The sequence below is a fragment of the Manacus candei genome, unplaced genomic scaffold (assembly GCF_025592945.1).
Source record: "Manacus candei isolate 608988 ecotype Guabito, Panama unplaced genomic scaffold, ASM2559294v1 h1tg000014l, whole genome shotgun sequence".
Classification (NCBI taxonomy): domain Eukaryota; kingdom Metazoa; phylum Chordata; class Aves; order Passeriformes; family Pipridae; genus Manacus; species Manacus candei.
In genome coordinates this window covers 2,828,841-3,405,556 of record NW_026138062.1, presented here as the reverse complement: position 1 = coordinate 3,405,556, position 576,716 = coordinate 2,828,841, and the positions used below count along the sequence as shown (strand labels likewise).

General features: G+C 38.8%; 5 protein-coding genes across 31 annotated transcripts; 2 read left to right on the top strand and 3 right to left on the bottom strand.

Annotated features, from left to right (window-relative positions):
* The first annotated feature begins 74,246 nt into the window (after positions 1 to 74,246).
* On the top strand, positions 74,247 to 116,935 carry IPO5 (importin 5). Its single transcript, XM_051780591.1, has 26 exons — positions 74,247 to 74,442; positions 79,492 to 79,572; positions 85,409 to 85,601; positions 86,106 to 86,208; positions 86,451 to 86,547; positions 87,597 to 87,701; positions 90,809 to 90,931; positions 91,019 to 91,139; positions 94,833 to 94,920; positions 98,020 to 98,126; positions 100,445 to 100,569; positions 100,659 to 100,748; positions 100,833 to 101,006; positions 101,226 to 101,444; positions 102,657 to 102,740; positions 103,527 to 103,659; positions 103,753 to 103,874; positions 104,388 to 104,484; positions 104,953 to 105,125; positions 105,558 to 105,669; positions 106,261 to 106,316; positions 108,117 to 108,239; positions 108,852 to 109,071; positions 112,409 to 112,637; positions 113,575 to 113,716; positions 116,220 to 116,935. Exons 1-26 carry the CDS (start codon positions 74,344 to 74,346, stop codon positions 116,304 to 116,306), a joined length of 3,303 nt encoding a protein of 1,100 aa, XP_051636551.1. The 5' UTR covers positions 74,247 to 74,343; the 3' UTR covers positions 116,307 to 116,935.
* Positions 116,936 to 131,061: 14,126 nt separating this feature from the next.
* On the top strand, positions 131,062 to 337,057 carry FARP1 (FERM, ARH/RhoGEF and pleckstrin domain protein 1). 10 transcript variants are annotated; one of them, XM_051780599.1, is made up of 27 exons: positions 131,063 to 131,377; positions 172,826 to 173,021; positions 268,649 to 268,753; positions 273,498 to 273,540; positions 274,694 to 274,772; positions 277,197 to 277,294; positions 282,561 to 282,675; positions 283,805 to 283,952; positions 286,677 to 286,772; positions 287,335 to 287,498; positions 288,017 to 288,085; positions 288,832 to 288,907; positions 291,070 to 291,307; positions 305,423 to 305,613; positions 307,065 to 307,154; positions 309,279 to 309,412; positions 319,072 to 319,153; positions 321,758 to 321,995; positions 323,387 to 323,517; positions 326,533 to 326,601; positions 328,526 to 328,615; positions 329,736 to 329,818; positions 330,138 to 330,250; positions 332,320 to 332,453; positions 333,358 to 333,465; positions 334,164 to 334,315; positions 335,472 to 337,057. In XM_051780599.1, the coding sequence occupies exons 2-27, from the start codon at positions 172,851 to 172,853 to the stop codon at positions 335,551 to 335,553; spliced, it is 3,099 nt and encodes a 1,032-aa protein (XP_051636559.1). In that variant the 5' UTR covers positions 131,063 to 131,377; positions 172,826 to 172,850; the 3' UTR covers positions 335,554 to 337,057. The 10 variants fall into 10 exon arrangements, 8 of the variants coding, with proteins under 8 accessions (XP_051636559.1, XP_051636557.1, XP_051636556.1 ...); XM_051780597.1 differs by lacking the exon at positions 332,320 to 332,453 and adding an exon at positions 330,757 to 330,920 and having other exon boundaries at positions 131,064 to 131,377; positions 288,832 to 288,895; positions 305,426 to 305,613; XM_051780596.1 differs by lacking the exon at positions 332,320 to 332,453 and adding an exon at positions 330,757 to 330,920 and having other exon boundaries at positions 131,064 to 131,377; positions 288,832 to 288,895.
* Positions 337,058 to 338,124: 1,067 nt separating this feature from the next.
* STK24 (serine/threonine kinase 24) lies at positions 338,125 to 394,412 on the bottom strand. Of its 5 annotated transcripts, none has more exons than XM_051780622.1 (11): positions 394,041 to 394,412; positions 380,578 to 380,808; positions 356,441 to 356,497; positions 353,458 to 353,566; positions 353,185 to 353,342; positions 349,543 to 349,728; positions 349,143 to 349,288; positions 347,299 to 347,422; positions 346,545 to 346,613; positions 345,849 to 345,985; positions 338,125 to 343,522 (listed from the first exon to the last, which is right to left on the bottom strand). In XM_051780622.1, the coding sequence occupies exons 1-11, from the start codon at positions 394,080 to 394,082 to the stop codon at positions 343,486 to 343,488; spliced, it is 1,296 nt and encodes a 431-aa protein (XP_051636582.1). In that variant the 5' UTR covers positions 394,083 to 394,412; the 3' UTR covers positions 338,125 to 343,485. The 5 variants fall into 5 exon arrangements, with proteins under 5 accessions (XP_051636582.1, XP_051636585.1, XP_051636584.1 ...); XM_051780625.1 differs by lacking the exon at positions 394,041 to 394,412 and adding an exon at positions 367,770 to 367,903 and having other exon boundaries at positions 380,760 to 380,808; XM_051780624.1 differs by lacking the exon at positions 394,041 to 394,412 and adding an exon at positions 367,770 to 367,903 and having other exon boundaries at positions 380,578 to 380,725.
* A 16,626-nt stretch (positions 394,413 to 411,038) lies between these two features.
* Positions 411,039 to 435,941, bottom strand: SLC15A1 (solute carrier family 15 member 1). The gene is made up of 23 exons (XM_051780612.1): positions 435,807 to 435,941; positions 432,378 to 432,400; positions 429,586 to 429,670; positions 429,357 to 429,498; positions 426,969 to 427,088; positions 426,711 to 426,810; positions 426,370 to 426,460; positions 425,064 to 425,147; positions 423,877 to 423,959; positions 422,621 to 422,707; positions 421,501 to 421,590; positions 419,483 to 419,527; positions 419,350 to 419,379; positions 419,135 to 419,223; positions 417,909 to 417,990; positions 417,309 to 417,434; positions 415,973 to 416,122; positions 415,510 to 415,559; positions 414,875 to 414,985; positions 414,652 to 414,736; positions 414,065 to 414,211; positions 413,111 to 413,218; positions 411,039 to 411,911 (listed from the first exon to the last, which is right to left on the bottom strand). The coding sequence occupies exons 1-23, from the start codon at positions 435,808 to 435,810 to the stop codon at positions 411,726 to 411,728; spliced, it is 2,118 nt and encodes a 705-aa protein (XP_051636572.1). The 5' UTR covers positions 435,811 to 435,941; the 3' UTR covers positions 411,039 to 411,725.
* A 23,558-nt stretch (positions 435,942 to 459,499) lies between these two features.
* Positions 459,500 to 571,812, bottom strand: DOCK9 (dedicator of cytokinesis 9). 14 transcript variants are annotated; one of them, XM_051780568.1, is made up of 55 exons: positions 571,531 to 571,812; positions 534,220 to 534,336; positions 529,113 to 529,202; positions 527,395 to 527,477; positions 526,224 to 526,293; positions 522,342 to 522,437; positions 521,818 to 521,952; positions 518,135 to 518,309; positions 517,362 to 517,429; positions 513,377 to 513,451; positions 513,143 to 513,283; positions 512,608 to 512,808; positions 512,342 to 512,464; positions 509,871 to 509,953; positions 509,307 to 509,429; positions 507,497 to 507,576; positions 507,225 to 507,412; positions 507,035 to 507,100; positions 506,350 to 506,442; positions 505,974 to 506,097; positions 505,465 to 505,586; positions 504,026 to 504,112; positions 503,284 to 503,373; positions 502,832 to 502,947; positions 502,642 to 502,711; positions 502,377 to 502,502; positions 502,176 to 502,247; positions 500,064 to 500,210; positions 499,338 to 499,421; positions 498,601 to 498,712; positions 495,789 to 495,967; positions 494,916 to 495,032; positions 494,099 to 494,219; positions 493,168 to 493,301; positions 489,904 to 490,018; positions 488,335 to 488,401; positions 485,894 to 485,941; positions 484,005 to 484,072; positions 481,069 to 481,184; positions 478,054 to 478,191; positions 477,567 to 477,749; positions 476,805 to 476,918; positions 476,450 to 476,665; positions 474,625 to 474,682; positions 472,678 to 472,784; positions 469,008 to 469,130; positions 468,540 to 468,653; positions 468,279 to 468,284; positions 467,843 to 467,878; positions 466,908 to 467,054; positions 465,883 to 466,093; positions 464,951 to 465,141; positions 463,621 to 463,721; positions 463,275 to 463,413; positions 459,500 to 460,729 (listed from the first exon to the last, which is right to left on the bottom strand). In XM_051780568.1, the coding sequence occupies exons 1-55, from the start codon at positions 571,642 to 571,644 to the stop codon at positions 460,607 to 460,609; spliced, it is 6,243 nt and encodes a 2,080-aa protein (XP_051636528.1). In that variant the 5' UTR covers positions 571,645 to 571,812; the 3' UTR covers positions 459,500 to 460,606. The 14 variants fall into 14 exon arrangements, with proteins under 14 accessions (XP_051636528.1, XP_051636524.1, XP_051636525.1 ...); XM_051780564.1 differs by lacking the exon at positions 571,531 to 571,812 and adding an exon at positions 541,504 to 542,085 and having other exon boundaries at positions 484,005 to 484,141; XM_051780565.1 differs by lacking the exons at positions 468,279 to 468,284; positions 484,005 to 484,072; positions 571,531 to 571,812 and adding exons at positions 483,452 to 483,495; positions 553,043 to 553,647.
* Between the last annotated feature and the right edge of the window lie 4,904 nt (positions 571,813 to 576,716).

The window sequence follows — 576,716 nt, the reverse complement described above, 5'->3', positions numbered from 1 at the left end:
ACTGGCCTCATTCTGTACTTTTAGGATTGCTGGGGAAAGTCCTGCTGACTTCACAAAACCCAGAGCTTGTCTGGTGCTGAGTGCAGCTGAACACTCACACTCTGATTGCTCATCCCATTCTGATACGCTGCAGCTTCTCAGCATATGATATTGCATTTCCCCAGGTTTACTGGGCAGCTTTTGCTGTGCCAATCTGGCAAGCAAGCAAAATACTGAATCTCTGAACATAAACTATGAAAATCAATCTACTGGGGAAAAGTCAAGCCAAGTGAGAGAAAAGGGCAGGAAAAAGCATCTGGAGTGTATTTTAAACTCTGAACACTTTAATGTATATAATTATGGCATGTGATACACATGGGACAAATCTCACAGTGATCTTTCAGGGGAAGTTCCCACTTACATCATATTCCCTGTGACTGTAAGGTCATGGAGGCTGTTGCCTTCCCAGAGTTTCCAAGTTTTATATGTCTATACTATATATACATATATATTTAGGATGATACTTCCCAGGGGGAGCATCTAGAGGTGGTGGGAAAGTTTATGTATTTCAGTGACCCTGAGAATTATGTTAGTAGGGGATGTTGACTCTCGACAGGGCTACTCAAGCCTCACATAGGAAGCTAAATTACAGAAATACAGAAAAGCAGGCACTCCTCAAAACCAGCTGGGAAGTAGGGATGGCAGAGGCCTCACTCACACAGTAAGACTGAGGCTATTGTATTTAATAATGTACAGGAAAGAAGCTCTGCTAGAATTAGAAAGATGAAAAAAGAGATAATATGTCCCTTTTCTTGATAATGAACATCCAGCATCATCACCAAACTTGGATCAAATCCTATTTTTTTCTCCACTCATATTGCACAGTGAAAACTCTGGAACAACACGTGTCTTTCTTTTTCTTCCTCCCCTAGCAATGACCAGTTTTTTCTTTGTACATCAAGTTTAAAACTTCCTCACGAACATCCAGGTACATTGGTTTTAAGTTTGTGTAAATTCTGAAGTTGTTAATTACAACTGGAGGCTATTATATGATACACCATTGTATAGCTCTGGGTTTGCAACTTTTCTGTTTTCAACCTCAGTGCATTCTGAGCACGTACAAAAATATGGAAGATGGATGTATGTGGGAAGTCATTAGAAAAGCTTGACTGATGTCTCTTGAGGATTTTCATATTCAAAAGTGAACAGCTGAGTGCATCTTGCCTCATGCAATAGTCGTTCAGGATGAATTTGCACCCTAAATTTAACTGCAAAGCATTAAGACAAGAAAGCAGTTTTGGGGTACAAATTTTTCTCACTATGTTTTAGAACCATTTCATGAGTTCTGTATACCCTGACTGTATAAATATACAAACCCCTTCCCCAAAGAATATATATATATAAATGTATATATGCAATATGAGGCTATGAACAGCCCAGTGGCAGACCTGGGGTTACCAGGATATTCTGTTAAACCTTACAGTCTCTCAGTCAGACACCTGAGGCCATGGCTGTGCAGTTGCACAAGTGACTGCCCAGCATGCAGCTTTGAGACCAGTGGGTAAGAAGCCAGTTAAATAATTTGTTTGGGAGTTTTCTGTAGTCTTGCTGGGAAGCTCCAGGGAGAAACTCTGACAAAAAGAGCAAGATTGGAAGTCAGCTGGTGGGGTGAAAAGCTTCTCACTGTTTCACATATTTCTGTGGAAGGGTAAGTGTGTTGAAACCCAGGAAAACTGGAACAAAATGTGAGCTGGCTGTCAGGCTGAGCCTTCAAAAGGACTGACCACCAGCTGTGCTGCAGAGCACCGGTCACCAGAGACACTTTCAGCCAAAGGCTGGGTCTGCCATGCCCCACATGGGACATCCCACAGGAAAGGCCCCAGGAGCAGGAGGTGCCTTCCCCATGAGGTTATCCTGTCAGCCCAGGGAAACTGGCACTCAGGATAGTTCCTGCACCCAGTCACAGCTTTCGGATCACAATCCAGTCCCCTGTTCTCTTCTACCCACAGATCCAATATGATACAAATGTGTGTAAAAGAAGCATTGAAGAATTGTTTCAGGGATGTGCCAATGTGCTACAGAGTCAGATGCTAGGACTATCATTATCTCTCTCGTAGATGTCCTGTGATGGGATATGGCCAGTGGGGTTGTGGGCCAGATTGTCTCAGAAGGGTTTACAGGATGTGGCTCCTTATCATCACACCTATAGCAGTATAAATTACTGTCACATCCTCAGGATGACCTGACTGAGTCATTCTGAGGCTCTCCTAGGATTCCAGCTTCATTTTCAGTCTTGAATATACAATCTAGATTGTAACAACATTGTTTAAAAAAATATATGTTAGAAGTCTGCATGTTTGTTTAGTTAATGACCACGAGAATTCAATCTTTGGGGTGCATAACTTCTAATATCATTGTGTTCCTACATTTAGTGAGGTGGCTGTCACACTAAAGACAGTTAAGCTGAAATGTCTGTTCAGTTAAGACTGGTAGTCAGCCAGCTGGGCAGATAATCTCCTGATGCTCCACACTTTCAGGGGAAATCCTGCAGTGCAAAGGGTCTACCTGCAAAGTCCAGCACTGTTTCAAAATACTTGTGCAACCTCAGTTACTTCAATCAGTCTGGTTGCATTAAAGCATATTTCTTTTGTCCAGGTTAATTTACCTCACTGTGCACTTCACAATTATCTCCCATTCCAAGGACTTAATCAAAGTTGGGAAATCAGGCCTTGCATCAAAGCTAAAAAAAATTTGAATCTGAATTTTACAGATGGGAAAATAAAGGTCATCTGTGTCAAAAGTGAAGATTGCTGCAGAGTCTCGTTATCAGATCACAGGCTATACTTTTTCTCTGCTTTTAAAAATGCAAATGAAATCCTACAGGCACATAAAAAAAAGGAGGAGGGACAATTTAGACTGAACAGGCATGAACAGATGTATTTCAGAAGTCAGACTTATAGGTAAATAGTATGAGATTCCTACTGCCACAATAGCAAGAGAAAAGAGATGGAAAAACCAGCTTACCAAGGTCTGAGAAGAGGAATCAAAGCAAATTTTTTACCAAAAAGATACAATAGTACTCTGGTCTAAGACATGCAATGCTTAGGCTTGGGCATGTGACCATGTGTTGATGTGTTTGTATATTACTCTTCATTCATAAAACATGAGCCATCTGCTATACGTCTTGAAAGATAAGAACAGATTCTCCTTCCCCAGTGTTGTATAGCTGATGGAATTGGCTTGGGACATCTTTTGAATAACAAATGTTGTTGATTATTTGCTAGTTTTAGTGTGTGTTTAACACAGCAAAGACAAACTCCGTGAATTCCTGTATGGTTTTACTTGCTTAGCTTCTGCACTCCCTCCATTGTGTATGATTGTACTGTAGTATAAAGCAACACCCTGTGGCATATAATAAGTATATAAAGATGACATTTACTAACAGTACCCACTCAGACAATGAGATAAAGGAAGAACTGAACCCTGTTTGCAAAAAGAAAGGCACTATTAATAGAAACAGGGTGTGTATCAGGACTTGTTTCTTTAATTGTTGATAATCTGTGGGGCTCTGGAGTGTGGCAAGCTCCTGCTGGGGCCAAGCATGCACCACTCCCAAACCTATGCACAGTGGTGTGGTACCTCCAAAAACAAGTCACGGATAAAAGTCAGTTCTCCATTCCTACAAAACCTTCCTCTTCCGGGTGAGTCTGGGGCTTCACTGTGCTCTTCATACACGGTATCCTACTTCCTTTTGCTAGTCCTGTGGTACACATCCGTCCATGATGTTCCTTGGCCGTGAGCATACAGCCAGTAAAACACTCATACATTTGTCCTGTTATGAGCCCTCTTTTTTTTTTGCCGTTCCTTCCTGTTTAAGGTCTCCAGCTGCCAGGTGTTCCTGGTTTTTGGCTGCTCAACTGCTTTCCAGGATTGCTGCCCATAGTGTTGTTCCTCACAGCACTGTGGCATCATATCCTGGACGAATACTGGTGCAAGACTGTTTCCCATTTGAGTAATGCTTTTGTTCGACCAGGAAGGATGATTCCTACAGGTTCTCCTCCAGTGACAAACCTGAAGTTTTACAGTATTTGTTACAGTGATGGATTTTCAAGCAGACACCATCAAGTAATGTAAATCAATATGGCTTTACTGGCTTCAGAAAAGCCATACTGATTTACTTCAACCAATGATGCATCCTTGTCTGTCTGCCATAACAGAACACTTCTCTCAGAAGCCAATTAAATATAGTAGGATTTCAGATGGTTGGGTGACTCCTTGAATTCCATCTTTTATTTCTCTTCCTATTATTTTTGCCATTATCCTTGCATTCCTTATAAGGTTTTCTGCTTAATTTAATACATTTATGATTCAGAGTTGGTAAAAACTGTTTTAACTTTGACACATAACACATACCATATCTGTAACTTCTACGCTCCTATTAGTCAGGCAAAAAAATTAGCTTTGGAGCCAGTGGTTTCCCACTGCCTATCCCTGAGGAGTCTGGAGATAAGACTTCCTCTCCAGTTCCACCCACTGGGAAGTCATTAGCACAGCTTCCTTACAGACATGAAGTCCCTATAACATGCTGTTCCCAGGCACTGTCTCTGTTCCTGGCTTGTCTTGGCATCATGGAAATATAATTTATTTTTTTCCCGTTGGTACTTCGTTCTCAAACAAGCTCACAGTTTGCTGTGGTATGCTAGAATAACACATCCTAGCCTTGAGCATAATTGGATCTATATTAAGATTGATTCTTTAAGGCTTTCTCAAAATTTTACACCACACAGTGCCACTATTTCTCCCGTTTGGTGACAAAGCTCTGAGAAATATCAAAGAGTTGAGAAACCTATTTATCCTTAAGCTGCTATCTGTTTCCTTTTTGAACACTGGCAAAAAAAAAGTCCAGTCAAGTGCCAGAGCTGGTCCATTGTTAATTTTCAATTCAATTAAGGACATAAGAAAAAGTATTTGTACTCGGCAGTTGCTGCCTGAAGGTCCTGGTTAAAATAATCACCCACAGGAGTCATTCAGGTAAGTGAAGGGCAGAAATGTTGGCTGTCAAAAACCTTGTTTTCCCTCCTCCTGCCTGTCTGCTCTTTATCTCTCCAGTTGTCCTCTGGCTTATTCTGCTAAACGTATTCCCAACCTTCCCATCCCTGAGTGGGGGTTTCAGCAGCACCTCTGCAAGAAAGTCATCTTCACTCTCCAATCTTCTCCATTCAAGGGCCAGATCAGCCTGAATACTTCATCTTAGGTTTAGTATTCAAAAAGAGGCTGGACACAAAACCTCCACAAGCCTTCATAGGAGCCTGAGCTGTGTTTGCAGCCAGGGTGCAGGCGGTGACCCTCTCCCTGACCCTGAGGGAGCAATGAGGGTGAAGATATCAGGGGGTGCCAGGCAGGATTAAGTGCAGACCAGCTTAAAATCAGAGCCCATCCAAATTTTTTTGTGCTTAAATATGTTATTCACACATACCTAGAGCTCTAAACAGATTAATAATTAACTAGCATTAGACAGGCAGTGATGATCCACAGAAAGCTTCACAGAGATATTTATTCTAAAAAAATAACGAACCATTTTCCTCATCCCATAAAGGTTCTCCAGCCTGTAGATGCAGTAGAGCAGAGGCTGTCTTTAAGAATATGTAAGGTTAAGAAAGACCATAAGGCAGCTATACATCTCCTGCAACATATGACATATATAACTGTCAGATCAAACCCATATCTACAATTTAAGGGTTCCTGCTACATAGCTCATGCTTGCTGCAGTGCATTATCCCAGTCTCATCTCTGCAGAAGGGCAGGAATCCTGTGTCCTCTGGACAAACCCCACTTCTGTGGGAGTCCTGCAGGAGTCTTGCATCAACATATGGGAATCCAAGAGGAAAATTTTATTCTGGAAACGCTAAACAAACAAACAAAAAATGACCACCAGTAACAATGAAAACAAAGAGATCAAGAACTGGGAGGACAAAAGGACTTTTACAGGAAATAAAATATTAGGATACCTTTTGCTTTGGACAAAGGGACCCTTACATGCTTACATTCCTTACATGGAATAAACTATTCGGAGACCTCTTGTCTCTTCCCTCTGCTACCAGATACAAGGCTTTTACTTTTGTTTTGAACAAGACTTCCCTATCTAGCATGCAGCTGTGGAAGTACAGACAATGAATTTACATGAGGAGAGCTCTTAGCAGCAGCTTCCATGCTTCTCTGGCAGATTTCTACAAACTGGATATGACATTACCAGCAGCCAGCCACATCTTGCTCCAATAAACACTGCTATTTATTATTGAACTAGAGGGGACCAGCTCAGCAAGGACTACGGGACTGAACACTGCTGGCTAGAGTGTGAAGTCAAATGTGCTGGTTTTACCCAGATCTGGGTTGTGACAGTGATAAGTTTAAGGCAGAAGAATACCCAATGTACAGTTCTACCTTCACTGCAGAAAGCTGACATTTGGGAAATCCTTCCCAAAAGCACAATTACTTTCACCATCCACCTTACACTTGAACTAACTCTACAGTTAGCTTATGCTCTACGGGCTTTTCCGTGTTGTTCCCTATTTCCTTGCTGAGAAACTGAGTGGCCAGCTAGGTTAACCCTATTTCCCAGTGGCACCCTTCAACTTTGTTCCTAACTTCTGCTTCATGTTCATAACTGGATTAGATAAGAAACGGTCCAAATCTCAGTGTCAGCCAGGAGATAAAGGACTCATATGAAGAAGAGGAGATGTAGCCCACTTGGGTCAGCCCAAAACACTTTCTATGATCCCAAATGGCTTTACTGGTTCCCTTTCCTTGGGCTCCACTTTCCAATGTCTCCATTAAAGTTCCCTGCTCCCCAGGGACCTCTGCAGAGTGGCTGTATGGTTTCTGTGCAGAAATCTGGGACATTTATAGTTCTTCAGGGGATGATGGGGACAAGACTGGCTATGCTCAGATTCAGGCTTGAGGAACTGAAAAATTTGGAAGGACATCCCAAGGCACTACATTCCAAAGGATGAACCATGAGGTTTCTATATATATATATGATTCAAAAGGTGTTTTCTTCAGGAAGTGTGAAATAGGGCTGAGTTGCAAGGCCTTAGGGCTTTAAGGTAAGGCTCAGCAAAGAGGATTCCTGAAGAACAGGATGTCCTTGGAATTTGACTCCAGGTTTACTGTTAGACACACACAGCCCCATGGACAGAGTCATCATGTGTCACTGTATGTCATCTCTGTGTCTTATCAAAGCCTGTAGTCTCATGCCAGCTTTGCTGAAAAGGAAGCAAGGGCACATGGAATTTAGGGCCCTTGTCCAGAAAGCAAGGGGACATCATGTACATGTACCTTCATTGTTGGTGACTGGAAGAGGGCCACTGGGAAACATCAAGTGAGGGGAATCGCCATTCTGCTTCCCAGTGAGAAATCTGTCTACAACTGAACTGAGTGCTGGTCTGGGTTTGGGAAAAGCCACTGAGCATACTGGTACTCAGGGATAGCAAGGAGTCAGCAAGGCAGACCTGGACTGAAGCACTGGGTTGCTGAGGGAGTGGTAGGAGTATGATGTCATGGGATACAAAGGAGCTGAGGGCAATCCAAGGGTCTGCCTTGGGGTTAGAAAGCAGAAGCTGAGGAGAGTGGCTTATATAGCCTTGGAAAACTGACCCCAGGGGGAGCCTAGTCACATTAATAGAAGTTTTCCCATGGAGAAAATGAGGCTAAGTGTTCTCTTCATAATCCACACTTATGCCTGAGATGGGGGTTCAGACATTGGAGATGACTGGGAGAGAGGTTTCTCTCATCAGGAAATGGCTTCAAGTTGTGCCAAAGGAGGTTTAGACTAGACATTAGGAAAAACGTTTTTCATGGAAAGGGTTGTAAAGCACCGGACAGGTTGTCCAGGGAAGTGGTGGAGCCACCATCCCCGGAAGTGTTCAAAAATGTGTGGATATAGGACTTCAAAGAATGGTTTAATGGTGAACATGGTGGTGGTGCTGGTTTGATGGTTGGACATGATGATCTTAAAGGTCTTTTCTAACCTTAATGGTTCTATGATTCTATGATTATTTGGAAGCTGCTAAGGCAGGACAGCCCCCATGCCCTTGCCAGTTGGTGCCAGATTTGGATATCCTGGAACTGCCTTCATCGAGCTGTATGTTTTTCAAAAGGGTCTTCTTTTTGTAAGGGCAGGTTTTGACAATATGCTATAGTACTATCATTTCCAGTCCTCACCTTCCCATAGAAATATCATAATCCCTTCCACACTCTCACCCTTGGCTCAAATAGGCCATGTGACAAAATATTTTTAGCTATGTCTCTATGAAATCTCAAGACTTTTGTTCAAAAATTTAGCTCCCATCTGCTTTTCTGTGCAGTGGATATTGATGTGCCTGACAGACATGGTTTCATTACACAAGTAAGCTCTCTATAAATATTATTTTTAACAGTGGTAAGAGAGAGAGAATTCAGAGCAAACTGGGAAGCTATGCCACGTGGCTCTAAATCTTGTTCTGAATTTCAGTTTTCCATGAATATTTGGAGAACAGGCTTCAATTCTGCGGCAGGAAAGCAAGTTAAAAAAGTAAACTGCAAAGAAGGATCGAGTGACTCACATGAACCACAGGGCTCCTCAGATCCTGTTTTCAGCTGGGACTCCACTCTCATTTCACATTCATACCCCACAGAACCACATTCCAACAAAGGCATTCTTATCTGATAGAAGCCTTCCTTTCTGACATACTTCTTCTTTGCCTATCAGCAACATTGCCTAATTATCTCCTTCTCTTTTTCCAAGAACTAGTCCCAGTAACTTAGCATATATATGCAGGGACATATATATATTCAGCCTGAAATGTTTATTTGGACAGGGAAAGAAAGCCAGCAATGAGGAGTAGGTTCTGAGGTGGTGCCATGTTTTTGTAGAGGAGATAATTCAGCTGGTCATACTTGCCCATTGCTACAGCAAACTATTTGTATCGATTCTTGAAGAAATGTATTTTTGTACATTTCTTCACCACAATTTTTCAGAACTGAGTTTTCTAGCTTCCATATGAGGGTGTCAAGTGCAATAATTCCACAAAAGTCAAGAGATGACAGGTACTGATTCTCTCCTACCAGCCAGCCCTGTCAGAAGACATTAGATTGTTTTCACATGAATTGTTCTTGACAATTTTGCCTTAATTGTAACTTCCAGCTGCTCAATAACAGCTTTAGTAATTCTTCCAGTCGTTTTTAGGAACTGAGGTTAAGCTGACTAGTTCCATCTTTTTCTTTTGAAAATTAAGTACAAAATTTTCCCACTACTGATTTTCCAAAGCCTCAATATTTTTCCAGAAGCTCTCAGCTATACCACCAGCAGCTCCTGAACTGCTGGTGGTCTCTAAATACACTGTGGTGAACTTCATCAGATACCAGGAAGTTGGAACCATCTATCTTACGTACACATTCTCTGTCCCTTTGTTGTTATCCCTCCTATTTTCAAAAAGGGCAAAAAACCCATGAAACTACAGGCCAATGGGCCTTATCTCAGTCCCTTGTAAGATGATGGAACAAGCAATGCTGGAAGTCATTTTTAGGCACATGAAGAGCAAGAAGGAAATTAGGAGTAGTTAGTATGAAATCACAAAGGCAAGTCACACTTGACAACTGGACAACCATCTTTGATGAAATTACCATCTTGGTAGATGAGGGGAGATCAGTGAATATTTTCTTCCTTGACTTCAGTAAGGCTTCTGACACTGTCTGTAATAACCTCCTCACAGACAAGCTGTTGAAGTATGGGCTGGGTGAAAGGTGAAGTGGATTGAAAACTGGAGTAACAGGCCTAGAGCACTGTGGTCAGTGGTACTAAGTCTAGTCAGAGGCCTTTAGCAGCGTACCCCAGGGATCAATACTGGGTTAAATTTTGTTCAACATTTTCATTACTGTAGAGTAATGATGGTGTAGACTACTGATGGTGTAGAGTGCACCCTCAGCAAGTTTGTCCAGAATACAAAACTAGGAGGGGCGGTTAATATACTGATCTAGCCAGAAGGATCTCAACAGGCTGGAGAAACGGGCCTGCAGGAGCCTCATCAACAAGAGGTAGTGTGAAGTCCTGCAGCTGGGAAAGAACAATTCCAGGCTCCAGCTCATGCTGGAAGTCAAGCTGGAAAGCAGCTTTGCAGAAAAGAACACAAAGGTCCTTGTGAACATTAAGTTGAACAAGATCCAGCAACATGCCCTTGTGGTAAAGAAGGCAAATGGTATCCTGGGCCGCAGTAGGAGTGTTGCTGACAGAACGAGGAGGATGATCCCTTTTTTCTATTCAGCACTGGTGAGGCCACATCTGAAGTACTGTGTCCAGTTCTGAGATCCCCAAAATAAGAGAGATACAGTCATACTGGAGAGAAGACCATTAGAGGACTCAAGAATGTCTCCTATGAAGAGAGGCTGAAAGAGCTCAGGATGTTTAAAATGGAAAAGAGAAGGTTCAGAGGAATCTCATCAATGTACATAAATACCTAAAAGAAGGTTGCAAAGAGGACAGACCCAGGCTCTTCTCAGTGGTGACTAGTGACAGGGCCAGCAGCAATGGGCAGAAACTGAAACACAGGAAGTGTCAACTGAACATCGGGAAACACTTTTTCACAGTGAAGGTTGCCAAGCACTGGCACAGATTTCCCAGGGAGCCTGTGGAGTCTCCATCACTGGAGATACTCAAAAGCCATTTGTGCATGGTCCTTGGACAATCAACTCTAGGTGGCTTGAGCAGTGGGGTTGGACCTGATGACCTTAGCCATTTTGTGATTTTTTTATTAATTCATAGCAAAGAACTCAAGATTTAGCTTAGGCTTGCACTCCTGATGAACAGCATACTTCACAGGACATCAAGCTGAATCATAAGATCTTCAAAGGGAGTACAGCCAACCATTATAACCATTCATATTCTCCTGAGAGTTTTCATAGTGTTTGCAAGGGAACAGAATGCATTGCATTGAATGTAGTGGAGCCCATTGGGCAGGTGGCACTTGTGGAGTAGATGTTTCTCCTTCACTGCTGATGGTGCTGTAACCCTTAATAATTGTTCTTTCTTTTTGTCCTTCGGCATCTCTACTGGCAAAATCTGATGACCCTGAAACTTTCTCGGCCTAAATTACAGCTGGAGAGATGCATCCAGTGCCTTTACTTGCTCACAAAAAAATCTGGTCTTGTATTTTTTCCACAAATTCCATGAGCTCAGGAAGGGAAACTAGCAGTAATTATGTGCCCTTAGCTTTACAGACCTGTTTGCTGCCCTTCCTGTAGTTTCTCCACAAACTATTTCCTGCAAAGAGTCTGATAAACCATTTGTTATTAATCTCTCAGGAGATTCTCTTACAAGACTCCAACATTGTTAAACCAAGTGTCAGATTCTGTTATAACACTTGCCTCATTACCTGAAAACATTTGCATTTTTTAGGAAAGAAACCAAAATTATCAACAAACAAAACCTATATAGCATATTTTAAAAGTTCTTTTAATTGTATAGGTGTCATGAATTCCATTGTACCTTCTAAGACCGGGGTGTTTTCTGGAAACTTTTTTTGCATGCATCAGGACAAGAGCGCTGTATAAATCTGAGGCCAGGCATAGAAATAACCATAACCTAATTCAACTCTGAAAGCCCTAGAAATTTGAAATTTAAGCACAGAAAAGCAGGAAGACAGTAATGATCCAGTCCCATCCAGTTTGAAACCACTGGGATGGTTTGTGTCTTTCAGCTTTAGGGACACCCAGCAGATAGAAATGTTGTGTACAGCTCCAGGCAGTTGAGATGCACAGACTCATGCTCTCAATTACACTCAATTGCAGCTGCACACAGTAGCAATATGGTAATGTCCAGCTGTATGTGAAAATGGACCATTACATAAATACGCACAGAAGAGTTTAAAACAGATATCCCGTTTAAAATGGTGCCTGCTTGGCAATATGGTCATCTTGGAACGAAAGCAAGGAGAGGATTCACTGACTGGAAGCACTGCTCAAATCCCCAGCACCAGCTTGTCTCCTTAATTTGTTTTGTTTCTATAGCCGAGAGTACAGCCAGGAGCTTCAAGAGGCAGAAGCTCACCAGTCTTTGTTGAGACATCTCTTTAAAGGTGATTCTCCAAAATATGAGGGTGAAAAACACTAAGTGGTGCAGGAGATTATTGTTAAATTGTAGTCAGCTTCTACCACTCTAGAAACATTCAACACTTGCAAGTGCTTTGCTCAGACTTATACTGCAAGAGCTTTTCTTTCTTACTTCTCCTTCCTACCTAAATATCCTCAGGCTCTTGAGTGACTGAAACCCACTAAAAAAGACAGATGGTCTTTTGATAATATCTAATGGAATATGTAATCTCAAATTCCCTCCCATGCTGAACCCTGTGACCCAGAATGAATATGTGCAAATTTCAGAATTCTAGTTGAATAATTAAATGGAAACCTAATAAAGTAATTGAGCTGTTCTATTACAAATTTACACAGAAAGCTACTAGGATTGGAGTAAAATTGAAGATTTTACATGGTCAATTTTACTTTGGTACAGAATCATGCATAGAATATATAAAAAATATATTCTAGTTTTTAAGACAAAATTATATGTGAGGTAGCCTCCTTCCCAAAATAGTTAACTAATTGCATAGATTAGCAGGGTCATTGCGATACTCAAATGCATTATGGTCTATTCTTTCAAGTGCAATTACGAACATTCAATTTAAGAACCAGTCTAAATGGGCACATTTAACTCCATTATTTCAATCTAGCTAAGAGTAAATCAGTGAATAAATCAACATTTCACTATTATCTCATTGTTATGGGATTAACAGGAAGCTTATATTATCAAGCAGTTCTTTATAGACTGGTACTCTACTGTAATAAGCCATGTTCTGGTTAAGCTCCTAGTGTGCTTTTACACTATTTTATATTTCTGCATATTGTATATGGCCCAGATAAAGTCTGTAATGCTCTCACTGTTCCACACAGCATAGTTGTTGGCTTCTTCAAGCTCCTCTTTACAGCATTTCTCCTCTGTGTGACAAATTGGGCCTACTGGTTGTGTTTGCAAACCTTACAAGCCTTTCAGACCTCAAAATATGACTAGGAGGTATTAACAACAATAAAAGCTTAAAGTCCCAAACACTGACTTCCTGAGCTAGAAAAATGAATGCTCTGTCTGCTAAGAATAAAAATGCTTTTCCCTTTAGGTAGATCAGCTCATGGAAGGAGACACAAAACAATTACCCAGCGTGTTCCACGTGTGTAAGCATCTGACAGCATGCTGCAGGCAGGCTCCAACCTGTCACATACAATACTGTAAGGATTCAAGTACAGTCACTGGAACTTTTATGGATGTCTTAATATCTACTTAATAATGTCAAAGTGTTTGTCACCTCAGCAAAGAGGCCTCTTGCACAGAATCCAAGTAAGCTAACAAGAGTTAGAGGAGCAGAGAGCATTATTTGGGGTTTTGTTCTGTTTTGCCCCAACTTCCTCATAAAAATTACTGCCTCCACATAAGGCAGTTTCCATCAAAATGAGATCAAGATATATAAAAGGCAAAGGGAAATCTCTAGTGAAACCACAAGATGAGCTGCCTAATTATTTCAATCCACAGCTGATGGACCACTAGACGTAATGAATAGATTACTAACTGTTAACAGCTGTCTCAAGTTTCAGGCAGAGATGGCCATATTTATCCCATAAACAGACCAGGAGGCAGCTGGAACTTTGTAAAAAGATTATTCTGTGTCTGCAATATTAGCGAGGCAAAGGACAAATAGACTTACTTTTTCTGGATGGAACAATATCAGGCCAGTGCAGTAAATATAAACTCCTCCAACACGATGTCGGAAACACCAGTGAATAAAGGTCCATATGTGCATCTCAGAACATAAACCTATGTCATCTAATGTCCTTGGAAACTATGTCAGTGAAAACAAACAACCTCTGCAACCCAGGTTAAATTCACATACACAGAAACAGGACTATCTAGTTGCCAGTATCAGTGTTTCACAAAATAGTCATCCCATCTTCAATCATTCTGTCTTTACCCTAAAGGAGTATCTTCAGAGCCCTATCAGAACACAGCCCCAGAAACAACTATTTGTGATTCAGCTAAATATTAAGAGTTGTAGATTCAAGTATAATGCTTGTTTACAACAGTTCAAACTCTGGATAGTCCTTCCACAGAAGTTTATCGACAAATTTCTGTATTTTACACTGAACAGTTGTTGGATGCAGATGGGCATCACACTTCAACTGCTGATCTGAACCAAGAGAGCAACCACTTGAACTGCATTTTCTACAGGCCTAGATTCTGGGGGGAGTGACTGGGCTGGGACCAGGACATCTGTGGACCTCTTTCAGGCTCAAGGGTAAGATAGGTATCAAGCAGCTTAGCTCTTTCTAGTAGTGAGCAGACATAAACACAACCAGAGGCACATCTTAAGAGGCCTTGGGAACTTCAGAAGAAAAAAACCCAAAGTGCTCGTGGGGTTTAAGCACCTTCAAGGCTTACTGAAGTCCAGCTCCAACAGTGGAACCAAATCACACTCACATCCAAGACTTGGAGGCAGTTACTGGATTGTGTGCAAAACTGCCCAGTCTTGCAGCTATACTATGTGGAAGCTGATCACAACAGTATCACAAAAGTACTTCTGACAAATAATGTAGACAGATTCTAGAAGAAGATCTTATCCATGTAGGGGTGGTCCCAGCTTCAGACAATGTCTGAAAATCCTACATATCTGTCTTCTTGTACAAGGTGACTATTTCATGTATTTCTTTGCCTCCTCTATTACACTGTATTATTCTGTCACTTTAGGAGGAAAGGACACTGAATTGTCAGCTCTTTATCTAAATTTCTATGTTATACCATGGAGAGAAAACCGAGAGTGTTCTTTCAGCAACATAATGAAGTGTTATGAAAGTGGATACTTTCAGAACAGAAACTATTTTGAGGAAAGATTTGTGTATTCCAGTTTGGAAAGCACTTAGCATATTTGTGTTGACAGTGGAGAGATCAATAAATAAATAGAAATGAAATATAAAAAGAATATAAAATAGAAATAATAGATATAAGAAATAAGAAATAGAAATAAGAATATGCTGATAGCTAAGTATTGCTTTTACAGATGGAGTAGAGAACTAGTTCTCCCAGATAACGAGCTAATTCTTGCCTTTCTGAAACAATATAAAGAAACAGATTGTAACAGTTTAGAAACAGCTACTGCGTTTAAAGATTACTAGAGGAAGGAGAATACTAATTCAGAAGTCAAACCTTTGGAGTTTGTATTATCAAAAATTAGTGAAAATAAATGATGCCATGGCTGAAATATACCGGAGAGATTTGTTGGAGCCAAACTGACCAAGTACACTGCCTTGCCTGCTCTGTTCTGCATAATTAACTATCTTATTAACTAGACAATCGATTCACTGCTTTATTGATTAATTGTTGCATTCATTCTCTCTTTCTTCTTTTTGTTTTGCTGCCAACTTTATCAGTTTAATTGCACAACTTTCTCCCTAAGTGATTCATTCCCTAATCAACTCTCTTGTTCACTGCTGAGCCTGTTTCTCACCCAGTTCACTGCTCAGCTGAATCCCAAGCCTTCACCTGCCTGATCTTCTTGGCATTTGTGACAAGTTGAGGGGCCCCTCAGGGTTCTGACAACAGATTCTGTTTGATACTTGGGACGTTAGGAGATTTGGTATTTATTTTACATGTGCTGGAAGAAAAAACACATTTTACATAAGCAGTGATTGGCTTTTGGTGTTCTGATAGTGAACTGGAGCTATGAAAAGTCATGGTAAAGGCTCTGTAAAAAGTCAATGTTTCTCTCTTTCTATGGATGCCTCTTTTAGACAACACATTTGTCTACATGACAACTGACTGCTACCATACTGCCCGAGGTAAAACTGCTTTTCAAACCTTAATTACAGAAGACAAGCAAATCTGGTTATTGCAAATCTCAGGGAGGATTTCTCAGCAATTTTGACTGCCTGATCAGCCTGGCTAGCTGACCAGATGAAAAGGGCAGCAAAAGCGGCTTAAAAATTAAATCAGGTTGCTTAGGATCTTGTCCCCTTCAAGTGTTGAATACCTCCACAGAGGAAGGATCCACCACTTCTCTGAGCAGCCTGTTTCCATACTTGACTATCCTTTTTTGGAAGATATTTTCCTCTATCTCCAGCCAGCATTTCCTTTGGTGCAGCTCGTTGTTTCTTGTTCACCTTTTGCTATGAACTTCTCAGAGAAAGCGGCCTGCTCCATCTTCTCCACAGTTCCCATTCTAGTAGCAGGGGATGGCAGTTAGATCCTGCTCACCCTTCTCCTGTACGACAGAGGTTCCAGCAATATGACAATATGACAGCAAAATGAGAAACTGCCAGATGCTGAGAACAAGGGAAGGGAAAAGTGGCTGGACAATCCCAACCTGGAGCTAAACTAATAAACCAACCCAAGAAACTGATAGATAACATATACAGGGAAAGTGATGTCTTGGGAACCCTTCTTGGATAAAAAACATCAGAGGACAGTGAGAATAAAAAAGATTCCCAGATTTACAAGTGTCACTCAGAAAGGCTGGAATTCCTAAATAACTGTCTAAAATCACCAAAACCAGTGTCAGTGAGGAAAAAGTAAACATAGGTGGGTTGTTTATTTCAAAGAGACAAACAAAAAAGGCAAACCAAATGGTATAATTGGGAAGCTCATGGATGTCCATCAAAGCAGCTTTTCCTGGAGGGTGACAACAACCTGTTTTCCTGTTCATATCACATCACCAACTTGCATCCGTGTTTAGGGAGACCTGGAAGATTTCTCTGACTGTCAACAAGAGGAAGCCCCAGAAGGGATGGAGGATCGACAAAAACTCTCTCCAACATACTCCTCTTGAGGTGCAGGACTTCCTTCTTTCCCCTTTACTATTTGTTGTCACCAATTTTCTATTCTTTCAGCTTCTCCTACTCCACTCCACCATATCTTCAGTCCTTCAATTTTGCTTGATTTTCTACCTATCCTCTCGTATTTCTCCTCTTCTTTCTAGGTAAATCAAATGACAGTGCAAGCTATAACATGTAACCCTTTTCCATACTCTAGTCTGCTATAGTTAATACTTCCTGCTTTCAAAAGGATAGCTTAAACCACTAGATCTTTGTTAGCTTCCTTTCTTTAAAAAGTGAGTGTTAGGCAGTCACGTTACATGTCTACCAGTTTCCCCTAACATTTCTTGAACTAATTTGGCTTTTCAACTGAATGTGAAGGAGCTGAGGATGATTGAGTTCCTGTAGGTTCTGAGAATGCTCAGGACCAGGCAAAAAAAGGACACCAGTTAGTGCTGCTCCCTGCAGAAAGAACAGACTACATTCACACATTATGCATTGTCTGGCAGCAGCTGGCAGCCTAAGCCACAGGCACTCTGCTCCTGGCTGGTGTCAGTGTTTGCTTGTTCTTGCCAAGCAGAAGCACCATAGGAGACATGAGAGAGAGCTGGAGCACTGCAGAGGGATAACATACAAAACAGGACACAAATCTGTAGGAAATTCTGCTCAGGGAAACATACCTTTTAAACACATGAAAAGCTGCCCAAAATAAAAGTCGCATGAAATATTTCCACTCAGGATTTGACAAATGACAGGTTGGAACTATTTACCTAAAATCAGATTTGTGATTAAAATCAAACTTATGCTGTTTCAAATTCATAATAGAGCTTTTTTAAATTTAATTACAAATTAAATCTAAAATACCTTTAAACAGCACTATTGCTGATCAGGTACTTTGTCTTAATATGAGAAAATAGCTACAGACAAAAGCTGCATTTGGAATTAAACATGTAAGTTTATTTATAAAATAAAGACTGTTTTATTTTTTAAAGCAACTTTAAGTGGAAAAAACTTTACAAGAATACAGTTTCATTGTAAAGTGCCAGGAAACAAAACCTGCTTAGACTGATTTCAAGGTAATAAATCAATGCAGATCATTTTATTTCAAAAAGGCAGCCAAGATCTAGACCAAGCTGGCTTCCTACATTCATATCTAAACATCCTATGGAAGGAGTCTCGAAGGTGTCTCACTGACTTTGCCTCAGGCACATGATGTGACTTTTGGGGATGGTCCTGTGCAGGGCTAAGGGTTGGACTCGATGATCCTTGTGGGTGCCTTCCAACTCAGCATATTCTGTGATTCTGTGATTCTGTGACTTCAGTGTTCAAGCCCCACGGGCACAGGACGCAGCCACAGATACTAGAGTAGGCCCAGTAGTTAATTTCTCAGCTTTCCTAGGTGAAGGAGATGCAGCACACTTAGAGCTCACCCTCTTTGCAAGCACTCACCTTCAAGCATTTTGCATAAATGCATGGCTTTGTCATTGTAAGGATGCTGGTGAAACCCTGTCATGGACCCATGCTCTCTCTTTCCACAGCACATGTAAAACTTTTAAACTGGAGACCTCTGAAAGAAGGGTAATTTCTCTGAGAAATGTGAAATTTTAGAGGGTGTTAGGAAACAAACTGATAAGGCAGCCACAGGTCTGACACATCTGAAATTTAAGATAGTACAGTGTGAACATTTATAAACATTTCAACTTACAAATGGTTTCATCAGTAAATCAAATTTAACTTTTTTACATATGTTTTTTCATCTACTTTCACTCTATTCACACCTTAACCTTCCAGGCTCTTTTGAGTTCTCTGCCACCACCACCCTGCCCAACGTCAGCAAAACTCCCCACACCATCTCCCCCAGCCTCTCTCTCAGCATGCTGCTTCATCTTTAGCTCTTGCTACCAACTTCAATTTTGGAAATTCAGTAAATTAAGATTTTTAGAAATAAAATAGATGAGAGCATGTCTGCAACAGCATCTATGTAGTGTCTGTGACACTTGACATTCATCACCACCTCTGTTCTCCAGGTACACACAGGTTTGCGTGCAAATATGTCTTGTGTCCAAAAACATTAACATAAGTACGATTTTCACCAGTTGCAAGAGTCAGGAAGTTCAGCATAGAAATCAATCAGCAAACACCATGAAACACATGATCAAAGCCTGAGAAACAACACAACTGAACTTGTCTTCTGCACAGTAATGACTATGCCTTGGTCTTCCTTTCAGTAGTCTTCACTGTTTCATGAGGAACATTTTCAAATCCTAGAAAAGGAACTAAGATCCAGCCACCTCCGCATGCTTTCCTCCCAGTGGGGATTTGTCAAAACTCCCCCCCATGCAGGAGAAGCACATCCACCCACAAACCTGGCACAAGAGGACCTTCCCAGCCCAGCAGGTCCCAGCACTCCTGCAACCATGGCTCTCATCCAGGGGGGTATATGGAAAATAAAAGTGGTTCCAAGGTTTTCTTTGTTAGTAATAAAAGAAATGAGTAGTAAGTAATTTTAGAGACCTTTCTCTTTTGCTTATCTATGCCTTTTGTGAAAACAGATCAGTCACTGGACAAGATGTTTATGAGCAAGTCATAACACATCACAGTCTGTGCAACTTCTGTGGGAAAACTGAGTAAATACGTATGTAACTAATCTTTTGTCTTCCGTGGGATTGGTTGATTACTGGAACAAGTGGGAAAAAAAACCCCACCATAATTTCTGGGCCAAGCAATTTTATTTGGTATATATTCTTTTCCAAACAGAAAAAGTATTGTTTCTCTAAAATTAAGGACAGATTGAATGTTGTGTGAGGTCTAAACTGGGCTGCATGTTCAATCATTTGCTTGATTAGGGAAAAACAGCAATGGGCCTTTTCTGACTAAGGTGCACCTGGCTTTTTTTTTTTTTTTTTTAGTCTCCAGCTCTTCACAAAGCATACTTGTGTTCAAAAAGAGATATTTTCATAAGCAAGCTTTTTTGTACAGCAGCACTTCAGCTGTATTTCAGAAATTAAGAATCATCCATCTGAGATCCACTTTAATGACTAATTTCCCTACCATAGAGTTTAAAGTACAAGGAACAGCCACCGACTGGCAGAGCCAAGCTTTCAGTTGCCATGCAACACCACTGTCGCAGGTTTCCCTTCATCTTTTAGTGCTTTTACTCTGGCTCTGTTCTTCGTGGATGAAAGTTACGCAATGCTTTCTAGATACTTAACAGCAGATGTATTAAATTTCTAATCTGATATAAAATAGACTGCAATTTTCTACTGAAAAAGTCACATCAATGAATTTAATAACATTTTAAATTATAGTCTTTGATAACAGAGTATCTAGTTTTCAAATTTACATTATGCTGATTTTCCTATCAGCGACAACTCCCTTTTGTCTATGTCTTCTTTTAAGTGCCTGTGGGATTTTGTGGGGAGAAAGATCTCATCCAGAACTTTGCAAAGCCAGCTGTCCACACGCTAGTTAGAGGCAAACACAAAGCATTTGCTTATCAGGAGGTGGAGATGGGCACCATGACTCCTGTGATGGTTGCTAGCTGCTAATCACCTCATCCCCTTTGTGCTGACCAAACTGCAGAAAAAAAAAGCTGAAACCTCTCCATATGAGCTGCCATTATAGTCAAGAGTTTTTGTTATCAACTTGAATCAGATTTGAAGCAAAGAAGTAGACATAAATGATTTTACATTTTCCAATGAGACTCTGAGTTGTCTATGCTGTTGCCTTTTTCAGAGAATATCTTGTATTTTGCAGAAGAGTAATTTAGTATTATCAGTGGACTGTAACCAAAACTTAGAGCAATCTAGACATACTAATGGAGCTACTCATACAGGCAGGGCTCCAGAGTAGTTCTGAATTGGCATAGACAGCCATTTCTAAGCACAACAGGCACCAGTCATCCAGAAAACAGTGCTGTCACATACATAAAGATGATTTTGCTTTCTTTTTCCTACACGGTTGAATACACCAGTTCTCTTGTTTCTGAAATCTGTTTTGGAAATGTAAGAGTGTAATTATATAAATTAGTAGAATAGCTTAGATTTCACATAGGCTACAACTGATTGCAAATTTTGTCTCTTTGCCATGATGATGAATATTCATAAGTTTTGTTCTGCTGTTTGAGTATTAGAATTACATAATAGTGTTTTTTACAATAAAGTAGTGTTTTGAAAATAGATTACTTACGGTATCTAAATTATGTTCAAAAATAGTCTAGAAATATGCTGCCTGTATACTTATTTTTGTCAGCTCTTGACCTGAAATTTATAACAAGTATTACCATGTGATGCATTTGTATGGATTCACTGAATCTCTTTCAACACAAATGTTAGGCTTTGTAAGGCGTAAAGCTTAATAGGTGAAAGCCTTTTCTAAAGGCAGTATCGCTTTAATATAGTTGTCATTTTATAAAGTGGATTTTGCTTTTTCTCACTGAAAACTTCATCCTGCTGCAGAGGAAAGTGCAGATGAGTCAAGAAAACAGGATAATTTTCATTACATTCAGAGTCTTTGAGTGAAAGCTAATGTGTTCCCTGGTTCAGAGAAACCTCATGTAAATCTTCTTCTGTGCAGACTTTCATACGAGTAGTTCTGTTTTTTAACAAGCAGCTTCTCCTCCTTCTCCCTTGCTTTTTACTGGTCCAGGCTGCATCAGTCCCAGAAGTATTGATAGGAGCTCCTTGTGCCCATCAGTCTCACACATTTCTCATTCTTGTCCTCAGGTTCCTGTGCAGAAGAAATGCGTGGGGATCAGAAAGGAGCCCTGCTCATCCCATGGCATCCCTGTACTTCTAACTCTGACTTCAGACCTGTTTTTTTTTGATTAAAAACCAAGTAAACTACTTTCAAAGCAATTCAAATCAAGATGATCTTCTTAGCATTTTGTGTCCTTTATTTTTTCCTCACCACTGTTACTGGTTTTTTGGCATTCTTTTGGTCATAGCAAGGCTTCTTAAAAGATAGAGACCTTTATTCAGCATGTAGGAAAGTTTTTCCCTTTGTTAATGTGCCACTGATGTTTTGCTGATCAATCACCAACTCCATGAATTACATAACCTTTATGTAAGTTTGGGAAATCATAGAATCACAGAATGGCTTGGGTTGGAAGGGACCTTAAAGACCATCTACTTCCATCTACTGCTGTGGGCAGGGACACCTTCCACTAGACCAGGTTGCTCAAAGCCCCATCCAACCTGGTCTTGAACACTTCCAGGAGTGGGGCATTTACACCTTCTCTGGGCAACCTGTTTCAGTGTCTCACCACCCTCCCAGGAAAGAATTTATTCTTAATATCTAATCTAAATCTACTCTCTTTCAGTTTAAAGCCATTCCCTCCTGTTCTATCACTACATGCCCTGGTAAAAAGCCCCTCTCCATCTCTCATCGACCCCCTTTAGGTACTGGAAGGCAGCTAGAAGGTCCCCCCAGAGCCTTCTCCAGCTGAACAACCCCAACTCTCAGCCTGTCTTCATAGGAGAGGTGCTCCAGCCGTCTGATCATCTTTGTGAGTCTCCTTTGGACTCACTGCAACAGGTCCACATCCTTCTTGTGCTGGGGACCTCAGAGCTGGATGCAGTACTCCAGGTGGGTTCTCCATCATCTGCCAACAGTCCTGGCTCACTGGGGAGGTCCCAGATGATTGGAAATTGGTGAATGTCACGCCCATCCATAAAAAGGGCTGCAAGGAGGACCCAGGAAACTACAGGCCCATCAGCGTGACCTCAGTGTCTGGCAAGGTTATGGAGCAGATCATCCCAAGTGCAATCACACAGCACCTACAGGATGGACAAGGGATCAGATCCAGCCAGCACAGGTTTAGGAAGGGCAGGTCCTGTCTGACCAACCTGATCTCCTTTTATGATCAGGTGACTCACCTGGTGGATGAGGGGAAGGCTGTGGATGTGTCTATCTGCACTTCAACAAAGCCTTTGACACCGTCTCCCATAGCATACTCCTGAAAATGCTGGCAGCCCATGGCTTGGACAGGGACACTCTCTGCTGGTTTAAGAACTGGCTGGAGGGCCGGGCCCAGAGAGTGGTGGTGAACGGTGCTGCATCCATTAGGTGGCCGGTCACTAGTGGTGTCCCCCAGGGAGCAGTGTTGGGCCTAGTCCTGTTTAATATCTTTATATATGATCTGGATGAGGGGATCGAGTGTACCATTAGCAAATTTGCAGATGACACCAAGTTGGAGGGGAGGGTTGATCTGCTGGAAGGCAGGAGGGCTCTTCAGAGGGACCTGGACAGGCTGGAGAGTTGGGCTGATTCCAACGAGGTGAAGTTCAACAAGGCCAAGTGCCAGGTCCTGCACTTTGGCCACAACAACAGCCCACAGCACTACAGGCTGGGGACAGAGTATCTGGAGAGCAGCCAGGCAGAAAGGGACCTGGGAGTTTGGATTGACAGGAAGCTGAACATGAGCCAGCAGTGTGCCCAGGTGGCCAAGAAGGCCAATGAAATCCTGGCCTGGATCAGGAACAGTGTGGCCAGCAGGTCCAGGGCAGTGATTCTTCCCCTGTACTCAGTGCTGGTGAGGCCACACCTGAAGTACTGTGTCCAGTTCTGGGCCCCTCAGTTCAGGAAGGATATTGAGGTGCTGGAGTAGGTCCAGAGAAGAGCAACGAGGCTGGTGAAGGGACTCGAGTACAAGTCCTGTGAGGAGAAGCTGAGGGAGCTGGGGTTGTTCAGCCTGGAGAAGAGGAGGCTCAGGGGAGACCTCCTCACTCTCTACAACTACCTGAAAGGAGGTTGTAGCTGGGTGGGCGTCAGTCTCTTCTCCCAGGTAACCAGCAGTAGGGTCTTAAGCTCTGCCAGGGGAGGTTTAGGTTGGATATTAGGAAGATATTTTTTACAGGGAAAGTAATCAGACATTGGAGTGGACTGCCCAGGGAGGTGGTGGATTCACCATCCCTGAAGGTTTTTAAGATGAGACTTCATGTGGTACTTAGTGCCATGGTCTAGTAACCATGGCTGTGTTGGATCAAGGGTTGGACTTGATGATCTCGGAGGTCTTTTCCAACCTGGTTGATTCTATGATTCAATGATTCTTGAGAGAGGAGTAGAAGGGTTGAATCATCTCCCTTAACCTGCTGGCCATGCTGTTTTGATGCAGCCCAGGATACATTCGGCTTTCTGGTCTGCGAGTGTACAGTGTCAAAATATGTTGAGCTTCTCATCAACCAACAGCCCCAACTCCTTCTTCTGATGGCTGCTCTTGGTCTGTCAATCTCCCAGTAGTATTTGTGCTTGCAATTGCCCCAACCCACATGAAGGACCTTGCACGTGGCCTTATTAAACTTTATGAAGTTCACACAGGCCTATCTCTCAAGCCTGTCAAGGTCCCTCTGGATGGCATTCCTTCCCTCCAGTGTGTCAACTGCACACACAGCTTGGTGTTGTCAACAACTTGCACTTGTACAATAAGTGTTCAGCTGATAAAGTCAGTAAGTCTGAATACAAAATTTTCAAAAATCCTGACTCCAGTTTGGGCTGATAAAATGTAACAGTTAAGTGCATTTGATAAGACAGGCTGAGTATATTAAACGGGAGAGAGTGTAATACATAGGCTTTTCTTAAGGACCATTTAATTTGACAAGGACCATCTATCTGCAGCTATTTTTTCTTGCTCTGAATAAAATCTTCATCTATACTCTTTGTTTTATGCAGTTTCCCAAGCTTAGAATTCACTTTTACAACAGAGACTCTACTAGGTGTCTCTTATGCCTCTCCATCTCCTTGAGAGTTATGCGGGAGATGTTAATTCAGCCTCTCACACAACAGAGCTTTTCACTGCTGCAATTTCCTCCATTTGCTCAGCTCTGCTTACACCACTGCACTAACCAGGTCTGCATCCCTCCTGCCCTAAAAGAACTGGAGCAGATATTTCGACCACAGTGTTTACCCCTATCATGGACCTGGTGGAGGTTCCCCTTCAAGAACAGGGAGGTGACGCACACGTTACTCTGTCAGAGACTGAAATAGTTGATGTTTTATGCATTCTCGGGCTTTTGACACACCTGCTGGGGAGTCCTCCTAAAAAACAACAACGGACCTCGGGCTTTGACACACCTGCTGGGGAGTCCTCCTAAAAAACAACAACGGACCTCGGGCTTTTGACACACCTGCTGGGCGATTAGTTACCTCTGATAGCCCATGAGGAGTCAACCTTGCAGGCTCTTGCCTATTGACACCTCTGCTGGGCAAACAACAACTGAAAAGACAATGTGCCTCTGGAGGACTAAGTCCAAAAAAGGGAGGCAACCCCTCATGCCAGGGAGGCGCCAGAGCATATAAACTTACTGGTGACTTTGGGAATTCGGGAGTTCTTCTCCCCCACCGCCTGCGAATCAAGACCATCAAGCATCGCTGGACCCCGTGGGCGGTGACTATGGACATCTATCTACTTTCAGCTTTTCTTTCCCTTACTCTCCCTGGCTCTTATCCTGCCTTTCTCTCCCCTATGCATTTTTCTCCTCCCCAGAAAGCTTATGACAGCACCCAAAGGTGTTAGTTTACCTATTGATTATGACAGCACCCAAAAATGTTAACCTATCTGTTGATACAAAACTGTTAAAATAAATCTTATTAACTTACCTGTTGATACAAAACTGTTGAAATAAATCTTATATATTTTCATACACCGATTATTTAGTGTCGCTTCGCTTTAATCCACCCCAAAGGAATTTTTGATAAAACCTGAGTTACCCCCCCCCCCTCTCTTTTCCTGGGGCGGGTCGTAACATACTCTCATCTCCTTTTGCATGTGGGCCCTAGTCTGCCTTGTTCAGTGGTGTGAGCAGAGCCTGAGAGCACGCTGACAGTTTTGCACATTGCTACTGGATTCAGGACTATGCAGCTGCTAATGTTTGCTGTTTCCAGGATGCTAATCTTGACTCGAGACCTGGCTGCATTTCAGCTATGCGCAACATCTTTCCTTTCTTTATAACAATGAGATGAACTCTTCAGCTTTACTGTGTGAAAGGTGCTACCGTACAGAAGCATGTCCGTGTGCATTGTCCCTCCCCCCACCCCCGCCAGGTCTCCCTCAAAAATAGCAGCAAAATAAAGCAAATCACAGAATGTCAATATGATAACCTGGCAGTCATACCGTGCTTCCTATTTGTTTGGTATGCAGAAGCCGTATTGCAGCACACTGCATAAGGGAGATTTGGGCATCAGCATGTATGTGCACTGAAACATCCACCTGTGTACATACTAATGGACCAAGGATTTTTGGCAGGTGCTGTTGCAAATAGTCCTGCAACTCCTTCCTCTGTCATACAAATAATGCAGCATTTTAAAATCCTTTATTTTACCCTTCTTTATGCCCCTTCTTTCTAGGGGAACCTTAGCAAGAAATAAAACTTCTTGCTCTCTGCCTAATCTCCAACTAAAACTGGGAAACAAGAGCTTTTACCTTGCTAAAGTCAGTCCCTGAAGGTCCTGCTTGCCAGAGACACCTATAGCAGGAGTTTGCCTCTCAAGTTGATCTTATTTCTGTGGGTCTGAGTAAGAATCCAATGTACCATGGTGGATAGACATTCTCTGTTTATGAATATTATTTTCAAGTAGGGAGCTACAAAAGCTATTTATTATGATTGATTTATTATTCAAAATGTATCAAGAGCAAAGCCCTGGTTATCCTATAGTTTAGACAGAAAAAGTCTTTTCCAAAAATAGGATTAGATCCTTTACTGCATTTGATCACAGTGACAGCCATAGATTCTTGTGTCATAGATACTGTGCTGGTTTTTTTGACTTGTCTAGTGTCAGAACCAAAAATATAAACTGCTGCCTGGGGTGGTCAAAATGGAGAAGCAGCAAGTGTCTCCACAGGACTAAGAAGATCCATTCCAGATTTGCACAGTGAACTTAATGTGAGAACAGTTGCTTCAGCAAAATATGCATAGAATCATAGAATTTTTTAGTTTGGAAAAGATCTTTAAGATCATTGAGTCCAAGCGTTAACCCAGCACTGCCAAATTCACCACAAAACTATGTCCCTAAGTGACACATCTGCATGTCATTTAAATACCTTTAGGGATAGGGCCTCAACCACTTCCCTGGGCAGCCTGTTCTAGTATTTAGCCACCCTTTCCATTAAGAAATTTTTCCCAGTATCCAATCTAAACCTTCCCTGGCACAACTTGAAGCCATTTCCTCTCATCACATGTTACCTGGGAGAAGAAGTTGACCACCACCTCACCACAACATCCTGTCAGATAGTTGTGTGAAGGTCTCAAGCCCTAGAGGAGTGGTAGCAATGCCTACTTGTGATGCTCACTGTTTTCTCATAAAAGCATGAAATCCCTGTTGTATGCACACTAGCAGGGACAATCTGGGATGCACTGGGCAGGTTTTGTAGTACTCAAGGTACAGGAGCTGGGTACAGCCCTTCTGTGCAATAGGGCTGTCTAGTAAAAAGTGCTGCTTTAGCAGATTTTTATATAGCAACTGATAGTGTTTATCAGCACAATGTGGGTTTGACTGCTTCTGCCACAGGAGTAGCCGAGGACTCTAATTTCCTGGATATCAAGGCCAGTTTCAGACAAAGACAATTTGAACCCAACCATTTATCCTGGGACAGTAATGTATTCTCCATAGGGGTTGTATTCATGCTGATACTGTTCCAGAAACCTGCAAGAAACCAGTGTCTCTTCAATAAGTAGCACAGCAGGCAGAAACCGCATCAGAAACCGCATTAACTGTGGTTAATGCAGTGTGGTGTAAATGCCAGTAAATTTCAGGATTGTTTTATAGGTGTCAATCAAAGAATAACTATAAGAGCTTTTAATCTGCTCAATTTTTTGTAACACCACTCACACAAAAAGAAACCCAAACTGGGTCTCCTGAGGAGGTCAGCTGGCCTAGCGCTCTGCACAAAGATTTCTCAGAGACTTTGGCACACTCCATCACATTTTCTCTACCTTGCCATCCCCCTGGCCCTTGGTGCATTTGGATCTTTTGGGATTTCTGAGCATTACATTTGTTCTCGTTTAAATAGCATTTCATGAGGGTGGGGTGGACATTGGCTGCATAAGAACTGCTGGTTGGATAATTCTGTGTGCTTATGTTCCCCCTACACCAGGGTTTATTGCTCCCTGAAGAGAGGAGGTGAGAAATTGGAGAAGGGAGATGGAGCTGCTGGAGTTGTGAGGCCACCTGGACTAACCAAGTACAGGCTTTGAAGTGAGAGTGGTGTTACTGTGCTTGGTAAACAGTCTATCTGCTAGGATCATTGCAAGGCACCCATGAATGGAATATATTTCAAGCCCTCTCTGTCCTCCAAGGCCTAGCATACTTAATAACTCAGATCCCAACCTTCCATCTCACTTGCTAAGGGGCTCACAATGGAAAAAACTTCGAGAACTCCCATCTGAGACCTGGGGCCAAGAATACCCCTCTCTGCCACATTGTTTTTGCAGAGGTATTTTCCTGTCTGACTGAAAGTAAATTTTTTTCACCCTACTTATAGCCTAAAAATAGTAGATTGAGACATTTAAAAGAAGATGCTCTGATTAGCACTCAGTGGTGTGGTCTGATGACAAGCAGCCTCAAGATTTTTTTTCAGTGCAATCCAGACTTATCTTTGCTCCCCAAATATGTGCGAAGAATGATAAATTTCTGACAGCTACAGGTCTTGTTCTCCATGGTCTTACCAATACGTAAGGAGGCAACCAACTCAGGGCTGCAGCTGCTTCATAGCCTCCAAGGTCAGTCACCCTGAGCAGCTCCTGCATGGCTTTTGCTGACTTTGAGCTGATGTGATAGAAGGGGAGTCACAAGCTTTTTGGGCTGTAGCTGTGCTCCAAACACTGCCCAACGGTGACTTTTATCTAGTCCTCTGGAAGTTTTTGCTGATGACAAATGGGACAAAACACCCTTATCTACTAAGCACATCACTTCAGAAAAACATATGGGGGCAAAGGGAAGAGACGAACAAAGAAAGAGATGAGTGCACACCCTTCCAGAACCCTGGTCCTCCTTGTCTGCACTGCATCTCTGCTAGTCCAGGTGATTTCAAGAATATGTCTGTTGGGTTTCCCAGATGTTTGAGCATGTCTGCCTAGACAAGTTGTTTGATAACAGTGCAAAAATTGTCCTTGTTGCCCTTTAGGAACAGTTACCCTTGAGTTCTCAGCTTTTGTCACCAGCTGATCACACTCGGAAAGATTTAGGCATTTGCTCACAGAATATCTGCAACAGCTCATGAGGGCCGTGGACTGAGGTGTCAATGTGATTTATTAGCATAAATAGCTGGGGTGGGGTCTCACAGACATTGAAATCAGGCCACTGAAGCTGTTGTCAACCCATTCTTGGACTTTGCTCCCCTAAGAGAGGAGGCATCTAATCTGCTTAAGTACAGCTACTGAGCTGCCATAGTTTTAGTCCACAGATGGGTTTAGACGCTTTTTTTTTCTGATCATCTCTCCCAGAGTAGTGATACTCCCCATTGGGAATTTTTCTTCTTCCTCATACTTCATAATCTCTAGTTTCTAAGTAAAACCCTTGACATAATTAAGCAATATTTGGGAGAATCAACCAAGACTGTTGGTTCTCTGTCCTCCCGTATGTAATCTGTTACCAGTTCTTTGAGTTACCTAAGTGTTACTTAGCTTTGGTACCTCTGCACTCTATGACTATACCAGCCATGTACCCTGACCAAACAGAAGTACCAGATCTGAGTAAGAAGCTCAAGTCTGAACTGATTTTTGGGAATGATGGCTCTCAGAATACGCTTATTTTCTTCCCTGCAGGATGAAGTCAAGCAGTATTTTGCCCCGAATGGCTGATCAGCCCTCTCAGATTAGGTGCTGCAGTTCATATGTTGAGTACTTTGCTTGTTCCTATTTTGTCTTATTTATAACAAATTTAAGAGGCTGCATCACATTATTTCTAAATTCCCCCCAAAATCTGCGGTACTAATTAGAGGATAGTTATCTCAGCTGGTAACCTTTTATCTTTGCTGGATACTTCCATTTACCAGCAAGGCAAAAAAGTAGATTACTGCCGTCACTACCATTACAGCAATCAAATGTTGTGGGCTGCCAAACACAATTTTCCTTCCCGATAAAACTCTGTTCTTTTAATGGGAATAAATCTTTCCAAAGCACATTTTCTTTCTGATGTGAATAAGTGGTTTGAAAAAGAAGCACACACACGCCTATGTGACGTCTTTTTTAACATCAGATTTCTGGGCTCCAAGGAAACCAAGCATGCACACAATATGTAGAATGACAGAGGACAAGGTGGGGTGTTTTTATTGCGCCACAGCAACACTCTTTTATCTATTCTGGGCTGTTGGATACCATTTTGAGATGCCTACTTGTGACAGTATCTTCACACTGGCCTAATGTTAGGAAAAACATTAAACTGCTTTCTGAGGTGCCTCAAAAGACACATTTCCTCCCATTTGCCACAGGCCATCATAGGTGGAGGTTCAGAGTGGAAAAACAATGTGGACCTGTTTAGGAAGAATGGTGAGCACTGCAGCAGTCAGTATCTCCATATTCAACAGAGAGTTTCTGTGATTCACAGAAAAATGTGCTGCTGCTTAAACCCTCAGAAAAAAAATAAAATTATAAATCCTGCTTTCAAAATGCTTCCTTCCTGGGCACGTCTGCTGCCATGTTGCAGTCCCATGACCACCTGGCAGAGGGGATCCCAGAGCCCAGGGCTCACAATGCAGATGGTCAGGAGGTCCCCTCCTCCCCAGGACCCAGTGGAAGACCCCTGTCTCCAGAGTCACAACATTTGCATTCAGAAAGTGCACTATGAGTGCATTTTGTTTGAGCAAGAACAATATGCTGGCTGTGTCTGGGCACGGAGCGGTACAGTATTCACATATGAGAAAACTTTTCTGTTGTTGTTTTGCTGTATTTTCTGAGTGGGGTGAAAAACAATTCCGAACTCTTAGACGATGCTTTTGGGGCCAAAGTTGTTTTCCCTATGGTCCCGCCCACATGAAAATGGAGCGGTTTTTTAACCAAGTGATGAGCACAGGCAGGTCAGCTGCTCAAAACTCCTCCTGCCAGGAGGCAGCTGCCCAGGCTCAAACAAAAGCCTCCTTGCAACTAACGCTCTGAGTGGTAGAGAAGAACAGAATGAGAATGTAAAATAGGGGTTTTAAAATGAGGAGCCACACTCAAGCTTGGCCCTACAGTATCCCTGCTAAAGGACAGAAATTCATTAATGTGCAGTGTGGATATGTACCCAGAGGTTACCTTCAACCACAAGCTTAAAGGAAGAAGGTGTAGTGGAAATAGAAGGAGGGAAAAAGCAACACATCTAGAATGCTCTGCAGCAGTTATAAGTATGCAAGGGTAGGGAGAGCCAAAAAAGGCCCAGTTAGGTCTGTCCAAAAGAGTGAAGAGAAATAAAAAAGGGCATCTACAAATATCAGGTGAAAACAGATTTTTAGTAAAACAAAAGGGATAGACTGCATGAGGATTCTGAAGTGCAAAATAATAATTTCTACATTGGGTTTGCTTTCACCAAAAGAATAAGATAGACATAATACCTTGGTTTAAATGATTTATGATGAGTAAATGAATATACAACTCATGTACAATCATTCATTCATTTAAAACAATGAATAAGAAGAACAGTGAAGAGAAGAACAGTCTGATCACAGTTAAGTGGTCTGATTTCCTATATAACATAGTCTGTTTATCTCTATGGGAAATAGAGCAGGCTGAGTTTGTGGACTGAGGTATCCAACTCCTAGATATCTCCCAATGCACATCTGGAAAAAGCCCTAGGTCCCCTTTCTTTGGACTTTGTAGCTGGAAACACAATAGCAAACTTTTTCTACATTTTCCCAAGAAACCTGGTCCAGAGAGTGTTTTCTTTGTCAGTCACATTGTTTTCTGAATCCAAATAACTGTTTGCAGAAACCCTGTAACTCAGTGCTGGTTGGTGTCTTCAAAAGCAGGATGGGATCTTCTTATCCTAAAAACCTTTCAGGAGCTCCCTGGGACTCTTCCCTATGTTCAGAGGAAGGTGGCAGGAGCTGGTCCAGAGAACATCTCCCTCTACCAGACACTCTTCTGGGAATTATATCTTTCCCCATCAGAAACACAGGTAAGAGTGAACATGGCTCAGGTATTCCTGTTGGGTTTTACTAAACCTAGCTTACATTACTGAATGTTGAGTACACTCTGCTTTTTCTTTTCTTTTCTTTTTTTTGTCTTTTTCTTTTTCTTTTTCTTTTTCTTTTTCTTTTTCTTTTTCTTTTTCTTTTTCTTTTTCTTTTTCTTTTTCTTTTTCTTTTTCTTTTTCTTTTTCTTTTTCTTTTTCTTTTTCTTTTTCTTTTTCTTTTTCTTTTTCTTTTTCTTTTTCTTTTTCTTTATGATTTATATGCAATTTAAAGAGTTGGAGGTAGAGGAATTTTGTTTGACAGGGACAAATTTATCAGATACTATCTGGTATTTGATCAGTTAGCTCGTGTCGCACAGTTGCAGCTGAGGCCTCTTCTTCCAACCCTTCCACAGCAAGTCCCATTTTAATAAGAGCAGAAAAGTCCCATTTTTTCCCCAAAGACTTTTGATCTAATCTCCTCTTGAGGGCAATATGTTCCTCCAGACAAACTCCAATGTGGTGGAAAAGTCATGTCTTCTATTTAGAGGTAAGAAATTTGGAGATAGCTACTGCTTCCTCAGTGGCAGAGGCAGCAGAAAAGGAAGGGCTGTCCCAGCTAGACTCCATGCTGGACCCCAGGAACCACTTCATACCCTGCTAAATGGCAGACCCACCCCTAAACTTATTTGAACTGCAGTGGAGCCAAAATCACATAGTAATTCTGTAAATATCAATGAGGGAGAAAAGCCTATATTTCAGAAATAAACAAACTTGTGTAATCCCAAACAACAACAAATCTCACCAAGGTTCCAGTCCTTTGACACCAGTCAATACCAGAATGAACTGGTACTGAGAAACTGCTGTGCATTTTGCTGCGTTTGGCACTCACATTTCTAATTATCTTTCTCTTTGATGTTAGGTACTCTCACACTAGTAGAGTTTTAAAAGACTACCACTCTGAAAAGAGATGTCTGAAGATTTATTTTCATAACACAGTGAGGTACAGAGGAGGAACAGTAGTTTATCTAACAGTAATGCCTGTCTGATGCTTACTTTTGTAAACTGCTTGTTGTAGGCAAAATGTTAATTAATTGGGTATTTCAAGGGAATAGGCAGGCCTCCAGGAAGCCCTCAGATTTATCTGACATTAGAAGCCAACATTTGTCATCAGCAACAATCACAAATACTATTTTATAGTGGAGTTTCTTATGTGTATTAAGTGGATTGTGTTTAATCCCTTGATGATATGCAAAATGACATTAGTCACTATCACTTATATAATTAATCACAAACATATCACTATAGAGTCAGCCTCCACGAACACAGACTCCAGCAGTAAAGAACAACGTACCAGCCGAAATAAAGGAACACTTAACTGCTATGATGGAGAAGATGGAAGAGTTTTGCCCTCTGTCTTACTGTCCAGCCTGTAGAAGAGTTTTATCAGGGCAACTAGTCCTCCCCAAGAGCTTCTGTCCCTAAAACCTGCCACAAAAGGTTTTGTTTAAAAGCAGATTGTGCCTGTAGCCTGTTACATGTGTCCCTTCAACCTCACAAATGCTCTACTGGTGACAGATAGTACATAGGAACAAGAGGTGTAAAGTACTGCCTCAGAAATAACTGGCATCAAATCATAGAATGGCCTGGGTTGGAAGAAACCTTAAAGATCATCTAGCTTCAGGGCCCTGCCATGAGTGGGGACACTACACCAAGTTGCTCATAGCCCTATCCAACCTGGCCTTGAATGCTTCCAGGTATAGGGCATCCACAACTTCTCTTGGCAACCTCTTCCTGTGTCTCACCAAAACCAGTATAAGCAAGCTCTGTTGTCATTGGCATGGCATATAAGATGCTGGTTTGGAGGAGCTCGAGAGAACTTTTTCATACCTCTTATTGGCCCATCTGTGTCTGCAATCCTTCATTTCACACATACCAGTCTGTCTGGAGACCTGTGGGGGTACAGCTATAACTGACTTCCTCATATCTCTTCAAAAGTTTGGGGTTTAAGAGCTTCACATTTTCTTCTTAAAGAGTTCCTGCCTCAGTGTCCCCCACTAACTTTATCCCTGTCTATGAGAAAATTACACACCCCTCAAAAAAGGTAAACTTCAAAGAAATTATCACATCCACTGCCTGACACAGAAAATCTCACAGATACATACGAACATAGACAACACCCACACCCTTACCCAGTGCTCATTACCTTCCTGACTCATCAGAACAGCTCAGAAATAATTCAGGGATTCAATAAATTCATTAACTACTTCCATTTATAATTTATGATGTTATAATCTGGTCTTGATGATTTGCCTAAATTAAATCTTTCTGATTCGTATCCTACCTGTTTCTTTCAACCTGGATCTTAACTTAGGAGATTTATATTATTTCCTAATTGTATATACTCACATTTTCTTATTCAAGACAGATTTTTGTTAAAGTATTAAAATAATTTTAAAGATATGATTAATGGTTTGCCTTTTCTCATTATTTAGTCAATCTCTCATTCTTTTCTATTTCTAAGACATATTTAAAGCAGAATAAAAAGTGCTTTCATTGCCTTTAGTTAAAGCTGTTGCTGCTGTTGCACTTGCACTGTTGTGCAGCTTTAGTAGCTCTGTGCAAGGCACCTTCAAGCAAACAGGATCTCTACTCTGAAAAGTTCAACCTAAGGGCAGGCAAAGAAATAAACTGAAGTGTAAATGAGGGACACAAAAATACAGTCAACACACAAAGCAGTTTGTTTCTCTGTAGCTGGAGGCTGTTTCTGAAAAGGTGTCAGTTTCAAAATTTCTTTGTATTCTACAAAACTCTCAAGCATAGGATGTAGTGTAGAGTGGGACTTTTATTGAATAAGAATGAACTTGGACTCCTGAGTGTCCTATTTGCTGAGTTGAGGTTGCTACCATTCAGCTTGAAGTCAGTGGGAGAACTTAAATGAAATGTGCAGGATACAGCACCCAGGAACTTTAAGTAGAGAATATTCAAGACATGAAACTGGAGATCTGAGGTGCTTGTGAGACAGGTGAACCCTGATTACCTTTTAAAAAAATGGACCAATGAACCATCTTGTGATGATGGATAAAAGCTAGAAAAATTGGTATCTAAGTTAAGTTAAATGGGAGCATGTCTGCACTGGGTTTACGTGCCCTGAGCTGATAGTACAAGTACAGACATTGCCTGTAACACCTATAAATCAAAAAGTAAGCGACCTAAATTTATTCTTTCAAAATTCTTGGGATTTTTAAGTTGTTGTCAAGGTTTGCAAGGCTTCGTTCAAGAAGAAGCTTATCTATGATGGGTTGTGCAGGAGGATGAAGTGGGCATAGGCATGACAGAGGCACCTTGGAAGACCAGGCTCTTCTGTCAGTTCTGGGGACAGCCATTGCCCGGTCACAGCATGATGGGCCCTCTGATGTCACTTTCTCAGTCACATTCCAGGTTATAAATGCTGAGAGGTCTATATGACAGAAAACAAAGAAAATCCCTCAGGAAAAGCAGGCTGTAGGCCACAGGTGCTTTTTCCTTGCCTCTTTCAGCTCTAGGGAGAGGATGTGCTCCAAACCTGCCCTGAGTCATGGACCCCTTCTTCTTTGTGCTATATCCTTGGAGATAGCTCAGCAGTCCATCACCTGTACCCACAAGCTTTCCAGCTCTGGGCTGAATGAGACCATGTTTTCTGAAGTCTTGGCCATGCCCTTTCCTTCATCTGCACTACCTACACTGGGTTCTTGTGAGACCACGATCCTTCTAGATATGCAGTCCCCAGAGATCCCATATATCCCATAAGCTGGGCATTTCTGAGGCCTTTCCAGTCTTGAGGAGAGGATTATTTCACATATCTTGCTCCCGTTTAGATATTTGTGTAGGATATTGACCCTTTAGCAGTAGTACATTGTCACCTAAAATCCAACTTGTTACCTCCAGCATTCCCAAAGCTTTTCCTGTAGGGCTGTTAACCTCTATTACCTGCTCAATTGAAACTACACTGCTGAAATCCTGATGGTAGGTAATACATGGAGCACACTGTCCTACTTCATTTTATTTCATCATTCTATTAAAATATAAGTTTGTATAATATTCAAGGCTTCAAGAAAAAAATTCATGTTTTGTTGCAAGGTCTTTCTTTTCATTTTCTTCTCCATCCTTCTGAATTCGAATTCAGAAGTATAAATTTGGTCTATAAAAAGCCATTACTGTCATAAAGAGCAAACATAGTCCCCATAAAGGAAACTGAAAACAGGTACTGGGTTTATTATTTACTTTTCAGTTCAAATTCTTTTTCACATGCCAAAGAAACAGCAAATTAGCATAAGGGCTTTCTGGTACAATGAACCCGGAGAGCAAAACCGTGTTTTGCTACCAGAACTACATAGTGTGTTTTGTCTTGTCTCACCATTTTTCATGCTGAATTTCTCCGCTTGCAATCAGGATGGAACCAAGTTATTAAATGGAGCTTTACTTACATAAGAAGCACATGACAGAGCATTTTAGCAGTTCCTACAAGGTCGTTAAAAGGGGTGAGTCTCTGTATGAGTAAAGCAATCTGAGTGGAAGACGAAATAGAAAGACAAAGATGAGATTTCAGATGCCTCCTCCTGTGTGTGCTGATAATGTGTTTATTTTTTGAAATGGGGGTTACCAGCAGTGTCAGCCACACACAAAGACTGAGGGCAGATCAGTTCCAGTGGAAGAGATTAGCATAGTTTTTCTGAGGTTGGTGTGTTCAATCAAAAATAAAATGGAAAAGAAACATGAATTTGAAGTGTGTCATGAATACATCTTTTGTATTCTCTAGCCCTTAAGCAACTAATTGAAAAGCGACTCTAGTTATGAGTCATGATATTTCTTTAACAATGATAATTTATTCTTGATATCTGCAACAACATTATTTAGTTAGATATTGTGCACTCTTTTTCTACATCTTATTTTGTAAAGTTATAGAAATGCACCAAAGGGCATTTAAATTCCTTTGAGATCCATCCATAAGCTCACATAAGGTACACTACATTAGATATTCTAATAAAATGAATTTCCAGGTGCAGTATCTAGTCATCAGTGCAGTGTTGGTTTCTATCCAGATTTTTAGCTAAGCTGAGCGAAGCTTGTTAAAGCTGGGTGGTTTGCTCTTGATTACATGCACCTTCAATCCATGGCTGGTTTTAATTTTTTTCTAGCACCAGTCGCAATATTGTGAAGCTGCTTAGAGGCATAACATGGAAACTTTTGAAGGCTCTGCACAATATAACTGAAGAAGGATGAAACAATACCTATACATCTGACCCTTCGACAACTCTTGCAGATCTGCGTGAACTGATTCACAGTAAAAGAATAGTGAGGACTCCAAATGCATCTTCATTTTACAGGAGTAGATGGGGGAAGAGCTGGAATGTGTTTGAAAAAAATATGGAAAAGTTTTGTGGTGATGAAGGACACTTTTTGTGACATCTCTCAGGTTGATCCATGGTGGATGCCTCTTGTCTACACTGCCCAGGATTTGGTAGTCAGATAACTAGCCAAGCAGTTCACATCATTTATCATAGAAAATTATCCAAATAATTCTCGTGTCTCCCATGCGCCTCCCCAGCCCTTTTAGCTAGCCTAACACCTCAGCATATGCTTCACTCATCACTGTATTTCCTCCAGTGGTGGTGAAGCCTGGACAGCAGTAGCAGAGTCTTCTCCCTTCTGCCTTATCAGGGTGCCTCAAAACTGTCCAAGATGCAAGAGTGCACTTGTGTTTAGTTCTATCATTTGTTTTCCCCCTGGAAACACCTTTGACAGAAAGAAGCCTATGCTGGGCTAAAACTAGACTAGACTAGACTAGAATATTTCAGTTGGAAGGGATCTATGATAATCATCTAGTCCAACTGCCTGATCAGGTAAGAGTAAGTTAAAGCATGATGTTAAGGGCATTGTCCAGATGTTTGTTATGGCTGTGCCATAATAAACCCAAATCAACTGTTTGTTTATCACAGTACCTGTGAATCCCCAAGTAACATGGTCTTCAAAACACCAGGACTTGTTAGGAGAGATATCTGTGGAGAGTGAGTTCACATGTCATTAGAGCTTTTAGTATCTTATGACTTTGCGGCTTGCAAAAGTATGGCTCCATGTACCCTACCCAGTAATCTCCTCGGAAATACCTTCAGGATTACATTTTCCTAGAGCTTTACTCATTTTTCTGTGACTGGGAAATAAAAAAAAATTGCATGGTAAAGTTTTTGGTCAAGCTAGGTTATAGCAGACAAGAACTGTAGGCACAAAGGCCTGAAGATCTTGCACAGCCATGTGGTAGTTAATGCTCAGAAAGTCCTTGTGTGCTCTGCCAGGGCAGGATAAGTTTTCTCTTCTTGGCTTGTAGGTACAGAAAGTTCACCTGTAGGGATGGTGACTGGCTGCAAGACAGGCTGGCTCTGAGCAGAAGTTTGCAGTTGCTTAAGACAGAAGAGTACCATGTGTGTAAAAACAGATAGACCCAACTGCCTACACAGTGTAAGACAACTTCTTTAGTGTCCTGGAAAGCCAGTCTTTCCTGCAACCTCTTGCAAGGAGACTGGGATGGGAGGAGGATGCCCTTATCCAAACTTACAGCATCCATTACCTCCATCTCTCCCATGCCATTTCCAGGAGTGACCATGGCAACTCAGGCTGTCTGTTACAGCTCACCTCATTCCTTTGTTTTCCAGAAAAAATAAGACTACAGACTGATGTCAGCCCCTTAATTTAGGGGAAATAAGATTCATAAATTGCTATTCAGCCAATAAGCTCTGAGTTGACAGTGCTGCAGGTTTAGAATCAGGGAGTTACTCACACCAGGGTGATGATTTTCTTTTGATGTAAAGCACCATGCACATTAATGTATGGTCTTTAAAGAAGATATCTTGATATCTCTCATAACTTCTGCAGATGGTAGGTCCTTTATTTGAACAGACAGCAAACTGACTGTAAAAGGCCCTATTCACATGTGGTTTGGTCCACTTTTATTTTAGCTTTTATCACCCAGGAAAATGTGCTGACCCATGTCTATTTTGTGATCCTCAAATACTCCTGTCAACTGCTCTTATCACTTAACTGTAGTGTAATCAGTTGTCACATAGTTATGTGTTTATGGCATATACATTTTACCCCCTTGAAGATAAGAAATGATTACTGACATACACACCTTAATTAACTCACTGGCAGAGGAATAATAGCAAATACAACTGTCAAGGTAAAATGACAGAGTATATCAGCATTAGGACAATCAAACAATGCAGGTAAATACTGTCTATAAACATAAACCTGTTACAACAGCAGTACTTTATGACTTTTGGCAGCCACAAAGTCATCAATAAGATCCTAAAAGCTCCAGTGACATGTGAACTCACTCTCAATAGATACATTGTCAGAGCAATTTAATTTGCTTTGTGGTGGTGTCACTCTTTGTTGGAGAAGGACCTTTCTCACCCTCAGAGTTCATTAATGGCAGTGTCAAAAACAGTCTGATTGCCATGACAACATTGAAGAAAGTTGTATGGAGACTACTGGATAGCAGAAAGCAGATATTTCACATGGCTGTACTTGGCAGGTGCTGTTCATACCAAGCAAAATGCTACTGCTTCCAAAACGTGTGAAGGTGAGATTAGTGTGCACAAGCAGCTTCTGAATCTTTTGAATGTGTCTTTCTTTTCATTTTTAACAGACACTAATTTCTAAATAATTTTTGTATCAGAAAATTGTGGAAAACTATTTAATGAATTATGTCTAAAAACCCACTCAATTTTATCACTTAGAGATGAAAGTACCTTCTGAACCATTTTCATCCATCTCATGTTTTCTTTCACAGCAACGATGACCTTGTTTATATTGCTGGGCAGTGTTTACGGCTGCTCTTTTACTCTGCAGTTTAGTCACACAATCAACATTTGATAGAGTATTAATGGTAAACACAACTCTGGGTTAATGATTTTTACGGTCTAATTATTCTTTCTGTGAGATTCCATTCTATCACTTTGTAATTTTCTCTCTCTGAGACTCAATGACTGAAAAAGTGGCTAAGCCCAGATGTTTGGCATCCCGGGCTGGAGCAGTAAAAGCCAGATACATACCGAAATATCCAAATTAGAAGTGAACTAATTTCAATTAACTGCATTTGCCATTGTATGAACCACTGATTTTCCCTTATTCCTCCCAAACTCAGTTCTTCATATCATCTGCCATCTGCTGTATTATACGTTTCTATTGTACTCTCATCTCTCCTTCTTTCAAAAGCAGAGTACCTCAATCTCTTAAAACATGGTTTCTGAACATCTTACCACACTCCCAATAATTCCCTTCATCCTGTGCTGAAGCTAACATAGGTCTGCATTGTCTCTTGAAACTGTAGCACCCAGTCCTGCATTTGGTTTTCCCCACAGATTCACACTGCAGACCACATTAAAGCACTGCCTTCTTTTTCCATACCTGTACTGCCTATGAACTTGTTTCATTCTTTGGACTGTGGCTATACACAGCTGTGCACCACCATATCCAGATCCCCTTCCTAACCTGACACAGGAAGAATGGTGTTGGGTTAATGATTAAGTCATGTTTCCCTCTCCAATTGATAATATTTTGCATTTTTGGACACTTAGCTCCATCTGTCATTTTGTTCACTCTTTTTCACTTCTCCAGAGCTCCAAACAACCTTCCCCATTCATGACAGGCTCCAAGAATAATATTCAAGAGATCAGTACTAGAGTACTCTACTCTTAATCTTTTGCTTTGTTGGAAATGGATTCATCTGATTCTTTGTTTCCTATTTCTTGGCTTTTGTTCCCAGACAATACATCACTTCTCCAAACAGAAACAAGAGTTGTTTTATACCTTATTCTAAGGAATCTTTTCACTCACCTTTTGAAAATCAAAATTCATTATTTTTTTATTTCTTTTACACTGCTTTACAGTTTTACATTGCATTACTTACAGATTCAAAAAATTCTAATAGATTAGTGAGACATAACTTACCATTCCAGAAACTGGTGGATTGCCTTTTTTCCCTAATACTTCACTTTTAATATTTTTTCTTAATGTTTCCTTTTCTAGAGGTGTGATGATTACAAAAGCTATTATTATAATTTTCAACAGGAGAAGCCTGATAGTATTAGGAAATGAAGAAGCAATTAAAGGCCAGCCTTTGATATCTCACCGAGATACTGTGCCGGTGCTCTTTGCTGGGTTCATCTACTGACTGCATATTGACTAATCAAACTCTTAATCAAATTCTTGAAATATTAAACTGCAATTCTGCAACCCAATTCTGCTAATTTGTCATCTACTCAAAACACAGATTTTAATTCCTCACACAGGTACAATATATTCTCAACATAAAATACAACATGAGAATCAAGGAGAGAAATAAGGAACTGAAGGGAAGCATCTCCACTGAAAGCAGGGTCATGAGAAAGCTTCCAGAACCCAAAGGCTAGACTGAGCATTGCAGACACATTCATATCTACCGTCTTTCTCCTCAGGTGTAAATTCTCTAGTCATTTTTCATCATCCTTATTTCAACATTCTGTTTACCAAAGAAAAGGAAAGCAGGTGTACAAGATACAGCAGCTTGTTTTGTTGGAGATAGACACCCCATTCATCCCACCTTTGCCGTGCAAATGTCCTGCAACACATCTTGGGTCCTGGTCTCAGACTGGAGATCCATTGAGATGTGCCACAGGAGTCTGAACCATGACAACTCACTAAAGAGAGGATGCCAAGAGAGCTGCGTGTCAAGCACTTTGGTTCAAATGGCTGAGAAATCAAGGGCTTGCTCAGTGTGTATGCAGAGCAGAGCAGGTGAGGGGACTGTGGCCAAGGAATGTTTCTGCCTGATACAAAAACCTTATCATGGGCTGCATCATAAGCAGCGTGGCCAGCAGGTTGAGGGAGGTGATTCTTCCATCTACTTCACTCTCATAAGACCCCACCTGAAGTGCTGCATCCAGCTCTGGGGCCACGAGCATAAGAAGGATCTGGATCTGTTGGAATGAGTCCAGAGGGTCACAAAGATGACCAAAGGGCTGGAGCACCTCTCCTGTGAAGTCAGGCTGAGAGAGTTGGGGTTGTTCAGCTGGAGAAGAGAAGGCTTTGAGGAGACCTTATAGCACCTTCCAGTACCTAAAGGGGGCCTGCAAGAGAGCTGGAAATGGACTTTTAACAAGGACTGATAGGACAAGGGATAGTGGCTTCAAACTGAAAGACGGAAGGTTTAGATTAGATATTAGGAAGAAGTTATTTACTGTGAGGGTGGTGAGGCACTGGAACAAGCTGCCTAGAGAAGCTGGAGATGCCCCTAGAAGTGTTCAAGGCCAGCTTGGATGGGGCTGTGCAACCTCTATTTTATAACTTTTTTTTCCCCTGAAAAATTACCAGCTTTTTTGATAGAGATAATGTAGTAGATTTATTTTATTTATATTTAATGCATGTCAGACAGAGATTGTAGAAGTGAATATAAGAATTGTAAGGGCTCTAAAAGGAGAATGAAGGGTGCTTTTTTGACAGAGCAAATTTGCATGATTTTTACAGTTTTTAATTTGATCCTGGTTTCTTGCAATGGATAGGAAGATGATTTTTTTCTCTTGCTAATGTGTAACTTGATTCCCTAGTATTTCTGCTCCTTCCTTTAAAGCAGGAGATATGGTCTTGCTTCAGAAATAGGATGACCAACAGAGTACTGACAGTGTTGAAAATTTCTGGCAAGCTGGTTTTTGTGTCTTGTTGACTGGCTCAGGTTTGAATAGATCACCAGATCCAGGGGTAAGGAAAGAATTTCCTCCCAAGAGAGCACCATTTGGGGAGAAAGTTATTGCTTTTCTCTGTAACATTGACATAGTTCAATGTCCAGCAACTTCTGAGCCTTTACTCCTTACAAATCAGCTCCTGCTGTAACAGGCCAAGTCATTGGTTCTAGCACCTGGATCTTCCCTTGCTCATTTCTGTGACCTTTCATTGAATTTCCAGTACTTCAACTTTTGTGCTGAAGGTAGGGTTCACTTGCAATGGGCAAAGGAGATGTTTTATGGGTTGTGGTGTCTGCTTTGTGTGGAACGGGGATTCTGCAGATCTTTATGGATTAAACAATGATCAGATGAGGACTTTTGATGTCAGGACACTGGACAGGCAGTCCTAGTGGTCTGTGCCTGAGAAGTCTTGCAGAACAGCACAGTTTGTGCTGTTTGTGGATAACGAGAATGAGGGGTTGCACCATGACAAACACAGAGCAGAAATTGCACAGTTAGTTCAAGGCAGATTCTTCCAAAATTATTTAATAGAATTCTCTCTAAAAGGTACATGCCAGGAGAAACTTGTTAGGAAGAACAGAGATTTTTCAGCACTGAATTAAGAAAAAATAGCTTTGTCATGGACTAAATTTTCTTCCTATAAGGATGCCATTGCAGTGTTTACATTTATGTTCATTCATGTCACTGGTAAACAGCACTGGTGAATGCTGGCTGGTTCTTCATGATCCCTTTCTGGGATCATGAGGCTATACATCCAGTACTCTCTGTTTATCATGTGGGGTCACCAATTTACACATGCTTAAGATCAGCAGGACACAAACACATCGTGCACTTGCTCATTAAGTGTGGGGTTCACCTCCTTGTTGTCATCCAAATTCAGGTGTCTATGTAGGGGCTGGGTGCTCGGTCAACAGCAATCCAGTCAGTACATTCCATGGAGGGTGAAGAGAGCTTGGGCTGGCAGGTGTCTGTGCTCATGTAAGGTGAGCAGCTTCCCTGCCTTGACTCACCAAGTCTCCACCACTCGTGATGGGAGCTCGGTGCAGTCACCCACCCAGTGCAGCGACAACCCAGACACAGACCCAGAGGCTGAGCAGATATAACCCATGCCTTCTAGAAGCAGCAGCTGGACTTCCTGTGAGATCCTTTATCGCACTCTGAATGACACCAGATGTCCATGGTGAAGCAGTTAAAAAGTGCTATAGACTCACATGTCTGTACACTACTTTCACACTGTGATAGGTTATACCCTATTGGCCTAAATCCCATCCTAGCTGCCTGTATCACGTCCAGCTTTCCTGAAAACCATCTCCTTAAAATGCATCATGAAAATAACCATTCCCAGCCTGCTCTTTAACTAAAAGGGGTGTTTCAATCCCCACCAGTTACAGTGCAGAGAAGATATAAAAAGAAGACACAAGGTAGTTAATAGGTGCTCTGTCCTCCCCTTTTTTCTGGATATGGAGCACCACGATATTTCTGTCTCCTTCATCAGCAAGGATCCATATGGATGCACCAGTTGCTTCAAAAATAATTGTCAGATTTCACCAGCATTCAGATGGGTCCCATTTCTGGCCCTGTGCACATAGCAAACAAAAGGTGCCATCTAGTGTCTCTGAGCAGCATCCAAAACCGAAAGGAGGAATTGCTCAAATGTACATTTAATGTGTACTTTCTCACTGACTGACACAAAACTGGTCTTCAAAATGCACAAACATTTCATTTGAGGGAGTTTTAAGCAAGACAGCACTTGTGTCTTTTCTTTCCTCTTGTGTCTCCACACTGTTTTCAACCAAGGTCTGACCCTGAACTTAGTTCAAGACTGGGGTGTTCGGGAGTTGGATGCATTGGTTCCATTGTATTAAACAATTTAAAGTCATTCTAAGAAATAGAGATTAATTTTACAGCAAGCTGGGGCTTGAAATATAGTTTTGCATATTACTAATAATCTTTTGTCCCACGGGGCTTAGTCTCATTAAAGTGGAAAGCAATTTAGTCATTTGCTATCCCACAATCTGAAAGGAGACAGTCTCAAAACTAGTAAAATGGACAGCAGAGCTGGGTCTATGAAAGGACTTAGATCCAGCCCAACTTCTTCTGTGGGCACCTTTGACAAAAAAACAGAGCTCTGAAAATCCACTCTGCACCTGACTGCACCTTGCAGGCATATTTGCAGGGGTTATGTCTATGAACTCCTTAAAGGCCAAGTGGCATAAAGGGGCTGTGTCAATCCTGCTCAGACCTCACCCCTCAAAAAGCTACAGGCTATATCCATGCAGTGCCACTCCTGGCTCCAGGACTCCTCAAAGGGGCAGAGTGATGCCCTACACTGCTACAAGTACGAATGGTCTGGGACCGCATTGCTTTTGTCTCAAAGTACCTCAGACAACAGGATGACAGGATGACACCCTCCAGACTGGCATTTCCGTAGCATGAAATTGAGAAGGAGTGCTGCAAACCCGGGGGTAGGGCAGAGGTGGACATGGGAGAGCTGGGCAGTGGCAGCCAAAGCTTGGGGATGGTGCTGGAGGATGGCAGTATGGAGGTCAGCCTGAACCAATCCCTCTCAGGTCTTATTTTGGAGAGGACTGGTTTCTTGGCAGTGAGCTAAGAAGCTAGTATTTGAGAGAGTAAAAACTTCTATCTGCATCAAGTGCCCCTGCTATATCCAGCTATAAAGGACCAACTTGAGACACTTGGAAATTTACTCACATAATACAAAGAAAAATCTGGCCACTGTTACCAGCTTTGGTTCTGGTTACACAGTAAGGGACTCTTGAACTTTTTTTTTCAGCAAAACCAGTAAAAACCATTTTATCTCATCAGTGAAACCCTTTGAAAGAACAGCCATACGTATTACCTGACCCTAATTGGCAGGTATCTTGCTACTTCCTATCCTGAGAAGATGGGCATCCCATCTGAACATGCAGGAACTCATATTGCTTCTCACTTTTGCAGAGCTTAAGTAAAGCAGCAACTGCATTAAACCAAACGAAAATGAAAATCTACCACAAATTTATTTCTGCCTTTTCTCCCTGCAGGATTAACTCTCTTATAAAACTTGTCTGCTCTATACAGTTTGTTGTTTAGGCTGTATTCTTAAAATAATCAAGGATTATTCTGTGAGAACAAATGTGATAGATTATACTACTTTTTTTTCCAGAATTAATCTTTTTACTTAAAAGAAAATCTGAAGTACTGGACGAGCTTACATGATAGTTACAAGTCTATTTCCAAAAGCAAATTCTATATAGAGTATTTTACAACACATTTAACTCTTCAAATCTTTTCCTTGTTTACTGGGATATCTGTGTATATAGATAGATGCTGCTTGTTTTGCACACCTGATTCATTCTGCAACGCCACCATCCAATGTTCATGATGGTCCACTGTCATTGTAAGGATTATAAACCCTTGGATATTGAATTGGAATGTCAGAAAAGGTTAAAAGCTGATAAAATAAAGCTTTGGAACAGAATGAACTGAGAAGCATCTTAAAAGGAGAGGTGAGTTTGACACTACTTTGAGTCAGATTCATTTGCCTTATTCACAAGCTGTAGCAGGACTCCTGTGGGCCTAAAGCATTCAGTTGCACTCTTTTGGGAAGCAAAGATCTGCCCAAAAGAAGATCTTTGTAAGATTGAATATAATATTCAATAATTTAAAATTACCAGAAGGGTCTTTCTGTATCTTTTGAGCCAAGTCCCTTGGAATCAGAAGAAAACATACAGCACACCTTCCTAAACTGATAATATTCCTGCTCGGAGCCAGATAGATTTGCATTTCATATGAAAAACTGTACCTAGATGGTTAGAAGATTTCTTCTAATTTCCAGAATAATTGATGTATAACCAGAATTCACAGGCTTTTTTATCAATACTGTTTCTTAATGTAAATAACTCTGCCTCATTCCTCTGCATTCACAGAGATCAAACATAGAGTCTTAGCATAATTAAGCTGGAAAAATTACCATGAAAGAAATCATGCAAGCCATCTCCACACCCCATGGTGGGATCATCACTATACATCTATATTCATCCCTGAACTTGCCTCACCAAAAACTTAAGGTCTCCAGTACAGGTGAATAAAAAGCATATTTAGGCAATCTACTCCAGACACTATTAGAAGTATTTTTAGTTAATGTCTAACCTCATTAAAAGTTAGGTCTGTTTCTTCTTGTCCCATCCACTTCTGATGGAAACCTGCATAGAAAACTTCCTTTTACACCCAGCCTTTGAAGACTGTTAGCATGGTTCCCTACTTTTTTATAAAGTAAATCATACAAATTACTTCAATTTCTTCTCTAAATCACATTTTTGAGACATCTAGCCATTATGGACTGTTTCCAGCTGGCCCACATAAATATGAGCTGTGGTGGCCAAGAACAGACACAATACCACAACCAAGACCTTACCATGATGAGAAGCTTTGAAATATTCTAATCTTTTTCATATATGTACTCATACTATGTTTAAATTTTTAAAGTATGATTATATTAGTTCCTATATCATTTTCTAAAGAGCTGTTATATTCCTTATTTCACTTTGAGAGTTACTGCAAATTGAACTGCATCCTGTTTTCCATGTGATTCCTGAGAAAACAAAACATATGCATTTAGGCAGCTGCTTTATCTGTTTACTTGATATTTTTTCTTATTTCCTTCAATTTTCTTAGAAATCATTTATCACTGTATCTGATTGAGTTGAAAAGCTGTGAAGGATTTAAGTTATTTCAAGTTATGTGAAAATCAATGACCCGACAGAGGGAAAAGGTAGAAATTACAGTCCCTGCAGAGGTCCAGGCTGCAGTGTGTGAGCTCACTGGGCATTTATTTTGCCTGGGCTGCCAGCTGGCCCCTGTCTGGGCTAGTTCAGGGCTAGCATCCCAGCTCAGACAGGGAATATAGGGAAGAATCAGCCCCAGTGTGAAGTGGAGATGGGAAATAATATGTGGTGACAGGAAATGACACCTTAGAGATAGGGCAGAGGGGATGAGGGGAAAGTTATGTTCACATAATGTGCAGGGAAGACACAGGTATGGCAAATAAACCCACAGTTCCATGGATTACCTGGTTTTCAAATTGTTTCTCCAGTCACCAGCATGGCAATTGCTCTCAGGTTTAAGTAATTGACAAATTTAGTAAGTATATCCCATCTCAGTGTCCGAGTCTTTAGTCAAAGGATAGAGTCAAAGCTCGCTGAGGACAGATGGTGCTGAAACCTCAGCACTGCCCCTTCCCTGCAGGTGGTGTAACAAGGATAATACTTTTCAAACACAATTTTGTAAATCAGTTTTGCTCCTATTCTCTCTCAGGTTGTTTAAGCAGACTAAGCAAGCAAAGCTTTCTCAGTTTCTTATTATGAAACATGAGACAGTGGTCCCAATAGTGGTTTCCTCTCATCTTTATAGAGTTTGGGCCATTCAAAACTATCTTGAACACAGATAACCAGAACTTCACACAGGAGTGCAGAGGTGCCACAGGAGGATCACCAGTGGCACATGCTATTTCATCACTACGTGAAATATTCTGCTTGACAGGCTCCAAGATCACGTTTTCATTCTTAATGTCTCCCCATTTTCCCCATCATCCTCATACACAACCTGCAATCAAATAGTACAGAAAGTTTTTGTATGGTTCTGCCATCTCCAGCTGATGCATTCAGAGCTTAAATGGACCTGTGATACGAAATATTTTGTAAATGTCCTTACTGTTCCATACCTCATTTTCCCTCATTTACCCCAATTAGCATCCAAAGTGAACCACTGCAGTTTTTGGGTTCTATTTGTAAGGAGTTGAATAGGACCTAACTCTATTCCCCATCTTAATTTGCCTCTGGGAAGTCTAGCTTACTTTGTCAATGTTCATTAAAAACAAACAATCAAAAATTTTGTTTTATTTCTGAATCCTAGATTCAAATGTTTTATGGAAAAGCAGGTTCATTTAACCACTCTAAAATCCTTCTGATTTCAGAGAGCACAACTCCCAGGGCTGTGACAGTGATTCTGTGCCATTACCTTTCACATGAAAACATCGCAAGAATGTGATTTTTTCAAGACAAGAATTATTATTTTAACAATCTCTAACAACTTATACCACACGGTCAACGGGCAAAATAAACCATTTCATTTAATTATCAAGAACTGAAGACCTTTTTTTCTTCTAAGAAATGCTGAGAGACCTCCCAAGCTGTTTCCAAGTCAAAATGTATCTCCAGTGCATTCACAGAACATATTTTTTAACATTTAATATTCTTTCTGTTCCACACGACTAAGACTGCTTAACAGAATTCACCTAATGTATTCACTTACACTCTTTTTTAAAAGCAGATACATGAAACTGGGAAGGGCATGTTGCTGGCTGCTGCTGGCTTACACTTTAGGATAAACTTTGGTACCTCTTCACTTGCAGATAAATTCTTGCCCTTTTGCTAAAACAAAAGTTTTAGATAAAAGAAAAGTAGCATTCAGCTCCTCTTCCCAGGACTCCAGGAGAAGGTTAGGCAGTTTCCAGATGACCTTATGGTCAAAGTCAAGGTGTTCTGTTCTCACAGTGCAGAGGGCCAATGGTGTTCAGCAGAGCTCAGATTCAAGATAAAAAGAACAGCTGAAGATGACCTCCCAAGATCCACTAGTAAACCTGATGAAAGCAGATCTCAATTATGGAAAATACATTATGGCTCTGAAGTATGATAACGCATGGCACAGAAGATTTTTCACATAAAACCTCCATGATAAGTCAGATACTCAAGCTTAGGAAAGGACGTAGAGAAAGGGTTTGTCCTCAGGGTTCAGCTTCATGAAGTGAATTTCTAAAGAAGTACTGGTAGCTTCTGGCATCTCACTTTTCTGTAGTGTACTGGCTACTCTTTTCATCTTACTGATAATTTCACTCAATGCATGAGAAGATACAGTCCTACTGACACAACATAGTAAATCTTTTGAAGAAAGCTTTTTTTTCCTTTTTGTCTTGTTTCTTATTTCCCAATTTCTTTGTGTAGTTAGAGAAAATTGGATATTTGGATTCAAAAATTTACCTGCTTTTACTTTCTCTCTCAGTGAAATAGACTGTAATTTGTTATCCTTTATATCATTATTCACAGTAGATAAACAGGATGTCAAGAAGAATAAAACTTCATAGGAGGAACACTCTCTGGGAAGCAAAGGCATTTTAAGAATCAAATATCTGGCTTTCATATTTTCAACAATCTAAAAAGCAAGAACATTATGACTCATCTGTATGATGAGAACTATTTGTAAACACCAAAGATTTTTTTGAGGAATTAGAGAGCTCCCTTCTGTTTACTGAACAGCTTACCTATTAATATACTAGAAAGCCAATGTCTTCAAGCCAAAACTTAGATGTTCTCAACTGCACTGGTGCTATATCTATCTGCATACCCAAATGAGGATTTAGAAATTCTTTGCATTAGCTTTTTTGAAGGGCCTACATCTGAATTGAACTTAATCTTCAAAAAACAGAATAATACAAAAAAAAAATGAGAAAATATTTTGATTTCAGAAAAGCTAAGAACAACTATCCATCCATCTAAAAGTATGTTTTCCTCTCACCTCATTAACCAAGCACTTCAAAGTAAATCTTCAGCATAAGGTTTTGGAAAAGGAATGGAATATCATTTTAGAAAGTGGTTATCTTGTCTTCAAGGAAATTGATCCTTTAAATGCTTCTATCTGTATTTTAATTCCTTGATGAAGTATACACTGGGAACATAAGCTGGTTAAAATAAATTACAATTAGTGCCTGTGTACTTTGTGGCAAAATCACTGTGAGCTGTACATCAAAGTACCCGGACTCTTGGAATTAGAATAGAGTAGATCTGAGATTCTTCTGAGTTCAATGAAGAGAAGAACAGAGGCTTTTACTGAATGCAATACATCAATCAACAACACCACTACAGCCCTCTTAATTTAATTTAATTTATCCTTGATATTATTTTCAATTAATCAGAAGTCATCTTTAAAACTTTAATCACTGTGCTGCAGAATCCTGGATATAAAGCTAAACTGTAGCATGTGGGAATTGGTTACGTTGCACTGTCGATGCTTTGAAAATGTGTAGAGGAAGCACAGGCCTCATAAACACACCAACTTTCCATACCTTTAGTCAAAACCACAAACTTAGACCAGTTCGGACTTACTAGCATGAAACAGTCACACCACTATAAAAAGTCTCCCATGAGGGAAGGAAAATAAATTCCACCAGCTAAAGTAACATTTATATCACTGCAAATATTCCCTACTACGGCTTATGCAAATATTATACATTATTAGATTTATGGAAATAAATTATTTGTTAATATAAGTAATGTAGTTTGTTCTGGAAAGAAGAGAGAAAGCATTGCTGTGTGCATCAGTGGGGCTTATAGATCCAAAATGCTGAGGGAGAAAAACTTTTTAAATAAACTTTGGCGAAAACAGATGGGAGGAAGAATGTGTTTGCTGGTGTGGGGAATTAGGTGATTCTTGTTCACCAAAGTAGGTGAGACCGATGCAAGCCAGAATTGCTTGCAACTATTCAAGAGTCAGCACTAGTGAAGGTATTTAATTAAGCCCAAATTGTTGGAAAAACACAGCTACGCATAGCTCTTGAGATGTTTTATTTTTAAGAGCGTAGAAGAAGCAGATAGAGAAGACTTTTTTAGATTTTATCCCTACTAGAAGCAGAACGTGATTCAGAATGTGACACTACTCATGTGAAGGTAACACTCACATTCCCTAAGAAGAGAAGAGGTTGAAAAGGGTCCTTAAACAGGGATTTCAGGAAGACAGACTTCAACAAGCAGACAGAATTCACAGGTAAAATCTCAAAGGTCTCAAATATAAAAAGGGGGCTTGTAAACTTCATCTGAGTACAGAAGCTATTCTGCAAGTGACAGTTTTCCCAACACAGAGGGATGACAGAAGCTGAATGAGAAATCAGGTTAGCTATCTTATGGTCTTTCCAACAATATCAAGTGCAAGAAATATGTGCACACCCAAAGAAACTAGATCAGATTGACTGGAGTGTATACAAAATAATAGCATAAGCAATTAGGGAGAAAATCAGAAAGTCCCAGGGAAAATAAAAAATTAAGAGGAGATGTAGGAAGATAAGTGATTTCAAAGATAACAAGAAATCCATCAGTAGGGATATCAAGTAGCAAGGAGATGACCAAGAAAAATGTTGATCTTTTGCTTGATTGGAAATACAAACTATTGGCAGATGACACCAGGCAAGACTAAATGTCTTTCTGTGTTTGTCTTCATACAAACCCACAAATCAATTACCTAATGAACCAAAGAGAGTGACAAGTCACTTTTTAGAATAGAGAAAAGACGGGTTAGAAAGCATTTAAGTATGAAAAGTGTTTTTTCAAATCAGCCAGGTCTCATGAATACTCTCCTAGTGGATTAAACAATTTGATGTTAGCTATCTTTCAGTACACTTGAGTTACTGTAAAGGAAAAATGAGTTACTGTAAAACTTGAAAGGGAGACTGCAGCACTTAACTTTAAAAGGAGAAAAAATCAAGAGTAAATACAGATATCAAAAACTAGACTATTACTACCTGTCAAGGAACATTGTTGATAGAGGAGGTGCTGCATTTTGGCACAGAAATAGACTACATGGCTTGTTGGAGCCTTGCCCAACCACATAATTTTATGATTCTGTGCTTCCAAGATTATACAGCTAACCAAACATGTCTTTACACATGTCAGTTGTAGTCTCAGAGTTGCCTCAGCCTATCTAGGAAAACACCTCCAGTGGATTTCCTTTGCAGCTATGGTGTTAGGAATGGTCTTTAATGAAAGCTGACTCTGCAGAACTAGTTTATGTCAACTCCACAGGCAAACGACAAGATCATAGACTCCTATGTTGAGGCATCAACCTGGAGCTAAATCCCATCCATCATGTCTTCAGGGCAGTGCAAGTCCAAGTGGCTGACTTTGGTCCCATGGTATTTGGTAACCCCTGTCCCTGGACCTACTGTCTGAGCTGGACTTGACTACCCAGTAAGGATCCAGGCAGCTGCTGGCTTGTCTCAGCCAGCTTGGGGTCCTGCGTGGGGACACACTCTATCTGGGCTATTTGAAAACCAGAAAAATGCTACATATTTTTATTTTTTTTCTAATGTACACGACCTGACAACTTACAATTTCATCCTATTATTGACTGCACGCATTAAACATGAAAAATAAAGCTAAAACCAAGGCCTAAATTTGTCTTGATTTTCTTCGGTTCAAAAACTGCCTAGGTACAGAAGCATCTTTTTGTTTTAGGTTTTTACTTACTCAAGGTTTATTTGAGTTACATAAGTTTACTTTAATTTGGAAGTTGTTTGTTTGTGTAATTTTTAAGCAATTCAGAGCTTATTTGTAGGAAGGGCAACACAAATTCCTTTAACCATACAAAAAAAAAATTATACTGAGCATGTTTTATTTGCCACTAGGTGGGAGTGGAACATAATCTTCTAGTTAATCTTTATGCAGCACCAATAGAGAAACTGAAAGACAAAGTATATTTTTTCATCTGGTCACTAAAGAAAGATTATTCTGTCAATAGAGAATTACTTCAACAATTCATGAGTGTATACAGCTACAAGCTATGGGAACAACATCGAATTTTTATTTAAGCCTTCAATAAAGGCTTTGATTCCTACTCAGAAGGCAACTTTTCAATTTTTTTTTCAGATTAAGAATTGGAAGATTTACTTCTTTTTCTTAAACTTACATACTTATCTGATGCATTTTCAAGGAGGTGCCTTGAATAACATACTATTGCTCAGCCCTTTTACCGACTGCTAATGCTGCATCTTTTGTTAGTACTGAGAACAAACACTGCATATGTATACAAATATTCTTCAGACACAATTCACAACTATTTGTATACACCTAGAAATCATCACTCTTCTTTATCACACAAAGCTCTCTTGTCTTTTTTCATGACATTTGCAATTATTTTTGAAAGTCTCTGTTTCATAAGCAAAAAGGGTGACTTTTTTCAATAAAATATCCTGCCCAATAATCCTTCTGCATGTGTCTGTACCCGATTTGAAACAGGTATCCTTTTTTTTATGCACAATATCTTAGTCTCTCACTAGCAGTTATCAGTAATTACCATATTAAACTACAACCAGATCATTGAAGAAAGAATGAATGATAATCGTAAGCTGCAGTCTTTTCTTTCTTCTTTAGAAAGTTAACATTAAAAAAAAAAACAATTGAAAGGTATTTTCACTATTTCCGGGAAAAATACAAAGTTAAAGCATCATGAATAGTGGTGAATATGGAAAGATTTTGCATCTCCCCTCTTGGTGTGAGAGTTTCCAGTGAAGTTAGTAAGGAGTTGATTCGAACAAACAAGAGTAAGCAACTTTTCATACAACATGCAGTGAAGTCATAGAACACAATACTAGTAATTGCAATGAAGTAAAAATAAAATTAATTAATAAATAGATAACTACTCAAATTCTGGAAGGAAAAATCGGTCAGGTTTTTGAGTCTTTTTTTGTTTGTTTAAATATTCATTAGTATTAAAAGCAATGGCTAAGGTGGGAAAAGCCCTGTAGCTTCTACATATGAACTAATACAAGATGAATGAGTGCATTTTCCCCTTGGCTTTAAGAGCATCTCAGTTCTTGCTTCAGCCTTGAAAGTCCAGCTCTGCTTTGGTAACAGTTCTCCAATGGCATTAAGGAGGCACGGTGCCACTTTGGAAACTGTCATCAGTGCTTCCCTTCCAGGCTGAATGAGTCTAGTGGCTGCTGGGCAGGACAGGCTGGTGTCTCACTGTACCTTAGCCTTTAGAGAGAGCTTCAGGCAGGCAAAAGCATATCTGATGTCATGAGTATCTGTGGACTCCCTTTGTCATTCTTCAGGGTGCAGTTGGCCTTCTCTGGATCACCATTCTCAGCTCTTGCCATGTGCCCAGAGGCTCTGCCTGAAAGGTACATACAGTTTAACTGGGTTTCCACCAAGCAGCCGTTTCTTGGTGAATACACACAAGAGATAGCTGGGGTTTAATGAGTTACCAGGCATTAATATGCTTCCCGCCCTGATAAGATCCCTAAGGGAGCCTTTGCTGGCCCAGTAGGCATCAGGCAGACAGGCAAGGGTCAGCCCTGCTGCTCCGTGCTGCTGACCTACCATGTCCTTGCTACAGTTCTCCATTAGGATTTTATACCTTTCCATGTTGCACTTTTTTGCCTCCTGAATTGCTCTCAACAGCCCTATCTCCACCTGCAGTTCTGCCTTCCTTATGTTGGATCATTTTACTCACAGCTTGGCTATTTTGGTGGGTGCCCGAGCCTGGTCTGCGTGGCTGAGATGTACTTAGGCTGCATCCAAGAAGGGATGGGGAGGGGGCTCAGTGCAAGGTAAAACAATGCAATGGTTGCACCGCATGCCATCTCCAGGCAGTTCTAACATAAATTTAGCCACCCTGGGACATTAGCGGGTACTTCTGCGGTCAAAAATAGTAGGGATGACGCACAGCCCACTGCTCCTCACCTCCCTGACTGCACACCCGTGACAGCCAACCTGTGACAAGGGAATATAAAGCTGCTCTGATGGCTCCAAGTAAAAAATGGAGTCTCTTTATAAGGCAAAAATTTCTGTTCATGATAACAGAAATTTCCCTTTATGATAAGGAAATTCTTCTGTGACCTTTTCCTCATGTTTCCTTCCATCCAGCTCTACTGTTGCACAAAATTTGGTTCCACAGAATTGACCATAGCACAAATCAGTTTCTGTTTTGACTGGGAGTCATTAGCACGATGTCATTGAAACAGTTTGAACTCTTAAAATGAAGATTTTATTAACACTAGAAAATTGTTCACACTGAGCCTGAAGTAAAGCTGCTAAAATACCTTCTCTGAGCTCTGAGGACATCCAGTCCCCTACATAACATTTTGACTACTAATAATTTGGGAAAAAAATGCATCTAATTTCAACGAAATCAGAAGAAAAGTTTCAAAGCATGCTCTCAAGACAGATATTGGTTACACTTGTGAACCTGTGCCTCAACAGTCAGTCCACGTGACCTTGGACCCTTGACCCATAGGCACACTGCGTATGGCTCCAAGCCATGCAGGTGACCTGGGACCCTCCACACCATTTCCCCCATCTCCTCAAGCAATGCAGGATTCCTTGCTCTCTTTTCTTTCACTGCCCCACATCCTTTTTCCAAGGAAGGATCCAGCATCTGCTCCCCTGCTTTGACATTTTGGCCTAATTTTTGTGCTTTCTGCTTGCAGCAGGGAGCTAATGGGGAAAGGGACACTTCCATAATTAGCAGTTTTTAAGAGCATGAGTGGATGCTTCTGGGACATTGTGACTTCTGTGCAGCAGAGTTCAAAATTATAATCAGGGTTACTGGCAGAGACACAGTGCGCTTGGGGACTCTTGAGGACAGTTAGTAGGACAAAGAATGTAGTGTATGCTGGCACCATCCCAGAGGAAGCTTCTTAACTGAGGATGTATTTCATTAGGATGGTATCAAAAAGACTAGGGCTTGTCAGCATGGAACAGGCATACAGATATTCATGAAGAAAAGGTAATTTTTACCAGGAAAACTTTAAATACTCGTGTTAAATTATATTTTTTTTCCCAGTCCAGACTTGTTTCAACCCAGCTAAGTCTAATTCTCCATGACCATATTTATACATCTTTACCCACATATCAGTCACCTGGTCTAACTTGGAAATCGATCTTGGTTTGAGAAGGTTGTTGGACTAGATGGTCTCCAGAGACTTCTTCCCAGAGGAATTATTTTGTGATTTGATATTTTAAATAGCTAGAAAGCACTATTTTAGCCAAACAGTTTGCTTTTACACTCATTTTTCACTTGCAGTGCCTCTGTATAAATGACAAATGTAACATCAAGTAGGCACAAGCACACCTCAGGCATTTCACCACAGGCTTTGACAGCCCAGATCACTCCCTAACAGTTATCCCGGCTGGGTCTGTCTGGTAGGGGCAGAGGGCAGGATCAGGGTCTGTCATCTCTATAGGGATGATGGCTGCCTCTCATTTGACCTATCTTCCTTTTATAACAGCTGAGAGTAATCTGAACTGCATTTCATCTCAGAGATACTTACTCTCAGCTGCTTCAAATGAACAGCAGGCAAAGAAGAAAAGAATCTCAATGATCAGCTAAAACACTCTATTTACCAAATGATTTTTGTGCAGTGAGACAAATAATTTTTAATACTAGTTACATTTTTTTAAACTTTACTCAGTTTGGTTAGTAGTTCCATTTTTACACTCAAGAGGAAATGTCTCTTGGTAATTCAACTACTCTTAAAGGAAGAATTCAAAGGATTTTCAATATTATAATGGCAGCCAACAAAGCACTGATATACATTAGTTTGGAAATTATGGGTTGAGGTGCACAATAATTCTCATGAAGAACAAGCAGAAATTCCAATTAAAAGGAAAATTTCAAAATATATCCAATCAAATTATGCAAATGATAGGGAAATAGAACCATATATTTTACCTGAGATAGTGACTGCTACAGCTGAAATGACAGAATAACTTCACATTTTGAAATAGCTCTGGAGAGAAAAGCTTCACAGTCTTATTTAAAAAGTATTCAGAGCAGAGGTGCTTCTGGTGACTAGCTGCTTAGAGAATTTCAATTATGACAATAAGCAGAGATACAGTATAAAGAGCACTTTAAATCATAATTTTACCCATGAAATAAGTGTACACAAGAACCAAACTAGAACAAGCAGAACAATGGATTTGCATATACTTCGTGGACATACATATTTCATTTTTGTGTTACTGAAGAGGTTTTTACAAAACTGCAAAAGAAAACATTCTTTGCAATCAAGTAGAATAATGTAAAACTCAGGGGAAATGGTTCATCTGGAAGCCTGTTAGATGGACCTGCTAATTTCAACACAAGTTCATATTATTTTTTAAGCACTGTTGAGGGTGATTCAACAGTATTCAATTTCAGAGTGGAAAAATAGCACAACTAATCCTGCAAAGGACTTCACCTTTCCTGTGAGCTCAATGGGACTCCTGGCCAACAGGGTTAAAACCACAGCAAGGAGCATGACACGCTGAGTATAAGTTTAACTTCAGGAAAAACACAAAACATTGTGGTTAGTTGACCTTGTCTAGACACCAGGTGCCCAGGTACCACTCTATCACTCTTCTCAGTGGGACAGGTGAGAGAGAATATAACGAAAGGCTCGTGGGTCAAGATAAGGACAGGGAGAGATCACTCACCAGTTACTGTCATAGATAAAACAGACTTGGGAAGATTCATTTAATTTATTAGCAGTCAAATCAGAATGGAGTAACAAGAAATAAAACCAAATCTTAAGGGCACTTTCCCCCCACCCCTCCCTTCTTCGTGGTCTCAACTTCACTCCCAATTTCCTCTGCCTCCTACATCAGCAGCACAGGGGAACAGAGAATGGGGGTTGCAGTCAGTTCATCACACCTTGTCTCTGCTGCTCATTCCTCCTCAGGGAGAGGACTCCTCCTCCCCTGTTCCAGCATGGGATCCCTCCCACAGAAGACAGTCCTCCATGAACTTCTCCAATGTGAGTCATTCCCATGGGTTGCAGTTCTGCACCAGTCGCTCTGAGATGGGTCCCTTCCATGGGGTGCAGTCCTTCAGGAATAGGCCGCTCCAACCTCTGTGGGGTCACAAGTCCTGCCAGCAAACCTTCTCCAGCGTGGGCTCATCTCTTCATGGGGCCACAGGTCCTGCCAGGAGCCTGCTCCAGTGTGAGCTTCCCATGTGGTGGTCACTGCCTCCTTCAGGCACCCACCTGCTCCAGCATGGGATCTTTCACAAGCTGCAGGTGGATCTCTGCTCCACTGTGGACTTCATGCGCTGTAAGGGGACATCCTGCCTCACCATGGTCTCTTCACCATGAGCTGCAGGGGGATCTCAGCTCTGGTGACTGGAGCACCTCCTGGCCCCATTCACTCTTCTGTGGGATCTGCCTGCACAGAATAAATTGCAAAGGTAAGGACACCCCATCATGAATAAGCCTTACCTGCTGCCAGAGAGATCTTTGTTTTGGTGAGCTGTTGCTGATACAGGAGCAGATTGGCACTTCATACAACATCATCTCAGTTGCTTCTTCCTTCTCACAGGATTGATGTGCCTTTGGAGATTTTTTTTTTCCACCACTGAAAGAGTCCTGTGATCCCTCAAAACCGAAAAAGCACCTTTTCCCGCTTTTCATTGATGAAGATAAGTATCTTTGTGACTCAAAGCCTTTCATTTCATGCAAATATATAGAAAGGGTAAGGACATAGTTGATTTATTGATGATCTCTCTTCCTCTCGTCCTTTGCCCAGCCATGCACGAGACACCAAATTCATTTGCTTCCATGACATGCTTCTTCTAGGAGACTAACTTCATTGGAAGAAGAAGGAGGAGGAGACTTTTGCAAAAGGTTCTTAGTGTGCAACCACAATTACTGCATTTGAGTCCACAGAGAATAGAGAAGAGCCTGGTCAGCAGGACAACTTTCTCCCTTTCTAAGAAGTGACACCAAAATCTATTGTCATGCAGGGCTTCAGCATTTAATCTGGTTATTTCAATAGACCTAACTTTACCAGACTACTTCACAAACTGATGTCCAAACAGGCTTCTCTGCAGCATTTCATACAGAGAGAAGCACCAGCAATGGTCTCTGTATGCTCTATGTGGAGTCTATGCATTGATACCTGCAGCATTCCAGCAATCCTTTTGTGGGATTTCTGAAATTTCTAGCAGAGAGACAAGTGTATGTGACATTATTCAGCAACTCCTCTAAGTGCCCAACCAGAGTAAAGACTGCCAAATCGCTCACACTTAGGGTTTCCCAGTCCAGCAACTCTTCAAGACCATTGTAACAGCAGCAAGCAGGGAGGAAAGCAGCCCTCCTTCTCCCAGCTCCAATGTAACGTGCCAGACGATCTAGACCCATCCCACCTAACTGGCATACTTACACTGGAAATCCCATCATCCCAGGCTTCAACAACCAAAAGAGAGGAACACCCTGGGATAATCCCAGAGCCAAGTGAACTGAACTGTCCCTGGGTGGCAGCTACTGCTCTTTAAATAGATAGGGGCCTGCAGTAACTAAACACCAAAGAGATGCCTTATAGGGACATCTGCCCTGGTAAATACAGAAAGGGATTAAAAAGGAAGGTGAAAGGGTTGGAAGCCATGTCCCGTGAGCACTTTGGACTTGTCTAGTTTGGAGAAAAGGAGGCTGAGGGGGTGACCTCATTGCTCTCTACAGCTTCCTTTGGAGGGAAAGGGGAGAAGAAGGGGCTGATCTCTCCTCCCAGGGATCCAGCAATATGATGTGTGGGAAGGATTCCTGACACACAAAGCTGCGTCAGGAAGGGTTTAGACTGGATATTAAGAAGCACTTCTTTACAGAGAGAGTGGTCAAACACTGGAATAGGCTACCTAGAGAGGTGGCTTATGTCCCAGGTCTGTCAGTGTTTAAGAGGCATTTGCAGATAACCTTAATAACATGCTTTAACTTCTGGTCAGCCCTGAAGAGTCAGGTAGTTGGATTAGATGATCCATACGGGTCCTTTCCAACTGAAACAGTTCTATTCTGTTTTATTTCTAACATTACAGCTGCCTGAATTGGTTTTTACTTTGATCTTTCAGATAGCATTATGATAGTTAAGACAGCTAATTTTCTTTTTGTAAAGAACTGACTATCTCCAGTTCATTGATATTAAATTTGTATTAGGGTAAATGTGTGTGTCTAATTACACTATTTATTTAACGACCGGTTGTTGTCCACTTACTTGTGAAGAAATAAGAAAAGGTAGCCATACTCTAAGGTTTTCTTCAAGCATAATAGAGCAGCAAGCAACCCACATAAGCTAGTAAACCCATGCCAAATAAACGGATCACAGAATCATGGAATCATCAAGATTGGAAGAGACCTTCAAGATCATCTAGTCCAACCATCAACTCAGCACCACTATAAAGGAAAGCTGCTGAACAGAGGGATTTAAACATTATATTTGGTAAATAAAACTTATACTTCATTTGGCAAATAAATCAACCATCAGACAATGTAATTAAGTGAATCTGGTAGGGGATATTTGTGCCGAGTAAGAGTTCTCACCCCAGGAATTCTAAACACTTGTCACACCAGTCATCCACCACCACCCCAGAAGAGTCCCACACACATACTTCATGCTTTTTGGTTAATCTCAAAGCAGCACATACACTGGTAATTGCTCAGTGCAATTTTCACATGTGGCATGGATATGTGCACAGATTATAATCTTTTACTGGAAGACTTTTTACTTGTGCAAAATCATTGTTTGGGGTTCATTCCATAGGGAAAAAACAACAAACAAACAACCAAAAAAACCCCAAAGAAACCTTTGGCATCAGTGAAGTTTCCTTGGAAAATGTGGCTAAATCCAAAAGCAGTCCTTCCTGCAAAGAATCTTTTCATCAGGGAATCATTAAGAGAGAAAATTATTTACCCATGTTTGTACATAATTTAGAAGCTAAATCAAACAACCCCATAATCTATCTCACTTTTGTAAGACTCTTACTGATTCTTCCCCAAACCTATTTCTGCTGTTTCTCTCTTCTGGGAGGCTCAGTTAGGTGAAGAAGGGGACCTTGCCTAAGCATCCAGAGTATCCACTGAGTTCAATGCTCCTGGGAAATCTCCATTAGCTCCATTAATAATGCCTCCATTCTGCTGCCTTTCCATAATATGCAAGTGGTCTGATCCATTTGTCTGGTACAAGGCCTTCTCACTGAAGACCCCTTTCACCAGAGCCTTGATGTTGCACATCTCCTAGCAGAAAAGTTGTTCCTCCCCATCATGAAGTCCCTCGAGCAATAGCAACCTGTGCCTGGAGCTCTACCTATGCAACGTATCGCATCCCCCACAGATAACATGATAACACAGACCCTCTCCAGGCATAGGTACTACCAGGACGATGCAGGATTTCTCTGTGTGAGCTTCCAAAGCCTGCTGCCAACTCTGAAGGAGGTCAATTGTTATCAGACCAGCCATGCACTACAAATAAGTGGGTAGACTGCTGACAGTCACTGGCACTGTGAGGAAACTGGTGACATTGCTAGAGGGAAGAGCAAGCTGGCTGTACAGACTCTGAGTGGCTTAGGCATGGAAATAAATCTTAAACAGCATAAGATCTCTAAAAGCAGAGGTGAACCAAGACACAGAGTGAAGCTGCTCCTGCTGCATATGCTTCACGTGTGTGAGAGGCAACGCGGACAGCCCTCAGAGGCTGATAATCTGAATCCAGGCGGGTGGTGGTCCCAGGGACTGTGCATGTTCCTTAGAAAGGGCTGACACTCAACATAAATCACAGTCAAGAATTTCCTTGCCTAAAACATCAAGACATGCTCTTACTCAAAGCAACCACACCTTGCCTGTCATGTCTGCAAAGCTACTTGTTGCTATTACACAAATTAGACTGTGTTCTATCTGGGAAATTGAACTATTATCTGCCAAAAGAATCTTGTAATCCTTGATGTAGCAGGAAAATAATTATCTCCTCGCTGGATCCTCACACTTTTCTAGGTCTGACAATTGAAAAGTTCTTGAAACATGCACTTCCCATGCAGATGCTCTCCTCAGACAACTTATTTGCACTGCATCGGGTAAATCATTTCTGAGATATGTGGGAACACCACTCAGTATAATCAAAGCAGAGCTGCTGGTTGCCTGAAGAATGTTACATAATGTGCAGGTTGCTGTTACGTGAGCATGCTGGTTTCTTGCCTAACATTGAGAACAAGGGACGTCTATTTCAGTTCATAATCTGTTCTGCGAAAAGAGTGTTTCCTTCTGGGAAATAACTTCAGGATACCCTCCAGTTGCTACTTTCTGTAACTGATAAACAACCATCTCATTAGATTAACAGTTTCCCTATTAAAAACAAAATTTGCTGTATTGGGTCCAGCTTAAAATCCTTTTAGCCTGGCACCCTCTCTGCAATGCAAAGAGATTTCCCAGACATCTCATGGGAAATCAGAAGGTTGAAAGGAACTCCTAAACTTTTCTTTGTAATGGCTGGAGAAAAGGCATCTCTCCTAATGCTTCCAGTTTAATATCTCAGATGCTTTGCATCATCATCCATTTATAGATATTCCAGATGGGAATGTGGCAGATGCTTAGTATTAGAGGATGATGCGCCTAGAGTAAGGAGACATGCCTCCACATAGGAGAAAAGCATGTGGGGAAGAAGGCAGGAGTGTGTACCTTCATATTCATGGGAGGAACCCCAATACAAGTTTTCACCTGCTACCTCCACCACTGAATTTTCCCAGGGTAACTTCATTACTAATTTTTTTCTTCTGGATATTTGTTGATATTTTCCAAAACAAAATTATTTCCTCCCATTTATGACTATGGCACCAAAGGAGGCCAAATATAGCAGGAGTCGTGAAGACTGTTCTCTTCCTGTCCCTTTTTCCAAACAACCTACTTTCCAAGCTAGGCATGGGTTGCCTAGAAAGACTTCTACAATTTTAACACATCCAGGACCTGGAATTTGGACTGTAGCAGATGAAAACAGTAACTGAAACATGCCCAGCATCCAAATAACAAGAATAGAAAACACAGAGGTAAAACATCACACATCCACTTTTTCCATAGTTTTTCTCTTTGTATTGCACTATATGCCTAAGGGGAAAAATCTAGGGCAGAGTTTTTTCGTCGTCCAATGTGCCATTGATTTCCTTCGAGAATTTCCGAGAAAACAGAATGTGTCTGTCTGTCCCTACATTTTTGAAGTATTTGTATCAGCAAGTTGAAAAAAAAAAAAAAAGAAAGGATCTGCAGAAAACAAGGAAAAACCCTGTGGGAGATTTTTCTGTAAGTTTATTATGCTTCCCTGCAGATAATTTTTATTCTATTTTCCCACATTAATCTTAAAAAACCCAACACATTGTTCATCACTATTTTTCCAACCATTTTATTTGATGATTGCCATGGCTAGACTTTAGAGGAATAGAAATGCTTTGAGGAAAAAAAAAATCAATTGGACCTTATTTACCAAAACTATCAGAATTTAAATACCCTATTACACAAAAAAACCCTTTAATTGGATAAATGTGATCTTCCCTGAAAGATATTCATTTATCCATAATGAGATTCTGTCAATATCAAGGAAATATTGCTCAGTTAAGGCTAATCGGATGTGTGGTGATTTCTAAACTTTTTGTTGTTACTGTTTGCTAGTATTTATTGCCTGCAATACAGCTTACTTGAAAGAGATAAACCATCCATCAGTAGGACATGCCCCTTTGGCAGTTGTTTTATCAACTGTTCAAGCACCATTCTTTTTAATTACTTTTTCATTAAACATCTGTCTGTCTTTCATCTTCTTTTTACAAAAAAACTGCTACGGCAAACAACCATTCACATATCACCCCTTGCAGTGGATGATATTGTGTGAGTTTTTTACAGTTTGCATTATTGTTTTAAATCTCCCCCACAGAAAGAAGGCAAGAAAAAGGTAGTACATTTTACTGAACCATGTGAAAAAAGTCCAGCATGTATTTTCAGGCATCCAGCCCTTCAACATGCTGGTTAAAAAATAATGAAGTCCTTTTACTATTTACACTTACTTACATATTATATTAAAATATGTAAATGTTAGAACCATATAACAAGAGAATACTCCTGTTGCTGTAGAATCTGAGCTTGATTTTTTTCTGCTACAGCAGTAAAAGGCAATTGACATGCAAAACAACATCTTGGCACCTTGACATTTTAGGATAATTAGGGGTAAGGCAAAACAAAGAGATTTCAAATGCTTTTGTTTAAAAAAAAATCCAATAGAATAGTTTTTCAGGTAGAGCTGGAGGGCGAGAAGTTTTTAAAAAGGAGAGAAACAACATTAGAACCACAGAATCATAGAATCATTAAGGTTGGAAAAGACCTCCAAGATCATTGAGTTCAACTCTTGATCAAACACCACCTTGTCAAGTAAGTTAAAAGTCATAGCACAAAGTGCCACATCCAGTTGTTTCTTGAATGCTTCCAGGAATGGTGACTTTACCACCTTCCTGGGCAGCCCATTCCAAAGCTTGACAACCCCGTTTGTGAAGAAATTCTTGCTGATGTCCAACCTGAACCTCCCCTGAGGTAGCTTGAGGCTATTTCCTCTTGTCCTGTCACTAGTTGCCTAGGAAAAGAGGCCGATCCACACTTTGCTACAACTTCCTTTCAGGTAGTTGTAGAGAGTGGTAGGGTCTCCCCTGAGCCTCCTTTTCTCCACACTAAACAACGTCAGCTCCCTCAGCTGCTCCTCATAGAACTTTCTGGACTCTTCCTCAGCTCCATTGCCCTTCTCTGGATATGTTCCAGCACCTCAATGTCTTTCTTGCAGTGAGGGGCCCAGAACCGAACACGGTATTTGAAGTAGTACTTGAAGCACTCTCACCAGCGCAGAGTACAGAGGAACAGTCACTTTCCTAATCCTGCTGGCCACGCTATTTCTGATACAGGCCAGGATGCCATTTGCCTTCCTGGCCACATGGGCACACTGCTGGCTCATGTTCAGTTGACTATTGACCAGCACCTCCAGGTCATTTTCCACTGGGCAGTGTTCCAGCCACTTTGCCCCCAGTCTGCAGCACTGTGTGGGTTTGTTGTAACCAAAGCACAGGACCTGGCACTTGGCCTTATTGAACCTCGTACAAGAGCAGAGCAGCAGGAGAGAATCATCTCCTTTGACCTGCTGGCCACGCTCCTTCTGTTGCAGACCAGGATTTCATTGGCTTTCTGGTCTGTGAGTGCACACTGCCAGCTCATGTTGGGTTTTTCATCAACCATCACCCCCAAGTGATGTGCAGGGGTGCTCTCAATCACCTCTTCACCTTATCTTTGGCATAAGAAGAATCACAGGCTCCAAATAAATAAATTTAATGGGAGTACAAGGAATGCAGATATCTGAATTACAAATATCTTATGTGAGATTTAATTGATGAAAGACAGCTAGAGAAATGTAATGTTAGAAAGCTAAAAGAGACAAAAAGAAAAACAAAGGACTTTCTAGACTTCTAAGGTAAGTTTGGTATTCAGAGCAGTTAAAACCAAATTACTCAAACTAGATTAAACTGAAACTGTTTGGAGTTCAGTATGTCTTGCAGGCTGTTCTTAGCCTCCATCCCTATTTCAAAAAATCAAGTCTTCTGTTAATTAAACAATTTGACCTTCATTCTTCTTAGGCAACAACTTTCAGTTTCTATGGGATAATGAAAAACAAGTGAGTGGAACCAATGGCACCTCATACTCTATGTATAACAGAACCCAGGAGCTACAGGCAAGAATGGAATTTAAAAGCTGGAAGATGTCAGAATTATCTGAGATGACACAACTACATAACTTATAAATGAGAAGCATGATATAAACTCAACTGGTACCTCCCTAGTTTTTAAATTTTATTGAACTCTATAACCTGGACTAAAATTTGCCATGTTTGTATTAACCACTTTTATTCTGATTTCAAGCAGAGCAGTTAGACATTTCCAAGAATAGGACTAAAGGACAGTATTTTTTTTTCCCCACATCAACAAATTCCTACAAGCTTTTCTTTGAGACATGCCAGCTTGAAAGGTCTTGAAATTTGCACTAGGGAATTTTTTAATGACATAAACTGTCCCTGGAAAAAGTAATTTTAACTTAGCATACTTTTAAAATATTATTCAACCTTCAAAAAAAAGTCACAGTTCATACATGCTGAATAGAGAATTGTTATAACTTTTTCAAGAAAATTTCACCAAAATGTTGATTAGAGTGAGAATCCTATGGGCCACTGTTGAGCTGGATTTTTATTCTGCAGGAGCACATCTGAGCTGATTTTGTCCAGCTTAACAGCTGGAACCAATCTGTAGTACCTGAAGAGTACAGAAAGACAGGTTCAAATACTCACTTACTGAAAAGCCAGGTCAGAGGGAAGACCATACATTTGCAATGTTTGGTCTTAATCTTACATGATAGATTTTTTTATTACATTTTTTAAAATAGTAGTTTTGAAACGTGTATGTTTAAGTTTACAAAGCTAAGCACTCAGAATTTGGAAATGAATTTGGAAAATAAAATTGGAAAATAAAATTAAAGTTTCCTGTGCAAACACATTTCAGACCTTTTTCCATTACTGCAATTACTTACATATGTGACCTCATATGATCAGGGAAGTTCAAGGAAAACTTTCAAAAAATATAGCCACAGAATTTTTTTCCTGTAATTTAGCCCATGTGTAAAGATATGTAATACTTCATGTAACTCTCAACAGTGTACTTTGCGTTTGTAGTATCTATCATGGTAAGTGCTGATTATCACTTCTAGCTTTTCCTTTTAAATGCCTCCTTCCAGTCTCCTAATTCTAGGTTAGAGCATTTCCTGTGATAAGCACATCCAGTTTTCATCAAAGGGAATGGAAATACCACATGCACAACTTGTAATCTGCACTTGTGCTTGCTACTTTCCTGGGATCATACAAGGTGACACTTGCATAGCAATGAGCATCTCTCCAGGCTAGGAAGCCATGCTTCTGTTGAGCAACCCAAGAGTACATTGGTGGTATTGCCACACTATTCCTTTACCAAATCAAACCTGATTTTCTATCTGTCTTGTGTCCATATGTGCTTCCATGTTCTTACCAAAGATTAAGACTGACTGATTGAATTTATCCTTTTTTATATGGATTATTTAACAATTTCTTTATAATGAGTCACGTTTTCATGTTTTTCTTAATCTCCTATTAACACTGGTCTTTTTAAATTTGCAATTGACATTTTCTTTAATCTGAAGATCTCAAAATGTTCTTTCAGAGGTGGGTTGAAACAGGTTAACAGTAGGTAAGCTTTTATAAATGTGTCACAAATGCAATATATTATATACAAAAAATTAGCAAGTTATTTATGACACAGAATTAATGAAAACTGACATTCAACTCATGTTTTGGACACATCAATCTTCATAATTTGGAAACACACTCTCTTATAATTATGCACTTACAGACTATCCTTTCCAATAAGTTTCCCTATTATAAGCCAACTTGTATGCCAAATCAATTAATGCTCTGTCTAATGCAAAAACAATCATCAATTTGATTTCTGCTGAAAGGTCTATTTTTCTACCAATATAGAAAAATGGGTTGAATTGTGAGTATTTAGCAATATCTTTTCTCCCACACATATGGAAGCTGGAAGGAGAAATGAAGTTGTGCAACATTAAGGCAGAGTCAGCGCTGAAGGGATGAGGAACTTCAGCTGAATCCTGAATTCTGGTAAGACGACCTAGATACAGCAGTAGTGCATTTCCACAGTGGTTTTCATGATTTTACATTATTTCTGAATAACACCTGACAAAATGTCAAACCAGACAAGAGCAAGGAGGCTGTTAAGTTACTGTCTTGATGCAGCAGGCAGCTTTCAGTTTTTTCAGTAGGAAAAGCAAATTTTTTTGTGGGAGCTTAGCAGGCATACAACAGTATCTTTTTCATTGCTTCAGAAAAAATATGACTTTACTTTCATTCTGTGTGCTTGTAAAATATGCTATAGAATAAAAAGGTTATTGAGTAACTAATAGAAACTTCTGAAAAGGGTTGTGAATCTGCCTATTCCCTCACAGCCTGGTAAGATGCTTGGAGCAGAGGGGCTTGCCAAAAAAATAAATATGTAATCAGACCTGCCAACATTCACTCACTCAAAACTACATTCTTTCATACTGAATTCCTTGTAATGTTGTCAAGTTTTTCCCTCTCGGGAGAAGGACATTTACCATGAATATTATGAGACTGACAAAAATCTCACTGCTATTTATTCCCTGGGGACACTGAATCTGTGATTGAGGAAATAATGTTTCACCCAATAGCCCACACAGGGACAATGTACTCATTCTGGAGTAATTCTCTTCATATCTAACTTTTAAAAGCCATACTCCCTTTCCATGTCAAGAAAGGCATCCTCCACAGACCTGCATCTGAAGCACCAGCAGGGCCATTCAAGTATTTTCCTGTAGTCTAGGTAAGATTGACGGAGAGATAGACAACAGGCTAGCAAAGTCACATAGAGCTTTCGGAAAACTCCATAAAGGAGTTTGGCGAAATAAACACCTGAAGAAAAGTACCAAGATCAGTGTTTACAGAGCCATTGTGCTGTCTACTCTCTTATATGGATCTGAATCATGGGTCATCTACCGCCACCACCTGCTTCCATCAACGCTGCCTCCGTACAATCCTAAACATCCACTGGTCAGATTATGTGACCAATACATCTGTTCTAGAACAAGCAGCAGTCACAAGTATTGAGGCCATGTTGCTGAGAACACAGCTGCACTGGGCAGGGTACGTCTCAAGGATGAAGGACCACCGCCTCCCTAAGATCCTGCTTTATGGTGAACTTGCCACTGGCTGCCGCATGAGAGGAGCCCTGAAGAGAAGATACAAGGACTCCCTGAAACAACATCTCAGCCTTGGCCATATTGATCAACATCACTGGTCTATTCTGGCCTCCAGTCAGGAGGTCTGGAGACACACTATCTATAACGCTGCTGATGCTTTTGAGAATGCACACAGGGTCACTCTTGAGGAGAAAAGACAATGCAGAAAGAATCGTGTCTTGCCGATACCACCTAAGGAGTCTTTCTGCTGTGCCTTTTGCAACCGGACTTGTCTATCTCGCATTGGCCTTTTTAGCCACCAGCACTTGTAGCAAATGTGAGTAGAGCCCTTCCCACATCTTCATTCGCAAAGCCTAGCCATGAGGTTAACACAAGGAGGGTAAAAAAGTTTATCTTGTTCAAAGCCTCTGCTCAGATCAACTTGTCAGATAGATGTTTTTGATAAACTGCCCTAATAAAAGCAAAAATACCACTGAAGCAATCTACAAATCTTCAATAATAATTGAATTCTATAATATTGAATCTATTGCATTCTAAGAAAGAAACTCTATGAATAACCAATTTTTATTTGGTTTTTTATTTGGGTTTTTTTTGGTACAAGCTAATCAACTGTATCTTTATCTTAGTCTCTAGGAGAGCAGCTACATCTCTCCCTACCTCTTGCTGTTATTGACTAGAACTTATTTTTTCAGACTTTATCCATTTTTTTAATACAAACCTCATATTTTTTACATTCTTCTCAGCCTCTGTCTTGTCAATACATCAAATCATGCAGTCCTATGACTACTAGGTTTATAAGAGTCAGAAAGGTGCCTCCTAAATTTACAAAATCACATTGTTTTGTCTTGAACTCAAAGGCCTACATTCATGATGCATACAAACTACTATTTTTCCAATGGGGTTTGCATATGCAGCTTAGTGAAGTTGTAGAACTTGGTGTTGCTCAGACTGTTCAGTAAATTATCCACTTTGTCTTCTGATACAGCAGGCACAGCCTCAGTGTAGAATTACCTGTAATACACATAAAAACCTTGTCTCCTACTTCTTCCACTTTATCATTCTTCCGTAAAATGGCCAGAGGGAAAAGCCCTGTTCTAGAAGTCACTTATCTCCCCAGGTTATCCCAGTCCAGTACACTTCATTCTGCACTGTCTGGTGGTCCCTAATAAGGTTAGAGTGAACTCTCTTATCAGGTATACCTGGTCAGAAAATTCTTCCAGACATATATTTAAGTCCCAATGAGTTCTGCTTTCTGGGTGGACAAAAATTCCCTCAGTTCAATTGTCCCTACGAGTTCTGCTTTCTGGGAGTAGCAAAATTCTCTCAGTTCAATGTCCTGTAAGGAATATCTGACTTCAAAGAGTAAATCTGGCAGGAGGGAAGTCTGGGAATGCCTCTTCACAGCTCTACATGATGTTCAAAGTTTCTTCACAGATACAATAGCTTTTCAAGTCTGCAGTGTGTAGGATCTATTGTATAACCTGTGTGAAGCTTTCCTGTCTTGTCATTAAGCTTAGTAACCATTTCAACAGCTTCAGAAAGTTCCCATGGAAGAATCTGGGATCTTGTTAGTGGGTTGATGGCTATTCTCCAGACTCCCAGCAGCCTAGTACACCCCTCAGCTTGTGGCTAGATGTGGTTGTATCACCTCCACCAAGCTCAGCTCTGCCTTCCCAACAGAGAAAGACAGTAGGAAGCTACAGGTCATGGCTTCTTGGAGCAGAACTGAAAGAGCAGCATTTCTATCAGCACCTTTTTTAGTTACAGGCATCCCACCCCCACGCTTTGGGCACAGGAACTGACCACTGTGTCCTTTCTGAACTCTGAGTACAAGAAACAGATTTGTGAAAACTGTTGTCCACTACCGATGCTCATTACTAACAGGACTGTAATTCTTTGTCTTACCCCATATTTTGGTCAGAACAATTTTCAGACTCTGAGTCCTCTTTGCAGATAGCTCGCTCTGCCAAGATATCTTCTGACAGCTCCTGCTAGAAGACAGCTTCCCACTGACATCAACTTTCTCCATTCAGTTGACTTCTGCTGGAAATCTGCCTTCACACATTTTTAACTCTTCTCTGGCCTCTCAGGCTATCATGATGGCAATTTTTTGTGATATGTAGAATATATAGAATCCATATGGACCATCAATGGGCACTTTAAACTTATGGTAGATCTCCTCATATGGCAGACCTGACATCTTAAGAAATGTGGACAAAGTTGGTCTGTAACTATGCTTAGTAAGTAGGTTTGAATTTATTTTGCTCTATCTTCTTTTCTTTATCTTTCTTTACCTTCATCTCATTCTTTGCTTCTGAACATTGTAATACATACACGCCAAACCCTCGCCTCTAAGTCAGCATCAGACAGTATTTTACAAGAATCTGAGACACCTTTCCTCATTTTGTTTGTCATCCCACATCTCCTATTACTCTGGGAGAAACATTATAGCATTCCTCAGGTATAATAAAATAGTTTTCCAGCTCTCTCTCTCTTTATAATCCATCTGTTTGAAGAGTTGTGAAGTTTAATAGATATTCAATAAAGCTTCTGCTTTCTGAGGACTTGAATTTTCAATTTCACAATCTGTCCAAGTTTTAAATCATCAGTAAATTTTCTTTGGATAAACTACAGTTCAACACACTTCTTGGGTCTAAACTGTTTAGAAGAGATCAAGGTAGTCTTTCTGATTTCTGCTATTTAATGAACATCTTCCTTTGTTTCAAAATGTGTGGAACAGTTTTTAGTACCTTGTCTTGTCTTTTTTTTTTTTTTTTTAACCAGACTGCAGCAGTCAGGCAATATCCAGCAATACCAACATTACTGCTGGCTGCTTTGTGGCTCTATCGATTTGAGCTCTCCTAAGGTACTTGTTCAAACCATCTTTGGTGCAAATATCTGCTTCTTCAACATAGTTTCTGGCTGCTTCCCACACCTCAGCTTTAAACTGAGTGGGAACAACCACCTGACATGGTAGACTCTCTGATCACATTGCATTACCGATAACTTTAATCACTTGGGACTCTTTCCAATATCCGAACTGCTTTTTACCTAAGTGAAATTTCTATTATGCTTTCACCAAACTGTCAGGATTTGAAGTAGAACAGCATTGACTTTACCAGCAGGTTCTTCTAAACTCAGTGCAGATGCTCCCTTCTATGCTTTGAATACCAGGGTGAAATGTATTCAAATATATTCCTAGAGCATTACACTTCTGAGTTCACTGATCATCACACACACAGGAACAGAAACACACACATGCACACATGTAGAGAGACACTCTCTTTTGGCCTGCTCTAATGAATTGTATCAGGTTGCTCCTGCCTTCCCCTTCCAAAGGAGCTCTAACTGAATCTGACTTTCATCCCTGGTACTCCAAAGATGATTTGGCAACTATTTTCAGGTCTTAAGCAAATGACCAATTTTATATGCCCAGCTGTTTCTCAAAGACAATGAGAGAGTTTTTATATAACAACCCATTCCCTGTACCTACAGATGCAAAAACCAGTACAAGCAAGAAAACTATTTTCCATATCCTGTGGTTTACATTCTCTCCCCAACACCAATCAGATATTGTATTCTTTGGCTAACAATCCTACTCTAGATTTATAGTGAAATCACTGTTAAGACACGTTAAGATGAAAGAAAATACATTTATTTGTTAATGCATGGAAAGCAGACTTTACTGAAGTTCAAACAAAGCACTGGTGATAAAAAGGCAGGAAAATTGTGCCTATTTCAAGATGACATCCAAAAAGCCCTCCAGAACCTGGGCACAGCCAAGCAGCAGTACAGGTAGTACCCAATCTGGCCAGCAGTGCCCCACAGCTGCATCCCAAACAGCTGCCTGGTGCACCCTGAGACAGAGTCCTCCACCAAGGAGCAGGGCAATGCTTAAAACCTCTCGCCATGCACGGTAGGAATCTGTGACATTCCCTGTGATCACAGGAATTACATTTTATTCAGTCAAGTAAAACCTTGACAGGTTGGAGAGATGGGCAGAGAAGAACCTTCTGAAATTCAACAAGGGCACATGCAGGGTCCTGCACCTGAGATAGTATAACCCCATGTATCAGTATGGGCTGGGTGCTGACCTGCTGGAAAGTAGGTCTGTGGAGAAGGACCTGGAGGTCCTGGTGGAAAACAAGCTGTCCATGAGCCAGCAGTGTGTTCTTGTGCCCAAGAAGGCCAATGCTATCCTGGGGTGCATTAGGATGAGAATTGCCAGAAGGTCGAGGGAGGTGATTCTGCCCCTCCACTCAGCCCTGATGAGGCCACATTTGGAGGGCTCTGTTCAGACGTGGGCTGCCCAGTACAAGAGAGACATGGAGCTCCTGGAGCAGGTCCAGCAGAGACCAACAAAGACGATTAGGTGACTGGAGCATCTCTCTTATGAGGACAGGCTGAGAGACCTGGGTCTGTTCAGCCTTGAGAAGAGACAATTGAGAGGGTACCTTGTCAACGTCTAGAAGTATCTGAAGGGAGGGTGCCAAGAGGATGGATCCAGGCTCTTCTCAGTGGTAGGACAAGAGGTAATGGGCAGAAACTAATGCACAGAAGTTCCACCTAAAATGAGGAAGAACTTCTTTACTGTGCGGGAGACCGAACACTGGAACAGATTGACCAGAGAGGTTGTGGAGTCTCCCTCACTGGAAATATTCAAGAAGCATCTGGATGCAATCCTGTGCCATGTGCTCTGGGATGACCCTGCTTGGGCAGGGAGGTTGGACCAGGTGACCCGCTGTGGTCCCCTCCAACTTCTGTGATTCTGTGATCCCGTGATTGCGTGGGGCGGGACAGCAGGACAACGTCACGGAGCGGCGGGAGGCGACGCCCGGCGATCTCCCGCGCTTTCTCTCCCCTCCCCCGCCCTGCCCCGGCCCCGCGTCCCGGCGCGACCCCTCCCTGCCCGCACCGCCCGACCGCGGCGCTGACCAATCCCGCTGAGCCTGCCGGGGCCGTACACCAATCAGAGCGCTCCGCCGTCTCTGCCTCCCGCCCCCGGCGCGGCGGCGCACCAATGAGACGCGAGGAGACAACCCCCCTTGGGGGCGGTTGATCCGTCGCTCCGCGCTGTTCGCCTCGCCCCGAGCTGCCGGGACGTCAGGGGTAGGCAGGGCCAATCGGGGGCGAGGCCCCGTGTGTCGCAGCCAATGGGAGCGCGGCTGGCGTTGCGGCCCCGCCCCTCGTTCCCCCGCCGGCGGCACGGCCGGTGCTCCCCCTTCCTCCCTCCCTCCCTCCCTCTCCTTCCCTCTCGCAGCAATGGCGGCGGTGGCGGTGGCCGTGGCGGAGCAGGAGCAGTTCTACGCTCTCCTCGGAAACCTGCTCAGCCCAGACAATGCGGTCCGCAAGCAGGCCGAGGTAACGGGGCCGCCGCACCCGTGGCCGCCGAGCCGGCCTGTCAGATTCGCCGGGCCGCGCCGGAGGGAGGGCGTGCGGGGGGCAGGGAGGTGGCGGGGCCGGCCGAGCCCCACGTGTGAACAGCGGCACCAGCTGCTGCCGGGGCAGCCCGGGCGTTGCGCCGGTCGGGGCGGCGGGGCCGGGCGATGGCGGCGGTTCTGCCCGGCGGGCGCGGGGGCCGCGCCGGCCCTTGGCCCCGAGAGGGCGCGAGGGGTCCCGTAACCCCCCCGCGCCCGCCCCGGCGCGGCCGGCGCCGCTCTCGCCCCTCGCCCGCCATGTGTCCGCCCCGGGGCCCGTGTAGGAGCCCCCCCGGGGTGCTGCGTGTCCCCATTGCCCACGGCTGGCTCCGCCCGAGCCACCAGGCATGACGGAGCACGGCCCCGGCCCCGCCGCGCAGGGGGGGCCACGAGCCGGTGGCGGGTTGGGGGGGCCGGCGCTCGGTGGCTCGGGAGCCGGAGGGGGATTTCCCAAAGGAGGTCAGAGCGGCTGCCTGGCGTGATGGAAGCGCTTCTGTGTGTGCTCCCGAGGCGCCCCTCTCAGGGGGTCCGAGCCCCCCCCCCCGCGCTCCCCGGCAGGAGCGGGGCCGAGGTGCTCTGCTGCACAGTAGTTGGGTTTTTTAACTTTTCGGAACGGTCCTATGTGTATTCTAGTGTTTCGTCAGCTAAGAAGTATTTCACCCAAAAGAAGCGTTTTCAATACGCTGAGTTTCTCTTGTTATCAGCAAAAAGTTTTCAGACGTGTTGTATCAGCTGAAATTCTTTGTGGCGGCTAAGCCACGTTAATTCTTTCTCTCTCTGTCGTGCTTAAGGCTCCATTGTCAAGCCTGGTGGGGAATCTCTCCCGTTGAATTAAATACTAGCGTCTAGCTTTAGCATGAATTCCCGCTGCATGGCTGCATCGGGTCTTTTATCGCTCTCATCACTCCAGCGGTCAGCAGAGTTCAGCGCATTGTTTGGTGAAGAATAAAAAGCATTATTCCTGATGCTGCAGTGAAAATTCTTCTAATATAAATCGAGAGTGAGAAGGAGGGGGATATATGTTTTTAGAAAGCTAGTAAAGTTCAGTATTGATTATCACAAACACTTTCTAGAGAGGCAGCAAGAACTGTTCCCACATTCCTGAACACAGAGCTTCGATGTAAGCCATTCCCTGGGAGCTGAATTTTGTTCTTTTCTTGACTGCCTGCATGTAACATAAGAATATTTCTAGCAACTTTATGAACTTTATTGGAATTGTAACAAAGCAAATTTATTGGGCAGCTGTGTCATAATGCCTGTAAAATAAAATATTATTGGAAAAGAACTCTAAAACTTAGATTCTTACAACTGGCATACTTTCTCAGAAGCTTGCTTGGAACTGAGTTGGAGTACTTTTTAATCTTCATAGGTACGTAGGCACTATGGTCAATCAGAATAAGAAACCTTAATTGACGTGATATCTTTTCAGGTTGCTGGTTTCGTATACAAATACAAACAAGTAGTATAACCTTTTACTTATTCAACTGCACTGAACCTAGCATTGGTTTCTGCATATTGTCGAGGTGTGTTGCAAGTATTTTTATGATTTAGGGTTATTGAGAGTGGAAGGGTCCTCAGGATGCAATCACCTGCTCAAAGCAGTGTCAGCTATCAGGTCAGACCAGGTCATGCGGGGCTTTATCCTGCTGGCTGTTGAAAACCTCTGAGAATGGAGACTACACAAGCTCTTTGAGCTACCCACTCCTGCTTGACTGTTCTCATTAGAACAGAGATCTGAACCTCTTCCAGTCTGAACCTGCTTTTTGCAATTCACATCAGTTGTCTCTTGTTCTTACACCATGCACAGCTGTGAAGAACCCCACTCAGTTTTCATAGTGGGTTAATGAACTTTTACCTAGAAACACAAATTTATCTCTCTACAGTGTAGGTAGATTGACTTTTTAAAGTTATCTGTTTCTTGAAGTAAGGTTTCTTTGGATAAAGGTATTGCATAGCCTTTAAAATATCTGCTTCCTAGAATCATGCAGTACTCATATTTGGTTTTAAGCATTTGTCTAGTCCAGTCAGTTTTTTAAAGTGTGCATACTGTAGGAAGGCAATACTGAGTACTTAAAGGATTCAAATAACTGCAGCTAAATTGAATAGCAGGTTCTCATTTGTATCCAATGAAGACTGGTGAGAATGACAAATATATAGACAGAGGACAGAAGGAGAGAGACTCGGGTTATTTCTGATAAGTCTGATCATTGAAATGAGGATGAGGGGTGTTCTGTTAAAAACTAGACTTGATGAAGATGTAGAGTCATATGCTGTCTGGGAGGACTCTAGTAAAAGCTGTAAAAAGAGAAGGATGGGGAGGAAGGTCTGATCACCGAAAACTTCATTTATGTGTATGGATCTAGATGATTCTCCCCATCAAGTCTGCTCTTGTGAGACCCCACCTGAGTACTGAGTCCAGCTCTGGGGCCACCAACATAAGAAGGACAGGGACCCGATGGAGTGAGTCCAGCGGAGGGCCAGGAAGATGACCAGAGGGCTGGAGCACTTCTGCTATGAAGTCAAGCTGAGAGAGCTGGGGTTGTTCAGCTGGAGAAGAGAAGGCTCTGGGGAGACCTTATATTGTAGCACATTCCAGTACCTAAAGGGACCCTGCAGGAGAGCTGGAGAGGGACATTTTACAGGGACATGTAGTGATAGGACAAGGGGTGATGGCTTCAAACTGAAAGAGGACAGGTTTAGATTAGATATTAAGAATAAATTCTTACTCTGAGAGTGATGGGACACTGGAAGAGGTTGCCCAGAGAAGCTGTAGATGCCTCATGCTTGGAAGTGTTCAAGGCCAGGCTGAATGGGGTTTTGAGCAACGTGGTCTAGTGGAAGGTGTCCCTGCCCATTACAGTGGAATTAGAACTAGATGATCTTTAAGATCCCTTCCAACCCAAATCATTCTGTGATTCTGTGCATGTGCTAGCGTGCTCATAACTTAACCTGACTGGTTTGCTGAAACCTGATTTGTTCATTTTGCCATCTGTCCTATAATGTTGTCTGTTGACTATAAAAGCATGTCTGTTTCTTGTTTGTGTTTCTGTCTTCTGATAGAGCAACTTCTATTTACTTTGTTTTGGTAATTTTGTACTCGTTCTTAAAGTGTATTTCTCAGGCTGGGGGCAACATGAGTATTGAAAGTAGATAATACATATTTGCTTTCATATGTTCTGAAAGTTTGTCATGCTGTGTGAGAAATTTGTACCTCTCTATAAGGTAGCTGAGGAACTAATTGTGAACTAGAAGAATGAAGATGTAGCAGGATCCAGGAACATAGTTAGGGTCTAGGCAAGGCTGATAGTTACATGGGTAGTAAAGCCAGCAAAGAAGTCTTCCACCAGCCCAGAGGGAATGTTCTGTGTTTGGCTGTGAGTTCCTCTTGCCCCTTTGCTCTAACATCCTCTGAATCCAGTTTACTGAATTGACAGTTATGCCCGTGAACAACTGCATAGGTTGGTGCCATTTTTACTGAGTTTAAACAACTCAAAATAGAAGTTCATGATTGTCAGAATTGACATGAGGGAATCGAGCTTTTACAGTGCTTCAGGTGTCCATAAAAGCATAACTTCAGGTCTGTGCTGGGCGAGTATTTAGAGAACCTTCATGTTTCTGTATTAGTTTATATTTGTAGATAATAGTGCAATATGAATATATACATTCATGGAAGCAGTTAACCTGAGGACTTTCTATTCTGACCCTAAACCTCATTTAATTTTACAGTCTCCATGAAAGGATTAGATTAAATGCAGGGATTCACTGGGGATTCAGTCTCATTGACTGTGAGTGTATATTGGCAACTAGAGAGAATGTGAAATGAGGATGGACTCTGTGAACAAGGCCTACTAGGAAGCAGGTACAGAAAGGGGAGGAAGATGATGTCTAATATTAAATGTGTGATAGCTAAACTACTTTACTGAAAATAGCAGATATGCTCTCAAGGTATGTAAGTTTGCTAGAGTATTGAAAGGAGCTGCTGCAGTGTCAGGAATGGGAAGTAGACAGACAGAAAACTGATTGAAATGAACCTGAGCTTTGCATAGTAAGCTCCTTGAGTTCAGGATGGGATAATGAATATGTGGAAAGGGTGGAATAATTTATCTTCAAGATTATGTCCACAAAAAGTAACTCAGAGTTATTAAGTATAGAACTATTTCTGAATGAGTGGTTGCTATTCAGCTTGTAATTCTCCTGCTCTTACCTATGTTGGTTTAGTGTATTAGAAACAAGCATTTGGAGTTTCAAAATGCTCACATATACCATGTTTTGGATAGCAAAAGTTTTTTTCTGTGTTTTCCCTCTAGCTTCTAAGTAACAATCTAATTAAAAAAGCTGAGGTGAATGAAATGCATGCCAGAAGCGTGTAAAACAATATAACTGAACTTCTAATTAAACTTTCCATTTTATTAAGAGGGTCTTCCAAGGGAGGAGACTAAATAGTCTCTCTTTCTGAAGTTCAGGCAGGAGTTTAAAAATAAAAAATTCTTAATCAAAATGTGTAGTTGAGACATGTGGCTGCCCTATAACATGATAAAAGCTGTAAACAGGTTGAAAACCAGAACTGAACAAATTTTTAAGCTATACATTTGTTGGTCACAGCTCAGTCTCAAGCTTCCAAAGTTCTTAATTCTTTGATATGATAGAAGCTATGATGGATTCCCAGTAGGATATGTTCTGTGTATGTTGTATTTCTAAGAGTTTATGTTCTGGTTTTGTTGTATTTTGTAACTCACCGCATAAGTGGCATATGTAGTCGTGCATATGTAGATCATTCCAATATGGCAGGTCTTACTGGGTAACTAAGATTTTACTCATAATCTTAAAATAGGTCATAAATTTTTATTTTGATAGGTTTAAATTTTTTCTGCTATTTTTTTTTGTAAGTTGGATGAATACTTAAGTTGTTTTAAAAGGAAAGTCAGTTCATATTAATGCTTAACACATGCTTTCTAGTACATATTTGTAATAAGCTGCATCCATTTTTATGCAGGAGACCTATGAGAATATTCCGGGCCCATCAAAGATCACTTACCTCCTGCAAGCAATCAGAAACAATGCTACTCCTGAGGAGGTATGTCTCAATAACCTTTTATTTCTGCAGATTTTCAAAGGAACTGGGAGAAGGAGGGAAGAAATCAGCATTGGTAATTTTCAAATAAATGAGCAAGTTTGGCATTAACTGAAGCATCTTAATTTACTGCACATTTGTAAAGGGATCACTTATCTTGTTTGTTGCATGTCTAGTCCACTAGTTGAGACTTTTTGATGTAGGATATTTAGTTTCAAAAACAGTTTTTCATAAGCAACTGCTTAGATCTCCATTGTTTTTTGTTGTGTGTTTGCTTAATGAATGGGTTCTTTCCTTAAAATGTGTAACTAATATGTGACTGTTACTGTGATGTTTCTTCAAGCTACAGTTGAGAAGTGCTTTCTGTTTTGGGATACTGTGCCTAAACGTGTTAAACTTACGTGTCATCTGAAACTTCTAATGCTTCTTAAATTGGAATGAGAGGAGATAAGGTTACAGATGTATTGCATGTTTTATTCGGATGGCTTTTGCATTTTGTCCTGTGTGGGGAGAATATACTCATTAAGTCATCTAGCAGTATTATACAATGAGTGGAGAGCAGTCGAAGCACTATATAAATTTTATTCCTGGGTATACAGTAAAGGTACCTTTTACTTATTCCTTTATTTTGTAGAGGCTCTCAATTTTAGCAATCAGTTAAAGTCTTGCTGGTAAAACTGTTATTCACTTGGATATGCAGAGTGAAGAACTCCTAAGCTTTCAAGATGCTACAAATTTCAGAGCCACTTTAAAGTAAAAACATTTGACTTTTTTTTATTTCAGATCTAAAGTTTTACTGAACATTGTAAGGATGTAGCATGTAGAATTTCTGAACAATATTATAAGAGCATAAGTGTGCTGTTTCTCTATGGATAATGATCTCTTCTGGTAGATTGTATTCCGTTTAGAGATAGATGCCATTTGTGCTTTTTAATGCTAAGAAAGTATCATCTTACCCATACTGATGTTTATCTACCTAGTGTTCTTCCAACAGAATCCTTCAATATTATACTAGCAACCAGTTGCATAAGAAGTATCTGGTTTTCCCTCCTGCTCTCTGAGATGTTTCATATGATCAAAAACTGTAGAGCAGTGTCTCCTGGATTTAAATTTGCCGTGGAAAAGATAGCTGCTGCTCCTTTTGCCTCAGAGTAATAATCAGATAATGCTATGCCATAGAAGTCATAGCTGCATTGCACATGCTGCTGTTTCGAACGCATTTGTCAAGTCTGAGTAGACTACTACAAAGTCGTGCTTGTGTAAATAAATACTTGCTCCATATATTTGCTGATTTTATTCCCTTTACATCAGCTAAGGAAATAGCCCAGTGTAAAACTTGTTAAGAATCCTGCCGATGACTTGGATTCCAGCTTACAAAGTGCAAAGAAACTTCACCTACGGAAGTTACTCTTACTAAAGACATCAGAGGCGAACATTGTAAAATAACTTGACATTTAGCTCCACCAATACATAAACCAAAGAAAGGTTTAAATGTTAGCTCTTAACTAAACGTTACGTGCTGGACTCAAAATGTCCTGATTAATAAAACCTACAAACAACCTCTCTGCCCTATAAATCGAAGTACTTAGTAGCCTTAGAACCTAAGTGAAGTAATCCCCTATGCTTGATGTAAACATTGCATATAAACATGCTGGGAAACATTCTGTGCTGGTATCAACAGGTAGGCATTTTGTTTCTTCATATGTTTTATATAGATCCAGATGTTCAGTAGAATATTGCATGTCACCAGTGAATAGAGCTTTGGGTCTGGTATGTGTCCTCTGTGCACACTGAATGTATCAGCACCACTGAACACAGGGTGCTGGAAGGAGCTTTAGAATTTTAAAAATTCCTTGTCCAGGCTATGTGAAAGCTGAGTTCAGATCCCTCTTTATTTTGAAGCCTCTGTGTTGCTTTATGTCCTCTCAGGAAAACTAGGCTGAAGAAAATACTTCATCCTGTTTGCATGAGTTGGGCGCCTGTGTTGTAGAGAATACAAAGTTCATAAGACAGCAGTTGGGAGAATCCTGGCTCTGCAAACTGTTAGCTTTGGCATTTAAATGGAGAAATGGATGCAGATCATACTCCCAGGACCCCTTGCATTTGACCATTAAGCTAGATTAGGAATAACTCTTCTAACTAACTGTGTAACAGGTTTTCTCCTAATCAGAGGCTAAACTATGGGAACATGTTTTTCCTCTGTTCTTATTTCATATTTTCCTGGTAGCGGAGAAGTACTGTTCACAGAAGTGGAGGGAAGCATCTGACTTAGCAGTTGGAACGCTTCTGTGCCAGGTGATATGCAAGTTTGTACACCTGAGGCTGAGGAGGGGGTTGAACACAGGTCTCCAGCTTCCTGAACGTGTAGTCTCACTGTTATGAAGTTAGGACTCTACTTCTTCCTATGCAGCTGCATTTTAAAGGGTTGAACAGCAAGGTGGTTTAAATTCACAGCTTATTTGATGCATTTTATTCTCAGGATGTGTCTCAGGTGTTAGAGGCTTTGCAGTTTTGATTTACCACATAAATCTTAGAGAGGAGCAGAAGTTCTACATTTTCTCCTACATTTGTGTTCTTGGTTAAGTCTAGGTTGGCAGGTTTTGTGTCCTAATTTACAGATGACTGACACAATAACAAATGCTCTGTTAAACTGTTTCTGCTGTACTCCTTCTAGAGGGCTTTGACCTCTCCCCACTCCCCATATTGTCACATGAAGGGATGTGTTTCTCAGTCTGAAAACTGCTGCTGTGGTCGGAGTCCTGTCAGGGTTTGCAGGGGAGGATGGCAGTCCAAGGATGCACCATGGTTCTGCCTTTGAGTTGTCTGTGGACCTGAGGCATGCTGCGCTTTGAATTCCACACAGCGCTAGATCTCTGAATGAGATTGTGCAAGTCCATCTTTGGACTGTGTCCTAAATATTGTTTACTTCCATTTGTGCATGTTTTCTTCCTTGAGGACTTAAAAGGAATAGTGAAACAAAAGTAAAAATCACTGTGACGATGCTACGCAAGGTGGTCAGTCTTTTTCTTACAAAAATATATAGGATTACCTGGACACTTTGAATACTAGAGGAGAGCATGGTATCCCAGATAGCTGTTAATAATTCTTCTGCTGCCCTACTCAGCAAGTTGATTTTCTTCTTGTGCCTTGGTTCCATCATTCATAAAATCCTAAAACATTTTTAAAGCCTTGTAAATTCTACAATAGGAAGCGGTATGTTGAAGTTTGAGTATTATGACTACTTTCTATGTTAATAATTTTGGCATTCCATTTGTATGTGATCATGTCAGTAATTTAGACATGCAGAAGAATCTAATACTAGGAAAAAATATCTGCTCTTTTTATGTTTCTTTGGTCGCTGTGAGTTCTTTTTTGAGGATGTGCACTTTATGTCAGTCCTGTTTTCATTAAAAGCTATAGCCACTAAACAGCAGAATTTTAAAATGCTTGTTTGGCTACATGTCTTGTAATACTTAAACCTGAAAGAACCTTTGGGGTGTGTGAAAAATACATACTTTCGTAAAGCAGAAGAAACAACCTCAGAGCTTCCATTAATCCAGCCATCTTTGTCATAATTAAATTGACAATGATAGTTTTCATATATAAGTGAATATCTACTGGGGAAAATATGCCATTTATTTATTATTAGAAGTCAATTGCTCATTTGTCACTCTATCAAACATTTGAATTTACTTTAGGGATTTGGGTTTTTTTTTTCCTCAGCTAGTGATGCCTCACTAGTAACTCTAACCAGGAAGTAATTCATGTAGTCCTGATCTTGTGTCTTCTGTATGCCTTGTCACTTGTGTTTTTACTTTGTAATCTGTGTTTATCAATCCTTTAATATTTTAAGTTCTTTAGAGTTGGAAATTCTTCTCTTTGTTTCCATAAAGCATATAGTCTCAAGCTCTGGCCACATATTACTACTTCAGGGAAGAAATTGATACAATGTGATTTCAGTCATTATCAGATGTCAGGGAATACACACTGAAACAGGATGCCTTGATTAAGGGGAGAACATTACACCAGAGTTTTTGCCTTGTTTAGTCCTAGTAAACTTGCCCAGTCCAGGCTTTTCCTATGTACGTTTACCATACTAATGAGGACAAATTTTAATCTTTGTCAATATTGGTGCTCCTTGGGGTAGGAGAAGGAAAGATACTATTATATTGTGGTACCATTGAAGTTTTTGGACGCATTGTTAGTGAGATTCCCAGAGGCAGTGTAGAAAGAATCTCCTTCCTCATGTTCCCCATGTGACAGCCTATTGCTCCAGAGTCTTGGCTTATGATGGGAGCTACAGCACAGGTGGGCACTGTGACTTTGTTCACCTGCTGCCTTCCATGGATCTACTAGGGAAGCTCTAATCCTACATATGTCCACATATTTGTCCACACTGGAGCTGTAAAGAAGGAGATAAGGAATGATCTACAGTTGGGTTCAATTCTAGTCCTTCCCTCCTGCTTTGTATGCACTACTCTTTAGCTATACAGAAGAGAGCTGAGTAGGTTGGAAAAAGACACAGTAAGTCTGGAAACTGTAGATCATAAGAATAGTATCTTCGGTGATGTTCTAGCAATACCTGATTTTTACAGGGTATGTTAGAAGTTGAGACTTTGCAGAGGTTTGTGTTTCTTTTCTGTAGGTTATACTGTAGCAATGTAGTTGAGAGATCTTCTGGAAATTGGACTTGATTACTTCTGCTGCTCACTGAACACTTTTGAATTCCAAAGACTGTTATAAGTGAAATTGTTTTTCATTCAAGTACACATTAAGTAAGAATGTCTGGGGAAAAAATTGAGTGTGTGTTGCATTGGATTATTTTTTGGGAGGATTTAACACATATATATATATAAGGTTTTGTTACGTGTGTTAAACTTTAGAAGTTTGGGAGGTGATTTTTAATTAGTTTGTCCTTGTTGAAACACTAGTTGGTGAACCTTTTATTTATTAAGTTACTCAAAGAGCTTCATGTGTCTTTTTTGCCTTTACTGCGAGTGTTGCTGTATTAATTTTGAATTACTGAGCCATGTTTTTTGCTTCATGTGGTTCTTGTAAATTGTAAATAAATACAGATATGTAAATGATAGTGTTGTAGAATTGGTGTATGCATGCAGGAAACATAGAAGATTTTAATATGTGGTATTGAGGTTCCTATGCTTACGTTCAAGTTTAAAGAAAAAAGTTTCATCGTAGGCCTGCAAAATGCTAAAAGCTTTGTTTTGCGTTTGGGTTTTTTTCGGAAAATCACAGAATATGCTGGATTGGAAGAGACCCACAAGGAGTCACACCACGTGCCCAAGAGTTGTTGTTTAGAGCAGAGTTTTATTTGCCGAATTCTAACTGTAGGTTCCTGAATCTTCAGCATGGAGTTAGGTTGTTTGAGAAAGTGAAGGAGGGTTTACAGGTTAATTATCTGACAGTTGTCCCAGTAAGTCACTTGTTAATTCAAAAAAACGTGTCTGGATTATAACGATCTCAGTAGGCCATTTAAAATAGAAAGAATACATGCTTTAAAGATCTTTCAATAATACAGCTAAGTCCTTACCTTGCCACAAAATATGCCTCAGGTTCAGCTATACAAAACAGCTGAATACCTCAGTACTATGATTACTTATTTGAAGAGCTGTAATTGTCAGAAACATGGTTGTAAGCTGATGTTTCTTTACTATGTTTTTTCTTACTGTCATATTTGTGTCTGTTGCTTGAGAGGTACTCCATTTACCAAATAAATCTACATAGTGAAAACATAATTTGGAAGCATGATGTCAGTTATCTTTCCTTGTAAGAGCATGATTATCATATCAAAACACTTTAACATACACTTCTCATTCAATAGGCTCGGCAGATGGCAGCTGTCCTTCTGCGCCGCCTGTTGTCATCTGCATTTGAAGAAGTTTATCCAGCTCTGTCACCTGAGGATCAGACATCAGTCAAAAGTGAATTGCTGCTCTTTATCCAGATAGAAGTGCAGTCCACTATGAGAAAAAAAATATGTGACATAGTCGCTGAATTGGCCAGGAATTTAATAGGTACTTTATTTATTTCAGTGATAAAATGTTTATGTATTGATAGTAGTTGTATTTGTATCTCTTGTTCTCTAGTCTTATGTAGGCATTTGCACATGATATGCTAACTGATTTCATGGTTTGTAATAAAACCTAGTGTTTGTTCACACTATCCTTAATCAAATAAAAATACAGTTCTTCAACTCTGCTTTTTAAATTGCTTGAGTTTAGATGAGATTGTATTAAGGTTTATAAATCCAACTTTGTGTAAATTGTCTTAAATATTATGTTGAACATCTGCATCAATTTCTTTTTTAAGTGCTGTTGTATAACAGTAAATGGAGATAATCTGTTCTGGAATGCTTTTAGATTAAACATTTCAGCCATATTTTACCCTGTGACTTGGGCACATCTTCAGATCAGGTTTTTTTAAATGAATTTCAGTAGCTATGGCCAGCTTTCCTGCACAATTGTGATCGCAACACTCTTAAGTTTGCTTGTCCTAAAACTTTGTTGTGTTTAACGTAGATGAAGATGGCAACAACCAGTGGCCAGAAGTTCTGAAATTCCTGTTTGATTCTGTCAGCTCTCAGAATGTGGGTCTGCGTGAGGCTGCTCTACATATTTTCTGGTAAGCTTTCTGATGTTGCTGCATTTTTGCAGGGTAGCCAAATCATGTCTGAAAATGTAAGAAAACTGTCACAACTTAATTAACAAGCAATCATATTTGTTTCATTTATACTGTCCTATTGTGGTTTACTTAACTCTTACATGTACAGTTACAATCTGTAGTTTAAGTAATGGATAAGTTTAAAATAGTAGTTAAGGTTAAACTTATGTGATATTTTAGTAATGTTTTGGTCTTATCCTCAGGAATTTTCCTGGGATTTTTGGGAATCAACAGCAGCACTATTTGGAGGTCATTAAGAGAATGCTGGTTCAGTGTATGCAAGATCAGGAGCATCCATCAGTAAGACCTTTACGTTCTTTTGGGTTTTTAATATGTTCTGAGCGTAGAAACTCAGGCAAGTAGTCTCAAATGTAAAGGTTAAACCATAGATTTCAACCAGAGAATTACATTACCTGAAACTGGTGTACTTTTGGAGTTTTGACTATGCTTACTGCAAAACAAAAGGCTCAAACCTTTGCTGACTAAAGCTGACTGGCTGGCTCATGTCTGCATTGCTTAGGCCCAGACTCTTGCTGTTGTGCTTGGAGAAACCCAGTAGTGGCCCAAAGCAGAGCTGGGGTTTTAGCCAGCCACACTGAGGTGTCAGAAGTTCCTTGTTAAATTTTCTTTCTGGCGCTCATGTTTAACAGTGTAAGTCTGTAGTGTCTCCACATGTAGCATCTGTATACGGTATGTCTCAAAACTCTGAATACACAACAGCTCCTTGAACTGTTTTTGCATGTTGTGCTGTAAGGGCATGTTAGCAAGCCTTGCTTTTCTGGAAGGCTTCAGATTTATTGATTTGTGCAGAGAATTGTACTCTGAAAATGTTTCTCTTGTTGTGGAAAATGCTGGGCAGGGATAGGAAACCCTGCTGTGGTATATGGGTTCGGTTTGCTGCTCCCTCATGAATTACTTTGAAAGTCAGCTGAGTAACATTTTCTGAAATACCACAAGTACTTTAGAAAAGCATGTCTTAAAGAAGACATGCTTTAAAGAGGCATGTCTTAAACCCTTAGATCACACTTCTTGAAAAATGAGACTGTGACACTTGCATGCACATTTGAAGTTGGGGTGAAAGTTGAAAACAATAGGGTTTTTTTCTCTTTTCTTTCATTAAACAAAAGCCACCAAAACAAAACTAGGGAATACTTGCCACCTCATGATAAACTTTTTGTATCATAGATGCTTTACCTTAATTTGAAGTAAGATGTAAAATCCCATGTTAAAAACTAATTGCTATATCTATTAGGACAATGTAGTCTCATAGTAGGCCTAATGTTAAGAGAAAACAAAGACAGGTTTCATTACCAGTTTTTCACATTTCTTTCTCCAATCCTGTCTTCTAGATCAAGACTCTGTCTGCTAGAGCTGCAGCTGCATTTGTTCTTGCTAATGAGCACAATGCTCCCCTTCTTAAACATTTTGCAGACTTACTCCCTGGAATCTTGCAGGTAAGAAACCAAAGTAACAATGTACCATTACTGTCTGTACATTGACAGTATCCAAATGGAAATTATTGGTTGGCAAATTTGCATAGCATGTGAATTTTTGCTGAGACCTGGATTAACTGTGTCTCTGTTAACCAGACATCAGTCACCAGCAAGATACAGTGGAGACTAATACCGAATTTTGTAAACACAAGATAATTGTTAGGGTTTTAAGGAAAATAGTTCAATGCTGATTAACTTATGCAGTGTTACCTGGATAAATGAGTTAAAATTATTTGTAAGGTATTTTAAGTCAAAATGATACAGCTTTTAAGTTAACCATGATACTGAAATATAGTTTAAATATGGGCTACCCTAAGACTTCAAATAATCAGTAATTGGGGAATTCATGGACCCATGATAGCCTGTATCTCTTCACATTAGAGGAAAGCTTAGAATTATTCTGAGCATAGATTCTCAGACTGAGAACAACAGTCTTTACAAATGGTCTTTATTGTTTTTGATAAATTAGGAAATTGCAAACAAAATGCCTTTTTAAACTTCATATAATTTCTGAGGCTGGATTGGATGTCTTGGATGGATGAATCTGAGCAAAAGTTGAAATTCTAATGTAAGGTTGTTTACTTTTGGGGGGAAGCCTATTGTAAACCAAACCAGAAACAGAAATGGTTTGAGCTCTGAAGGATGACAATTTCGCAGTTCCATTTCTATATCATGAAAAAGTAGTAACTAACTAGATGCCTTTAATAACAGTGGTAGTGTTCACTTTAAGTGTTCTTTAAAATCACTTCTGCTGATTTTAAATTAGGCTAAAATTAGGTTAAAGACTGACTCTTTGCTACAGTCAGAACAGCAGGTTGACAGTGTGAGCTATAAACTTTGTATGCGCTTTGTGGCAAGCTGAACAAAAATTGTGCCAAAGCTACTGGCATCTACAACTGATGTAATTCTGCTTGATCTTAAATGGAAACTGAGAGTAATTTATTTAAATCAACTGAACTTGAAAATGGGCTATAGTGTGTATAAGATAAATGTTTTTATATTGAAGTCACTATTAGGTATTTAGTCCCTGTCTGTGACTTCATCAATAACAATTGTATTGTTTAAAAGTTGTAACTGGCTGAGAGGACCTTGGCTACATAGTACTGTATGAATGAGAGTGAGGCAGGATTTGGGCTGGGCATGCCATTTATCTTGACGTTTAGCAATTATAAATGGTATGCTGTTTTTAGACTTCAAACTAATAGTCCACTTTGTGTGATATACCTTTCAATGCTACTATTTTAGACTGTAAGAACACATGCACTTGGCTTCCATTTTCAAACTTTGTTTTACAAATACACAGAGCTATGCTATGAAATCTATCTTTTTAAAGCACTTACTGCAAGAAGGACTAGATTTTCTGGCTGTGGTAACATAAGATGGATATGAAGATCTGAGTCTATAAATAGGGGATGGGATGTGTTAGAATAGTGGTGAGTGACCTTTGGAGACAGTTGGATGCTTTTTTTGTTGCTGTTGAAGTTCATTTTGTTGAAACACTGACGTGGTAAAAAACCTAAAAATAAAATTCTGACTTAGCAAATCAGTCCTTTCAGTGCAAGAGCTATAATGGTTATGCTGGAAGTTGAACTTGAAAAACTAAGTTGAAACTTTTATCCAAGGGCTTAATTTTGCGGTGGAGGTGAAAGCAGATAGAACTTAACTGACACTGTGATTGTTGTTGTTTGTTTGTTGTTGTTGTTGTTGTTGTCAGAGAAGTGCATCTGCCTTTTTGGGCTCACTGTACACTTCAAACTTCTTTCTTCAGAAACTTTGGCTTGCTTTAAAAAACTGTCAGAGTTGCAATGGGTATAAAGTACAGTTTTACAGAAACTTACAGTAAATATTATATTATCCTTTGCCAGAATCAGGATGAGTGGTAACTATTAACCCAAAAAGCCTTAACCATGAAGTAAGTTTTTTCTTTCAGAACATTTCTGATACTAGAAGATGCTGCTTCTGTGTTGAAAGTGTGGGCTGGTTAAGTGGAATTATAAAAAATGTTGGATTCTAGACTTAAGTATTAAAAAACACCTAACTACTCACTTCAAAAAGTGCTTCTACGTTAGGAAGACATGAAATACTTTCCTAAATTACTTTTCAGAATGTGTCTATAAGCTAGGAAAGACAGTTGCAAAAAGCTTGATTTCTTTTTCTCTTTGCTGTGTCCTGTGACCGAAGGCTGAAAGGTCTTTAATGGCTCTCCAGAGATGTCTGGAAAAAAAATATTTAATCTTGAGATTCCTGCTGTTTATAAGTGTAGATAGGCTATTAAAAGCTCTTCTCATGTAACAGGGAAAAGGGGAGTTAGACTCATTTTCCTTCTTTTGGGCAGAGTTACCTTATTTTAAGTGGACTTTGAAGTTCTCGTCAAAACAGTGGGTTTGCATGTTGGCACCTCTGATGTGTGGCATTGATTCTTTCTGAGTGTCTGCAGTGTTAGATTTGAACATTGTGAACCATAACTTACTTTTAGAAAACTTGTAGTTTTGGATCCTGCATAGTATTTCATTGTTACAGATTCATGCACACAGGCCACCGTAGCAGCGCCTGACTCTAGGAGCCTGCTGAAAATACATAGTCTGAGTGAAGGCTTCCAATTAATTAGTCTTTTATTAGTTCTCAGGTTACAGCTCAAGCTGTGTGCCTCCATATAGGGACCCCCATCCCAATTCACACCTCTCAGTTATACCCGTACTACACATCACCCAATCCCCAACCACTTCTGGTTGGTGGTCTCTTGATTTCTTACTGGTTTTCACTGTTGCTGGGCTGACCTTCTTCTGAAGTTACTTCATTCTCTTACAATTGTCTCCTTGGTCCTTATCTTCTTCATTCTTCTTGTATCTGCTGGAATCAGCTAGTTCTTTGTTAGCAGCATTAGTTGCATGAAAAAGTTTGCTCTCATCAGTTCTTGCTCTCTAAGGCTTCAGCTACTTAGCTGCTGGTGCTAAACGACTGTTCAGAGAGACAAGAGTACAATTAATCAAATTCCTTCTATAACACTGGTCTGATTCATAGTATTGTTTGGTTTTATTTAATCTTATCTTCATCTTATCTTTTTATAGGCTCTAAATGATTCCTGCTACCAAAACGATGATTCTGTTTTGAAATCCCTTGTAGAAATTGCAGATTCTGTTCCTAAGTATTTACGACCACATTTAGAAGCTACGTTGCAACTAACTCTGAAGGTAAAGCTAAGAATGTTTTTTAAAAATCACTTTTTTCCATCCCAAAACTTCTGTTATAACTGTTTGCTCTAATCTTCTGGGTTGTAGTTGTGTGCAGATACCAGTCTCAGTAACATGCAGCGTCAGTTGGCTCTTGAAGTAATTGTGGCCTTGTCAGAAACTGCTGCTGCTATGCTGAGGAGGCATACAAATATTATTGCACAAGCCAGTAAGTATTTTACTCATTTTCTTTGAAATAGTTGTCTTTTACAGTATTAAATCGACTTTACACGTGGTCAGTGGCAGAATCATGTCTGAGAGTTTGCCAGTGCTGATAACTCAATTCAGTGTCACCCAATGGAGAAAACCCCTTCCTGTTATGACTCTTCATAAATTTATCTTATGGTTGCTTATGCAGCACCAAAAATATGAATAAAAATGCAGTAGACTCTTATTAGATGTTTCCAAGGAAAATACTGCTTTCATGCTTTTATGCTGGCTTTGGAAAGTTTTACTGGGAAAAAAAAAAAAAGTTGATGCATTTAGTGCTGAAGTTCTACGTTTGAAGTTTGGTATGTAGGCCAGATACTCTGTGATGCTGGCAGCTGAAGACTGAAGGAATTCAGCATGCATGTTGAGTGTCAGTGTTGAGTTAAAGCTGTGAATTAAAAATCAGATGCTTGTATAACTACATAGAAATAATCTAATTAGTCTGTTTAACATGTAGATTGTAAATTGTTTGAAGAGGCACTTTTTAAATCATGCATTGTTGTTTGAAATATTAAAAATAAATGTCTTCTGGACAGCCCCAACAGCAATACTATATGCAGTGGTGCTTCTCTGCCTTTTAAACTCTTTGTGACTAGCTAGATCCAGGCACCGACACAGCAGTGTAGCCTGCTTTTCCCTACCTGTCACACTTGTATTTGTCTAGATTCTTATTTTCTGAAACTTGCATAAAAGGCAACTTTTTTTATCTGTGTGCTCAGGCTGGGGAAAGCTGTGTATGTAGATGTCACTAAGATAATCATAAAACTTCTAGAAAACATTGTAAACTGGACCTGCTTGGCTTAAGTGTTTAAACTATTGTTGAGAAGTTTTGTTTACTAGTAGAATAGGCTTTTAAAGAACAGATTCTTTTAGAATATACTTTGAAATTTGAAAATTTTGAGAACACTGTATTTTCACTCTGTTGTGTAGCTTGTTGGAAATATTAACACTTGACACTTGCTGACCCCACATTATTACAAGTTTCTTATCTGGTTGGGCAACATAGTGGAGAAGTACCTCATACCTCTTCAGAATGTTTTGCTTTTCTGTTGGGTTACTGTTTAGGAATGAAATACTTGTATTAAGATAAAGCACTGTAAGGGAATGAAATGCTTTTGGTTTGCAGTTCATTGTAAAATTGTTATTAATATATAGCTAAGGAGAAACACATTTATTTTGCAGAGCTAGTAAAGCAGTTGTGTTCAGAGAAGGATAAAATGGTAGCCAAAAAGGAATGCTTTTGTCTTGGTTTTGTGTCTTAGTTTTCTGTTTTCATTCAACTAAAAAGTGATAGATCACTTGATACAACTGGAGCTGGGACTTAGGCAAAATTGTCATCTTATTTAGGAGTAAGTGTGTGTCCTGTGTGCCAGTTAGCTGCTCAGGAGTTCCATTTGGATTCACACTTCCCTCCTTGAGCTCAATATTTGGGATAACAGAGTGTTTTATTGCTCTTTCCCTACAAATCAGACACGCATTTCCCTACAGTTTCTAAAAAATGAAAAGTCATGGCATGCTCTGATAAGAAGCAGGCTTAGTGGTCTGATGCTTAACTTGTTTGTAAGCAGTCTATATATTGGCAGTAATTAAATTGTAGAGGCTTATTCGCAGAGTGTTGAACTTCAGTGCACAACTCTACATTTTTTTTTTAAAAAACCCTCTGTGAAACTACATTTACTGGCAACCACATTCATATTAAATATCAAGATATACTGATGGCCAGAAGCCTTTGAATTTCTGTTCTCAGCCTTGCTTGCTAGCAGCAATGGACACTGGCATCAGTTTTTGGAACTGCATAGCATTTGTGGCAGATGATGGTTGTCTTCCACATTTCATAGGTGTTGTGATGATACATCATTCTCACACGTGTGCTTATGCACATCTATGTCTGAACAGCTGGACTGTAATACTTGAGGGGTGTTGGGGGCCTAGTAAGTGCATATTAAATTCTGACATGTGGGCATGATGCTAGAGAGTTCATATTGTCTATTAAGTTATCTTGATACGTATATAAAAGCCCTCTGAAGGCTTTTGCAGACATGGTATAGTGTCTATCTGAAAATACATAGCCACATCAAGCAAATCAATCCATAGTTAGATCTTTTCTTGATACTTGCCCCACAATGCTGTCAGTGAGCAGTATTTTCTTCTGTCATCAGTTGACTAGAAGTTTCTCATCTGTCCAAATGTATGGTGGAGAGTTTGCTTAGGGTGATGCCTCCTTAGTGGTTTACAGTAGTGTAAGTATATTATGAAATACACCAGTTGCAGTGTCCTTGATCAGTTCCAGTAAATCACATTAACAGCATGGACAGTTACTGTATGCCTACCAGTTTTTCAGGTAGGTTACTGTAAAGGACAGTTAGCTATGATGACTGTTTTCAAGATGTAAGGTTAGACTGTCCTAAAAAGATTATTAAAGATTGGAGGTTGAGTATTTGACTAAAAACTTTTGTTTCCAGATTAAAGTGAAAATTTTTACATAAATGATGTTGGCTCTGCTGGGGAAGTTTAGGTTGGATATTAGGAAGAAATTTTTTACACAGAGAGTAATCAGACATTGGAATGGGCTGCCCAGGGAGGTGGTGGTGGTGGATTCACTGTCCTTGGAGGTTTTTAAGATGAAACTGGATGTGGCACTTAGTGCCATGGTCTAGTAACCATGGCAGTGTTGGATCAAGGGTTGGACTTGATGATCTTGGAGGTCTTTTCCAACTCAGCTAATTCTGTGATTCTATGAATTCAAACAACTACTCTGAGTGGTTAGTGTGTACTACAAAGTAAAGAGCACCTTACTTTGCTCTGAAAGTGCAAGGTAGACTTTTCACCCCTTGTGCTTCTGAAGGCACAGGAACCAGCAGACTTAGACAAATCGCTGCACTCCTTCCTACTGTGAGAACTCAGAAAAATAGGTAATGCTTATTGCATAGTAGTTTAGCATCATGATAGAGATTGTGTAATAGTCTCTATAAAGACTTAGACTGAGAAGAGCAGATAGGATCAATCTACAGAAATAGATTGTAGAAATAGAAAATGGTGAATTATTATTATGTGCAAATATGTTCATGATACAAAACAAAAATTTCATTAAGTGGGGAAAAAGAAACATAAACTTCTAAACCATTACCTTATTGTAAAACTAAAGCTTTATGCTAAGTGACCACTGTACATATAGCAAGCAAATTTATGTTATGAACTAAGGGTTCAGTATTACTCTTTCATAATTAATAGTCTCTTTCATCAGTAAATGTTCTAAGGATGATGTCAGAGCTTCAGCAGTACTAATAAAGTGTATCTGAGCTCTTAAAGTGTATAATACCATTTTTACCTTTCAAGAACTTTATTGAGGAATTTGCTTTTTATAATTTTCATGACTAACAAAAAATCTTGCATTGTACTATGAGTCCTGGTAAGAAATACACTCAAGTATTTTTTACTCTGGATTTGAATGTTCTGGAAATACTTTTCTGCCAATCTGTTCTGAATTATTGGCTGATGCAGTTTGACAGACTTGGCCGTCTGCTACTGAAGGAAGAGTTATTTTTCTTCAAAAATTTTTTGAAAGGAGAAAACTTAAAATTCATGCTTGTTATTCGAGAATCTATTTTAAGAAAGCAGCCTGAGTTTAAAACTGTGGTGTTTTTTATTTCAGTTCCTCAAATGTTAGCAATGATGGTTGACTTGGAAGAAGATGAAGATTGGGCAAATGCAGATGAGCTTGCAGATGATGATTTTGACAGGTAATTATGAAACTAGTTGTTTCAATATATTGTCAAGACTGTGGCCAAGGGCAGATTTTAAGTGCAGCATGCAAATGACTGCCCTGTATTACTTTTTCTTTACTCAGATGAACTGTAGTTTTGTTCCATCAGTCGCGAGCAGTTTGTATGGGGGTTACTTAGGTACTGTTCAGCAAGGAAGTAAACTATTTCAGTTTTCATATATTGCTGTAATTTGACAGGTTGCATGTTCTCTTGTCTGCTGTTTTGTACTGTTTCAGCTTTTCAAACCGGTTTCTTCTGTCATTTATGTTACTCGGTTCAGAAGTCAGTGCCTCCTAATCCTTTAAACTGAGGGCTACTCCTGAAGTTAGCTGGAACCAAAGCTAAAGCATACTGACCTTTTTAATCATCTACAGCCAATCTCTTTGTATTTTTCTGTATCTATGCCCTTGAAAAGGTGTTATTATAGAAAAAAGCTGCCTGTCATTGGAAGGATGTCATCATGCACCGTGGAACCTTGCTGGATTCCATCTAGCTCAGAAATAGTACATTTTGTTATTATTTTAAATCCCTTTGTATGTCCAGCAGTAGCGTGGTATTATTGTGTGATAGGTGAGAAAGAGCTAAAGATGTCCAGTGATTCTGATTTGCTTATTCCTACGTGCTTTGTAGCTTGCTCCAACTTTTTACTAGAATAATAGTGGTTTGTCTACTGTCCTGTTACATTTGCTCTTGTCCAGCTATAGTTAGAATGAAGTAGAAGCAAGCAGAAATAGGTTTAGGAGATGACTATCTCCATACTTCTCTGAAGACACAGATGCTCGTTTACCAGTCTAGACACTTCTTTGACGTATCTGGCATCTCCTTCCAGACTCAGATGTAATTAGTGTTTTGAGTTTATTACAGAACACTTAGAGATCTTCATAGGAAAATAGCCAATAGAGGAGATGTCAGTTTATCCTGAACTGTATAGCAACTTCAACTAGATATCAGGCATATGAAGACACCTGCGGAACTGATGGAAGTAGGAGTAGGAATCTGTGGAAGAACCTGTTTAATCTTTGCCTTACTTGGAATACTTTTTTAGTTTCCTTTGATTATGAAATTGAAAGTAAGCTGTCTTTTCTTCCCTCCCTCACATAGTAGACCATACCCTTTTAAAACTTACTTGTTTCCTCAGTGTTGAAATTTTGCCATACAGGTAGAACATCAGACGCCACCACTGCGTTCAGGTTTGTTAAGTATTTGTATCTTTTCAGTCAGCTGAATTTCAAAGAGAAATAGAATATTAGAGTTTAAGTCCTTATCAAGCCTTTCAGGGTGTGGAAATTTATTCAGATGGCTTGCTTTAGGCAGCTTAGTAAGTACACTGAATCATCCACTTGAGGTATGCCGTTTTCTATTTATTGTCAGCAGAGTAACTTTGTTCTTCTAAACACAGCTTAACTGCCTTTTCTCAATTAGAAGTCACATTTAGCGTGAGCAAAGATGAGAAAACAAGTTATGCTCAGTAACCTTACCCTGAAGGAGAAACGTAGCTCCTTTGGGCCTCAGGAGAGCTTGAGGCTTAGACACAAAACACAGGACATCAATTGGTCACTGGTGGTTGTGTGTGTGGTGTTAGTTTTTTCTTTTAGCAATGGCACTCATAGTGCTACTGTGTGTTTTGCACCGTTGAAGTTCACCTTTGCAGAGAGCTCAGTGGATGATGTGCGTGCTAATGTCTTCTGGTTCTTGAGTCTTTGTAGCTTCAGAAGAAGACTGGAATTTTTGTGCAGTCACAGAAATAGGCTAATGATCATCAGGCTGCACCCTAGTTAGGGTGTGTTCAGATCTGTTTAAGGGGGATGTGAGTCAGCCTACACAAAAGCAGCAGGAAATATTTTAGTGTTTCCAGTTTTCTGTTGCTCTGATTTCATAGAGCAGTGAAATTCTAAAGGAGGAAAAGGTTAATCCGACTTCCTCTTTCCTTGACAAAGGCCTTGCAAATGCTGCAGAGAGGTGTGTGGTCATTTTTTCCTAGATGAACTATTTTTATTTCCTCAAACTGAATGTGTGAATTAATGGTGGGAAGAAAGAGCTCAAAAAATGTAATTTCTGATGAAAGCTGCTATTGACTCTAGTGTTTGCTCCAGTCTAAACCTGTGTGCCCATGCACCATTGTCCTGCTGGTCATGTGTCTATCTGAACATGATTAATCTGAAGAACAAATACAATACTGTCAATATCTTTTTGCAAATACCTTTGTTCACAGCGTGTGAGTTTCTAGACTATTTATGGTTTGTAAGGAGACTTGGAGATTCAAGTGTAGTAATTTGAAGACCTCTGTTTCTGACCCAACTGACTGATACTTTAAAGAACAAGGAGATTCATCCCTTTCTGAACCATTACTCAGCTTTTTCATCATCCTAGGTGTCTAGGATGGACTGTAATAACCTTGAGCTATTACAGTGCTAGCCATACCCAGACTGTGACAGTAGTTACCTGTGTCCTGGAAACTTTCTTGCTTTTCTGTAGGGAATAATTCTGTTGAGTAGAACAAGTCACTTTACATAGATAATGTTTGGCTATTCATCTGTCTGAGACTCACAAATTCCTCACCTGGACTGGATGTTTTCTGCCTCAGTCCTTAACAAGAGAACATGCTAGTAGAGTGAGGGTACTGTAGCCATGCAAGAAAGGACTCTTATATCCCAAAGTTTGAATTCTTCTGGTTCACCTGCTTCATAGCAAGTCTGAACTAGTTTGCGTTCTAGTGACAAAAAGGTGATGGCCAGTATCATTGTTTCATTTATTGCAAATTTAGGTTCATCTTTCTAGGTAAGTGTAACTGCTGCGAAATTCAGTCTATACCTTCACTGCTAGTGCTAGTAGACTGGTAGTAGACTTAATCAGTGGGCTGCAGATAATAAATGTTTTAGTGAAGAGTAAATAACTGTGACTGGCAGGTGTGGTTTTAGGTTTGGGTATGGTTTATTTACTTAAGGATGGATACTCGTATTCAGATAGCAAAAGTTTGAAGACTAGAACTTCAGGGAAGGGCACTTCTGTGCCCTATTTGACTGCTTGTTTTATTGTAGATACTAAACCACTGATATTTCTGTAACTCATATTTAGCAATGCAGTGGCTGGTGAGAGCGCACTGGACAGGATGGCATGTGGCCTTGGAGGAAAACTTGTTTTGCCTATGATTAAAGAACATATTATGCAAATGCTTCAGAATCGTAAGTAACTACATTTTATTTTCCTTTTTTTTTTTTTTTAACAGTTCTGTTCTTTCCAGGAACTTTGATACTTCTTAAATCTTCATGTTTAGCTGCTTGATGTTTTTATGTTTCCACTTTTGATGTCAGCAGCAAAAACTGTAAAGACTGTGAACCTGGGAAGTTAATACCTTCTCTTAGACTGTGATTTATTAAGCTTATATACAGTGCGGTTTTTTCTGTGCCATGGACAGCTGAATAAAACTTTTTTAAAACAAACAGCCTGTGAATTAACATATAAATAAGGGAAGATTTGAGGTTTTTTACTTATAAATATTCTCTCTGAATCCCCATACAGTCACTTACAATACCTTAAGTTTGTCTGAAGTGCCACCTGTTATTCTGTAGCTTGATGTTTTTCCTTCTTCAAAACGGCCCCTTTTAAATTAAATTTTAGTATGTTACAGTTCATATAGGCAAACTAGTTGGGTTTTTTTGCCTGTAACTTGATGCACCAAAATACAGAGGTCTTTGGTAGGCTGGCTGTCTTTTGGTATGCTGATTTTTAATATTTGTTTCATGAGATGTTTCTGTATATTCTTATCAGTTGCTTTGTATGCTTCTTTTCCTCTTAAAATACCTGTAATGCTTGCTGAGGCAATTACTCAGAAAAGTAATGTGCATTGCTTTCAGGTGCTTTCACTTGACCTTTGCTTTGCTTTGAGCCTTTGAAGTAGAAGATAACGCAGAAGTTCTGGGTATGATTTCTACCTTCATGGTTTAAAACCCAGCCCAGAAAAGACTGCTACCATATTGAATATGGAACAGAGGGCTACTCAAGGTAGCACCCAGCAGTGTGTGAACACTTGTAACGCCTGTTTGGAATGAAGGCTAGCAGCTGCCTAGTTTTGTAGTACATGCAGAGAGGTGTGGAGTCAAATTGCTGTAAAGACCTGACTCCTTTGAAGAGGAGTCATGCAATTGATGCCTGATGTTTGCTTTGTGCTGAGTCAGGGCTTCCCATAACCCTTGGTACTCTTTGGAGAAGGGAAATGCAAAAGATACTGTTTGCTTCAGGGGCTCTCACTGGTAGGGAGCTGGGGAGAAAGATGAAGACCTTTAGATTAAAACATAATTAATACACTCAGTAATCAAACTTTTCCTATCCCCACCACTTTTCTTACAAATGTTTATTGAGATAATAATTTAAAACTTCTGGGTTTGGATTGGGTAACCAGATGGTCCACAGTTGATTTTGTTTCATTTTGTAGATTCATTAATTTCAAGTTTGGGATGCATGCTAACAGTAATACAATGAGAGTAATGAGGTGTAGGCTTAACTAGGAACATCCAATGAACTGAAATAGCACCAAATAAACTGCTGCTTTCCTGTTGTACCTTCTGTCAAGATGATACTTCATCTCATCCTGGTCAGACAGAAGTTTGAGTGTCAGGATTCTACTGCACTGAACTGTTATGTTGTTCATTCCAGGAAATAATACATTACCAGCAATAATGAAATATTGCATTATTTGGGGAAATAAGTTTTGTTACATACCTTTCCCACAGGTTGTTTGATGAACATATTCATTCTTCTGGTGTTCTCTTCTGTAATCTCCATGGTTTCTACCACAGAGAAAGATTTTTGTAAAAAATAAATAAAAGAAATTAAAGTTTCTCACGTTTCCCTTGCCTAAAGAAAAAGGAGAGGGGCATGAAAGGTTCATTTCAGCAATACTCACTACACTGAGAACAGGCTAAAAAGACTTGGAGGAGGCAAGGCAAGTCTTATACCCATAAGTGGGATGTTACTGTTCTTACATAGTCTTGAGGGACAGTCCTGAAAAGTTCAGTACTGATGATTTATTTGTTTTAAATTTGGATATTGTTTGAGTCACTAGACCTTTTACTCTTCCTAATATAAAAAGGAGGTATAAACAGGTACAGGCTGTTCTGATGCCATTAAAACAGAAAAGAGATGGGAGAGCAAGAAATAGAAATAATATCTTGACGTTTCCCTGGTTAGTTCATTTAATTAAAATGCAGTTTCCAGGTGTTAGTACTATGTGCATACTCATAATCAGCAGTTAAGAATTCATTTTTCTAGGTCTGGATTTGGCCTGGATTAGATACTCAATTTTTTGTGCATCTCTGGAAGTATGTATGAAGAAAAGTGAAAAGTATTTAACAAATCATGTAGATGCATCAACTCCCCTTCCATCTCTTGTTCTTCAGTCTGCCTCCTCGTGTGTCCTCACCTCTTCAAAGAAAAGGTGATTTGTCTTTGTGGTGCTTTATAGTTTCCAAAGTAGTAACATTTCATTTTTACTCTTTTGTAGCTGACTGGAAGTACAGGCATGCTGGCTTGATGGCACTCTCAGCCATTGGAGAAGGTTGCCACCAACAGATGGAGGGAATTTTAAATGAGATAGTTAATTTCGTTTTGCTGTTTCTTCAGGATCCTGTGAGTATAGTTCTGTTAATGATTTCAAAATGTTCTCATTTCTGCTCTCATGACTACTTGTTAAATAATTGAGGAAAATACTTTTTCAGCATCCAAGAGTAAGATACGCTGCTTGTAACGCTATTGGACAAATGGCAACTGACTTCGCACCTGCTTTTCAAAAGAAATTTCATGAGAAGGCAAGTAGTAGAATAGTAGGGGAAAAAAGGTGATAAAATTATATCCCCTTCAGAAACTTGTTTTCTGAAATGTTTCTTTTTCAGGTGATAGGAGCTCTTCTGCAAACCATGGAGGATCAAGGTAGCCAGCGTGTTCAAGCCCATGCAGCTGCAGCACTCATAAACTTCACTGAAGATTGTCCAAAGTCACTGCTTATTCCATATTTGGATAATCTAGTGAAGCATCTTCATTCCATCATGGTGATAAAATTACAAGAGGTATAATATGCTGAACAAGTTGTGTCATAGAGGGTAACCTTGTCACATATGCAGAATAGCTGAACTAGGACCTCTAAAATGAACCAGTATACTTATCTGTTGTTCATCTAAACTGACAAGAATTAGAATCCATATAAAAGCAGATTTTTACATTTGGCATGCTTTTAAGTAAAATTTGTGCTTTAAAAAATATAACACTTTCTTCTTCCTCTTTCCAAGTTGATACAGAAAGGCACTAAGCTAGTTTTGGAGCAAGTTGTGACTTCAATTGCATCAGTTGCAGATACAGTAGAGGAGAAGTTTGTTCCCTACTATGATTTATTTATGCCCTCCTTAAAACACATTGTTGAGAATGCTGTTCAGAAGGAATTAAGACTTTTACGAGGAAAGACTATTGAATGCATCAGCCTAATTGGTCTTGCTGTTGGTAAAGAAAAGGTAAGTTTAGATTTTAAATAGTGATCTAAATATATTTTAAAATGCCTTTGTTTTTTGAGATGCTAACATTGAATTAATGTAATCACTTGTTAAACGTATAGCTGATAACGAATTATTGCTGATTTCTATGCTTGTTTTTGCGTTTTCATTTTTGAAGTGACTATCTTGCTGTTTAGATTCACAGTCTCACAATAGAATCTTATTACAGCTTAAGTCATTCTTGTCACACTGAGCAGTGTTGAAAGCAAGCATTTTTAATTCCTTTGGGGTTTTTTTACCTTAAAAGAAATACTGGAGCATCTCATTTAGGCAGTACCAAGGGCAAAAAGTATCTAGTTCAAAGGAAACTTAGTATTGTTTTTGTATGCATATGCCTGAAAAAGTTTAAATGTGCTCATAATAGAACTTGAAGTACTTGTTTGTCATGAGGCTTGATGTATTTGGCAAGGGGTTTTTTTGATAAGTTTGTTAAAACATGTCTCTCAAAAGATTGGAGAAACAATTGTGAAGAACTACAGAAGAGTCTAAGTGATCTTCTGATTGCAAGTTTGCATTATGGTTTATGGATTTTCATTTTATTGAGTGAAGAAAGCAAAGTCACACTTCAAAGTAAAATAATGCAATGTATGCAGTATAAAACTACTAATACCCTCTTCCCCAAATTATCAGCTCTTTCATTTGACTTAGAAGGACTACCAGTAAAATTACCATGCATGCAAGTAAATTTCAGACAAATTTTAAACATAACATTTAGTAAATTATTCTTGGAGAACTAGTGGGAACTTGGGGAGTGAAAAGAGGGTAACATAATTGGGGCATCTCATGTGACCGAAAATGTTACTACCTTATGAGTAAGTAGCTCGTGCTGTCAGCTTTTATCCCAGTTCCATAATGGAGTCAAAATAGTAGGGGGATATCTGGATAAGTTAGAATTGTCAGATTTTTTTATATTTTTTATTGGTGAGTGGTAGTCATTTATGTAGTGTTTTATTTAAGTAGTCCTCTACTTTCAAGTGTAAGAACACAAGAGCAGCTCGATGATGCTTCCAGAAAAAGAACTTGTTTTCACTTTTATCCACATTTCAGTCTGTTCCCAGCTTTAGCTTATGTCTTGATAGTGTGTTGGACTTAATGTAAGTGAGCCTTTAAGTCTCTTTGAAAAGTACCATCTTAATTTGCCTTTAAGAACATATAGTTGTTTCCTGTATCTAGTTTATGCAGGATGCATCAGATGTAATGCAGCTATTACTGAAAACACAGACAGACTTCAGTGATCTAGAAGACGATGATCCACAGGTATGTTTAAATCGTGTCTTTATAGCTCATTGGTTAGTATTAAAAACATTACTTGTGTATGTGATATTTCTGCCCCTCACTTAGCCCCTCAGGCTAATTGTCCAGCCTGACAAAAATTGACATTGATATGGCCCCAGAATCTTATCACGGAAGCATGGTTAGGAAGTGAGACTTTGAGGACCTATATTTGCTGAAGAAATTTGAGCATGTGTGTAACCATTCCTTGCCTGTTAGTAACTACTTTGTTTGGCATTGTGTGATCTATTTCCTTGCTGTCACCTTCTTATAAATAGTTCAATGAAACTTGTTAAGCAGCTGTTCTAATGAGCAGAGAGCTATTTTGACTTGTGCATCTAAAAATGAATACTCCTCTGAAAACACAGTACTGCACTCTTTTTTTGCTCTTATTTTGCCAGTTTCAGGAATGTGGCTCAGTGGTATTGTTTAAATTTGGGAAATAATTCATTTCAGAAAGGAACTTCCCAAGATAGTCACGATTGCATAAGTTTATCTTACACTGTCACATTTTTACATGTATAGCAGCTTTGATCAGAGGTACTGTCAGAGTGTTGTTAGAAAGAAAGACTTGGGACAGGTCTTTTGGAGATGCATTTTTATATGGATTGCATTTTGGATGAGTTCTCTTTGAAGTAAGTTTTATGCACTGCCGTCAAAGTCTTTTAAAAAAGTCTTATGGTATAATGTTCTTCCTTCATGCTTTCCTATTAAGTATGCATTAAAATAAAATGTGGGACATGAAAATTCTGACTTTCTTATCTTTTGTAGATTTCTTACATGATCTCAGCATGGGCCAGAATGTGTAAAATTCTTGGAAAGGAATTTCAGCAGTATCTTCCTGTTGTCATGGGACCTTTAATGAAGACTGCATCCATTAAACCTGAAGTAGCTCTTTTAGACAGTAAGTTTAAGATGATGATTTTCTTGAAAAAAATACGGAAAGAAATGATTTTGTAACACTTATAGATTATTTTTCCTTCCTTCTGTATAACAGCACAAGATATGGAGAATATGAGTGATGATGATGGTTGGGAATTTGTAAGCATAGGCGATCAGCAAAGTTTTGGAATTAAAACTGCAGGTCTTGAAGAAAAAGCAACTGCGTGCCAGATGCTGGTAAGTAATAGAACAGTTTTGGTGACCTATGTGTTGCTGGTCAGTTGAACTTGAAGCCAAAATTGGTAACAAAAATATTCTTTGTAGTATCATGAAATAGTTCTGGGGTTTTTTGGGTGATACTGCTAAATTTATATTTCAGACACTTTGTTTCATGTGGCTTACTTGATTAAAGATACTTTTATTTGGTTTGGAGCTTAGAATTTTTAAAATGAACAGATAGTTCTACTTTGTTATCAAAGCTTTTAAGGAACATGATGTGTTTAAAAAAGTAGTTTGTTTTTGCAAATATTGCTGTTTCTGAATTCAGTTTAAGAAATATGGACATGCTCTAAGAGTGAGAATTCATGCTGTCAGAGTTTCTTAAAATACCACAGTGGAGGGGGAAGGTAAATGTGTTTTAAAGTAAACTAAAAAAACCCTTGCACTTTTAACAATGTTTCTCACCATTATATAGTTGAAAAATATTAGTATTTTCCTTTAAAGGAGGCATTTCTATGCTCTGTTTTTCAGGTTTGTTATGCAAAAGAGCTAAAAGAAGGATTTGTGGAGTACACAGAACAAGTTGTAAAGCTGATGGTTCCATTGTTGAAGTTCTATTTCCATGATGATATCCTATTAACAAATACTACCGTGAAAACAGAAACTTAGTTTGGAAGAATCAAAGTCCTGCTTACTTTTTCCTAAATGAATTGGAAGTGTTAGTGTTAAAATATTCTGTGGCTTTATAGCAGAAATTGTTTCAGAGAATGTTGGTTTACACACTGTTTTAGGCAAAATATCCTACTTTTCCCCATAGTTTCTTTTCAAATAAGCCATCAGTAGAGAAAGTGATGTTTGTGCCAAAAAAAGCAAAGGAATACTTGAACAGCTTTTCTGTCATGGCCTGAAACAGGCTTGAAGCCACTTTGAAATAGCAAACAGTTTAATTTTCCTATGATTTAATCTGTATCTACTTAAGAAATCAAATGCAGGAGACTAATAAAAAAAAACCTAAGAGCTTAATCATAGTGGTGGATGCTTAAATTCAAAGCACTTTATGTTGGATTCGATTACTTTGTTTCCTTAATAATGAAACGTGTTCGAGTGGCAGCAGCAGAGTCGATGCCCCTCCTTCTTGAATGTGCTCGTGTCCGTGGGCCAGAGTACCTCACACAGATGTGGCACTTCATGTGTGATGCACTCATCAAAGCCATTGGGACAGAACCAGAGTCAGATGTTCTCTCAGAAATAATGCATTCTTTTGCAAAGGTAATGTTGTCCTTTACAAATTTTGTGGTGTTACTGTCCATAGCTTTTTGCCATAAGAAAGGACTGTGTTTGATGTTCATTTACACGGCTGGAATAAATGCAAGGCTTCCTCTACGTGAAATTTGATTTGACTTTAAATGTTACAGCTGACGGAAAACATTCTATTTTTTTTCAAAAATATCAAAGTATTAACCTAAACCAGTTATCAGATTTGTTAATTTTAACTGCAAACAACTGAAGTTATGGGCATGAAATGTATAGTGGTGTTATGCCTTACTTGTATAATTTGAGCATTGATTACAGTATGAATGTTTTATTAATATTATTTCTGCCTTAAAGCAGAGCATGTATTAATTTTCTTTGGGTGCCTAGATTTCATTAAGACTGCTCATGTAACTTAAATCTGAAAAACTGATGATTTTATTTCACAAGTGTATTGAGGTAATGGGAGATGGATGCCTTAACAATGAACACTTTGAAGAACTTGGGGGAATACTGAAAGGAAAACTAGAAGAGCACTTTAAAAATCAAGAATTAAGACAGGGTAAGTTAACGTTAAGTCCTGTTAACATGTGATATGACTGTTCTTTAAAGCAGAACTCCTAATTATTTCTGAACACAGAAAAAAAGCTTAGTTTAGATTTCTTAATTTGTGTATTTATGTAAGGTAATTGGGCTTTGAAAAACAGAAGCCATGAGTTACATTTGTAAGCTCTGGGAGTATGAAGATGGCATCATTTGGAGCAATACTGTAGTTTAATCAAAAGTTGATGGACAGATTTACTTGAAAGACAGTGCACGTATCTTGTGTTGTCTTTTCTGTGGGTTTTTTTCATCTGAAGTCTTAACAGTTTTCTTAAAACAATGGTAGTTTCTTATTTCTAAGCACTTTTCATGTCTTCATGGACAAGCTGGTGTGTTTATTTAATGTGCTTTTACACATTCTTAAAATGAGCTGGCTCATACTTGGTTTTCTGTGAAAGCTCTTTGAAGCTTCTTAAAGACAGAAAGTTCCTGTTGCATCTTCAGCTACTGTTTCCTGTTTTCTAAATTTGTTTCTGCATAATTTTTTCCCTTTCACAGGCTTCTTATGCACTTGTAGAAAGATAATGGTTTAATTTTTTTTTGAATTTAGTGAAAAGACAAGATGAAGACTATGATGAACAAGTTGAAGAGTCATTACAAGATGAAGTAAGTTGATTTGGGGAGCTTTTTCACTCATAAGCACCAGGATATAAATGCATTACACAAATATACTGTGCTACCTGGTTAAAGCATAGTAGTGCATCCTCAGAATTATTCCTTCCTAGAAGAATGTTCTGTTACTATAGTCCTTCAAAACTTCAGTAAGAAATGAGCCACATGACATGTGTGAATTAGAAAATATGAAAGGTTTCATTTTCCAGTATACTGAAATAAGAAGGTTGGGATATAGCTTTTTATTTTCTTCATCCTCTCAACAATTCTTAGATGACTTTATCAGTGATACAGATTCAACAGCAGAATATTTATTCTAAGGCCTAGCCCTGCTGACTTGCTTTTTCTTTCAGCCTTATGAGCTTGATGGCTCTTTACCTTGAGCATACCTCTGATTCCTAGACATCTGGTATGTCATGTCAGGAGCCTGTCTTAAAAAGAATAGCCCAAAAATACTATCAAAGAAGGATGGCGGGATAAAGAGCTGGCATAATGTGTTTTCTTAGGAGAGAATACCAAAGTGACTTTTTAGTTTGGGGCTGATTGTAGAAGAGATATGATAGTTTTATTAGATCATTATTGGTATGGAGAGGGTAATAGAGAATAATAAATCACTTCTGCTTCTAACATAAGACAAAAGATGCTCAGTAAATTTAAGAACTAAGAAACTTTTTTTGCCACACAATGCAGGTGTGAAGCTTGATTACAGGAGTTTAACCTGTATGCAGACTCCAGAATGTATCCTAAGAAATCATGCACCCATATGTAAATACTGTCTTTAATAACAATGCAGTTCTTGAACCCCTTTCCTTTGGGAACATTAGGCCAGCATTCAAGAGGATAGATATCTGTTGCCTTCATACTGCTTGGGATCAAAAAATAACAAATGTCAAGTTCTGAACCAAGACCCTTTCCTGATTTTTCTTCCTTTCTTCTTTGAAATGTTTGCTGTTCATTCTTGTAGAAGGTGACTTAAATGGTTCGGTAATCTTTTTTTTTCTTATGTTTCACTCTATACTGATAATGAAAGAAACTGCAAACAGCAATTTCAGACAAACTGAATCTATACTCTGCAACAGAGTTGCAAGGCATTTTTTAAAAAGTTTTAATGTTTGCTGTATTTTTTCTGTAAAATCTGAAGGAAGACTTGTCTACATTACCCTGTGATAGAAGGAGTGGCACCAGAATGTCACTTGCCATATTGACAGAATTAGCATATGATAATCAGTAACATTTGGTTATACACCTTTGATCCCAGAGTATGTTTATGTAGCCCTTACCTCAAGGCCTTTGTCAGGGTTTCACACTACATCCTTGTCACTAAATGGAGAGATATGGATTTGATGGATGAACTATTCAGATAAGGAATTGACTGGATGGCTATGTCCAAAGAATTCCATTCAGTGCCTCAGTGTCCGAAATGAAATCAGTAACAAGTGATGTGCCTCGAGACGGTGGAACATGTTACCTAGAGAAGTGCCCCATCCCTGCAAGTGTTCAAGGACAGGTTCGATGGAGCTCTGAGCAACATGGTCTAGTGGAAGGTGTCCCTGTGTGTGCAGTGGGGTTGGAACTAGACTAACTTCAAGGTCCATCTCAACCCAAACCATTCTGTGCTTCTGTCATTCTGTATTTAGACTAACAGTTGAAATGGTGAACTTGAAAACCTTTGTTTTACAAAAAAAGTCACAAACCAACTTTATTCCATTAGTTTAGACACCTTGGCATTTCATGTGAGTTCCACAATTTTAAAGATAATTAGTCTGAACATGAATTGTATCCTTTTCCTTTCAGGATGACAGTGATGTTTATATTTTGACAAAAGTATCAGACATTTTGCACTCAATATTCAGCAGTTACAAGGAGAAGGTACTGCCATGGTTTGAAAGGTTACTTCCACTAATTGTCAACCTAATTGTAAGTACCTTGCTTTCCTTTGATTTGAATTTAAATTTTTTTTTCTGGTGTGTTAATAGGTCTTCCATGCTGGACTCTTAGAGAACTTGGTAGATAGAATGTAGCAATTGCCATTTTACAAAATAGATGTGTGTGGTTGAAGAATCATTCTGGATGAAGACTGAAGTGATTATTTATGCTTTTTGAGCAGCTGCGCTGCTGTGCTACTTAAAATTTCTAATTTCAAGACCCAGGATCTTTGACACATACAACTCTTTTGAGAAATTTAATTTTCCTGAGAGTATCCAATGTTCTTTACAATGGATTTCAAGAGGAGGGACGAAAAAGTGTTGCAGACTCTTGGGGAAAAATTGCGTGTGAAATAGAGGTGTAAATGATTTGGCTGAAAATCATTATTCTTTCAGTAAGTTCAGATAGTCATCTCTATTTTGTTTTGTTTATGATATTACTGCAAGTGTAACTGCAGAAAATTACATGCTTGTAGGATTCAATTTAATCCAGGAAGATTTTAACAAAAGTACTAGACCACTGTTCCTTGATTGTTCTGTTGATATAATCATTGGCTGCATAAAAATTTTAAGGTGTGTAAAATGTTACTTGTTTTTGATGCAGTGTCCACACAGGCCGTGGCCAGACCGGCAGTGGGGGCTGTGCATTTTTGATGACATTGTAGAGCACTGCAGCCCAGCCTCATTCAAGTATGCAGAATACTTCCTGAGGCCAATGCTGGAGTCCGTGTGTGACAACAGCCCAGAGGTCAGGCAAGCAGCTGCCTACGGCGTTGGAGTCATGGCACAATTTGGGGGGGATGGCTACCGTCCTTTTTGCCCAGGTACATACATACCTGCATCTGATAAAACTGTTTGAATGTGTGATTTGGGTGAGAGGAAATAAAAATTGCTTGACTTTTGGTTGATGGGGTCTCTTCCCCTTGGCAGTGAAATAGATTGCCAGTATAACCTGTGTGGTAGACTAATGATGGCTTAATAAAGTACCTGAATTCCTTGGGCTTTTATTGTTGTTCTGCTTAGCATTTCTGTTGCAGCACTTACTGCTTAGCAAACTTGATATAACATATTCTTTTTTAAGATATGATCTGACATGCAAATGTTAATTTCATAAAGAACAACTTTCTGATACACACCTGTCTCGTAGATGCTTTTTATTAATACTAAGGGGGTTGCATATTAATGCAAAACCCCTTGGATGTCTGGAAGAATTATACAAATGACCTGTATTAAGGAATAGTGTAGAATACAACTAATGTGGCTCTCTGCTTTCCTGTTACATATGAAGAAAGAGCCTGATTTCTGTTAAGTAAGAAATGAAATGAGTGTGGTACTACTTATCTGAAATACTCGGTCTACTTTCTTTCTGAATGTTTCGTGTTTCTCTAAAACTTCAAATTCATCTTAAATTGAAAGAAATTATTGTCTGCTTGCACTCTTCTTGCCATTCACCAGAGTTAATTTTGCACACTAAGTAGCATCCTGTATCAGAATTTTTTCCTTTTTTTTAAGAAAATATTTAGCTAAATTTGTATTTCAAATATGTATTCCACATGAATCTTTAACAAAAGCTGAATTAAACGATGTAAGAAAATACGAATCATCCGATAGGGATAAATCAGGATTTTAACACAAATCTTACCTACATCAATCAGGGTTGTAATTTTCATTGTTAATGTACGTTATTGTTACTTGGTTACAATCAAGGTGTCTTTTAAAAAAATAAAAGAAAAAAGCAGCAGTGGCACATTAAGAGCATTAACATTTAGAATTGTTTAGACAGTTCTGATTTTGAAACTTTTGGGGCTTTTTAGCATCTGTTGAAGTCTCAATTTTATTTTTCATTGATTAGATTTTGCCTTGCTCCACTTAAACTTCGTAACATCTTTGATCCTTTTCTTAGTATTTGGACAAATAATCCCTGATTAAACCCAGACACTTGACTTCTCCTTTTATTGAATTTTAGATAAAATAACCTTTTTCCTTTAAGCATACATTTTGTTAGCAGGCACCTCAAAAGTATTCTAAATCCTTTTGCACATACATGAAAGAATTTTGTAATTTATTTTAATAGATGAAGATGTGCTGTGATTAGAAACAAAGCAAATCCATGGCATGAGAAGTTTTCTACCCCATGGGTTTTGCTGTCTTCTCTGAAAAACATCACGTTTGTGAGCTTTTATTTATAACTTAATTTCTTTACTGATTGATATATAGTGCTGACCTATTGTTCTATTGCAAGTTTGTATCAGTCTGTTCAGAAAAAGCAGATGTATTAATTTATTAACGTGAAGCATTTTTGACAGTCAGTTGAAAAAATCCAGGAATATAGAGAGAACTTGTAAGTGGCACATGAGCTACATTATGATGAAACAAAAAGCACTAAAAACAGAATTAGTAAAGAGCAAAGAAATAAAATGGAAGAAAAACAATGTAGCTTGCTAAATAGGGTTACAAGGTTACAATTGATGCAACCATCAATGTTGCTTCTATTTCTTATGTTGGTGGAAGAATATAATCATCTGTTCTCTGTGAAAATTGTTTAATCAACTGCATGGGCTTCTTTCTAAATCACATCAATGCCCTCAAAATTTGGTGGAGCAATAATTGGAAAAAACCTATTATTATGATAGAAGATGGTCTTTCATAGTCAAAAGGTTTTTTTAAGGATTTTCTAAACCAACACCCATGTGCAATGGGTCTGTTGTATGAACAGGAAGAAAACTATCTGTCTGCTAATCTGTAGGGAGGAAATTATACAGATTCATTTTGGTGCCCTCTTTAATTTTACAGCTACAAGGACATGCATACCTACAAAGTCATCCATTAGTGTTAAGGAGTGAAGAAACACAGATGAGTTTTAGCTTCAGCAGTCATGAAAACTTGAGATGCAAAATGCAGACCCAGCTTGCCCTGGAGATTGTAGACTTCTTTGAAACAAATTCTGCTTTGCATAATAATCCAGGATTATTACCCTGCATTTGATACACAAGCTAGTGAATCTGATGACCAATGTTTCTGCAGTTCTGTAATGTATATCAGCCCCATGAAAGTATCCTTGTCTAGTTTAGGGTTAATGATATTTTTCCATGGCTGTTGAATTTTTCAAAAATATAATTCAGTGGAATTAATATAGCAAGGGTCATTGTGTATTCTTTAACTGCAAAGCTGCTACTTACTCATCAAAATGCAGAAGTGCAAGATCTTGCTCTTCCTCAGTAATTGGAGTTATTTTGAAGTGTACTTTCTGCACAATTCCACAACCTGTTTCTGTGCTGATTTAGAATTTCACCTCTTTAGCATTTTATTTTTAGCAGAAGAACACAATAACAATTGTTCTGCATGCATGTAGAGTGCTCTGAAGTGTGCGTGGACACTAGTAACTAAACACATGACATTAATGTTATTTAGAAGTGTGCGTGTGGTTACCCATGTGACTGATAAAAAATATAATTGCTATTAACCCAGCAAGAAAACTGGCATTTTTCCTTCATTGAAAGGCATTTCCTTTCCTTGACTTTGCTGCAATCTAAACCATGCTAGCTTGATTCACCAGATGAGATTACTCCTATGAGCTTTTCCTAGGGCACCTTTTAGTGGTGAGAGGTGTGTGTGTGTACATATATACATACATATATATATTTATGTGTATATATTTTTTTATATATATATGTGCACACAAGCAATAGATGTACAGTAGGCATGCACTACAGTTCACATTATTGTAAATGTCTCCTTAGCAGTGCTTTTCCTCATCCTTTGTTTATAGAACCTATTAGATTAAAAAGGTAATGCTTGTTATCTATGTTTTTACTTAGAAATTACAGTGTCTTTTATATTTTAGATTGCATAACTCCAGTTGAGAGACATAGGAAGATTTTTTTTTCTTTTGAACTTCTAAAGAAAATTCAGACTTTTGCACCATCTGTTCTCTTGTGTTTCCTTGCAGAGCTTTATTTATCTGTTTGATTTTCATATGATAATTATTGAGCAGAGAAGAACCTAGAAGTAGTTGAACATTAAAATTACTGTATTTTGGTACTTGAGACACAAAAAATACTGGTTTTAATACGTGCAATTGTCTCATGTAGAGTTTGTGATGTTAATAGAGCATACCTTCATCATGCATTAAACTTTATTCTTGTATTGTTTAACAATTAGAGGCGCTTCCACTGCTGGTGAGAGTCATTCAGTCACCAGATGCCAAAACCAAAGAGAATGTCAATGCAACAGAAAACTGCATTTCAGCTGTAGGAAAGATAATGAAGTTCAAGCCTGACTGTATAAATGTTGAAGAAGTCCTCCCACACTGGTTATCATGGCTTCCACTTCATGAAGACAAAGAAGAAGCTGTTCATACTTTCAACTATCTGTGTGACTTACTGGAGAGGTAAGGCAAAGTCTTCACACTAATGCAGAAAGTAAGCCTGTTTGCAGGTTATTTCATTACATTCTTTTTCCAAAACTGAGAAACTGCCAAGTTAATCCGCATATGTTTTAGAAAAGATAATTTGAAAGGAAGTAACTTAGATTTCCTGCAGTCTCTTCTACTTTGTGAATATCTTGTATCTCTTGGTGCAAAGTCTCAAAATGAGTGGTGGCAACTGAGGTCCCTAGACTGATAATAGAACAGTTGTGTAGAGACACCATAATAATGCTGACAGTTGTGCATGCACACAGGTATATAGAAATGGAGAACTGCAGTACTAGCTCTGTGCAGGTGACTCAGTCTGGCCATCTACTTCCCTGAAGATCTGCCAGTCCTACATTCACAGCCTCTGTGTTCCAGCAGTGGTAGGTGGCAGGGCTGGAAGGTAGCTAATGTTTTCCACACAGATTCCTGGTTGCTAATACTCCTCTACTCCAACGTTTGGCTTGGAAAGAGGGAGCAGAACTGCTCACTTGCTGTGTCACTGGGAGTGCTGGCAGAGTGCTGAAGTTACTAGTGCTCCTGACACAAGTCATGCAACTTCCTCCCCCTTGCAGCACTGACAGAGGAGAGAGAGGAATAAGGCCTTTTAGGCAGGGTATTTCTGTCACACTATTTACAATTCCATCTGCATGGAATTCAGCTGTTCTGTAAAGTTCAGAACTTCATCCTGATAAAGTTTAGGCTGATTAGAGAATCAACTGGTTAAATATTAACAGTAGGGGGAACATTCTGTCAGCAGGTATAAAAGCTGTGTGTAGTTACTCAGCTGTGTGAAACTTAAATGTAAATAAGCAGCTCTAGAGTAAGATACAGAATCAGTCCACTTACATATAAAATGCTTACCTTAATTAGTTAAGCATTAGTTTGTAATCTATATATATTTTGATTGTAACAGCAATAACCCAATTGTCCTCGGTCCCAACAACTCCAACCTTCCCAGAATACTTGGTATAATTGCGGATGGTGAAATTCATGAAGCTATCAAACATGAAGATCCATGTACCAAGCGGCTGGCTAATGTTGTTCGCCAAGTGCAGGTAAATAAATGCTTGCTTTAGTATAGAGGGACCATTTAGAATCTGTTTTCAGAAGTAACCAAACTGTTAAACCAGTTTTGAGAGCACTGACTCCTTGGAGAATAACACTTCAACCAATGCTCTTGGAGATCCTTGAACATTCCTTGAATGATTAATGATAAAACCTGGTGAAATTTGTACTTGAATAAAGCTTATTAATGAAAAAAATGTAGTTATGTGCAGCTAGGCAGTTAACATGCAAGTTAGTGTTAGTTTCTTGTGGATTTTTTTCTGAATCAGAAATTAAAATCTGGAGAGAAATCTCTGTCCTTTTATCAATGAACTGTGTACTGCAGGGTTTGATTCAAGACATGGTTTTTGTAAGGGTCCCCAGCACCCTGTGGTGATTTACTAATATAACAGAGGCTTGGATCCTGTGCTAGAAAATGAGTACAAACCACAAGTAATTTACTACTGCCTTTTTAAACCCAATGCAAATACAGGTGTCTTCTCAGTGCTTTCCCTGCCTTTGGGGAACTGCCTTAAGGTTTACTTCCTTTATGCTATGAGTAACTTAATGGTGATGAGGATGTCCAAGTATTTAAGCAGCATTTCCCTACAGCATTGTGATAGCGCAATAGGGCAGATCTCATATAGGGCCAAATGTTGTCGGGTGGATATAGCACCTAATGCTGGAAAGAAGTGTGCTTGGCAAGCATGTAGCTCATAAAAACACAGGGAGCTCTTCTATTACTGTCCAAGAATTTTAGGAATACTTGATGTTGGAAAGGTTTCACTTGGATGAGTGTATCAGTATCAGCCTGCAAGATCCATTATGTCTGGTAGAAAATTACTTGTTACAATTCTGAAGACATAAAGAGAATGCAATTGAGCAAAGTTTCAAAGTGAAGGTGGTGTTAAGTGCTGCTCTAGATTCTGGCTGACAGATACAGGTCCTTGCTGTTAGTACTTAAAGTCTGGGAATGGAACTTTGTATTAGGGTATGCTAATGCATTTGCTCTCTTTACCTCAAATCGTCAAGGTTAGATAATAATTAATTCTTAACAATACAATGGCCCATAGATGTGTAGATTAGTTATGTACAGCAAAGTCTTGTTTTGGCTAGGAATGACAGGAACATTAATATGAAACAAGACTTCATCATTGGCTAAATGATTTACCTTCATACTGTGGAGGAAAAAAAAGTCATCTCTTTTAAAAAATACAATTTTAGCACGCTGTTACCAATTCTCTTTCTTCACACATAATATTTTGTCTTTAGTAAACCGCTGTAAATGTTTTATCCTATGATAGGAGTTTTAAAGGCTATGTAGTTGCTAGCAAGTCTGCCTGCTGCTGCTTCCTAGATTCTGTGTGAAAGACTTGACTGTTTCACTGCCAGTGTCTGACATGAGCAACATCATGGTCATAACTGGAATTGAACATAAACTTTTTCCTCATGCTTAGGTAATCTCAGGCCAAAAATATTTCAGTGTGAAGTATCAATTGAAATGTTTTTCACAAATGCTGGAAGAGCACATTTAATTTTGCAATATTTCATCATAAATTGAGAGTCTAAAATGCCTAGAAACCACAAACTTAAACTTGAGAGCCTTTGTTTTTGAATTTTGTGAATCCATTTTTTTTAATTGTTTGAGAAAAGGGCATTATAATATAACTGGAAGTAAAATATAACAAATATAAATTAAACTTTTTTTTTATTTACTTCAAGTATACTGTTATCGCAAAAGTCAATCTAAAGACCTATAGTCAGTCACCTGCAATTCTTTTTCCTGTCATCATCCTCAAGAAAGCAGGGTGCCAGTTGCTTCTAGCCTCTATTGATAAATGAACAAATACTTTTTTTCCAACCTTGTTTATTATCAGCATGTACTGATACCATTAGAACCAGCCTACTGATGTGGCTTTAAAAGCTGATGTCTCAGCTAAGGGCTGTGGTAACACAGATGATGGATTTACCCAGATAAATGCTCTGTTACGTCTCTCTGGGATGTAATTTACCTTTCTTTTCACTACAGTGTAATGCTGTGTGTTGGCAGCAGAATTTTGCACATCTACACATAGCATCCATAGCACATCATGCTGTAATCACAGTACTCACTTTGAAGCTCTGTGTTACTGCTGCACCAGTGCCCAAAACACTCGTGTGGAGGCAGGGTTCAGTTTGTCTTGATCATTGATCTGTTAATTTCAGTGCAGCACAGAGCAAGTGATTTAGGCTGTGGTTAACATAAAAGTATCAGTTATCAATTGGCCCACTTAGTTTTAGGGAGTTCCCAGGAGTTTCAAATCCATTACTTTGCTGCTGTTCAGCCTTCTGGAGCATCTCGAGTTGAACCTCTGTAGCACCACATATAACTGAACATGTCAGTCTCTTCTCTTTGGCATATGTATTACAGGAATAAGCTGAGTGAATTTTGAGCTTTGTAAACACAGGAAAGTTTAGGATGTGCCTTGGATGCTTGTCAGCCTGCATAAAGACCACTTCTCATTTGTTTTCTAGACATCCGGAGGACTGTGGACAGAATGCATATCACAGCTCAATGCAGATCAACAGGCAGCCATACAGGAGCTCCTAAACTCTGCTTGAAGGGCCTTAATTATCATCTGCAAGAAAACTAACTCCAAATAAACGTTTACCCTATTGTTTAGGTTTCTTTTGTTTCTTTTTTGAGTAAAACCAGAACTGTAGTGCGTGTAGGCCATTCTTCTGCAACCTACAGGCAGTGGCAGCAGGGAGAAGCATTCTTTCAGAATGGTGTTTAAATCGGTTTCTATCCCACACATGGAAGAAGTTTCCTGTAAACCCTACAATAGCACTGAAGAGTATTTTTCTAACGGTATAAGCCATCCATACGATGGTGAAAGGGAAACAAGATGAATTTTCTCATTAGACATAAGATCTTCAGCAGTAGATGTACGTTATAACAGATAAACGTTTCTCTACATCTAGTGTTAATTGTATTAATTGGAGTGTGAGTCTTTGTAGGGTAGAAAGTGTCCTTCTGCCCAACAACTTAGTAGATCAAAATATGAAAAACTGAAGACAAACATCGAGCATGAAGACCTCATTGATTGCACTTTCGATTCCCAAAAACAACTTGTACAGTGACTCAATGAGGAAAGCTGTTCAGCTTCCAGCCCTTGAATGTGAAGTCTCTTTGGCATGTCTGACAGTATCTCATTCACTCCTCAATAAATGACATTGAAACACGAGAAGCTTGTGTAGAAGTTCAGTGATGTGTGGTTCTTTTAATTTACTCTTGTGAAAAAATGCAAATAACAAACTATACAAGTCTCGATTTTATATTTGAAACTTTGTATATTGTTGCCTATTACAGATTTTATGCTTTTTGTTTCTTGACTTTTTAACAAATTTTTCACCCAAATGTGTAGAAGGGAGACTTAATGGCATTCCTTGTATGACAGTAAATTTGCATATCTTGACTTTAAAATGTTTTTCATGTTCAGATGAAATTGCATTTCTTAACTTTATAAATTGTAGTGTTGTTCCAGCTGAAAATGTGCAACATGACCTGGCAGGCAGCAATCCTGTTACAGTAACCTGTGTTTTGTTTAAAACAATCATGCAATTGACAGTCTGACCTGAAAGAATCAAAAAAACCTTCTCAGGTCTTTCTGGTACTGCGAAAGCAATACATCATTTGCCAGCAAACATAAGCATAGAGTGTCTGATTTCTAACAAAGGTGAGTGATGTTTTTACAGTCTGTTACTTCAAAGCTGTTAGTTTATATATCGATCTTTGAAAACCTCAGTTTTTTCTGAAGTGTTCTTCAAGTCAGCCTCAATTGTCACTTGAAACAGAAAATATTTTCAAAGAGGGTACAAGTTTTCTTCCTTTATGACACGAAAGGGTAGATCTTTACCTGTAATAAATGCCTCTCTTACTAAAGAATAAACTTAGTTTTGTCTTTGGAAATGTTTCAGAAAAGAAAACATTACAGAATGAGGTGTACCAAAACCAGCCCAGGACCATTATATCCAGATATTTCTGAGACACACTGCCTTAACCCTATGAGTTGATGGTGTAGTTTGTTTAGAGGCAACTGAAACAGTGCCACAAAGTTTGTGGCAGTTTTCTGGTCCAGTTTTCATCTTGTTCAGTATTGTTAATCTTGTATTGACAGAAATTTAAGCATTTATACATCTCAAAGATACATGTTAAAGATTAGATACCAATACTATGAGAGAACCAGTAAGTCAGGTCAGTTATCTCAAGCACTGGTCCTGACTACAATTGGGCTATATTATGTCCATCATCTTTCTTGTTTGTGGGGTTTGATTTTTTTAAGTATTTGTTTTTTCAGTTTCCCCTCAGTCTAAAACATGTAATTTTTTCCCTATGGCATACTTGTACTTTTTCTCAAAGCTTCAGGCTTAGGGGTTTTTTTCCTTCTTTGAACTAACACTGTATGGAGAATATTGTAGTGCGTTTGAATTGCTCTCCTAGTGGATCAGCTAATCTTCTTTTCTTCCATTCAGTCCAAGTAAAAAGAACAAATAGAACCAGGAGATTGCATTGCTCTGTATGCCAGAGCCAGCACAGAGCAACTTTGTGCATTTTGTCAAAGCAAAGGGCACTGAGTCACTGTGTCAGCCTGCCAGGTAGGTTGGTTCCAGGGCATACCTAGAGATCTCTTGCCTGCCCCCTCTGAACTTGTCAGTGTTAATCCAAAATCTCCTGTAGCATTTTTCTCAAGTCTCACAACCTTTAAAAACTCTACACTCCCTTTCCACCTATTTAAAAGCTGTCTGGTTCAATAATCTTGGCTTTTCTTGTTCCTTAATGTAGAATTTTTAAGCAGCCAACAATTCTTGTTCTTCCACTGTGCTGAAGTACTGTTGCCCAAAGAAAGTATAACAGAGCAGTAGCTTTATCTGCAGCTATGAAAAAATAGTGTCATCCTTAGGAAGGAGCTGAAGTAATCTTGACTGTGGTACTGATACAGGAAGGGCTGTAGTTTTAATTCAACCATTTTTCCTGGGTATAACTCCAATCTTGCTTTAACAAACTGCTCAGCTATTGCTTGGTTTAAGAGATGTACCTAATGTAGCATAAAGAGCACTGCAGACAATAGCAGTGCTCTGCTTTGGTCAAACAAAGAGGTACTGAATCCACCCTGAACATCCACACAAGTGTTCAAAGTTGTATTTAGCAGTAAAACACAACTAGAAAACTCCTCACCTGTTGGACGCTGTTCCAGCACTGGAGTTCCATTAGCTTATTTAATAAGCATATTATAGTAACTACTGTTCATGAGCACTGCTTTGAAAAGTAGCTCATCTCCTGAAGCGTGGGTGAGTTCCCATCTAGACTCCCATCTGTTCTTATTGTTCTGAAGGTGAAACTGCTTGCTTTTTGTTTGCAGCTCTAGGTTGTTCATGGCAGATATTCGGATAAATGCCTAGTCTCGTTTGCCTGGCTTTGCCTACAAGATCCCCCTGAGAATCCTGTGCAAAATCTATGTAAGAAAGTGACTTGTAGACTTCATGCTTTCAACATGGGGTTTGTGTGCTGCTGTGGCATTCTGTCATTGCTTTTTCTCTGCAGAGACTTCAAAGTAATGCTGAGTGCAAGGGCTGGTATTCCCCAGCATAGAACAGTTGTTGTTATGCCAAATGTTGTCTGTTGTTCTCTACACACCTAGAACTATCAATCTCATGTATGGAGTACATGCATGAGAGTAAAATGTGTTGCACAGTTGGAATTTTTGATGAAATAAAGAATTAAGGAAGGTGAAATTCCTATTGACTCTCTGTATGCCTGTATGTATTGGCTTTGTAGCTGCCTTAGGCTCTTGAACTGAAGCTTTATTTTTGCCTTACTGGTATCTATAAGGGTGCACACATACTGAGTCTTCCAAATACAATGAGCGTGCTATTAAAAATAACACAAAAGTAAAGCCACTCCACATTTTTTCAACTTAGAAGAATTTTGTTTTGCATCTTTGGGAAGCAGCCTTAGCCTTTACTATTTAATAATTTGGTTTGCTCTTACTTTGCTAACTTAGCTAATGGTACTTACTTGTGTGGGGCTCGACAGTATCTTAAATTTCAAGAAATGCACTACTTGTTTTCCAAGAAGCAGTAAACAGGATATAAGCATCTGTTTAGTACAGATCCTTTCCCTTTTTGATTATAATGAAAGTGTTTGTGTTGCTTCAAGGAGGAAAATCTCTCGGCACAGCTTAACATCTTTTGAGACTTCAGAGGTATGGGCTCAATATTGGATAAAAGTCATGGGATTCATTCAGGAAAAGGTTTCTACAGCATCTTCTATAATGCAAAGGAGATGAGGAATGGAGGCCAACTCAGGACATGAAAGTTGTGTGTTTCATATATTTGAATACAAAAATACTAATCTCAATCACAATATGCTTATTCCAGTAGAAATCTGGATTTCTCTCTTGAGTTTTAGATCACTTTTGTGTATCAGAGTATTTGCTTTTTAAAGGCACTGTCTTGTTCCTCACAGACCATGAGGCCCAAATATTTGGTCTTTACATTTGTTACGAGTTCACAGATTTTGCTCACAGAATTGATTCTGATCTTTTCAATTACCTGATAGAGAAGAAGCCACGTCACCTCTCAGCTCTCACCAGCCTGAGAGAGGCACCTTGGGATGGTATCTCCTCCTGATGAGCTCCTGCAAGGCTGGGGTTTGTGTGAAATTAATTTCTTTGGTTTGGAGGCAAGGAATTATAGTTTCCAGTCTGAGGAGACTTAATACAATCTCTGCAACAGATCTTTCCCTATCACTCTGGTTCAGACCAGTGATATATTTTCTATATGTTTTCAGGAAGGTAAGGTAGTGCCTAGGAGATACAAGTCAGTTATGGCTTTTATGATTTTTCTTTATTACTCCATAAGCTGCCCATGACCTCAATTCAGGTGCAGGGAATTTTTTTGCCTGGTAAACCATGAAATCAGAATGTCTTTTGAGTTTAGTATTATTACCACTCTTGGTTTAAGAATAACTTAAGCTGATGTAACACTGATGTACATGCACACAAGTACATGTAGTGGAATTTAACTTCCTTAGCAATAGATAGTGAAAATTTAACAGGAACCAGTGAATGCTTTCGAGGGTTTTTGGTGGGAGGTTTTTTTGGAGGATGTGGTGGTGTGTGTTCTTGCTAGCAGAGGAGGTTCAGAAGTCCCCTGTGGCACCACATGAGCCATACTGGTTGCTGGAATGTAATTTTGGAATTTTTTTCCAGAAGAGTGGGAAGGATACATGTTAACAGACACTCCCCAGGGGACCATTACCCAGGGTAGATAGTGAAGTGTTCCCGACTTAACAGTGACTGGCAGGAATTAGAAATTTAACTTCAGTCAGTTTTGATTTGGAAAGTCATCACTTGTCTCTGCCAACACCATTACCACTGCTTGCTACCTATGGCAGTTGGCCAGTGTCTTTTGATGGTGGGTAAGGAGAAAAAAAGACAAGGGATATTACTTCAACTTAGTATTTCTGCATTAAATATGTGGCTGATTTTTTCCTAAGTAGCAAGAAAAAGGTTTGTTTTAAGTATATCTGAAGTAGGGTTTTTCATGTAATGTGTGCTGTTAAAAAAACCTCTGTTCCTTAATACCTGCACACTCCTATCTTGCAGTGATAGGATTTGATGTAAATTAATTGAAAGGTTTAATATTCAATTCATATACTGTCTTAAAAACTAATGCTAATCTTTCAACTAGAAAAAAAAAGCTCGGAATATCATTCGCATTTTGGATTCCAATTGGTGAAAAATAATGTAACACAGGATCTTGAATCAGGGAAGATAACCTTGCCTGAATTGCTTGAAATAAATTGTGCAACATCATCATTTTTAAATATCTGAGAATAAAATACCAAGAGACATTTTTACTGTGAAGTTTTGTCTGTTTAGGAGTTGGTATTCCTGGAAAACAAACAATAAAACCCACAAAACCCCCCAAAATTGCTATTTTTTTTCGATAGTTAGGGCAAAGAAGTGTATGGATGCAGTGGTTGTAGTTCAGCAGTTCTGTGCTCCAGCTAGTTTCTTCTGGCCAGTAGATGGAGATGATGTAATTGACTATTAGAAGGCAATGTTTGCTGCTTTACAGTCCCTGGTTTTTTGTGATGCTGTTTCTTAATAGGATCATTGTATAGGCAGTGTTTAACATCTGTTTACTGGAAAACTGTTCACAGAGCAAATAGCTTGTCTTGAGAGCTGTCTATTACAACCCCAGAGAAAGAAAACAAAAAGAAAGAAGAGCCAAACTCTGTCTTTGGAACCTGCCACCTCTCTTCCTCCTCGGGGTAAGGAGGAAATGAGTTTCATTTGGGATTGCCTGTCAGTCTCTGGGAGCAGGTGAAAAGAACTGCATCGCTGTAGATGAGCTCCTCTGCTCTGTATTAACATGAACAACTGTGGATTCCTGTCCTTAAAATGAGTAAAAGCTTAAAGATGTAGCTGGAGATGGCAGTGTGGTAAGAAAACATTTCAAGTGGAAAGCTAAAATGGGTTAACTGATAAAAAAGTTATTTTAAATTTTAAAAGAGAGTCTTCATCTGCCCTTGTTGCAATTCAAATACAATCCCATAATATTTATTATCCTTGGAAAAAAACAGACAAGCAAATGATCACCACAACCCAAACAAATTACATAAAAATGGCCTAGCCCAAATCTCCAAGTTGCCAGAATTGGACTCTTCTCATCATTCTTATACCTGAGCACAAGAAACCCATAAAAGCAAGCAAGATTCTATCAGATCATCTAAAAAAGAATTGTAATGAATTTTCCCCCAAATCCTAAATTTCTCTGGTACTACTGTAATTCGAAGAAAATGATTGCTTTATTTGGAAAACGGGTGCTGGGGAATGACTTTAGGCTGTTTTTTCTTGTAAGAATTCCTCTTCCTTCCTAAGGAGGGAGTTGAGCAGCAGTTGCCCGAGCAGATGCTGCAGTTGCCCGAGCTGCTCTGTATAGCCATCTGTGCACCTCTGCCTTGACTTCACATGCAGTCCTGATGCAGTGCCAGAAATGGGTAATACAGCAGAACTGGAAAGGTTGAGAAAGAAGTGAGAAGTTTAAGTAGGCAATGCAACCATCTGAGTGGAACTGAAAAGGTTAGGGTCTTCAGAACAGGAAAAGCTGATGACTACAAGGGAAGCAGGACAGATGTCTATGCAGTTGTAAATATAAGGGAGTAGGTGAATCAGGAATGATTTGCTGTTTTTCACAACACAAGATCAAATACTACTCAAAATATTAAATAGGATGTTTAAAACCAACAAGGAATATTTTATCATACACTGTAATTTCTGATGGATGTGTCTGGAAGTCAAAAAAGGAGTTGGACCAATTACTCAGGGGTGTGTGAACAGTTAATAAGCAAGGTGCTCCTGAGGAGACTACTTGCTCAAGAAGTCCATAAATCATCAGCTGTCAGAAGCTGGGAGAGTACGCTAGGAAAGGGATCTCTATACCTTTGTCCGATTTGTTGAATTCTTTCCCTCAAGCTCCCTTATTCCATCTCCCATTAGACACCCAATTCTCTGATCAGGCTTCACGTGGCCATTTGTACACATCCTTCATTACAGCACTCCTCACTTCTCCCTCACTGGTTTTGTTTATACAGATCAAAATCTCACTCTGTTTGCATGGGGCTCTGGGAGAGAGAAATAATTCTTCACCCGGGTTGTACAGAATCAACTAAAACAGGAATCACTTCATGTATAACATATCTCAGAGCTAATATGCATGTAGACACTTGCTCTGGGGCCTGAGAAGGATAAAAAAAGTTTTCTTACCTTGACACTGTTACATGTTACAGTGGATTCTAAATAAAAGACAAAAGAGAAATCTATAATCAAATCAAAACATAATAAAATGTCTATCCTTTATTTTCTGCACCATTTTGAAGGAGATAATGGATTTTTTCATATTCTTGGATTTTTTCATCATTCAAGTGTCACAGATCTGAAATGCAGAATTTTTATAGCTTGCACAAAGGATCAAAGTGCAGTAAAAAGTAAGGCATGTGGTGAGACTCTCTGGCTTTCCTTAGTAGAAGATTAAACCATTTTAATATTTGGACAGTTTTATGAGAACTGCAGCTCCTTTGTTACTGATCTGCCTCTTTAGGAGGAGAGATGACAGCAGGAAATAGGGATTAAGATTTCCTCCCCTGTGCTAGAGGGAGATATGGCTCAGTACAGATGTGTGATACAAGTGTTATTATCAACTGCAGAGAAACTGTGTAAGGAACAAACTAAACAGTCAGTGGTGAAGCAATTGGAAATCTCAAAGAAAATAATGCATTTCAGAATTTAAAAACATGAGATAATGGGCATCAGTTTTATAAAGGACCAGTTAAATTTAGTACAGGCTGTTATTAAAATGCCTGGTGCTTTAAAACATTTCCTGGGAACTAGTCTGGTTAAGCCTGTCCTATTTCAGCAGGATGAATTCAATCCAGTTTAATATTAAGGTCATGTTCATTTTTAAATCTAGTATTTAAAAAATAAGGCTTTTTTTTTCTTTTGATTCAGTTGCATATAGCAAATGGTCACTGGAGAAAACAAGATATTTTTAAAGGACAAATGCGTCCTAAAGATTACAGATAAACCAGAAACAATTGCTTTCTGTGTTTCATTGTCAGAGCAAACAGTGAATCTCACATTTAAATTATTTATAAAGTGGAAAACTGTACAATAAACTGAAACCATATGGAACACCATAATGCTGACATGCAGACCACTAACTGAGAAAACAGAAAAACGTACTATTAACAGACAGGGGAAATTTTTTTTTCTCTTAAGTAGAATGGGAAAATTATCTAATTGGAAGTAGTGGTAATGAATTCTGAATGATTATATTAAGTGGAAAAAAACAAGCATAGGAAAACCCTTTCACCTGTGCTGTACAGCTCAGAAAATAAAGATACTGTAAACAAAAACTGTTCCCTCTCTGTCTTCAGGATCAGAATCGTGGCAACAAGACAGCATTCATCACTCATACTTGAAAGCTACAGGCAGAGCCCAAGTTGCTACAGAACAGGTTAAATAGTATCTTTGACAGTGACAGACCACCTCATGCATTTACACGGGAGGGGGGAATGTGACCAACAATTCTGTGTGTCTTTGTCAGCAAGTTGATTGGAGCTGATGGCAGGAAAGGGTGCACGCTTAATCTACCTGACCTTTAAGGAAAAATGGTCTTCCTGATTTGAAAGTAGACTGTAGTAGAAAGTAGACTATGTCATTGTAGATTATTTTTCTCATGGGTGAAGTGGAAATTATTCTTCATATTTTTTAATCTAAATTCTACTACCTAGAGCAGTTGTTTCATTTTCATTCATTGAATTTTATTTCTGAGAAAAATAACTGCAGTGGATAAAAGATAATAAGCAGGAAAATAAATGCTTTTCAAGCCTCTAATCATTTAATTATTTGATTTTATTAAACATAAATTATGCAAATCTTGCTAAGCATTCTAAAATAAAATGTTATTTCTGTAAATTATTTAATGCTTTTCACTTTCAGAACAGAAAGTTTCAGAGATTCCTTTTGAAGAAGGAATTGTGTTAATTATATGAAACGCAGATAGAAAATTGATGGTCTTGTTTCTCTTCGTTCTGCTATATTTTTCACATGGGAAGCATATAAATTGCCACTCTTAGAAGACCCGGCTTCTAGTCTGATATTTAGGAACGGGCTGATTTCAGAGGCTGCATTCTGAAATAGCAAAGTCATATGCTGAATTGATGTTTGCTTTGACAGGTTTTATAGTTGCTCTCCCCAGCGAGATTCAGAGGTTCTAAACATTAAAACAGCAGAATATGACAATGGACAAGACAGTAATTAAGGCACCTATTGTAATTAACCATTGTATAAATAAAATGGCTATCACCCAGCATGAAGTTAGAAAGGGCGTATGAGAGATCCTGAATGCAACAGAGCACTAGATAAGGTTCCCTCACCACCACTTTAAAGTGTGGATTATCCCAGAAGGATTATCCCAGACATCTTGATACATTCCATAAGTATTACCTTGCAGGAGGTCACAGCAAAAATATTGGCAGGGGGATGCTGAGGAGAGCAAGAGATTATTGTTTTCACGGGACTCTTTAAGTCTGATAATACTAAAAGCCATGTTTAATGTTCTATATTCTTTTCATTTGCATGTTTGCAAGGGGACTCTTTTCAGCTGTGTTTACTCATGGTATAAATACTAAAGGGCTGCAAAAATGAAGATCCTTTTTTTTGTTTAGAATCATGTATAATTATATCAGTCCAGGTACTTAAAAGGTTCTTTTTCATCACAGTGTTAAATGGTCTCAAAATCATGTAATGAATTTAGTTGCACTGCCCTTCTGGAAAGTATCACTTTTTTTCTTTCCTTCTCCTTTTTTTTTTATTTCTTTCTTTAAACAGATAAACACTTTGTTCTGTCCAAAATTACAAAAAACACTGGAAGATAATGAACTATGGTGCTGGGAGTTTTAGACTGAATTCTAAGGAGCCATTTCTGTTTCAAACAACACATTTAGTTTTCTTCTCCAAAGTAGTACTGAAAGATTAATGTGGTTGGTTGGTTGTTCATATAAAATCTTTTTGGCTCTGCAAATATTTTCTCTTTCTCTCTCTTCACCATGACAGAGGAGGTATGTAGTTTCAGGTGGAAACACTAGCATAGAATATATATTTTGTTCTGATATTTAGTGTTCTTTTTCCCTTCTTTTGGGAGAAAAGTTAAAAGTGAATTGTAGGAGAGGAAGCCTGAATATGAACAGCAAAATGATATTTTTTTTAATTTACCAAACCTCTGTATTTTTCCTTGGCTTCTGTTTTTTTGAATGTTATGACAGTTGTAATTTTATAAATGACTATTTTATCAATAATTATATTAAATTATTTTTTTTTCACTTACATTGCAGTAGTTGACAATTTTTGTCCATTAATGAACACTTTGGAAACCTCAGTGTCATTTTAAAAATTAACTTTTTTTCTCTACTTGGATTAGTGGATGGGGAAAAGCAAGCACAAAACAAGCATAAGCCAGCACAACCTAAGTAGTTTTGAGGAGTATAAATCACTCATGAATTTCAAACAAACAGTTTAGATCTGGAGTTTCAGGCATGATTCCTCTATTAACTGTTGCACTGGTGATTATCTGAGCACAGATATGCAGTGAACATAAGAAACACTTTAATCCTGAAACAGGAAAATACACTGGACAACACAAGGTAAATATGATGATGTAACAGAGGTGGTGTTGTATGATGATGTGCTGGGTTTGGAGAGCGGGCCTTGTTCCAACAGCTTGATACACAAAAGTTCTCTTTAGATAAATTCTTAAGGACTTGGGAAACTCTTGCATACACCATTAAAAGGCTCTCTTTAAATTCACGACTTTATAGGCTTTGAGCAAGCAGTAAACAAAATCTGTTAACTAGCTGGCTTTAAGTGCTTAAATGGCTTCTTTTCAGTGATTATTTCTTTCACATGGAAATACTGAAGTTTGATAATGGAAATTCACTCCTTTGTTAACTGGCCAAATATGTGGGTTTTTTCTTTGGTTTGTTTGTTGGTTTTTTTTTTGTTGTTTGTTTGTTTGTTTTGTTTTTGTTTCCCCTCAAAAGTTAAGACATGATCTACTGGTAGTATTATACACTATTATGAAAACTGTAAATGACCACTGCTTCTAGCTGTAAGTTGGACGTTGCATTCCAACGTGGAAGCAAGAAAGACACATTGGTTCAACATCAGAAACCTTACCAGAAGAGCTGGGGGAAATCTTAACAACTGATGACTGTAATAATATTTTGAGAAGATATGGACAAAAATATATTGCAAAAAAAAGCCTCTGAAAGGTGGGAATCCTGAATGTTATGAAATGTGCAATAAAAATAATGGTGGAAGAATTGGATGAATAGTTATGTCATGCTCTTGCACTGAAATTAGCAAAAACAGAGGAGTTAACACAAAGTTAACATATGAGAGCCTAAAACTGACCAATCAAACACCGTAGGTTTGCAAGACTGAGCCCCAAACCGCATTTATACATGAACACACTGATAAATCTAGCACGGAAGTATTTGCTGAAAGGGTCTTTGAAACAAAATTTCAGGCTCCAGGGAAAACATCTGTGGAATGTTTTATGAAAAAAGAATTACTAGACTTCTGAAATGCATAGATTTCAGTTTGGGCAGCATCTTAGCATCTCGCCTTAACGAAACACAGGAAAACATTTGAACTCAACACATATTTTAAAGTGGTTTACAAAAGAGGCATAGATTGTAAGGCCAGAAGGACCACTGAAGAATCCAGTCTAATCTTCGTGCAAACCAGACCAAAGAATTTAGTCTGCATACTCGGGGTTTATCCAATAATTTAGTCTGACAAAGCACACAGATAGGCAAATAAGTTGCCACATGGCAGGTGAAAATGTCAGTTTGCAGTACTGTGCCCAAACTGCCTGCATACATGCATACCTTCTAGAACATCACAATGAATGTCAACGAAAAAACAACTGCAAATCTTCTCAGCACATGAGAGTTGCGGAAAAGTGAAGGCTTTCCAGAGATCTGTATTTGCATTGCATTGTAGCCATTGCTATTTCTTTCCTAGAGGGGGAAAAGGCAGAAGGCGCAGAGAGGCAGTCCCTCAAGATGATAAAATCCTTTTAGCATTTTTCTCCCCTTCCCTTTGTTTTCCTTGGGTTCTCTTTTATCAGGTAAAGCAGAAATGAATGAATCATGCCAGTTTAGTCTTGCTTAATCTGAAATACAGTCCCAACTCTTCTCATCTTTGTCAGTGGATGCAGACAAAGCTTACCTGTTTTGTTTTTTCAGAAACATGAACTAACTAGAACCATTTTTCTAATTTCAGTGACTTTCCAAAAACAAATGCAGGCTGTTTCTCTCAAGTTCTCCTGTTTATTTGATGTAACAACAAATTCCACATCTCAAACAACAGGGAAGAAATGCAACCCTGCATACTACTGGAAACTAATAGGAGCCATAAGCGCTGTTCTCAGTTATCGCATCAGAAGAGTGCAAGTTGCTGCCATTTGCAATTTACAAGATAGAAATCCGTTTTAAAGAAAATCTGATGTCTTTTTAGATGGCAGTCCCTAATTGTCACTGATACCTTCAGAAAAAATCGATGAGTTAACTAAGTAAACACATGCAAACTTGTCTATGGCAATCGGAGAAATGATCAACATGTTACCATCTTAGAGGCTTTGGTAAGTATACCACTGATTTCACTGTATTTCACTGCTTCTTTTTTGGGCTTGGTAATAAATGACCAGTAGCTGCAGGGCAACCTGTTACTTTTGCTCAGAACTGAGAAATGAAACAAGGTCACACAAACTTGGAGGGCATTGAAGATGACCTCACTCATTTGGTGTAGATTACAACAACTCTTTTGTTAGGTGTGAATGAGGCATTAGTGATCCGAAGTGTAGATAAAAAGCACCAGGAAATTTTAAATGTTAAGTGCTGTGCTTACCGTAACTGCACAATCAGTAATAGTAAAAGCTGCTGACAAAATAAGTATTTGGAAAAAGGCTATCTTTTTTTATGTCAGTGTTTTTAACCAGTTCATATGGTGAGGCAGTTGGACTAGTTGGTCATTGTAGGTCCCTTCCAACTGAAATCTTCTCTTACTCTATTTCTATTCTATTTCCATTCTACATTGTAAGATTGAGAATGTAATCTTTCTTCTTGATCTTCTAAAGACGGTGCATTTTGCAGAAGTAGAAGTCTGGGGAAAATAGCAATAATTACTATCTATCAAATATTGACAGCTAAAGAGAGTTTCCAGCTTTTCAGTCAGTAATGTATGTATTTTAGTTAAGGTTTCAGGGTTGATAAACAAGTTGATCTCCTGAGGTTAGATGGCACATGCATTGAGGTATTTTGTAGCAAGGTTCTTGTGTGTAGAGAGGCATTGCTCTTGATGGCAGAAGAATGTCTTTTGCAGATTAAGCAAGGTCAAGGCTTGGACAAAAAAAATTTAGTTCGCATATAATTTCTGTTTCCTCCAGTGATTAAAAACTAGATATAGTAGTAGGGCTCCTCAAATAATCTTTAAATGCTAGGTGCTGAGAAGGGTTACTTTACACACCTAGTTTACTGCTCCCTCTTGGGTCACTGAAAGAACTTCAAAGACCTGAAGGGTCTCCTCTGCATCACTCATTTGCGTGCACCACCCAGTCTTCTTCATGAAAAAACACTGGGTAAAAGACTGGAGAAGGCTCAGAGAGATGCACGCCTTAACACTTCAGTTATGCTAATATATAGCGGTGATTTAAGAACTGCCGTATGCAGACAACTCTGCTGGCCCTAGATGTGACAGCCTTTTTGCTGTAGCTCCAAATCTTCCCTGAGGAAATATACAGGGTCTCTAAAAAAGGCATCCACCCATCCCTGGCCTCTGCCTGGTGGGCTCCTTTCTACTCATGTACTGGAGTGGAGACTGTTGTGAGACAGATCCTGGAGCCCAGATTGCTACTACTGGTTAAACTTCACTGTGCTACGATATGTGGTTGTCTAACGAGGAAGAATATAGAGTTTACGACGATCTAGTAACCGAAAGTGTGAATAGAGTATGCGCACACACCTAGTCCTTTGGTTTCTCTGGCACCTGAGGCACGCACTTGGAGTATGATGAATATGGAGGAACGCCTCCCGGCACATGAAACACCACTCTGTTCTCTGCTGTCTCCTGAAACCTCGCTCCTAAAGCAGAAGAGCTGGGGTATCCATTAATGCACACACCCCCTGAGGCAGTGTCCTGGTTCCTCCCGAAGGACCCGCTTAGTTTAACAGTCCCGCAGCTGTCGGCGAACCTATTCCCTCTTCAAGGACCGGTAACAGGGGACATCCCTCCTAGAGGGTGCCCCGGTGAGCGCCTACCACGGATGGTCCCATAAATCCGCAGGAAGGGGCAGGGACGCCGCGGGGCTTCTTGTTCCCCCTACCCGGAGGCTGCAGCCAGGTTTAACCCTTCCCTTACACTGCGGTTACCTGGGCGCTGCTCGCCCCTTCTGGTTCCCCGGGAGGAGCAGGAGGTGGGGGGAGAAGGGATCTGGAGCCCCCTCGGCACAGCAGCAGCGCAGGGCGGTGGTCGCTGCGCCCTCCGCCCCTCTCCCTTTCGGACTGCCCAGGTACCACCGCCGGGGCGGGCGTCCCGCTCGTTCCACCGCCGGCAGCGCGGATCCGACCGGCCGCCGCTGCCCGTGAACGCTGGAGGGGGCTCTCGGCCGCCTCCTCCCGCCGGCGGCTCCCCCTCCGGGAGGGGGCAGGGTTAAGGGAGGGAGGTGCAGGCGCGGCAGAGCGGCGAGGAGCAGCGTCCAGTTCCCGCTCCCCCGGTCCGCGGGCGGCAGCAGGAGCAGCCCCTCCGCCGCCTGCCTCCCTTCTCCTCCGCGCCGGCCCGGCGGGCTCCCCGCGCTGCCAAGCCGGACATGGCGACCCTGCTCCTGCGAGCCCCTCGCTGTCCTCCTTCCCCCGCCGCCGCCGCTCCTGCCGCCGCCTTCTCCTCCTCCTCCCCGCGGAGCTTTTAATGGCTCGGACCTCCGGCGGCCAAGCGCGACTGTCCCTGTACCAGCCGCAGCGAGGAGAGCCAGCGGGAGCCCGCGCAGCCCCAGCCCCGCGCACGGTAAGGGCGGCACGGCGAACAATGGGGCCGGGCGGGAGCGGCGGCGGGTGGCGGCACCGCGGCCGGGGCTGCGGGGCGGGCGGCGGGACCCGCCCGCGGGGCGGCCGGGGCGGGAGGCAGCGGGCGGCCCGGAGCGCCGCCTCCGGCACCGCCGCCCTCTCCCCGGGCGGTGACAGCCCGGCAGACACCCCGCTCGGCCCCGCGTAATCCCATTACCGCGGGTAATCCGCGGGTAGGCTCCGCGCTGAGCGCCGCCCGGACCGCCCGTCCTTCCCCGCGTCCCCGGGCCACCGCGGCCGGGCGCAGTCCGGGCGGCGGCGAGGGCGGATGAGCAGCTCCTTGCCTTTTGTTTCACTCTGAGCAGGGACCCGGCCCCCGACCACGGCGGCGGGGCGGGAGCCCTGGAGGGACGCGCGGTGCCGGGCGGAGTTGGAGGGACGGCCCGAGGAAGGTTTTAGCCCAGGCCGGCAGCCGGCGGGGAGGTGCCTCTCCAGGGGGGCGTGCGAGGGCAGAGCACCTCCCTCCCGCCTCGGTCCAGGGCGGCCCGGCGGGGACGGGACTGGCTGTTGCTCGTCCCCGGCCAGTGCCACCACCCCGGGTTCCCCGAATGGCTGTAGCGGCTTCGGCCGCCTGGTGCTCCCTCCCTCTGCCTTCACGCCCAGGGGTGCGCAGAGATGGATCCAGCCTTGTTCCCTCGACGCCTCTGCCACCACCTCGCCCGTGCCCGAGCTGGAGAATTCGCCGCTTTCAAACCGAGTGTTGCCTGCTGTTCATTATGATCAGCTTTTGCCAGCCGGGAACTGCTGGGGAAAGTTTAGAGTAAACTGCAGTTTATTTTCAGAACAGGAGCTCACGTACAATAGGCCTTAGCTTTTGTGATACGGCTGCTTTCTCTCTTTTTAAAGCAGGCGTAAACTCTGTAGAGTTTATTTAAAGTTGCCGGAAATACTTGGTTACTAGCATGACATTGCTACGTAGTTTATATTTTTCGGTCACAGCCTTCAAAGCGATTTGTCCCTGGAGAGCGGAAAGGTGATTGCTCTAAAGGAACGGTATCTCTCAGCTGTTCTATTATTTGCATCCCTCAAATATTTTGACTCCTGCTCCATGTATTGCTTCCAATTCACAGCAAGCAGCTGACGTTGGAATCGATCCAACAAAATAAAATTCTGAAGGGGACCTGTTAAGAAAAGCCCCAAAAGTTCTTTGGAATTAAGGTATCTCCTTACCCTACTTATGGATGCTTATGCAAGAAGTGAGATATCTAGCTAATTAGTGGATCCGAGCCTTTTAAAAATGGTCCCTCAACCAAGAAGGTACAGAATCCTCTTAGCTATGCCTCACATGTCCGACCTGCCAGGGTCTCGAAACTTGGGGCTGGCTGACAGGACAGGACCAGGGCGGGAGCTGTGTATGCTGTGCTTGCTGTGTTGCACCCTGGGGCTAATAGTTACCCTGATGAGCACATGAAGTGGGGACCGGGCTGTTAGTGAGGTCAGGTGAGAACTGGTCTTCCCCCTTTGCCCTGGCCTTCCCTAATATCAGAATTGTCCCGTGCTAAGCACGGGTAACAACTGTGTGGGGCAGGGATCCCACCTAATGTTTTTGCTTCCTAATTTAGAGCTTCATTCTTGTCTGTTTGGTTTTGCTCAAGAACTCAGTAGAGTCTCTTTCTTTCTTTTACAAGGAACAAAGACGAGATGTTATATGTAATATACTGCATTATGATGGCTATTTTTAAAGGCTTATATCTGGCTTTATCAGTCCAAACACAGTGTAAATTCTTTTGTCCTTACAGAATTAAGTTCAAATCTAGAACTGTGGATACCTGTGGGAGGGATAGTTGGCAGTAGGGCCAACTTGTCCTCATCATGGGAAGGGGTTAGAAAGCTGTATTTCTCAGCTTGTTTTTTGTACAATCTTGTGTATAGTCAATGAAATTATTGTCTTTTTCTTCTGCATTCTTATTTTTTTAACAAACTAGGGAAGTGGGCAGAATGTTTAGCAAACAGTAACATGGAACTTCAAAATGTCAAAAGTTGGTATGAGATTGAATATGTAATATCCAAGCCTGACTTTTATTTAACGGTTGGACTTTAAATTGGATTTTTTCCTTTTTTTTCCCCCTAGGTTGACACAGTTCATTAGTCATTTTGTAATCAATATTTTAAAGCATGCTACTTGTAACCAAACTTTTTGAAAGAAAATTGTGAAAGATAAATCACCTAAGTGAAAACATCACTTAAATGTGACGGTTTCAAAAAGAAAAGAGGAAGACTTGCTCTGAGAGATGTATTTCTGCATTAAAGTTCACACAGAGAATTCTAAATTTATAGAGCTATTGAGTAAATTTTCCCTGCTGATTTTTAGATTAATTTGACTTAAGGAAAAATCCAATCTTCTTCCTAAAAAATTCATATATGATGATAACTAGCAGCTCTTTTAAAAAAATATAAAAAATTTTGACACTGATGAATATGAGGCTGCCAGTTCTGGCACCTTTTTAGATTATGTATGCTTCATGATGGAGCTGTGCAAAAGAAATGGTTCTCTGGTTTGAAATATCCTTGCATTGTCTTTGACTTGCTCTTGGGCACGTATTTCTTAAATATGCTGCACTGACTCCCAAACTGGGATCTGTTAGGGTGTGAAGCTGGGGAAGGTGATCAACAGGACCGTATTGTTTTCATAGTGTTTGCATGACAAGTTGGTTGTTGGGCAGAGACACTTAAGAGACTGGACTAAAGAATCACGTGCGTGCCCATCGCCAGCTGAGTGCATCCCCTCAGCTTCTGCAAGGTGGAAAACTGTGCAGGGAACAATATTGCCTGTTCCCTGGTTGTTAATGGTTGTCCATCCCCCTTTCCTGAGACTGGAATTTGAAGTGCAGGTCAGTGCTCTGACCTTGCCCTCCCCTCTGCTTCGTTTAGGGAAATGCAGATCTGTGTCTCGCTGACTGCAGTGGGGATCGGAATCTAGAACTTTAATGGAATTGACTTAACACATCTTCTTAAGCTTACATTCATATTTAGGAAGTATTTTTTGCAACTGTAGGATTGTGTTGCAAGACCTGATTATATACATAAATGAAACTCTAGTGGATGTTTTCAGCAGCTTAACCTCTGTATTATTAGTCTTAGTTAAATTCTAGTGCCAAATCAATATATTAGCATTGTACATTTCACGCTGTACTGTTAACTATAGGGACTAAACTTACTGAGTTTGGTTTCTGGTTTGATTTTTCTCCCCACTGTTTTTTCATAGTGCTTGTCTATGCCAGTGTCCTTATTTTATATTGTCTTTTTTAGAAAAGCATGATAAAAATGCTGTTTATTGAATTTGGGTCCACCAACTTGTTCTGCTTTTTCTGTTTCTTCTTTTAGAGATTGGCATGTTTATCTTAAAAGGCCCTCTCCAGGCTCTATTCCATGACTTTGAAAGGTTGCAGTTTGTGTATTTTCTTTCTTTTTTTTGGTGTACTTTTCTGAGTGGCTGAGTAGATGGTGAAGTTTCTAGTTTACAGATGGACTGCTGAATTAGGGAGCGTGGAGGGGCATCTTGTTTTTCTGATTGGAAAGGCAAAGAAGACTAATTACAGAGGTATAAAAGGTCATCAGGCTCAAGTCAACTTTGAATTTGTGCAAAATGTCAGTAAATTTGGCCTGCAGAAATGTAGGCATATCAGACAATTAGGTCAGTCTTTATCGGTTGTGGGCACTGTCTTGTTTGTCATCAGTTGCAGGATGATGAACTTTCTGGTCTTGTCTGTAATGAAGTAGACTTGATTAAATGTTTTGAGAAATGAAAATATGATATGCCTTTTGGGGGATTTGAGAAGCAGGGTATGCAACTACATTTTTTTTTTTTTATTCTGGAAATATAGATGAGGGAAATTGTTTCTAATGTTTGGTTGTTGAAAAGGACTGAAAGAAAAAAAGAATGGTGGGTCTGTTAGCTGGTACTCAAATAAAATGAAGCTTTGTTGGTGAAGTTCAGGAAGGTGCTAAAGTTCTGTTTTCTGTTGATCTCGGGGGAACTGGTTTTTGTAATGTGCCTTTTAGTGTTACACAGTTAAGTCTGTATAGTAAAATCTGGTTTTGTGTCACTGTATAAAATGGAGGAAAGAACTTTCTCAAGTCAGGAGATCTGGATACTGAGGTTTACAGGAGAAGATTTCTGTACAATACACGTTTGTTACTAGGCATGAGGAATACTGGGGGGTTGGGTGGTATTTTAGTATAAAGTAGGGATAGTGTTTCCAGACAATGTTTTCTTTACAAGGTTATAAATTGAGTGTAGTGGTAAAAGCCCACTGAAAGGTGGGAGGTGGGAGGCTGTGTCTCCGAGAGACATTGTTGCTGCTTCCCTTACCAGGAATGCCTTGCCTAAGCACTGCTCTGCTTATCATTAAAATCAATTTTGTGGCTACCTTGGCATCAGTGCTGGAGATTGCTGACCTAAGGCACAAGATTTATTAAATGATAATAATGTTAACAATGTTAACATTGTTAGCAATGTTAACAATGATTTCCATCCACGTTTCCTTCCAAATATGGTGACTTGGGGTGGGGGTAAAGTAATGGTGTGGACCTTGCAGGGTGATTGAATTTGCCATAATGGAAGTCTGTTAAGAAACTATTACACTCGCATTTGACATGTGATTCTGCTGTCTTATAAGGCTCTCTAAAGTGCTGTTTCCAGCTCTCTCCCTTATTGGGTATGTTAACACACAAGTGAAAAGGCTAAGCTGGGCAACCAAAGGGGACCTTCCCGTCCTCCTTTACATATAGGTGTCCCCAAAGCATATATTTCTATAATACACAAGGTATTTGGGTATATAATACACAAAGTATTATAGAAATTCTGCAGCAGGAGATGTCACATGGGCTATTTTATCTGAGGAAAAGCTGTGATTTTCTGAACAGAGATGCTAATATCAAGCCATCCCTGCTTGAAACAACTGGGCTTGAGTGCAGGGACTATGTTCTGTATAGATAGGGAATATGGGATTGCTGCCTCAGGGACAAGCTACTCGGATACCTGGATTGTCTTGCACAAAATATTGCCAGGGAAGAATACACATTTTTATAGGTCAAAAGAAGACTTACTTGTATACTGGAAACCCTAGCAGTTAAGAGAGTTGACATCATTGGATGCTTCCTTTTCTGATCTGGGGCTGCTTGTTCTGCTGGCCACTATTGGCCTTTCTGTGTCTTTCACACCTGATTATTTGCAGGACCACTAGTTTGATCTCTCGTCACTAACAATTCTGACAACTGCATCTCCTTAACCAACGACCCTTATTTTCAGTTATCTGCAGCACAGGCACAGGTCAAGAAGGCATTTGTCAATGTATTCAAATAGCAAGTGTGGCACAAAGAGTCTAGCTGCTCAGTAACCTATGTGCATTTAATTGGCTCTTTCTGCTCTGCATTGGGCATTTTTCTGTTGGCTACATTCTTTCAAATAATTTATTTCTGTGCCTGAATTAAGAACTTGAGCTGCAGATGTTTCAGTCTTTGAGTGTTATTTATGGACATGTCCCAGCCTCCATCTCCCCACTGAACAATACCAAAGGTGTTCCAAGGGGACCTTTGTCAGCCCAGCAGTGGATAACTGGCAGGCTGCTCATCAGTCTTTTATGGCTCTCCTTATCAGTTTTACTGTGAAACTCCCTATCGCTTTGGTTGCACATGTTAGAATAATTATGCTTCCTGTTCAGCAGGTTTGTGTGGCATTGATTTTGGCCTGAAGGTTCAGGGGAGGGGAAGGATACTATTAAATTATATGAATTGACAAGTATGTCTTCCATAGTTGCCTTTTTCCATTATGAGGTGAGTTTAAGGCATAGTCTTGCACAAAGAGAGGCAGGAATGCTGAGCAGACTTTCATGCTACTTATAAAGGAGGTGTTTTCCCTTGCGTTAATAAATAACTGGAAATAAATTTCCAAGAGAAAAAGAGGATGTGGTGATATCACTATTCAGTTGGAAGAGGGCTTCACATCATTCAGAGGCTTTGGGAACACAGCAGGTATCAGAAAGTCTTGGAGCATTTCCCTGGCCACCCTGGTCTTCCTATTATTATGAAAAGGGAGGATGCGATGTCATTTGAGGGTTTAAGGATTTTTTTTTTTTTCTGTCCATCTCTCTCATTTCTACAGTTATTCTGGAGTTTGCTGCTGCTTATAGCTTACCATCAAAGTGAATGTAATTTGATTTGGTTTTATTTTGTTAATTCTCTGCAGTCTTATGATTGCAATAACAGTGATTACAACTGAGAAGCCTCTGGCCAGCTCTTACTGTGGTGTATAATAGCAGTGTCTTTTTCAGCTGAAGTAGAAGTATGATTTGTTTAGTTTGTCCTGCCTGAAGTTATTTTCTCAAATAGTCAGGCTAAAAAGGGAGGTAAAGCTCTCTGTAAGGCTGTCTCTAAGAATCTGCAGAACTTGTTTTTTTTTTCTCAGGAGTTTCCTATTTTCCAGGGAGTAGTAAGTATTCAGGCTCTTAACAATATGAAAAACATTAAAGGGAGAATGGGTAGAGGGGTATTCAGTTGCTGTACCTTTTAGAAAATTAAGAGTGTATATAATTTTATGTACCAAATAGTCTCAGTGCATTATAGAAGTTAAACTTAAATTGTAAGGTTAGTCTCCTTGGCTAATTTGCAGTCTTTTATTTGAAGACCTCAGCTCCTATCTTATCCTTGTGGAAATTCCTCCTGAAAAAAAATCTTTGGTTTGCATTGTGTTTGTAAGACCTGAAACCCTTATGTTTGCCTTTAACATATTAAACATTCAATAGTGATTTTTAAACAGAGGCATCAGTATGTGCATGTGGGAATATCAGTTATGGTTATGCCATTGTAACCTGTGTAAGTCTAAATGTTTTGGTGAAGAGTGCCATTTTTTCCCTTTTGTACCCTTTGAAATGTTGAGCATAATTTTCAGTACTATGATGAAAGAATACTAGAAACCATGAAAGGAAACATAAATTAAGAAAAAAAGGAAAGGATACCTAAAATGTGTAATCAATAAATATTGAAACTGAAGCTAGCAGTAAATAACCCTCAAAGTGCCTCAATAGCAAGTAAATAAATAATAAAAACCAAGGACAAAGCAGATGGTGTGATAGTATTGCAGTGGAGAGAAGGGCAAGTGACTCTACCATTTGAATGTAAAAAAGGTTTTAAAAGGCATTCTAATTAAGTGCTGCTCACAGCGCTGTTTTTACTTAGTAATATTTGAATTTTGAGATAAGTCACAAATGTCACAATTCCAAGAGTATAGGATCCCTTTGCCTAAAACATGAGTTGGAAGTGAACCTCTTAAGAGAAGAATTTCTAAATAGGTCTGTGGGAGAGGAGAAGCTGTTGATGGTAACTTTATGGGGCAGGTTTTTCTATCAATATTTTTTTCAGTAAGGCCTGAATGATAGTGCTGCGTCTTTGTTTCTGACTATGCTTGCTCTGTACCTCTGTAAACTGTGGGGCAGCTTCAGCCATGGTAGACAAACAATGAAACTTAATTAAAGAATAGGTGGTGGATAGAGGAGAGACTCAAATCACTGCAGCTGCTGCTGGAGGTCATCTGCGTTGCCTACCAGCTGCCACATTAGCACCTGTGTTGGCTGGGTAGTCACACAGGTACTGCTCAAAGCAAATGCAACCTCGTGCCATCTAATTAGCTGTGAGTAAATAGGAGTGTCAGGAGAGGGGTTGGGAAGGCTGGCAGGACAGGAAGTGTGTGGTGGAGCGAGCCGTGTGGCAGCCGGCTTTTTGTTGAGCAGGGGCTGAGAAAAGACTATCAGTTGGGTGGAAAATGATTTTTTTATTAGCTCTGTTGGTCATCAAAGGTGAGTACTTTTACATAGTTGCTCACAAAGGGCAGAAAATAGAAGTAGTACTAATGAAACCTCTCCAGAAAGTGAAGTTTTCATCGAAAACCTTGCCCATATTGACACCAAGTGCAATTTCCCAAAGTTATCTGGAAGTGCTTCCTATAGCCATGAAGTAGTGTGCCTTTATCCAATGAAGTACCAAAGTGATGATGCAAGAGCAGGGTATCTGCATGATTTTTAACTCCAGTTGTCCTGACTTTTAAATGCAAATCAAGGTCTAGTTCAAATTCTGTACCAAGAAATTATCTGTTAGAAAATACCCTGAACATGAACATTTCTCCCTTAATTTTGTGTACAGTGGCTGCACACTGAGGCACTAGAGAAATTGCTGGAGCAGTTTCTAGTTGTAATAATGCTTCAAGAGTCATTTGAAGCAATGGTCAAGAAAATGACACTTGATGGTAGCTCTCTGCTTGAGAAAACTCAGCACAGTGAAGCCATTCCTGTCTTCCTGAATGAAGAGAAAGTACATGATGGAGGCAAGCCAGGGACTAATACCAGCATGCTACATGTCTATGACTGAAAAATTAGATCACCGTTATGATGGAGTAGAGTGTATGTTTTTCTACATATGATGAGAAGAGGGAGTTCAGAAGCATTTTCTTTTTCTGGAACCAAGATACAGACTTTTCATTTTCTCTGCTTTAAAAAAAAATAACAAATGCAAGAGTCCACATATTCAAGAAAATTCAGACATGTATGTGAAAGCATTAAAGCTGAAGGCAGTATTGTTATTAATCCAGTATTTACTAGGGTCGGTTTGACTCCCTTAAATCTGTTGGTGAAATTTCTTTGGGCAGTACATAAATCTATCAAATTTTCTTTCAAAATTCTTTTCCTTAAAAGTGAGAGTAGTGTTTGAAAATATGTGTGTTATGTTATTATTTAAAATATTTAAAGCAGAAAATATAATGAGAACAGCTAATACACAGACAAAGAATAATCTATTTAAAGCTGAAGTAGTTAGCTCTAGAGATGATGAGCTGTTTGAGTGTTTACCACAATAGGTGGATGTAAGTAACAGAACTGCATTTTTCCCTTCCTGTGTCATGTAAAGAAAATAAAAGAGCGCTAGGTATGTCCCTTCATCTTTGTATTCAAATTTTCTGCAAGATCAGTGTGATATGAGGATATTTTTAGCTGCAGGGTTAGATGGTGTCTGTCCTTCAAAAAACCTCAAAAAATTTTAATTCTGGTGTAAACATAATTCAGTAGAAAAAATCCCAAAGAGTCTGTATTGTACTTTTCTGCCTGCTTTCATCAAAACAAATTGCCTCCTCCAACCTGAACAAACTTCTTTCCATTAAAAGCACCCCAGGATTGGAACTGAGGTTTGGATATATGCCATGAAGGGAAAATGATAGCTATACATCTAAAAAATGTCTATAGAAAAATGTAAAATGTGTCTAAAAGTTTTTAGAGCCTGTGACAGTTTTGGGCTAATCTCAGAGAAGAAAGAATTTCAGAAAAAGGTGATCTGAGAAGTGCTTCAGCTTGGGAAGGAAAATAGGATTTGGAGATATGGAACAGAAAAATCAGAATAATAGGCCTGGCTCTTACAAGGAGATTTAGTCTAAAGAAATTAATTTCTGAAAATTAATTATAAAACCAACCTAATGATATATATACCAGGACCTAAGAGGATGTTTTGAAATCTGGATCTCCAGGATTTTTCTGCAGAGGAGTTCTCAGGAGTGGAATAAGAATATCTGCTTTTGTTTCCTCATAGAATATTTGAATTGCAGTTAGCAAACCCATTTCACTCATATGCATTTTTTGTTGCAATCAAGTGACAATTTTCCTCAACTTGAAAAAGGTTGACATGCCCAAGAGCTGGATTGTACTGTATCAGCCAGGTAAAAGTTTCCTAAAGTCTTTTGGCAGTATCTGACTTTTGTGAAATAAAATATGCTGCAACAGTTTTTCATTTGGATGCATACATGTTAACCAATGAGTGAATTTATTCTAAGCATTAGCTTGCTTGTTTATGGTAAATCCTGGAATAGCCTATTTTTTTCATTAGATTTGGAGGTTAATTTTAAGTGGAATTTTGTCATGAGAACAAGCTAGTCTAGTTACTCTTGAATGTGCTTAAGGAAAGTTTCATACCTCCTTCTTTGGTAAGGCCTCCAGTAAGGCCTGATCCTTTTTTATCTATGAAGTTTAAAGCTTGAGGGAACAATAAAGGCTCAAATCAATTGGAAGTAATTGCAACTAGATCATCAAGATAGTTTTGTTTAATTTACAGTGTTTATTTAGTGCTCTCCTGTTGAGGAATTTTAATCAAATTGTTCATGCTGTGGAGGACTACAGGGAGGAATAGCAACAGTCCAGGTGCTTGCCTGAGGACTCTACCATATATATATGTATGTGTGTGTGTATATATATATATATATATATGCAGTTTGAGAAACAAAGATTTTTAATATATGGTGCAGTGGCTGGAGTGGTTCCTCTGTAACTGAGCAAGTGGACACAGGGGTCCCACTTGGCTAGGTGCTTTTGGTGGGGCCACTCTTATCCTCCATCAATGCTATTGAAGCATCAAGAGAGGGGAGCTCTGCTTTTAAATTAAAGTCACACAACAGCGTAGGTGAAATGAGTACTTGGAATACAATGAATGCAGTTGAGCATGTGAATAGCGCGTCCCTGCTTTTTGTAATAGATAGAATAGCCTTTAGAAGTTCATCTCAGTGCTTATTGTTTGTACCTCTTGCTTTAGTATGCAGTGTTGGCAGTGCTCATCTGCCCTCATTGAGGGCTGTGATGGTGCCTGGTGCAATATTAAGCTGAGCTGGAATCCTTAACCCTCAAGTTTGAGAGTGTATGTGCTATGGGACAGCTTCAGAGTGTTTTCTTCAGGGAATAACATTTGATGGGGACAGCTGAAAAGCAAAAGTCTTGACCTTTGAACACATGGAATGTTGTGGGGGATTATCCTTACCCAATATGTAATTAGCTCGTGTTAGAGGGAAAAGCAGTAACCTGTTTCTTCATGCCAGTTTCTTTTGTCCACTCTTTTTTTCCCCTTCTTCCCCCTCCATGAAATTCCCATATGCACAGATTCTTAGTGTTTTGCAGTATGTGTGGGTTTTATTCTGATTCATTAATAAGGCTGAATTTCTTTCAGGGTAAAAGAAAAACATGATGTAAATCCAGTCTCTGTGATTCTGTTTCTGCAGGTCGTGTGTGCTGCAGTTGGTGGTCCTGGGAAGAACCATTCCTCTTGTGTTAGTTTTAACAACAGTTTATAAAAAAATCCCCAGCCTAAACCAACAATATTGTCACTGTTGCAAGGATCATTAGGGAAATGTATTTGATTACTAGAAATAAATGAATCTATGGCTTTTCTTCTAGAAATAAAGGGCTAAGAGTCTGCAATCTGAATCATTCCTTTAATGAAGTGGGATGTTACTGATGCTACTTTTACCAGGTTTTCAGGTAGTAAGGATTATTTGATGTTCTCCAAACCTGGTATATTGATTTTTTGTTCAATATTTACTTGTTTTTCCTTCTTGAATTCTATGCATGCTTTTATTTCTCAACTTTTTTTTTTAATGCAGTTACTATCTTTGACAGCATTCTACTGTATTTATTCATAATCATCACTTCCATTGATTGGGTAAATGTGATGGAAGGACACACTTTTTTCTTTTTTAAGTTTTAGTGAGCTTATAGCCAAACTGTTTCTGGCATAGAGTCCTGGAACTTGTTAGCCATTTGTTTATATCTTCCACAAAAGTGTAAGTATGTAAGTTTTGAGTAATAGTCTTTTTCCATGAGTCCTACAGCTTTCTTAGCAGTAAGGAAGGAATGCACATCTTTGGAGGCTCATCTGGCATTTTGATGGCCCAATAAACTTTGCCATGAAGCCTTTAAATGCTGCAGCAGATTCTGTATATGGCTTGTATGATTTAGACTGCAAATGGCAAGCCTGGTTTTGGACAGTTATCTTAATGGATTTTTTTGAAAGGCTTTTTTTCTCCCTATGGTTGAACAGTCAATTAAAAATTTTTTTTTGTGATCATCGCAAGATTCAAATTTAAATTTATTTAAAATTCTGTCCTTTGTCATGTAAGTTCCACATACATTTTGTTCTGTACATATGATAAAAAGAAAGAAACATGCACTGTTTTTTGAGACAATTATCAATTATTAAGAGAATCTGACTATTAATGCCCCTGATTTATTTAGTTATTTATTTTATTCAACCATTTTTTCCACTAAGAGAAATAATCTCATTTATTTTCCCATGTATTTTAAAAGTCAATATATTTTTCTGTCATTTAACATTTAGACACTTTGATCAGTAAACACCTTTTACTTTGTATAGGACAGGTCCTTACATTCTGACTGATAATTACCCTTGATGTTACTTGCTTAATTTTTGTTCAGTGGTTTGTAGGATGAGCTTCCTGTTGTTTTCATTGCCTGCAGAGCTGTATTTTCAGTGACTGACTAAAGGAGAAGTGTGAGGTAACTACAGGCTTGAGCCAGTGTTAGTAAGAATCTTGGCAATGGTCTTTTCTGTATTCATAGTCTGATTCAAGGGTACTCCCAATAAGGACTAAAGTTTTTGTTCAGACTTATTTCAGATGTCTTAAATACCACTGCTTCCATTAAAAGGAAAAGAAAAATCCACTTCCTACTTTATGATCTTACTGTTGGGGATTTTTCCTGCTGGCAAACTGGCCTGTGTAAAACTACTCTCATTCTTCCTAAATCTTCAAACTTCCCACTCAGTTTGCAGACCCCATCCCTTACATGTTCCTACACTTCATAATTCTGCAGACAGTTTATTCCCTTGCTGCTCAGCTGTGGCAGTCTCCTCAGTTCCCTGGGAAACTTTTGTTCTGCTCTGCATTGTCCAGTTCTAGTACAGAGAGTTGTTACCTGTGGGACAGAGCACTTCTGGAGGACTCCCTGTGTAGGGGTTTGCCTTCATGGCAGCTGGCTTTCCAGCAAGATCACTTGTAACCTAGTTACTGGACCACCGACGGTAGATCTGTCAGTCCCCTATTCTTCTGAACTTTAATGATTTTTCTCTGCTATCTTCCATGATATTTAAAATATTAAATGTATTTGTTTTCTTGGAGTGTAATTACTCGTTATTTTTATACTGATCTAAAGCAGTTTGTGATTAATGACCCTTTTGTTACCATATGCTTAGTCATTTTATCTGTGTTAGTAAGGCATGATGACCTATTTTGGTTAATGTGTCTGTTTTTTGAGCTGAAGGATGATAGCAGAAGCATATCTTAGAATTTCTTGGGTATGCTAGAGACAAGAAAGGGGAGTAAAATACCAAAACTGTTAGTTGAGCATGAATTCTGTTCTGTAAGATGTTAGAAGCATGTTAGAATATGAAAGCTTTAAAGTGTCACTCTTGTTTTTAAAAACTGTCTTTAATAAGGTGTTCATTTTAAGTACTTCAAATCATTCTAAAACCCTTCAAGCAAACCTGACTTTACTACAGGAGTTCAGTAAGGTGCCACCATGCCTTATATCCATTAACAGAGGTTCTCTGCTTACTGGCAGTACTGAGTTACTGAGACAGCCACTAATTTTTTTTTTTATTAGATGAATACAACTTTGAAGGCCCCTTGCTGAATGAATCCGTTAAGAACACTGCCTAAAGGGTATCTTATTTTTGCAGAACATGCAAAAAGTCAGGGTCACTTTGCTAGCTGAGGGCTGTGGTAACATACTATTTATTTCCCTTAAAGCAATACTGCATTTGGCTGCTCTTCTGATTCTTTATGCTTAGACTTTACTGATTGGGGGAAAAAGACTTTAAAAGGATTGAATAATCATACCCATATATTTCTTTTTTTCATTATGTTGTCTTCCATATTAAAAAATCCCATTTTCTTTTCTTAACTTAAAAGATCGAATGACTTCGTAAGTAATTGTTTGTCCATTTCCCTTTCTGAAGCACTTCAGACAGATGAGAACCGAGCCCTAAGCCTCCTAAACTGTACACATAGTATTCCCTGACTACTAACTAGTCCTAGTAATTTCAAGACTCATGCTTTGTTGCAAGAGAGGTGAAAATGTCAGGTTTAGGACTGTGTGCGTGCTTTGTTTAGTAAAAACCTCAATGGTTTCTCTAGAAGTTCCACTGAAAATTGACTCAGTGAAAAAAGAGGTGTCATTGACTTAGAGGCTGAACTTTCTGAGACAATGAAATAGGAAAAACTGTATGGGCATGAAACCCAGGATCAGTCAGAGCAAACCCAGGAGATAATGTGAGTGGTGAAACTGCAGGGTTTGGCCTTGAGCACAGCTGATAACTGAAGGGTAGGAACAGTTAATCTGTTGTCCATGGGATGCTCCTGTTGACCTTGCTGCATTGCATGGGCTGAGAATAGTGTGGCTTTCCTAAGCATGCCAGAGGTGATCTGGGGATATCTTTCTGGGAGGAGGGGAGAATTAGAGCTTTTGAGGCACTGGCATATAGTGTTCATGTGGCATTTTTCTTTACATTTTTATTTTTTGCCCCTACTGTCCCTTACTGCAAAGATTAAGTGTGTTGGTAGTTTTACAGTACTGTGGTAGAGTTACTGAGCAAAATGAGTTCTATTTCAGTAATCTCTTAGCAGCCAGTAGAGTTTATCAAAATTATTGCAAGGCTAGTAAGTAGTCTAGTCTGTATTTAGAGTCTATTTTAACATAGTTAGGACTTCAGGTCCTTTCTGGTGTGAACCATTTATTCTACATATGAGTTGCTGTGTGCAACTGGACTGCTTGCACAACTGCCAGGGATTGCTCATATTTCCCCTGAAATGTTAACCTGAACTGGTCAATTCAAACTTGCAGTTGGTACCATAGTCATGATTTGGTGACATTCCGTAAGTACTTGAAAAGTTGGTGTAGGTTGCCTCTGTACAACCTTCTCTTGATTTCTGCAGAAACATCACTTTTTTCAGGCAGAAATATTCCAAGTGGTATTTCTTGGAGAGGCAGGAGGGAGGAAGAGCTTCCATACCTCTCGTTAGGTAAATGGGTTCTCTTCCAACACCTGCTACTTCTGCACTTTATTTCTGGATAATCATCTCCGCAAAACAGCATTCTTACAGGCTGTTTTAAGAGTTGGGAGAAAATAAGGGCTATGTGCATTAGTTTGAAGCATATAAAGAATTTCAGCTCTCTAACTGAAGACATCATACAAATTACATATCTCACAAGCTTAGTGATTTTGGATAATTAAGGAATTTCTTCGCATTTCAGTAAATTTGATTATTAACACTATATTTAATTGCAAATTAATCTTTGAGATTTATCAACTGATAGAAATGGATTTCTACAGCAAAATTACAATAGCAGTTTTAATGTAGGGTTTTATCCTAAACACTACACTAGTGTAAGTGTTTAGGACGAATGTGTTTAGTATTCAGTAGTGATTTAAATCATCTATTTATCTTTCATTTGAACCATAAAATTTATCTAAAAATATTTAAAAGGATAGTCTTATGCTGTCTTTTTGTTTTTTACTTGACCAAGTTTCCTATACTACTAGTAGAGCATGTCTTAAGTCATGGAGAGGAGTGGAAAGGAACACTGCCAAGGTGCAGACTACGAAAGCAAGTTCTCTTTCTTAAATGAGGAAGGACACATACATAAAAAGTGTGTTTTGCTTGGGAGTTTTTGTTTAGTGGGTTTTGGATTTCTGTTTGTTTGGTTTTGTTTTGTTTTTTCTTTGGGTGGTTTTTTTTGTTATTACAAGTACTTTATTGTAGGAAAATAACGTGTTCTTTCCAAGACAGGTTCATCATACTAATGCTGCTAGTCCTAGTTTAGGAAGTTGAACATCTTAGGTGATGTAGGAGCCTCAGATACACTTTCAGTGTGCTTGTCTCAGAGATATTTTTACTTGATTTTTCCCCTGCAGACTGCTTTGTGCGTGTCTGGTTGTGTATTCAGATGAGATTTGGCCCCTACATATGTGAGCTTGAATTTTCTGCCATTTCACATATTGGGGGGAGAATGAAATAACCTGTAAGCAGATCCTCTAAAGTACAATTCCCGGAAACTGCATGCTGTTGTGGGCATGTTTATTTTCTGCTCGTATTCTTGCTGTGATAATCTTGGCTTTTCAAGGAAGGGACCAGACAATTTATTTAAAAACCTATTGTAGCAAAATGTCATTTACATAAGTAACAGTATATGCCTCCATGCCTCACAACTCTATTTTACTTTGCAAGTGACTAGGAAGACTTTTTTCTGAGTCTGATCAAAGATCAGATCTGTAATGTTAGAGGTACTTCTTCAAAAAGGCAAGACTGAAAACTCAGACATTCTCGTATATGCTTAGAGAGGGGCTGTGTCTGAGCTTTCCTTTTCAGAGTGACCAGCAGCTCAGTCCAGTGCTCAGGCTCCCCTTTTGCTTGTAGTCCAAGGCTTTCTTGCCTTCAGATCCTAGTGAAGCTGGAGAATAAAAAAAATGTTCTTGATTTTGTGCTGAGGCTTTGCAGTGGTTTTACATGCCCTTCTCCTCCCTTCACCCAGCTGCTTCCCTTGTGATTGCATCCAAGCCTTATCTTTACCTTATTGAGACCTTTTCAGTTTTTGCTTGGATGCCACCTGGCTACTACCTGATACTTGTTTCCATTCCTTCGTAGGAATTTCCAGTGCTTCTTTGTTTGAAAAATACCAGGATCATAAGCTGCTGAAATTGGAAACATGAAAGGAATTTCAGGTGATGAAAAAAAATAAGATGGATGAATATATCTTAACATTAACTTTGGAGGACTTGTAATACAGAAGAAGTTGTTAAGGCTGATTTCTGACTATATGTTCTGTACAAAAGGGGAAGAGTTAATGCTGAAAGCATAAGAGCATGGAGCAAGGTAATAGTGGACTGAGAAGGAAAAACTGGCATCTTCCTTTTGTAAGATAGTTTTCAAATATCTTCTAGTCAGACTAAACAGTTGACCATAGTAATGAAGTCTGGTTTTTCTAAAGGTGTTATGGTTGCCATGAAAGTGCCAGGTGGTGGCATGACAGAAGCAACATGCTTTTGGGTGTGTATAGGAAAGTACAGATGATGTATTCTAATGGCCTATCTCTGTCCAATTGGACTGGTTGACTAAAAGTGGCTCCAGAATAAAAAATTACCTGCAACTAAATAATCTGGAGTTATATATTCTGATCTGCATCTAGCACTGTTAAATTACAGAGTAGTACCAGTGAAATATTCATGAAGACATGCCTTGTTTTCTCTGTTTGAAAGCAGAGGAGCAGTGCTTTTATTTAAGAAATGATCTCAGAATTAATGGGAGCTCAGAGTTATGCAAAGAGAAATGAGGTACAAAGAACTAAACTAGAACTGTACCCCAGATGCTTCTATGGTTTTGCAGAAGCTGTAGATAAGGCAGTGCTGTGGGAACATAGTGTTACCAGAAGAGGTAGGGAGGCAGTTATGTGATGTTGATGTTCTGGATGGAATTGCAGTTTCCTGACGTAAGTGGCACTGTTTTGAAATCACAGTGGAGAAGTAGGAACAAGTCACTGAAACAGTCATCTTAGTGCCAATATTGAAATTTGTGGAATAATCACTGAGCAGAGACAAGTAAGCCCAAGAACATGATAAAATAAGCACTAACAGACTTACTGCCATCTGACAAGTAGTAATGATATCTCAAGGAAGAGTTGACCTCTTCACACAGCAACATAAGGCACATTGGTGACTGAGCTTTGTTGTTTAACAAGAAATTCAGATGTATTTCATATCATGCCTAAGTTGTTAGTGTTATCTTTGGTGAAGGAAGGAAAATGTGGGCAGCTGTTCCATTGTAGGCCTATCATGGAAGCTAATAGGAACCAACTGTGATTTTATGTGGAGGTTTGTGTAATCAGCACTGTATAGCTGAGAGTTTCGACAGTGGATGAAGGTGATCTCCAACTCTGTGGCTTCCAGTGATTTGTGCAGAACAGGAAAGCCACCATACATCGTAGAATTTATGGGGCAGCTGAAATGGCAGCTGAGCCCAATACACTTTTGGAACAGATTGGTTTATTGGTTGGGGTTTGATTTTTTTTTTTTTTTTTTTTTTTTTTGGTGATATTCTGTTTGCCTGCGTACAGAACATAATAGAAAAATGTAAGAGATATGTAGAAGCAGAGAGAGAATACATGAGACAAGAGAGGTCTTGTTGATCAGTCTGCTATCTAGAAAGATATTTCAAGTTGGGAAATTCTGCATTACTGATTCCTCCTTCCCAGGGGAAGGATTTTCTCTGGGTTTCAGCTCAATCAGTTTTTCCCAAGAGAAATAATATACATAAGCTCTAAATATTTTCTGGGTACTTGAGCTAAAAATGCATGATATTGAAAAATGCAAAGTCACTTCTTGCTGGAAGCTCACTTAGTATTTCTGGAAGGGAACCAAAGTTTATATACCTTTTTAAAGACACTTTTAAGTATGTTTTTATCAAGAGATGAGAAATGGGGTAGCTGCTATGCACAAAATGTAATTGCATTTATAATGTGGTGGTAAGGCTATGCAAGTGGGCATGTATCTCATGAGTAGCTGCATAAATCTGTTACTGCCTCATAAATCTCATCAAGAGGTCATTTTCTTGACATCTTTCAGGTCTGTAGTTTGCCTGACAGCCATGTTATGGAGGAAAGCCACAAGGGTGGCAAGGAATATGAAGGTAGAATAAGCTTTAGTGCTGCTTGTAGTGCCTTCCCTTGCTGATCAGCTTCTGAATCCCTGCAGAAGTAGAGTGGCTTCTTTCTTCTTCCTTCTTTATCTTCCTCATCCCCTTCTGCTGCTGACTTTTGGGAACTGTGCAACTTCTCAAATGACTTTCAAATTCATTAGCATAGCACCGTAATTAGCTCAGCCACCTAAAATAGGGGACAGGAGCTCCTCTTGTATAACTTGGCTCTTATGAGGTTTTTATTACCAGGCCACAAAACAGAAGTAGGTAAGCCTATTTGGTCAGTGTAGGCAAAATTACAGACTGGCTTCACCTAACCCAGTCTCGAAACATGTAGCACAGCTGTGTTCATGTAAGATCAACAGGAAGCAAATCTTTGTATGACTTGTGGCTTTAGCAGGTGCTGTGTATGGATGTTCCTTCTTGAAAGATGGGGTTTCCCAGCACTACACATCTTGCTGAAGATTCCTGGGCATGTAACATGGGATTTAGCCCAGATATTTCCAGCCAGAGGTCTGGTTTAGCCCACTATTCCACCTCTAATAATGGCCAGTAGTAATGCTTTTGGGGAAAAAGCATTAGCAAAACAGTGATCCCTCCCAGCTTTTGGCAGACTGCAGTTCAAGGACTTTGAGCAAGAAAGTTGTGTCTGCACCTTTATTTAGCAATCCTTGACAGGCCTTGTTTTGTAAATACATCTAACTATGTATTAATCTATTTTAAATTTTTGTCTTCACAACATCCTGTGACAATGGGTTCTGCCATTAATTGTAGTGTGGAAAAAGTATCTCCTTTTCCTGTTGTTTTTAAGCAAGCTGCCTGATAAACTTCATATAACTGCCTAATTTATTCTGAGATGTGCTTTCCTATTCGCTTTCTCTGTAATACCATTCATGGTTTTATGTCCGTCATCTTATCCATCTTTCCTTCTAATCTAAAAGTAGTTGCTTGTTTAGTTGTCCTTAGGTTAAAGCTGCTGCAGATCTCCCATAGTTGTCACTCTTTGAATCTTTTCTTGCTCTGCTGTATCCTTCTTTGAAAATTGGTTGGTGCAGCAGCTGTAGACTGCACTAAGGATCTGCAGAGGTACAGTGGTGTTCCCTGTTGCGTTGGGTATCCCTGACCTGCTCACTCCTGATGTTCCATTTGATCTCCCAACCAGCACTGAACTTGGTCGTCTGTGAGTGTGTGGTTCCTGAATTTAATTTAATTGTAGTGGCTCCAGGGTTCCCATTCACTGTATTGACTGTTACTTTGTGGTGTGTGTCAATATATACCTGACAAATCTATCTGCAGATCAACACAGTTCTCCTGATTTTTTTTAATCCCCGACAAACTTTATCATGTTGCTGCTTGCTCCATTTTTCACATAAATATGAATATATTGAGTAGCACAAATGCAAAACCAGACCTGTTGTGAAAACTGGCTATTTATTCCAGTACTGTTTCTTTTAATCTTGTTAATTCACGGAAGGACCCTTCATTCTATCCCATGTCAGCTCAATTTCTTTAAAAAACTGTGGTGAGAGACATTGTCAAAGGATTGTTAGAGATCCAATGCATGTTATAGGTATCATATACACCACACTTACCTATATATGTCATGGCAAGTTTGTAAAAGAAGTCATGCCATGATGACACTCCTCTGTAATTTTTATTTGCATACCTGCTAATCTGTTCTACAATTTCTATCAATTTTCTCAGTGTAGCAGTGAGCCTGTAGCTACCAGCCTGTTGTTCCCTGGAGCCCTTTTATTGAAATTGGCAGCACATCCTCAGCTTTTTATATCTCGTTTTTTAAGTTTGTCTGAGAGGGAAGCTGGGCAGTATGGTTAATAGTTCTCTGGTGGTATGTTGGGGTGCCTTTAAAATTTCTGGGTGAGTAACATCTAAATCTGTTAGCCTGCTATTGGTTCTAAAGTCTGATCTAATGATGCTGTGGTTTTGACAGTTACCTTGTACAGGTACTGTCTTCTTGCTCCCATACACACCTTGCATTTTCCCGAGTTTCAGAGGAGTGGTGACCTGTTTGTCTCCATTGTCCCTTGGCCCTCCTAAGTAGGTGAGCAGACATTCCTTCTCCTGTTTTGCTGCCTTGAGTGCTTCCAGTGTGTGAAATGGGAGCTGGAAAGGAGAAGGTTGCTGGAAGACAGGAATATGCAGCCATGGGGGAGCACCTCTTTCTGCCTCAGTCCTAGTTTATGTTGGCTTAAGCAGGTCCAAAAGCCATGGCAATAATAGTACATATATAGATATAAATTGGCTTTTATTGCATGAATTATTTGAATGGACAGTGTAGTCAAATGTAATTGTTTCCAGTTCTTATCACTCAGTACAAATCTCAGTTTCAATTAAAAAACTTACACAGATGAGCTTTTTCAATTTGTTTAATAGATAATGGATTTATTTTGTATACAAATGTGAACTGTTCTGCTTTGGATTATATTCATAACAGGATTTTAATGCAAATCTTCAAATGTATAAGACATTAATAGAATTTAGGATCAGAATGAAGGGGAAGATGTTCAGAAGTCTTAATGTGTGTTTTGATTTTGAAGCAGTTCACAATTCAGTGTTTCATATTAATTCCTGCCATTTGATCTTCAATATTTGTAACAAAGATCCTCAATTGTGTAAGCTCTATTTTTGACGTGGATCAAGCTTACATTGCCACGTCTCTAATGGTTTTCTGTCCGTTTTACTGGTTTTTGCTCCCTGGATAGAAAGATCTAATTCCTTGTTCTAGTCTTAGAATATGTGAGGTGAGATAGCAGTGCTCTTTTCTTCCTCTTTTTCCTGCTTCATTTTCCCCTTCCTTCTGTCTTCATGTATGTTGTTATTTTTTATTTTTTCTTCAGTTTGTATGTGTGTCCCTATGGTTTTCCTTAATTGCTTTTTGCTCTGACTGCAAGATCCTGGCTTGTGTGTGTGAGGTTTTTGCAACCATTTTTATCTAGATTCTGCCTTTTTCAGTGGTTTCCAAATCAACTTCCATCCCTTGAATCAATTGAGGTAATGTGGTGTGGTGTTGCTTAGCAATGCTGGGAAGCTGATACTGCCTGGGTGATGTGTGTGCTGTAACAGCACTGAGCAAAAGAGACTACCTGTCCTCTATGGTCTGTGTGGAGAAGAAATCTTGCATTTTTTAGTGTTTTCAGCATTCTTACCTTTTTGTGTTTGAGTGTTTTTTTTTCCTTTAATGTTGCTGAGTAACAATTTTGCAGACTTAGAGATGTTCCTCCCCTCTTCTTGATACATGCAAGTGTAAAAAACTTGCTAGTATGTAGAATCAAAATGTAATTAGGATGTGGATCTTTAAAGAACAGGGTATCTAATTAACTGTCTTGAGATAGGTATGTTTTCTGTCTACCTCCCCCACATACCAAGCAAAGCTGTTGTGAAGGCAGAGCTTTGTAGGATGTTTCAGCACAGATTAGCAGCTGATCTAATGTGCATGGCAGTGGATTAAAAACCAGGATAAATTTGATACTGCCAACAATGTAAGAATATAGACTGAGTTATTTCAGCAGCAGATGTAAAGATGTTAATAGAAGCTATTAGCTCTGGAATACTTCTTTAAAATTGTTGATTCTTACATTGAAATCTAAATTTTCAGTTGTCGGTAGATTTTTTTAGTCTCATTTAAATTGCAGAAGAGCAAAGTATTGTTTCTTCCTGCTTTCTTCTTTTGTTGTTTTTTCCAAAGCCAAGGGAATATACATAAAAAAAAACCCCAAACAAACTGTTTTCTTGTTTCCTTTTTTCCCTTCATTTTAATAAGAAGCATTAGAAAAATGTGGGCACTGAGGGTGCAGCCATTGATATCAATACACCCAGAAGTCAACAGTGGTGGAGGTGGAGGGATGTAATCTGGAGGCTGATCCCACCTCAGTGCTGTTTATTAGGGCTGTAAAGGATTGCTTTTTAGCCATGAGATTGTTGAACATGTTGGTCTCTCTGATCAGCTACTCCTGCCTCTATTAACCAGTAGTTTTCATAACTTACGAATACATTTTCAGTAGCCTGATTGTTGATTAGTTTCTGGTTTAGACCATTTAATCCATAGTACATACTCATTTATCCTTGTCTATAAGGAAACAAAACATCAAGCTGGCAAGGGGATTTATAGCAGGTTCATTGCCATGGTTTCAGACAGCCTTACATAGCCTAAAAATAGATTCAGGAAAGAATATTCTCTTCCCTTCCCTCCCTCTCCCAGCTCTAACTAATTGGAATTTCCTTTTGTTTGTGTGATTTTGTTGTGGATTTATTGACTGACAGGTCAGGCAAATTTGTTTGATGTTTTGTTTTAAAGAGGAAAGTTCATCCAAGTATCTAATACATTGAGGAGTGACTTTCCCTGGTAGTGTGCCAAGGCTATTACCTCCTGCTCCTGTCTCTTACACTTCAGTAGTGCTGCTCTGGTAGACTGTAGCTTATTACAAACCACTGCAATAATCTGAGTCTGTAAGGGACCATCCTGGGGATACCTTTGAAAATTATAACCTTGACATTGGCTCGTGCTCATCAGGGGAAATTTACAGAGTACATGATGATGTGCCATTAGCAACCTGTACTGCTGCATGAACAGGCTTTTCTTCCAGAGTCCAACTGGCAGCTTTGCTGTGTCTCCTGCAACCCCACAATGAGGATATTGCAGACATGATAAGGATCGTGTTGTAACAAGCATGACGAGTTTTAAAATACTGGTTTGTCTACAGCAGTGCCTGATCTGTGGCAGCAAGGAGCTAGGTGAGGCAAACTGGGTGACCGCTGCTTCCCCTTCTCGATGTCCTTGCTGAGACAGCATCATCGCTACAGAGCCTTGGCTGGCATGCTTAGAGCTTGCTTGGCATGGCTTCACTACCTCTGTATTGCAGTGCTGTTTGTCTTTGAATGTCAGAAAAATGGAGGTGGAACACAGCTGGGCAGTTAATAATGGCCTCTTCTGATGCGTGCCGGCTAAACTATGTTTAGTTTAGCTTTGCGTTGTGTAGCTGAATTTTCCTCCCCCTTGCCTTCAACAGAGGTGTTGACTGTTTCTGTTAGCAGGAGTCCCAGATGGTTTTAGATCTCTCTTCCCAGACAGGAAGGGCATGGATTGGAATCATACCGATGCCTTGGATTTCCTGCATTGCTTCCTGTTGAATTGATGCACCAAAAGCTGAGGGGTGAGATACTGTGTTACTATATTTGGTGTGTAACTCCTGTGACTGGTGTTGCGCCTATTTATGTTGGCAAGCAAGTAAATAGCCCCACAGTGGCCTTATCAACTCGTATCATTTAGTGACAGGTTTTGGAGCAAAGGGAAAGTGTTCTGGGTTGAATTGCAAAGGGGAAAAAAATCCTGTGTGGTGTGTTAGTAGATTGTTTGGCAAACAAGGTGTTGGTTCTGCCTATCCTCTTTTCATCGCTAAGGCTTTGGCTGCCCAAGAGAAGCTGTGGTAAGTTTATTTGTTTGTATGTGTTGCTACTGATACCAAGCCTTTTCTTTCTTCCTGCTGCTGCTTTTGTGGTCAGGGTGCCCTAACCTTTCTCTGTAGGGACCGAATGGAGAAGGACTGATGTGATGTCAGGGCGCAAATGTGTTAGTGAGTGGCTGCAGTGTATTGCTGTTTCCTTCACTTCTTGCTTTATTTACTGGTTGTACATGCTTTCAAACTTTCTCATGTTTCTGAACTGATCAGAGTTATGGCTTCTTTTTCCATATACCATATTGGACAAAATTTGTATATTAAGGAATGAGGTGGTACAGGATAGCTAGGACTGTGGATAGGACCACTTAAGGTAGAACTGCTATTCAGAAGAGATTAAACCTTTTAAAGTCTTTTCTCTTGCTTGCATGCTGTGCTGCATTGCATTTGGTAGCTGCAACCTGTGCCTATGCTTTCCTGCTCCTCTGTGTGATACTCTGCAGTATTTATGTGCCCGACTGGCAACTGGAGAGCAGGAAAAGAGCAGCCCCCAAGTACAGATGAGGGAAATGTGCCTTCTCAGCCTCCCACAGAGGCAGGGACCTGCCTCGACCTGTTCATTGCCAGTACAGGGTACAGTATTTGGGGCTGGGGCACGGGCAGGTTGGGCTGGCTGTTAGGTTCTTATTCTGAAGAACCTTTCTTGTTCTTCTTGGAGCGGAGGTGAGTATGCCATCCTTTTCAGAGGATGCACACTGGGATTTTCATAAAATACAGAGTTCCTTGCTTTAAGGAAGTTTTTTCACATGCAGTTCAAGGCAGTTTTTTCACATTTAGTGATTTTTTTCCAGTTTCCCAAACCAAACTGAAGCTGAATGAGTTTCTAGAAGCCTCCAACGATGAGAGAGTGACTACCATCTGTGTTTGGTTGTGTGCTCCCTGGAGAGAAGTGCAGACTGCTTCATGCAGGCCAGCCCAAATTACAGGGCCAGGCCATATAAGTGACCTTATGAAAATATAATCCTCTCTGATGCTAGAGAGGAACATTTTCCATATCTGGCATATGTTTAGATATTCTTTAAATGGACCTTCTTTCTCCTGTAGTGGTTTAAACCCCTGGAAATATTATATGCATGAATTTACATAAAATAAATCAACCTGCATAATATTACATCAATGCACAGTAGATGATCATCTCTTTCTCCTCCCATCTATCTAACAGTTGTGTCATTTTACATCCATTTTTGTTCCCTCCAACGCTTCCAGCTACTTCCTTGCTCTGCTCACTGTGCACCAGTACGCTCCACATGGGAAAGCTTATGCGTGTGCCCTCTCCTGAAATGTGCTGAGCTTTGCACAAGTGCTCACCTCCTTCATTTAAAGATGAAGAGAATGTTGTGTGTTTCTGTATGTCTATTTGGGGGTGGCAGATGGCTAGAATCAGAGATAGGAGGTGTGTGTGTATATATACATACATACATACATATATATATATATTTATATATGGAAGAACTCTTAGGTTGCTGGTGGATCTACAGGATTAGAGGAGTTGGAGGGGAATGCAATGCCAAAAGCATCAAATCATACACTGTTTGTTTTGTCTGGATAACGAGGTGTTATTTGAAGGCAGATGCTTCACTTGTAGACCTTGTAGGAATTAAAATATTCATATTCAGGAGTTATTAAAATTAAGGATACTGTTTTCTGGACTCTCAAGGTAGTGCCAGTGTTACTTGCTTTCTTTAAAGTTAACATGAGAAGTCAACACATCTTAACATTTGAAATATTATTATAGGTTAGATACTGTTTAAAGAAAGTGATTAATATTGCAAACAGAAGTCCATAGTGAAAAGTTGCAATTCTCCGTTTTGTGACTTATGAGACAATCTTAAATTATTTGGTTGTGTTTTTCCCGTGTAACAATCTTTATCTCGTTTGTTGGGTATGGTAGTTCTTCTCCTGTAGGACACTGTTGTCTATTATGCTGTCTGTGAGAAAGCTCTCATTCCTTGCCTTTTGCAGATGTTGAAAGAGAAGGGTGGCTCAAGAGGGCTGATGGCCTCTTGCTTTTAAGGAACTGGATTCAGTTCTTGATGGAGTTCTCTGCATTACTAGAAGGGATTTAAAAGCCAGAGAATGGTTGATAAACTTGAGATCTAAGACCCTGAGATTAGCTCAGTTGGTTAGAGCATGGTGCTAATAACACCAAGGTTGTGGGTTTGACCCCTGTATGGACCATTCATTTAAGAGTTACACCTGATAATCTTTGTGGTCCCTTCCAAGTCAGAACAAGTCTGTGATTCTGTGAGCTAATTTTCAGAAAGCCTCATGCTTCTGGAGGTAGCCTGTAATCATGTGTGAGGCATGTTGTGGGATATGAAATACTTGAAGGATGGTTAGGCCCAAAGAGTCTCACTTTGGGAGTACAGAACCAGTGGGTTTGCACTCTGCTTGACCTAGATTAACAAACAGATTTAGACTCCAAACTCCTAGGAGAGGCAATATCTACGTGTTTTGAGGACCTGGGTTTTCTGTCTGCAAATTCTCATATAGGAAGTAAGGATATTGTGATGCCTCCTCCTCTGACAATTGTGAAGTTGGAGTAAGTACTTTTTGACAGAGTAAATCAGACTGCTATACAGAAAGAGCAGAAAGGTAGTTGTTTATTCTGTTTTAACAGTAGAGTTCAAGTGGTTAATAAGCCTTAAGAATAGAACAGGGTGGAAAAAAGAAATCCTGAGTGCCTTCTTGTAACTGGCTGTGCTTCCTTGTGCGGTGAAAGAGGTAGAACAGTCTTGGACGGGTCCAAGGAGGGAAATTGGTAAAGCTTATGGTGTACAAGAACAGGAAAGGATAAGTTGTAGTTTGATGGCATGCTTAAACACAAACAGTTCCTGATTCTCAACTCTTCCTCTAAGTTGTGTGCTTTTCCCTTATTTAAAGAAAAAAATTAAAATGTGTTCTGTTTGAAAATAAAAGTTACCATAGCACTTATACATTTTATACCCTTTAGTGGGGATTTCTGGCCGTGGGGTGAGAGACGAGAGCTGCAGTGACAGCAGACTGTCATGTTCCTCTGCACAGCTCTCCAGCCTAAGAGAGGGAGAGATTTCTGAGTTGTTGTGTACATGCAGAACAGGGCTGTTGACTTCAGGAAGGAAATCACCGAATCATAGAATATCCTGAATTGGAAGGGACCCACAAATATCATTGAGCCCAGCTCCTGATGCTGAACAGGACAGCCCCAAGAATCACACCATGTGTCTGAAAGTGTTGTCCAAATGTTTCTTGACCTCTGACAGGCTTGGAATAAATCCTGAGGAATCCATCAGGAATAAAACCTGATGTCATTGTTCATGCTCAAGGAAATAAGCTATTTTCTATCAGATATGACATACTTCCCCCCCCCCCCGCCCCTCCCCCGTCTTCCACTTCTTTTGCCCTTCCTGACAATCCTTTTGCATTTTAGGGACCTGTCTCCAGTTCTTGACTTTTTATTTACTTATCTTTCACCTACAGTTTCTCCTCCCTTCCAGATTCATTGTCAGAGACCAGATACTTTGCCTGTCATGGCCCCCCTTCCCCATCCTTGTCCAGTTTTTCTTTCACATGCAATCGTCTTTTGTCCATTTTCTTGCCTTGTTTTGTTCACTGCCTTGGGATCCCTGGCTCCCTTCCCTGCCCGCCGTGCTTGCTCTCCCTCTTGTTTTGGGCCCTTGTCCCAGTCTGTTCCTTCATCTCCCTCGGGTCTGGCATTTGTCCGTGCTGCACTCCAGATGCACGCCTTCCGCTTCCTTGCTGCTCGGGTGCTGGCAGCCCCACCATGGCCAGCACAGGAAAGATGGGCTTCCTCCACTCCAGGGCCTGGACCTGCTCCAGAGCCTGGACCTGCTCCAGTTGGGAAGCTATTGAAATGAAAGGAGTCTTGGACTCCTGTTCCCAGGCTGGCATGTGCTCTCCCTCTCTGTGGCTAGATATTAGGTTACCATTGGGAAAGTGTGCAAAGTTTGAGCATGGTCAGCAAGGAAAAACTCCTGGGAGATACTAGTTATGTGCTCTTTAAAGGTCTTTGCCTGCCATGAATATGCTGTGAGTTACCACTGGATATGGTATAAAGGCTGATTTCTGTGTTCAGCATAATCTAAAGTTACCTGAGACTCAGGAGCCAAGAAAGGAATATGAGGAGTATAGGATGTTCTCCAAGGGAAGAAGAGCAATCTAATACCCAGCCTGCCTGTTTGCCTGGTGCAGAAATGCACTCTGCCGTGCTGCTTTACTGGGAGCCTTGTATTTACTGAGAGGACCCCTTACAATCTTTCAGGCAGCATTCACTTGGGATTATTTAAAATGTATTATTTATGTCCCTCTTTCTGCTTGATCTTTCACTGGCAACTTCTGCCTCTTAATATCTGAATTTTAAAAAAGGATCTGAGTCCTATGCCTCTCTATCTTCCTTAGGTTGTAAAGGCTGTTTTGGAATGTTACTTCCAATGACATTTTGAGGAGATCAGTGCAGACTGGTGTGCCACTTTGGCAGTATTTCTGCTTTCTCTCTCGTGAGCACTGCAAGGAAGAGGACAGAACAAGAGAATTGGTGCTTTCCACTGTCTCCTTTAGTAGTAAAAAGTACAGATTCCACAGGTAATTTTCACACTTCCAAGCAGGTGAATAGTCAGTTTGGAGTTGTAACAAAAACCACAGGGATGTAATCTGCACTGAAACAGGTTTGTTGATAGAGACAAATGGGGTGGTTGAACAGGCAAGCCCTTCTGTAGGTGCAGGTTCTAAAGCTTGCTGTAATAGTGCTGTGCTTTTGAGTGATTTATGTTAGTTTTGATTGTGAAGTTAGTTACAGTGGGGTAGGGTATTTATTCTGCGGACACAGCAGCACCTAATAGAACTATATTAGTCTAAATATGTCTTATGTGAAAACCAACCTTAGTCTGTCTCCATACAATGTATATAATACTTATATTTTAGCCAGACATAAATGAGGATGTACCTGTGCAACCTGGCAGCAGTATATCCATGCATCTGTCTTCTCTGCACCGAATAAATGCAGTGTTATCAAATATCTAAAGACAGAAAAGCACTTTAGCTTGAAAGATCAGGAGAGGGTGTCCAGACTGTACTGTTCGGAGCAGGTATGGTCTTTCACTTGTTCAAGTATTTGCACAAAGAGAGATGAGATAGAAACCTAAGCAAGTTTGAAAATTTTGCTATAATTTTTAAAATATTTTTTGAAGGAAGAGTAGAGATATAATTTTAAAACGCTACAGGGTATTTGAATCTGGATATTATACAATCATGCATCATGACCCATTTTATCTTCACCAGTATGCAAATGAATCTATGAAGTAGTTTTCTAAGCAACAGTACGTAAAGCAATTTTTCTCTTGATGGTATGAGTATTTCTTGCTGGGTACTGTGTCATTACCAAGCATGGTATTTCCTTGGTCAAGAATGATAAAGGCTTCTGTTTAAAGACTTCATTTAAAAGAACCAAACAACCAAACAAAACAATCATTTTAAATTCAATTATATCAAACAGTTTTACAAACTTATAAGAAGTCTGTTTTGGGAACAGACATTTAAATATTTAAGGACTTCAGGAGTTTTTTCTGGTTTTGTAGTGGGTCATATACTGAGCATATAACTGTGACCACAAATACGTTTTTCCTAGTGGAAAACCTATGTAATAATTTTGTGGGACTTTGATCACAGGCTTTGGACATAGAGTAATCTAGTCAAGGCCATTATGGCTTCAATTTAACATGTTTGGATAGGCGTCTTCCCTGGCTGCATAATTTTGAAGAGTGATGTCATTGTCCTCTGTGGTTTTGAGCCACTGTGCCACAAGGGTACCTACCCTTTTTGTGCAGCACAATGTGTGTGGTGGCAAGCTGGTGAGCTTTTGCTCCCTATTTGTGCAACGCACCATCAGTGCAACAAGTTATAACTGATGGCTCTCAGCAGGAGAGGGAGGAGAGTGAGTGAGTGAGGGAGAATGTGATCTTGGCATGCAGACAGCTGCATTTTGATCTTCTGCTAGGGACCTGCATGCTCAAGGCATGGAGAAGCTCCTCTGAAGGGTCACTGAATACCTGAATTAGTCTCTGATGCTTAACCGCTTTCTGGAGGAACTGGCTTGCATTTAGGCAGTGTGAATACCTCTACTATATGCTCATACTTGGTTCAGAGAAATAGCATTTCCCCTGAGCTGTTTCATTTCTCAAAAACAGGATTCTGTCAGATTTTCCCCCAACTGTTGAACAGTAGTGCTAATGTAGTGTGTTATTTATTCTTTTGACATGTTTTTATTTCATGGAAAATGTCTACGTTATGCTTGAAGGTCGGTATGAGTTGCTGGATCCCTTTCAGAATTCTGTTAAATCTGGAAGTAAATCAGATTACTTTCTTCTACTATAAGCACATTCGGCTTGGCTTTCACATGAGGTGTTGTATGGGTGAATGAGCCCAGAGCACTCCAGCTGGTGCAACAGCTTTATTTATGTGGAGTGATGGCATGAAAGGGTTTTATAAAATGCTTTTAATGGCTTCAGGAGTGATTCGTACTACTATTGAACCACCAAACTGCTTTAAGATTTTACTCACTTTGCTTGTGTTTTCTAGTGACAAACTGTGGGCTCAGGTGATGACCCAATTAATCAGGAAACTGTGCTGGCTAGAAACACAAGAAATAGGGGTTTTCTTAGGCTCTCTTTATATGTTCCTAGCATTTACCATGTGGCAATAAAACTTCCACAGTCTTTCTGTTCATAATGTGAAATAACTTTTTGCCCACATGATGATGTTTTTATATCTCAACTTTAAAATGCTTTAGGTCTTCATAAAATGATAACATGTACACTCTCACTTCTACAACACATTTTATCATCAGTAAAGGATTAACTGAGTTACTTCAGCATGTGTCTTATGCACTCTTTACTCTTAATATTTTTTCCCTCATAGATTTTTTTTTATATTGGATTTTGTTACTTGTGCAAGCATGTTGAGTTTTACTTTTTCATAGGCTTTAGTGACAGAATTGGCAGGTTATGTGAAATGGAAGGGGTGTCAATAAAATCAAATATGTAAGTATGTGATAGAACTAGCTCACACCTTCTTCCTAAGCATAGTTTCTCATGCAAGCAGTTTCGTCAATAGGTTGAAAAACATCTCAGAAAACAGGTTGGGAGTTTCACAGAAAAGAAGAAATACCTTGTCCCTGGCCTGAGATAAAGCAGAAATTTTGTAGAAAAGGTGTGGCCTGTTCAACCAGGAAAGTAAAGTTTCAGGAAAGTACTTTCAATGGGGAACATTGTGTTGAACTTCATGCAAAGCAAGTGGGCAATATTTAATTCAAATTTTAACTTGTCTAATAACAAATGAAGCATTTGTGTGGAAATATCTCCCTCTGGTCTATTAAGGGATTCATGGCTCCATGAGCTCCCTGTTTTGCTCAGACTGTGCCTTTGGATTTGAAGTGAAAATATAGTTGTTGGGTGAGAGTCACTAATTGAGCAATCATCCCCTTGGCTTAGCAGATGAGACACTAATTTTCTTTCCAGGAATAGCCAGAATTACTTGTTTGTACAGTGTCTTCGAGCTGGCTGATTTAAAACCTGAATTAAAAACTTTAAAATTGGCCGTGTTGGTTTGAATATGACATTGGCATTCCCAATTCAAGTAAGTAATGCTGATCGTGGTATAAGGGTGCCATGAAGGGGTAGTGAAGAGCAAACAGTGAAGACAACTCTCCAGAGGTTAGGAAATGATCACAACCAGTCCCAAGAGTAACTTGTATGAAGAGGTTTCTGAGGGGTTCCTTTGAGAGAGTGAGCATGTGAAGTTTTACTTACTTAATTGATCACTGACATATGTACAATAGTTTTGCTTGCTTGCGTGAGATACAAGGAAGAAAGTAAATGTTCCTTGCCTGCGGTAAGTCTCTAATGCAAGGTTGTCCAGAAAACATTACACACAGTAAATCAATATGTTTACTTTTTTAATACCGTTGACAGTCATCAAAACTAATTTTAATGTTGTGGGTTAAAAAAAAATATTCGTAGACTAGACTGGCTTGATTCACAGAACAATCTGTATTTGTCGATAGGGGATGATTTTTTCGCAGAGGCAATTGCAAAAGCATACAGAAACCTATTTCTGCACTTGTTGATAGACCTACTGACAGGTGTGTGGTTGAGGAAAAATGATAGCATACATCAGATGTGTGCAGGATGGGACTCCTCTTTGCTGACATCTGGCAGAAGAATTGGAATCTGGGACAGCTACTGGTGCCACAGAATTGCAGACAGTTTTAGGACCTGAATGCAATGAAGATAAATGAGCTCCAGTTGGAAGCTCAGTGACCCTAAAGGTAGAAGCAGAAATTAATTAAGGCACTCTGAATGCTGTACAGATAGGTTTGCAAGAGGTGTTTTATGTCCTGTACATTCATAAATGTTCATTATTCTGGATTTCAGGCTACATTATTGGTATACTGAATAGTTAGTTTTTTTAATGCTTTGTGTTACTGCCTAGGTCCCTAAATTAGACATTGATTTCATGTTCTAGCTAGTTTGATGTTAACAACTAAACATATTGTATTGCTCTACAAACCTGAGTACTTAGTCTGTCCATTTGCATAACCATCCCATAGAAACTGGGTTAAGGGATAAAACAATGTTATTTAGAGGTTTTCAGAGTCTGACCAAGATATGCAACTTTGTGGACTCTCTTTATTTTCAATACAGGGGATGAATTTTATTCTTTTATGGGTAATCTCGCATAGCTGAGGACATTTCTTATTGCTGCAAATTTTAGGAAGTTTGCAGAATGCTAAAGAATCTGATTCTGAGACTTGCTTTTGCAAGTCTGTCTACTTTTTAGTTGACAACCATGGTGTTTTCTTGAGCAGGCAGGTTTTTCAAAGTTGATTTTCTGTGTCTTTAGGGACAGGAAAAAAAAATCTGTATTTAGAAATTAAGCCCAGTTAAGGAGCTTCCTGTCCATCCTCTTTCCCACTAATTGTACTGGGGACTAGACATGATCTATCTTCTTGCTGATCTTCTTGACCATACCTCACCTCGAGCCTCTTTACTTCTGACTTCCTGAAGCAGCCATCGCTTACAATGTTGACTTTTTTTTTTTTTTGAGCTAGAAGACAGCCCAGTGGTGTGGAAGAACTGGCTTTTTATTGGCTTCCTTCTCTATATGAATATTGTGAATGAATTGGCCTTTTATAATAATTCTTTCTTTTTCTGAATATTGTGGATGTGAGCAGTAAGGACAGACAGGAGTCGGAACACAAATCCCTGAACTACCTTCAGTTGCTAGGCTTCCTTTAGAATCTGAGCAGCCAAGTCTGCAGGGTGCAAGCAGAGAAACAGACATCTGTATCTGCACTACTGCTCTTCAAGCTTGTTCTGTTTTTCTATTTAAAACTTTTCACATTTCTTTGCTTCCACAAAAATGCTGGTCCATTAGCCTAATGAAAAAATTCTGGATTTATGTCAGATTTCTAATTTGTGTTTTTCTTTGTAAGGACCTTTTTATAATATCAAGGGTATGTGAGGTTCTGTGTGGAATAATGTGAAGCATGAATGTTGTGTCAGAGAGGCAGCTGTTTGTGCGTTTTGGTAGTTCCTTAAGAAAGTCACACTTTAAAGAGAAGCTTTTCTGAGAAATCCTCTTTATTCTCCCATGAGAAACTGCCAAAGACTCCTAAGATTATGGTAACTTCAGAGCTTTCAAAAAACACCCCCCTTCTCTGCTGCGGAGTTCTCCTTTTTACAAGAGAGTATTTGTTTTGTATTTGTGAAAAGGGTAAATCGCCTCTAGGTATTCCCTAGAGCTGTCTCCTGTAGTACACAGTGAATCCCATTCAAAAAAGGAATTCTGGTGGTTCTTTGCCTGGAATGAGGTGGAGCCACTCATTCCATGTAGCATGACTTGAAAAATTGCCACTTATTGCTGCAATATTATGCTGTATGCATGAGTCTGCTGCCTTTTAGATCAACTTCCACTGCTGCTGCTCCTGATGTGCATGAGCTCTCAGCTGAGCAAGTGCTGGGGATGGTTTCTGAGGGCTGGAACACCTCCCATGAAGACAGGCTGAGAGAGTTGGGGTTGTTCAGGCTGGAGAAGAGAGGGCTTCAGGAAGACCTTCTAGCAGCCTTCCAGTACCTAAAGAGAGGGTTAGAAGAGAGCTGGAGAGGGACTTTTTACAAGGATGTCGAGGGATAGAGCAAGGGGTGATGGCTTTAAAGAGAGTGGGTTTAGATTAGGTATTTGGAAGAAGTTCTTTACTGTGAGAGTGGTGAGGTACTGGTGAGGTGTCTGATTGCCCAGGGAAGTTGTGAATGCCCTATCCCTGGAAGTGTTCAAGGCCAGGTTGGATGGGGCTTTGAGCAACCCGGTCTAATGGAAAGTGTCCCTGGCCATGGCAGGGGGGTTGGAACAAGATGATCTTTACGGTTTCTTCCAACCCAAACCATTCTGTAATTCTATGCAATTTCAAAATTGTGGGTTTTTATGAAAGAAATTTTAAGTTGGACTTTGATCCTTGCAGGTCTCTTCCAGGTCAGGATATTTATATGAATAACTTAATTTTTTTTTATAGTCGTATTTGCTTTGTAGAAGTCTACCAGGGACTTGTGGTAATTACCAGAATAATGTTTCTCAGTATAAAAACCTGAGCTGTATTGGCCCTGCTACCCATAATTTCAAATTGAATTTGGTTTCAGTCTTCCTGGTCCTTTTCCTTGTTATATTATGAATTTTTATTTTTTTTTAAATATTGGTTCAAATAACTTGCTCTCTTATTTAATTTTTATGGTAATTCTGGTATATGAATGAAAATGCAGTGTCATTGACAATTTATGCTGCATGTACAGAATTTTCTGTTACTGAAAGTGTACAGGTCTGCTATGTGCTTTTGTGGAGCTCTATGATTATACCTGCTTTGCTGTTGTCCATGGGGAGGAAAAAAGAAATCAGAAGGATAATGTAAAGGATAAGCACATCGTATGAGAAGTGGACTTGGTTGATAAATTAGCCTTTGCAGTGTGATGGCTGAGTTGCAGGGATGCCCTGCTCTCTCTGCTTTGGATCATTAGTGTCTTGTGCAGTGGTAGACTGAACCTCAGAGAGAGGGGTGGCATCTTCACTTTCATCGTGAGATTTTCCACAGTTGCTGTCTCTGAGCCCTCCACCTGTGACCTGTGCATATTATTATGTCATTCCTTATACCTTATTTATTACAATTTCTTAAACTTACTCCAGTGTGTCAAGTGTTGTGGTTTTCTGCAAGTATGAAAGTGCTTACAATTGAACATGAGTACTTGACACGAGTGTTAGAAGCAGTATTTGTTGTAGTTCTCTCCACAGCTGAGGCTTTCCAAAAGTTTTACAAGAAGCTGAAAGTTAAAAGCATGTGTGAACACTTTGTGTGAATTGCATCTTTTTCTCCTTGCTGCTTCATGTTCGTTATCCTTTGGAAGATCTGAATTGAATTTGTTCCTTTATAGCCCTCTGGTGCCTTCCTTGTTCTTACTGATGGCTTATAAGCCGTTGAGTCAGTTTGAGTCATCTCATCTGGTGTTATGGGTTATATTGATTATTTTAATCTCTTTCAAGTATTCCATTGTCATAGGAGCTTGGAGACAATGTTTTGCCAGCATCCGAGAGGCCTTGGCTGCAACTTTAGCCCTACATCTCATCTCCTCAGTGACTTTACAGGCCACTCACATCATCCCACTGTGCCTCAGGCTTCACCATCTTTAAGAGGAGTGTAGTGAGCAGTGTGCTTCCTTCTGCTTCACGCTGTGAAAATGTGTTTTAAGTAAAGCAAAAGAAGTGGAAAAGGCCTAGATACCTGGTACCATTCTCACCCTATAATATGCTTCTTCAGGCTTCAAGAACCTCCTGCATCAAATGTCCAGTCCTCTTTGCCTGATCTAGAAGAGCAGAGTAGTAAACAGATGAGAGTGGCATCTATTTCAATATGAGCTTTGTTTTCATTTCAAACAGTGGTTTATTGCTTCTGTTTCACTCAGTATACTGTAATTTTGTAACCCTTTATTTCTGCCCCCCTGCTCTTCCTTCCACCCCTACCTCTCCCCCACCCCCAAGTGCTGTTTATACTCCTAGCTCCCTTTAGTCTAAGTAAGTTTGATACTTTTTTCATCCTGCCGAAGAAAAACATGTGGAAAATTTGATTGGCCTGAACCTTTCCGATGCTATGAAATGTGGCTGTTTTGGACACGGAGAACTAAGGTGGCTTTATGCTGAACCACATTGTGGCCTTTGTCAAGCTACTGCATAAGTATATACAGACCTTAAAATTTTAATTTAAGCATTTAGTATCTGTATAAAAGGATCGTTAATGTGTGATTAGGACAAAACAACATCTACTAGTCTATCTAATGGCAGTTGAAGCTTTTTTTTGTGCCTTCCAGCTGCTTCAGGTAGAGTTAGGTGAGAAAGCTTGAGTCAGGCCAGTGGTTTGCCAAGCAGCTGGCTGGTCTTAGCTCTTCCTGGCCTTGGGTTTGCCAACCCGCTGAGAGCTGATTTGATTTGCTAATCCAGCCAAAACCAAAACACTGAATTGTTTTACAGAATCACAGAATATGCCAAGTTGGAAGGGACACACATCAAGTTCAACCCTTAGCCCTGCACGGGACTGTCCCCAAGTGCCTGACAGTATCACCCAAATGCTTCTTAAACTCTATCAGGCTTGATGCTGTGACCACTTCTCTGGGGAGCCTGTTTCAGCACCCAACCACTCTCTTGGTGAAGAAACTTTTTCTAATATTGAAACTAAACCTCCTATGACACAGCTTCAGGCCATTCCCTCAGGTCCTGTCACTGGTCACCACAGAAGAGATCAATGTCTGCCTCTCCTCTTCCCCTCATGAGGAAGTTGTAGACTGCAATGAGATCTCACTTTCTTCTTCTCCAGGCTGAACAGACGAAGTGTCCTCAGCCACTCCTCATGTGCCTTCCCCTCAAGGCCCTCTACCATCTTCATTGCCCTCCTTTGGATGCTCTCTAAGAGCTTGATAACTTTCTTATACCTCAGTGCCCAAAACTGCACACAATATTCAAGGTGAGGCTGCCCCAGCACAGAGCAGAGCGGGACAATCCCCTCCCTTGACTGGCTGGCGATGCTTTGCCTGATGCCCCCCAGGACATGGTTGACCCTCCTGGCTGCCAGGGCACTGCTGACTCATATTCAGCTTGCCATCGACCAGGACCCCCAGGTCCCTTTCCATGGCACTGCTTTCCAACACCTCATTCCTCAGTCTGTACGAACATCCAGAGTTGCCCCATCCCAGGTGCAGAATCCTGCACTTCCCCTTGTTGAAATTCATATGGTTGGTGACTGTCCAGTCCTCTAAATTGTCCAGGTCTCCCTGCAGGGCCTTCCTGCCTTCAAGGGAGTGAACAGCTCCTCTCAGTTTCGTGTCATCTGCAAACTTGCGTAGTATCCCTTCCACTCCAGTCATTTATGAAGATGTTGAGGAGCACAGGGCCTAAGATGGAACTCTGTGGAACCCCACTAGTGACAGGTCACCAGTCTGATGTTACCCCATTCACTATAACACTCTGTGCTCCACCCATGACCAATTGCTCACCCACCGCATGATGTGTTTATCCAGCTGTGTGCTGGACACTTTGTCCAGAAGGATCCTGTGAGACAGTATCGAAAGCTTTACTGAAATCCAAAAAGATTACATCAGCTGGCTTCCCTTGATCAACCAGGTGGGTTACCTTGTTATAAAAGGAAATCAGGTTTGATAAGCAGGAGTTTCCTCTCATGAAGTCATGCTGCCTGTAACCGATGGCTGCATTGTCTTTCAATATTTCCCAAAATAATCTTCTTCATAACTTTATCAGGCACCGAATTGAGACTGATGGGCCTGTAGTTTCCAGGGTCCTCTTTCTTGCCCATCTTGAAAATCAGGACATTTTGGACTAGAGAGGTGCATTGGCTCAGCCTAAGGAGGTTGAGAGTTGGTGCACAGCATCAGGCAGGACTGCATGGGTGGGAGCTGGGAAGGAGCAGAAGGGGCCACGTCTCCCCCATGGGCAGCTTTGGTGTCTCAGATAACTTCTTCCTTTACACAGGTTAGGATGCAGGTAAGCTTTCTGCAGTGGTTTCTCTCCATCTTTGCAGGTGCTACACCACTTCTGAGAAGGGCACTGACATCCAATAGAAACAACAGTTGTGATTTTGGCCCTGGGTTTCACCAGCTGTCAAAAAGAGCAGGAAGAAACTCTTAATTTTCAGGGTTCAGATGAGTCTTTTTGTTTGCCACTCTCTTTGCTCCTGTACTAGTTGTCTACCTGCACATATGTTTTGGTTAGAGCCTTGGAATCTGCTGGCTGCTGCCATTTCTTCTTCATTAATACCCTCCCCAATTCCTTGTCATCTTTCTACTAGAGTGTCTTTTAATTTCTCTATCCTTTGTCCAAACCTGATCCATCTCTTCATCATGACAGACGTTAGGTATCCTAATCCTGCCAGGTTTGTTCAATGTTTACTTAATATTCTTCTGTTGCGTTCTGTAACCTTACTTCACTGTCTTCTAGATCAAAGAGATTTAGAGAAAGGTATGTAGCTTGACTAATGTGCTGCATTATTTTAGAGAGGGTAATTTTTAAGGCCTCTTACATAAAGGCATAAGAAAAATATTATGCTGGTGTTATGACAGCAGCTTAGTGAGACTAGTGTCATGCAGAAGAAAACCTTAAATAATGTCCAGTGCAGCATGCGGATGTTTAGACATGCTGATTAAAAAAATGAAAGGTTGCTTTTAATTTTCTAAGTAGCAGTTGCTTGTGATCAGGGTGGCCAATAGTTCTTAGATCTTTTCTTCCAAAGGGAAGTGTGTGTGTATAACTGAATGGTTATATATATATATATATATATATAAAGAGTTTCTATATTACTAACTGTTAATAATAATAAAAAACCTCTTAGCTATATAAAGGAGTAATTTTGCTTATACCTTTCCTCCATTTTTTGGCTCCCAAATTTGAGTACTTTTTCCATGTTTCACTAAGGTTATCGGCCTGTCTGAATCTGTGTGTGAGCCACTAGATCATCTAGTCAGAAAAGCATTTATAGGAAGATTAAATGTTTGTAATATTTCCTTGCATTGATTTTTGTTTAATGGTATCACTTGAACTGACTGGATTGATTCCTATGTTTACAATTTAATGGAAAGAACAGGTTTCTTCTTCATCCATTTCATCCACTGACACTTTGGCTGTCAGTACACAGCCAAACACTTTTGTAGTAACACAGCAGTTGTAGAGGTTCTTTTTGCCCTGTCGGTGTGGTCTGTGCTCTTCTTACTTCAGAAGAGCTCTTAAAACAGCTTTTGAATTAATATGAACACAGACCAGAAGCTTTGTATGTAGTGGCACTTCCTGACTGGATGCCTGTGTTACCTTTTTAAATGTTCCTGTGTACTCTACACACAGGAAAATCAGATTTATTTGTAAGGGGGCCTGGAGTCTTTCTATGTAGAGCTTGGAATTTTGGAATTTTGGAATTCTGTAATTCCTGCCTCCAACTGCACCTTTCTTGTTGGCACTGTTTGTCTTATATAAAGACTTAATTAATTTTAAATAATAAGATTAATTTAATTGATTCTTTTTATATTTTTAGATTACAATGCCAATTGAGGAAAAATTTGCCTCTCCAGTAGTGTTTGGCATGGACTTGGGTAGGTTTCACTGGTATCTCTCCAACCTTGGTGGGTAGGCTAGTGCTGAATCATTGCAAAAGCTTGCCTGTGTTTTTCATTTCGCCTTCGTTTTGGCTTATTAAGCTAATATTTAGAAGTGTGGGATCCCTAATTTTTAATTCTCTTCCTTTCCAGCTAAGATTTCTTCTAATGGGAGTACTGTTTTAAAATCTTTTACTCTTTGGTATTTGCTGTGTAAAAAATCTGTGGGAACAGATTAGTTGGGACATGGAAGAGTAATGTATAGTAAATGGTTTATCTTGTCAAAGACAGGGCTGGTTTTAGTCTATCCTTATGGAGGGATCTGGTATCTTACTACCTGTCACTGTTCTTTATACTATACTGTAGAACTGGTGATGCATTCACAAATACATAGGTTGGTTTGTGCTTCCTGTTTTTCCCATATACGCTTCTCAATAATTGTAACCTCAGAGTTAAAGCCAGGCAGTGTTTAGTGGTACTCTTCTTGTGTCTCTGTTCAGCTGGAAAGTTGTATTTCCATTCTTTCTGTGTGCTGCATGTTTTGGTCATTGATCACCATGTAAGAGTCATGCAGAATGAAAATTCATTTACCAAGACAGACAAATGAACAGTAGCAGCGGATTTCATCAGAAACCCAGCTAGAGTGTCATAAAGAGGGTAGGAACATTCAACAAGTAAAATTGTGGTGCTTGAATTAAAAAAGGTTTAAAGTTGTGCTAGGTAATGAAAAATCACACTCAATCTCTGTGGTAGCTTTGTCCCTTTTAAGGATAGAATTAATTATTTAGCAGAAATGCACTGTATAATGTGTTGTGAAAGCAGCATGGAAACAAAAGTAGCAAGCCAGTTGCTCAGATTACTTTCCATGGATATAGAGCAGACATCCACATTCAATGAGCAGCGCAGGCGAGCTGGTGCAGGTGTAGCCATTCCCTAGAATGGCAAGGAAGGTGTATTGCTTGGTGTTCCCTTCTCACTTACAGAACTCTGTAGATTATCAGATTTCCTATGCTTTTCCCAACCAGTGTTATTCCTTTTGTTTTTTGCTGGCCTTCCCAGTTATGCATCCTCACAGTCCTTGGCTCATCAGTGGGATCGGGCCAGGCTCTGGGCCTAGAGAGCTCTGGTCCCCAAAGAAAACAAAATATTTGGGCCGTGTAATTGTTGTGATCTTGTACCCCTTTGACTTTCCTGCTTCGGAGGCCCTTAAACAAGGTGGCAGCTGCAAAGGGCCAGAGAAGGCTGGAAGGAAAAAATGCTGATGTAGCCAAGAGAGAATGATGGTCAGCCAGTGGGGAGTTGTCCCACCTGCTCTACTCACCTTCCTACCTTCTCTGGCAGCCCTGGCTGTGGCCGATAAGAGCCTGATTCATAAATACATAAAAATTTACATAAGTAACTGAATTCTGGTTTCTGTCATGCTCTATTTCCAATGTGGTTGTGTTTACTTTTCCAGGAGAATAGGAATAATTTTCCATTGTGCATTACTGTAGCTTGTCTATCAGCCCTAACCCCAGCAGGTGATTAGCCTGTGTATTTTGAAAAGTAAAAAGTTTACCTGATTTTCTAGTCTTCATATGAGACATTAAGAAAAAATCATGATGGCTCTTACTTTGTGTTAATGGTCATATGGTTTGCCAGCTGTAAGGATATATACCATGATGCTTATGTGCAAAACATCTTATTTATGAGTGATATAGTCTTCTTTGTACTTATTCTTTTATCAGGTATAAGAAACGTGTTTCCCTAAACATGGGTGAAACAGAGCAGAGACCAACAGCAGGATCCCGCTTAGGAGCTCAGGAAAATGCTGGGATCAGTACTTTGGAGCATGGACAGAAACCACCTATGACACCTCCAGGAAAACTTGTCTCCATTAAAATTCAGATGCTGGATGACACACAAGAAACTTTTGACATTCCGGTAAGGATGTGGAGGTTGGGGTGGCTAAAGATTATTCAGGCATTTCTAAAAATGCATGTTCTCAACCTAATTCTCTTTTTATTTCAACTGTGATTCTTTGGCTAATGAATTCATGTTGTGGAGAAAATGGCTACTATATCAGCATTAAATAGATGATGGTGCAATAGAATAACATTAAACAGGGAAGTCAACTGTAAATTACAGTTATTATCCTGTTTCTGTTTGAACAGCTTCAAAAGAGGTGAAAGTCCTTGGTAGTTTTTTTTTCTTCAAATATTACATTAGTGGTTTCCTCTACTTTCTAAACAGTTGTAATTCCTTGCTGCTGTTTTGCTCTTGATCCAGTAAACCATAGATCTATACAGATATTTTTTGTCTTTTCCTCTGGCAAGTCCTTAAGATAGTAACTTGAAATCATCAAAGTTTTTAGTAATTTATATCACTGTTATAGGCACTGAATGCTCTCCTTGCACTGAGTGCAAGGAAAGAAGAAAAGCAGTCTCATTTAAAGTTTCTCTGTACCCCACTGAAATTAATCCAGGTTTGTTCTTGCCAAGGACACAGAGTTACTACTGCTTTTGTGTGTGTTTGTGATCAGAAAAATCAGTTTGAATTAGTTTTGATACCAAGACCGATTCTGTTTCACAAAATCTGTTAATAACCACTAATGATTTTAACATGCCATGCTTACACAATTAACATGTAAGATGGTTGAACACTGTTGCTGTTATGAAAGTGTGGACTGGAATGTATGTTTTTCAAAGTCTTCAGGGTTCAGTGAATAGGAAAATGGAAACCTGAGTTGAAATTTCATCCTTTGTTACTTGCATTTTCTGTAGCTATGGTAATATCCATGCCTTCATTGGCTCAGTTTTCCCTCCTGTAAAATGGGGGATCCCCAGCGAGATAGAGAGATCTCACACATATAAGAGCTGGAAAAGTGCTATCCCTATATTAAAGATGAAGTAATTCTGATTAGGAAAACTACCATTAGAAAATGGTTTTACCTGTTTATAAGGTTTCGTTGGTCTGTTTTGTATGTGTATATGCACATGATTTTTGGTCTGCTCTCTGTTGCTGTTTGTGATCCAACTACAACTGTGTGTTCAGTCTCGGATTTTATTTTGGTTGAAAGTAAGCTCTCTGGACAGGCAGGTTATGTGTAAACCTAAGTGCCATCCAATGAAATGCTCGTGTATGTAGAAACTTGTTATGCTTTTGTGCCTTTCAGAATGTCTATCAAATATTCATAGCGAAGAGTAAAATTAGCAGTCTTTAGGTAATCATTAGTGTTTAAAAGTGTACTAGTTAAAATTATTAAATGCTAATAAAAGTTTCGGTGCTTTTTTATGTGGAACAAATATTCTTATTGTGACAGAGACAACTGTTATTTCCGGTTTCCCCCTGCCCCCCCATCCTACAGATGCTACTTCACCATACTTTGAAAATTGAAAATGATGTGCAAACACTTAGCAGGAGCCATGTTGGTATCAGGTTGCTTTCAATAAATTGCTTAGAAGAAAATATAAAGTAATGTGTGGATGCAGTGCACTTATGTAACACCAGCTTTGCTTCTGGGAGTTTAAGAAAACAGTATTTTTTTTGATCTTTAATATTAGAAGACATTGACATTTCATTTGTTTTTAAACTTCAGCAACACCTGAAAGACCTGGGGATTTAAACAACTCTGTGTTTGGATCACTTCAATATGATTATTTTCAGAGGCTTTTATTTCATCACTATCACTACTCAAGGAAAGCCCCATTGGTTTGAAACTCAAATCTTGTGGTGAAATTTGCAGGATGCCCAGATTATAAAATCTGTTACAACAGATTCCTAAACCCTTTTGTCTTTAAGCTACGCAAATGGAGGAACACACATAGTTTTCAGTTAATTTTTAGTCCCATCTCACAAAGCTGAATAAGTTTTAATACATCTGTTTATTCATGTTGGAAAACCTATTTTTAAGCTTAATGTTTTTAGCCAGATTGGTGTAGTATACACAGGAAAGGAAAGTGATACCATTTCAACAAAATATTTCAGGAGCAGCAAGTGTGGCTGTGGGCAGAGGATGTTAAACATACGTGCCTAAGCACATCTGTGGGCTTGCTTTTCAGCGGTGAATTAGGGACTTTGCGTGGTTGAAGGTCTGAACTACACTTTCCAAAACTTGAGCTGCTACGATTATGAAGATAACTTTCCAAATATGATAAAAGTATAAACTGAGAAGGATTTGTGTTTCCTACAGTTTCAGAAATTTTGCTGCACAAACCTTTCTCTGCTAGCAAATGAGCCAAACTTTGGGTGCTTTTATCGCTGCTTGTAATGTGTCTTGTAGGATGGTATGAAGTTTAATTGATGCCAGTTTATGATTTGCTCACAAAGTCTGCATAAAAATAGAAACAGATACTGGTGCTACTTCTTCTTGAGTTTAAGGGAAGTAGTGAAACACTTGAGACTGTCCATCTGTCTAGTCCTACTTCTGTGCTACTTGATGCTACTCTTGTTATACCTTTACCACCACCACCCCATTAACTATAAGACCTTATATGTGTGGTATTTTATTGGGTTTTTTATTGTTTTGTTTGAATGTTGTCATGGTTTGGGGTTTTTACTGTGTGGTAGTTTATTTTTTCTTGTTTCTTGCATTTTGTTTTGTTTGATTTGTTGTTTTTTTTTTTAAATTGCCTTTCAGGAGACAAGATTCAATATCCTTGCACTTGAGCAATCTCTTTTCTCACATAGTATGCAGATGACTTGCTATTATTAGTGCAAAATCCTTCAGATTCCTGTGTGTGTTCTCTATATAACAAAACAGGAGGAAAACATAACCTACTCCCACTACCTGCTAATTCTGCTGCCCTTTGTGCTGTTTAAAAGTGAAGTAACTCTAGTGTCATCTGAGTTTCTAAAGGAAACTTAATTCTTCTGGGCTTAGCGCTTTGATGCCATATAATCATACCATGTTGGACTTACTGTATTAGATCCTCACAAGCAAAAAAGCCCAAAGAAACAAAAAAGAGAGAAGAGAGATCCACATGCCTTCATTTGGGCCCATAAATGATATTTTTTTGCTAGGAAAAACCCCACAAAGTATATGGAGAGAGTTTGTATGGGAGGCTTCAAAAACTGAAGCCACAATGGAAGGCCTTCTTATCAATCTTTGCAAATGCAGTATTGTAAAAGGAAGAGTGCATAAGAAAAATCTTTTATGCTGCATGTTGTTAACAAAAAAACATTTCATTGCAGAATTTACCAACATTCCTATATTCCAAAAAGCTAATGAAAACTTGAATAGATAATCCTGGATCTTTTACATACATCCAGTTAGCTGGTTGCGTACAGATGTTTGGAGGAGGAAAGGGAAAGCTAGGCAATGCTATTTTGAAAACAAAAAATAAGATTACATTACTTCCACTTTGTATTTCCTGCCTTTAACATAAAAGGAAAATATAAAATTCTTCAGTTATCTCTTTGAGCACATTTTTACCTCTTCAGTTATGAGAAAATAAATTACGTAGAATATCCTTTCCCCCTTGAAGTTATTCAGCATTTTATGACTGATTTTCTGTACCTTTGTTTTGAGTCTGTCATGAACTCTCAGACAAGAGCTGGCTTCAGCTGCAGTTGTAGGTGATTAGTGCCTGAAAATCAGGCCATGAGTTGAGAGTTCATGATCATTCAGCACTCGCAGCTGTTGGTCACGATGCTAGCTTTGTGGAAGGGGTTGCATGCAAGTGTGGAATAGATTTCTGCCTCTTGCGTTTTGTTTCCAATTTCCACTTTGGCTGTATTTAGTAAAAAATTAGTTAGATATGCTAACTGAAGACTGCAGAGGTCCAAAATACAGCATTCAGTTTCAGCTAGTGTTTGGCTAAGTTATGACTACTTGATAGAATGAGCAAATGCATTTCTTTTCTGCTGCGTAAGAAGACAACAGCTTTAACTAAAATGACTAATGCGAAGGAGGAAGAATATTTTTCACCCTGTGTACACATAATGATTCCATAAAGCTGTAGTAAAACTTAGGGATTTTCATATGTTTGCTTTAATACAATCTTCTCTGTAGATTCAAAGGAGTTGAAGTAAAAATGAAATACAGTTTTTAAAGAGCAGTAAAAATAGCAGATGATTGCATCTACTAGAGGTCCTTCTGGGAAAGAACACCCAATCATGTTTAGTGTCTATGCCATTTATATCTTATTTACTTTTATAGTTGTTTCAGGGCCAGAAGTAATCTGTTTTAAAACTACTCCTAAACATTAAGAGTGTTGTTCCTTTCTAGGTAGTGCTGAAGACATGACTGATTTTCTTGTTAGACTGCTGGGACGATCTGGTGACTCAGACCAGGTTTAACCCTGACTAATATAATGCTTGTCACTGATCATATCCTACTCTCTGAGTGAGTGAAGCTGATGTGACTGGAATGATACTACTGATGCTAAATAAAGGGTCGGAGCTGTTCTTTTCCTCTTACCATCAAAGGTGAGATCAAAGTATGTCACAGGAGGTGAGGATTCTTCTTCTGGTTAGGATCTGATTTCTTTAATTAAAACCAAACCGAAGTCCTCTTTATTGTGTCTGGAAGAAAATAGTTGCTTCCTTCTTGTGGCTGTCTTTTGGAAAGACCAAAACATACTTGCCTGTCAGATTACTCAAGTTTATTAAACATCTGTTTTTTGTATTGTCAACTTCCTTTCCCTATGAATGTATTCAAGCCTTTTGAAACATGCAGGGTTGGAAAATGTCATTTGCTTTGGGGGATTAACACCAGGTTTCTTAAGCAATAGGAATCTCTTAATAGAAAACAGGGTGAAGGTGTAATCTTTAGTAAATGTCATTTGTAAACATTTCATTTCAATCTGTTTTTCTCTCAGAAGAGAAAGGCTTCATCTTCTTTAGGTTACTCAAGAATAAAGAGAATAAAGACCAAATGGTCTTGACCTACAACTATATATCTGCCACTGGAGTTTGGATGTAGTACCTCGGCAGGGAATTTCTGTCCCTCAAGTTCCAAATTTTTCAGAGAGAAGGACTTCGTAATCCTGCCAGAGCTCTGTTTCTTAAGACTAATGTTCTGGATGGGGTTTTTTGTTGTTTGTTTGGGAGGGTTTTTAGTTTGTTTGTTTGGCTGGTTTTGTTTGTTCATGTAGCCATATAATGGTGGCTCATATTCCCTTCGCTGGGAAAATGCCTGCAAAGTGTACTCCCCACCAACTCCAGGCCAGTTTAAGTGTGCCAGGAAAAGCTTAATATTAGAAAGTCACAATACTTAATAACAAAGATTACATGTGCTTTGTTATAAATTTCCACAAGTGCTGTGTTACTTTATTAAGTTCAAAATTTCAGCCACAGTTTTATAAATGTTTAAATTATTTTCTATAACGTTTATGGGCCATGATAATTGCTTTGTCCTAGGTATTTACCCCACTCCTCCATAAGCAATTACAACTAGTGAATAAAACAATTTAATAAAAAGAGCATGAGACAGTAAGGCAATGCAGAAACTTGAAACAGTGTTTTGTGCTTTCTCAGCCAGCTTCAGCTTCAGTTCAATATGAATTGCATTTTTTTTCCAGCTTAGGAAGTGAACAGCAGGTCAAATGTCAGTTATTCATCAGTCTGAGACTTTCTTTTCTTCCCGTGCCTGAAATTATTTGGCCATTGCTGTCAGACTATTTCCGGTGAATATAAAGCATTTAAATATCCACTAATTGTCACGCCAACTCTACTCGATCTTCTGAAATTACAGGAAAAGCATTTTTTTCTGTAACTCTGAAACACATCACTTGCATTTTTCTCAGCAGAAGATTATAGCTGAAGTAGATACCTGGTAAACTGTGATTTTTGTTGACAAATGATTAGAATGTCTTTGTTGAAAGAGTATTTTAGTATTTTGTGTTAATAATTTGTGTGCTTTTCAAAACAAGAGAGAGAATAATTCACAAGCAAACTTATGTAACCTGAGGTAGTGGACTGTTAAAACTGTTGATTTCTTTGTTAACATTCTTTAGAATGAATAGAATAAGAAGGAATATAATTTTAAGTGCCAACACATCTAGTCCATTTTCTCACTAGATTGATGTGTTTGAAGATAACTGGGAAATGAATGTAATTTTCTTGAATGGATTAGTGTAAGTTGTAGTTAGGGAAGGTTTCTCAAATAATGCCTTTTCACCTCTCTTGGTTCAGCTGACTCACCAAGTCATGCACCAATGTGTGAGCTGGCACAGGAAGGGCAGGTTTGGATGAAGAGGCCACGTGTGAGCATTTCTGAACTCTACTGCACTGACTGAAGGGGTCATTGAAATCAGGCTGTTAATTTTGGTAATTGTTTCTATGCCTGCAGGTTGGTTTGCACAGCACTGGTGAATCTGTGAGGGAGTGTGGGCTCCCTCTCAGCTATGGGGTGTTTCCCTTGGCCACATGTTTGGAGGTGACAGATGTCCAAGGAACAGTGGGAGGTGTTTGCCACCTCTCCTCTTCGAAGTGTACATATATGGGTGGCTAGTGGCAGAAGTGGAGGCTGATTCCTCTAGCTCTACGTTTTCCTGTTCCAGGGGTGATGGGAGGGATGTTCTGCCTCTGGTCTGAGGCGGGAGGAGAGCCGAACTGCCTGTTGTGTGCATCCTTCCTTCCCCTTGAAACTGAGGTTCATCTCTTCTATTTTTGAAGATTTTCAAAACTGGAGGTCAAAGCTTCAGCTAATAATTTTCATCCATAGCTGGGTGAAAGCATAGTACATTGAACATGCTATTCATCATGCCTGTCTCAAAGGTGTATTTTAGGATGAGATGAATTGCTCTCTGGAGGTGCTTCTATATTCCTATAAGTTGCTATTCTCTGTCCCAGGTCTAACATAGAATCATGTAGGTTGGAAAAGGCCTTTTAAGATCATTGAGTCCAACCATATTTATGTAACATTTAACTATATAGCAGTATCATGCAATTAAAAAAACATCAAAGGACAAATGCTGTGATACCTCAGTTGTACATCCAGTATAGAAGTGGATGAGCCATACCTGAAACAGACCAGCTAGGTATAAAGATAAGGAATGTCCTTACTGTCTCCATCCATTCAAATGGTTATCATAATCTATAAAACGAAGATTCAGCAGCTGGACAGGGTTAGGTGCATGGCTGATAATGGGAGAGGAAATGTCTCTTCTTATTTCTGACAGTTCCTGATACGGGAATGCTCCTTTCCCCGAGCGCCTCCCCATATTACTTACCTTTGGGAGGAGTATAAAAGTTGCAAAATAAAGTGTGCTGTGAAGGAAGAGTGCATCGGTGCTGTGCAACAGTGGTACACATGCATGGCATGATTTACTTAAGCACATTCTTTGTTAGCACAAGATGGTCAAGCTCAAGTTACTTTCCTTAAGCCCTTTATGCAAAACAGTTGTCTGTGCTTCTGGATATATGTTCTGGAGGGGCATAATAAATGAACTCGGTAAACTTCTGTGAGAAAATAGCTGCCTTGCTCCACCTCCTGAATTAAAAAAGTGTGTGTTGTCCAGAGTTAAAGACATGCAGCATAAGTGTGATGCTTTGCCAAGAACACAGTCTCTGCAGGCATTTCAAAGCACACCTGGTTTATAATTCTGCACTGAGCAAAAGATCAGAAAACTTGGGTTCATATGTAACTTGGGCTGGTATGTGATTATGTCACACAGCCATTCAGAGCACTGGATTTCAGTAATTTAAATGTAAAGTAGAAGCATATCTGCCTGTAACTTGTTCTCTCATCTGTTTGAGGGATGAAGGAGTCTTTGTTGTGGGATCTCTGTGCTTTCCACCATTATTTTGAACAGAATTGAAAACTATCTGTGCAAACGAAGGCTTATGCAGCACAGGATAAAAGAATAACAAAATGTTATAAATTGTCCACTTGTTTCTCTTTCAATTCATTCTCAGTTGATCATGATCATTTATTAACAATTTTTGCTTGGTGATAACACAAGCTGTTGAAATGCTTCTCTCCAGGTTCATTTACCTACTATGGATTCTTGCTCTGCATCCAACCTTGCTTTACCTTTTAGCTTGGGATGTTAATATTTTTGCACTGTGATTCATCTCTGTATGTTTGTCGGGGTGCTTTTTCTTTCCTCAGACCTGAAGTCTGCCACAGACCCTCTTTTCCTCCCTACTTCTGCAGGATGCCTGGGTTGTTCAGCTGGTAGAGGCACAGCTTTAGCAGCTACTGGGGGTAGCAATCCTACCACTCTGCTGCACTGACAAGGATGCTTGTCTGCCATGGTAAGGCAGCCACTGGGGCAATCCTGCCTAAAAAACTTTGCTTTTCACCAATTTAGCTACAGCTATGGGCTTCCTATAGATGCTGATAGGGATACAACAGACGGGAGGACCATGTTAGTAGTAGTTCAGATTTGGGTAAAGCTGCTGTGGAAGTACACAGCTGCAGAGATGGGAAAGAGATTGAATGTTAGGAACTCCTCCAACCCTTAAAATGCTTAAGAATGTGACTATATCAGTTGATATTTTAGGACTTCTTTGGTGTTCTCATTTGATACCTCTTGTTCCTTCCTTGCTTGGCACTAGAACATGCCACTTTATATTGCCTATCCTCCTTGTCCTCTCTGCCTCTCCAAAGCTCCTTTGCCAACTGCTGGTTCAATTCCTTGCCATTGGTATTCTCCAAACAAACAGGAGATAGCAGTGTGGAAATACATGGGAGTCCTGGGTGTACCTCCTAGGTGTTCAGCCAGCTTCATTCCAGTGATGATGTTGTGCTGCATAGGGGAGAAAGCGCTCATCACTTCAAAGGCTGAATCTGCACTGCAGAACTAGGGATGCTTTCTGTAATAGCAAAGTCAAATTCTCATTCGTTAAAGTGAAATTTGTCTAGCTTAAAATAAACTAAAACCCCTATAACTAGAATGCAGTGATTAAAGCAGTGTGTCTTATCTTGTTACAGTCTAAAGGGGCTCCACCAGTTGCCAGATTTAAAAGCCTTCAGAAAGACTTATTTATAGGCTGCTTACCTGTAAACTTGTCTCCACTGCTCCAACAAGCTACCTTGATAAAGCTGTGATTACAATATGCACGCACAATTAAATGTTGTCTTTTGCATGCCAATATGTAAATCACATAAAATGCATGGCTGAAAATGTCTACCAAAGCTTTTGTGCATATTTGAATAAGACTACTGTGTTAAAATCATTCTTGGATAAATATGTCAATTATGAATAAAAAGTGATGCATGAGGCACACATCAAGCACCAGATAACTTAGTGAATACAAACAGCAATTGCAGAAGTAGATTACAATATTTCCCTTTCTTATCCCCATCCCCAAAATGGAGGCTTTGACTGATAGAAATTGTACAAACATAACGCTACCAGAATATAAATAGCAAATGGTGAGTTATGACTTAGTGCCAATTTGCTTTTTGATGGCCTGTTGGCAGGTGAAAATATTCATGCAGAGCACAGCAGCAGGGGGTTTTTCTCATCATTTTTTTACCTGTTATCTTCCTACCTGGTTTTCTGATTGAACGTGGATTCATTCCTTCTTTTTTTCTTCAGTTTGCCTTGCTTTTATAATTCTGGTCTTATTCTCATGCCATAATGTCTTCATATGGTTCTTATTGAATTTAAAACAATCTCCATTTGATAGATAGTAGACAGTACTTGTGTGTAGCTGTTGCTTAGTATTCAGGGGCTAGTTCTTTGTGCTTAAAAGGAGACCTTTTACTCTTAAATGACTCTTCAGATTTCATTGCTTCATTCCCTGGTGCAGATGCTCAGTTTTATTCCCTTCTGTCATATCACCCCCATCTAACATCTCAGTTTTGTCCTTTCTTAGAAGACATTCATCTTTGTATCCTCTGTATGGATGGCTCCTTGTAGAGCTCTCTTTGCAAGGGGCACATTTGGCCAGAGCAGCAGGTACTGGATCTAGAGTGACCATAAGTCAAGGGAGCACCTTGCCTTTCTGATTACTGGCAGCGGTAAGCAGGATCCTCAGCCACTTTACATTGTCTTTGGTTACTGGAGTTGCTAGAAATAATCTGGGTTACATCATACAATGATGTGATCCAGGAGTCTCCTCCAAGAGCGGTGAATATAGAAACAAATCTCAGATACCACAGTTTTGGTGAACAGACTTGAAATAAAAGGGATTTTGCAGAATTAATTAAGGTAATACATGTGAAATAATGTAAAAGAGAATGCTCCGTCAATGCTCTGCTTTTTATATCTTATATAAAAATATATCTTAGAGCAATTATAAAAGGATCTTACCAAGTAGTTTTTAGTGTTGGATTCACACAGACTAGCACTGCAACCAAAAGTATATGTAGCCCAGTATATTCTGCTCTTAGATGTTCCAGAGTAATTCAGGAACACCTCTGCAGTCAGAGACAAGCACTGGCAGCTGGCAAAAGAAAACACTTTTCATGAAAGCACTTGTATACTCATTCATAGTGTGATATAGAGTGGAAGGGACTCTGGAAGTAGTCTGGTCCAGCTCTTGGCTCAAGGCAAGGCCAGCAGTGAGCAGATTGCCCACAGGCCTAGGAAACACTTAACTGTAAGGATTCAGGAGTAATGTGTTCTAGAATTTTTTGTCTAGTTGAAGCTCAGAGTCACCAGTGGAAAGTCTGTCACTTTAAGCTGGCAACTGGCAGCTCTGAGATAGAAACCATCAGATTTCTATGTGGCAAATGAGGATTTGCAGCCATATCTGTGGGTTTGTAAGAGAAACAAGGCAGTAGTCATTTTATAAACTGGAGACAAGTCATAAGCTTACTTATGTTCTAGAGTTCGTCAGACCCTTCAGGTTTTCTTTGTAGTTTTTTACTTCATGTCAAGGTATGGGTAGGTGTGCTTTGAAAGACTATAGATGATTCTAAAAATAAAATTAAAGTGGAAAGCAAATGCTTCACGTGGCTGATTGTGTCACAACATGCTCAGCTCCATGACTTCGACAATCTCAGGAGGAGCAAGGTAGAAATAGCAAGCTGCAGGAAAGCAGGCTTTGTGAACAGAAGAGACTTTCATAACTGCATCTGCTTTAAAAAAGTCAGCAAGTCCCTCTGAAAATCTCATGAAAACCTGGATCCACACCAACTGTAGAAGAGCTAAATTTTCAGACTTTTTTTTCTACGAAACCTTTGATTGCTGCTGTTAGAGAAATAGACTAAGGAGCAGATAATCTTTTTGTTTCACTTACATGTGCTGACTCTAGCCAGTGCTATTGCTTTTTGTATCTGTTCCATGAAACAAGCAACCTTAAACAGATACCTATGCCTTTCACTGGAAAGGTCAATTCTGTGCAGAGCCTTTCAGGTCTGTGTTGCTTACGTTTCATTACAGGGAAGGTCACATACACACAACTTAGCCAGGTTGCTGAGGAAACAGTTCAGCATTTTCTTGGGCTGAGGGAACAAGTCTTTGTGGGTTCAATTAACACTCTTGCTGCTTGTTACGCTGAAATGAACTGATTTCCAGTACAGGTATATCTGTGAAGTAAATTCCTTATGTGTTTTGGATTTAGTGTGTGGTTTTTTTTTTGCTTTGAGGTTCTTCTGTTTAGGATGCCATGGGGGAAGAAAAAAACCCAGAACTCAAGTTCTCAACCTCTGTCATAATATTTTACTGAGAGTTCAACTGAAAGTTAACTCCTTCAGCACTCTCAGAATTAATTAATTCCTGTTAAATAATTACTTGAAGATGAAACGTGTCCACCTGACAACAAAGTAGCATGAAAGGATTAAATAACTAAAATAATAAACACAAACTAATATTTTTGAATCTGTTGATAGCTGAGGTGTTAACATTTAAATTTTCTATTTCAAATTAGCAAGATGTTTTAACAGGAGATGCCTATTTAACAGGAGAAGCCTGGATAATATGACTATGAAGTATGATTATTCCTGACAATAAATAACTTGTCCTCCTCTCATACAGACATCTCAGTACCACTCACATTTGTCCTTTGTAGCTGTCAGACCCTCACATTGATATTTCCCAGGTGGCCAGAGGTTACCAATCACCACTGTTTTCATTTGGGGACATTTGAAGGTCCCAAAAGGCTGTCTAGTGCTGGTGCAAAGTCCTTTGAAAAGGTCATGGAAGCATGTGGAAGGCAATACCATGTCAATGAACTTGCTGCTTGTAGAAATGGTCCATGGATTCCTGGGTCCTTGGGCTGAAAACCACTGCACTGGGATGTGAAGTGCTTGGGTATGTATATACCCTGTACCTCAGCATCATAAGTTATTTTTAACTCTTCATCTGTCACAGTTGTACACAGTTCTGGCCCTGAAAAGCACTGAAGCAACAAGTGGAGCCCTCTCTGTTAAGGGAATGCCTTTGCCTTCACTTTCAGGCTTCAGTCCCCCAGTGGTTTTCTTTTACATTCCTATACTGGTGTCTCAGAAGACTTGAGAGTGAGCTGGAACCCTAGCCTATGATTTTCCCCACTCCTTAGTTGTTAGTTGGGTTTCTGGCTGTGTTTTGGGCCATTCCAAGGAGAGCTGTCTGAGATAATGCTAGCTTTGAGTGAGGACTCGTCCTGACCTGTGAGTCAGTACATGCATTTCTGGTCTTTGGGGTTGCAGTTGCTCCCTCGTTCTCTTTTATTTACAACTCTGAGGAAACAACTATAACTATATGGATACAATTATGAGGATAGCCTTGGGGTACAGCTCAAGCAGTGGCAACGTCTTCTAGCATGCCAGATAGTAAGCTTGTTGTCTTTGTTTTGTTCTTCTGTTATTTCTGTTTCCCTTACCCTCTCTGATAAAATCATTTCATGGAAACATAAATGCCCCCCTGAGTTAAGACTGGCTTTACATTTTGTCTCCCAACCTGGCACATGAGCTCTCTCCTCTTCCTTTCTCTTGTTATTCCCTAGTACCCAAAGCCCCTTTTGAATCTGCTGACACCTCCTACCTCCACAATCTTCCATGGCAGAAAGTTCTAGCTGTTTGCTGCTTCTTTTACTTCCTCTAAGTTGATTAGTAATACTAATCTCTGCTCTGTAGAGTTTGAGCTATTCTATTTAAACTACATCACAGAAATGGGCTAATTATTATTATTTGTGATGATTTTGTTTTAGTGAAAAGTAATCTCTGTGGATAGACTGACTCGCAGAGGGTTAGGTAAAGGGCAAATCTGCTTTAGTGGCAGATCAAGTGCAGTCAAGAGAGTAATGGAGAAAGGGTAGGGTAGGTGGGGAAAAGGGGCCTCTAAAGATGCAGATGTATAAGAAAGCTCACTAAGAGAAGGAGAAAATCGTTATTCTGGACTTATGTACTCTGTAACTTACCTGAAATATTTTTTTTTTGTCTGTACTTAAAACACTGGTGTTCTGTTGCTTTCACGTCTCAAATATCACAGCGTGACACAGTCACATAAAGGAAGAGCACTAGAAATTGACGGTGACTGCACAGTGCAGTCTGTCAAATTGGAAGCAGAAGCACTCACTCCTCTGTTTAATTGCCTCCTATCAGATGCTTACACATAGCAGAAAGTTAATGATGTAGCTCTTAAAAAATTACTGCACATTGCAAGTCTGTTACATTAATATGATTAATTTGAACTAAAAGCTGTACCTAAGATACTGCATATAGAGACATAAAGTTGTATGTGCAGCTGTGATGTAACAGCCTCTTCCTTTCTATCCGTGTTCTGTAGTGGCAGAAAAGGACCAATCTGTTAATTCTGTTTTTGGTATTATCAATGTTGATGTCGGGAGAATTGTCTTTAAAATAGTGTATTGAATCTAAATTACAATGGTCTAAAATATATTTGAGTGAAGCAAATACTTTCAATAAAAATACCCAAAATAACTCAATCAGTAGAGATACCCCAAACCAATGAACACTTGACTTCCAAAGCGAAACCCAAGTGGTAAACTTAATAGTAAGACGGTGTAAATCAACTTGTGCCAGTTCCATATTTTGAATGTTGCAAAAAAACTGCAGGAGTTTAAAAAGAAAGTCAGGCTTCTGAAAATTCAAGTCATAAAGAAAAGAGTAGTTTGTTTTGACTTTGGAACCTGTTTTTCTGAGATACACTTTGAAGTTCTCAGAATGTAGAAGGATTGGGGGATTTCAATTCCCTCCAGGAACTTCCTGCCCCAGCTGCTTGAATGAGTTAATCTACTTGGCTTCACATCTGTTCATTGCCTCTCTCTGCTGTACCCATCTTCACACTGGAGTAGGAACCCTGTGGCTCTCTTGGCTCAACTTCTCATTTCCTAGGCTCCTGCCCCTATTTCAGCCTGTTGCTAGCTACTCTGGAAGAATTGCCACAGGATGCTGAGTGTTGCTTGCTGCATGAGTGCTGACCCTTGAGGAGAAGAGAGAGGAGGTTGCAGTCTGGTGCCTGTAGGACAGGCTATCTTTAGAAGGGCAGGGAAATGAGGCAAGACTAGTTGAAGCAAGTTTTCCAGCATCTGTCTGAAATGACCAATAAGGCAAATTTGAATTACTGGAAAGGTAAGCTTCCTGCTGCCATGGCAACAAAAATTCCAGAGTGGACTGAATTTGTGATTCATGTAGAAAATAAGGTAAGAATTGGCAAGGCTAGTCCTACTTATTCTTCTGCTCTTTCATTTTCACTTCCTCTGTGATGCAGTGTTTAAGATAGAGACATTGAAGGGGAATATTCACGTTTAAAACAAAATTAGAAATGTTTGGTTTTCTTGCATTCTTTTTAAGAGAGTGGAAATGTTTTCACCCTTGATACAAGAAAACTTTTATTGAGCCAAACTTGAGTTAAGTATGATAAAAAGACAATAAAACTTGCAAGTAGCTTGAAGGTTTTTCAAGTTCATGTGAACTTTTGTCTGGTGAGCCTTCTCCTGGAGAAAAAATGTTTGGCTTGAGGGTTAAAATGAATTAGGTGACTTTTGATTATCCAAAGAATGAAGGCTGTGTTCGTAACCTCATTCCTGTTTCTTTGCATATGGTTCTTTCATCCATTCAGTCTGTGCTAGTCAAGGAGGAGGACTGTTTGAAGAAGGCACTATAGAGCACTCTGTCTCTCATCCAGCAACAGCTGAATACTTTATGGAAGTATATTAAGTCCTTGACAGGAGAAGGTAGCCAGCTGGCTGCTGCAGCAGGATTTTCTTGTTCCCCCTCACAACTGAAAAGAAGGAGTTGGCAGAGCGCCTGCGGAGCTTGCTGAGGAAGAGGAAAGGCACAGACTCTTGCAGTATTTTAACTAGGTGGGCTGTTAACTGAAAAATAAGAGAAGAAAGCACACATTTCAAGTCTGCCTGGGTCACCAACTGGAAAGTGGTAAAGGGCTGACTTTAATATGAGTAATTACCACACAAGAGCCTCTAGTTTGGGATAGCTTAAGAATCTGCTTGCTTAGAAGTTGCAAACAATTAAAGTAACAGTATTTGTTCTTCTTGAAACAGCATGCAGAGTGGTGGTGGCTCACTGGTTAGAATAGTGCTGGGACAGTTCTACAGAATCTGGAGTCTGGAGATAATTTGACTGTCCTTTCTTGTCCTAATAAGTACAGTTCAAGTCAAGATGTCTGCATGGGTTACCAAAAAAGCTAATTGAAAATGAAGGAATTCACATTGTATTTGGCAAGTTCAGAAAAGAGAGAGCACAAGAACAGGTTCACCATTTCATTATGCCAAGTTTTGTAACAATATAAGATACTATCCAGTCATTCATCCATTTCCAAAAAGCAAGCAGGTGAAAACAACCTTAAGGCATAACCAATTAGCACAAAAATAGATATGTATTTTGGATGTGGATGACCAAATATGCTGAGGTACTAGTATTTGAAACAAAACAAGCCTCAGGTCATTAATTTATAACCTGTTCTTCCTTATATTCTTCCTTTAATGAACTCTCCCAGGAAATACTGTATGGATACTCCATTGACTGGTAAGTGGAGCTTCTCCTTTAAGCACTGAAACTAGTGGTCCAGGAGCTGTTTTTAGTAATGTAATGAAGGAATCCTGATCTCTTATAGAGACTCAAAGGACAAATCAGGTCTGGGTTCTGTGTTTGTAGGTGCTCTTCAGTGACCTCCACTGTATTTTGGAACAGACCTTCTCTCAGCTTTTCCATGATTACTGAAGATAAAGATAGTAACAATAATTATTGAGGCCTGTATGGATTTTTGGTGATGCAGTTTTGTGTACTCAATAGATATTTGAAACAAACAGGTCATAGAGGTTCAACCATTACAAACAGGTATTGAGACAATATGGTTCTTTGAATCCATAGTTTTATTAATCTTTCAAGTCTAAGATTTGGGTCACCATTTGTGAAGATAACTAAATATTCACATGTCCTGGACTGACCTTTCAAAAGGGAGGAAGTATTGCTCTGAATTGCTTTCCCCTAATTTACTTTTGATTGATCTCATGGGTAAAGTTGAGAAAAACACTTGAATGCTGGTATCAGTTTACTCTCCCTTCCCAAACTGGCAAAATTCAAGTAAGCTCTGATTCCTTTGTTCACAGTGAATCACATGTGTTATTTAAAAACCCCACACACTCTTTTGACCCCTAAATGTACTGGTTACAGCTCCAGTTTAAGATTACAGGTTATTACAGTAGGTGCTAGCTTTAGTGCCATCTTATTGTCCACCTCACCAAATTAAAGGTTATCTGACACCGTTTGATGCAAATAACCAATCTGCCTCAGACATAGCAGAACCATACAGAAGTGGACAAACTGTGTTGTACATTCATCTGAAGTCTGTTTTTCCTTAGCTTTCATTAGCAGTAATCATAGTTACGCTGGAAATAATTTAAAATATGGAAAAACTTTATATATAAATGTGGATGTACGATGTAACTACATGTTGAATGTAACTTTGACTCGTTCTCAAGCATACTGTTTAGTCTTTGCCTGCAGCTTTGTTTTGCAGCTTGCAGACTTGCTTCAGCTACTAGTACAGCGCTGTGGACAAATGCTGAGAGGAGGGTTGGGAATTTACTGTGCTTTTTCAGTTGTTCGCAGAAGAGGGAATGGATACAGCTCAGGTTTCTCTTAGCTGAGTTGAAGGAATTTCAGTCGTTGTTTTTAGACTCTCAACTCCTTGAGGCTTCAAAGCCGTATATGTGTGAAAGAGGAAAAGAGGGAAGGAGGAATACATAACAGTGCTAATCTTATGTTACCATAAACACAAGAGTTGAAATCCCAGCTGTAAGAAAACATCTGCAGTAGAAGAGGGGCTAAAACACGCATTCACTGCTCTCAGAAACAGGTAATGCATCATAAAGAACTCGGTGTCCTGTTCAGCAGAATACTGATTGTTTATTCAATTTTTAAAAAATGTGTAGCTATTTTTCAATTTTCCTTTCAAGAATACTAGGATACTTTTAGTTATAAAATTTGATCAGCAAATCCACAATAAAGAGAACATTTTAAAGAATTTGTTAGACATTGAAAAATTGTATTTAAGAAGAGAAGTGAACTTTTAAAAAAATTACCTCCAGTTTCATTTAGGAGAAGAAAATATGAAGCTTTAGTTGCTTATTTTTACTTCTGGTCCAATTGTTGAGACCACTTAAACGTCTCTCTTTCCTGTCTTTTCACTCTGTGTGTTGTCGGACTTCTAATGTCCCTGGCTGAAAAAGGAAATTAACCAGGAATCCCAGTTGCGTCTCTTCTTTTGTACAGAGGCTCTTTCTCACAACAGGACAACTACTTGAAGTAGAGCAGGAATATCCTGCCAGTTTTTCTCAAACTCTTGCTAACCACATGGGAAAAGCTCAAGAGCAGAGAGAAAAATCTTCGCCTTAGTCTATTTTGTCCCCTCTGCATGGGGGCAGAGGAATTCACAGAGCTAAGGAAGCAGTCATTACTGGAGTTAAAGCTGTTTACTGTTTTTCAGAGGGAAGTAGCTTTGCTATAGACTTCTGCAACACATCCAGCTCTGTGTGTTGCATTAGAAGTATACAGTTAATAGGCAAAATAAACAGGACAATTATTAAAATGTCTCATTTCTCTCCTACAGTTAGGTAATGTGTTTCAAATTCTTAATCACTGAGCACAGAATGGTTTGAGTTGGAAGGGACCTTAAAGATAGTTCCAACCCCCCTGCCATGGGCAGAGTCACCTTCCACTAGACCAGGTTGCTCAAAGTCTCATCCAGCCTGGCCTCAAACACTTCTAGGGATGGGACATCCACAGCTTCTCTGGGCAACCTGTTCCAGTGTCTCACCAACCCCACAATAAAGAATTTCTTTCTAATATCTGATCTAAACCTGCCCTCTTTCAGTTTTAAGCCACTCCTCCTTGTTCTATCACTACATGCCCTTGTGAGAAGTCCTACTCCAGCCTTCTTGCAGGCCCCCTTTAGGTAGTGTAAGGCTGCTCTTCTCCAGGCTGAGCAACCCCAACTCTCTCAGCCTGTCTTCAATAGGGGAGGTACTCCAGCCCTCTGATCATCTTCATGGCCCTCCTCTGGACTTGGTCCAATAGATCCCTGTTCTTCCTGTGCTGAGGACCCCAGAGCTGGATTCCAATGTAGGGTCTCATGAGAGTGGAGAAGAGGGGGAGAATCACCTGCTCAGTTTGCTGGTCATGCTTCTTTTGAGCAGAAGTGGTTAGATTTTATCAGTTGAACAGTACTGTTTTATTAATATACTATTTAAAGAGAAAGTGAGAGAGTAGGTGTGCATTGGTATATGACATTACAGAATCACAGACTGGATGAGGCTGAAAGGGACCTCAAACCTTCCTTCTCAAGTAGGACCACCCAGAACAGGTTGCCCAGAACCATGTCCAGCTGTTTTTGAAAACTTCCACAAACGGAGCCTTCTCTGCCTCTTTGGGCAACCTGTACCAGTGGACAGTCAGCCTCACAATTTCTAGGTTGTTGGTGGCTGCACCAGCAGTCACTCTGCTGGGCTCTACATATATACTTGTCACTTTGGGGAATGAAGGCTGCAGTGTTGGTAAAGAAACCTCACTTTAATGCATGAGGTTACTTTTAGTAATTAGCTGGTGAACAATCCACTCCTATGGGCCAGGAGTTAAGGGATGAAACTCCATTCAAACTCCTACCACACATGGAACATAAAGATATAGGAAGGCTTCAAAGGCACCTATAATCAACTGTATAGAAACCTTTGACTCATGAGAGTTCCTACGTGAAAGTAGGTGGACTGGATGCCATGCATGTGTTTTGAAAGAAAACAGAATTACCACTGAAAGTCCTTACAGATTTACATGTCTTAGAGGTAGCTTTTGTTTTTTTTATTTTCAAGTGGTGATCTTGTTATGGGACTTGGTGTAAGTCATTAGAGAAATTACTTAAATTTTTGCTTTTTGAAGCTGTTTTAAAGAAAAGTTGATGATTCAACAAACACTGCTTTCAGTGTTCCCCCTATTATAAAAGAGAAGTTGCACAAAATGTATTTTAACATATATACATTAGTATTGGAAATTACCATTTGCATTTTGGAGTTAATCAATAATCCGTATCATACAGCCCCTGGAATACACTGACTTAGGGTGTTAGACATAGTAGCTAGCAATGGGGATAGAAAGTTCCTGCTTAATCTTCAGATCTGTAATCTATACAGCAAAGAGAGAATTGTTCTCTCTCTACTTCCATTCATCCTTTGCAAAAGAAGAGAAATTAACGGACGTGATTTAATGGGTGACACAAGAGTCGAAACTGTGAAAGTGTGTTTTTTTGGGATGAAGCAGAGTACAGTAATCACAAAATAACTGATTTCTATAATATGATAAATTGTGATTATTTTAGCAGAGCTCCTTGCCAAAGATTAAGCATTTACATTCATTTCTAACAGTTAAAAGATATCTGGAAGCACTAGTATAATCCCCTGGGATGAGGCTTCATAAACTGCAAAACCATCTGATAAATAGATACTTAGGCTTGGTTAGGACTTTGTCCCCTAGAGCCATACTAAGCTTGGGTTTATCTCATGTGCCATTTGTTTGTGATGCTTTTATTCAATAAACTGTCTCTGATTAATCATAACATTTACTCAGACCCACTCTGCTTAATATGCCTTTATCTTTTTTTTTTCCCCAGCTAGCAAGGACATAGCACTATGTAGCAATGTAAATACCCCTTCACTGCAGAAATCCTTTTCCAAGAATCCAAAGTAGCTCAGGTCCAAAATTTTTGTTGCAAACATTCCGAATAAGGGTTTTAGTAAGTCAGAAATGTTGGATTACTAACTTCATTGATTATTTTTGTCACATTAACCTTGACCTACTAAATCAGGCAGTAGTTGCTGTTTTGAATGCAAGCAGAACCATAACTGGCATCAGTAGCTCTTGTGCTGTTCTGCATTCTCTGTCTGTAGCCAGATTCTTCTGTTTCACTTTGGTACCTGCTGGCATTTACATACCTAAAGTGTTGATTGGCATGTGCACTGTGGCAGCAAAAAAAAAAACAACTTATGAAATGGAGATCATACTTAAATGCCTTACAAGGGAAGGAAATCCGAAATGCAAAACCAAGACAAATTATCTGTATAACTTGATACTGTTAGCAGCTGTTGGCAACTTCAGTCAAGAAAGTTATTCAAAGCTAAGTGTTTATAAGGCATCTAGTATCCCTCTACCTGAATAGTTTACTGTAAAAAATATTAAGAAAGTGTAAGTGTAATTCTTTTGAGATATCTGTAGAACAGGTAATATAAAATACTCCAGATGGCTTCTTTTGTTTTTAAAAATGCCCAAAAATTTTTATGTTCTGAACACTGAGGTATATACTTCTTCTTTAGATTAAAGGGACAGTCAAGTCTTTTACCTTATATTTTGTCCACTGCCCATTTTTTTGCAACTGGGCAAAAATCTGGATCTTCTGTTTTTAAAACATCTCTCTCTTGAAATATCCCACTGATCAAGCTCCATATGAGACAATGTTTGTTTCATTTTTAAGTGAGAGGAATATGCAGGAAGAATCAGGAATCTTCAGCTTTATCATTCTTGTTCCAGTGACTGCCAAACCCTTGGTTTCCCACCACAGCTCTGGTTTTTTAATATCCATCAGTTACAATTTCATGAATTCTCACTGCTGGCAGTGACACACATGTTTTCATTTACTGCATTATGGGTATTCTCTAGACAACCAGTCTGTTGAAAAGAAATTAATTCCAGCAGTGAACTAAGATACTGAATTCTCAGCAGTTTATGAATTCATGTTTTTACATTGAGGCTATTTATATCTGAATTGAATTAATTTGAATATGTAACCAGGTGGCTGTGGTTATGTCTTTTATTATCCATTGGATTTGAAAAGCCAGCAGAATGCAACTGCAGGATGGGAAAACTCACTAATTGCAGTTGGTAAATATAGCATTGTATGGTTGAAAACTTGGCTTGTATTTTTCTCATTTCTGTCCATGATTTCAGGCATGATTAACATGTAGGAATACAATATATGGTAACTAGAACATCCTAAGTAAGGCATAATATATACAATTTTTAGATCTGATTAATTTTAAAACTTTACCAAAGATGAAAATCTAATAACTTGTTTCTATTTTTTCCTCTGGTCTCCATTTCAACAACAGTGAAAAGTGGCAAAATATCCAGGCAACATCTTAGACGACCTCTTTTGGAGGAGAATGAAGACTTTATAGATAACTTGCAAAGCCTGTTACTGAGCTGCAAATTCATACTCAGCAGGGTTGTGCTTTTTATGTCTGTCTTCTCCAATGAATATTCAAAATTGTTGGCTCAGGGAAGAAATGAGCTTAGTCTTGAACTCTGTTTTACATGGAACAAAGAAAGTGAAAACTTTACCTTGTTAGATATTAAGCACTTTACCGCATCAATTTTTTTCAACTTGGTTGTTCCTTTTAAGAGGAAACTTGCATGAAATGTAACTTCTGTCTGTAATTATCGCCTCTATTTCAGTAAGACTGAAGATGAGAGGGAAGTGAAAAATTGAAAGGATTTTTATCTCAGTACTTATTTGGTTTTGTGCAGTTTGAGAGAATTTTGTAGCAAAAACTAGAGAAAGTGACAAACTTGGGAGATTGTAAAGGCAAGTAAAAATTTCACTGGAAAGTCGTTCAGAATTACATAAAGCCCAATTAGGCATGTCCCCATGATGTTAGTCTTGACTGTAATACTTAGTCATTCTTGCTGTAACTAAGCAGCACGGAGTAGATAGTAGGGACTGCTGAAATCTTTGCCTCTCTTTGTCACAGGAAATACCTGTTCTGGAGACTGCCTTTGGTAGGACACATGGGTGATACGCTTCCGAAGACTGAGCAGTTTTTGATCTTTGCACAAGAAGGGATTTAGGATGAGAGATACTTTGGGCTTTTTTTTTCCCAGAGGTTGTGTTGAAACCAGCTTCCCTCTCAAAGACTTGTACTGTAAATTCACTGTTTATGATGTATTGCTTTTAGTAGCTGTCTCTAAACACAGCCTGCCTTTTTCAAGATGGCAACATGTCTGGAATCAAAAGTTTCTGAAGTGTTAGTAAATAATTCCAAAGTTTGTTTGCAAAGAACTATTCAAATTTGAATACATGCAGATAGCTCAGCGTTTTTAATAATAAGAGTATGAAGAGCTAGAGGAATGGACAATATCTATTTTAGAAAGTGTTCTGTTGGTTTCTTTTTTCACTATATTGATTTTACAAATTCTTTTTATCTAGTGACTAATATATGCATGAGGAATATTTTTGTAATCCCTTGTGTCTGAGGGGCAACATCTCTATTGAAATGTGTTTCCCAGATCAATCTCAATCAGAATATTCTCTTCTATCTTGAGTCAATATACCAAGAAGAGGAAAGCTCATGCAGTTTTATTTTGTAAGTGGTAAAGAGAATAGAAGCTATATGGTTGTTTTGATGCAGAAACACTATGATGACCTTTTTCTTTTTATTTGCTTTCTTATGCCTCAGCAAAGTACAGAAAGTACTTCGGAAGAAACTTTTTTATTAAGAATAACCAGTATTTCTTTAGTAAATACCTCTCTGTATACATTGTGGCAATAGAGAGAAAGATATCTGACAGAGAAATAATTTGGTTTGAGGTTTAATTTATTTTTGCTTCAGGGAGCAACCAAACTCCAGCAACTCACACTTGTTCTGTAGGTGGGCCTCCCAGAGTTTTCTCTCCATGAAGAGCAGCTCCCTACCCTGACTGAGGTTTAGTTCCCCTTGGTGGGGAGCACAGGTACAGAAAGTAGCTGCCAGGATACGGCCACTCCTTCCATGGAAAATGTGAAGTCAGGAGTCACAAGTCTTGGTTGGCATCCCTCAGGCCTCCATGATGTAATGCAGACACTGAACAGCAGCCATGAAAACTCTGAGATGCAGAAGAGCATAGAGCAAATTCTTTGTATTTGCCTGGCATTGCTAGGAGAGAGGGCCATAATCAGAGAAGTCATATTAGTTACAGTACATTTAGTGAGACCACAGCTGAGGGATGGAGAAAGGTCAGAAAGCTGATTTGGGAATGGAAGTTGGGCTATTGCAGAACATTGTCTGTCCACAAGCTTCAGTCCCATTCCCCAGGAGCTCAGCAGTATTGAATGGCATGTGCGCTTCTGGCGTGCCCCAATGATTCAGAGGCATGGTTACAAGTAAGGAACTCCTTACTTGTATCTGGTCCTTCCTTCCCCCTGCCCACAACAAAGCTGAAGCTTCATTCCTGACTAAAAGATGAACAGCAAGTTCTGTAAAGTTATACACTGCCTTAAGTGGTTCTGCAACCATCACCTTCTTCTGCTATCGTGTTTAATGCAGTGCCTTCTCAGAGAGTATATGTAAAATTTCTCCGTGGTTCCAGAGGTTCTCTTTGGTTCTTCTGGTCTCTGCAGGAATGCCACTAGACTCTTATCTTCCCATTTTATGCATGAGAAAGTGTATGCAGGGCATACTAAAGCACTGCTTGAAAGTGTAGTACAATATAGAACATATATAGGGAAAATTGGGGTTATTTAAAGCAGTCAGTTTTGGTTTTCTCCCAATTTACAGAATATATACTGAGAGTGAGGCAGGGAAAGGCTCCAACAGTAGGTTGTTAGACTTCAAATGTAGATAGAATTCTGTAAGTATAAAAAGAGAATACAAGTACTCTCTACTAGATATCTGTAAAATTGGTATCTGTGAAAGCTTCCGTATTCTAATAGTTTTCTAACTAATCTATATACTTGGGGAAGGGAAAACAGGCTGGGATAAAATGTGTGTTCGTGAAAATGAGAAATGACCCTAGGCAGCTCTATGTAAAAGGCATCTATTGTTTGCACACCAAGGCTAAGTGGACTATTCTTATTAACTGAGTCCAGTTTTGTTCCTAATCAGGAAACTAAATATCAAGGCACAAAGGCTTTTTCTGATTTTTTTTTTAGGTGGCTATTACACCACATTTCATTTCTATGTACCTATCTGGGAAACAACACATGAATGGAGCAGTTCTGAATCCTTGCATTATTGTTGGAGTCAGTCTTTTTTACTGCTACTACTGTTATGTAGAAGAGCTTCTAAATTCTGAAAAATGTTTAGCAGATGTACCATCTAAAAAAAAAAAATTCAACATAACATTAAAAACCACTCTGCCCTTTCCAGTACACCACTGTGTTGTGTTTCTCTCCCAAAGTTAAAATCTCACTCTGCTAATGCTCTCAGCAATGCCACGATTTTTTTCTTTCAAATCAATCAAAACAAGCATCCTTTAAGAAGAAAAATCAATTTAGCCTATTAATTAGCTGAACTCAGTACAGTGCCTGAAGGCCAGAATGTCATTTCCCATAAGATTTGCTTTCAAAATACAAACAAAATTGGAGCACTTGCAGCTTGTCATCACAGAGGGCTCTTAATATTTCAAAATACAGCACTAATCTTTATTCTACCTGATGCAAACCTATCTAGATATTCTGATTAGATGTTGTTGTATTTGTTCTGGTTTTCCTTCTGCCACGTGTTAGATATAGGAAGTTCAATCAGTCGATATAGTCACTGTCTGGGCAAAAACATTGCTACAGCAAGCTAACAGAAGGTTGTACCTGATAACAGGTTATTTTCCCATGGTATAAGACTCTTTATTTTCTCATGCCTCTAAAAAGGAGATTATGAAATTTAGGTTACCAACTCATAAATAATGGAAAACAAAATGAAAAAAGTTATTAAAGTGGTTATGTTGCAATTGTTTCTGTATATTTATAGTTAACCAGGGTTCCTGTCTATCAAAGCTGCATGGAGAAAACAATACTTCTTAGTGAAAATCTGCCTTACCATTGTATCTTTTTGTTGACTGTAGTAAAGTGTATTGCAATGAACATTCAGAGCAATTTGCCTTTTGAACCCAGTAGCTGGTACATGTAGTGTGGTGTGAATGGCTACGAGGAATAGAGATAGTAAATTCATCTCAGAGTCAAAGCTCTCTACAGAAAATCCCTGCCAACACTGTCCATGAAGCAGAAGGAATTCAGTTACTATTCAGAAAGACAATATAGAGGTTTGTTTTTCCCTGGTTTCACCATGAGCAGAACTCAAAGCTTACAAGGTTCTTATACAGAGGCTTGCCAACCTTTCAGCAAGCTGTTGGTACTAAACACTATATCAGTAATGGCAGCAACTCAATAACGTTGCATTTCTTGTTTGCTGAACCTGCCAACTAAATGCTGTAGGAAAGGAAACTTTTACATACTTAACTCCAAGTAAACTGTAACTGCAAGCATACAGTCCCTGCTTTTTGTGTGTTCTTAAAACCGCTCACCAACTAGCAACTTCTAAAACTTTTATAAGAACTGAACTATACTAACACAAGCCACGTAATGGGTTTGGCAAAGTAGAAGGGTCCTATTCAAACAGCAAAAAACCAGAGAAAGGCCCAACAAAAAATCCACTTAATGATAAAAATGTTAACCCATCAAGTCACTTTACTTTTCTTCTTACTTTGTTATGAAGTTTAAGCCATGTTTAGGACTTCGGCTCTAACGATTAACTTAGAATAATTATGAACAGTCAAACTTGGTTAAGGACTGTATGACTAAAGCAATAAACTCTTACTGAGGATACATCATTTCCCTTGTCTTACTGTTTGGAGGATTTAGTTCTGTCACTTGTCCTGATTTGTATCTGTATTGTACAGTATGTTTTTCCAGAGGTTTACCTGGCTTGAACTGCTTAAAATGAGAAAGAAACAAAAAGAAAGAAAACCTCAAGAACTATTTATCTGTTAATTGTGTCTTAACTGCTTGAGGAACTTCCCTCTAAGGAAATGCATCTGAATATCATTTAAACAAAGATCATGTTCTGCACCTGATCTGGCCAGGCATTTGCTAGAGGGATTCTCCATAGCCACTCACAGGGCAACTGGTGGGATTGGGACTGAAGAACCATTATAACCGTTCAAATATTAAAATCTCGTGAAGGAAGAAACAAGAAAGAAAAATGGAAATCACAGTAGTTACAGAAAATGAAGCTTGTTGTTGCTTCTTCAACTTCTAAGTTTAAAAAAAGGCATTTGCAGAAATATTCCTAAGTTTGCCAAAACTCAGGTTTAAGGATCCAGTTGGAAAGACTTTAAGAATCATGTTAGTAGTTCTTATGTTCATAAAAGTCTTTCTTCTTCAAGCTTTTAAACTTTCTCTGAACTTCCTGGAAATGGATATATGACAGAAATTCAACTTGCAATACATATAGAATGTTCACATGAAGATTCTCCACCTTTTCAGGTGCCTTCCCCATCTTGTTAAGGATCCTAAAAGTGATGGCATCCTTTTGCTTCTTGCCAGTGAAAGGAGTTGTTACTGGGCTTTTCCTCCCACATGATGGGTAAGAAGTAGTTCAGGTTACTGCTACCAAGTTCTGAATCATACCTGCTTTGGAAGTGATTGGCATGGGAAAGCTATCCTTGTTACACAGGAACAGTGTACACTGGTACCTGTTAGACAAGTAGATCACAGTCCTGTTACATTCTGACAGGGTTGGTTTTTTTTTCTTCAGTCACTTGCTGTGTGATGCAAGCTAGACCAAAGAAGATAAACTTTTACATAAGAAAAGAATGCCTCTATAGATTGATCTATGGTGGTGTAAATGAGAAATTTGTTCCACCAACTTACTGAAGTTTCATTCTGTTTTCACACAATGAGACCATTTTAATTCTCTTGTTACTGTACTGGGCTTTTAAGTATGCACAGTGTTTCTTGTTAAGGGTGTTTGCCTGACCCTGAATTTTTCTCTGAACTTTTTCAATAAAAATAGTTAATGAAGTTGCAGAAATTCAGTTAAGTTATGAGGTGCCGTGCATCATCATAATCATGTCCTTGTTCATCTTCTTAGTTCTTAACAAATATAACGTAAATACAGAGGCTCCACTGAATTTTAAACTAACACATTTTAATGTATTTATTCTGGGTGGGAGGTTCAGTTGCTCTGAGATATCGGTTCTGGGTTGTGAGCTAGAGAGAAAAGCTTTGTTGTGCCTGTTAATGTTTTTGAGGTTGTGTTTTTCGGTGGGTTTTTGTTTGGTTGGTTGGTTTTTGTTTGTTTTTGTGTTTCAACACTTGAAATTTTTGAATAGAGGGATCAAAGTTTGGATAAAGAATTAACTGCTGTTTCAGCAGCACTATCTGATGTATTCTTATGTATCCTGGGTGGTGTGAGGGATTGTTGTTCTTCTTTTTTTTGTAGATGGAAAACTGTGTTAGAGCACATGCCCACAAACATGAGGTCTCAATTTTGCTTTTGATTCAGCTGGGCAGGCTTTACTAGCATCTCAGTTTTCTCTGGATGGCTACTCTCAGCCCCAAGGTGAGCTCGGGATGAGAAGGAGCACTCCAGGAAGATACTCAAGGTCTGTGTGTAATTAAAGAAAACACCAAAAACCCCCACAAAATACGAACACATCCCCATAACCAAATGAAGTAACTGAGGGAAAGGTATCTGCAGATCTTGACTCCTTCTGCCAGAACAGATTTTGCCTTCAACAATTGTTGGAAAATGTCCTTAATTTGATTAGATATTTCCAATAATTCAGCAGTACAGTAGAAAGCAAACATTGTAGGTTTAATGTCATTGAATTAGTAGGACCTTTGTTAGATTTCCCACACATTGGTATTGACTACTCTTGTGCTTGAAGGAAGACATCCTGGTTGGGTTTTTTTTGGGAAAAAATCAGAATCTCCTGATTGTAGTCCAAAAATGCAAGGATGGGGTTATGAAAGACAATGCCTATCTGTAATCAAATCTGTCAGGATATGTGGAGGGCAACAAGAAGTGTTTCCCCAGGTATATCAGCAGCAAAAGGAAGACTAGGGAAAATACAGGCCTGATGCTGAATGAGAATGGGGACTTGGTCACAATAGGCATAGAGAAGACTGAAGTACTCAATGACTTCTTCATTTCAGTCTTCAGTGGTGTAAGACTTACAACTGGGGAATCCATGAGGCCCCATAAGACCTGTGAAAAAAATCTATGGTAAGGAAGATTTACCGTCACTGGACAAGGACCAAGTTAGAGAACATCTAAACAAGCTAGACATACAGATATCCATGGGACCTGATGGGATACATGCATAGGTGTTGAAAGAGCTGGCCAGTATTTTTGCAAGGCCACTCTTGAAAGGCTGTGATGATCAGAGGAGGCTCCTGAGAACTGGAAGAAAGCAGATGTCTCTCCTGTCTTTGAGGAGGGTAAGAAGAAAGATGTAGAGTGTACTACTGGCTGATCAGCTTCATCTTCCCTGTGAAGATGATGGAGAAAATAATTGTAGAAACCATTCTTAACAAGTGAAGAGCAAGAAGGTAATTTGGAGTAGTCAGCATGGATTTGGATTTCTAAAGGAGAAATTAGGCTTAACCAACCTGTTAGCCTTCTGCAGTTACGTGACTGATATGGTAGATGAGGGGAAAGTATTGAATGTTGTCTGTCTCGACTTTAGCAAGCTTTTGGTACTGTCTCCCATAACATTCTCATAGACATTGGTGAATTGGGAGTCAGGTAAGCAGATGGTAGGGTGGACTGAAAGGGCTGAAACCTGTCTGAACTGCTGGTGCTCAAAAGTACTCAAAGATCAGCAGCACTATGTTCAGCTAGATGTAGGTCACTGTTTGAGACCAATCCTGTTGAACGTTCTTTTTAAGGACTTCAATGATGGGGCATGATGCACCCTTAGCAAGTTTACAGCCAGTTTAAAATTAGGAGTGATGGATAATGCACCAGCTGCTTGTGCTACCATTTATATGGACCTTGAAAGGCTGAAGAAATGGGCCAATGAGAACCTCAGCAAAGTCCTGCTGTTGGGAGAAATAACCCTGCATACCAGTACAAGCTGGGGACAGACTGACTGGAAAACAGTTTTGCAGAGAGGCCTTGGGGCTCCTAATGAATGACAAGTTGAACATGAGCCAGCAATACATCACTGTGACAAAGAAAAAGCTTTTCCCCCGTGAAGCAGTCAAACATTAGAACAGGTTATCCAGAGAGGCTGTGCTGTCTCCATCTTGGGAGGAGATATTCAAAGCTTCAATTGAACAGGGCCCTAAGGAACCCAACCAAACCTTAAAATTGGATCTAACTTTGAAGTTGACCTTGCTTTGAAGAGATGGGAAGGAGGCTGAGCCAGATGAGCTTCCATCCAACCTATAGTATTTTGTAATTGTCTGATTGTAGCACAAATGTTATAAGCAGTACTTCTTTACCCCAGAGTAGCCCTGGGGGGAAAATACAGGCCTTTCATGTTTGTTTGCTGTAACACAAACTAAATCAAACCAGATGTTTCTGTGGCTGAGAGTTTAATAAAGACTTTCCCACGTGTTGAATGTATTTTTACTAAAAATGTACAATTTACTCCAGTGTCATCTTCAATGTTGTATAGTTTCTTTACTGTTTTCTGTTGCTTAGGCTGTGCCAAATGCTGTTCCAAGTCACTTTTTCCTTTCACACACTTTTGTTTCCCCTGTAAATTGTTCTCTTTCGAAGAATTCAACGTTGTGGTTCTCCAGGCCACAATCACTGGAGTTAAAATTGCAATTCCCATTCAGCAGGTACAAAGGCATTGCAGTGCTTCCTTTGCTGAAGGTATTGCACACCAAGCTGTCCTTGATTTTTGTTGTGATTTAACTGCAGTGGGGGAGAATAGCAGAATTATAAAATTTCTTCTTCACCACTTTTTTCCCCCATCCCTCAATGAAGTTGCATTGATCCTGCTTTCTCCATCTAACATGTGAAAATTAATTATGGACAATAAGTTGACATTCAGTTTGCTTGAGTCTGAAAAAGATGAGAAAAATCATATTTACTTTCAGGGAAGCCAGTTTTTAATCTTAAATAGAATTCTTTTCAGTTCCTCCTAGCATTATTGTTCTCTGAATCCATGAAGTCTTAGGCAGCAGTACTAGATTTTCGCTTCTCTGCAGTTCTCGCTCTTGGTTATCTAGATATTTGAGTAGAAGGGAAGTTTTGCAAAGAAAAATTTTGGGAAACACTGCATTTGTTGAGTCAGAACCAAACCTGAACTGTTTGTTTTAATCCATAATGCTCTAGGTCTAACAAACTTGTAGCCCATCCAGATCAGGATACCTACTGATACCTTGAATTTATGTTGGTCAATCTGTAGTCTGAATGTAAATTATTAACACAGAAAGAAGTATCTAAGGTCCTGATTTCCTACTGATCTTGGTAGAAAGTTAGGGTTTTTTGTTTCAATAGACTTAGACCAATATGCTTATTAATTGAAGTCTGGGTATTTTCTGTACCCTCTCTGACAAACTAATGATCTGTGGAATGAACAGGAGACATACTAAACATCCCTGCTCAGTCATGTCATGTATTGCATCCTGCATTCATCTGCACTGATGTTACCCCAGATTGTAACCTGTTCTCATTGTGGACCCTGTAAGTAAATTAATATTCTTCTGTTGCTACATATAAATATTTAATTTTGACCCTTTGAGACACCATTTTTTAAGAGATAATATTTAAGAGCCAACACATTTTAACATTCCAGTTGGTATTTATGTTAATTTGAGTTCAGTTTGTTCCCTCAGTTTTTGAGATCAGCTATTTTTAGCCTGGTTTCCTGAGGAACTGAAGTTTATAGGATGGCTGTATGTATCCATCTGCCTTCCACTGAGCTTTTTGAAGCCAGTGATCAACTATCCTGATTTGGTGGAGAGAGTGAGGTCTCAATGGTGTTAATCTCTGGCAGGTTTCATTAAGAGCCTTGATTTGTTAGTGGAGGGGCACACAAATGACTACCTCATCTAAGGGAAATGGTGTAAGATAAGCTCACCAGTGGTGTTGTGTGTGAGTTGGTGAGAAAACAGATGAGCTACAACTCAGTGCTGCTTCTCATTCACGGGGTAGTGAGAGAACATGAGTGAGAGCTGATGTTGCTGTGGCTACGGGAGAACTGGAAGTATTTAGGTTGTGAAACATGGACTGTGGATTGTCACAGCTGGGGGGATGCACTGAGTTTATGGACAAGGACCCCATGTTCCTGTGATGATGAGAATGTATGAATATGTAGCAAGAAGTCTGTAGGGCAGCAGTTTTATTGCTCTGAAAACCACTTGCCTTTAACAAGGGAAGCTATTATATGAACACTATTCATATTTCTGGAAACCTGTAAAATATTGCTTATTCTTCATGTTTGGAGAGGGTTCTTGCACACGGTAAGAACAGGCTTTTATGTGGAGAATTTACACCTACGAAAGAAATGATCTCAAAGTCCTTTAGAAACAAGTTGGACTTTGTTTTTCCTTAGCCCCCATAAAGACGAAGTTAGGATTTATTTCTCTTTGGGAAGAAGACACCATACCTAGTGATGATTTTTTAAAAAAAGTTTTCTAGCAAATGTTGTGCCAGTAGAGTTTGCTGCCAGAAGACAGTTCTCTGGTTTCAGTGACTCAGTTTAAAATACTTATGTACTACAATAAAGCAGAGATTTTATTTTTTTCAGGTGTTTACCTTCTTTTCTTGAGAAGCTCAGCATCCAGATAATCAATAGTCATACTACTTATTAAAGGAAGAACATTCTCTCTATATGGAAAGACAAGTTCCATGTGTTCCTACAAAGGGAGTGTTAGCTCCAGGAATCGTCATGTGGCCTCTGCAATTGTGCTCATCATAAAACACAGGACCTGAGTTTTTTTTGAAATGCCTATCAGCTGTCATACTCTGTTTCATAAACTGTGTTACCAGCAAAATCTCTTCAGCTTTAAATCTCAAAAAAACTTCCTTGGGCTTTGCACTATCTTTTTACTTGTATAAATACTTATGAACAAAAACCAGACACAGGAGTAGAATGTTACACTGCATTTGTCTGTCTCTTTCTCCATAAAGCATGTATGCATTTATCTATCTGGTTACAGATAAACTCACAGAAAAGCTTCCACAACAGGTAGACACTCTTGTGTTTCAATCTGGTTTAGTAAGTTTTGGTTTACTTTACAGAAATCATTTCTCAAGGAACAGAAAGCATAGGTTTTGGTTATAACAAACTAGCAAAGCAAGACAAATCTGTGTTTGTGTTTCTCTTCTTTAAAGCTGATTACCCCTTCAATTTCCAGGATCCAAATCAAAAGCCCTGCTTATAAGCCTCAAGTCGGCTGGTGTACCCATTCAACAAGAAGAAGTGCTGGATAATTTGTACCAGAAACGTAGAGATCATACAGTAATCAGCTGGAATGCAGAAAATGAGGTCATGTTTTTGACCTACAGTTGATTCTGCATTGTCCTGTTGTATCACTGAAATACATTAGTAAAACTCAATACATCTATAGTTTCAAGCATTTGGAGTTTTTAGAATTCCTTTTTTTTCCTTCTTTTTACTGTTTATTTCTGCAGTTACATTTGGGATATTTATCTAATTGACATTTTTGTGTACCTCGTGTACAAACATAGATTCTATAAAATATTGACAGATCAATCTGTACCGTAAAGATCTGTCATGAGCCTGTGTTATGGAAAAGCTTCTCATTTTTGATAATGACAGTATATTAGGAGCTATGGTTTTGATGTGCCAGTTCCTAGAATTGCTATCTATTCTGTTGTGCCAGCAAAGCTGTTTCATCAGTGAAGATTAGGATTTTATCCAGCCCAATAATAATATCCCTTCCCTTTTTCTTCTCCTTCCTTCTCTTCCTTCCTTGTCATTCTACTTTTACCTTTTCCCTTGTCAGGCTGTTGTTTTAGCTGAATCAACTCCCTGAACGCTTTGCCACCCAGAGAATTTCGCTTATGTATGTGAAGTTGATGAGGCTAATCTGCAAAGCTGAAACTTGAAGATCAGTGAGAAGTAGGCTCCAAGAGCCTGGGATGTGTGGGTTTGACTGCCTGTCCTCTTGGTGCTGAGCTTGTTCTGCCATTCTGCCATTGCAGAGTCCAACTTGTTGAGTGACCTGTTGCTGGAAGACAGCTCTTCTTGAAAAGTCTCTCCTCTTTGTTTCCTTCCTGCCTTCTCCAGGAGAACATCTAGCTGTCCATCAGCTGGGCCTAGAGGTTTTTATTGACCTTCCTGGGAGAGCAGCAAGAACTGAAAGAAGAGAGGTGTTAAGCCAGAAGAGCTTTGGGAGGCACTGCCCTGACCCAGAAGAGCATCTGCAGCTGCCTACCCTGGAATTGTCTGAGGAAAGGAAGGGAGGCACAGGTGCTGAACAGCATAGTTTGGAGTGGGATTATGCATGGGGTGTTAGGGGTGTTACAAGGTCAAGCAGTTGTTGGACAGAGCAGCGCTTCTGCATCCATGTGATATGGTTCCCCTGTTCTGCTATAATCAGTAGGCTGGCAGGACCCAGTGGGATGAAGGGTCGGTGGTTGCATGGTTAGGGAAGAGGCAGAGATCCTCGTTGCCTGTGTGAATGAAAAGTTCAGCTGTGGAACAGAGTGAGGAGAAGTAGACAATGTTTATTAATTTACTTTTTGCTATTTTTGTTCCTTCTTTCTACTGTCTTAAAAACACAGTATGTTGTGCTTTTGGTTCAATCCTGTTCATGGTTTTAAATCTAGAGAAACCAATGCCTGGCTGGGAAATTCGTTCCTGACAGGTATTTTCTGGTACAGCCACACTGCAATTCTTGAAAATATTGAATGTAGCAAAAGGAATATGGCCATCAGTCAGGAAATGAGGATTATTGTGAAGGAAAGGGAAGGCAAAGGAAGACCAAAGTATTCTATTAGAATGTCCCATGTGAAAACTGTTTGGAGCATGCACACCTGTGTACTTCTGCTCCACAAAAATGAGTTTTTCAGTAGAGAAGACAGCTTAACCTGAAGGAGTGAGGGCAAGTTCTTTGCTTTTGCCTTGTGCCACTTTCAAAACACTTTCCTTACCAAGAGATATTAAAAAATTCCATATTGTATTAATAACAGAATTTCTCCCGTCATTTATTTGTGAAAACTCAGTTAACTGAAACTTATATTTAAATGCCTATTTGAGAGTTCATTGGTCAGTGTACCAACTTGAATTTTTTTACAGGAAATTGAATATGCTGAACATATTATTGTCTCCTGGGCTGACTGATTGCATACAGAACTCAGAAAATATTTTTCACTTTTTTGTCAGATAAATATTAGTACAAGAGGATAAACACAGTTGTATGCAAATACATTGGAATTTCAGCATAATAATAACTGTGTCTACTGGCTTGTAGGGGCAGAAAATAATATTTAAAGACATACTGAGATCCAAGTGCTAAGGATGTACTGATAATAGTAGTGCATTTGCCACAAAGTTTGATGTCATGTTAGCAATGTATATAGGCTGTAAACATTAGCACTTTATGCAAAAGTAGGCAGAAACAAGAGTGACGAGTAGGAAAGTGTAAGGGTCTTAGCTTGACATTTCCTCCCTAATTGTGTCTAAGCATACCATTGTTGCTTTGCTTCACAAAGGAGCCTTGTGCATTTTCAATATTTGATATGCATCAAATCCATTACAGTGAATTTCTGTCAATGCATTTACCTAAACCATAATTTTTACCAGAATTCATATTTGAAGGCCACAGCTACTCTCAAAGCTGCAAAATTAGAAGTGAATTGCATCTCTTTATCAAATACATCTTATATATCGCACACTTTTACATTTCTCTTGTTCTGGTTTATGTTGCCCTGAAACTGGAGAGGCAGTTAGCAAAGGAGTGCAATATAAGCGTGAAGTTTTGAAGCTATCACTAGCCACTACTTACATTTAATGTCATTATTCAAATCTCTACCCTCCCTTCTAGGCTTTAAAAATCCTTTAGATAATCAAGAGCTTAGCTGACAAAATAAATTGTATTTTTTTTTTCCACTACAATACTTGCTGCTACAGGAAGATAAGGAATCAAATGTTTCTGCTACTTTTCTAAGCACTAGGTGATTTTTTTACCATATCAAGAGCTAAACATACTAAGAGGTATTTGTAATAAAAATTAAAATTTAATCAAAATAAACCCATAGTTGTGTTAAGGAATCTGAGAAGAAATATGTCTTCTCTTGGACCCCAAACTTGGTAGGTCATAACTAGCTGGGAGGAAGACTTTGCTCTGCTCTGCAGGGTCACATGAGAGGAAGGGCGTTGAAATGGATCGACTGTTGATAGGATTTGCCATAGTGGATCATGCTTTCAACTGTGTGCTTCTCTTCTAGCCTATTACAAGCAGGCAGACTGGACACAAAGGCTGCATTGAAATATAGGTTAGCTTATATATAGCACAACTGTTAAAAATAGCCTCTGTTTCATGAGAAGTATAGTCTGAAACTATAATTTTTGTCTGCAAAAAGGATCTATTCAAATCAGAGTCTGTATTGGGATGTCTCACAAGTATTTTCCAAGTATTTCTGAAAATTAAGAATAGAATCAACATAAACATAAAGGTTGTAGAGATAACATTTTAAGTTTGTGTATTTGAAGCTTATTCTTTCACATTGGAAAGTAGATGAAGTGCATGGAAGGGAGAAAATAATAGCCTAAAGTTTGCTGTTCCTTATTTCTTCCTTCTGGGGAGAATATAAATTGCTGGTTAGAGCTCTAAAAAGTGACAGAATGTGTTCAGAGATTTTCCAACTATTTTTTTATTTTCTTTAAAAAGAAAAACCCAGGACGTGGCATTTTTTTAGAGATGATAGACTGTTTTTTCCAGCTGCTTTACATTGTTGGTCAGCTTCATCTAGTTCTTAGTTCAAAGACTATCGGCATGGCAAAGCAAGCTGAAGTTAGCAGAGCAATGGGAGAGCGGGTTGGTCTGGTAATGACCCTGAGTTTTTGAACTGGAATGTTATATTCATGCCTGTGTTGTCACCATTTCAAGAACAGAGATGCCTGGGATGATTATAAGAAGTTCTTTTAGAAATGACAACTCTTCCGCATGGAACGCTTTACTGTTTTCTGTCCATGCATGCAGGGGCACCACAACTGTGCACTGGATGCAGTTTTCCTGGACCTTATAATACCTCTGTCTTCTTATATATGTTCAGTCACCAAATTCAGATGTGCTCTTCAAAATAGTCTGTGATCTGAAGTAATTTGATGGCGATCCAGACGTGTTCTGCCTCTTGAGGCTCAGAGCAAGAATCTAAGCTAAAGACAAAGGAGCAAGTGACTCCCAGTAGGAAGACGTGTCTTGTCAGCTCCAACAGTGGAAACTGGGGATTTCATCCTGGTGTCATCAGAGGCCATGTCACCTGGGAGAGCTGCTGAGATACCGGGCTGTGTCCTGGCCATGATCTGGTGAAGCACTCTAATCCTACAGCTCTTTCTAAACTGGGAGATACTGCTAGCTGAAAACAGCATGAGTGATGACAGTGACAAAGAAAAGGCTTTTCTGACAGCTCATTTAAACATCCAGCACATTTAGAGAATGTACAACAATGTTTTGTGTGCTAGATAAGAATAGTGGTCTGAAAGCCTAAAACATTTGTGATTTGCTTATATGACCACCACGGTCCTTGCAGGATCTAACAAGATAATTAGATAATAGGCTTCCAGCAGCTGCTTTTGTTATACCTAGTCACGAAAAGAGGAAGAGGTAGCCTATAGCATACCTGGAAGTGATGTAGAAATAAACAGAATATGCAGAAAAAAATCAAAAGGCATAGGTTATCATAGAAAGGATTGCACACAACAATTCTAAACACTTTGATTACTCAGCATTATGTTCTTGGTTCCGTGTGACTTATTTTACCAGAGGACAGGGTGACAAAACTGAGCAAATTGCTCTCTGTCAGGGAGTGTCTAAAGCCCAGATTTCTTAGGGCCTTAGAACTCATTCCTTAGAAAGAAAAAGACATCTCTTGTCCTAAATGCTTGTGTTGGAGTGAATGGTTTTTTGTTTGTTTTTAGAAGAACCAAATGCTAGCAGTGTAGATGAAAGAATCCAAGTAATCAGTAACTCCTTTATGCATCTGCTGCCATTGTTGGTATATCTGCTTCAGTCCCGCATCTGCTGCCTTTTCTTACACAACATTTAATTTTCAGAGCTTAGACAGAAAATAAAAATACACTAAGCAGGTTCTGTTACCTGTTTACCATCCTTTTTTCCCCCAAACCTCCTTGCAGGCTTTCTTTAGTCTGATTCTCACAGTTTTGCTTATTAGTATCCATGTATTAGCTTTTCTTTCATTCCATTCAAAACTTGTATGCATAATGCAGTCTCTCTGCAGGGCCCTTATTCTGTGTATATTTAAATCTCTCTTGACTCAGTTCATTGAAAGTGAATCTTCAAATGATATATATATATAGCCATTTTGTTCAATTTCCCTTAAATTCTTTGTAAAGTCCTTGTCTAGCTTTAGGTTTTGACTTCTTTTAAGACAGTAGGACCTATCTTGAAAAGCTAGAAAGGCCTTCCCTTGTTTGCCTTCATAAACTAACAGCTGAATACTGAAGCGCTGTTGAGTTGAATGGGAGCACGACTGAGTTGTTTGCCACCGAAGAAAAAAGAATAGCAATGGTGCTCCAAGACAAAGCTGTTTGAGTTATCATGATAATTTTTCTAGCAAGCAGAGTTGGTTGAATAGAATTACCAGCTGCAGACACGGTAAATGAGGTACAGATTTCAGGCAGGAGGATAAAATTTGCAGTGACATTTCTGCATGTATTAGAGCAAAGCTCTGGTCTGTAGTGAAGGTATCTGCTTGCGGGTTCTGTCCTGTGGTGAAAGCATATAGAAACATGAGAAAACTAAAATTGTCATAGTCTGTGGATTATCCCAAATCTATGACTCTGCACATGCCTTTGCTTCAAATAATTAAAGAAGCAGAAAAAGACACACACCTTTTTTTCACAGAAATAATTTGTTATTTGAGGTGACTGGTGTCAGTGGGTAACTACAAAGCGTGCTTTGTCCCTGGCATCTCTAAGAACTTTGTTTTCAGATCCAGAATGATATTTTGAAGTTTATGTCTGTGTTAGCTCCTGCCTCATTTCTGTTAGCTCCCTATAGCTGCTGTCGAATCTTGTCCTTCTTGTCCTTCTTGCCTTCTTGTCCTTCAGGCAAACCTCTCTTGTTGATGGGCCATGTCTTGTTCAACTTGATCATACAGTCTCAAGAAATCATTCATCCATGTCTGTTTGCCCTGGAAGTGTTCACATTGTGTTGCTGGGCTGAGCACAGGGGTCAACTTCCATCCCCTGTAGCCTGTAGTCCTTCGAAAAATGCTAATTCAGAGCAGTCTGGCACTGCTCACCTGTTATCTTCTGCTCAGATCACAGTTCTTGATTATTTGGATTCACTTAAAGGCTGCCTACCTGAGCTGTGGTTTCGTCTTCGTGCTTGAGGACTCCTCTGGGAGCTTTGCTCAATGCAAGTAGCATACACTGCAAGCTGTCTTATTGTCTGTATATTGTGTTATATCTCCTCAGAGATTCAAATGCAATAGTTAAGCACTACATCAGTGACTTACAGCCTCCTGATGTTATGTATAGATCACTTAATTGCATTTGAATGTCTGATGTTTACAGACTTTCTCTTGCAAAACCACAAAAACAGGTATTTTCAAATTATAGCCCCAATTAGATTTTTTAAAGTATATGCCTACTGTTGGACAAGTATAATTTCTTCAAATGTTACTGCACATACTGTATCCTTTCTCAAGAGCCGAATATTTTGTTCTGATCTGAAGTTGGATCACTTGGAATAACATTTTTTGCATGAAATGAAGAATTGTTCTCATCATCAAGGGAAGCAAATTAAAAGGAGACCTTTTTTTCAGTCTCTCTTAATCCATTACACAAGAAGGAGCATTTATTTCAGTCCAAAAGTATAAGATCTAGACAGTAGATTATATGAGTGTTGTTGTTTATCCACAAAAAAGACTGTAGGGGGAAAATGTAATAGTGAATGCTTGTCAGTGGGATCCTTTTCTCTTGGAGAACTGAGACGGAGCCTAAGGTAAAAATGGCATTTTCTTGTACTTGTGAATTTTAAAAAAAAAGAAGTCTTTTTAAACATGAAAGAATTTGAATTAAAACTTGTAACAGCAGGTTGAAGTAGACAGAAATGTGACTTCTGGTTTAAGGGTGATGGTGTGTTTAAAAAACTGGAGAATTGTTTTCTCTCGAGCATAATGAAATTAAATTTGCTAGTAATGTGAACAAAAATCTCCCAAGTCCAGCAAAACCTGTCATTGACCTTAGTATAAATATACAGCAGTGTGTAAAAGTATTCCAGGCAGGATGAATTCCCACTTAGAAGCAAATTTAAGGTTTGGGAGGGGATGGGGGGGTTGGAAGGAGACACATATAAATAATTGCCTCCCAATCTGGAATTTCCGCTTGGTTTGTGGCCAGCTGGAGGAGTGGACGTTTTGAGGCAGGACAGCAGTTGTTAGTTTTTCTCATCATTAACTTCAAGAAAGTTTGTCCTTAGACTTGCTGTTAACTGAGAAAAGATTTTGAAAAATGGTAAAAAATTGAGCTGTCCTCGAGTATGTTCTGTTTATGCAGAAAGCCACGTCTTTAAAATGCATTATCTTAATTTAGTCATTAAAAATAGTTAGCTTTGACGGGAAGGAGGCGTATTTCATCTACAGTGTTTTCTTACATATGGAAGACTTATTTTACTACATATTTAAATAATTATGTAGTATACTATTGATATAATAGACTTAAATGCTGGTGCACTGTGTGCGCTACTGTGTGTGCGTACGCATGGCCTCCACTAGTCACCTCCCCTACATCCTTTAACTGAAAACTCATTCACTGGCTTTCCATCCCTAGCAAAACAAAGAGAAGTTTAAGGACTTAATTAATGAAATGTGCTGCAGCAAATACAGAGACCACCAATAGCAGAATTAAACCTTGGAGACTAAAAAACTTGCAATTTGTGTGTGGAAAAATTAATGCTGTGTCGGTCTCAAATAAAACCAATTAAAATAAATCAGTGACTTCTATAAGCACTACTGTCTGCTGCTAATCAAAGCTGTTATTTTAGTAAAAATTCTGATTGTGCTCATTAAACAAGTTACTTCCTACATGGCAAGACACTTGTATCTGCAATAATCTACTTATTCATATTCCTTATTCAGTTTTATGTTGATAAAACTCCATGAATTCTGTGTAAGAAATAATGTAACGTGTGCTGTATATATATCTGTGTGTATACAGTACTGTATATTTAAATATTGTGGTATGATCTAACCCAAAAGAACTAATGAACAAGAGGGTATGATGAGCAACCACATCATTACAAACCTTTCTGTCTTCCCCATTGTTCAGTCTTTGGGAATAGGAATAATAACCATTTTGGCCGCAAATAATGCACTTAACCCATTAAATTGCCGTGAGAGAAGTCCCTCTGTATTTTGCTCTTTGCTTATGCCTCCCTGCAGGGCATAATGCATGCATAAGATCCTACATAAGGAACACACACTTTGTTGTGCATAAGATTTATGTAGTAAATTTTATCTAGGCCTGGAATCCTTCTGTTATTAATGATTATAATTATTAGAGTGTGTGAACCATAGCTGCCATTCCCACAGGCAGCAGTTCCTCACCCCCATCTTCACACACTTGCAGTAATATCATCCCTTTAGCAGCAAATTCAGATTTCCAAGTTCATTACTTTTGTTCCTTCCATCTCTTTTTTGCTTTCCCCTCCAGTCACCAACCCTAACTCTGCCCTGTCCGCTGCCCACTGCTGACTGTCAGCCCAGACATGGGTGGTATAATGCAATTTGTCGATAATGCATTGCAAACTGTATTTGAAATGGTTTTCCTTGGTGTATTTTCTGCCGCTTTCAGAGCCCACCTGTGGATTCATGGGATAAGCAGCAATTCTTTTTCAGGTTATTCTTGGGGAGTCATAAGTTTTTTCTAAGTTGTTTTCAGACCACGTTAGATTTCTTTCAGAGATATTATATGCTTTTAAAGTGTAATTTAAAAACAGAAGGTTCTAAACAACTTCCGGTGTTCTTCCTTCAAAGGCAAACTCACAAAACGAAAGTTGTTTAAGCTTTTGGTTTTCTCTTGAAATTGTTGTCCTGTGTGTTACAACTTACCTTGGGTACTCCAGACTCCTGTTGATGGGTGTATGTCAAATTATTCTGACATGAAAACATCAGGGAAGATACATGCCCTTCAAAACATTTGTATGAGAGACAAGTACTAAAGAAACAGTTTTCTGGAGGCTACCATAAAAGTCATGAATGGTGCTGCAGGAAAAGAAAAACAGTGTAGAAGTGATTGACCTGCAGGAAGTGCTAACCAGATTCTCCTGTCTTTCAGGTTTCTGCTTGAGTAGAAAAATAAATAGTACTGTGAAAATCAGAGGGATAGTAGGTGACATTTTCACTGGTGCTCGTTTACCTGTTGCGATAAGGGCTTGCAGGCACTTCAAGATTTCAAGGCCAGACTTGGCACAGATAAACAAAACGTTGTCTTTTTTGAACATCAGAGGGTGTCAACAACCTGTGCTCCGTGAGCATAGTGGAATCCAGAAGTATTCACCATTTCTTTCTTTCTCCTGAATGTTTGCTGAATGTTTGCTGCACCTTTGGAGTGCAAATCTTGAGAATGAGTCACCCTGGCTCCATAAACCTGAGTGGTGAGTGGTCCAGTCTCCACTTCTCCCAGACCTTTGTCTCCTGACCCCTACAGTGGATGTCTGTGTAGGTAGTGTGTCTTTGCAGTGGGACACAGTGTCCTTTGGTGGAGTGTATTGTGAGACCTAAGAAGTAATTTTAGCTCCAACAATGGCCTCATATGGTGCCAATCTGATAACAACCATCCTGGTTTACGGAGATCACAATCTATTTTATGCTTAGTGTGCTGTCAGTCTTTTGCATGTTAAAAATCAAATACTATTTATATAAAGTAACAAAGTGGAAAAAATAGTTTTGTTCTGTTGAGAACTTGTCAATTTATGTTACTAAATGTCATGTTTTTCCTGCCTGCAATCATTTTTTGCTCCATGAACTTGCGGGGGAAGCACTGCGCAGCATCTTGTGGAGAGGAAGCTGCTCATTTGCTGCTTGGACCTTGGAGCGTCTCCTGGCAGCCTGTCCTAGGCCCACTTCCTATGGCTTTTCCCACTGCAGAGCCTTTCCTCTGGGGACCAATTACACTGGGCTGATGCAGCTTTTGCCTCAGGATGCACAGTCTGCTCGGTCTCTGCGCAACCCAGGAGGTTTTCAGAAGCTGTTTGCCAAGCAACATCAGTGTAGCAGCTTTTCTCCTTTGATGCAGAGAGCTGAGGATGAGTTCCCAGTGACAGAGATGGAGCCTTTGGTGGTCTTGCCACCCACCTCTAGCTGGGTATTTGGTATTACAAGCAGTTGTTGTGAGCCATCCATCCACCCCTTCCACATTGTCTCCAGCCCAGGGTGTAGAAACACTGGTAGCACATGACTTAGTATGCATCCCATACCCTTACTACATGTTGATGCACTGACAGCTTTAGATCTTTATATGATACATGAGCATGTTTTGCCAGTGTGAAGGAATGACATCAGTGTTACAGGTCTGATGATCTGGCATCTCAAATTGCATTCCTGTCAGTAAGAGTATAACATTCCTTCACGCCCTTAAGGAAGAGGAAATTAAATCTAAAAGTCTTTACATTTCAAATATTGAAAGATAGTAAAAGGGCTGCAGTGAAGTGCCTCAGGAAAAAAAAAAAAAAGACATCCAGTCCTTTCTCATATAGCTGAGCATAATTATTTAGATATCTAAACCCGTTTCTTGTTGGACAAAGACTGCAGGATCAAACTTTACAGTCCCTTATTGAAAGTTTGCTACAGTATGAGGGTGTGATGTGATAAATTCAAGACAAAGAGCAGCTAACACTGCCTTTTTCTTTTCTTTTTGGGGGGAATGTTTGGTACAGTCTATTCCTCACCCGTCCACACCAAGAATAAATTGTCCGAGATTTCTCAACCTACTGAACGTGATTGATCTCACAACAGTATGCGGTGTTTCATTATTTTCTTCAGTACTCTTAAGAAGGTCTGTAGGAGAGGTGGATTTGCTGCAATAGTGGCTAAGTAGTTTAACTTAATCCTGAATAAACAAACAGATGCTCTCACCAAGGACCTGACATCTGGGACTGTCAACATTTATTACTGCAAGGCTCAGAAGAGATAAAATTATCATTAGCCTTCACAGAAAGACCATGGATATATTTTGAAAGGCATGTACTTCAAAGCATAAGCTAGCCCCTCAGAGAAACTAGTTCAGATATTTAGATGCCTGTATTAGGAAGGGCACAAGCAAAATGCTTCTTTCTTCACTTGATTTCTTCAAAGATTGCATTTTAAATGTTTGTTGTCTTTCCTTAGAGGCCAAGGCTGAAATAGGTGTGTGTTTACAAGTGCACATATGTGCATTTACAGTTATGGTCTGTGCATCATGCTATGAGTTTGTACTCAGTTTCATCTACGGCTTCTGCTGAAAGATCTCCAGGAAGGAAATTGAATGTCATTTAGTAATTAACTGAGGTTTGGTAGGGAAGGACCATCTGGCAGCGTGCTTCTGTCAATAAGAAGGCTGGGATGCAGTGCCTGTGGACTACCAGATCCAAGGGACTGTATTGAGTGTCTTTATTACATATGCTTGTGTGAAATACCAGGGTCTAGGATTATTCAAGCTTTGCGGCCACCAGTTATGAACCTGTATCCTTCAAAAACCCTAAATCCACAAGTACATCCTTTGTTTGTTGCAATAAGGTGGTGGATTTGTTTTCCCTGTGATCATTGTTCTTGTTAGTGGTTTAAATAGTGAACTTCAAACCCAGATTTCATTCCAAGAAAGGACTTGTAGCAAAATTTGCATAAGTATTTGAGAGTGAATTTGTAATAAAAATGATAGATTTAAAATTGACTCTAAGTATTTCTTTGAGGGGGCACCCCAACCCCCAACAATACTTGGGTTTCATTGAGTGGACTAATATTAGTCCACTATAGTCCATTAGTGGACTATAGTCTGGGCTTAAGGGTCATTATTGCTGTTCCTGTGAGAGAGCAAATGTTTTCAGAAGGAATTTCTTTCCCTCCAATGCATATGAGCTCTGTCTTTATAGTAAATCTAATAGTTTTGGGACTCTGCTAGGAACGCTAATGCAGAAGAATTGTTGACCATTGCTGCTTGTACCGACACGAAATCCAAATACTCAGTGGTATTTTATGCCATCCCAAGGTCTCATCTTCTATTCAGAGCTGTCCTTCCCTATAAGAAGCATATATATATGTATATAAATATATGAAGCATATATATATATATACACACATCTCGTAGCAATTCTGTCCTTCTGAAATACTAGAGAGATATGTGATACATTCTTAACAGCAAAGTTTCCCAGTAATGTATTAGGTGAATGGGTGTTGGAAGAGTTGACTTATCCACTTTCTGGTCAAGCATGTAATGAACAATTATGCTTGATAGAGTGGAAAGTATTTTTACTAAGAATTCTTCCAAGATTAGGTTCTTTTTTAAGAAAGTGTCTGTAGCAGGAGTCTGAGTACTGAAAAATTGTTTGAACTCAAAAATGTCTAGCTGTATCAGTGGACTTTAGTTCGGGCCTTCCTATTAAATTGAAATTAAAATTTGTTTCTGAATTACTTCTTTCAAAGAATGACCATAGAACACAGCTATGGAATTGAGCATATTAGAACAATTTGGATAAAACATTTGGAAACTGAAATTTCCTCCCAACATCTGAGAGCTCTCCAGTCTGCACTGCTTCTGTTTTCTTCATCCTCACAATTGGCAGTACCTTATGCCAGAAGTAGTTGAATTAAAGTCAATAGGCTAGATTATGTCCTGAGGACTTGACCCATAGTAATTGTGGTGTGTTGCTGAGCAACCTTGCAGGATTCCTAGGGAATGAACTGTTCTTAGGGAGCCACAATTTACTTCCCTCCCCCCCCAAGAGTTTTAGCAATTTGTTGCCAGTAAACATCTTCTACTTAGCTTTTTTTTCCAGTTCTTGCACAGTTCTAGACCTTAGCTGTTCTCCACCTACTTGTCCTAGGAGAAGTAAATGGGGGCTTTTGTCGTGGTCCCCCCCATCCATGTTCCAGCAAGGAGGAGAAAGGGGCTACTTAAAGCTCTTATTTAGAAGCCCACCACATCAAAATGAATCTTGACAGCATTGAGTTGCTCATTAGTTGTAAAAAGACACATTACAGTCTGTATTAATGTTTTGATAAAAAACAGACTTTTTCTTTTGTGTGTGTGTGTGTGTCTCTACTAAGGCAAGCAACTTTTCAGTTTTTCTTTGAGGAAGATATTTGCATGAAGTTCATATTCTGTGGTTCTTTGTGTTATGAGTTGAAAAGAGTCAGTCCTTTGAAGTCCAAATTTACTGCTGAGCTTTGTGAGGGAAAGAATTATTTTCAGAATGAAATGGCTTTTATTTCAGATCAGCATGTCTGCAGGGGGAACAGAGATATTCCAGTTTGGTTTATTTTTCAATACGTCTTCCCATTATCTTCTCCAAATAAAGTGGACATTCCGTTCTAGCACTCTTCAGGAGCTATGCCACCACCGTTTAGACTGGATACTCGTCTTGTCGGGAGAAGTTTGTAGAGCAAACCAGCACCATGATTAGGCATAGACAGTTATGGTATGTTATGTTACAGACATCTGTCCACAGGCACAAATCAATACTGTAAAGAGTTTACAGGGAAATCTTTTTATTTCCACAAATAATAAGCAAAGATGTTTTAGACTTTCTTATAGAATCATAGAGTATACTGAGTTGGAAGGGATCCAGAAAGATCATTGAGTCCAACTCCTGGCTCTTTACAGAAAAACACTTTGACAGAACTGCTAGGCAGCCAAACAGTTTGGCAGTAGGACCTTAAAGATTTTAAAATAATGGAACATGCTATTAGTATTCAGGGGGGGAAACCAAGCCTCTGCAATATTAATGTTCTTACTTTTTATGTGAATTATATCTGTTAGTACCTATAAGTGGTGACTGCTGTGAAACTGCTTTTTCATTCTGTTAAAGCAGAGGATATCATGTCTTGTCTCTATGTAAGCTGCACAGAGGTATGTAGCTTGTAAGAATAAGTTTTCAAAATAACTGCTTTGATGATGAGTATGAAATTTGCACCTGCAAAAGGTAAAAATCTCTACTCTGATGTTATCCCTATGAGAAGCAGTACCACTGAACTGCTCCAGATGGGACTTAGTGTAGGGGACCTTCTGTATATGAATTTTACTTGATAGCACACTTTCTGTAGGTATCAGGTAAGTCACCTGTTGGGAAGGTGCAGAAGCAATCACAGGAAGAGGCTTTCCCAAAGAAAGGTTTGGAATGTATAAACAGGAATCCAGGGGGCTTTTTGTTTAGTGGTGCTAGCATCTGAAATTAGTCTTAGTCTGCTTACTTTTTCTTTGCAAAACCCTTTTGTGTTTCTTGACTTTGCTAAACGGAAAATGAATGGAAAACAGAATGAAATTATGAAAAAGATAGAAAAGAGTATTTTAGGCCCTGATGCTGGCAACTTCATCTCCTCGACATGGTAGAGGCAAGGACTACAAAAGCACAGATAGTAGAAATGGACTGTAGGTAGCCAGCTCCATTGAGGGAGGATTTGGTGGTTTCTGCCCCTGCACTAATTGCCTGAAGCTGAGCATGTGGTAGCTGTTGTTCACTTCTCTGCTCTGCCACTGAGGCACCACCATTTTTGCTCCTTACAAACTATGGACTGCTGCGATTCTGTTCAGCAGCTGGCTGTTAATCATTATGAACTCTTATCAGGTTTGGGTTTGGGAATTTGTAAATAATCAAACCAGGTTTATCTTTTGCTTTGTCTATCAGTTGGTCAGTCATCCCTGCTGTCCCACAGAAAATGCAAGTGCTTGGCCCAACATTTCATAGCAACCTTCTGCCTCATTCCACAGATGTCTGCTATGTAGTGCTTAAACAGGGAGGTTGGCAGTTGTCTTTAAATTGGTGCAGTATGAAAGAATATGTGTACCTGTGTAGTGGAAGGACGGAAAGAGATGACAGTTAATTACTCAACTTGAGAATCTGTTTACTTAGTCAATCCTACTACTAGTACACTTCAGAGAAGTACTTGGAAAAAAACCCTTGTTTGCAGGCTCCCTGCAAGCTTTTTGTGGTTGTGTTGCTTCTGTACTGAGTTCCCATCACTATTACAGTCTGTAGAAAACAAAAAGGCAACATGACACAGTGCAGGGTCACTGTTGATAGTCAGGTAAGCAAAAGCTGCAAGCGTGGTTCTTCCATCATGACATCTAATATACTCCATGCATCCATCACCAGGAAAATACGAGACAGATCTTGCAAGGCTGTACCACCTCTGCATTTGGCGTTAAGAGCAATAAAACTGGGGTGTTGTGGCTGGTTTTGGTTCATGGCATTGGACAAGATTGCTGATTACTTTGCAGATGTCTCAGAAAAGAGCTGCAAGAGTGAATAAGGGAAGAGATTAAAAGAAGGCTCACTGTGGAAAACCAGAGATCTTTTCAGAGACAAAGCTTGAAGTGATGTTTGAGTTGTGGTAATAGAGGAAACAACACAGTGTGAAGCATTCTACTGCAGTGAAGGAGAGAAAGTGCTGGCATGCAGCTGAAGTACAACAGCAGGTGGACCTATCCTAAATGTTACACAAGGATTACTCAACAGCAAGATCAGAACTAGACCTTTTCCAACCATTGTCAGTTTATCAGAAGTTCACAATTGCATCCATAAATTCTATTCCATCTTTGCTTGGCAGAACTCCTCTGGGTTGCCTGGCTTCTGCAAGCTTAAAATAATTAATCAGTTTCTTGCTTCCAAGACTTCAGTCAAGCTGAGATTCACTGATTTGTGATGCCATCAGATACTGAAGTGTGAATCCATCTGCTCACCATGCAGAGCAGAAATTAAGGAAAGTACTATGTTAAAGCTTGGCAGATGAAGACTATTTGGCAGCTGAAGCCTCCTTGCTGGTATTTCTTCTCATGTCCATTCTTCCATGCATATAGGTCCTTTCTACTTGCACATATGCAGTCCTTTCCCCTTTGTGTCAGACTTTGAACATTTCAGAGAAGATAAACTGGAAGAGCAAAATAAGTACAAAGTAAAAGTAGCTGAATTACACAGTTTGCAAATTGATATAAGTTATTGTTGGCCATATTGGCTGGAAGCAGATGGTGATTGTCCCTCTGAAATCTGCGTCTGGCTGTTAGTTTTGGAGACCTTTCTTGATGGCTGAGGTTCGGGGGGTTTTGTTCATTAGAAGATGACTTGGTAAGCTGCTCTCTCCTACTCACAATACTGCATGTGTATCAACACACTGTTAAATCATGCCTTACTACAAATTTGTTGGTATCGTGGCAGTCTCTCTTAAGAGACTCCCCATACAGTTTGTTAACAAAAGAAAAAAATTGCATAAAGTAATAAGAACACTTAAATCTAAGGGTGAGGGGAATCAAATGTTTTGGTGCAGCCATTACAAATTTCTTTCTGATTCAGGCAGTTTCTAAATTGCGTGACACTAAATAGCTGAAATATTTTTGATTTGCTTAACTTTTTCAGGATTTCCAGGGAGGTAGGGAAAGGGTTGTATTTTATTGGTGTCGCCCTTGTGATTTTGTCACAGAAGCATTTTATAAGTTACACATATTTTTCTTTCACTGTCTGAGATGTACATGCGTTAGGCTATGTGTGCAAAGGTCTAAGTTAAAACATATCTGAAGCAGAATGGGATACTTCTGCTCTGGTACACTGTTTTTAAACCTGTGGTCAGGGAGGATTTCAAGGACATGATCACCTTCATCATTCATAAACCTCTCCATCTGGAGAAGATAACTTCAGAGGAAGATTTTACTCTAATAAATAACAGAGATCTCTCTGTCTTGTGTTGCTTTTTTATGGTTCCTGTTACTCTGGTGACATTTTAGGAATTCTACTTTTTTGACTTATTCATGGCTACTGCATTTCAAACTCAGGCCAACCTTAATGCAAACTAACTTTACATGCATAGGTTCTTCTAAGCTATGAATGACACAATATGTTCCTCTACTTATATTACTCAATATGAAAATAAACATAGTAATTTAGTTATCTCTGTGATAAGCTGGTCAATGTTGTGACTTTTTAAGAATGACTAAAGTACAACCAACTTAATTGTGACCTGTTATTGCAGTAATAATCATGTACAGCAGTTGTGGTTTCTCTATAATTCTTATATACAAAAAAACAAATTGAAGGTTTTGTCATTTGTTGTTGCTAGAATTTGCAGTACAATAGCATGTACGTTAATGGAATAAGAAGCAGAAAGGCAGGTTTTAATTAAAAATTTCCATGGTGAACCAGGATAACTTAAACTTGCTAACAGCCCAGTGTGTGGCCCAGAAGAGATTTCATATGAAAATAAATACAGCAAAAATCAAAGCTGCCTCATGTAGGAATGCTCCAAAAGACACAGTTCACCAAAAACCAGATTGAGTAGAAGTTAGATACAATTGTACAAGCTTGGTACAGTGTAATTGACATTGATGAACATTTGTGTTCCAGTGTAACTGGATGTGAGATTAAAAATATTATTTGTGTGTGTGTGCACCCAGTGACTGGGAAGAGGCAATCTTCTAGCCAATTCTTTATATACTGGAAAAGTGCAATCTCATAACCACTGAAAGGACTTAATCAAGCAGCTGTAGAAGTGAACTAAGCTGGAAGGATGTGACTTTCATGATAACATGTGTTTCAAGCTGAGCAAACTTGCAGAGCTCATTTAAAAACAAATTCCTGAACACTGCTCTAAGCCCCAAAAATTTAGCATAAGACCCAACCTTTCTCTCCAGTAAAACCTTTCCACCTTGACCAGAATACCTGTAAAACTGACTTTTCTACTCTTTCACTTTTTTGTTTTCATTAAAAATCAGACAAGCTAAGGTACAACAGAGGGAGGTACTTGAGTGACTCTATAGATATCATTAGGCATATTATGGGAATCCGACTTTTGATTTGGAAGGTAATCAGAGTTTGGGTAAAAGTCCTGTTAATTAGGAGGATAATGAGTTTTTAGATTAATAATGGCCCACAATTAACATACACTGAATGTAAGATCTAGCCATAATTTTGACATTATTGTTGACTGATGTGAAAAGTAGCAAAGGAAGAAGAAAGTGTGGTATTTTAAACCATACAACTTTATCCTGGAATTCCCCTTTTATCTGTTGTACATTTTAGAAGCATTGCCTTTACTTATGAACTTGTATATTTAACCCTCTGACCTCAGTGTTACAGATTAGCCACTGCTTGAGATACTGGAAAAACACAGAGGTAAAAAAACCCAGAAGAATCTGCTCTTTTCTCTTTCCAGCATGTGAGTTCTGATGCATGTAGGATGTCTGTCACTGTTTAATACTTTTTGCATTACTGTAAACATAATCATCTTGATAGGAACAAGAGCATGTCTGTGCTGCATCTGACAGCATAATGTAACATAGTGAGATGTGGAAACAGCACTCTGACTATGGCAGCAGTTCCCATTCTGTATAAACAGAGTTATCCTCCTCGGTAGAGAACATCAGCCCACACCTCTGTGTTCCCAGTGGTACATTTCTTATGGTGCCCTAGTTAGCTGGGGTATCATGTAGGTGCCACATAGACATATCTTTATCTTGAATTGGCAATGACTAAATTCAGTCTCCCAATCATACATGAAAATAAAATGGCAGTTAACTCCAATGGTAAGTTTGCTCGTTGACTCCTACAGAGTCCCTAATCCTGAGAGTCAGTGTAGCTCCCACCTATTTAGTTGTAAGAAGCTGCATTAACTTCTTTTATATATCATGTGAACAGGCTGCTATTAGTCTCAAATGCTCTGTGTAGTACTGGCAGTTCAGGCTGAGAAGCTCTTTTGGTAATAACTTAATTTTGATATTAATGAATTAAGTTGTGGTGACTAGTCCCCTCAAGGATTTTGACTACGTGAACTATTCATCTTGGGAATATGTTTCACCAAAAAGCTAGATTTCTATGGAGTCTGTATTGATCTTGACCTTTTCCATACGCTGCTTTGTACAGAGCATGAACAACACCTTTACTCTTGCTAGGCTAGGGGAGGGAAGCAAAAATAACATGTTGAGGTGAGCTGATACTAAGAAAAATAAGCCAGTTTGTTTTTCAAAAGATGGTTGCCTAGATTTATGGACCTAAATAGTAAAATTAAAATGACTGCATGTCCTGGTTGTTCTTTCGCCGATTTAGTTAAGTATCTGTAGCTCTCATTCTCTTCACTATTGATTCTGATATTGCTTCAATTTTATGTGAATTTTGAATTCCAAACTAACATACCTTCTTCCGAAATCTCATTGAGTTGCTTTGATTTTACTTCATCCTCCCTGTTCTGCTTACACCTTCTTCATAGGAGGTATTTCTGCAAAACAGATGAACTTTCTGTGATGAAAACTGAAGATTTTTTTGCCCCCAGTGCACTGTTGAGATTTCCTTTTGCTCCGTGTTTTGTCCCTGCAACAATTGCCATGGAAGATAGAGGCACTACACTTTCCATTTTTACAGTCTTGCAATAATGCCATTGCTCTGGGGCATGTTGTGAAAAGCTTAACACATCCTTGTTCAGTGCCTGGAATTCTGCATTCCCACAGCAGAGAGACATTCACTCCAAGTGTAAGCTTTGGTCTGGAGTTTAAATATAGCACAAATATTCAGAAGGATTTTTTCCTTCTCATGCCCTCCTACCCTTGAGCAAATCTCTTGTATGGTGTTGCTTTCCAGATGTTCTTCTGAGAAGCAGAGGGGAATTACTGAGGTTTGCACGATGGGAGACAAGTTGTTAAGATAAGTTTTTTCCATTAGCTCTGCCAGGCAACCTGAAGCACCTGGCAATCTGAACAAGTTAGATTGGCTTCAAAACTGGGATGAAGGAGAGAAGACAAATATTCCATCAATAATAAAATTTCTTGATGTTGCTTGCTTGTTCTGTAAGCTTTTTTTATTATTGCTGTTCTCCATGCAAACAATAACCACTGGTGGAAAGGTGAAACCTGTAACGAATGAAAGATCTGTAGGTTCTGCATAGGTCGTTTCACATTCCAGGTTTGCAGTTGAATTTCAATGTATAGCTAAATATAAATGTGAAGATTTAGTTATGCCAGTCCTAAAACTCTTAGGCATGAATCCAGACCTAGCAGTTCAGTGGCAGGCTGCAAGCATCACAAGTTGTTCTGCCATCTCTGAGGTGTTTGCAAGGAGGAGTGGAATACTAGTGATGGAAGGAGGACAAATCCTTTCAGAGTCAGTGTTACTGAGTTCCCTTTATGGCAATTTCACTCTTTGAAAAACTGGACCCTTTCCTTTTGGATGTACCTTGATTGTCAGAAAAAGTCTTGTAAAATGAAACTCCTGCTGTCTGGTTTGTTTCTCCCTGCAGTTCAGAGATATGTAATAGAGAACCTGCTGACCTGCACCATCCTGGCTCCTTCCTTTTGCTGTCTCACACATTTGTACAGAGACTGAATTTTGCGTTGTTAGTCTTGAGTTTTTCTCTGGCTGTATCTATTTGCTAAGGTCAATGAAGAAGTATTCAGGGTGGTATTCCACAACATTAGGATCTGAGTAGATATACAACATTTTTTCTTGACTTTTTTAGAGGAGAAAGGTGTGCCAAGCACCTTCCAAAAGAGATAAGGCCATGTAAGACTTTGCAGTCTAATTTAAACATAGTTACAATTGGTCAGATATAAAATATTTACTCAGAACAGAGAGGAAGGGCCCTGACTTGACAATATAAATTTTTAGCTGATTAAGAAATTTAAAATCTATGCATTCAACTCTCTTTTTTTGTCTGGATACTGTGTTAAAAACATTCATTCTGGAGACTTAAGCAAGGTCTCCGTGAAGAGAAGTGAAAAGGTCAAAGCGGAAGCTGAGACAAAAGAGCATATGGGATGTTGCAGATGGACTCTTGTCAGTAATAAGGTACATAATTTATGTTTGCCCCATAAAAGCTTCAGCAGAGAATCATCATAGTTTCTAAAGAGTTTTCAAAATTTCCCTTGATTTCCTCAAGAACTTGCAGTTTGCAGCATGTTGGAAATATGGAGTAGCTGGTTTGTGGCACTTCACTATAAGTTCCCAGAAATAAGGATTTCTGCAAGGAATTCAGTATTGACTTTCCTTCTGACACTTACAAAGTTTAAATGTTTTCCAAGTGAAGTAGTAACTTAAGTCACATGAATGCTTCTTCTTTTGGATCTGACACTATGAGGTGTTACATGCCATTCATTTCCACTGACTCCAAATGGGAGAGTGCATAGGATCTTACCTATTCTGTCCTTTAAATTGCAAATGAGTGTAGTGCTTTTGATGTTAAACACTCAGGATATCTTCTCTTTATACAGGTGCTAATTCGTTAAAACAGTACTCTATTGCTGTGAATGCAAGTTATATCTTTCTTTCAAATCTGTTGCTGAACTTCCTGAAAGTACAATACCTGATGTCAACACCTACTTACTTTACACCCAACTCATGTGGGTAATGATCTGATGATTTCAAAAAGGCTTCCCACCCTCTATAAATTGTGTTTGAAAAAACAACTTTAACTCCACAGTGTTACCACTTAACATACTTCAGAATTTAAATTTCTGAAGTTTCATAAAGTGGTATATACTGAAATAGATGAAATAGTGGTAGATACTAAAACCTTTGGAAGATGATGGTGAAACACCAACTTCATTCTCTGCATACAGGTTTCTGATAAATTTGAATCTCTACTTCCCTCTAGCTGCTGTTCCCTTATCGCTGGGGGGGGGGGAGGGGGGCAGCAGGAATTCCAGTTTTTTTCTACTTGAGTGCTAGGTTCCTCTCCCTTACGCCAAAGTCTTGCCACCTACTGTGCCTGCTCTTGCCTTAGTCACAGAGCTATTGGTGTTTAGTGGACATAACTCCCAGCTAGTTTGGTTTTACTAAGTGGTCTGTCAGCATAGCAGCAGCTATGCCATTTGGAGTTTTGATGATTCCATACTGTAACTCCTTAACTATGCCTCAGAGCATCCAATTTACCCTAGACTCTGAAATAGGGCATTGCACTGATATATGCTTGGCTGAATATCTGCAAAGGTATTTTCCCAGCCATGAGAAACTGAGAGCAATCCTAGGTTCCATAGAATTAGTGTATTAGGTCCATGCACATGGCATGTAAAGCCTCTGAGATGTTCCCAGTGAGTTGAATTCCCATGTACTTTGAGGGCTTTTGTCAGAGCATTGCCAAGGTGATCTGCAACAGTAAGAACTGATCATGCAAACAGTTTGGCAGAAAATAACTGTGGTAGTACAGGTAATCTCACATAGCTGGCATTTAGATAATTTCTGCTCTGCTGCACGTTTACAAGTGATTTTTGCCGTCTCTTATGTTGTTTTAAGTGGAAGGCAGAACTTTCATGTGCTCAGCCACTGGATCAGTTGATATAGTTGGTATGATTTATTTTCTGCTAGCTTAGCTACTTAGTTTCATTTCAGTCACAAATAAAATGTGCTTAGAATAAACCTAAAGATTACTTTATCAAAGAGTAATACGTGGCTGCAAATTTTCAACAGTAAAGTGGGCTATACCTTAATAATACTATGAAAGTTGCAGAACAGTAAGCAAGCACATCAAAGTGAATCAAGATTTATGATGTAGTTTCTAGTTTCCTCTGCTGCTAAAAATTGTTCAAAGGCCTGATGAAGGCTCCACAGATTAATGATAATGTGCGAGTCTATTTGTCACATGGTCATTAGGTGGAATATGATTCATATTGCTACCATCCCCCAGTGCAATAGTTGCCTGCTAAGTTTAAAAAATAATGAAAATTACTCTTCACTTGCACTCTTGGTGGAAGATTTGAGATGTGATATGTAAGTGTATGTATTGTAAGCACCATCTAAATTTTCTCTCTCCCAACTCATGTTTGGTCCCTTTGGATTAATGGCAATGCATCATGAGAAAATCTGCACTGTCTCTCTCCCCCTTGTTGGCCTATCTCTGGTGTTTATAAAGGTTGCCCATGCTCTGTAGTTGCTTAAAACCTTCCAAAATGGCTTTTCTCTTGCACAGATTCACAGCCACATAGTTACAACTTTGTCCCAGTGGTCAAAGTGATTAAGTACAGCTGATAATCCTTTCAAATTTGAAAGCATCTTCCTCTTTGCCAATAGGCTGGATGTTCACTTTTGTGAGAACAATTTTTTTGCCTAGTAGAGAGGTGTGCTTGAAAGAAAACAGGCACCTGGTGTAGCTTGTGCACCCAGTTCTCTGCCCCGGAGAGGAGGTAAAGGAGTCTAGTTGCCTCTTCTGCTGCAAGCCATGTGGGGATTAGAGTGAACAGGTGAAAATATTTGCTCTTCTAGGGACTGGAAAAGCAGTCCCGGGGGAATTCGTGGTTTCAGGCATGCCTGCTTTGGCATGCTGGCTCTGACCTTAACAGCAGAGAGGAAAGGTTGCTGGAATATGCCAGGATCCTGCTGCCCAGGAGATCGAGAGTATAAATGAGCCCAGCTCTTTGCATGGCTGGTGGGTGAGTCATGCCTTAGAATAGCTGGCATTTTTAACACTGTTGCAGCCCTGAGTTTCCTAAAGCTGATGAGCATATAGGCTCAGCCATAGTTTTGCTGGGCTTCAGGGTCTCTCAAAAGAGAGTAACCCTGGTACATCGTCCTGCTGCATGTAGCCTGTACTGTTAAAACTTTAAATATGGGGCTACAATGTTAAAGTGAAAACAACGTGTTCATGGTGGTCTGCAAAAAGACCACGGTAAGAACAGGGTTTTTTTTTTTGTTTGAGAGCTGAGGCGGTGACTTGAGACAACATTTGCTTTGCTATGCTCATGAAAACTGGATGAGGCTGCAGGTCCACTGGTGTTTCCACTCTTCTCTGTCCTGCCTGCATAACTGCCCACTACTGATGCTCAACCCTGCTGTCACAGCAACCCCACAGAGGGGGGAAGCATGGCTTGCTCTCCCCTCATCCTCCCCAATTGTATCCCTTTGTCTAATTAAAAAACCAAACAAACTACAATTGGTCTAATTGAAAGAAATAGCAAAACACTTCCTCTTCCTCCTACAGATCACGCTCCTGGATGAAAGTGTGCCATATAAATTCAAGCAACCGATAGTTTCTTGCAACCAATAATGCAGCCTGTTTGAGCTACTCTTGTCCCTTTCTGCTGTTTTGGATTTTTTTTTTTTCTCCTCTCTCCCCTTCATTTACACAGACCGATTACCGATTACCAGTGCACTCAATTCTGTAAATTGGTTGCTGTTCCTATTGATCAGAGAATTGATCAGCCTATAACCTAATTTCTCTATGCTTTTCCTGCCCCTGAGGTCCCATTTGGTTAGGCTGGTGCCTTGCCCCAGTGCACTGAATGGCTCCGTAGGTGCAGATGCCAGCGGCAGGGGCAGCTGGGATGAGCCTACGCTTTTCCACAGAACATCAGAGTGGACTTCAGTCCGCTCTGTTTGTGAGATTCAGCCTGGGGAGGATGGTGATGGGCCATGAAGCATGTGAGGGGAGAGATTGATTTTTGTCATCAGTGAAAGCACGTGGGTAACTACATCCAGAGTGGGTCAGATCACATAGGTTTATGTCCTTAATGAATGATTTTGTGTATTGACCTCTACTGCTAATTAACATGGAAAAGTAAATGGAGGTGGACCAACTATTCTAGCATTTTACTGGTAACAGATGATGATGCTGCTCAGAGCAAAAAGCAAATGAACCCTTTATCAGTTTTATTTTATGTTTGCCTGGTGCACGTAAGTGTTTGCTGAACTGCCCAGAACTTGTAAGAACAGAAATGGGATGTGGAACACATTCTCCTCATAGCATAACTGCTTCAAATGATTGTGGTAGAAAAAAAGAGCTGCACTGCCCTTTGCAAAGGGCTCGGCTTTTGTCAGCTGGGGCTTTTTCACCTCAGCCCTATGTACCTTGATTTAATATTCATCCCCCCCCACCCCTTCAGTGGCTTTTGTTTCTTTCAAAGGGAAGCAAGGAATCTTACCACCTCTTCCAGTACTGTTTTGAAGTTATTCCCCCTTCCCCCACTCACCTTCCAGCTCATGGTTTGTAAAGGAATTTATGTATTTAGTTACTATGGAACACTTTTTTTTGATGAGAGGTTCTTGTTCTGTGCATTCTGGGTATTCAAGAAGTAATACTTCAATATATGTTGGTGACATTGTCTGCAAATTATGTTTTACACCAAGAGATTTCCTTTTGATCTCTTAAATACATCAACTCTTAGACAAGAACCAAAATTCTGTGTTCTTTTTCAGAGATGTTTTACTTGACCTTTTCTAGACTCCACATTAGGAAAAGAAGTTGAGTATTTGCGATAGGATGCTATTTGATGCCTGGAGTTTCATCTTCCTTTGGAATTATGAAACTTTGCATGTTTAAAACCCAACTGCAGTGTTGAAAAGGCTGTCCCATGGCAGTTTTAGCAAGCATTACTAAAAATGGCAAGTTCATGTTCTCTTAAGCTGCTTCTTAATTTTCTTAGTGCACTGTGGTAAGTGAACTTTGTTCTTCAAAGATCTAAGCATTTGCAGAGTCTATATAAATCCCAATTGTCAAAAAAATGTTATTATTGAATACACTGGGTGGAGAAAAAAATTTAAAAGACTTTACTCTTTTTTCCAGATCAGTAGCCAAAACACCTTCTTAGTTTCTACTCAGGGGAGGCAGGATGTAAAAGATGTCAAGGAAGTGATGTATGTGGATTCTCATACCACCTCTCCTAGGAATGTTTTTTTGTTTATTACTTAATTGTAAGCAAACAGTTGTTTCAGACAAGATGGTGGCAAGAATGCCACTTATTTACAATCATCGCTTCATCTGCCTCTGAAACTTTCTTCTCCATCTGGCTGTGCTTTTGCAAGTATTACTGACCTTTCTACTTTAATGACTCTTTCACAGCCTCTCCTAGAAAAGTTCTGACTTAGGTGAAATCACAAACTCTTAGCTGATAGCATAAGGGGAAATTTAAGTGATGCACTGTTCTCCTTCCTTTGCCCTTGATGTTAGAGAAATTTTCATGTGGTGAGCTGTTAAAATAATGTGTTCTGCCTTTACAAAGTTTGTTTGCATTTGTTGTCATTATTAGACAACAAACCCTTCTATATTATTAATAGTATTTATTTGGTTTTGGCATAATACACAGTTTAAATTGCTTCTTCAGCTCAAGATAATGAAGTTTTCAGTTTCCTGTTTTGACTTTTCCCTTCTTTTTGTCTAAATTGGCAGGGAATCAAATCAATGCACCTGAATTTTGGGTTTTATACAGATTATCCTCAAGCAGACACCTACTTGTCTAGTCTAGAGAAATCTATCTGACTCAGTGTTTGCTTGATGGGCCATGTAAATTTTTTTTCATGCTGAGAGAAAAGACTTTTTGAAATATGATGATTTTATTCTCTGTTGATAAATTTGCAGTATTATCTTAATCACCTTAAAAATATACTTGGTCAACTTATAGTTCGCATGTTTATAGCACTTCTGTTCCAAACTATTTTCATTTATTTTCATTTCCTTCATGTCAGCCTTGTAACTTTTATTATGCAACTTTTTCTGTGCAGGTGGACTACATGTCTTGTGAATCTTTGGGTAATCACTACCTCTGGAAATTTTTGCTGGGTTGTAGCCTTTGGGTTTTTTTGATGCTGATGAGCTAATTACTAGCTCCCTGTGGTTTTTTTCACAGGCTTCTGGGCTGGCTAAATAAGAGATACCAGCTTTTGGCAGGGGGCTGCTGTTTGCCATCAATACAGTTCTTCTAAACCCAAGAGAACAGGGAAATTTTGCTTCCTACTCTGCTGATCTTTTCAGGCAACTGATTCTCTGGTGAACCAGTGAGGTACAGGAGTCCCTGTGATAAGCGTCTCTCTGATGTTTATCAAGTAGCTGATCTTGCCAGAATGAATAGACCAAGAAATGGAGCCTGAGTTCAGACTGAATCACTTGAGACACCTCTGGTGGTACAAGTACTTTGTGTTCAGAAGTGAAGGTCATCTTGATCTGGTTACCGTTTAAAGCTGTAGGGTACTGTGCATATGTTTGTGTGTATGCAGGCATGTATCCAAAGAAATGACAGCCACAAGTTTTTGACCACTCTTGTTTTCTACTTTCTGGATTCTTGGAAAATCCCTGATTCTCTCCTTAATGCCTGAAAAATAAGGACACATCCCTTTTTCTTTTTCCATCCCCCAGCTTTTATGGATGGATGATTGTAATTACACATTGACTTACTGATAGTGAAATTTGCTACAGATGAGTACAGTTGAAGAGAAGTCACTCAGCCTTTCTCTCAGAGGAGGCGTTAAGCAGCACTTTGAAGTTGGAGTTTGGAATGGGAGTTGGTATTTATTAACAGGAGTGCAGGTTGTGCTCCCCACCCCATGAAGCCCTAGGCACAGTGAGGGCTGTAAGATGCCAGATGAGCTGTGGTAGGACACTGCTAATCACATATTGCCCTGGGTATGAGTGTTTAGATTGCTGTTGTAAATCGCTCTCAGAAATCCTTTTAGCTGGATGATGGGCCTTAATTTTGTTTTATGACAGTCGTTCTGGCAGGTCAGTAACAGTTTATGGATTTGATGACATTTCTGCTGTTGCAGGTATCCTAACAGAAGTGAGGCTGTTTGCTCAGTTGTCCTGAGAAGCCACGGGTGTTTGGCAGAAGGCCCAACCTGTTAGGATTTTTTTTTAACTGAATTGCTTCCCTTTGTGCAAGTTGCTCTTTCTAAAATATACAAGGAGCATCCCAATGGAGAATAACCAGCATAGGCATAAGTCAGGAGCAACTTAATGTTTTCAATATTGTGACAAATTCAATCACAATAGTGACTGAATAGTGTATTTCTTTGCCTTTACATTCAAATAAGATGTCAAGATTTTTGAAAAACATCAGTTCAGAATATTTCCAATGAACCATGCTTTCTGGAGCTTTTTTTTTTGGTTGGTTGGTTGGTTGTGGTTTTGGTGTTTTGGTTTGTTTTGGGTTCTTTTTGTATCATTTAAACTTTCTGTGAATGGTAGTCAAAACTTACAGTCCTTATGGAGCATTTCCTGGAGACATTATCATGCCACAATCTCCACATACATTACAAGATGTGGAAGTAAATGTCTAGAGTAACTTACTTGACATAGATCTTCCATTCCCTTGAGGGTTTTAGATTTGTGGGGAAGGATTTTGATTATGATTTTGTCCTGCCAGCAAGTTTTTCCACTTTAACATGTAAGTCACGGACCCTTACGTTAACAATTCTTTTATATGTACAGCAGTGCAAAAATCTTCTGAGTGTACATTTCTCTTATCAGTTCTCTCTATACCATGGTACAGAAACAGTCCTGCAAGTCTTTTATGGTATTAAAATGATGTGCTAGTCTGGGGAAAGAACTTGCATGAGTTGATTTAGAGAAAGCTGCATTTCCAATATGAAGAGGTGCTTCAACCCCAGTGTTCTGAGACATGAAGAGCGTAGCGAACAGGATGGTTGTATGCAACTGCTACTACTGATATAAAACACTTTGTTGCATTGTTTTGTTTTCCCACCATCCGAAAACCATGTGTTTGATTGTAATAATCATGTGGTGAACTTTTATATATGTTACATGGCATGCCATTACTAAACCAATGATCCCAAATGCCTTTATGGCAAGAGATCAGCGGGCCAGCAGCTTGCTTTGCCCTCTTCTCACAACTGTTCAGACTTGTTCAGGGATGGAATTGTGACACTACAGACTCCTGTGGTTTTCTCCCTGGGCTTTTTCCACCAGAAGTCCTGGGATGGGACTGTGTTTGCCAAGGTGCTCAGCAGGGGTGCTTGCAGGAGTTTAATGATGTGTGAGAGGGATGTCCACATGCAGGTCAAGCAACAAGCACCTCTCTAGTAATGCCATAAAACTGGGCAGAAGCCACAGCAGCTTGCATGGCTCACTGCAAGAAATGCTTTCAGCTCTTTACCATGACTGTTGTCCCTGCTGTCTTTATTTTCCTGGTTGAGAGAAACTGGTTTTCACAGAAGAACATTTGGTATTTTTAACATCTGTTTCTGAGATGAGCCTAGAGCTCAAGAACCATGTTTAAACCCCTGAATGGATCAATGCTGATCTTGGGGCATCTGATAAATCCTTTTTTAGGTCAGCCCTCCTTGGGGCAACCTGTGGAGAGGAGTATTTTAGATCTTGTGGCAGCTAAATAAACCAACCCTCTCTAACTGGTCTACTTTAAGAATTTTTTTAATAGACCTGACAGCTGACAGATTATTTTTATTTTTTATTTAGCAGGTAGACAGCTCTCATGCCAAATCTGTGCTTTCCTCTTATGTAGCAAGATAGCAAGTACCTGTTGCACAGTTATTCTTTTGCTGGCTTGCAGGCACGGTAAGGACATTGGAAGAACAAGGAGTGCTTTGAAATGCAGCCTTATCTCTAAATGTGGTTCTGCCTCTTTTCCAACCTGGGTACTGCAGAAATTGAGCAGGATTGGGGTAGGCAAATTTGCTTGAAAGCATCTAATCACAGCCTCAGTCACTGGAGCACCTACTTGCTGCCCACTGTCCTGCTTTGTAGACTATGAATTCTCAAGAGTTTGAGCCAGATTTCATAGACCCAAGCATCAGAAATACATTTGCTGTAAAAGACGAGTGCACCCTCTTCCTGCCTGGAACAGCCTGAGCTGGTTGAGAGCATAGAGCTGCTATTGTTCTGGCCCAGGAGATTGTGCTAAAAGCTTTGAAGCAGTGTTTGCATGCAGGTGTCAGTTTTCCAAGCAGGTTTTTTTTTTCCTTTTTGTTTTCCCCTTTCTTTTTCTTTTCTCTTTCTTTGTTTAAAAAAAAAAAAAAAAGAAAGGAAGAAAGAAAATGTAAGAAAGAACCCTGACACCCTCACCTCCCAACCTTTTCTTGGCATGGCATGTTTGACTTGGCAATTGCTGATTTTACAAGGTGTTGTTTAAGCTTCCTAGTTTTTCTTTGACCTGGCTATTTAACTTCTTTTCCTGGTTAGATCAAAATCAGTGTACACTCAGTGAGCTAGTGCAGGAGCTTTGCCATTACAGATAATGGAGACTCATAACATTATATTATGCAGTTCATTTTGTGGAGTATTATAGGTGATAAGTGATAAGCTACTGTGTATGCCTAGCACATTTTAAAATTCCTTCGTGAAATCAAAAGGCTGCACTGTAAAATGGGTAAGAGTTTAAGGACTGTAATGCACAGTACTGCTGTTGTGTCTCAGCTCTGCTGCATGGCTCCTGGGCCGCTTGAGCCTAGCTTCTGAGAGTAGAGTTCATCAAAGTTTCAGTCTAGCAAGCTGTCACTCTGAAAGGTGCTCTGCCCTCTGCATAAATCTCAGTCAGGTGCTAGAGGACACAATGAAAGTGGGTTTAATCTAGAGTTTCAGGACTAGTGCAGTTAGTGTAGGATAACCAATAATCCTCCTTCCTATGTGACTTCTCCCGGTCTGCTGACCTGCACCTGACTTCTGTTGTATGGGGAACAGCAAACAGGGGAGGTTCTAAACAATGAAGTTCAACCAGTGTTTGAGAAGGGCTAGGGAAGTAATTGTCTTCTGCTTCACTATGCGATAGTTTCTTGTTCCCTCTTAGCAGGGTGTAAGATCTTACCCGAAGTGGAAGTGAGGCATCTGTTTACAGATGAAGAACATAAAAATCAGTCGGAGGGGGAAGGGTAGTGTAGGAAAGAGCCTGGTATGTCATGCTTTATTACTTTTCTCCCTTTCAGAAGACAAATCTAGAGTGAATTAGGGCAAATGTGAAAAGAGTGACCTTTCTTTCTTGAGAGAGCCTGTGGGGAACATGGGGTGATTGAGCATTGGTGGAGAGAAACTTCTTAGCAGGTACGTGCAAGTCATAGGCTGTACAAGACAGAGTCCCCGTGGTCTGTTCAAGGACATGATATTGCTATATCCAAACATCAGAAAATAAACTTTAAATGTGTAAAAAGTGGGAAAACTAATTCCCCTTTTATCTGTGTTTTTGGAGAATTTTAGATTGTATTTGTACTGGGCTTTTAATGTTTCACATGAAACTGTGGAAACAAGACTGGGTTTTTTTTCCAGATGAATTATCAGGACAACATGATTCAAGATACTGAAGTTTAAGGAAAATGTGTTTAATAGGATAAGACACATTTCTAAAAGGATAAGAGTTGGCAGAGTGGAATGGGGCTCACTAGAGGGGATCCCTGTAGTGATCCCTTTAAGTGAGCAGGAAAGACTTGACTTCTTTCCTCTGTTACTCCCTTCGATGATAGATAAATATGAATTTATTCCTGTGTTTCAAACAGTGCAACTACAACATGAGGAAGACTGTGCATGTTCCCATTTGCCTGCATATGAGTGTACTGGGAGAAGCAAGGAGGAGAAAAGTCAAGGAGATCACTGCTAGGAAAGGTCTAGTGTTCTTGCAGAGATTATGCTGGCTTTCCTTAGAGCCCTTCTGACATAGGCTGCCATCAGGCACTCCTTCAGACAGCTGGAGGGGCGTCCAGAGGGCTAGGGCAATGCTGGATGAATTGTTGGTGGTAGAGCAGGTGGAAGCATTATGAGCCTGGAAGGATTCACATAGAAGGTTCCTCAAGGGCCACAGCCGAGTGTCTCAGGTGGTCAAGGATTTGCAGTATCTCATGGCTTGCCTTTATTGCATCTTTCTGTTGCCATATTATGACCTTGCTCAGAAGCTGTGGTCTGTTGATTGGCCTGGTACTGCCTCATCTGAGGTGGGGGTTGGTCTTTTCTCCCAAGTAACAAGCAACAAGATGAGAGAATATGGCTTCATGTTGCACCAGGGAGGTTTAGAGTGGATATTAGGAAAAATTTCTTCCCTGAGGGGGTTTTCAAGCATTGGAACAGGCTGCCCAGGAAGTGGTTGGAGTCACTGTCCCTGGAGGTATTTAAAAGACATGTAGATGTGGCACTGAGGGACATGGTTTAACAATGGACTTGGCAGTGCTGGGTTAACAGTTCAACTTGATTATCTTAGGGAACTTTTCCAAACTAAATGATTCAATGATTCTATCCTTTGGCCAAGATTTTTCCAAAATGCTTGTCAATGTTGCACTTTGCTACCTTCCCCCTGCCTCCTCCAGAAGCCCACATCACCTGGGAATGTGCATGGAGCTGCATTTGAGAGAGATAAACATCCTGCCTGGCAGCTGCCTGCTTTGTAGGAATAGCCATTAGGTTGCCTGCAGTATGTGTCTTTTGCTTCTTGGCCAGTGTGAATAGGTCAGGGTTGCACCTGCTGAGTTGCAGGGAAAAGAGGAGAGGCAAGGAGATCTTGTCTGGTGAAATGGCATGGGGAACCCTCTTACAGGGAACATGTAGAAAGGGGCAGAAGCCACGGTGTAGGTAGGAATGCACAGCCCTTGAAAAAACAGGCATCAGCGCAAAATACAAAGCCATTTGGAAATATGGTAAAGAAACTAGAAGAAAAATTAGTAACAATAATAATAAAAGAAAAAGTAAAGTAAAACCAGTGATGAGAAAAATACAACAAAATTAAGATACACTTTTTTTAAAAAAAAATCAGGTTATAAGGAGTTTAATGAGTTGTAAAAGCTTTTTGGGTGGGAAAAGAAATTATAATACTTCTACATACCTTTAATCCCCACATAATAGGGATAATAGTCAGATGAGAAAGTAAAAGCTGTGAAGCCTGGTTTTATGGTTAATAAATACATTTCTCTGGGATGCTGATTAAGGGTGTTCAATTAACAGCATTGGAAATGAGGCCATTTGCCACTTTCAAATTAAACCTTTTTTTTTTTTGTTCTCAAATAAATAATTCAGTAACTTCTTATGAGCTTTAGTGAGCAAGCACTAACGTGGCAAAGTTAAGTTCTTTATCATCTCTTTTGATCTCTGCTAACTTGCTGTTGAAAGAGGTGTAACTTGTCCTTTAGTTGAAGCTGCTGTGTGCTGGTTGCAGCACGTGTTTATTTAACACTTTATTTATTTAAACACGTGTTTATTTACACTGTCTTTGCTTCAGCCAATTGAGAGGAAAAGGGGAATTCTTAGGTTACACCTTACTAAAGGAGGTGCAAAGGTTTCAGCGGGGACAGAAGATCTGGTGCTTTTTCTCTGCTATTTCAGGAGACCTGAAGGTGTTGAGGACCTGAGGAAAATCTGTTTCAAAAGAATAGTGCCAAACCCAGCAGAAAAAAAGACAGTGGGTACAAAGCCAGCGTGTGTGTATGTTGTTTTGCCTGTTCAGAGAGCAGATGTGCCCAGAGAAAACTTATTTGTAGAATGGCAGTGCCTTGGCTGAAGAGGTGGAACTGGGCTTGGCAGCTGTCTCCCAGTGGCTTATAGGGAAAAAAGCAGTTGCTGGGTGTCAAGGGAGGCCAGTGGACTGATCAAAGCACAGAGAAGGAACGTATTTTTAGCATTCACTTTCCTTTTTGTCCATGGAGCTTACTTGAGAAAGATTTGTCTGCTTTAAATTATGAAAAGTATACATCTGCATTTTTTAAATTACACCTTCATTAATCTGATTTTTATAGTGTAGGTTTCAAAACAACCCCTTGAGCAATCTTAAGCGTGCTTAAGCCACAATAAAGGAGGATTTCCTTGTGTTTGTGTTTGTCTTTCCAACCTGCACCAGGGCACGTGAAGGAAGGTTCTCTAATGAGCTGTGGTAAGACTAGGTGACAAGACAGAAAGGGGAGAACCACAGGGTGCCAGTAGCAGGGATGTTTGGCAATACAGTCCTAAAAAGAAGAAACAGTGCGTTTTGATGTGGTTTTTTTCAAGTAGCATGGAGAAAAATAAGCAGTTAATCTGGGTGTGTATGAACTCTGAATTTTGTATTTGATGTAGCAGAATTATTTTATCTTTAAGGGGTAGACTGCAAGGAAATAAACTCAGGTGACTTTCTAGAACATGTTGCTTCTTTCTGTTTTTGATAGAAAAAAGGGCAGTGAGATTTCAGTGTTCTTGATGTGTCATTCACAAAATTTATGTTTATGCATGTTTCAGTTTGCATTCAGAGTACTGAGTACTTTTAGGAGGAAGAGAACTCTAGCATAATACAGGCTCAGAAACGTTCCCAGTCAATCTTCTTCATTTCTGTTTGCGTGATGTGGCACATAGCTTCTTTGCATCTTACCTGAGTGATCTTCATACGTCTTTGTGAGGTATTTGACAGTAACCATAATTTTTTTCTCTTGACAGCTGAGTGAAGAATAAAATGTTCATCTCATTTATTATGTTAAATTTATCATTAGAAAAACTAATGTGATGTTGATGAAGATGGATATGAGATGTTTCTTCTTGTGCCTGTTTCTGTCCTAGGCATGGTGGGTGGGACTCTATAAATCCTTGCAAGGGAAAGGAAAGTAAACCCATAGCTGCTTCCTTAGTGGTAGTTCTGAATACCATGAAGCTTGCTAGTGCACACTTAAGGGCACAGTGCCCAAAGAATCAGAAAAGGTGACACTAGGCCATTTTCCCTCCTTCTGTAATTGTAGAATAGGAATGAAAAAGCTGTTCCAACACAGGAATTTTGTTTCTCATGTGTGGTAGCTTTCTTGATGAATTAATAGAAGTCTAAGGAAGTAGAATGCAGCTTGTGGTTGCTGTACAATAGGAAAACAAGATGCAGTCCTCAGATTATTTAGTAGTTTACAGAGTCTATGAGCAGAATATGTATTGATGAACATTTCACAGACTTTTTTTTTTTTATTTGAAATGGTAGGAAAGGGATGAACAATGATGTGTGAACCCATTTAAGAGTAAGGTCTTTACAAGAAAATATGTATGTACTTTTGTGAGGTAGCATCTAATGTTGCAGAAATGCTATTAAGTTTCAGTATTGAATATGTGGTTGGTTCTGCATGATAAAAATCATGATGATGTAGTTTGGAAGCAATGCTTCAAGCACAGCTGAAATATAAGTGAATGCTTGTAATTATTTTTCTGGGCTCCAGAGGAGTGTCTTTTCAGAATGATGAACTTTCCTAAAATTCAGCTTGAGAGAAACCAGGTCAGAGGCACGTGTAGTAAGTCAGGGAGGTTGCTTCGCAGAAGAGAAGCTAGTCATGGCAATAGAGAGTATGCTGCTCAGAAAGCATCTCTTCCAGTGAAGGCCTTGCCAAGGAGCCACAGCACAAATGACAGCCCTGTGGAGCAGAAGGGAAATGATAAATTTGCCAGTGCGTAAAAAGCAGGGCTTGGAGAGCTGTGGGAGGCCAACTGCAAGAGTCACGTTATGAGTGTGAGACTTAACAGGCCTGTACATTGCTTATGCTTAAAAGTTTCGATGTAAGAGAAATATGGATCTATGTTTCTGACAAATGGAAGATACTACAGATTTCTGGAGATTGTTTTTTTCTCCAGAATATGGGGGAAGTTTTATACATAAAAGTTGTATAACTCTGCATGTTATACAACTAGATGTCAACTAGATATCTTTAACTCCAAGTACCCGCCTAAGAAGGAAAAGAAAAAAACTCTTGTTGTCTTCATGTAAGAGTGACTGGATGGGGGTTTACCTACCAGCTGGGGTCACCCGACCACAAGGCAGAAGGTTAAGCAGAAAGAAATAGATATAACATGTTTATAAGAGCCAACTCCTTTCAAGAAAATTTGCTTGTTACAAGAGGCACCCACGTCCAGCAAACCCACTTGGGTGCACCGGCGATGGGCACTGTGCATGGAGGCAGCCTGGAGCAGAAACTTGGGGATGATAGTGACCACAAATGCAACTGTTCTTCAGAGGTCCTGCCACCAACAAGGGTGTAAGGACACAGCAAACCTTGAGATCCACTTCAGAAACTCTTCCTTTTCTGCCTGGGTTTTGTTCTGCCAAGTTGTATGTGCCCCAGCCAGTGCTGGGGATTGTGGTTTCCGACTCTTGTTTTCATGGTTTCTGGCTCTTGTTTTCATGGTTTCTGGCTCTTGTTTTTATTGCAAAGTTGTGATATCATGTGCTCTCAAAGAAGAGCTAGCAATGAACTGCATGCATTAATGTCCTCTGTTTGCTTTGATAGAGTACACTTGTCAAGTGCCAATGTTTGAGATCTATTTCAGCACAGGAAAAGACTTCATCTTCAGATTTGAATGTCATCCGGCTGAAGGGAAGTGTTTGACACATTGTTTCTTCTTGATTAAGCAGCAGTCAGACACTATCTTGTTCAGTTTACCTCTGACTAGACCATTTAATCCTACCCAAAAATCATTAACATTTCTACAAGTTTGTTGAAGGCAGTAAAATAACATTTTAATTAATGCTCTTTCTGTCCTTCTGAGGAGCAGAAGATCTGGAAAGATCTGAATGAAGGTGAACAACCGAGAAGGTCCTTCTTATGGGATGTGCTGTCCCTGGGGTAGGAAAACCTCCAGGACTTTGGGCTAACCTATTGCTCCTATGCAGGCCTTGTGCCTTCAGAGCTGTGAGATACAGACAAAAGGAAAACCTCCTGACTCTGATCTGCAGTACAGCTAAAGTTAATTTTGATCTCCTATTCACATATTGCTAAGGAAATTATTGTCACTGTACATTGCTTATGCTTAAAAGTTTCAATGTAAGAGAAAAACTCTTGTTGTCTTCATGTAAGAGTGACTGGATGGGGGTTTACCTACCAGCTGGGGTCATCCGACCACAAGGCAGAAATCTGTGTTCAGATTGTGTAAAGCAGTTTTCAACTTTGGCCCTTTTCTGGGTTTAGGGGCAATTTCAGAATGACTGTCACAGACAAAGATCTTCAGTTGACATAAGTGTGAGGATGTTGAGGTGTTGGGCATCCTAGCACGTCTCTCCTGGGCAGTTGAGAGATGATACAACAACAGTCTGCAGTCCTTGCTGGGAATTACTAATGCATCATTGAGAAGCCTTTTAATGGGATACAGCAGTGTAGTCGCGGGGAGAGAGAGAGAGAGATTGAAATGTGTGAATCTCCTAAGGGATTTTGAACAATATCTCAGTTTGGGTTTGCATGCTTGTCTGGATATATGCAAATGACAGCTTCAAAATAATTGCAGTGTATGTTCCTCTCTATTGCCAAAACATCTGATGCTGCAGTAGATTCCACAGTCATAAAGCTAAATCCTACATTAATTTTAGACTATAAGAAGCTGAAATCATTAACTCCTTCCAGAGGACAATGTTGGAGGCAAAGGGAAAGCAATTATATGGTAATAATTTTCACTCTGTTCACTGTCTCCAGCTCTCCCTCAATCTTTTGGATGTTTTCTGGTGGGAGGAGGTGGATGTGTCAATTCTTTTACTGTGAAACATTTTAGTTCATTGGGATGGAGCTTTCACATAAGTGATTTTTTAAGTAAATATATCTGAAATTGTTAAAAATGTCTAAAAGAATGTTTCTGTTTTTAGCTTGAGCCTTCAAACATACACATATTCTGAAACAGGTGTATTAGGCCATAAATTAGACTTTCTCAAAACATTATACTTTTTCCTGGAATGGTTCTGACCTTATGTTTTTCTTTGTCCAGATTTTAAGTACTTTCTCAGAAGCCTGATACCAACTGAACCTTTGCAAAGAAATACTTGAAAGACATCAGATGTTTCCCTCTTCTCATTTTTAGTAGTGTGCCTAAACTACTGTGGTTAAAACTGCTCTAACAAAATCTGCTTAGGGAAAAACACAACTTAACAAAATTTTAAAAGTAGCTGAAAACAGTGTTTAAAAATGGAAAGTGCCTGACAACCCAACTGTAGATGGCACTACCTACTTCTATGGCACGTAGCATGTTTTTTATGGACCATCTACTTAAAAGAAGTCATCTATATAAACATAGGATCCTTTGGAGGCTTTATGGATTGCATACCTGCAGTTGTGCCTTTGCTTGCAAGCATCAATACATCCAAACTGAATCCAAACTGAAATGATAACACTACACCCTTTTCATCTGCCTCCAGTCTCCTTCACTGGTAGTAGCTGCCTAGAGTTACCATCTTCAAATTTTTGTTGATGCAGTACTGAAGACTAAAAAATCTTCCTTCTGCTGGCCATATCCAGTTGATTTTTCCAGTACTGATAATCCAACAACAGATGCTACAGTCATATTGATACCTGTTCTTCTGTTGGAATACAGTTCTTTCCTTTTGTGTTTCTTACCCCAGTGAGGAAGCAGTATTTCACTGGGATTAGGGTATCCCTCTCCTTAAAAGACATGAAGTGTATGCCCTCTATTAACTGATGGCAAAAGAGTTCTGTGCTTAGTGAAGGATATTCTTGTAAGGACTTGTAAGGAGTTCTGCAAACATTGGGATTAAACTTGAGTGCCTTCATTAGAAGTAAGCAGATTCCAACAGTCAAAAAGATTATTTTACTGAAGAACCTTTGGATTGCAGAGATTTTACACGTACAGTATAATTCCAAGCACACAGAGTTCAGGAGAAAGATGATGAAGTGGAGAAAGAGTGATGATTTCATTACCAAAGCAACAGTTTTGTGAGCTGTAGGGACTAGCTGCAAACACAGTGGCCAATGGTGAGTTGAATATTTTTTGAACTGCGCTTAACTGGTGCTTTTTAAATTTGGCTACATCTTTTTTAAGTGAGTGGGCATGACCCAGAAAGTCATTGTATGTGTTTAAAAATTCACAGCACATCAGTATGTTGCTGGATATTAGGTTTGATGGAGAAAAATTAATTCACAGCAATGCCTGTGGTGGGGTGAGGAACACTAATATGCAAACTATTATGATCATACATTAGGAGGCGAAGAGGAAATGGCCTCAGGTTGCACCAGGGGAGGCTTAGAGTGGATATCAAGAAAAATTTCTTCATGGAAAGGGTTAACAAACATTGGAGCAGGCTGCCCAGGGAAGTGGTGGAGTCACCATCACTGGAATTTAAAAGACTCACATGTGTGGCACTGAGGGACAGTGGACTTGGAAGTGCTGGATTAATGGTTAGACTCGATGAGCTTAGGGGACTTTTCCAAACTAAATCGTTCTGTGATTATGAAAGTAAAATTAAAAAATTAGAGATTTTAACAAGTGTTGCATAACGATTTTTTTCTTAATTTCAAAGAAAAGAAATTAGTTCCTACCTTTTGAAAACCAATGCTATTTATATTGTTACCTGTTAAAAGTGATTCTATTTCATTAATTTTTAAACTGTCTCCATACCCAGCATAATTCAGAACTACTGTACCTTTAAAATATGAATGTGAGATGCAAGAATTACAGACTTTAGAGGGTGTTGACATTAATTATAGATTATGGACTTGTTGAAGATCTTAGCAGATTTTTCTTCTACTATCTGTATTGTAGTTTGCAAGGAGGAGGGCTGACAAGGTTATGCTTGTGTAATTTTCCTCCAGTTGTGCATTCAGAAACAATGTTTAAAAAATATGGAAAGAGATTTGAATTCTCATTTTCTGAATTGCAGACACTGCAGGCTAATGCAGCTGTAGAGATGTGGTCAAGAGAGTTTATGTTATGAAAAAGTTATTTCTGAGTAATTATAAACAAACTCATGGCCCTCGGGATAATATAAAACTATTACTCATAGAAGAGTTGTTTTGTTACCACTAAAATATTTAACTTTTTCATGCAAATTCAAGGTCAGCAACTGCTTCCCAAGTCCAGAGCAGCAATTTTGCCATAGCAGCCACTGTACTTGAGAGAAACAGATGGCTCAGACTATGTCCTAATGACCTTCTTTCCCTAATGTACAAGCAGCAAATACCAACTAACATGAATTTTAAAAGTTAACTTATTTTCTGTTTTTATAATTACCTTCTAAAATACAGAGGGAACCTAGAAGGTGAAAATAAATCTATAAATCTTTCTATTCACGAATGTGACACTGTTCATTACCGGTTCTTCGTGGTAAGTGTGTTACAGATTTATTGTGAAGCTTTGGCTTTGCTCTGCTGGGCATTAGACACCTGGAGAGGGACAGTCAGCCAGATGAAATGTTGAACAGCAAGAGTAGAGTGCTTTAGTTAAGTGTCATTCCTTGCATTGAGTGGGGACCCTGAACCCAGCCATCAGAGAGCCAAGAGAGTGTTAGATGCTCCTCTGTGCTTTTGTGGCCCCTAAGAGAGCAGGCTGAGGGGGCTTGGCTTTGGACCTTGCTTATGAAAGTGCTTCAGTTTGCAGTCATGAGGTCGTCTTCCTGCTCCAGAGGTCATGGATGTATTTTACTCAGTAAACTTGATTTTGATATGAAGTGTACTTGATGTTGAGATGAAGAAGACCAAAGCCCAGGTCTGTGCCTGGATGGAATGTATTTGTGAAGGGGTTTAGAGTTTGATATTCATTAACTCCTGACTCATACTGCCCATTAACATAAGGTAGGTGTGCTGATTTAAAAGTAAACCGGCAGGAGACATGAACCCAACTCAAGGGAGATTACAAGTCAGGGTTACAATTTACTAAAAAGATTAAAATAAATACAGTGATACAGAGAAAACTGGTTTTAACCCACAAAGACAGATGTATAACCCAGCCCCCTGGGACAAGAACAGAACAGTGTTCATTGGCCCCTGTGCTGAGCACCATGTGGTCCCTCTGGGTGCAAAGTAAAAGGAAAGGAAAACTTGTTGGTCTGGATGCTGGTCACAGTTGTGTCGAAGTGATGATCACAGGCCTGTTGAGAGTGGCAGTTGCAGTCCTGTTGGAGTTCTGATCCTCCTCTGGATCGAACAAGTGGTACCAGAAGTCGCAAAACCCCAAGATTTTATATGCTCAGCTTCAAGTGGGAATGCCCAGGACCTCCCCCAGGGCAGGGAGTTTCTCAATGGGTGATTTAACTCTGTGAGTCATGGGATATTTTTGGAATCTTCAATGGTGTATATTGTTGCAGCCTATTATGCCAGTCTAGTATGGCCCATAGCAGAGATGACCCCTCAGGCTGGTTGTGAAGGTGCTAATACCTCCTGAGAGGGGAGTTGTTATGTTTGAGTCATTGGTGTGAAGACAAAGAAACACTCTCCTGCCTCACAGGGTTCTTTAACACCCAGCTTGTAGCCTGAGGTGTCTGGGCAGCTGCTGAAAAATGATCCATTTATTGACAGTCCATCAGAAATGGCATAGAGGGTGTAGGATACACAGTTTTGGTTATACCTACATAGTGATAAACTAGTCCCAGCACCTGTAATTAGGACAGTAGGATAAAGGTGGAAGAAGCTGAAGAGTTTGGGTACTACTTGACAACTGTAAAAAACAAAACAAGTGTAAAACAAGGACTTATTCTTTTACTACTGACACATTGAAGTGTTATCTTTTATGTAGCCCATTTTTAAAAGAATTTTCTAATGCTCTTAGTTTGTCAAAGCTGCCTGAAATGTCTTTCTCAAATTTTCCTTTTGGATTACATAACAACTTGTTCCCATGCTCGGTGTCAGTAGCTGACCTTCTCTTTTTATTTAGACAAATATTCTCTTTGGGAAGTAATGGGATACTTGCTTACCCACTGTAATATAAGTCCAAAGTACCTTCAAACTCATCATATATAATTTGAGTGCAAAGCCTACAGAGTGGCAGCTGCATTGCATGAAATTCAAAACAAATTGAATTGTTTGTCACAGGAGAGATTGAGCGGTTTGGCGCTCAAGGATCTAATCAAATGTTGAAGCACTTTTTGCTCTGTAAGGAATGCAGGGCTTGCTGCTGCTAGTGGAGCAGAGAACACAGCTTGTTTTTATTGGGTTTTTTTTCCCCCCTTGTAGCTGCAACTTTGTTCAAGGTGTCAAGTTGGTGGTAAGGTCTTACTGTGTCCTTATGTTGTAACCTAGGAAGATTCCTGCTTCTCTGTTGTGTCATGTCAAAAGTAGCAGATGGTATAAAGAGACAGAGCACTGAAAGCTGGAAAAATATCAGCTAAGTGTGAAGGGATGAGACTAGAGAGCCACAGCAGCTGTGGAAGTACTGTGAAAGGAGTCCTTCACTGACTCACCATTTGTGCTTGAAACTTGTGCCTGCCCACATCTTCAAAAACATATGAGAATTCTCAGTCATCCTCATTATCTCTACCAAATAATTGTGTTTGATCCCACCTTGAAGGTTAAACAAATTACTCTCAGGAGTCTACTGGAAATAATATAAATTAATTTTATAATTATAACAAACAATTATTTTTAATACTACTGCAGTACATTGGTCTCATTTGAGTGCAGATACATTAGAGGTGAGTTGTCTTTTAAAAACAGAGGTGAAGAAGCAAGCCTGAACCTTGAGAAGTGCTGAAGCTTTTAAAATTAACAGTTTTACTAGTCTATTAGTAACAGGATAAAGTCCATGATTTTTCTCATATATTGGCATAATTTTAAAGAGTTTTTCTTAATCGGTCCATTGACATTTGCTTAGAAATGACCAGCCTCTAGAGGAGGAAGAACTGTGGCTGGCAATGAATCAGGACAAAAAGGAGGAAGAAGACCTCAAAGCAGCTGAAAAACAAAAAACATTGTGGCCAAGACAACAGGCTGAGTGAGAGCTCGTGAGCAGCTAGAGGGCTGTGGTCAAAACTCGTAGCTGCTTCCTGCTCAAAAGCAGCAACAGCAACAGTAGATTTCAAGAAGTCTCACTTGAAAGTTGGATGTTTAAATTAGCCATCTTCACTCTTCCATTTTTAGGCATCCTAGTGCTTTTGTGTGATAAGTTTTGGACTCCTTCACACTTTACTTCTTTGAATTGTCAACCTAAGCATTTAGAAATCATGAATCAACCTTCCTCTGCCCCCAGTGGCTTAGAAACCATGAGATTTTAAGAAGTAACAGATGTTTTTTTCTTTTTATTTGCCTTCTGGTCTTTGAGCTTGCAGAATTCATATTTTAAAAGTGTTTTGCCTTGAACCTCAGGCTAACGCTTTATTTATTCACTCTTCAAATGTAAAACAGATTCTCCCATCAGCCTCAGTAATGGGGGCTTAAAGGAGAAAAATTCCATGTTCTGGACAGAATCATGAGTCATTGCTTGATTCCTTTAAGTTGTCTTAGGGAATATAGGATGGGACTTGATTTTCTGGGTTACTGAGAATGATCCTATCCTATTGCATATTATTATATTATTATATATTATATTATATAATCCCATCTGAAATTTGTTTTGGCTACATTTATTTAAAGTACATTTAATTTAAGTATGTTTAGTACTTACATTTGCTACTCTGCATATTCCTTATGGAAAACTATTCCAGAAGCTCATTAATCAAACAGTTAAAAATTTCTTGAAATTTCTATTCCAAAAATACTGATGGCCAGGTTAATACCCCTTTGTTCTTGTGTTAACATCATGCTTCAACTGATGAGGGTGTACAATGTTGAGTTTTATTTCTACTTTTGCTTGCTTTCCTGACGTCTAGCTTTTGTTCAGGTGTGGTCAACACCATCTTCATCATTGCAAACTATGAGAAAAATTGCACTAAATCAGTATAAGCTCCAATTACTTCAATCTTATAAACCATCCTCAGTACACAGTGGCCTGTCATAGTGTTCAAATGTTTACTCAGTTACAGTAGAAGTAGCATAGTCTAGAACAAGATAAGGTTCTGGTGTCCTTAGGAAACAGTGTAATCAAAAGTATGCATATGCTTGTGATCAACAGTTCATTCTAGAGATTAAGCAGAAGTTAATATGTGAAGTGATTTAAGGATAGTATGAGAATAAAGTGGGGAAGGTATGCTTCCAGGTGCTGTAGTCTGCCTTAGTGTCATGTAACTAGTGTAGCTGGTGATGTATGGAAAGTTGTAGTGGAAATGACGTAAAGATTCAGACAGAATGGGCATTCTCTGGAGATTGTTCCAGCTAATCATTGCAGATTATGTTACCTCACATTTCAGTCTTACTTTGAGAACACACTTTTCAAACTTGAATACTAAGAATAAGAAAATTAGGCTGACATTTCAGGGCTTTTAGTGGCAATTTAAATGCTGATTGAACTGAAGACATGGACCTCAATTGCCTGAAAGATTTAGTTTTAAATTTGTCGGTGTCCAGGGCTTGTTTGAGGTACTTAAAGTGATGTCTGTGAACATATGGGACACTGTGTCAGATCCTTTGCAATTAGAGTTCTGATGGATTAGCTCTATGGAAGCTTCTATCTTTATCTCAGACTTTCCCCTTTGTGTCTCCAATTCTGGGTCAAGGAAGGTGAAAAGTGAGATGCCTGAAAGCGAGATACCTTTCCCATGGCTATTTGTTCTCTTTTAATAAACAATATTTTTATAATCTATTTCCTAAAGGATCGTGGTTGCTAGTCCTTGCACAAGTAAAATATATATAGGGACACATCAGAAATGAAGTAAGTAACTTCTGGGCAGAGTTTTGAGGTAAAACCCTTAAGGTGGTTGATGTATGGGGGAAAACTTTGCCCAGCTTGAGTGGTAAGCACAAATGTGTGCAGCCTTCAGGGCACCCATGTTTTGGAAGGGCAGTAGCTGGGGCAGCTGAGGAGGCCACTGTAGATTGGACAAAGTGAGCCTTGCCTTTGTGACCAGAAACAGTGTGTTTAAAAACCAGCCATGTAGTAACCAGCAAAATCATTAAAAAGTTTTTTAAAATAAGGGAGAAAAAGAGAAAGAGAGAAAAGCATGCTGCTGAGAGTGAGAAACTCCCTATTTGGTGAAAACTGTACTCACTTTCAGATATTTTGGTTCTCTTAGCTGGGAGACATTCCTAAGACATTTAGAATTTTTTGTTCAAGGTGTGTGGTTGTAAGGGACCAAAGTCTGTAGTTCTAGGGTTTTCTAGTGTGAAAAGTGAAACTCCTCAGAAATGTAAAGCAGAATAGTAAGAACTGAAGTAAGTACTGAGCACAAAATTTTGGGTGAAATTTTCCATTGATCTTTATATAGGTGACTGATGGTTTGAATATGTAATACTTGGTGTTGTAGCAGTGGCTTGTGATTCTCTATGAATAGTCCCAATTATTTTCACATGAAAACCATCACAAGTAGTAGTGTATCCTGTATGCAGAGTATTACATTGATTGCTCTAACTGCAGGATCCAAGTCTTCAGTTTATGACACCTATTGAAAACTTAGTGACTGATATTTTTATTTTCAAAGCATTGTTCCTGGTATCCTAGCATGCAACTGTGTTATTACATATTAGAGTGTTATTTATATGACTATTTAGAGGTTAGAGGTGTGATTTTGCTGAAGACATACTCCTGTAGGTTATGTCAAGGCTGGGTTTTTTGTCAGCTTTGAGTAGCTTCAGATATTCTCAAGAAAGCAAAACCTTGTTTTGGTTTGCTTTTTATTTATCTTTTTATGGTATATAGACTTCTGTGGTGCTTGGAGCTGTGATTTAGGTGTAGTATTTCAAGCCTATTGTGAATACTTTAGAGGTCACTCCTGGCCCTGCATAGGATACTTTCCTAATAGTGATTACACAAAACATCTTAAATATAATCACAAAACCAGATTTCACAAACCACTTAGCAGCAACATAAAAGATTACTGTATGTTTTATGCTGGATTTCGGTTAGCTTTCTTTTTCTTTTTTTTTTTTTTTTCATGAGACTGGCTATTAAGTACAGTATACTACTACTAGAAATAACAGTAACAGTAAGCAGATTTTTGCCTTTGGTAAATGCAGTTATTAAAACAGGGCTATAAAATACTCCTTGTATAACTGCCTGCATGGTATGTACCATGGGGTATTTTCAGCCTATTACACTAAGTGGTGAAGGAAAAAAAACATGCATACAAGTATTTTCAATATAACTGTACAAATATATAGCTATATAATGGTTTTTAGAAGTTGTATTTTTCCAAATCACTTACTGATCTCTCAGTGTGACGGTACTAGAACCAGAAACTGAGTATATTGGTTACTGAACTGTTACTTTCAATTCATAAAACCAGTTTTTCACAACTAGAAAACTATGGCTACTAGACAGACATTTCGTTCCCATTATATGGCATCTATTTTAAGACCTTGAGCAGCAGCCTACACATAAAGTGCCTTATTTATGTTTTTCCTATTTGAGTTTCTTTGTTGCTTTTGAAGACCTTTGCTGAGTAATTTTCTTCTAGCAGAATTTTCAACCGTGATAAATACTGTGAGAAATTCCAACTGGTTGGCCTTGCAATCTGCTCAGTTCCTGAGAAGCATATCCATGTGTCTCCAGAGCCAGGGAGTCACTCAGCACAGGTTCTCAGCACCTTATAGGGTGGTTCTACTAAGCTAAAATTTGATCCTTATTCAGTAGGCTGCTGTAGGACTCTGAATCTCCTTAAAGCCATCAATTGAAGTCTCAAAGAAGATGGAAGTCCATCTTTTCATAGAATGATAGAATCATTTAGGCTGGAAAAGTCAACCATTAACTGAGTATTACCAAGTCCACCACTAAACCATGTCCCTAAGCATCTACATGTCTTTTAAATACCTCCAGGGATGGTTACTCAACCACTTTCCTGAGCAGCCAGTTCCAGTGCTTGACAATCCTTTCAAGTGAAGAAATTTTTCCTCATATCCAGCAGCTTGGACTGTTGTGACTCAAGTGCAGGACTCATCACTTGGCCTTGTTGAACCTTATGCCATTGGCCTTGGCCCATCAATCCAGCTTGTCCAGATCCCTCTGCAGAGCCTTCCTACCTTCCAGCAGATCAACACTCCCACCCAACTTCATGTCATCTGCAAACTGACTGAGGGTGTGCTCGATCCCCTTGTCCAGGTCATCAGGAAAGATATCAAACAGGACTGACCCAAATACTGAGCCCTGAGGAGCACCACGTGTAACTGCCTCCAACTGCATGTAACTCCGTTCACCACCACTCTCTGGGCTTGGCCATCCAGGCAGATTTTACCCAGCAAAGAGTTCACCCATCCAAGCCATGAGCAGCCAGTTTCTCCAGGAGAATGCTGTGGGTAGTCATGTTTGATCACAACAGTGCTACTGAATATTGTGTTGAGTCTTGAGTTTCCCTTTATCAATGCTCGGTGCTCAGTGTTTATGTTTAGGTAACAATCTACTGGAACTCTTTTAACCTACTGGAACTCTTTTTCACTATAGGCCTCAACATTATATTGAATGGAGTTGATTATTTTTGCTGTGAGAAAACATGGGACTTACAATGAGAACTAGAAGCAGAAGTTAGTGTTGGGCAATGCATTTAAAAAAAGGAGGAGTTTTCTACTACTCATAACCTGTGCTGTAACTCAGCTTTGGGGACCTGTCCTTCTTGTTATATGTTCTCAATGCTACTCTTTATTTCTGCTTTGTCTGCTGTTGTCTTCTTCAGGCCTTTCAAGACCATTATCTTGCTTAAAACAAGTTCACAGCTTTATAAGAATGTTTCTTTCTTCTATTTGCTCCTCTGCCCCCAAAAGAAAATACCGCATGTATCGTGTCTCAGGCACATGTGGGAAAGTTGCAAGCAAAAAGTGAGCCACACCATACAATCTCCAGCTGTAGAGGAAGATTATCTCATCTCTTTTTAGTTGTTTGAACATCAGATTCACTGGGATTAGGAAAGGCTCTCCCAGTTGTTGGTGGAATGAGAGTTGTCCCAGTGGACAATTCACCCCTAATGTATGATGCATTTGTCTCCAGATGGGATGAATTTACTCTCATGATACTCCTCTCTTGTCCAACTGTAGGACAAGCCAGACAATGAGTTTAGACTAAACACATAACTTCTAGACAGCCAAAGTGGTGTGAGTTGAATTTTACTGTGGCCACTGATGCAGCTGTGAGAATGCTCTACATGAGCCCACCGCTCATGCTCCAGCTCAGCAAAATCCATTGCTTTTAATGCATTTGTTGCCTTAGTTAAAAGCATATTTAGGGACATTTGGGGACACTGCTGCCAGCATTTATGAGGAGCGAAATGGATTTTAATAGAGTCATCTCCTGATCATAATTATTGGGAGTGGACAAGCACTGGTCATACTTTTGCTGAAGTCCAGTTGATGGAGGAAGTTCAAGGCTCCACTGCTTTGAGGATGAATGGCTTTTTGTACATCAGCAAATACGTGATCTGTGAAATATTTATGTTCAGTATTGAATTCATATATGATGTCTGAGAAATGACCTCAACAGATCTTTTGGTTTTTCAAGCTTTTAAAATCTCCAGCAAGGGCACATATGCAGATATATTCCACATCACTCAAAAATAAATGTAAGCCCTTCCTTAAATATTTGATTTAATGTCAGGATATCCTGAAATAGCTGGTGGTGAGAGCTGTTAATGGATATGAATTACATTTTTTTTATTGGGAAATTTTATTTTTTTAGTAGTTTGGTAATTTGAATTCCGTTTCGGGAGACTGTTTAAAATATGCTGATTATGTCAGCTAATATGTGTTAATATCTTTTATGTAAGCACTTATTTGTTTCCTAGCAGCACAATAGGCAAAATACTTCATGGATGTTAATGATAACAAGAAATAAGCATACCATCGTGTTAAAGATCGTGTAATCCAGAGGGAGAAGCAAAGTAGCAATGACATGAAGACCAGTTTCATCTGTTCAGTTTTGCCTGGCCTGAGTGTTTCTCTAAAAGTATCCTTTCTTTTCACTTGCCATAATGGAATTCCAGGGCAATTGGATGGTTAATTGCTGTTAAAAATAGATGAATCTCAACCCAAGCAAGGCTCTGAGGGTCATGGAGGAAAATATCTATCCTAGTAAAGAACATGAAATTCTATCTCCTGGTTATCATGTAACTGGAGGTGAAGAACATACTGTTTCAGTGCTGGGAAATCATGTTACTTTATACACAAGAAGGAAGTGTGTGCCCTCAGAATGGATGGTTTCTGACAGTGATGAGCATAACTCACCTTTTCCTGGCCTTAATTGCTCACAGTGTGCTTACAGTTGTGATACATTGGATGGAAGGAATTACCTGGGAGGGGATTGAATTCTTGTTTTGGATCACATCCTTGTTTTCAACCCTTTTCCCTTTCCCTATAGGCTACAGAGAGAAAGCAGGGGCAGCTTATGGCTGTAGGCACATGCCAGTATGTGGGAGCAACAGGAGATACTGTCTGCTGGCATTTGCGCTTTCTTAGCAGTAAGTACTAGTCCTTTCCAAAGCAAAGACTCTGTCCGAGTATGATGGTCCCACAGTGAGAGGCACACACTAAACCTGCTATTGGTCTAACCTCTATATCATACTGTCACTTGAGTAAATTGCACTTTGTTCTTGGAGCAAATTGTGCTGTAACTACTTGTAGGACATACTAATTACTTTGTAAGATTTTTCGTACCAGCAGAGGTGATGAGGTGTAAATTCCAGTTAAAACAGACCACTGTATTTGCTAGTCTTTGCACTTCTCAGCATGGTTCTAGACCTGGTATTTTACTTCAAACATAAAGACTTTTTTCTTTCTTTGTGTTCTCTGGATGGCTAAAAGCAGAACTGCAGCACCTTGTGTGGTCAACAGATCTTATGCTTACCTGGGGCATAATGGCCAACCTCCTCAGCTCCCCCCATTGTGTGCTCTGCAGGAGTCTCCCACTGGGAATCTACTCAGAAGGTGCTGCCTTTGCTTAGTTTGCATGAACCTCTTGAGGAGTGTTGATGATCCGGTAAGAATTAAAAAGCCAGAAAGACACCAGTGACATGAAGCTCCATGTATCTTTCTCACCCTGTGAAACCTTTACCGTTCTCCTGGCCAAGAGTTTGTTCAGTGTTTAAGAGTAGACAGGATGCCTCAAGCTGTTTGGTAGCAACAATTTAAGAAATATTTACAGTCTAAAAGAGGAAAAGCTGATAATACTGGCTCGTTAGTGCCATATCAGGGTTATGGCTCTCCCTGTTTTAGTCACATGGTGTTCTTTGTCAAGCATTAGGAGATATTGTGATTAAAAATCAGTAAAAGACCAGTACAAGAAGTATGTAAGCAGTAATAATGGTTCAATGCCATTGTGGTCTTCTCTATCCAGAAGTTCTTTCCCTAAGGAGATTTGTTCTGAGTCTGACAGGGTAGTCTGACTTACTTAAGTAAATTATGATGAAGAAAGATAATTTCTGAAGCTGATAGCAAGACAGTGTTTTGGTGGAGATTGCTAAAGTATGTGTATATGTTCAAATTTCACTTCAGGATTGGTGACAACATGAACCTAAACATTATATAAATAGGCAAAAATGAAGTATAATTTGTAAGTTTCATACTAGACATCTCAGTAATAATCACTTGTAGCACAGTCGAGGGAGGTGATTGTCTCACTCTGCCCTGGTGCAGCCACACATTAAGTCTTATGTGCAGTTTTGGGCCACAATATAAGAAAGATATAAAGCTATTAGAGAGTGTCCAGAGGACACTGGAGTGTCTCCTCCAGTGGAGGAGAAGCTGTGAGAGGAGCAGCTGAAGTCACTTGGCTTGTTTAGCCTAGAGAAGAGGACACTGAGGGGAGACCTCGTAGTGATCGACGCCTTCCTCATGAGGGGAAGCAGAGGGGCAGACACTGATCTCTCTGGTGACCAGTAGCAGGACCTGATGGGGCAGCATGAAGTTCTGTTAGGGAAGGTTTAGGTTGGATATTAGGAAGAGGTTCTTCACTGAGAGGGCGGTTGGGCACTGGAACAGGCTTCCCAGGGAAGTGCTCACAGCACCAAGACTGTCTGAGTTCAAGAAGTGTTTGGACAACGCTCTCAGGCACATGGTGTGACTCTTGGGGATGGTTCTGTGCAGGACCGAGAGTTGAACTTCAGTGATCCTTGAGGGTCCCTTCCAACTTAGGATATTCTATTATTCTATTATTCATTTATGTTTTTATATTGTAAATAAAATGTATTGCTCTCACATAGCCCAGGAATCTGTAAATTACCTGGATATTAACATTAAACAAAGCATATATGCAAATATAAATTTAAAATTAGATGCATGCTATTTTTAAGTTCATAAGAACTTGGTTTTCAGCATTAGAGAAAAAAACACAAATTAGATAAAATCAATTCCTTTTGCAGTTATACAAATTATCATCAAGGTTAAATGGATTAAAACTCTCTTTCTGGAGGAATTCAACCCAAGACTGAAAATGTGGTCAAAAAAGTCGCATTGTGTCAGCCTGATGTTTGACTTTTGATAGCACATCCCCAAAGACTTCTCTTTGACATACCCTGAACAGAGAACACTTGTTTCCCACGGAGCCTGTTGTTGCTGATAAAGCTCATTTATATCAAAGTGCTATCTAATACGACACTGCTGTATTCTGGCTTTAAGAAAAAAACAGTTAAGTAGCTCATTTGCCTTTGTAAACCTGCTGTGCCTAAAGATGTATTTTAGCTATTCTGTCCAAAGCCCAGATCACACTAAGTCTGTCCAACACATGTTTTTAAACAGAGCATGAAAGAAAACATTATTGCATGTTAAAACAGAATAGAAGCCATAAAAGTTGTGTTTCAGAGACTATGTTAATGTACTCGTGATAGTACCATGGTGATGCTTTCCTTTGATATTTGAGAGCTCTATCTGAGTGACAGAAAGCAGATCTCTTAGGAATCTCCTTAGCTTGAACATTTTGTATGGTTAAGTGAGCAATGAAGCAGAAGGGTGTAAGTTATTGTCTCTGAAGTATTTCACATTAACTGCAGGCACAGGCAATTCTGTAAGGTACACACACATATATATGCAAACACACATGCAGAAGTGGTGGGAAATTGAATGAAAGTTGAATATCCCATGTTCAACATAGGTAAGAGTAAAACCTTGCTCACAGTCATGAGGAAGCACTCTGGAGATTAAAGAAAGGCTTTTTGCCCAGCTCAGACCACATGCTGTTAACAGACAATGTCATGTCCAGCTAAGAAATCCCGCTGGCCTTTCTTCCCTCTTCACCTTCTCTTGCCCCACAGATATAAGTACAAATCCCTTCTTTCCCTGCTTTGCCACAAATGTATAAGCAGATCTCTGTTCTGTCTGTGCTGCTTTGCCAGTTTGATGCTAGGTTCAACATACAGGTCAGTCCCAACAGCTTTGGATTTTGACGTGACTGGAGGCAAAGCCACTGTTTCTGCAATACACAACAGCACCACTCCATTTGTGCTCCCCTATGATGGCTATAGTTATTTGTTGTTTGCTAACGTAACCATTCATTAGATTGCTACAATCCAGAGACTGTTTCCTCTTTCAGAGACCTGAGATGACTCATGGATGGATTTTTTAAAGTGTCTGCTGTGTGAGGACACAGGAGCAGAAAAGCTCTTTCTGAAAACTGTAGGATTGTATTAAAAAGGGGGGTAGTTATTTTTTAACTTTCTTTGATAATGTGACTTGACTACATCATTACAAGGTGCCTCTGAAATCTGCTGCGAGAAGCAGCCATTATTGTAACACTTATTATACCAATTCCCCTAACTCTTCCTTCCACTCTAGTTTGTGTCCCACAAAAGGTAGCACTTTTCAGTGATGCACAAAACACAGAGCTTGTACCTTCCCTTTGCAAATTCCCTGAGATTATAGACAGTTTCATTGTTTCTCCTGTGTTTAAAAGACATGTTTAAAAGACAGATAAGACTCCCAGTATATTCAATTTTAAAGTCTTTTGAGGCAGTTGAATACATTTCCTATACATCCATTTGTCAGGTTGGTGACAGATCGTGCATAACTAGACAGGAAACTCTCGTGTATCGGAATCTTGAGTGGTAAAGAAACTACTGAAATCTTCTGCCTTTCAGGTAATTAAAGAAGAGATAGTTTTTAAAACTTATGTTTTACACTTGGAAGTTTTGCTTCCATGGACATATTTTGTTGGTATGAATTTTGCTTGTTAGGAATGAACTCAAGACCATCTCTTTTTTGGTTTCACACATAAATACAGAATTACTCCATGTCCAGTCTGGAGAAATTGTAAGATGCTGCAGCCAAGCTTTTCTTTAGACAGTCCACATCAGTTTTGCAAGACAGACTGATAGAAACTGGATCCTACAGAAACTTTTAATTTACATTGCGTGCAAGGCTGCCTTCCTTACCCTGCCTTGTGTTTTGGCTGTCAGAGCATTAGATTCAAACAGAACAGTGGCCTGGCTGAAAACAAGAGTTAGGGTGTAACAGCCTGAAGGCTTCATCTAGGGGTGTCCTTCCTGAAAAGTTCTGTTTCGTATTGTTAAACTGTACTTTCCTTCCCCCGATAAAGTAATAAGTAAAGTATGTACAATCCTGGATGGCATGAGCTCTTGCTGAGATTGATAGTAATGTCGAGAGTGATGCAGAAGCTTTTTCCTGTTGCATTTGCTTTTACTTTAGATTTAGAATTTAATATTTTGCCTGAATATTTCTCATTTTTTGTTGGGGTTTGCTGTGGAGTTTTTCCAGGTCTTGAATTCTTGCATTTAAAAGAACTATTTTCTTTGAGGGATTTTAGTAGAATCATAGCTGAACTAAAATGTATCCAAATAAAAATAGTGAATAGCCACTTTGCATATCTCAATCTGTCTCAATCTGGTTTTATAGTTAATAACTCCCATATACTCATAACACTCCATATTCTCATGTTTCCAGACTGTATATAAGGGTTCTGTTTTCACATTTGATGACTTAAGAATTGCCTAGTCCTTCATTCTAGTAAAGTGTTAGCTTACGGTAAAGCAAATGATGAAAAATGAGCAGGCAAAGAAAACAAAACAGAGAAGAAAGTAATCTGAATAACAGAATGATTTTATTTTCTTCTCAAGCACTACTTAATGTTAAAAAAAGAAAACCTGAGAAGGTGGTTAAATGATTTTTACCGTGAAGCAGAGAGAGGTGTGGTAAAGCGGGAGGCAAGGGGTGAGGGGTGTCACAGAGATTGGGGTTTCTATCCCCAGTTATGTGCTGGCTGCTATGCTGCTGAATTACACTGAAAGCACTGAATGGTGCCATTATATTCCTTTTCAAAAGTTGTGGGCTATGAAATTCAATCTGAGGTATTTTTAATGAGTGTTCTGAGCCTCAGTTGCAGCTCTTCCAAAGAAACAAGGAGCGCAGTGTGCCACTAAATAGTGCCGAGGCCGGGGGTTAAACTCATTCAGTTTTTTTCCTCCCAGGGAGAGAAAGTAATATCAACATTTATTTGACAGGTATATGCTTGGTTCCATAGTTGAGCTTTAGTAAAACACCTTTCCATAAAGAAAACATTCTGAAAAATGAGGTTCTATCAGCTTCACATCAAACTCCCATCTGGTTTCTGAAAACAAATCTTGTGGTGTGTTTTCCAAAGCCAGTGCCCACAGTGCACGTGCTGAGCTTGTGCTGGGGGCATCCTTGCACTGCAGGACGCTCTGACTGTAGCCATCAGGCACATCCTTGTGGGCAGAGCCATGTGGTGGAGGTGCAGCTCATGCCAGATGGAGACATCTGCCCAGTTACACCCCTTGGCTGTCAATTAAACGTAGATAATTCAGAGGTAATCTTTGTCAGAGGCGCCTGCTGCCATCCCTAGCTCTCCACTAAGGGTTTTGCTGTCATAGCTGGAATGGCTTTGATGTGACTCCTGCCTTTCTTGCCCCTTTGAACAAGCCAAAGCTTTTCAGGGAAGCATTTTTAGTGTGCACCTGGTTTTACAAAAGCCATGTAAAACAAGCACAAAAGTATTATTGCCTTCCATTTTTCTTACATGCTGAATTGTGAAGTACCTTGTTTCAGATAGTGAGGAAAGCACTGTTAATTGCATCTGCCCTGCAACTCACTCCAAGATCTAAATTTCGTGTCAGGCTGGCTCTGGTTTTTGCAAGTCATCACCATTCAGTGTCAAGGCTCTGAAGCTGGAATACATTGTGTGGATGATACTCTTCAGAAATGAAAATAGTCACTTCCAGCAGTAGATGTTTGCCTTGCTAAGGGAATAAAAAACTGCCACAGGTCACTTTTTAGTTTTGCTAGCAAAATTAGGCAGAGATGACTCAGGATTTACAGGAGATAATTTAGGGAGTTAGATGACATATTTTTACTAAGTTTTCTCATTGTTCTTTTAATGCCTCATTTTTCTTGTCCACTGTGCATTTTAAGGATGTTCAAGGAAAATAATTTTGGTTTAGTAACAGTGATGCTGCCAAGAGTCTCCTACTGGAAGTCTCCAAGAACTGAATTGTTGGTGTGTGAAATTTTGCAGACTTAAACAGTCACTTAAAAGACTCCGTCTGCCACTACTGATTTCCCACAAATGTTTTATACCTATCTGAAGGAAGTTAGCAGTAATGGTTGTACTACAAGAAACAAGGTTTGTTTGTTTTCTTTTTTTTTTCAGGAGGACTAATTGTGCAGAGACCTCTTTTTGCAGTTTGATATTTTTGGGGGTTAGGGCTTTTTGGCATTAACGAGATCAGCATTCACATTTCATGTGAAGACATGCGTTGTCCCCATTTGAATGATTTCTTAGAGGATTGTTGGGCAGACAATGAAGTTTTCAGCTGAGTTCCTAAGGAGAGGAGATCAGAGCACTACCTTTTAAGTTGGTAAAGTGAATTTTAGGTGCATATGTGGGAAAGGTAGGGGTTTTTAAATCAGTGCAGAAAAGTTAACACAAGGTCAGTTGTACTTTTTAACTGAAAGTCAGCTGGTTAAAATACTGTAAATTACAGCTACAGTAGCCAGTGAACCGGGAAACTAATCACGAAGTGCTTTTTTAATGCTTTTCACCATGAATAACATTTTGTAATAAACAGATGTGTACTTAGACTAAACTGACCAAAGGCTGAATGTTTTTGGTCTACATAGTTTGTGGTGTTTAGCTGGTGAGAAGTTTCAGTTTTCCTTTGGCATTAGTAAGAGCGGTATGGATGTATGACATAAATTCTGTGGGATTTTGTACCTACAGTTGCCTGAGGAGAAAATTCTCCAAGTTCCAAGAATCTACCTCTTTCTTCCCCTTTCTTCCTCTTTACAAAGGCCTCCACTAGTTTTATGGTGTTTGCTGCTGGTTATGTAGTAACAAACTCCTTGTCAACTAGAAATTAGAGTCATTGAAAGGTGGGAAATAGAATCCATATTAATATCATTTGCATTTGTAAGAACTGCAAAGAAATCAAAAGATTTGATTGTTATGCCTTAAGATGGCAAGTTGGTCTGTGGTGTGAAAGACTCAGTTCTGAAGGTGCCCACCTCTTCTCCATTTTTGTTTCATCACATGCTCATTAAAATGGCACATATAATGCAGTGTGGGTGGTATTGCCCATTAAGGTATAAACTGGGATTTTATGAGCCAGGCGAAAAGAGACCAAGCAGAGCTTCCAATTCCAGTAGCTTTGCAGTACTGTAATTAGGGAGATGTACAGCTACCTGAGGATTTACTGTAACTGAATTTTGTGTTAGTCTGACCCTGCTGTAAGAAAAAACTTAACCAAGCAATGCTAAAAACAACCTCATCATAAAACTTTACATTAGCTTTCCTAGTAATATTTTTCTTTTTCCTTCAACATTATTTAACTATTAAAGAGAATTATTTAGTATTTAATGTTCACCTGAATTTTGCTGTTGGCTATTTCTACTAAATAGTAGATTTTTGGGCATTGGAAGAGACTTTAAAGTTTAGTAAGAGCAATCCTTCTGCTGCTGCCTATTTTAGAAAATATTTTGACATAAGCCACTTCGTCATGATCAGAAATTCAAGAGCATGGTTACAATAACAAATCTGTGTATATTCAAATGTGAAAAACTGCAAATTTATTTTGGAGACCAAAATAAATTCATTTGCTAGAAACGCAAATGAATGAGGTGGTTATTAAAATCCTTCTCTTTATATTTTTGCCTCAATAATTTTTTGGTGTGTTGATTTTTGGTTAGCAATCGAATTCCTAAAATAGTCATTGTTGAAGTCATCTTGTTTGTCATAGCTGATAGGTAGGGGGGGGGAAGTGTAACTTTGCTGCTGCATTTTTTTTTTTTAAGGGTAGGTATTTGGAGTAAAACGCACCTGAAGTAAAAAGCACCGTATCTTACAATTACAATTACACTCTTTAAGAAAAAGTGCCACCACCAACAAAATTGATGGAAGGGTAAAAGTGTACATCAGAGACTGTGGAAGGCAAACACTGGCATTAAGAGAATACAGCTTATGTGGTGAGTGTAAAGTAGTAAAGCAGCCCAGCAAAATCTTGAAAGAAAAGAACATTAAATAGTCTTATTGTTCACACACAGCAGATGATCAATTGCCTGTTTTTAAGGCAGTATAAGAGACTTATTCTGTTACTGCATTTGGCCTCAATCCGCCCTTTGATGGTATGTGCACAGTCTGTGCAAAAGCATGTGGGATATGTGCCAGGAGTGGAGCCTTCAACTACATTCAAATGGAAAATATATCTTAAAAGGAATGAGGTTATCATAGGTTATCATAAAAATCTGCCTCTTTTCCTCAAATGGGATGCTACCTGGTGTCTGCAGGTACAGAGTGGGGATCTGCCTATTTAAAAGTAGTGGTGGGAGTATGTGACTGCTGTGTTTAAAGGTGTCACTTCTCCGCTGTTCTTTGGCCTGATATGTAGGAGTGATGAATCACACTTCTTCCAACACTTTTCAGCTACCCAATCTGAGATGAACAGCAAGGTAAAAACTAGTAAGACCAGGTATAAGAGCTATCATTAAGGTCTAATGCTATTTTTATAGTTATCTAATCCTTCCTATGGGATTAACACCTGCACTTTGAAAGGGAGGAGAGGAGAAGGGCAGAGAATGTGCCTTGGCAGTATTAGGTCCAGAGCAACAATACTCAGACCAGTGCTTCTTGCCTTTAATCCCACCTTTCAGGAAATAGACTTTTGCTAAATATGGATTATGCATTTCGTTTTACACCAGAAAGGAGAACTGTTTAAAATACAAAATTTGTCTTCAGATGCTGACAGCATTGTTCTCTTGTGAGTAGTTTTCAAGCCTTCTTTGTAGTATAAATTTCTGACAGGGTTATTTGTTTAGGAATTCAGTTGCTCAATCTTATCTTTCAGGTTATTTTTATACTATTTGCTTATCATGAACACTTGTTGACCGGTTTTCTTTCCTTTCAAAACTGTAGATACATATATAATTTTTAACAGCTTTGAATAACTGAGAAAAGTTAAGCTGTTAAGAACATTGTTATTTTTAGTATTGATTACAACTGTGTATGACTTCAGAAATAGTAATGAAAGTACTGGATGGAGTTTTCACGATCATTTCTATGCAGTTGTTAAATTGGAATATAAAAATAATTTGGCAGTCAGGCTGATCTGATACAAGGCTGATCAGTACAAGGGATTTTTTCGGCGATTAACCATGAAAGAACAAATAAAATTTTAAACATTGTACAATATAATATTGAAGTATTTGTAAAATATTTAGCATGACCAAACTATCACATTTCATTTTAGAGCATTTGAGCACCCAAAATGTTATAGGAACAGGACATTAATGGAAGAAATGCCTGCCTTTATATGGTGGCAGGTAGGAATGTCCATTTTTCTTTAAGATGAACATAAAAGAATTATTTTCTCTACTTATCAGTTGTTACTAATACACAAGCAAGTGTAATTAAAAAAAAACCCAAACAAAAAAACCCAAACTTTTTTTCTGACCTGTTTGCAGTTTTGAAGAAGGAAAATAAAGTAGTCTGTGTTTCCACGTGAAATTAATTTCTTTATTTCCCAAAAATGGGACTTAACATTTTTCAGATGTTCAAAAGAAAGTGTTTATTTTATTTTGTTTTTTTTTAACCTGATATTACTGCTCACTAATGTTAAAAACAAACAAACAAACATCTTTCAACCAATGATCTTGTTCAAGCTGGGAACTGAGATTGGCTGTACAGATAGAAGAATAGTAAAATAACTATTTGACCATAAACTTTTTTTTTTTTTGGTAGAATATTAGTGACATAATTGATAAATAAACTGGGGACAGGGGGTTTAATGTGTCCAAACGCACTTCTTTCAAAGACCTGGATATCTTCCAGATATTGCTATATACTTTCTTTTTTTTACAAAAAAAATCTATATTGTACTCGTGCCAAAGAATGGTCTAAACAGGTATGTAGAGGGAGGTTTTTTTAAATTATTGGCAATTGCTACAACATGAAAGAATTGTTGAACCTATTAAAATATACACCATCGAAAGATCATAAGCAACATACAGTTTGGGATTTTGGTGGGAGTAGAGGGAGGTGAATTGAGTGTAGGACTGAGATGTTGAATGCATAACATGTAAAGCACTCTAGTTTGACTGGGTACCTTCATAACTTGCAGCTAAAAGTGGTGATGCACATTATTCATAATTTAGAACTGGATGTTCCCTGAAAATGTAAAGTGACTTTTAAAATGTGATTTCACAGAGCTAAATGAAAGGCCAGTTCAGTATGCATTAAGCAATAAGGATGTGCAGCCGGAAACCAGTGAGCTTCTTTTCTCTACAATAAATTCATAATATTATTTTGGTGTGAGGTTTATTATTCTCATGTCAAAAGAATAATAGTAGTTCCCTGGTATATCAGTATGACTGTGGCTCACCTCTTCTAACATGAACCCTGTAACACAGGTGTCTGGCTCCTTTTTGTCAGGAGTATTGCTCACACATCTACCAGTGTGCTCAGATGGCTGGTTTGGGATAGGAAGAATTGTCCTCTGGAGCTGCAATATTTTTCCATTGATTATACAGGAGTCTGGCTGTCAACAGAAACAGGAGCAGTGGACCTCCACCCACTGCAGCTGCTTCCCAGCTCCTGTATGTTGCATGTGACCTTCCCCCAGGTGTGTTCCACCAGCATACCATGCCCTCCTGTTTCCTTTCCCTCACTACCTTACAGTGTGGTATCTGTGGTGACAAGTGGTCTGGAGGAATAGTTTTGCCACCAACCTTCATTGTTTCCATACTTCCATGTCAATGTCCCACTTGCATACTTCATACTTCTTTGATCTTCACCTTTGTGTGAGTTCTTTCCCTCCCTGTTGTGAGCTCTCATTCGATGATGCACATAAAGAGCAGGAAATAGGTCTCCTGGCTCTCCTTTCCCATGTCCTCCATATTTGGCAACATTGGTGACCTTCCCTCATTCAAGTGTGTGAAACTTTTGTGATGGCTCTGTAATGGTCTTGGGCTTTCTCACTGTAGCAGGGAAAGACCTTTCTGTAGCATAGGCTGTAGTAAAGCCTTTCCCCACCCTGCAACCTGACATGCATGCGAGGCTGTTTTGGGGGACTCATAGGCCCCCATGGATCAGCCTGGTGCTGGCATGGAGCAGGGAAAGCAGCCAAGCTCTGGCTTATGCAGCCATGAAGTCACAGGGCTCTGGGAGAGAAGCCAGTGAAGCTTGCCTAGTACTTGCTGTCTGAGGCATGGCAACAGGGCCACACTTGATGGTTGGAAAATGCCTTCCAAATCCTGGAAATTTGTATTTTCTCATGGGGCTTGTAACCACGTTCAAGTCAGGCACAACTCTGTACTATAGATGATGTCATTGGTACGGCACACTCATTCCTGAATGCTTCTTCTGTCAGCTTGTGTTTGTGGTGCTCTGAATGACTCCTGGTTTGCTTCCATACCCAGTGGACTGAACTTTTAATTTATTGTGTTTAAGTTTTTTAGTAGAGATGTCATGGAACTGCACCATCTCTTTGAAACCTTGTGAGTTCCTGCTTTTGTGGATGTTGTACTTCTCTTTCTGGTCCTGCAAGACTGGAGTTTCATCAGCCTCTAAATCTCAGCAGATATTATATGCACAGCATTTCCTTTAAGAGAACTGTCAGATTTTATTTTGAGGTAGATTGATCAAAGCTAAGATGAGTTTAGAATAGTAATATTTACAAATATTAGAGTAAGAAGCATTTCATGTTATTGAGCCATACTCCAGAGAAAATGCTAAGTGACATAAACACTACAAGACTGTTGTTCCATCGTCTAAATGCTTCTAAGAAAAAAAAAACTTTAAGAAAACACTCAGGAGATTTTAATCAGATGCTTTAACTCAGAGATCAGACAGGTGTGCTCTCCTCAGCTAACCTTAGGCGGTGTGGTAACGCAGGTGGCCTCTGCATTTTTCCATTGGTCAAAAATCCCCATGCACCCAGAGACACTTTATTTTCCCTGGGAGGAATGATGAATGAGAGGAGCCCACCAGATATTTTAGCAAGACATACATACATATGCAGAGGCATATTTCCATTTTTCTGGTTGTGCCCAAGTAAGAAAGCTGCTTGCTTGAGGGTGACTGACAAATATGTCCTTCCTCTTTCTAGCAGCCCCAACCAAACTCTGAAGGCCTGAGACTAGTCTAGAAGCAGGAGTAGTTGCTTCTAAATCACTTCTGGGTGTGTTTTCAGAGCAGTAAAATAACATTGTTATTACACTCAGTCTAGTGTCTCTAATATTATTCTGTTGCCTCCAAAGAAATGCACTTATCAGGAAGCTCTTTCATTAAGAGACAATGTATGTTTATTTTTGCTTATGTACAGTGATAGATGGAGTGGAAAATATGGGAAGCTTTCTGTTAGACCTGACATACAAGGTGCAATGGTCTGTGCAGGCTGGGTGGTGGACATTGAGGCTGCTTCTGGTTTAATGAAGCTGGAAAATGTGAAGCGAGTGTATTCAAATATACTTGTACTTGATATGATTTTGGATATATTGTATCAGATCAAAAGTGCTCTGCCTTTGCCTTCTTTGTATCCCCTTGGCATTTTGGTATGAATTACTTTGGTTACTGCAAGGTTATGGTGAATGCTTAAAAAAAAAGTGTTTTTATCAGCAATTGCTCTTGATGTGTTTTCTGGCAGTATTCATGAAGATAACATTTGCTACAGCAAACATTAACAGTTAATAAAATAATCAGAGTGAACATTGCTTCCTGATGGCATAGGTCTGTTAGAGGCACTGGGAGTATGTTGGGCAAAAACCTGCTCACCGAGTTCTTGGAGAAGTGAGCTTGGCTCTTCTCTTCAGACTTTTGAAACCAGCCAGCATTGAAGGGTTTGGTCATTGTGTCCTGCATCACCAGTGTGACAGCGCTGCTGTGGTGGCACATATATCCTTTCTGTAAAAAAAGTCATTGTTTTAGTTTCTCTGGTGTAAGCCTTACTATGAGGTATTTGCTTTTCACTATTCATATTAGAAAATGTTAGATAAATTACCTTTGGAACGACGCTTTGTATTTCAGGTTGTGGTTAAAAAGCAGGTAGTATCCTAGGTGGGAAAAATAAAGTCCATTTATTTTTTGGTATCCCAGTAAAACAGAGACCAAACTGCATAGTGATACATCTGGGATGGGGTGGGAGCAGCTTCCCATTTGCAAGTGGGCTGTTGGTATGGCCATTGCCTGGAGATGCCCACACTTGAGCTCGGAGTCAGGTTTGAGGCAGGTCAGCTAGTCTGCTGACCTCGAATGGTTTTCTTTTCTTAGCTTAGTTACTGCTGTTTAATTTTGCTCTAGTAATTATTTACTGGGCTGAAAGGGAAGGGGCCAATCTGTAGGTTTGAGTGCAAGGGCGCTTGTCCAGGGTGTGATTGGCCTCTTATAACAGTGAGGTTTGTGCAATTTAATGGGTTATTATTTGTTCTGAAGTGAGTGTAGGTCAGTGTTTCAGGGCCTCTTGGGTTAAAATAGGTGCATTTGTCCAAGGAACAAAAATATTTTATTTCAGTGATTGGCCTTTTTATACAGAGTCTGTTTTTTGCAGAAGACTTGCTAGTGAGCTGTAATTTACAGTATTTTCTGCAGGTGTGGATCTAACAGATGGGCTGATGAAAAGAATCCTTACAATCAGCAGAGCAGCGGCTCTGGAAGCTAATATTGGGCTAGAACATCTGGTCTTTATAGAGAAAGGCTTTTGGGGGGAAACACTTGCTCTTGACTCCTCCAAATTACTCACCAGTCCCATTGGGGTAACAGGCCTGAACCAGCCTCAGTGCCTCACAGCAGGAGGCTTGGGGTAAGCCCATACGAAGTCAGAACCCATGACTTGAGCCTGTTGCAGATCAAGAGACATCCAACAACCCCTCAGTCCCTGGTGTTTGGTATGATAGGCCTGTCAGTGGACGTTCTGGTTTCATTATGCTGTACACAGATGTACACAGCACATGGTTTGAAGGGACATGGGATGAAATAACTATCCTACAAAATTCACAGTAGAAATTAGCCTTGGCAGACATATGAAAACTATATCTCAAGTCCCTCTTCTTTGCTTCTTCTATTCATGGTATTTTTCCCTCAAAAATAAAAATGCACTAAAGATGGATTCAGAACTGCCATCCAGGGATGGATGGATATATTCTGTAGCTTTAAAACTAGTGTAATTATTGTCAACTGCCCTGTGGCTATGGTTGTAATATCCACTGATTTTGTAAACAGTTTTGGCTGTGTTGTTTGCTGAATAATTTCTTAGCATAATAATTTTTCTTCCACTAATTAAAAGCATCTTTGTAACTCTAGGCTTTGTTTTCTTCTTATAGCAAAGAGCTCCAGGGAAGGTCTTGCATGATGCTGTTTGCAACCACCTGAACCTTGTCGAAGGCGACTACTTTGGCCTTGAATTTCCAGATAATAAAAAGATGATGGTATGTAAATGGATTAATTTTCATCTGGTTTTCATTTGCATACACACTGTATTCTCTCCTTTTGCTCCTTACTTGAAAGATATGTTTAATCCTCAATCTCCAAAAGGAAAAGGACTTTAAAAAAAAAAAATTCTTGCCTACTGGAGTTGAAGAAATGTTTTTAAAACCTAATTGCTCCTGTCAGACTTCATCTGTGTTGAAAATAACAGCCAATTCAGACACAAGTTTGGAAAGCATTTTGTTTTTATAAGTTGCTGTAGAGAAGCCAAAGGCTGGACTGTTGCAAACCTCAACTCTTGATTTTACAGTCCTGCTTGATTTGGAGTGCAGAAATGATCTTTCTCCACTGACAGAGAAGTTGCAATGACTGTGACAGAGTTCATGAAAAACATTTTGGGGCAAGAAACGGGATAGATAAAGTATGACAAGGTTAATAAAAAGGAAAGAAAAGCCAGAAACCCCAAACAAATTGATGGAAGTTTTATCTTGGGGGCTGTGTGGCACAGTCAGGTGTCCTGGTCCTGACACTCTGGAGATCAGCTGCTGGCAACACTCAGGCATTGCACTACCAGTATCATCTAGCAGAGAAAGCCAGAGGCTAATGATTCTTAGCCTTTAATGACTTTCTTTTTGAAGTTTGTTTTACTTTAGATTTACTTGTGACCTACTGGTGTCTGTGCTAGTTATCTGAATTGCTTTACCAGTACACTCTGATGTACATTGGATTTCATGCCTGTTGGGTGGATTTTGCACATGTAGCCTGGCTGACCTAAAGGAGGTGAGTTTGGGCAATTAGAAAAAAAAAATCTGTTCTCTGTCCATTTAGTTAAAATATGCATAAGGAGCAATATTTCTTAATGAAATAAACTGTAGCAATCTCTTGTCTGTCATGGTCTAGTACAGGCATATCATATCATGGCCAGGCTTCGCGAACAAAGACTTGAGAAAGGCTCTGCCCACATTTGCTACAGGTGCACTGGTGGCTAAAGAGGCCAATGTGAGATAGACAAGATCGGTTGCAAAAGGCACAGCAGAAAGACTCCTTGGATGGTATCGGCAGGATGCGATTCTTTCTGTGTTGTCTTTTCGGTGGGATCCTGCGTGCGTTCTCAAAAGAAGCAGCAGCTTTATGGATTGTGTGTCTCCAGACCTCCCGATTGGAGGCCAGAGTAGACCAGCAATGAAGACCAATGTGGCCAAGGCTGAGATGTTGAGTACAGGCATAGACACTAGTCAACAAACTGAACACTAGTGGTCATATTGATTTAGGTTAACTGTAATTAAATAGAAAATTTTTAAAAATGGATGTTAATCTTTAGAAGTCATCTGCTTCACAGTTTGCTCTTGGAATTACATGAAATAGTTTACTAGAAAGTTTAGTATTCTGCCAGATATCTTTGGCTAATGCTTTAGGTAACTTGAGAGCTTAACATAACTCTTCAAAACAGTGCAACTGTACAGTACTATTACGGCAGAGGGTTTGCTTAGTCATGTTAATAATGACATACTGACACTGCTGATGTATGTATGTAAAAACGAAACTAATTCTAACATTTATTGTATATACAGTTGCTTTTTAGTTTTTTAGAAAGTAGAGAAGGTCATTTGATCAACCTTCTCTGCTTCACAGGTCGTTAAGTTTCAAATGGATGACCCTCTGTGTTTTGCTCAGAGACCTCAAGTAAACAGTTTTCAGTCTTGTGAAAACAGAACCCTTTATTTGCTTGAGGCAGAACACAGGAGAGATCGAGGTGCTGCCACTGCCACTTGCAGTGGCAGGAACTGACTGGCTGGAAATATGTCTGGACAGTCACAGTGGGGAAGACATGGTTCTGATGAAGAGGAAGGTGGAAAAAAACCCCTAAAGCTATTGCCAGTTTGACCTGAAGGAAAATAGCTCCATGCACTGAACATGGTAACTCACCTGGCCCCTACTCTTGGGAAAGGAAATACTAGCCAAATATCTGAGAGCACTGGTCTACATTCTTGCTGGTTGTTCCAGTCTTTACTTCTGAAAATGGGGAGATACCACAAACCTTGCCCACATCCAGTCAGCTATGCCCCAAGAATGGTGAGATTCAGTGGAACGAATGCCTTCAACTACCTGAAAGCAACTCACGGAAACTCTGAACCAGAAGATTTGATTATGAATTGTTGTTTCAATGTGGAACAGCCCTCTGAGAGTATTATTTACACTTAAATTGTTGTAACCTGTTTATATGATGCAGTTGAGGTGAATGTTCCTGTGGGATTTAACATTTTCTGAGCTTCATAATGGCCATAACGTAGAACTCAAACACTGTGCAAATAAAAAAAATTGCAGTTAATAGTGTGTCTGAGAAATAAAACACACATGCTTATTTTGCATTCATATCATCTGAACAGAATGAGTTGCTTTTCCAATGTAGAGTGCAATGTAAAAGGAAAAATAAATATTTAGAGTGTATTTATTTGGATGTGATCATATGTACATGAAGTCATATATTCACAGTTCAGCTGTGCTTATTTCAACATGCAAGGATCTACACCTCATATCTGACATATTGACAGTTGTATGTCAAGATACCTGGCAGATGTATACATTCAAGCATGCCATGCTTGTAGCAGACAAGATCTGCTGAAGATGGGAGACGAATGTGGAGGGTCTGAGGGCTGCACTTCCTGCTGGGACAAGGAGAAATGAGGCACTGTTGCCAAGCTTGGGGTTTCACAGAGTTTCGTCACACTTGATGTCTGCCCCAATTCTCCAGCTGCTGAAATCTGGTCATCATTGTGGAATGCCAGCCTTCATTTAACAAATAAGTAATCTAGCCTCTGTAGTTCTGGAGAAAATTGAAAACATAAATCTTAATTGAGTCCTCACATTAATTTTCATTTCCAGTTTATAAACCAGTCTCAGATTTACAGTGTTAAGATATAGTGTGGGAGTTGCATGATGCCTAAGTTTTGATTCCTTGGGTTTGGTGACAGTGGTAACATCTTTGTTTTGGCTCACATTTCTCTCTACACGCATTCAATACATGCGTTTGTAGTATCCAGCAGTCTATCCAAGGATGTTATAACTTGCTTGTAGGATGACTGGGAAAGTAAAGAAAGGAGTGATGCACTTGTGTGCTCATGCTGTATCATAAACTCCCTCTGGGGAGAAGGGAGATTTATCTTTTTTTAGTGTCAAGTAAACTATATGACTCCCATAATCTTGCAAATTGAGTATTTCATATTTGATATGTCACTTTTCTAACTAAACTTGGCAAAGTCCCTGACCTTGGTTGCAGATTGTGTGTGTGCAAACTTTCTGAAACAAAACAGTTTTAAGTTATTGAAGTGTCAGAGTGATTTAGAACCAGCTTAACATGTGATAAACGCTGTGTTTCTGTTCTTGGATAACCAAGTTTCTTTAGCCTTTGAAAAAAAAGAAAAACACTTTCCTAGACTGAGAAATGTAAGAAGAATTCAAGCACTCATATTAGTAATGATAAAAATATCACACAGCATTGGAGCAGTTATAGCAGCAATACAGGCCTGTTCCTGTCTGGCTTCTCAGGTGATTTTAGAAAATTGATATTTTGAGTATGTTTCAGTCTCTGCATAATGTAAAATTATTAAAGGTCAAAGAAGTAATAATTTTAATACATAGTGTTTTTCTAGAGGAAGACTCAGTTAATTTGTTTTTTAATGGCTTTGACCTTTGTGATGGTTCTTCCACAAATTCCAGACATCTGCAAGGGAGGCCCTGTGCAATTTAGTGAGATAACAAAATGCAAATCTTGGGCATAGGTAGTTAGTTACCAGCTGAGAACTGTGAGCTGTCACACTTCTCCAGGTCCTGTGAATCATCTGGCTTTTACCTTCTGCTTTCTGTAATGTTTTGTCTAGGACGTTCTGATTTGAGACTGCAGGATGTGGATTTAAGCTCTTAAAACTATAATTCCACCTGCTACTTCCCTTTTGAAAGCTGAAGGAAAGACCCATACACTGTCCTGGAAAATGGGTTGTTAAAAAACATATGAAACTGAACTATATGCAGAAGTTACACTGTCCCCAGTTAAGAAAGTCTGGGCCTGAGCTTCCTGGCTTTATAAAAAAGGTAAAATTTTTCCACAAATTGAAAGTAAGCTTTCTCCCACCCTTGTGCTGTTGTCTACCTCACACCTGAGAGGACATTCCTCCCACAGGCGGGGAGAGGGAGGCTCCTTTATCTACGTGGAGCCAAGCAAGGGAGCTCCAGATTTATGCCCAGACCTCACAGTAGGACTCCTGTTGGGTCCCCAAAACCAGGAGGCTGCTGCTTTCTTGTTTCTCTATTTGCCCAAAGTTCTTGGCTCAAAGGAAGCACCATCCGCTTTCACTTACCTTTCTCAAAATTAATTAGGATGAGGACCACAATGACGGTATAGGACTGTCTTTTTCTAAACTCCTATTTTTAGTTGTTCTTTCCACAAAATTAATGGTTCCTGACCAAATGTGCTGATGTGTTGATGCCTGAGACAAGTGAGGGGTAGACTTCCTCACTGTTTCCCATCTCTCTGAATCTGTACTGCTTCAAAAGCTGTGCCAATTAACAATGCCAGTTCCTGAGCATCTTCCAGAGTTTTAGGGAGAAAATCCACTGTGTATAATTAAGGAAAGCATAATGACCACACTGGAAAAAAATACATATGCAGCTGATAATCTAAGTAATGCAATTAAAAATACTCCTCTAGTAGTTTGTTCAGAGGTGATAACCACCTTCTTTTGTTTTCAGGTGTGGCTTGATCTTTTGAAGCCTGTTATGAAACAGATTAGAAGTAAGTATTTCCTTGTTGACATTTTTTTCCTTAGTCTGAGAGTATTTGAATAAATTAGGACTCTGTCAGTTGCAATCTTTAGCTTCTAAACTTTCTTCACTGAATTTTTTTGGGATTCTTTTTTATTTCTAATCTGTCCTTAAGAGATGTACTCTGCATGATGTGAAGATATGTCACATGAACATATGAAGGGGCTGACCCTGTAGGAGGCTAAAGTTTAGTCAGTCACTAGAAGAGGCACTGGTGGCAGTGAAAGTAACAATTTTGTAGAGAAAAATTTAGTACAGTAAAAGAAGGTTTAAAGGAAGCATACGTTGCTGACAGGTAGCAGTAATTGAGATAGAAGAAAAAGAACACAAAGATGTTACTACTGGGAAGGAGCTAGCAGATGTATTACAACATCTGTATTGCTGCGGAACCTGAAACTAGTAGAGATGAAGAGGAGGGAACAGTTGGGATAGGGCCTTCAGGAGAAGTTATGGTGGGTGGTGGGAAAGGATAGGAAATTGTAGATAGCCACCAACTCTGGAAAGAGTAGAAGTGAACAGGAAAGGTTTTGGTTATTTTGTTTCTCTATCAAATAACAGACAAGTTTTTAGTTTATTGAGCTTTACTGTTGAGACTTAAGTTTTCCTAGGTGTATCTCTGGTGGTGTTAGTCCGAGTGTATGGTCTGGCACCTGTCCCTCTCACACAATGAAGATGCATTGCTTCTTTTGTCACTGGTCGTACTTGCAAAAGTTGGAACAAATGTGCTGCTGTTAAAGTGGAAATAATAATTTGTTAATGACCTTAAAAAATAAAGTGTATTTGAAAAATACACTTGAAAAATAGAGTGTATAATTATCTCTCTCCTGTTCCAGAGCAAGGAAAATAGACACACATAATATATTTTATTGGATTGACTCATGTAATTACTAAAAACGGAGTTGGTTTTAGGAGAGTAGCCCTTGACGAAGCTACTGTTCTCTTTTATTGTGTGTAAATTTTATTGGGCAGTCTCTAAATATCCTGCATACTAACAAAGGACAGGAGTTTAGCGTGTCTGTACGCACTGCAGATTACATGAATCATCCCTTGTACATCATTGTGGATAATAAAATTTGGCCAGCATGTTACTGATGTTTACTAACTTCCTTTGACATTTCCCCTAGGACCGAAGCATGTTGTTGTAAAATTTGTGGTAAAGTTCTTCCCACCTGACCACGCTCAGCTGCAGGAGGAACTGACAAGGTTAGTAGCTGCATGACTATTCTTTCTTGCTAAATCTCTGATGGACAGAGGGGAAAACATGGAATTGGAGATGAATGGGTGAGGATCGATGACTGCCTCTTTGTATTAGCTTGATACAATTTGTCCCAGCCTTGAATGCACCTGAAAAAAGAGGCCCTAAGATTCAGTTGCAGTTCACACTGAGGGGTTCTGCAAAGTGTGTGAGTCCTTTACCTCCTTGGATTTGAAGTCCGAGGAAAGCTTTACTGCACCCCAAGAGAGGTTAGTTTGGCAACAGAGTTCTCTAAGCCCCTTTGGCAGTGGTGTTGGAAAGGACCTGACTTAGTCATGAATTGGCAGCCTGGATCACCCTTCTGCTGAGGGACACATGTGACTGCACTCGTGTTTGGGATAGAGCAGTTTTACATGAATTGCTAATTTACAGCAGCATTGAACCCTATTTGTAGAGCCAACACACACGTCAAAGGTTTGCACAGATGAAAGTGTGACTTTGGAGATGGAGAAATAGAAAGGAAAAGGAATAGAATGAAAAATAAGAGGAAGGTAGAGATAGATACGCACACATGTAGACAGAGTACCTTAAAGGTGTGTTTCTTTTCACTGCATTTCAAAAACTTCATTGAACCTCTGAATTTCACACTGCTTTGGCACAAAGAGTTGTATTCCTCTGTGAGTAAATATGTATATGAGGGACCTGTTAAGGTTCTTTATCACTAAGAGGTCCTTCCTTTATGGTCAGAAACATTGTTTTGTTGCAGTATTTCTTCACTGCAACTTTTCATTTATTTTTCTGGTTAACAGTATTATAAATTACACGTTTCCATTTTCATTCAGTACTTTCACTATTAGTTTTTATTTTCAATCTTCTCACAAGACAAAGTCCTCTTTTACAAAGAGCTCTGGTGTCCTTATGACTTGCATTATAGAGAACAAGTCCACTTTTGTGATGTTCACTTTTTATCTTTGTCATGTTTCATTTTGAAATAGAGCATTGGAATAGAAAAAAGTAAATTATTGATATCACTTTAAGGCCTGAAAAGAGAAAAGTAGAAATGTGGGGTAGGGAGAAGGAATATTTACTTGAAAGATTGAATAAAAAGAATAAAGGGATGAATGGAAACTCACAATGTGATGTTATTAATGAAACATTTCTGTTTCCCAGTAGATGTCCTGCATATCAGTTGCTTAGTATGTGAACTATAAATTGATTTTCGGTGATCTCTTTCTGCATCTGAAGATGTGCCTCTGAATCCTAATGACTTTTGTTTACGTATTTATGCTTAGGGACTTGAGTATATGTACACAGCAGTGTGCAGGATGTGAAAGCGTTATCCACAGGGAACTGCTTCATGACTTGAAGAAGGGAATATAGCATTTTTGAGCCATATTCTTCTCCCAGGGTGAATTTTTTGGGTAGGCAGATGTCTGCAGGTTTCAAAAGGACGTTATGTAGATCTGCTGTATTATTTCAGTGCGTACATACGCAGTACATTTCCATACTCCTCAAATCAACTTGCCCCTTTTATTTCATGTACCTACATCTCATCATTCAGAAATTCACTGTTCAGATGAGAGCTTTTCACTGAACTTATTAAAATCTAGTCTTATTAAAACTATTGAGATGCTATTGTGAGTTCTCCAGAGGAGCTACCGTCTTTGGAAGGCTTGTATCTGACCAGTTCAGGTTTCATATCAGCTGTAGGAGAAATGCCTGTTGCTGGATCTTTTTTTTTTTTAAGGAAGAATTGGATACTGAGTGGAACTAAGACATTCAATTTTTGTTGAAGCAAGAAGAATTTAAATGTTGAAATCATGTCATGAACATAGGTTGTCTTTGTACTTAACTATCAATGTAGAATTGCCCTACGTGACCAGTGGTTTGGAGGCAATGTTTAAAAGGGCTGGTACATGACTGTGCAGGTAATAGAGCCACAGAGGTATCAGAACAAGCTAGATTTGATTCATCAAGGTTTTGTGCATCATTTCCTGATGAGTGTCAAGGTGGAAGTTTGCAGTTCTCTTTTTATTCTACAAGAATCAACTGATACCTCTAAATCACTGATGTATCTGTCATTTCTTCATAGTGAAAACCAGCTGCATTATCTAGGATTACCTGCTGTGTTGCTGAGTACCTAAGAGCTGTCACGTTTGCTTCCACTGTCATATCTCATTGCTCTAGTTCCAAGGGAGGGAAGAAGAGAGATATATCTTGGTTCTGCAAAGCAGACACTGTGTATTACTCTAATAGCAGTAATACACTATCTGTTGTGTTTTATTTAGCCTCTAAACTTAGGTAATTCTGATTACTTCTGTAGATTCCAAAAAGTGTAAGGAACACACAGTCAAAGCCAGAGGTGGTGTTGAAATAATTTATCCTCTTTCCTTCCTGCTTTGTGTAGCTCTTTGTTCATGTTTGTTTTGCAGGTACCTATTTGCATTGCAAGTGAAGCAGGACCTGGCACAGGGAAGGCTAACATGTAATGATACCAGCACTGCCCTCCTAATCTCACACATAGTACAGTGTAAGTTCCCATTTTTCTTCTTTCCAGAAGGATAAACAGGATGACTGGTTGAACATGCTTTGCAGGGTTACCTGCTACTAGCTGCTGTAGGGACAGGCTTAAGCCATATGGACAATTTATTGTACTTGGGTATGATATTCAAATACAGATAATTTACTCTTTCAAATAAAGAAGAGCTTCTGGACATTGGATTTGCATTTTTAAAGCACTGCATTCAATAGACTGGAAAAGATAATTTAAAAAGTACACTTTGCAGGCCACAACAAACAGGTTGAATTCTTCTGAATTCCTGTTTTATTATATTTTGCGTCATGTCAGCAGAGCATTCGAATTCCTGGAGATCTGTATGCTGTCTAGAGAATGTAGTAAATAAACATGCTTAGAATGCCAGACTAAATCACAGTCCTGATGGGGAAGAAAAGAAAATAACAACACATTTTAAGCCTTTTTTTTTTTAATAGCAAAATACGTGCAATAGGACAGTTCAGTAGAATCATACATTAACTTTATTCACCACATCAAAGCTTCTTTTAGCTTCCACATCACTTTAAAGACAGTGTATGTTTTCCATTTCAAGACTTTATGGATACTCATCTTGAGAATAACATTTGGAAAAAACCACCTAGTAGCAAGTATAATGATTGTAATCGACATTGTTTTGAATGGTCGTTGTACAATTCAGTATTGCATATTTCCACTGTAATGCTGCTGTATGGAAATTGCATTCAACAAAGACGTTAGGAAGCTCTTTAAAGATGAACAGATAAATCTCGTGATCCTTTGTCATAGTCTGTTAGAGCACTAGACCATTTTCTCATCAACTGTTGTTGGAAAAGAAGGCTCTCTATTTGCCATGATCATAATTGCACAGTGTGACTGAGTAGCAGTAAGAAGCTGTGAAATTCTGTATTTCTCATTGTGTTTTAAATCTGAGTATTTCTGCAGGACAAACTTTAAAAAAAAATCTTTGACTAGCGAGTTTTTTGTCTTTTGGTTTTTCCTGTTATGGCGTCCAGCACCAGAAAGAACTGTTGTTCTTTCCTTGGTTAAGCTAGTTCTAACTTACTTTCTTTTCGAGAGAAAAAAATGTCTTGACCATTTGGGGAAATTGAGTCTCATTTGCTGTACTACATTCTAGGATGTTGAGTTTTCCTACTAAAAGTCTGTGTACCAAAGAAAGACATTGAGGAGAGGACCCTAATGCATGTGTCTCTCTTAATTTGAGGTATTGGTTCATGGTCATCTTCTCTTGAGCTCTTATACTTTAGATGTATTGTTTTTCTTATGACCTCTACTTAGATCCTATTTCATGTCTTACTCATACCTTATTAATTAATCAAGTTCTTCAATGAACCATTTACAGCTCTGAACTGCTCAAGAGGAACAGCTAGCTTGTTTTCCTAAAGCAAGAGCATAAGAGGATAAAACAGGATATTCTTTCACCTTTACAAGCTGCCCATTTCTCTTCTCTCCACAGTTAAACTCAAATTTAATTCCATGTTTTTTCACAATTCCTCCATTCCCCTGACGCACCAATGCAGACTGGTGAGAAGCACTCATTTCTAGGTGTGTAAAAATGGCAAGTCATCACCATTGCTCTTGTGCTACTCCAATGCATTATGCTGTTGGATTAAATAATTTTCCATGGTTGCTGGAAGTGATCATGATGCATTTGAAACTCTCTGTACTTCTTTGTCCCTTTTACTCATGAGCTTGAGGTGCAGAATGATTCTGAATTGGGATTTTAGAATCAAGTAGTACTCTCCTTAGAGGGAAAGCATGGTAAGTAACTTCTGCATTCAAAAATGGTGGTTTTTCATCATTTCAGAAGAGAGGCAACAGTTTCATCATGCAGAAGTGAGATAGTTTACACAGAATCTGAACTTCCACTTTGGGCAGAGGGATGTTGTGCCTCATGTTGCACCTTCAGTGCTTCTCCTTGCCGTTTCCTGACTGCAAGCAGGATATTTTTTTATTTTTTTTTTATTTTTTTTTCTGTTTAAGATTTTTCCCCCTCCCTTTTTTTTTGCGTAGTAGAGGTTTTCTAGAAACCTCTGCTAGAAGTTTGTGACTGTCTTTTTTATTTATCCATCTTGTGTCTCATGAACATTTTTCTGTGAGAATTTTATCTGGTAAGAGTCTATAGCTGTATCCTACCCACATGGCTGTCTTTATTTATTTTCTCTCTAGCTTATTATTCAGTAGCAAAAGAAATATTACGTATTTGTCTGCAACAAAAATAAAACTAAAGAGATGATAAGAGTAATGATATCAAAGTGGAAGGATTGAGAATGCAGGTTAGTTATTGTGTCTTAATGATGTTGTGCCAATGAGTGGTTTCCATGGAAAATATCTGATTCCAGGAGGGCCTTACATTATGTATACAAGCTCATGTCGATGTTATAGACTGTTATTTATCATAAACTCATAATATGACAGCAAATAGATTTCTGCTAAATTAACATGTATATTACAGGTTGAAATTTATATTTGAAACATTCTATTTTAAAATACCTTAAAAGCATTGTAGAAAATGTTAGAAGTGAGAGGACACTTTGATACTGCAAATGATGCAGTACAGCAAGCGTGTGAATTAAGAAGATGGACTGACCATAAGCCAAAGGTGTGCCCAGGTGGCCAAGAAGGCCAGTGGTGAACTGGCTTGTAGTAGTGTGGCCAGCAGGACCAGGGCAGTGATCATCCCCCTGTATTTGACACTGGTAAGGCTACACTTTGAATCCTGTGTTCAGTTTTGGGCCTGTCACTACCAGAAAAATATTGAGGTGCTGGAACACGTACAAAGAAGGACAATGGAACTGGTGAAGGGTCTGGAGCACAAGTCTTATGAGGAGTGGTTGAGGGACCTGGGAGTGTTTAGGCTGGAGAAAAGGAGGCTCAGTGTTACTTTATTGCTCTCTACAACTACCTGAAAGGAGATTGTAGTGAGGTGGGGGTCAACTTCTTCTCCCAGGTAACAATTGATAAGACAGGATTAGATTAGATACTAGGAAAAATTTCTTCACAAAAAGGATTGTCAAACATTGGAACAGACTTGGGAAGTTGTTGAGTCACCATCACTGGAGATATTTAAAAGATGTGTAGATGTGGCACTTAGGGACATAGTTTAGTGGTGGACTTGGCAGTGCTGGGTTAACAGTTGGACTTGATGATCTCAGAGGTGTTTTCTAACCTAAGCAATTCTGTGGTTCTGTGATAAGAGAAAAAGAGCTGAAATACAAAGCATTAGACATACCAGAAGTGCTAATGGAGACAGAATACAGCATGGTGTAATGCACTTGCAAGATACGAGAAAAAGGATCAGCAATGCAAATTAATCTCTGGCTAAATCACATGAAAAGATTTTAAAGAATAGTTACATGTGAGGCTGACATTGTTTACAATATAACTTTGTCTCATTCTAGATGGAGTGCTACTAGAAAGGCATTTAAGTTGGAAAAGGAGGATAAGGAGGAAAGTACGAGGTCAGGGAGAACAAATTCAGAAGTAACTTGAAAGCCAGGAAGACAATTTTGATAATGGATTAGCAGTTGACAAATGCTGAGAACATTATAGAAATCATGTAGAGGTGAAATAAGTCTTCTTCACTCTTGACTTCAAAAAAAGCCCTACAGAAGATGTGTTAAGCTCATTTGTGTACATGGCCATATGGGTTATGAACTGCATTTTAAAGAATCCAGGCCCATGTTATTTGACGTGTTGCAAACTGAGGTGGGTTTATGGCTTCATTAAGAACAGAAACTTGCCTTTGAGTTAGAATTAAAAACAACCCAAAAGATTTGTGATTCTGGGATGAGTAAAATTGGATGGAGGGAGCTGTTTCTGATGGGCACAAATGGGACAACTTTTAAAAGCCGAATTCTCAAATATTCTGTAGTACTTCTGCTGTCTCGAGGAATGATTGAGAGCAGATGGGGTGAATGAGGGGGTGGAAATCAAACAGTCTCAGTTATCAACTCTTTTGCATCTATGACCTTCAAAATATAAAATGTCATCATGTGCCTGCAGGCAGTTTGGGTTGAAAACCTGCTGCTCTGTCATCACAGATGCTTTCGTTCTTAATCTTCAATGCCTACAGGAGGCTATTGCTTCCCCTCTGCATTTGCAGGTACCTCTGATTCCAGGCAAATGTTTGTCAGAAATCACCCACAGTGTTTTAAACATAATCTGAAACCTTCCCTTTTTCTAAATCAACCTGTTTTGGACAGAACTGGATTAAGGGTTCATTTATGTAGGCAGAATGAGTGAGGATGAAGCAGGTGTATCTGAGCTTGGCTCTATGATATCCCAGGTCAACTGTGCAACAATGTGTCTGACTGCAACCTGCATTTAATTTGAAGGCACTGTATTTTAATTTCAGTGACGTTACCAAGGTAGCAGCCTTTGTTGCAGCGATGTTGCTATTACTCCATCAGGTTTGCAGGCAGAAGCTGCTATGCCTGTTTGGTGAAAAAACCAATAGCAGGATTTTCAGAGGCATTCCAAGAATAGCAAGCAATAAGATAGTAATCTGGCACCCACACATAGATTGCCTATCCCTCACCCCCCCACACCTGCCAAAAAGAGGAAATCTCATTGAATGGGCTGAAAAATGGAAGGTGGGTGTGACATACTGTTGCACACACAGTGTTGAATAACTGCAGCAGATGGGAGAAGCTTTGAGGAGGAGGGAGACAGAATGTGTCTCAAACTGCTGCAGAATTAGAGGAAGACAAATGTTTCATAACCCCATAAGGTGGAATACAAGCCTACATTCAAACAAGCAAACAGAAACATCTTTCAGATTTTCCCTCAAAGATTACAGTGTGGGACCTGGGCCTGGGGAGGAAGCTTGTGCTTGGCTCCTCCATGGAAAGACACCTGAGCATCATGAGTGTGACAGAGATGGATGAGTTCTGCTGAACTAGTGCTGGCCTTCCTGTTACCCCTGCTCTTATCCTGCACACAAGTCAAGGTGGCACTGATGGCTTCATTTGTTCCGTTGACATCCAACCACTATTTATTTGGTTATGGGAGATGGAGGGAATCCTTGGACTTCTTCTCATGTATCAAAAACTAACACAGGGGAGAAGGGAAGTCATGTGTGGTTGATAATGCAGGGGGAATATGAATTTTAAAACTGTGACACGGCATGCAAGAAACTGTTTGCTTCCCTGCCCTCTTCCAACCTGTCTGGATCTTTTGCATGGACCAGATTATTCAGATTTCATATAGCGTTTTAATAGACTGTTCTTAAAATTCTCCATAGCTGAGATTGGGGATTTTGATGAAACCATAGATCGTGAACACTTAGCGAAGAACAAGTATATACCTCATCAAGAAGCATTAGAAGACAAAATCATGGAATTTCACCGTAATCACATGTAAGTTTTTTTGTTCTTTTTGTTGGCCTTCTTTTCCTGTAGAGTAGTTCTAACTGTAAGTGTATGCTAGATCATAAGTACAAAAGAGATTTGGATTTCAGAGTTTCTCAAAGATTGCTTCTCAAAAACTGTTAAAGCCCATGAACTTTTGGAAGGTTACTCCTTCCTTTCTCCCATCATCATAACAAGATGTTTAAAGTGCTATTGATTTGATATTCATTCAAGCATGCTGTTATTTTACAGTCTATTTCATACAAAATGCTTCACTGCTGATTTTGTGCAGGTATGATTGCAAGTCACGACTGATCAGTCAGGCACTTCTGACAGTAGTCCTTTGGTTTCAAGGACACTGAATGTTGCCTTTTCACCTTTATGTGCTGTATCTTGAGATGAGTGAAGAAGGAGTTTAATGATAGTTTTATGAAAAGCACATAGTACTTGCAGAATTAGGGATTTGGGGGAATAGAATTCAAGATGATGATGCAAATTGGTATCCAGCGGGAATAAGGTGGTTAACAGAATTACAAATAAGGCATAGAAAGGTACTTTTTTGCTGTCCAGAACCCTTCAAGACTTGAACAGTTTCATTTTTGAGCTAGATTGAATTATAGATGAGTGGTAGTAATTTCTATAGCAGTAATAATCAAGTTTTGCATACTTTCATCACAAAATTAATGCTTCCCAGCATTTATGGTAAGATTTTCATGTCTTCTGTTTGCCTTCATTTTGGTATTACATTCACTTTTACAATGAACAGCATCCTTACACACTTCCATTCACCGATTTTTTTTTTTTTGGAATACAGCATATTTTCCAATGGAAAATACAAAGGGAGGCAGTAAATTCTGTTAAAGTTAGCGGTTCAAAATCTAACTGTATCCGTTGTCTCAGAGTTGGAGCAATCAAAATTTATAATAGACTGTAAAATCAGTATGTTCTTGGTATTGGTTTAGACTAAGTTGTTGTTCTAGCTGATGTAAGGCTGGGGGCGTAATAAAACCATACAGATATTATACCTCTGACAGTTTTCAGTCTCTTTGATCAAATCTCTCTTTTTTCTCTGAGTGGCCTTTTGATCTCTATTAAAAGGTGTGACAAATTTGTGTTTCTTCTCGTTTTCTTTCTCAAGGGGACAGACACCAGCAGAGTCTGACTTCCAGCTTTTGGAGATTGCCTGTCGGCTGGAAATGTATGGAATACGCTTGCATCCAGCCAAGGACAGGGAAGGGACAAAAATCAACCTGGCCGTGGCCAACACAGGCATTCTGGTGTTTCAGGTTAGAGCTGCTCAGGACATGATTTTGTACTGCATAAAGCAGAGAGGTTTCTGACAGCAGTAAGAATTTAGGACCTCAGCCATGTGTCTGGTTGGAAAAATTCAGGAACTTCCAAATTTTTTCTGACAATGACCTTAAATGTGTTATAGCTACATTAGGTCCTTTACTTCCAGGGACTCTTACCTTATTTGCATGCACAGTGCAGAACTCCGTCTGCATCCACAACATGCTGTTCAAGATGCAAACTGATCCATAGCTCACCCGTTCAAGTTGGTCATGCTCCTACACCTTCCCCATATAGGAGAAGGTAGGTCTTGCAGTCATGGAGCAGACTAAATGGGTGTGAAGCAGAGACAAGTAAAACAACAGACAGTTGGAATACATGGAAAAGGATGAAGGTAATTCATTGTGAGCTCTCTGTAGTGTTACTTTGTCAGAGCTTTTACAATTTTCTTCACCAGCCTTGACCATTGTACCTTTGCTGAATCTATGAATCTTACTTCTTTCCCTTAAAGATCCAAAGTATTTCCCTTCTATTTCTTTCCTCTCCTTTCCTACTCCAGCCAGTCTAGTAAATGTTCATGAAACATCATTAGTAAATTTATGAAATTCTTGTTCTGCAGTTGTCCCTTAGATAAATAACAAATTGGGCTTTTACAGTTGTGAAGGTACAGGTAGTCAGCTGGTGTAAACTACTTCCACTTCAGATGCATACTACTTAACCTCAATCTGTGTTAAAAACAGTAAACTGTTCTTTAAAATGTCCCTTATGCAATTTTCAATAAAGACAATTCATTTTATTTGACTATAATTAAAACAGTAGTGTTTCCAACCTTATAAAGTACTTTGAGACCTTTCATAGAGAAAAGTAACAGCAACAAACAAACCCAGAAATGTCTGACGCAAATACTCTGAGTTCAAAATTTAAAAAAAAGCCAACCAAACAAAAAAAGGCAGCAAAATAAATAAAAAAACCCAAACTGATAACTAAATGTGTTGCTAGTAAAACCCCAAAACTGAAGCATAGATTGAAACATGGGAATGATGCCTAAAAATCTTTAGGCATCAAGAACACTAAGATGTTGTTAAAAATTCCCATAACTCAAGTAATTATATGTTCAGGCCTGTCCCGTGCTCTCCCACTGTATTTTCATGAGGTGAGCTCATGAATTGTCAAGCCTTATAAATTAAGACTGTTTCACAAGGTGAAAGTATGTGTCCACACAAAACAGCATGGACTTCACTGAGTCCCAGCAGACAACTGGGATCCTTCTGTAAAGGTGTAGCTGTGGGTTGAAGGCCAAAGGCTTGATTTGTCGCTCTAAAAGTCAGTCATCTCTTCTTGACCTAACGTGTTTGTGACTTTCAAAACAATTTTGATTTGTTTTGTTTTGTTTTTAAAGTTTCTGAAGATCTTGGAAATTTTACTGCATCAAGATCCTTGACTGAATGCTGAAAAGGAAGTCAGGCTCTGACCTGCTGGAGTCTGCCCAGCAATTGGCTTCTGTCAGTAGGCTTAGGGCTTCCTTCAGTCACTTCATAGGTCAAGAGCCCTAAGTTCATCTTTTTATTTTGGATATAACTGATAGAAATTGAAATATGAGGATCGCATTAGAATGACCTCAATGAAAATAATGGTTCACTCACAAATGACATAAGCTGTAGTCAGACTTATTTTAAAGCCTGCCATTTATTTAGAAATCAGTATCAGTGCTGCTGATTATTCTGAGGAGATTAATTATGTGATCCTTAGACAGCTGGTTGACTTAGCAGAGATCATTACGCTGTCATTACTCCTACAGCCGTCTGGTAATGGCGCCTATATCAGCGTGGGTTTCTGCATTTAGCAATCCTGTAGTAGTTCTCTGAAAGTTCGGTGCTGTGCTGTGGGTATGTTTGTATTGAAGTTTTTACTGAACAAATGGCTGTAATGAATATTTAGAAATGATACCTCCAGTACCTGCTAACACAGATTAAGAATGAAACTTCGGGAGGGTAGGGGTTAATGGTGCAGTGGGTGGGAGTTGGAGTATTATGAAGATAATTTCTCTCTTGCTGTTTGCTTATGATAGTGGTTGCTTTTTCCAGAAAAGCATTTTGTGACTCTTCAGAGACAAGTAGTTTGTTTAGATTGCTTTTGCTTCTGGTGCTCCCTATGAAAGGTCAAAATACTTGCAGTATTTTGTACTTCCAATGCAAAACGTGCAGTTGCTTGTTTCCACAGTTAAGTAATATTTAAAGGGATATTTATTTTGCCCTGTAGACACACAAAGAGGGAGGAAATTACCTCATCAAAATGAAGTGACATGTACCTGGATTCCCTAGATTATCTGTAGCTAGTGGAAAGAGAGTGAGGCACCTTGGTAAGGTGATTTAGTGCACTGAAAATCTGAGTCTGCGTAGTGGCACAATATTGCATCATCCGGGCAAACACGAGTCCACCCTGTCTTGTGCAGTGATGCTAGGTTGGATATTTTCACAATAACTTAGTACAAATAACTTAGTACACCTAGTCCTATATGCAAGAGTTTAACCATAAGTGCCTGCCTTCAGATGTGGCACCAGATGCTTATGTTTTGCATTATCAGAGGATGAATGATAAGAAATATCATTATTTCAAGTAAAGTGAAGAGATGATTAATTCATGACAAGCTTTCTTTAGTGTCTTAGATTTCTTCATTCAGATCTGGAATGATTGAACTCTGCTGGCTTTGTTCCCTGTAGGGTCATACCAAGATCAATGCCTTCAACTGGGCTAAGGTTAGAAAGTTGAGCTTCAAGAGGAAACGTTTTCTTATCAAACTACGGCCTGATGTGAACGTAAGTCCTTGTCAGGAATTGATGAAGCTGACAAAGAGTTATTTGTTAAATTTCTGCTCACAGATCACACATGGTTTTTATCATGTTCACGAATATATTTTTAAAATTGTTTTTTAATTAATTGCTTATGTTCACTGTTGGTACTGTGCACATCAACCTGGCATCTCAGCTGAGCAGTCCTAGCAAAGGAAATGTAAACTGAATCGGTCATAGTAGAATGTCCCAGAGTCATCTTCTGGGTGCGACTCTGGTACTGTATCATCAATTCTTAAGTTATAGCACGTAAACAACTTCTTCTATTTAAAATTCAAACCATTGATTTATCTCTGTCATATTTGTCAATGAAAGGAAATTTGAGCAATAGCTTTGATACTGATAGGCAAATCAGTGATGTCCCAAAGTGGGAAGGATAAGGCCTGTTAAGTTTGAAAGCCAATAAACTGAGAAAAAGCTTAAGCTTTTTTTTTTTTTTTTTTGGTAGCATAGCACCTGATTTGTCAGTGCATTTCTCTAATGTATGTTGCTTGCCTGCTTACATTGCAAATGCTATCCCTATTTTCAGAGTTCGTTCCAGGACACTCTGGAATTCCTTATGGCCAGTCGAGATTTTTGCAAGTCTTTCTGGAAGATCTGTGTGGAGCATCATGCCTTTTTCAGGCTTTTTGAGGAACCTAAACCAAAGCCTAAACCTGTTCTTTTTTCTAGAGGTTCTTCATTTAGGTTCAGGTAAGACCTGCATTCTTCTTTCTACGTTTGCTACCTCTCCCTAAATCTCTGCACAAAAGGTGTGTTTTATACTAGCAACTGAGTAAAGAAATGCATTTCAGGGGTTTTCATCTTGGTTCCAGGGCTTACTGATACCAGATATGGCTGGTATTTGACTGAAAAGGATTCATGAATATTTTTTCTTCATGAGAGAAAAACTTAACCCCTGCTTCCCTTTCCAGTGTGGTGACTTCCCAGTAATGTAGTACCCTATAGAGGGCACACAACTAAATTTAAGCAGTTCTGAAATGACATCAAAAAGTAGCTCCATAGCAAAAAAAAGAGGCAAGTAACATGCAAAATGGTAAAAATTTGTGTCTATCTGACCAGGTTCCTTTTCTTATGATCTTGACATGAGTTTCTGCTGATAGTGACAAATATTTTTCTGGTTTCTGTGACTTCATATGAGGGATGTATACATGTTTGTGATGACCAGCTTGTATATTGTATTAAATATTTTAACAATGGTTTTCTTCCAGTGGTCGGACTCAGAAGCAAGTTCTTGACTATGTTAAGGAAGGAGGGCACAAAAAAGTGCAGTTTGAAAGGTGAGAGGAAATAAATTTACTATCCCAATACGTTTTAATCAAAGAAAAGTTGTGATTTCCAGAGAGTTATATTTTGAGATCTTGGCACCAGTCCAACTAAAAAATTTCTTCTGTACTGGTTTGATAGTTTATCACATGTATAATATCCTTGTGGTCCTGAATGTTTTGGCAGAAGTTTCATAACTTATAGTTCAGTTAAAATCAATAGTCTTCAATCTGTTTTTCAGCAATGAGTGTCCTATTGTTGCAGATAACTTTCTCCCAATTTGATTTGCACCCTCTTTGGTGGGATGTGGTTAATTTATGTGAACAGCCATATTCAGCTCAGAGTAAAACTGAAAGTAGCAGGAAAAGTATAGGCAACCTCAAGGGAGAGGTCTCCAGGGAAACTGAAGCTCTTCCAACTTGCTAGAGCCAGTTCTGTCTGAACTCATCTTGCTCATGGTAAGCTGAAAGCAATGGCCAAAATGCCACAAAGACCATGACAATAGTTCATTGCTTATGATTCATGTTTACGTGAAAGACCATTTTTGCTCCAGTGCCTCTCCCTTTTCTTACAATAGTATGTTTGCAAGACATACCTCATTTAAGTTTAGCAGAAAGGAGTAAAGTTAATCTGATTTGGAGCAAACTTTTATGAAAGCTGTTATTCAAAGGTTTTGTTTTAACAGAGGCATATCTCTTGATTCCTCTTTGTAGAAAAAACCCTGAAACAGCTCCTTATGTGATTTTCCTTTTATCTCCAGGAAACACAGCAAGATTCATTCCATCAGGAGTCTGACTGCACAGCCTTCAGAACAGCATACAGAGGTGCCAAAAGAAGTTAGTGATGTTGATGAAACACTGGGTCATTCCTTTTAAACATTTCTTGTTAGATTACCCTCCACTGATTACTGTTTTGAAACTCCAAGAGCATAGTTTTCTGCTCACTTGCTATTTAACTGGGAGCTGAGGAACCCTGGGTGTCATAAGCTTTGGGTTCTGCAGAGCGAAACAGCATCGCTTGTAGACAACTAGACAAATATAAGTAGTAAACTTGTCTGAGCTGTAATAATGACCACAATCCACAGTGTTACTGCCAGAGTCCTAGGCTGTAGCTGGCTATTGCATCTGGGGAAAGTGTAATTATTTCCCTTCACTGGAAGGTCTTTGTTGCCCGTTTCAAGGTGTTAGGTTGTATTAACGAGGGAGGAGAACAATTGTTTCCTCAGAAAAAAATTACAGCTCTGAATTTCTAAGCCATTATCTCTGATAAATACCTTATGTATTTATCCTGTATTAATAGCTGTTATGTGTTAGGAGTTTGCAAATCCAATAGCCCAGTAGTGGTGAAGCTGCAGCAACTGCATGTTCCCAGGTCCAGCTAGGAGTAAGGCTGAACATATAACTACTATAGGCACCTACATGAATGTACATATACGTTATATGTACAGATACCCACACAGTCAGCCACATATGTAAACAGAAACAGAAAACAGCTCTCCCACAAGCACAAACAGTGCCAGTGGCCTCACCCTGTTGTACTCTTTGGCTTATCTGGATGAAAGTTTGTTAGGGGAAAATATGTATACATATATGCAATATGGTTCCCTCCTGGCACTGGTCTTAGACAGTCTATTCAGAAGCAGGCCCCTGGACCTCCAGGTCTCCTAGTGGCTGGTACCTGCACACACGAGCAACAAAGGCTTACAGCCCCACTCCAGTTCCTGGTACTCAGATCTACAGGCACACACATAATGCACACGTATGCTGGTAATTCATCTTAGTCTGCCCAGTAAGTTGGATCCTCTGGCTCCTGGTAATAACCTCATGCAGAGAGACACACACGTACAAAGATATCTCTCCACTATCTGGTACAGATTTGGAGCATTGCCAGTAGCTGGCTCTCAGGCCTTACAGTCTTTTCAGTGCCTGGCCTGACTTACGGCTGTTCCAGTACTTGGCTCCCAACTCTCTTATCCTACTCATCAACTAGTCTAGTGCAATGTTTGCTGGCAATTACACATTGACCTCCCCACCCAGCCAATACGTACATGCTCCAGTCTCTCCAGTTGCTGGCGTGCCAAACACACCAAACCCATGGGCTGGTGGCTCTGCTGGGACAGCCTTCAGAGGAACCAGGTCAGGAAGCTCCATTTTCTGGCTAGGTTATTGCTTTTCCTCTACCTACCAGTGCTTCTCTGTGCTCATCTGTGTTTGGAGAGGTGAACCTTTGATCACAAAGGTTAGATTGAGCTTAAATGGCAGGAGCAAGCTACTAGGTTCGTGTATTTAAGAATGCTACGCGTACCTTCACCTTCCATTCATTGCTTCCTTTCAATATTCATGGGCTCTCTCCTTTCTTCAAATCTAGGAACTTCTGAGAATTCTGATATAAATGGAGCCCATTTCAAATATTTTATAGCATTTTCATATTGCTAAGAAAAGCTCAGGGAGATGGACCACGGCTGCTGGGCAGGTGTAATATACTTTTGTGTGCAGAAAAGCCAGCCTAGGAACTCATGGCAGGTATTCTCCAGGGAGTCAATGTGGGGTGCTCAAAAGCACCTTTCTAGTGTATCTAAGTAGTCTGTGCAGAATTTTTCTTATGTTTTTGTCTTTTCCTCCAGCTTCTCAGAGTAGTGTGAACAGGTTGATGTTCTTAGTGTGTTGATGGTTGTCTTAGGGCATCAAAACACCTCAAATACCCCTTTTTATATTATCACTACCTTCTGTCTGCCTTCTCTTCCCTTGCTTAGTTTATGTATTTTTTCTATTCTTCAAGATCAGAAAACTCTTTTTTAAAATTCTAATTAATTTTGAATCTTGGGTTACCTCTTCTGTTTTTAAAGAGAATCCTATGTTGCTGCAGATGCAGTGCAAAATTCTGTTGTGTAATTACATGTAGCCTTTTCCTTCTGGCTCCCATCCCTCCCAAACCTCTCCCCTCCCTTTCCTCCCTCTCCCTTCGTCTCCCCCTTTCCTTCCCTCTATTATCTTTCCAGAGTGCTAGAGCCTATGGAGACGACAATGATGCTGTAGCAGTGCAGAGCAGTCGGCAAGCAAAGGAGTTGAAAGCCTCAACAGAAGACACTGGACAGCACAAGAGCCCTTCCTTGAAGAAGAGTCCAAAGGAAGGCAGAAAGGTGGATGGAGCAGTGGTGTCAACAGTGGAGGAAGAAGAGGAACCTTCTAAGGACAGGATGCAGCAGAACAGACCTCAATCACAGCAACCAAGCACAGGTCCAGCTTCCAGGGCTGCTCATGGCAGCAGCACCTCCATTCCTTTCATTGACTGCAGTGATGTAGATAGCGAGTATGATCTCCTCAGAGGACAAATAACCCGGTCATATTCCCAAACAAATGACAATTATGAGGGTGATTTGACCAGTGGTGCCTATATTCACTACAGAGATGAAAATCGCAATAGAACTAGATATAGGGATTCCTCAGCTTCTCTAAAGTCTTCCCAGTATCTCTCTGAAGAGTACCTTGATGATAACACAGCTGATCTCTCCTTCTACACTGGGGGAAGCCCCAGGATGCCAAGGCATAGCTCTCTGGTTGATGAAATGTTTAGAGGACCAGGGAGCCGTAGTCCGCTGGCCACTCCATTGCCTCCCAGTAGTAAAGGGTCAAGCCCTAACATGAGCCTGAGTAGAACTGGCTCTCAGGGTTATGTTTCAGAAAATGGGCATGACTGCAGGATAAGGACTGGTGAGGAAGATAACCATACCAGCAACTGCCATGGGTACTGCAGATATTCTCCAGGCTCTCAACGGTCTCGTGCACAGAAAACCCAAAATCTCTGCAATAAATCAGTTACAGATCCATTTATCCTAAGTCAGATATCCTCAACCCCTGGGCCAGACTACAGATCAGAGAGGTATTGTAAAGGAGGTGGGGTGGCTAAGATGTCTTCTCCAGAAGGCAAAATGATGGCCAATGGTATGCCAGCTGGGGTACAGTCAAAGCAGAGCCCAGTCATGCAGTCACTACGTGCCAGTGGTGTGGTGGATCACATGGCTGCAATCCAGATGATGGAGGGCTCCACCAGCAGTGGGACAGAATCTAGTGATTCTGACTCGGAAATCATTAACCCCTTCACTCATCCCCTGGTGTTTGGAAATCCCATTGTGCTGAGTTCCTCTCCTATGCCTAGAAATAAGTACTCCTTTGGAAGCCTTCAGCTTGATGAGGAGGTAGAGGAGGATGTGTCTGTTGGCCTCGGTGATGAAGATGGTGTGCAGGTCTTTAGCTGCTAGGGACCTGGGGATACTGTGATTGCTCATTAAAGTGGTTGCATCTTCTAGGGCTTGTGATGAGTGGCTGGTAATAATTTCAGCACATAGGGTGTTTCAAACATTATCATTGTACAGACCAGCCAGAGGAAAAGGATTCTAGAACACATTAATAAGTCTCAGTGACACTTAACAGTAAACATCTCCTCTGAAAGGCAGGAGGAGAGGAAAATTTTTACTGATTTAGGTACCTTTGTAAAACTTTATACACTCACCTATTCTTTGTATGAAGTCATACTTTAGGTGTATATTGTAGCTTCTTTGACACTTGACTAGTTATTTTGACAAAACAAACAAAAATTAAGTAGGTACAGTTTGCTCTTTTGTATGTCTCTCACAATCTTTTTTCTCTCCTATATAAGGAGAGCAACTTATGAGTGCCTCAACAGAGTTAGGAGAAAAAAAATAAACTTGTGGCCAAATGTAGGCAGCTTGATGTTCAAGAAAACTTGTTGAAATCTTGAAATATGCTGGAAAATCTTTTCATAGCAAGAATGTGTTTGGTCTACTCATCTTCATAATTTATTTTATAATCTCGACTGAGGATACAAATTAGGCATGTATACAGAAAAAATGACAGTATTGGCTTTTTCTTCAGTAGGTTCGACAGGCTGATTTGGTGTTGAGATTTTGAAACTCCAAACTATTCCTTGGGCAAGAAAGAGAACAAGATGAAAGATATAATTCTAGTGAAAAAAGCTTGGATTGAAACAGCTCTAATAAAGAGTGGTATGAGTATTACTTCCAAGGCAATCCTTTCTATCCTTTATCAGTGTGGTGTAAAGATTAATTGCAGGAGATTTTTCTTCCCTTATTCTTTCAGTGGAATTATTATAGAGACATCAAAGTTCTGTTGTGGGTTATTTTTGGTGGGTGGTTTGGAGATGGTGGCTGTTTAATTTTATTTTTTGCTTTGATCATGAAAAATCTTTATCTGTGCAGGATCCAATTAGTATGTTGTAGGCTATCCTTTTAGTAGTGCCACCTCATAAATTTTTCATCCTCTGACATAGAGAATGATGGGACTAACTGTGGTCCAGGCTGATTATCTTCTGTGCTATACATAGAGTAGCAAGATTTTTCACATGTCCAGAAGGGCAAAGAGACTAATTCTGTGTGTACTGCCTTTTCACAGGCTAAAACTATTGAGAATTAAGGCCATATCCTAATAAAATCTGATTTTAGTTTCTTCAAGTTAATTGAGAAAATCCAGATGAAAGGTCTCCTGTATGGAAAGTGTCTTACAGTTACTAGATCTGGGAGACAAGATGTGCTCTGTATGACTGGCCTTAATTTTAACTTTTATACATTTTTCTCGTGGAAGAATGGAATTAAATCTGAGAATTTTTAGGTGATAAACACCAGCATTGGCTGAACTGCAGATCACTTCCAGTGACCTGTATCATGCAGTACATACATAAAGCAATGATGAATCCATTTACATAAGTACTGATGAACAAGTTACAGGACTCTGGAAATCTAGACAATATAAAATTTTCAAGATTGTTTTTACAAAATAAGAAAATAAGAATTCTTTTTAATTTTTCTAATGCCTTGGTCTATGCACACTTTAACAGAGTTTAATCTGCATGAAGGATGTTTAAAAATATTAGGCATGTGTTATATACTTTATTTTTTTGCAAGTAAAATATATCTTTGTGTAAATATAAGTTTTAACTCTTTCATCTCCTTTAGTGTGTTGGTTTTTTTAGACATTAGATACCTCATTTTTGAATAGGAATGATTCAAAGCATCTCTTTAGACATTGATATTTTGATGACAGGGAATGTTCTTGTTTATTCCTGTAGTTTAAAGCATGAGTCTAGAAACAGCAAGATTTATAATTAGGGAAAAGCTTGCTTGTATATGATTCTAAAAGAGGGTTATTTGTGTTTTGGGTTTAGAATAGATGTAAAATAATTGCCTTGAACTTCTCAACACATAAGATGAAATATAGTAGTTGAAGCCCACATCAGCAGATAGCGTGAGCATGGGGAAGTAGGTGCATGAGTCTCCTTTTGATTTATTTTTTGCTACCTGTGCAGCAAAAGTACCAATATTATTTTATATTATAAAGTAAAGTAATAACAATCCAGACAGATGAATTAATTGCTTTGTTAGCCAGTAAAATTAGAGTTCAAATAATGGATTTTCAATACAAGGATTTGCAGTCACTTCTGCTACTTAAGAAAAGTGAATACATTTTATGATCTTTGGATTTAAGTGAATATAAAATTTTGTAAGTGGTGTTTACTATTTTGCATCCTTTCAGATGCTGTTTCCAGGTCTGATTTCTTCTGTCATATACCTACAAAGATACTGCATTTATAACTTAATAAGAACAAACCTGCTGGTAGCTGGACTTAGGCTACTTGCTAATAAGGTCTCTCAACAATTTTTCCAATTTGAATATTATCCTCAAAAATGCTATATGAGGATTTTTCTCTGACAGTTTTCTGTCATCTGGCATTTTTTCATCTTTAAATGTTTTAGTAGTTGTTGTTTTAACGCATGTGGAATTCTTCCAGTTAGAAGAAATAATGTTTGTAAACTACATAGGAAATAATTTCATTTAGGATTAATCACTTCTGCAGTGTTCTAATGCCACTGAAGCTCCGATTAATATCAGTAGACAAGCATTTAATTAAAAACAGTCTGTGGGCCAAATGCCTCCACCAGACACGTGGTTCATGTCTGAGCCCTTGCCAAGAATGGTTAAGTGAGAAAGCAGTTTTAAATTGACATTTTCACATAGAATCGGGTTCCTTAAAATTCACCTGGGAATTTTTTTTTCTGTGGGACAAGTCAGAAGGACCTTGCAGAGAAGAACAGAAACCTTTGGGGCAAGTCTGCAAATGAGATGAGATGGAGGAATTCTTATTCTGGCTCACAAAGTGCACATGGTAAAAGGAGCCTGTCAGTTCTTGTTAGTCGTTGCAAGCATTGATTAATCTGCATACACTGGTCAACAGCAGTGATCTAAGCTTACCTATCTAACAGAGGTAGTGACAGGCAAAGTAGAAGACTTGATTCTCCCATCAATTTCAATAGATTTTGCAATGTGGTTGATGGTACTTTTCCTCTCAATAATTAATTTTCAATCCCATACTGATCAAGTGCCCAGATATCCTTAGGCAGTTGCTACAAATGAGGCAGCTGAATCCCAGCAAGATTGAGCAGCTTTATCTACTCTGAATTGAGTAGTCCTGACTCACCCATCTCCTGTCTTCCCAGAGGATGTGAAGGAAGCTTCTTGTTGGGTTGTCCAGGCATCTTATCATACAGTTGTAAATAATTCTGTCCACGTAGTTGGATGAATACAGAGACTAGTTGCAAAAATGGTTAGAGGTTTGTCCATAATAATATGCAGATCTAGGTAATCTCTGGATAAAAGGAACTCTTTCATTCTTTGCTATTGCAACTACTTGTCCACATTCAGTCATCCTCGATGATGACAATAGAAAGGTCATGTCAGATAATTTTAAGTTTTCTCCTACTCAGCAGCTGCTCAAACTTATTATGTCCTCTTGGGATCTTCTCCTGGAAGGTTTTTTTGATGTCAGCCTTTCTAGAGTCTAGTTTTCCTCAGTGACCAGGGATATAAAATTTTAGAATAAATAGATGAAGGAAACATGGAAAGTGGCAAGTTGATGTAGGAGCCAAGACCTACATAGGATATTGCAGGTATGGAGTTTTGAATAATTGATATCTGAATGGCCTAGACTGCACTGTTTTTGGTTTAAGTCCATATCCACATGTTCTTGTGCTTGGCAGCAGGGGGATGTTTTCTGAAGATGATTTTTGCCTAGTGCTGCCGTTGTCTCAAGTCACCCATAGGTCATAGGCCTTCCTAACAGGCACCATCCCATTGACCATTGTAATGCACGCTAAATACAAATTATATCAAAGAAAAACTGGAAGAGAAATATCTGTAGCTGCAAAAATGTCAGCATGTAACTGAAAGTTTTTAGGTTTGCTGTATTTGCGTTTACACTGTGTGGGCTATACAGAGCTAAGATCAGTTAGAGACAGATGAGCATAATAAAAGATTTGCATGTTAACAGTTTGAAAAATCATATCAGTCTATTAGTTTGCTTCATGATTAAAGGACATGCAAAACTAGACAAAATTTTCTCCAGAGAGTAGCACTGGCAATGCTGAACGTAATCATTAGAACCCAGCAAAGGGTGAAAAAACAATGGTTTGTGAATCAGTTCACTAAATGGGGCTAGTATTATTAGACCAGATGCTTCAGGACCTGTATTTTCACCCCTGAATATTTGTAGGACTGGTTTGCATTTGGACCAGCATTTGTGGTGCAGCTTCTGATAATTGAAGCAGCTCTTCATTCTGAAGCAGTAGCATTCATGCCAGAAGTTTCTTTCTGATCTCTCTATCTGTACATGCAAGTACTTGGTGGTGACCAGAGCAAGTTAAATGGAAAATGGGCGAGACAGATGTGAAAGCTGTTTATAGGACCTCTTTTTCTTTAGTAAGAAGAAGAAATGATTTCAATTTTATCTTCTTCTGTCCCACAACAAACACATAAATGTAAAGAGTCTCCATAATCACCAGAAGTTTCTTCTGGGGGGCTCCAGGGTCAGGAAGACAAGCAAGAGAGAATAGCACCCAAAAACTTATGGACTTATTCATTTACAATGCCCTTTGACATAGTGTGCTTTCCACTTTTTTTCTGAGAGTTTAAAGACCCAATAATTTTATAGAGTACTCAGAGAGCAAGAATTATGTTGATCAGTTGAACTGATAATGCAGACCTGATTTTGAATATTGAAAATCAGTTATTCAGATCTCATCAGTATGATTTATATGCAATTAGCATGAACTGTGGCTATTTCTAGAACAGTTCTTTAATAGAAAAAAAAAAGGTATCTGAACCTATAAATTCTGTCAAATACTCCATTTGTTTAACGAATCTCATTTGTTATAATGAACCATTAGATTGCTATCAGAATTGACATTAGAATGAAATTTTAATTGCTGCAATTTAACTTCTAATGATTAAAAACAAATTAACAATTCAAGTTTTTCCTGACTTCCATACTTGTTTGAGGGAGTTGGGTGTCACTTAGCCTTGTGCACAAGAACGTGAACCACTGGAGAATCCCCTTCATTAAGCAGCATTGTTGTTACTAGTTGGAAAGGGCAGTTGAGTGGGAAGGAAAGAGGTTCTCTGTTCAAGCATGTAATAAAGTGAAGGAAGCCAAAGTCCCTTTTAGTCTTCCAATAATGCTTCTCTCCCTCTCAACAGCTTCAGTTGAGAAGGCAGTTTCTATGTATTTTGGCACATCTCTTTCTCTTCATTTAGGGGATCTATCCTCTTGTCCATATGAAATAAGAGAAACCCTATATATATGAATCTTCTGAAACGAATTTTAATATACAGGTCTTTCTTTTGTTAGCTGCTGTCAGACTCAAGCGGTAGGAAAACAGTCCTCTTGTCAGAAACCCAGCTGCTCGTTCATGTCTCCTACTTGTTGATGATGGGTTTGGGTTTTCTGATGGTAAGTGGCAGATGCACAGTGTTAACATCACGAGGACCCAAAGCTTAGAGTGATGTGTAACTTTTCTCAAATGTGTGTAGCAGCAGACTGGTTTTAGTCAAGCTACATTAGGAAAAATTTTGCTTGTACTGTCAAATTCTAGGAAAGAAGGAAATTTAAATCCTAGGAAACTGACATTAGCAAAATATTTTTCCTCTTCTGTTTCAGTAGTTTCTATAGTTGCTGAAATATGCCTAGACAAGGGCACATATCTTATTTACTTATTTATGATGAAAATAATTGTGCAACATGTGGATCCTGAGCAAAAGTATCTTCTGTGGTTTTCCCTGTGGTTAGGCTATGTGATGCCATTGGTATTTTAAAATACAGAATTTCTATTTAAAAATCAAAGGCATCATATGAATAAAAAGCCTACTTCGGGTGACAAATAGCAGTTTTTCAGAGCATTTTGTCTTCTAATTCTGTGTTCTATAAAGAGCATGTAGAATAAGCTTGGTTTATGTTGTCTGTTATTAAAAGCAGTGAGCACTTTTAAATGTTATGAGATCTGGAAAGCCTGTATGCATGGCTGAGCTGTGTATTCACGGGCATCCTTTTCACAAGTAGGAGTGTAAATAATGGTGGTGTTACTACAGTAAAGAAGATAAAGACTTAGGTTCATAAGTTTGTGTGACATGGTAAATATTTTGCTCTAGAATGGTTAGAGTTTTAAGGTGTAATTTTTGTTGAAGATTTTTTTTGGTAAAGTTTTGGCCCTTGAGAACCATAAAAATTGATGGTTCCTACTGATAAAATCAACTCTAAAGGCAGTAATGATACAGCTGTCACTGGAGGTTGAAGGAAAATGAGTGCTTTATGATTCAAGAGCTTTCAAACTTGTTAAAATTAGATTAAAATGCTGCAAATCTTGTTTTGAGAAGAGAACAGGTTTTTGCCTTTGATGGTTTTCAGAAAGATCAGAGGTAGTTCTCTCTGTTTACGTCAGAGAATGCTAGAGCTCGTGCCTGTTGCTTTTCCATGAGGCACTTAAAAATATTTGATTAGCTGAATCCTTATTTTTTCCCTTTTCTGCTAAGAAGCTCACCTGGACTCACTAACAAACATTCGTAAGCTTGGCAGTGTTTCACTTATCCAGCCCTCTCCTGATTTCTGTGTGTGCACATGCATAGATTTTTTTAAATAAATCTCAATAGTCAAAATTAATTTTTAAAATTGGCAATACTGGGGACTTCATTCTCATTTTTGTCATTTGTTTAATACCGTTTAAAGAGAAACATTTTTTGTTTCATTGTATGCACTGTTTTGTCAGCATGTACCTCTCTGGGAGAAAAAGCCTTTTCAATGTTCTGTCTATCCTCAAAGCATGGTGTATCTTCTGTTCCTTGCATTGTTTGGAGCACTGTCTCAATGTCCTTTTACTGCAGAAATGCCTATTTTGTATTGGGAGTACCTAATACCTCCTATTACAGTGATCCTGTCTCACAGAGCACTCCTCACGTCAGAATTAATGAAAACCACCACCAGGTTGTGAGTCTCAAGCTGAGAAATCATACCATGTTGAGGAGCAGAGGAGTGGAGGGAAGCGGGGGAAGAAAGCCTCTTTTCCAGTGCATTTGGGCTCCATTGAGCACACCAGATTGCCCTTCATTTCCTAATGAAGGCTGCACCCAGCAATCAAGTGCGTCTGCCGTAGCTCATAAGCAGGATCACTGCAGTCTTAGGGAGATGTCTTGTTGAAATGGACAGTATCTGTGGCAGAAACTTACATGGGGGATGAAGGCTTCCAATTATATTGTAGCACTATGTCATGTTGGTTTAGAGACAAACAAAAGCAAACCAACCCTAACCCTGGGTACAGCAGGGAATCCTTCTATAGGTTGCTCTATTTCTGTCTGGAAAGATCAAGGCTAGACAAAGGACTGATGCCCAGTGACCTTGCATTCTTCCCAGACTGTAATGTTCGCTCTTTGTTCTTAAGATGTGAGTATACCCTGATGTAGGCCAACAGCAGTTACTGTCTGATTTCACACTCACCACTGTCTAATACTGCAGTATACCAATAAAGCATGGACCTTTACCAACTGGAGAGGTTGCTGGCTACTAAACCAACACCAAGCTTGATGAGACTAGGAGCATGTCAAGCCATTTAACTGTGTATGCATGGAATTAATTTTTTATTATTATTTTTAGTTTCACCTGTACCGAAGGCTTTTACTCATTCTAACTGGTATTTTGCTGTAAAACTGTCACTGATTTAATTGTTTTGTCCAATTGCTAGCTGATGCTTTGTCCTAAATATGAGGAAATTGGTTCATTGAGAAGGTGCACCATTTTCCCAAATTCCACTCACTGCCATGGGCACACATTTTGAAGCTGTGAATTAAAAGTGAACATTTCTCCCTATGAAGTTCCTCTTCAAGCCAAGCAGAGTTAGATTGGGTCTCTTCCTGAGTTGCTTTTAATTCCTATTTCTCCTCAAATTCTTTGGTACTGCGTTCAGGGATGTTTGTACATGAATTTATGGCTGTGTATAACTACTTTTCTAACTAACTGTATCCAGTTTGGTTCATGTAATAGAGAAGAGGAGCGCAGCTTGATGAACTGGTTCTTTTGAAGCTTTTGTGGAAGTCAGTGGGATTTTGTTCTTGCATTGAGGGAGAACAGAGCAGAATCTCCATCCCATAACTCTTCAGCAAAATGACTGTGCCTGGTTCACAGCTGGAGAGAGGGGATGGACACCCTTATTAAACTCTTCTCCAATCTAAGGTACTTCAGTGATTGGTATATGAAAACTCTTTTTACTTTATCTGGTGCTATCTGTCCACCATGTCATTTTGTACTATGCATCTTTCTCTGACCAAAATGTTTAGACACAAGTTAGAGCTATGCAACCAGTGTGAAAATGGAAAATTAAGCTGGACTGTGTGGCCACAGCAGCGGCAGCTTTGTTAGATACTTTCTTATTATGCTTTCTTCATATGCTCAGTAATGCCAAGGACAAAGGGGCAAAAAGTTGGGTTCCATCTGCCAGACTGGAGTTTAGAAAACACTGATCCCATGTTAAAGCAGAGTAACTGGGATATTGATGTCACCAGCCTCCCCTGACTGCAGAGCAGGCTGTGGAGCAGGCATAAGAGCAAGTAGGCCCTGCAACATTCCAGGTATTGAGAAAGGTGCTTTTCTGGTTCTTAACATGTTTTAATTTATAATAATAATAACAACCTTGAAAATAATATAACTTTTAACATTGGTGAGCTCTTAAGCTGTATGTGAAGTTTTCCAGCAGAATTTCAGTTACCTTCAATAATGATTGATGTATTCTCTCAGTTTCCATAATTGAGTCATTTTTGCTTTTTGGTACTCCCATGAGCATCTTAACACTGCTGTACTATTCCTCACTGTTAAAAAAGAGTGTGGATGGATGGGAACTGTTTCTTTTGAAGCAGATGCAGAACACTAAATGGCCTCAGTTTGTTATTTAGCAGCTACAAGAGAAAAGGAAAAGAGGAGGAGTATCTTCAGGATACATTGAGTCCCATTTTTCTCCCTCACAAAGAGGGCAGCTCCCCCATGTTAACTTAAAGTCTCTGACCAAAGATTTCTGATGATCTTATGCTGTCTATGTAGTCAACAAAGAAGGAGGCAGCAGGCAGTTCAGGTCACCTGTGATGTGAATTGACCTCTGGGACAGACTTTCTTCATCAACTGAAAAATACTGATTTCAACTGTTTTTTCCTTGATATGAGCCATGTTTTAAAGCAGTATCACTCAGCCAGCCCAATGCTCCATAGACACCAACCTCAGCACCAGTCCCTATGGGTTAACATTTGTGTGTGATGGAAGGCTGGAGTAAAGCAGATGTGGCTGGTGGGATGGACCACAACTTATTCCTGTCCAGCAGGGCACACATAGTTTGCCAGCACTCCTATGCCTTCCTACCACCCAATTGCAGCAAGCAACTAATGTGTATTTTGACAAAGGTATAGCTATTATTTGATTTTAGCCCCTGGCTTGATTTTGTGTAGCACATTGAACATGTGTGTTGGTGGGGAGCAATCTGGGACATGTGTAAAGCTAGGAAGATAACCCATAATTTCATATCCTATGGCCATGTAAAATACCATTGTCATTTCATGGATTTTTTTTCAAATTAGATTTCAGTCAAGTTTTACTCCTCTGTCACCTTCCCTACTGCAACACTTTAGTCCAATGCCTGGAGAATAAACTAGCTCAGTGGAACTAAGAACCACTCCAGGTATTTTGGCATTGATGAGCCAATCTGGCATACTGTGGTAAAGTACATTCTCATTATTTGTCACTGTCGTCAACCAGTGTTTGTTTCTCATCTTAAACCCAAGCTTAGAAAATAATTGAAGCACATGCTTATTAATTCCTACCCACTCCACCAAGGATAAAATTTTTGTATGCACTTAAGCAATCCTTAGATAAACATTCTTTTGTACTTCTCTTGGTTTGTGTGTATACAGCTGACTCCATTATATTTGAAAGATGGCCCAAGTCTGAATCTAAATAAAGATTACTTGGAGTACTAGCAAAGAAAATTCCATGTTACCAGCTGCAAACCTTTTAGGCCTCCAATGCATGGTACCATTTGATATCTGGCAACTGACATACTAATAATTGCCTGTCAGTCAATGAATCCTTTAGGGTAAAATGTGAGGAATTGCAGTACCTTGTAAATAAGATTGGTCTTCTCCCTTCTGTTTCTGTTTATATTCTGCAGCATGTAGTTGATGAGTAGAGCCTGCAGGAATATACTCTTCTGTGGCTGGAGGTCAGATGAAACTCGGTTAATACAGGTTATTTATTCCTCACCTCCGTAAAAAAGAGAAAGTCACTGTAGCATTGTCACGACCCATCAGCGTGACACATGTCCTGGTTGATTGGCAATGGGGGAGGGAAGACCTTCCATTTTCATTTTTTCATGGCTTACTGACTTACAGCAAAACAAATTTGTTTCCCACCTTTACCAGAGCAACACCCAATGTGTTGATCTTTATGGCAGTGTTGGTTGTAATCAGGCCCCAGAATGTACTAATGTAAGAGAATTTTGAGGCCCTTTTGTAATGTAGCTGCTTTCTTATACCTAGCTTTAATTTTCACTTGTTCAGCACACTGGCAGATGGGGCCTAACTGAGCTCTTGCTTGTAGGTGGTGGTGGTTGGTCACTGCTCATGCCCACATTGATACCAAAAGGGAGGATGCAGCATTTCAGCCTGCTGCAAAATGACTTTGAGAATGTCAGTGATGCATTGATATGCAAGTCTTTAATCATGGGTGTATACGCAATGCTGTGAGCCACCAGGCACATTTTTTTGTGATACTTTCCATAATACTTTTCCCAAGTTATGTCTTCCAACTCTAGAATAGGAAGTCTTTCTAATTCATTGTCTATTCAATATTTTGTAGTTTGAAATACTTGAGTAGTACTGATAAAAGTTCCAGTACCTCAGAAGTTAGATCTAGGATTATAGATAGGTAGGTAGATAAGTCAATATATCTATGTCTATCTATCACAGATAGGTGCTATTTAACTCCTAGACTACAATGCCTGTGAACTTCTCACAGAGGTGCAAATCATTTATTTGCTGTCGTATGACAGGCATAGTGCCAGAATTTCTTTGTTTCCACGTTTGAGGTGATATCACTTTTCTTATATCTTTTGTAATGTAGTTAAATAATTTTAACCTTACAACCTTGCTATTAATCTGTTTCACTATTTCTTAATGATGAATTCGATTTCTTTTGAAAATACTGTATATAGTTGTGTGCTAGTGTCAATAAAATTGACATTTGTGTAACAAGCTGTGACATTTTCTCAAATTTCACTGAACATTGATTTAGTGTGAAACTGTTGGTAAATCCTTTCTTGCTAGCTGTAATAATATAGACTTTTATTTCAGACAAATACTGCTTTGACTCTGATTTATAATCGGCTACGTAACTGTCATGATTACATAAACTGATAACTGTACTGGCTTTTTCCTTCTCTTTTCAAAGGAATGATTTATAAACATGAACTGGTTTGGAATTGGAAAACATTCATGTTCTAGCAATAAATCTTGAGTTCTTCCAGAAAATAAATAGGTTTTACTGCTGGCCTAATTATATTTATTTTTTATTATATTATATTTACCAAAGCATCTCAGCTGTGTTTTTTAGCAACAGGAACATTTACCTGTCATAATTTAGGGAGGACACAAACACATGATAGTAAATTGTATTTGACCTTAATTATATACAGCGTTGTATGTGTTTTACATTTAATCTTAGACAGCCATAAGAAGTCATAATCAAGAGCTTGTCACATTTTTTTGATTCAGTTTTAGTGTATGATACCAAATCGGTACAGATGTAAATGTTCTTCCATATGACAGATCCTTCTTCTAAAACACATTTAGATTTTCAGAGGTTTGGAGGAGGAGATAACTGGGAGGACACTGCGCATTTTTGGCAAATTTTCTTTTTGTGCAGTCAGTAATCTGGCTGCCTTCCAGAAGACAAAATGCTAATTTCAGTAATATTTAATGTAGTGTATATGAATCCATGAAAGTGTAATTAATTGTCTAATTCTTTATTATTTTTATCCAAAATTAAATGGGACTTTATATCTGTGAAAATCTGAAATTGTCATGCTTTGTGCATTAAAAGTATTGCTTTTCTTATGTAAATGTAATGCTAGCATTTCCATCCCAAACAATCAGAGGAGCATGGAAAGACCTACAAGGTATAATAAACATACTTGTGTTGTGTGTAGAAATTGGGAAACTAGTAGTTTTTTCCCTTCATGTTAGATCTGACTGGTCTTAGCAGCAACACTGCTGTAGAAAGTTATCGTTTTTCTCTAGACTTCAGCCATATAGATTTGTAATAATTTCTGTCCTATAGTTCCCTGTGAAGTACTGATTTGAGTCTTTGTAGTTCTACTTTGCTAGAAAAAATGGCATTCCTAGGATGATTCTCATATTGTTGTATTTATTCTGTTCCATAGAGTGGATTACAGTGGTGAAAATTTTTATATTAAGTTGATGGTTAGGCTCACAGAATTATAGGATGGCCTGGGTTGGAAGAGACCTTAAAGATCATCTAGTTCCAACCCCCCTGCCATTGGCAGGGACACCTTTCACTAGACCAGGTTTCTCAGAGCTCCATCAAACCTGGTCTTGAACACCTCCAGGGATGGGGAATCCCCAATTTCTCTGGGCAATCTGTACTAGTGCCTCACCACCCTCACAGTAAAGACTTGCAGCTCAGTCATGTGTGCCTTGACCCCTTCCCTACAGATTCAGTAATTTCAGCCCATTCCATCAGCTAAAAGACCCTTAAGCAGTCCCTTGGTTAATGCAAGTGGATGCAGTTCCTCTGGCTTCAAGGCCATTTGGGCTAGTTTGAGGACCCTGATGGCTGTGTCTTGTAGCATAATTTCATATGCTGCAATTTAAAATTGTAGCTCCTTTTGGTACTTTCTTGAGAGAGCTTGTCCTAACTAACTTCTCTTTTATCATTTTTCCTAGCAGGGTCTCTGACTGGCAGCCCTCACCTTTCAGAGCTTTCCATCAATTCCCAAGGAGGACCATCAGTGGCAAATATGACTCTTTCTCCAAACCTGAGCCCTGATGCCAAGCAGTCATCTCCTTTGGTCAGCCCTTTGCTGAATGACCCATCATGCATCAGGACTGATGACGAGGAAGAGGTGAAAAGAAAAGTAAGGCATATGAAGATGGCCTTGGCTCTCTTTTCTGTGATGTGTTATAATAAATCTGTGCCATTCCTGTTGGTTGAAATCTTAAGAGCTTGTTTGGACAGGATCTCCTATAAGTCTAACTTGTTTTTAAGCAGTGGAGTTTGGTAGTTTGTTGTAACAAAAGAGTCAACTCCATTGTCTTACTAGATAGAAAATTTCCAGGTGATAGAAAAGAAACAGTGTCCAACCCAGGCTCTCCAGTCTGTCTCTGCTGGGAGCACCACTGGGGGCATCTGGTTGTGGGAGTAGAAAACGCTCTTATGGAGCAACAGCCTGCAGAGTTCAGCTGGCAGTGTTTGGCTCAGACTCACTATGGCAGCAAAAACCGTAAGGGAGCATCACATCCAAAATCACTTTCTGAAAATAAAATGTCTGTCTGAGCCAGGGTGTTCTGGGTGCCTGCTGGCTCATCCCTCCTGTGCTGCAGGGCTAGAGGGGGTTGCTTTTGCCCTTCTGTGGTCTGTTTTTTCTCCTGAGCTTGGAGCAGGAGGAATAAAGTTGAAACTCAGGTGTCTTTGCAGGAAAATGGGAGTTTGTTTAAGGAAGATCTCTTTTCCCACTGTGCGTAGTTAGCAAGATATGTGAGAAAAATCTGAGAACAAGAAAACCCAAGAATCAGTTAATAGACTTAGGATTCTGTTTCAGTCCAGGTTAGAGCAGCCAGTGGCAGCTGTATATACCAGCTGATCATGGTTCCTTTGGTGGTATTTACTGACCAGGAAATGCCCACACAGTCTCCACTTAATGTCTTTCCTAGCGTATCCCCTGCATCATTTGTCTTCAGGGAGGAAACAGAGAGGAAAAGGATCCATGGATGTTTTTTTCTTAAGTTTTGCTTCCTGAGCAACACAGAGGAAGATCAGCTGCGTTCCTTCAGCTCTTCAGAATTAAGACATTTTAAATCTGTAGCTTACTCTAAAATCCTTCCCCTCTCCCACTGTTAGGTTGTCCAGCCACACTGGGAAAATCCTATGAGTTTGAATTTTTCTGAGAGTATTTCTACTGTGGATTTTCATCCTGATGATGAAACTTATAATAATCAGACAATTTTTTGTCATATAGTCAAATTTTACATTTGATTCAAATGGTCATCTAGCCTTCAAGGGATTTCTTTGTGAACTTCAGAATGTGTCCCGCTCCAGTAATAAACTTAAAAGAACGTCAGCCCCCCAAAGCAGTAGAAATCACCATGGCTGAAAAAGAAGTCTCCCAAAAACCCATAGAAAGTGCTTGTTCTCTTGTGTTTGCAAGGAAGGATTGTTTTCAGGGCTTCAGGGTTTAGGAACATTCAAGCATGAGTCACGGTAACCACAAGCAAGGGTCACTGGTTTGTAACAGTCTTTGTGATTCATTATCGACTTTTTTTTTCTTCATAAAAGCAGAGGAAAACCTAATGTGTTTGCAATTTACAGAGATTCCCAACTGAGAAAGCTTACTTCATTGCTAAAGAAGCAGCCACTACAGAACGAACATACCTGAAGGACCTTGAAGTCATCACATCGGTATGTTTACTGGAGCATTACTCATGAAACATGTGAAGCTCTAGTCAGCAGTAGTATTTCATCTGCTCCATTTAACATCTTAACTGTTCCGTGCTACTTTTATATTCTGTACTGTAGGTATTCTTTGCAGTGCACAGGAGTGCTCCTCCAGGGAGGAAATAACACAAAAACCAGAAAGTAGAGGTTTGCACTGTGGTTAGTAACATGCACTATGAAACTATATCAGGCTGAGGAACTTGGGACACAGTTCAGTTATATTTTCTTGCTCTCATGCTTTGTGGTTGTAATTACTAAAATGCCTGTGAGTTTTCAATGACTTCTCTTAAAACTGAAGTAGCTCCTTAGGGGCACATATAAATGTTTTCTACTGGATTAAATGCCCTCCATTTAACATGAAATATTGTGGAGTACCTCTTTGAATAATTCTGATTTTTCAGTAAGTGAAACTGTGTGTTAAAGGAATCATTATTCTGCAGTATCTGATCAGAGTGCGATTGTTAAAATCGTCAAGGCAAATGTGTGCCATCTTTGCACACACACCAATAGTCTTGTTTCACTTCCAAGAATATTGGTGGAAGATTTGACCTGAAATAACAATTGTCTGTGAAAGAGCACTGGATCCAAAACCCCTTGTGCTATTTCAGTCAGCTCCAGGACTCTCAGCTCTTTAATTGCCCACTGAGGTGCATTGCCCACTCCTGTGTTGTGTTGTGGTAAGGAGGACGTGCTGCAGGGGAGGGTGTTGGGACCAGCTGGGAACCAGGGCCACACTTTCTCCTCAGCTTCTTGTGTGTTCCAGGACCCCACATGACAGATGAAGCTAATCTGACATCAGCTCAGACATAGCCAATATAGCATGGTTTTTATAGTAAAAAGTAACTGTGGCCCCACTGCTACTTACCCCGGCTTTGTGAGAAGCCAGGCCAATGAGGGAAGAGGCCAGGTTCTGTGGGACAGTGGTCATTGCTGCAGTCTCAACAGCAGATATGCAGATATGTTGTATTTCACCCAGTGGCTGCAGAAACAAAGTTTTAGCTCTTCAGAGCTAAACCCCATTTTCTTCTTGGGGTAGGCAAATTTGAATTTGCTGGTTCGCCAAGAGGGATAGGCCTGGTCATTAGCATAGTTGTATCAGCTGTGCTCCACAAAGACTGGCCCGGGAGGCCACTGAGAGTGAATAAGTATCTAGCATCATTGGAAAAGGAACAAATGGTGTGCATGAATTTTGAGGCTTGGTAGATGTGCTTCACCTTAACTCTGCTCAGTGTGGAGATAAAGCAGGAGAGGGAGGCTTGGGAGAGATCTCTCTTTATCCCAAGCCTGGCTCAGCTCCAGCTGATGCAGTGTCAAGCAAGACTGCTGTAACAGCCTTCTGTGATCCAAACAGGCTTCTAGGCATTGCTGGAAGTCAACCAAGCTGGAACCCCTTAGGGCAGTGAGGAGGGAGTAGTGTTACCATATTGAAGGCAATAGTCATTGCTACCTTGGCAAGCCATCTAGTCCTATGGCTTTCTTTATTTCTCCCATAGGTCTGTTAAGGTGAAATTAGAAGAGTATGGAGGAAAACTGAGGAGGAGCCTATTTCAGTCTTTACAATGTTTGGCACTGCCCATCCTGTTTTCTCATAGTAGTGTCTTCCACTTGTTCATTTTGCAAAGTGTGTGATGTTCTCTACCTGCACACAGCAACATGGGCTTGTGTGCTTAGTGTGCTTAGTGTACCAACTGCTGTTGAAGGGATTTCAGGCAGAACTCAGCAAAAGAAAATGCAGAGCATATTTTTTGTTTTTACTGGGTTGTTTGGAAGTGTTGCAAGTATTGCAATGCTCTTTCTCTTGCACCTACAGCATTTGCCAATTCAGTTTGTATTGATCAGTGATGGCAAAGGGGAAAGGAATTCCTTTTTCAATTGTGCAGGGCCTGACCACTGATAAGAGCCCCAGTTCACCAGTTCACTCATAGGAGTATCAGGGGTAGCCTGGGTTGTATTCCTGGTGCCAGCTAAATCGTTGCTGGATTAGGCACTAGGCACTAGGTGTATTTGGGTTAAGTGCATGAAGACAGCAAATGATCATACCTGCTGCATTCCACCCACCAATAATTTCACTTCTTTTTTTCTTTGTAGTGGTTTCAGAATGCAGTGAGTAAAGAAGATTGCATGCCTGAAACACTGAAAAATCTCATTTTCTCCAACTTCGAACCTTTGCACAAATTTCATACTGGTTTTCTCAAGGAAATTGAGCAGAGACTTGCTCTGTGGTAAGATTCTTGATTGCTACTTATCTGTGTTATTTCATGCAGTTTAGCATTTTCGCATTCCCTTCTTACTAACTCTTTGTGATCTACTGTAGTGATTAATTTGTGAAAGTCGCAGGTGTTGGTTATTAACAGACTAGGTTTATTGAATTGTGCTTTATTCGTGTTTACTCTGTTGTTCAGATGTCTCAGATACAGACATATGCAAATGAGACCATAACTCTGGATGAAGCTTTCTCCTGCCAAATATGTGTGTTTCTACATGGCAACTCTTCTGAAGAACATGTCACAAGCAAGGCTTGTCAGTAATAAAGAGGGAGCAGCAAAGGACCAGGTCCCATTTCTGTCAAAATAGGTGTAGGCTGGGAAGATTTCACAGACCAGCTTCCCATTCTGCAGCATCACAGCTGTGACACCCTCAGGGTCTAGCTTCATTCTACAAATTGAAAGAGTGTTGGAAGAGTACATTAGGCTTAAAAATTATCTGTCCTTAACATAATAATGACAGTGAAACATGACAATTTTGCAAAATAGCTATGAAGTGAGTACTTCTTCCCTGGCAGGACTCTCAGTTAATTCATTTGACCACTGAAACCTGAGCAGAGGCAGCAGCACACAGAAGCCCTCTGCTTGCTCTGATTAGATCTGTCTGGACTAGATTGATTTGCTTGGTGTAGGCATTTTTTGGTAATTTATCTTTGGTGCTGAAAGCTGAGCTTTTCTTTCTCCGTTAGAAAAGTGACAATGGAAAATTATTTGAAAGGCAGAGCAGGCAGACCATCAGGTGCTAATCGGTTTAATACCTCTTTAACTAAATAATCAAAAGAAAAGCAAAAGAGTCTCAGAGTGGGTGAGTTAACTCTTGTGATGTGATGAGTTAGATCATTGAATGAGGGCACAGCACTTTGCAGACTAGTGCTAACCAAACCCACCCAGCACAGTTCCAGAGTTAGCAGATATTTTCTGAGAAGAGGGGAATGTGATACTGCCTCTGAGAGCTGACATCCTGATCCAGGACTCTGGTTGATGCCTGACATATAGTTGCTCCTAGGACTTGTGCTGCACAGCCACCCTCTCTGTATCTCTTTTTTCATTGGGCTGCTACTGGTGTTAATTGCATTCCACCAAGGAGCATTTATTGCAGGTACTCCAAGAAGGCTCTTTCAAATGTTATAAAATACTGATTGTTTCTTCAACTGTGGTGTAAGGTTAACAGTAGTTGGAGTTAATCCCCAGCTAGTTGGGGTTAAGAGTGTGTTGTGAGAAAAGATAAATATATACAATTTGTAAGGGGTAAGTTCTGCTCTCTATCAGATCAGTCTAATCTAGTGAGCTTGCTGGGTCCTGACTCCTGGAGCACATGTTGAAATAGATAACCCCTATGTCATTCTGGTTGCTGGTGGCTTTACAGGTGGATGCCAACCTCCTGTTTAGGTGTGATGTTTTTCAAAAATTGGATGATGGTGCAATAACAGCCCGCTGTGGAAAGGTGACATTATGGTATGTAGAGGGAAGGGCCACTTTTGTTAACAGAAAGAAACAATATTTAGTCTTTTAGATTTTCCATGTTTTTACTTTGTTTTTCCTTTTCAGTTAGCTCCTTTTCAAGCTGAGTAAGCCTTTGTTTTTCCAGCTTTTCCTTGGGTCCTAAATCTATGGTTTCACAGAGCAGTAAACCTCAGCTTAAAGCCATAATATCATTTTTAAACTGCAGTTACCTTTTGATTTAAAGTGCTGATCTGCTATTAAGTTACTTTGCAATCCAAATTTGTTCAAAAATATTCTGCTGAGTTAACTTTGTCCCAGCTGGGCACCTCATTTTGACTTTGTCAGCTCAGCTATTGCATGTCCTTCCACAGTTAGTGTGTAAAGCCACTGGGAATTCTCTGTTGGCTGCTCTGATTCACTTAACAGAAAACAGTCATGCTCCTGCCCCTGGTCTGCATTCAGTTTGCAACCAACAGCATGGATGCACCTAATGTAATACTCCTGTTGTAGACAGTGATTGTTTTTAAAGTTCTGAAATATTTGAATACGTGCCTTAGGAAGGAAGGCAGACTTGCTGACAGGTATTATTTTGGAGGTGTTGATATTTTTATATAATGCCACAGATGCTGAGATAAGCTGCAAGCAATGAACTCTGTCCTGTAGAGATTACTATTTAATTAAACAGTGAGTGACAAAATTAAACAGCCCCTCAGCATGTAGAAGAAGCTGATGGCAACGTGGTAGGGAATTTCTTCAGCAGCGTAGTCAAAGTCACTTAGCTCAATGTCCATACTGCCATGATGGTACCTCTGTCTTTGTCCCCAGGTGGTTTTAAGCCAGTGGGCTTCAGCTGGGGCCAAGTGCAGGGCACTGACCAGCCTCTGCCTCAGCTGCCTAGCTCCTCATGGGCGTGGCTGAGCCAGTGGTACAGCTGCAGGCAGGTGTGGGCAGGATTCAAGCCAACTCATTTGTAGCCAACTCTTCTATGTCAACTCTTGAATTTCCGGGCAGGTGGATGGGAGAAGGTGGGTGGAACACTTGTCCTGAGACACGAGTGTGCTCTGCGTTCCTCAGAGGGTGACGTCCTATATAAAAAAAGGCTTTGAATGAAAGCATTGTGGACTTCAAGCTGCTGGAAGCCCCTTGCTACCCACGTGTGTTGTGGGAGCTTGTCTGAGAGAAAACCTTCTGAAACCAGTCATCTATTTCCCTAGTGAGTAGGATGCTGGGTTTTATCAACTTAAACTCCAGTTCAACCTGCTTGCTCTGCCTAAACATCAGTGTGTTTTCTAAGGTTTGTTTCAAACCATGCTTCATGCTGGAAGCTCTTACAGGAAATCATTCTCTGCTCTCTTAGGCCTTGAATCACGCTGAACCTGATACTCTGCTAAAGATCTGTGAGGAGAGCAAGGCTGGGGGAATTGTGCATAACAATTGTTAGACAGCTCTGTGCTCTTAATTTGTTCAAACATCTATAGACATTTAGAATTTGCCTCAAAGAAGTTCAGGTTGTGCACATTGTTAAAAGCATTTCTGGCTTGCTTGAAGGCTTCTAAACTGTTTGAATCTGCAGTCAGAGGAAGGCTGTCTCCTACAGAACATCTTAAGGGCCAGTATCTTTTTGACCCAGTTATAGATTCTGGCAGGTCTGATCTGTTTCTTTACAGAGTTCACTCATTTTTCTCTTTAGTACTGCATTTCCTAAGAGCAGCACTTCTCAGTGTCCAGTGCATAGTGATAATGTTTTTAATAAGACATGGATTGATACTGACACCAATAGCCAACTGCAGAATACAAGCAGTTACTGCGTTTTTCCAAGCCAGAGTTTCTTTCTGGCCATGAAATGGAGCAGATTCCTGGTGGTTTTATTGCACAGCATCCTAAGATCAGTGGTTCCATGCTCTGGGCTGTATTTTCTGCCCTGCCCTTGCTCTTGCAGGGCCAGTGAAGCAGCCCATGAATCCCCTCAGTTGCTACAGCTATGCTGAGCCCTGGAGGCTGGCCATGTTCCTGGGAGCAAGTGAAATACCCCACTAGACTAGTGGTTTGAGGAAAAGAAGGATTACCTTTGGTGGATGCAGGCAGGCGAGGTCCTTTGCCCTCTCCTACGGGAAGGGAAGAGGAATAATGCAGAAAGTTGCCTCAGGTGGGAGATGGAAAAGCACATATCAGGCTATCTTGTTAGCAAGTGCCAGAAGTGCTGCATCCAGCACCAGGTCCTAGTCCTGGCTACCAGGTCTCACACAGGTTGTTCCTCAGCAAAGCTTTGGGTGCAACACCAGGAATTCCCAATCCTTTTTGCTGGGAGAAAATAAGGGAGGCGTATCTCAGTGACTTAAAGCTGGCTCCTTTTTCCCAGAGCCTGAGAGATTTTATTGCAAGGAGGAAGAGGTATGGGCAGCGCAGGCAGAGCATGACATGCTCCATTAACATCTGGCAAGTTGAATCTGAGAAGTTAGTTCGGTTCTACTCCTTCTCTTATCTAAGCTGTTTATTAAGCTGTTAATTTGGGCCACAAGCACCATTTTCCATCCAAAAAAAAATCGAGCTCATCTTTCCATACCTCTTTAAATCTTTGTATTACAAGTTTCCACACTGGTTTCTTTAAATGCTGACAGAAAGTAGCAAATGGAGAACCAGAAGTTTACCCCTTTGGTTGACCACTGAGCACTGTAGAAAGTAATGCTGGAGCAAGGCAGGATAGCTATTTCTGCCCTAGGAAGCTCTCATCAGACAGTAAAAATCTGTGTTTTACACCTTATCCACGTGTTAGGAAGAAAAAACACTACGTACTTCTCAGAAATACAGGCAGACTTACCCTCTTCCAGGGAAGCTGATCACAGGCACATCTGAGGAAAGCTGCTACTCGGTATTACCAGATGTGACTGTGTGGCTGGTAATTTGCAAAAAAAAGGCTCTTAGATTTTAGCATATGAAAGGAGAAGGCTCAATCAGGATTGATGGAAGCAAGTTTGAAAACCTGTAATAAGAAAGCACTCAGGGAGGTGTAGGAAGATGAGCTAAATGTTCATTTATTAACCATTTTCTGTTTGAAAAACAGCACTTGTTCTCAAGAAGAGCAGCATGATAACACAGTTTATATAAACAGGGCAACAGTCCTTATCTGCCATCTTAAATGCAGAGTGCCAGCTAGTCAGTTGGTTCTGCATATCTGGTGAGGAGGGATGAAGAGTACAGTTTCAAAAGTGTCTTCATCCTATGTGCAGAGATGAGGTATGTGTTGTAATACAAACCTCTGAGTTATGCATTATGAATTCCTGACACAAAGACATCGAGAGGGGCTTGGTGCCAGTGCATCGAGCTCAAGGATAGTTTGCATTGCTGAAGTCACTTTTGGGTACTTCTGGGGTTTAGAGCTGTGCTACACCCAAATTAACTGGAAATTGTTAGGGAGAGAAATCACTTGTCCAGGATCTATTAGTCACATCTAGGGCCATATTACGTTCATCTCAGCGGCTCTCTGGGAGGGATGCACGCAGGATCAGCTCTGAGCTCCGCAGCAAGATATGAAATGCTCTTGCATTTACAATATTTTTTCATGCAATGGTGCTACTTGCTCTGATCTTTTTGTTTAAAAGCATTCCTAATGCATATTTCCTTTACATTGGATTCCTCTCACAACAGGGATAGCCAGCCAAAGTCTTTAAATGTGTGTACGCTCCCCAGAGGGTTGGTGTGACTTTGGTGAAGCTCTGATGGCTTCATCAGTACATTTCTTATGCTCTGAGGAGTGTTTCATGCACCACTTACTGCTGAAAGGACAGCTGCAGTGCCGACCGGAATGGGCAGGGGAGTGAGAAGCACTGTGTAATAGGAGGGCGTGAGCTAAGAAGGGGCTGTTTTGCTTTTATTGACTCTTCTTTTTGAATTACAAAACATTACTCTTATTTGAAAGGTAGTTGTAATGGCAAATATTTAAGGTATTTTTTAGTATTAGAACTTTAGCTAATGATAAAGTCATAAAAAGTCAGAAGTGTCTAAGTACTCAAAGATCAACTATAATATCAAGGAGGGAGATGTTGATCCTCAGCATGTAACAGAAGATCACACATTGTAAATATAATTTTTTGCAATTGATTTATTATTATTTCGGCTGCAATTGGAGGCTGCAATCAAAGATTTTTATGTTCACCTCGGAATCTTTGTTGAGAAATCTTTATCTTCTTCTTTGCCTTGCCACCATCTGCATCAAATTTCTGTTTCTTCTGCTACCATTCATGGATGATTGAGGAAATGGGCTGACTTGAAATTTCTTTCCATTAATTTTTCAATTATATACACTAAGAATTTCATGTAATTTGAAAATCTGACATAGCTACTTGTGTCATCCCTGTAAGTCAAGGTGGTGGCCATTTGTAGTAATATAAATAAGGTGGTGTCTGAGTTTCTTATCAGGTATAAAAGTCAGTCTCTTCATCCTTTCTTGCAATTGTACACTTTTATCGATGTAAAATGGAAGGGACTATTTGGAGAAATATGAGAAATAACCTGATTATACAATAATATCCCCATTATTCAGCATAATTTTCAGTGATTTTACTCATACGATGTGAGTGGAGTGAGGGCACATAATGTGTGGGGAAAGCAGCCCCTACATCTTCTATGGAGCTGGGGATCATAAATCAACTCCTGATGAAAAGTTGTGAGATCCTAGTTCCTGAGCTTTGTCCCTTGTCACTGGCAGATAGATACCATGTTCAAACAGTGACCCATGAAAACAAGGAGTAAAAAGAACAATTTAGCCACTGATGCACAACAAATGAGCAGCTTCTTTCCTCTCAGCAAGCTGAGTGTTGTTATTCAAAACATACACCGCAGGGAGAGCTCTTTTTTGTGCTCCTGTGCTTTGGGCTGTTGCAGCAGTGAGACATCATCTGATAGATCGTGTGTTTGGTTTTTATTTTTATGTGCTGTGTATTTGGATGCTCTTTTCCTGGGATTTCTTCTTGTTTTTTGGGGGATTTGCATGTTGAGGAGCTGAGAAACAGGGCATTGTAGCATAAGGTTTACTCTGGAGTCCGCCATGGAGCTGAAGTGGAGTGAAGTTGGGGGTTAGGAGGCAGATGTGAAGCTGCCATGTTCCCCCATGCCTGGCTTCAGCTTTCCTTGCCTCTCTGTTCCTCATCACAGCCTACATGCCTATGCACCATTTCCAGTGGGAAAATCATCTCTGTTGCAAAGGGCAGCATTTGCATGAAAATTAATAATGAAAGCAAGAAGAATTGCTGAAACAAGGAGCAATACCCAGCCATCACATTTCTGTATTTTCTCCTAAGGAAACCTGGCTTTGTTTCTTCAGGCAGCATGCACCTGCGTGCAGCACAGGTCATCTCTGTTGGCCTGGGCAGAGGGCTCTGGTACAATTCAGCTTTTCACTGTTCAGCCAGCAGCTGGACACAGGCTGTTGCTTTTGGGGAACCCCCTTCTCTCTGTCGGTGTCACTCTGCAAACATGGAAAGTAAGATCTGAAAGCCCTGAGAGTCATTGGCCAAAGCCAGTGAAGGGGAACTGTTCTTGATGCTTTGCGTGTGACCAGTGTGGTGAAATGCTGTGCAAGCAGTCAGTGCTGGCTGTGCTGAAGAGTGCCCAGGGGGTCAACTTTTAGGAAATAAGGACCTGACTGCTCAGTAAAGAGCTGCACTAAATATTAGCTGTTGGAAGCACTCACTGTGACTTCAGCAGGCTTGAGATCAGCCTTCAAGTAGCTAGCTATTAGATAAGAAATTTGCAATATGTATTCTAGCCGACCCATATTGTAGCCCTCAGATCAGAAAAGCAATGTCTACTTAGAAATAATATTCTGTAGTGCTGTACTTAGTATTTATCTTGGCAGTAAATAGATAACTATATATATTTCGTGCTCAGAAAGGCACAAAATTGTTTAAGTCTATTAGATTAAATCAAATTTAGAGACATAAAAAAGGATCCAGGCAGTGCCAGAGAGGTAGAGAATAACACATAAAGCAAGAATTCTTATAATTACCAGATACGGTGCCGTTATTGGCAGCAGTACAAATTCATCTGGCTTTGACATTTCTGGGATGGTGTGTACTGGCACAGCATAAACTGTTTGGGATGGGATGCTGCATGCTGGCTCCACAGGTGGAGAGTGGCTTTCCCTTGCTTCCTGCCAGTGTAGTGCTACTGCCTTAGACTTCAAATGGTTGTGACTTTCAGCTGGGGGCACTTTCATGTGCACTACTTTGAGCAGACCTTCACTGGATGGAAAGTTTTATTTACAATCTACCATAGGAAATCTCAGTGGGGAGAGCAGCTGGATGAGTAGGACATGGTTGAAGGGAAAGTCAAGGAACAGCATGGAGGGGAGATTATTTGACAGAGACTTCCTGGAGACAGAAATTGTACTTTTATCCTCAGGTAATGTGAAGACTGTAGTCTTGTGATGTCCATACATACCTCTGCTCTTCCTTGAAGTTTAGAGCATTTCTTAGGCATGATTTGACTACGACAGTGCTCATCTAACATAGTACTTTTGCAAAACTGGTGATGGTAATTAAAGTTATCACTGACACAACCCAACTTCCTATCCCGGTGTAACCTTTGGGTTTGGAAAAAAACATTAAAAAATCATGTTGAGAACTGTTTTTCCTTGCTTAAATAGGCATGTGAGTGCCTGGGAGTCTTAACACAATAGGAAATAATTAAAGGCAGTCTATGAAACTGGCTATTGTTCAAATGAACATGGAACAATCCCTTGTTTGTCAAGTGAGTCTCTGTCTATTGAAGGATAAAATAGATGTTACTGTGTAGTATTTATAAGCTGTGCCCTCCACATTTCCCGGTTAGAAAAGCATGCAGAGAAATTATCCAACAGAAACATAATCATGTTAACTTTACAAAACAAAATATATGTCTGAATATGTATCTATTAATATGATAATATGTCTTGCCAGTGAAAGTATATTCCTAAGAACAGCTGCATCCTCTGTGATTTGGTGACTGTGAGACCTCTTTGGTTAAGTTGCCCATAGTAAGGAATGCAGAGTTTTATAACCTTGCTATCTACTTATGCTTTCACTGTGCACAGAATTGTCTTAAAAGTGTGAATTACTAGAAATGAGTGAAAAACAATATATCCATTTAGCATAAAACAGAGGCTACATTATCTTTGGATTTATTTAGGACTTGATTATGTTTATGTCCTCTTCCAAGGTAGTGCATTTCTTTGGCTGAATTGCAGTTGCTCACACCAGGACTGGATCTGTCTCCCAATACTCAGATTAGAGAGCTGAACTGAATTGTAAAAATTGAGGACAGCATGTAAAAAGCCATGCTGCAGGAAACTTGGATGCACTGTTAGAAGTTGGAAAGGGGAAGGGAACAGTGCTTCTTCCCACACAGCCCTAGTGATTTTCTTTTGAAAGCATAACTTGCTTGTAACAGATCTGTAAGTTAGGTTCTTACGGTCATGGTTTTTCCTCCTGTGTTTTCTAAAATGTGTTTGGATTCAGTCAGAGCGTGGTATCCTTGCCTGTCTCGCACATGGGTTTAGAAGCAGGAATATCTTTTTCATCAGGAGTTGGGTTTCTCCCAAATGGAGCACTCATCCAAGTGCAGCTGGCTGGGTGGGAGGGAGCAGTTTGCATTTGTAATATCATAAGTGACACACTGAAAGAAAATTCCTACCAGTATGTAACACTTATGAGTCAAATGCAGATACTGGATAGATTTTTTTTTTTTGGTCCCACTGTCCTTTACATAAGCAGAAAGCTTTTCCGGGGAAGAGCACCCCCCAGGTCCTGTTCTGGGTTTCAGACATTGTTTCTGAACAGAATTAACCTTCTGCTCTAAGCCCGCATATTGTCATGGGATTTGGATATCTTCTTTTTCCCAAACCATTTTCAGCCTTCTCTGGTGTGTTTAAAAATGCTAAAAATTTTCTTTAGGAGTCTAATCCTTCTGTTGAGTGCCTGCCCTCTCTGTTGTTAGGAGTGAAAGCCAGGCTGGGTGAAAGGTGTACTGTACTTGGGAATTATACATCTGGCAGGAATATTCCTCACACGCTTCTGAGCAATGGAGCATGTGGGTCAGGTTTTTAAAAGAAATGAGCTGTTGAGGTTCTTTCTGTGCTTATGAGTGATTATGCAGTTTTATTGCATGACTGAAGTGTGTGGTATTTCTGTTGCTGACAGGGAAGGCCGCTCTAATGCTCACATTAAAGGAGATTACCAAAGAATCGGAGATGTTATGCTAAAGAACATTCAGAATATGAAGGTAGGAGTGATCCTATAACTATTAAGCTTTGACATGGATTAACATTAGCATGCTTTCAGTTTTTGCATGATGTTGCCTCTTGTGCTGTTGTCTGCCAATTGTAATCAAGGATTATGCTATGAAAGTTTCCTTTGATGAAGTAGCAAGCATTTGGTGAGACATAAGATTTCAGAATTGCAAGCTGACTTTAAATTGTCCAGCCCCTTTCCTCCATTCTCCAAATATAGAAGCAACAAACACAAAAGTTCAGGAACACCTAGTTTCCAGCTCTTTTTTAATTCAAATAAGAAGGCAAAGCATTGGAATTTTTGTGGATGATGAGACTGTTCAAAAGCCTACTTTTTCATGCAAATATACATGTTAACATATCCACAACCTGGATATTAATTAGTCTTGGGAAAGTTATATTTCTGCACTACAGTGACAAGTTAGATGTTTTTGAATCAATGAGAACAATTGCCTTCAATCCCTTTAAAACTAGAATTAAAAATACATGTATGAACCGTAAATCTAGGTGTAATATTCAGCAGATTTTGCAACTGTTTTTAATCTGGCCAGAGCAGTATTGTTGATGCTCTGTTGATGCTCTGCTGAGAAAACAGCACGGAATGCAGGCATGGGAGCCTGTGAAAACCCTATGAACTTTTACAGTAGGGATATAAGCTCACCTTACTATGATGTAGCTATGCATCCAAGTCGATGTGGGGCAAAACACGACACTTCACCTTTGGTATGTGGATCTGAAAGTGCTTTTGAAACTGTCCAATAAATCCTTCCTTGGTGATTGCCACTTGGGCATTCTGCAGTTAGTAAATGCAGCAGCCTTGAGTCCTTGGCTGGAGGAAAGGGCAGTTTAGTCATTACAGCTCTCCCAAGATGTTAGTTAGTACTAGATTTATCTTTCAGAAAGACAGAGAGACGCTGAGAAGTTAAGTGATGCTCAAGTGAAGGGAGCTTAGAAATCTCCATTTACAGTCCCCAGCATAGACAGCCTCGTCACCTTACTCTCTCTGCAGTGTATTTAGCCGGGAACTGCTTTTTTCCCTCAAGGTATGATTCAGATGCATTGGAATAAATGTAAATTGGACTTTTCTACCTCTGTCCCTCCATGCACACCTTCACTTACAGTTTTTAGAATACCAAAGAGCTTCTGACAGATTCTTCTCTTGGTACCTTGCAACATTAAATTGTCTGTCGTTTGCTGTCTGCAGGTCCTTCTGGGGCACTAGTGTAAAGGCTGTGAATAGTCCTCACTGTAACTTAGTCCTGTCAGTGTGCTTTCAGCCTTCCAATTTTTCCTTTCCCATTAGAGGGTTTTACTTCATTTGCTTTGAGATTCACCACCGCTGATTAGCTGATTCGTGGAGGAAAGAGGCAAAAGCTAGTTTAACTCGAAAGAACTGCACAGAAAACAGTAAAATTAGTTAAAACTCTACTTATTTATCATGAGAACTGTTAAAAGACCTGAAGACTGACATTTCTTGTTTAATTAACATAGGAGAGAAGTTAAGAGCAAGTAATTAATGGGTAGTCTCTGTAGCAATCTAGAAGGTCTGCTGTGTCTTGCCTGAGTTCCAGACTTGTAAAACGAATATGTAGTCTATGGAGGAAGCAGCTTAGCTATAGGGAAGGTATGTTTCTGGTAAACTTGTCACAAATCACAGGAGAGAGAGTTGACTAGAAATGTGTCAGAAAGCACAAACTTAAGCAAAAGTGTCTTCTCAAGTACATTCATTTTATGCATTCAGTGTCTTTTTGTTGCTGCCTAATGTTTTACCAGATACTGGAAAACTTTATTTGGCTGCTCAGAGAAGCTCTGTGCATCCTGAAGAACCAGTTCACCTCTAGCAAAACACAAATTAATTCCATGTCTTAATTGTTAAAAAAAATCTGCTGAATTGTTTTAAAAGGGACTTGTAAATATCTGCAATACTGAGACCTAAATGAAGTTACATGTTTCATGCAAACCTCACTCACTTGCTGGTGCACAGGTTGGTTCCCCACGACCAGTGGGGTGATCTTAGAGACTGCACTAAGGAGAAGAGGCTGTAGTCCAAGAATGAAGAACTCTAACATATCCATTTCTGTTGGACAACACCTCTATTTTTGTGTTTGTTCAGATTCCCGGGAGGTGCAACTTCTCATGAATAAGAAGGCAGCAGAAGCTAAAAGTCCATTTACCTGCATCTCAGCTCCCCAAAAGCACCTAAGGGAACTGGGGCAACTAAATCCGTTCATCCTTTTAGAAAATTTCGTTTTCTTTCCTAACTCTGCATTCACATTGTCTGGCTGTGTCCCTGTTGCACCCAGTTGCATGAGCTATGTTCATGTCATCTCCTTGCCTTTGGATTTCTCACTGATAAGAGACTTAGTTTCGTTGACTCATGTACTTTTGTTTTACAGGGAATGCAGAACGGGTGGGGGTGTCTACTTCAGATGAGTAATGACATTTCAGAGCTATTGTGTTTTAGAATGATTTTGTTTGCAAAATTTCCACTGCTGTGCTAGTTGGATGTTTTGCTGGAATAGGTTTGGGCTGAGTCATCTCTCATAGTGATTGCTAAGAGCTCTACTACAACCTTTTTTTTTTTTTGTGCATATAAGCAACTGACAATTCACCTGCGGAAGCACAATGAGATTTTAATGGAGTTGGAGAATGGGATCAAGAACTCTCGTAAGCTGGAGACCTTTTGCAGAGATTTTGAACTACAGAAAGTTTGCTACTTGCCTCTCAACACCTTCCTTCTCAGACCTTTACACAGGCTTATGCACTACAAGCAGATAATGGAGAGGCTTTGCAAGCACTATCCTCCAAGCCACACAGACTTCAGGGATTCAAGAGGTAAGTAAGAGAAAAGACACCAGTTCTTGGGGTTGTGGAACAGCATCCTACTCCATTAGAGGTGTATGGCTGGCCAAAAAAAAGATTTATTTTTTTTTAAACCTACATTGAAAGAGGATTGAGTTGCAAAATCCAGCACTCTGAACACCAGAAACAGTAGGATTCAGGTTGTATACACATTATGCCACAGTCTGGGCAGGTATTTGGAAGAGAATTCTGCTGGAGGTTATTAAACACACAGAAATGACAGACAGTTCAGGGAGTCTCTTAAACTGAAAACAGTTGGGAGGTTGGGAGAGAGCACAAGGAACATACCATATGTGCTCCTCTCTTTCCCTAGAGATCTGCTAAGAACACAAAATATTGGCCCAGGTGAACCCTTGCTCTGACCCAGCAGGGCTGCTGTTATTATGTCTTTAAGTGCTATTTGCTTTTTTTTTCAAGGCATATAGTGTACTCTATTACCATTTCCATGATTTGTTTCAGGAACTTGAAACAGCTGGCTTGGATTTTTTTTTCAAACATGAAAACATTTCCCCCTATAGTCTGGACTCATTGCCTGCCATTTCTTTCTGATGATTTGTTTTCCTTCTTCTTTACCTCCGTCCCCCACCCCTGTTGTAAGCTATGTATGTTTAAGGATAACTGTGTTATCTGTACAGTTAACATCAGTGCAGATCCACAGAAGAACATGGGCAGGGAGTAAAGCTCAGCATAATTGCTGGCAGCTATAAGGTACAGCTGAGTTAGTTGGCTGAGTTCCCTCAGATTCCATACAATGAGACCCACAGCGTGCAATGCACAAAATGTGGAGGTAACCTGACCTGTGGCAATAAGAAATGCCACAGAGGTCTATGGCACTGAAGTGCTGTGTGGCACAGATGTTTGCCCAAATGTAGCTACTGCCTGAATGATCTCAGGGAATGCAGTGAGGTAGTGTCTTCATTTCCCTCAGCCAAGGCTAGATGTTGAGGATGATGTGTCCATTTCCAGTGTGCCACAGGCAGGGAGAAAAAATGAATGTTTTTTCAAGCATAAAGAACATCCCTAGACTGATTGGAGATGTAGGAAATTAAGTCCTTTAGGAGAATCCATTCACTAGTGCTCTGAATTGACTCCAATGTTCTTACAAAGTTCCTGTGGCTAAAATAGAGCAAACTTTGGATTCAGGAAATGGGCTGACTCTTCATTACAGCACTCCACCCTTTCCACTCCATAAGATGATGTCCAGAGTTTGTGTGGGTAGTGAGTTTGTGTGTGCCTGAGTAACTTTACACCATGAAGAAGAGCAGCACAAGAAGGTTTTTGAAATAGGTGCTGCAGATAAAAGCCATTCTTTTTGAACATTCTTGTAAATTTTTAATAAGCACTTTATGAATTTGTCCATCTAGCTGCTTTGGCTGAGATTTCTGAAATGGTGGCTCAGCTCCATGGCAATATGATAAAGATGGAGAACTTTCAGAAGCTGCATGAACTGAAGAAAGATTTGATGGGCATGGACAATCTGGTGATCCCAGGAAGAGTAAGTAACAGAGTCGTGATCAAGATTTGATGCAATTTTAAAGTATTAGGTGTGTTTTAGAAACCTGTTAATTAGGGGCCACTGTGACATTCCCTTTCCTCATACAAATCTTTTTCTCCCACCAAAAACTGTCAAATGTAAACATAATAATACCATATGTCATGGTTTAACCCCCTGGCAGAAGCCAAGCTCCGGCAGACACTAGCTCACTCTTCCACCAGTGGGATCTGGGAGAGTTCTGGAAGGGTAAAAGCCAGAAAACTCATGGATTGAGATAAAGACAGTTTAATAGGTAAACCAAAAGTTGCACATGCAAGCCAAGCAAAATAAGGAATTAATTCACTGCTTCCCATGGAGAGGCAGATGTTCAGCCATCTCCAGTAAAGCAGGACCCGATTACCCGTAACAGTTGCTTGGGAAGACAAATGCCATCGCTCTAAACATCCCTACATCCTCCTTCCCCCTGCTTTACATGCTGAGCATCATGTTGTATGGTCTGGAATATCCCTTTGGTCAGTTTGGGTCACCTGTCCTGGCTGTATCTTCTCCCAGCTCCATGCACCCCCAACTTCCTTGCCGGCATGGCGGTATGAAAAGCAAAGAAGGCCTTGGCTCTGTGTAAGTCCTGCTCAGCAATAACAAAAACATCTCTATATTGTCAATCCTGTGTTCAGCACAAGTCCAAAACACAGCCCCATACTAGCCATGGTGAAAAAATTAATTGTACCCCAGCCAAAACCAGCACACCATAGAAAACAGCAACCTTTAAAGCAGGAAGAGGCAATCCTCGTTTACTGATTTTGTATAGATTTGGGCAGTCGTAGGCAATTCCAAACATCTATTACAACAGATGCGCTAAAAATGTAATATTTATCACAGTGTTCAGAGCTTGAACATTTCCTCATTTCGTGCTGCCCTTATTTTTCTTCCCAACCCTCGATACTAGAGCATGACAGATTAAAGGAAAATAAGACATTTGTGCTGGAGGACCTTCAGCCCTTTCACAATGCCTTGCTTTGAAACTCATGGCCCTGGGGACAAGCAGTCTTTTTAGTCTACATGTAACATTAGGCAATAATTTTTGAGACAAGGTTGCCTTAAGTAAACACTTTTAATTGCGCTACAAAAATACCAACATCTCTTTTTTATTTGTGATGCTTTTTTAAGAACAAAGGCTTATTTCAGAATAAATGACCCACAGTGTAATATTTGTAGCCTTTTTTATTTTCCTAGGCACATGTATCTGTGCAAGCAAACTTGAGAGTTGTCTGTTGCTGAAGTAGTTACCTCCCCGCTCCTTTGACTTTTGTGTGTCATATACAAAAATAATACTTGCAGCAAGTGAAATGCTGGGGTATGAAGTTGATGTGCCATTGGGAAGGCAGTGCTGAGCACAGGTATTTCTGGATTTGTGGCTGTTCCCCACTCCCTCACTTTGCTTTTTCTCTGTCTCCAAGCAGCTGCCACAGCTCATGTTTCTAGTGATCCACAGACTGTTCACATCCTTGGCAAGTCCCTCAGGACATTTCACAGCCCGTGCATCTCTCTATCACATGAAATTAAATGCTGTCATCGGGTGTTTCTGCTACCCTATTCTATTTAAAGACTGAGCAGTCTTCCCGTCCTAGGAAGTTCAAGGAAAAGGCAGATGGGGAGGCAGAGGTTGTTTGCCTGCCAAGGCAAGAAACATTGGCCACCATGCTCTGGCACATGCCCAAGATGTTGCTGCTTCCAGCCCTTTGGCTGCTCTTCTGGCTCTGACTGAAGTCCCTACCCTGGGGCAGGCCTGGCTGGGAGGCAAGTGCCACTGCCATCCTTTTCATGTTGTCCCAGAGTGGGATCTCTGCTGCCACCAAGCTGGTACCTATATTGGACATGAAAACATCCTGTGGTTGGTTGTGCTTGCAGATTGCAGTGACCTGCAGCTCTTGATCCAGGTGTTAACACAGCACTTGCTGTGGTGATGCTAAGCCTGCTGGTGACTATCAGATGGTACCATATAAATACTAATTATGATTAATATTAATACTCTTTGGTGGCCAACAACATCTTCCAGTGGCCTCTCTGGTAACATGAGCTTACTGTGGTATAGGGATAACCACCTCTAGCCACTTTTCCCACCCCTTAGCCCTTAAGTAATGCAGGTGGGGGGACTGGACACATCACAGTAACCCTAAGGTATCCAGATTGTCTCTCTGAACAGATTTATTTTAGACAGCCAGTATACCGAGGTGGAGGTGATTCTGATGCTTTAGATAGGTTTTTAATGCACAGTTATGAGTAGAATGACCTTAGAAAGACTGTAATAAATAAATGTAAACCTCTTTGCAGAAGCTGGAGCGAGTAACTGAAAAACTATATTTTCATGACTTTCAGATAAGTGAAAGTGTGAGTTACTGCATAGTTCACAGTAACCCCAAGAAATACAGCATTTTGAAAGTTTCAGATGTGCTACTTTCCCTCTTATTCCATACCTAAACATTCTTAAGCAGTTTGATCTAAATTAATGTGCTATACTATATGAGATGGATGGTACTGGGATAACTTACACTTCCAGAAAAATATGCTTCTTTTTGCTGCTGATGGTGATGTTGTGTAGCTGATTTTGCATTGCAGTTAAGAGATAGGTATGCTATATGCACCACAGAAGCTTACCACTGGAGAACCAATAACATATAGGGCAACTTACCATTAGTTTTTACATCATTTGTACCATGACAAAATATTCAAAACTGATGAAAGAGGGAGCTGCCTGAAGTTAAGCTTTCTTAATTTTAGGTAAAAAAAATTTGCTTAGCTGAATTTTCCTAAAATGAGTGAAAGAAGTTTATCCTAAAGACAGTTAAAAATGGAAAGGAATTATCCTATAAATTAAATTTTTAACATATTTAATAAAATTAAAAGTCTTGGTGACTGGTAGTCAAATCATTCCTATGACCAAGTAGTCATATTTATGTTTGCATAATAAAAAAATTGTCATTTTTGCAGGAGATACTTTTTTTTTGTTTCCCACAGGAGTTTATTAGACTGGGCAGTCTTAGTAAGTTGTCTGGAAAAGGTTTACAGCAACGGATGTTCTTTCTGGTAAGTAAAAAGATAGTTTTTCTTTACATAATGAAATGTAACTCTAGGCAACTATTAGACATACTGTTAGACTTGAATTGTGAATTACAGTAAATATTTTTAAACAACCTTTTTTCAATTGGCATAATACATCACCTGTGTAGCTGGTTGTTAAGAATTTACATCTCTGTCCAAATCCAATGTAACTGCTTCTTGCAAAGATAAAACTATTTTTTATATGATCAGGTGAATATAATGGTAAAATATTACTTCCTAGCACTTTGTCTTCTTAGATAAAAGCAGAGTTATTGCAAAATGAAAAGTGGCACCATGGATAGTGATTATATGCAGAAAAGAAGATAAAGAGTGACTTCTGGTGATATGAACAATAATCCACATAATGCTCTCAGGACACGTAACAGAACCAAATTTTTCCACAAACCATCCAGTTTCAGCCCACGGATGCCCAATGTATCGGTGAACGTGTCTTTACCTGGAGATATATTTTGCAGCTCTTGCTCTAGAAAAGGTTATCTCCTCCCAACATCATTCACAGCATTTTTAGGTTATGGTGATCCCATTCAATCTCTGATCCACAAGAGCTGATCAGATGGTTCCTTCTCTCTTCCTGGCCAGCTGATTTGCTCCCAAGCTCCCCATCTTGCTGATGCTGAGCCCTTGGTGCTGGCACACTGGAATACCCATTAGAGTGCATAGAGTTTCTAATCCAGTGTTACAGGGTAAAACATTGAATAGCTACTGCTGCGTGGCACGAGAATACTTCCTTGTATGCAAAAGGTGAAGACAATATGTGTGTAGAAAAGCTTGTGAGTATGCTAGGTTTTACAAGGTGTTTGATATTAATCTTTCAAATAAGTCGAAGATATAACCTGATAAATCTACCTGGGTAGATTATCCTCTGCCTTTAAAGACACTGAAGAGGAAGCCTAATGAATATGGTGCATATTTTCTTGCATACCAATAGTTCTTGTCACCAGATGATGCCTTGATATTATACCTGTATAAAACATTAAAAATCTAAGACTAGAGTCTCAAGTCAGGTGCTCGCTCTGTCAAAGAAGTCTTTGATCTGTCTTAAGCACCAGACTCTATTTGGAGGTAAAATCCCAGGTCAGTATTGTGGGATTCCGAATACATGTGCAGTCATCGGCAAAATTAAATCCCCCTCTAGTGGCTGATCCACAAAGCTTCATGAACTACTGCTACTGAATTGCAGAGGTCTGTGGTGAGAGCTCAGAGTATGATTTTCTCAATGCAACTATCTGGTTTGAGAAAAAAACACTTTGACCCAGGTGGCACAGTGAAAACATGCCATTTATTTTATGGCAACAAAACACAGACAGTCATTTAACATGCTTTGGACAACTGCTGTTTCCTGCATGAAGCTCTACAAATTGAGATACTCAGTCTCTGCACCTTGGTATTTCAAACCTAAATCCATCTACCTTAAAACAGGTCTCCTGACTTCCTTCTGAATATGGGGAGTAATAGACAGCCACTCTGTTCATAAGGGTTGAGTGGGACACATCTCTCGCATATACTTATCTTTCCACTCAAAGCAGAAGAAAATATTGATGAAAGACACATCTTCCGTAGCTTCAAAGTATGGCAGAGTGTGAAATGTACTACTCGGTTTCACTGCTGTTGTGTGGCTTGTTAGTTCTGACACAGAGATCACAAAGGGAATATTAGAAGGCATTGGAAAATATCCAGTGGAAAATTGTGGGAACATACCTAAAACTAGCTCAGAAGGAAGATAGGGGCTAACACGAGGTAGTGGAGTAGTGTGGAAGCCAATATTTTGGATTCATGCATTAGGATTGTCATATAGTCAGTTTTTCTGTATTTACCATTCTGATATTGTTTTCCACGTACATCCATGCCAATCAACATCATTCTAATAATGCTTATTCTTGTTTTTTAGTTTAATGATATTTTGTTGTACACAAGTAGAGGCCTGACAGCATCCAATCAGTTTAAAGTCCATGGGCATCTTCCACTGTATGGCATGACAGTAAGTATTATCAGAACTTAAGGCATTTGTGCTTAAATGGCCATTTGTGATCCCATCTTAAGTGCTTGATGATTTCTGCTGGACTGAAAGCAGCAGCCAAAGGGGGGTCTCTGATTCAGAGAAGCTGGAGTTACATTTTACAGTGCCTGATTGGGGCTGCGTTGGGTTCAGCATGTGTTCATGCGGCCTTCTGCACAAAGGTGATTAAATAAGCAAAAATGACAGGGAAAAAAGGCATTTTTGGGGGCTGCTTCCTCATAAAGCAAACTTCTCATGAGATGGCTTATTTTTTTTTTCAACTATAATTTAACCATTATTCTTACAAGTAATTCATCACCAGTTCAATAAAGACACACTGTGCAAGGCAAGTAAACAGTAGCGACCATCTAATTTTTATAAAAAACCCATTTCCTAATGTTTCCAGATCTGTATCTTAAAGCCTAAGTAGTGGGAAACTGGCAGCAATATATCATTTGGAGCTCTTGCTGCAATTCTTCTGGCACACAGCCAGTTCAAGCCAATAGGACCTAGTTACCTCTTCCTATATGGTTTCAAAAATATTTTTGCTAATTTCAAAACACTTTCATTCCCTCCATTATTTTCGTTGAACTTCTCATGGGTTTGTATATCTTCTGTACTGTTTTCCTGAGAATTAAATTAGGTAATCAGTACCACAGTGACTGATTTTCTCTAAACACCTGCAAGGCTTCGAGTTTTATCTAGCGTTTCAAGGACTCTACTCAGTTATTGATGGCCATTTGGCCTGAACTTGTTCACAACAGAACTGTGTTATGCTGCAGTGTCCAGAGCGCTCACAGCCTTTTTAATATACCCCTTTGTATGATAAATCATCTTCTGATAAAAATATCACTATTTTCTTTGACACAAAGCAGACAAAGCCACACTTTTGGTTTGAGAGGTTTTGCAGGACTAACTTACCGTTCTTCCAACTCGCAAACCACCATTTTTTTTTCTCAATACCTAGCTCAAAGTTGTTGTTTGTGAACATTTCTCTTAGTTTTCTTTTCCCCAATGGTAAGAGCTTGTTCAGTTCACTGTTTCACCTTAAGAAATACACACTTTCTGAAATCTGACTGCATTTGGGTTTTTAATCTCTCAGATAGAAGAAAGTGAGGAGGAATGGGGAGTTCCTCATTGTCTGACTCTACGAGGTCAACACCAGTCCATCGTTGTTGCTGCAAGGTAATCCAGTGAAGAAAACACACATGTAAACTGTATTTCTCTGCAGCTGTCACAGTGGGACAGAGAGGCATCATTTTGTTTGTATTTGCTCCTAAAACGATTTCAAAGGTGTATTTTTTTGTGAAAGCCACTTGCTAAAAAAAAAAGTGAACAGGACAAAACAGAGTGGCAAGTCAGAACCAAATCTAAGTTATCAGGGGAAACAAAAAAGTAGCATCTTGTGACTAAATTTATTTAATTAAAAGTAAGCTTAGCTTGTTTCTTAGGGTTTGCTTTCAGCCTGTAAAAAAGTGAATAAAACTTTAATTTTCATTGTTAGTACCCGTGCTGAAATGGACAAATGGACTGAGGACATCCAGATGGCAATAGACCTTGCAGAAAAAAGCAGTGGCCCTGCCCCAGAGCTACTGGCAAGCAGCCCACCTGACAATAGTAAGTAAATGCTAGAGAGTAGGTTTAACTCACTTTTGTCAGTATGATTGCTAATTGCTGCTAAGCAAAATGGTGAAAAATGCTGGCCAGAGTCAAACCAATGCATTTGAAGTTGATTTATATATATATGTATAGATATATTTAGAGATGTGTCATTTTAATGTTCTTGTTGATGTTAGCAGAAATTTTCATTGAATAGAGAAGTGATTTAAGCATAATGATTTCAGGAACTATATAACCAGATTTGGGCAGTGCCTGTCCTTGGAAGGTATTAAAACACCAACAAAGCATGGTAACTACCATGCTTTAATTCTAACACTTGCAGAAACACATTAAGTGAATATATAAAATATAATAATCTACTTAAAATCTGCACAAAATTACTTCTAAAATTGTGTTTTAAAATTAGTTCACAATATTGTGGACAGAATTGATTTGTTTAATTTTTCCAATTATATATGTTGTTGCATAGAGGAAGAAAGATGCTTTTTCCCTGCATTTCATAGAGTCTCCTGATGAAACTACTGTAGACCAGGAATCTGAGGACGACCTCAGTGCATCCCGCACCTCACTCGAACGTCAGTCACCACACCGTGGCAACACTACGGTGCACGTCTGCTGGCACAGAAATACCAGTGTTTCAATGATCGACTTTAGTATTGCTGTGGAGGTATCTGCCTCAGAACGATCTGAACTGCAGCTCCAGGCTCGCTTTTGAATTGACAATTTCCTTTTTGCTCCTCATTAATAAGTGCACTGTTCCATTGTCTCCTTCTGGGGAAGTGTCAGGCACACCTACTGAACTGCCTCCCATATCCTCGAACGATGGCATAAACCATCACTCAAGAAGCACATATCCACTCCCATAGTGCACCTCTGTAAAATCAGTTAGAGCAGTAATTTTCATAGAAGTAACTGTCCAAAAAAATGTTGATGCCCTTTAAAATTTAAAGTAGTTCAAACTGTCTTAATGCTTTCAGTTATAGAGGCATTAAGTCATTGCTCGAGCGGAAAGGATATTGTCTTTAGCTGCTGCAGCCAGAGTTTTAATTATGTGTATTACTAACTTACTTTCTTTACCTAGCCATCTTTTCTGGAACCTTTTGTCATTGCTCAGTCTCATTTGCTTTTTCTTTATTTGCGTTTTCCAACTCAAAATAAAAACACTTTTTTTCCCCCTGATCACAGCTAAGCCAATTTGATACACATTTGTTAATTCTGTACTCAACAGCTGAGGTGCAGACACTGACTTTTGAAAGACTGAAATAAAAGACTCCTAGTTCAGCGTAGGTTTTAGGATGAAGTGGTAAGCCTGCTAAGGTGTTCTTCCTTCACCAAGACAGTCTCCAGGGAGCTCGGAGTACTTTATCACAGCCCTCATCAAATGGAAATTAATGCTCAATGAAAATGGAACAAGGAATCGTAAAGCTGAGTGCACTTGCACTCAAGCAGCAGCCCTCAGACATCAGGCCGTCATTGCTCTAGAGAAGATGTATTGATGCAGAACATATACATGCAAGGACAGACCTATTCCTAGTTTGTGTAACCACCTCTGTTTTTAAACTGAAGCTGAGTTTGTTGCTGAAATATGACAAGGAAAATTATTCTGTACTAGAAAATGCTGACTGTAGAGCCTCATTTCGATCCCACGCAGGTGAATTTTCCACTCTTTATGCCCTTATATCCTGAAAGGGAGGAATAGTTCAGCACAGGACAAGGTCTCATATTTTTCTCTAAAGCAGAGGGCTTATTATAAATAGATATAAAACCAGTGACTCATTTTAACAATTAAAACATTTAGTTAGGCTAATCTAACTAGCTCTGAGATCAGTGCTCATTGTTCCTCATTTTTGTTCCTTCCCCATGCCTCAAATGAACACAAAGCAGTGAAGACCAAACACGCCCTGGAGACATGTGTTGTTCTGTGAAAACATCTTCAGCTCCACTGCTGTTCCATGCGTGGCAGGTTACGCTCATGCTCACGTCATTCTGTCGGTGCCTCTCACTTCAGCATTATTGTTTATTTTCTTTGTGTCTCTCCCTCCTTTCTGTCTCTCTTGTGGTAGAAGATCCTCTCTCTGTCAGTGACTGTTCCTCCCTACCTGCTGGACTGATCAGTGATCAGCGGCCTGTTTCCATTTCATATGTCTGCTGGTACCGAATGCAAAGCCTGTCCTTTTATGATATCCTCCAGAGTAATGAGGTAACAGAAAATGAAGGAGTACACGTGTAACTTAGGACAAGGAGGCAGCAGTCCAGATATCAGAGAATGAGATGATAAAGGCTTTAACATATAACCAAGGCTGGTGACAACAGAACTTTTTAAGAATACTTCATTTGTAGTAGGTACACCAGGACCTCCAGATTTTGACTATTAAGCTTTACACATTAAGTTATTATATAAACAGAATGATGTAAACAGCTGTTTTGATCTAGGTGAGAGCCCTTGGAGTCTACAAGGAATGGGAAGTCATTAATAATTCACTGAGAACTCCCTTTCAATTGCAGGGAGCAATGATACTGCGCTTTACATATTCAGTATGTGAAGAGCAGTTTCTTCAACCAGCCATTGAATACATGTACTTTGTTATGGCTTCCTCCTCCTTTTTTGTTAAACTACCCAAAATCCAGCTAAGAATAACGTTAACAGTCCTTGTTTTTGAAATCTTCGAAAAGTTACTGTGTGAACTCCCTGGGTACTGAGAGCTCAATCTCTATCTGCAACTCTCAAGTATGTCACAATTTTCCTTTACATCACAAATTCATGTCAGACTTTCTGTTTCCATTCTTTTTAAATATCATTCTAAAAGAACAGAGTAGGATAATGAGACTTATGTTTAGTAATAAATTACTTGAAGCCATCTCAATTGAGAAAATAATTAGTGTAGCAACTTTGAGACTTTGGAAGTACCCAGCTGCAAACAAAAAAAAAAGTTACATAAAGTACTACTTAGCAGCAATAAAATTCAGAAAAGTATGTCCATTCAACCAAAACATTTTCATGTACCACAAGGTCACGTACAACCAGATAAAGTCAAATAATTTTTCTTACAATAATTAAGCTGCAAATACTACTGTTTTATTTGGTTAATTTTGATATGTTTCAGAACCAGCTGTCTGGAAACCTCCTAAGAAAATTCAAAAACAGCAACGGGTGGCAGAAGCTTTGGGTGGTGTTCACCAACTTCTGCATGTTCTTCTATAAATCGCACCAGGTAACTGACTGGATGAGTGTGTGTGCCTGGAGAAGATGTTCGGGGGTTTTTTTCCAAAGAGGGAGCAGAAAGAAAAGTGGACATCAGTCAGAGATGCTGCGGGCGAGAGAAGCAGGTGCACTTGTCACAGCTACACACACAGCCTTCACTGCCACTGGAACACAGAGCAGGGCCTGTTCTCAATCTGCTCTCTTGTCAGTTCTTTCCTGAAGCTTTCAACAGTCACAGTACAGATCATCCTTAAAAGTACAGCAGACCTCACTACTCCTCAGAAGTTGTGGTGCAAGCTTAAATAAGACTTTTCTCTTGTACAAATTCTGAGATTATGAATTCTGAGATTCAAAATTATGAATTGGAGTATATTCTACATGTAAGAGGCATAAAGAAATAATTTGTTCAAACAGGCCATGCTATGCCATGCAGTGAAAGGACTGAAACAATGAATGGTGCTGGGTGGCCAGCAGACTTCTAAAGGAGTAACAATGCCAACAATGAACATGCACCATCCTGATGATGGTCTGTAACAATGGCAGATAATTAATTAAGTTTATTGCAAGTATAAAAGCCTGGTGTTTTTCCACACACACGTGGAAACACAGTGATCTTTAAATGAGAGCGTATCTCCCCTCCATTTACTTATGCGCTCTCTTTAATTAAGAGCATTTGATCTCACAGCACTTTCCATCATATCTTTTCAGGACAATCATCCTTTAGCCAGCCTTCCTTTATTGGGATATTCACTTACTATTCCTTCTGAATCTGAAAACATTCACAAAGATTATGTGTTCAAGCTACATTTCAAATCCCACGTGTACTACTTCAGGGCTGAAAGTGAATATACGTTTGAAAGGTAAGTTTGTCTTCTGTGAGAGGAAATTTTTGTTCAGTTCCAGGAGTGTTTTTCAGAACAACGTTAATAGATGTAAAGTTTAATAAATTGGTTCAGTAATGCAGGCAAGTAGTTCAGCACAACAGGAGAAAGAACCTGCCAAAATTATAAGAGACATTTTAAACCTGATACCACTAAAATCAAGTGATTGGTTTTGATGATGTGGAAGCTGTAACAGTAATCACTGCAAAACCTTAAACTATCCAGTCAAAATTGATCAAGCTGGCTGTATGGGGAGCATTAGGTCTCACACTTCATAAAGTCAGAATGGTTTTGGTTGGAAGGGACCTTAAAGATCATCTAGTTCCAAACCCCCTGCCAGGGGCAGGGATACCTTTCACTAGACCAGGTTGCTCAAAGCCCCATCTAACCTGGGGCTTTCACAAAGTATGTGAACAGATTACAGTACTTCTCAGGAGCTCTTCAGAATAGCTTTGCTCCCTCTAGCACAACAGCATGAAAAATCAACACCTTAAATAAAATTCCAATTTTTTCACAGAAGCAGCTGTTCCTACTCCATATTTATGCCACTTCACCATGTAATTTTTACACTTCCCACTGAACTTCAGATACATGGAGAGCCACTACTCCTCCTAATTTGTGGTTTGCGGTTGTTCATACTAGGAACTAATTTAAGTCTTTTATATGAAGCACTAAAACGTCAAAAATCCCAAAATTCTCATCAAAGAAATTTATTTTTAACTTTTAGCCATGTCAGTCTAAAGCTATAAATAAAACATTGTGGGAAAGAGGTGATAAATGAAAACACAAAATCCCTTTCTCAGTTCTAGGAAAAAGAATTAGATATTGCAGCTAAAGTACGTTTTTTGACTCTCGAGTTAAGAAAAAAGGTTTGGTGTCTGCAGAGCAAGTAAAATCACTACTAAGCTTGTGAGTTTTGGATCCCACACCTGCTGCTTATTCTCTTTAAACCTCCTTTCTGTAGTGGCAGTCATTTGGATCCTCTTGATTTCAGATAGAAGTAGCAAGTAAGATGCTCCTGTAGACACAGAAAATAAAACTGTACAACTATTAGCGCAGACTATATCTTTCAAGAAATCTTCCCTTGGGAATTGACCATTCTTTTGTTTGTGTCCCTCCTCGTGCCTCCTCACAGATGGATGGAAGTGATCCGAAGTGCCACCAGCTCTGCCTCACGCACCCGAGCTCTGAGTCATAAAGAGCCTCATGCCTATTGATGGCTTAACAAGCCGCCGTGTTGATTGTCCAGCAGCTGCTGATTTTCTAGAGGACATTTGAAACTTTTCTCCCTCCATGTTTAGGAAAACTTGCGATTTGGTAAAAGAGGAGAATAAATATGGTTTTGCAGAAACTTTCACAATTCATCAGCAAAACTGTTTAAGTTCTCTGTATATTCAAACTAGCTTACCATCATCCCAGTGGCTGCAGTTCGTTTCATGTCTTGTATTTTGTCATTCTGTGCTGTTTTTAGCTTGTGCCAGTATTAAAATATTGTCCTTATTAGAGTGCCAAATGCCAAAAGACATTTTGTTGCCTCAAAGATTGCACCTAAAAAAACCCCAGATGACTGAAATCTGAAAACTTTCTCCTCTGAGGCAAACACTTATTTCTTCTCTTTTCTTAAAAATATATTATTTTTTTTTACCATGTTAATCTCTAGACTGCTGGATTTCTAAATGTAGATGGACTTTCACAGTATAGAATATAATTACGTATACAGCAAGCAGTCTAACAGGAATGAGATAACTTTCAGATTTCATGGTTTTTTTCCCAGTCTTTCTACATTTAATCAGCAAGGATTTACTAATTTTCTATCTTTAACAAAGAAACAGTTTACAGCTCATTCTCATTTCCCTTTGGGGTTACAAATCCATGTGGTATAAATAAAGTATAGGATTCTTATCTAACCATTTTCTTGGTGCGAGTTGACCAAGTTATCTGTTGGCTTTGAAAAGTGAATACTACTTGCAAGATGAAAAATTTTTAAAATAATCCAGTGCAATATTATTTGGGCTGTTAATGTACTGTGAATGGTATGTACAAGAAGAAATTAAAGGCTGTGGTGACATTCTGCTGTTTGTTTTAAGAACTTGAAAGAAAACCTGTATGCTACGAGAACCACAGCTATTTGTGATTCATTTGTAGAGCGTTTCGGTAACTAAATTGCTCTAAGCTGAAGGTACTACTGAAGCCTCAAGTTTTCATCCTGCTTGCTACACATCCCAACCTGACTTTCAGTTTCTTGTTGGAATTTCAGTCTCTCCCTCTCTCTCCTGGGGCTCAGTAGGCAGAGAGCAACTGCTACAGCCTGCAGCAGAACTACCCATTTCACATATCTGGCTGACAGCAGCTAGCACAGCATTTTGGATAAGCTGGTGGCCCATTCAGAAGGTTGGCAGCACTACGTCTACTAGTCTTAGATGCTTTTCCTTTGTCTTAAGAAACACTTTGTCATGAGGGTGATGTAAAACTTCCGTTATTGGAAGTTTGATGTGCTGGTAACACATCTATCACCATTATGGGCCTTTGAGGAAACATGGTGCTAGGCAGAGGGGGCCTGAATGTTGATCTGGGAAACGAAGCAGGGGCAATTCTACCCCTACTTTTTCTTCATCTAGCTATTTGCTTTGTTAATGGCTTACCTGTGTGCAATGTATAAAACAACTTGTTACAGCTTTGCTCACAACAAAAGGGAATAAAATACCTCACAATACTATCGTATATATTCCTGTTTCGAGATAGTAAAGCTTTCTTTGTATTACCCGACTCCAAACAAAGCTACACACATACCTCCATCCAAGAAGAGGATGGACTCCTAACCCCTTAGGACAAGCAGCAGTCCCCATGGCCAAATCCAAGTGCATCCTAACAAAGGAAAAAACTAGTTCACTGTACTTCCTTCAGCTGCAGGTAACGCCCTGGGCAGGTTATTTGTTGCAGTTGCTTTTTTCCTTAGCTATTGCCCCTGATTCTCAGTACCAATGCAATAATCATACCTACCCTACAGCATCACCTCTGGCTATGATACGCTGAAGGACAAACTTAAAAAGTAGGCAGAAAAATCTGAAACCCTTTTTCCCAGTTGCAGGCCCCACTGCCTTGTCCATTCCAAACCTGTGCCCCTGCTCTGTAGTGCCAAAGTCAGTTCAATCACCTCAGTAATGTACAGGAACTACGGTGCTTCAGGACTGACCAGGAATGTGAACAACAATCTCTGTAATGAGGAAAAGAGGAAATAACATGTCACAGATAAACAATAACCCAAGCTGCAGCCTTATGGATCTGGAAAAACAAAGCTGAAGAAGCAAGAGCATGTGATGTTGCTATGAAGCAAAAGACTGCAGATGTGATCCCTCCAAAATTATTACTGAGCTGTAAAATAGTATCTGCAACACCTTGCAAGCCAGTCAGGGCCCTACATCTGCTCTTTAGAATTGGTATCTATAACAGTGAGAAGATTATTTTTTTAATGGAAACTATATTGAGAGCCATGCCCTTAATTCAGCCAAAATTGAATTTTAGTTTAGATCCCTGGGGCTTGTTGGATAATCCTCATTACTGCTATCTGCTGCAGAAGTTTATTCTGAGCTTTCAAAAGATATAAGGTAAATACCTTTTCTCACTATGTTTCATTTTCACACAAAAGTAAATTTGGAAAATAAGGTAAAGTTCAAGATACAGTGCTATTTATCATAACAGCAGAGACCAAGCTAGGCTGTTGATTCAACTCCAGAGTATCCACCTGATTCCTCGTTTTCACCTTTTTGTATTTTTTCCCTATAGAAAAAAAGGTTAAAGTAAGATTTTTTTCCTTCCCTACCAGTGTGATTTTTTTACATCCTTTTTTTAAATGGAACCATGTGAACTGCTGTCAACTTTGTTAGCATTGTTTCAGTTCTTTATTCCCAAGGTTAACCCAAAACGGAAATCATGGTAAGAGAGTAAAATCAACTGTGACAGCTGTATCTTGCTATCAGACAAAGTCCATGTGTGTGAATAAAACTCAGTGTATAGAAAGCTGTAATATACAACCACTTATTTTTAACCCTGATTCACATCATATTGCTGCCTGTTTAGCCAAGCAGGGCCTGCAGACAGGCAGGGTCAGTGAGTGCTGGGTCAACAGCCGACTAAATGTGCCACTCTCAGCAGCAGGAAAACCTCAGACACATTACTCCATGAGATTTACTCTTGGTGTTGTTATTATTCACCATGAATAGGTGCCAGTTTCAAATAACAAACAAAAACAAAACAGAAACTTTACTGCCATTGGAGGTTGCACCACACACAATGGGATCAGGAAAGCCTGGACTCCTGTGGACTTTTTTTTCCACAAGACTACGCATCTCCACCATTTATCTGCTGTCTAATTTAACCTTCATTAAGATGTATTTATTAATATACCTCAAGCCTACCTATTTTCAGAAAATTTTAATTAAAAAATGTTGACACCTCAATGCCTTTGTAAATTCAGCTGAAAGCAGCCAAAAACGACAGACTGAAAGACAAGCTGGCAGGTAGAGGAAAACACGCTGTGATTGCAGAAATCTTGGTAAGTCTCTGACTAAAGAAAAGAGTAGGAAAATTTGTTTTAGAGAAAAAAATCAGGAGTAATAGCCTACCATTCCATCAGCCAAGAACAAAACAAAGAATCATGGCCTGAAAACCCCAACTTTGACCATTCTGTCTTTTTAGACAGGACCAATTACATCATCTTCTCCCTCAAAAGCAAGCTCAATTATGTACATCCAGGCAACTCCAGTTGTTTAGAGCACATGGACATCCTCTCTGCCCTAGGGGCACAGAAAAGTTGGTGGGAGGAAAAGGAATAATTTGCCATGTGCCACACATCCAGTTTTTAGGAGTTGAAAATAGTAATGAAGTATAATTACAGGTGTGCAGCTCTTTGTCATCAGTTACCGGTTAAACCCTGGGGGGTTGCAATTTGATGTGAGCACTTCATTGGTTTCACTTGGCTGGCAGGATGGGGACTACAAAGGGGGTTTTAAAGCGTTGCCATCTGTAAATGGTACAAATTCTGAGATGATTACCACTGAAAACTGAACACCAACTTATAAATTTTCTGCTTACCATTACTGACACAAGGGCAATAACTGCACTAGAAAACCTCAAGAGCACCCCCTCTTGGGAAGGGATCCCGAATCTCATTTTACTGACCACTCAGGTGTCAACATTTCATTAAACTTTTCCTTCTTTATTTCTAGGTCATGTAGTTTATGAGGAGGTTTATTATGTTGGTGTAGAGTGACAGAAGTAAAATTTAAATACACTTCTATAAACAGGCAGCAGCATTACAGAAAACAAGATATACACTTTCATTGCCCTCTGTAATCATGTTTTAATGGTGGCAGGAAACCATTACATGTAATTTGTCTATGGCATGTGCTCAGTGCAGTTCCTAGCACATATGCAAAACACAGTTAAAAACAACAAGCAGGTTTGTGCTAATACCATAAGCTCCTCCCCAGCAGCTTACAAAAACGATTAGTGATTGCCCTGATCCTTGATTTACACCTGTGCTTATCAGCACTCCAAATAATATTCCAACGGTGACATTTTCTGAGGGCAAAAATGCATGTCCTTCAAAGTAAGGTTAATGTAAAACTACTACAAACCACGTTGTTTAAAAACTAATACGGAACGTCACATAAAGTACTGAGAGCTGAACGAGAAATTGCACAAGTACATTAAAAGCACATTAAAAGGCAGAAGAAGGGGTGACGGTGGCTACAGTAGGATGTGAACTCGCACCGTGCCAGCTGCTTTTCAGTGAAGTGCCAATGCCCCCAGCCCTACCTTTCCCCTCCACCTGCCCCTCCTGCACAGCAGGGGCAAAAACACCCCACTTAGTCTGTTCCGTAATAATTGGTTCATCTGTCTGTACCCACACAGGCACACACAGAATGTTTGGAGCTGCAGAGGGACCGTGGCACCTGGAGAAGGAACTGCTTCATTATTACACCAAAAGCATTCTGTGCACTAGTGATCATACCGTCATCCCTCAGTAAACTGGCCATCAACTACAAAGTGCAACTGCAAGGAAAATAAGGTTAAAAAAATAGATGACACATCTGATACTTACAAAAAAGCAAGCCTTCAGTTCAAATAACTGATTTTATTGTTTTTAAACAGTGAGTTTATTTACTGCCTAATCATTAAATCCCTGACAAATAAGCAGTTCTACTAATTTAAATGTTTGCATAAATAGAGATAGCTTGTCATTTAGTATAGTCAAGACTGCGTGAAATACTACCTGCACAGAAAAATCATCAGTGCAACATTGTAACACAGACATGTTTTTAGGATGAAACAACCTCTCAAAAATATCAATATACTTCTTTTTCTCTGAGAAACCGAGGCGGTGCTTCTTTCAAATGAAGCTTCTTTTCTGTTACTAATATAGACCTGATTTTTAAAGCACCAATACTTTTCAACAGCAATTGATTGTACTTCTACATTCAAGATACAGCACATTTGTTTTTTCAGTGAATCTCAGTTTAAGATAGTCTATATTTAAATAATCTATATATTACATATAAAAATACACATCTCTACCATAAATGAGGTCTTGTCTTCTTCTAAATGCCCAAGTCTTTTGGCCAGCTGCCCTCACTGCAGGTCTTACTCATCTTAAGCTCCAACACATTCATCAAGCAAATTCTGCCACCATCTACTCAGAGAAGTATTTCCTCAACATACAGTCCTGGAACACAACTAAAATATAACTCAAAACATCTATGTATAACTTTTCAAATGAGTGTTCAAAAAGTGTACCTTAGAATTTGCTGATTGAGAAATTCTTAACCCTTAACAATCAAGCCAGAACCATAAATTTAACTTCCTCACTACGTCTCAGAGTTCTGTCCATCTCCAAGTAAGCTTGCTTAATTTAATTTCCAGTCCTTACATTAACAGATGACTAGGGAATAGCTTATGTTGATCAATTTGTATTTCCAGTGCAAACACACCTGTTGATTTCCATGTGCTGTGACGGCACACAGATCTACTGAAGGGCTGAATGTTCTAATATTGAGACATCAACAGGTGAATTTCCCACTGTGCCATATTCAGATGCACATTTCACAATAGCAGTGCTAAATTTGTTTCCTCAAAGGTGAGCCTATCCTTAACACTTAAGAGCACACAAACCAACATAATTAAAGATATTAAACAAAGAGGAGTTATAAAACATAGCTCAAATTTATGCACTGTTCAATTTACCTTAAATTCCCTTAGTCATAAAGGAAAGCCATTAGCTCATTAGCTGGCAAACGTGCTGTGTCCAAGAGCGTGGCCAAAAGATGAACACACATTCACCCATTTCTTTCAACTTGTTTCAACCTGGGCAGAAGCTTCCTAGCTCTGTTTGCAAGACAGTGTCCTCTTACTGTTAAATTCTTAAATTAATAAATTAAGGCTATTAATATGCATAGACTAAGGGCTACCATGGAGATATGAAGTCCTGCAAAGAGACCTCACCAGCTTCCAGAATGTTTAGCAAACCTGAGCCTTTTTGTATCAAGGCAGATAGATATGCCAATACTTTTAAATGTTAATCCTTCTGTTCCAAAGCTCCTATCTATATTAAGAAAAAAAAAAAGGAAGGAAAAAGAAAATGAATTAAAGATGTAAGTTGCCTCACTGTCCTCACTGTCATGCAAAGCATAAAATTGTCAAATTCTTCATTAAAAAGAAGGCAAAAATGCTCTCTTAGCTACTGGAATAAGAAGCACCTGAATATAGTCTTGCTGAAAGAAACCAAGGTAAACCTCACAGTAATACTGTGGGGGAAAAAAAATAAAAATAGCAGCTACCTAATCAACTGTTCATGTAACTAATGAACTAATGTTACTGTCTCCAAGATCTACAAAGCCTGATGTCAGCTATCTAAAAGCCTTTACAGGAATAGTGGAAATTTCAAAATTCAGAATTTTCGAGAAGTAACTTTTCTCTGGGTAGGCAAGCTAGCACAAGGACTAGCATATAACACTTGGGCTCAGTTTTGCAGCCTTTGTGTCCAATGTCTGTCAGTTTTGGTAAAGAGATGCACAGATCGAGGCAGCGAGACTGAATATTGCATCTGTGGATAATTTTTCTTCTATGCTGCAAAACATTAATTTTAATGATAAAAATGGACATGATGAAGAAATACTTGCCACTGCCTCAGAGCCAACACCTTAATGAGATATTTCAGAACAGATGACGGGAATAAAGATTTATTTGTGCGAGCATTCAAACATGTTCAGGTGAAAAAAAGATTGTATCTGAATTTCACAAGCTTCACAAATATCTGCTACTAAAATTGAACAATAGATAGGGTTCAGAATTTGCATTGGCACAATTTAAAACCGAAAATATGAAAGAGCTCATTCGTTAGGAAAACAAATAATTTAAATTTAAAGCTTCAAGAGGCAAGGTGTATGAAATTTAAAACAACCATTATTAGAAAGCCAAGCTCAGAATATAGATAAAACGGATGAAATACTGGAGAAACAGAATAAAATTATGTCTGTACTGAGGTACGAATAGAAGATTCCATAGTACAGGATTAACTCTTTCAATGGCAAATACTTCACATACAAAAATCAAACCAAGATTCACTTATCACATAATTCAAACTTTACATGTAATAAAGGCAAGGCAATACTCAGTTATAGCCTGTCAAATATTTACCCCACTAACATTATCTACAAAAGCACTTTACCATTTTGTACACAGTGATTCCTTATGCACGTTGAAAGGCTTTCCGTTAAAAAAGACATTATATACATATCTGTACACAATTCCAACAACCATGCTCCATCTCCCAATGGAATTCTTAAAGCAAGATACCTGAGGTTTCTCAATATCTTCAATTTCTCTATCACAAACCTAGATATACATTTCAGATTTTACAAAAGGACACCTCCCTGGAATATGTGCATTATCATTTAAAAAAATTATAGCTTTAAGGAGCTGAAAAAGACTGCCTCCATCAAAAATACTTGATTTTCACTCTTGCACATTTAGGAATGTCCTTCCACCAAAGGACTTTCCAGAGACTGAAAGGCAGAACAACATTAGAGTGCGTGCCTTCAATGCAGACACTGTGGGATCTCTGTTGTCTTAGAAAAGTCAGGAAGAGTACGTCAGTAGGATGAAGAACTTCCTCCAGCTAGTGAATATCTGAAAAGGAAAATAAATAGTTATTGTTGTGACCTTCAGAAAGGCATTCTACAACAAGCAGCAATGACAAGTTATTCCATTTTAGGCTGCTGAAGTTCCAGCCTTTTTCCTTGCATAAGGACACTGACCACTGCTACCACACTTTAAAAAAAGAGCCATAGAGGTGAACAACATGTGAAATACATCCTGTTAGAGTATCACTGCTTTCCTAACAAACAGCAGCAACCTGTGTTTAAGTGTGTTATTGAGCAGTATATAATGATGTAAGAACTCTGTACAGTGGGGCAACATTCAGTGATTCAGACTTTCCTACTTCGCAAGTTTACATCATAATCTTTTCAAACTATTACTTGGACAGGAAACCTGAATTTCTTGATCTAAGCAGATTCTTAAGTCATTCAAGGAAAGAAGCACACATTTTAATCACATTAAAATTTCAGTAAACTTTTTCAAACATCCAAGAACAAAACTGGAGGGAGAAGGTAACTGGATTCACACAAATTACTGGGCAGCCTGAGGGTCCCGATTAATTCATTCAGACAAATTTGCAAAATCCAGATCTAACTAATCATAAGGGGAATGAAAATGTTATTAAGAAATGTTGTTGAAAACCTATTTTCAGGAATTAGCCAGCAAACTGAGAGGCTATTAAAGTGGATAAAATGAACGACTTGATGTAACACAGTGTAATCCTGTAGCATTCAAACAAGAAGGAACTATCTTTTCAGAATTTGACTAGTTCCAAAAATAGCTTTATCCACAAGGGAAACCTACTAAGCTATGGAATCGTTCAAACTCATTTTTAGTAGGGTATCATGCCACTCATTTCTTTCGCTCCCTTGCTGGAAGGGGTGCTAGTCACGATCCCAATACTAGCTGAATATCACCCCTGAAAAGAAGAGACAGTTCACCCAGATGTGACCCATCAACAACTATTCTCTATGAATAATTCTTTATCTCCTTCAAAAAGAATGAAGTGCCTGCCTCCACTGTTCTAAGACATTACAAACAAGAAAAACAGTAACAGTCCAAGGAAGCATAACAGAAGGAAAACAAAATGCTAAATAGGTATATAAAGGGTTCTGACATCCTTCTCTTAGGACAAAGATAATGACTGTTGCTGTCAGGACAGGAACAAGTAAGATCATCCCCAGCATCCCCAAAAGTGCCCATGTCTGGGCACTGTCTCCAAATGGTCATTTTCAGCTTCAATTGCAGCATCAAGTCTTTGAGGTTCCTGGTTCCAGGAAGGTCCTGTACCAGACTGATAGAAATATGACACTGAAATATTGAGCTGATGAAAGACTGAATTCAATTTTGAAAGCCCTGATGGAAACAAACTGAGATGGAAGCTCAACTCTTTTAAGTCTGCCAGGATCAACTGAGACAGGACAGGACATCTGCCATTAGGGGTAACTTCAGCACTAGAGATGCTGATTGGGCTTCAAGCAACAAACACGATTCCTTTGCAGATTTCTTGGCATTTTTTTTACTGAATGAAAAAATGTCAGCCTGGTAACCCTCTGCTTTAACTTCAGAGGTGGTATCAAGGTCTGGTTATAGACAGTGTAAAGGAGACAGCTGCTCAGGATGATCTTTTTCAACACAGTAGTCCATGATTAATCATTGCAATGAGTTTTTTCTAGTACCAAGCAATCCAACCTGGATGGTGTAAGATTCACGACAGTTATGGGCTCCTGGATTCAAGGCTGCATTTAAAGCCTCTTCAGGGAGCAATTCTGAAATTTATACCCATCATATACCCGTATTTAAAAGAACAGAAAATTGAGTGTTTGGTAAGAATATATTCCTAACTGAGGCAGATAGAAAATCTCATATGAAATTTGGCCTTCTGAAGTAAGACCAAATGTTGGTTTTGGAGGTGTCACCAAAAGCCCATACATACTGTCTCTAATGAATGAACAAGAAACCACTGACTCTGTGACTGAAAGAAAAACAGACCAACTGAACAGTCAATTTATTCAAGTGCGTAAAAGAAACTAAGAGTGACACAGAGCACTCTCTGCAACATACACCCAAACACTAAGAAAGCCTGTGTGTCCCTTATGTGAACTGCAAAGGGAAAAGGCTGTCCAGTCTCATTTGACATACAATATGCCCACCAACAATGTGCATATGTATTATCACCTGAAGCTAGAAATTAGAACTACTGATATGATTCGATTTTTTTCTAGTAATCAAAGGTAATTGCATAAACTGCAAGCACAAGTGGTTTCCTTCTCTATTAGAAATAGAATTAATTCTTCCAGTCTCACAGAAGTCAAATATTTGTGGAATCAAACCCACAGTGAAATAGTTTCATTACCTCTGAAGCCTCTGCACAAGGTGTGACACCATGTTATCTGCAATGCCTGGACAAGCCTCTTCAGCTAAATAAATAGCCTTTCTCAGTTCTTCTATGGAATCTGTGTTACCACCACACACTTCACTCTTTTCTTTCAACTGGAAGAAAACCAGGAAGAAATATATTAATAAGATATTCAAACACTGCAGGAATTTTATCAACTTTTTAACATAATCACATCTTCATATATTTGTCTTTCCCTTCATACATTCTTTTTTAGATTTGTTTTTAAGTATTTGGGAAAAATATAAAATATAAAATTCAGAGAGGGAACAAAATACAGTTTTCAACACTGAAATTCAAAAGAAGTTCTTGCTGATCTGGTCCACAGCCATATCTTGGAACTTAAATTTTGTAATAGATGAATATATAAAGCAGTGTCAAAAATAAAATTCTGTAATCCAAACACTTACACACCTTTTTCATGTTCACTGCTTTAAGTTAGTATGGTTGATGTTACTACCATCCATATGAATTACTGTTAGAAGTAAACACAGATCTCAAAAGCAGACACACATGAAAGCAAAGGACAGAGCTAAAACTTAACACATCAAGTTCAAAATGGGTTGTAGTAACCTTACGTGTCATTCATTATATTTTTCATTTTTTTAAGAGACATAAATCTTGCAATTGTTAAGGTTTAAAGCAATAACTTACCTCTGCAAATAAAGGGGATATAACCGTAGACAGACACTGGGATAGGGGCCTCTTTGGGATATCCTTTTCCTTTAAAGAAAACAAAATTCTGACCAACTTATTTTTCTGGAAAAAAGCATCCTCATTGTATTCTAATTAAAGACAAACATGCTACCCTTTATGAAAAATCTGTTTCAATATATGTATATATATATACAAAAGGCTGAATTCAAATTTGAGGCTGTACCTCCTCAAAGACATGCAAGCTCAAAATCAGAAGGGGAAGAAAACCCACAGTCCTACTTAGCATGTACTAACTCACAGACATGCTGATATTTACTAGGTTCCTCCCATATGATACAATATTATTATTCTATTTGTCCAGGCACATTCTATTCTTTGCTACATCGTAGTCTTTCTCCCTGAAAGACCAAAATGTCTTCCCCAAAACTAGTTTTCATTTACCATACAGAAGGAAGATTTTAAAAATACAATATTGCCTGGTCTTCCTCCAGTGGTAATATTTCACAAGCTAGAGAAATATTAAGGTACGTATTTTGTCAACTACAGAGAAAGGGCACATTTACAGAATACCCAAACTTCAAGACTTACTCAAAATGTTTTGTGAAAGGCAAGTGTAGCACATACATTTTTAGCAAAAGTTTTGAAAGTTTCAAGATTTAAATGCTTTTAAAGGCATAAAATAAAAATCACCTCACTAAATTATTAAAGTAAGAATTATCTCCTTGTTTTATGAAGTCAATACTTTGAGCACCTTGTTTCTTTGCAACTCCAAAGGCTGGGCTGCTCCATTCTCTAGATTCTTGGGGTCTTTTTCTCTTATTGTAAATATCCACTCCTCTGAATCACTCCCACCTGAAGCCTGACCATCTGCTTCACTTCAAGGGAAGGGGAAAAAAAGAAATATATAGATTTTATTACCTACACCTTACCTATTGATGTTCATTCAATATACACGCTCAACATAAAAACTACAGTCAAGACCAAGATCAGATTCTATTGTGCAGGTCACTAAGTATAAAGACAAGTATGAAAAGTAATGTAGTTTATCTTTTAGGTAAATTAAAAAAAAATTAAACAAAGATACTCATTAAATGTAAGGAAGCGAGGCTGTAAATTTCCCAAGTTTCATTAACAAATAACATGAAGTGTTCCATTGCTATCTGAAAACTGGCTTTAGCAGAGTACCTCAAATCATTAGGAAAGAGGGGGGAGAGGAGTGCAGGGATTAGAATTAGAAAACTAATTCACTTTTTTTGCTTAGAAAAATAGCTAAGACACTAACTTGGAACACCTTTGTGGAAGACCATTCATCCCCAGTCCATTAGCAAGGCAAATTTTCCATTTAAAAGAAATTGGCTTAAAAATACAGATACAGAGTGGCTTTAATAAACTACATTATCATCAATCAATCTTTTGCCTCACTGTTTGTAGATGGCACAGGAATTTTTTCTATAACTCCTGCTAAGTTAAAAGAACAAAAATATTTTTGCTAACACTAATCAATCACTATGACACATTTCTCATCTCACTATTATAAATATCCTAATTTCATTTCTTTCTGATTTGTGAATTAAGCATGATCTGCAAGAAAACCACTGACTGAAAGGGCATTTGGTGGTCATTGTATAAGAAGTATTTAGTGCAGCCTACCAAGTCAAAAACCACGCGACCAGTGTAAGAAAATTCTCCAAGATTTCTGCTTGAAGTCATATAGAATGTCTGTCTGTCACTGAAAGAGGTGGGTCTACCTTCCTTATATACATGAGCTCTAGCAACTTGATCCAACAGAAGAAATATTTATTGATTTGAAAAATTAGTATTCCAGCATGCCAAATCAACTCACCCTTTTATCACATCTAATGCAAGGAGTGCTGTGAAAGCAGAGGAGGGCTTAGACAGAATGATAAATTGTCTCACAAGCCCTCAATAACAATTCTAGATCCACTACTCTCCTATACTGGGCTATCAAAGTTGGTCTGATATTCCACAGGAACAATGAACTGTAATCTCAAAGTTCTGTTAATAACTGATCTAAAAACAGTTTTAGGACTAGTAACTAAGCTTCCAAATTAGCCTTGGTTTGGGGCTCAAACTGTGGTCACTGGAAGGCATGAAGCCATTATTAATGTAAACAAATATAAAGCTGTAATGTCACCCAAGAAAAGAACAGCCTGATGCTTGCCATTAGCATGTAGCCTGGAATTTCAGAGAATAGTCATGTTTTCTTTATTATGAGCAATTTAATGCATTTGTGAATAAATTGTGGCAGCCTCTTCACTTGATTTTCATTTGCACAGTGCTACTTGGCTTTGCAGTGTGAAATCTTCTGCTTGCACAACAGCTGGCCTTATGTCTAGGAATAACCCTAGACCTCATATAAAAGAGAAGGTAGTACAGATTATGGGCCAGAAGAATTGTTCTCAGTGACTGTTACTTGCATGAAATCCCTTGCAATACTGAAATTAAGATTTTGTTAGTTTACCAATGCTGCTAGCTGAAAAGCTAAAAATAACAGAACACAGGAATGTATGTGCTAAAAATAACTACTTGGCTCCTGTATTTACAAAGGATATTTTACAGACTCCTCAAACTTACGTATCTGAGTCATCAGAACTGGAGTCATCGTGGCTTTGTTCAGACTTCCATCTCTTGTGCCTATCAATGAGGTCAGTCAGATAAGAAGTTTTCTTTGAGTTTCGTAAAATGAATTTGTGTTTTAAGAGCTCTTTTGCAGTAGGTCTCTTAAAAAAAAAAAAGAGAAGGTTTTTTTTAATGCATTTGAGAGTGTTAAGTGACTCATTATAAAAACGCAAAGAAATCTAGACTTCAGTCTTGATACAAATGAGCTTTTAAATACATACAGTATCTAAAAAAAAAATACATGTCACATATGTCACACCGTATTAGAAAAGATGAAAAGCACTTACTCATGTAATTCATATAAACCAGTCAAGTTCAGTTCTCTACTATACACTGACAAACAGATGAAACTCACAAAGCTTGGGTCCTTGTTTAAGCAGGCTTCAACAAATTCTTTGAGGGATTTACTGAAGTTTCCTTCCAGCGTTGGTGGATTGTTCTTAGGAATGAGGAACAAAACCTTCATTGGATGTAATTCTGAATGAGGTGGCTCTCCTTTTGCAAGTTCTATGGCTGTTATGCCTAATGACCAAATATCTGCCTGTAAGAAACAATGCTTTTAACATTAGGTTGGAGAAAGGGAAGAAACACTGTTGGCTTGCTATCCTAGTTTAACCCAGGCCACACAACTGCTTGCTCACACTATCCCCCAACTGGATGGGGGCAAGGGAGGTAGAGAATTTGAAGGGTGAAGGTGAGAAAACTTCTGGGTTATAAACAGTTTAACAACTGAAATAAAAGGACAATATCAACACTATGTTGAGCACAAATGCAAAACACAGCCCCATACCACTACTGTAAAGAAAATTAATTCTACCCCAGTCAAAACCAACACACTTGTAAAGGTAGATTTTTAAGCTTTACTGTAAATAATTTCATAAGTAAATTGGTTCTATGTGGCTAACCACATAAAATAAACAGCATAAAACAGTTCTAATAAGCAGAGTTTTATCTATCATAGTCAAGCACACTATGTAAGTATGGGTCAAGTTTCAAATATTTACATACAGGAAAACATTATAACATGCACAAGATTTTTTTCTTAATATGCATTAGCTAGTATAACCATCAGGAATTTAATACATTAGGATGTAACTTTCCTGGGGTTTAACAGTATCTTATTATGACTCTTATTCACAGACTAGAGAAATGCAGTCTTGAACAGTATTATTCAACTTTTTCAGCCCAAGTTTTGGTCCAACTAGCCTCTGAAAGTTTTCATCATCAAAATGTGTTACTCTTTTCAGTGAATGCTGTCTCCCTCAACACAAATCCTATTGCAATCTGCCTGAAGTAATGTGAAGTAACTCATTATAATTCTCTGTGTTCAGCTGAAATCACATACCCAAAAGTCAAGAGAATGGATGAATAAATCCATCAAAAAGGTGAAAGAATACCAATTAAAAATTTTTACGTTTTGGTTTTTTTCTGTTTCTTTTTAAGTGAAAACAGAACAAAGACTTATTCTCAGGAAAAGAAGAAAGATCTGATGTGAACTGGTTTTACTCCCAAACAGACCATTTGGAACTTTGCTATGTTGTAAACAGTAGAGATTTCATTTAACACTGCTGTCCTTACTAAGTATCCCCCAAATCCACCTGTGTCTGCCCCATTGATATGCATAGTTATCTTTGACTAACTCGTACAGGACCACGAGCTGATAGCTGCAATGTACACATCCATTCCACCATCACAGCTACAAGGCCTGACTCAAAACAATCTCCTCCTTCCTTGTTCAGACAGTATTCTACTGTTAAGAGCTTAGTTACTTAATTTTACAAGTAAGTATGAAAAAAAAAATTAGACTCAATTAGCATACCACTGAATTTATGAAATGACATTTTGTTAGCACGTTACAGAACAGTTACTGAGCACAAAGGATTACATAAGCATATGAGCCCTGAGTTTCATTTATCTTTATAAGTGCATTGTCAGCTAAGTTCTCCTCAAGTCTAACTGCGAGTAACTTCCCTCTAGCAGGAAAGCTTTCCTTGGTTATGAAAGAGAAACGTTACCTGGGAAGATGAGTCTTAATGTTAACTACTGAGCATTATTATTTCCAACTTATTTGGAATTTCAGTTTCTTAAGAGTAAAGTGTTAAAGCCATATAAATGGATAAATTTTCTTCTGCCAGACTTTCACTCACAGGTGGAGCATGTGTATATAACATAAGTATAAACATCAAATTTACATGTCTATGAGTGCACAGATATCCACTCATATACATACATAGGTATATAAATACTTCCTTTTTTCCTCTTATAACTCTCTATTGCTAGTGACCTTCCTCCACAAAAACTAATGAAAAAGTTCACAAACTATGGCTGTACACTGAGTTCTTTGAAGTCCAAGATGGGTTTTGGAAGCCCATTCCTGTTGAAAACTCCTCCAAATTCCTCTGGAACCATATCCTCTCCTTTCACAGATAAAAAAGGATCTCAAAACAGTAAGTAGCAATCACATGTGTCTCCAAGTTTCTAGGATGCGCTTGACTGCGTCAACGAAACTCCAGAACAAGCACGAATCAGTCCTCCAAATGGAGAGGGATAAGCATGACCTTCAGAAGTGATGGCACTATATCAGCACTAAGTTTTACCATGTTATGATTTTTACAGTTTCAAATCTTGAATAAAAATTCTTCTTCCAAGTTCAAATAACAGTCAGCAAGTCACTGGTAACTACTATTTATTGCAGTACTGCCATGAGCCTCTCATCTTCTAATTACAAAAATTCAGTCTGACTTTGAAGCTCTTATAAGTCAAAGAAAACAGGCTATGTGCAAGAGAAAACCATTTTAAAATTAAATATCTATTTTTCTATTACAAGTTACCGAGTATAAAGGACAGAGAACTAGATATGGGAAAACTGAAGCAGGTAAGAAAACCTGCTTTCAGATGAAGAAAGGAATCACAACAGGAAGAACTATTGCCAAAAACCAGAGCACTGCCAAGCTTTTATTGGATCCCCTTACACTTGGGAACTAGGAGGATTCAACAGGGCCAAGAACAAAACAGAAACACAGCAGCTACGTAATGGAACTTGCTTGCACCACTCTGAGACAATGATATGAAGAGGACAGTCCTGCTTAAAATCTCTCAGGAATGGCCAGCTTATGGAAGGAGAATGAGATTAGCTTCGGATGTCTGTGTTCTCACATATGCATAAGGCTATCCTAAAATAAACAGGCCTTCTCAAGTTTTTATTGCACAGCCAACTATTGTACGTGCAATTTAATCTGTTCTCTAAGTGCCAGAACGTGCACAGATGCATGTAAATATCTCTAGTTCATTCAAAACGTGAGCTGTGGCTTTCTAGAGAACTCATCAAGTATCCAAGACCTTTTTATGTCCATGTGGCATTGCAGACTAAAACATAGTCTGCAAAACGTGAGGACTCAATCATGCTTTGTGCAACTGATGATCATTCCCAGGAGCCAAACCTGATGATGACCACTCTGCTAAATCAAAATCCTGTGTACAGATAAATTGGATATTAAACAGTAAACCTGCCCTGTATGGCATATCTAAAAGAACATGGTCAGGATAGCATAGACCTATGCAGCACATTCTTCCACAGATGAATAACAGCACTTTTAAACAACACTTTCACACCCACCAAATCCATATTCTTCAACAGTGTTGCTGACTACTTTTTTCTAACAACAAGTAGAAGAATACTACCATTTTGTACATATTTGTTCTTTTCCACTTTTAAATAGCCAAAAATACTCATCAACAGGGTGGGATAAAAGGTGTAAGTACTCATCAATACTGTATTATTTCTTGCCATCTGGATTGGCTTAATAAACTAGGAAACTTAAAGTTTGGATACAAATTAGGAAATCTTTCCTCACCAACAGCTTTTAGCTGCTAGGTATCATCTAAACACACACTCATCTAGACACAGAGAAAGCTATTAGCTACATTCTGAAGACCAACCTATGTAATTCAAGTTAGAAAAGGATGGGATTTTGGCTAATACCTTGAAATACCTTACCTTTGAATCATACGCCGATTGCTTTATTACTTCAGGTGCCATCCAAAATGGTGTTCCCACAAAGGTGTTCCTCTTTATCTGCGTATCTGTTAGTTGTCCTGCTACTCCAAAATCTGCTAGTTTTACTTCTCCTTGTTCAGACAGCAATACATTAGCAGCTGGAATAAAGAAGAGGAAATAGCAGATCTGAAGGAATTTGACACTGTAAGGGTGTTCCCTTTTATTGCATGAGCTGTTCTAATATTCTTTCAATACAGTTAAAAAACAATTTACCTTTAATATCTCTGTGAATTTTCTTTTCTGAATGCAAGTAATCGAGTCCTTTGAGGATCTCCCTCAATATTGTAGCAATCTGGGTTTCATCAAGTGAGCCAGGTTCTAACTAGGAGATGCAAGGAATGTGTAAATATATTTTTAAAAGGGAGAAACAGAGAGAACAGAAATAACACTGTGACTATAAAAAGAAATTACTCCTTTTGTTATCCCTCAAAACCTCAGTTTGCTAACTTCACAATGTGAGACAGAATATTCTTTTTAAAAATACACAGTTCTAAACTAAGTGGCCTGGTGAACAACATGCAAAGAATTAATTTATCTAAAACATTTTTTAAAGTTTGTTAAAGGTACCATAAGAACAGGTATTGCTTTGTGGTCAGGTCATGGATATAAACATTGCCTTTGAAAAGCATCTATATTGTAATCTGATTATTAACCTTACATTGAACTTAGATATGCAACTCCACATCACCTATGTGGACCCTAGTCTCAAAGCCCAAGCAAGAAACTAAGGCATATAAGGTACTACACCAATCACACAGTCTATGACTACATACTGCATTGGATTCTGTGAAACTCTCTAAAACACAACTCAAGCCAGTAGACTGACAGAATATTACATATCTTAAAGTGTTAACTTTTTTCATATAAATCTCAACGTATAAATCTGCTAATTAGTAGAATCAAAGGCTCCAAGTAATTATTTTTATTAGATGAAGCAGTAGTGGTACATAATCACAGAGCTCTTTACATCTGATATAAATTCTAAAAGTGAGAATACCACTAACTCTAAACAGACAGAGGAAAAGGTCACTACACTCGGAGAGGTTTCTTAACCAATAAGGGCATTTCAAGAGGGACAATGAAACTCTGTATCCAACAATTAAGATTGGAAATATTCCAGTGTTCTAGTTTACTCCACAATAGCAGTCACTGAAGCACAGTAAAAAGGTTCTATCTCTAAAGCTTTACTCTGTGAGAAGGAAAGCATCTCAGACAAAAAATTAGAAGTAGTACATCCCTCAGAAATCCTCATCTATTACATAGGAACAGACATAGTATTTCATTTCACATTTGCTTTATCTTTGTAGCTTTAATTATAATATTCTTTGCTTTTCCTTAGCTTTAATAATACACATGATATTACCACTCCCTGAAATCCACTTAGACATTCTCAAAGCTTTGCTCCAGCCAAAGCATCACTTCAAGACTTGGTAACATGATACATCTAACAGGGCAAAACCTCTTATGTCAGATGTCAGCTCAACTTAGTGAGGAGGAAGTTATTGAAAATAGACTAAGTCTGAGAATATTGGCACTTGTACCTCAGTCACAAACTTAAATTATACTCGTAGTTGAACAACAATGTACAAAGGTGCATTAAATGTACTTTGTCTTGTGAGGCGTGATTTTCAAAACAGCCAGTTTCAAGTACAGAAAACACCAAGTTAGCATGACATGTCTACACTCAGAACATGGAATCCAAGGTGCCTTGAGTATGGAAAAGTGGCAAAGTGTGCCAGTTGTCCTACCAGATTCCAGTTGAAAACCATAATGTGCATGTTAGAACTAGGAAAACATGCAGCAGAACATAAATTGAAAATTAATGAATCACACAAAAGGTGCTTAATTCACACTTACATGATGATTTCAGTTCTGTGGTGCAATTTCATCAATAATACTTTAAAATGTAACCACAGACTTTGTACTATTTCTAGGCAACAAACTTAAATAAACACATGGTCATCACACAAATGAAATGTGTGTGATGAAAAAGCAAAAGAGAAGAAAATATGGTAACATTTGTTTTTTCATTCTGCTCCTTTATATCTACAGAAAGAGAGTAGTAATTAATTTATAAAAGCAACCCCAGTTTTTAAATGCTTTTCTGCCAGGGAAAAAAAAAAAGCTATCACAACCATAAATAAACTTTCTTTATCGTATCTTTATGGGGAACATTATGAATTTGTACACAATGACAGAATTCCTTCTAACAGACGTGGAAACTAAAGGTATAAATGGGTTTGAAAATGCACAAGTGCAGGAAGTTCACATTTAATATCCCCTCCCATCTTCTGGATGCCACCAGCAGAATCCCCTCAGACTAGCCTTTTTCCTTTCACTCTTTCCTCAAGCAAAATTAGTTGCCCCATTTGACAACTGCAAACTATGCTACAGAGACATTCTGCCTCTATTAGTATAACAATTTTCACATACTTAAAACACCCGATGTTATTTCTACTTTTAAAATCCAGAATAAATATAAGATGGTGTGTGATTTGGGAGGGGGTTTGGGTGTTGGTTTTTTTCAATAGCTAAAGTGAATGACAGCATCCCGTTACAGAAAACACACTCTGCACTGAACCTTGGGAATTCTAATTCAAAACTGGGTCCGTCCCAGGTGCAGAATGAAGCACTTTGCTCTTGTTAAATTTCATACGGTTCATGACTGCCCAGCCCTCTGGTCTATCCAAGGCTCTCCGTAAGGCCTCTCTACTCTCACTGGAGTCCACAGCTACTCCTACTTCTTTGTAATATTTTTACAGCCTAAACTGTTTTTCTGTCTATTTAGGCTTCAGTAAGACTTCAAACAGGGAATCTTTTGTATGATTGTTTGGGGAAGCGGATGGTGGGGACGATACTTTAAAATGTATACACTAAGAAGGGTTGTGGTGGCAGAATTAAGAGACAGAAAAAACTATTTTCAATCACTAGTACTCTCTGGCTGACTGAAGATTAGCACTCTAAGATGTTTATATCCTGCTTCCAATATTATGTTGCTTAGTTCCCTTCCATTTATATAAATAATCAGTCGTGCCTCATGGAAAATAACATTTTTCTGGCATTGACAAATACTTTTCTCCTTTACTGAAAGGAAACATTGCCACAGCCATATGACCTTTTATAGTTTCCAGAATTATAAGATAGGAAAATAATTATGTGAGGTAAAGTAACGAAAACCCATGCATTATTTACTTACGAGATCAAGGGCAGAGCCTCCACCCAGATATTCCATTATTATCCATAATTTTGTATCCTGCAAAACAAACAAACAAAAAAATGTATATAAGTTAAAAAAAAAGTAGTAAATTAATGGGACTTGTTCCATTCTTTTTGCTTAAGAAAGCATCTGTAGTTTTGAAACACCACTAACATTTAGCTGTTTCTCAAAAATATCTTTGGATTATTTACTCAAGAGTGCATGCATCTCCATGCATGTGTTTTCAATTTAACTCTGTTCCTCTAAATTAACAAGAAGAAAGGTACCTCCCATTTACCAATGTGTAGGAACACAGAAGCTCATTGCTTCCAAGTAACTGATGTATACTTCATGTGACATCCAAACTCACTTCATGGTACCTCTTTTGTACTGATACTAATACTACTAAAATATAGACAGTATCCAGAGAAGAAGAAACTTCTCTTCAATCTCTACCAAAGAGTCAAGTAGCAGAAGGAAACCTCCTGCCTTTATGCTGACTAGAACCATCCAAGCATTCTGAGCATATTAACTCCCAAAAGCCACCCACCTCCTTATCCTTACGACATATCTCTGTGCATTTTGCAAAAGTGTCTTCTGAGGCAAGAAAGGTACAGACAGAGGCCGCTCAATGAAAATGTAGGAGAATATATTTTCACTTAAAAAATCTGATTACAGACATTCCAAATAATAACTGTGTTACATAAAACAGTTTTATTCCTTTCCTTAGAAAATTTTTGATTTTGTTTATTATTTTTATTTGTACAGATACTTCATACTATTTTCTTGAACAAGCCTAAACCCTGTCTAGGTCAAATTTAATTTAGAATTTATTCTTCACATTTCTGCATTGTTTCATTGTCTTGAACAGTAATCTGTCTCTGACCTAGCGAAGAATACCTGTAAGTTTTCTCCACTAATGCTTACGCAGTTGATGTATGGTACAGAATTTTGAACAACTGTGTTCGAGAAACGTGAAGCCAAGTAGTAATAAAGATTATTTAAGCTGACTACAGCAATTTACTAGCTCCAGCTAGCAAAATAAAAGCTAACAACATCAAGCTACTATATTTCCAAAGGAAAGCTTGGTACATATTACAGTTCTGTTCAACACAAGATACACAATACAGTATGCTAAGAGAGAGACTGGACCCAATCATTTCCTTCTACTCCTTGCAGCATCCTATTCCCAAATACACTAAGAGAAGCAGTTCACCTTTTACTTGCAGTACCAGCCTTGATATACATAGAGGCCACAGATCTACCAAAAACATATTCAAATGAACTTGCTGCATGGAACATACTAGGTTTTGGTGTAGTTTTTATGATAATCAGGTTATATTAAGCTTTGTTAGTTTTAACTCTGTGGTATGTACCAAACTTTCACAAGACTTCTAGCATAAAAAAATAGATGTCTGTCAGAGCAAGGAGCACATAAATAGCAACAATATTCATTTACTTTATCCTACAGAATAAAACTTCATGTAAAAATAACAGCTCACAGCCAAGGCAGCTTAGAGTCTGAATATTCATCTATAAAGATGGATTAAAATTTTTAGAAAAGTGATAAATCTATTACAGAGCGTAACTTCTAAATCCCCTGGGGGATTAAAATTTTAGCCCTTAGGACTCACTAACACTTTTTAGTCATTATTATATCTGTAGTTCCACTGCATCTGTCCCCTCTCTCATCTCAGAATGCACCTCTTTCCTACCTCCAGTTATATATATTGTATTATTTCTAGGTAAGACCCTGGATTGGGTTCCTTCATTATCCACTGTTTTTAACATACAGATTCAGCTAACATTAGATACCTTTCTTCAGGAATCAACTCATGTTATTTAACAAACACAGTCTTGTTAAAAACATTTTAAAAGAGCCGGAACACAATTTTTAGGAAGTCATTAAAAAATATAATCTATCTCAGTATCTACATCTTGATGCTTACTTTCTGCAGACACCATGGATATTTCAAGAACTGTAACTCATCTTGAGACAGTCCCCTGCAGTACTGAAATACCTATTTTGCTGCTAAGAGTTTTTCAGATTTTACCTGTCCCTTCAAGGCTCCAGGTCCTAACAGTTTCAACAAGAATGTTTCTGAGAAGTGTCGTATAGTAAGTAACTTCGTCTTAAAAAATCTTACTAAATTTGATCAAAATTTTATATATATATTTTATTTCAGTCTGATAAAATGTCTTTTAGAGCTGCATGAAATTCCCTGAATATTCAAACTTCATGACTGCAAAATTTACATTTAATGTTAATAATAACTTAAAAACAAACATGTCAATTGTATCACTACCTTTTAGTTCACTGGAAATGCCTGGATGGGAAAGAGCAAGGTAGAACAAATAAAATCCGTCACCCTCTCAAAAAAAGGCAAAAAAACCCCAACAAAATACCAAAAACAAACAGAAGAAAGAAAGAAAAACAAACATCCACAACACCACCTCACCTAGAGATCAACAAGAGATGCATCTTCCCTTTTCTATTACCTCAATTACCTCATGATTTTAATGAGCTAACAACTTGAAATAAAATATAGTTTCCCAAAAGAGAAACTCCCCATAAAACTAGCTACTAAATTCCCCAGCTGAAAATTAGAAATTAGGCAGAAAATAACAAACAAAAATATTTAAGGATATCATTTTAATTACATAGTTACAAAATTATGTAACACAATTACACAACTAAAAGTTATATTATTCACAGTCTTTTTAAAATCATCATTTATCCTTTCAATTCTTTTTCTAGTTTGCTTAGTCTTTGCTCCTGAAACTTTCATCATCAACTGCTTCGGGCCACATGTCTGAATTTACAGTACAAAAGCTGTGGATCCAGTACACTCAGTAATCCTACATTTGAAGACAAGTGAAGTATGGAAATGCAGTTAAGAAACACACACAACTGTATCTGTATCCCAGTGTGCAGTTAAGTAATAGCAATCTATTACAATCATGCCATCTTTTTATCTGTAGTCTTAGATTCAAAGTCATTTTTCGTTTCCTATGGTTCCTCCATGCCACAGAAATATTACTCAATTTTATTGATATTTGGGGGTTTTTTTTCAGTTTTCATCATTCATATGAAGATTCTGAACAGATGTCATTACTAAGGTAGCAAACCTTACTATCACCTTTCACTAATTCTTGCTGGATTTTTTTGGTTTTTCAGCTTTCTTATTTAAAATCTGCACACCAAAAGACACAAGTAAATTATTTTGGTGAGACAGTAGTAACAAATATTTTAATATATATTTCATCATAGAGACAACAACCTACATATACTGACTTTATGCCTGTGGTGGGTTGGATGCGAGGTATCCCCCAGAACCACTCTGTCACTCCCTTCCTCAGCTTGGACATAGGAGAGAGAATATAGCAAAAGGCTCGTGGGGTGAGGCAAGGACAGGGAGAGATCATTCACCAGTTAACCTCATGGGCAAAGCAGACTTAATTTGGGGAAGTTAGTTTAATTTATTACTAGTCAAATCAGAGCAGTATAATGACAAATCTTAAAACCCAAATCTTAACCCTTTGCCCTGCCCCCTTCTTGAGTTTTCACTTCACTCACAGTTTTCTCTACCTCTTCACCCCCAGAGGCACAGGGGGACAGGAAATGATCATTGTGATCATTTCATCACACATTGTCTCTGCTGCTCCTTCCTCCTCAGAGGGAGGACTCCTCACAATCTTCCCCTGCTCCAGTGGAGTCTCTCCCACAGGAGACAGTCCTCTACAAACTTTTCCAGCCTGAGTTCTTCTCATGTGCTGCAGTTCTTCACAGACTGCTCCTGCATGGGTCCCTTCCATGGGGTGCAGTCCTTCAGGAACAGGCTGCTCCAATGTGGGTCCCCCACAGGATCACAAGTCCTGCCAGCAAACCTGTTCCAGTGCATGCTCATCTCTCCACAGGGCCACGGGTCCTGCCAGGAGCCTGCTCCAGTGTGAGCTTCCCACAGGGTCCCAGCCTCCTTTGGGCACATCCACCTGCTCTGGCATGGGGTTCTCCATGGGCTGCAGGTGGATTTCTGCTCCCTCATGGACTGCCATGGGCTGTAGGGGGACAACCTGACTCACCATGATCTTCCCCATGGGCTGCAGCGGTATCCCTGCTCCAGCACTTGGAGCAGCTCCACCTCCTCCTCCTTTTTCACTGACTTTGGGGTCTGCAGGGCTGTTGCTCCCACTTATTCTCACTCCTCTCTCCAGCTGCAGTTGTGAGTTTTTTCCCCCTTCTTAAATCTGTTTCTCAGAGGTGCTGCCACAGTCACTGATGGGCTTGGCCTTGACCAGCGACGGGTCTGTCTTGGAGCTGGCTGGCACTGACTCTATCGGACACGGGGAAAGCTTCTGGCAGCTTCTCACAGAAGCCACCCTTGTGGGTCCTGTGCTACCAAAACCTTGCCATGTAAACCCAATATAATGCCTTGTAACAACAGCACAAGGCAAGTAGAGTGCTACTATCAATTGACTTCGGCATCACCACAGCAACAGGCCTCCTTCTTTCCTTCTTTTCTCAGTATCTCTGGCATGCTTCACATTCCATAACACCTACTGTCGCTTTCCTTTTTAAAGCTGCCCAAATTCTTTTTTTGCCTGAACTTTTCACTTTCTTCTGCATATATTTCCCACTTTTTCTCTCAAAAAGAACACCAAAAGCACTAAATTTTTCTTCCATAGCCTAGATTAGTAATTATATATTACACATAATCACTTATATTTTGAAGAAGATACTACATTTATATACTGACACCAGCAACATTCAGTGCTCCATTTTAAGATCTGAAATAAGACCAGTTTTCTTCTTTTAAGCATCAGCCACAACATAGCACTGAATTTTCTTCCAAATACAGTGAAGCCAGGTGAGTCATCAATCCAAATTTAGAATTATTATTTCTCTATAAGCTTAGACGAGCACATTAATGAGGGCACGTGGAACATTGCCTTTTTCACAGTAAGAAAAAGAGGTTTTCCTCTGATGCCATGAAACTGAGATAACTAACAGCTTTGGAATCTAAAAGAAGTTCTGTTACAAAAAGACAGTTTCTGTAAATCCCTTCCAAACTGTGGTTGCTCTTCTTGAGGTCTGACTTCTGATTTTAACTCTGGAACCACCCAAAAAACCTTACAATAGCAGCTTTATCTCTAATGAAGTTTCCTCGATTATATCATGAAAGTATCTGCAAAATAAGCACAGCTACAACAGAATTTCTAATATGTAAAAATCAAAGACTATATGCTAAAAAAAAAAAGGCCATGCACAAAAAAACCCCTGCATCTATAGAGTCTCAAAGGCACATTTTAACCAAAATCAGACAAGTATAGAAGACGTACAGAAACAAGTAATCAAGATCAAAATGTTTGTTTATAAGTCCTTATGAAGTTAAAAAAAAAAATCTGAATAAACATTGAGAGATACTTTTTATTTCTTTTTCTTCTACATGAAGAACATACACATTTTTTAGGACTGTGATACTATACAGGAGAGACTGACCTAAAGCAATCAAGTTAAGTATGTATTGATGAAAATATTTCTAAATCACCTTTCTTTAGTGAAGAAGTGATTGCAGAGGAAACCATAACACTGAGTCACAAAAGAGAAGGACCAGAAGGACTTGGAAGTAAGCACACTGAGTGATCCGTACAATTTGAAAATATCAGTATGACTGAGCTTATGTTTGTTTCTAATTACTCCCCACCTATTGTGAGAAAGAGAATTTCCCATCTTAAATCCATTGTGAGAAAAGGTGTTTCTCACCTTAAATTTATGGTACACAATTATCAGAACAGAGGGTATTTATAAACATGCATAAAAAGCTTGCTTAGTTACGGAGATAAGCCACGTCCAAATTCCACTTAGAATCTATATTTACAAGCATTTTAACTTACATGAACAAGCTATAAATTATGTATTTGATTGAAATAACCCAACAGATTCGCTAATCAAAATAAGAACTAGCATAAGTTGATCTATGTACTAAAAGTTTTACTATCACTGGATTAGTAGAAAAACCTGGAGTATTGAAAAAGAGAAACAGAATACCTTGGACAGAACCTCAAAGTACTCTGGAAAGAACAAACTAGTTCCAAAACTGAAATGCATTGCATAACATGATGTGTGATACTTTGTTTAATAAACATCTCAGTTATGCCAAAGTAATAAGGGCAAGCAACAGAGTCTTATATTTCAATACTGGTATAAATTTAGTATCAATTCATAATTCTCCAGCATAAGAAACCAGATCAAAAGAACCCTGAGATACGCAATGTATACAACAGTGTAACCTCTATAAATTGCATTCCTGCTACAGGTGGGTACCACTACTCGTGGAGATTTTTCTCTGTTTGTTTCATATATAAAGACATGAAGAAGTTTGACAACTTTAGCTACCAGAAGCTTCTTAAATACTTGCATACTGATTCTTAGATGCCTGACTTCAAAAACATGATGCACAGATCATGAAACTTGTCTTCCATATCTACTTTAAGTCACCCTGCCAGCTCATTCCCTCTATCTTTGACAGAAAGGATTTTTTTCAGGATTTATTCACCCTTGTGCTTTTAACCACGCATTTGAAGCCCCTGCTGCTCGACAAAGCCACCAGGTGGCAGAACCACGTAATGCCAAAGATGCTTTCATCCACCCCACACTCCCCAGAAAAGAAGGGCCAGCTCCAAAATAAGCTGTGCAATCCACTGAAGACAGAAGTACAAAACCATCTGTTTAAAATGCATCTGAAAACCTTCATCACCCCAACACCCTTCATAAAAAGAGGAAGGAATGATTAACCAAAGAGAAACACACCGTAAGGAATACAATCACCCATATATCCAAATTCTTCAGAATACCTTCCTCTTCTCCAACATCAAGCTCAGCTTCAGGCACCATCTTATTCATTCACCATCTCCTTCCAACACCAAGTAACAACAGTAAACCTGTCTTATTATCCAGGACAAAGAACAGGCACACCCTGGCATTTGAGCTCTCATTATTTATTAACGCACATGGACATTGGTGAGACTATATGCAGATACAGATCAATCAGAAAAAAATAAAGTTTTGTATGATGCCATAAATGATGCATTCAGGCAGTGACAGGAAATGGCATTTACGTATTTGTGGTTCCTGCTCCCAAACCTTCCCACAACACTACTAAAGGCCATCAACTGTATCAAATCTGAAAACATGTATCAATAAGTATCAAGACCTCCAAAATATTTTAAATGTCTTTTCCCTGGAGCTTATCCTATCATAACAAATAATACATACACAAGAAAGTAATTATTTTAGGCTTAAGAGAGAAGACACCTATGAGTTGATGCATTGCCATTAGATCCTTGAAATTAATCAGGATTTGCAAACTTTCCAGTAGTTGACTGTTCAATTTCTAGACTTAGAGATTAGTATTAGAACAGATACCAACTGGCAAAATCGAGTTCTTTAACAGTACAAGGTGACTACTACTGTTATTCAGTAAATGTATGGTTTGGCCAAGGAATACATACAGATCTACCTCAAGGCCTCAATTCTTGTCATTTTCTTGACTAGTTATAAATATTGCCTATATATATTACTGGTTCAATTTAAATCTAGCCAGAACAAGACCCCATATGTTAACGGCACAGAATGAATAGTATATCACTATCTGCTCCCATTCCACTCTTTCCAGCACACAGTCCTTGTACAGAGGAGGTAAGCAAGGAACCCCTGAACTTCAACCAGCCTACCCAGATGCCAGGTGGATTGCTCAATGCCATATAATAACTCTTTTGACAGACAGTAAGGATGTGACAAAGGATAGAATCACTGACAGCAGAAGTAATTTATTTACGTTAAGTTTCTCCAAAAAGACACTCCAATTTAAACACTATGGGTACCCAATTCTGTTCCCCTAAGTAGTAAATCAAGCCCTTTCCACTGCAAATGGACGAACTGATCCTATCACTCCAAAACTAGGGTCCTGTGACTGTTTACAGCTATCAAGAAAGGCTACAATGTTTTCAAAAGATTTTGGAGCTGTCTTCACAGAAGACAAAGTCAGAAAAAAAAAATCTTTTGGTGCTAATTCATACCACCTTTCTAAGACAGTATAGCTTGTTCTTGAAGGCAATCCCAGCAAGTACTATAATTTTTTCTCCATATCTGAAGGAACAGAAAATTTTCCAGCCTCATTAACAATGAATAAGAATAACAGCATTATTCCAATACTTCCTAGGAAGCATATGGAGTTCCACAGTGCACCTAATCCTTCACTTGAACTTTTCTTTGACAATCTATTCATCTGCTAATGTTCTTCCACCTAGTTCCTCCTACAACTACAATGCAAAATTACGTAGACTGGTGTATCATTTTAGAAAGGAGAAAGCTATTTGCTTATGTCATTACAGATTTCATTAAGTAAAACCAAACTGTATTATTTTTCTAAAGACACTTGTTTCAAAGCACCTGGAAGTCAGACGGCACGGAAAGACAACTGTTGATTTCAAAGAACAAGAGAAACTATCTTACGAGATAACAACATTACAGGTTTAGCCACCAAAGACGTCCTCTGGATAAACTGCCCTCTCCCTCCCCCTCCTGTCACAACAGTCCATGTTTTAGAGTAGAGTCTTCAAGTACTGTCCCATCTTCTTTAAAAAGCACAAAAGTACTGAAACACCAACAGATGCAATGAATTAGCCATCTTTAACCTTGTAAATTAATATCCTGCTTTGGGGTTTTTGAAGTATAAGAGGAGCAGAAGCAGATGTTATAAAATACAGATTAGGATAAACTATTCATCAAGAAAGTATGACTAAAAGTCTAGCCATGCTGAAGTAGATAATCTTGTATACTACTAAAGAAAAAAGTCAAAACTGATTTTGCTTCCTAAATGAATGACTGAGTTCTACTATCAATTTGAAAGGCTCCAAAGAGAAAGAATGTTGCTTTGAGCATCAGTTCCCTCCAGGAAAAATTGATGAAGCAATAAGTAGATTTACCTTTAAAAGGAATTCTTTAAGTATTTCATGAATTGCAGAGACTCCAAATAATATAACGCTTCCTACCTATAGCTAGCTCTCTCATTTTACCAGAATGTCCATTAGCAGATACTTTATTTTAGACTAGAAAGCAGCCTAGCAATTCTCAGCCCTGTTTCTACTCTTCCTTGCTGAATTTCTAGACAAGAAGGCATAAGACCAAATTTATTTAGAAATACCCACAATAAAAAACACACCCCCCAAAAAACAAACAAAGAAACAAAAAAACCACCAAAAAACCTCAAACAAAACCACTTTCACTGACACTAAAAGGCAGCTCAAGTAAAGGAAATAAAAGGTGCCTTTGTTTCCTTCTCATTTGCTCACAGGGGCGGGCAACCCATTAATAAAGAAAACTACATTTTAAAAGCTACATCTGTAATATAGCTTGTCTTAAAGGAAGAGAATGAACCTGGTAAAATTTACACAAGTTTCAGTGCACTACTGCTCATTTTTGGCACATTCAGTAATTCCTTGCAGAGATAAAGAAGTGTTAGAATAATTCCCAGAAAAAGATTTGCAGTTTTTTGAAAGTTTCTTTCTTTAAATTTGAATATTTGTTTTGCCTCTGAACACCAGAAGATGCAGTATAGAAATAAGACATTGGGAAAAATTATGTATTGGGGAAAAAAATCCAAATTCCTAGAGTTAAACAATAAATGAAGTGTAAAAGATTACAAAAGAAAATTTTCCAGTGAAATTAAGGAAACTGACTACTGCAAAAGAATCATAGACTCATTTGGGGAATAAAGAAACCAAACAAAAAAACAACAAAAAACCAACCCCCAACATATAAAAACCATCAACCAGGCTTTTGAACAGAGTCAAGCAAAACTGAAGCTAATTTAATCTATCAACATAGCCAGCACCTGTAAACATTTTAAATATGGATGATCTGGAAGTCATTCATAATATCCATAGGCAAATCTCTTCCAAAGATATATAAATGTAAAATTAGGCACTGTATTATTTTAGAGGACAACCCACTTCTTTACTACCTCAATATATTTAAGTTACAATCTACAGAACCTTTGTATTTATGTGGTGGAGCCCAGCAAGAATGGCTAGATGTCAGATATTAAAAGTGCCTTACATAATCAGAAATCTCTTAAGCTTAAAGAAGTCAAACTAATAGCTAAATAATATATTCCCATCAGTAGTGATAAAAACAAGGTAAAACTTTACAAGACTTACTAACAGATAAAGCTTAAATGGTCTGAGTGCCAACTATACAACTATGCTCTCCAAATCCACATCCTTAGAAAAAAAAAAATAGTATTTATTCAGTAAACATATAACTCATATTCACTAATGGCCTACTACATGTCCAAATATTCCCATTAAAAGAAGAAAAAAGAAAAAACCCAACTCAACAAAAAGCCAAGTTCTTCCTTATAATTCCACTCATATTCTTAGTGGGCTTCATATAACACTTACTAGAGTAAGAAAGTGAAAAGAAAGATCTAGAGCTGAGATCCAGAATTAGGTGGAGAAGAGGTGAAAACCACCCCTGAAAAGTCCACTTTTAGTAAAAAAATTAAAATAAATTTATAAAAGCTACCATAGGAATTTTGTGTTTAAATTTCTGATGTCAAAGTAAACTTCTGTTTATTTTAAATTGCTTTTTCTATTAAATTATTATTCCATAGGTATTTGAAAGACAAACTCTGCTGCATCTAGGTAGCATCCCTAACGAGGAAAAAAATTTTCTAAGGACACATTTTCCCCCAGGAAAATGAAAAGCGATAATTCATTTCTACAGAACTTTTCTGTAATAATGCTCAATAGAAATTCAAACACAAAAATATTTCGGTGGAAATCGTCTGGACATAAAGGAATCATTCAGAAATCTATTAAAAAACTTTTTAAAATCACGTGGAGTGAGCAGGGTTTGGTTTTGGTTGTTTTTTTTTTTTTTGTTTTGGTTTCTTTTTTTTCCCTTCTGACTTTAACCTTAAGGATGGTGAACTAAAAAAAGCTCAAGTTTGAACCTCATCCAAAACATGAAAATAAAGGGAAGGAGGGGAGCACATGTCTGTATACAAACTCAAGAGGTTTAAAATGTCCTTTTCCCTTCCACTGCGGACACATTCTTAAGCAAGTGGACAAGGATGACTGACAGCAATGGACATCTCTGTGAATCTTAAGGGGGCTGCAAGCAGCTGATAAGGCCCCACAGAGTTCTGAAAAAATTTTCACAAAGGAGCCATGAATGATGGTAATGCTGTAGTAAAGAATATTACCACGCTGGGGTGCAGGACTGGTAAGTATTTTGTCTGGGGATCATTTCTGAGGCGCTTACCTCCTTTGAAGTGTCTTGGCGTCAGGATGAATGCTAGCTGTCCTCGGGCTGCCATCCCTTTGAGGGGAGATACAGATGAGCCCAAAGGTTCTCTTCTAAACACAAGTCCTTACTGCAAGCTGGCCAAAAGGTCCCTGCAATCAAAGAAATCATTGTGGTTTTGCATGTGGCGCATTTATGTCCTTTAATCAAGGTTTGTCAGCCATCTAACATGTTCAACCACAAAGGAAAAAATAAAGGCATCTGCCAGGTAGCCAAGGCAGAACAGAAACTAAGGAAAGAGAAGAACTGTTCATTCAAGTTTGGACACTATGAACTCCATGAAAAACATAGGTAACATGATTTTTCAGACTAAGCAGGACCGTCTCAGTATACAGTATTTAATACATGTATATATGTATAAAGAAGCTGTTTGCCTTTGGAATCATTTTCCAATACTCTGAAACTCCTGCCTTCATAAGATCTCAAGAAAAAAATATCACGTTTTCATTTCTAGAGATACATTCTAGTCAATGTATTCTACAATTTAACGCAGCAGACACTCGTCAACAATTACCTCTTGCAATTATCACAGCAGTATACAATTAATCCTTAAATGCACCATTTTTGCCACAAGCTATTTGTAACAGAGCTTGCAGAACCACTTGCTAGGAATAAAAACAACAATGAATGTTCTGTCATGGTACTGACAAAAGATTCCTTCTGCAGAGCATTTAGCAGACTTTTGTGTTTGCATGCCAACATGCTAAAGCCACAAGCTCCATGTTTTCCCTTGTGTGAGTCATCTCTAACAGTGTCCATATTCACAGCTTCTTTGGCACATTTCCTGGGCACATGCCCTTCCACCACAGAAATGATTCCTTATAGCCCAGCTGTCACAAGCCTAGGCATGTCATATTAAGCACGTGATTTTCCAGAGCTGCAAACTATTGGGCGATCTGGGTTTATAACTCTTCTAACAAAGTATATTACAATAAAAGCAAATAGACATGTATTTCTTGTATTGGCTGCAAAACCAGCCCCTAGCTAGTACACACAAGAAACTCACACAACAACAGAAAAATAGTACACATTTCACTTCATAAAGAAGTGGGTAACCACTTCTTCAGAACACTAAATGTACACAAGTCCATATTCTTTCTCTTCCCACCTGCCTACAGCCATTTTCCGTTTTCTTAGTTCATAAAACACTGGTGAGAGAGTGAAAAAATCCAGTCCCTTACAACTCTTATCCTTTTAACAGTTACATTTTTGATTACTCAGTGGGGCTGACAACAGTCATCCTTCCATTCCCATCCCTGTCCACCAGCAAATAACTACTTCATAACCACACCTACTGAACCATTGCCTTATGGGAGAAAAAGCTAACTGCAATCTGTGGCAGATTTCCCAGGAAGTCCATTTATAGAGGTAGACAAAGATTAATGAGTGACTTATGTGGTTTTATGAGAATCCCAACAATTCATCAACTCACCTCTTATGAATAGTCACTGAGAAGGCAAGAAATACAAGAAATGTAACCCATAATCAAAGCTCCCTATGGAACTGAATTTTACTGAGTGATACATCAAATGATTATTAATGAACTGTACCAGGTCACAAAATGGGAAATTAGAAGCAAAAGCAAATCATGAAATCAGAAGGAAAGTAAATCAGCATTAGTTCACAGAATTCTTTATTTCAGATAAATTGCACCACATCTAAAGTAGAACTAACAAATGAACTTTGCATCCAGTGAATACTGAGATTAGTAACTCCCCCCCCCCAAAAAATGTCACCTATGTATCTCAAACCTTTTTCACTGGAGTAATTCACCTCAATAGTGCTCAGCACGTTTATGAATTACTCCCTTCTCTATACCAGAAACAAACTTCCAACAGCAAATACAATGCACAAGAATCCCTTCACTTCCATTGTCCAAAAATACAATTGCTTTAATGCTTACATCTGTTCCTGTTTACCCATTACATCAAATTAAATTCAAAATGAAAGGTACAACTCAAATTTACTTCTTAGCAGAAGTATCAGTTCACCCATCAGTTTAATCCTTTTTTTACCACTTACCACAACTTCCAAGATCTTTTGCACCCCTGCTCTGCAGCCTGTAAGGCTTTAATCCTTTTTCCCCACCCCTTTTGCATTCACAATGCTATTAAATTCCACTACTCCCTTTACAGAACACTCATAGGCCAATCATTCTTCCAAACTTTTACTACTAATGAACTTGTACAAATCAACCCTAGAATATCTCAGGATTTTCAACTCAGACTTCTGTTAAGCTCATCATTTCAGTCCCTGTAAACACATAATTTTTCTGTAAAATTCTTATTATTTTCCACTTTTTCTCTTTACAACTCTTACCCTGACCTCTAATTATAGGTAAAAGATAAAACCACTTTCTATTAACATAACTCATTTCCATTCCACCTTCCTCCTCTATGCTCTTCTTTCTTACAAGTTGCAGTTTCAAGGAACTGTTGAAGAAAGCAGAGGGAGAAAACCTCAGCACCTCCAAATGATTATTTTTATCCTAACTGTTACAAAAGAGCTTAAAATTTAATAGTATAATGAAAACTAGACCAAAAGAACCTTAAGAATTTGTTTGAAAACACTGGCTTCTGAATACAAGAACCACAATGTTTTAGAACTAACACAGTCCATAAACCTGTACACTGTGAAATTTCCCTTTTGAAGTTCAGTATTTTTGAGTCTAACGAACTTTTTCAAAATAAAAGTTCCCAAAAGTTCTACATTTAATCATTTTAAAATGCCTACTAACATGCTCTTCAACACACCATAATATTCTCTTATGTACGTAAAGAATGTGATTCTTCTGCTTTTATACAACCGTCTCCATACAGAGATTTAGAATAATTAACTTGACCCAAAGAACTATAGATGCCAAAGAATACCTAAGTAAAAGAAAGGTAACTGAGCAATACAAACTACCTCATGTTCACATTTAAGATATGACACAAACACCGTAACTATATAACTACATAAGAGCAACAGATTATGATAGGGGTAGGTAAAGAAGTTTTCAATCAAAATGGCAAATGTTTTAGAGGTTCATGAGAACAACAGATCAATAGACTGGTAGCCATTTGATGGTGCAGTAAAATACATTTTAGCTGAAAAGCCTTGTGCCAGGAAGTCTATTTGGAAAACAAAATGGAGAACCAGCCCACAAAACTAATGCACCTAAACCTGAGCACAAACACATACACAAGTTCTCTTTTCTCAGCAGTACTGTCGGCTAATCAAAGAAGCTTCATGAACAGTGTGTGCTCCCTTAAAAACATAGACCAGTCTGCACCGTCAGCATATAATCCTCCCACCCTTAAAAAAAAAAATTAAAACAATAAAAATACAAATAAAAAGATGTGATTAGTCCCTGGCCTACTCAGTGAGCTGAACCATTTCATTGAAAGTTCAATGTGGCCAGTTGCAAGGCAGAGTTGGATTTCCCTTTTGCAGCAGCAGCAAAAAGCTTGCACCTAGATGCCATACTAATACTCCCTTTTCAGATATCTCAGGCCTGCAGCAACGAGCGTAGCAGCTAACACACAAGATCCCACACAAGTAAAATGGCAGGAATATGAAAGCAGGGTGGGGAACGAGATACTGCTGCTGCCTATTTTTCATACCTGTTAGATCTGCCTAAAGACAGATACCAAGATGTGAAATTATGCACAGAGTATTTCATACCATATAGAAGTCAGCAATCAGAGCAGTATAGAGGCAGCTTTTAAGGCCATCACAAGCAGCACAACACAAACATATTACTTTCAAGAACTGATATTTTACATTAAGCTTTCTAAATTTGGATTTAAAGCAAGATCAGAACGACATGATACAGTTAAGTATTCAAACATTATACAAACATAATTAGTACAAACTCTCCATTTTCTTTGAGACATACTAGTGATGCTTCCCAACCTTGATACACTTGTATAGTAAGAATTATTTAGTCATAGAAGACTAAAAGCACAGAACTGATTAACAGTGATTAACTGATGAACAGGAAAATTCTTGAAGCCACCTTTGTTTAGTAGACAGATTTTTCAACAGACGTGAAAAAATAGGGCAATATGATGCAGATTTCAGAAAGTGATAATAAACCATTGGACTGCTAAAGGAAAGTAGTGGAATGACAAGTTTCTAGAGTCACAATTCAAAACAGTATCTTTAAATAAAGATAATGCAAACAAGGGACTTTTTTCTCAGTAGGAGCACAGCAAATGACTACAGGGAGAGACAGAAGTAGTAAAGGCTACAGGCCACAAAGATTCAGAGTTGCAAGGTAACAATTAGAAATAAGAAGGGACCAAACTACTTTAAATATGAAAATAGGGCCTCACAACTAGACCATGCATGCTAGAAATAGAGTTTATGGATTCTTTGGCATCCTTTTATCTTAGTCTTATTATGGCCATTAGGAGTTGCATCAATTAAAACTCATTCTTTCAACCAGTAGACTGACTAGATCTGAGAGCCTATCAGAACCATTACACAATCCTTGCTACCTCTTTCTGGGCTGTCCAGCCAGATGTCACATCTGCATTTACTACAGACAAATGAAGGCAATACCCATGCAACTTCTCTGAAGGCTATTGCTGCCTAGCGAGAACAGAGGAAGTTACCAATAGCTTCAGAAGAAAAGCAAGCATACCAGAATAGGGACTGGCTCACAGGAACCTGGGCTTCATTTTGTTCTTCTGTCATTGCCACAATAACAGAGAATCTGCACTCCCAGCCTTCCTGTCATTTCAGCTGCAGCAACTCCTACAGGATAAAACAATTCCATCTGGCTTTGGTCAGAAGCCACAACCCCTCAAAAACGCAATGATGACAACATGGATGCAATCGTAGCAAGCAAAATGAGAAATAGTTACAGCTTTTTTTCAATGAGTTCAGAGAAGGGCAACGAAGCTGGTGAAGGGATTGGAGCACAAGACTGATGAGGAGTGGTTGAGGGATCTGGGGCTGTTTGGTCTGGAGAAGAGGAGGCCCAGCATTGACCATATCACACTCTACAACTACCTGAAAGGAGGGTGTACTGAGGTAGAGGTCAGCCTCTTCTCCCAGGTAAAAAGAGACAAGACAAGAGGGAACAGCTTCAAGTTGCACCAGAGGAGGTTTATATTAGATACTAGGAAAAATTTCTTCATGGAAAGGGTTGTAAAGCATTGGAACAGAGAGCCCAGGGAAGTGGCAGACTCACCATCCCTGGAAGTATTCAAAAAACATGAGGACATGGTTTCATGGTGAACATGGTGGTGGTGTAAGGTTGATGGTTGGACTTCATCTTAAAAGGTCTTTTCCAACCTTAACAATCCTATGATTCTATGATTCTAACCTCCATTCAAAGTTCAAGGACTGTGGTTTGCAAAAAGTCAAGTCTGCAAGAGAACTAGCTGCTGTCATAGGGCTGGCCACACAGCATAAATGACAGAACATTAAGAAACTACTCACACATTCACTTCTCCCTGCACTGAGGTAGCAGCCTCTGTTGCAGTGCATTCTACATTCCTAATGCTAAATGGGAAAAATCTCTGTTCCACCCTAATAAGCACGATGAAACCTGCCAAAAGCGCTTGCTATATCAAATGACAACAGAATGTACCAAGTCCATTAACTTCTGGCTGACCCACAGCATACATTTAAGGTCACATCAGTTCAGAGATGCTCATAAATGTTAAAGTAAACCAGTTAAACCTGTAAAGCAAAAGAACATCAAATTAAAACTTACTGAAGTCGCACATAAACACCCACAAAGTTACCTAGATTGCTGAGGCAAGATTATTGAACATCCATTAATGTTCTTAAGTCTCCTAAAGTGTGCAAGCTTAGGTTTCTTTCACTTCAGCAAATCATCATCATGGCTGGGCTTCGCGAACGAAGATTTGGGAGGGGCTCTACCCACATTTGCTACAAGCACACTGGTGGCTAAAAAGGCCAATACAAGATAGACACGTCCGATTGCAAAAGGCACAGCAGAAAGACTCCTTGGATGGTATCGACAAGACACGATTCTTTCTGCGTTGTCTTTTCTCCTCGAGAATTCAGCAAATATTGATCTAAAAACAAACAAATGAACAAAAAAAAACACATACAAAAAAAACCCTGCTAGTGACATAAAATCCACCTCATACAAGCTTTTCCAATATTCAAGCTATCTTCCCTTTAAAACAGTGTGTGGTTATCAGATGAAATTTGCTTACCTTGACCGCTCAGCAAATACATCTTGTCATATTTTGGCATAACAGATTAGAAAGCACTAAACTATCAGCACTTAAACACAGAAAAGCTTTCATATATACACACTGAGTCACTTCCAACCATCTCTTCAGAAAAACAAAACCAAGCCTGAACTTCAGTAATCCTCTGGAATACAGGCTTTCCAAATCCCAAGATGTTCCTGAGGTTCTTTACTGACTACATTGCAGTTTTCCAGCCACACTGTGAACTGGAATTCCAAGACTGAATTATTCCAAGAATGGTCTCACTAATGCTGTGAAGTCTTATTCTACTTGGATCAAAAATTTAAACAGTTCAAAAGAGAGTATCTCAAAAGCTCCAAAGAGTACTAGAAACATACATTTGGAAGATGAAGAAATACAAGCTTAGACAGTAATATTTTTTAAAATACACCCTGTAAGACTAGTTCAATACGAATTTGATATCACTTATACCTAGTTACACTGGATGATGAAACTACTTAGTGATCACTTGCTCTGCCATTGTATTCCTTTGTATAGAAGTCTAAAAAAAGGAAATTAAAGAATTTTTAACGTATATGTACATATATAACACATTGATCTCAGCTTTTGTCCATACACATATATTAACCTCAGCTTTGAGAGTTATGGACATATATATATATATGTAAAAAAGTCAAGGGTCTTTAGCTTCAACTTTTTAAGCATAAAGACAAATTAATTTCCTCTTAGGTATTTCTAAATATTAACACAAGATCGAGAAATATATAAATGTTATGAAGTTATAATAAAGCAGTAATTAAAGTTATTAACAAAACTGAAGAAACATCATCAGAGAGGCATCTAAATCTTGGAAATAAAATATATTACAAAAAACTTGGCCTAAAACGGACAGGAGAAACAACCGTGGAACCAAATCTAACTAGCTCTTGAAAAATCGGTAAAGAAGAATAAGATGCAAAGGCTCCTAGACAGAATAAAAGCTTTCAAAGTAAGTAGCATAGCAATACTTTTAAAGAGCTACAGTATGGCAAAACTCAGAAGAGACAGCAAACAACTTCAGTCAATTTTATAAGATATATAAAAAAAAATTAACAAGGAACAAAGAATCCCTATTCCATTACAAGGAAGGCAGTGGATGCTGTAACCTAAAATCTAAAGAAGTAAACAGACCCAGAGAAGTTTCAAGAATTAATTTTGTAAAGATCTAAAAGGACCTATAATTCTTTTATCCATGGAGCATTCAATCAGATCACAGATGGAATAGATGAACCTTTCTTTTGGAAAACAGCAAAGAATGCTGATACAGGTTTTTAACACACCATATCAGATAAGGAACAGCAATCCCTGTAGATATCTGCACCCATATAAACCATGACACTGCAAAATGCTTTAAGAGCAGCATTCCAGTTACTATATCCTAATAGTAGACAAAAGACCTTTGTTGCAATAGAATGACAACACGAAGACACCATATTTAAAAATACTTTGTCTTAAGAAAAGAGCATTTCCATTCCTGTTTTATATAAACATCTTTGGATTTCTGTCAAAAAGATGTACCACAAATAAGTTTACATCCAGGATGACTGGCACCCACTTCAGTACTGCTTTCGCTCTATTTGAATGAACTGACCACAGCAACTACACACAAAACTCCATCAACAGATGCAAAGAACAAAGTCTAGAGGGAATGCAAAACTTGCTCTGTGTGAGCAATAAGCTGCTTTTTATTTAAGACTCACTGTGCTAAAGCAGCAATACTTCACACAAACAGGTCCATATGGCTTACTCTCTGCATATGAAAAAAAAACTGCTATAAAGCAAACACATTTCTGAAAATAGGAAATTGGGATATACAGAAAATTGTAGAATAAGAAAATTTAATCAGCCTTTGGAGTATATCACCCTACTCTAGAAAGCATTTAGAAACGAAATAGTTTTTTAAAAAGTAAATTTCTAGAACTAAGTAGCTTTCATTAACTCGCTGAATTTTAATTCTTATTTCAAGTTGTACTTCCATGCATATCAGGCAAATACAGTGGTATTATACAAGCTTTCTAAAATTTCAAGCAACAGGTTCCTGAACACACTGGCATGTATAATGACATAGCTTAATGGAAGAAGGTGTGGAATAGCAGATAATGAAGAACAATATAAAGATTTCCCAAAGACAAATTATTCAGGTGTCAAAAAATAAACAAACATAAAAAACCCAAGCCCAAAGCATTCTAGTTACCTATAAAAGACTTCATGGCAGTGTCTGTTAACCACCTTTGCTGAAAATACAGAATGCCTCTTAAAATCTGTCAAATATTTCAAAGGATGTCAGATCAGGTATTCTGCAATTACAGAAACTTGTTCTAGAAAGGGACATAAAACACTAATCAAGTATGCAATGTTCCAAATGAGGTAGAAAATTTCCTTTCCCAATATCTTGAAACTTGTCTGCCAGGGGAGTAATTAGAAAAAAAGTTACCACATAATAAAAGACACCTCTTCAGCTCACAAAACAATACACAGGACACCTTGGGAAACAAAGACTGGTCTAGAGCCAGAAGGGAAAAAAAAAGAGAGAGGGAACAGTTCCAACAACAATTTCAATTTGTCAACCAAACATTATGTATAGAAAAGTCAAATTAAGAGTTCTCTATGAACAGTACTTCTTTCTTTTCAACATCCCCCAGACACATGGTCAGTACACATCAGGCTGCACAGACTTTAGAGAACAATAATTGATGAAGTGGTTGGCAACATAATCTAAGATCCTATTGTTCTCCCACTTGCTTACTTCAAAGAAGTTTACTCTGTGAGAAGACATTAATCTTTCCTGTAATTAGTACTAAACTGTCCAATCACAAAAGAAATAATGTCTCCTAATCGCTCAAGACATGGAAGATTAATGTGTTGAAGATTCTCAGTGATGGATTATTACACTGTTAGAAACAGAGCTAAAAGATGGTCAGACCCTTAGAACTACATATGACAGTCCTGGCTTTCAAATACATCAGAGACTTGCAGCAAATAAACCTAGATTTCTAGTCAAAAATATTAACCAATTCATTTAAATATTAATATGGTCCTTTTTAAGTGTATGTGTGTATATATGTATATGATGACACATCGTTGCTATCCAATAACAAGCCCTGACTCTTACTTTAGAGAACAAATAGAACTGTAAAATGTTTCTTTTGCATTCTACCACTTCAGCATCAGCTAATAACCACCACATATTAATTTTTAACAGCATAAAGAAATGAGGTTTTTGTTTTGAAGACCAAAAGTTTTGTAGTACCAAGAGTCTTGCAAACAACATACATCCACAAAGAACTAAAGCAATGAATAAACATGAGTTGTTGTACACTCTACTAGATGTAAAAAGAGTTGTACTTTACTCCAAAAGTAACTGGAGTCATACATAGACACTATTAATACAGTATCTTAGAAAGTTGATGTAAGTTGAAAAATTCATAGGCTACTGCATTTGGCAGAAGAAGGGATGTGGAAGACTACAAGTATTTTCAGAGGGTCCCCCTCACAACAATAAGCACAAATATCACTAATGACACTTTCATCCAGTCAAACCCATTCAGGGCTCAGAGCCCTACAGCCTTCAATTAGGAAAAGTAACCATTTGCCATATGACCTTCACAAAATGTTGATGCCCACTTAGTTCATACTTGAACGCTGGATTCTCTTTTTCAACCCCATTGTTATTATAACTTTTAAAAACTACTAAGTGGCATTCCCATCAGACTTTTTCCTATATTCTATTTCACTGACTATTACTCCCATGGTCTTTCATGTGGGCACAAATGACACCAAGGAGGTAGTGGATTAAGGGTTGGACTTGATGATCTTGAAGGTCCCTTCCAACCCAGCTGACTCTATGATTCTGTGAAGGGTAACTAGGAACCACCAAACTCAATTTCAGGACTCTGGAGACAGTGGTCAAGGGTCTGGAGGCCCAGGTAGTGTTCTCCTTGGTCGTGCCAGTTAGGGTAAATGATGAGAGAACTAGCTGGATTTACAAAGTAAACAGCTGGCTGTGTCACTGGTGTTGGCAACAAGATTTTGGTTTGGGACCCTGTTTGCTGATTAGGAGAGACAGAACCCACCTCATGAAATGGGGCACATGAGCCTTTGTTGACAGAATGGCCAACCTGGTAAAGTGAGCTTTAAACTAGGAAAAGTGGGGAAACAGAAGAGGACTATGGGCCATCCCCTTGCAGCCCTCTTGGGATATTGACACATTCAAATACCTCTATAAAATGCCTGTGCACCAATGCACACAATATGGGGAACAAACAGGGGGATTTGAGATGTGTGTGCAGTCACAAGTCTTTGATCTCACTGCAATTACCAAGACATGATGGGACAGCTCACACAACTGGAAAGTCACAGGGAAGGGCTACATGCTGTTTAGGACAGACAGACCAGGAAGGTGCAGTGGTGCAGTTGCCTCTATGTGAGGCAACATTCAGAGTGTACTGAGCTCTGTCTTGGGGAGTTGAGAGCTTATGGGTGTACTCTGAAGCCTAATCAACAAGAAGGGCGATTTAATCTGTGACACAGAAAGCAGCTAATAAGCAAGCTCTAAGTGATGCCCATGTGTTAGAAAAACAAATTACTTGGCAGATTTTTCTAGCTAAGGTATAGGGCTTGACATGCTTCAGTGATCTCAGACCTAGGGGGAGGTTAACACAGCTTGGGAAGAAGGATGCACCACTGATAGTGGACACAAAGAATGCAGAATTTATGGGCCACAAAGACATCTGGCAGAACTCCCAAGATAAGGAAGAAACTGATAAACCCAACTCAGCAACTGTGCTGAAATCAGCTCCAGCTGGGTAAAGGTAATTCTGGCAGGGGGAGATCGTGACTGCTGACCCACAAAACCCACCAATCCAAAAGAAGACAAAGACTCGGCATGTGGACTAACTAGCACGAGATGCAACTCTTTAACCAACAGAAAGTAGAATACCGATTAATAAGAGAATTATGTAACTTGTAGCCAATGAACTCCTTTGTTTGCTAAAATGTATAAATAGTAAAAGGTTTTTGATAGATAGTATGTTTGATTTGTGGAATACTACGGAGCACCCAGGCTTGTGCAACTCTGAAGTAAATAATCAATGTCTCTCTCAAGTGTTTAATTATTGACTAGTTGCACACTGGTTTGGCAGACAAGACGACCTCACCAGTGGTCCCTTCCAACCTTAACCATTTTCTGATCTTACTTTCCTCCTCTAAAATGAACAGATTTGAAGCAGAGAGACAGTCCAGGAGAGAAATACCACTTCTGCCTTTTTGCCATACTTCACTTAACTATCAATCCTTGACTGAGAAATTGCAAAAGTAGTAATAGAAGCCACAAAGAAAAATTTATTCAATTTACTGTGCTCATTAAGTGCCTCCCAATGCTTCTGAGATCTAAACTACACATAACTTCTAAGTTCAGTTTCGCTAACTGAAGTTATCAGGTCTAAAAACCATTCACAAAGCCCTTCACTGATAAGATATCCAAGTGAACTGGTTCAGAGCACAAGGAAGAAAGGAAAAAAACTGTCTCTCTCGTAAGCAATGCATCTCCTGAATTCAGAAAAAGTCTTTTTTTCTTTGGAAACTAACTGGCAGTCTCAGAGAAATACAGGGATAAAACAAGGTCCCCCTTTCAGAACCTTCACGTTTTTGCTGATAAATAGAACGCTGCCACAAAAGCAAAAGCAGACTGAAAATTAAAGTATTTTCTGCCTATTTCTAACTTAAAATCCTGCCAAGACAGCAATCTCTTATCTAGATTGCCATCTCACTATCATAAAACAAAGAGCTATCCAGATGGGAACAAAGTCTGCCCAAAGAAATAAAGTAGTACCGAAAGCTTCCAGATATTTTCACTACCTTCTAGACATAATAAATCACTACATCCATCCAATTAAAAACAAAAATAGAAAACCAAAACAAAAAAGCAAACAAAAAAACTTATAACTGAACTCTGACACTAATAATATGGCAGGGGGACGGAAGGGAAACAGATTCAGAAGGCAGTCAATGGAAATTCCTTCCATCACTTCACTTATGGCTAAAGTGAAAATAAATTAACTTTTAGATTTTAATTTTTAAATCAGATAAAGGCTAGGTTCAGTCTCCTCAGAAAAACAACCTAATAGCTTAGGTTTGATCCCTAACAATCAAAACTTGACAAAAAATTTCAAGCTTCACAGAACAGCAGATACTACATTGCTTTTAATATTTTGACAATTCAAATGTAGACTTAGCTTAAATTTTCAGAATTTAAATAACCACTAGTTACATTCTCCTAAAATTAAGAGAATCAGAGCTTAACAAACTCATGTTATTGAAAGGTTTTTTTGCATAGAAATATCAAAAGACATATGCAATTTTTTCTGTTAAGTTCTGTCCTACTTCACAAAATATAGCAACTCATTTTTTCTTTAGAATTGAAAGGACATAAATATATTTTTCTTCAACTGAAGTCTGATTGAAACCTTATCAATGAAAACAGGTACAATTCAATAACTTGGAAAAGAATTACTTACAAAATAAAATCACCTTCATCTGTATCTTACCTTTAAATAGGATCCATAATATTTAGTTACATATGGACTGTCACATTGACTCAGCACTGTGATTTCTTGTTGGATGTCTTCTATTTCATCTTCTGCTTCTTCTAGGTCAATAATTTTTATAGCAACAACTTTCTGAGTCCGATTGTCAATTCCTTTAAAAACTTCACCAAAAGAGCCCTTACCAATTTTCTCCAGTTTTGTAAACAGTTCTTCTGGATCTGCCTTCAGAGTCTGTTAAAAGTAAGAGAAAAGTTACTCAGTATTTGTAACACTAAAACAAAATGTGATATTTTGGAAGGAAACAAACACTTCAAATTCCATACATTCCTATTTATTTAGATACTTTTTTTCTATCTCCATAATTATCCCATTGTTCCTATATCCCTTATAGGCACACAGTGCAAGGTTTATGCTTCTGTGTATATGAAGTACAAATTTAATACTGTCCTCATGTCAGGATTTTATCCTATCTGGCAACAGAAAGTGCTGCTCCTTTAATTTCTTCTTCTTTGCCAATAAAGAGCACCCAGAATGAAAGATCCTTACAAGGATTTGTTTTCTATTAAAAGCAAATCAATCAAACACCACTACTAATAAAGGTAAACCTTATGTCAAACCTATTCTCTTGAAACTGGTTCCTTCACAGATCCCAGTGTCCTTCTCTTCTGTATTTCTCACATATCTCATCCTCTTAAGGATTTCATTCACACTGTTCAGAGCACAGAGCACTATTTCGTTTTCTTCGATGTGCCAAACAATCCTCTTCAATTTTCTCCTATGAAGGATCACCTGCATGAATTGCCATGCTTCCTCCTTATCTCTGACCCCAAGGTTTTCTCAAGAAGGATTTATTTATCTTTTTCTTCTTTTCTCAGTTGTGTAAACTCATTCACTTCTAAAAAACATCCTGTTCCCAGCTTCCTTGATTTGAACAGTCACATAATAGCTATGAGCACCCACCTAAACATGCAAATATAAGACCCAGGTGGACCACTCTGCCATATTTGCGTTTTCTCTACTGTCAAGTATTCAGTTTGCTACTGATGCTCTTAGACTATTCACTTTCAATGCATAGATGATAAGTTCCATGGTATACCTTCTTAATCTTAGCACAAGGAGCCTTCTTAGCTGACAAAAAATATATATAAATTACAACCATAGGGGATTGGAAAGGTCCCTTTCAATCCAAACTATTCTATGATTAAACTGGAAAAGTCATAGAGGGAATAGTCACAAAATGAAGAAAAATAGGATAGAATTACTTAGAATCTTTTCCTTAAGAAATAAAATGAATACTTCAAAAGCTTGTTATTGTTTATAAATGGTGACAATATACTTCTGCCTATCTCCACTCTCACGTCCCAAAGGTTACGTAATTAACCCATGCAGACATGAGAGGAAAATAGTCTAGAACACTTTTTAGTTTGTCTGGAGATATCTGAATTTCACAGCTGAATCAGGTGTTTTGAGGACCAGGCGAGCATTGTGTTTGTCACACGTGATTTTATCATCATGTGGCACAAACTGCAGTACACTACTACTTCTAATACCTTAAAGTAAGCTATGAGACATCATATCTTCCAGGTAATCATCCCAGGAACAGATCACTGATGAGACAAGCCCAAAGAAAAACCACTCTAAGTGTACTGCAAGACTTTACCAGCACTAAGAAGCTCCCCCCCTGCTTTACATCTTATTGATCCATACTTCTATCAAAAGTCATTTTCAGGAAACAAACAGGAGGATATGGGGAGTTATCACTCTTTTGCCATCAAAAGGAACAGCAAAAGATCCAAATCCCTTCCACCAAAAGAAGCTTGTTTCTCCTTTAATTTCGATGTAATGAGATTTACATATTATTACACATTATTAAATGTTACATACATAATATGTCTCCCACTTGGAAACCAGACTAGGGCACTTCATGTTTTCCAGCAAGTGTAGTCATCCCTCAGCTACACAGTAGCCCCTATCAACACCTCCTGGGACATAATTTCTAAGAGACCACAAGACTATTAACTAAATTGTGCTGTACTGGTTCTTCTCATGCCTCACAGAATGCTTTGTTGTCAATATTCAAACCAGTCTTCTCTGAGAATTCTTCATGAACAAAAATAACTTTAACACCTGCACCAGATATTTTCCCTTGTGGAAAATCAATTATCAGTCTATGATTTCATACATACTGTGTTGGAATTTGAGATGATGTGCTGTAGAGAGCTGTGAACGCCTAACCCATCCTCACAAGCCTTCTAGTTCCATTCACTAGCCACAGGAATCCAAGCATTACATCATCACAAAGGCATCTGGGTAAGTCACAAACCAATCCCAGCCACAGATGCCTAAAAAATTCCATGTTTCACCTCCGGAGACAAAAAGCCAGCACAGCTCAAAGTTGCAGTGTGTTGCAGTTGTTCATATAGAGAAAAATGGAAGGGCTACCTGCCAGCAGCTCTTTGAATTCTGTTGGTTGTATGTATTCACCCCTTATTTTCCCTTTTCCACTCAACCATCTACTGCAATCTTATAGTAAAGCCCATTATTTCATGACACCACAACCTTCAGAGACTTGCAGAAATCTCACAGATTCATTTTTACAGTGTCAAGCTCTTGGGATTCTGGTATTAGGCTGACAGTTTTAAAAAACAATTGTAAAAGAACATTAATAATTCCAGAAAAGCAAGGAAGGCATCTGCTCCTGGAGAACTCAAGAAGCAAGGAACAACTGTTGCTGTTCAATTTTTATGATTAAAATTTTGCAGCCGTTTGGAAATGTTAATTGTACAATAATAGCTGGAATTAATAGGATTAAAATAATTATTAATAAGAGTTTATTTTCCAAGTTTCTTGAGAAATTACTAAATATTTTTTAAAAACCTAAAACTTTTCCTTCCCACTTCAGAACTTTTGTAAATTCATTTACTTGTTCTAAAATTTAACAGTTGCCATTCCTGAATTTTGTTCTGAGCAACAGAAGGTAGTAGTTGTTTAAAAAACCCAAACAAAACAATACACTCTTGCTCTTTAAGAAGGTCTCAATTTTCTTCTCAGGAGACCAAGTGTTTGAAGTGAGATCCTTAAAGCACTGGCAACTCATGTTTTTGCAAAACTACCAGTTGGTCTCTCTTTAATGACCTTCTCTATTTCAAAAATGGAGAGACCAGGCCTCCGATACATAATGAACTGCTTGAATTTGAAGGTACATGAGTGGCCAATTCCCATTCATTTGTCCAAGATCACATCTGGAAAGGATTCTCCCCAAATGTATTTCTGTTTGTTTTTGTAAATACTTCCAGCAGAGCAAAAATAAATAAAGAGCTTTATAAATAGTCTCTCTACATGACTGCATAGAGAAAATGTCTTCCATAAATACTGTCACCACAGTTTTGCCGACTCTACTCTTTGCAAGCATTCATTAAGCATATAGCTTATTCCTGCTAACATTAAAATAAAGGGAACTGATAGAAGAGCCTTCAGGCAACTGAGAACACTAAATACTGCTAGAAAATACAGAATAGAACATCGACATCTGCTGCAAAAGAGTAACGCTAACCACCTTGATAAGGAGCTAGGACTCTATCACTAAAACATTTCCTTCCAAGTGGGACACAGAGTATGTAGCAAATGTAGCAAATCAAAACCAAATTCTGAAATGTTCAGATAGAATGATTTCAGAACTTACAATTTCTATAGACACTTGAATTAGTTTGCTTTTTATTTCAGATAGTTTTTCACACTTCTGAACACAAACTGCAACCATCCTGTCTCAATCTCCAGCTTGTTCAGCCATGCAGAACAAAGTCCTTTTCACCATGAGCAAAGCCACCATTCATCCAATAATTTGAGTAATCTCTCTGTACTTGTACCACATTGGATTCATTATTTTTGACCTTAATCAGCCAGAAAAACATACTGCATTTAAAATTAACTCTTCTCAGTACCTAACAACACTGTTGCCCACTTCTACGGAATAAAAATAGTGCAATACATTCTCAGAACCTATTTGTTCAATTTGGCCTCATGGCTCAAACTCTGCTGCAACCAACTAAACCAAATCACCTCTTCCTAATTCTCTGCATTTCCAACTAATGAACTCCCAGCCCATTGCAAAGGTTCTTTGTAATCTTTCATAGTTATGACAAGCTACACTTCACGCTGTTTTGTTCAGTAATTCCAATCCTCAAGGTCGTGCAGTTCTTCAGTAATGGCCTCTCAAGTGAAACAGGTGCCTTTAAATTTTGTACCATCAGCAATTTTAATCAGCATGCATTGCCTTTTTCTATGCTAAGGTCACTTTTCAGTCAGCAACTGTCAAGACCAATCCTGGAGAAACCAGCAGTACGCTCCACTCTGACACCACCTCTGCAGTACACTCTTTACAGCCAGGACTATACATGTCTTGCAAAGTATTTATTTTTATGATTCCCTAATTCTCATCTGAACTAGCTGCCCCTTATAGTTCAATAGAAAACATTACTGAAATTCAAACTAGTTAGATCAAACTTTATCCATAACCATTCTGACCTAAGATATAGTTTTAACTGAGTATTTTTCTGCATCTCATTCCAGTTTTATTTCTAACCTCCTTTTATGAAGGGCTATTCATCCAGTTATCATAGAGAAGAGTTGAAAAACTATTTTTTTCCTTAAATGCAGGAGTTATAAGACATCTCTGTATTCAGGTTCTCAAGCTTACTTGTGTAATTGATTTGACTTGCAGATCTGTAATTTCTCTGTGCTGGGTTATTTGAAATATACAATCAACTTTTAACACCTCATTTTGTATACTTTTCATTTCACCAAATCCATTTCCAATTAGTCAGTCCAGTCCTCATTCCCTATCAAGACTGAGCCGGAAACACCATCATCCGAAGAGGCTCAGAAATTTCTGGGGATTGTTTCAGCTTTGAAAAGAGAAGCCTGGGGGGTTGGAAATCTTACTGTGTGTGAATACCTGATGGAAAGGAGAAAAGAACACAAAGCCAGATTCTTCCCAGTGGTGTCCAGTCAAAGGACAAGATGCAATGGGGAGAAACTGAGTTTCAGGAAATTTCATGCAAACTTACAAAGAAAAGAGGAAAAGCAAAAAACAAACAAATGAAAAACCACAAAGGAAAAGAAAACAACCTTTCTTACTGTAAGGATAGTCCAACACTAGAAAAAGCTGTCCAGGCAGGTTGTTGATCCTCTGAGGTACTCAAAACTAGGCTGGATGTGGCCCTGAGCAACCTGCTGACTCTACTTTGAGCAGGTGGACTAGATGTGCTCCAGCGGTCCCTTACGATCTCATCTATTCTGTGATACACTATGCCTATCACACCAAGAATTAGTTTTAGTGCTAAATATACTGCACAAATACATAATTTCTTTTGAAATGAGACACCATTGCTGCATATAACTTCTTTCTTTTAAATTTATTCTCTGGTCAGACCAGAGAACAGAAATCTAGCAGACAAGTTCATACAGGCAATTTTCCCAAGTATCCAGAGAACTCAGAAGCTAAAGTAAATAGCTGGCAGAGTTGATGTCATCCTTTGTCACACAGCTCTCAATTTCAGAAGCAGAACTGCAAAGGCTTTCCACTTGCAATCTTTCAAAAACCATCTAAAGCCTATTCTACCTCAACACAGACTAGCATTAAGTAGCTTTCCTTTTCCCTTGGATCCCCACAGAGTTAGCTGCACGAGTGGCAGTAGTGGAGACACATTGCAAATTTGGGTAAAAGGCACAAATTCAAACCATGCAGCTCTCCCACAAATCTGGGCTACCAAAGCAGGGGCAGGAAATAAAAAAACACACAACCAAAAAAAAAAAAAAAAAACCAAAAAAAAATACCAACTCCCCAAAACACACATGTAAGATAGTTTTATTTCAGAGAAAACTAATTCCAGGAAGGAGAAGTTTCAAATTTTGCTACTCACAGCATTTAGCTTTCTCTGAAGCTCACAAGTTTTTGTTTTCAGTCATATATATACCCCATATATGAATAACTGATACAACATACAAAATTATTTCCTGCAGTTGGTGTGAAATTGAAATAAAACAGAAACAGTACACAGAAAATAAATCGTTCAACTTTACTGCATTGTATCAAGCCCTACCTGTACTTCCAAAAAGCAGCTAACTAACTCAAAAAGACAAGATACAATAAATATTTGGATTTATAGTCTGGGACTTTTATGAAAAGAATGAAAAAAAGACACTTTTAGCAAGCCTTAAAATTGGAATAAAACTTGAACTATCAGTTTCATCTATCAATAATGAAGTAAAATCAGCTGAACTAGCATAGTCTTTTTTATAGTTATGAACATTATGAACATTATCATGAACAGCAACAACTGAGTTTTATTTTCTTTTAAGAAGGTTTATTAGCAAAACATCAAATGAAAACTACAAAGACTAGAATGAAAGCATTCATCTGTAATAACTAGGTGCAAAACTGAGATCCAGCTGTTTCACTGAGAATTTGTCAATTATCAAAAGTACCACATGATTGTTCTTTCCTTTTTTTTCCTTCACACACATTCCATATTTCTCATTTTCCATCTCCATAACTATAATTATGCAATTCAGACACTCACTACCATAAGGAAACTGCTTTTTTCTAGGAAAAATGAAAAATACCAAAAATAAGAATTAAGAATAAAAATACATTAATTATCAGTAAAAAGGAACAATTGCCATAAATTCTGTGGGATGCAACAGTGGGGAGGGAAAGCAAAGAATAAAGCTGTAAAACTTGGCATCTCAATCACTTTAGATGTCACAAACAGATGAGGGCAAAAACATATAGCATGCATCACTACAGCCTAACACTCACATTTGTCACACAGTTCAACTCCTTTGTTCTGATTTCTACCTAGACTGAAACAGGTTGTAAGCATGTTTCCAGCAGGAATAAAAAAGTTGCCAAAAATTAGACTAACATAGAAGTATTCCTCAACACTTGTATAATCTTCTTTCCACTTATTTTAAAGAAAGATGCATTTATCTGAGGTTCAGAATAGAAAACATTCACTTCTTTATTAAAAGAACAGATATCCAAAGCATGCTTCCAAATTCCCAGTTGACCAATACCATTTTCTGGGTGCAATGTCCCCTGCACAAATCACTCTGTTATTAATTCTCAGGTGCCTACAAATACATGGAAACGTACCCATATTAACTAAGAGTTTACAAGTAAAAAAAGTTTTGATTATATAGCTGCATCCACACAAATGGCCATACAGAACACTTCTTAATTAAATAGTACTCCACAAATGCAAGCAGGTGAATCATCGCAAAAGCAAAAAGCAAATCAAATTCAATCATAGAATACCAGGTTGGAAGAGACCTCAAGGAACATCTGGTCCAACATTTCTTGGCAAAAGCACAGTCTAGACAAGACGGTCCAGCACCGTGTCCAGGCAAATGTAAAAGTCTGAGTCCAACCTTGGGGTATCCATCATTTCCCCAAGAAGATGATTCCAATGGCTGACTGCCCTAATTGTGAAAAATTTTCCTCTTGTCCAATCAGAACCTTCCCATTGGTAACTTGTACCCATTACCTCTCATCATTTCATGTGATTCCTTGTAAAAAGAGGGTTTCCATATTCTCTGTAGTCACTCTTTCAATACTAGAACACGTTGATGAGATTTCCTCTCAGCGCTCCTTTCTCAAGGCTGAACAAACGCAGTTGTCTCAGCCTTTTCCCATGTGTCAGGCTTTTGATCATCTTTGTGGTCCTTCTCAGGACCCTCTCCAGCCTATCTTTTTTGTATAGCAGGGACTAAATTATTATAGGATGAATGTAGTATTTTATATTACTATTAATTTACATTAGATGCCTTGTACACAGTGCTTGGTGCATCCCCTACCCCCCTTCCCAAGAAAGGGGGCATGAAAAGAATCTAAGCAAATTTTAAAAATGCAGCCAAGATACATACTTCCATTTTCTACTTCAGCAACACAAAAGATACCACCATGCAAAAGCTGACATCGAGTCCTGTACACCACTCATAACACAAGGCCTGATATTTAAATGTTTTCACTGCATGAGTAGTCTTTTGTCTCTCTGGGGAACAAAGATGGCAGCTGACTAAGAGGGTGTCTTACTCAAACATGAAACTGGTACAAGAAACTTGTCATGGCATATGACTGGCCTGACTGGTCTATAAGGGCACCTGAAAGACACAGTCGCCATAAGCAGTATCTCTTTACCTATTCTGGAAGGCTGCAGGATGGAAATATGTTTTTGTACTTAGAGGCTGTTGACACTAGTGGTGAGACAGAAACGGTGAACGCTGACATTGGTCACGCACTAACTGACAAGGATGACCAACCACCCTGGATGTGACTGGTACCAGAACAAAGACCCAAAACCAGACTTCGTAAGCTCAGCCTTTGGAAGTACCTTTCCTTACCTCCTCTGCCTCTGCATGAACACCACACCTCACCTCCATATAAACAATTGTAAAATTGAACAGAATTCTGGAAAGCATGTTTAAAGTGTATCGCATCAAAATCAGAGAATGGTTGAAACACTGAGATTCATAAAAATAAGGATTCGCTATTGTCAATCCTTATTCCAAAAAGTTGTCCTAATAAATGCTTCAGATATTCAGGAAGTGATGAAATCAACATAAAAAAACTAAGTAGCTCAAACTGTTCCCCAAAGACATAGCAGTCTATACCTTACAGTTAATTATCAGTTATTTTCCCTCCTAAAAGAAAAGTACCTGCAAAGGCAACAGAAAGAAAGAACAAGGAGACTTAAAGACTGATAAAATAGAACTGCATTAATTTTAACTGCACAGTCTGAGTTAACGGCACAAGGATTTAACATCATTTTCCAAACTGAAGCCTGCAACAACGACTTCCTAGGAACTTAGGCAAAGCACAACACCAAGAAGTCACTCGGAGTATGCCTATACCAGGGTTTAATTAGATGTTCATACTTTTAGTCTATCTTTTTCCTGCCAAGTTATGAGAAAACAAGCACTGATAAATGGGAACTTCGTCCTTGAAGGAAGAGTTTTGTACAAACTACAATTAATTGGTGTCTTATTATTGGCTGATCGCCTTCCAAGGGCATTTGAAGGAGAAAGTGAAGAGGAGGGTGATGAAGTACGCCCCCAGACTCATTTGGAAAAGATCCCCCGAGTTATAGCGCGCAAGCACGGGGGGAATTCCAAAGTACACACGTGTGCGCAGAAGGGGCACCGCTTACATAACGCTGGGAGGGACTGAAGGCCTCTAGCTGGGCGGTGCTGACCACACCTGCCCACATAGGCGTCACCAATTAATTGGATAACAAGCGGATGGCTCATGCTCTGGGGGGGACTTACACTTCACTCAAAGGACCACATTGCCTTCTGCGGGGACACCTGCTATGTGTGAGCCTGGTGACCCTCCGAGAATGCAGCTGCTACAAAGGATTCTTGGCATTCGGAGTTGGTAAGATAACCTCGTGACACCTGAGCGAGTAGGGTGTTGTATTCAGGGCTTATTTCCCTCATTTTTATCTTTCTATCGGGTTCCCATTTACTTGGCCACTTCTTTGTAATAAATATTGGTTTTTGAGCTTTCAACGGTGTTTCGGTTTCAATCTCGGCATCCTTACGAACTCTCCCTGCTACAATGCCCAAAGGAAACCAACTCTCACTCCTCCACACACGCTTAATAGCAAGATCTTGGGCATGTTTGAGGAAAAGCTTAGTATCCACATATTCAGCAGAAGTTGTTATACATGACTTCCCAGTATCATTAGTTCCACTGTCAACAACAGTTGACTTCTCTCAAACAGCTCCATACACCTATTGCATAGCCCTGACACAGCCTTTGACTATACAGTGAGAAGATGCCCCTTCATTTTCACAGTTTAGAACTCTTGTGCCTGGCACCTAAGGGTTGAGCTTGTATTATGTCACAGAACCATGACATCTATCCTCAGGATATTTTAAAACTGATTAGCCAAGATCATAACAGTCCAAGGATCTGTCAAATATTTAAGTGCTCTAAGTTAGTGCAAACTATTTATCAAACTATAATATAAACAGTAACAGTGAGCACAAGCTTAAAAAAAAAAAAAAAAGAAAAGAAAAAAATCAAATTTGGGAAAACTAATCTCCAAAACTAATCTTCTCCTCCAGAAGCAGCAAAAGAAAAGCAGCAGAAGCTATATGGACTTTCCAGTGCCTTTGATTTAGCAACCTAATATTCTGTAATTCCCACTCACAGAGCTCACACAGGAATTAGTTAAAACAGTTTACTGTAAAGGCAGAATGAGTTACAACAAGAAGGACAGAAATACCTACAGTGTGGAAGTACAAAAGAACAGTCACGTCAGATCAGAACAAAGGATCCTCTAGGCCAAAATATTTCTCCTAGAGCAGTCAAAAGTGAACATCCTGGGAACAGTGCAAAAACAGACAAGTATATAGCCATATTTCCCAAAACACTCTTCCAATCTCCAGCAAACTGACACTTCAGACACTTTCTGAGCCAGAAATGGTGCCTTTACACTTAACCTTTCTTTTCTGTTCATTTGTCAAGTTCCTACTTAAATTTAGGTAAACTTTTAACATTCTTGAAGCAAGACAGCTTGAATGTCAATGCTTATTTATATTTTGCATGAAGAACCTGTAGCACTTGTACTGAAAATACAATGAAGAATGAATAAAAATAACTTACTGCATAAACACTGTTATTGCTACCAAAAAAACTGAAAGGGAGAAAGATAAAAAAAGGGTTTATCACACAGAAGAGGCTTGTCTTAGAGATGATAGAACTTTAAAAGCACCCCAGGAATTTATTACCATAATTTTATAAACACAATACTTGATTATTTAAAATATAGCTTTCACAAAGAAGCTATAAAAGCTTATCACGGCCTTGAAATGCAGGTCAGTCTGAAAATCAAGGTCATGTACACTTATTCCAAGCCAGCCTTGCAGGAATCTCACACATTTACAGACAAACAAGCACTCTCGTCAGGCCACTTTCTATAAAGCATGAAGAAGGAAGACAACGTATCCTCAGTTTAGCAATCATGCAGCTTCACACTGCACACTCAAACTTTATCTCTACACAAAGGCCTTAAACCAATGACAGCAAAAAGTTTGAGTTCAAACTTAACCTGCACAACACAGAAATTTAGGTCAAAACCCAACTGTTTTTATTCAGGTTACAACATGCCCACTTGGCAGCAGACAGCAAATCTCAGGTTTTGACAACTTTCCAGCACCATCCTACATTTCCTCCACAGTTTTTCATTCCTTTGGCTCACTCTCTACCCACTCACTTTTTATGTATCACTCTTCAAACATCAATCAGATGTCTTGTTCAGAGAGAAAGATATTAATCCTTCATTTCTCTGCTCTATTTACACACCACTGTGCTCACGCCAAACAGCATTAATAAAGTGTTGTCCCTCCAAGTGATTTTTTGAGGGCCAAGAAGTTACTCTGTCCACATTAGCATACTGACTGCTCTCTTGTATAAGTACAGCAAAGAATGTCGGAGAAAGCTGCATAACTTGTCACTGACACTGCTTACACCGTTTGTTGCAGAAGCTGGTAGGTGGGGAGGAGGGATCACACTACAGAAAAAGAAAAGATAGTCCCGTGATCTGGGCAATTTAATTATAACCTAGAGAACTAAGCTCTATTCCTCTATCTTCTACAGAATCAAAAGTCCCAAACCAAAACTTTTGTCTTATTTAAGTAGATGTCACGCATTGTATGAACTTTACTCTTTGAACATTTATCTGCAAGTAAAATCAAAGAGAATCAGCTATGGAAAACAGACCACTATAAAACTGCTATTTATTCTGTCGGAATGGAAATGGATATAAACATCTTCAACTGGCCACAGAAAATCAGTGAGCAGTATTCACATTACTGACAGACTTTATGTCTCTACCTATCAGAAGGTCTTTACTTAGTTTGGGTGGGCTTTTTCACTGCTGAAGTTCACACTTGAGAAACTCTCATAATAATACAATAAAAAAATCATGGAAAAATAACACTGTCCTGAATAAAAAGAGATTTGAAGTAAACTCACAAATTATGTGGACTAACAAAAACCCTGAATATCTACCCATTTAGTACAGCCAACAGTACTACAAACTAAGTAATAAATCAAGGCAATAAAAAACACAGGTGCTTAGAGAGATCATGCAGTGACACACATCAGCAGTACATGCTGCTTGCTTCTGAGCAGCTACAAATCTGACTTTTTAATTCTAAAATATTATGGATTCTGTTCCAAACTAGACAGTTGTCTTGGTTCTAATATGTCTCAAAAGAAAAAAACCAAACAAACCCACCAATAATAACCTAACTGTAGCCAAATAAAGATACCCTTATTTCTCTGTTTCTGGCAATTGGTAAACTCTCATATTTGGAAGGTGAACTTGAACACTCAACAGCAGGACCTACAGAGCAATATTAGTCAGCTCAGAGTGTGGGCCTACGTACTCTATATGGCATCCAGTACTATCCCTGAGCATATAAATCAAACTATGCCTAAGCATGTAACATTTTAAATTCAAATCCTCCTGTTATGCAAAGAAAAGAGATTCATGACTTACAATCTTGACTCACAGAAAAACAAACCAGGGTAAATCAATACTTAAACCAAATGATGCAAAAAAACTTCAAATCCAGGAGATAAATCAAGGAAAACTCTAACATGTCATTCATAAGTTATTCTTTTGGAGGTTAGGGCCAGAAAGTTTCTAATCAGATGTGGGAAACGTTAGTATAACAACACACAGATGATAACGACCTTAATGTTTTGCTGGCAGCAGTTTCCATTTAAACTAAGAAAAACAGGGCAGGGAGGGGGGGAGCCAGCTCAGTCAGCAGAAAAACACACTAGTTTTTTCAAAAATATAGTTACGACACAGAACCAGCAAATTCCATCATATAACAAAAGCAGCTACCAACTCTTGCAGTCAAACACAGGAGCCAAACACAATCCCCGAGCACCCACCTCAGCCCAGCACCACAGAGATGGGCACTGCAGCATGCGCTGAAGGTCAACATTCCCAGGCCCTGCTCTTACGTACTGGTTTTATGTGTGCTTCCCCTATTTACCGCAAAATAACAGGGCTGAAAATCGCCCACCGAGCCGCGGTTCGCTTCAGGAATTAAAACACCGAGAAGAAATCCCGGCCGGGGGGAGGGGGACACAAACCACGCTCGGCTCTGCACGCCTGCAGCGACACAGAGGCTGCTGAGGACAGGGATGGAGGGAGGCAGGGAGGGATCCACCGGGCGGAGGGACCTCGCTGGGCATCACGCCAAGCGCTGACCGCACGTTCCGTCTCCATCCCGCTACTCAGCCCCCAGCCCAGTCCACAGGGCCGAGCCACAGCCAAGAGGCGCTTTCTTCCTGTCCCCCCATCGCTGGGAACCCCCTCTTCGCACCCCGCTGCCCAGGGTGCGTGTTCGTGCCGGCCCTTGGGACAGGTCCTTACCTGCATCCCCGGCAGCCCCGTCTGCACGGGGGAGTGAGCCATGGCGGCGGGCAGGGAGGGAGGGAGGGAGGGAGCCGGGTCTCCTCAGGCGGCTCCAGGGCACAGAGCTGAGCTCATCTCCACGCTCTCACACACACACAGCGCCGCCGCCGTCCTCCTCCTCCTCCTCCTTCTGGCCCTTCCCCCAGGCGAGCAGCGCCTGTTCGCGGCGGTGGGAAAGGGGCAGTCCCGAGCGTGGGCTGTCTAGGCCCCCGTCACGGATGCAACAGCGGCGGCTTTCTCATCCCTCCTCCTCTTCCTCCTCTTCCTCCTCTTCTTCTTCCTCTTCCTCCTCCTCCTTCGGGCTGTGCCAGCGACACGATGACAAACCTGAGGCGGGAGGAGGAGGAGGAGCCGCAGCGGCCGTCCCGCCTCTTCTACCCGGCTACCTGCCCGCGCCGCCCCGCCCCGTGTCCCCCCTTTCCCCCTGCCGGCATCGGGATGGTAGAAACCCTAGACGTGGTCTGGCATGTCGTTTTCCCGCCTCCCCTCCGCCTGGGCGCTCCAAGGAAGGTCACGGGAACGCTACCGCTCCCCCGAGGTTTACGGTTTCAGGAAGCGCTTGACTTCCTGTCAGAAGTTGCAAAAGCGCTAAACCAGAATTACAGTCGCGTTTCTACAATAGCTCCTGAACGGGAGCAGAGCATGTCTGCAGTCAGGGCTCCCCCACGCAACGGAAGCCCTGGACACAGGCAGACCCCTCGAGAACCTGACAATGTTCCGTTTCCCGTCTTTATTACAACTGAAATTCAAGAGCTCCATCACATGATTTCCAATGTGCCACGGAACGCCCTACAATTCTCTCCTTTACCCTCCTTCCTCCCAGCCCCCCACACCCCCTCCTGCGTAAAGCTAGGGAGTTACATGAGTATTAAAATTATTGAAACCTGTCAGCCGGTGGGTCTGGGATCCGTAGGACAATGTAGGTCACTGTCTTTTCAACTGATTTTAAAAAATGAGGTGATGATCCACTGCAGCATTAATTACTTTTCATTAGATAATTCACTAGAGTTTGTACAAGTATCTTAGCTGAGAGAAACCCTTTAAAATACAAAATAGTCTTGCTGAAAAATGATTGGAAGTCCCACTGAAGTTCTTCCTATAGTTATGATATTCTTTCTTGTCTAATGTGGGCTGAGTTAATGCTACACAATTTTGTTTTCCTGAAGCTTGTACACACATAAATATTCCTAAGATTTCTATCCCTCAGTATAATTCAAATAAAATTAGCTAACAGCTTTATGCAGGCAAGTATGTATGCACACACATACACACATTGGTTGTTTACATTAGAAAATAGACTAAATATACCAGCTCTTGAGTACAGTGAAAAACATAAAGGATGATAGCTAGAAATTGTGTAAAAAATCAAACAATTGGAATTCGTTTTTCAGTTGTTCATGAAAGAGGTGATAGTTTGCTTTATGCTGGAATAGAGTTTAAATTCTGTGGGTTTCAGCTAGAGGAAATATGAAAAATTATACTTTCTACATATTCTTACTGGTATGTCATTTTCTAAGAAATGTAAAATCTTTCATTTGAGTTTTACCTCAGTCAAAAGCCAAATAGCAGTCATAAGAATCAGTATCAAAGTTTTCTATTTAGATTGTTTTCTAAAGCATTTTTGCAATCTTCTTTCTTTTAAAAAAATAGAGTTTTAGTATCTCCATGGTTGTTCCACTGACTGCAGTAAGTTTTTCTTGCTTGCTAGGGAGAAAGTCAGTGGGCTTCAAATGACCCTTGTCCTTTGTGCCATGAATACCATTGAGCTTTTCCTCCTTCACATAATATTAAAAATCCTCACTGAGAAAATGTCAGTTTTACTATTGCCTGTGCAGCTTTATTCTTGCTCTTTTCTATATAGTCATTATGATACAGATTTTATCATCTGCTTTACTTTTTCTGCAGTTGCACATTTAGTACAGAGTCAAAAAAAGGTAGACAAGTTAGTTTTATCTTTTGTATTCTGAAAGGTATACAATTATTTTCTGTCAGTTAGTATATTCTTTGGGACTTAAATAATTTTCATAAGGAACAAATACTTGATTTGCTAGAGTTGCTTCTGGTTTGTCTTGTTAATTCCCTTTCTACATTTAGGTTGTAGATTCTCTAGCTCAAGGCACATAAGCATAGAAAAGTTCCCATGCTGCTCTGAAATAACTTCCACCGTGGAAGCTCCTGGGCTAGGGCCACTGTGAGGTCTCTCTCTTGCTTGTGTGCTGTCATTGAGTAAAGATTTATTTCATCTCAAGGTTTTGAAGTTCTGTGCCTGAAAAATCATAGTTTGAGCCAATGGAATAAGCTGTATGGGCAGATTTACTGGTTAAATGCAGGAAATCAAAGGAGCAGATTCAAAACTCTGTGTTGTAAACCAGATACCAGTCCAAGTTCTAATGAAGTCAGAACAATGTATTAGAACGTATAATTTTTGTCAGCTCTGTATTTCATCCTGTGCCATATGTTCTGATATACTTCCAATTTCTACTTGGACTTGTAGAAATTTTAAACAAATAGTTTTGAGTGTAATTGTAAAATAACGTGTTTACTCTTTGTTTTGTAAATGTTAATTTTTCAGTCTAAATTTCAGCTACGTCTTCACAGACTATATAGCAAAAGCCTTGCAAACTTTCCTCTCCTTTTCTCAACTTTTTCTGTTTTTTTTCTCTTCTCTGAGAAAAAAAAAAAAAGATTTCATGTATTATCCTCTAGGGAAAGGCCACCCTTGCAGAAATATTCATTAAAAATAGAGTGATTACATGTTACCGAACCATTCCAATACAATGACTGAGACTTCAAAAATAAGCAGTTCTTATCATTAAATGATTCCCTGTTGTATCTTTTTGAAGCCAGATGTTTCCAGCATTCAAAGGTTCAATTTATTTTATGTGTCAACTTCTCAATAACTGGTTTGCTTTCAATTTGACATGATGCTTTGAATATGCAGAGATTTTCTACTTTGCTGGTTGTATAAGAAAAAAGTTATAGAAGAAAAATATTACATAATCGTAAAGGCAGCAACTCTGAACTTCTGCTTATAAACTATCTGAAGAAAAAACATTTTCCTTACTGGCAAGGATCAAAACTTCTCAAATGAGCAATGTCAGACCACTAGGGTTTTCTAAGAAGAAAGGTGCACCAGACACTCGGCTCTTTTGGAATTTATAATGTACCATAAATAAATAATTAATCAGTCATATCTTGAAATAAGTATCTATACTACAGAAAAAGCACTGTGGTCTATAACAGGTGGGACTCCCATTCAAATAGGATTGCATTTGTCCATCTTGTATGGCAGTGGTATCCTGCTTGTTCTTGGCCTGAGGGCTGTAGAACAATTAACTGAATCACCATACCAGACTGTTCTCTGCTCAGCTTGTTACTAGATTTTTGCTTGCTTCCTTATCCACCTTTATCCTCCACTGTCTTTTGTCTTTCCTGCTTCCTATTTCTACACTTTCTTGACCCAACAATTTCCTAGTTAACTGTTTTAACAAACTGTAAAAATGTGTCATTTCTTCTCTTAACTTATAATATTAGGCTCCTAGTCTTATCCTTTTTTAATTACCCTGTTAATAGTCTGATGGACTATGTACACAAAATTGAATTCTCAATAGTTTACCAGTAAGACTTCGTTTTGAATACTTACATTGTAAAGGCATGACACTTACCTGTATCATACAGTGCACAGCAACATTAACAAGGCTCTTCACAAATGGACCTTTAAGAATTTAAATGTTCCTGAAGTAAAAGGGGAGGTCCTCACATGGGTCTCTAAATGATGATAGGAAAGAAAAAACCAAAAACATTTCACAGTGGAGGGTGTTACCAGTAGGCTGCCACAGGACCAGTCTGGGACCTATCTTGCTCAGGATATCCAGGAACAACCTAGAAAAGAGGCTAAAGAGAAATGACAAAATAGTCTCATATTGCCAACTATCCTGAGGAAGAAACTAAAACAAAACCCAAGGAGTTGCAAAAAAATCTCAGTGAGTGACTGCTGAGTGACACACTAGCAGATAGGTGTTCAGCGTTGAAAACTATACAGGAGGAAAAGTATATGGAAAAAACCCTTAACTTTACATACTGAAGTTCCTATTAATCAAGAAGGAAATCTTGGCTGTCACTGATTCCAAATCAGTCGAAAGATAAAACTATGTTAGGATTTGTTAGGAAAGGAATAAAAAATAAGGGGGACAGCATTGTTATGCCTCACTATAAATCTATGCTGCTCCTATAGACTATAACTTCCATTTCCAAAATTATACTGTTGCATAGAAAAAAATACCAGAAAGGGCAGAATACAGGCCAAATATTCAGAAAAATATCCCAATGAATAATTAAATACACTACGACAACTCAGCTTAAGAAAGAGACTTTCTATGTGTGTAGTAGAGTTCTGTTACCTCATGAATGGCCTGGAGAAAACTGGAGTGACTGTACATGTTTTCTCATAACAAGAGCTCTGGAGAGCCCACTAAGGAGTAATGAAAATCAAAGAGAGAAAATCAGGCTTTAAGCTCCATGTATAGTGTCTGAATAGTGAAATAATCAAATAGCCTACCCATATAGCCATAAAAACTTTTCATGTGGCTTTATATTGACATCAGGGAAATAATATCTCTGAATAAGAAGAAATAAGCCATCAGAATCTGCTCTTTTGGCTTAGATGAGGACAGGATTAAACCCTCACATTATTGAGTCAGTATCATAATTATAGCTGAATTAGCACATTACTAGTTGGAAACTTTTTTTAACTTTAATATATATTTGCATGCTAAGGGTTTATTTATCTACAGTTCAGAAACAAAACTGTTTGGCCATTTCTGAATTGGAGAATGGGTAGGAATGCTGTGTGTCTAATTCGACCTTAGTTAAATGGGAAGTGGCTGAAGATTTTTTTCGGTGGCAGAGGGTTGGTAGGGCACACTGCACTAAAATTTGTAAGCTACAAGACTCGGTATATGGACTGCTAGTAAGCTATGCAGAAGTGGATGGTTGAGCCTCACATGCCCGAGGAGTCAGCTTCTGCAGGAACAGCATATGGAGGTTAGCCAGCAACAGCTCTGAGCAGCCTTGACCCTCCTGGGAGACCAACTAGGTAACAGAGTCCCTAAACAGGCTTGTCCTCACTTCTCCCCTACAGCTGCACAAGATATAAGGTGCTTATTTCCCAGGCTGCCTTCCATATCTTTCTTCTTGCATTTCATAAATGGCTCACCAGCTGTACAGCTCTCTTGCTGAACTCCATCAAGAATTTTACAGTCAAGATTTAAAATGGTCTGCCTAAACGATTACAGCTTGAGACCGTTTGTGAGGTCCTAATCCAAAACTGCCTTCAGAAACACAAATTTACACCCACTAGCAGTTCTTTGGAAATACTTTTTAGAATTAAATATATTTTTCTTTAAAAATAAAATTATTTCCTTCTCTTGTCCAGTTCCTTGCTTCACCCCTGTTTGAGCAGACCTCTCAGAAAGGAAAGCAGAAAGGATTAGGCATTAATCTGAAAAGAGAACCTGTAGTCAAGATGATTTAGTGTGCAGAACTGAACTTTGATTATATCTGTGGGTTTGAATTCACTGATTTAGCTATTTCATGATTAGAAAGTTTGCCCAGAAAGCTGCTTTTCTGTAAGGCCACCTTAAGGATATTTACAACACCCATATTCTAACATTCTTCTACTGTGCTGAAGGAGAAATGCACATTTCCCTGTTAATAACAAAAAATATCCACCTGTTGTCCAGGACTGATGTTTTCCCTGCCTGTAGGTGTGTTTGCTCCACAAGATTAGTTTCCAGTGTGCTTCCAAACTATGCAGCAATCATACACTACAAAACATCGAGGTTTTTCTCTGTTTCCATCAAAATTTGAAAATTCCAATTTTTGGTGGAAAAGGATATCCCTTCTACAAAATTTGTGATGGAGCCTTTCTTCCTCTCAAGATGTCATGGGTAACCCTGCAGCCATGTATTTCTTCCAGGAGAGGAAGCTTATGTAGCTTCAAAAGCACACAGATTGCCTTCCACACCTAGATTTGCCTGTGCATTTACATTCTGGTTCAGCAAGCCACTTCTTAGAAAATAGTTTTGCCAATTATAGAAGCAGAGTTGGAAGTTCAAACAAGGGCATTCTACTTTAGGTCTTGTGAATGCTGAAGGGGGGAAAAATGGTTATTAAATTATGTTTCCCAAAGAAAAATCCAGTATTTTTTATGATTGTATAAAACATGCTGTTCCACATATAATTCTCCTCCTGAGTGATGTTCTTCATATCATTCATAGAAAATTACAGAGTTTTGAGATTCTTATTAATAGAAGAAAATTCACGTTCTCATAGTACTGAGAATCATAATGGGTAAGACAGGATAAGGCAGGAAATGGAAGAAACATCCTGCTCTTTATTAATAATGAGAAAGTGCCTGAAAGTATTTTAGTATTCCAGGCAGACAATTAAAATTAGGTGGGAACTTAGAGCTCATTAAGAAACATGAGATTGATTATACTACCCTGTGCCTCTGCCCCTGAAGAGCATCATTGCATTATATCTTGCTTTTTATAAGCCTTTCTCTTAGCCCTTTGTCACACAAACCAAACATATGCAAATGGTCGAAAACATACCTACTCTATCTTCTTCTCACATTTCACGTTTTATAATGGACACATCAGTTCTTATCTCAGATTAATGTCTCTGTATACAGCAGACTAGCAAAACCTCCGGACTAAATGGATCCATTAAGAGTGATCCTTAATGGTTTTAAACTAAAAGAGAGTCAATTTAGATTAGGTAGAAGGAAGAAGTTTTGACAATGAGGGTTATAAAACACTGGAACAGGTTGCCCAGAGAGGTGGTGGATGCCCCATCCCTGGAAACATTAAAGGTCAGACTGAACTGGTCTCTGAGCAACCTGCTATAGATGAAGATATCCCTGATCATAACAGGGGGGTTGGACTATATGACCTTTAAAGGTCCCTTCCAACCCAAACTATTCTGTGATTCTTTGACCCTGTAATCATGCTAAGACACCTTCCCTAGACAGTCCATGTCATCACAGATCTAAAATGTTTGCTTGCAGACTACAGTTGTCTCAGCAGAAAAAGTTGCATTGTATCTCATTGATAACTGATAAGCAGTGGTCTTACAATTGACTGGACTATTTCACTATTTTAATTCAGGAATTATCCCATTTTACCCTTCATTAATCTCATGGTATACCAGCAGCTACCTGTAAAATCTTGTGTTGGCAGAAGTGTATTGTATTAATCTGTTGAATAAATAAACATATGAATTTCTGCATGTATCAGTTGTCAGTCTGGGGGGTTGGTACCAGATGAAAATGATTGTGATGTGATGGGTTTTTTAGACTACAGCTTCATGCTGTACTTAATCCAACTTAACCGCAGTCTGCTGCCAAAGTGCTGATCCCACTCTTTCTTTCTCCCAGCCCTGGCTCCAGTCCTTGCATTAGCAATCACATGCCCGCTTGCAGATTTGGATCAGTTCACTGATCCCATGGGAAATGCATCCACATCCTGCTGGATTAGCCTCCTGTGGCACCAGTCTCTGGATGTCACACAGGAGGGACACCATGTGTGAGGGGGAGGGGGAGGCCAACACATCCCATTCACTGGTAGCCCACAGTTAGCTCAGATGAGGTAGAAGGTGAAACTCCATCCAGAATGTCCTTTATGGAGTGGGATGATGGCTCCAGCTCTGTCATACTACAAAATCACCTTCTCAGCTTGCAGGAATGAATGGTCCCGCCCATAGTTTAAGCCCAGAGCTGTGTATCCATACCAGTCAGTCTTTGCGGAGCATGTACGGAAGCAAACAGTGGAGGGATGAGTTTACTGACACTAAACCTCTTTGCTAGGTAATCAGAGCCCTCAGCCTGCAGCCTTCACAGTCCCCAAATTTAACACCCAAAAGGGAAAAACCAGAAATCACAGATACCCCCCAAAAGTGAACTTGTTATTTTGGCAGGGTTTGTATTGGAAAAATAAATAACAGGCTGTAAGCTGTTTTCTAGCATTGGAACCTGCCATCATCCCCACTAGGTATGTGCATGGGACAGCTACAGCCTGTAATAACTCTGCCCCCACAAAAATACAGGTCCTGTGCATGTGCCTTCCTACTCTACCCATCATTCCCATCCCACAACCTTCTAAAACTAATTACCCAGTAAGTTCCTGTTGTGCTCTTGGTGCTCTGACACACTCCAGCCATCTTCCACCTCCTTCTGCAGACCTCCTCTTATTCACAAAAATCAGCTGCAACCTCCTACTTGCACCAGACCTTTGGCAAGGTCCCAAAGGCTCACGCTCCCTTGGCATCTACAGTTGCCAGCTCAGTTTTCCTCCTGTCTTTTTCATGAGAGCAGACTTCCTGGGGATTTTAGACTGAGCATATCTCTTCTTCCAGCTGAGGCACTGGGTATCCAATGCTTTTACTTGCAAAGAGCAGATTTTGTTGCTCCACATCAGTACTACTGTTCTTGCCTGCACAGAGGCAAATGTACAGAGTGAGTTATCTGTCATAGGCTTGTATTAACACTGCAATGGAGTAGCAGAGCTGCACAGTCTTCCCATCCCACTGTCTCCTGATAGCAGAGAGATTTGCCTCAGCACCACAGCTTCCTGTAGAAATGATCACAGGGAACTGCAGAGGCCACAAATCTACATTTATTTTCTGTTGAGGCTTAGGTGAGGAATATATAGATAAGTCCTTGAAGGTGCTATCAAGAATTATCATCAGGAAGAAATGCAGAGATGACCCTGCTAGACACTTTGTATACAGACTTACAGTTAGTGTGCAGAACTCAATCTGTTTTTCCTGGATTGAGTTCTAGTTTCTTATCTGAATACTGCAATTGTGTCACACATCTACTCCCAGTTCCACTCATTCTGCCTCTTGCACTTGGAATATATCCTGCCCCCAACTGCACCTTCTTCCCAAACTCCCTTGATGCAAATCATGAGCCTCCCTGCCCTTCTCTTGAGAAGCTCTCCAGTGCCATCTCACCACCTGCATGGATCAGGTATTATTGATCATTATTTTTTATATGAGGTAGAGATATTAGGTGATGTTGTGTGCACTGAGGGGCTCAGGCAAAGCATACTGATAACAGTGCAAAGATTCTCATCGACTTTACTGGACTCTTGATTTCTGCTGTTTGCAGGTAGTACATAGGCTCCTCAGTCAAGGGCATATCTTCCTTTTCAGTTGTATAGAGACTGACACTGACTTATTTCCATGAGCAATTTTCTCAAAAAATGTAGTGCAGTCTTATGCTTGGATTTATTTGTATTTATTAAAATAAAAATTTCTAACCTCTTCCTTATTATATCTGAAGAGTTTTTATATCATTCTTCCAGCAGAAATGTAAGACCATGTAGTTATTATGTTCTGGTTATTAAACAAAGAAAGAAATACTTTAAAAATATGCATATCTGTGATTTTTATACATATAAAGTGTTTGTATTTAATTATTTGAGCATTTAACCAACTTCTGCAAAGGTTATTTTTAAAGCATTTCAGTTCACCTTTAAGATTAAATTCCAGTCTTCCCGAGAAGTCCGTGTGAGGATGAGGGTGTAGCATCATTAGGGGTTTTAGCTGCTCAAAGTCCACCTCTCCCAGCAGCCACCTCCTTCTTCAATACTGGCATCATTTCATATTAACTTAATCTGAGCTAGAAACCACACCTCCCCCCTACAGCAATCCTGAGCTGAAGTTTCCTCTGTTTTTTATAGGGCAGACACAGTGCAGGACAGAGCAGGGAGGAACAGATACAGCAGTCCTTGCACACAGGCCCTTGACCCCAACCTGAAGATCTGGTTATAGGTGCCTCAGGAGCTGCCATCCAGTGACTTTCCTAAATTCTCCTGTCCCAAAGCTTTTCCATCTAGTATCCCAAACTCTTCCATATGAGCCCTTCCCGAACTATTTCAGCATGCGAGCCCAAAATCTCTTCTCCTAGCAGTCCCGCTTCCCAAAGTTCTCCCATCCAAGTCACAATTCACTGCAAATCCCTTCTCTTTGAAGATCTCCTCAAGACTAGTTGCCTGGGGGTCCATCCAGACCCCGATCACAACCCTCTCAGCCCTTGCAGCAGCAGCAACTGTGGCCACACGGGCTATGGAGGTTCCTTGTTGCCCTCCCGGGGACTATAGACCCCATACACAAAGCTCTTTTCTATGCATGTCAAAGTTTGACTCTAAAGTTTGCAGGATAGCTCTAAAGCCTACTTCTGTATACATTGGAGAAGATGTCAGAATGAAAAGTGCAGTGATTAGGAGATGTCTAAAACTGAATGTCATTCAGGAATGATCTGCTCTTCCAGTAAACTCCCTTAATGGACTGTATCTCACGAAGAACCATCTCAGAGAGCTGAGGCCCCTATCAAATGCATTGATTGTGGCTTTATTTTTAGAGATAGTGGCTGAGTTAAGTGATTGTAAAAGAGATTAACAGTTTGGGAGTCACTCAGGAGTCAGGAGTCTGAAATCAGTGCATGCTTAATCTGTCAGGACCGAGTGCAGTCTAGTTCAGCCCAAATTCTGTATCCACTTAAAATTAATCTTTTGCTGAAGTGTCTATACATCCCTGTATAGATATGGTGTTGTCTTCTCTGTGGATGAGTCTGCTGTGCCCACAGGAGCCAGTTCTGCTTTGTCTGACTGACATTTTGCACAGTTACAAAAACTCACTCAAACCTGCTTGTGGCTTTGCTTCTTAGGGCAGGGGTTTGCACCTGGGGTTAAATCCTACAGGTGAAAATGGATTAAGCATAACATGAAGTTGTAGCCAGCGATTTTAGCATCTTTTAGAGTAAGAACGTTGGGTCGATTTTAGCATCTTTTAGAGTAAGAATGTTGGGTGCTGCAGCACAGTCAGCTTTACTCTTATTCTTTACTATTCTTCAATATCAAAGCCTCTTTTAATAACACCACGTGGGATTTTGTCAGTTTTAATAAGTTTTCAAAAGCTTTTAAGAGAGGTGATTTCCACCAATGCTGTCAGAGACTCTCTCTTGCTTAAATCCATCCAGACATTTTTATTTTTCTAAACATAAAGCAGCCCTGTGGTCTCCAAAAGCAGTACTGATCTATGCATCTGATATGATACGGTTCTGAGTTGGGTATTTTCATAGGATAATCCGAAGCTTGTGATAAATGCTAGCAAAAAGTGATTAAGTTTATGATGCAGGGAGGGGTCCTGGGAGTGTATCCCCCTGCTTCCCTGACTCTATAGTGTGTTTTTCTGCCACCTGGTGGTGGGAAATGAGGTCCCGGAACCTTCCTTAAGGAAGATTTTCTTAAGCAAGGCCCTAGAGTTGGCAAAAAAAAAAAGGTTGAATAAAGGTAGGAGAGTGCAATTGTATTTTATATTTATTAATATTACCTAGAAGCTGTAGTCACAGACTGGCGTTTCTCTTCAAAAAGCCTGATTTGGGCAAAGCAAATATATCCATCCTGTTCTATAAGCTGCCTTGAGGCAGATGGGAGATGGCTCTGGGCTTTTGTGTTTCCTCTTGGTTTTGCCAAGCTGCTTGAGCTGGAAATAGGTGGCACAGAACAGCACCTTGAGTCTGCCTCCCACAACCGGGTGGCAGCAAGTCAGGGGAGGGAGCAAGGTCATCACTTATGTGCTATGGGTCCTGGGGCAGCCACCTGCTCTGAAGCTGACGTAGTGGAGAAATGATGAGTCACACTTGCAATGAATGCATGCAGTAAAGAACTAAACCCAAAAAGCAACCAAACAAAAATTGCCAAAGCCCAGCTTGGATTTCCATAACTCAATCAGGAATGTGGTGGTGAGTGACTGCAGCCTGGTCCAAAACAGGGAAAGGAGATGGTCTGTGAGGGTAACATCTTGCTCTGCTGCAGAAGAGTATCATGACCATTAGTCTCATATTCCTGCTTGCTGCAGAACAGCAGGGGCAAATATAGAGGCCCTGGAGGTTCTCTTCCCATCCTCCTCAATTTCCACACAGTTTCTTAAGAGCAGTCTCCCTCTCCAGGTTCAGCATTCACCAGGCCCTGCCAGCATGGGACATCCACTGCTATAACCACATTAAACTCACGTAGCACTGTTCTGCTCCTACCCTCTCATGTTTGGGATCAGATTTCAGTAAAAATGCATTCAATATCATTAATTCACTTGGGCAGTTACAGAACTAATCTCAGCTCCTTGAGCGTTGAACTCAAGGACCAGCCTGAAGGAGCTGCATCAATTGAACTGACCTTTACTTGAAATATTGTTTGTAAAATAAGACCTTTAAGAAATAGGACTCCCATCTAAGTAGAAAACATTTCCAATTTTTATTACCAAGGAAGTATGGCACAGCTTCAGGAGCACTGATATTATTATTATTTTGTGTAAGTTTATGAGGCTTGAATAAAGTATTTTTCCCAGCTGGGAAAGGACTGCATGTTCAATTTAGAGTAAAAAAAGCCCTCTATGGGCTATGTTGGAAAGAAGCTCTGACAGGGACAAATATTGCAGTCCACTGAATCTCAGAGGAGGAGGAGAAATACAATTTCACATGAGCAGACAGCTGAGATTTCATCTTAATCTCATGAGGGTTTTATTTGCCAGTAACAGCAGAAGCAGATCAGACACAAGGTTGCAACAGCAGTTTGAGAGCGATTGCTGTGAAAGTGCCTCACTGTTTCATGCTTAGCTCTTGCATAATTTTTGTTAATTATTTTATTTAGTTATGCGGTTTCCACAGTTTCAAATTTTAATTTCCCCTCGCCTCCAAAATACAGCAATAGTGTTACGGAGACAGAGCCACTTTCACTGCAGATAGTCTCCTTATGCATGTTTCAGAAGGTCTTACGCCTATTTTGGCATTGCAGGGAAAGCCAGGTTTTCATTCCCAATATATGTGCGGCAAAGTCAAACCTATCTGATTGTCTCCTGCAATAACTAGGATTCCTTTAGGATGCAGTCAATGACAGTTGTAACACTACTGAAGATCACCAGTGTTTGGTATGTCACTATGAAGGAGGTAGATGCTGGCTAGTCAGTGTGACACCCTCTTGCAAAAAGGGTAGGAAGGAGGATTCTGGGAACCTGTCAGCCTGACCTCAGTGATGAGGAAGGTTATAGAACAGATTACCTTGAGTGTGATCACATAGCTTGTGCAGGGGATCAGGCCCAGCCAGCATGGGTTTATGAAAGGCAACTTGATTTCCTTCGATAACAAGGTGACCCACCTAGTGGATAAGTGAAAGGCTATGGATGTAGTCTACCCAGTATTCAGTAAAGCCTTTGATGCTATCTCCCATACTATTCTCTGGGAAAAGCTGGCAGCAGATGGCTTGGACAGATGCACTCTTTGCTGGGTTAAAAACTGGCTGCATGGCCACCTCCAGACAGTGGTGGTGAATGGAGTTACATTCAGCTGGTGACTGGTCACTAGTAGTTTTCCCCAGAGCTCAGTATTTGGGTCAGCCCTGTTCAATATCTTTACTGATGATCTGGCCAAGGGGATTGAATGAACCTTCAGTCACTTTGCAGACAATACCAAGTTGGGCGGGAGTGTTGATCTGCTGGATGGTAGAAAGGCTCTGCACTGGGATCTTGACAGGCTTCATCAATGAGCCAAGGACAGTGGTATGAGGTTCAACAAGGCCAAGTACTGGGTCCTGCACTTGAGTCACAACAAGTCTGTGCAGCACTACAGGCTGGGGGAAGAATAGCTGTAAAGTTGCCTGGTAAAAAGGACCTGGGGGTGCTGATCAATAGTCAACCAAACATGAGCCAGCAGTGTGCCAATGGGCAAGAAGGCCAATGGCATCCTGACCTGTAGCAAAAGTGGCCAGAAGGACCAGAGCTGCAATTATTCCCCTGTACTCAGCCCTGGTGAGGTTACACCTCAAATCTGTGTCCAGTTTTGGGCCCCTCACTACAAGGCAGACACTGAGGTGCTAGAGTGTGTTCAGAGAAGGGCAACAGAACTGGAGAAGGAGCTGGAGCACAAGTTCTATGAGGAGTGGCTGAGGTTGTTTAGCCACTAGGAGGCATGGGGAAAACCTTATTGCTTTCTACAAAGGAGGGTGTAGCAAGGTGGGGGTGAGCCTCTTCTCCCAGGGAGCTAGTGCTAGGATGAGAGGAAATGGCCTCAAGTTGTGCCAGGGGAGGTTTAGATTTAGTGAAGAAAATTTTCTTAGTATCCAAAGAGTGGTTAAGCATTGGAGCAGGCTGCCCAGGGAGGTGGTGAAGTCATCATCCCTGGAAGTATTCAAAAAATAAGTGGATGTGACACTTCACAATATGGTTCAGGGAACAACATGGTTGTATTAGTCAGAGGTTGGACTTGACAATCTTGCAGGCCTTTTCCAACCTTAATGATTCTATTGTTCAGGTAAGCACATAGCTACATAGGTCCTGTGTTTTTCTCATCTTCCTCTCCTCTCTCTCCTCCATACACATTCAGAGCACTGTTAAATTCCCTGGGACATAGACTTTTTATCCACTTCTGGGCATCAGGTATTTTATGCAGAGCTTTGACTCAGGTTAGGTATGAGCATGGGAAAATGATAACATTTAACAGCAATAATAGAGAGCACATTGAATTACAGGCTCTCATGTTACCCTTGTACTGTGCTAAGCTCCACAAAACCCAGTGTTGTTGATAGGAGGAACAGCAGTGATTGAATTAGGCTGGAAATGGAGCATTCTCAATTGTCCTGAACCATCTCCTGGTGGAGTAAAATGATTTCAGTTTTTCTCTTTGATAATTTGTCTCCCTTTCACTCTTTAAAGCAGGATCCAGTTATTTTATTATCAATATTCTAACCTCTGCAAGATGATATTATGCTAAGGCACTATGTTAAGCTGCGAAAGAAAAAGGTAAAAGCAATTTGTAGAGGAAGAATATATAGAGGTAGCTTGCAATTCCTTCCAAAAAAACCCAAACCAAACAAAAAAAAAAAAAAAAACCAACAAAAAACTACCCAAGAAAAACATTGTATAGACATTTGTCTATAACTACAGATAAGTTTTTGAAAGGACTGTGCTGCTAGTAAGCCAATTTTTAAGAACAGCAAATGGCTGTTTTAAAATGGCCCCTTTTAAAAACAGCAAAGGGGCTAGATTGATGTAGTTCAGAAACTCTGATGTTGACCCATTTTAAATCAAGTGTCAATTAGGCTGAGCTAAGGAGCAGTAGGAAAAAACATGAAAGCAGTACAATATATTTGTAATATTAAGCATACAGACATACACATTCCTGTATCTACCCAGCTGCGCATGAATGTAGATTGGAGTGTTAGAGCAGGCTTTCATAATTTACCACTCTTGCATTTTTTAAAGGTTCTTGTTTGTTTTAAGAACTGAATTTGGAATAATCAACTGTTAATGCAATTGATTTCAGGTTGTCTTCTCTGTAACAGAAAAATATATGTAAAAGACCTTTGCAGCAGTCTGGTAATCTAGCCAGAAACATCCAAAACTAAACGCTGTCAGATTTAGAGGTTAACCTTACCCCCTTTAATCCTTAAAACTAAGGAAATGAAAACACTAAATTCCAGTCCAAAAGACAGATTTGCTGCATGTGGCTTTCAGAGTCACAGCAATGCTGACAGGAGCTACCCAGGTGTCTATGCAAGGTTTCCCAATTTTTTTGTAGCAGATTTTGGTTGAGAAGGCACATGGATATTTTAACTTTAATTACTTAAATCCCTGTTTAAAATGAGAAAAATCTTGTCACATAAAACTGTTTCTATGCTACCTTACAGATAGTTTTCACCTCATCAGAAAGTTTTCCCATCTAATTTTACAGCATTAGTGGCTTTCTACCCATAAACCACATCCATCATGTTGTAGACAAGATAGCAGGTTTGCTAAAGTGCCAACTTCTAACATCTTATGATGTAAAGAGTAGACAGATGACCTGTACTTCAAAGGGAGAAAAAAAGTAGTATTAAACTGTTAAATAAACATTTCATCTGGTACAGACAAAGTAGTAGACAAAAGATCCTCCTATAGGGATACAGTTAAGAGAATTTATTTTGCTTAACTTGCATGGCACAGGAAAGACTGGTTAGTCTGCCATAAATAAAGCTGGTATAAAACCCCCTTAACTCCTCAGAGGAAGGCAGGGATCCAGTTGCTCCCGGGGCTGTACCATGAGACCCTCAGTCCCATTGGCTGGAGGGCATGCAGCATCTCAAATCCAGGGGACAGGCTCTCCCCAGATGACCTTAGAGACCAATAAGGGATACTGCCTACAGGGTAACAGGACTTTTAGCTCAGTTAGTTACAGCATGGTGCTAATAACACCAAGGTCATGGGTTTGATCCCTGTAGAGTTGGACTTGATGATCCTTGTGGTTCCCTTCCAATTCAGAATCTTCTGTGACTATCTGTGATGCAGAAGAGAGAGCACCTTGGACTTAACTTTTTAAACTCCATTTCTAACTGTTTTCATGGGTGAGAGACTCTATTATCTATGCATATGAAGGTCTAAGTGCCAGCAACTGGAGTGGGAACAGGGGTCACAGGGGCCCATGCATCTGCAGTGTTAGCAAAACACATATTGCTTAAATATGTGTGTCTGTGTGAGCACTTCCAAATATTAAAATGGACTTGTTGTAAAATAGAATAAGAGCATTGGGAGCCAGCCATCAAAGCAGTTGAAAGTCTGGCCAGTCTACTGGAGGAGCCAGTGAGTCCAAGTTAGCTGCTGGGAAAAGCACAGGATGTGAACCTTAAACAAAAATTCCCAAAGCAACATGCAGACCACTGACACTCCATAACATGGACTACAGCACTCTGTTAAGCAGCAAAATTTAGTCTTCCATACCATAAATTCGAGGGATGTTACAGGTATATTAAGACTAACACTAATCCATTAGCTTCAAGTGATGGAGCACATAGAGAAAGGCAGAAGAGACGCGGGATCAAGTTTTGTTAACGTGCAACTGTGAGCCACATTCTTAAACCACTTCCATTAGTTTTTACACCACAAGTTTTATTGCTGTTGCTTATTCCAAAGGTCATTTGCCATTATCCGTTTACCTGAGTGGACACTTCTAATATTAATTAAAGACATAACAGGAGTTAAATGGGTAGTTAACAGGCACATAAAGCATTACATTACAGTGCACGTCCAAGTTACTGCCACATGGAACACAGACAGCATTTTAATCTGAACACTGCCAGAGCTTTGCTCCCATTATCTGTACAAAAGTACAAAAGAATTTAAGGCACATGTGACCTGCTGCTTTGAAGTAACAGTAAGGCTAGAGAGATCATGCAGAAAGGTTGTCTTCAATTTCTTGCCAAGACTTGTTTCTTTCATGCTATAAAATTGAAATGCAGTATAAAAATACTTTTCACAGGTCCAATAGTTCCAAGTCTAATTTCAATATTCTAATGCTATAATATTTAAGATTGAGGTACATTAAGAGTGCAAATTCTGCTGGAGTTTCTTCAGGATACCACATACAGTACAAGAGAGAGACTAATCTTTTGCTATTGCTTGCCAAGAGAGGCTCCATTTTAAGTTAAAACAGGTTTTCTTAAAGTCTCCCACAAGACATTATCCAGAAGAGTTATTACTGCTACCCAAATTCCTCTTACTGCAGGGAGAGTGAATGGGATTTCATAATTTAAGAACACTCCTTGAATACAGCTTCTACATTTTAGAATCAGCTTCAGCTTCCTTTTCACGGTCATCTTGATCCTTTTTAGCTTTCTTTTCTTCCTCATCAAATTGGGCTTCAATCTCATTTGGATCAACATAGGTATAAAAGGTAGCCATGACAGCAAAAATGATGCAAACTACGAACAGCAAGGCAGCAAACAGCACATACTCTGCCCACTGTAAAAAAAAAAAAAAAAAAAAAGCACAAATTATCCACCAATATTCATTCCTCAAGAGTATTGGGCCATTATTTTAGTGTTTGCAAGAAGAGAATTCAGAACGTGAAACTGAGTGTGCCTAACAAGTATCATATGGCTTACAGGACTAAGTATATTAGATGTATATAATTGCATATTAAAGCAACTGAGAATTGAAATTCTTTCAGTAGTTCTGTCTTCACTGAAAAGACAAAAGTTCTGTGAATGCTGAAAAGTTCAATAATATCTTTTTCCTGAAGGAACTGGAAATTGAATGAAAAGGAAACTCAGCACCTCCTTTTGGTCAGGTAATCTCAATCTAAACCAGGTTGGCAGTGATTCTGCTTCCACTTAGGCCAGCAGTTAAAAGTTTCTACTGACCACAAATGTGGGCAGAGACCAAAACCAAAAACTCTGGTTTCAAAGTACAACCTCCACCTGAAAAGCCTCAACACCTGTTTCATGCTCTTTCTGGTTAATCTAGCGAAACCGTGACTGCCAGACCTGTTTCAGAGACAGGCTTTTCCCTCTCTCAGACTTTTTGATCCATTAGGGAGTGGCACTAATAGCAAGTCTTGTACAGGTGTTCTTTACCAGGAAAACCACAGCTTTCATGCCTCAAAGAATGAGGTCTGAAACCAATGGATCCAGAAGGGATGTGGCAGGACTGTGGTATGCAGGTGAGGGCTCATTAAGAATTAACAGAAATTTGATAGGTTTTAATTCCATTAGTCCAGAATTTCAGCTAAAATGGTCACAGACTTTCTACACCGTGAGAAGAAATTCACTGCAGAGATACTAGAGACTGCTGCTGGCAAGCAAAGGACGCTGACAGCAAGAGTTAAGGATGGTAAACAAGAGATAAGTGGTAGAAGCCTCTACTGAAGAACTATTTGTTCAAGTTCAAAACTAGTTTTTACCTAAATAAGTTATAAAGATTCATAACTGTGTTATTTATATTCTCAAATGAGATTACTCAGTCAAGAACTAGTTCTACAACTGACTGGTACACTCCTGTAGCCAACACTAACCTCTCATATTCCAGTTTGAAATGCCAATCCACCATAATGCGGATGTTAAAAAGTTGTGGTTGAGGGTTATCTGCCGTGACTCCCCTCTGGATTGGAACTGCTTTCTCACAGTGTAATATAATAGCACACTTATTGCTTGCGTGCTTACCTGCTTGCTGAGTTTGGATGCTCCAGCTACAATAAGGACAATTATGTTACCAACAGCCACAGTCAGCAGCCATCCTGCCTGCAGCACTGACTTCATATTAGATGGGGCCTGTAAAAGACAGACATTTAAGTTTCAGGCAAACAATGCTATGACTTATTTTCTGATGTTTACTGCATTTTTTACCATACAACAAACACTGGTTCTCTGCAGGGGAGGAAGAGGATTTCTTGATTTTGTTGATTTTGGTGGTGGTTGGGATTCTTTTGGTTGTGTTTGATTTTTTTTAAATTATAAATTGCTAGAGAACTAAATAGGTCTGGAGAAGGCTTTGAGGAGCAAGAGATCACTAGTATGCTAACTATAACACCTTTAACTTTACTGAGTAACTAATAGGCACATTTTACACCTTGGAAACACATGGTACACCTGAAATGAAGAAACTGAGTGCATCATCATCTAGCAAGCCACATCTTAAAATGTTCCCATCACTGCAGCTTCTAGACTCAGAATTAAGGGAAGAAATACACACAGCTAATAAACTGGAGTCAGAAGACAAAGGAATTTTAAAAGTATAACTAAATTGCTGCTAAAGGCTGTATGGATTAAATTGGTGTGGAGATAAGGCATCAGTATTTCCTTATTTTATATTTGAGTGCTCTCCAGTTCGGTTTTACAGCAGCAGTACAGTTCCTCTTATTTTCAATGAAAGTCATATGTGAGGAGGAAATTTGAGTACTGGTGGTTGTCTTCAAATTATATAATTCAGCATAGCTTCATGTAAAACACTGAATCCTAGTGAACCAGGGCCAACTTGCATCAGTTTATACAGTCCTGCTAAAGAGCTCTAAAGAATATAATTGATCAAAGCAGCAGTACAGAACCACCACTTAAAAACAACAGATCAAAGATCTTGATTTTTATCTGGATTCTTAACACAAGAATAGCAAAACCTACCTGTGAGTATGAAAATTCCAGCCCAGTGACAGAGAAGACTACTTCTCCACATGTAAGAAGAAAATACTGAGGGATCTGCCACGCCATATGGACTGAACTGGGTGGAATATCTTCAAAATATGTTATATTAAGAATGCCTTGAGTACACTGGAAATCAAAATAGCACGTTAGGAACAGTAATAAAAAGTAAATAAAAGTAATAAAAAGTCTGCACACTAAAGACACTTTAAGTAGTTCTATAATCATATACAAAGTTCTGGGTAAATAAAAAGTATTGCATATGAAGAGCTGCATACCTAGTTATAAAGTATAGGTATTTACAGTAGATTTCATGCAAATCCATAGTATCTAATGGGGCTAAAGATTTAAGGCTATTAGTGATGAACATGAATTCTTGCATTACGTCATTATCATACCCATCATTATTTTTATAGTTAGCAATGGTTTTATGTTCCATTTAACACACCAGAATTATATCATATGTATGATTAGAAGCAAGAGGGATAATTCTACAAGTGCTTTTTAATTAAAGTATACAACATGGAAAGTAATTCTATATTGTCCATCAAACAACACTGGCAACTCACGTCATCGATTGAAATGGTATAGGCACTGCCAAATCCAAATTTCTTTGATAAAACTGAACAAGTTTCACTCTTAATGGCATATCGCCTGAAAAAGAAAACAGTTCAAACCATAGGTATAGTCAATTGTATCTATTTTATATATATATAAAAAGAAAATGTTCTATGCCCTTTTCCCAAGGACAAGCATGTCTAAGATTAAATTAGGATAAAGAAAAATGCTTACGAGTGTCCTCCTGGAATGGTGGTGTAATTACTGGCACTAAGAGGAGGCAGCACTGCAACAGTCTCGTCATCCAGAGTAATGTCAACAGTAGAAACATCACTATTTATGAACCTTTAAAATGCAAGAGTGATTAAACACTAAGCAAAATATACATAAGTCAAAGAATACAGGTTTTACTTTCAATAGTATACTGGCAGCACAACAAGGATCAAGTCTTCCCATTTAATATTTTTCTTAGGAGAACATCAAAAGCAAGCCACTACTACAACCAGTAGAAAATTCATCAGCAAATGGAAAATGTAGGAAAAAAAGGAGAGAAGCAGGAGAATATTTGTTATTCAAGTCTAAAAAGAAGGTATAGACACATAGTCTGTGCAGTTCATCAATAAAAAAGTCTAGGCAATGGAGTGAAATACGTTTCTGATTTTAGCTAAATTAAACCCAAAGCAGATGTGCAAGATAGCTTAAACGAATCATGCCTCGGAAGTTCTTACACACCCTAAACATCAAATGAAGTATCCAGCAAGAGGCGAGCTCCTACAGTATAGAAAACTATATTAAACAAGAAGAGTCCACCCATATATTGAAGAGATAGTCACACTACTGTCAAAATTTAGAAGCAAAACAAACTCTACCTGATGAGATTTTGTCCTTCTTCTGGTTTTGATGTAACATTGTCCAATATCTGGTGGAATAGACCATTATCAAAATACTTCATTGGCCTCAGTGAAGAGCTTTAATATGCATTATTGTATGGCAGTGGGCAATTAACAGAGACTTCAGAGCAAGATTCCAGACCTTCCACTTTAGGAACCTACTACAATACAGGTTTACTAGAAAACTCATATGACCACACATCTAAATCTTGGGGAAAGGGTAATCATCAAGGTAAATAAAAATTTTTTTTATTTTTTTTTTAAACAACATCCTGGTCTGCTCTCTACAGCTCACCAGTCTTACTGGTACAGCAAAGACAAGGAGAGACAGAAAACAAGACAAAATAAAAAGCTACTCAGAGCTTGTCCTCTCAGCTTCACACAGTCCACATATTTAGCTATCAAAACATCAATGTATATTTTAAGAATTAAGCAGACTTACCAAATTAGAAACACTGTCTGTTCCAAGCAATTGAAACGCGTAAGTGTAACGTTTTCCCTCTTGCAGGCCCTCCAAAAGATGAGTTTCGTTTAGTGATCCAGAAGTTATGTTTAATTGCAGCTCAGAAGCTTTAAATATCATGTAGTCTGTCTACAAAGACAAACAAATTGCTATGAATTTCTGTGCAACTGCATACTTGTCTACAGCTTTGAGGGAATGTTATGGACTCAGGGGTGTCAGAAGTTTATACATGTGCTACTTCTGAAGTGCCAGAGATCATAAGCATCCCCTAACTTTCAGTTTTGTTCCATTGGATCACTATTCTTTTATTAATTTAATTTGTTACACAAGCTTCAAAGTCACATGGGCTTTCCACAAACATTATGGAATAGCTGTTATATTTTCCTGTGTATTTCTTGCTCCATATAAATCAGGCTTACCACAACCACCAGAAAAAAATTCTGCTTAGCTACAGAGGCAGCACTATCATAAGATGAAGCATTTTCCAAATAGCAACACGTAAAAGATGCAAATGCAAACTTCATCTTTATGGTTTCAGCGTAACAGAAGTGACATGTTTAAAATATTCTAAACATGATTAATCAACATAAAATACTTAAAACATTAATAGACAGAGTATGCCCTTCATTTTCAGGTATAAACCATGATTATATCCATTCCTTGTCAGTATACACTTTGGGTGCCCTTATCTTCTCCTTCTCTGTTTCCATTTGGAGGAGGATGGAGTAGGATTTCTCCTCTTATATAGAAAAAGGACCTCAGACTACCAGAGATCACACTTCTAACATCCCTTATCAAAAAGATCCATCAGCTCCATCACATTTTGCTGTCAACAGAGCTACCAATGCTGTGTTGTATTAGAACCTGAAGCTTAACATGTGATGTAACCACAGAAAAAGCTCCTTGTTCAAGTAAGCCATCCCTTACAGCAATAGCAGTGACTTACTAGAGCTGAATGGACTTTTACTGAAGGAAGGAGCGTTCTTGCTGTTAAGAAATGGAACCTTTTTAATGAGAGTGAAGTTTTCAGCTAGTTTAAAGTCACTGATAAGTTTATGAATGTTTCTTGAAAGAAACCTCTACTCTTGTCAAAACAAACCAGCCTGTCAAAATATCAACGTAGTTACCATTTCTTCATTCGCTGTGTTTTCAGTAACAATTCATTGCACAATACAAAAAAAAAGAAATAGTTAAAATTACTAGAAGAAAAAAAAAACAGGAAAAAAAATACCAATTTTGAACCATTAGTTAAGAATGACTGACTTACTCCATTAGATTTTTCTTAACTTGCTGTTCCTCATCTGCCCTTACTTACCGCCTCCTTAGGTGCTACATGCACACTCTGAAGTTGAGGTTGAAACTGAGCTGTTACAGGAACATTACCTAGGTTCATTAATCTGATTTGTGTTTGTCCAGCTGCAGGGAAAACTGGAGAAGTTTTCTACAGGACAGAAAAAAAGTAAAATCAGTGCCCTAAGTCACATGGAAAAATTACTATAATTACTGTGATCTTTATTATTTCATGTTGAACATTTGCCTTACAATCTACAGTTGTCTGAGGGATGCAACACAAATAACAGGTTTTGTTACTAGTCTCACAAGTTGCCTTAGGAAAGAAGTCTCTCATCCACAACAATGCCTCCATGGCCAGATGTGGTTCTTCTTTTATCACATGCTGCATCATGCTGGCACTACCAAGGCCACTCTGTAGTTCAAGGAATGAGCTTTTCCCACATCCTGTTTTTTTTTATTATGCTAATCACAGTATTGCAATATTCTTTAACATCCTTCTACTTCTGTGCTTGTATGCTTGGTTCCAAATTTGGACTCTTAGTGCATTTCCCTACTAAAAACACTTTGTTCTGTATTAACAACCAAATATTAATAGTAAATACTCGCATGGGGCTGAACTTACATCTATTTGCACTTGCACAAGGGCAGCAGCAACAAAAGCCATAGAGGCAAGGAACATACCAACAGTCATCTTCTTCAGGGGCCTAGTACAACAACAAAAGACAAGTGAGTTTTAAGAGAAGTGTGAATTCAAAGCTTCAGAAGTGTTTTTTTCTTTCCACCTTTGGAAATTCAAATGGCCACAAGTAGCACATTATCACCATTTGAAGGGCTGATATTATTACAGAAAGTGTTCTGCTTAGCTAGGTATGTCTCAATTTATAGTTACACTTTCAGGAAATATGTCTTTTCTGCAGCATCTTAGTATAAACTGTTACTCTGCATCTGCTGGGCTCAAATACTGATTGAACATAGTTATTAGGTTTCTGAAAAAGTCTGTTTTGCAGGAAGAAAAACCTGAATCTAATACAGTTGTTAGTTTTACAACAAAGAGAAAGGTAGATATGCCTTTAAAAGAGTAACAATGTGTGTCCATATCATATGTTTAAATAATACTGAACAAAAGAAGTGAGAGGAATTTTTTGAATTAGAAGACATCTACTTATATTCAGTTAAGCTGTAAGGGTAAATTTAAAGTAGCCATTTTATTCATGGCATCATTTGTCCAATGTAGAGTGTTCATAAATGAATGACAGTTTCCAGCACATCACACACCCTTGATTCTTCCAAACTGTATGGAAAAACAACATCACACCTTAGCTCCGTGAAAACTGTTTTAAGAACTGTATTCTCTTCTGCCTCTCCAAGCTCTCTTGCAGTGCTAGCCACTTCATTACTAACTTTAAAAATAACATGTAATGCCCACTGAAGATCCAGCTAGAGGTATTCAGTGAGCCAGACTCCTCACTGGGACGGAAGAGGAAACACATCTTCAGGTAGTTTTAAGCCCAAAACATGACACATAGTAAGAATATATGTTGTATTTCTACGTCATATTCTTGAGGAAGGAGAGGGGGTAGACATAGGGAATGTGGAAAACAGTAAAGAGCATCTCCTGCAATCGGAAGGTTTTGCCCTTAACTGGAAAATATTGTTACTTTACTATTAGATTCTACTCTGTGGTGCCTCTACACACCACTTGCAATACCCAATATTTTTTTATATTTTAATTTCTTTTAAATATTAACCCATTTTGAATACCCTACCGTTACATTAGGGCTGGAAGAGCCATTTAAACAAACCACTAAAACGAGCTTCTGTTGAAGTCAGGTAGTTACATCAACTTACGTAAAATTGATCTTGCATTTCTTGATTAAAGGATAAATCAAAGAATCTACAACTGGGACCATTATAATAATCAGGATTGGATTCACAATCTGTAGAAGATGAACACAAGAAGAGGAAAAAAATTAAGTATTTTTCAAAGTAATTTTTTTTTTAAATGAAGGTCAATATGTAAATAATCTTTCAGAAGAAATCAGCAGATAGAAGATTAAATGTACCTGCATTTGGTCTGGTTGAACAGCAATACCCTGGTGAAGGAAAAATAAATAGTTTTTAATATTATGACAACAAGTAAGTGGTCTGAAAAGTGTTACTTAAAAAAAAACACAACAGGAATAAAAATTAACTTACAAAATCCCCATTCATTGCTGTGGCTTGCAGTGTCCATCTTGATCCCTTAATAAAAGAAGAGAAAATTAGATGTCATAGTAAATCAATCTTCCAAAGTTCCTCTTGAATTGTTTTCATAAGTAAAGTGTTGGGGAAAACATGCAATACAACAAAAAAATTAAAGCTAGCTTTGGGAGTATTCTTATTCTGCAACATAAACATTTGAACAAAGCAATCCTCGTGGTCCATTTAATTTCATTTACTTGTTTTGTGAAATAGAGTGGAAAATAATTTAGATGCAGAAATTAGGTGGAGAGATGGCAGGGACATCCTGTGCAGAGCACTGCCACGTGCTATGCATAGAAGGCACCAATGCACCTGTGTGCCACCTGCTTGAGCTTGAGCAGCCCACACCTCCAATACATCCATCCTTCCTTCACACAGCCCAGCAGAGTGTGCAGACAAGCCAGGGCTCAACCTGCCCTGAGCCCTCTGCCTCAAAAACCTGCCAATAGCTGGGTTAAGTGGGGTTGACTTTCAGTCTGATCCTAGGGTGAGACAAGAATGCTTATTGCTGCATCTGTGCTGCACGCCTTTAACCACCTGCAATGTACCACTGTCCAAGATATGAGTTATTATTTATGTAATGAGTATTTAGCTCTGAATTTCATAGCAGAACTACCTAATTGTAACAGGTTACACGGATCATTACAGCTCACAGGTAGTAAAGCAGCAGGGTAGGGAATCTGGACTGAACTTCCTACCCATCTGCTTTCAAGCCTAGACATTCTCTCAGATGTCCTCCTAAATTCATACTTCCGTGCATAACTATGAAAGTTGCTTTCATGAGTCTTGAGCACTCAGTTCACCAAATGAATGGGAGTTATAGGCTTATACTTCTGCTTGAGGAACCCTGGAAGTTCATACAGACTGGGGAATGAGATGCTGAAAAGCAGTGCCATGGAAAGGGACCTGTGGGTCCTGGTTGATGGCAAGTTGAATATGAGTCAGCAGTGCCAGGAGGGCCAACCGTGTCCTGGGGGGCATCAGGCAAAGTGTCGCCAGCCAGTTGAGGGAGGGGATTGTCCCGCTCTGCTCTGCACTGGTGCATCCTCACCTTGAATATTGTGTGCAGTTTGGGGCATCAAAATACAGAAAGATATTAAGGTGTTAGAGAGCATCCAAAGGAGGGCAATGAAGGTGGTGAAGGGCCTTGAGGGGAAGCCACAGGAGGAGTGGCTGAGGTCACTTGATGTGTTCAGCCTGGAGGAGACTAAGGGGAAACCTCATTGCAGTTACAATTTCTTCGTGAGGGAGAGAAGAGGAGCAGGCACTGATCTCTTCTCTGTGGTGACCAGTGACAGGACCCAAGGGAATGGCCTGAAGGTGTGTCACAGGAGGTTTAGGTTGGATATTAGAAAAAGGTTCTTCACTCAGTGGGTGAAGAGGGCACTGCAAGAGGTTCCCCAGGGAAGTCTTCATGGCACCAAGCCTGAAAGTTCAAGAAGAATTTGGACAATACTCTCAGGCATGTGATATGACTCTTGGGGATGGTCCTGTGCAGGAGTTGGACTCAATGATCCTTGTGGGTCCCTTCCAACTTGGCATATTCTGTGATTCTGCATTTATAACAGGGTGCAAGTGATTATGCAAACTGGAATCCAGATCATTTAAGCCCTGATTCTCGACATCATTTGCACTAGGACACTAAATTTCATCTCACAACTGACAATGGAAGAAACATTAGAACTAAGAAAAATTTAAACTACTGTTTCACCCCCTGAGTCCGGGTCTGATACAAAATTTGGAGAGGCCTCAGTCACTGAAGCAGTCCTGGGCATGTTCAGATAAACTGAGATTATGCTGACTGCAGAACATCCTGTAGTAGCAGGACTCAGTAACTACCATTTTGCATTAAAACCGGGTTAAAGAATTTGTTTTCTACCCTCTCATACACACCTTTTATGTCTGGTGACCTCAGAGTACATAGAGTGATAGCGTACAGCTCTAATTAACAAGCCAAACAATTTCTACTTTACCTGCTGGTCAAAAAGTGCCCAGAACATGGGGAGAGGGATGTAAAGGAAAAGCACCTTCAACACCATCTTAGTCTGAGCAATCAGTCGTTTCTGCAGCAAATAAGAATTACACAGGAGGAATTGGTTAAAAAAAAAAAAAAAGAAAAAGAAAAAGAAAAAGACAATTGCAGACTGCTATTCACAGCAGAGCAACAGGCAAAGACTCATCATGTAATGTTTACCCACATACTAAACTTCCCATGTTGTGGGTACTTCTGATTATTTCTGTTAAAATAATACAAAGTTTGATCATGGATGTGGGAAGAGCTGTGTGTGTGGAAGGTGACACTGATATCAGAGACCTGGTCTTTTTTGCATGTATACTGATGGCAGCATGAGATTCATCACTTAGTGCTGCATTATTTTTTTAGGAAGGAGGCATTTGAATGACAGGCAAGTGAGGAATTTCACATATGAACAAACCATATAGGCAAAAGGAAAATGGAAGTGACAGGCTAAGGTTTGTGCTGCCATTGACAACTGGGCAAAGCAGATCGGAGGCAAGCGACATGGTTGGGGTCTATGGGATGTCAGGCTTTGAGAGTCATGGTTACAAATTATACTGAGGCCAGAGGGGATGCAGTGTTTACCCACTTCAACTGAAAATCCAAATCATAATTCATAACTTTCATCCCAAGACAAGGATTATGGCCCTGTGCATTAACCATGACAGGCAGCAGCACCATTGCCATTTTTCCCCTCTGCAGTCATTAAACCAGCATATTGTGTTTGAAGGCAGTTTATCAAGAGAAACAAAAACTTGACAAAGATAACGCTTGCTAGTTTCCTAATCGGAAACTTATAAGTGTTTGTATTTGTTTGGCAAGGGAAAGTATTTTCTTCATCTCCCTTGAATTTCCCTGGACAGCCTATGATTACAGAGAGCATTGACTCACACATCTCTGCTCTCCCCCACAGGAGCTGAGGTGATAACCTGCAACCCCAGGGGAGATCAGTAGCTACTAAATGATCAAGAGGCCCAAAACTATTTGTCCAGTGCTTGAGGCAATGGCTCAGAGCAGACAGAGAGAATCTGAGGATCAGGGGATATCACAGCAGAAGAGGCTTACACAGGACTTACATCATACTTCTCACTCGCCCAGTCCAGCCAGTGTTCTCTCTTGGGGAACTGCTTGCTGCGATGCCGAAACCGGTTTCTGATGGCAAACTGAGGAGAGACAGAATTGTTTAATGGCACTACAAATATTTATAAATGCAATGAGCTGTTTTGTCATTAAAGATTATGCTCCCACTTCTAGTGTTTAGAGGGTGCTAAAGGTTACTTCTGTTAACTGCTCCAATCATCTATAGGAATATTGCATTTAAGGCCTCACACTGCATGCATATCCAGTGGAGTGTGCACTTGGGATTAGGTGAACCAAACATCTGAGAGTAGTCTCTCTCAGTGTAGGTTGATGTTGGGAGCTTGAAGACCTGTCTTCTTCAGACTTACTTAGGTACAACAATAAGTAGAGCAGTGTCATATGCACAGATTTTCAGTGCTGAATGGCTGTAAGAGTACATTTCAGTATAAGAAGCTGCATCTTGTGGATATGCCTCACACTCTGATATTGAATCTACACAAATATAGTCCCAAAGAACTCCCAAGATTTTCCACATGGAATAATATGCAAGGCAGAGGTGGGTCTTAGGAGCAGCACTCTAAGCAATGGCCAGTCACCTGTAGAGATTTAGTTTTGACAGTGCTTACAAGATAAGCAATGGGCTAGACTATAACAAGCTGGTAGGGCTGCACAGAGAATGAAGCAGCCCATAAATGAAAAAATCCCCTGATTTCAAAGTTGAGGCACTGCAAAAATCTATTGCAAATCTACTCGTGCAGGTTCCACTCCCTTCCTTGCACGCTCACACTGATATGTAACCCCCAACTTCCTTAATGCAGTGGGGATCAATATACCTCTGCATTGTAAATAACATTCTTTTAATAAGCAATAAATACTTGCTGATAAAATGTACTGATAGCTCTGCTCTTGACTTAGGTCAAGGCATGTTTATCTTTTACTACAGGGCTGCAGAAAGGTGTGCAAATGTGTAGGAAATGATTCCCAGAAGCTGGGATAAGCTTTTACATACCACTGACATCTTACTTTGTTTCCTTTATGTATAAATTCACTTGTATAATTTATGTATAAATCAAGATATACTTAATAAAAGGGCAGTCTAAACCTGGAGGTGTCAGCAACGAAAGAAAAGTTAAAAAAAAAAAAAATCCTTAGAACCTTTCCTTATATTATGACAGATTTCTGATCTAGGAATGTTTACAGAACAGTTTTAAAAATTGCTGCCAGGGATTTGGGGAATAAAAGCAGTACTTACTCCAACGCATTTGCAAACTTGAAGCATTATATTTCCTTCAGGTTTAACTTTCTTGTACATTCTGCTTCCAGCTACAAACACGACTACAACATGCAAACGGAAACCAAAAGCAACTCAGAATTATATTAAAATAGTGGTAAATAATCTGGTATGGAAACTGTAACAGTTAAGGAGTTAGATGAGGGTGGAAATAAGTCTCCTAACGAGCAATGAATTGGCCTATTCTCATGCTATCATACAGTAAAATAAATCAAATTAATACCAGCAGATTGCTTCTATTTAAGACAAAAAACTAAATCTGGAAACTCTTAAGGTAAGTGCTCAGTGGGAGGTCAGCTTGATTGAGGGATGGTCAAAACTAGGACCACTTGGGACCTTGGCTCTGGCCTTGTTGTACAGGCTCCTTTTTAGGAGTTCAGGATGCTGCAGCTCACATCATACAGGGACTTGAAGCTCTGTCTGAACTGCAGGACTCACCAAGGTGTCCTTTACTCCCATGCCCAGGGCACATTCCTCAGCCTCACCCTATCACGTGCAGGGCAGGACACAGGCAAGCCCCCAGAGCCATCGTGCAGCTCGGGCTGAGCGCACAGGCAAGGTGAGGTCACTGGTAGCTGGGTGGGCTCCTGGTCAGGACCATGAAGGACCAGGACCAGGAGGGTTACTGTGGTACATAATGGCACCCCCCAGTTTCTTGGTCTTTGTGATGTAGCAGTCAGGCTCAGGGAGTGACCTGTAGCACAGCTAATAAAAATGCAGGTGTTTGAGAAATAATGACATACCAAGTACAGGATTTCTCCAGTGCAGGGACAATTATACAGTTTGCATTACTGGACTAGAGATAACTTCCAAAACACATTTTCTGAGAATTTTCACACTTCATTCAAAGGATCTATTTATATATCCCAGTAGTCCAAGAAATATAGACTGTAGTTTACAGAATATTTAGAATTCAAAGGTATATTCATGCCTCTCCCCAGCCCCATCAGTCTCTCCTGGTACATCATTCTCTTCTGGAAAAGCGAGTGTTTCAGTTTAATTCCACCCACGAAAAAAGTTTTAGTTAAAAATTGCAGAAATATTCAGGTCTTAGTAGAGGTATTACCTGGAAATTTCGATCACTTTTCCATTATGAAATCATTATCATCTAATCACTGAAGTAGCAAGATGGCAACAGAACCACTTACTCAAGGCGACAGCCATCAGGACAGCAGGAACTCCAAAAGCGAGCGGGTAACATCGTTGTTTGGTATGAATGCCACATTCTGTAGCTGAAATACAAAGTAACATTAGATTAAAGTCCCAGTCAGCACTACTGATGTTTTACGTATGATTTCTGTACTTCACGTCCATTGTTAACTCATGGGGGGACAACAAACCTCTCTGCTGACATCCACAGAACTGATGATCAGCATCCAACTTAAATAATTCCCTTTTCAACAATGAAAGGTATCACAGAATGGTTGAGGTTGGAAGGGACCTCTGGAAGAGAGTTTGATCGGGGGGGGAAAAAAAAAGCTAGCTTGCAGTTAACTAATGTCTTGATTTAGCTGTATTAGCCTTTTGGTTAAACTTTTACAGTACGTGGCAGTTTATCACCTCCCTCAGCTGAATTTGTCTTTTTTTTTTTTTCCCAAGGTAGTTTTCACCCTTAATCAGCAAGGAAGTAAAGTGCATGTTGTGCCTTACGCATCTCTAGTTCCTTTTTGGGAAAGGACAGAATTTGCATTAAGCAAACATCTCAAACACTTCTACACAGCCTTCCAGTCAAGAAATCCAAAGGCCAGGATTTCACCCCAGTGCTTCAGGGTTATTCCAGAACTCACATGCCGTTTCCTTTTTTTTGAGAAAAGAAGCCTTCCTCAAACTCCTGCCAAGCACATCCATACAGCACCATCTGTGTAAGCTTGCCACAGAATTCCATATGCATATAGATTAGCAAACTGTTTGCATTTTGTTTAGGGTCATGCTACTCTTTATAAGTAGAAGAGAAAATAACTTTCTTGTTTAACAATATGAAAAGTTATTTACCTTGTCATATGGATAAATGGGTTACTACGTGTATTGATGCTTCTGTACTTAGCATGGGCACATTTCAGAGTAGCCTTCACTTCCAGAGGAGAGGGCTCTCCCCACTTCCCTTTCCAGCAAACAGTACAACTCTTTCTAGTGTGATGGCTTTAAAGGTATTGGAAGAGGTGACACATTTGTACCTTCACAGAATTAAAACATGCATTAAGGCATACAAGTTGTCAGCTCCACCATGTCTCTTTGGATCTAGTATTTCTGATCCTAAAGGCAATTCAGGTCTCAGATTGGCTTGTTTTTGACAGTACCTTGCCTGTGAGAAGTTGAATGACACACTGAAAACCATTTGCTAGATAACTCCAGTGTGTCAGAGAACATAACTTTAATTTAAACCTAACTAGACTGCAATCCAACACTCAACCTTTTCTGATGTTTAACTGTTTATAAACAAATATGTGGCCTTACCTCTGAGACTTGGGGTGATTATAGTAGATATGAGACTTCCAGCATTAATGGCTATATAAAAAAGAGAGAAGAAGGTACTTCTTTGTTTTTCCTACAGTAAAAACAGAAAGATGTTTAGAAAGGCTTAGCCAGAACCACATTGATGAGCCTAGATTGTTAAATTAGCAAGTCTATTTTCACATTTCAAGACAAATAGTTCAGTATCTCCTTCTTCAGCTACTCAGGAAACACTGCAGTAATGCATATGTCTAAACACGTACATTATTAGAGTATTACAATAGTAAAACATTATTAGAGTATTAAAATTCCTGTATAACTGAAAATCTGAAAGACACTGTTACCTGATCGTCTTCAAACTGATCTCCACCAAACGCTGACACACAAGGTTTGATCCCACCAGTACCAAGCGCAATGAGGATCAAGCCAATCATGGACAGAGCACTGAAGCAAAGGAGAAAAGAGAAAAAGGGAAAAAAAATCACGTTATTTTCTTTCTTAAAGCATAAATACTAGACTGATTGAAAGACAGTTGAAATTCAAGGTGTAAGTTGTCCTGTTCATCAGCCTGGAAAAAAAACCCCATGTACAAGGCAACTCACATGTGCAATGGTACATTATCGGGAGAGCCATCCTGGTTGTGATCCGACAGGTCATTTATGGAACCCACAGACAAGACTGCCTGTCCAATCGTATAGACAATGGACAGGGAGACAATGGTCCTGTTGTAAAGAGAGGAGATACATTTCTTTTTAGATATGTTAATACAATTACACACACACAATGCACACAGACAATGCAGATTACATAGATAAAGCAGACTTTTGCTTATTTCAAAGATGCTTAGTAAAGAAGCAGATACAGATACGACAGATACAATAAGGACTGACCTTCTCAAAAGCTACTGTAAAAATTTGTCCCCACACCACTGCCACAGTATTCTATTCTATTATTATTATTATTTTAGGTAGCCTTGTTTAATTAAACAAGGCAAGATGACAAATGGATTCTATAGATATCATCAGCTCATGGGAGATATTTAAATATCTTCAGTGGTTGCCTTTTTAATAACCAACTCAAGAATGCCATTATTATAATTTGCATACAGTGAAGTTTAAATGGACTACTCTGCAACACAAATATGCAATTTACACTGATTTTAATATCACTAAACGTTTTCTATGTTACTTTATATTCTAGTTGCAGGAATAAAAGAAGAAAAAAATTATAAATCTACTTTAATCATGGAAATTACACCAAAATAGTTTTGTGAACAACAACTCTATTCTCCCACTTGGCTGTGTGTGAACATCTTTACACTCAGATTAGAGTAAGAGCAGCACTGAAGAGCACAGGTTGCAGGCTTTCAGCCTGACTTCCTCTACCAGGAGGTGCCTAGGAGGGTAATGCTGCAGAATCACCAGCCTGCCTTTAGGGTCCAGTCCTCCTTTCTGTATGTAAAAACACACTCCATTTTAATTTTTTTGGACCTTAAGCATGTGAGTGTAGTTTAATCCATGTTCATTTGGTTCCTTGGGTGAGCCTCCATTCAACAGGCACAGATCCAGTTCCCCAGTTTGGAGGAAAAGTAGGAGAAATATGATGCAATGATAGGAAAGTATTTAAAAACTCAGTTTGCAGGAGAAGCAGTCCCAAACCCAGTGCAACTCATAAGAATCAAAGTCAGGCTCCAAGACCGAGGAGAATCCAACTCTATTTGACATAGGCCAGAGATCCTCACATCAAGCTTGGAGTAGCACCCTGATACAAGAGGGACACAGACAAATTCTTCTTACTTTACAACAAAGTTTCTCTGGCTTAAAATTCTCTTCCCTGTAGCAGAGGAAAGATCTATGAACTGGGGGAACAGTCAATCTGCTGTTAAGTGATATTCAACAGATAACGTAGAATGTTTTTTTAAACAGCACTTCAATTCCATTACTTTAGTTGCCTAACAGCTTGGGAGAAAGTATACAATTGAGGTTAAACAAGTACCAAAGGAGAAGGGATGCAAGATCTGCAAAGCTTCATCCTGATAAAATAAGTAGAAGCCAAAATGGATTTTAAAAAAATAAACTATACCATCTAAACAAGCAAGTACACAACATATTTAGGCTGCAATCTGCAACATATCTAGCTACTTGCAGTGAGTTTACACTGCTCAGACCAGCTCCATGGAGCACACAGGGCAGTTGTCACAGTCCTGGGCTTCCCAGGGCTGTCAGCACAGCAGAAGGTGGTGCAGCTGACTGCACAGCACAGACAGCTTCATCTCTCATCTCTGGGAGACCTTTGACAAGCCAGCTAACATTCATGGTTCATGACCTTCCATAAAATCTTTATTGTGCTTTTTTTCAGGCAAAGTAAACACTATTAGAATCAAGACATTAGTAAAGGAGAGCAAGATAAGGCTGTTGGAAATAATCTGGCTACCTTTCAAAGAACTGCAGTGGTACCTCCTGAACAATTAGCACACAGGTAAAAAACACAGAATACATGATTTAAAGACAGACTTGCTACTCAGTAAGAACTCTCACTGAACTGTCAATTCTGAAATCATATAGTATTTTAAAACTTAGTTTAAGTCCCAGTTAATTCACTATTTCATTGGCCACCTACCATAGGTAAAGAGGCTGTCCAATGTAATTATAATCTCCAGTATCTATTTTCACAGCTTGGTGAATACTTTCCTTAGTTTAGCTTGCATTTTGTTTATGTGAGAGGAAAAACATGCAGTATGCTGGGAAAGCATGCTACTACCCTTAACTGATTAGCAGAACTGCAACATTTCTTAATTAACAGTGCAATTTCAAGTTTGAGCTCAATCAATTAAAACCTCAAGTTTTGGTCAAATAAAACAAACTATCCTGGAGCAGTCAACACCAGCTCTGAAGGTGTTCAGAGCTGCTGTTTTAGGTGATGGTTTATGTAACACTGATTTCAGGTGAGCTCTCAAGATTTTTTTGGTTTTTTTCTGAGGAAGCACTCACATAAACTTTCCCAGCCAAGAGTCCGCAATGATTGCTCCAAGGATAGGTGTCAAGTAACACAGGGCAACAAACGTGTGGTAGATGGCTGTGGCCAAATTGTCATCCCAGTGCAGGAAAAACTTGAAATACAAAACGAGCACAGCTGTAGGAAGAACAACAAAACAATGGGTTACAAACCAAAGTCAGGGCTGGGTAACATGTGGTCAGCACAAGGAGACACAGTACATACCTCGCATGCCATAGTAGGAGAACCGCTCGCAGAACTCATTGACGACGATGAAGAGGATGCTCAGAGGGAAGCCAGAGCAGAGGGACTGGAGGCAAGAGACAGTGTGAGGTCAGAGCTGTGCAACACAAACTAACACTGCTCACTGCAACCCACAGCTTGAGCAAGGTTAATATGAACTCAGTGGAAGTGGGTGGGTACTCAGGGTCAGGAGGCTGCATGGGCTTCTGTGGAAATGACAATGGTTTACCTGAACCAAGAGTCAGTCCTTACTTTCCCCTCTTGGTCCCCAGAGCTCTACACACTGCTCATCTGCCCTTTGCAAGAGATCTTTAGCAATGCTATACCTGACCTTCAAGTGTTGTACCATACGCATTTGAGGTCTCCAGCACCTAACTCTTAGAGTAATCTTAGAGCAATCACTGAACCTTCACCTGCTGCAACAGGCTTGTCAATGGTCAGTCATGTAGCCTGTACCAGAGTTATTGCCATTGAGACAAAGGGAAAAAAAAAATATACATCAGGTACAAATCTGACATTATCAGTAGAACTTGAAGTTTAATTTCTGATCATCTACTTTTCTTAGTGGATGAATACATGATATCATTTCTATTAAAATTAATGGGAATGCAATCTAAACGTAATTCTTCCTTAAAAATCTTTTTTATTGTTTTAATTCTGCCAGTAGCAAAAAACCAGATTTTCAATAAGACTCAGAACATTCCAGAGATAAAACAATTCTTTTCCATGCTTCTTAGGTTTATTTAAAAAAATAGCATTGTTTGGATTGCAAGGGTTCAGGAATTAAACTGATCTGTATTTCATGTGAAACAGGAAAAAGTTAACTTTGCAGATCAGAAGGAAAGAAACCTTACATGGGGACATCCTGCCTGACACAAGTAAATCAGAGAGCCCATGCCTCCAGCAAATCTTCAATGAACAACACAAGACTTTGAGACCTGCATGCTACAATAGGTTTTTTGTGAATACTGCAAAAGAAATGAAAGCGGCAAGAGCCTTGCTGACCTATCTGACTCAGTCATGAGGATGTCTGAGCAGCCTGAACAGTGTTGATTTTTGTTACTAGCAGAACCAAGTATGTAGTGCCCATCCTACCCATGGTTTGATAAGCAGGATTCACTGAAAAAACCCAATGTCAGGCAAGTGCCAGTGGGACTCATCTAGCTTTGGAGCAATCAAAATTTGAGGCATAAATATAAACTTGTCATCCTTGATTTATCACATCCTCCTTGGGCAGAAAGAGGTGTCTCCAAAGGAAGATCATCCACATGTATCCAAAAATTAGTTACTTTCACTTGAAAGTGCCCATTTCCCTCAGCTGAAGAGGGCAGGAGCTCTGCATAACTACTCCCAACTTGGACACAGCTGTTGGTGGAGTTCACAGAGACAAATGCTTCCCACCTTGCCCACACACTATCCCCCTAAGCCATGACAATGTTCATGCTCCTGAGGAGACAGCTGGAGAACCACACTGTGAAGGTTTAGTTCAGCAGCCATGAGATATACTGAAGAGATTTTGGATTTCAGCACATGTTAGGTTAGTCACCGAAACAGTAATCCAGACTGCATGACTTGTTTCTGCCGGTGTAATTGGGAATAGCCTAGCAGGAGAGGAGAGAATGTCTGCTCCTGAGGTGGAACAAAGTCTTCCCCATGTCTGTCCTGCCCACAGAGAGAAAAAAAGACAGAGCAGTCCTGGACCAGGAGCTGGTGGGACCCATTCCCACCAGAATGTCACAAAACCTCACTAAAATCTTTTTGACCATTTTGGGGTTCTCACAAACCTCCTCAGCATTACATCATCATCCTACCCAACACCTTATTGTTTAAGAGGGTGTTACATGCTGGTCTGGGGAGGTTGCAATCCAACAAGGCTGGATTTCTCTTTTAAGCCACTAGTGTTTGTGTGCCTAGTGGAGACATCCTGCATTCACATGGTGGCACAGCAGCCACTGGTGGGCTTTTACTGTCTTCCTCTGAACTGGAAGGGATCTGCATGTCACAGCTGGAGCTGAGTATGAACAGAGGCAGGCAGGAGAAAGCTATTGGTCTTTCCAAAGGTGACAAGCCTTCTGCTTTTCCAAGATGCTACAAGCAAGGAGACTATGCAATTAATCCATGATAATATATGACTTATACTTGTCCTTGTTTTGCACTATTCTGTCCCCTGTTACAGTATACATGTGCACATACACACATCTACCACCAAAACCTTTACTGTTGTAATCCTCACTTGTCAGGAAGCACTGGATCCACCACCAAAGGTTATGTTTTATAATGCCCTCTGTAATTTTGCCCTGCCCTGGGTTTACCAGCACCCCACTGCACACCTTTGACCTTGGCTGCTGAGGAAGCCACTAAGCAGAGGGAAAGTCTGTGGAGTAAAACCTTATAAGAAAAGCAAACACAGAGATAGAGTTGCTGAGACACATGTCATTAGCAGTTCAAAGATTCAAGAGCAAGAACTACCACTGAAAAGTAAGAGTCCTAAAGGAGAGCTGGTGGAGGATGACAACTCAGCCAGAAGAAGGATGGGCTCCAGGGACCAATGCCTGCTCAGTCAGCACAGGCTCTTCAGATTTGTTATCAGGATGGTGAGCACACTTATGCTTAGCTAGAACTTTAAAAACTACAAGGCTGCTTTTGCATCAGTTGGCCAGTAGCTCACTATTTTATACATTTAATGTTATTTTGTGTACTGCTAAAGTTACCAAAACAATGTAACCCAAAGAGAGTCAGTATAGCAACTTTTTATAAGAGAAAACAATACTTACTGACTTTCCCTTACCTCTTCCAGCTGTGAAGAGAAAAAAAAAACCAGAAGTTAATGGAAAGTAGTAATATTCCTTTAAAACCAATGGAAGATTCAAAAAAAGTTCAGCTCAAGATAATGAAATACAAGCACAGTATTTTTCAGGATGAGTAAATGTTCAGTTTACTAAAGGGAGACTTTTCATGGTTATTAGGCAAAACATCACTTGATTGCCTTAGGTTTTTCAGGGTGTGCATAAAGTCACAGGAAATACTCAAAAGGAGTGACAAGACAAAGCATCCCATCCTACTATGACTGCTCACTCCATATCATTTAGGGTGGTGCTAGACCATCCAGCCACTCACAGAAGATGAATCCTGCTTCAATTCGCTCTCAGGGATGCTACCTTGAAGGCAAGTCAATAGTAGGGAATAGACTAAAGATGCTCTGCCACAGATGGAGGTCAAGTCCTGAAAAGGGACAAACTTTCCACAGCTCAGATTTAAAGAGGACTGAATATGCAGTGCAACTGAGTGATCCATGTTAGCAGGCATTCCCACAACCTGAAAATTAACCCAGTAAGACCTGGAAGCACAGGGGGATCCTACTGAGGGCAGGAAGAGCAGACATCTAAAGAGCAGCCCTAAAGTGACTTTCAGCTGATCATGGTAGGCCCACTATCCCTGGTAGCCCTTCAAGCAGTGTCCTGCAGGGCTTGCTTGGCTCAGGGGACAGGCTTGTAGGCTGAGCTTTCACTATGCTAGATAGTCGATGTCAATGTTTCACATAAAACCACAAGTAAACTCATTATCCTTAAGATAAGACAAGTACGAGATGTGAACTTTGAAATCCCTGCTTGTAAACCAAGTATGCCCACAATAGATCTCTATAAGTATCTTTGCCAAAATCGTTATTTAGTCCATAGTTCACAATGGATAAAAACAGCTGACAGCAACACTATAGCGTTTGACACAATACTAACTAAAATAATTTCCAGAAATTATTAAAACTGATTAATCTGATTCTTTCCTTCACTGCTGTGGACAAGTACCTTCACAAGAGAGACAGTAGGTGATTCAAGAATACATTTTCCTAGGGAACAAGTAACATTCTGAAAGTGCTAACACAACAAATTCAGGCCACGTGCAGGCACATGAGTTATTAAAGTTTTTGGCAGTGTCCCTTATACAACCCATGTGAGCAGATACACTGAAGGATACTAAGATGTTAATGATAGATTATCTTCATAGCAAATCCCTGGTTATTTCCATTTGTTGGCCTTTCCAGCTCACCTGTCATATTGCCATTTCTTCCTAACATGTACAGAGAACAACAGTTCGGGCAGCTCCTGTCTGTTAGCTAAGCCTTGGGACAAAAATATTAAGAAACTTGCTGTTGGTTGCATTTTTTCCTTTCCAAATGGTGAAAGTATCACCTCTGTAAGAAACTTTACACAGAGGACATCACAGAGGCATTTTTCTCAGACAACATCGTCTAACTTCCGTGTTTAAGAGACACACTTATTTCTCAATCATTTTGACTTAACCCCTCAATTCTCCTTTTACATAGAGGGTCAGGGAAACTCTCATTGGCATTAAAGCCAACATTTCAACAAAGACACCTAAATTAGCTGAGGATTCCACCATCAGGCAGCTTCAGGTTTCTACCTACAAAAGCACAGAGCACCCAACATTTTGGATCATTTTCAGTGATAAATCTGAGGTTTGCTAGTGCCATTTTGGAGCAGTCCCTTTTTGAGGCAACCCTCAGCACCTCTTATTCTCTCCCCATATAGAATGACAAGCAGAACTCCTCATTCTCTCCACAAAACACTGAAGAGCTCTGCATTTTTCGATATAAACCTCCAAACAGTTGTCCCTTTGTATTCCCTTAGAGATTAAATATTTTTAAGAAATGTAAAGACATAAGCCACTCAGTTCTTGGCTTTAGCACTGCATCTAAGTAATTATTTATCAGTGGGTCACTCTCTCCTTTTCATACTTGCAGGTAAGGTGGGACAGGCTTATGGCTCCAACCCCTTCCCCAGCAGCTCCCACCAGTGTGGTTCCCTGCAGTCAGAGGGATGCAGTGTGATGCTTCAACTCTTGCAGCTCACGCTCCGTGACACAAGATGGAAGTGCATTGCCTTGCTCCATTCAGCAAATCTACCAGATTGAAATACTTCATGTCTGTGGCCAGGCTAAATCTGTACACACCCACACTGTCACTGAGGATGTTTCTAGCTCCAGAGCAAGCCTGCTTTCCTGGTACCTGACTTGTGGCACAGCCAAACCTGTTGCCTCTGCTCTCTGGAGCAGCCTTCCAGCACCTCCATAAGGATGTTGCTACCATCAGGATAAGTAACTCCAAGAGTCCCTGATTCACACTTTGCTATTCCTGAAAAACACTGACATAGAAACCATCCAAGTAAACCAATAATGCAGCAAGCTTGATATCACATGAGCAGACCCAGCTGCATCGCATTTCTCTCTCTTCCCACAGCCATCACCATTTTCACAGTTGGCTGCCCAAGTCAGTGAGACTCCAGTGCCCCCCTGGGCAGCACCATTGCCAGGTTCTGCCTGCTCTTTACTACAGCTGCATGTTCCCAGAATGCAGATTTGCCTGCTGAAGATGCAATGGCACTTTCTCTCTCTTTTTTTTTTTTACATCTCAGCTTCCTTCCCTGTGTAAGACAAGGTTTCTCCAACTCGAGAGCTGCTTGCTAGGAGAGACACACCAATGTGCTCTGACACTGCAGGACCAAGGGTCCAACAAATGGCAATGTAGAGCTACACCACAGAAGAGCACTGTTTGCACATTTACTACTTGGTGTTCCAATTCAGACAAGAATAAACCTTCAGGATTAGTTAGCTAAATGGGCTCTACCCTTATCTGAATGTTCAATCTGTGTCTCAATATATTTAAAAAACACTAGGTCAATCATAGGTAAACAGTCTCAGTAAAAAAGCATTATTTAACATGTGTGAGAAACACCACATGTAACTTGTGCTCAGATCCTAAGCTCCACATGCCTTGAAAGTGTAGGGTAAACCTTACCAGCCAGGGGCTCAGCTCTAAGAGCTCACAAAGGCCAAGGCAACATCACTCGGCTCTTGCTCGGGTTTCAAGGCAGGGTCATGAAAGCCACGACACAGCATTGCCAGAGGGAGAGCTGCCCCAGAGGAAGAGGGATGATAAAAAAGGAAGAGCATCCGAAGGTGTCCTCAGACCTGCACCGAACAGCGGAGCCAGCCCTGGGGGCCCACGGCTCCTTAGCCATGCTGCCAGCTCACAGTCCGGCACGGACAACCGACTCGGAGAGAGGCGGCTTGAGGATCCTCCGGTGCTCATCCCGGGGCGGCATCCCTGCCGCGGCCCCCAGGCCGGGGACCGCTACTGCCGTGCCACCCACCTCCAGGCTGCCCCCACCCTTCCCCGCAGCACATACCCATGTTGCCAGCCCGGTACCAGCGGAACTCTCGGGGCTGGAAAACAAGAGGGAAAGAGGGAAGGAAACTGCTGGGGGCGGCTGGGCTTTAAGGGCGGCGGTGGCGGGGCCCCGCCCGGCCCCGGGCGCTGCGGGGCGGTGCCGCGCAGGTGTCGGGGCGGGAGCAGGGGCGCTTATCGGGGGAGCGGTCCCGGCGCTCACCTGGCCATGACCCGCAGGGCTCGGCCCGGGCTGCGTGAGCGCAGCGGATCGGGGAGCTCGGGCTGCCCGCTGCCCTTCTGGCTGCTAAACGAGGAGTGTCACCTGCTGTCCGGGGCTGTTTTCGCTCTGTGGCCATCAAGGAGCTCCGAGCCAATGCTATAAGGTGAACCGGGCGCTGTGCAATGCCAGCGCCGCACGTTGATCCTTTGATGTCAATTGCGTGATAGAAAACTCAGTAAGCAAGTAAGCGGACTACATGCTGTGTGGAGGGCAGCTTTCTGCCTCATTCCCTCCTTTCAAGACAAGGAAAGAGGTTTCCCTGACTGCTGCTGCCACTGGTTACTAATGATCTCTGGCCTGTGGCTTCCATGAACTGGTACTCCCGAGAAGTTGTCCAGAGAAGCTGTGGATTCATCTCTGGAAGTATTCAGGACCAAGGTGGATGGGGCTTTAACCAATCTGGTCCAGTGGAAAGTTTCCCTGCCTATGGCAGGGGGGTTGGAACTAGATGAACTTTAAGATCCATTCCAACCCAAACCATTCTGTCACTCTATGTTTCCGTGACCCAAATTGCTCATCACTTGGTCAGTCCGCAGCAGGCATCTGTCCTGGGTGCCATTTGTGCCACCAATCCACAGGGAAACCTGGGAGAATGCTGATCAATACAAAATGATGTATGTTTCTTATATGGACCTTACTGAGCTCTGTATGTGAAATAAATGGATAAGTCTAGCATGAGAAGAGCAACTGGAGTGGGAGGCCAACAAGAAGAGTGGGTTAGGGAAGCTACACGTTACTAAGACTTGAATGTACTCAGAATTCAGAAACAGTAAAATATTAGCAGGCATTGCCAAAAAAGAATTTTCTGAAAGAAGAATAAAATCCTTCTTTGAGGCTTGAAGATTTTGTGTTACACTGGTCTGTGCTTTGTGCAATCAATCCAGTAGCATCTTCTACATCGTGCACTTAGTAATTACCTGGCTGCTGAACAGGTTGATTTCTTCTTAGGTACAAATCAAACAAGCATTGCAATGTATTGTAATGTGGAATGTCCACAGTCAGCACTTCAAGTACTAAAGAAGGCTGCTCTGATTTGTGATGTAGTTATAGCTGAACCTGGATTTCTCAAACTGTGTCTATATGAGGGTAATCTCCTCAAAGGAGCTCTAACTTCTTATCAGTTACCCATACTTTTGACTGTTACGATTCATGAATAAATTCTTAAGATAAAACACGAGTAGGTGGTTATAGCTATATTTATAGCAAGTACTCCTGTAAGAAACACAAATCTTGCTGTATAAGCTCCACTGCCACAGCTGATGCTAGTCATATATCATTGCTCAGTGGCATATATATATATATATATATGGCCACACAGCGCAGGCAGTGTTGCGTTTCTCTATTATGGTTACTCCAGCAAAACAAGCAGTCTGTAATGCAGCAAAGAATGCTTAAACCACCAATAGCTCATTTGTGTACAGAAATAATTGAGATACTACCACCATTTTTGAGCTGTTAAAGTATGAAATTAAAGGTGTCATTTCTTCCCTGAACATCAGCTCTCTTAACCTTGCTTCAACAACGGTAATGAAATGTTTGTTCCTAAGCACATCTTACCCACATGTACCTGGTGGAAACAAAGAGCAGGCCTTTGATATTTCTTCCTAGAAAGAGTCATACAAGTGAGACACAGAAAGTAAAAAAAAACCCACCTGTTTTCTCAAAAAGATTGAGATAAAAGAGCTAGTTTGATCACCCTGGCTTCCACTCATGTTATCTTTCAATATTCAAGGTTTATATTAATCCACAAAAAATTCACTCTGATGAGTACATGTTTTAATTTGTCCCACAAAGAGAGATAAAGCTACAAACAATTGTTTCATAGCTATTTCTGAGGTGGATTGGCTTCTGCTTCCGTTTAGTAAGCTGATGCCAAGAGTTGACCTCTGTGAGGCTATTTTGTGGTTATACTTATTGGAGGGACAGAATTTGTTCTCAGAGGATTTAAGTTTCCTAGCAAGGCTCACTTTCTAGAGAGCTCAGAGCACAGCAGGGCTCAGCAATACTCAGCAAAGAAAGATGAAAATGCAATTCTGCTTTCTTCTAAAGAGCTCAAAACACACAGGAGTGTATTTTCAGCGTGTAGTAGAAAAGTCAGGCAACATAACTTTGAATAATTAAGCATAAAACACAGTTGGTGATTAGAATGTACAATATGTCATTTCTGTAAGTTGAGCAGGTCAAAATGACACATTATTACAAAACCATACATATCCTAGCATCAACTGTTTGGCTGTATGGGTAGAAATTTTAATTGATCTGTACTTCATTGTTAGTTAAATGCCACAAAATAACACAGAATCACAGAATGGTTGAAGTTGAAGGGACCTCTGGAGATCATCTAGTACAAATCTCCTGCTAGAGAAGGATTACCTAGAACAGGTTGCACAGGATCATGACCAGACAGGTTTTGAGTATCTCCAGGGAAGGAGACTGTACAGCCTCTCTGGGCAGCTTGTTTCAGTGTTCTGTCATCCACACAGTAAGGAAGTTTTTCCTCGTATTCAGATGAAACTTTCTTTGTTTCAGGTAGTGCCTTTTGCCCCTTGTCCCATCACTGGACATCAGTGAAGAGCCTGGCCCCAGTCTCTTGACACCCTCCCTTCAGATACTTAAAGACACTGATGATGTCCTCTCTCAGTCATCTCTTCTCAGGCTGAACAGGCCCAGCTCCCTCAGCCTATCCCAATAAGACAGATGCTCCAGTCCCCTGATCATGTTTGTTGCCTCTGCTGGACCCATGCCAGGAGCTCCATGTTTCTTGTACTGAGGAGCCCAGAGCTGGACACAATATTCCTGATGAGGCCTCACCAGGGCTGAGCAGAGGGGCAGGATCACCTCCTTCGACTTGTTGGTAATGCTCTTCCTAATGCACCCCAGGATATCATTGGCTTTCTTGATGTGGTGGTTTGAAAAACCTTCTCTCTGAGGTAGTAATGGTTTGTCCCACTGATAACACTGGACCAATCAGTAGTCCACGTGCGCCCTGCGGAAATTACATACCCACAGAAATGGAAGAGAAGGTGGTGAAGATAGTTTAGAAGGTGGGTAGCCATGATCTGAGCCATGAGGAGGCAGGGGGCCAGTGAGCCCCTCTGGGGGCCAAGGGCCCCCAGCCCCCAGCTGAGGCTACGGGAGACCCGGTATAGTGTCAAAGCTGGACCGGGTCCCGTAATCAAGAGCTGGAAGAGTTTCCTTACTGTCAGCAGCAGCAGAAGACACTGAAAGCGGCAGCGGAGCAGTCCTGAACAGAGACAACGGTGGCTGAAAGCCAAAAAGATAGACAGTAGCAGCGAGATAAGGTGAAGCCGGCTGAAAGATGCAGAGATGTTCCTGCAGGAGGGAGAGCTGGCAACAAAACAGAGGAAAACTCAACAGAGCTGGTTTGGGGTAAGACTGTATTACTTTCCCAAAACCCAGAGACTTCTTGAAGAGGAGGGGTGGACTTCCAAACCCTTAGGAAGTCCTGAAATGCAGCAGCAGCTAGAGAGAGAGGGAGAAAGGAGTTGAAAACCCAGAGTTGTCCTGAGAGCTGAGCCAGGACGGAATGTGGAGGAGGTGGCCTTGACCCTGCTGCTGCTGCTGCTTCTACCATGCTGGTGAGCTGAGACAGAGCAGAAGAGCTTTGGTAAGACTGAACTGAAAGCTGTCTTCAGTGTTCTAACCCAAGAGGAGTGAAGGTCTCCAAGGAAAATCCCCCGAAGGCTCGGGCTCGGGGTTGGAATTTCCACAAAGTAAGAACAAAATCCTGACTGCCATACTTAAAATCTGCTGCTTTAGGAAAATGAAGGACACTAACCAGTGCCACAAAAAACTGAAATGAAGGAACTGTGGCCTGAGGAGTGACAGAAAGACTCTTTTCTTTTCTTCTTGGACTTTTATTGAAGAAAAGGAGAAATTTAATTTAATGTAAATATATATGTGGGTGTAAATAGACCTTTGTAAATATTTTCCCCTTCCCTCAATAACGAATGGTTGTGTTTTGTCTGAAAACTCTCCACATGAGGTGAAAAAGATATCAAGTCCATAGCATCACTAAACCCTCCCTCACAGGGGCAAACTGGGGGGGGAGGGGCTTGAACATAGAAATTAGATTCTTGGGAGTTTCAAACCACCACACTTGACCACAAGGACACACTGCTGGCTCATGGACAGCTTGTTGTCCACCAGGACCCCCAGGTCCTTCTCTGCAGAGCTGCTTTCCAGAAGGTCAGCACTTAGTCTGTACTGGTGTCTGAGGTTATACTATCCCAGGTGCAGGACCTTGTATTTGCCCTTGTTGAACTTCACAGTTCTTCTCTGCCCATCTCTTCAATCTGTCGAGGTCCTTCTGAAGGGCTGCACAGCCCTCTGGGGTATCAGCCACTCCTCCCAGCTTTGTGTCAGTGAACTTGCTGAGGAAGCCTCTGCCCTTTCATCTGAGTCATTGATGAACAAGTTAAATACTGGACCCAGCACTGACCCTTGAGGGACACTGCTAGTAACAGGCCTCCAAGAAAACTTTCTGACACTGACCACTGTTATCAGTCCACCTCACCATCCACTCATCCAATCCATGCTTCCTGAGTTTGCCCATGAGGGTCTTATGGGAGACAGTGTCAAAAGCCTTGCTGAAATCAAGGTAGACAGCATCCACTGCTCTTCCCTCATCTACCCAGACTGTCATGCCATCAAAGAAGGCAATCAGGTTGGTCAAGCAAGATTTCCCCCTGGTGAATCCATGTTCACTACTCCTGATAACCTTCTTTTCCTCCACATGCTTAGAGATGACATCCATGATGAGCTATTCCATCACTTTTCCAGGGATGGAGGTGATGTTGACTGGCTTGTAGTTTTCTGGGTCCTTCCTTCACTTTGAAAACTGAAATGACATTGACTTTCCTCCAGTCCTCAAGCACCTCTCCTGTTCTCCACGACTTTTCAAAAATGAGGGAGAGCAGCTTAGCAATAACATCTGCCAGCTCACTCAGCACTTGTGGGTGCATCTCATTGGGGCCCATGGATTTGTCGGTGTCAAGTTTGCCTTCTTGATCTCCAACCCATCCTCCTTGACCAAGAGAAAGTCTTCCTTTTCTCCAGACTTTCTTTCTTGGCTTCAGGGGTCTGGGATTCCTGAGGGCTGGCCTTAGCAGTAGAGACTGAAGCAAAGAAGGCATTCAGTAACTACGTTCTCTGTGTCCTTTGTCACCAAGGAACCCTCCTCATTCAGCAGCAGGCCCACGTTTTCTCTGGTTTTTCCTTTTGCTACTGATGTACTTGAAGAAGCCCTTCTTGTTGTCCTTGATTACAAATGGACCTTAGCCCTTCTCATCTCATCCCTTCATATTCTGACAATGTTCCTATATCCTTCCCAAGTGGCCTGTGCCTTTTTCCACATTCCATGAACTCCCTTTTTCTATTTGAGTTTTGCCAGAAGCTCCTTGTTCATCCATGCAGTTCTCTTGTCCCCTTTGCTTGATTTCTTACTCAATCTTGAGCTTGGAGAAAGTGATGCTTGAATACTAACCAGCTCTTTTGGACCTTCCTACCTTATAGTCCCCGTACCCATGGGATTCCTCCAAGTAGGTCCTTGAAGAGGCCCAAGCTAACTCTCCTGAAATCCAGGGTTGTAATCTTACTTACAGCTCTGCTTCTTCCACACAGGATTCTGAACTCCACTGTCTCATGGTCACTGCAAACAAGGCTACCCCCAACCTTCACATCCCCAGCCAGTCTTTCTTTCTTTGTTAGTATAAGGTCCAGCAGCACACCTCTCCTCATTGGCTTTTCTACCACCTGTGTCAAAAAGTTACTATCACATTGCTCTGCAGGAATCTCCTGGGCCGGGCTGTAATGATCCTTCCACAGGAGGGATTGTACCCCATATCACTCAGTTAAATGTTGTCACTTAGTCAGTAAGGTTGTTTCCTCACGTCTCATAGGTAGGAAGAACACAATCATTTCAGAGGAGGTGGTGAGGTGAATCCATAACATGGAATAGGTGAAAACAACTATTCATTATTTCAGGACTAGCAACCTGAATTAAGATTGAAGTATTTTAAAGAAAATTAAGACAAATTACTATTTGTTCAGAATATGTGTGGCTTATAAATATGAATAGATATTTTTGACTCAGTATTTTAGATTGAAAAAATTATAATAATCATAAAGAACTTGCAAGGGTGTGCAGCTCATCATGGAATAGCCAGTATTGGATGGGATGCTGAAAACAGATTTAGGTAGTGCATTAGTTCCATTCTAAACAAAGACTAATGGATTTTGCTCTACAACCAAAATCTATTTGGCTTTCATGATGGTAGTAGCCAAACACTAAAACTAGTCACGTGCCAGTAACTACTCCTCCCAAGATAATGCATCCTTTCAAGAAAAATTTATTCCTACCTTCCAGATAGGGAATCTGAAAGGAAAAAGTGATTAGTGAATCAGCTTATGAAAGCCTTGCACAGAGGAGCTGCACTGTCTAATGTAACTGAGGCATCCCATAAAAACCATGAACATTCAGAAAACATAGAAGGGATAATTTGTTTGCTGTGACCTTTCTCATGCACTGTGTCACATTTTGTCTCTTGAAGACATCGTTTACTAGCAGAGCAAATAATTGGTGGGATGGTCTGGAGGAGGTGAGGACTGCCAGGACGGAGGGCACCAGGGGTCTCTAAGAAGGAGTCTGCAGCAGCTCAGCTGCATTCAGCCACCAGCAATACAGGTACCAGGTTCTCTGCACTTCCATGAGCGACACTGGGTTTGGTATTTGAGATGTTCACTCAATTTCCATGCAAGGATCAACTCTGGCCCAAAAACACATGGACTTGCTACTTCAGAAGTTTGCTAAACCAGACGAAGGACATGCAGAGGAATAGAAGTTTCCTACCAAACCAGCCTGCAAGCCCAGCTCAGCAGCATTTTGCGGGTAATTCTCCTCAGAAAAAGGAAAAGAGCTCATGTGCTATGGCCCAGAAGGGACTTGGCTTCTCTGGCAGGTCTGTGTACACACAGTGAACATGTAGGTGGAGAAAAAAGCAGGGGAGAGGGAAATAGAACAGAGACTTGTACATAAATAAAGTAACTAAGTGAACTTTATTTACCTGGAGCTGCTCCAGACTGATGACAGAAGTCTTTGGCTCATTACCAGTGCCTGTGACAACATGCAAAGTTAATTAATATGGTAGATGTAGACCTAATGAGTTAATGGTACGCAATACATTGTGATGTCACTCCTGCCAAGATGTGGTTTTGTTTCTTTTATTTTTGCCGAAAACATAACTTGAGTTTGATAACTTCGATTGTTTTGTTTCCCATTCATTTACTCTGATAACATTGTTATCTCTGTAGAGCCAGATTTACCTTGTCCACTTCCTCTTTATATCCATTCTCCATCATGACAACACCTTTGCTACTGTTTTATTCCACAGTTTTTTTCCCCCAGGGAATCTGCAGGAAGTGTGCTTTGTTCAAAGCCTGGATTTAATAGGGAACCTCAGTTCTGGAAGTGCAGGGCTGTATGGAAACCATCCGTAGCTGACAGTAGCAAGGAGGTGTTAAAAATCTTGATTAGAGATGTGACCATCCCTTCCAGTCTTGAAAGGCCTTCAATCTTAATCTTTGTACCACGTGTCACAGTCAAAAGCAGAGCACACATTGCCTTGTGCCTTTGCGATACCTCAGGCATGAGGCCAGGCTGACAGAAACACACATGGTAATCCCAGTTTTGGTGCCGAGTTACTGTCAGACATTGAGCAATCCAGCTCTGAGGATTCCAACTCCAATTCTCCCTGCCAAGGAAGGGCACTCCCAGTAGGTATGTGGGGTAGACAAATAGGAGTGTTAGCATAAGTATTAAGGGCAGTTGGCAAGGGAAGTAGGGCAGAATGAAAGAGTTCCTGATTCAAAGCCTTTATGTACTCATTTCTACTACATAGAAACACCTGTTTGTACCTTTGAAACATGTGATCATATTCAAGAAAAAAAGATAACAACAAATGTATGGGTATCCTGCACCAAGCTAGGATTCAAGCCTTCCATTTAACTGGGTAGTAAAAGCTTTTTTTATTCTGAATTATGTACCTCTGCTTTTCTTCACATTAGATTTGAATTTGTCTGACACACCTTCTCTCACCCAAGGCAGTGCAAGGTTGGTGAATGTTGTTCAAAGCATACTGAAACCACCCAAACATCTCTTCAATAGTTTGTTTTCTTTGTACTTCCACATGGATATTCTTCTGAAACTTCAGGTCAGTGTTGTGAGATCTTATTTTCAAGTGAACTTTTTAGTGTCTCGTTGCATTGTGTCTGCTGAAATTTCACTACTAGCATGTTCTCAGACAAGCTGTGCTCAGCCTTTTTCTCTCAGGACAGCACATGAGAGTGTCAGCAGCACAGCAGCTGCTAGAGCTGGCTAAATTATCCTGTCAACTTATGCAACCAGCCCTACAACATGAATCATGTTGTTGACTGGACAACACAAGTGTCATCTCTTGACCAATCTGTGTTTTGACTCAAGCAGATGTTAAAAGACCAGAGTTAAACTGACATGATATTTACGAACTGATGTGTGATTTGTATGTAACTCGTGAAGACACTTAGAGGATTATTTATAAGTATTGTACCACTCCTACCCCTCCTCCCCACCCCCCCTTCCCTCCATCCCACCCCAAATAAATCATCTTACAGTATTGGATGCTCACATTTTCAGCCTTTGACTTCATACATTCTTTTTGGGGTGAGTTAGGCAGCACTGTTGTATAAAACGTACCTGACTTCAGATGACATTTATGTCCACAGTGGAAATAACTTATTTTGAGTTCAGGTAACAGGATTACATCATATAATTTTCTGGAGATGCATTTTCCAGAGTTGAAATTCCACAAGTGGAGATCAAGAGCTGACACTATATACCTATTGCAGCCCTGTTAGAAGTTTGCAGATGGGCTCATTCCTCCTGAAATGGATTTTCTTGTTACTTACACAGATATCCATATTTTCACCATAGGATACAAAGCTTCCTTCTTTTCATTACCTATAGCTTTTCTGCATATCATTCAGATTGAAATGAAAACTTTAGCAGCAGTATCTGACAGAATTTAAGGTGTAATCAGATTTCAATGGATTCATTTATCTCACTGCTCTCTTGTGAAGTCACTATAAAGTCAATTTTTGTATTTGATCTTCAAAATCTTGGTCAGTGTTGTTGCTACTGAAAGATTGAAGCATCCAGGGCTCAATTGGATTAATTCACCTGTACCCCTAAGGGCTTCTCTGCTTCTCTACCTCTCTTTTTTTTCCAGTAGCACCCCTAACCTTCTCTAGGTAGTCTACTTATTTTTGTAATACTTGTCCAAATTAGAAAAAAGACATTACTATTGATCTATGCAGTTATATTCTTATTTTATTTGTTCTTACCACTCTCCTGAGCAACTGATTCCCAGTAAGCACCACAACACAATTCAATTACTTTGTTCTTTCAGCTTCTAAAAGAGGGATGGTCCCCTTACATTCTTACACTTGGAAAGCCCAGGATTTGTTATTACTTAGCAGGAAGTGTAAACAAATCCAATAGCCCAACCCATTTTCCCTTTAGGGGAGGGGGAGATTTTGAAAAGAAAGGAGATAATAAAAGAAACCCCAAACCACAACAACAGAAACTCAGCCAACAACAGCTTTTTCCTTCTTGAAAAGGCATCTGAGTAAAATGCATTCAGTACAAAGGTTACAATACAACAGTACATAAATTACCTAAAATTACATAACATATTTCATAAACTGAAACTGCAGCACATAAATAACCTAGTCCTACTTGTGAGCATAACATGCTGGGTCACTTGCTGCTTCCTTCAGCATAATGCATTTTCCAGGAAACTGTCTTTTGAGAGGAACCAGAGAGAGAAGGAGAATTCAAGAAGCATATTCCCATTAAACAATGCTGTTATACAGAATTACAGGGAACATACCTAATGACAAGGAAATAGTTTTTTAGGAAATCATTAAGAATTTTATCAGGAAGGTTAATAATTTTTCTGAAGATGAAGTGAACTGTGTTCATTTTAGGTATTTCAGCAATTCTTTTTTTTTTTACTTGGGAACACAGTTGTCAGAGCCAGAGAGTATCAATAGCCTCTGCAGCCTCTACCTACAAATAACTTCATAAATACAGTCAGATTAATCCATTTCTTAGGTTGGAAACTTTAGAGTGTGAATTTTGGAGGAACAACCAGAGATTCTCAAACACATCCTGTAGTAACATAGGGCATCTAGAATATTTTCATGTTAGGACAAAAGCAAAACCTGGGAGCTTATTAAGTGCTGCTCAAAATGGTTGGACGGCTTCTTGCTCAGGCTATTCTCATTGCAGGAATGCACCCACACGTGTATTCTTCTAAGCATGTTATTCATATGTGTTGAAACATTGCCTTTGTCAGAAGCATCTCCTGGAGATCCCAACAACCAAATGAAAGAAAATTGACAATCTAGTTACAAAAAATAAGATTGTTTATGGCCTTTTAGCACTATCCTCATAAAAAATGTAGCATCGGCAACACAGAGATTTTAACTCTGTAATGAAAATGACTGCAATTTTGGTGCTGAAAGCTATCCTGCAGAGTGAGCAGAGACTTACTTTTTAGCAGCTCCAGACAGAAAACATTTATTTTCAGATGTTTTACAGAACCCTAATCCTCAGAGATAGGTTCTTTTCCACCAGTGAGACTTTTGACCTTGTTTCTCCCTCCTTCTCTCACGAGATTGAAAATCAAATTGCCACCTCTCAGCTTTCTGCCTGAAATCCTTTTGCTGAGGAGAAGGTTGCAATGGGAAGAAGAATAAAGGGTATGAGTGAGCTCTTGCAGTCTCCATTTAGAACCATAGAATCTACTCATCTTTTTAAATACCTCCAGTGTTGAGGTGACTCAACCACTTCCCTGGGCATCCTGTTCCAACATTTTACAGTCCTTCCTCTGAAGAAGTTTTTCTTAATATCCAATCTAAACCTCCCCTGGTGCAGCTTGAGAGCATTTCCTCTCGTCCTATTGCTTGTTACCTGGAAGAAGATCCTGACCTCCACCTTGCTATAACCTCCTTTCTGGTAGTTGTAGAAAGTGAGCAGGTTCCCTCTGAGCCTTCTTACATTTCAGAGCCTTCATCAGCTCTGTTGCCCTTCTCTGGACACACTCCAGCACCTCCATGCCTTTCTTGTAGCAAGGGACCCAAAACTGAATACAGGATTCTTCTGGCAAGCATGGCTGCTAGATATGGAAAAGGTAATTGCAAAACCCACCACTGTTTTTATAGGAGTTAAAAAAACTCCAACACTCAAACAGTAAATATGATAATAAAGTTCCATCACTCATAATTCACTTACTGTCTTGTAACTGAAGAAGTTAGAATAAAAATTAGCAAAAGCCAGACCATAGCATCCAATTATATCAAGTGTAAACACTGAATATAACCATGGCAGCAGTGTACAATAGTTTTTGTTGCCACAGATGTCACATCTTGAGAATTATGACCATACTCTGCTAAAAAAGATATAGCTGAAGTTTCAGGAGACTTTGTAAGTTAAACACCTGCAGTTAGCTATTAAAAAAAAAAGTTATTTAAAAAATAAAGGTTGATAAAGGTTCGATTTTCACTGCTGTCTTAGCTGTCAAAGTTTGCAGAGTATATAATTATTTTTCCACTGTATATTTTTATATCTGAGCAAGTTTTACAGAAAGAGCTGTTATTAATCAGATGGTAACACGGTGTTACAAAAACAAGGGTTCAGAATTTACAGCTTTGCTATTGATACACTGACATTTCAGTGAATAATCTAAGCTTTTCTGTCTGTAACAACGAAACAGTTATGAACATTTGCAGATATTAATCAGATTTTCATATGTAAAATTTTTACTTCTTTACTCTAAAAAGGCTATATAATAGGATGATACCTTGCATTCAAAAATACCTAAGTCTGCTTGTAATGAGATCATGAAGTTAGCACATTGTAAATCTTGTGATCCCCCCATATGCTACATGAAAATCTTTCTTTTAAAAGATTTCAAATTGCTCAGCCTATACAACAGATACACTATATATGCATAAAATATTTTCCATAACAGAAACAGTCCCTTCATGATGCAAAACCAGCGCAATGATTCCCTATAATCTATGTTGAAAAGCAAAAGAAAAAAAAATAGAAGGCCATGCAAGCACAATTAATTACTCTATTTTTCTGTTGTTTGGAAAGTGATGCAGAGCAGATTTGCCTGCAATGTAGTGCTTTCTTCCATAAACAAGCAATTATATCTGATCAAAGCAAAGCTGTTTAAAATACTCCTGACTAGTTATAGGTAAAAGCTATTAAAAAAAAAGTAGTCTAAAATGGAAGGGCTCATTATCATGGAAAGGCCTTAAGACCCTTGATCATTTTAGTAATAGGCTGTAAAATCATCTTCCAGAGAACAAATATAGCATCAATTACTGAAATCGCTTGAACTAGAGTTGCTCAGTATCATTTGGTGTATCAGAAGTTAATCCAGGCTTATCCCTTCAGAACTGCTGAAGCTTCAGACAAAGCAAGTATTACAGTACTGCCCACATTTATCTGTTACAATACTGGAGTAAAACTCAAAAACTTTTAAGTTACATATTTGAATTAGGCTTGTATATTGTTATTAGAAAGCAGTGCTTTATTAATACCAGTTTCTAATATCACAAAATCACAGAATATGCCAAGTTGGAAGGGACCCACCAGGATCATTGAGTCCAGGTCCTGGCCCTGCACAGGACCATCCCCAAGAGTCACATCATGTGCCTGAGAGTATTGTCCAAATTCTTCTTGAACTCTGTCAGGCTTGGTGCTGTGACCACTTCCCTGGGGAGCCTCTTCCAGCGCCCTCTTCACCCGCTGAGTGAAGAACCTTTTTCTAATATCCAACCTAAACCGCCCATGACACACCTTCAGGCCATTCCTTTGGGCCCTTTGCCTGCCCCTCCTCTTCTCCTCACAAGGAAGTTGTAACTGCAATGAGCTCTCCCCTCAGTCTCCTCTTCTCCAGGCTGAACAGATCAAGTGCCCTCACCTCTCCTCATGTGACTTCCCCTCAAGGCCCTTCACCATGCCAGTTTCATTATGGTGCACATATCTAATAGCTTTGTACTTTGCTATTTTCTTTCTGATAAAATCATGTTGCTTATCTATTACCACCTCTCTATTACTTACTGGCATGTCCCAGTAAGAAGTATTCACAGGTACATTCAGTTTCATATCGAAAAAGATAGATTTTTTTCTCTTTCTGAGAACATTTTTAAAAAAGGGATGAGAAATCATGGTTAAAGAACAAAGTATCATCCTATTGCTCCCACACCCATTCATTTACAGTTCCTGGAGACAACAAGGAGTTCCTGCATCCTACTAAAACAACTTCCTCTTCTTTCTATTATCAGATAATGTGACATTCTAACAAGGCTTCTCAGCCATAATTTGTTTTGTTAATATTCACACTGAATTTTCCATTATGGTTCACTTGGTAACAGCTGATGCTCAGTATCTGCCTGGGACTTGAAATACTCCAGCCAGTAACCCTTGATGAGCTTCTCTGGAGCCCAACAAAACTTTACAGAAAAAAAAGTGTTAAATTGCACTCAGCTGAGACCACAGATTTTTTTCATAGGGAAAATAATACCTACTACAGAAAAAACTCCAGTATCTTCAGAAAGCTTGTGCAGAGATGGATGCTGCTCCACCAAAGATCCTCAGTAACATCCCACCTTATCGGACAGGGTCATAAACGAGCAGGAAGACAGATCTTTGGTGCAAGATGTCCCTGTTAAGGATAGATTGATATATTTAGGACACCACCATTGCAGCACAGTTCAAAATATCTATGGCTGGCTCACCTTTAACATGATGAGCTGAACCATTACATGGGAAAAATGATGTTCTGTCTGGTGCTGACAATGACTTTTTTCTGAGCATCAATGTTGCTGATGTGTGCTATGAGAGAGGAGCTGAACACAGTGAAGGACTTTGGCTATCTGCAGGGAAGATGACAACCATGCATATAAATTGCATACAATACACAGAAAAGGGATGGAACAATTAAGTGCAGGTTTTGGGCAGGAATCTGTAAACTTCAATAGCAATATAACACATCCTGCTAGGAAAAGAGGGAGATCTGTTTATGTCCTAATTTACATATAGTGATAAAATTAGGATAGAGGCAAGCTGATACATATTAGTCTTAATTGAAGGGAATATAAATCAATTAAAATACACAAGATAAATGGATTAAGAAAATGCAGTTGAAACAGGTCGAATTGAAATGCTTTCTGTCAATTATTTACCTGACAAATATCTCCAGTGTAATTTAATTATATGTAAATGACTTGCAATTTGGTAAAAGGGGAAAAAAAAAGCCAAAATGAAAGACTTAGGAGCTCCAGGAGGACCAAAATTCAATAAACAGCTTTTACACTTAGAGAGGACAACAAAGGATACTGCAAATTTCTTCACATGCTTATTAATTGAAATTAACTTTATTTGCAATACAGCTCCAGTCAGATATCTGCTACTTGAGCAAGAACAAGTACAGCTCTAAGAACTTGTAGCTGTTCCCAGTGCCTCATCAAATGGCTAAATGAAGTTAGAACAGTTTTAAAATGACAAATCAGGACACAAGACACATCATGTATGAAATTGAATTGAGGAATTCCAGGTTCTAAGAATTTTAACCCAGGGCCTTGTTTCCTTCGACAGGATTAGACAAAATTCAACTTTCATGCTGCATGGACCAAATGACTTATCTGCCTTGTAAAAGCTGATAGGTACCACCCAAAACTGAGATACAGGAAGTTTCTCACTGCTACCTGAAAGGTGGAGGCAAAGAAAAAAACTCAAGTTCTAGATCATTCATGAGAGACATTGTTCTCTCAAATAAGCATCCCGGGCATTTTTTCACTTATGAGCATTTCAAGTAACTTCAAACACTATAAGTATTAGCATATAATTGTCTGGAAACTGCTTCACTAGTGCGTTTTGTACAAGCATCTGCTGTGATTAACAACTGGCTGAAATCTGGCTGCTGTACACAAGTTTTTTGGTAAGTACCAGCATTCTGTCCCAAGCAAAGATCCAGTCAACACCACCACCATTTTCTAAAATTATCATGTTAGAGACTGCATGCATCTGTTTTTCCAGAATGCTGTTATAAAATAGCCATGAAACAGAACAAGTTAACAGTGAGTAACATTAGCTTAAGACAGCTAACAGTTTCAGGATTTCAGGTTTTGGTTTTAGCACTTAGACCTAAGAGAGACCGTTAGCTAATAGGTTCCACAGGTTACCCATATGTGAAATAAAGATGTAATTAAATAAACAGCATTGCCTTATTGCAAAAATTATCTGACAGAAGGCACCCAGACCTTTCAGCACCATTGATAGTGCTCAATGTAGTTTTTAATAGGGATTAAGAATCTTATTTGAATTTCTACTCTGAATTTGCCTTGCTTCAGTATCCAATGTCTGTTATGTTTTCTTTAACCACACTAAAAAAGCCTTGCAGCATCCTCTATTCACTTTGGCAAGACCGTTTTTGTATTGTACACTCCTCACATTTCTACTTGGTAAGTTAACACACTACCCCCAGATCTTCTACCGTATATTCCTTGAACTTGGATTTTTGTGACTCTTGTATTAATTCTTCAGTTCAGTGTTTTAGAACCTCATCCCCAGTGTCCACCCAGGAGCAGAGTGGTTTCACAATGGTTTCACAGGTGCTGCAGGACAAGGGGTAAAACCACCACAATACATTCTGTTTACATCCACTTGCTGCATTAGTTCTCTTTATCACAGAACTACATTAGGAGTTTGTTTTGTTCAGAGCAGTTCAAATCAGAGAGGTTCAACTTTGCTTTCATGAAATTTAAAATTGGTAGGTTTTTTAAGTTAGTTTCTGGAATAGCAGTGAAAATGTTGAGTAGTACCACTATGCCACCAATATATTTGGGAAGTCTCGTAGAAAGCAACTCCATTTGATTTTCCAGTAATGGTCTCCAAAACCATTTGTCAGGCTGCACTTGAGCATCTGAACACAAGCTCCATTACAATGGCCCATTCATACCACACTGCTCCAGGGAGCCAAAACTGAGACATTAAGAATGGTCTGAACGAAATAAAAGTGGGAATTATTTATGTGAAACCATGAGCAGCAGCAGAGTTTGAAGGAACAGCATGGACTGATAACCAAGGATAAAACTAACAGCAATTAAATGAGTAAACACTCAGGAATGTGCTGTTTACATCAAGACCAGGAGGCCTGAGCTCCGATAAGGCCACTGCAGGATGACTTGTCAGCAGAAGACCTGAGGTCTGATAGCAGGAGGATGGCAGCAGGGTTCCAGCACAGCATGTGTCACTCCACTGCTTGTTACCCCAGCAGGACGAAAAGACCATAAAGTTACTGAAATGAGGAAACACAAACAGATAGCAACCCTCCCTGTGGTTTATGGGTGATGAGGTAAGCAAGGTTATGAAGGAACATCACATTATACTAGGTGAAGGATATAAATACCTGTGTAGCTCTGTGGTTTAACCCTGGCTGGATGCTCAGCCCCACACAGGCACTTCTTCATTCCCCTCTCAATTGGATGGGTGAGAGAACTGGAAGGGTAAAAGTGCAGTAACGTGTGGGTTGAGATAGTTTAACAAATACACAAAAAAGACAAACCAAACACCCAAAAAAAAAAAAAAAAAAAAAAAAAGCAAAGATAAAAATGCCCCAAACCAACAAAAGTGCTGCCAAAAGCCTAATTGCTCATCAGTGACAGATGTCCAGCCAGTCCCCAAGCAACTGCTGCCCTGGCCAACTTCCCTCCCCTTCAGTTTTCCTGCTGAGCTCAATGCCATATGGTATGGGATAACCCTGTGGTCAGTTAGGGCCAGCTGTCCTGGCTGTGTCCTCTCCCAAATCCTTGTGCATCCCCAGCTTCCTCTCTGGTGGGGTGGGGTGAGAGGCAGATAAGGCCTTGACTCTGTGTAAGCCCTGCTCAGCAATAGCAAAAAACATCCCCGAGTTATCAACATTGTTTTCAGTAACAAATCCAAAGCACAGTCCCATACCAGCTACTGTGAAGAAAATCTAACTCTAGCCCAACCAAAACCAGCACAATAAAAAACTTTTGCACTGCAAAGGAAGAACCCCAGAGACATGGTACGTACTCAAAAGTCACCATTTCTTGTCTCCTGTGGGGAACTCCAGGCTGCCTGGCATGGCTGCTTGGACATGAGCTTCTTAGTGCTCATGAGCATGTGGGTGTGAAAATATGACTGAGCAAAATCTATGAGAGTCAACATGAGTGACTGAGATTGGGTTTCTTTAAGGTAAATAGTGACTTCCCTTTCGTTCTGGTCCTGAGTTGAATTTTGTCACATTAATTTCATACTGCACACAGTCAACGAATTACAAAAGAGTCTCTAATTTTATAGTCTCTGCAAAGGAGGAGGATAGCTGTTTGACCAGACCTATTTTCTATAAAAGCCTATTTTTGTTATTTGTTATTTGAATCTCATAATAAATCTACCAGTGTGGTACAACAGTACCATGGCAACAAGTGTATCATCAACCCCCACATGCTCTCTCTGATATTGGAATATGAACATTATTCTCAAATTTGTGTGCTCAGAGATCTCTTTTAGTAGAATGTCAGCAGACCAGCACTTTTCAGTCAACTCTCACTATGCCTCATTTCAGTTTTTAGGCCTGCACATACAGAACACATGATAAAAACAAACTTCCCGTTGGATTATAAAAGAGCTATAAAATATATAATTATCTTCATGCAAAAATATGTCACTGTTTCTCAAGACAGAACATAACCACTTCTAACATGACTTCACACTTCACAATTTGACCTCTGACCACCTGCCTAGCAGTGGAGCTAGGAGCTAGCACCTATTTCAGCAAAATGCCTTAATATCTTCATGTATGAAAGATAGATTTTTCCAATCAACATCTGAAATTCCTTAGCGGTTTTCTGTACTTTAATTTCTATTTCCTCTTATCTGTATTCAAATATTTTATTTTTTTTAAGTGTCAGTATTTAATCACTATCTTCGGCTTGTCAAAAAGCAAAAGCATTTCTTCTTTTGCTGCCATAACTTTGCATCCATATATTTCTTCAATTAACATGCTGATCAGATTTACTTATTTGTGGGGGAAATAAAATCTAAATTTTGGTTTAGGTTATCTCTGCCAGTTGTTAACAAGCATGGTCAAGTTTTGATCACTAGTTCCTAGACACACCCCAAAACACAGTATGGTAATTATTTCATTAAAAGCATCTGTGATCCAAACCAGCTGTGTATTGTTAGATAGCAGGGTTTTCTATAAGTGTATTTTGGTTGTGAGTAATTTTCCCCTGCAGACGTGCATGGCAAGTTAATCACCCAGTTCTGAGGACACAGTTTAACAACACAGCTCTTCCTGAACACATTGCTGCTTTGTGCTTTACCAGCTGGTGCACTCCTTCATTTCTATTTCTGTTCCAATGGTTTGGAGTTATCAGTATCTCCAAACCAGATAACAAACCATTTTAGTTTAGGGTGTCACCTTCCCATTTATCTTTCTCAAGGAAGTGAAAAATAAAATACAGTCACATAATTTCTCTAGGCACATTTACATAAATTTTTTTCAAGGCTTTAATGAGTATTGTGTATGTATTTTCATAGTCTCTGAGCACACTGTGATGAGAAAATATTCAGCTGTTTCAAATTATGGATGCACAACAAGGATCCAATGCTGCAGATAATGAGAGAAAAAAGCTTTAAGCAATTTGAAAGAAAACAACCTCAACAGGCTGTTATTGAAGAACAGAAATTTTCTTTCCTGTCATAGGCCTTTTAAAAGTCTCAATAGTTATGTTGTCAATTCTTTCATCTCATTAGACCAATTACAAAAGGTGTTGGTCCCCTTAGTGCCTTGTTATTGACTGCTATGGTTAATGTGGCTACTAAACCCTCAGTTAATGAAATACAGCTCTGGATTTATCCCTCCCCAAGCAACGGTCACAGAGGTCGGACAGTTACGGAATGACCAATACGACCTTGGGAACTTCTTATCTCTCCCATTTACAGTCCAAGGCACTGAAAAAAAAATCACGTTACTTACCAGCTCTATCAGAAGTTTCACTTCTATCTTGGTAGTTGTGCTAATAACGCTAACTGGAAGAAAACAATGCAGTCAATTTCTGTTCAGATTTCTTCCAGGCTTCAGAATCCTTTTTTTCAAACACTAAATGCCAACTCAAACTTATTTATTCAATGGCTACCAGCATTTTCTTACATAGTCTGATAACTATTCTAGAACAGTAGACATCTTCTTTCCCTCATATGCTTGAAAAAAATCTGATGCCTCACTTTTATTTGAAAATTAAGTTTGTGTAAAGCTGCTCAAACCTTATACCAATTCTTAAAATATTAAATAGAAATTAACTAATTTAAAGGAATATTTATTTTGGAACATAAGTCAGCTGCAATTCTGCCAATTTTGCTCACAATTTTCATGTTCCCCATCCTAAATTGTCATATCAAACATTCACACTTTTGGGAGTCTGATATCACAGTGACAAACATAAACAGATTACGCAGCAGTAGCTGTAGCATCCCAAGAAGCTACACTTGCCATTCAGGTATCCCGTGTCAATGAATCTTACAGGGCAGAGACACACACATAAAAATCAGAGAAGCTCTAAGGATTCAGTGAAAGTTTATTTACCTAAAGCCCTCTGGCCTCCTCCTTTCTGTCTTTCCAGCTACCTAATCTGTAATTGCACAATTCAGACAGTAAAAAAGAAACATGCAACTCGCAAAACTCTCAGTGCTTTTTCATCATTTACAACAAGCAGTTGAACAAGGTGTAGCATTCCCTAGGTACTTTACTAATATCAATCATATCTTGCTTTTGCAGAAAAATAACAACTGCAAGTTTTGCATAGAGAGAAGAAATTATAAAACTCCTCCTAAGCAGAAAATGCCAGAAAAAAACCCCCCTAATATTTGCTACAGTTAACTTGAACAGAAAATACTGCCTAGCCACTAGATATAATTAAAATTATTTGTGTCAAGGCCAAAAGATATTTAGAGTCTAAATGGCTTTTAAATGACTCATTATACATTCAGCATAATACTTCAGAAAGGAAAAAGCCACCAACAAATATTTTAAAGGTGTTAAAACGGTCACTTTCACAAATATCCCTCTGTCCAAGAAGTCCGAGGATCCGCACAGTTAAATACAGAGTTTTTTTCAGTCCACAAAAAACCCCAGAACAGGAGTCCTCTCAAACTTCACCAGACAGCCTTTGTGACAGACAACGTCTTCTATATACTGAAGCCTTCTCACAAAGAAACCAAAGATAAAAGAAACTGGGTATAAGAAAAAACGTTGCCTGACTTACTAGACTAGGTGTTTTTCTTAAGAGCCAGGTTCATCTAAATACACTGCTTTATTTGAAATAATTCAATTTAATTAAATATTATTTTAAAAATATTTATAACATTTTTGTTAGGTTTAATTTTCTGCTTACCAGGTTCAGCCTGAGACCTAATTGCAAAGACCCCCAAGACCATACTACAAGTTGCTGTTGTGTATGTAACTGTGGCAACAGTAAAATAGAGCATGCTCAGTGCCTTGAAACAAGATATTTGAAGCATCTTTACTTTCCTTAAAGCTCAACTCGCATCCTCATTCCTGCAACTTTACTTCCTCTTCCCTGCAGTACACGATATTCCATGTCAGTACAGACTGTTATAGCTGAGTGTTGGGTCTCTGGTTTAGCCAGTGTCTGTTTGTATGTCTTCAGATCTGGAGACGCTCTCTTCGTCTTGAGGTTCCCAAATAGTGCTCAGTAGACATCTATCAGGCCCTGGCAGAGTGGTAAGTTATGACATAGCCAGGGCATCCTTTTTTCAAATACCTGATCACTTTCTTCAAGATCCTGCACTTGTTCAGGGAAGTCCCAGACTGTCAGAGGTGACAACCCTTGCAGGTGCCTGCCCATATTCTCCCACATGCCTTGCTACCCATACCACCTTGGGACATACCCCTGTGTGATGTTCCTGAATAGTGAATTAACCTTAGGAAAAGCTGGAAACATATTCTTGAAACATGCTAATAGGAATATTTTAGTTACCAAAGGATGATCAAGATACCTAAAAGTTATTGTAAAAAGGGAGAAAACATCCACCCCATAGAAAAAGAAGGGGAAAGTGCCATTCTTTGTTTCATCCACCAACTGGTTCTTGGAGGAGAAAATAGAAAATGTGTAATTATTCATTGTCTTCATGAGATGGTTCCCAAAGCACAGGGAAGGCAACAATGCAGGGCCCAAATACCAGATTAGGCTCAAGGCCAATGCTTTTATCATAGTTCTCCCAGGCAAAACACAACCAAACAACACACTGCACAGCAAATGGAAGAAGTCAAATTCAGCTCTCCAATTTGATGTAGAGCAAAAAAATAGGGAGTAAGGCAGTGATTAGATAAACCAATGCTGTCAACAAGTAAATCAACAGCGCAGCCACCAACTGTTAAACAGATAATAATTATCAGTTCCCTCTAACACGCTGTGGTCAACCTCTTATGTCAAACCCTTCAAGCCCAACACCTTTGGGTGCCAAAAAGGACTATTGTGGTTTAACTTCACCCAGCTGCTCAGTCACTCCTCCACAGTGGGATAGGGGTCAGAATCAGAAGGGTAAGAGTGAAAAAATCTGTAGTTTAAAATAGTTTAATATGTAAAAAGACCCAAAACAAAACAAAGAAAAAGAAAAAGAGCAAAAATCTCTCAACTGCTCACCACCAGCTGACCAGTGCCCAGCCAGTCCTTGAGCAACTGTTGCTCTGGCAAACTTTTTCCATAGTTTTTATTGCTGAGCATGACATGATACAGCATGGGATATCCCTGTGGTCAGTTGGGGTCAGCTGTCCCGGCTGTGTCCCCTCCCAACTCCTGGGCTGTGTCCCCAACAGCCCACTTGTTGGTGTGGCAATGTGAAAAGCAGAAAAGGCCCTGACTATGTGCAAGCGCTGCTCAGTAATACCTAAAATATCCCTGTGTTACCAATACAGTTTGCAGCACAAATCCAAAACACAGCCCTATCCCAGCTACTGCGAAGAAAATCAACTCTCTTCCAAAACTACCAGAGTCCAAGTCTTTATAGATAAATTAACTCATATTGGATACTTAATTTGCATGTTACAGAAGTAACAACAGAGAAGGGAAGCTGGTAGAGAAGGAATTATTCAGGAGGTAAAACCCCACAATTATAATCTTAGTATAACTAAAACCAAAACAGTAGAGGGTGTGTGCATATAAAAGCATCACATTAGATTAAGTCTACAGACATTTTGTTTACAGAGTTGAACATGTGTTAATCATTAATACAACCCTAAGTAAATCTACAGCAATATTTTGTCGACTACAGTTCACTGTTTTTCATAGGCCAACTTTCAGCAAGTAAGCAGAACAGTTACACGTATATTTAGATGTATCTATACATACGCACAGATACATATTCAATTCTGAATACATACTACATTTACAGGTTTGTTAGCAGACAAAACTCCATCAATTCGAGGTCTTAGTTCAAAAAGCGTTGCACAACTGTAGGAAATTGTCAGTTCTGCTCCCAGGGCAAAGCGGAAAAAGTTAGAAAAAGAGAGGTATTTGGAAGAAGCCATCATGATGTACACGATTTCTATTAATACGTGAATGCAGAAATCTTCTTTAACGGGAAAACAACTTTAGAGGATATATGTTCCTAATAATGAATTACCTTTTGAGGTAGGTGTTCCTACACCGATTTCCACAAATGAACAAAAGTGTGAAGCATATAGGGTAGAGGGGAAGAAAGCGGTCTGCCTCTTAACACAGCATTATGGTTTCACTGTCTAGAAGTGTTTATCTCTGATTTTTTCCTTTTTAAGGAAAAGAATTTTATACAAACAAAATTTTTTTAAGAAACATAATTGGTAAAAGCAGTTACCCAGCATTTCCCTGCCAGGATGAGCTGTTTTGGAAAAACCTTTGATAAGTAATGGCAACATATGTGATTCACGCTACACTACAGAAAATGACAGGAACCTTATGTCATAAGGAATAGATGATTTCTACTGTTATGTGATGAAAAGTTTTGAAGACTTCCTAATATTAACTATTTGGGTGAATACCAACTTGTAGTTACGGTAACACTGTACTTTGTGTCAAATGTGATGGACTCAAAAGTGATGTCTCAACTAATAATCTAAATCCTCTTTATTGACAAAGAATATGAAGTAAACCCTAGAAGTGTCTGCATCTCATTTCACACTCAAGTTGCAAAAAGCCATTTTTTTTTGATCAAGCTTTCATATTTCCCAAATGTCAAGCATAAATCTAAAATTAAAAACCAGAGCACACAATGAGAAAAGTAACTACCTTTTTCCTTTTAATATAGATGTAATACAGAATGTTTAATTACAGCAGAACAGTGCTTCCAGTTAAATAAAATTAAAAACCTTTATTTTCCCCAAATATAAAATTACTAAATTAATGTCTTAAAAGAATAAGAATATGGAAAAAGCTTTAAATAATACCACCATTTACCACAGTAACCATGATTACCAATTACATACTCCATTGCTTTGGCAAAAAGGTTTTTTTTCTTTTAATAACTGCATATAAACCTAACATAGCAAAGACTGTATACATCTGTATATTGCACTTATTTATATACAGGAATAAATGAACTGTAAAGTCTGCATATACTTGGAATGAGCAGATTTTCAAAATAAACTGAAAGCAGAATGGTAAGAGCTGGTATGAATATTAAAAAAATGATTAGAAATGTAATACATTTATGTACAGACTGTATGGACTGTATTAACAAACAATATGTACATAACAATTTACTACTATTGATACTGTAGTATAATTCAGTGTTCATTAATACAGACCTTTGGTTGTATTTAGTTGTTTAGTAAGATTTAAGCTCACATACCTCCAAAATGCAACAAGGTATAAAATAAAGCACAACAATTTGCCAAATGGTACAAAAACTACTATTGTCAGTTCCATTAAACCCCAAAAACTAGTGTCTCTGTCAAGCCCCAAAATAGTTCTTGTATTAGGAATCTCTATGTGCCATACACAAAAAGAACACCTGAATGTTACATACCTGCAAAATTACATCCCACAACACTTTTTTGTAATGTGCAATTCATTTTAATAATACTTTCTAATGAACAACAGAAGCTAGCTTCAACTTTATAATTTTCCAAGACGCACTTCTGCAATGACATTGTGAACACTTTTAAATTTTACCAGCGAGATTAAAAAATATATGTGCACCTCCCTTATTCTAAAAGACTATTACCAGTAACTGCTATTTGCTAAGTGTGCTCAAACATTCGTATGAATTATGCAGCTTGCACGTGCCCAACATTTAGCTTCAAGATCATCCTGAGTTTGCAGACGACGAAGCCAATCCACAAATTTCGAAAGAAACGAACATACTTTCCTTTACAAAACAATCATGCAACTGAAGAAGAACTGGGCATCCCATGAACTGTTGTGCTTGTTGGAGTTCCACTTATGGCGTTGAAAATGTGTAGTGAGTTAGGCATGACACTGGCCTTTTCTTCAACCGGAGTAATCTTAAAATAAAAAACACGTATTTACAAAATTGTTACAAAATTAGACAAGCATTTATCAATTTCATGATGTGCTGCTTATCAACTCAACCTCCCAGTACTTTCTCAATTGCACACAGCTTCTTAAGGCTGGTTACTCTATTCAGCCATCCTCTCCCAGGCAGGGGCAGTAGTTATTTCTCCAGTATCAGTTCTCCTAATTTAGATATTACACTGTCCTCTGTAGAGGATGCTTAGATAGTTTCTCTCATTCCTCCTTTTAACTTTCAAAAGGAGATTCACAGTGACAACAAGCTCGCTTTCTGCTCTTTTTTGGTTTTCCTTTCTTAACCTTAGAAGTATTATTTGAGCACTTCTTTCTTACAAAAAGCTATTGAAGCACCAGAAAGACTTCATGTTTAACAGCTATAAACAAATTGATACTACGATAACAAACATTGTAAAAAAAAAAAGGAATTATTAGACAAACTAAGAGAACAGAAGTAGAGAAAACTAATTACCATCCCATCTGATCATATTGGCAAGCAGCAGAGGAGAAAAAAAAGAAAAATCTGTTAAGATTCTTTTATATATATTTTAGAACAAAATATTTGCAGTTGTTAAAAACCCAGTGTTGCAATACAGCTAATGGTTTATTCAGCGACATTAGAACAAACTCTGTGCAAAGTTATTTTTCCCAGACCAGCAATAGGCAGGCACATAAAGGTGACATTTTTCAAGATTTCAATGAAAGAACCTGATGTTTCTAAGCCTTCAGGGGAGTTTTTGAAATTAGCTACTTCAGGGGAGTCTAATTTAAGAAAAAACAAACCATCAACAACATTGCATGTTTTAATTATTTACAACTAATGACATCTGTATAAAAAGAATGCAGTGGTAGGCTATAGTATACACTGCAGTCAGTGATGTACTTTCATATTGTGCTCACCCTATATATATATATCAGTTGTTTTTCTAAAAGTAAACAAAGAGAAGAAGGGGCAATGTGATTTACTCCTGAAATTTCAGGCATTACATGCTTTTTCTTATCAATCTTTGGAAATTCATACACTTTAGCATTTTTTAAACATCCAAATCTAGCACTGAGTTCAAAGTATTTTTTCTTGTATACAAATTGTCATATTCTTTTACTTTTTCCTACGCCAGAGGAATGCTAATCTTGCCTTTATCATCAAATTATTTGACCAAAACACTTGCCTCCCTTTTCAAAAGGGGTATTCTGTACAGCTGTCTAATTCTCTCAAGTACTTTGTTCATCGTAATCAGCTTTCCAATCAGTTATCCTCCTTTCTAGAACCCTCTTCTGCGTTCTGCTTTTCAATTAATCACATTGAAATATAGTCAAACTGTCCCATTATTGTCAGCTAAGCAATCTCTTTTTCTGTTTCACGGATCTTTCAAAACTGTCTTCTTCTACATGCATATGTGAAAGATACTGTTTTTTATTAAAAAAAAACCCAACCACACAAATTCTGGAAAAATGGTATCACTTCCTATAAACTTTGTTTCACAATATTTTCTATCATTGGTGGTTAAAATGAGTTAGTTTTGTCATAAGCTCTTCTCTGTGATAGGATATCAAAATAAGAGAATGAAAATAAAGCCTATGTGCTTGCCATATTCATGTGCTTCACCATAATGATATCATATCACAGAGCCACTCATAGCACAGTACCTGAGAAAGTGCAGACTAGGATGCATTGGTTCTCAGACTAAAAACAGTTTCTATTATGGTCATACATCTAAGGAAGTCTCATAGACTTGTGTTTGAAAGGTAAAATATTATCAGAAAACACAGTTATTTCTTGTGAGGCAGAAATGCAGGTCTTGAGGGTTAAGAACTATTCTATGGCTCTGGGAAAAGGTTATACAAGTAACAGTGGATGTAAGAAAAGGAACCTTAAGTGATGAATATGATGAATAAAAATGTCAAGAAGGCAGGGATCAAGCATGAAACTTCAGCCCTTCCTGTCCTCCAGGAAATAATATCTTTGCCTTTGAAGTCAGGAGACATTTCTACTACAGAACCCAGATGCAAGGTCCTATGTTTCACTACACAAGAGTTCTGGTTTTCCTTCTCCCATATCTTTAGCTTGTCAGTAGTGGGCTTCTCTCAAGAAAATGTACTGAAATACCTCTTGAAAGATGTAACTGTTGCAAAAGTAAATGTTTATATCTCCAAAATCTAATGAAAAAGGGCTAAGCTTTCAGAACAAATCCCCCTACAGTTACCAGGAAGTACAGAATAAAATTAGCTTTTTGAGTCACTGAATAGAGACCTCTGCAACCACATATATTAATTTAATTAAATTTGGTTTATCTTTCCTGCAGTCTTCCTTGCCTACAAAAAACCAGGCTAGTGCCAAGAAAATTCACAAACAGAAAAAAAATTAAGGTCCACAATTTCGTGACATGCTTATTCTCAGATAGAAAGGAAAAAAAAAAAGAAAATCCTTTTGTATGAAGCACTACATACATTTTTCCTATTGCTTTCACATTATAGTTACATTCTGAATGATGGTATGTATAACTTAATTTCAGCACATACTTGTTCATGCATTATTTCAGAAAGCTCTTTTGCCATTTCTCTGTAGTTGGCCTTCATTTCTTCTTGATATTCCAACTGGTCTTCCTTTATAAGTCGTTCATTTACACCCAGAGCATGGCCACAGGCTTCAACAAATTGCCTGATTTAGAGAAAATAAAGAAGTTTACAATCACAAATCCAAAATATTGATTTAAAATGTCAGTTCAAAGTATGTTTTAATGCAATCGGAACACTATAAAAGTTAAAAGTTTTTAAAACATTCTTATGGTATGAGTCTAGAAAGAAAAGTAAACTTTTTCTCCCCTTTCCCCCACCTCCAAAAAAAGGCAAATCTACCACACCATACCTAAAAACTTCCTTTAGTAGCTTTACTTTATTGTCTGGATATCTTTTGGTGTTTGTGTCATCTAAGAAAGCTCTTGCATATGCTAATGGACCAGCATTAACCTAAAAAGAACAAGAATTAAAAAATACTCAGTTATCTGACATTGTCTTAGCAATAACAGGTACTGCAGGTGTCTATCAGACTTTCTTATGAGAACACACTGATTTCAAAAAAGCTGGGCTTCTAAACCAAGAAAACTGCTAGAGCTGAAACATAAGAGCAGAAGTGGTCTCTCCAGTAATCTGTATTAACCTGCCCTGGCACAAAGAAACCACTTCAGTGATGTGGCAAAGCAACTGCAGATACTGCCTGTCATCTTTGCTTATGAAATTAGGGCGTGAAAATGAGCTAAATCTAATACTGTTTGGTCTGCTTATCTATTAAAAACAGTTTTCCAAGTTGAAAATTCTGCAATAATTCATAGATGTTTAATTGCACTCTTATGGCAGCTACATGAAAAGTGGATTCAGTGAGTTCTGACTCATCCCTATTATTCCTTTATACTAACAGTAAGAGCCCTTCCCTTCTCACCCCAAACACTAGCCTGACAACTTGCTGATTCTGAAATCTTGGCTTGGTTTTTTTCTCTTTTCTGTTCAACATGAAAACTGTTCATTTCAGATGACTGTGCTTATGGTTCCTTTGTTTTGAATCAGTTAAAAATAGTAGAGCGGCACTTTTGTCACTTCATTTTGAAGATCCTTACCATATTGATTTGTACATGTTAAAAATATTGTTTTAAAAACATTGTTTTTTTAAAAACATTTAAAAACTATTGCTTTTAAAACTATGTACCCTATTTTGGGGACTCTGATGATTTCTTTATATGTTCAGTTCTTGCTTGCCTTAGGCACAAAGAAATGTTGCACAGTGAGATTTTCTGCCACTAACTTCCTCCTATATTTTGTCACTCTCTACCTCGATAGGGATCTTAACAAAATATGTTGGACCTACTGTGGGCAGACCTACAGCTAGGCCAAATATGTTCATTCATCCTCCTATTCATCCACTATTTTGTTGTAGTTTCAGCTTTACACCAAAACCTGGTGGGGCTCAGACTGCAACAGATTCCAGAGATGAATCTTAATTCTTTCATGTAACTGTCTATGGTCAGTGTTTATATGACACATTTTTAGTGTTTTTCCTATTCAGGAAATAACTGCAAACAATGAGAATATTTCTAATTCAGGATGTTCTGGAACATACAGAATAGCAACTAATTACAAAATGCTACCTATATAATTTTTCAGGGACAGAAGCAAATGAAATAGCTGCATGGCAAAGGTCTTACCTGAACACTGACACTTCCCTGTAGCTTCAGCTGCAATTTGATCATATCTACTTCAGTTGAAGAGCAAAGCTGTCTGAGTTCTGCAACTTTTTTACTCATTTCATCAATGGCTACTTCAATTGGGTTTAGATCAGTATGGTGCTGGTACATTACTGGAATGCGCTTTTTCACATATGGGAAACAATGTATAGCTATGGACGGAAACAAGTTTACTAGAGTTAGGAAAATGTTTTTGAATAAGGTGAGTTTTGAGACAATCTTATGCTAAAATCTCATTTTGATGTAATTAGTTGCCCAATTTAATAACTTATATATTATAATAACATATATATATATTATAACTTACATAATTAGAAATAGTAATGTACAGGGAAATAAAACACTGAAAATGTAAATATGCACACCTTTACATTCATTACAGCAAAGACCAATCATTGTCATTACTGCTACGAACAACCACAAAGAAATAAACCACTGGAACTTAATTCATATGAGAACTGTAAAAAGAATTGCTTATCATTCACATATCTCGAGAAGAATCAAAAATAGCAAAGCTGTACTTTCTATTTCCTCACAACTACTGGCCATGGACAGCTAACATTATAAAGTCACTTATTTGTTTTTACAACTATATTAATATAGAAACACACTTAACAGGGACAAAACACAAAATAGTCTTTTTCTAAGAGCAAGGAAAGCTAGACTCCAGATTCACAATTCTTGAAACTTAAAGAAAAAAAGATAATAATTTTGAGGATTCTCTATTGAAGAAACCAATCCGAAAAACCTAGTTATGGCTAAAAATATGAAAAGGATTTTAGCTGATAGCTATAAAGGACTTTATTAAGTGAAATGGAAAAACCTATACAGAACAGAATTAGACCATTTGATGCATTTAATGCTTCCATCAAAGCATTCTATTCAATCAGTACCTGTCAAAATAGTCCGTCGCTTACACTGCTCTTCTACTCCTCCTTGTCTTTTACCAGCTTGAGTAAAAGGCATCTCAAACATAAAGCGACGAATGTTATGAGTCCTTTCGAAATCTGTTTTTCTTTCTTGCAGCTCTTTTTCTTCAAAGTATGGAATTACATGCGTAACTTGAATATATGCATATTTTGAATCTAAATCTTTAGGATTTACCTTAAAAACAGGACAAAAAAAAAATCAAATAGCTACATTGTGAATAAAGTGGATTCAATAATAGTTACACAACTTTCAGAAATTAAATTTGGTCTCTTAACCTTTAAATTATTGAAAATACAGGAAATCTTCATGCCTTCACAGGGGTTTCCTGCTTTCAGCTTTCAACTATTAGGAAGACAAGGCAACTAGATGCATTACAACACATTGTGGATTTTTTTGTTGGGTTTGGTTTGGGTTTTTTTTGTTTTTGTTTTTTTTTTTAAATCACTCATGATCATTAAATCTAGTTCTTGCATTAAGTTCTCCTCTCCTTTTAAAGTTCCAATACTGAAATGCCCACCAATGCTGCACTCTCAGGCCAAGAGGCACAGAAAGTTTTGATCTTACTGGTAGAATAAAGAAACAAAAGAGCCAGGAAAATATAATAAGAGAAGATAAAGCCTGAGGTTGAGGCAAAAGTCACCATAAAGTCCGAGGTTGAGGTGTAAAAAGGGAAAAATTTCCAAAGAATGACTGTGCACGAATGGGCAAGAAATATAACTGAAGTTAACACAGAATATGATCATAATCCAAACTTGTTCTAATATACAATTATTGTTTTGAGAGGTAACACTACAGAAATTAAGCTTTTGGTTGTTCTAAAAGGCAAGCTTAGTAGGAGATAATAGTTCTGTCATGCCTTTCAAACAGCAGAGTTTTTAGACACATATGCTTGTGTATCAAATGACTAAGAGGCAGTGATCTCACAGTATTTCAAGTGAATTAGAGAAAGTAATATATTAGAATTTTTTAGAGAGAATAAAGATCATACTTTGCCAGAATCCTGAATCATTTTGACATTTTCAGATCCAAATTTGTCAGAGTAGAGTTTTTGGAGTCTCTGGGAAATTTCTGAAAGAGGTGTGAGTTTAGGCTCTTTATAGATATATTCCTTTCCATCTTCATCCTCAAAGAAACCCTGTAAAAAATGAAGTAATCAAAATCTTGGGGAAAAACATTTAGGGCAACGATTGAGATGGACATAATGTGTGTGGTTCAAAGGAAATATAAACATATAACATCAGTATTCAAGCAAATGTAAATAAAGAGAAATTAAAATCTAAGTAAAAAGTTTTCTCAAGAGAACAAAAAAACAACAGAAAAATGTAACTCTCTACTACAACATGAGTGAAAGTAATGGAAACACAGAATTTAATTTTTTTAAAGTTTGTTGCAATCTTATGGTGTGCCAAGCCTTTGAGATAAGTCTCCTTCACTTTTATTTAAAAGTGAACTTGCAGCACTGTTTCACTCACCAAAACAGAAATCTTGCCCAACAACACTATCTGATTCATAAGTGAGTATTTTGGCAATAGTTTACATAAAAAAAATTTTCCTCATTTAGTAACAAAAAATTAATTCCAGAAAAAAAAATTTAATTACACAAATATCTTAATTTTATGTTGTACTATATTGGTATATACTTCTTTATTTTATTACATAAGGTTTTAAACCTGTAACTAAATGTACAATAGAGTACATGGAAAGTGAAACAGGTCATTGGTTTAAAACAACAAGCCATGTCTGAGTTCATGTTTGAAACCAGAAAATAAATATTTTTGTCATAAGCGAAACAGACAAAATAGAAAAGCACAACATATCATGTATAAACACAGGCTAGATTGACAAAAATACCCACACCAAACTAAGGTGAAATGCAGTAGCTTTTACTGCATTGCTTGCTTTGTAAGCGGTTTCTGTAATTACCTCAACATCTGTTTCACTGTCTGTAAACTGGTATTGCTATAAAGTTATAAAAGACAACAGAATACATGTGAAGTTATACTGCTCAGAGTATTTTACAATTCTCCATGCTCAGCTGAACAACTAAGCAACTGGGCTACGCACGTAGAAAGTGTATTATTTGATACTGCGTGATACCATACAGATACAAAGGCATTCTAGACATATATATTAGAGGACACGAAGCTGTCCAATACACAGCCAGAACTCTGGTTTGAAGCATGCAGTATTGATGCATAGAAAAGAGTGATCTGCTCTCTAAATGGAACTTAATGTTATTTTTTGAATTGCAATGGCTATTAATGCATACCAATCTAAGAAGCAGCCTTGCAAACCACACTGTAGCACTACAGACATTAAATCAATACATTGCTAAGAACTGACATTACAGAAAACTTACCGCTGCCTTAAGGTAGTAAATAAAAGAAGAGAAAGGAAAAAAGGCAAAAAATTTACTGAGGAAAATAATAAGAATTTTATCGGAATTGATATATGTTTTAAAATAAATTATTGATGGCATTCAATTATTTCCTGCAGAACACATTTCTTGTGCTTTTTATGTCATGGTATCAATATAGGAGATGAAACAGTATACCTTGTAAAATAAATTCAGGTTTTTCTTACTGTACAGAGCAGACAAATGAAAGTAAGTTATACTCACTTGTCCAAAGAATGCTACCCTGAAATAAGTTCCCAGCAGTCTCTTGCCTGTATGCATAACTTCTGTAACTTTACTGTATGCTCGATGAAGAGTGTCATATAAATGAGCAAGCCTCTAAAAATAAAACAATAACAAGGTAAAACAATAAAGCAGAACTTTGCAACCTTAAAACAATAATAAACGATATCCTTGTAGTTAGTAACAACTAAAAACATTGTTTTATTGAATGGCAGTAATAAGTTCAGCACTTGTATCAAAAGGACAATATGCAAGAGTAATTTTTAATTATTTATATTTAAAGAAAAACATTTTTGATTATTAAAAAGAAAACAAAAATTTCAACACATTTAAATTTCAGTTACAATTTTAATACTCTTGTTCTGTGATGTCCAATGCATCATGCAGTTATGACTAGAAAATTCAGGATTTTTTTTCTTCCATAGATATTACTTATGATGAATTTAGTACCTCAAAATCTCTCCGTTTTTCATAAATGGGAATTATAAGTTTATATATATCAGCAATGAGTTCATAGCGTTCTGCCTTCCAGAGTCCATCAGCACACTGCTCCAACAATTCCATCAGCACATCCTATATTTGGATATACATTTGAAAATGTAAACCAATTCAGTACTCATGAGAAGCACAGCAAATAATTATATCAAAAATTATTGCCAGTGAAAAGGGAGATCTTGCCTCACAATAATTATCTACACATGGTGATTTAAATTATTTTGGCAATCAAAAATTGCAAAGGAAACAAAACAAGACAGAAGGGTTTGAGTGTACATACGTAATCTTTATATTTACCAAAACCAGCATTTTTCATTTAGATACTCTTTAGACCTTCTTGTACCATTCTTACATCACAGTGGTGAAGCCAGAAGCTGGAAGTAACTCCTTTTATCCTTAGAAAGGATCTAATGCTACTCTATTCCATCGCCTCCCTTTGGTAGAGGACTAAGACAGCATAAAGACATCACTATGAAAAGTCAACTTTAATACTGAAAGCATAAATTAGACTGAAAAAATGCTACCCTTATCCGTGTGCTGCAACAGAGCCTAAAACATCTCCTCCTTTCCCCCAGTGATTACGGGGGGGCACAGACTCCCCAGGACCTCCATCCTCAGCAACCAAGTGGTGGGAACTGAAAGACCAGTGTCACTGCTGGACCACAAGGGATGGCCACACTGTTTTATGACATGAGTCTTAACTCAGACACCAGAGGGCACCCAAATGTAGCAAAGCAGTAAAATTCTGTTTTCACATAAAGAGCAAAAGCTTCAAGTGGGAGAGCTGACAGAAGGGAGGAAAAGAACAACATTTCTGAGCCACCTGTTTCAAAGCTTATCCATTCTCATGGGAAGAGTTTTTTCCATATATTCAAGCAGTTTCCATCGTAACCTGTGAGAACAGCCTCTTGCTTTTTAATGGTGCACCTCTTGGAACAGTCTGATTCTTCTACTAACCACCTTAGGAGGTGGATTTTTTCCAGTTTGTTGATACCTTTCTTGACTTCTGGGGGTCAGTGCTAGACACAAGATTAGAGATGGGGTTCCAAAAATACTGAGTAAAAGGGAAAAACCCCACTTCCCTCCACTTCTTGACTCAATCCTCTCTCTAACACAATGCAGCATGCAGTTGGCCTTTGTTTCCACAAAGCCACACCAATGATTCCCATTTAACCCTTTGTCCACTAGAACTTCCAGGTCTTTCTGCAGAGCTGCTGCTCAGCCCATATTGATTTTTTGCCTTTTTTTTTCTCTGCAGGTGCAAGGCTTTGCACTTGTCTTTGTACAACTTTGAGAGGATACTGCATTCCTGTGAGGCTCTTTCATTTACCCATCTGCAAGTTAGAATAAAGCATCTCATGGAATATCATAGGTAAACAACTGCTTAACAAAACAAACATAGTAGTTTTGTTAAAACAAAAAACAAAAAACCCCACAAAAACAAAAAACCACACAACCCCCAAAATTAAATTTTGTTTTTTTTCAACTGGCTAGCTTAGGAAATAAATCAGGTCAACCCTGACCTGAGAGAAAATTATTTTAAAATGAGAAATAAATTGAGAATTCTAAAATTTTAAACTTTTAAAAGGAGAAACTACCTAAAGTTTTAAGACAAATTTCACTTAATTAGGAAGATTTTATATAAACTGGAGAATATGAAAGATGTTTTGTTCCTTTTAGAAAAAAGAAGGGATTCCCCTGATCCCTCAATACCAGTAATTACTCTTTTGGAGATTTAACTCTGAAGTAACTAGCAAACAGGGAAATCTCAAGTTTTAAAAAAGAAATTCCATATGCCTTGTTACCACATACAGGAAGAATTCCCATCAGAGCATTATTTTGTTCAGTAATAGTAAAATACAGCTTGAAAGATATGTTTCTGCTGACTTCTGTAACTAATTGAGCTGTCATTTTTTTTTCTTAGACAAATACAGTTCTGCTTACCTATGAACACAAATGAATATGTTCCTATTCCTTAAGCAACTAGACTACCTGTTTTGAAATACTCCTGTAAAATACTAATAATCATAATTTATCTGTGATTTTTAGTCTACTAAACCCAAACAGTCCTTCCCGACTATTACTCTTTATTACTATTATTACTTCTTCCCTCTTATTACTCTTCCCACATTTCAGATAAGTTTTAGAAGTTATCTGAAAAACAGTAAGTTTTTTCAATATTTAATCAGTTAGATTACTACATGGTTAAGTTTAGAAAGGGTTGTATGCAGGGAGAAATGAAATTTGGCTTGGTTTGATACTTCTGCAAGCTATACAGGCTTATAATTTCACTCTTGGCTTACTTCCATTCCAAGGAAATACTGAGAGATGGAAATAAATTTGTGTAGGGTTCAATGACCCAGAAAAAGCAGTATATTGTTTTTGCAGAGACTGACTAATGAGAAGAAGAATAAAGCCACTCCAACTTAAAAAAAAGTACAAAAGAATTTAACTCTGACAAATGGTTTGGCAGGGAAACACTGACAAGAATTTCAAACAAAACTTTCCATCAGCAGTACCCACTAGAATTCCTGCTCTTTGTTAACTTAGAGCAGATTGCATTTTCCTTTGAGTAACATGCTAAATTCCATGCTGGATCAGGAGAATCAGTGATTTAAAAAAATAGCACATAAATTAAAAAAAAAACCAAACCACAAAACGATCTGCTATTGGTTATCGTTGGAAAGAAAAAAGCACTACATTTCCCATTTCAAGTAATCAAAACTCCTGCCTTCCCAGAAGAAGGCAACTCAACAATTTCTGTGGCTGCTAAGCCATAGTACCAGAACTTAGGGCTAAACACTGGTACCCTAGGCCTAGACCCAGGCTTGAACCACTGGGTCTTTCATCTGTTCCTTCTAAATCTGTTAGTACAGCCACAGTTTGCACAATCAAATAATTTTGTCATACGGCTTCACCACACACTAACTAAAACACAAAAGAAAATATTTTTATTGTACAATTATGTTTACACACCAGGGATTTTTTCCAACACAGCTACTGCAAGTAGTGGGCCATCCCTCTCTTCCCCAAGTATACTAGCAAATACACAGTGTAGATGTAGCTCTTCATGAGCAAGATTATTTAAAATATTTTTATATAGGCTTCTTACTACTAAAATTTACTAGCACAGATGGATCAGCAAAGACACAAGGCCAGAAAAAACACAAGTCTGGTGTCAGGAAAACCACTTCCATTGTTATGGCATATTTGCTTAGGGAAACTGTAAACAGCAAAAAACAGTGAATACATTTTCATGATTGTTGGTGCAGTAACACTCTAAATCAAAGTCAGTTTTAAAAAAACAATAGATCTTGCTAACTAATAAATAAGCCACATTAATGTTCATCCAGTCAAATAGCATAAAACCCCATTTTGTTTACTTTTTTCCCAGAAGTGGTACTGAGTTGACGTACTAGCGCTTTATTTAAAATACATGTATAAATTCTCTGAAGCTGGTACAGCTCACAGATATTTTTTATTTCACTTTTAGGATACATGTAGTGGCTAAGAAAACAATTATTATACCGTTCATATTAGTCAGTCTCCAGATTGAAACATAAAATTTACAAAAATGCCCAGCACTTCCACGTGCATCAATTCTAACACTTTTATGTTTACTTACTTCATTGAAGTGAACATCTTGCATTCCAACATCCTCCATCATCGAAGCCTCTTCATCTATATTTGGTGTGATTACTCTGAAAGCAGTACAACCTTGCCTAAACATCCCTGGCATTAAAAAAGAAATACAGAAAAATTTACTTTTCTTCAGCAGGATGACATTGGGCCATTTTGTGATTCTTGATAAGGCAGACACCATGTTTAAATACACCTACCAACAAACAAACAAACAAATAAATAAACAGATCAGTCTCCCACTGCATGATTAAAATACAAGACCTCACATCACTCTGTATGTGTAAATAGGTTTTAAGAAGCCAGAAATGTTAATATGTGGACTCTTACCTACCAAAATAAGTAGTTTGAATCTTCCTACTTTTTCTTAAACTTCTGACTAATCTACTCCACCCTGAGTCTAAGGTACTCACAGTAACTTTTACAGTATTTAATTAAACTACTGTGAAGTCATGCTTGAACTGTGTACAGGAACAGGCCCTGGCATATCAGTTTTTCCAGTCTTAATGCTATGAATGGACTAACATTAACTTCACAAAATGATCAAAGGATGGCAAACCAGATTATTCATATACAGACGAGCAGGAAAAAACCTAACAAAATAGCGATCTAACTTCCTTTAGTGAAGAAAAATAGTTAGCAAAAATGGAATATAGAACGTTCTAACACGAAACCTATCTCTTTTACCCATGCTGTTTAGCTCTTTTTTCATTACATCAGATTGCTGAATTAAGAAACCAGGATTTTTGACCAAAAACTATTAATTAAAACCTCAAGAACAATCACTAAATAGTATGGAAGCACAAGGATTTCCACATATTTATTTCACAGGTCCTTCCTACAAAGATTCATTCTGTTCAGGTAAGAGTCTGACCAGAAGTTTTATTGAATGATTGTACCATATGCATGGGGGTTTTTGGCTCCTGGAAAAACCACAGGTAGAAGTTTGACCCTTTATATTACTGAGTGGAAATAAGTCTTGTAAGACAGTATACAAAAATACCAGATCACCCAAAGGACTCACAAATTAATACAGATTATCACCAATTATCAGTTACTATCAGGCTTCCAACAGGACATAGTAACTTTGACAAGCAACTTCATTCCAGATTTGGTCTCAGAAGCTTCTGAAATCATTGGGGCAGAGGAGATAGCCTATACACTAAAGTATTTGGCAAGAAGCTCAAAAGGAACGGAGAAAAGGTATCTTTTAGACTCGTGACTTTGCTTCATTTTCAACTGTCATGCAAAGGCAAAGCCAAAAAGCTGTGAACGTGGATTTGCCTACAAAACCAAAACACTAGCTCAATATCATAATCAGTCTTAACAGATTCCTGAATTTTCCTCCTAAAGATGTATTTTTCTTAATAAAATCCATATAAGCTTTTCTTTTCTCAAATCCCTGACTGAGAACCCTTCTGATGGGTTCACCCTACGGATGAAGGACAGTTTTCTACCCTATCTCAAGGGTCATCAGAACCCGCTTTTACAGAGAGCTGCTAGCACAGAGTACCAAGACAGGTGAAGCATTCTGAGCATTCTTATCACCAATTGAGCACCTGAAAATCTGTACAAATTTATTTTGACTTCTCTTGCAATGCCATGTTTCCCTATAGGCAGTGAGAGACTGCTTGTTGAACAACAATATTCACTGCTAAGTTTGCTTTAGAGAGGATCTGAATTCAGCAATTAGCAACTCTGGTGTAAAATTAAAATTTTTACATTCCTAAAAATTTTACTTCACCTTCATCTGCAATGCTGCCCCTTAGAAATACAAGTATACTCTTAAATATGTGATTAAGCTACCTAGGTAGGTCAGAATTTTTTCCTTGGTGAAAAAAGAAATACCTACAACTTTCTCAGATAAAACTATTGATTTTCCTAGACTATAATAAGAAAATACACACCATAAAGTAAGGTTTCAAAATCATACCTTTTCTTGTGAGATATTCTGCAACCAGTGCTGCTACATGGACATAGCACATTGCTGCCTAAAACAGAAATAGTAATCTTATAAAATACCATTAAAACAGAACTATTAAAAACGACATCTATAAGAAGAATCCTAGAATAAGACAATTTCTTCAGTTTTTTGCTGGAGATGTCCTATGACTACCGTAAAAATTCTCCACCTCATTTATGCAAAACAATAACTGTGCAAGTGCACTCGCTCTTTCTTTACCAGAACACTGAATAACATGGGCAGCAGTACACAATCTAAGAGTGATCATGGATCACAAATTACAATGTAGGAACATCATGCTGTAATAAAATCAGACAAATCTTTCCTGGGATGTATTTTAAGTGTTATGTGAAACAAAAAAAGCTATTAATTATTCTAGTCAACATTTGGTGGTTCTTCTGCTAACCTGTTTTGTCTGCCTTTTGGCTTCAGACCTAGAAAAATGTAGAAGAAACCAGTGACAGACCATTTGAAAGCAGCAAAAACCAAGAAATCTGATCTATGAACGGAATTTGAATCTATCTATGAATTTGAATCTGATCTATGAATCGAAATTGGTTGGTGTAGTTTGGACAACAGAAGAAAAAGAAGGGGAACAGAGAAATCTTCAGATACTTGAGATGTTTTACGAAGTTGACATTGGCCACCTTTCTCCACAGAAAGGACCAAAAAACCCAAAGATTCAAGATTCTTATTTTACTAAAGAGGCTTAGGCTTTCAGCGAAGTGTTATTCTAACTGTAATTATCAATTGAACTGTTCATATGTTTACTGAGGCTGCGCAATCTCAGACAAGGGAGGCAAAGGAAAAAGGTAAGAATCTCCCAGAAATTCTAATACATACTTTGTATAGGGTTGAACTTGGTGATTTATAGACAACCTCATCTAGTTGCATAGCCAAAAATTCTCAGATTTTAATATAATCAAAAACATCAAAAACAGACCTGAAAAGGACTAAAAGAGCTTGTCTTCTGAGAAAGCTGAAGTTGTTCCCTTCAAAAGACAAGCTAGTAACAGAGTACTGTATACACCTTCTGTGTTGCTACCATATAGAAGAAGAGAATTCTAGTGCTAAGATCTGAGTTAGGAAGATAGCACCTTTTATTTCCTGGAGACATTTACTTGCTTACATGATGCTAATTTTAACAGATATTTATGAAATTCAGTGGTATCATACGAAGAGATATACTTTCAGATAGAACAAACTTCTAGAAAGAGACAAAATTCACCTGTATCCAGAAAAAATACTTACATAAAGACGTATAAAAATTCCAAATCTCAATTTCCCTTTTTGCTAGAATTAAATATTTTAACAGCACAGTGGAATCAGATAGCTTTCTTTTTTCAAACAATAAAAGAAGTTATTTGTCAATTTTCAGAATATTAGGAGTTTTTCTAGTACGCAGTCTGTAACAGCTGTAATAGCTAATTCTAAAGGCAACTGGAGGGGAACTCAGGGAGTGGCTTTAAGTGTTTTAGCAACTAATAACAAAGCTATTTTTAAGCAGAAGGCCTGTGTCTTCCATGGCTTGCATTGAGCATTCCATTCTTAGTAGCGCATTAGCTACAGCAATTAAACAAGTCCCTTGCATTAATAATCAGAAATTACTTACAGATATACTTGGGTAGGACAAAAACTTATCAGCTATTGAAACTAATCTACTAACAATTAAAACTTATTAAAAATAGTTATTACATTGCACCCTAACTAGTACATATAATACATTCAATGTCTAAAAAGATAAGCTTAAGCTTACTACAAATCTAGAACTAGTTTGATTTTTTTTTCAACTTACCTCTGAAAGATCTCCATTTTTAACGTGGATCCTTGCCATGCTGTCTAACCACGTCTTCCTTAGTTCAGGTGTACTAGCATAAGATTTTGCCAAGCTGTACTGGAGGTCTACAAGCATTTCTGGATCATTCTCATGCTCCTTCATCTGAGCTGTAGCCATCAGTACTGTACGAATCCGTTTTGTTAAATCCTTAACGTCAGATGGGAATGTAGTGTGCTAAAACATGAAAAAGTTAGGTTAACTACTACCTTTCCTATTCTTTGCATAATAAAATGATAAAATGTAATTGCAAATGATGCTGTGAAAGAGTCTTCAAGCATCCTTCTACAGTATGGAAATAAGAATAAAAACAGACCTTTATAATTCTGTCGTTATTGGCACAATTATTGATGATGGAAAGAGACTGCTGGAATCTAGTTCCTCCAATTCCAACAACATCAGCAATTAGCTGGCTTACTGAAATAATAACCTTGACAGAAACAAATATTATGTTAGAGCATATTTTATGAAATCCCCTTGAGATGTACCTATGAAGCAATTACAAAGGAAGTTTTGTTCTTTTTAATTGAAAAATTATTCTCTTAAATAAAGTAATGTTTGGTGTTTTTATCCAAATTACTTGAACAACAACATGGGCAAGCAAAAACAGCCTTGTGTAATTCAATGCACAAGCATCCTTTGCTTTAAAGACTGACTGCCAGGTAAACTAGCAAGAGGGCATTAAACTGGCAAACTAGTGTTCCCAGCTTTGCCAGAACACACAGTTTTCCAATTATTTGTTTTTAGACTTTTATATGCTTGTTGCTGCATTCCTTTCCTTCTTCAGACACAATGGGGTATGCCATGTAACAATCAAAATAACATCTACAAACAACATTTGCCACTGACAAATAAAAATTATTTCCCACGAAACAGAGATCATTCAACTGTTTCTAAGTATTCCCTTGTACTGAACATACTTTTATTGCCATCTTCTTACTCTTAGTACCAGCCTTGCTTGAACACTTAATAATATCTTTTATGTCTTTATCTGACAGGGCTTTGCATGCTGGTATGCAACTGAGCATCTACAAATATAATATTTAAAACCACAGAAAAACAAAGAAAATATACTAACTTGCAGATGTGTTCTAACAAAAGACTTCTTCCCTGTGTAGTCAAAATTATTCCTCATTAAAAAGTACAGTAACTGTGAAGCTTCAGTACGAATTGAACTCAGTTTGGAGTTACAATACTTCAGAATTTCATAGCACAGTGCAGAACACATGTCAGCTCTACCTTCATAAAATGTAGAAGGAAACTGAGGAAAAATAAGAAAAGAAAGAAGTTATTCACTAAAACTAGCTTCAAGTCTTGGTAAAATGTCAAGAAAAATACAAATATATTCATATCCTCAACCTGTGGAAAAAAACAAGAGTTAGAGTAGTTTATGACACAAACCAGTTTTTATAGCAATTCAAAGGACAAGTATTCCACACTGTTGTTGATTACTGACAATTTTAATTTGGGATGTTAGTTCTTAAATTCTTACATAGTATATTGTTAACTAAAGAACTGGACTTTCCATTCAAGTACTTGAAGATTAAATTTTTTTAACTTCTTACCTTATAAATAAGTGCCCTTAAAGCAATGAAGACATTTTTCAATGCTGTTTCAGACTGATTCTTTTGAAGGAAGCAGAGGTATACATCAAATACTTTCTTCATCAGTGGATTATGCCCATGATCAGTCAGTAGCTGATTCTTTAAAATGATAGTGAGAATTTAGAAGTTTTGTACAGTGGTACATTTATACCACTCTAAGAACATACACAGATCTTCAAAAAGAGGACATTTAAAAAATATAATCTGCATAGTATTACCAAGATGTTTAATAATACAAACATATTTGAATTTTCATTAGATATTTCTAACAAAGTGTTGTCTTCTGAATAGACTTACAGAACACAATTACTTTTATCAGCTGTTAATGTCAGAGACTGAATTTGTATCTCACTGGATTATTTGACTGATGGGTTGAATAAACCATGGCTGGGGGAGGAGGGGGTGAAGGGGCTAGGCCTAGGCCTGCAGCCAACATGGTGCAACCATGCAGAGCACATGGCAGGGAAAGCCATGTGGCCGGGCTGCCAATTAGGCTGCCTGGTGGCCCGCCCACACCCCGTCCCCATGAGAATCTAAGTGGCTGTGGCACCCCTGACTTTGGCTGGGGGCACAGTGAGTGGCAGTCAGCCAAAGGTCCCATATAGAGGGAGTGGCCACAAGAGCAAGAGTCTACAAATAGACATGCATGGGGTCTCCATCACCCCTTGGCCTCTGCCCTCCTGACCTGTCAACATGTAACCTCCAGAGTGGTAAATACGCCTCTCTTTCTCTCTTTATTCTTTCTTCTCTAAATCTCTCTTCCTTTACTACTGTGGGCAACTTGTCTGTATTTCATAGAATCATAGAATCAACTGGGTTGGGAAAGACCTCCGAGATCATGAAGTCCAACCCTTGAGCCAACACAGCCATGGTTACTAGACCATGGCACTAAGTGCCACATCCAGTCTCATCTTAAAAACCTCCAGGGATGGTGAATCCACCACCTCCCTGGGCAGCCCATTCCAATGTCTGATTACTCTCTCTGTAAAAAATTTTTTCCTAATATTCAACCTAAATCTCCCTGGCACAGCTTACAACTGTGCCCTCTTATCCTATTGCTGGTTGCCTGGGAGCAGAGACCGATGCCCACCTGGCTACAACCTCCTTTCAGGTAGTTGTAGAGAGTGATGAGGTCTATGCCTGCACCTCCTCTTCTCCAGGTTAATTCACTTAAGTTATGGGTATTTCACTTAAGTTTGTGTTTGCTGGGTGTAACAAAGGTTCCCTTACTATAGCAATGCTTGCTAGTGTCAGTAACATGTTGTAATGCTTTTGTGAAGTTGCATGTTATTTCTGTTAAATCCTTTCTGCCAAAACCCATTTTCTCAACAAATCGTAAGAAATCTCTTAGAGAAAAATGTGTAGTTTTATTCCAGATGTGAACTCAAGGTACCAAAGAATCAAAAGGCTTTGTGTAAACAAAATCTCTTGAAGCCTGAAAAAAGTGTAACACCAAGTAAAGCGTGGAGCTTCTAAACCAGGTTGTAACAGTTAGCTAAATCAATTCCTATTAAAAGTTATTTGAGCGGCACACTCAAAGTATTAACTCACTTTGGTGGAATTTTCTCATAGCAGTTCCTCCTACTACAACATTATTCTACAAGGTCTTGCACCTTTTGAAACTCACTTCTGTACTCTCCACTCTTCTTTGCCATTACTACATACAGGCATCCAGGTGGGCAGAGGTTAGGTTCAGATTGGACATAAGGAGGAATTTTTTTTTTACGGTGAAGGTGGTGAGGCACTGGAATAAGTTGCCCAGAGAAGTTGTGGATGCCCACTTCATGGGAAGTTTTCAAGGCCGGGCGTTGGGGCTTTGAGCAACCTGGTCTAGTGAAAGGTGTCTCTGTCCATGCAGGAGGGTTGAACTAGACAACCTCTGAAGGTCCCTTCTAACCCAAAACATCCCAAGATTCTGATTTTATGTATTTTAGTGCAGTTTATTGAACAGAAGCTCCTGATTCTCCTACCTGTTCTGTTAGGATTTTTGAGACTATTCTGGCATACTCTTACCCTACTTTCTCAACATAAAACACACAGATAGCCTTGAAGGATTGTCATTCCAGGTACGATGGGTCGATAATTAAAAGATTAGTGTTTCTTCTACTTTAAATCTTTATAACTAGGTATCTTCATTTTCAATTCTGTCATAAGATCTGTGGACAGAACTGGCTCTAAACTCTATTTAATTAAATTACTAATAAAAGGAATCTCATTATAAATAAGCTCATGTTTTCATAACTAGGTAAGACACTAAATTTGATTCTTCAAGCAAGGATATGGATACACTGCTCTAATTAATTAGTGGAGAAACAAACTAAAACTATCATCTCTATCATCTCTCCTTTTTATAGCTTGACCTCTAATGTCTGGAAAATCTCAAAAAAACAGACCAGAGGGGTAAGTAAATGGGCATGCTATATAAAGATTCCGTGGGAGAGCTACAGTAACTGATACAACTAAAAAGATTTATTAGCGGACAAACTGAAAAAAAAGTTACAGATGATGTAACTTTTGTGTGTAACAGATGTTACACACAAATCACTATTAATGAGTTCAATTAATGTAATAATCAGCCAAGTTCAATATAAAAGTCTGACAGTATCCAGATACGGTTTTGCCATATAATAGATCTTTCACCTCATGTGGCCTTTAAAAGACACTTTTACCACTGATATGAGGTAGACACTAAAACTTCTAGAAATATTTTTAAGAAGTTCGGATGAGGAAGGAGATTTCCCCACAGATTACTGCTGAACAGTATGGAGTCTGTGTATAATGTGTAACTGAAGCCAAAGCATTTTGCTTTGATATATTATCAGCTTTTACATGATACAACAATGAAATACAATGCTAGAAAAGCTAAAAATACAATGCTATATTACTAGACTGTAAAATGTAATTAAAAATAGTTTTTAAAAATATTTCTTCTCGAAGATAATTATGGGAGAAGTTAACATCAAGTCATGAACAAACCTTAAAAGCCATCGTGAATAATGATAGAGTATCCAGAATTGTAAGGCAAACTTCGGTGGCAACATTTGCTTCAAGTAAAGACTGGTGAAGGACATCTGCATCTGAATGGCCATAGCCTACAGAAATTCCAAACAAAGTGTAAGTGCTGGATACACTCATTTAAATGTTTCTTATTTCCAAAAGACTTGATGAACCAGGAAAAGATTAACAAGTAAAAGCCTGACAGAAGTTAGTCTTCAATGCAGAAAAATAATTCGTATTCATTTAAATATTTTTCAAATATAGACATATAGTTATTCTAACATAATTTGCACGTGATCATAAAATATATTAAGTAAGAATGTCAACAATAGAAGCATTAAACAGCAGTTAAAACAATATGTGATATTTCAAATATATGTGTATACATACACAGGTGTATATATATATAAAGGTACAGTTATATATATATACACATATATAGTCATAAAATAAATACTGCAGTAGGATGAAGTTACAGCTGAAAATATGTAATTTTGGTAATTTAGCGATGTTATAATGGTCTCAAAGTTAATCACAAGTCAACCATGATGAAAATACAAAACAGTAAGAGCTGCAGGAATACAATCACCTACTTATATGCAGCTCAAAACCCAAGTAATGAATTCTGCACTTGTAGCAATACCATGTAATAGCTCTGTATTTAATAAAAACATTCTATTGCTTCTAGCTCCGTACTGTATTTTAATAATAAAAAAAACATATCCTGCTTCAGCACTTGTTATAATATGTCCCTTATGTTCCCTAACACTGGTCTTCAAGCACCAGGTTGACAAATGTGCCCAAGGTGCTTTATAAAAATTTGGTCTGGATCATGTTTATATGTTAGATTTATAGTCAACTTAGCATCACCAAATCAATTACATGGATGACAAACTTGTTGAGATCAAGGGAAGAATGGAAAAAATTACATATTCTTTTATAATGACCCCTGGCCACTTCTTTCTGCACCTTCTTGCTTCCCTGGCTAAACTACACATGTATACCCATAACAGCCAGTTTCTTTAGATTTATATATTGTTTCTTCAAGCACAAAACTATACTGAAATTTCTCAGAGATAAGATATATCACTTACACCATTATTTCAGTTCTATTGATTGCTTAGATAATTAGAAAGGGAGAAAATATGTTGATAATTTACACTAATAGACAACTGTCTTGCCAAAGAATCTTGATTTTAGAAACAAGTAAAGCAACTATTTCCACCAGATACTTTCTTCCTTTATGTATCCCATACAGAATACCCACAAGATTATTGAAGATCTGGACACTACTTTGGATACATGATACAGGCAGACTGACAACTAAACAAAACTAAAAGTTAGACAACAACAAGACCAAAGATATAAAAATCAATTTCACACTTGACTGACTTTCACAGCAACATATTTTCAAATTGTAAAACCTCGGTCAATACAAGGTGCAATATCCTGATATTCATTAAATGTCCATTAAAAAAAACTCTATTATCATTTTACACAAAATTATGTGAATGAGACACCTTCCTTCATAATTTCCTTCAGATGGAAAAGAAAAGAAAGTTTCTTTTTACATAAGCATGCATTTATTAAAATCTTTCAGCTTGCTGTTTCCTAAAAAAATCAATAAACACAGTCGAGTTCTAAAAGTATGAAATCTCTTTGCACAGGGATGTGTGATTTCCCAGAGATTCTTTTCTAAGAATTGGTTTTTATCTACTATGTACTGTATTGAATGTGTAATCACATAGTGTAAAAGCTTTCTTCTGCATATCAACAATCATATAGAAATTATGATATAGAAGCAGTAGACTGATTGCAAAAAGAAAAAAGTAATTTGCACAGCTATATACTTGTCTGATATTTTTAAAAGCAAGTAATTTAATTTCTTATATTTAAAGAGATGTGATAATGCATTTATGAACAGATGTTTTGTGGGATTTTTTTTTTCCAGTTTTACACAAGCCTGTGATAAGTCTTCTGCAATTAGGCTAACTATATAATATATTATATTATAACATAATATAATTGCTTTATATTATGGATAGAGAGCTAAAAGATTTTAAGGGACAGTCAGATATGCTTTGGGAAATCAAAGAATGAACACAGTGAACATACAGTTAACTCAAATAATTGTTTTCCTGCACGCAATTCTGTTCAGTACCAGTGTTGTATTTTACTGGATTAGTCAACCAGTTTCATTGTTTTTTGAAGCTGAAAATTGAAAAATGGTGCTTTAGAATATTTTATATACAGTATACTTTGCGATTTAGAAGCAGCATGTTTGAAAAGATAGGCCAGAAGCAGATTTAGTTTTTAATACAGCAGTCTTATACAAGCTGACTTCAACCTGATTAAATCTTACCATTGTCTACAGAAATTCCAAGAATACTTGATATCTTTCTCACACTGAAAACAGAAAAATCACTTCATTATTGGACGCTTTTTCACTTCCAGACAAACCAAATCATGGGCTCACAATCTTCGTAGAAATTCTAAGAAACTTACTTCTCTTAGGGGATGTCAAAACATGGAGATATGGTCCAAGTGTATATATTTACTTGTAGACTAGTAATTCATAAGACCAAGTGGGAGGAAAACAATGAACTTAATAAGGTAAATAGAAAAAAAAAGAAGTAAATTTTGTAACAACGTGAAGCACAATTTTGAAGTGTATATAATTTTAAAAAATTATCAGTTTTAAAATACATTGTAGTTAACCATGCTCCATGTTATGGCATCAGCCAGCATTGATTGTTCTATCATAAAGCCGAGAACAGACCATCGACTGCTTGCAGCTACTCATTTGACCTAGAACAGTAAAAGTCACTGAAACGCACTGGTATGGCTCTGGGACCTGTCTCTGGTGTTGTGGTACTGGTTGAGGACGATGAATGTTATCATGTCATGAGACTTACTGTGGTTAAAAGTGAGAGAGTTATCCAGGCTGCTCAGCTGCTGCAATCTGGCATGCATCATTCCTGTTCTGTTACGGGAAACAGGCAATGTCTGAGATTTTCGATCATGAACTATGGATCCTAACCCCTCCTGGTTCCTGCAAGATGGGTGAAATGGGATAGAAGCAAAAGTTAGACGTGTCAAACTGCGGCAAGACAGGAAGTGTTGTTAGTTAAGCACAAGAAGTTCTATAGAGAGATTTATAATGCAACCTATTTACTGTTTTCTTTATAAACAAAAATAGGTAGCTTAAAAAAAAGCATTACAGCAAACTCTTAAAACCTCAAAGCATGAAAGCAAAAGCACACAAGCAGTCACTCTTGAAGCGCAAAATTTACTTCAGAGCTTTTGAAAATACAAGTTTTTTTGAGAACATAAATATTCTGAAAATATTCAGAACCCACAACTGAATTCTCTATTTTGATTGCAAAAATTTTAGCAAAAAAGTTAGAAGGACACACGGCAGCAAAATTAGAAAGCGCACATGCAATAGGAGAGCAGGAGTTAACTGAGATATTATCATGTACTTCTTACCCAAGCAGGAAGGGAGAAGAGCCATAGACTTTGTTAAATTTGCAGCAATCAAATGAAGAAAACAGAAAAGTGATCTGTGTTAGCAATCAGTACAGCCTAACTTTGTATTGTGTACCACCACCAGAGCTGATGAAAAATGAAAACCAGTGCTTGAATCACAGAATTCCCTGTTCCCTTTCATTCTGTCATTTGTGTATTTTAAGAGCACGTGCATTCAGTGTAATGACAATGTGAAAGACTAGAAAGCCACATTTACTGGGAAAATTCAGTATTTCTGCAGAACACCAGATGATTTCAATAGCTTAACATTTTCAGTGTTAACATGCAGCACACAGACCAGGTGATCAGTAAACAAACAGGAAGTGTGATAGTGTCTTCTACACAACTAGTCAAACAAATTAGTTGGAATAATGTTTACAAAAAGACTGAAAATTACAGACTCCTCTAAATCCAGAGTTTGGAGTACATTTGAATACAAAGGAAACAATCAAAACCTTAACAAAGCCAGATTTATTTTTTATTTTTTTTAGGTTATGTGAACAGAGATGAGATTTTTGTTTTCTGAAAAATTTCCAAGGAGACAGTCAAGTTTGTAGAAAGAAATTCACATATCTAAATTAAAAACTAAAAAGCTAACATTATAGTTAGAATGCTTTACCACTCAAAGTCAACAACAACTTTCTCACTGATTTCAAGAAGTCCAGTACTTTAACCCCACCAGTATAATTATAACAGTACTATTATGTCAACTAAATGCAAGGCCTAAACAAGTTGCTATATTTTACTCTATTAAAAATTACTTTGTATAAAAAAACACGTTAATGCAAAGATATTAAAATAATTTAATAAAAGTTTCTGACTCCTACAGATTTTCCTTGGATTTCAAATGGAGAAACAGCAGCGTTGGAATGTTCACTAATCACCTTTCAGTAAAAACACTATATATATAAAATTTCTAAACCATTTCAATGTACATGGTTTTATGGTCATGTGAATAAATGAAACAAATCATAAAATTTCTTTCCCAAAGAGACTATTTCAAGGAAAAAATGCGGTAAAAGATAGCATTTAAGGGATGGATTTTAAAGTAATTGATGATAAACACCACACAGATCATTCCTAAAAAGATACCATAGTTTCAGACAGGATACAGATTTGTTAATAGAGTAACAAGTTACTTACTTCAAACTGTTACATATCATTTCACAGTAACTTTTCTACTCCTGCAATTTATTTGTAACAGAGATTCAAAGCATAGTGTACTCACTATTATACTTAGTGAACGAGACAGTGAAATTTAAATTCCACACAGTACCTGGCTATGTATCGTTTTCCCATGTACTGGAACTGATGTAAGCATACTCTGCAGAGAACACATAGGTCAGAGAAGCAACACTTGAAACAATCTCTTCTAGATTTATGTACATTTGAATTATTCAACTATTATTTTTAACTTTAAACTCCTAGGTCATAAAACCTCTTTATTTCACCCACCCTTAAAATTCTCTTCCAGTCCCCAAGCCAAGGAACGGTAAACATGGCTCTTCTGAAATCAGTCACAGATGGTTGGTGTTTTTTGGCAAACTGGGATTGACAGCAAAAGGCACATAAGGCTGCCTCCAGAGCACACCTACCTCAAACCTCTGAATCAAAACCACTAGCACAAGTCTAACAGTGACAAGGTGGAAGGGCTAAATGGTTAAAAAAAAAACCACCTTTGAAAACTGTAAACATCAACTGCTCCATATCCTCTATAGATTTTTAATACTTATAGAGAAGAAAGGTTTAGTCCTGAGTCTGACAGATAAAATTTCATTATGTGAGACATGGCCCACAGTTACAGTTATTTACAGGAAGCCAGGGCAAGTAACATGAAGGAGGGAAGAGATAACTAGACATTACATACATAACACATATTTTGCAAAATGTGTATAAGGGTTAAAAATAAGGGCAAAACATTTTGCTTCCTACCCTGGTCTAAACTCTCTTGGTTACAGATTGGCTTTTTCTGTTTTGTTGGGTTTTATTTAAGGTCTCCAGATTCCAGAATAACAATAGGGTTTCTGAAAGAACTATTTTTCTAAAAGGAATACAGTTTTACAGTAAGATGATAAAGACAAATTCCCAATAATAATTAATAATCTATGCTACTGGTAAGTCCACAACACTAATGACCAACAAACTAAAAGTCATACTTTTAAATCAAGAAAACTGGTGTGAATGGAAGCTGCAATACTAATTTTATTTTACTCTTTTCACACTGTAAGCAATTATTCTGATAATACAGAACAGTTAACGCAACTTCCATTGTTCCTCAGGCAAGAATGTTCTAGAAGTTCTTCTTTAAAGTGTAAATCCAAACTGAAAGCCAGTTTTAAGGCTCTCTCTTACATGTGCCAGTTGTGAATGAGAGATAAGACTGGCAAATAATAACTTCAACACAGCTCCATTTTATATTCAGACCTTTAGTAGCTCTAGCTGTCTCCAAACTGTAAAATCAGAATGCAGTTTGCCTCTGAAAACTTGTCATTCTATTAAAAAACTAACCTCAATTCCCCTTTTGATATCTCCTTGTCTTTTTAGATTCTATGTTTTTCAGAAAAAGTTCTCTGCATGGTGAGTACCTACAAATCATGCTCTTACTAGTGTAATGAGAAACTATTGTAATGACCTTACTAATAAAAAGCATGAGCAAAATGAATTTAATTTGCATTGGCAAAATACTCTAAGAATTGGGAGAGGTATGAGCCTTGTTCCTGCTCTAGTTTAAGGAACTGTGGTATCATCCACTTCACTACAAATTTTATTCTGTATTCCATGTACTACTACTGTGATGGAAATATTCTTTTATAATTAGTAATTTGAGATTACTGATTTGATCCCAACCACTCCTGTCCAGCCCTTAAATAATAAAAATTTAATGAAAAAATACTGATATACAGTTTATACCTCAGGCTTGAGTCTACCAAGTAGACCCATTAACTTGTTTGGTTCTGTCTCTAGTACAATAAATATCACACCAGATGTATTCAAATAATGAGTTAAAATTACCTACGATGTATTCCTGAGAGAGATCCTGACTAGCACATTCCATAACATAATTAAAAACTGATATTACATTGAGCCTCTACTACAGGAACAAGGGAAAGCAGTCCAGTGAAACAAGCAAGGCAAGCAGAAATGCTTCTGTCGTACATCACTTCAAGCAAACACTGCCTTCTCCACTTTTTATTAATGTATCAGTCAGTTCTCATGAACAAACACACTGAGTGTGCATAGAGATGGAGTGTAGCCATTGATAACAAATACTGGATTCATCCTATTCCCTTACAGAACAGCAGAAGACACAAGAGGAATGCTAGGAGGATGGTTCTGAAGTTACAGAATTCAATTCATTTTGATATGCAACCATATAAATTCAGCAGTTAAGATTACAAGATGCATTTTAATGAAGACAGGTAACAAGACAGTTGGTACCTCTTCCATGAGCACAGCAATATTCTGAGCACTACTTGCTGTTTAGGATCTTCCCGAGATCCCTTATCTATAGTCTAATTCCAGAGATTATCATGGAACTGGACAGACATGCAATTGTACACATCAAATTAAGGACTTCTGAACAGATCTAGATGGTATTACTTAAAGAAAAAAACACAACAAAAAACCCCCCATATACACACACTTATAATCACACTCCTGTTTTTAGCAGCATAGTGAAATGTACAATTTAATGACAAGCACAACAAAAAAACTTACTCTGTAATCGTGAAAAAGTCCATGAGTTCAGATTTTGTAGCCTTGTTCCAATATGTAAACAACGCGTCTAGGAAAACGAAAAATATTAAAAACAAGATAAAGGCAGCAAACACACAAAAAATTAAATACAAGAGTTAACATAAGTTCTTAGTTTTCAGATATTGAGGATTCAGAGAATCTAGAAATGGCTTGCAGGGCACAGACAACAATTACTATTTAAAGTTTTCCTTGAAGATGATCATTTAAATTCACGTATCAATTCTCCAAATGAATGTCTACAATATGATTTTATCTAATCCATAATATACAATTTCATATTTTAAATAGTAATAATTGTATAGTCCATAGTGATTGTGGTGTTATAAAAATATAAGACTTCAGAATACTTTTGACTGTTAGTCCTATAGCATGATTCTCTACAGATCAGTCTCAACATTTTTTAAATGCAAATTTATGATTTCTTCTTTCTTTAATTTATGATGTTTTACTATGAATATTCAGCACAGGTTTCAGTTTTTCCTTCCACAATTTTCAAAAATGGCTACATATGTTCTACAAAGCATGCAGTTGCATAGCCAAGACCTGGTCTCTTTTGCTAAAAATGTTCAAAATTAACTAAAAAATTCAAAATTATTAAAGAAATGTGTGACAAAGTCTATTTGACACTTGTTCTTTTCCAGGAGAACTGAGACCAAAAAAATCCCCACTGTGGTTTAAAATTGAATATCCAAGAAAATATGATAACTCCTTACATATTCTACAGTGTAAAATAGTGAAAAATATATTTGTGAGTTTTATTATTCTTTGTAATTAAATTATATATAATAATATCAATTTAATTACATGAAAATCTAATGGTGTGATTGGATATTGAATATTTATTAACTTTTCAATACTCATTCTTGATTAACAGGTGTAATAAATTAGAGTTCAAGTACTACATAAACTTGAATTTTAAAAATTAACAACCAAATAGGCACAGAGAATGAATTAACTACTTTTGACAGCACAAACTGAAAAAGTCAATGTTTTTAGCACAGATAGGGATGATCCTAGCAAAAAAGTAAGATGTGCCATTCATGCAGTATTTCTATATCTTTGTACCCTTCTCCAGGATAATATGACTCTTTCAAAAATTCAATGGATCATCCACAAACATCCCAGGAGAATGAAAAACCCAGAATAATATCCCCATTCCAGAAATGGAAATATACACAGCAACCAAATAATTTGGTTCCTTGTCATACAGGAAGTTCTACAGAATGGAGGAATGGACTAGCCCGAGAAACTTCCAGAGAACAATGAATTATTCTTCATCTCCATTTTTCAGACCAAACTGTACACTTGCACACAAATACTCACTTTCCTAACAAGTCCTTTAGTTAGCCTCTCATTTAGAAGAAATAATGAGTATGTAATGCTTACAAGGTTTCTTTCAGTCAGAGTTTAATTTGAGCAATCATACATATTTGTAAAATGCAGCACATCATGGTACCTACACCTAAAATATTCTGCTGATTTTGAAAACTTATCACTTTGAATTTATAAAAAACAGGTGGAATTACCTACCATCTGACATGCTTCTTAAAATGTGAAGGAAACACATGAGCAGACTTTTGATCTCTGCTTGATCAAGTTTGTCGTATCGAACAACAGAACTTCCCAAAGTGCTGCTCTGTTGGTTCTGAAAAGAAAACAGATGTATTTTGGCTGAAGAGTTTTTAAACTGATAATAAACTAAAATGATTTCAATTGTTTTGAATTCCTGCAACAGAAAAAGGATCTCAGAATGGAGACAAAAATGTTTCATGAAGCCAGGTCACTAAAACACACGTTACACACATGAAGTATACCAAATTAAGCCTCTTTGCCTTTGTCTATTTAAATTCCTTTTTTGTATGACTTTTTCCCCCAGAAAGAGGAGTAAGAGGAAAAGTTACCTAACAGTGTTTATTAATCAAGTTAATTATACAAAGATACTCATACTGTAGAAATCAAGCATGCCCCTGCTGCTTAGATTAAATACTTAAAAAATAAATGCTAATGTCAGGTGATACATATATGCTCCTTTGCTTTTGGAGACACTTTATCCTGAACTGTAGACAGGCCTGCCTCTACAAAATTCCTTCCATTTAAAGATGTAAGAACCTCAAGGAAAACATACATAAATGGCAATAATATGCATTCTGGAAGATTAATGACTACTAAGTAACTTACTCTTGCCCTCCTTCCCTTCCCCCCTAAAAAACCAAACAAAAAACCCAAACCAAACCAAAACCCTCTCCCTGCTTCATTTTTTTTAATACAATTACTATACTTGTGGGAAGTTTATCAGCAATGCTGAACACTGTCGTCTGTCCAAAAAGAAAAAACTCTATAACTGATCTTTCAAAATGTGTACCACAAAAAAAACCCTGAAAAATAAAAATGTGAAAATAGATAAATTGAACTTTTGGCAAAGACTTATCTGTAAAAGAATAATTTCCACACAATCCAGTGTTACAAAATCCTCAGTGTGAAACTTTTAAAGACATACTATATAAATGTTATCTTAAAATACAGATTATGCTCTTTTAAGTGCCTAATTCTCACATTCAATAAGCCACTTATGCAAACCAAAAATGAATGAGACATTTAATAAGTTTTCTGTAAAGTCCACAGTCTGGTATAATTGATCTGTGCAACTCTTTGGTTTCTACAGTTGGCCTCATGACCTTTTTCAGGATGCATACCAGTGTTGGAAGAAATTCTTTGTATCAAAATTAGAAAAAATAAAAATACAAATATAGTCTCAAGAGAGAAAAGCACTTGGTTTCTAAAACAAAGTGAGAAGTGCCAGTACCTCAAGGGCAGAACAACCCTTCTAAGAATACTTCTCACTGAAAGCAGGAGACATGCTAATCCATGAAGGAACACTTCACAGCAATCACATCCATTGACTGCTGAGCCCTTTAATGCATTCTGTGCTGTCCCAAAACAATCTGTGTAAATCTGTCCTGTACTAGTCACTGAATGGATGCACAGTGAAATTGAATATGAAACTATAAAGAATATCAGCCAGAAGTTATTCAGGAGGAAATGGACACCTCTATAAGCCTGATTAGTGCAGATTCTAAAGACCCCAAAACCAAAATCTTTGAAATATCTCTGGTGAACAAGAAGGTGCTACTATACAGCTTTAAGGATACTATAATGGAGCAGGCAATTAATGGGTGACAGAGCAGGAACAGAATTTGTGTTTCCTAGACTTTCAGAAAAGGTCCAGAGTATTACATAATATTCCCACTAAAATAGCTGAACATGTACATGGATAAAACTAGGACTACAGCTACTCAGAAGCTTAATTTAAAATCATGCCAGTAACCTACAAAGTATGCACATATTAATATAGAAATTGATATACTTCCAGTCTATTCTGATTCCACAAGTATAGTGCTACAGGTTATTCTGAAAGAAAATTAGAACAAAAACATGGCTTTTCAGTAACAGTATCAAGCAATGAGCAAAAACTTGAAGATAACATGCACTGAACATCTGATCTACTAGAAAGAAAGTTCAGAAAGCAACAAATAAAAAGCCAGGATCAAGTATTATTTGGGAAAAATATTAACAGCATGCAAAACATAAATCCTGTGTTACCTAAATTGGTAGACCAGAGCAGAATTTTCAAAGGATGCTGACTCCTTTGAAAACCCTTTTACTTGGTAAAAACACCACAAGTTAGTAATTAACAGCATGACAACTAATTAATAGATGACAGCATTGCCATTTAGCAACAGTGTATACTTAAGATACTTCTTAATTACCTTGGTCAAGGACCCCAAGACTCAAATTCTGCAAATATTTCAACTGATCGGATTTTTATACTTAAACTACTCCAAGTTTGACATTTAAACATATTTTACATACTTAAATTGAATATATTGGGTTTGAGTTTCAACTGTTGCAAAGAAGCGGCAAAACTACTGACCACACACTTCACTCAGAAGCTTAACTATACCAAGCACAAAAAACAGATACTTCTTGTAACTGAAGAGAGAGAGTAGTATGCAAAATTTTCTCTGGCAAAGCTGGAATTGTCAGAAGTGAAAAATCCATAGTAACACGGTTTTTCTTTGCAGGGTGAGAATTTTCTTCTTCTTCTCCATTTGGGCATATAGCATAAGCAGAGTGCCTTCTGAGAAGCTTCTCTCTCTGCCACACGAAGGCATGTCAGAGTCAAGGGGAAAGAGTTAACATGTTGTGACTTGCACAACAACCTCTAAGAAAATGAAACGTGAGCAGTATCAACACAAACTCTAGAAAGACACAACTGAATACCTCATAGCTACTGCAGCCAGAACTCCTAATTTGTAACAGCTTTAAAGTGAAATGATTTAGAAAAGTCAAACTAATATAAAAGAAATCACCCAGAGAAAGCACAGCAACTAGTTTTTCAGCCTTTTAAAAATGCCAAGTATATTGTGAACAGGATGGAGTGATGGTCTCCACAAAATCAAAGAAGCTGTCCTAACTACAATTTGGTCCCCTCAAGGAAAATTCAATATGCTTTATCTAGTACCTTTCTCTATCTAAGGAAAAAACAACTGCTTGCTTATGTCTCTACATTGAAAATCTGTTTCTATTTTCTGCAAAACAGCTTAATAAATGCAATGTAAAAGGAGTTCACAAGATAATTATTTCGCAAAAGAAAACCTTACATAAAATACTGCTCTGAAGTTATTCTAGAAAGACTATTCACAATGGACATCAGAGAATTTAACTCTTATGAGAATTAGGATAAAATTTTAGGAATATGCTTTTGGGGTTTTATTTTGGTTTGGGTTTTTTTACCTTGTCAAGAGAATTGCTCTTGTCACTTTGTCTTTCTGGGAGACTGTTTCCTGAGTCTGTACTTATAAGAGATCCTCTTGAGTCAGCGTTCCTCACACTATTAATATTTGGAGTAGATGTGGTGTATGGGGAAGCTAAAAAAACAAACAAACCACAACCCCAAACAATATAAAAACCTCAAATAATACATATACTGATAAAAGTCACTCCACAGTTTAGTGAGACTTCAAATCACCATATATATTTTTTTTAAGTAAGTAAATAATGAACTCTATTTAGTTACTTTTAATGAAGACAAACTTATTTGAGAGTTTCAGCAAATTATATATGTATACTTATACACACAGACTTATGTACTACATACACACATCCGTAAAAACCATATACAGCAACATATGCATGCTTCCATGAAGCCTATTTTAAAAACTCCCCTTTCCCATTTTTCAACTCTTTTTCTGTTTAATTGACTAGTAAGTGTCATAGCTAATTACAGCAGACAACAACAAATAGAAAAACACATTAAGAAGACAGACAAGAGGATGCCCAGGTGCATAAAGAAAATCACCGCTTAGAGGTGATCTCTAACACCACGTACAAAACTGCAGATTATGGCACTCTTGCCGTAAGTGACTAAGGCTAGTCTTGTCTCCAATTTCTCTGCAACAAGACAAGAACTATCACTTCTGAGAAGAGAAAAAAGGAGTATCACTTCAAGAATTAGCTTTTGTTTCATGTGGAAAAGCAAATCCTAAAGATCCCAAATGACAGAAGTCATGTACAGATTGAAATCAGATCCACGCTAAGCTGTTGACTCCATTAGGTTCAAGTACACATGCAGAAAGCAACCAAAGTTGGACGGAATATTTATTTCTGATAATTAATGAAAAAAGAAACCAGTTCCTTTTAATTACTATATTTTTTAAGTGCTTACCGATGCCAGAGATAACACCAAAGAGATCTTTAGGAAGATTGTTATCCAACGTGTTTCCTGATTTCTGTGGTGTTACTAACTGACTTGCAGTTGGCAAAATCTGTGCATCATCCTTTGCACTCTGTTTGGAAAAGAGAGAAAAATGTGACAATTTTTCTACATAATGGACGCATCTTCTAGAGAAGTATTTGTTATATATTTCTTCCTTAGATTTTAATTTCTATTAAATATGCTCTAAAGAATGGAATAAGATATTCAGGTATTTGTACAACCTTGGGATAGCCTAAAATTTATGATACCTCAGGAAACATGGAACAAATGAGTATTCCACTGAATTTTAAACACTATAAAACAGATATTTCAAAAATACTCAAAATAATTTTATTTCAAACACCCAAATATTTCTCTTGTTGTAAGAGTTTTGGAATATTTTTCTTAATACCAAATGGAACAGAGCAAGATAAGAACAAAATAAAATACATGAATAATTAAATCTTAGATTCAATAATTGTATGCAACCATAATATATCAACATATACCCTTCATAAATTCCACTTTAATTAATTCTCCTGTAGCCCTCTTACACTGCAAGTCTTCCAAAAGTGCACTCTTTAAGGTTAAATTCTTCTCTAATTTCTAGAAAATTAACCATTTTTTGTGGTCCTTTTGTTTCAGTGTTGGACAGAATTGAAAAACTGCAGAATTCTGAAGCTTATGAAACTCTTTGTTTGCTAGGAGTACATAGTGTTTCATATACATGTTACCATTAAAATATGATAACAATAATTCAGAATACCAAACAGAAATGGTCACTCACATTGCTGGAAGGGTTAACAGGAAATGGAGACACATCTTTAACATTGATTCGCTGAACATTTTCTATAAGCAGTCCAAAGAGCGGCAAATACATAGTGGCTATTCTTGCTTGATGACCCTAAATAGAGTTTAGCACTTCATTAAAAAAATTACAGTTTTAATTTTCAATCACTAATTAGTTTTAATCTATTCATTCCTACATTAGTAAAAAAGAGCATTTAATAAATATTTGCCCACATTCACAAGTTCATAAATGACGAAAGCAGTGATCATCACTGTATTTCATTCTAAATTACAGAAGATCAGCAAATTTTATTTACTGCTTAAAAATAATGCAGAAGAACTCCAAAATTAATGTAATTTCAGCTAAAACTAACCAAGTAGATTAATATTATGTTAGGCTGATAAATTAATTATACCTTTCATTATAATTTTATGGCTTCTCCACAGCATAGCTGATGTTAAAAAAAGTCAGAAAATTAAAAATCACTGAAAATTTACCACCATGACTTGTAGCTTTCTTATGCTTATTTTACGAACAATAGATGATGGAAGGACAGATGCCAAATATTAAGAGTTAATGTTTAATGAAAAGAAGAGCTTAAAACACACTTGTAAAAATCTGATTACTTTAAGAACAGCAATTAGTCTATATGTGCTAAAATGCAAACCCACACATACTAAAAGTTGTGCTTTGTCATTTCATTTGGTAAATAGATGGAATTTGCAGATCAGTAAAATTTTCATCATAGTATGAGCAGAAATAGTTTTGCTGCAAATTAACAGGGGTTTCTTTTATGAATAAAAAAGCTTTCTGTATGTGTGCACACTTAATCTTTATTATTTTGTACTACTAGCATAGCAATACACTTACCCTGGAAGCATATCTATCATCAAAAGAATGTTTTATCATCAAATTCTTGAGCACACTGATAGCAATCTGCCGAACATCTCTGAACTCCTGTAAGGCATTGCCCACTTCCCTTAGAAGCAGTCCAACTAAGAAGTGATTTTTACAGAATTCATCAGTTAATGAATAATCCAGTTGAAGGTCTGGAAGTAAAATACAAGCTCCATGTAAGGGATGGTTTTATTTAAATCAATTTATCAATTAACTTAAGGCTAAAGTAAAACCCAGCACATCAAACACAGCAAAGTCGAACTGCTCCCTCTTGGAAGTACTTTTTGTGTAATAAAAGAATCCAGTTCATTTATGTACTGAATATATGACATCATAAGAGAAACTTCAGCTTGAAGATCTCATTTATTAGAATATATATACGTTTACAATTTCAGATGAAGAGGTGTCCAAAATTTTCTCATATTCACTGTCATGGTTCAGTACAGTCATCAAAAAACAGATGCTAATCTCAAAGCACTTTTATTTTTCAAAGATCTCTCTCGGTAAGGGAATCCATTAGGTCAGAAAGAAATATAGCTAAGACAGCACAGGCCTTCTTGTAACTTCCACAGGTCTTCTTGTAACTCACTTAAGAGCCAACCATATCACCTGAAATACCTTCTGCTTGACACAGCAAAACAGAGCCAGAAAAGCTTCAGACAAAGGTCTTCTTTACAGGCCAAACTCCTAGTTCCTACTCAGGGAGCAGCATTTTACACTGTTCTTTATTGTGTAATCAGAAACACTATCTTCTCTACTTTTGTTATTTTCTTAGGATACCTAAGCCAATTCGTAGTCTCTTTTCTAGGAAAATACTTATGCAGTATTATTATCCAAGACACATGAAGGCTGAAAAAGCCAAAGACAGAAAAAAGTTCTAAGCAGCTGTCCAGATCATAGTCCCAAATCGTGCTCTATCTTATTCTACTGCAATGTTAATTATTTACTTAGCCTTACTAACATAGCAGAGTCTACTGAATAAATATTTAATAAAAAAATAACCTAGTCTACAAAAATATGTTAGGCAGGTATTCTTATTACTTGTAAAAGCACCTTCCTCACCTCTGTTTAGTGATTTCTGCTACAGTTCAATGCCTGGAAGAAATTAATGTCTTCACAGCCACAAATGCAGTAGCTAACATGTGACATGTTTTGCATGCATCAAGGAGATCAGGGATGCATCAAGAAAGCCAAAGCTCAGCTACAGCTCAAACTGGCAATGGACACCAATAACAACAAAAAGAGCTTTTACCACTACATTAGCACTAATGAAAAAGGAAAACATGTCAGACTGTAATTTAGAGACAGTGGACTTGGGTAAGGCTCTGTTGATTCCCAGGCCTTAACAGTCTAGAGACTAGCTTCAAGAAAGACAATTATCAGCAGTGAATGAGGATCAGGTCAGGGATCTCCTGAGACCTCCAGTCATGCAAATCCACACGACCAGATGAGATACTTGAGAGAGTTAGTTAATTGATATAACTCATTATCACCTTTGTTAAGCCATGGTAATCAGGGGGTCTCCCATAATTGTAAACCTGTGAGGACTGAAGGTAGACATTACATACACCTTCAATAACAGGGGATGAACAGGGACTACACGCCTCTCTTTGGTCCTTAGAAAAGTCACAGAGGAAGTCTTCTTGCAAATCATTTTGCATCAAGTGAAGGAGAAGAATGTGACTGGGAATGGCCAAAATAAATTTACCAAAGGTAAATCATGTTTTAAGACCAGTAAACCTGTCTGCTGGGGAGAACAGCAGATGTCCACATGGCTGTTGTATCCAAACTGGGTCATTATAAATTGTGAAAAACTGAAAAATGACTACATGGATCATTGGGCTCAAAGGTTGGTGGCCTATATGCTCAAAGGGCAGAGCTGCATTACAGAAGCATCTAGATTCTATAGAAATTGTTCTACAGAAATGGCAATTAAATTCAACGAGGACAAAAGCAAAATTCTGCACCTGGGATGGACCGACTTCCAGCAATGGTACCAGCTGTGGAATAACGAGCTTGGGAGCAGCTCTGCTGAAAAATATCTAGGGGTCCAGGTGGACAGTAGCTTCAACAGGATTTAGCATGGCATCCTGGCAACAAGAAAGGTTAACAGCACACTGGGCTGTATCAACAGGGTCATAGCCAGCATATCAAGGAAGTGTTTGTTCCTCTTTACTTGGCATTGGTTAGACATATCTGTAATACTGTGTGCAGTATTTAGGCCTCCTAGTACAACAAGATTCTTAAGTGAGTTCAGTGAAGGACCACCAAGGTACTTAAAAAGCTGGAGCACATGTACTGTCAGGAGAAATCGAGGGAAATGAGCTTGTTCCATCTAGCAAAGGAACACCTAACATGATCAGAGCAGGAGGATGGGCTACAGACCTACTGAAGTCCCTTTTAACCTGAATGCTATATAAAAAAAGCAAAAAGTACACCAAGTCTCACACTACACACCTACTTACAGGAACGTTGCAGGCTTCCACAACTAATGAATTAAAAGCTAACTCATGAAAAACAAAAAAGCAAACTTAGTAAGCATAGCAGGAAAGGCAAGAGGAGTCAAGGATGTAGTTTATCATGTCCTCAAAGAATAGATACCTTAGAGAGATTACTCTGCTACCTAAACACTTCCTTTAAATGAAAGGATTACAACTTTAGACTTCTATTTAACAATTTCAAGCTTTCCAATGTCTCACAGACCTGAAGTTATGCAGTGTCCACATCTAATAATACAAAGATAACATTTAAGAAAAATACTATATGCTACTTTGGAAGAACTTACCTTGGTATCTCTGAACTCTGCCTTTTCCAAATGGCATTGGTAGATTCAAAGGTATGTAGTGCTCATGGTTGCAGACTACACGAAGAAATTCAAATTTGAATTCAAAAAGAGTCTGCAAAAATAATTTTAAAGTATAAATTAAACAACTGCTGCAGCAATTTGAACAACACATTAAAAACAGCTTTCTAACACAAAAAAGTGATTTATCTCAGTCTTGCACTGATAGATATAGACCTGTCAAAGTTCCACATGTCAGCATAAAATAAATTGATCGTAATTCATACGTAAAAACTGGATATAATTCCATTTACTGTTCCCATTGTCCAAAGTTTACAAGCAGATTATGTTTTAACATAAGAAAAGTTGGGACCCACAGCAGAAATTCTTTGGGTATCTGATACATGCTTTTGCCATTCCAGTAAATGTAGTGGTGAAAGCACTTATGAAATAACAACTCTTCCAACTTTAGACTTCTCACACTCATGCTTAAAACTTCTGCTTACTGTTGCATCCTCAGGCCCCAATAGCTTTTGCAATACACGTGCTCTAGGGTGGTAAAATGCACTTGAAAATGGGAAACAAAACATGAAAAAGTGGTTTGATGGATAAAAAATGCCCTAGGCACAGATCAGGGGCTTCTAATGTAAATGGGAAAAAAATCTGAAGACTTAATGCAGGACTCTATCCATGCAGAGGAGACAATTCTTAAAAATAGTTTGTGTAAAAGCAATGAGTACCTTCGGATCTCCCGGGGCAAAGCAGCTGATGTAGTTATTGATTTGCTTGAAAACAAAGCCTCTATCCATAAAAGTGAAACACCTCTGAGGAAAACAAGTAAAACCAAGATACAATTGATTTAATAAGTTTATTTTCCAAACACATTATTGATACTTCAATTTGAATACAAAAGCCAACAGAACAAGCAAACTATGTGTACATATATGAATACCAAATTTTCCCTTAGAGTGTAGAACTTAAACAAATCAGAAATAAAAAGCAGTTTGAGAAGAACTCTATCTTGATAGAAATGAAAATTATATGCCACTAGCAGTTTTATCAACCATTTTATTTCCCATCCATTTTTTATCCCTCCTAGGTCTTAGTGGCTGAAAAATGAAAGATACTGGAAGTCTGTCTACATAAAATTCATGCAAATAAAGCACTACTCAAAACTTTCATAGAATTGGAAGGTAACCCAGACAAAATTTTTAAAGAAAAAGGAAGAAAAATAAAAACATATTTTGAATAAAATATAAATTAATTTTTTAAAATATCAAGTTTCAGAATATATGTATTTTTGATTACAGCAGTTGCAAATGTATTTTAACTTGGACATAAAATTATATTTAAAAGGCATTATGCATATTCAGCTTTATATGAGTTGGTTTTAAGATTCTTTAAAATCCATGAAGAAGTAGTATTATTGAAAGAATAACCACAGAGTCCAAGTCTCTTGTACCTACTTTTATAAAGGCAGCAAGACTATGGTTTGCATTTTTTGAAGCCTCTGGATTGTCTCTGTACTTCTGAGTGATGTGTGGCATTAGCATATTAACAACTGTTTCAACTGCATGATGAAAGGAAGCAGAAAATCTCTGGTTTCGCAACAGCTAGAAACAAATTGAGACACAATATTTAATATCATTTATAAACTAAAATACATCAGAAAATTTACTTTTGATAAGATATAGATAACCTGATAAGGAGAGAGAAAAAAACTTTCAAATTTTCCAATTTGTGCTTTAACAAAATATTTTCTTTAAATTCAATATTTTCCTGAACTTTCTACACCAAAGCAGAAAAAAGAGCATTTGCTTAAAATAAATTTTGACAACATGCCCTAACATCTGTTATTGAAGTTCAAGCAAGGCAGTCTTCAATGATAAAAACTTCTAAGTACAATGCATTAATATTTTTCTATACCCCAACAAACTTGACAACAGAGGCAATCCTTCAATTTTATCCATCTTCTTTTCCAAAGCAGACACCAGCTGGTTCACATATAGTAAATGCATTATTAGACCGTCTTTTCTGCCTTGAAAAAGAAAAACAGTTTTTGCTGTTCTGCAACTATCTTGGTAATAATACCTTCTCTGTTTTCCATTGAAGAAATTGTCATCCATGCTTCTTTCTTTCTCTTGCTCCTCTGCAACTTCAAAATCTCAGGCTTCAGAATCTTACTCTCTGTGCTTTTAAGTTTCCACAATCAGAACTGTTTTCCCTTACTTTTAGGTAGTTTGCCAATTAGCTTAAAAGATTTCCTCTTTGTTCACAATTTCCTTCTTTCCACTCACCATCTTCATCAATGATTTTGTACACTCTGACCAGTACTGGTCAGTAAGTGGGTTTTTTTTAGCTTTTTGGCACTGCAGTCTCTCTATATCTTACAACCTTTACTAAAGATTCTGTCTTTTGTCTGAAGGGACTTAAAGGACAGGTGGTGTGAGGCTGACGACATTGACAAAAACTGTTGCAACTGTACAATTAGTTGTCTTTTTTTTTTTTTTTAAACTGAAATCCAAACAACATTCACACTGTTTAAGTACTTTGTTATTTACATAGTTTTAACTAGATTAAATGCAACATTCTTAGACAGAACAAGTCATTGTCAAGGTCATGCATAAATCAATGATTACACAATCAATGTTTGAATTGTCCTTCAAAGTTCCAGCTCTAGTTTAAAAAAAATAATTAAAAACAGATATTAGGGTTGAAAAAGATCTCTTCATAAATATGAACTGTACTCATTCATGAAATAACAAATAAAAATTAAAAATTCTGTTAGTGGTTATGCCAGTGTCCTATGAGGCTCTTGTAGCTCAGTCTTTGTTGGACATTAATTAAACATTTTCCAGAAATACTACAAAATTCTTGCTACAGAAATAATCTTGCCAAATATAGAAATGCATCTTTTTATCAGATCTCATAAGCAGGAAATATCTGAACACATGTTGCATTGATTACCTAATAAGACAGAAAAGAAGCTAGCAAAATATTTAAGGGGCTTGTAAATCAAGAAGCAATGTTCAGGAGTGAGACTACTTGCAAACTAGAGATAAGTTCTGCAGATTTCTTTTTCACATTACAGAGAAGATGACAATCAGGTTAGTTGAACTGGGACTCAAACTCTACTGATCACACCACAGAGTATTAAGTGTACTACTATAAAGCCCACATTTTTTGGGGTAGTGCTTACATCAAAGTCCACAGTGTTAACTATTGCTTCCAACTTCATTGTACTGTAAGAATTAAGAATTTCTACTGATGATTTACACAGACTGCTCTACTGTATGGATTTTAAGAGGTTTCTATTCTTTTATAGTAATGCTAAATATAGCCCTGAAGTTTTTTCTACCTAATGTTTCAACTGACTTCTCCAGCTGTTTTCCTCTTTCTCTCCCTTTCTTACAAATGAAGTTACTATTTAGAAATCAAAACCACGTGTTTCTTCTAACATGCAATAAAAGTATGTGATTGGAGAAGAGACGATACAAATTCTCTCTAGAATATGTGGTTGGAGAAGAGACAATAAAAATTCTCTTTAGAATAACATTTTTTTGCATAAGTTGACATACCTTCACTTTAGAGTTTTCTATCAAATGTTGAGCCATTGATTTTATCAGAACTTCAAAGAAAAACCATGAATACTGCAGAGAAAAGAAAACATTCTGTGAAATTGCCACAAGGGTTCAACAACTATTTCAATACAATTAGTTCCTATTCTTCAGTTATAACCAGATAAGAACATAAGGTAAGAAGTATAGTTCAATATTTACCTTAAGTAGCTTGTTGCTTGTAAGAAAGTCAGCAGATGGCTTTAAAATTGTTGTCATGGACTTTGTCAGTTCTTCATGTACTGTCTTATATTCAGAAGCAACATAGGGTTCAGCTTTATAAGCATACTTAGGGAGGAAAAACAGAATTTAATATGAAATTATGATGTAATATGAGAAAACTGAAATTAAATATATGCAACTGAAATGAAATATACTCTTTCTTAGGGAAATAAAAAAAGGAAACATTCAATTTTTTTTTACCTACCTTGACATAAGATCTCAGGTAGCTATCTAAGCCTTCTTCATGACACTGAGCAACAATATGGATAATAACCCTAAACAGAAGTCAAAACCAAGTAAGCCTATAAAGAAAACTATGATTGCAACTGCAAAAATGCTACTCAGTTATAGATTTATGTGATAACCCAGTCATCACTTAACTTAAAATTCTTTACCTTGTCACATTGACTGCCACTTCCTCTTGAGTTGCTCTAGTGAGAACTCTAAACAACTGGTTGAGAACAGTTGGCAGGAAAGCTATCATCACATGGCCTTCCATAGCATGAAGGCTCTACAAGAAAGTAGTAATACTGTCACTCTCTTGACTAAAAGGCACTTAAATCATAAGTTCTGAAACAATAAAATTTATTGCAAGTCTTTTTTCAAAAATACACACTGCTTGCACACTACCAGAAATACTGCACAGAAAGCAACTGAGATTATTTTCCAATATAAATATTCAGCAAATGTTTTCTACATTATGGTAAATTAGGGATAAAAATCAGGTTTTATTAACAGCATTTTAGAAGTACCTACTTGTACTTTTCTGTTGAAATGCACATTAGGTGATGTTTAAAGGAAAAGCATAAATAAATAAAATAATCTGTTATTCACTGCCATTTTATACCTTAAGATACTTTACAAGATCAGTTCCTAGTGCACGAGCTCCAGATTCTGTTTTCTGACAGTACTGAAAAAAGTTATGCAAGTGCTGGTCCTGTCAGAGACAAAAAGAACAACAAATTAAATAATTAAACATTACTATCCATAATCTGAAACACAACACATTAAAAATATTTATATGTAGAAATCCATATCTTTGTCCATAGATTCAGTTTTCAAAAATTACTGAAGTGTGAAGACTTATTTAGTCTATAGGTAACATTGATATTTTTAAAATATTTTTATTTAATATTTTGATATTTTTTAAGCCATATATGAAGTTTCCAGTGTTTCTTGAATACCCATTATACAAAATGCCACTTATATTTGCTTCCAACTGATGTACAGCATACTTAATTATCCCAAATGATCATAATATGTTTTTTATGAGCAGGTATAACAGGACTCATTGCATTGCAGACATGCCAGTAAATAGCTTTCAGAAAACTATGACCTCTTATCTGGAAAATTCAGATTGGAATGGAGGGTGGTAGACAAAAGGTTCATATTTTGAATAGCTTCCATTTAAGATCTTCTGTTTTTTCACAGCTGATGTAAAAGAAAGATACCATGAGAAATGTCCAAGAGACAAAAAAGTAAGAGATGAACATACTGAGTTCAAGAATCTTCCCAAATATTGTAAATACATACAATAAACATACATTATTCCTAAAACTTTCTCTAATGTAATTTGTTTTATAACTCACCTGTGTATACACAGTTGACACCAGATGAGTGGATATTTTTAACAGTTGTTTGCCTCCATCTACCCATTTAATTTCAGGACCAGAATGCTGCATGCACACATGAAGGGGGAAAGTAAAACAATGCAGCAGTATATTAGAGTAAAACAATTGGTTCATAGTACCATTAACAACACTTTTTTTAGAAAGAAAAAAACAGTTTGAAGAAATGTGTGCAATGAATAAAGTCATAAAAAAAGGAAAATTATGCAGGCAATATTACCAAAAGCATTTATGAGCTTAAAATGTTTTTTCAAGGTCCCACAGGAGTTTCCCCGATGGCTAACAGAATTGATTCTCTGTACAGCATAGAGTTCATGTTTCCCCTACAACTGCAAAGAAACTTCTGACTAGAGAGAATTATGTACTAGTTCTCTGAGAAAAATAACACAAGAATTTCCACAGATACTCACACAGTTTAAAGCTTAATATATGTCACTGACAGGTAGCAACCAGTGCTTCCTTCCCATCCCATTTCCAAAGAACTGAGAATGGGAATGTTCACCCTGACAACCAGTTAGGGAGAGATTTTACTGCTAGATCTACAATTAGTCATATTGGGCCTAACATTCAACCCATGGGCATGAGCAGAGACAAACAGCAGAGGCATAAAGAATACACCTACAATGTGAAAAGATGAAAGATGTGAAGGAGACGATGGTTGGAAAGCTTACAGCAGAGTTCAAAAAAGAACAGGTGGTAGAACAGGAGGAGAGCAGCACCTCTTGCTGTTGATTTTAGGTCTCTTCCTCCAAAATTAGTCAGTTTTGTCTCTGCATTTCAATCTCTTTGTCAAATCCCCTATCACATTTTGTATTCTCCTTGGTATCATTTTTATGACTTACAATTATGCAAGCTTTCTGCTTTGAAAAATACAACCATAAATTTTACTAGTGAAGCATAAAGATCACAAAAATCAAGATGTGAGAATAAGACTTTTTCAGGAATAAAGGACTTACTGAAAGGAGACAGCATGAAATGCTAAAAAAAATTTAGTAAAGGACTTCAGATTATTTGCATACCTTCATAAACTCAAATAGTTTTATATGTTTAAAAAATTACTGTAACTTCTAGTTAATAATTATTACAGAAAATGAAACAAGCATTTCTTAAGTACATCGGCTAAATAATAACAAATATAAATATGTAACAACTTAACTTCCTGACTTTTACAAGAATGTGAATCAATCTGCCCTAATACTTCTTTTTTTGGTCTCCCATTTCTCTTTGAGTTTGTTTCCTCTTAGACATCTAACTTTTGCAAAGCATTCCATTTCAACTATAAAAGAAAATAAATTCTACTAGAAAATTACTTAAATCTTATCATCAGACTGGGGAACTACAATCAAAGCTCCTCTCCACATTGTTTTTTTCCAAGATTAGAGCAATTTCATATAGCATACCTTTCCAACACCCACTTCTTGATAACTAAGATAGCCTGATGGAAGATTTGCTGATACTGGGATGTGCTGCTCATTGGTGACCACTCTTCCATCTTTTATCAGAGGAAGCCAAGAATACCCAACTATGGAAGATGAAAGGCAAGTAATTTTAAATATCTGATGAAACTTAACATAAAGCCTTACAAAAGTCTTACTGAATAATTTTGATATGTAATTCAGAAACAAGAAAATATTGCTGTAAAGGCCACACAATTTGAACTCAAACAATTAGAAATCATTAAAAATGCAGATAAATTCTCACTGAGTTTCAAGAACACCATACATTTGATGAGCATTCTAAACCAACATTTGAAACATTTAAATTAGAAGAAATATTTTATGTAGACTTTCAGTCGGTATAATGTAAGTAGGAAGCATTACATGGATCACAGAAGTCACAGGTTAACAGATAAGAACATTTTAAAAAATTTCCCCAGTAGTTACTGAAAGTAAAGCATTAGTGTACAAACCTTGTGTTTCAACAACATCTTTCTTCTTTGTACTCCCCTTGCTTGAATTATCACAGCTGACATGGTAGAAGGTGAACAACAAGTGGTGCTTTTCATGTAACTGAGTGGGCAATTCTATTTTAATCTGAAAGGCAAAGAAGTCTCTGTAGAAGTTTTCAGCTAGACCACTGATATGTGTTACTGGTTGTAGTTCCAGATTATGTATTATTTGAAGCAAGATCAACAATCACACATACAAAACTCCAAAAAATTTACTTACAGTGAAAAGGGGAATCTGATTTAACTGAGAACTTTGCAATCCTCTAATACTTTCCTGTATTTTTGAAACTTACCTAGTACATAACCCAGTAAAAGTTAGCTCAGAAGGGTAGCTTACCTCATCATAAAACTCTGGATTTTGGTGGTGATGCAGAACAGCAGCAAATGCACTTCTTGTAAATACTGGTCCACCAGGTCTACCATAGATACACTTAGAAGAAAGGGAAAAAGAACAGAAAACCCTGTGATTCTTTTTTTTCACTCTCAGTTTAGAATGTTTCACCCAGAATTTGAAATATATTAACTTTTGTTAATAATGACAGGGATCTGTGCAAAGGAAACAGTCTGATCAGGGATCAGACTACATGATCTGTAGTCTGCCTGCTGTGCAGGAGAGCTGACTCTGTTATCTCACCTCAAGATGTCTACACATTTCTCTATTTTTTCACTTCCAGACACCTTTTATACACTCTGATGGCTCATAAATAAACATGGAGTTTGGTTTTTCAGTTGATCTAAAGATTTGCTGTTTCAACTTACTGTGGAGTACGCATAAACCACCCTTGTTTGCAACAAGTTTATTCCTGGAATTTTTGTTGATATAAAGAAATTAAATGATCTGAGGGTTCTTTAGTAATCTTTTATATCAAAAACAAGCAAGCCATCCAGAAGTTACTCTTATGCCAAATGCAAAAGGACAGAAGCCACCATCCCAAACTAGATCAATAAATCCAGTACTACTGTGTTACTTAGCTACCTGTTCACTATTTTCTTTTATCTGTTTAAAAAATCGAGAGACTAACCTTTAAAGGCAAAGAATCCTCTTCATCAGAATCCTTGAACTCAATGCACACCGCAATATTTCTAGCCTAAAGCAGTATTTAAAAACATAAACCCAAACAATTAATCATAAGGATAATTACAGAAATAAATCTCAGTTGTAAACAATCTTAACCAAACCTGAGAAAGAAGGTACAGCTTTCCTGTACTCACCTTTGCAAAAGACTTTTGACTGTCATATTTCAAGTGCTTTGGATAAACATAAAGATGATTGTTGTAGATGGTGAAAGGCTGAGTGTATTTTGGTATACAGGGAACAAACTCCTCTATTTCAAATGTTGTTAGTGTCTTGGTGCTGTTTTCAAACTGCTTCATGGGAATGTATGATGAGTTAACATAATCTGAAAATACATTAAAAGAATCGAATAAAAAAACAAAGAGGAAAAAGCCTGACTGACCATCTAACAGTGTTTGTTAATACTTACTTGGAAAATCTGGTGACACGTTATCAATTGTAACATCCAGATTTCCTAAAATAACAGGAAGTTTGGCCATCTTTTCAGGTCTATAGGAAGGAAAAAAAAAAAAAAACCAAACACCTCAAAGTCAGGCTAAATGCAAATCAGATACCAGCAAAAAAAGATCATAGGAAACAGAGGCAAAAGTAATATCCTGAAATAGGAGTATGAGAGGAAAGGTGTTTTGAGGGTGGATGACTGATCAAGTAATTTTTGCTTAGATTCACAGTTTTCTTTTCCTTTAAATTCTCAGGAAAATATAAAAGGTTTTATGTGGAAAAGTGTGGAAAAAGTCACAAAAAAGAATGACTTCTTTCTTTAAATCAAAATGAAAAACTTTGACAAAGATAGGTTTTGTTTGCCATGTAATAACTTACTATCATTTGCAGGAAAGAGGGGATCTATAAGTAAGTTTTTTAAATCTCAATGGCCAGTGATAAGCACTCATGGTAGTAGGGTAAACCTGGGGAGGGAAGAGAAATCAGCAAGTTCCTACCTCTTCCTTTTTCTAGACTAAAAACTCACCCTGCAAAACTAGCCAACACTGAAATTTCTTATATGTTATCATGTAACTAATTCAGAAATATGATTCGAAGCACAAGTATTTTCCAATGTAAAACTATGCAGAACCCTTTATTAGTAAAGATAGTTAGCAGCATGATTTTTTAAATTATTGCACAGCAAGTGGGTGCAAAATTTTCCCAAAATGCAATCCCATGCTGTGAAGCAAACAACTTCAGGCTGGCGTCTGGATTCAATTCCAACATCTATGCCTTAGACATTATATCCTATTTCTTACTATAATTCCTGTGAAATACTGTACATGATTCCATAAACAGGATGTTGAAATAACAAAAAGCATTTTCTTAATTCACAAAGTAAAATGACATGGCAGGCTAATTTACTATTAGTTTCAATTTATGGCAAGGAGTATCAGTACACAGCCATTTCAATGCTACATAAACTTCAATGAAATTTTAAGACACTTGCTAAAAGTGAATTAAAATAACTCTTACAAACCTCATCTCCTTATCAGATTTGTTAAGCAAGAATAAAATAAAGAAACTACAGCCCAAGCCTTTTGTGCTTAGTGATCATTCAAATCAATACCACTCCAGCTAACTCTATCGTAACAGAAGCGGAAACATCTTTGCAAAGCAGCAAAGATTGCTCTATTATTTTACATCCTATTTAATAAGGGGATTAACAACTTTATGAATATGATCACCTGTCAGTGATACATTCTTGCACACAAACTGATGAAGTCTTTAAGAATACTTTGTAAAAGAAAAATCTACATTCTGTTATTTAGCCATCCTGAGACATGCACTCCCCAGGAACACGGACTAGCTACTGGCTTGAATTCCTTTTCCTGAGAGCTAGCATTCTCTGTCCAAGGTCAGTGAACAGATGATTTATGCTCATATTTGCTTTCCTTTGAGAACCAGAAGAGCATATTTTGTGACTATAACTCCTAGCATAGAGCTACTTCAGGCTACGATGCTGATTTCATGTTACACGTGGCATAATACTTCGGTCCTGCTTGGAGCCCCCGAACACTGCAAAGGAAGGATCTGTAGCCTGTGTGAAAGTCTTGATTATATTTATACAGCTTCCATATTTGAAATTAAAGACATACAAATACATATGTCAAAATATTAGATGCTCCAGTTCAAGAACATAACAAAATATGAGGGGGCTTAGGGTGAGGAATGGGGGGTGTTCAGGTGTTTGTTTGGTTTGGTTTGGTTTTTCAAAGTGGGAAAATCAGACTTACTTCCTGAAATCTGCTAACGATTTCAGCATGTCTTCATTTGAGAGTTTATTACTGTCTTGTCTGAAGAGAGGAGAAAATCTTGCATTTTTGTCCAGAGTTCCTGAGGCATCTTTAAACAGCGTCCTGAAAGTAAAAGTCTTGCCTTCAGCTGAGTTTATGAAAGTGCTGAAATTCACTTTAGGAAATTTCTTTATTAGAAATCAGAGCATACTGCACCATCCTCCATATTACACATTTAACACTCTTGTAGGTGAGTTTTAACATATAAATAGCTCAGTCTAACAAATAAGTGTGAACCACTTCATTCTGAGTAGCTTAAAAAAATATGGTCAATAGAAAACAGTTGGCAATATTTAATGGTTTAAATAATAATGTAATGAATGTTTATAACTTTTTTTTCCTACTACAGAGCTGAAGTGTAAATTTGTCAGAAGCTTTGGTTAATTGAATGCAAAACAATCAACAATTTAAATAGCATATTAAGTTTTACAAGAAGGGAGATGCAGAAAATAATGTTAGAGAAAAGTCAAAAAAAAAACCCCGATTGACAAGATTTGTCCTTACCTAGCTGCCCAGGCAAAAGGCATTCTATATTGACCTAATCTCTGGCATGCCTGCTTAGCATTCTTCAAAACTTTCTGTGCAACCTGCAAGGGACACGAGAAATGCCATGCTTGAAAAGCTAAATTTTTTGCACCACTAGTACACAAGAAAAAAACATATGTTGACACTGACATGAATTAGAAAATCTTCTTTAGAAGATTAATCCTAAGTATGTGAGTGAAAGACAATTGAAAATGCCTCTTAATGATTCATTTCAGGTTAAGCCTGTTCATTTCACAGCATTTCACAGGTGAAAACGCAGACGTATCTACACCTCTGATAATAAATATTTAATTGAGAAAAAAATTATTATATACAAAACTTATATGGAAAGCTAGAGCAAAAATCAACTGTTTCTTAAGACAAAACTCAAATTCCAGGAAAAAAAAACCATTTCAACTCCCATTTGCTCCCCTATTCACCACCCATCCTATGTACCAGAATATATTCCTGCAGACTAAATACTACAATACTCTGCAATATTTGTATTACAAATACACACAGAATATGGGGAGGAGTTTTATGAAGATCACATGTACAATCCTATGCACACGGACAATCCTATGTAGTGACATCGCAATATTGTTTTCATTAAAAGTTCAAATTTTTGATTTTGTTAACTTTTGAAATAACAAAAAATTCCATTATATACAGCCAACATGTACAACAATCATAGCTAGAAATGCACTGGTATGAGATGTTCAACACTGAGCTGAACCACTTGATCTAAGCAGAAGTTTCTGGCAGAGCAGTGGGTTTCTCTTTTCCAGAAATCAGCTTCTCCTATGTGTCTACACAGAGCAAAATTATTTGTCAGAGACAAAACAACCTACCGAGTAAAACTGCCTGAATATTATGTCTGATCTATGCTGCTGACATTATAAAGAGCTGATTCTATTACTGTGTTTGAGCCAACTCTCCATTATCCTTTCCTGTAAAAACGGGGAAATGGCACTTGGAAGCATAAAACCTTGGTAAGTAATCATCATGAAATCAACGTTTAAGGGGAGAACAAGCGATTCCTTGGCTACAGAATTTGCTACTTCTGTTTTCCCTTTTCCTTGTCCAGAGTAGTAATTCTGCAGGGAACAGGAACTTGCTCATTGCACTGATACAAATGGAGGCCTATATAACTAGTACTGTTCTGTTTTGTTAATACACTGTAATCCCTACGAACAAGAACTGAAACAAATTTCAAACTAAGTGTTCAGTTGTATAAAATGATAAGCAATTGAATACCAGAAATGTACAGCGTAAGTTAATATAACCAAGAGTGTTCCTACTGGCTATTCCTGCAGCACAGGGCAGCACAAGTCTAGCCTGCAGCATCAAATGTGGGAACACTTGGGCTTGCTCAACCTTCCTATGTGGCTCAAGCCCAAGGCCACCAAAAGCAGCTACTCAGTTCAGGTTTGTTTTAACCTCAGTAACAGTCAGCATACACTTCAAAACCAGACTCCTAAAATACAAAGCTGCTGTTTTCCAACAATAGCTGAAAAAAAATCTCAAGCATTCCTGGAAAAGCAAATCAGTAGGTTGATCTATATTAAGACCAAGTGAAAAATACAGGGTCTTTTACATGTAGCTTGGCCAGCAGTAAACCCATAGGAAAGAGCACTGTTCCTCTGCAGACACTGAAAGTTAACCATTCCTTCTTCCCTTTCACTAGCTGAAAACAGGAAGAATGTCAACAGTAGCTGACAGTGCTTAAAAAACACTTTTCTCTAATATCCTGGCCCAGCTATTTAAGTGTAAATCAACAAAATCAAACCTCTATTTATTCAGTGACAAACAAGAAGTAGCAACTAACAAAACTTTTTGTAGATAAATTTCAGAGAATATTAAAATCTTTTGTCATCTGAGATTCCTGAAAACTTAAGATGGTTCAGTGGTTTATTTCTAAGAGTGATTTTGACTTGTCTCAAACCTGCAAAGCATTTTATATATAAAACCAAAAGCTTAATGATCTCAGTGGTTCTGAAGGAAAAAAACATCAAGAGTGCAGATAAAGTTCCATTAAACTGTGGTCACCAGAAAGTGAGACAAAGGAAAAGTCAACAATGATATAGTACATAAGATGCATTAACTAAGAGAGACGTACAGTTAATTTATGATCAATATTTCACTGTTCAAAATGTTTCAACTAAACTTTCACACTGAAGTTCAATACACTTTTGTCAAACCAGTTTAAAGACATTATAAAAATCATAGATTGTCACAATTAGAAAAAGTGAAATAAATGTTTCAAATAAAATGTTAGACTTTATCTATAATGTAATAATAGTTACTAGTAATAACTGAATTTTATTTACTAAATTGTAATTATCCGAATTTACTAGGAAACAACTAAGGTTTTGATTGATATTTACTAATTCAAAATCAACCTGCTTTGCCTCAGTATTTTGTTCATGCCACAGAAGAAAATAACATACCTTTGAAGAATCTGAACTTTTCATATATGGTTCAGCACAATGTGTAACACTTCCTTGTAATACCTTTTCTATTCTAGCCACAAGGAAAATGTCAGTATGAGGACATGTGACTGAGAATATTCCCTAGAAATGAAATGAGAAGTAAATATAAAAGGAAAATGCAGGCAACATTTTACAACACATAATAGAAAGCCATCCAAGTCATATAGGAAAACTCTTTTCTTGTATCCAAAATCCTACTAATTCTTTAGGTTACTAGTTCTTACCTGCTTTGGATATTGTAACACAGTTTCATGAATGTCTTGAATTCTGTGTAAGCTATCACCGCTGCCATTCATCATTTGCTGAGGTACACTGGGTATCATGTGCCTTACTGAGGGGTGGTTCAAATCCACATGGAAATCTGCTGAAATCTTCCTGTTGTTTTTAATATCAAATAGTGACAATGTGACAAAGAAAGGTTCTACCTAGACATTAAAAAAAAAGAATCAAGTGTCATTGCTGGTATCCACATCACTGTAAAAATGTGCACAAAAGAAAGATGAGTAACATTTTCATAAACACATCCATCACTAGATATTACTGACAAGATGTAAAAGACAGTAAAAGAAAAATTTCTCTCTCTATTGCACAGCAAAAATATTAGCAAAGTTACTTTTTGTAGGATTTAGGCTTTCATTTTGATTTAAAAGAGTAGAAAAAAAATCCCCATAATACAAACTTCTCAATCACAGCAAGGAATCCCTGCCATTAAGACACTCATTAACATATTAACAGAAAGTAATTAGAATAATTATTTACATTTGTTGTTGGTCCTTCTTCGTTTTCTGCAACGCAGCTTTGCAAATTAAAAGATAAATCGTTACACCTCACAAGAATTTTTTTTCCAAATTTCTCTTCAAATGGCTTCACTTCTGGTTCAATACTAGAAAAGTCTAGTTTCTTTAAAAAGAGAAAAGAAAAATTACAGTAAGTTGGTTTTCATCTCAAAATGATCAACATAAAAAACCAATGCTTCCTTTTAAGAAGTCTAACCTGTGCATCTGGATCCAAGGCAAAAAGTTTAACTCTGCTTTCACTTTTCAGCTTGATTTCTGCTTCTCTGGTACTCTGTTCAAAATAAGAAAAAAAAGTCTTAGTATTGCACTATTAAATAAAAGTGGATTTTAGTGTCATCCCTTTTCTGTGATGTTCAAAGATTTACACATTTTTAATTCATGCATTTGTTTTTCCATTACTGAGCTTTGTAACTCCTTAGTTTACATTGCTCCACCATGTCTAAGTAAAAAGTGAGAGCCTCTCCTCTAAAGGCTTTCTTCCAGGCCTAGAAATCTAAAAACTTACATCAGCAACATGTAACCTTCCAAGCTCATGGGAAGTATACTCCAGCATAACTTATATAGCACTTTGCCTCCTTAAACAATGACTTTCACAACATCATTTTATTTAAATGAAAAAATAAATTATGACTGTAGGTTAAAGCTCAGAGCTATCCTGAGAACATAAGATTGCTCAGGAAACAACAGATCATCTAAATTAAGAAACACCATCATAGCTCCCTTTCTTTTCTCTTTTTCTTGGTTGCTTTCTTTTTTTGCTTCTCTTGAGCTCTATTGCCAAAGAAGTGGTTTTCCTGTGGGTAGCTGGAAAAACCTCCAAAACTTCCAAAGGATAAACCCCTCACACTTAAAAGTTACTTTGCGGAGTTCACTGTACACTGATCCTGCCTGGGATTTGTGGATAGCCATCTATTAACAGTAAAACAAAAGTGAAGTGCTACAAAATAGAATGTGAAAACTGACCGTATACACAGGTTACCTTTTTTGGAAAAAGGTATTATTTAAAGAGTATTCTATGATTTTTAAAGTCACAGGACATGACAAATGAACATATGCACATGCCAAAATTATCCATGCAGGAGAGCTGCCATTCCCAAAGTAGCAGCTGGCTAAACAGGGATACAAAGTATTACATTACAGACAGGTGTCTCTCTTTGGATTAAGCTGTATGGGTTAAAAGAAGTTACAAACTCAAAATTCTCATCACTGACCATCAGCTGGAAGTGATCTACTGCCTACATCTGCTTTGCTGGAGTTTGAAGCAACTTCTCCTATGTCTCAAGAAAAAGAAAAAAAAACAAACCAAACCAAAAGAACATAATCTAAGAGCTCAAAATCCTATTTTTAGGTTGATAACAGAAATTTAAAAAAATAATCTGGTTTAAAGGATGTACTACAGAAAAAAACTTCTGAGGTGCTATTTTGAGTAAAAATGCTCTAATGGTTTTCATTTAATTTACTTTGTTATCTTTAGCACACACAGGAGAAAAGACAAGAGTTGCTGTGAAAGAGACGACCCAAATACTCGATACCAGCAGAGTACTGCCAGAGTTTGCTTGTTCAACAGCAAAGTCTGGTATGACTGAGAAACACAGGAACGTGAAGAAGTTTAAAGACGGCAAAAAGCTGCGTGCATGTGTTGCAAAGGCAATAATCAGTGGCAAGAACTGAGGATGAACATGACCTAGTCATAAAAGCAAGATAGAAACTGTTTCAGCTAAAGCATCTTGAACAGTTTTAGAAGCTTTGGTGTTTTGTGCACTGAAGACAAGACGAATATATGCATTTTTGACTGACAGATCAGGGGCAGTGTTCAGAAGTCAAGAACAGAAAATGCATGTAGTCATTGACCCTCTCTATAGCATAAGTGACTCTAATTTAATTTCCTCATCTGTAAAACAGAGAGAATATTTTCCCACCTCAGTGAATTTTGGGGACTCGTAATAGCTAAGGAGGTACTTGGGCACACTTATCACGACAGTCACACAGTTATTTTAGAGGGCTAATTCGTTTTATTTTAAGATTAAAAAACAAAACAAAACCAAACAACTCCAAAAACAACCGAACAAAAAACCCGAACAAACACCCACTACAAAACCCCTACATTCACTCTTGGTACTTACATTATAGATAAAAGGACTGTGAAGTAGGCAGGAAAGACAGATAGAATCAGATATATGTGTGCACATCTGTGCACTGAAGTGCAAAATACCATCTTATTTAATTTATATCATAAACTAGCAGTTGTTGATAGAAAAATCAAGGCTTGGAGATGTACTCACAAGGGTTAAACCCTTCCTGAGAAGACTGGTTTTTCCCCTATTGTCAGGTGCTCTACAATACCCCCTGAAGGAATTTCTCTCTCCTCATAAGGATATGAGGTCAGCTATTGTGAAATTCTCCTCCTAGAACCAACAAAAATAATAGAGCAACTATAAACTCTTCTAAGAGAAGGCCCAATGCCTTGTAAGGCTTCCACTGGGGAAAAAAGAACTAAATCCAAACAACAGCTGAAAAGACAGTGCAAGAATGAATAGAGGACAAAAAAATCCTCAAAACAAATAGCATTTATATAAAGTAATTGAGTTAAGGCACAAACAGCATACCAATGCATACAGGCAGACTTTTCTGTGTTCTTCTCCTCAGGAAAAAAAGAGGGCTAGGACAATACATTACCGTACATTATTTTAAAAGGTAGTGTTTAGTACAGATAAACTAGAATGGGAAAACAAGGAAAACTTAAATGGGTTATAACTATGGAATAATAAAAAAAGAAAGCCAGTGCTTAAAGAGGTGATAAAAATAACACACTAGAAAAATACCGAGCTTAAAGAGCTACACGTTTCCGATCCAAAGGTTATGGAAACAGGAAGCAGCAACTGTAGTACTAAAGCCATATGCAGGTGCTGCAGCCCTGAATTAAAGTCTCTTCTGTAAGAAATATGGAACCTAAACATTACAATAACTCTGACTATAAAGAAAGAATAATCTTCTGTACCAAAAAAAGCATCTAATTTTATATTTGTTTCTGAAATAAATTTTCAGAGCCTCATGTAAGTGTGATGTTGGATGCTTACAGCTCTTCCAAGGAAACCTTGATTGTATGTACCACAATCCCAATTCATTTCCAAATACAGAGGTATCTGGAGCTAGATTATCACATAATAGCTTTTTGTGTATATGTGCTAAATTGATTACAAAGCAGTATCAGAAAGAATTAAGTCAGCCAACCAATTTGGGTGCTAAAAGCTTGTTAACATATTCTGACTGGATCTTTTGATGTTAGCTACCCTAATAAACAGAATTTGGTTTGCTTGTTCTCAGTTCATAAGCTTTGCTTCCTTCAGGAGTAGTTACTAGGTCAGACAGATCCTCAAAAAAGAAGGAGAGAGCATTCCAGAGCATGGTCAACTAGAAAAGTTTCAAGACTCCAGGCTGCACCACACAGAAGAAAAAGGAAGTTACAGGAAAAAGTTTGGATTCTGCAACTTCAATGGAAAAGGTCATCAATTACAGTACTTGGGTGATTTAACAAAAATTTCTCCTTTACAGAACTCACAAAATTTATTGCAACATGCAAGTCCCTGATTTAACTGAAACAAAGTCTGCAAATGGGCTGAGGAAGTTACTTTTATTTTCTACTTCTTTCTATTTTATTTTTTTCTAATTTCCACCACACTTCTGTAAGAACAAAATTGAAAAGCAAAAACCATGGCACTACAGGAATGATCCATGAACCTGCCAGGTCATTATAAATACAAACATCTTAAAATACATTCACTTCATCACTTCTATTAAGCTGTCCTGGATTTTTTAAATATAAAAATAAAATTTAATTTCAGTATAACTAGATTTCTACAGAAATACTTAAGGACTTACCTGCATGCAATAAACCCATATAAAATATAATTAATTAGTAAAAGTATAATAAAACATGCTGGATTGAAATAACATGTCCAGAGTTATATAGGTAACTTCAAGACAGTATCTAGATTGCTTATAAAAGCAGAAAATGAAGAAGCTCAATAACCATATTAATGAAAGAGCTTTTAAGCTTTGAAAGCATCACAAACTGACTGAAAACTAGAAACCAGTGTCTTACCTTTACTGAAAGTTCATGTAGCTAACTTATGTTTAGTACTTTATATCCTAAATTGACATTTACTATATATATATATTACCTTGGCAATTTCAGGATAGTAGTTATCAAAACTACTTGATGAGCTTTCCAGTTTGCTTTGTTCATCATCTGAAATTATAAACCCACATTTTAAAATAAATATAAAAACCTAAAGTACTCACAAAACTCCATAGCAAAAATTATTTTTTTTATCTCCTACCCCCTCAAAAATGACAACTGTTAACATAAACCGGTTGTGGACAACTCTATCATTACATTTTGATGCAGTGACTTCTTGGAAGATGTAACTAGTAACAAAAATCAGTATAGTAGCAGTTATTTGTAATCTTACCTAGAACACAGCTTTAATATTAATTTTGATATCTGCACGGGGAAAGGGGATACTCAATACACAAAATTTACATTACTCTTTCCACTATGCATTGTAACTTGATTTCAAAACAAGTTCCCTCTGTTCATTAGGTTCCCAGCTCTACTCTCCAACAGTTAATGGATTTACAAAGCAACCATTCAGTTAGCTATAAGCATCTTACAGTTCTAAGGTCAAATGGGGACCACTGACTAAAATGTCTTTCACAGAGCTACAAGCTTCTCCTTTTCTGATCTGGCTTTGTTGTAAACACCACGCTAAATTCTGACAGTCTTCAAAGATGTGATATCTCACTTTAAACTGTAATGATCCCTTTAGGTACTTGTGCTATTTGTAAGAGAACAACCTTTCATAATATTTTCCAGGTTCTTCTGGATATGCATATTGTTGGTTTCATACCAGCTTCCCTCCCCATCCATTCTCAGGCTAGAAACCCTGCTTACCTTCATGAGACTCTCCATTTCTTTTTTCTTGCATTGCAGCCTCGAAGTTAAGCTGAAGGATTTTGTTCAGAGTATTTATCCACTCTTCCATTTCAAGTTCACTGTCAGCAGCTAGAAGATAACTACTCTTGTCTTGCATCTTGAGCTCGAATGCAAAACGTCTGACCTTATTATTCTATAAGAAAATAAAAGATCTGTGTAATATCTTTACATACTGTCTAATCAAATCAAAGAAAGTTAAACATATTTCAGATGTTTTATACAGAAATACACAGTTTCACATTTTGAACAAGTGCATTATAATTACACTTTTTCGTCTCTGACATTTGACCTTCTGAAGTCATTTGTACCACTGCAATAAGGGCAAGTAGGAAAGATAACAGCCCATTTTCCAGCTTCCCTTAATCATTCTGGTTGCCATCACCTTAAAAAAACCCTAAAAATCAAATTTCCAAGTATCAATTGTTTATGTACCCAGATCATCTGGAAATGAAGCTAACCAAGATCTACTAAAGAAAATAAATTAAAAAAGCAATCAACTCCATTAATATCTGAGTGACAACTGTTTGCACACTGGGATTTTATACCAGAGATAAAATCATAACCAACATCAGCCCTGAATTGCTAATCTTATAAATATACATGAAGTTGGGAATCAGTTCCTCCTTTATTCCTCAACCATTACTGTCATCCTTTTTGCCCAATTTAAATCAAGCCTTCAAATGCTACCTAGCCTGACTCATGTTTCTGGGAATGAATCTTAAATGAAAATTCTGTATTATCATCAATTTAATTTTAAAAATTGATAATTCATTAGACAAACATTACAATAAACAATATGACAGACTTAATGGTTGGGGGATTTTTGTTTAAGTTAAATTAAATGCCAAATTATATTTTAGTTTCACTGTACTTCAGATTTTTCAATTAACAGACTAAGTACTGGTTGGCAAAACAGTCAGCTTTCTACCAAAGATCAGTTTCTGTTAAGAAGGATACGAACAAATGTACTCCAGATCTGTATGTATGGACTCCAGATCTATAGGCAGTCTTACCAGCAGAAATCAGTGATGAAGTAAATGAAAAATCCAAAGAACAGTAACCTCTAACTTTCACAGAATAAAATCTTGACACAGGTGATACATATCACACTTCTCAGTTTTCACAAGACACTGAATTAGAGCAACTATGACTTTATATGTGGTTGTCTGTGTGAACAGTTACACTGCACATATTATGTGCTCCACATCGCTGATCAGAAAAGTCTCAATATACTTTAGTATTAAAACAATAACCCCAACAAAACAAAACCCAGAAACCCCAAAAAGTATTCTGGGAATTCCTGTCTCTTCATTTAAGTTTGGGGGAAAAAAAATCCACCCAAATCAAAAACCCCAACCAAACAAAACCCTGCTATTGCACAAATTCAGCATTTCTCCTATACAAGTATTGACAAAGGAGCATATTCTGCTGTATCTTCAGTGTCTGTTAGTGAAGTCAGTATTTTTCTCTCAGGCATCTACTGGCTTTGAAAAAATAATTATGCACATGTACTAAGTGAACTCAAAAACAGAAATGAGAAATGTTACAGGAATGAAATAGTAACTTATCTCCCCTCAGTGGAAAGACTAGCTCTGAAACAAGTAGTTTCATTCTGAGAACAAAAGCCTGGCAGCATGCCTACCTAAGAAAAACCATTTCTATGAATTCCATGTCAGACTACTCCAAAGTACCGTGGCCACTTTATTTTTCTCTTCCATTAAACAGAAATGCAATTTCTACCACTTTTTCCCCCATAAGAGTTTATAGTTGCTAATACAACACCAATAATAAGTAACAGTAAAACAATAAAATTAGATCAGTACATAATATAAAATAATAAAATTACATGTCTGGAATAGGGCCATTATGTATAATATTTGATAATTCAAAATATTGTTTACTTGCTCCTCACCAACAATTCAAGTGAAGATAATAGCTATTTTCAAACCTCATTATTCTAGCCACTGAACGACTACTTGGTTTCTTAAAAGTGAGTATTAACTGGTTTTGATTTTGCATCTGATGCTGATTCTTAATTTAGTCTCAAATTTTTACATGCAGTTTTGAAGACCAGATGCCAAGACGAACACTGACGGTACCGTAAAATACAGTACAGTGTTTGAGACACAAGCCAGCTATTAATTCTAAAGCATCCAAAGGACAGTTTTACTCAAGAACAAAGGAACAGTAATAAGTTTTTTAAAAAAAAAAAGCAAGCTCCTGGAAGAGTCTGAGGAAACTTCAGGTTACTTGAATTGAACTGACGGAACAGAAAGTATGAACTTTCTACGAAAGTATGAATAAGAAAAAAGGAGATTTTCAGGTTTTAAACCCCAAAACCATAAAATCATAGAATGGTTAGAGGTTAGAAGGGGCCTCTAGTGGTCATTTCATCCAATCTCCCTCCTCAAGCATGGCCAACTAGAGCCAGTTGGCACAGGACCATGTCTAGGAAGCTTTTGAAGATCTCCAAGAATAGAGACTCCACAAGCTCTCTGGGCAACCTGTGCCAATGCTCAGTCACTCTCACAATGAAAAACTGATGTTTGGAGGGAACCTCCTGTGTTTCAGTTTGTGCCAACTGCCTCCAGTCCTGTCACTGGGCATCACTGAGCAGAACCTGGCTCTGTCCTCTTTGCACCCTCCCTTCAGGTATTTATATACGCTGACGAGACTACAATTGAGTTTAGGAACCCCTCTTTTGTTTGTTGGTTTGTTTTAAAAACACAAATCAAACTCATTTCAGTGGAGTTGGCCAGAATTGTACCTCTAAGGCAAAACAGTTTTTGTAAAATTGTATATAGAACTCGCAATATGGTTAAATTTATTACAGTTCTAAGATTTCAATGCAAATTGCCTATTAAATACGTATCAAAAACATCACTACAATATTTGGGGGGAAAAATCCTCTGTACAGCTGCTGTATCTCTTTGTTGAAATCAAACAACCTTATACTAAAAAAATATTATTTAAGAAATACATTTTTATTAAACTTCACCTACTTCCATGCAAGTTAAAAAAAAAAGTACTAAAACCCAAGGGTTTCTTCCAGGTATGCTGTGCTTAACAGAACAGTTACAGGCTGTACTATAAATACATAACAGAATCACAAGAAAAAGAAAAATAAGCTTTTCTTTGGCACTTGTTACTGACAAACATTTGACCAAAGCCCTTAACTTTTTAAAATAAAGAAAAGCACACAAAAGTAACAGTATAAAGGTCAAATGAAAGCATCTGGAAGGGTGACTGAATTTAATACAATTCCCACAACAAAAATCCCACACAAGAAGCTATGAAAAAAATTTTACAGCTCATGTTAGTACAGAATCCAACTGAAATGAACTTCAGTTTTGTGCTGTCATTAATTTGCCATGATTTAAGTTTTGGGTTCTTTGTGCGTTTGCCTTAAAATCTGGTTATCAACTAGTAATTTCTGTTCTTTTCAGAAGGATTTTAAAAATTCAGTCTCCTGCCCCTTGAAATCTTGTTCACTGCTTTTGCAAGATGCAGCATGTATATTTGTTCCTCTGCATAACAGGTACTTATCTACATATAAAAACATTTATCTGTATTTTGAAAGAAATTGCATTTACCATCAAATACAGAATTAACTGGAAAACAGGCAGAATAATTATAATTACCTGAACTACTCCCATGCACGAATCTAGAAATATTGATCCTTTTGGTTCTTTTGATATTTTTTCATCTTTGTAGAAATTGAGATTATAGGATCCATCACCAAGTTGGATTAAGTGGAAAAATCTTCTTTTAAATGACTAGTGAAAAGAAAGTAGGAAAGAAAAGCAGTTACAACACCAGTATTAACCATCTTCATATTACAATACCCATAAGTGCTATTTACACAGTAGGTAATAGAAAAAGAGCTTTTATTTACAAATAACCTAATCAGTATCCTCAGAAAATAAAGTAGAAATGATTAATTAAAAGAAAATTAACTTTTTAAAAATTAAATTTTTTTCCTGATTTATGTATAATAACAGGATAGCAAGATTTCAGATATATAAATTACATAAAAGCTTCCCTCTTTCATGTCGCACAATTTTTTCTAGAACTAACCCACATACAAATTCACTTTTCAAAGGCACAGGGACGTTTAATATTGGTGTTCAGTTTTTTACCATGCATAAGACATTCTTAAACTTACTCTCATTGTCACACTGATTGCACTATTCATGTTGCCTTTGTGCAGCCATCCTTGTTTTGTTATTCCACCCTTTTGAGACCCAAGAGATGCTGCATCCTGGAGATGAAAAAGGAAGATGGGGGAAGGAAAAAAAAGGTCAAGTTTTGTATCACAGTCTGAGTAGTATCTATAAAAAATTTCAGAAGTCACTTTAGAAGCTGGAATAACTACGTTCATAATGTAATGATAATGTACCATGAGTCCCTGCTGAAATTCTGCAGCTTTCTAATTATTTCATTTAAAGACCTGGGGTGAAATCAACCTAATCTAACTTTTAATATGTAATCTGGCCACTTATACAGGCTTTCTCTATGGCCAGAAGGATGATCCAGCTTATAGATAGCTAAATGTTAGTCAAGATAAATCCCACTGCAATAGTGGAATGAGGAAACACTCAAAACATTTACTTACATTGACTTTGTAACCTTTTTCATATATTCTAATCTTAAAGTACATGAACTTTTACCAATTTCTATTGCCAAAAAGAACAATGTAAATACATGCCTCTCCAAAACTTCAATCGAGATTTCTCAAATCATTTTGTTTTATATGCAGTACTTCAAAGACATTACTTACTTAAAAATTTACAGAGAACTAAGTCTTGAATTCTTGAATTGGATTTGCCCTTTTACAGATCAGAATCAGAGCTTTATAAAGAGAACAGGACCAAACTTGGCACCAATGGCAAGTTCACAAACAGTAGATCCAATGCATGCATCACACATCACACCTGTATACCTGTATACTATGCCTGCATACCACACCTATCTGCCAGTTGATGGAAATAAGTAACTGCATTGAAACCCTTAGGATGTCAATAACTACCAAAACCCAGCACACTGCTATCAAATCAGATCAAGAAGCCAGATTTATAATTGCCACAGAATAAATATTAAGTCACCAGTTCCAAGTAATCTTTTAGAGCACTCCCAAGCTGACTTTACCATGGTTTCCAGTTGACATAACCAATTTTGAAACAAAACCATTAATGAATTAGACATGTAGGAAGATTTTCAACCATCTAGAAGATAAATACTCCTGGTAATTTATTACCCAAACATAATAATATGACTTAGTTTTTGGAACTAAATCAAGGAACGTTCTGTAAAAAGTTACTAGGTAATTTATTTACAGCTTATTTAGTTTGTCTAGCTTGCATATTCATATGCATATGCACATGTGAACTTCAAAAAACTGAACAGAAGGCAAAAGATGCATCAATCTGTTCCTTCAAAATTGATAATCAGCTTGGCACTATGGCAGTTAAGCCCATTAAGGATGACATGGTCACCAACTATCAGAGCATCTGATAGAATGCCTCAAAAGCATACACCAGAAATACTCAGTAAATTTTCATTTGCCTCAGTGAGTCTCACTGTCCAAGCAATACAGTGGTCTTGTTTCATATTTTTCAAGTCATTAGTCTCCACCCTTATTGTATTACCTAGATAACCATTTTTCTTGTAAAAGAATCAAGATACAGAGATAACTTAAAACATGGGGTTTCCAACTATGATTCTTCACCCAGCATGAATTCACTCTAAAGGAAAGGGTGATGTAAAACCACCTTTACAGGAGTTGAGATGATGAGTAGATCATGAGTTACTGTCAAAATTTGGCACAAAACAAACAACGTTTATCTATAACTTCACAAACCAAACATAGGATCATCTGACATTACAAAAACTCCTACGTTACCTGTGTAAATAAAAATTAGGATTTAGCTCCCTTAAGACTCTTTTCCCAATTCCCAGCCTCTGAGGTGCACGGTTTCCCAACTCTGCTGAGCTGCATGCTGTTTTCTAACAATAAAACTGATCATCATTTGGGCTTCTCCAGTTACACCGTATCTTTCCGTCAGGCGTAACTCCTGCCTACAGAGCCAAAAAGCTACTGAACCTTTCCAGCTGACCATCTGTTAATACAAAGGAACCCAGAGTCCAGTTGTTAACACATGACTCTTACATTGAAATCATACTTCCTGTTTCCAGCTGGTAAGGTAATTTCCTCACTTTTATCATAACTGCTGCACACTGTGCTTAAGTTTTTTTAATTATCTTTCCCACAAACCTGGCTTCAAACTTTACTTCAACAGCAACTGTTTCAACAAAAACAAGCCCATATCTTGATCACATAGTAGATTTAAAAATTCCGTTTACAAACATCAACCTGATGGCCTGATAGCCCAAAATAGTTTTGGATAGGTAATTCTCTCCTTTTTAAAGATGCATGATTAAACTAATCTCTATCTGATTTTCCTCCAAGTTTTAATCACTTGTAGCTTCTTGTTTTCGATCATTCTCATAATAAATCAGCTTTCTTCAAACATAAACAAAAGTGAAACAAAAAGAAGACCAAACAACTTTCAATCTAAGATTTGCATCTGTGCTTTTTGGCATAGAAAGATGTTAATGTTTGAAAGAAAAACCTCTTGCATTAATTCTTCCCTCGATGAAAGAATTTATGGTGTCCCCCCACCCTATTGTCCCATTAACTTCCCTTTTCTTCCTAGCATGCTTTTCTCTTGTGTTTATACTTCAAGTTCCTCAAAGAGTAGCAGACCTGTTCTCCAGTGACTGCACTTTGGAAAGAGATACTCTGTTCTTGCCTGCTCTAACAGGAAACTGGACAGAAGGAAACAGGAAGAACTTTCCCCTTGTACTTCCTATTAAAATACATACCACTTGCTAATAGTCAAGTTATAGTTTTTCAGTGTTTAACTAACTCTAGCCGTAAGTATATTTACTAGTAACAATTGCAGTCAATTATATATTAATTTAGTTTTTTAATGTTTAACTCGCTGTTTTCTAAAACACTTCTGTTATCAGAAATATTATCACAGTAAAAAATGCCAAGTCTTTTAAATTTCAGTATAGTAGAAATCATCACTATTGCCATCCTACATATAGAAAGTTTTGGATACAGATGCATGAAATTATTTGGCCAAATATCACAGTTCAGATTAATAGCAGTGCTGGATAAATGGCATCCCACGACTACCTGTTCAGGAATCTATCTACTCAATGAATTTCCCAACCTACTTCAGTTTTAATTATTTCATGTGTAGCAGCTTTCAACATCAGGAATTTAGAAGCAAAGTAATTGTCAAGAGGTTAAACTATAAAAAAGAAAAATTCTTTTAATTCTTTTTTGAGAGGTAAGAGTTCAAGTACTTGTCAGAAAAGAAAACAGTGGCATTTAAGCACTGTGTTTCAAAACAGGGTGTGGTAAAAAAAAATAAATCACAAAAATAACAGAGGCAGTTGCTGAAAAAAGTCTTTGTCATTTGAAATATACTGGAAAATTGCTTGAGGCTATACATCTCTGGTTTCCCTAAGCCTAAAAGAGAAAATACTTAAAGTTTTAGATAAGTTTTTAAGATTTTGTTTCCATGATAGCTCTCCAGTTCTTACCCTATACTCAGATTTATGACAAACTAATTTTAACTCACACTGTATGCTATTTAAGTGCATGTGCTGTCATGGTGGAACACATGCACCTATGATTTTACTCAACTTCATAATTAAACCGCATGAAACATTTCTTTCTGTAAATCTCTCTTACGCAGACACAGTATAAGACATGACAGATTTTATGAAAGGGGAAGGATTATACACCACTAAGTATTAAAACTTCAATTTCACAATCTGTCAAACTTCTATTTACATGACAGACCTCAGGAGAACAAGGCCATTTGAAAGGAGATAGAGATTAACTTGAACTACTGCACTGGGAAACAAATTAGCTATTTTATCTGTCTCATTTACTGACATTAACACTTAATCAAACTCGCAACATTCTTTAATGAAAACATAAGAAAGTAAGGAATTATGATTATCTCACCTCATCTTTATCTGCTTCTTCATCCACTTCATATAAATGAACAGGAAGCTTCTCTGATTTTGTCCCTTTACTAGGAAAGAAAAACCTTCTGAAGTACTAGGAATTTTGTGATTAGTTACATATTTTATAGCTGCAAAAATTAAGATCTTCTTTTCCTAACTGAAGAGGCAAAGGCACAAGAATAATTAAGTAAAAGCATGTAATTTTCGTTAAGTATATTTCTTAGACATCAATTTTCCTCATTTGTACATCCGCCCACAGTCTTTCTTTCGTTCTGCTTGTCACTGTCCTAATGTGTAACCAAAGAGAACAAGTGCTTTCTCATTCACTGCATTCCTCATATCTCAGGAGCAAGAATTCATACCTGCAACCATTGGCTCCTTGCCAGACAATGCATTTTTTTAAATTCCTATTGACTATTGTGGTTTCTATTAAGGGCAAGTAAAAACCAGATACTGACTTGTACAAAACCTGTGAGGGTATCAGAACTTCTCACAGGGAAAGATAACTATTTCTTAACTGATAGATGCAGGAGAGTAGTTAGGGAAGACACAGATCTTCCAGAGTTGGGGTATTCAGAGTATTTAGCCATTATCAAACATTTTAAGTTAAGTTTCTAATCTCTATACTCTCCCTAGAAAATATTGAAAAAGTATGAAAAGATTTCTCTAGCAGATGGTTTAGAATGTCTGTAACAGATGTAGATTAAGCTTTTACTTTGAATTATCCTGTGAAAACCTGCTCTAACCATCTTGGTTAGGTTCTATTCCCTGAGCTCCTAAAGGGAGTTCCAAAAGCTGCCTTTGAAGCTATGGAAACAGGATATTACCATTTTAGTTTCATCTAAACATTAGTCTGTTTTAGTTATCATACTTAAAATCACATTGTCAATGAAACAGTGTCTTGTTTTGACTTGCCTATTAGTAAGGTAATACTACTACAGTACCTTTCCAGAAAATGCTTGAAGAAGACTTTATGGTTCAAGTTCATCAATGTAAATTCCACCCAACAAATCTTTATCATCTCTACTGACTATTAAACATTGATATAGCATATTTCAGTTTACATATTACACATATTAATATACTTCTGTAATAAATAAGTTTATATTAAATACAGTTTAAGTTCCTTCACAAATTCAATTTATTATACCATTAGATAACATACTTACTTTGGAAGCTGTCGAAACTCCCCTGAGTAATCTTCATATCTATAGTTAACAACATGCCAGTCTGAATTGTAGGTTTTGATGCACTGTTTTAATGAAAACCAAATATCAGTATTAACTGGAAAAGGATTAAAGGCATTCACTAGGCACAACACAAGAAAACCTCCTAAAATATGGTTGTTTATGAACTACTATGGTTACATGTCAACCTCTGCAAATTCTCTACACTTTCTTTCTTTTGCCAATAGCCTAATGCAATATAGCTTTTTGGAACAAATTATATGTTTCAATGGAATGTTATCATCCACAAGACATGTATTTTATAAAACCAGAATATGGTGAATGCACTCAGCATCTGGATTAACCATCTTCAGTTGTCCAAAAAGTTAAAGTAGCATTTCACTACAGCTGAAAAAGCAACTCAGTCTTTAGAAAACTCAAATTCAATTTCACATGTACAGATACAGAAAAATAAAAACATCTTTTCCTTAAATTTATACTTCTAGTGCAATTAAATTAACATTTAAATTTAAACTCTGCGCTTGCAGTGGTTGAAAAGCAATTATGTCATTAAATTCTGATCTAGATTACAGGAAATACCATTTCACTCCACCCATATTGTCATAGCATAAAAGTACTGATTTATCTTGGCTTTGAACAAAGTAACATAAAACTGACAAAATCTGTTGACAGAAACCATTCTATGCAACATTTTATGTTATACAAATAAACCTACATGTACACTAACACAGTATCTAAGAAATCACAAATATTTTCTTTATATTTCAAAATACAAGCTTAATACTAGCCAAGCAATTGGTTCTGCAGAAACTCAATTAACTACATCAATTACCTATGCCATTCCTCCCTTCTTGTCTATCCCCTTTAATTTTATCTTAGAAATGTTTAGGTATAAAGGATATGTATCACTGTGAATAAATCACTTCGAGGTAGATTCAGCTATTTGGAACTCCTTCAATTTTACTGGAATTACAACAGCCATTTACTTGTTTTAGATGTTAAAATATCATCTTAAAACATATCAGTAAAAAAACAGTAGATAATACAAAAAAGACAAAAATTTTAAACCTTTCATTCCTTAAAGGCTTCCACAAAACCCTAAATGAAATGGAACCACATAGAACCAAAGGAATGACAACATAAGCAAACAGTTTTGAGAAACTTTAGGTTCAAGATTGTTTCTTCTACATACAGCATACAAGTTGAGCAGTCATAATGAATTTTGGCCTCTGCAAATGTTACAGTTATGAATACCTCCATTCCAGCAAACTGTACATGATTATTATGAACAAACTAAGAATGACTGGTGTGAGACAATCTATCAGGAAAAACAAGTCACAGCAATTCATTTGAGATTTACTAGTGGTCACAATATCACGTATGGAAATCATCCATGTTCATCTGGGAAAGCCAGAAGTATAAAGAAGGTGGAAGCGAAACATCTCCAAGAGCCAATTATAGATACAAAATAATTCAAAGCTATCCACTAACCCTTCTTTTCCAGTCACCAGTGGAAAACAGTTCTAAGTTTCCCTGGAAGTTTTCCCTTGAAATCATTGACAAGTAAAAGGCAATAAATATTTAATTTTTTTCAGAGCTTATTTTCCTGTTTGTTTTTTAAAATAGTAAATGAAGTAGAAGAAAAACAATTCAGGTATAATATCATTATTACACACAGTCACATGCAATTTCAATTTTACCTCAGTTACAAACAAGCTTTGAGCTTCCTTCTCTGCATTTTCAGGAACTGTTGAATGAATGTATCGACTCTGCCGCTGCAATAATGCTGTCTGGTAGGCAACAAAAGCAATTAATGAAACTTGTAACTAAAGGAAAGAGGACAAATTCTGGCAACACTCAGTTATATCTAACAAAGAAAAGCTCAGCAGAAAACATCCTGTGAATATGATGTTTCAGAATAGCCAATTAATGAGAATTTACTACATATAAAAACATTACTCTAGCAAAATAAGAAAAAAAACCCACAGCAAAATAACAGGGTAGTTCAATTGCAGATCTCAGCTGGCAAAAAAAATGAGACTTGCACTGTTCAACTGCAGGTTCAGAGAGAATGCCTAGATCCCTGAAGTATATATACAGTTCAGCCTATCAAGTCAGAACTTATTCCTATTCTGTGCCACTGTTCAGAGCAGTACAGAAAGGCTGCCAGAGAACAGGTAATCTGTGACCAGGAAATTCTGCTTCTCAGACCAGTGCTGAAGTCAGCCTTAGTGTACTTTAAATTTTTAACTGCAAATGATGAAAGCTTTACAAAATCTTCTGGACTCCAAATGAAAATAACTACACAGCAATAGAAATTGTTTTGCACCATGTGGAAAGGAATCTTATAGTTTAAGTCATCAAAGGTGAACAAGAAAGTTTACATAGCCTGGACCTGGAAGGGGGTTGTGGTCCCTCACTTGTTAGCTATATTCCACACATTGCAGCACCAGGAAGGATCAGATGAAAACATGGAAGAAAAAAACTCCACATTATTGTCAAAAAGAAAGGGTACATAAGTACATTACCTTTACTCATCTCTGTTGTTGAGAGTTTGATCCATAAGGTGATTATTTCTGTCATTACCAAAGCCTCACTCTATTAACTGGGGAGGGTATTTGAAGGTAGAATATTCAATTACAGTAAAGATTGAAAGGAAAAAAAAAATCATCCCACAGTCATGGTCAAGTTATTCATCTAGTCCAGAACACCGAAAAGTGACAACTCCTTAGGTGAGAGAGTTGGGGAGGTAGTAAAAGCAGAAACCATAAACCCAGAAATATTTCATGGGACCAATAAATCTTGCACTGTACCGTTAAAAAACAAAAAAAAACCTCCCCGAAAACGGCAGGAAAATATTCATTTATACGCTAACAGCTTTTAAGAATGAAGTTTTCTGAATTCTAGAAATATATTTAACCTGTATTGAGTTTAATGTATTTGTTTTCACAAGCTATGGACAGAAAGATTTCTACTAAGAGTATTGAACTACCATAAGAGCTAAAGGCCAGAATGTCTAGATACTTTTCTCAGCCTGAAATAGTCTGATATTTGATAGGAAATTATTTATAGTTTATGTAATATATAATATACTACATGTAGTACAATATATTTTCTATAAGCATACAGTTATACTAAGCTTTTCTAAAAAATTATTATTATTTTAAGAAAAAACAGAGACTAAGGTGGCATCTTTCCAGGCACATTTCAGGGGAAATCCATGACCTCATGAATGAATTTTAACACTATAGTGAAATTTGGTAAAATTGGACTAGCTGTACATACTTTTAGAATGTGTGCTGCTATTATCCTGCTACATAACTATCAATATAACAGTAAGGGTTTTTTCTTAGTTTTTCGCACATAAAAAGATTTTTTTCTTCGTGATCCATGACAGACCAGAAGAATTTCATTTGTCAATTTTGTTCATACTAGTAAGTGTCTTGATGCATGCCACCTCCTCCTCAGCTCATCCATCAGCTGCAGTACTGCATCAGAGAGCCAGGATATGCAAGGAGTGAGGTATTATGATTCAGAGCAAATTCCTAAAAATAATTACTAAAGCAACACCACATCAACATTTTAAAATCAAGCATGCACATACATATACATTATATTCCAAAAGAAAAATTAGAAGGAAGGACTGTTTTCTCTACAAACTTTCTTCACAACTACATTGGCTGAACTGTTCCATAGAAGTGAAACATTTCAGCTCTCTGGGTTTGAGTGATCATTTGATTTATGGCAGCATCAGGAACTACAAAGTGTTTGTCTCATGCTCTCAAAGAAGATTAAAAAAACCCTTTCAATTACTGTGCTGTCAAAACTAAGGAAGATTGCTTTTAACACGAGCCAGGATTCACACGCACTACCGAAGCACACAATTAAAACTCTTTTACTGATACTACTAAGTGCATCCCAGGGATTTAGTATGTGCTGAGGTTTCAGAAAAGGCCACAGCAGCAGGAACATTTCACCAAGTCAACCAAGGAGTACTTGCTACTCGAAACCTGATGGAATATGGATAGTGAACCTGTCCACAATAAGTGCAGACTGTGATGGATATTCTTTCTGTCACAAGGTCACGTGAGACTTAGAGTTACTGTGTTCACAGAAGCTCATGCTCAAGATGCAGTGACAGAAATTGTTCTAGAAGACTCAATGGAAAAGATGGCAGCTGTATGAGAGGTCATGCACTTAAAACAATGATATGTCAGAAGCAGCTTATCACTTCTACGGGAAGTGTCAGAAGCTGTATTATAATTTCCAAACTAAATTGAAGCCTTGATTTAGAATAGTTGCCTAAAGACTCAAGGAAAAACACAGAATAGATTTTAAAGGAAAAAAGTCATAAATAAATTTCTTAGAACATTTCAAAATGGTTATTTGACCAGTTTACTTTGTGCTCTTTAAAATGAGAGCATTACTTGGACTTTTTTTTGCTTTTCTTCTACGGAAGATGTGCCTTCTCATAGAATGACCTGGATTTAGTTTCATTTCTGCAAAGCTGGCATAAAATCTATTTTCAGAAGTACTTAACTTGTACTAAATAAAAGCCAAGAGCTTTAAATGAAAGTGTGTTAAATCCATATGGCTCAAACCCAAAAGTAATGAATGTCTAAGCTAAGCACCAAAATGCCTTAAAAATAACACTGGGATAACTTTGTAAAGGCAAATTTAATTTGGGTGGAATATACCCACATTTTATTTGCTACATGTAAACTTAGCCTGTATTGGGATTATTTGGCAGGACAAGGGGGAATGGATTCAAACTGAAAGAGGGCAGGTTCCATTCCTGGCAGTGTTGAAAGCCAGGCTGGATGGGGCCCTGAGCAACCTGGACTAGTGGGAGTGTCCCTGCCCATGGCAGAGGGGTTGGGACTAGATGATCTTTAAAGTCCCTTCCAACCCCTTAACATTCTATGATTCTGTAAAACCTGTAAATATGCTTATGAAAAACTGCACAGGGTTAAAAGGTTTAACTTGTAATAAAAAATAATAAGCACTTAAAGTTTTCTGTTCTCTGACTTAGATAGATCAAAGCAGTACTGAAGAATCGTGTGTACAATAAAAATATTTGGAGTAAGTTTGTGCCAGCCAGTGTTCCAAAGAAACAAAAGTCTGATAATGCAGTTTGGTAGAAGAAACCAGTCTTCATATAAATCAAGCATAAAATGCTATTTTCCAAAACTGTGACTACTTGAAGGAAATCTGATGTAACACACGCTTTAATGACTACCATGATGAAAATCTGACCACAGAATCAAAACAAAGGATGACAGTTTGTGACAAAATTCAGACATTCTCTTTTAAGGATCAGATTGAGAACCATGGACTAGCTTCATTCATACAGACCTGAGGATAAGAATTGCAGAAGAGGTCACATGAAATAGCAATTGAACACTTCAGACATCTCCCCAGACTGCCCAAACAAAATACCTGAGGATATTCTTGATAGGTTTGTTTCTTCTGATAATTCAGAGTTGTTCACCAAAATGACCCTGATAAGTGAACTAGTCAATCAGATAAGAGTACATTTGGCATAAGTAAACTGGACTCCTCTTGAGCTGTGATACTGAAGAAGCACAGTATAGAAGGGGATTTGGGTAGTGTAGCCTATTCCTGCTCTTCAGTCCCAAAGCCAACACCTGGTATAGGGCATTATCATGAGTGATCCAGTGTTTGAACATCAGTATCAGTACAACTTCTTCTGCAAGGTCTTGCTTCCAGTACTTTAAACTTTCAATTAAACACATGAAACCCAAACTATTCTAAATACCTGTAGCTTCCCAAAACCCAAATTTTTTAGTTCAGAGTGGGAAGGCTACAAGTAGAGTTATTCATGTAGGAAACAATAAAAAAGAAGCCCTCAGACTATATTATAAATAGGTGCATTCAGACCAGAGAGAATTCATTAAAAGTTCAACATGCAATTTATGGGACTTCAGATGCCCTTCTGTAGAAATACAACAACTAATCACCAACCTTCCCCATGATAAACAAGCTTAGCTTCAGCTACTTGGCTGAATAAAGTTAATTTACAGAACGTTCAGGTGCCTGCATACTTTGCAAACACAGACATTTTGACTGCAGGTATGGGCATGTGTGTAAGAGACTTTCCTCGCTATTTACTCTAACTCCAGTTTCTAAGATGCTTCATAGTTATCCTAACTAAATCTACAAGAAGGTTACCAAAAAAAAAGAGTATACTTAAATAAACTATTTATTTAGATAAACAGGTAATTTAAAAAGAAATACAACAAGACAATCACAAATCTTGGTTAAGTCTGGTTTAGTCAAGTCAGAACCCTGTTATTAAGGGCATATTTTGCCAAACCCCAGTTTTGGCTGGAAGTATGCAGTTCAGACTAGCAGATTGCATTTGAACAGGTTCATGCCCTTCATTACTAAGAAGGGGAGGAAAAACATCAGTTTAAGAATTAAAGAATAACAAAAAGCAGATGCTTTTTTTGAACATCGGAAAGGGAGGGGAGAACATCTAAAAGTGACTGATCATCTACTTCAAAAGGCAATAAAATTGCTGAGTTGCAGAAGCAGACTTTATAATCTGAACAGATGAAGGAATTGTGCTATTTCTTCTTCTGTACCCAACAGAATAAATTAAGCAGTGTAACGGGACTCATGGTAAAGAGTTTGTGTGGGGTTTTTTGCAGCTAAAGAGCACTGAGAAACAACAGATAGGAAGTTATCATCTCACATCTACTCCTGCTAAAAACTTGTCTTTATCAAAAAATAATAATAATAAGGAAGTGGGGGCAGGGGAAGGGAGGGGAAGGATTAAATTACCTGAAAGTCATCATAAGGGAACAGTAGCATCTCACGTAAAGGATCATTCAAAATCTGTGTTTTCCTCTGAACAATGACATTTTCATAGTCTATCGGTTCTATGAGCTTTGGTTTTGCCTGGGGGGAAAAAGAAAAAGGCAAAATAAATTCAGGTATATTGAGGAAAAATGACAGTTGTTGACTCATTTTAAGAAGTTACTCTTTTAAAGATTGGCAGAAATATATTTTGTCTACATCAAAAACATACAGTATTTGAAATGCAGACTTTATGTCATATCATATCATACAAATAAATCCAATTGATAATTAGAGACAAGGATGCTGTTTGCCTCAAAAGGAAGAAGCAATACTTCATAAAACACGACAAGGTAGAGCTTATCAGAATAATCATGTATGTATTCTCACAGAAAAAAAAAAAAAAAAGAAATTACTAGTCTCTTATGTTGGTGGTTGTCTTTGTTTGATACTGCCCTGAAAGCCCTGATCTGGGTTTAGCAGGAATGAAAACAATCTTAGAGCAGAGATCCAGCTTTCTTTTAATTCAGCAGTAACCTGCAGTAGGGGTAGACTAATTGACATTCCTCCTTCTCTTTAGTTTTTCCAAAATTCCCATAGGCTGTCTACTTCCTCTTAATTGCACAAGTAGCTTTCTTCAGTTACTAGGCATTGATTCAACATAAAAACCCCTTACCGCAGTCAAGGCATTACAGCTGCCTGTGCACAATCACATAGAGTAAAACCTTCACCCTGCCAAGCAATCTGTTAAGTGGTCAGGCAAAGCAGGTTTAGGCAGAGCTCTGAATGAGGCAGCACCGCCTCAGAGTGTGAAAACTAATGCAAAGCTGGAGTTACAATCGAGCTTGCACTTTCTGTAACTAAAATTGTGCACCACAGTATTGGACATAAAATTACAATTTTTTACAAGTAGCAATTATAAGAGAGTTTACAATTGATGCTTTCTTAAAGTCATTGGTACTAATTTCAATGTCAGGTATATTAAACATAACAGGAGCAGCAAGGCCAGCTTCTGCCATCGCTATAGGTAAACAGACAAGACAAGCTTTATACATAGTTTTGTATAACTCAAGATAATAATCTTTCAGATTCTAGTTGTACTGCACAGAACAAATATCTTTATCAGCAACCACTATTAATCATTAGTATATTAATAATATTCCTGAGAAACCTTAGAGGTGTTTTCTTTATCCAAAAGCGAACCAAATAAATTTTTCAAGGAATTAGGAAAGCTTTACTCAGAGAAAGTTACCAAGTTTTCAGGCTTAGTTCACAGGCTACTCAAAAAATACTCAACATTCCCTCATATCTACCACACAGCAGTTTTACTGTTAGGAAAAATGTAAGAACATAACAAAGCATAACATCTGAACAGGCAAAAAAAGCAAAGTGTGGAAATAAATCTACCAAAGATTATGAACAAAATGTAGCTTTGTCAACAAAAATAACTACCATTTACAATCACACTGGAAGGATTTAGTTCATAAGCTGTATAACAACATGATCAGCACAGACGAATACTTCTAGGAGCCATGGTGGAAAATTATGATGTTGAGTTTGACATCTTTCTCATCAGAGGAGATGGAGAACGGCTGTTCAGTTTGCTCTGTATTGTACTCTGACACACTTTGAGACCTTAGCACCTAAACCCCAACTGATGCTACATCTTCTCCTCTTGTTCATGAACATGATTTATCACAAAGCCATGAACTAACACCAGTGTCCACCAGAAAAGGCTTAAGTTTATGTTTGTGCACCCATCTGAGTTGAAGTGATTGGACTATTTAGCTCAAAAAAGCATAAGAAAAGCAGGTAAACACAACCTAAGAAAAGGTTACATTCTCGCTAATGTTCTATTTATACAAAATATTACAGTTGCAAGAAAAATTGCTGTTAAGTTTACATTTGAGTGTTCAGACTGCTACAGTGAATCTCCAACTAATGAAATGGCAAGCTTCCTCAGCACCTTCTTTACCCAACTATTTGAAACACTTCCTAGACACTGACTCTGCTAAATTAACCCTTCACAAAATTTCAGGTCGAGCAGCCCACTCCAAGAGATTGTCATAATCAGTTCTGATTCCAAAGAAATTCCAGTAACTTCACCTACCCTCTCCAAGTCTTCACTAAGGAATAAATTTTCTTCCTTAAGCATGAGACAGGGATAACAGGGATAAAGGAAGAGCCTTTCAAATTTTACTGCTCTGTAAAGCAAGTACATGTTAACACATAATTCAGAAAAACAAGACACCCTTTGCTCTCCTTTCTCACACTTCCAGTGTAAGTAACAGGTCTCTCTCTACCTATCAGGCAAGCAAGAAGACCCTGCCAATCACTGAGCTTTTGAGCTCTTATGCGATACACTCCTATGTCAAAGCAAGGTTTAGAGACTACTAATATAGTGGCCAAGTCACTCCATTTGGTCAAGTTGGCCTTTACCATGTGACCACTCCTTCTCGAGGGTTTGTCAGGAGAAATGATACACAATATGCTCTGGTGGCAGGTTGGTTTGAGAGTGGTGCAGCATTACTGACCTTTAGGAGAAAGAAAAAAGAATACTGCAAATTAAACTGGGCCTAAAAAAGGAGCAGCAGAGAAAGACCATTTGATTTGTGTCCACAATCAGTTCTCATCAGTTAGCTAAAAAGATTTGGCTTCACAATTGGCTTAAGTTAATTGAAAGCAGGGCTGACACTAGAAGGACCCTCCCTCTCACAGCACGTTCCAGAGTCTTCTCACACTGATACCAGCAACTGAGCCAGAGCTTTTGTGACAGATTAGAAGGTGATCTAGCTTGAGAGAGTTCCTTCCAACCAGTGAGCTTTCAGCCAGATTGTGGCTCTGAAATGCTGATTAGATGCCTGTGTGACCACTTGTGGCAATTTGAGGAGCTTTTCAAAGGAGAGAATAAACATTTGCGTGGTCAATACAGTCAGAAAGTTCACATATCAGGACATCTACTATCCAAACTAGCGAGCAGTTAGATCACAGCACCAATTCCACAACTTGGTAGCAAGGGAAAGTTGTCATCTCAAAGGAGTAGTGGATTTTTACACGGTGCTGCATATGATCAGCATTCTCTTCCACTTCTCCCTGGTGCTGAAGAACTACATTCATCCTCCTGTTAGTTCTCTTGGGAAGATGATACATGAAGACTGGAAGAAAGCTAGTTCTGGATTCTCCCATTTTACCAGCAAAAATAGAGGAAAATGATTACTTTTAAAGCCAATGTAACTAAAATTATTTCATGGGCATGCACACACACATACAAATCACTTTTCTAACACATCTAATTCAAAAACCAAAGATGCATACACTGCAGCTTCAAAAATCAGCCAATTCATTGCAAATGCCTCTCTCTATCCTGTAGTCACAGAACTGGTTCATCACAACCATAAATTTTGTGAAAAGGAATCTTAAAAGAATAAAATCTTTGCTTACATTTTGTTTGTATGCTGTAAACACAAGATTTAAAAAAAGGAAATAGAATCCTCCCTCATTAAAAGCTTTTATAGAATCTAAGGCTCACTGTAGCTTAGGTCTTGAATACAGATCTCTCCTATTTAATCAGTAAGGTACCTGATCGGCAGAAATATGACTTATGTAAAAATTTATGAAGAATTTGCTTCCTCACGTTTCTCCTAAATGTTACTCATTGCTTTGTTAGTCGTTTGTCAGATTCAAAAGGAAGAGGATGTTTTATCAGTTTGAACCAGATACAAAACCAGAAAACAATAAACAGCATGCTGATACTGGCATTTAGCCAAACATAAAACAGTGCAAGGAAGCAGATTCTCTCTCAGGCTCTTCTATACTAAAGAAAAAAACATCTGGCCTATTATTTCATGTAACATCAGAGAAAATATGTTGGGTAGTTATAGTATTGTTGAATATGATTTATGGACCAGCTGACACAGATAAAACTCAGCCCAGTCAAAACCGCAACATCGAGTTTATAGGCACTAAAAGTCAGTCTTTCAAACAAGACTTAACTCTTCCTATTAATCTGCAGCCAATGGCATTTTTATTTCTGTAATCTAGGAAAATGTTAAGAGCATATGGCTTCATGGGGTCCAGCACTCGAGCCAGCCAATGCTATGTTTTTTGGAACACGAAAGAGCAAATTATCTGCCATACCACTTTGGTTCTTCCCTGAGTATTATAAGCACAGAAACTTATCAGAAATAAGAAGTATTTCAAAAAAGCAGTCATGACACCCACACAGTAACCAGAATCTGCCATATTATAGTAATCTGCCAGAATACAGTTTATATATTTGGATGAGCAGTGTCAAAATTCATCGTTGAATTAAGAAATTTTAAGTTAAGAGTTCAACGATTGCCTCCATTACATATTACAGGAAAAAAAACCCCACAGTACATGTTTTTCTTGTATGCTTAAATTGAGAGAAATGTTATCTTTCAATTGTCATCTCAGAAAGCAAAAGATGGTCAGGTTAAGCACACTGAATGTTGTTAGCCGCCTGCTACAAAACATCATTTACCTTATAAAAACATATTTAGCATATACACCTGCAAATTAGCAAGTTCCCATAAAGAGTAAAGTAGAGCTACAGGCACTAGCAGGAAACAGCATAAAAATACATGAATAGGTGTTATGTATTGCTCAACACTGGTCTGAGGCCAGCCACTGTGGAAAAACAATAAGATTATTTAATACTAAACATGGGTAACAGCTCCCTACTATCTCAAGTCAATAAACATAAAATCAATTGCCCAGGTTGAGGTTTTAAAAATTAATTGAAAAATTATTTGTATCCTAGAGCTTAATTTTAATTATTACATTTTACACTGCCAGCATGTCTCCAAGCAGAAAGATGACCTCCAAAAGATTCAACTTCCCAGAAACATCATCTGTTTTGATAAGCAGTTACTACTTCTGACTATCAAAGTGCAGTTGGACAGCACACATACTCATCTAGTCATTTCTACAACAGTTAGCACAACAGCAGTTCATCCTAAGCAGGGTTTTGAGGCACCACCTGAAAAATCTAAATGCTTTTTCCGTGGGCTCTTCTTGCTTGTTAGCCTCAAAAGCAAAGTTATGACACAATCTAATTCAAACCGCAGGAAAACAAGAAAGCACACGTACTGACATACTGGCACTGAAAGCAGCAGAAGACTCCTTTTGTGAACCTACCCACCCAACCAGGAACAGTTAATTCGGGCACAGCACTCAATCAAATAACATTGTTTCAATAACACATGGAATGCTTCCAGTTAGAAATACCAGGTTTCCTCCATACTCTAGCAGAGTATTCCCTTTCAGTGAACTACATTTAAATAATTAAATGAATATGACAAAAAAACCTGTTGCTTCCTTGAAGTCCTGACCACTGATTCTCTCTCATCTTTAGAAAGAATACTCAAAAAACTCGAGCACTAGGTAAATCACATTATAATTACCCACACAAAAGGAATACATGCACACCTGAAAGAATATTTTAGGCAATAGCTGGTGAGAAGTATTACTAGAGTAAATTAGAAGCCTACTGTTCCATATGCTTTTGAGGAGTGCTATCTAACGTAATTCCAAGGTTTCTAATCCAGAAAACAAGAAGTTTAGATTTTGTTACAGCAACTAGCAATGTTACCAGTCTTACTTATTATCTTACTGCACCCTGTACCAGTGACAAGACACCTATTTTAAGTGTGGCAGTAAAAACGTAATGCAGTGTCACAATTCAATGAAAGAAAAATGGACCCAAATGCCAGCATTAAACGAAACGTAGCACCCTACTTTTCGCTTTGTGTCTGGCAGTGCACTTGTTGCAAATTGTCCTTGCACCACTTCATCTAGCTTTCCTCAATAACTAGACAAAAGGAGAAGCAAAAAAGGGAGGACAAACACTGAAGGTATAATATTCCATGAACATTAAATGTAGTAGTACTTGGAAAATTATAAGGAGGTAGTTCATAAATGGTTATAATAAACACAGTATTGTTTCATACTTTTTTTTCAAGTAAGTACATATGCTTGCTGATTAGCTGCAGTACTCTAAGAATCTGCAGAAACACTAATATCCTCTGAGTATTCATGGGGGAATAAAAACAGTTCTAAATAAAGTTAAACATTCCAAAGGCAGGAAAGCACACACAAGATTAGCTCACATTGTACTGATGAAGATCTGGACCAGAAATCAGAACACACCCATATAAAAAAATCCCACGTTTTACTAACAACTCTCTGAATACAATGAAACTAAAGAAAACAGTGTCAAGGAAAAGAAAGTTGGCCTTACTAGCACACATGTAAGCTTTCTGTTATATACAGTAATGATCCCCATACAGTTACAGACTAGTATTACTAAATATAAATGGCCAAAATGTTTTACTTCAATTCTTAAATGCTTAGTGTGAAGCTCAAGTAAGAGGGGGGACAGCATAATTTGAGGATCACAGCCCCACTAACTTCAACCACAGACAGATAAATGAAGAGGGGACCAGCAGCAGCAGTAATTAAGTATAAAATATTACTAAGTTGGAATTTTAGTAAGAACTATCAAAGCACTTCTTTCTACTGGTATATAAGTTATTAGTTTAACAATCCTCCTCTGTTATTTGAAAAAGTTTATTGTCCTAGCTGGAGAGAGTCAGTAGATTCATTACAGCTCACTTATTATGTTCTCTTGCTGTACTTGAAGTTCCAACAGAACTGACTGTGTAGCAATATGTAAGAAAAAAAAGTTCTTATTTGATTACTACCCCCATATACAAATATATTCCCTTTTCCCTCACTTGAAGCTATTTTAAAACTTTAAATTCCTAAATAATGTGCAGTAAAGGCAATGAAAAACAGATCCTTTAACAGAAGTATTCATGAATTATTTAAAGAGTTCTTTGATAATTTAAGTAAACTTAAACTGCTACACACACATTTTAGAGACTTCAAATATATATTAACAGAAAGATATATAGAGGTGCTAGAAAGTATTTTAAAACATAAGTAGATTTCATGCTAGGTTCAAAGAGGTGTACAACTATACTAGACAGACTGAAAAGCAGCTCGTATGAAAACCAAGTTCCAAAGTCACACTCAAAGAGAACCAAAGATATGGCAAACCAGAACAGTAAAAATTAATTAAAAAGGTAAACAACACAGAAAGAATTAAACCTAAATCTTAACCATGAGTTATTCACAAGTATGAATGCTGGAGCTTCTCATTAGCGTCAGATTAAGTAGGTTTTCATTGATAAACAGAATTCAAATTATTAAAGGAAAGAGATTGCTTATTTAAACAATTCTTACCAGCACTACCACAGGACTCTCTGCTTCCACTTCACAAGGACCTGCATCCTTGCCCTTCTGTGGAGATTCTATAGTAAGCTCTTTCTTAGGATTTCTGTTTGTTCTCGCCTGCATTCTTTGATTGAAAATACAAACAGCAGCAAAACCATATGCTTTTTGGCATCAAAGTTATCGACATGCCATCGATCCAGTGAAAACAGTAGCTTTTTCCCTGGCACAAGCAGCAGAAAGTACAGACTAGTCTAACTTCTCAGCTGCAGTTTGCTAAATCTGTTATGGTGGGAATGCATGACAGACAAAGGCCAGCCCCTAAGCATGCTGTATTCCTCTGAGGAGAAAAAAAAAAAAAAAGGTGGATCCACTTTAATGCCTTAAGGGTATGAGTCAAACACAAAAGGGAATGTTTCTAAAATGACCATGTAAAACAGTCCAAGTCTCGTACAGCACTCATAAAAGTCAAGGCTTCAGTAATTTAGAAGTATTTTTAGTGTAAGAATTAATCACTTTTTGACAACTGTGTCTCTTCAGAAGTATAAATCCCTAAGTATTTCTTTTTTGCATTTATTTACATTAATATCGCTTACTTGGATACTATCAACAACCAGCTACTAACCAAGTCCATTCTCCAGGATCAATGCCCCAAACAGATAACATTGCTCTTTTTTGGGGCAAGGGCAGGGATGATCTTTTTATCTTAGTGCTAAGTCCATATTAAAAGTTCTAGCTTAACATCAAATTGCCCTCACAGTAAAAATTTTATATGCTCTACAAGGATGTTAACTCTAAATAACATTCAAAAAACACCTTTACACTTCTAACTCTTAAGCACTTAACTCTTCAACTACCAGGTGTCTCCCTTGTCTTGTGAACAGTTTGCAAAAGCATCTCTTGGCCTGGAGATTCAGGGGTACACAGTGCTTTGTGCAAGTTCCTGTCCTTAGCTACAACATAAACTCAAGTCATGCTTCAAATCTGCTTTTGAAATCCAATCTGCTCTTCTACTATACTGCTACTTACAGGCACTGTTCAGTGCACACATACACACACTGGCCAAATAAGAAGCAGCAATTTTATTGGGATGATTTCTGTGCAATTCCTTACTGTAGTGCAAAGCAATTTTGTATGCAACCTAGCTGACATTTTTGGCAATTTTTAAGGTTTGACTAATCCAATTTACACACACACAGAGTAGTTTTAGCATATGACTGTATGCTAAATTCCTCCTGAAAGAAAAAAAAAAAGTGAACTGTGACAAGAAGTTTTGTCCAGGTTTTGAGAGGAATATTTTGGTTTTCCCTTTGTTTCTTTTTAATACTAATGAGCTGCAACCTCCAACTACACACACCTCAGCAGCTTTATTTACCAAGAAAAAATACATCTGAGAGAAACTTTAACCCCCCGGAGAAGCATATCCCTGTTTTAGACTTTGTCCACTAAGGAACCAGACAGCTGTGGAAACTAAGCCACCACCTTCATTCAGTTCTCAATTCTGTTCCACTTCTTGGAACAGTTAGTTATCTCACTTCAATATAACTCAAATTTAACTTAACATGAATTTTTATCTATTCTCTAATAGAAGAGAAAGTCACCTTAATCTGCAGAAAGTAAATGAAGTTGTGGAGAAACACAAATATCCTCTTCTAGTGCTAGTATTTTTAAGAAGACGCAACTTCAGGTCTTCAGATCTAACATAAGATGTTGATATCCCTTTCTTTTCCCCTTCTCTCCGCTCTCACACTTGCATAACATACTGCTGTTTCAACTACCACACTCGTAAAATTAAGTCTGACCAAGAGTTTGCCCATCCCATCCACAATCCAAGTACATTTCTAACGAGTGCACTGAAAATAATAACATTTCAGTCAAGCCAATAATGATTTACTATGTTTCTATCTTTTTCTCTAGGTGATATAAGTTCAATCCATTTACTTTTTAAGCTGCCTCTCCCATACATAGACACCAAATTCTAGAAAACAGTATACATAAAGTTTCTTTAAGAGTTAAGAAGGAAACCAGCAGTTTAGTCAGATTTACAAAACAGATCTTCCTGTGTAAAGTAAGGTAGACAATAGTTCAAGAACATTTAGTTACACTTTTTATTTTGCACCAGCCCTCTTTGTTTTCAGAAAACGGAAGCATGGAACAGCTTAAAACTAAATTACACCATTACTTGAGGATGCAGCTGCCAAACAGGAATTTGTTTCATTGAGATGGGCTGCAATTATACTCAACTGCAACCAGAAATGCACAACCTTATTATGATTAAGGCACTTGCAAACCCTTACACTAATGAAGACTTAAAAATATTATAAGCTTTAAATAGTATTTCTTTTGCTTAATTTAACAAAGGATTCTACTTCCTAACTGCAACATTGTTTTATCCTGGTCAGGTACTTCTCTTAAATGCATCTGGATAACTTTAGTTCAGTATAAATGTGATTCTCTTTCCCCAGCATTCTTCCTATTCTTCTCTAAATATGATGAGGGATAAAAAGAAAGGCAACAGGCTAACATTTCTGTAACATCAGTTTAAAGATATAAAAGTTATTTGTCCTCACTGAACAACTAATGTAATTTCTCATTTGTATTTCACTAACACACATATATCATTAGAATCATAGAATTGACTGGGTTGGAAGGGACCTCCGAGATCATCAAGTCCAACTCTTGATCCACTACCACCATAGTTACTAGACCATGGCACTAAGTGCCACATCCAGTCTCATCTTAAAAACCTCCAGGACTTTAAGACATGTTGAAAATTTATCACCTTGTTATATGACCTGTAGTTTTAACTCCCTTAATTGCAATTGAAATAAAAACTATATAAAAAAAAATACTTGACTTGTTGCATCAGGCAGCTAGTTACCCAAATAAGGATCAACAGATAATACAGGAAAGCAATGCACAAATAGAATGTCACCACATAAAAGTTATTTAATTACACTTCCAACATACCTCCAAAAACTGCAGGAAATTACTAGCTAGAGACCTATCTGCAAAATAACTCAGATTATTATGGAAACAATGCATTTCATCTTTTTACAAACACAATGGCTTGAAAGGCTTCACATGGTACTTTTAAAAACAGTACTTTTCACAGCATTTCCAAGAGCCAAATAGTTGGCTCCCTTCTTGCATCGTATACTCTTAAAGAACAGCCTACGTAATTAAAAACTTACAAAGGTAACGAAGTTCTTAGTATTTATGGAATACCTCAGTGATTTATCCAGCCAATTTGCTGCCCAATGGACAAGTTCCTCACATACACTCTCTTATTCCTCCAAATCACTTTTCATTCCAAGAACTTGCTTACCTAATGTAAAATACCACATAATGAAAAGTGAATGATAGTAAGAGAACACATGGCATATGAGAATTTCCTCTGAACTTTAATGGAAGAAAGTATGACTACCCAGCCTCCCTGCAGGAACAAGCTAAAATCTGAGTAGTTTGGTTTAATGGTCCTTCTTTTGCTCCAAGTCCTACTTAAAAGCTGCAGCAAGATCACTAAACCTACCAGTTGTAATTACAGTCACCAGACTTGCCTCTCTTAGCCGTTCTAGGGAAAGACTTGTCACTTGAACTACAGCAACTGGGAGGAGGAGGAAAGGAAGGAATATCATATTGCTGTCGGTTTGCATGTCCTGTATATGTGAAAATGGAAGGATTTGACATTATTTATTAAAACGTCTCTTTACTATAGCATCTCTTAAAAATTAATTAAAAAATGAGAAGGATGGATAACTGGAGGGGGTTTGATGCTTTGTCTTGTTAGAGGTTTGGAGACTGTTTGTTTTTTTGGTTAGTTGGTCGGGTTTGGGGTTGGATTTTTAAGGCAGTAGCTCATCTGAAAATATGGACCCACTTGAGCAGAATGACAAGGATCATTAAAAGCCAGTATTTCTTGCTCTCATCTGTATTTCTACAAGATATTCCAGCACTACTCTCCCGCACTTGGCAGCCTGCCTTGCAGCTGTATTAAAGGGTAACATTTCGCAAGTCAGTGGAAGATTCAGTGTTACAGCTATACATATATTCATACTGCCAAGTTTCATAAGTGACCAACACATACGTGCTTGCCCTGGAAGAATATATTCACAAGTTCAAGAGAAAGGTTGATAGCAGATGGAATGCAGATGCAATTCAACTGGCAATGCCCTGTCATCCACACTACACTCAGATGAAATAGAAACTAAGTCACACAAAACTCAGTCAGGAAGACTCATTCCTCCTATGGCAAACACTGCAAACGTGTAATCTGCAGTCCCACCAATAAGGAGAACATTCTCAGTCAGAAACAGGGATGAAAAAAGGAAAAACATAACACAGAGATATGAGTGTGCCACATATTATGCAACTTTCCATGTTGTAAACATTAGAGCTACAATACTCCCATTTTACTGACTTTCTTTTCATAAGTCGATTGCATTGATTAAAAAGGTAACACCAATGTACAGGTTTGCATTACCACTCAAGAAGCTGGAATAAAAAAACTGATCTCCTTTTTTTAATAGCAGCATAAAGGATTCTCCCAGTGAGTGCTTCTATTGGGTCTACAGTGATTCTGTACAATGCATTTTTAAAAGCTCTTTATCTCATGGAAAAAACATGGCTAAAGTTGTTAACATCAACAAGGCACATCTCACCATTATTTGTCAACTAGACAGATATCTGATAGATAAGATACAGTACCTTAGTTTGGACATTCTTACAAATGTGACAAATACAAATTAAAATGAGTTTAAAATCACAGCAGAGCTAAATGAAATACAGACTAACTTAAGTCTTGTCCATGTCACACATTTGCATACTGTTATCTATGAAGTATCAACTTGAGGTGCAGCTGCTTGACTCAACGGTGACCAATTCATTTCATACCATCTTAGTATATACCTATTTGTTTTCAGGGAAAATCTGACTTCCTTATAGTCCCAGGGGAAAAACAAACAAACAAACAAACATAAACCAAACAAAACTCCCACAAACCACACAGTAGAATTTGGTCAGTATAGGAGACTTTAAAACTGCTCTTCTGATTTAACTATGGTTCTGACATAGTTAAATGTCCTCTCTTATAGAGAGGACATACACAAGCAGACTTTCTGTGAGCCAGAAAGATGGCTTTTTTCTCTAACTGGACAGGACTTTACAACTATCAGAAACTAACTCAACAGAACAGACACCAAATCAAAGACAAAAAACGAACTAAATCTCCAAGTCTCAAGTTTTCTCAAATGAAAGCAGTTTTGTGCCAAGCAAGCCTGAGGGGGGAGTCTTCTCACAGTGTAGCATCAATTTTACATGACTTTTTCCAGGAGCAGTATGATCCTAGAGAAGATTGTTAATTCAGTTCTATCCTCAGGCTGAAATAAGAGCGCATCTTTGTTTATCTCTAAACAGAAATATAAAACTGTCTTGGACTTCACACTGTAGAGTTTTAAGAATCAAGAGCATTGCAAGGGTTAGCAGTTGGCTCCCAGCTTTGGGTCTTCAGCACAAAACAGACATGGACCTGTAGGAGTGGGTCCAGAGGAGGGTTACAAAGATGATCAGAGGGCTGGAGCATCTCTTCTATGAAGACAGGCTGAGAGAGTTGGGGTTGTTCAGCTGGAGAAGAGAAGGCTATGGAGAGACCTTATAGCATCTTCCAGTTCCTAAAGGGGGCCTACAGGAGAGCTGGAAAGGGACTTTTTACAAGGGTATGTAGTGACAGGACAAGGGGGAATGTGTTTTAAACTGAAGGAGGGTAGGTTTAGATGAGATATTAGGAAAAAATTCTTTAGTCAAGAGGGTGGTGAGGCACTGGAACAAGTTGCCCAGAGAGATAGATTGTGGATGCTCCATCACTTAAAGTATTCAAGACCAGGCTGGCTGGGGCTTTAAGCAACCCAGTCTAGTGGAAGGTTCCCTGCCCGGGGCCAGCAGGGCTGGAATTTGATGATCTTTAAGGTCTCTTCCAATCCAAACTATTACATGATTCTACGATTTACTTCAATTGCATTTCGTTTCACGACAGAATAGGATACCTGCATCTACAGATGACTCAAATGAGCAATTCAGACTGTTCTAAAGCTGTTCTAAATGGATGTATTAATTGTGAAAGAGGAGCAGAAAAGTCAACTCCTTTCTGTGTGCTCATTAAGTCTAGCCTTAAAATCCCCACCCATGCAGCTTCTCCACCACAGGTGTCATCTTCCCAACCCCCAAGACTGTATAAAGCTTTACAGAGTTTTTGGGAGTTTTTGTGGGATTGGGGTTTTGGGGTTTGTTTTGGTAGGGTTTTTTTGGTTGATGGAGTTGTGCTGTTCTTGAGGGTTTTTTTAACTCCAGACATTTTGGTTGCTTTCAACACAAGATATTCTGCTCCTCCAAGATTCCCTGCTGCTACACAGAAAGGGAGCATGTTTTCTACCTGGATGTAACCTAATGTCATACTTTTGGGTTGGATATCTTTCTGTGGTAGTCCAACTTATATTGTCATGGATGAACAACAGTTTAGGCATGTAGGCTTGACCAACCATCCTCAAAATTTTATCCTCAGTCTTAAAGATTTTTTTCCTGAAGATACAATGCTTAATCTTATCTTTTGCATGCCAGTACACTGAGTGCCTGTCAACTTCTGCCTGATTGTTCTCTCATGCATCTTTCAAAGCAGCGTATTTGTAGGAACTATGCACTTGGTGAATATGTGTGGCAATTTCTCCTGCTGAGAGGGCAGAGCATTCTTCCCAAAGGAATCTGATGAAAGGTCAAAACAAAAGAAGTCTACATAAACCATCAAGAGATTTAGCCAAAACTACAAGTCAGCACATCAGACACCAGGTTTTTATTCAGCCAGAGCAGTAAGATGAAAGGAGATAAAAGAAGTGCTCTAATTCAAGTGACCCATGGAAAAAACCCATGCTAGCTAGATGTTGTACTCACACATATCTGTTTCTTCCTTATTAAGGGCCTAATGTGGTCTAATGCTCCAGTTGTTCCTGAATGAAAACCACTCGTAATGCACTTAAAAGTTGAAGCAAGTGAAATAACAGACCAAGCCATCAAATTGTCTGCACACCATTACAGAATTGCTGCATGAGCTGTTTAAGCATATAAAGACAAAACAATTTCCAGTTACTCAGCAGAATTACTTTCTTAGATCTCCCTCCTTTATATATTTCTGCTTTATTTCTACTAAACTTTTCAACTGCATATAAACAGGTTGATATATATTTGCAAATTCAGACAGCAAAAACAGACCTTAATATAAGGCTTTTAGTAAATGAAAGTTTTAAGGTTTATTTTAAACACATCACATGTTAAATCGAGTCTTTTTTGAAAAATATCCATATATAATTTAATATTCATTTGAAATCAAAATATTTGCAATGTGAATGTGTTCTGTGGAGTTATTTCCAGAATGACATAGCTCACTGCTGTCATTAGTCAATCTTCCCACATGCTCAGGCTTTGGTATATCATCAAGGTGTCACAGTTTATTAATAAACCAAATGACTCATGAGCAGCATAGGAAAAGCAGTCACAGAAGAACTCAGTAACACCTAATGATGACGATGCTGTCAAGTCAACAGGTGATACGAACTAAGAAACTGCAGTTACTAAAAGATAAGGTTAGCGGTCCTGTTTCCAGCAAATACCTACATCTCTCTTATTAAAAGCTGGATACACACTGTTTCAAAATGCCCTGCATTTCTTCTTGGAAACTGTGTAAGCACAATTTAAGTAACAGATATTTTCCACATCAGACTTATTAAATTAAAGGACTACTTAAAAATATTAGGCTCCATCTTGCACATGCTACAGCTACCATACTACCTTCAGTAGGTTTAGCAAATTACTAGGTTATAAAGCTTAATAAGAGAACTGGCAGCACTGAATAGGCCATTAGAAGCAAACTGAGTGGAAAACATTTCAAGCACGGAAAAAAACAAGTTGCTTTCTGCAATTTTCAGACAAATATATATTAAAAAAAAAATGTCCTTCCGCCCACTTTGTCTCACTTCAGAATTTTCTAGTTCTTCCATCTGTGATCCCAGCACACTCATCTAGCCTCTTCCTTTACTGAATACTTCAAGGGGCTTGTTAGCAAACCTCAAACTTTGCAAATGTTGCTAGTTTTATTGCCACCACATCATTCTCCCTTGCCCATTTTCCATCTTTGTCTACCACCCAAAACAGCTGTTTATGCTCTAACTCACACATTACCATTTTACTCGAAGATGGTCATTGGTCATACAATGATTACCAAAAAAAAAAAAATCGAATTTGAATATAAAAATAAAGGCCATGAAAAAACCTCCTAACTCTAAGATATTGCAACACAGCAGATATAACATGTAATATGCTGAAAATGGATTAAAAAAATCAAAGAGAAATTAAAACAAACTACACAATGTAGACAAGCACGCAAGCTAGTATTCTGAAACTGTATTCTTCAACTTACTACAAAATTGGGCAAATTAAAATGTTTTCTGAACATTTGCCAAAAATTAATACGCCCAAGTTGGACATTTGGAAAAATACATTTTCATTAATATTGATGCAACTTTTAATAGCATCTCAAACTAAATCTATAATCTTTTATTAAAATAACAATGATCTTTATCCATGTGGACCCAAAGACCCTAAGACATCCTGTGTTTTAGCAGTATAAATTGACAGGTTAGAAACATTCCTAAAGCTAAAATATAGCATTTTCATTGCAAGTTTGAATGACATGGGATGGACAGAAACAAACTGTATTTCTGGGAAGACATTCTCACACAGGTTTTATTGTATCTTTCCTTCAAGCAATCAAAAGAGCAGGCCTGCTTAAGATAGAACCGTAATTAGATGTAACTAGACTTAAGATATAGCCTCCTGACCTCTGGGTTACAGGGTAAATAAGAAAAATGTACACTAAATCTACTGCTTCTGCCTCCTTATTTCTTCTCAGAACCAGTGATTTTTTCCTTCAAGAGGAACTACTTCCCGAGAACTTCCTGTTCACAGTTTTTCAACACTGATTTTGCAAGAGAATCCATGTGTTGCTAAAGTAAAGGACTCCCAGTAATTCACTGGTGTTTTGACAACAGCTTTATATCAGAAGGTACTTGATCCAAAGTGGTTAAATAGGCCAGAGAGCAAGGCCAGGAAATTGCAGCTCAGATATGTGTTACAGCACAGATAAACAAAGAGGTGAAGCCATACACCCACACTTGCATCTGTTGCAACACACACTGAAATAAAAGACAGCACAGTCAAGTGACACTGCTGCTCTCTTTTGGTCTTGTCCATACAGCTTCTCTTCAGAGGAGAGGATTCCTGTAGCCTTCACCTCCCTGCACAGCTTCTCGGTGAGGAGAAACTTAATTTATCCTCCTGAAAGCCACCCCTTCAGAAGGGAAAGAGCTGGACAAATTAGTTTTTATAGCAAAGAGTACAGAAATTATGCAATTTGAGATTGAAGTGTTATATACTTAGATGAGTTTCATAAAATCACTTGTCACTGTTGCCAGGACTGCAGTATCTTTCCCCCTCTTCCCATTCTTCAGAGAATCCCACTTTCCACTCCTCAGGGTAAGCCAAGTAGCAACTGCTCCCCAGCCTCAGACAACATCTAAGAAAGTGATAGGCAGTGTCAGCTCTGATTGTCAAGAGTGTGACCTGTTAACAAAGTCCTGGTTTTTTCTTGTAAAATTTTGACTTTTGTTCTTAAGGACTACACTGCTCCAGTAAAATGAACAGGAAATCATTCTGACTCCTCTATTCTGCACAGTCTTCCATACTGAACTTCAAGTACTCATGCCAGGAAGAAACTTAACTTGATCCACTACTTCCAGTTAAACCAAGCTGACAAAGCCATACAGGTAAATTTAAAAAATAGTATCATTATTTAAAAGCATCTAGACATTCTGGAGTTGAAAAAAAAACCCCTAAGTGACAGATGTGGAACTTCAGTTGTAAATGGCAGACTAAGCATTATTTTGTACTTAATCTTGGCAATTTGCACCAATTCTGCAGGGATAAATTAAAAAAAAAAATATTGCTGGAACAGTACTGTGTGAAATCAAGAACACAAAAAAACCAATACAAAAAAAGTTCACTGCAACCTCCAAGTCAGAATAATTCATATTACATTAAAAACCACCAAACTATCTCTTCATTCACTCATCTAACTATATGTAGAATTCAAGGCTACTAAAGGTGTAAGGCCTTAAATTCAATGGATTACAAAAGTTATTTAAAGTATTCATTACCCAGAATTTAACAGTTTTCTAACAATCTTCTGTATGAGACTAACTTAAAAATGGCTAACAGTGTAAAAGGGCTTCTAAATACTCAGAGGAAGCCATTTTATTTTTAATATTCAACCACATTAAGCAAATGCAATATTACCATGAAGAGGTAATTTTATTACTCTAAATTATTTTAAGCATTTGAAGACAGTTCAGATTATTCTTTCCTGGAAGCCTGTGTGTGTATCCATGTATATAAATATACATACATGTGTGTGTGCATGTATCTACACACAAACGTCCACATAGATAGATACATACATACAACCACATACCTTTTTTTACTTATATTTCAGTTCACCAAGAAAAGGACCTAAACAGCATAAAGGCAACAAAGCTTTGTGAAATTTCTAAAGACTTTCCATAGCTGCAATTACACAGCATGGGTATGCTGGCAAGATAGCACAAGCTTGTCAAAATCTGTCCAGCAATTTTAGTGTACCACACCCCTCTTATCCCAACTACCTAGACAGTGACCAAGCAATTAACAAGTAAACCCAAATTATTTAATATTTAAATCCCTAACTAGCCCAATTGTGAAGCAAGCAGTGCACATTAGCTGTTGCAATTCCACCCCCTCAAGCCCAAGTTTAATACACTGACGCACAAACGTGTTATTAACCTGGGGGGTACAAAGACGACAGTCTCACTTTAAAGCCTGTTTTCTTTGTATCAGGCAACACCTAAAAAGCCCTTGAGAGCAAAGCAGGTACAGAAAACTGTTATTGCTCCCTTTAACCAATTTTTTTTCTTCTAGAATGCTCCTGTATCCCCTTCAGTAAGTTAAACAGATATAGAAGAGTTAAACAGTTTCAGAGAAAAAAAAATATACTCAAATCCATACGAAAAAAATAAACCTTAAATCCTGGGTTACTGTTTCAACAATGCCTTCCTTAGTTTTTCCAAACAACATAATTATCAGTTGTTCTTCAGTCAAAATGCCAAATACATTCCAAGGGTATGTTTAGAAAGATCTAACAGCAGACAATCTTCTATAACAATTACAGAGTGGAAATTCTTCAGAACTATCAATACAATTCTAAATGATATAATGAATATGAATCCTAAGCTTTGACATTACAGCTGCATGCATATATATATATAACATGCCACATACATGCACTAATACCCTACAATATCAGGACAAGATACATCCATGTCTGTGCATAGCAGACGTTAAATAAACATGCTATCCCGTTTTTTGTTTAGCTTTCAATCAGCAGACAAAATTATTAATGAAACGAGTTTGTATTTACCAGGGATGAGTGAATCAGTATTCCTGAATCTTCATCTGGCAAGCTGAATGCTGTGTATTCAAGGGCATTGTTTTCCCCTTGCTGTTTGCAAATATAACCACAGTTTCTCTCAAAAACTGTACGAATGCCTTTAAACAGAACCACACTTGTAGTGCAACCCATTCCAAAGCTGTTGAATTTTGCATTTCTAGCAGCCCTGATTACATTTGCAGAATGTCTTCTTCCTTCGCTCGACTCGAGTAATTTTCCTGTGCTTTGCAGAAATATTTCTTTGTACAATCCTCATCATGTCCGACATTTAGTATGTTCCTTGACTAGAAACCATCAGCTACTGAAATGTAATCCTATTTGCTTAAGCCCAATACTGCCAAAAATCCAGCCGCAGAAGACAAAAATCAGAGGGCTGATGAAAAGCAAAGGATACCTCAGCTGTAGAAGACAGGAGGCTTTCAGCATGTGCTGTACGCCACCACAGAGGTGAAAAGATATTCCAAAGGGTCACACAAAGAGCTTCTATACTCAGAGATCCTTAAAACATAATCAAAGATGAAAGGAAACTGCAAAGATACTGCTGCAGTTTCTGCTGCCAGCCACAAAGAATCCTCATCTGCTGCAAGAAAGCAGTCTCCCAGAATGCTTAGCACAGATTTCGTACTGGCAAACACTTCTTTACTTGACCTATATGTGCTTTTTCATGTTTGAAACAAAAAGCTTCAAAATAAAAAACTCAAAATATGAAGTGGAAATTCTTAAATCATTGCTGCTATGGAAAGAAAACAGCATGTTATATACACTTACTTCAATCAAATCTATATGTCAGAGCATGCTATTATCCATTTAGGCAAACCACAAGGGAGCTGAAGGCTGTCTTTACTTTTTCCTTTCTTCCGCACATACAAAGTGATCAGTTGATTCCCACCTGCCAGAAACCGACTTTATTACTCCTTGATTGCATATAATCAATAGTCATAAAAAAAACAGAAAAAAAAGAACACAGCTGACTATCTAATTCAGACCAACATCCACCTCTAAGACAAAAATATAGAATGAAATTTAAAATACATACATTTCTTGGTTTTATAGTGACTCCCATACAGGACTCTACTCCACATACTGCACTTGTACAAGTACATAAATATTTTTAACTGACACAGAGAAGAAATGTTAAATTTTTAAAACTATTTTTAAAGGCAAGGAATTTGCAAAAAATAACTGTCCCAATTCACACCATAATGGTACCAATTACCACATCAGAGATTGCTGGTGAGTTTTATATTTTTGCTTAACTGAAAGCACTGAGATGTATTTGCTTATTTACCTACTAAATTGTAAAACTGGATGAAAGAGCGAACTTACAAACTCAGAATTATTTCAATGGGGTTAAAACAAGGTACATTAAAAGCACTTAAGTGAAGCACTGAGGGAGGGAATAAACAGATTCACAATGTCAGCTTCAGATTTGCCCCAGTGCAAATTAAATTATCTCAAGGAAATATTTGCATGCTACAATGACATATTCAGAATAAATATTTCAGACTTACTAGCATTTTTCCCTAACTTCTGCCTAGTTAATACATCTCAATATGCTTCTCATGACATTTCTAACCTAAATGCAATATAATCAATGTGTCCACATGTTATTAAAAAAAAAAAAGCCAAACCAACAACATTTGACAGTTATTCAAGTAGTTCTTGTCAGTCCCATATTCACAAAGGCAGAAGTTAGACCATTTCTCATGTTGTAAGAAATTCCAAGTGTTTTAAGGCAATTCTGTTAATAATGAACAGCTTTTTGAGAAGGGAGAACAAAGAAAGTCATGGTGAAGAATTTGGTACAAATTCTACTATGAAGGACAGAGATACTTCATACCTCACCATGAACCCTTGCACAGCAATGTCTCTGTACCTTCTTCTGTCTTTCCACCTATCCCACTCTCTTTGAAAACAAGAAGTAGGTCAGTGAGGGAAATGCTCTGCTCCATTCACTAAAGCTGGATAAAGATATCCTTGCAAACATGTGAGGGAAAACAGTCATGGGAATTACCATGGAAGGCATTCCCCAAAAATACATTCAAGTTAACTGTTTCTAGTGCAGAAGTCCATTTCATTCCCATCTGAAATGTAGGATTATAGAGATCTGACAAAGTTCAGCTCACGAACATGATATCAAAAGTTGAGATCATTAAAAGGAAGCACTATTTAGAGAGTTTTCCATTCAATTTCAAAGACTTGATAATAGCAGATGTTTCTAGCAAAACAAGAAAGTAGCTTATGCCTTAAGAGAATATGTGAAAAATAGGTCAGGTAACAAATTATGCACGAAACAGTTCTTCCAAATGTCTAGAAAATTACTTCACTTGTAAAGTACTAGGTAGGTTTAGGGGAAACAGGAAGACAAAAAGATTTAATTTGGAAGGACAAACATGCAAAAGAATAATAGACTAAGTCAGATTGGAAGTTACCCTGGGAGGTGTTCTAGTTCAAAACCAGTTAAGAGAAAATTTAATTCCAACTATATCTTGAATAAATCCAGCATCATGTTTTTACAGCGTTTTAGAAAACGCCACTGAAACGGACTTGGACCAACATAATGGTAACAACAATGACATAAAAAGCATTCCAAATAGAGCTTGAAAGGGAAATAATTATGGGGACATGAGGGGTGGGAAGAAACCACGTGGAGAAGGAGAAATTTCAATAGTATGCAATGTAAAGAAGTCTGCCAACAAGCAGACTTTTTATTAAGACATTAATTCGGTGCAAAGTGGGAGTTGCCAGTTTCATTAAGGAGATTCCTGGAATCGTAGTGAGCAACACCACTGCACAAGCACTGACCATCCAGGCAGAAATGTGACACAATGCAATATTATCCATTTCAGTATCATATCTCAAAGTGAAATGGTGTCATGGTTTAGGAATGGTATTCCCCAATTTAGCGTTCCCACTGAAACACTCCAAACCACGTGCTGTTAATGCACTCCCCCCTCTCCCCCTGCGGTGGGATGGAGGGAAGAATTGGAGGCACCAAAGGTAAAGATCACGAGTTAAGATAATAACAATTTACTGGAAACAGCAATAAGGTAAGAAAACAAACAGTAACAGCAGAGATACAAACAGAGGGTACAAGAAGGAGGCAAACGATTCACACCCAACTGCTCACCATGCAGAGCCCAGTGATACACGAACCGCTGCCATACTACACCGAACACAAGAGACCCCTTCCCCCGTATGACCAGAGGTGGTATAGAATAAATTCTGGGTCCTAGTTTTGACCCCTCCTGGCTATTGCAAAAATTTAACTCTGCCCTGGCTGGAATCAGGGCATACAGGAGGTTGGAAAAATTCTTACAAAGGTCTGACAGCACTTTACCAACTGAAGAGAGCTAAAACACAGCCCAAGGTAGGTAAAAGTCTTAATCCAATAGTAAAAAAAACCAAAAAAACAAAAAAACAGAACAAATCAACATATGAACAAGCCCAGACTGTACATACAAGCCAAATTGCCTTTGGCTAAGCCTGGGTTATGAAAAGGTCTTTTTCCATAAGGCAAAGTGGAGAGGAAGAAAGTAAGGCTATAAAGAGTAGACAACGCTAATGCCTGTCTTCTCCTGGTTTATGAAAAAGGGTCTGCACCAGAAGGTTTAGAAAGAGCTATTTGAGTTAGGGATGTAATATTTGCAATATATACTAAGCCAATCAGTCTGTTTATATGGGCAGCAACAAGCTCCTCCTTGCTATATACTATATTGAATCTCTACTGACTGCACTATGAGATTCCCAAAGATAAAAAAATTAATTAGTCGTGTTAGTCCCAAGTTGTTCAAAATCATATATTTTTGAGACAAACTCTTTTGGACAAGTAATAAAGAAGAAGTTCGAGTTCCCTTCCAAAAAAACCACAATTGCTTTAAGGGTCTAACCACTCCTCTGATTACAGTAGATGACTAATAATCACTTTGCACTTGGGAACTGACGGATCTCAAATCAACATGTCAAGCAACCCTTTGACAACCAAACGAATTCCAAGAAGCATAATCACAGAGGTACAAAGCAAATGTGTGATTGCAATCAGACAGTTCAAAACAATGTTTACAAGTTTCCATTTGACACTGTTTAACATTTATGAAGGTTAGGGAATCGACCTGGGTTGAGTTAAAATCTTCAGCTCATCCTATAGAATTCTCACTATCAAAATGAGAACTCAGAGGCACCTAGACAAAAACTGAAATTTGAGAGAATAGAGATCAAATTTGAGAGACCTTCTAACTGAACGTGTTACTACAAGACAACATGGACATTCTGTCTTCAGAAAAGCCACCACTAAAGGAAAACACTTCATTAAGATAAAGGCCCATATCTGCAAGAGAACATACTTCAGGCAGGATTCAAGCCCCTAGGTCCTACCATAAGAGCCATAAAAATATCCTTAGTCTCTTGAAACGTTAGAAGTAGGTACTTACATTTTTACCTACAAAGTTCTCGATAACATTTAAAGTGCCCAAACTGATGCCATCTTGACAGGAGTGAACAACTGGTTCCTCAGAGATCTTAACACATCCTGACTAAATTCAGATTTTCACAAAACATGATGAATATTTGTCAGTGGAGCACTACCTTCCATCTGGCAGCTGCCTGTATATCAGCTCAGAACAGTAGAGATGTGGGCCTAAAGCCTCCTCAGTCCAAAGATGAAAACCAACACCACTCTTTGGAGTGCCTTAACAATCCAATGATAGTATATCAAAGGCAACATACTCACTTCTGCCTGATAAAGCTATGCTGCAGGAAATAACTGAAGATCTAATAGCCCTGCAAGAGTAAAAAGAAGTGTATGTGCAACAGTTCATACTTAATAGGAATGGTCACAGAAGACAAGAAAATTCGGGTGCTGGTTCCTGTTGCTGGTTCAGTCCTGCACTGATTGCTTCATGCAGATTTTATAGAAGAGTTTTTTCAGGTTATTCTCTTCAAGAACTCATGTTCTTTCATGTGTCTTTCTGTCCTGAAAGCTGCTTTGTGGGTACAACAGTGAATTTTACTCTGCCTAAAGAGTAAAATTCTTAGGCACTTGATTTGTCAAAACTAGCCAGAGCATGTGTTTGAATATGAATTATTCTTCGTAAACCTCATATCCACTTTCCAAAATGGCAAGGAGGAGGATACAGAAAACCACAAGTTGGTCAGATTCACCCCAGTCTCCAGGAAAATTATGATATAAGCCCTCCTGGAAGCCATTTCCTGACATATAAAGAATAAGAGTATATATAAGTTCCAAGTAGACTATATGGATTTACCAAGGACAAATTTTGCCTGATCAGCCTGTTTGTCTTCTGTGATGCGATGGTTGGCTCTGTGGACTAGGAGACTAGAAGAAAGCAGTGGATGCTGAATAATGTTAGTAAAAAAATGCTTCTGACAGAGTCTACCATAGCATCCTTGTACCCAAATTAGCTAGATGTGGTCTGAATGAGTAGATAAGGATGACACCTCGTTGAATAGCAAGTTGAACATGCTGAGCAGGCTTCTCAGTACAAGAAAGATATTGGCCTATTAGACTGAGTGCAATGGAGGGCCATCATGATGGTTCACATATGAGAAAAATATAAGAGATCTTGCATAGCTCAGCCTTAGGTGAAGGCTAAAAGGACATCCTACTGCTGTTTGCAATACCTAATGGGAAGGCAAAGAGAGGAGCCAAACTGTTCTTGAAGATACAGTCACAGAACAAGATACAACAGACACAGAATGTTGCATTTGCATAAAAGGATTTTTCTACATTTTTTTTTAAGCATGACAGTTGACAACTGGGGTTAAAGTATTTCCATTTTGTGGATATTAAAACTAGATTGTCACAGTCTCTGAGCAACCTGCTCTAACCAGATCTGTTTTGAGCAGGGGATTGCACATGGTGACTTCCAGAGATTTGCCTTTCAGCCTGTACATTTCCATGAATCTGTGGCAGTACACTGGGTAATCACACACTAACCACTGAGAGAGAGAAAGAGAAAAGTTCCAAGAGAACTCCATCCTTCAAAAGAAAGCCAGTTTGATTACTCCAGGAGGTAGTCTTGAGAACAGCATGGTTAAATTTCCACGTAATTTTGACTGATGATCTGTACACTCAGCAAGGCCCTAAGAAGAGATTTGCAACCAAGAGAAACAAAAAACTACTGTGACGTTAGAAATACTGAGTATACCACCAGGCTTTAGACCAGTGGCAGTAAATCATTCATATAGGATACCTCTAATGACAAGGATCATATCAAAAGCAAAAAATAATGCTTATGAAAATTAGAGCAAGGTGTAGTTCCATCCTATCTAGACAAGCAAGCTGTAGAAGTTGGCTAATACCACAAGTTTCTTTCAATTGACAAACGAGGGATTGTTTGTGTCTATTATGCTTTCTATACGTTTAGAGAGGTGAGGAGGAGGCATAAACGATGCAATCTAAAACATTCTATTTGCTGATGGAGAGATGCACACAAATTTAAAACCCTGCTAATTGCAAAATGCTAAATATCTTAGCTAATAGTTTTAGCTCACATAATTGAGAGCTGCAGAAAGGTCAGTCTTCTCACAAGTCCATTCCTACATGACTAACAATACTTTCATCCACAGATGAGCACTGGGATCTGTCAGTAAAGCATGCATCTAAGTTCAAACTTAAGTATACCTTGAGGATAGTCATACCAAGAAGAACCCAAAGAACTTGAGGAATTTGTCCAAGTCAATCTAAACTGAACAAATGAACATTTATTGCTATGACACAAAACACCTACTCCTTTTAACTGTTTTACACTGCAACCATAATGTAGGATTCCTGATATCCAAATATGCTCCCTGAACTCCATCTAGTGGTCACATAACTTTCAGCTTTCTGAAGTTGAAGTGCTAAGATAACCACAACACAGAATTATTATTATTATTATTAATATTAGAGAGCTACCAAAAATGTCACTAATTATAGGACATTATTTTCAGGAACACTGGTGAAACCACGATAGAATAAATAATGGTCGACAACAGAGTAGATTAGGAAAAAAAAAAGTTAAAATCCAGTTTTAGAGCAAGTTTACTGTGTTCAGATAAGAGCAGCAGAAACTTCAGGGCTCAGATATCCTTTTATACTCTTAATTCCTCAAGGAGGTTATTCAGACTCAGGTTGTTCTCCTTCCCTTTGTTCCAAGCTCGGTGAGGAACAAGTTCCAATTTCCCCTCCAGCAGACCATTTGCTGCCCAAATACAATGCTGCAAGTATTGTCCCTTGAACTTTACCAGCAAGACTGTATACAGGATTATTTGGGGCTTATTTCCTATTAGAAGCCTCATATTTCATGTGAGGAAAAACTTACTCGATCATGTTATATGCTCTGTCTGGGAAGAAATTAATATACATCATTATTGAGCCACATACAATGACAGGGAAATAACTCTGAGGTGATACCAAACCTGGCAAGCAAAAATCCCAAGACAATTTCTGAAGGAAACTAGAATAGCATCCTTCAAATAATTACGATGTGTGTCATCTATTCATTAACCTGAATGCTCTTTTTAAACTCACTGACGTTTGAGGTCCAACACAGATTTAAAATCCCTCTTGGACTAGCAAACAGTAAGATTATAGCCTCCTTGAATATTCCTTAAAGACAAACATACTGCTATGATTTTCAGGTAAACCACCTACTAAATCAGATAACATGACATTGCACAAGTATTGCAGTCTTCCATCATCCCCATATCACCACTGGTGAATCAGAGCTCAAATCAGTCCAGCAGTTTAATTACCTAGGTAGCCTCATCTCCTCAGATGGTAAGACTGATGGGGAGATAGACAACAGGTTAGCAAAGGCATATAGAGCTTTCAGAAAACTCCATGAAAGAGTCTGTCAAAATAAACACCTGGAGAAAAGCACAAAGATCAGTGTTTACAGAGCCATGGTGCTGTCTACTCTTTTATATGGATCCGAATTATGGGTCATCTACTGCCACCACCTGTGACTCTTAGAACGCTTCCATCAACATTGCCTCTGTACAATCCTAAACATCCACTGGTCAGATTATGTGACCAATACATCTGTTCTAGAGCAAGCAGCAGTCACAAGCATAGAGGCCATGTTGCTGAGAACATAGCTGCGATGGGCAGGGCACATCTCAAGGATGAAGGACCACCGCCTCCCTAAGATCTTGCTTTCTGGTGAACTTGCCACTGGCTGCCGCATGAGAGGAGCCCCGAAAAGAAGATACAAGGACTCCCTGAAACAACATCTCAGCCTTGGCCATATTGATCTTCATCACTGGTCTACTCTGGGCTCCAATCGGGAGGCCTGGAGACACACTACCTATAATGCTGCTGCTTCCTTTGAGAAGGCACACAGGATCACTCTCGAGGAGAAAAAACGCAGAAAGAATCGTGTCTTGCCGATACCACCTAAGGAGTCTTTCTGCTGTGCCTTTTGCAACCAGACTTGTCTATCTCGCATTGGCCATTTTAGCCAACAGTGCACTTGTAGCAAATGTGGGTAGAGCCCTTCCCAAATCTTTGTTTGCGAAGCCTAGCCATGAGTGCCAGTGTAGGTGTGTGCAAATATGTCTGACAAAAAGACATCTGAAACACCACTTGACAACATCACTGTAGGGGGGCAAATGAGGAATGGGCTAGATGAGGTGATTTTCAATCTTATTTTCACAAAGCTTCAGTTCTGTATTATTCTCTTGCCTGACTGTAATGTCTTACCACCATGCCCACAAACAAGCCTAGAAAGGCATCAAGTGAAGTGCAAACAGATCCTTTGTCAGTATCAGCACCCTGGTGAAGAACAGCACTACTTCTGAAACCAAGGGATATAAACACCATTATGCAACATTAAAGAACAAAGAGCATGAAATAGCACTGGCAATGTGGGCAAACTGGAAAATGGACGACAACCTTTCAATCACCTTAAAACTAAAGCCCCTTTCCTGTATGTTGATATCCACCATGTCAGCCAGCATTTCCATTTGACTTTCGCTTTCTTCACAAACCTGTTCAAATGAGACCGAGAGTTATCTTACTAGCCCTTGCCACTCTCATGGAAAACACCCAGCTCTTTCTGTGGAGCTCCTGCTTTTTTTGTTCATGTATGTTTCAGTACTCCTTTCAGCCTATGAAGGGCAGATGCGCCTTGGGTAACCAATAAGGTAGCAAGATCATATACCTTCATGTCAGAACACAAGCATCCAAAGGCAATGGAGGCTTTGGATTTGCAAGCTGAAAGTAAATTTTATGTCCATAAACTCAGACACGTTAAATTCCAGGGTCCTGAATCAACTACATTAAAATTTGTGTGTTATAACAAGTGAAACATATTGCATCCCTGCCCTGATGTAACCAGATCTTTAAATGCCTTCTCTGTTTAAAATTATGCAAGCATTATCTATTCTGATTAAAATGTGTCACTCTTTGTTGGTGGAATAATTTTATAGTAGTAAAAATATAAGCCCCCGTCTTATCTCTGAATTTACCAAGTAACTCCTTCCCACCTACAGAGTACCTGGAAGTACCAAAAACAGTTTAGTATATGCCTCGAATTTCCAAACCTAGATCACTATCTGGCAATATGCCATTTCTTTTGAAGTCAATAGCCACACCTGAGTATCAAAAAGCACCCAGAAGTACACAAAGCAGCAGCCAAGGATTATTTATTTACACTAATGGATCTATATTACAGGCTTCTCTGTACTCTAGCAGCTAGGATCAGTATTACTCCTTCTCAGGTTTATTGTGACTAAATTGATACATTCACCTTTCTTCTTTTTTTTTTTTGGGTGGTTTGAGCTTGTTTCTCTTGTTTTCTTTAGGTTTGGGGAAGAGCTGTGTTTCAAAGCACATGTAGGTACCTTAATTAATTTTATGTGAGGTCACTTCATATTCCCACTGCATGAACAACTATGTTTCTCAGTAGAAGAAATTTCAAAAGGGACTATTTGATTTCAACTTGTAGGGACTGTAACAGTGTTCATTTTTCCCAAAAAATTTCAAACAAGTTTAGAAGAGTGAGATATCATTTTTAAAGGTGACCAGTTTTGTTGATTTGGTGTCCTACATTTCTTAATTTCTAGTATTCTTTCCTAGAATTGTTACTAGAAGAACTTTTCAAGAACAAATACAGTTAGGAGAAAAAAACAGTCTAGACCATGTTTCCTTTATTTGCTGAGAATTATAAAGTTGCCATTTCTTCCAGAACTATCAATATTGAGAATGTTGTATGCAACAAGGTCTACTTTGCATTTACGTTTCCACAGAAATCCTGTGAATCTGATTTTTCCAGCCTCAACTAAATTATTTCTTCCTCCTCACAGTCTCCAGATTGAAAAATGATCCAGAACTTTCATGTTCTTTTTTTGACACAGTTGCAGCAGTTAAATAACAAATTTCCTTCTAAAACTACCTGGTATCCTTTCTTTCAGCTAGTGAGCTGGGAAAAAAAAAAAATAAAAATCTAGCTGGTTCTTTAATAGGATTGGGCCTTTTTGTTCAGAGAGGGCCCCAACCCAAAACGTGGTCTGGACCCAGAAGCTTCAAGCTAGAATTCCAGAAAAAGCCTCCATTAACACTGACATCAATAAGTACTCCAGTCTGAATCAGTCTGCTATCGGCGTGAGCCATGGATGTACTGAAGAGAGCACAGCAATGGGCCACAAAGATGATGAAGGAACTGGAGCATCTCTCTCATGAGAAAAAACAGAGAGCTGGGAGTGTTCAGTCTAGAGAAGGCTCAGAGGGATCCCATCAATCTGCATCAATACCTGAAGGGAGGGTGCAAAGAGGCCAGAGCCAGGCTCTGCTCAGTGGTGCCCAGTGACAGGACGAGAAGCAATGGGCACAAACTGAAACACAGGAGGTTCCCTCTGAACATCAGGAAACACTTTTTCACTGTGAGGATGACTGAGCACCGGCACAGGCTGCCCAGGGAGGTTGTGGAGTGTCTATCTTTGGAGATATTCAAAAGCTGCCTGGGCGCAGCCTTGGCAACTGGCTCTAGGTGACACTGCTTGAGGCAGAGGGTTTGACCAAACAAGCGCCAGAGGTGTCTTCCAGTCTCAGCCAACCTGTCACTGTGTGAGAGAACCACAGCACTCCTTGGCATCACATCATTTGGAGAGGTCTTTCCAGCTGCGCTTTTTTTTTTTTAATTATTATTCTGGATATTCACCACTGCCTTAAACAGAGCCCTACTCACAGAACGGAAGGATGTTTCACCAGCCTGAGGTGCCAGATCCAGACTTTTCAATAAAGGCTTTTGACTTCTTCTTTCTTATTTTTCCCCTTACTTGAACAGTCAGGAATCTCTGGAGGCAGCAGGAGCCTGCAGAAGACAGTATCTGAATTCCCCATTCCTCCTCTCTTATCTGATTTATTAAGCACAGATGAGGAGATGACAAACTGTTCTAACAGACATAATAATCCATCCTTACGCTAACAAAGAATCCCATCCCACACACCTTGCAGTCAGATTAAGATATTTTTATTTTCTTAATGTTTCTGCAGCAAAGTTGATACTTCTGTCAACCAGTCACAATGAGAGTATAAGTAGAAGACAACCTGAGCAACAGATTTCTCTGACCAAATTTTTGTGGTCCACAACAGTTTTCTTCATAAAACCCTGTCCAGAGCTCCTGCTCAGTTTTCTGAAGACCTTTAGACATCTAGCAAACTTTTTTCCACAGCAAAGTCCATTGTACCAATGAAATTTTGACCCTTGTTTAACACAAGACATCTAGTCTATAATGTTAAACAGGTTAACATGCCTGTTAATTTATTGGGGGTTTAATGCTAGAAGAAATCTCTATTTTGAGATAATAGATGCTCATTTTCATTCTCACAAAAAGAACTTTGAAGATTCTTAAAGTAAAATAAAATTAAAAAATAAAATTCAATAGCTTTCTTAGGATGCAATACCTACCACTATCTCATAGATTATTAAATTTTAGACACTAGATACATCAGTACCTCTGGACTAAGACAGAATGTAAGCCTCCTTTCACAAAACTACGTATCTTCTAAATTAAGGTCTAAAATAAGTTACATGACCAGAATTATTGGAGTATCTTCTCATCTTTAGATAGAAATTATTTCAAAAATACTTCAATGAGAAAAACATTGTGTAATACATGGACTACTTGTGCAATTTTATGTCTTTTCTGCCTTGCATAATTAATGCTTTTATGGACACAGACAACCTAAGGGGGGGAAAGGGAAAACAAATTTGTCTTTACTTTGTCTTACAAATGAAGGAGTTTTGCCTTCAGTATCCAAATGAAGTACTTGCAATCATTCAACCTCAAAATCAAAAACACCCACTAGCTAAGGAAAGAAATTTTACACACATTTTAATATATATTATTTTTTTAATCACTTCATTAATAAGTTCTTTGACCACTATGCAAAAATAAAATTAGCAACTTTATCCAAAAGATCTTATTCGCTGAGAATTTTTATTTCCCTTAGGAAAGGTAAGCAGTAGATGCCATAAACTAAAATAACTTCTTCAGAGTTGAGTACTGAGTTTTTTCCCCAAGTAAAGTTCAACAGTTCAGGGTAAGCATTACCATTTGTATCGTGTTCCAAGATCGAATGTGTTAGGATGATGTTCATTGCCAGCAAAAATTTTTCCCTTAAAATCTTGAGTGTCAGTTCTCATCTCCCTGCTTTCACTCATCCATTCATAACAATTCGCTTCTCCCAGATTCCTTACGTATACAATTTCATGTTCCATTTACAAAAAGCTCAAGCTTCATCCATATTTCCAGCTTTTTTACAGTTCTAGAAGATCCTAGCCTTCCCTCATCCCTTCACCATTACATAGGACTTTTGAATTCCTACTTTCCTAAAGGAAGTCGTCAACTATCCTTTCTACACACACACTACAACTGAAATCTGGCAGTTAATGAGGTTCCAAATACTCTGTTCATCATATACTGAAAAGCCACTTTGCAAAGGACATAAGTCCTCTGTGCACAGGGCATATTAAACAATATATGAATCAGAAAGGAAAATACCAAATCAGAATAACTAATACATAATTCTCCCAGTAACTGTGTTTTTGAAAACACACCATCTTAAAAATACTCTAATAATACAGCACAGAGTGCACCTCACCATCTTTTTTTATGGAGTTGAGGTTCACAGGAAGCAGAGATCAGGATTGGAAAGACAAAGTTGACATAATTTTTTTTAATAGAGAAAGAACATCAGTGAGTTTGAGATCACAGAATCACAGATTATGTTGAGTTGTAAGGGATCCACAAGGATCATCAAGTCCAGCTCCTGGTCTTCATTCTGCTCAGCCACTCCTCAAGGCCCTTGACCATCTTCATTGCCCTCCTTTGGACGCTCTCTAACAGCTTAATATCTTTTTTGTATTTTGGTGATGAAAACCGCACACAGTATTCAAGGTGAGGCCGCACCAGTGCAGAGCAGAGTGGGACAATCCCCTCCCTCAACTGGCTGGTGATATTTTGCCTGATGCCCCCCAGGACATGATTGGCCCTCCTGGCTGCCAGGGCACTGCTAACTCATATTCAACTTGCCATCAGTCAGGACCTCAGGTTCATTCCCAAGGCACTGCTTTCTAGCACCTCATTTCCCAGCCTGTATGAACACGTAGAGTTGCCCCATCCCAGGTGCAGAATCCAGCACTTCCCCTTGTTGAACTTCATATGGTTGGTGATTGCCCAGTCCCCTAATTTGTTGAGGTCTCTCTGCAGGGCGTCCCTGCCTTCAAGGGAGTCAACAGCTCCTCCCAGGTTTGTGTCATCCGCAAATTTGCTTAGTATCCCTTCCAGTCCTGCATCCAAGTCATTTATGAGATGTTGAAGAGCACAGGGGCCAAGATGGAGCCCTGTGGAACCCCACTAGTGACAGGTCACCAGTCTGATGTTCCCCCATTCACTATTACCCTCTGTGCTTGACCCGTGAGCCAACTGCTCATCCACAACATGATGTGTTTATCCAGCTGTGTGCTGGACATTGTGTCCAGAAGGATCCCGTGAGAAACATTATCGAAAGCTTTACTGAAATACAAAAAGATTACCTCAAGTGGCTTCCCTTGATCAACTAGCTGGGTTACCTTGGATAAGCAGGACTTCCCCCTCTTGAAGCTGTCCTGGTTGTGACCAATGACTGCCTTGTCTTACAGGTGTTTTTCAATACTACACAGAATAATCTTTTCCAGAACTTTAACAGGCACTGAGGTGAGACTGACAGGCCTGTAGTTTCCAGGGTCCTCAACTCATTAGGAAATCCAAGCATTGTCTTTGAGATACACTGATTTTCCCCCCCATCTGAAAAGCTGAACTTCTGCATTTCTGCAAGAGTTTTAGAACTCAAGAGCTCTACCAGGTATCTGAAGTTAACTTATAAAGCCCAAGGCTGTCTTAAGATACCAGTTCTAGCCTTCAAGTTATCAAATCTATTTTACACATGCAAATCAAAAAAAGAAGAGCTGCACAGAGCAATTTGGGAATAACTCAAATTTCATCCTGTTTTCCCATACCTCGAGTTTCTTCTACAGAATGTTAATTTTGACATGGGGGAAACAACTTTTGCTGCATTATTTGGCATATTTAAACATTTTCATTATCTGCATATTTAATAAGGGCATTTGACTGACAGCAAGGCAAAAACAGATTAAATTTCATATGCTAAACATTATCTTAATTGCTTATTATCCTTTAATATCAGCTTAACTTAATACAGGGTAATTTTGTCACTGAGATAAATTATCATTAACATACCATTGAACAAGACACCACATACATCTCCTGAAGTCCTACTAATCTGTATGCAACATGACTGGAGGAACTCTCATCACCACTTAAAGAGATCATTTCCAATTATACGTAATACTGAAGAGGAATTGAAAACTGCTCTTGGTAAGATTGCTGGTTTAAGAGACAGACTTGTCATCCCCATAGTCTTCTCCCTCAGATATAAATGTATTTGGGTGGCCAGAGGCATCAAATTAAGTCACATGTCAAGTTTGAAGTCAAAACAACATCAACAATGCACAAGAGGATATTCAGCAAGGATGTCAAGCAGAAAATAGAAAAAACTGAACCAAATAATCAAGAAAAATATTATGTGCCTCACACCCCAATGGAAAGCTGATTGTCAAATAAGTTTTCAGTTTAGCCAACCAAACTGTACTTGTCTGTTCAGCAGACAGAAAGAACGTATGAGATGTCAAAGGCTGACAAGAAAGCTGGCTTCATTCTGTGATGAAAACTAGTTTGGCAAACCACAGCTGTTTCATGTTTTTTTTCTATACAGTCAAGTTATTTAGTGTGTCAGCTGTCTTTAGTCCCAATGAAGAGCAATCTGAAAACTTAAGATATACCATGCTATCCTACTGACATGCCGTTTTCAGTCCTCTTTCATCAATATCAACTTAAGAACATTTATAAAACAGAAAAAAACAAGTATATTTTAGTAATATGAGCTAATAAACCTCTCTTGAGGATGGGAAAAAACTTTTTTTACTTTTCTAAGTCATACATTGTTGGCTGTAAAAATGGATGTAACAGTAGCCGTAACAACAAGTTAGAGAATCTACTCAAGCTCAGAGGTATTCACAGTTCACTTTTATCTGCTACTGCAAGTAGCGACTGGATGATTTGCATCATTGCTCAGCACATTCTGCTGCAGAGATGTTCAGTCAGAAGTGATATTTGGTTGTACAGATCTGGACAGATCACCCACCATGAACTAGTAGTTTGAATTCTTTCCCACCTCCAGATTCTACACCGCAAGCCTAGTTAATGGAAAATAGCTTCAGTAGTTTTTCAGTACTGGAAAACCTCAGCACCTCCTCACAAGCAAGTGATCACAGAAAGAGCACATTAGTAACCAATGCTGCACTAAGTCTCAGTTGACAAGCCAGTTCAAAAAATCCTGGGGAGATGCTCTATAGAAGAGCTTTGAGATGCAGTTTTGGAAAGAAAATGGGTCTTTAAAGCCACACATCTGAATAGAATACTCCACTATCATGATGCTGCTAAGACTCCTATTTTCACCAGGTCAGCCCAAGAGATTTTTCAGATAACAAAGCCCAGAAATTCCAACAGCTAAGAAACAGGTCAACCAGTCAAACTTACAGAAGCAAAGACTTTTTAGAAGACTTTTATAGCAAAGAACAATACTATCCCACCTAAACTCCTCCTTTAAAAAAGTACAATTTAATTCCAAATATTGCAATGTTCAACAAAAAGAGTTACAGTACATTAACAGGAGGAAGAAAATGTAGAATGTAAATGTAAACCTGCAAGTACTAGCCTTTTATTTCATTATTTGAGCAGTTTGTGTTCAGGAACATTGAAGTGCAGTGATAAAATGAACAGTATTTATAGTTGTAAGAGAGACATATCAGCAGGGTCAAAACATGTCTGAAACTGAAAGGTGAACTTCAGCACTAGACTGTACATGAGACAAATGGGGATTTTGCTTCATGCATCAAGCTAACGGAAAAGGATCACAAACCTGATATGAATGTTAAGTCACAATGAATGGTAAGTCACTAATTTTGCTTTATAAAATACTGATGAAGACCTTATCCAGAATAAGATTAAGCCAGTACACCACTTCAAAACTTCACTTGTTTATTCGCCATAAAATTCTACAGAATATGCTGTTATGGCATAAATACCTGGGATATCAGTGCCTATCACCCTATTATGTATTTGAATTAATTAAAGAATAATTTTCCAACTCATCCCAATGATACTAGTCATAAGTGAACTAAGGGAAAAGCTTCTCAAGGTAGACAAGGGAATGGTAAGGTTACCAATTATTGCAAAAGAAACATCTGTGTCATGAAAATACCTATCTCTTTCATGATCCCTCAGTGCAAAAAATATTTTAAAATATATATACATATATTCTTCTTCCACTCTTACCAAGAAATATTTGATCCCTGGGGAATTGCTAATACATTCCAAATGTTTATTACATGTGCATGCGCTAGTGCCTTGTGGAAAGCTGTCAGTATCCAGGTGGACCCCCAACTATGCATATCAGGTCTTTTATAAATTACATCACCCATATTTAAGAAAAGAGTATTTTAATTTTAAAGCCTTTGTTTTATTAAAGAGAGGTATTCGTCTTTCAATCACAGCTACAGCATTTGTTACTCTCACAACACACAGTTATAACAAGACAGTGTCCGGAAGGGCAGTTTAAAAAAGTTAGACAAGACCATATTTAGCATTAGCAAGAGCAAAACACAAATGACAGATGAGCTTCCAGGATCACGAACCCCAGCACCAAAACCAATTTACTAACACAGGGTTAAGTGCTTACTGAAGCATTCCCCTTGGAGATAACAAAACCACAAGAAAAACAAATGCATACCATGAATAAGAGCCTTAGGAGAGAAGCTCTGAAAAGTCTTGCTGAGGCTGTTTAAGATGTCACCACCTGCATACAGACAGGCCAAAAAAACATCTCTCTCTGTCCCAGATGCCTCAGTTCAGCATCTAACAGAATCAAAGAACTATTAAGTACTGGAAGGGACCTCTGGAGATCATCCAGTCCAACCTCCCTGCCAAGGCAGGGTCACTTAAAACAGGTTACACAGCAACGCGTCCAGGTGGGTTTGGAATGTTTCAGAGAGGGAGAATCCACGACCCCCTGGGCAGCCTGTTCCAGTGCTCTGCCACCCTCAATGAAAAGTAGTTCCTCCTGATCTTGAGGTGAACTGCTTCTGTTTTAGTTTATGGCCATTGCTCCTCGTCCTGTTGCTGGGCACCACTGAAAAGAATGTGGCACCATCCTCTTGACACCTGCCTTTGACATATTTATATGCACTGATGAGATCCCCTCTCAGTCTTCTTTTCCATGGACTAAACACCTTAACACAAATTTACTTTCAGCAGTTCAAATTAGATGAACGCGATGAACTGTGCACTGAAAAAGGCAACTACCACGAGCTAGCACGGTACAGACAGCAGGGATAAACAACACACTAAAACACTCCTGCTACACTTGCCAGCATTTATCTTCCATTCTACACGACACAACAAAAAACCTGCGTAAAAGTTGTAAAGACAGTAGGAAGCAACGAGATGAAAAAATCTCTTTTGCGCCGCTATTTCGGCACACACGAAAGCGCTTCGGTCACGTCAGGCCGGGAGCCAGCTGCGCCCGCTCGCTCCACAGGTGAAGTTTGCAGGGATGGGGCGGGAGCGCCCGGCCGTGCCCGCCGGGCGCCGCATCCCACGGCGGGCGCGCTCCCTCGGCGGCCGGGAGCGTGCCCGCTCCGCCTGCGGCTGCTCCCGCACCTCGCCCCGCTGGGGCGGCCATCCAGGAGCCGCAAAGCCCGGGAGGGATCAAAGCCCGCAGCGCCGCCGTGACATCCCGGGAGAGATCGAAGGGCCCGTCTCCCCCTCCGGGAACACCGCCGCAGCCCCAAGAGGCCCCGGCGGAACCTCGCCCGGGCAGCCGCCGCACTCACCAGCAGGACGGAGCCGCGCACCACCTCTGAGACGCTCTGCCGCAGCTCGGCCGCCGTGCCGGGCTTGCTCAGCGCCCGCGTGAACTTCCGAGTCTCCGGGGCCACGAGTGCCATGGCTGCTCCTGCCTCCGCGCCCGCCCGCCCGCCCGCTCCCTCCCTCCCTCGGCGCGGGGCCGCCCGCTGCCCTCCCGGCGCGGCCGCCGGAGGGACGGTCGGACGGACAGCCGGGGGCGGCCGTCGAGGGGCGGGCAGGGAGCGCAGCTCCGCCGGGAGCCTCAGGCAGCCCCTCCCTCCTTCCCTCCCTCCTTCCCTGCTTCCCTCCCTGCCCTGATTGGCGCGGCCGCCAGCTGGGCGGGGGGCGGGACCTCGCCGTGCCCACCTGTTCCCGCAGCGCCGCTCTGATTGGGCGCCCGGTTACCTGCCCGGCTGCGGCTCCGCGCCCTCATTGGCTCAGCGCGGACCCGGGACGGCAGCGGGGGGCGGGGCCGGCCCGAGCCGGAAGTTCCCGCCCAGTGCCGAGCGGCACCGCCCCCGGCGGGGAGTGGCGGCAGCGGCTCTGTCCCGGTCGTCTGCCCGGGCTCTGCCCCCGTGGCTGCTGCTCCTGTTTGTGCCTGTATCAGGGAGGGAGGTGATCCTACCCCCTCTGCTTAGCCCTAGAGAGGCCACATCTGGAGTGCTGTGTCCAGCTCTGGGCTCCTCAGTGCAAGAGAGACATGGAGCTCCTGGAGGGGTCCAGCGGAGGGCAACAAACATGATTAAGGAACTGGAACATATCTCTTTTTGGGAAAGGGCGAGGGAACTGGGCCTATTCAGCCTTGAAAAGAGACAACTGAGAGGGGAGCTCGTCAATGTGTGTAAGTATCTGAAGGGAGGGTGCCAAGAGGATGGATCCAGGCTCTTCTCGGCTGTGCCAAGAAATAGGACAAGAGACAGCAGGCAGAAACTGATGGACAGGAAGTTCCTGAACATGAGGAAGAACTTTACTGTGTGGGTGACCATGCACTGGAACAGATTGCCCAGAGAGGTTGCGAAGTCTCCCTCACTGGAGATGTTTAAGAACCACCTGGACACAATCCTGTGCCATGTGCTCTGGGATGACCTGTTTGAACAGGGACATTGGACCAGATGACCCACTGTGGTCCCTTCCAACCTTACCCACTCTGTGACTCTGTACCTTTAGACATACCCCACACATACGTGGAGCTGTATAAGTGAGAGGGTCCAAAAATTTGGATAATGGGTGCTGGAGCTGCAGCACCCTCAGTGTGGAACAAGTGCATGCACCGCTCATGCATCCAACTTTGTCTCTGAGGTTTTCCTTTGTACTTTTTTGTCCTCAGGAATAGTTTCTATTTGTAGGCAAAGTTACTCACATGTCTTCGGTCGAGTAAGGGCCACAAAGGTGATGAGGGGTCTGGAGCATCTCTCTAAGGAGGAGAGACTGCAGTGAGCTGAGCCTGTTTAGTCTGGAGAAGAGAAGACTAAGAGGGAATCTCATCAATGCATATAAATATCTCATATTAATCTGTCAAAAGGGTGGTGCCAGACTCTTTTCAGTGGTGCTCAGTGACAGGACAAGGAGCAATGGCCATAAACTAAAATAGAAGAAGTTCACCTCAAGATGAGGAAGAACTTCTTTTCTTTTAGGGTGGCAGAGCACTGGAACAGGCTACTCAGGGAGGGTGTGGATTCTCCCTCTCTGGAAACATTCCAAACCCACCTGGATGCATTGCTGTGTAACCTGCTCCAAGTGACACTGGGGTTGGTCCAACCCTAGGGGTTGGATGAGATGATATCCAGAGGTCCTTTCCAACCCTGACAATTCGATTCTGTGATTCTGTAAAAGCATGAGTGCCTCTAGCTTGCTTAATTACTGTGAATTCCTGCTGAGAGCCTGGCTAGCAGCAGTGCTGGAAGGCATGCAGGCATTAGACACATTTAAATGCTTCGAGCATTTGAGAACATTAGGGCTTGCGCACCTTTATCTTCTTAAGCATCTTTTTATATAAACTCACAACACTTCTCTACACTGAATATACAGCTTACCACTGATGGAGGGAGCAACTGAGTGCTGTGGACAAGGGGTAGAGGGCCTTTCAGGTGGAAAAAAATAGCACAAAGTGCTTGTGTCTGAGGATACGTACTCAGAAATGAACGCTGGATAAAGGCCTACTTTTTTGGATGCTTCACAGACACATCTGTAACTAATAAGGTTCTAAATAACTGAGGTAATTCCTTCAGAAAGACAGAGGATAAAAAATGTTCGAACATACAAATTTGTAGCTTACACAGAGTTTTTGTTGGTGAAGGATCTGTTCTGCAGATACTTTGCAGACCTGCATCAAAGGCTCGTTTATTCAAACACACAAGCTGTGGCTTTTTAGTAGGATATCTGTCTCAACTGGAGTGTTCATATTAGTATATACCTTCTTTAAGAAAGATAATGTGCAGAGAGGGTGACCTATCAGGCTCACTAAAGATCACTAGAGTTTCTGACTTCACAAATCCAAGATCTGATGTGTTTATGAGTCAATGTTTAGGCTGATAAGTCAGAAAATTGAGTAAGGGTGAGACAGTATCTGAATACAGAGCTGGATGAGCAGCTAGGTAGATATTTAGCTGGAATGAGCTATCTTAAGATCTTCTTTTTAATTTTTGTATCCCAACCTGTAGGATATGTCTAGATCTCAAACCTCCACAAGTAAACATGCCCTAGATTTTATCTAAATAATTGATGATTTTTTTCTAAAATAAAATCATATGTTAATTTCGGAGCTCTCAGGTGCTTTGAATTCTGACAATTCTGACCAAAATAAAAATAGTCTACTGATGTTATGGTTGCTTGAATGTAAAATGGAATAATTTAACTATATTTGCTGTCTCTAAATATTTCCCGTATATATTATGCACTTTGCTGGGAAAGGTTCAGTGTTCCGAGTCTGAAAAACTCTGCATGACACCTGTACAGAGATATGTAGGAAAAATACATCAAATAGGTCAATAGTAGTTTATTTAAGAAAACTGTACAGGATACCCAAAATATGATGTTATGACAATCATCCAAGTTTCTTTTCAGCTGAATGCATTCAGTTAAAGAAAGAAAAAGAAAGTGACAGTTTTGTGTATAAAACAAAAGGAAAAATGGGGAAGCTGATAAGCAGGAATGGTAAATTACAGTTGTGAAACAATAAGAATGACTCATAGTAGCTAAATATATGAATGAAAAGTCTTGACTTGTTGCCTACAGGACAAGGGGAATACATTTTTTAAAATTTCAGGATCAAGAAAGGAAAAAATCTAGACAGTGGCATGATTTCCCTGCTACTTCGACATACACAACTTCCAGTAACAATGCTGATGTATAAAAGCATTTATTTTTTTAATAGAAACCTGGATAGTATAGTAATACTTTCTGGATATAATTGCAAATGTTTTATTCAATCAGTACTTAGTAAGGATGCTAAATAGCAACTGGCGAAGGTTAAAACATTTAAATTTTCAGGACCAACTAAGTCATGTCACAAAATTCTATGGGATTCTAAATCATTCATGGTAATAATCGACATGTGTTTGTTCCAGAAAAGAAGAAGAGAAACTGATTTGGCATCTATTAGAAATGTAAAACAAAGGGGGTTTGGAGCTAAAATAGCATGACAAGAATTCCCATGCAGATCTGAAAAGTAATCGTATCTTGAAAATCATCATTGATTGGAGACCTCTTTAGCAAAGTACATCAAGGATTTGGTTTTATCCCAATCCTATTAATAATATTTATTAACTTAGGTAAAGAAAACATGAAATAATCGCTAATAACATAGATGGAGCCAGAAATATTTATAGGGAGGAAAGGCATCTAAGTACAAAGAATATTTTAAAGTCAAATTAGAGAGGTGTTATAGTATGGTTATGAACAACTCAAAAAGATTAATGCTTATGGTACAAACTTTTCATTTAAAATTAAGACGTATTAATGATGTTTTTATATGTGGCATTCCTTGAACTTTTACTGAAATAGTGGTATTTCATTTAATGCAAATAATTGACAAACTGGAAAAGCCAGGGAAATCTGCCTTGCAGTAAGAGAATGAAGAAGCATCTGTTTAGCTTATACAAAACCTTGATCATAATGTGCTAGAATTTGCAAGAAAATTTCAAATATTAAAAGTTTCTTTAATCTGTCAGGTAAGAAGACAGTGACAACCAATAAATGGCAGGTGAAATTCTACTCAGAATATGCACAGGATCCTTTCCTTTTAAACACAAGGGGAGTTATTTGGTATAATATCCCTAAGGAGCCACTACACTCTATTTCCCAATTTCTAAATCAAGATCCAATAGCTTTTCTAAATCCTGGGCTCTAAGTCATCCTTCAAGTTATGGCACTCAAAGCAGAGTTGATGTTATAAAATTTTTTGGCTTAAGTTGCTATGGAGGTCAAGCTCGATGATCATCATAAGCTTTCTGGCCTCAAATCCTTCCAGTTAGGAAAAGAACTGACGAGATAATGGCCATCAAAAGTACTGATCTCTTCACTCTAGTGCCCAGTGACAGGACTCGTGGAAATGGCATGAAGCTGAGTCAGAGGAGGCTTAGGTTGGATATCAGGAAACGTTTTTCATCCGGAGGGAGGTTGAGCACTGGAACAGGCTCCTCAGAGAAGTGGTCACAGCACCAAGCCTGACAGAGTTCAAGAAGCATTTGGACAATGCTCTCAGGCACATGGTGTGACTCTTGGGCTGTCCTGCATAGGGCCAGGAGTTGGGCTCATGCAGATGAGTCCCTTCCAACTCATCATATTCTATGATTCTTTGATAGGGCCAGAGTAAGTGCTAAAAGAGCAGAGGAAGCAAGGGAGTACTCACTAAATATTAGATATGCAGACAGACTGGAGGTTTTACAAATAATAAACAACTTATAAATAGATCTTAAAATCCAGAGAAGATGCTCTTTTTTTGTTTCTTTTTTTTTTGTCTTCTAAAAGGCAGAAGCATAAAAAGCGTAAAAGCATTTTATGAGTGATTTAAAATGAGTTATTAGTTCTGTATACTTGTAAAAGTTAAAGTAAAACAATACTGCTGATAGATAGCTTTCTTAGCATCTTCAAACATACTAACCCATTCAATGATGTGCTGGAGGAGGTTCATTTGAGCTACTTTTTAAAATTCTCCCAAAGCCTGAAAGGAATA

Bases quoted from the DNA above. Each gene is read 5' to 3' on its own strand.
- STK24 (XM_051780622.1), bottom strand. From the start codon at position 394,082: ATGGCTCACTCCCCCGTGCAGACGGGGCTGCCGGGGATGCAG. The intron at 346,614-347,298 runs GTGCTCAAAGTA...TTTTCTTTAAAG, and splicing joins TGGAGTTGCAAAGAAACAAG to GAAAAGGATATCCCAAAGAG. The intron at 343,523-345,848 runs GTAATGAAACTA...TTTCCTTTTCAG, and splicing joins CTTGTGCAGAGGCTTCAGAG to ATATTCACTAGCTGGAGGAA.
- SLC15A1 (XM_051780612.1), bottom strand. The intron at 414,986-415,509 runs GTAGAGTTTGTT...TGCATTTTAAAG, and splicing joins GAAGGACAAAATCTCATCAG to GTTCATAAATAGTGATGTTT. The intron at 411,912-413,110 runs GTAAGCACGCAA...TTTTTTTTACAG, and splicing joins CATCCAAACTCAGCAAGCAG to TGGGCAGAGTATGTGCTGTT.
- FARP1 (XM_051780592.1), top strand. From the start codon at position 172,851: ATGGGTGAAACAGAGCAGAGACCAACAGCAGGATCCCGCTTAGGAGCT. The intron at 274,773-277,196 runs GTTAGTAGCTGC...TTTGTTTTGCAG, and splicing joins CTGCAGGAGGAACTGACAAG to GTACCTATTTGCATTGCAAG. The intron at 277,295-282,560 runs GTAAGTTCCCAT...AATTCTCCATAG, and splicing joins AATCTCACACATAGTACAGT to CTGAGATTGGGGATTTTGAT.
- DOCK9 (XM_051780554.1), bottom strand. From the start codon at position 553,204: ATGGGTTGCACTACAAGTGTGGTTCTGTTTAAAGGCATTCGTACAGTT. The intron at 526,294-527,394 runs GTAAGTATGTTA...TTTCTTTCCTAG, and splicing joins GAGTTTCGACAGCTTCCAAA to TAAAGGGACAAAATCAGAGA. The intron at 507,577-509,306 runs GTAAGTCTGATT...TCCTTCCTATAG, and splicing joins TCGTTAGCAGATTTCAGGAA to ACCTGAAAAGATGGCCAAAC.
- IPO5 (XM_051780591.1), top strand. From the start codon at position 74,344: ATGGCGGCGGTGGCGGTGGCCGTGGCGGAGCAGGAGCAGTTCTACGCT. The intron at 100,570-100,658 runs GTGAGTATAGTT...ATACTTTTTCAG, and splicing joins TGCTGTTTCTTCAGGATCCT to CATCCAAGAGTAAGATACGC. The intron at 104,485-104,952 runs ATATCCTATTAA...TAATAATGAAAC, and splicing joins GAAGTTCTATTTCCATGATG to GTGTTCGAGTGGCAGCAGCA.